Source organism: Maniola jurtina, chromosome 19 (genome assembly GCF_905333055.1).
Source record: "Maniola jurtina chromosome 19, ilManJurt1.1, whole genome shotgun sequence".
NCBI lineage: Eukaryota > Metazoa > Arthropoda > Insecta > Lepidoptera > Nymphalidae > Maniola > Maniola jurtina.
Window position 1 is genome coordinate 7,407,569 of NC_060047.1, and position 469,932 is coordinate 7,877,500.

Genomic DNA, 469,932 nt, shown 5'->3' on the forward strand with positions numbered 1-469,932 from the left:
CGTGTTCCCAAAAATCTACAAACTGATTTAGGAACAGAATTTTATAATAGTTGTTTCAAAAAATTATTACAAAAATACGGTATAAATCATTATTCCACTTATTCCACTAAAAAGGCGTCAATAGTAGAAAGATTTATAAGAACGTTGAAAACTAAAATGTACAAGCAATTTAGCTTGCAAGGGAATTACAAATGGAATGATGGAACCCTCGAGCACATCATGAAAAAATATAACTCCACATTTCACAGAACAATTGGTACAGCTCCAGATAAAGTTAATGAAAAGAATAAACAAAATATACTAAAAAGATACAGACTACTACAATTATCAGCACCATCGCAGAAACGTTCAAAATTCAAAATTGGAGATTATGTAAGAATAAGCAAATACAAAGGAACTTTTGACAAAGGATATACTCCCAACTGGTCAACTGAAATTTTTAATATAGCTCAAGTTCAAAACACTCATCCAATTACTTACCTTCTAAAAGATGCAAGACAGCGACCTATTTTAGGATCATTCTATACTGAAGAATTACAAAAAACAAAACATCCTGATATATATCTTATTGAAAAGGTTTTAAAAACAAAAGGAAATAAATTATATGTCAAATGGTTAGGTCTGCCGCCTAGTGAAAACAGTTGGATAGATAAACTAAATCTTTTATAAACACATTTTATGTTAACAACTTTCAGTCTCTTATTATCTACGATACTGAGCAGAGTTCTCTTTTATTAAAAATGGAGAAACAACCATCCAAGCGTAAAATGACTTTGAGAAGAAAATCTAACAATTTGAAAACAAGTAATTCTGGTGCTGGTTTTAAGAAAAGCTTTAAGGATATTGTATCTCGCGCGAAAAAACATATCCATAAATTGAAACCTAAATGCAAAAAAGCTGCAATCGAATTAGCTCTTGCTGCTGCTAAGGAATTAGCAGCGACATCTTCAGTTAATGTACCGCGTATAATACCCATACCAAAGACAGGTGGGGTTTTGCCACTAGTCCCCATATTTGCAGGATTGTCTGCCGCGGGCAGCTTAGCGGGTGGTACTGCTAGTATAGTGAAAGCAGTCAATGCTATTAATTTAATGAAAAAAAAATTTCAAGAACTAAAGAGACATAACGAGAAGATGGAAACATTGTGTATCGGAAAAGGATTATTTATAAAGCCCTATGGTAATGGTTTGGGAATATACACAGCAAAGGAAAAAAACTGATTCGGCGGCTACCTAATCGTGCTCTAAGTAACTTGGATATTCTAAAAATTTCAAAAAATATTCCTTATTTCAGAGGTGTATTTATGAGAAATGAACTTCCAAAATATCCTTTTAAAAAAGAGTGTGGTATCATCAACTTAGATAGCTCTCAAAATCCTGGAACTCATTGGGTAGCCTATGCAAAAATAAATAATTACATTGAATACTTTGATAGTTATGGTAATTTGAAACCGCCTAAAGAATTTGTAAAATATGTGGGAGCGAATATTAATTATAATTATGACAATTATCAAGGATCTAATTCTTATAACTGTGGCCATCTATGTATCAAATTTCTTATTAATTTTTGGAATAAAAATTGAAAATAAATAGATGATACAAAAATATGTAAGCTCATTTAACCATCATGTCTATTACACTCACGATCGTGGGTGAAAAATTTATTCTAGAATCATTTTACGCCCCTCCTCTTATTTTGGAAGACGAATATGAGTGTGGCTTAGTATATTTTTCTGCATTTAATTCAATTCCAAATGTAGACTATAATAATAATGTGTTTGAATATGGAGAAGAGAAAAAAAGAATTCTTATTCAACCAGGTGCTTACGATTTACAAGATTTGTATGAATACCTAAAAGAAAGAGTTGAAAATTGTGAATTACAAATAAAATCTAACATCAATACAATGACATGCTCTTTGTACTGTACTGAAACTATAAACTTTAATTCAGAAAATAGTATTGGACCTATGCTAGGTTTTTCTAACGAAAAACTAAAAGCAAATAAATGGCATGAATCTACAGAATCCGTTAACATTCTACCACTGTCTGTCATAAGGATCGAATGTGATCTTGTACAGAGTTCGTACACTAACGGTTCTCCTTCACATATTATTTATGAGTTTGTGCCAAACATTCCTCCAGGTCATAGATTTATAGAATCTCCAAGTAATGTGATATATTTTCCGGTCAAAAGAAAGATAATTTCATCAATAACAATAAAAATTTTGGATTTGGAAGGCAATAATATAAATTTTAAGGGCGAAACTATTGTTTTGTGTCTTCATTTGAAAAAGTCAAAATGATCGTATTTAACAAAAGTAATTATTATAAAGAGTATAACCCAACTATTAAGAAAGTTATTACCAAGGAAAGTGTAAAACAAAGAAGACGTGTTAGAGTATATAAAAAAATTCATCAGAGTAATAAACAATTTCTTAAAGCCCTCGGCTTCAAAGTATGAGCCTCCTTCAGATCAACGAATTACCTGAATTCGATAACTCTATCGAGAGTTATGAGGTTCATACATATAATCCATACAATAACAGTTTCAATGAAAATGATGAAATTCGGATACCTATTCACCAGCAAGATATTTACGTGTTACCATCAGCCAGTTCCATTTACATTGAAGGAAAAGTTTCGGTGACTCATAAAGATCAAGCTGGCAAAGTTCAAAAGAAAAGTGTTGACTTCAGTAATAATGCAATTGCATTTCTTTTTCAAGATATCCGATACGAAATGAATGGTGTTGAAATCGATCGTATTAGAAATGCTGGAATAACTACAACCATAAAATCTTTCATTTCAATGAATAGCGGTGACAGTAAAGCGGCTGCTGCTTGGGGTTGGAATATAGACGGATTTAAAAATCAAAATGGAAATTTTAATGCTTTGATACCCTTAAATAAGATTTTAGGTTTTGCTGAAGACTACAATAAAATAATAATAAACTGTAAACATGAACTCATACTTAACAGAGGTAGTACTAACATAAATAGTGTTGTCATGGGTAGCGATGATATTGTAGACATTGATATACAGAGAATCCAATGGCGAGTACCACATATTAAAGTATCAGATCAGCAAAGATTAATACTTTTAAGGAAATTAGAAAAAGATAATCCCGTACAAATAGCATTTAGAAATTGGGATTTGTATGAATATCCATTATTGCCAAAAACTACCAAACATTCATGGGCGTTAAAGACTGCTTCTCAATTAGAAAAACCTCGATATGTTATATTTGGTTTGCAAACTAATAGAAAAAATGTTAAAAACAGAGACAGCACAATATTCGATCATTGTACATTAACCAATGTCACATTATTCCTGAATTCCCACTATTATCCGTATGATGCTTTAAATCTCAAGTTTGAGGAAAATAAATACAGTATATTATACGACATGTACACCAAGTTTCGTCAGTCGTTTTACAACCTTCCTATTGATCCACTGCTTGATCTTCATACATTTAAAGAAATAGCGCCTTTATTTGTCATAGATTGTTCCAGACAAAATGAAAATTTAAAAACTGGTCCAGTTGATGTTCGTCTGGAAATAGAAACGTCTCAGGAAATTCCAAGCAATACCAGCGCTTACTGTTTAATCATAAACGATCGTCTTGTGGAGTATAGGCCGCTGAGTAACATTGTTCGAAAACTATCATGAAAATTATTGTGGACGTTCAAGGTTTTAAAAATGATCAAAATTACTTTCTGCCTAAAGAGATTGCTATAGTGTATAGTGATCGAGTTCAAGTTTTGTTAATAAAACCACCATATCCCTATGAATGGCTAACAGACACAGAAAAGAAACAAGTTAAATGGATTGAAAAGAATAGAAAAATATTATGGAGCGAGGGAATCGTGCCTTACGAGACCTATAAATACCATCTAATAGATATTTTAAAAAATAATGATATTTATTGTAAAGGCCTTGAAAAGCAGTTATGGTTAAAAGATATATTAAGTAATCCTAACGTACATAATTTAGAAGATAAAGGATGTCCTCGTTTATTAACATTGTATGAGTTGTATAATTCACATTCTGACATATATAGTTGTGTTTATCATCCGACCATCTGTGCGCTGAAAAATGTAACTTGTTTAAAAAAGTGGTGTATGAATAATAAAGTTTTAGATGATTAAATATGCTTGTTTAATTTCCATATACCTGCTTCTTTTATTTAATTTACTGATTATACTCGTATTGAAAACACAATATTTGGTGTAGGTTGTTATAGCCAAATAGTTGTTTTTCATGTTGTAAAAATATTACATTTGAAGAGTAATTTTAAAATTCAAGGTTTCTTAGTACCTATCTAGTTTTATCAACATATTTGCTCGTGCAAATAGAATGAATATTTCGTTCTTAAACCATGTGAATAGTTTGTTCAAAATACGGATAGTTGATTAATTTTTGCTTGGATTTAGCTACACTCCATTTATTTAATGTGTTGTTGAGGACAGTAGTTTAGAATTGGGGAATTCTGTATCAAAATTGGTGGCGATTTTGGATCACGGCGAGCGAAGCGAGCGAGCGTAGCGAGAGTGATCCAAAATCCCCACCAATTTTGATACAGAATCCCCAATTCAACACTACTACTATATATTAATAAATTATATATTTGTCATTATTTGCAGGTACACAATAGTTCTTCTAATATATGCATTTGGTCTTCTAATGACGGTTACATTAAGGCCCCTCCTGCTGGCCTGGTACAAATCTAATACAGGCAAGAAAGCAATATACTGTGCCTTGTATTTCTATCCTATACTTGTACTTATACACACAGTTGCTGCAGGATTAATATGTACGTAAGAATTAACTAGTAATTTATACTTTGCGAGATACTTAGATCAAATTTCTTCTGTCATTGATTATATCTATCAAGCATCAACCCTCTAAAGATAAAATAACCTCCTAATAATAAAATGATAAATATTTACCCAATAATTTGTTTTTGTTTCAGATTTTTCATTTCCGTACATAATCATAATTATATCGATGATGACGTCAGCATCGCATTTCTCTATCAAAATAGATCAGTCAGCTCCAGCCTTGCTATCAGCTTCGCTTACAAACGTACGGAATTTGATCATACTTATCGGCCATTGGATAATTCATGCATACGGCATCATATCTTTGACTGGATTCAAGGAATTATGGTATCTGACTTTAGTACCAGCCCCAGCACTATTTTATATACTCACGGCACAATTCACAGATCCTATGAAGATTCATAATGATTGACTAACTGGATGCCCAATAGTGAAGTTGGTTTTGATTTGACATTATGGAGTCATAGTGGGACAGGAAGGTGAAATAGAATATTTAGATAAGAAGAGAAAGATTTTAACTTATTAAATGTTATTTAATGACTTTTCGTTTTAGTAATGTTTATACTTGGATGAATTAAATATAGACTTGCAACGAATAGTATATTCGGCAGTATACCGAATACCGAATATTCGGCGAGGCCCCTGACCGAATAGCCGAATATTAGGCAAAAGTATTCGGCTGGATTTTATTGTCTTGGGATGGTCTACGAGAAAAAAAGACTTCCTAAAAATTCAGAAAAGTTAGTCTTTCTGCACCATAACCTTCCCCTTCTAAATTTTGATTATGAAAATAATTCAAATGCATAGAAAAATTCTTAACTTGTTTAATGCAGAAAATGATTAAATTATGTACCTGTTTTATGTACCAATGACTACTTAATAAATGATTGTAAAAGAAATGAGAACCTTACCCTTCTAAATTTTGATTACCACAATAATTCAAATACATAGAATCCTCCATTTTTCCAATTCAGAAGATGTTTATGTACCTGTGTTATGCACCAAGGACTACTTAAATGATTATAACAGAAATGAAAATATGAATATATAGGTAATCAATCGATTTTAATTTTTCATTTTACCAATTATTTCTCTATGACAAAATATATTATTTAAGTATTCGGTATTCGGCCGAATAATATGTAGATATTCGGTATCCGGCCGAATATAATAAAAGCAGCCGAATAGGCCGAATACCGAATAGTAACCGAATATTCGTTGCAAGTCTAATTAAATACCTTTAAAATAGACTAAATGAGGAGATATAGTGCGCGCAAAACAATAAGTCTAATCTGAAGTTGCAACATAGTGGTTTGCACAGGTCTAAAGATTAAATGCAGAAGCCCAGCTGAGATGTTTTTGTGCAATGTACAGTCATATGCCTCGTGTTCAGATTGGAGTTTGGACTATATTTTATAATTATTTATTAATAAATGATTTACTCGCATTCAAATAATTTATTTTCCAAAATATGTTACAATTTCCACTTTTTGAAATTTAACTATTTGAATTAAAAATAATAGGTAGGTGATAAAATCATAGATTGTATCTAAACTGTTTTAAACATAAAACTAAAGTTACGAGGGTTTTAAACGCACCATGGTCTGAGGGGAAGCCCATAAGTTCGGCCGAGTACTATTTTATTTATAAATCATTCACGTCAACATTTCACAATTTTATTCTGTCTTATACTGTGACTCTACCTAATCAAAAGTGATAAAACTAATTACGATTATAAGTACTCTATGAAGAACTTATCGTAGACGGTAGAATTTCTCATGGTTTTAACTCTTAGAACTAACCACCTACATCAATGGAGGGCGGAGGCCGGTATTATTATATCATTTTTAAGGGGTAATTCGTTTCTGCAAATTATGTTCCTTGTCACTAGGTACGTGTTTGAATACGCAACGCAAAATGAAATAGGTAGGTATTCCTTTCGCAAAATCGCTGAAAACCAGAATGCAGCGCGAAATCGAATAGAACGCGTAGTGGAATTAAGTGGTCGAAGCCGAGCAGCGAGCTACGAGTGGTTACAAGTGGTCTGAGAACGCAAGTGTAGGTATATACCTGCTTATTTCAGCTGTAGATTCGTATTGAATCTTTTTTGACTAAAACTTATTGCTTAGTAACTTAGTATTAAACTTGCGCGTGACTGCAATCACACTTTATGATAGGCAAGTGATGATAATTAGGCAGCCTTTGTTGATAACCTCTCTGGTGATGGTGCAGTGCTGTTGAGCACTGGTTTTAGAACGAGAGGTTTTGGGTTCGATTCCAGGCTGCAGCAATCGAGGCTAAGACTAGTCTGATGGCTTTGGTCGTGGCTAGTTACTGTTTACAACTCTGCCAGCGTGCTGCCAAGTGATTTAGCGTTCCGGTACAATGCCGCATAGATATTAGATACCTATCTACTTAGATAGTGATAGGGGTGAGGGTTTAACATAACTGTTATACTCTTTCCAGCCACCTGCTACCATCTTATAGACTGCATTACTACTTACCAATACCGCTAAGTATGAGATCATACCTACCTACTCAAGGGCTAACTTATCACCGAAAGACTTTTCACAGAAAAGTTTCTAGTTTCTATCTTGTTTTGAAGGTAGTTACTTAGATATGTAGGTATTGTACCCAACAGGTTGAGATGGCAATCGGCGTATGAGACAGAGGAACCCCCAGCACACCCGCACATCCCCCGCGCTAACCCGCTGCGGGTGACGTAGCGCGAGGGCTGTGCGGGTCTGCCGGGCTTCTCCACCCCGGTTGCCATCTCAACCTGTCGCGCACTATAGATGTGTGCCGTGTCGTGAGCCTACCTATTAGGAACAAGAAAAGTTGCTTTGTAGGTCCGAGAAATGTTGAGGGATATTAGGGGTACAATCAATACAGGCTTTTTACGATGTTTCGCGGTTCGATGGTAAAAGTAGAGTAAGCTTTTTCTTGGAGAGCTTACAAGCTTATTATAAAACATCTTACCTCATGCTTTTGCTACACCAAATCAATGTGTTTGTAGCTACTTTAGTGCAACTTGATATAATTCTTATCTAATTCGAAGGTTGTATAGAGTTTCGCATGATCAGCTTATCGATTTGGCATCCTTCCATTTGGTTCGCTTTTTATTATTTTTAAAACGTCTTATCTTGTTAGATAGGATTAGCTGTAGGTGTACCGTATTCGTTTATACTTTGGTGGAACGAGCCGGAGGAAATAGAGGAGATTTAGGTACCTAAGTAGTTAGGTAGGCACGCTACAAAAATAAGCTCCAAGTTCTTTTCTTACCTGTTATGTAAGCACTATTAAGTATAATATTTCATTATCAACTTATTTTGTTAATACGCATGGCTAAGGCTTGGAATACTCTTCCGCGATCTGTGTTTCCTACCAATTACAATCCAGGTATCTTTAAAACAAGAGTGAATAGGCACCTTCTAGGTAAACGCGTCCCATCTTAGACCACATCATCACTTTCCATCAGGTGTGATTGTGGTCAAGCGCTTACCTATAGTGAATAAAAAAAAAATACTTGTCCATAATATGCTGTCAAACTATCGATATTTTTCAGCAACTTAGGTTGAAGTTTTGCAGGCACGAACACGATGACAATAGATGATTTTATATGGTATCATTGAGCGTCTCTGATGATGGTGGTGGAAATTGGAAATCTGATCGCAAATGGTAGGACAGTCGATTTCAGTCATTTCCTTTGTTTTCATGAGTAGGTGCTTTACAAAAAAAAATATAATGACAATAGCATAAAAAATCTGGACGCTGGAACTCCCTAATGCCATGCCTGTAAGTCGTATTTGGATCTAAGTATATAATTTTTCTTTTGCTCTGGAGATGTGGTGCTGGAGGCGAATGCTAGGAGTCTCATGGACTGAATTTCGCACCAACGTCTCTATACTCCAAGAACTCGGCATTAAAAACCACGTCTTTCGACGTTACTACAGGGTCGCATATTAAAGTTCTTGGGACATGTCTCCCGGCGTGAGAGTGACTCCATTGAGCGTCTTGTGGTGCAGGGCAAGGTGGGAGGGTACCAGAGGCCGAGAAAGGTCGCCTACGCGATGGAACGATCAAATCAAGTCTGTGCCCAGTGGGCGGTGCCGTGCACCAGTGTACCAGACTATCACCCAGCAAGGAGAAGTGACGAATGCTCGTAAGGCGTATAAAATCTGCCCCCAAAAACGTCACTTCGTGATGACCACGGCCGCTCTGCCAAGAGTGTTACGACAAAGAAGAAGAAGAGTTTTGCTTTGATAAGTTTCTATCATTTTCAATAGGTACCTACCTACCTTTATTAAAAAGCTTGACTTTAAAAAGTTTACATTTGGTAGACGGATAGGAGGTACTTTAGTAGGTGATAAGGTAGAAAAATATTCTACTTAGTATCCTCAGATTACCAAATAAAACATAACCTGTTTATTCTCATCATAAAAGCACTCAAACAATCATCAATTACGTATACCTATAGGCAACTAGGTACTTTTCCACGAATATCTCTTTTTGGAATGAAAATGAAGATTAATATTTCACGAATGAAAATAGAGAGGTCGAAAAAAATGTTTAAGCCGAGTTGACACGATACGATTCCTCTCGAAAAACTAGTTGCAAGACGTGAACCGATTATATTGAGCGCTTTGGACGCTGATATCTGATCAGCTGAACTTTTATGAGCTTAGTTCAGTAGAGGCGTCAAATAAAAAATTACAAGCATCGCGTAGTAAAAAGTTAGAGTGCCTTACCTATTTCTTTGAGATCTTGTCAGCGATTGAAAGAGATCGTACACGGTCAGAAGACCCACGTACCTACTGCTATTGGATCTACCTAAATGCAAACTGGATTACCTACCTACTGGAGGGCGTAAAAAGGCGTGACCTCTGCTGACATAATCAGCGTTTCTTCGATGAGCACGATGCGGCGAAATCTTTACGTTGAGTTAGGTAGGTATACAATAGGTATGTTCAGTATTAAAAAATGCGTTGCTTGCTCCTCTTGCGCCTTTAGCTTGCGCCCCATAGTTTTTGTTTTTTACGACAGTTAGGGAACTTCTAACAAAACCTTGAGACATCGACGTCACTAGCAGGCGTTATATGGTGGTCAAATGTTAGTAGTATTGGAGTCACTCAGAAAAGCAGGTATTATTTAAATATTTTTATCGAATTATTGGAATGTCCTCTCATAACCAACACAAAAAACACAAGTTCAATGTGTAAAGGTAATCCGAGAGTCTTAATCTAAACAAACTAATGCCAAAATAAATAATTTAATTAGAGCGTGATTGCTATCACAACATCTAATTATCCAGTTCAAAATCCAAATACCGAAAATATGCGATATCGCTCCGAATCTCAGAAGGAGACTAAACTAAAACCTTCGAAACACCCGTATTTATGCAAGTTCAATCTTGTTGGCCTCCTAGCAACAGATTGTATGACATCGAATGAGCCAAATATCGATTTTATCAAACTACCTGCATTAGATAAATTAATAATTTTATATTATTGTTGACAATTCAAATCAATTTTTAAAAGTAACCTTACAGTTGGTACATTTGACGCAGGTAGCCCTATTATAGCCCTATCTTTCTATGATTTCACGTCACCATAGCCTATTCAGGATCAAACCTAGAGTTCCCTTGGTTCCTTCGCTCTAGTTCAGCTCTAGTTCAATTTGGCAATGGTTAACGCATTCCCACTATAAACGCTACGACCACTTGAACGAGTGCAGTCGCTACTAGCGACTTCTAGCCGGTGGTGTCAATCCACCCTTATGTACGCAGTAGATTCATGTTAACAATGCTCGAGACAAAGATGGGTCGTCTGAGCGAAATAAAAAGAAACGACGCTGTTTATAGGCGGTCTCATTATTAAACGCTTTCTCATTTCCGACCGCACGAAAAAACAAACATTTTGTACTGTTTTATTTTCGGAGGATAGGTATTTCTTTGTGGTTGTAGTCTGTAGGATCTGACCTTATGTCCATTTTGCGTTGTATAAAAAAAGGTTTTTACCAATCTTGAGACGTTTAAGGAAGGATACCTTCCTGTCTACTTTCTTTTATGATTAAATCTCTATATATCTACCTACCTACTAGGAAGTAGAAAAGATACCTTTTAAGGTTTTCCTTTTATATCCTAATATGAGGGGCCTATGTTTGGCACGATTGGTCGCTAAATTATGAATTAGGTACCTACCAATTACGCAGGTACCTACCTTTTTTTTTTTTTTGTTGACGCTGGGGAATGCATTTACGCATCCCCCCCGGAGGGAGGGTATGTGGGACCCACCGGCCGAGAGGCGACCGGAATACCCACTAAACCCCAGCGGCGCTACTGCGCGTCGCCTGGCGACTGGGTCACGGGAACGGCCGAAGCAAACAACCGCGACCCAGCCAGCGACGTCTGCCAAGGCAGACCCTCCACCGGGGACCTGCTCGGTCCCCATCGACGCACCTCCGGGACGCACCAACGAAGTGCGTCCCCCGACCTTGGGACGCGCACGTCGCCCGCGTCCCATCCTCCGCTTCATCCACTGTGCCCTCTGCTAGTCAGAGGGACACGCGGAGGAACCTCCCCCCCTGCCAGGTCATTAGCCATAGCCAACAATATCTCCGAAGAGAAATTATTAGCCATGTTACCGGGGCGCACCGGCCCGAACACTGCTCTTCCCCTCGGACGCATCCAAAAGGGACCAGCAGCATCCAGGCACACTGGGAGGTTACCTGGCTGGCGCCCCACGCAGGTACCTACCTACCTAAACCTAAGTATCTAATATCTATTACCTAGTCTGATGGAACTCGCTAACCTGGACGAGTCGCAAGCCTACTAGTAGGTGTGTATAACTAGGCCAGTTAAATAATACTTTACTAGGTATATTAGAAATTAAGGGAAGTATATTCATCTGCCTTAACATCACTAGTTTTTACATTGTAGGTATCGTTTAGAAAGTACGGAGTCTGATTTTCCGAGCTTGGTAGACGATTAATAAAAAAGTTTTGTGACTCTCCCATCACGTCCTACCTACTTGGTGGATTTATAAAAACCCCCTATGCCTTTTATACATAAACAATACGTGGCTTTACCCTGATGCAATGCCTATTTATGTGCAGAGCTGTATACTAGTATTTTTCGAGTTTTTCATTCGTTAACAAACGCTTCAAAAACATTTTCGGTAGCGTCGTGGCCCGTGGCTCGCGCCAGCAAATGAATGTTTCGTTTGCGGGCATTGAGTTGCGGGCAGGAAAAGCAAGCAATAGTATATAGTAGCGACATACAACACCACACAAATCTTCTAGAACACCATGTACGGTTCACTCCAACACCAAAGCATTCTCAGGAGAAATATATTAGACTCCAAAATGCACAATTGCAAAAACTGCAATTTCCTTATTACAATAATGATAAGAGCTGTGTTCTTTTCTAATTAAAATAAATAGGTAAGTAATATGAATATGTAAAGTATAGGCCGTCTGACCCCAATTCACTAAATGACAAAAAAGCACGACTGGTCGTCTTGTTTACTCGTCAATATGACGATTTCTTGCGAGATATTATCTTCGCCTCTAGTAGGTGTATAGCAACTCTCAGTTTGCGGGAATGAAGTTCGGAGTTCTGTCCAGCCTTTGTGCCTGCACCTGTTATTAAAACTTTTGTGAATAGCGCACATCCAAATTCTTTCTCTTTTTATATGGGATTTTCCTACTGGATTATACAAATATTTTGCATTTCATATTTCCATACGCTGCATACTCGTAAGTGCGCATTTAATTTTTTTTATTCGGTCTCTATTAGGGATACATATATTTTTATGGGCATTCATAATACTGCCTTTTGATTTTTTAAACCTACCAAAGCAACCAGAACCGGAGTAGGTATAACGTACATGATATTTAATTCAATGCATAAAGCTGACAACAATTTTTGAGATGTTTGGCAATTATGAAGAGATCTGAGTGTGTTGAGCTAACAGTCGAAGATTGGAAAAGAAAAACGTAGTTAACATTAATTAATAAGTAGGTATTTAGTTAAACTGACGGGCGGACTATTCATTCATAACATGTTGCAGAAAAAATTCGTTCATTGCTAAATCAAAAGTTTATTTACAACGAGTAAATGGTAAATCAGCGAACGGCGATCGGTAAACAGCAACAATTTTAGACGTCGGAAATCGCCTCGTCAACACTCCAGTAACGAGCTCTACACACAGTCCTGTCTGATTGGAGGCTTCGTGTTATCACCTGCGCTTAAGGAAAAAGAATTTAGTCGAACATTTCGATCCTTGGGCTTGTACGCTACAAATGAACGTGGGTGTATCGAGAAATAAATTTAAGCAAACAGTGGACTTTAAGCACTAAAAAGGTTTCGCCGATGTTTCAGGCGTCGGAGATTACGATTTTTAAGTATATACGTACCGATATCTACAGATTAGGTAGAGTCAATGGTCCCTAATATAGTAGGGGAGATGTAGGTAATGGGGATCACCTAAGCGAAAATGGAAAAAAAGCAAATCTATTAATCAATTATTTATTGTTCTCTTCTTATTACAAACTTTACTTTCTAAACTATCAATTGAGATCAATTTTCATCACTTTGGCTTATTAATTTTGGTATAGTAAAAGATTTAAAAAAAAATTGGTTGTCTGTAAAGTCGGTTTACTGACGATAGTTGAACGTGATAACAAAGGCCGAACGCGGCGTTACCTCCGGCACCGGTACCATTTTTCATTGTCTCGCCCGAATTCATCCGACATTATCGCCATCCTGGCATAACTCGTCTGTGTTCACGTCTGATGTCGAAGTATCATTGGAGTCTTGCAGAATTTTCTTCTTAACCTTCTCACAACTGACCTTCTGTGGCTTGCTCTTCTTTCCAAATCCTTTTCCTTTGTTTTTCATAGCTTTTGCCTTCCTTTTAATTCTTTTTCAACTAGGGCGATAGGGGCTTTGATTGGGGTAGATGTTGAAACCGTTGCGTGTTGTTTTTTTCTTCTATGGACAAAGTTAAGAAATTCAAAAGTACCTAAGTAAGTAAAATCCACGCGGACGAAGATGCGGGCATCGCCAACCCGGATGTCAATTATTATCATTCACACACAAAATCTAGACTGTTGTTTTTTTTTTTTTGAAGAAAAATCGACGATTACGTAATTACCTCTACCACCCTCTACAGCTAAAATATTTTAAGTATAGGTAGGCAGATAAGATATGGAAAATGTCCGGTTTAGTAAGGATAGCGAAACTGTCTGTTTTGTCAGTTTTATTAGAGAGCTCAATAAATTTCGTACGTGAGGCGACATCGGGTCAAGGGAAGCAACGAAAATGTATTCCTTTTGTTTTGGTAAATATACCTACCTACGCGTATCTATTATCTATCAGGGTCAACTGTCATGTAAGACCATAGAATACCAAGTGGTAGGTATTCTTGTTAAGGTACATACTAAAATGTAAGCCAAGTTCCATGCACGGCTTTATAGTCAGTTTTGAAAGGATATAGAAGTCAGATCTGAACTCTTTCTACGCTGATGTGCGTACCGCGTGCAAGCATACAAAGACCTATGCCTTGTCGCTTCACGCTACGAACAGTTGGCACCCATTACCTACAAGCGACTGACGAATATGTACCTACGCTACGTTCTAAGCGATCGAGACGCGGAGCGTAGGAGGAATTGACTGATTTCATCAAATTCGAATGTGTAAAAGCCGCGTGTCCCACAACCAGAATAAGTTTGCTCATATAGTTACTGTACCTTCATACTGTGGCTCTATAGTATCATGGCATATTATGGTAAATTGAATACTTGAAAAGAGCAACCGCCGAGTTTCTTGCTGGTTCTTCTCTGTAGGAACGGCATTCTGAACTAGTGGTAGATTATTTTGACGATTCAAAAGCACTTGTAAAATTTGAATTTTGAATTTTATCGACGAGAAGAGACTTATCTTGTTCGTTGGGCGTCTATCTTTTTAACTTCTTTACATAAGTATTCTAAAAAATTGTTCTGACTGACTGATTAGCTGATGTATCAACACAGCTTTACCGCTGGGAGAAACATGAAAGACAGTGGAGTTTTTTAGGCACTCACTAAGAATGGAATTTTTGAAATTCCACCCCATAAGGGAGATAAAATATAGGGGTTAAAAGTCCATAGTTTTTTTAATTGATTGTTGTTGATGAGAATTGTTTCAGGAGTGTTGAAAATTTCAACTTCTAACCGATTTTCAAAACTTTCACTCGAGCGAAGCCGAGGTGGGTCCGCTAGGGATTTATGCTAGGGGAAAATTTTCTACCAGAGAAAATATTTGAATTTCCAAAGAATAAGGTACCTATCGACTAGCTACCTATGGGTGTATAACATTCGATCCTCTTGGGGAAATGTAATTGCAAAATATGAGGTGAACGCTTCCAGACGAGACGTGGTGGTACTGACTTGGATATTTTCTGAATTACATTTAGATCGCTTGCAAAATTTTAATCTTTCTCTTTTAAAAAATAAGTTTTATTTGTTATACATAAAATATCACATTATTACATTACTATGAGTAATACTTATATTTGGTTCTTCCTTTTCACATGTCATCCATAGAAATTTTTCTATATCGGTCAAGCTTAGGACGTCTGATCAGTCGCGTAGCGTATTGCTACGCTTTTTGCTCTTTTTAAGTATATAATATTATTTACTAGTGAATAAAATATTACTAAAGTTGTTATCATGAGAGCGTTGGTCGTTCAAAGAAAATCAAAACTTTGGTATGTTTTACTGCGGTCAGCACTCGGCCGACGTTTAATTGTGCAATATTCTAAGAAATAAACGTGCTAGCTAGGCTCAATAAGCTAGGAGTGTTAAGTGCATCGCTCACTGGACCAAGTGTGGAGGCAGCGGCAGCGCTATGACGCGGGCTTGCAGAAGGCGCGTCTCCTTTAGTTATTATTATGAATCAAAACTCTGCGCCTACTGCCAGTACGCACGCTTGTTGTACAGAATACTCTATAGTAATTTACAGGTACAAAATATCACATCATTCCACGAAGATGTTCATATAAATAGGGGCTCTTATTGCGACGCAATAGACTGAAATTCAGCTCGCACAGTGCAATGTCTTAAAATTAAACAAACGTCTCTCTTTCTATGGCGTAAACTCTTATATTGTATCTCTCTCTCCCATAAGGGATAGGTGTCGTGAAAGGGAGGGCCGCCATAGGTGTATTTCTCGGATTAGGCGCGTGACCAAGTCAGCCCGGTCTGCCTTTAGTTCAAAGTGAACTACCCCTGCCATTTTGTTGTTTTATATTGGACAACGATATGTTGAGTGAAAAGGAAACAAAGCACAATAATTTTCCATAGAGTTTTGGGAGTGTTGGCGCTGCCACGATAGCGTTTCGACAAACCATCGATTCCACTTCGAGTCTCAACTTTATAGTGAGCGATGTGCTGTAGTCTATGCCGCCCAACCTTCGCAGCCTGCGAATATTCAATATTTTCGCTTTTAATTTGCAGCAGGCCTCAGAGGCTGACCACTTATTAGTGGTATGCGATATACGGCTTTCGTATAATAGGATTTGAGCTCCCGTAATTTAATTGTATAGAACAATTTTAATTAATGGCCGTTAAATACAAAGCCTGTTTATTCATCGATAAAATATATTGATACGTACCTACATAGTACATACCATAAATTTATTTTAGAGCTTTTGGTTCATTAAAAGATTAATGATATTATTATACATGTACTATAGCTCATGCCCGCGACTTCGTAAGTCAACGCCTATGTTTTGGTTTATAAAAATCCAGTGGGGACTTTTTGATTTTCCGGGATAAATAAATGATAAATATCTTCAGGATGCAAGCTTTAGCTCTGTGCCAAATAGATGATGCTCGCGTTACAGGTAGAGTATGTGTCGTGCGTTACTCTTGGGTTCAAATTCTTTTTCAAAAAAATCTTTCAAAGATTTTGGAAACTTGAATGTTTTATAAACTTGCGTTAGTTTTTTTTTTCAGAGCTTCGTATAGTCACTATCTCAAATTTTTGAGCACGTGTAATTGTGTATCTTACTTAAATTTCCCCCAACTAAAGTCTAAAAACTTTTCCTAAAGTTCTAATACCATTCAAATATTTGATTATTCAAATCTAAGTTTCAGATGGATCCAAAATTCAGAAGATATTCAAATTCAGAAGATATTCAAATTCAGATCCTTGTGTAGGCATCAAATACTTTATGTTAGCGAATTGGTGAACACGGACCCAAAAGGGTCTTAAGCCTTACCCAGCCATACCCTTACCTTACTTTTTTCTTTAAGAGGGTGTGTAGTAAAATCGGAATATTTTACTCGTGCCTATCTACACTGTTACTGTAGCATTTACGTTAAACTCTTCAACCGTAGCACCTAAATAAACTATTTTTAAATAATAAAGACTTATTGCTTTAGCCACTTCAGCCTTCAACTGGTTGTGTGTGAATAAGTGTACAAAGTGGGTGGGACATTTTACAATAAATTCCAAAAATAACCTGTGGTAATATTATATTTCAGAAGTGGGTCCATGCTACATACAGGTGATCCAAAAGCTATTTTACCCAATGGGCTTAGCTTAACAATTCAGTGAGGCAATAGCGTCAGTGTCTTAGGCACCATGCCCATGAATGATGAATTAATCATTTGGATGGTGTATTTTTCCGTAGGTAAATAAATGTAAATTTTTCTTGTAGGTTTATAAAATTAAATATTTTGGGATACAAATATTTAAGCTGTCACAAACATGCGGTGTATTTTGCTGACGCGGTGCCTACGTCACCATAATTAATAGTTTTAACAATTTATTACTTACCTCTTGCTGAGTATCCGAGAGAGAAGGTCGTTAAGCATACCTTACTACTATTGAATAAACTTATCTGCATTTCTATGTCAAGAACCCACATGTCCTGAGTCCAGACTTGTTCGTGCCAAATTTAGTTTCAAGCCTAATTTTTTAGAGTTCTAATACTTCAAAAGGATATATAAGTTCGATATTTCGTTCTTAACTTAATAAACCAACTTTCTAAACCACTACAAAGTAAAAAAATAACTTTTGTTTCTACACGTGTATGTATGTTGAAGTCGGGCGAGCTTCACGCTTAGATTTCTAGTTTCTTTTGTTATGCTCACCCGACTTCTTAATTTTTTACTTTGTAGTGGTTTTGAAAGTCGGTTTTTTATTAATTTAATAATCTTTTAATATTTCTATTGAAGTACGTTATATTATTTTGGCTACGTAGAGCTGTTTATCTATGAACGCAATTGGGGGCACATCATTCAACATCGTCATGTAAGTTGGTTCAGATATAATAAAAAATATCATTTTAACGAATATGTCAACCAGCCTACACGGCCTAGTGAATGCTTCGTCATCAAAACATGTGCCTTTGTAAACGATATAAAATGGCAAAAAAATACGTTGGGAAAAGTTTTTACTGCTAACATTTCTGCTAAATATTTTTATCGGAGCGTAAAAGCGTGTCGTAACAGATTTTATAAAATATAATAAAAAATGCTTACTTAGCTATTAAGTTTGAAACATAACCATTAATTAATGTTCAACGTGGGTCCTAGAAGTTGCAATTCGACGAATTGTATGAAGAACTAAGTGGGCCACGCTGGATACGTTTGAGTGGAATTTTTGAAAAATATGAAACACGTATTTTAGACCAGAAGTACAAATACCAATTTATACGAAGTAAAATTTTCATAAATCGTCAGACAGCTTTTCTTAAATTTTGACCAACAGTCTAAATACCAAATTATGGATGTGAATTGAAAAATAACCGGCTTTCATACAAAGTTTCATCCCCTATCCTTTCTCAGTGAGTGCCTAGGTACATTATAAAAGGAACCTACTGTTAAAATTTTAAGTTTTTAATCTAAGTTTCTAACACCAGTAACAGATAGGCAATAATATCATAATTTTCGAAATTTTAATACCTATTTCTTAATAAGTCTTAAAACATTTTTATATTTCTTTTTGCGTAGGGGGTTGAAAAAAGGCACTGCGCGGTGTTGCCGGGAGGTGAAATCGTAAAAGTAGGTTAAAATTAATGTGGGTATATTTATTGAAAGTTAGGTGCCGCGGTTCAAATACATAAAAACTTTATGACGTCATTACGACAACCTTATTACTCGTTAAAGTAGCACAGTACTTTTTGAGAAAACCATATTGTTTGGCAACGTGCCAGACTCTATCAGGTCTTCCGCTCGACATAAATAAACTTGATTTAGCATAAAGTAATAGCCTATTAAAGTCTAGATGCTGGGTGAATGCCTACTCTACCATTGAAGAGATAGACACCATCCAATACGATGCTCAAATAATAATAATTTATTAGAGTATAATCTAATATTTTAGGTCACTTTTATGGCCGAGGGCTAAACTAAACTATGCATTGTGTGTGTGAGGACTGAGGAAGCCGTGATAACCTAGTGGTTAAAATGGAACCTCCTAATCGGGAGCTCGATTCTGGGCATGCAGCTCTAACTTTTCGGAATTAACTGTGAAGGAAAACATCGTGAGGAAAACTTGCTTGCCTGATGGTTCACCATACCTATTATTCTCAAAGCTATGTGAAGTCTCCCATTCACACTATGCCAGTGGACTATGGCCTTGGCCTATGGCGATGGGTTGATGCCTGATGTCGATGACCAGAAAAATTTACCTATAAAGGTATGTTTTATAAAGACCATGCTTGTAATAGATTAAAGAAGGATAGGGGATTACCAGTAGGGTGGTTTGTATCCAGTCACAGCTAAAAGCTACCACCAAATCAGACCTGAGCCATATTAGAAAACATCATTTTCCCTTGTAGGTATATAAACTACATATCGGCAACATATTTTTAGGAAGGAAGAAGATATTATTTTGAAACTATTTTGTATCGCATGTGCTTACAATAATAAGAATCAGAAATGAGAAGTAATATAAAGGTATGGCATTGTTGCATGAATGTGAACTGAACAAAGAAAATATTTTTCCACGCGTCGTTTCACGTACGGGATTTATTGGTATCCTTCGAATAAAAGAGAATACATTTCCACCATTGATGAGAGCGGAGGGATGAATCTGGGGCCATAATCATCTGCTATCAATAAATGATCGACAAGAAAAATAAACTTAATTAATTTTATGTAATTGCATAACTACAAATATTTGAGGTGTTGAATCTATTACAGTGAGGTGTTCGACTACGAATCTATTACAGGTTCAAATAAATTGTTTCAGTTTTTATTAGTTTGCCTTTCGAGACAAGGTTACTCTGAGTACCTACTAACAAAATAGGACTAAAATAACATTATAAATCTTGGCTAACATTTTTTTAAACGTAATTAATTCCCTTGCGATGCTCACCGGGTTTACTTGTACTTATTATAATGACGACTCTCAATTTGGTCATATTACGAGTACGAGTAATACAACTTACGTCCTTACTTGTTTTGATTCGTGGTATAATTATTGTGAAACATACATAAACTTGGGTACTCCTGTTCTTATAATTGTAGTAAATTAGATTAGATTATGGAAATAAAAAGCATTTCATCTCTTTTGACAGCGGATGCTTTTATGGAGTGCTTTAGTGAATGGCGTATGTTACATAGGTTCCACGTTTTAGCGTAGAAAGAAATTTTACGATAGCTTTTCATCTCTTTCATCTTTTGCTGTTATTAGAGAAAAAAACTCTGCACTAATTGATTTTTAATTTTATCATAAGTCCACTATTACGTACCTAAACAATTATTTACTGTTTCTGTAATATGTAGAGGCTATCTTTTACTATGCTTTGTACTTTTATAGTACCTATGCCTTTTATTTTGTGTCATTAGATCTGTTGTTAAACATGATGGTTTTTTGCGGCTTAAAAAATACTACAGTATGGAATTCAAAATCACACTCTAAGTCTAGCTTTCCAAATATTGTAGAAGATAAAATTCTTATTATTATTCTAGTTTTTATGACTTCAAAACCTATGAATCCCTCTAATGTATGGGCTACAGTTTATGTACTTGGCTACCTACCTACCTAATATAATAAAAATGATAAAGACAGAAAGTTAGTGGCATTTCAACGCGTTCGGCATTTAGTCGAACAATAAGTTGGCATTTACCTACTTACAGTTTCACAATTCTCCTCAATGATTTCAGATTAGGTATCTTTTGTTAAAAAGTTGACTAAAGTCGCCGTATTTTAACAGTTCAAAACTTTTGAACAAGGGATGTTATAAGACTCATTTTGTACTAAAAAGCCGTTATATTATGTAAAAAATGTTTCTGAAAAATAATGCTGCCAAGGTTAGTTTGGTCCTAAGTAGTAAACTTTTTTTTAAATGCCATATGTTTTGGCGATAACTAATAAGCTAATTATTATTTATTTCTTGCAGTTTCACGGCTTCTTAGTTACAGAAAGGCAGCATTTTCGTTGGTTGATATCAAACGCTATTTCATATTATCAGTTAGTAAATAATTCTGCTTGCAAGAAGTTTCCACAGGCTGTGACGAGTTATATCGACCAATAAAAATGAGCCCTCACTAAGTTGATTTTTAATTTTCGCCACTAACTTATTTCACTGGTTTTTTTCAAGAGGGACAAAAAAAGATTATTGCTTCGTTGGTAGCTTTTATTTAATTATATTAATCTATTCAGAGAGCCCGGCCAAATATTTAACACCAATTTAGGAATGCGTAAACATTTTTGCGAAAAACGTTAGTCGGGCGATTTGGCGTTGTAATTGCAGGAATTCTTGGTAACTTTCCAAATGTGTACGATAATTTCTACGGTACTAAGCATAGAATAAACTACTTAGCTTGTAATTAAATTACCATCAAAACTCACCGTGAGAAAAAATAATTTTGTTTTTGAATTGAACTGGTTAAATTAAACTAACTAATACGCGTTTTCTAGAAGTTGTAGGTAGCTTTTTTTTCGTAAGGAAAATAGTATGGATTGGGGTATCTAGAAATGAATGAAATATCCTTCACGGTATATCATGAAACACAAAAGTAATTAAATACAATACCGATTAGTATCTATCTACCTACAACAATTGGCGGCGCGCGGCGGCCTAATCACTGAAAAATGATCTCTAGCAGGCTTTTACATCAAAGTTGAAAGTCTTTCTGTAGGATTCACAATATCATTTTCAGTTTGATATTGAGCTAAATGTCAGACTTAAGTACTTAGTAGGTAAGTAAGGTGAGCCTTTAAATTAATTTGTTTACCTTCAGAGGGAGTGTTAGCCGTGAAGAATTGTACGTAGAACTCGATTGCGCGAATTCTGACGACGATGAAGCAATTTCCGATCCAAACTGTTAGCGAGTGTTTGCTGGTCGCCGTTATATAGCGAGGATGTATGTATGCTTTCGTTTCGATTTGCTTTTGATGGCATTGAGAAAAGTTTACTTTATTTTGTGAGTGTGAACTGATTTACCAACTTTGAGCACAGAATACTTAGTAATGAGGTCATAAGCTGGGAATTTTATTTCAAGTCGTTGCCATCGGTGTTTCACTCGTAAGAGTTTAAAAACTCGGTTGAGATTGTACCTAGTGAGAGATTTATCAACAACAACAAAAAAAAAAAGATCCCGACGAATTGAGAACCTCCTCCTTTTTTGGAAGTCGGTTAACAAGAGAATTTTCCGGAGTGTGGTGGCCATTCCAGCACCCTAGAATCCCAACGTGTATCGGTTCTTCGAACTACTTATGTATGTAGGTATCTACCCGTCTATTGGTAGTTTAGCTTCGCAACTCGATGAGTTATGCCTGTCGCTCTTGTTTTGTTCACACAGAGTTACTTCCTCGAAGGACCAAGCTAGAAGTGACCTACGTTAGTCTACAGAATGCAAGCTACGAAAAGTATTTACTAGCGCTACGCTATTGCGACTCTTATGAGAATATCGGTGTCATTTGGCAATGTTTTCAAAATCGGTTTAGTCTATGAATAATTACCAACTGCAACAGAAAAATAAACACATTTCTTTGTATTCCGATATCCTTTACCCATCACACTAATATTATAAAGGCGAAAGTTTGTATGTGTGTGTGTGTGCGTGTGTGTGTGTGTGTGTGTGTGTGTGTGTGTGTGTGTGTGTGTATGTTTGTTACTCCTTCACGCAAAAACTACTGGACGGATTAGGCTGAAATTTAGAATAGAGATAGATTATGGCCTGGATTAGCACATTGGCTACTTTTTATCCCGGAAAATCAAAGAGTTCCCACGGGAATTTTAAAAAACCTACATCCACGCGAACGAAGTCGGGGTATCAGCTAGTACATTATACACACGAATGTTGAAATGAAAAAATTGTAGGTAATAATTATCTAATATTCAGGCGTGAGAAAGTGTATAAGTATAAGTGTACTTATTCGAATTAGCTAATTTTGAATGTTGGTTTGAACTTACAAATACATTTATCCCGGATATTTATGATCTCTTAATTTAAAGCCCGCATTGGCTTAACGGCACATTGGATACGATTAAGCGCCTACTAAACGCTGTAGGCTATCAATTCTGTGCTGTAGCTATTTTAACAGCATTCCACTAAGGTCGCGTGACAGGTCATAATATTACAGTCAGGCCACATGGCCCGAGTATTATTGTGTTAGGATAAGAAAGGAACTACATACTAATATTACATATCAATACTCTGTGCGTCTGTTTACGTACTTTTCATGAGCCAACCGTTCGTTGAACCAATTTAACTGTTGTACCTAAATTCACTCGTCACTACTATACAAAGTACTTAGTTCAGTTTTTTCATAATTACATGTTTAAAAAACAGTATTTTTTAAGTGATCCTGGACGAAAATCTCAACTAAATAATATTCTTAGTTCCTAGTCATACAAAAAAATGCAACTCAACGCGGCTTCCACCTTAACCCTTCCACTCCTAACCATTTACACGATTAATTAAATGCTTACAGTTTTAATTTGACGCCACTCCACCGACTGCGCCACTCCGGCCCCAGCCTCGGTTCATAAAGGGTTACATTATATTATCATCTATTCTAAACCGTTTTCAATTTACCGTGTTTCTACTCGTATTTCCCGAGTGTGTTCTTGAATAACCTAGTTTCATATTTTTGTAGTATATTTTTCAAAGAGTTCACTGTCAAATTGACGCGTATTTTTTTGCTGATGTTCGGATTTCGGTAGTTAAACTTCTTTATGCTTATCGTCAGCCAGCAAGTTTTAAATTTTGAAGATCTTTGGAGATGGGCGACGAAACTCCACGAAAAATATCAAATCACTATGATAATTACCTCTACCTATTATAAAAATATAGAGTTTTGTTATTATAATAATAATAAAAAAATGAATGACATTTGACGTACATAGTTCTATGAAAAAAAAGGAGTTAGACACTACTTACAGGGGCATATGACGCTGCTTTTCCACTAGAGATGTGATATGCTTTGTTGCTATGGTGTATGTGATAATCCACCAATTATTTTCATTGCGTTACATAGCTTAGCTTTGGTGGCAACGGGTTAACGCAGCGATGTTTTTTATTTGGAGGGATGCTTGCTATGGATGAGAGCCGCAGATGCGCTAGTGGCGTAGCCCCGTGCTCTCTCTACCGTCCGTCGATGCATCGCTTCGCTCGAGTCGCATATCTACTTACTTCTCGGCAGCGCATCTTCATAGCGTATTGTCTTACCCGCTCTGCTACACCGCTTAGCATTAGTGGAAACGGTCACATAGTTGCTAAATTAGCTGCTTTGACCTCCTCACAGCACAGCTGCATCTCTGATGGGAAAACATCCCAAAAACCATAATCCATCTTTTACGTTTATTACATATTATGATGTAGTGCGTGTACTGAGGCAACAGGTAAGGTTAACAATGAATTTGTAAGACTATACCAATTTACAAATTAGGTCGTGCGTAAATGTCACTACGTTAATTTGCGGTTTAACCGAGCCAAATTAAAACGGTGAGAATTTAATTAAATATGTAAATGGGCCTTGTTTACAAATTGTGAGACCGACGACGGCTTGAAGTACTCTGAATTTGTATTTCTTAAGATGTTTACTTGAATTTCTATAATGTTGTCCGGACTAAATCCGCCACTAACGAATGAAATTAAAACCAAACTTTAAAACCTCGAAATCCTGAATGCTAATTAAAAAGGAAAAATGGTTTACAAAAACAAACTATGATTTAAAAGAAACCTATTTCTGCCCACATGCCCATCGACTTCCATTATTTTATTTATTACAATCCACCTAAGTACATCATATTGGACTGCACAGCGCTATATTGTTTTTCATTACTTTTATATCTTTAGTAACACTCTCAAGAAGTGTATTTGCAAAAAATTTCCAAAATCGGTCCACGCGTTTATTCTTTAGAACGCCGCAAAGGGCGAAACAAACATGTTAGACTGATGAACACGTACCTAACCACTCCTTTGTATATCGCAGTCGTATGAAGAGTTGTTACAAGTACCTACGTAAAACAAAAGATAAAATAATTCAATTTGTGAAATAATGAAATAAACACTACTCCGAAAAGCGATCAGTAAACAGCGGGTAACAATTTTGGCGACGAAATTGCTCCATCCTCCTCCGCAATGTTGAGTACAAACAATTTCATTTGTCTCCTTGATTATAGATTTTCTTTGGAATCACCCTGAAATTGATTGAGTTTTCCCATTTTCTGTGTGCCTTTAATTTTATGAGAACGTTATTATTTTGTTTTTCATTCTATCGGCATTGATTTAATATGTTTTTCTAGGTCAAAATTAAAATTCTTATTGGGAAAATATGTTTGCTTTAGTCAACTAACGCGTTCCTTCACGTTCTTTCATTATTTATTTCTTGAAAACACAGAAAATATAAGAAGCCGTAACTGATAATTTTTAAATCATTTGGCAATACTAATTTACTAATATACTAATAGAACCAGCTAACTACAATGTTCGGATTAACAATCAATAAGAATATTATGGGCTTAATGCATCATCATGATTAACCTATAACCGTCCCACTACTGAGTGGGTAGTAGTGGGACGGTTTGGCTATAGTTTACCACGCTGGCCAAGTGCGGCTTGGTACCTAGACTTCACACTCCTTTGAGAATTAGACTTAAAACGCACTTAATGCTTAAAACGCACACAATTCTGAAAATTTACAGGTGCGTGCCCGGGATCAAACCCAGAACCCCTCAGACTAGAAGGCCGATGTTTTAACCCCTAAACTATCACCCAGCAGCATCAGGCGCACCGCAATTACATGAGCATAAGTTTCGTTCAGCGCTGATATCTACTGCGATTTTACCTAATGGATGTACCATATTCTAGCAAAACAAACGATTATAATTATGATGAACACAAGGTTACGCTAATCTTATACGTTGAATAGGTAAGTTAAAATTAAAACGAAAAAATCTCTAATAAATGGTTAGCCGATGGATAGCTGGAATTCAGAAGCAAAAAACTGAATATTCACAAGTTGCGGGTGATGGACGGAGGGTGCGGACTGTGGAGAGTGGTCGACCCCGGCCACTCCATTAGAACCCCCCACCGCGTTTATTCACCAGAATAGTGGGCAATAAAACACCGACCGACCACTGGCCGCAGAAATAAATTTGATAAGAGTGAGTTGGGATCACAGAAAGGGTTCCGTCACCAAATGCAAACTTTGACAGACAGTGTTGCATGACGGGTGATTAAAGTTGCTTTACGGTTAGCTGGTAACTTTGACCATCAATAAAGAGCAAAGTGGCATAAGTTATTAGGGACATTATTATCTCTCTGATTAAGTTCCAAGGTAAAATCTTAGCCCTAAGTTAACAAATCTTGGCTTATTCAACCCATTTTTATCCCCCGACCCAAAAAAGGGGTGTTATAAGTTTGACGTGTGTATCTGTGTATCTGTCTGTGGCATCGTAGCTCCTAAACTAATGAACCGATTTTAATTTAGTTTTTTTTGTTTGAAAGGTGGCTTGATCGAGAGTGTTTTTAGCTATAATCCAAAAAAATCGGTTCAGCCGTTTGAAAGTTATCAGCTCTTTTCTAGTTACTGTAACCTTTCACTTGTCGGGGGTGTTATAAATTTTTAATTTACACTTGTACTTTTATTGACAGTCAAAGTTTGCCAGAAATTGTAACGTTTTAACTGCCAGTTATGTAACTGGACTTACAAGTTCTTAATTGACAAAATACTAAATTGCTGTCCATGATCTCGGCTTTTCCATTTCCTTTTTTCTTACATAACTTAGCGAGGATTTTGCATTAATCCCCGGTACCCTAGATTACACAGTCCTATTATTACCCTTTTTGCAGTGAAAACATCGCGTCGCTACAAAACTGCTGTACGGGAAAATTATATAGAAAAATAAATACCATACCCATAGCCTCTGTTTATCAGATTATAGAAATTAAAACCCTTTCATCTCTGTGAATAGCGAATGCCTTTATGGAGAGCTTCTGTGAATTACATTCGTGTTTTGTATATAAAAGTAAATAGAGAATTGTGGCTTTTTCATATCTCCTCTCTGCTTTTTAGGGTTCCGTATCACATAAGAAACATTTTTATTTCGCAGCTTGTCAGTTTTCTGGCCGTTCTTTCGTCTGCCTAGAAATTCAAATCTATAGAAAACTCTGGCTTTGCTTTTCTGTCATTTCCATTTGCCAGTGAATTCAGCAACTATCAGTAGGTACAGAGATGAGTTAGTACCTACTTACCCAAACATTTCCGAAAAGGCTTCTTCTCTAACGAAATAGATAAGTACCTATATCTATGGTCTATGGGGTGTCCAGGCAAACCATTAGTTGTTCTAAAGCTTTCAAAAGTCATCAAACTTACTCACTCTTGGTTGAGTGGTTATTCATCCATGTATACTTACTCTATCTATTATTTCATTTTGATGACTCAGTGATCAATTCTTCCTTGAGTCTCTGACAAGTCTTGCTAATCAAGCTTGTCCAGCGATATTTAGAGTCGCCATTAAAACATGTGGATACTTAGGAGCCTAGGGTGTAGGTACGAGAAACTTCTAGAATTCTGAGTGGTCTCTAGGTAAAATTTTATAGGCACGTCGTTACATTAATTAAAATCTTACTGTGATAATTTGCGTCGTGTTGGTTAGCCGACGAATTATGAAAAGCATTCAGTCTCTGCCGGAGCGAACGTTTTAACGAAAATTGTTTTCAATGTTAAATTATTTAATTACTTCGTCGTGTTTCGCTTAAAAACAGTTTTCTTCTGTTTTAAATTTTTCTGGTTTTCAATCAGAGTCGCCTTGCGATTTTACTTTATTTTTGGAAAACTTGATTTACCACTGCGGGCACTCTAAGTAGTCTGCGGTTTCGTGGTCTGGCGATTCTCAAATAAATGTTCCAAGTCTCACATCTGAGACCTGCAACTATTGACTTAAATACGACGAATAAGACGAGGGCTCACAAACATAATGACAAAGCTCAAGTGGTCTGATTTGCACACATAATATTATCATCTATGTTGCTTATTACGAAAAAAGTTTTATAATATCACCAACTTCAGTTTATTTTAAACCTCACTTTTAACACTTGTCATCGAAAATTTTATTAATATTCGAATTTTTCAAATGAAAATAAAAATATTTATTCTAAATAAGTCTAATTGAGTACATAATTTGAAATAGGCATATTGGTTGTTATTTTTCGGGCCGCATTTGAAGCACTTATTTCATTTCTTGAGCATTTTATTTCTATGCCAACTGACATTTTGTTATATAATGTGTGAGAGTGGAATAAACGTTCAATCACTTTCAAAAACAAGTTGTAAAGTCCATTTCCCCAGGAATGATCAAAAACACGCCAGTGGATTGTGATTTATATAAATAAAACATGTTCTCTTTTATAAAAGGTTTTTTTATTTTTTTATTCGACTTTAAAAAAAGACACAATTATTCTTTTTCCTTCTTCTTCATCTTTTTACCACCATAAAGGTTGAATATGGCACATGTCATCTGAATCATCTTTTAAAGAAACCCGTATCTTGACTATGAATTTCAGTGCTAGCCACTCGCAATCAGTGCAATGGCACAGAGCAAGGGTAGTATCACAGTTTTAAATTTGTGGTAGTATGGTGTTCGATTAATAATTTGTTATTTGTACAGGTAATAATAGTACCTACCTAGAGGTATGATAAGTTTTTTTTGCACATTCATTTTATACTACGTAATGTATACTGTATATCGTAAAAGCTATTTTAAAGCGTCCTCTTTCTTGAACATCGCGACGGTTTGGACAGGATAGTTATGTAGTAAGGAAAATATGGAAGCTTCCAAAGAATAAGCTGCAATATCGGTGTAGGTCCACTCGAGGGAAATGAAATTGCAATATATGGCGCACATACGCCGATGTACCTACGTGAGATGTTTCGACCATATTGGTAGGAAAGGATTAAATTTTATTGAGGGTTCTTTTCACACGTACCTACCTACTGCTAGCGCCTCCATGACTATACTATACCACATGAGAACACGTAGTTCTATTTACAGTTTACACGTATAATTGAACGTGTTTGAAGTCAGTGGCCGAACATATTGCACATAATATTACAGCGGTGTATCTACGTGAAATGTTTTGGACATAGTATATTGATATTGGTAGAACAGGATTGAAGGGTCCTTTTTGAAGGGTTTTAGGATTTTTCCTCTTACGTGTGCTATAAAACCTACCTAACTGCCAAACATGATTCTAGGTCAACGGGAAGTACCCTATAGGTTTCCTGACAGACACGACAGACAGTATAAGGGTTCCTTTTTTCTTTTTGAGGTATGGAATCCTAAAAATGGGTATGTAGCTAGTATTGGCAGCCTTAGTAGGTATTTGAACTTAATAGTGTAATTCTTAAATAGAAAATACCTACGTATTTTTTCCTATTTTGAACAAACATCCAATACAATTTTTTTCAAAAGTCCTCATATACACTATATTCTGATTTTTCGTGCTGAGTATAGCAAATACTAGTACCTATATTTTATTATACTGCTGCGGGAAGTATGGGGATTCGGTTTTGTGGCGGATATTGGAAATAAGTAAAGGTGCGCTCAGAGACCAAATATTTTTTTAAAAGATGGGGACGAGGAAGATGAGAAGATGATGATGATGAAAAACTTGATCCATCTTATTTATAGCAACCGCTTAGTTATATTATTACAATTTGGGTTACGTACGTATATAACTATGGCTTAGAAAAAAAATAGGTAGTATTCAGTTTGGGACCGATTTCATCCGTTTTGTCTACTTTGAGCATTTTAGCACATGTATTGTAATAATGAAAGACGTACTAGAACTTCTTCGGTATAAATAATAATTCTTACCAAAAAGCACTCTTACCAAAAAAATTCTTAGCGAAATGTTTTCTGTGAATACAAACTCCTATGACAAACTCTATCTTTTCCGTACTCTAATGTCTAACACGTTATTAATTTACCAGTTTTGTTATAGATGCACTCACCTCTATAATTTACTATACACGCGCCCACACAAACAAACACAAGTGCACACACACAGTCATCCATAATTTTGGCCTAGTTAAGTTTCAATATTAGAAATTAATTAAGAAAACTTTAAACTTTGTACTCCTACCTTCTGCAATACAGGTATTTCCTAGTGCAGAAGGTAGGAATCTTGACTCAATCTTGCTATGTAACCCATATATGTATAAGTATCAATAAATTATTATTAAATTATTCAAATTAAAATTATACTTCCTTATTCCCGTGACTTCTTCCACATGCTTAGTAAGTTTTTCAAAATGTTACAAGAATTTTTAATTTCCCCGCGCATAAAAAGTATTCTTTCTATACATAATACATAATATCCACTTTCGAAATGCAAGCTGTTTCTGTGCCGAATTTCACCAAAATTGGTTTTGAGGTTACGCCATGAAAAGGTAACAAACAGAGAGATTTAAATTTTATGATTTTAGTATTACTAAAGATGTAATCTTCTTAATAAATAAAATTGGAGTGTCTGTCTGTAATTTCGAAATACTAACTCTCTCAAAAAAAACTACCTCATATAAAGCTCATATGGTTATTTGAACGATACCATAACCGAATCACACGTTTTTAAAATTTTTGTCTGTCTGTCTGTCTGTCTGTCTGTCTGTCTGCCTGTCTGTCTGTCTGTCTGTCTGTCTGTCTGTCTGTCTGTTTGAAAAGGCTAATCTTCGGAACGGCTGAACTGATTTTAACGGGACTTTCACAGACAAGTAGAGGATTCATTAGGGTGTAACATAGGCTACTTTTTTAACCGACTTTCAAAAAAGGAGTTGTGTTTTTCTACCTATTCTACCGAAATCTCCGAGATTTCTGAACCGATTTGCGTAATTTTTTTTTAATCAATAGAGGAACTTTGCGACATTGCCCTATAAAAAATTTAGATTCCAACTCCTCAATCCTGATGCTGCAGGGGATCTGATCACCAAAGTGGATGGGATTTAGAAACTGTCGTCGGTTATAAATTGATATTGAAGGTATATTTACCAAGTAAAGACTTTGTCGCGCGGTACGGATAAACTACTTTTGTCCTGGGAACTCAAAAGTTCCCACGGGATTTCTAAAAACCTAAATCCACGCGGGCGAAGCTGCGGGCATCAGCTAGTTGATACTAAAGATGTAAAAAAATTCGCAGTATGAACACAGGTTTACCTACGTATTTCACAGGCAGCGGAGTATTCAGTCGCTGCTACCAATTGAGCCCACCCGAAACAGATTTTTACTATTTGTGAAAATGAAATCTGTTACATTCAAGCTGCAAGAGTTTTATTTTATAAAATTTTTAATGGCATTACCGTAGAGCTCACGAAACAAAAATTAGGTAGCGATGAACTTACTGTAAGCATTCCTAAAAAGTCAGCATAAGGAAGGAACTATTATGGGGACTAGTGGAAAGAGGTCGCGATCCTATATAAAAGGAGAGAGAGTGCTTAAACTTTTTAGTTTATCAACTTAAATAATACGCTTTAATAAAGTGATAGTGTTTCATTACTTCCTGTTGAACCTACGAGGGGCTGGGGTGACATTAATGGGAGTAGGCAACGGAGACAGTGAGATTTATTTACGTTTAGAAACTCATTTGCGTCGCGCCAAAATGAATAGCAAGTGAACAGCTTGAAAAAACATTTTCGCAAACATTGGAGGGGCACGTCGCTTACGTGCTCTAATGTGAGCATTAATGATACTTTTAGCTCATTTGTTGGGATTTAGGTTTTAATTGTATGAAGTTGTTAGTTTGGTTTGCACATGCAACGGGTATGTGAAATGGGAATTAAATCTGAGCTTTAGATATATTATTAGAATTCTACATTGGTTTCTACATATTATAATTGGTTTCTACCATTTTACGGCTGAGGGTAATGGTTTTTTTAAAAGCTTTTTATTTACTTAAGCATTATTTTTATTTATTAGGTTGCTTTGTGTGTACGTTGTCATTCCGTCGAAATTAGTAGCTGATATTTCGGCTACTTTGAAATGTCTGGTCGAAAAGTCAGACACGTGTGGTTTGGATGAAATGATAATTCATTTCATCCAATATTTCAAATTTCATTTCCATTGAGCATCTTGGATATTTAAAAAAAAGTGACAAGAGTCTGATGATGGAGATAAAGGTAAACGCTGAAACTCCCTAGTGTTATAAGTATGATACTATCATCGTGTTCGGAGTTTTGCCTTTTGTATTTGGCCTTTTTTTCTTTATTTTTTTAACTTAACTTTATTGTCTAGTTAATTACTTGTATTAAGATAGCCGATTAGAGTATATACCTGTTATACGTAACGGTTGTAATACTAATAATATTATTAATCGGTGGTCAGAATCACGCCACTAGCGCGTTTCTCACGATGGCACTCATATTGCAGGCCATATATACCTGTTTTTGGCAAAACCATTGACACTATTGAGATCCAGTAAGGAGGATGGTACATCTACATTACTTTTAAACAAAAAAAGTACAAGATACGGTAACACGCGCACAGAATACATTTTAAAACTCATTTCCCTTAGTCACGTACCTAAGTAATGTTATTTTCTCACACTGTTACCTATGATTGGTTTATTTTTTCAGTTTTCACACGACTGGAGAATAGTTCTATTATTTCTTTAGTTGATAAAAAAGCATTTAAACAGCGTTCTGCGAGGCGTTTTACCGCGACAAAATAATTCATCCTTGACATATTAAGTATCTACGAGTAGGTAAACTTGCACCACAGCGCCAAAGAAATACAAGCTTTGAACACTTCTAAATAAAGACACGTCTCACACAATTATGAAGTGACTGAAGACGAGACAGGGGACTTGACCCTTTTAATAATGATTGTTCTAGACTCTACAATCTGTGTGTGGGATTTCCCCTGCTTTTTCATTGTGATAGTATTTCCCGACAAAACTTTTTCATTTTCTTTTAACTGTGTAGCCACTCGAATCTTACGTGAATGTGGGTAAAAGGTATTTTGCATTATCAATCGGCTTAAAATTTAATTCCAATAAGAAACGAGCCCAATAGATAAGGGTTATGTCAATCAGCTTGGCTACTCGACTGCTCGGCAAAACCCATGTCCAGTCGACCCAGCTCTCATTGGAATTCGTTATAATGCGTTTGACAATCACGCTAAATTAAGTACTACTGACCTATATAATGACTGTCTATGTCATAATCCAATCGTAATATTACGAGTAGGTATCATGAAGCCGGATACGCAAGGTGGTAAAAGCCTTAAGATGAAAAAGAGGTATTAATTTGTAAGTAAGTAAATCGTCTTAAATCTTATCGACGATTACAACGATAAGATTAAAGTTTATTTGAATAAAAATCTATTCTATTCTATTCTATTCTATTCTATTCTATTCTATTCTATTCTATTCTATTCTATTCTATTCTATTCTATTCGATTCGATTCTATTCTATTCTATTCTATTCTATTCTATTCTATTCTATTCTATTCTATTCTATTCTATTCTATTCTATTCTATTCTATTCTATTCTATTCTATTCTATTCTATTCTATTCTATTCTATTCTATTCTATTCTATTCTATTCTATTCTATTCTATTCTATTCTATTCTATTCTATTCTATTCTATTCTATTCTATTCTATTCTATTCTATTCTATTCTATTCTATTCTATTCTATTCTATTCTATTCTATTCTATTCTATTCTATTCTATTCTATTCTATTCTATTCTATTCTATTCTATTCTATTCTATTCTATTCTATTCTATTCTATTCTATTCTATTCTATTCTATTCTATTCTATTCTATTCTATTCTATTCTATTCTATTCTATTCTATTCTATTCTATTCTATTCTATTCTATTCTATTCTATTCTATTCTAATACAAGCAAGTAATTTCAGATATATGGTTAGAACTGCAATGTATACAAGTCTGTTAAAAGCAGCGGAGGATAATTTTCGCTCGCTTTGTAGCGGGTACGGTGGCACCCGCGCATTTCCAATTACAGATTTCGACTACACTCTTTATTAAAACATAACTTAGTGTATTATACTTATTTAATTCCTTTAACGCTACAACCTTTTATAAGTCTCTACCCCCTGTATGAGTTTCCTTCAATTCGTTTTTATCCTTTATTTCTTTCTTGTATGACGTCAGCTTTTCAATTTTCTGTAGATGCTCTTGCACGCAATCCATTCATCGTTTTTTGGGTCTTCCTTTATTGTATAGCTATGGCTAATTTACATTCACTTGAATGAAGATAAATCCCTTAATCTAAAGCTCAATAATTTTGTGGACTGAGTCAACGAAAATAAGACTTCAACTATTGAACTATTATCTCAATTGATACGTCAATAGTTACTTGCGTAGGTATATACCTACGTACGTACCTCCTTTTTTATTTTACGAATGGACAGTTCAGCACATTTGCAATATTTCTAGCAACAGCTTTTTTATTTGCAACAGTGCTTTTACATTCGTTTGTCGTGTTGCAAATTGCAGCACCAGCGCCGACAAACGCCTGATTAAACGAGTGATTTGTGTTTCACAGCTCGTATCTCGGTCCGCAATTTACAGTTGCAACAGAACTGTAAGTTGCAAGTTGTTGCGCACGGGAAATTCGTTGCAACTAAGCTAACTATGTTTGCGATGTTACATTTTTTTCATTTGCAACATGCACCTGATCGCAATTTGGGGCGAAAAACCTACCTACCATCAGATAGCGTCGGTAATTTTTGATTTGTATATATCTACGACGTTTGGCATAACTACTAATTAGTACGTATATATAAGTAGTAGTATTACTTAGTAAAATATTATTAAGCCACACGTTGCTTGCGTTGATGATGCGGCGCCTGAGCGATGAGCCATGAGTCCTCCTACATAGAAATCGCTGTGCCATACCTCACGATGCGTTATGACGTCGCAACAACAACGGACTTGGGACATGAGTGAAGAAGCGGGGAGAGGTGGTGTGTTGCAACACGATACTTTTTGTACCCGATACTCAAATCCACAGCGGTGCGCGGCACCGCAACGCATCAGAAACGCATCGTGTGGCCTCAGTCTAAAAGTTGAATTTTCGCGGCAATCAAGTTAATGGTCTATGCTTTATGCCGCACTCGTTGACGACGGGCGTCCGTCCTTCAAAAGATTCAGAATAGGGAAAAGGGCATAATTTAATGGAAACGTTGCCAAGGCGAGGAAAAATGTAATAAAGGCGCATTTTTGTCATATTAAAATATTTGTGGCGAACGAGACTGCGAAGATGGCTATCCTTGGAGGGTTTCCAAACCTGCGGCATGACGTAGACATTTGTTTTGTAAACACATTATCAAACATTTTTCCTGTATGTTTCAGACACCTAATTCTAATAGGTACTGACTGGTACCTACTATTACCATGTGTTTTGTATGCCTTTGAGCTTGCACATATTGAAAACAACTTATAAAATTGATATGATGCCCGCGATTTCATCCGCTGTATATAATGTAATTTATAGCCATATTTCTAGATAAAGTATAGCTTTCTAATGGTGAAAGAATCATGAAAATTGGTTCATAAGTTTCAAAGATTATCGAATACAAACAAACAAACATTGTTTTTTAAATATTTTTATAGAGATTTTGAGGAATAGAACAATAATTTGAGGGTTTGAAAAAAGCGAAAATTTCGAAACAAGAGGTAGGTATATCCATACGTTTACTACAATTATAAACACGAGAGTGTCAGTCTGTCTGTCTACTAGCTTTTCACGGCTCATCCGTTTAATCGATATTCTCGAAAGTTGGTACAGAAATAGCTTTTTAAGCTTTTTAAAAACCTAAATCCACGTGGACGAAGTCGTAGCATCATCTTGTATTTGAATTATAGAGAAAATACCGCAAAATTAAAAACGCGTGAGCTGCCATTTAAAGCTAAAACATGGCTAAACAACTATTTTTATTATTCAAAAGGTTACGTATTTTCTACATCGTAGTAAATATTTTTATGAAAGTATTACCTATTCGATGAGAGTACAAAGAGTGATGATACCTACTGCCTATCTATCTACTTGTTATGATCAAAATGTCTCAGGTGCGACGCGTTCCCATTTTGTATATCAACCTATATTACCTATCAGGTAATCTTTGGAACCCTATAATCATATAATATTACGGACATAGATATAGTATAATAATATGTTTACCGTGTGTATACACTATACGGTACTGTAGGTAACAAGTGTAAATTAAAAATTTATAACAACCCCGACAAGTGAAGGTTACAGTAACTAGAAAAGAGCTGATCACTTTCAAACGACTGAACCGATTTTCTTGGATTATAGCTAAGAACACTTTCGATCAAGCCACCTTTCAAACAAAAAAACTAAATTGAAATCGGTTCATTAGTTTAGGAGCTACGATGCCAGTCAGATACACAGATACACACGTCAAACTTATAACACCCCTCTTTTTGGGTCGGAGTTTAAAAAGTTAATCTTTTCTTTATACTGCCTCGTGTACTCCCTGAGGTGGCTGCTGGGGTGATATTATACCTAGTACATGCTATCAGTCTGGATCTGGATTGCATCATCCATCCATCCATCGGATAAGTTGCTAGGTTTTCTTAATTAATATATATTTGGTATCGGAATTTTTTGTTTTCTACTAAAATTGAATTAACAAAAAAGAAGGGATTGTAAGCCGTTAGAGAAGAAACTCACGATTGATTCCATTACATATTTTTACTAAGAGTGTTATTAAAAATTTATTATTATAGTAGGTACTTTACGCTGCTGCAGTAGAAGCAATTCCTCTAACTTATTCTGCTATTACCTACTTAATTTTTGCATTTTTTCCTTGAATTTTAAAACTTTAGCTAAATTCCTTCTATTACAAGAGGTAGCTAACAAAACAACTAAGATACACTAGGAAAGGTAATAGGTTTGCAAAAATATATCGTCAATTTCGACAAGGCAAGTGAGAAATCCGAATAAATTTATTTCGCGACGCGAAATTGAAATCTCAGGTGGTCGACTCGTCGGTCTATTTTGTTAACCAGTTTTCAATGACCTCCCTATATTGAGTATCGGCATGTTCAGTGAACGGATATGACTATAGAGAGGAATACGGGGGTTCACGTAGCAATGGTTGGGTTGCGCCTTGAATTTGTATTCCGTACCCTATTTTGCTCCCGGCTGGTGATCCGTGGTGATTTGCCTAAACCTAACTTATCCGTATGTACGTTTTCTATTTTGGTTTTGGTTTGTAACTTCTAGTCCCATATATTTTTTACCGATTGCAGGCTTAGGAACGCTTGATTACGACCTCACCTTACCTCAGAGATTTTTACCGAAATTGAATCTGTTACTAGTAGGAAAGAAACGAAAATGTACTATGAATGTTACCCATGTACTAACAATGAATATGGTTAAAAGTCAAATTTTTAGTAAGCTATTTCACTGATCGTAATTGATTTGGAGTTCCGTGCTATGTTTTCGAAACTATTAAGTAGGTATTAACAAATATTTAATTTTACGTAGGACCAACGTAACAGCAGGTGCAAAAGATCACATCTGTTTGGCAACCTTTAAATTAAATTTTTTTTTTTAAGTTTTTTTACTGAAACATATCAATACAATATGGCAATGAAATAACATCTACATACAATATTGGTGGAAATATTCCTAAGATATCCAGTATAACCCAAATGGAAAAAGATATTACAAAAATTCGAGGCATATGCAATGTGATATATTGTAGGCAATAAAAATAGTGATACAGATGAGAATTTCCGTTCGGAACGAGCACAAATAAGATTAGTAGAGACGGCTGCTACACTTGACTTGCTTTATTTATGTCGTTATATTGCATACATGGGAATATCTCTGAGTTATATCAACTGATATTTGTTCAGAGATAGTCTGCACACAATTATAAAGAACACGAATCACTGAACATTTGTACACACACTGAAAAATTATATCGCTATTTTTATAAGGAGATGACAACACTACACTTAAGATAAGTTGGTAATAATTTGCACTCTTTAATCATTATTAGGAAAAGTGATCGTTAATCTAAATAATGTCTCAAAGGTGTGTGAAGTCTCCCAATAGCCGGCCAAGTTGATAATGATCATTATTAATAAGGTACCTATATTATTTGAATTTGTGCTCAAGTAATTTCTGATCCATAACTCAAAAAGAAAAACGGAACCCTTATAGGATCACTTTGTTGTCCGTCTGTCCGTCTATCCGTCCGTCGTGTCAGGTAGGTAGGTCTTATAATCACAAGTAAAGAAAAAACCCGAAAACCGTGAATTTGAGGTTACATCACAAAAAAAAAAAATTAAAATGTGTTTCAATTTTTAAAGTGAGATAACTATACTAAGTGGGATATTATATGAAAGGGCTTTAACTGTACATTCTAAAACTGATTTTCATTTATTTTTATACGTAATGGTTTTTGATTCATCGTGCAAAATGTCTGAAAAATGACCGAGTACGGAACACTCGGTGCGCGAGTCTGACTCGCACTTGACCGGTTTTTTTTTAACTTACTAGATGCGTTGTGCCGTTCAATGCTGTATTATAATTTGCTATACTGGTGAGAACACGACGACACGCGGACAGAATTCATTTAAAAACTCATTTCCCCGAAGCACGTAACTAATGCTATAAGATGTCCATTCCACTCGAGTAAGTTCTTCTAGTCTTAGTCACAGAATAAATAACTGCTTTCCTTTCCGACGTATAGTATGAGAAAAGTTAGATTGAAATAATGTGTGGTGTACCGTAATCTATTTGTAGAAAATCTAATATTTACACATAATTGTAAGTAAATTAAACACATACCTCCTTACGCTTACTACATTATTTACAAAAAGTGCACTTATTGAAATATAAATAGGTTTTTCCTCCTCCTGAAACACAGTTTTCACTTCATCAGGAGGCAGGGCCTCACACCAAAGTCTGTAAATAATGTTCTGCTAAGATAATAAAGATTTATTTATTTATTTATTTTTAGGGTTCCGTAGCCAAAGGGTAAATAGGACAGACAGCAGAGTGACATTAATAGAGCGTTGATGTCACTCTGCTGTCTGTCAGTTTGTCCCTCTGCCCGTCTGTCTGTCTGTCCGCCTGTCTGCCCGCATGTCACAGGTCTCTAGCTTGTAGACGAAATGAGTTACAAACCAGAAATTTTGATATTTGGTTTAGAACGTTGACCCAAAACCAAATATTGATTTAGAAGTTCAATTAAATTATTTTTCAGCTGCGCTACATGAAATGCTGCGAGCATCTTGGATACAATGCCGATCTGCGGTTTTCTTGATGAGGTTTTAGATTTAATATAATTTTATTAATTTTAGTTTTTAATTAATTAGTTACTTATTATTATTTTATTTTTTCTGTTTTAATTTAGATTTAAGTTTTTTTTATTAAAAAAAACTCTTATGTTGATGTCAATAAAAAGTCTTAGGAAAAAAGGTATAAAAAATTACACTTTATAATGGTCGTAAGATTTTTTTTTCCTTTATTACCTACCTGTTATCTCCCAAAGCCACCATAATCCAAACTTCATAGTCGCTGATCGTCCCTCTGTCGTTGGGGGCAATACGCAAGAAAATTTCAGCTTTTATGAAATTATGAAGGTCTGGCACGCGCTGGCTCTTAGTCCATAACGTTACGTATTTAGTCTGTTTATGAACAGCGGTAGATAATTTCCGCTAGCTTCGGCGCGGTTTCCGGCGCCAACCGTCGTATTTCCACCTCAGATCTCAATTTACTTATAAGCGTCTTTTAAGCCTATTCCAAACAGGTTCAAAAATTAGGAAGGGTACGAGAATAGAGCAACGGGTGGGGTTTTATCCATCTGAGTCAGTACCTGTAACCGTTGAGCTATTGAGGTTTTTAGGATTCCGTACCTCAAAAGGAAAAACGGAACCCTTATCGGATCACTTTGTTGTCTGTCTGTCTGTCCGTCCGTCCGTCCGTCCATCCGTCCGTCGTGTCTGTCAAGAAAGCCTATAGGGTAGGTACTTCCCGTTGATCAAGAATCATGCAATTTGGCAGGTAGGTAGGTCTTATAGCACAAGTAAAGGAATAAATCTGAAAACAGTGAATTTGTGGTTACATCACAGAAAAAAAATTAAAATGTGTTTTAATTTTTAAAGTAAGATAACTATACCAAGTGAGATATCATATGAAAGGGCTTTACTTGTGCATTCTAAAACAGATTTTTATTTATTTTTAAGCATAATAGTTTTTGATTTATAGTGCAAAATGTCGGAAAAATACCCGAGCACGGAACCCTCGGTACGCGATCCGAACTTGGCTGGTTTTTTTAGGTAAAAGATCTTAAAAATTTTCATGTTTACGGGTATGACCCCATGAATGCGGAAACTGTGTCACTTTTATAAGAGAGGTCAATAAATTCCGAACGTGAGACGACGTGAACAGGTGACGGGTCACGGGATCAAACAATAAATGTCTTTGTCTTGGATCACTTCAATGTAAGTATACGAGCGTTCATCTTTATGTTAAAAAATATGTCTGGCATTTTTCGGCCTAACATATATAAAAAAAAACGGCCAAGTGCGAGCCAGACCCCCCACCGAGGGTTCCGTACTCCGGTATTTTTTCCGACATTTTGCACGACAAATCAAAAACTATTATGCATAAAAATAAATACAAATCTGTTTTAGAATGTACCTACGAGTAAAGTCTTTTCATATGATGCCCCACGATGAAAATTGAAAATACTGATAAGCTACTTTTTATCCCGCAAAATCAAAAAGTTCCTACGTGATTTCAAAAACCAGAATCCACGCGGCCGAAGTCGCGGGCACCAGCTAGTTTCCATTATACAAACTGGGCCTATCTGGGCAAACATTTTCAACTTTCAACACATCAGAGTAGGTGGGCTTTGCATTACATTGCTAATCTAGGCTCAGCTGTCAACGCGTGGCCGGCGGGATCCAGATATCAGATAACCACAGACAGCACACGCATGCAGTAGTATCAGGAAGCTAGAAAATGGCATGTTCATTTGCAGCTCAATGAGATTGCGTTTGTTATACTTACGAACAATCGAACAATGAGCATTGCATGTGCTTTGATATGCTGTTATTTTTTATTGTGATATGGTAGGTAGGTATATTATTAAATTTTACTCGTAGCGAGTAATAGAACGTTATGGATTGAAAGATTTAAATTAAATTTATATCATCCTACTAATATAATCTGGATTCAATTAGGTCGTATCTAAATTCGATTGAGTGTCGTGTTTAGTATGTTATAATATGCTGTATAATTTTATTTACGACTAGAGGATGCCCGCGGCTTCATCCGCTTGGATTTCGGTTTTTTTTTTAATCCCGTAGGAACTCTTCAACTTTCTGGGGTAAAAAGTAGCCTATGTGCTTCCCCGTGATGTATCCCACGTCTGTCCTTTTCATTAAAATCGGTTCAGTGGTTGGGCCGTGAAAACGTAGCAGACAGACAGACAGACACACTATCGCATTTATAATATTAGTATGGATTAGAACGTTGCCGATGCTCTACTATAAACTACTATCACATGATACTAGAAACCCAGCTATTTCTTTGTCTCGTGGGTTATTAACATCGGAACTCATAGTCAGATAGGGGCTGCTTTAGAGGATGATTCAGACATGACGTGTCATACACAACCTTAATGCATTGCATAAAGGTTGAAGATAACAAACACGTCATGTCGTTTGAATCGTCCTCTAAAGAAGCCCCTATCTTGACTCTACATTGGTTTTCATTATTCTGTTTATATATATCTATACTCCAAGTTGTATCAAACTATGATTCGACTGGAACACAAAAACGCAGCGTATTGAATTAACAAAACACCTACTAGGTACATCACACACTTTACGCTCGCATTTATATCATGAAACGAGGTGCTTTAACAATTTAAACGAGAAAAATCTACTCAACCGAAGCGTGGTTTTAATTAAAAACGCTGGCACACTATTATAAAATACCTAAGCGGTAAAAAGGAGCTCGAGTTCCAGCCAGTTCTTTGCCTTGTGAGTTCTTTATGATGTAGAGTCGAATGACCAACAGATTGTATTTTACTTTGTAACTTTCACAGACAGTCCGCTCTAAGGTATTTTCCCGTCGCCACTTAGTAACGAATTTGTATTACAAATTGCAACAGAGGTTTTAACGTTATCTTTAGGCAGATTAACAGGGCTCTTCTCGTCACTTACTCCATACAATCGTAGTTCCAATTTCATTTGAATATTAAGCAACCAAAGTCCATGAAACTTTGCAGACATACCTATTCTAGAAACTAATATCTGTGCCTGTGGTGTTTTAGATTTTTCTAAAAATATGTAGTTTTAAAATTACAGGGGCATAAATATTAGTTTCTAGAATATGTCTGCAAAATTTCATGGACTTTGATTGCTTAATATTCAAATGAAATTAGAACTACGTTTGTATGGAGCGAGTGACGGAGAGACCCCTCTTAACATCAACTCTCTACGGGTATCTATCTACATTCTACATAGTATAAAAAAGATGGCATAAATATAAACACTAGAAACTGGAGATTTTGTATGTAGGTTCTCTTAATAACTTCAACCCACTTTAAGAAGGATTTTAGGAAATTCCACTCGGGTAAAGTCGGGGCGGGTTAGCTAGTAGCTACATTCAACAGTTGAAAATCTTTCTTTACAGCACAAGCAAAGATCCTACATGGTCATGGTATTTGCTTATAATGAGATGCATTTACACATATTCATACCATGAAGCGAGTGTTCATACAATTTTAAGCGCTAAATCTGGGCAGCTGAAGCAAGATTTAATTAAAACTGCTAGCTGACTCTTATAAAATACCTCAGCGCTGAAAAAGCTCGAGTTTCAGCCAGTTCTTTGGTTTGTGGGTTCCTTATATATCGACTCGAGTGGTCAACGTATTGTAATTTGCTTTGTGACTTTTAAATACAGCCTGCTCAGTGAATTTTCAAGTTCTGAACATGTATAAATGAAATCCTCTTACAGGTTTCGTAGTTTTTTTACTATATCATGCTTGAAAATTCTGTACGTTTGAAGGTAAATGTTTAATTACACTGTTTTAATACTAAAGAAATCAAAGGTTCATTTGATGGTAATTCGTTTAGTGATATCTGATGATCTACTAGACTTTTGAAGTGAGCTGTGATGGTTTGGAAGCTACTGGCTGTACGTTCAGTTGATACAAGATAATACTGTGGTAAATTGTACTATAGGTACGCTGTAACTATTTATTTAAAAAATAGTAATTGCTGCGTTCGTCCCATTTGATAGCTTCCTGACTGAGCTGACTAAACAGTTTTTAAAGTTACACGAAAACAAACACTGTATCTCTGGTTTAGTGGAATAGCTCCTCTCAAGCTACCCTGCGAGGCAGGGGCGGGTCGCTAGTCTGTAAAAGGAAAAGCTGACTGACTTATCTGTCAACGCACAGCTTAAACTACTGGACGGATCGGGCTGGGCATGCAGATAGCTATTATGACGTAGACATCCGCTAAGAAAGGATTTTTGAAAATTTAATCTTTAAAAAGGTAAAACCGGAGTTTGAAATTTGTGTAGTCTACGCGCACGAAGTCGCGGGCATAGGCTAGTCACACTAATATTATAAAGGTGAAAGTTCGTGTGTATGTGTGTGTGTATATTTGTTACTCGTTTACGCAAAACTACTCGACAGATTTGGCTGAAATATGGAATGGAGATAGATAATACCCTGCATTAGCACATAGGCTACTTTTTATCCCGGAAAATCAAAGAGTTCCTACGGGATTTTGAAAAACCTAAATCCACGCGGACGAAGTCGTGGTCATCAGCTAGTTAAATATAAATTCAAGAGATTTTTAATCAGGCGGGCGGAGTCAGGAGAAAACCTATTTTAGTATAAAACCATTAAGTCCATTCAGCGTTCGCTTTTTATCCATTATTCGTGGCTTTCCACGTCGTTCCGATCACGCAGTATTTCATTGAGATTTTAATCCCCGAGAGAGGTCAACGGATTATGTGCTTCCAGAGTCGGGTGTAACATTGTGTGACACAATCGCTGAAATAATAAGACTGGTATAATATACCTATAATTTTTGCGAAGTAACTATTTACTTAGTTCTAGTTAGTAAGTACTTAGTTATTACTTACTGCATCTAGTAAACGCCCTCATTATTATTATAGACTAGCTGATGCCCGCAGCTTCGCCCGCGTGGATTGGTCAGATCCCCTGCAGCATCAGGATTGAGGAGTTGGACTCCAATTTTATTATGAAACAATGTCGCAAAGTTCCTCTATCGATTAAAAAAGAAATGACGCAAATCGGTTCAGAAATCTCGGAGATTTCGGTGTACATAGGTAGAAAAACACAACTCCCTTTTTGAAAGTCAGTTAAAAAAGTAGCCTATGTTACTCCCTGGTCAATTCTCTACTTGTTTGTGAAAATCCCGTCAAAATCGGTTCAGCCGTTCCCAAGATTAGCCTTTTCAAACAGACAGACAGACAGACAGACAGACAAAAATTTTAAAAACGTGTGATTCAGTTATAGTATCGTTCAAATAACCATATGACCTTAATATGCGGTAGTTATTTCGAAATTACAGACAGACACTCCAATTTTATTTATTAGTATAGATATTAGTTTAACATCCCATACAAGGATTTGCCCACAATGACCGCGCTGGGTAGGCGTATTGATGAGTATTGGTCATTGTAGGTAACTATGGACCATATAGAAGAAAGTTCAGGTAACTCAGCTGTCGATGGAGATACAGTGTATGAGCGCCACCACACCCTGTCCTCAGCCTTCCTCAACCAGCGGTTTCCCACCACCCTCTTTATATCGTCAATTCATCATGCTGAAGGACGTCCCACGCTACACTTATACGTGGTTCTTCACTCTCGGACTTTTTGGATCCAATGGCCATCGCCCCTACGACAATGTGATGTCAACCCAATACGGTGGTTATGGCTAACGATTGTTATTTACTAATATTGATAAGATATCGAAGATATCTGGCGCACTAGAAAAAATAAGAAGTCAAAATTGCTCAACTTTTGTTTCCAGACAGACATGAACGTCTCTACTCGTCATATTTTGGAGTTATATGACAAACTTTAAGTTAGGTACTTAAATTAAGTTTATAAAATTTTCAACGAAATAAAATTTGCGCAAAATGTACACTGGATATAAAAATAGAAATCATATGAAACCGGATATAACAAACGAGGAAGCCAAATTAAATGGAACCTTTTTCGTTATTGTTCATGGATGCGACGGGACGTGACGAAAAGGGGAGTCGAAAATTGTAATGAAATATGATTCGTTAAACAATTTTAAGGGTTCTAAAATTGACCTAACAACATTTTGTTTTATATTTCCATTTAATAAAGGACATACACTTTCTCGTTACATCTATTTTTTAAAACCTCGCCAACCTACATACTAACTATTACCTACAAGCAATTCCTAGGGATTCAACGTCTGTATACACTTGTTTTTGCTGACGAAGATAGAGCGCACACGTCATTCGGTTTTCTCTGGTGAATTCGAATTTCGAATTTGACGTATATACGTGATCGTGTGAAACAAAGACACGCAAGTGGCATTATGAAACTAGGAATCAGCTTAGCTTATTGGCACCCTGACCCAGCCCCCAAGAAGTACATTTTTCAGTACTGAAAATGCGATGACATTATTAGTAGGTATTTGGTACGTGAGCTGCAGAAGCCACGTCACTCTTTAACTTTTGTTCCTGAAAAAGCTGTTTCTTTTGCACTTTATTTTCGAAAGGCATTCTAGACCAGTCGTAGATCAATGACTTTAATAAGCGCTTATGTAAAGGTAAAGTTTGTTTAAATAAAAATCTTTTTAATTCTATTTTTATTTCTATGCCATATGATACTGATTTTAATGTTAACGTACTTACTAAAAATGCGATGCTTTAATGTGTGATCACTTTTTCTAGCCATTCAAACCGAGGTAGAGCACAGCGGGCAGTCCTTTTTAAAATTTCATCGTAAATCAAAACGAAAATGGCTCTGTTATTGAAAAGCGACCCGCCAAGAATATTGAAAAACGGACTATTATCGAAGCGATTTAATTATTCTAATTTAAATAGCAGCTTTCAACGTCCCAAAGAATTTTAATGCTTTCATTGAAGATTGAAACAACGGAAAAAACATTTATGAAATGATTTTTTCAAAACATATTTTTTTAATTGTGTAGATTTATATACGAAATAATTAAATTAATAAGCAGATGCCCTCAACTTGCTCCGCAAGGAAGGCTTTTCAAAATCTCATTGGAACTCTTTGATTTTTGGGGATAGAAAAATCACCTCGATCCGTGGCTCAGTTGCGGCGTGATTGAAACACAAATGAAGAAACCCACAAACAAACACACTTTTGCATTTATAATATTATGACCGTCCGTCCGTCCGTCTGTCTGTCAGCGGGCTGTATCTTGTGAACCCCAATAGATAGAGAGTTGAAATTTTCACAGAATGTTTATTTCTATTGCCGCTATAATAAAAATAGTAAATTTTCAAGATGGCTGCTATGAAAATTTAAAAAATTAAAAAATGTTATTTCTTATATGACGGTACGGAACCCTTTGTGTGTGAGTCCGACTCGCACTTGACTGAATTTTTTCATTGCTGTGTTCTGTTTTCATGTGCGCTACTCCTAGCTATTATTCTACCGCAGTGACATTAGCGACAAGTGCAGGTGCGCTTCAAACCTTTTGTTAACTGTAAACCTGCAGCGCTTTTATTGTACGAAAAACAAAGAAAACCGAAAGGGAAAGTAACTGTGTCTGAAGTTTCAGCTATTGTATTATGTCTACGTAAATGTCAGTCTAACTAAGGCTATACAGATTTGAGTAGTAAGGTGAAAAAAAAAACTTTGCATGCACCTTCTCAGCTCAAAATAAAGTTTTGAAATGTACCTAACTGAGTACCTGTAAGACTGAGGGAAATAACTAATGCACCCTAATACTCGCCACAGAGATCTTGAGATACAGATAAACAAAACATACAACAAGTGTAAATTAAAAATTTATAACACCCCCGACGATCCAAAGTATCTGAGTTTTCCAAAACATCATTTTCAAATAAATAATTATGTATTTAGGCAACGTCCATCTTGACAGCTTGACATTTTTGTCTATTGACATAATATTATGAACCTAACGGTTATCTAACCTTCTTTTCTACAAGAAAACTAGAAAAGAGCTGATAACTCTTAAACGGCTGAACCAATTTTTTTGGATTATAGCTAAGAACACTCTCGATCAAGCCACCTTTCAAACAAAAAAAACTAAATTAAAATCGGTTCATTCGTTTAGGCGCTACGATGCCACAGACAGATACACAGATACACAGATACACAGATACACAGATACACAGACACACATATACACAGATACACACGTCAAACTTATAACACCCCTCTTTTTGGGTCGGGGGTTAAAAATACGCTGAAGCTCACCAAGATCAACTTCGTCATTATGCGACTCAAAAGTCTACCACACTTAAGTGGATAAGTGCAATGCCAGAGTAAAAGTGTTTGTGCTACTTAACTAGGTCATAAAATATAATGAATTCTAAGTACTTATTTATTAGAATAAACTAAGGACTGTAAATTAGATGTAGAAATTAATCATAAGCAGAAGTTAAAGATAAAGTAATATTATTGCCCCTAGGGGCCATAGATTAGATAGTATTAGGATTAAAGCTGTCATTGTATGATGGTATATAAACACACAACTTGTTTGTCATTGTGTGTGTATCAGGCTTTATGGCAACATTGGCATCTTACCATAGTGGAGTAAGTTTATCGACTGTCATCAATTAATTAGTTGCGTTACAAAAGATTGCAATGGTCAACATTTTCTTACTCATCCGCTTAGATGAGTTATAAAACCGGCCAAGTGCGAGTCAGACTCGCCCACTGAGGGTTCCGTACTCGGGTATTTTTTCCAACATTTTCCACGATAAATCAAAAACTGTTATACTTACATAAAAATAAATAAAAATCTGTTTTAGAATGCACCCTTTTATATGATACCTCACTTGGTATAGTTATCTTACTTTGAAAATTGAAACATATTTTAATTTTTTTTAAATACTGTGACCACAAATTCACGGTTTTCAGATTTATTCCTGTACTTGTGCTATAAGACCTACCTACCTGCCAAATTTCATGACTCTAGGTCAACGGGAAGTACCCTATAGGTTTCTTGACAGACACGACGGACGGATGGACAGACGGACAGACAGACAACAAAGTAATCCTATAAGGGTCCCGTATTTCCTTTTGAGGTACGGAACCCTAAAAACGTACCTACTGTATATTAAGTTGCCAGTTCGAACTTTACTACTTCCTATAATACAAACGTTACTAACACGCAATAACAAAAAACTTTCATACCAATCAATATCATGCCACGTCATTAGTGTAGGTAGACGCTACCAGTCGAAATAAAATTCGTGACCCCAATAACCTCATAGACTCGGTCCCTTGGGAATAGCAAGGAGACTGCTTACTATCTATTGACTTATTGAATTTGTGCTCGCGAACTGGCTAGAGGCTTTCAAAAAGGATTATTTGCGATCAAAGATAGAAAAAAGCCGCAATCACACATCGTACAGTGGTAGAAGGCAGAAGTAGAATTTTCTACCGGATTCTTAATCGAATTTGACCATTTGTATTCGAGTAGATGTATTTTAAAGAAAACTTAGCTTTTCGGTTTATAGCTCATTCACACAGGCCACGTAAGCGTTGCGTAAGCGGAGACGTAGCGCGTACCATTGCGTTGTAATGTATGGAACTGTATGAAACATGGCACACCGCTTGCGTAAAGCGTGGACGTCACGTGTACGTGCTTGGTGTGAACGGCCTTTAGTTTTAATTTATAATAATGAGTATTTGTCAATGTGCCTGTCATTGCAGCAGCGCTCAAATGAGTGGATGTGGATCTGAAAATTTTAGTTATGTACCTAACCTATGTTTGATGAAAATATGTTCAGCCGTTTAAACTTTTTCCCATCGCTTTTCCCTTGATTGCTCTTTCAACCAAACTTGTGAGCTTTATTTTTATTTAAAAAAAAAAGTTGTTCACCAGTTTTAACATCAAGTTATTGAATAACATAATAGGTATGTTATGTACTAAATGTATATTGTATACTCTTAAAAATATATGTACTATGTATTAAAAATGACAATGTTTTATGAAAAGCAATTAACTTAGCGTTTTATGTACGGTTCGCTACAATTTTCCGGTTTAATTTATTTTGTCGACTGGCAGTTTATTCATTGAACGAATTCGGTAGTATTGGGAGCACTTTTAGTGTATTTTTAAGCGAAATAAATTCCAATACGGATGGGCGCCCGCTCCACTTAACACATACGTAAAAGCCTGTATGTAGTATACGTATGGTTGCCACCTTCGAATAATAATATCTTTTGTAGCGATCGCCACAGAACACAATCTTGCTGCAATGAGCAGTGTACAAGCGCCGCTTGTACACTCGTCCATTCATTAGTGGGGAAGGCGTTTCCCAAATCAACGCTATCCAGTGTGAGGTTGCTATTCAATTATCTCGGAATCCCAATATATGTATAGATATTATATCAAATTGCAGCCCTACAATAGGAGTCCATCTTAATTACTAGGCTATCACCACTTCCAAAAAATTTAGCTACTTAAGTGACCTATTGATGAGACTTTTTCATTTCATTTTATTTATTTAAATTGTTTAACTGTTACATATCTTATATTAATAATAATTTACATGATAGGAACAGTCTATCTTGTCTTTTAGGTTACTATGCCTGACTACAATTCATTTATATACGAGTACCCTGCCTGGCGAAAGAAATATATTGTTAAATTACTTTGCTCAGTATATAAGTAGGTAAAAACGTATTCTTTAATGTACAAACAGGCAGCCCTACTAGAATGTAACGACGAAAGCATTGTACATAGGCGTGGCAGTACATACCATTTCCTTTTTCACGGTTTGATCGATTCGTAGTCTAGTTTTGTAAATACAATTTTGTGCATGAACCTTTGAAAAGTAAAAAAAATATTGAATAAATAAAAATTGGAACAGCATGCATTTTCTAAATAAAAATACCTGGTTCTGTTTATTATATTTAGGTAGGGATGTACGGAAAATTCACGGATTTATATAGCGATAGCTTATTGGAACACATATAGGCCTTTTGAGAATTTACCACTATAAGTAACATTCTACCAACTATCACATATTTGGTGTTCAGACTTGATCTCTGACGAACTCTTATAAGTCCATGCTCATGAATTACCAAAGAGCTATGGAGCGTAGCATACTTGGATTAGAATTAGCAGATCGAATAAGCAATTCTGTTATATGTTTCAAAACGAGAGTAGACAACAACGTTGACAATGCAGCCCCTTTGCTCAAATAGGACTGGGACTCATGTATCCCATATGATTTGTGGACAAAATCGGCTCCAGATGGGCTCCTCAGGAGTTAGGACCATCAACGCCAGAGAGGCAGGCCCAGGTGACGATGGCGTGATGAATTGGATAAAAAAGTTGACCCGTAAATAGCTAGCAGACAGACAGACACACTTTCGCATTTATTAAATATAGATAATCACCATCATCATTACCAACCAACGTCCACTGCTATGTCTCTAAGTTCTCTCGTTCGGACTTTCATACGCCATGGTCTTGCGCCGCTTGAATCCAGCAACTGCGAATCGTTTAATGTTGTCTGACCACCTAGTAGGGGTTTTTCCAACCTGCGCTTTCCGGAGCGAGGTTGCCATTCTAGTACCTTGGAATCCCAATATAGAACCTATCATGTTTTCAAATACATAATACAAACATGATATTATCCGCTCATTCAAATCAAATAATAACAACCATCATGAAATATTCACTGAATACGGGTTTAATATATTATTTGGTGAAATTCTCGACATATCCCTCGAATGGAATGAGAGAAATTGACAACTGACAGGTGCGTGCGTATCAGTGATTCTATATTTGTGTTAGATAATACATAATATTATTGTTATGTTCAACGATGTTCAATTATGGTGTCTGTCAGTGGTATAAGAAGATATTTAGTCTACGACAGGTTTGCACTTGAATATTAAATTCAATATTCACTATAATTTAACGGTCTTCCTAGGACGACTTCAATTAGCGACGAGAAAAGTTTTTTATCATGAGTACGACACCATAGCCTATTTGAAAAAGGTCACTTTTTTATTGAACTCTACTGATCATGTACCTACGCAACACTACCTGACCAGCCCCGGCGAATTTCTGAAAATCATGTCTTAGTGGAGATAGATACCTATACATTACAGACAGAAAGAGAGATTGTCTGGTTGGAGATTTCGGCCGTAGCTAGTTATCACCCTACCGGCAAAACCATTTAGTGTTCAAGTACGATGCCACGTAGGAACCGATCAAGGTTATGGGTTTAATTAAACTGTCTCAACCCTTCCAAGTTAACCCGCTTCCATCTTAGACTGCATCATCACTTACCATCCGGTGAGATCGCAGCCAAAGACTAGTATCGGAATAAAAAAGGCTAAGTGAAAATTTTTCTAGACTCAGCTGTAGGTACGTTGAAATAATATCATAATATACAGGAATGTAGCCAAACCTTTCTCATTCTGAGAGGAGACTCGTACTCAGTTGATGATGATGATGTTGTATTATGTCAGATTTTGCCAAACGCAAATCAAGCCGAGTCGTACGCGGCGAATATTCCATGAATTCGAATTCTCTAGTTCGTGTGTGTACCTATTTGGAATGGGCACTGTCAATCGAATTTCAACAATTCAGTACAAAATTGGAATGAAAATAACTAAAATATCCATCAAAAGCAATTTAACAATATCTTCGATATTACACCCCTATGTGCCGTAATAAAGTTTTCGCCGAAATTTCAATTTGCTCGCTTCGAAACGCCATATTTTCTCTAAAATTTTCGCCTAACATCAACGGAAAGTGAAGGTGCGAGATAGTCAATAAATACGTGATATTGAACGTAATAAATTACATTTCGGTAATCGATTCTCAGATGTTGTACGTGCGTAGTATAATGTTGGTGGAGTGAAATAAATATGAAATTAGGATCCCCGCCCACTGCACAGTAAGATTATGAATTTATGAACATGATTCTAACAGGAAACCACTAATAAAAATAAATGTTTTATTTTCAGTGTTACTGTATAACACAATGGCGCGCAGGCTATAGAGGCATAAAAGCCAAGGAAAATTACTCAACATTCATTCTTTATGACACGTCAGTAGGTAAATAGGTACTTACCTACTTAACAGGGTTCTCTCCGTCACTCGCTTCATACAATCGTAGTTCCAATTTCATTTGAATATTAAGCAACCAAAGTCCATGAAATTTTGCAGACATATTCTAGAAACTAATATCTGTGTCTGTTGTGTTTTAGATTTTTCTAAAAATATGTAGTTTTAAAATTACAGGGGCTCAAAGATTTGTATGTAAATTTTTAAGACCGCGTAACTTTCAAACCGAATATATTAACAGAAATCTGGAAAACCACAGACATAGATATTCGTTTCTAGAATATGTCTGTAAAATTTCATGGACTTTGGTTGCTTAATATTCAAATGAAATTGGAACTACGTTTGTATGAAGCGAGTGACGGAGAGACCCCTCTTAATAACACCTACTCCAGCTTGAAACTATGTGTAAGCTACCTACTGACTGTATATCTATTAAAGCATATAACTTACTAAATAAACGATAGATACTTGAAACGGATATTTCTTAGCAATTCAGGATAATCGTTTTCTAAAGTGTGGTCAAAATCAAGAATTATATTATAAAGCTCCTAAAGTTCGTAGGACAGCGAACCAGAAACTTGCCAAAGGCGAGAAAGACCTAGTTCTCGGTAGAATAAAGGAGTGGAGAGATGAAGGTTTTGAAGGCTGGCTTGACCGCCTTCGATGGAGCTTGACTAAGTCAAGGCTTACCCGTAGCAGTGGAACTATGACCAGCGCGACTGCATTTATTAATATAGCATCCATAATATTATAGACTACTGGTTATTTAATATATGGATACACGGTCGGGTACAAGAATTCGCCGCAGGCTGTCGGCATTCTCTGTGTATCGAAAACATCGTTTATTTAAAATGACGTGCACATATTGGAAAATGGACGCTAAATATAAATTTTACTACGATATTATGACGTCAGCTGTTCAAAATTTTCAACTCCTGTTATAAAGCAATACAATTACGATCATAATGTTAAATTATCTTGAATACCTAGGTAATAGATATCGTACTGAAATACCTAACTATATTCAACAGCCACCTTCCCTGGTTATCCGCTTCTATCTTAGATTACATCATCACTTACCACCAAGTGAAAACGTAGTTACAAGAGCTTACTTATATACTATGAACAAGGTTATGTCCATGACTTCAGCCACGTGGATGTAGTTTAATCCCGTGGGAACTCTTTGATTGTTACGCGCCGCGTCCACAGGCTTTGGTGCGGCGATTCGTAGGCAAGTGAAGAGCGGGCCTGGACATATTTTATCGACCGCTTATATTTTTAGCGACTGAATCCGTCTCGTTAACCAGCAATTCTATTCTGAGACAAAATTCGAGGGTACAGTGTGATCGAATAACTAATAAATTGTGATTGACGTGCAGTTACGTGGACGCCGCATCGCTCATAAATTTAAAATGACGCTCGGTTATTGGGAAACGACCACTAAAATTAATTGCATTACTTTTCCACGACGACTTATGTGTGTGTACTTTAACAGTGCAGTTTATATTTTTCGACATGTTTTGAAAATGTGGAGTTGAATACGAAATTTTAGATGAGTTCATTCGTAACGCAAACGTCAAAACAAATGTATTTACTTAGTGTGGTTCTCATTTCAGTACTAACCGATCCAATTAAACTCAATTTTTTGAAATAAGTATCTGTGTAAGTAAATAGATATATAGTTTCCGAATTTCTGTAATTTTTTTTAAAGTTAAGTACCTACACAATTTAAAGTACAAATGATAACTAAGCTACGTAATTGTATAATGAAAAGCGCTGGGGAGCATACTAAGAAAACTTCTCTTTTCGGTTTTTTTTTTTCAATTATAAGTTAGCCATTGATTTTACATTTTAACAGAGTATCATACCATATCATACCAAAAAGCAGAATATAGTGATAGTTTCAAAATTATAAATTCCTAAATTGCCCCTGCTAGAAATTAAACTCGAGACCTCCCTTTTTAATCCCCGACCAAAAAAGAGGGGTGTTATAAGTTTGACGTGTGTATCTGTGTATCTGTCTGTGGCATCGTAGCTCCTAAACTAATGAACCGATTTTAATTTAGTTTTTTGTTTGAAAGGTGGCTAAGGACTATGGTGGTTAAAAAGGACAATGTACATTTAAACAATTTAGTAAATTTTGTAGTTTACATTGCTTATGTAAAATATTTGCACGCCATTACATGGCAAGTATAGTGACACTAGAATAAATTGTAAAATCTATGATAACCTACATTTGAGCAAATAAATGATTATGATTATGATTATTGATCGAGAGTGTTCTTAGCTATAATCCAAGAAAATCGGTTCAGCAGCTGTTTGAAAGTTATTAGCTCTTTTCTAGTTACTGTAACCTTCACTTGTCGGGGGTGTTATAAATTTTTAATTTATACTTGTATAAAAGTATGGCGCTCGTTACTGCGCCAGGAAGGTCGAGGAACACCTAGAGGCCGGTAGATTGACGGAGTTTTGTACATGAGGATTTTGGGGGTTCGGAACTGGTTGAAATCTGACTGCCTTCGATAAAGAAGTTTGCGTGACCAAGCCAGAACTAAAGCCCTTTGATGGTGATGATGATGATGATGATTATGAATCTGTAAGTGTGGACCTAAACTTAGACGAAAAGAGTTGTATCTTTGAATTTAAACGAGAAAATAGAGATAGTAGGTAATAATTTTCTCCAGCACAGGATACAGAAGGTATCGTACGAGTGCTATAAATACTAAACGTCCGATATACCGCACGTTGCAATAAGTCTAGTAAATTTAAAATGACGCCCAGTTATGGGAAAGGGAGCGCTAAACATAAATTTCGTTATCTGCCCGCGACGTTAGTTGTCTAAATTCTCACTGTTTAGTGTTTATTTTGCTATAAATCCATACTTAATATCCACATTTTTCATACTAACATTTTAAATGTAAAAATATGTCTTTCTGTCTGTCTATCGGTCTGTCTTTTACCTTTTAAAGGTAACAGACAGACCAATCATCATTTTAACCGATTTTGACATGATTGAGACAGGGTTAATTCCTCCTGGGGACGGGCGTAGGCTACTTTTTATCCAGGATAAACAGAGGATTTTAAAAGAAAACCTAAATCTACGCGGACGAAGTACCTATAGGGCTTTATTTCGTAAGTTGAGTATAAATTCGTTCAACCAACTTGCATTAAATGCATACGTGCAGATATTGCGTACAATTTTTTTTCTTATTCGGTAATTACCTGCGTGATCCATTCAGGAAGACATTGATAATATTCTAAATAATTATTTTATGGAATGTGGTCTACATGTGTTATTTGCTAGTCCTTAATATTGTTATTGTATTTGAATAGGAAACCAATTTAACTAGCTTCAAAAAAAATAATGGTATTTGTATGTTGCATTTAAATTTTATTTGGGGTAATAAAAAAATGTTATGGGTATTCTAAAATAGACAATATACAATCAGTGTTTGTTTCAGCAATCGATTTTAAGCCACAGTGTGTGCGAGGTGCTGAACTACTGTAATAAATAGTGATGGATGCGCGGTCCAGCGTACGCCGCAGCCACTCGTAAATTTAAAATGACACCCAGTTATTGCGAAGCGACCACTCAATATAAATTTTGATACTTACCCATGACATGAGCTGTTTGAAACTCAAACTTCAACTTTTCGGACCTTTGTGCGTTCTAAGGATTTGAGCAAATTAAACATCACAGTTTGCTAAATATTGCGAGGAAACCTGCATGCCTGAGACTTATTCATAATGTTTTCAAAGGTGTCTGAAGTTGGCCACTCCGCACAGGACCAGCGTGGCGGACTATGCCCTAAACACTTTTCATTCTGAGACTAGACCTGTGCTCAGTAGTGACTGGCCAGGGTGATGATTATGAGGCATCTAACAACTTTATCTTACATTAGATAATGCTCCTTTACTCGCGTGGATTTAGGTTTTTAGAAATCCCGTGGGAGCTTTTTAATTTTCCAAGATAAAAAGTAACTTATGCCACTCTCCAGGTCTATTACTCTATTCCATGCCAAAAATCGTCGATCTGTCGCAACTTTGGGGCGTGATTTAGGGACAAACCAACAAATAAACACATTTTCACTACTTATATAATATTAGTAGGGCTATTAAGGATTAGTGCCAGTCACTTTAGGTTCGCGTAGATACCTATATACCTACTCTACTTATTTTTTTCCGTGAGACTAAAATATTTTTCCGATATAAAAAGTAGCCAGCATCGCTGCATCTAAATCAAATGCAATTTAATTCTGTGCCCAATTTTTTAGACAAATTGACATGTTTGATATTTCTAACATTATATATTTGAACTTTTAGTAACTATGTCAGAAATTATTTAATCAAAGAAGTTATACGCATACAAACCTTGGTACACGGCCGCTTTTTTTCAAAGTACGCCCATTATGGATTAAGGACGTATTTGCACACTTGTATAGATTTTCGGTACGCTTTGTGGCTAAAATATACTAAGTAAATTGGAACTACAGATTGCTAAAAATAGATTGGTCCTTTATCTCCAGAGATCGAGTAATTTTTTGATAAAATCATTAATTTTGATACTATTAGAACGATTTTCCTTCACCTCTTCCACGCAGAATTAACGATTTAGGGTCAAGTTTAGGTACATTTTTCTCAGTTTACGTACGGATTTTATTCTTCTAATAAATATTTTCCGTTAGCACATAATGTGCACCTCAAAATATAGGATTATTATATTAATAATAGTATAAAAATAAATAAAAACATCGTGTATAAATTTTTCACGTATTTTGCTTCAACCGCAAACCTTAATACAGTGCACTAAGGGTTATTTTATAATATCTCTATGACGCTCATAGGTGTTAAAAGGTGCGTGCACACAAGCGTACAAGTTTATCTTCACTTTTTAAAATAGGTACAATTACTTGCTTTGCCTATCTGGAATTTAATAATATATTTGCAAGCATAAAAGGGATGCTCGAAAAGTAAACTCAAGTAATTGAGATAAATATTGCATCTGTAAAATACATATAACTAACTTCGTTACTCGCAGTTTTCTGGAAGAGATCTCCGTGTAGCGTACAACCGCAGCGCCATATTGTACAATTTACTTCTGGAGTGTATGGAATTTTATTAAGTTTTTGTTTGGTGCACAATAAAAGTAAACTGTCTTTCTTAATTTAGTTAAGAACTTAAACAGTTTTTCTTTACAATCTTCTTTCTGTCGTATTCTTTTGATGTTATATGTATGAAGTAGTTTGTATAAGAGTTTGTTTGTAAATCATAATAATAGTTATAAATATTTTTTCATTTATCGAAAATTATAGAATAAAACTTAAAGCTAGCCTTATCTAACTATTTATTTATTTATATTTATTAGACTCATAGAATGTACAGGGAATTTTTTGTTAAAAACCACAATCTAGTCTAATTTTGCTCTACAAAATTCATACTAATATTATAAATGTGTGTGTCTGTCTATCGCTACCTCGTTGACAAAATTTGGTACAGAGATAGCTTGCATCCCGAAGCCGGAATTATGCCACTTTTCAAAGAGTTCTCACGGCATTTTATAAAACCGAAAATTACGCAGGGAAAGTCGCGACAATCACAGAGTTTTACAATGATATTTGGAAATAATATGCGATATATTATCTAATACTTTGGTGGATATTATCATAAATCAACTCAAAGTAACGCAACCATATTTTATTTAAAAGTTTAAGTGCCTAAGTATACAAGAGGGTTTCGCAAATTTTCGTGTAAAAATTGTGATGAAAGCCTTTCATGTAAAAAATCGAGTAAAAATAATATCAAATTCGTTACGTCTAAGTAACATTCCATTATATCACAGAAGGCCCCTTCAGCGGGCAGTAAATTGATAAAACAGCCCACCTGAAAAAATATGATCTAAAAAAAATGGAACTCATAAATCGAGAAGAAATATTTCATGGTCCGATATTCAGAGCATTGCGTTCAACTACGGAGCGAATAGTAGAAAGGAAAGGTATAAAAGCTTCACCCTTTCTAAAAACACGTAAATAGAAGAGTGGAGCGTTCGTTCCGTTCGGTTCGAATGGCGGCAGCGCACACACACGAGCGCGCTGCCCGCGTCTCACATACGGGGAATAAACGATGTGAAATGGGAAAAAAGTTAAATATGTATGAGTGCGGGTAAATATATAAATCGGTATATAGGCGTTTATATAAAATAGGTAGAGAACGCGGGCGGTTGGTGCTCGGCTCAGTCTCTCGCGATCCTTGCAGCCTCCGCTCGCTCGCAGCCTCCGCCGCGCCACTGCCACGCGACGAGCGGCGGTTAATTTCTCGATAGTGTTTTTATATCCTCATATATTTCTCACGAGCTTTTCTTTGTGAACTTTTCTTGGACTTTGTGTCTCTTGGACACAGTTGTGCAAGTGTGGTATGAATCTTGCTCGCAACTCAGTGTTTGAAGAAAGTTGTGGAAAGTTGGTGAGTGACGAAACTTTCTCCAACTAATTAAGATGTTGCTTCATTACTGCAACTATGTTTAAGATTAAGCGCAACAATAATGTTTTTATTTAAAAAATAGCTTATGATTTCATCGTTTGATAGATAATAAAAGTTTGTCTATTAATTTAAATGTAATTGATATTTACATAAGTTTCAAGAGTATTAAAAAAAATTGTCACTTCATTTAATTACATCATTATGAGATGTTATACATACGAGTATGTTGCAGTTGGTATCATTATGGGATTATCAATGTTAAAAATTAAGTAATTTAAACCGTAAAGTTTTTCTTTAAAAAAAAGCGGGAGAAACGCTTTGATAAGTAAAATTAAGTGTTATCTGATATAGGTAGTATCAGATCATATTATTACCACGGCAGTAGAAAAAATAGTTTTGTTAAAGAATAATTTAGCCTGATATGATGGAAACGGTTGGGTTTACATTCAGCAGCCCACAAGGTAGTTACATTACTCATGTATGTATATTTACATATTGTAACTAACATTTTGTTTTTAAAAAAAAGAGCAACTGCTAAGTTTCTTGCCGTCTCTTGTCAGTACAAATTACTTTCCGAATCGGTAGAGTCTTGAAATAACCACATAACATAAGCTGCACATGCTGTCCTACATGAAACGAATAAATTAATTTCATTTCATAAAATTATCATGTATCTAAGTTAACTAAAGTTATTAAGGACTTGTAAGGCCCTTTAAGTAACTTCACAGTCTGTGTCAAACTTGGTAATGTAATAACTTTAAGGTAATTGCTATTTGACAAATCGCAAAAATGCTGTACTTTGAAGTAAATTGTTTATTTTTCTAAAGCATTAACAGCTATTAAATACATGCAATTAAAAACTTCAGTTTGTGAAGATTATAAGGGCCTTTTTTAATTTAGTATACATTATCCCAATAATAAAAAAAAACCAAGTTGAAAACATTGCTGTTCGCAACTTGTTCTGTAAAAGTTTTCTTTAACATCTTGATACTTTGAAGCCAACCTCCAGAAAATGATATGTTTAGGTTTAGCAATCAATTTTAACTGTTAGTTTTATACTAAATGTTTTTCGTTTCTTAAATAATCTAAAACTAACCAAAAAACTTCCTGTGCTATTTATTTTCTTGCAGGCGCTCTATGGAATTCAGTGTCCACTGGACTGTCATGGCGGAAGGACTGTGCGCGTCATTTCGTCGCAAAATATTATTTAAAATGAATATAAGCTTATTATTTTTGAATGAAAGTTGTGTTTATAATCGTTGAAAAATAAAATAGGGATTTTTTCATTTCTAAATGAAGCCTGCTTATATACTAAATTTTATTCTAAAGTTACGGTTTTACCAGGTAAATACTCGGAGGTTGTCATAGATTATGATGACAGATAGTAAGTGTTCTAAATAGGTATTATACCTATGTTAGGAGATAGCGCGCCTCGTTCCGGGTGCCGTGTTCCGAAATGGATTTCGTAGTAGTGCAAGTTTGGTGCAAGCCCCACATGACGGAGGGGTATGCGTCAGGCATTTCCTGTGTACAAAAAAAAGACCTATATTTCGGATCCATATTTCATCACTGACAATATGCACTATTCAAAGACTGTTCTTCAAGCATTGAGGAATTTTGGACAGAGACATCTCGAAGGTTCCCGAAGGCTGCCTGAGTTAGATTTGTCGGCTAGCTAGCTTTTTTCGAAATTGGACTTACTTAGCTGGATTGTGTGTTAGAGATTTCTTATGAGATATTATATGTACATAATATAACCATCATAAGGAAGCTCAGATTCATGCTGCGGGCAATGGGGAGAGCCTAAAGGTTGGAACGCCATTTCGGCGGCCGTGTTTCCTGCCATATATACCATAGATACCTGCAAGCCAAGAGTGAATAGGCATCTTCCAGGTAAGCGTGCTCCAACTTGGACCTCATCATTGCTTTCTTTAAAGCATGATTGTCGTCAAGCGCAAGCGCAAAGATTCAGGCGGCGCAAACCCGTAGCATGTGGAAGACCCTATTAAAGACCTATGTTCACTGTGGACGTCTGTCGGTTGATGTTGATGATTATGTCTTTAGTGCAAGTAGTTCAGTAGTTTCAGAGTTTATCGATAACAAACAAACAAACCTTTCCTCTTCATAATATATGTACTTAGTAGCGCAAACTTGGAAAAAATCTCGTGGAAACTCTTTGATTTTCCGAGATAAATGTCATTTTACCTGGCAGCCCTAATCAATTTTATCACTGATAATAATAACTAATTCATAACCGTTAAAACTAAGAGTCAAAATCTCGTTTTTCTAGTCGAGTTCCGTAGGCTCTTTGAACCCACCGCATTATTATCCCAAGAAAACCTACCATTAGATGTAGGAATAATGGAAAGAGGTCACAACCCTCAGCAATAAAGAATACGATGCGGAGAGAGATGTCACTCTCAAGGTCTTTAAATGTATCCATGCAAAAAACCACGTCGACTGGTTGCTCCGTTGCAGCGTGATTGAATATTAAACCAACAAACACACTTTCGCATTTGAAATATGGCCAGTGATTATAAGAAACAGTTTAAATCTCTCTCTGCTCTCCGAGAGACGTTAGGCAAAGTGAACACGAATTATGACACTTCTGTGTTCTTATACAAGCTTAGGTCTCTCAATTTTGTCAATTAATGTCAAATTTCTTTCTCAGATCAAAACCTAGTAAGTGGTTTAAATTCAAGAGAAGTTTAGGCCGTAGTCTTCAACAAGAAACTCGGCGGTTGCTCTTTTCAAAGATTTGATATACAATATTAAATTGCTTAAAACGCACATAACTGAAAAGTTAGTAGTGCGTGATTCCAGGATCGAACCCCCGACCTTCGATTAGGAGGCGGACGTTCTAACCACTAGGCTATGACAGTTTTTAAATTAAAGGGGTTTAAATATTTTAGTGTGAAGACTGGCCTACACATTTATTCATTAGATGTGCATCACTTTCTTTTTTAGGGTTCCGTACCTCAAAATGAAAAACGGAGCTCTTAAAGGATCACTTCGTTGTCTGTCCATTTGTCCGTCCGTCCGTCAAGAAAACCTATACAGTACTTCCCGTTGATCTAGAATCACGAAATTTGTTCTCGGATTTATTCCTTTACTTGGGCTATGAGAGTTGAGACCTATCTACCTGCCCATAATTCTAGGTTAACGGGAAATACCCTATCGGTTTTCTTGACAGACACGACAGACGGACAGACGGACAGAAAGACAGACAACAAAGTGATCCTATAAGGGTCCCGTGTTTCCTTTTGAGAGATGGAACCTTAAAAACATTATGTAAGTATGCAAAGTATTTCCCTTGCAAGCCATATTTAACAGTTGACATGTAGAGGTCATTGACTTTTCCTATCTTACTTTTAAGTTTTAATGCATCATTAAGTATTTACTGTTTTGACATGGTATTTAGATAATGGGTGATATTTATTTTATTTTATCTAATTCCTTTGAAAAACTTAGTAAGGCGCATTAATCTATAAAAAACCTAGCCAGTTCATAGACTTACTATGTTTTAAAATGGTCAAAGCGACTTACTAGCTTTTAATTTTACTTTAATGTGGGTGTCCTTACAATACAATGGGACATACTATGAAAGTTAGGCTTATGACATAAAACGATTTTCGGAAAAATGACATTTACTTTGTTTTGATATGGGGCGGTCGATATAATTAGGTACTAGGGTAAAGGCTCAAGTAAATGAACAGATTGGACGTTTTTACATGTATTAAGAGCTGGAATAAAAAACCGGCTGATATACCTTTTTTAAATATTTTCTTACAAATTCTTACACTTTTTTCAATTTCAATTTCAAAACCGTGTTCCGTTCAAACCGTTCAAAAGTGCGTGTGCGTGCGTCCATGTGTGTGTGTGAGTGTGTGTGAGTATATACTTGTCTGTATGTTTGTACGAGTGTTTGTTAGTGTGGTATTGCGTTGTATAACCACATGAGTAGCGAACAGAGTCAAAGCTTCATACAAGCGCGCTACGATAGGTACACTACTACAAGCTTGAGGCGCGTGTGTGCGTGAGCACAGGCGCTACGTCGCGTACGGAGAGAAATCGGTTTATATCGGCTCGGCCTGTGCTCAAGCTCAGGGGCTGCAGTACACGTCGCGCGTCGTGTTTTCATTTAATTTAATGTTAATGATAATAATTTAAATAGTGTTTAAAATCTATTTTCTTGAACTGTCATAGATTTTGTTCAAAATCAATATCTGAGGATTCCTAGGATCACAAAACAGGATATTGTTACCAAATTTAAAAAAATCGACGCCATTTTGAAATTCTTTGTTAATTGACCGATTTCGTTCAAAATCGATATTTAGAGCTCCCTGGGATCACAAAATAAGAAACTGTTACCAAAATTTAAAAAAGTCGACGCCATTTTGAAATTCTTTGTAAATTGACCGATTTCGTTCAAAATCGATATTTAGAGCTCCCTGGGATCACGAAATAAGAAACTGTTACCAAAATTTAAAAAAGTCGACACCATTTTGAAATTCTTTGTTAATTGACCGATTTCGTTCAAAATCGATATTTAGAGCTCCCTGGGATCACGAAATAAGAAACTGTTACCAAAATTTAAAAAAGTCGACGCCATTTTGAAATTCTTTGTAAATTGACCGATTTCGTTCAAAATCGATATTTAGAGCTCCCTGGGATCACGAAATAAGAAACTGTTACCAAAATTTAAAAAAGTCGACGCCATTTTGAAATTCTTTGTTAATTGACCGATTTCGTTCAAAATCGATATTTAGAGCTCCCTGGGATCACGAAATAAGAAACTGTTACCAAAATTTAAAAAAGTCGACGCCATTTTGAAATTCTTTGTTAATTGACCGATTTCGTTCAAAATCGATATTTAGAGCTCCCTGGGATCACGAAATAAGAAACTGTTACCAAAATTTAAAAAAGTCGACGCCATTTTGAAATTCTTTGTTAATTGACCGATTTCGTTCAAAATCGATATTTAGAGCTCCCTGCGATCACAAAATAAGAAACTGTTACCAAAATTTAAAAAAGTCGACGCCATTTTGAAATTCTTTGTTAATTGACCGATTTCGTTCAAAATCGATATTTAGAGCTCCCTGGGATCACAAAATAAGAAACTGTTATCAAAATTTAAAAAAGTCGACGCCATTTTGAAATTCTTTGTTAATTGACCGATTTCGTTCAAAATCGATATTTAGAGCTCCCTGCGATCACAAAATAAGAAACTGTTACCAAAATTTAAAAAAGTCGACGCCATTTTGAAATTCTTTGTTAATTGACCGATTTCGTTCAAAATCGATATTTAGAGCTCCCTGGGATCACAAAATAAGAAACTGTTACCAAAATTTAAAAAAGTCGACGCCATTTTGAAATTCTTTGTTAATTGACCGATTTTGTTCAAAATCGATATTTAGAGCTCCCTGGGATCACAAAATAGGAACCTGTAACCAAAATTTAAAAAAGTTGGCACCATTTATAATTCTTTCTAAATTGACTGATTTCGTTCAAAATCGATATTTAGATCTATCGATCGATATTTAAAGATCGATATTTAAACTAGGCAATCACAACAAAAACAAACTTTACCATCTTGTTGAACAAATAACTATTGTTAATTAAATTGTATCCTCCAGTGCCAGCCCTACCAAAATAGTTATAAATTTTGCTCGCTTCTTAGAAGCTTTGCCTCTGTTTGCTACTCTATGGTATAACACCATGTTAGTAAATCTTAGTATATTTTTAACCGACTTTAAAAAAAGGAAGAGGTTCTGAATTCGTTGGTATCTTTTTTTTTATGTATGTTCCCCGATTACTCAAAGACGCCTGGACCGATTTGGATTTTTTTTTTGTTTGATAGGGTATACTTTGCAAGTGGTCCCATATAAATTTGGTAAAGATCTGATGAATATCTTTGAAGATGGAGAACAGAACTCCTCAATGGATAAGAGCAAATTCAATTTTTTTTTTAATGTATGTTCACCGATTGCTCAAAGACGCCTGGACCGATCTGGATTTTTTTTTTTTTGAAAAGCTAGGTATACTTTGCAGGTGGTCCCATATAAATTTGATGAAGTTCTGATGAATATCTTCTGAGATGGAGAACAGAACTCCTCAATGGATAAGAGCAAATTGCTCGCGATCAGTGTAATTGCTTAGTAAACAGTAGGGTTTTAGCTGGGCATGGCATATTATTATAGTACAGTGGGGCCACTAAAAATTTTGAAATAAAAAATTTTCAAAATAAAAATAAAACCGACTTCAAAAACCACAATAACTTAAATTATTTTTTACTTTTTAGTGTTTGTGATTTTGAAGTCGGTTTTATTTTTCTTTTGAATTTTTTTTATATTTATTCTGGTATTCTGCTTTCTTGGATATGGATCCCTCTTGGGTATCCCCATTTCTCTCTGTCTTTGGTACTATCAAGCTAATTTTCTCTCGCGATTTGCACAATAGCATTAGACCAACGCGTCTTCGGTCTACCTACCTGTCTTTCTTTCATCTGTAAAAATCGATACAATATGACCATTTGCATTTCAGTTTTAGGGCATGTCTCAAGGTGTCTGTAGGCTTTGTCTTTTTTCTTATGTCTTCAATTCTCACTTTGAATATTTTTTGCTTAATTTATGCACCTTGCCATCGCCCTTTAGCAAGTCACTATTTCTTTTTATATTCTTTGTCTGGACCCATGTTTGGCTGGCATAGGTAAGGCATGGCAGGATGCATGTATCTATAACGGATCTTTTAAGATGTACTGGGTAAGCTCCTTTCATTCTTTCCTTTTGTGCCCAGTAAAACAAGCATACTCGGGCTACTTTGAGAACCCATTAGCAGCTAACAGCAAGGCCTGGACTCAAATTTTTATATGTGGAAGCTGTATTTCCTCGTTGCGTTTATGAGCAAATAAGAATAGTTAACTACTTTTACTAAAAAAAAATTTTATAATTTGGCGCAAACCATCTAAACACCATGATGATTATTATTTCTGCATTGTGAATATTACCAGAAGAAACAGCAAAAAAAATTGTTCCAAGCGGCTCTATTGTAACTTGCAGTCTTCTAAAACAGGTTTTATTTATTATTATTATGTAAAATAGTTTTTGATTTATCGCGCAAAATGTAGAAAAAAATATACAATAAGTCAAAAACTGAAAATCTGACATTTTTTTTAAAATTCCAAGGCGAAAATATACTTAAGAATTTATTAATAGGAATCGAGAGTTTATGCACTAGATAGAGTTCGTTCATTCACTGAAATTCCCAGTTCATTTACTGGCAATTTATCCTTTTGTTAAATAAAATAATTTATAATAATTAATACCACGCATTTTTTTGCGTTTTTGATATTTAAATAATTTAAGAGTGTATACCTACTGTGTATAGACACAGATAAAAAAAAATATAAAAATTATATATAGAACGATTCTCATATATCTTAATTTTAGGTCAAAGTCAGGGTAGTCCTTATTCGTTCATGTACTGGATCTTTTACCCTCCTACGTCAAAATACTAAAAGTCCGCGTAAATTTCGCAGATTGAAATGTCTGCTTGATTAATTGTCAATAGAGGGTCATGACATGTCAAAATTGCTAGTTTGAAGGGGAAATCGTCAATGTCATTCGCATAGGTTTTCCTCGTAAATCAATTCAAGAGTAATTTCATCTCGGAACAAAACAAGCCGGGATAAAGAAAATTATTACATGAGTATACCATAAATTTCAAAAAGCATTATCAATTTAAACTTTCCACTATAACATTTACGTGCTCCATTTTTACTCAACGGCGATCGCAAGTTATTTTAAACGGTCGCAAAGTTTCCAGGTGAAGTTACCTACTAAAGAAAGAGCCTGTGACGGCCAGACATTCGTTATTTTATAAAAGCTGAAAGTTGCTCTGCGCATTGTCCCCAACACAGGGCGGAACGAACAGCGACTATGATGTTTGGATCAAACAACAAGTAACAAAGACGTATTAATTAAGCTCTCGTCAAAGTATAACGTCTAATTTTTTTATATTTAACTTATTATCGTGGCAACCTCCTGCCAAAAAACCAAAACATATTAAAGTTAAGGCAAAGCGCTAAATCTGCCAAAGCCATTATATGATCCAAACTTCATAGACGCGGATCGTTCGTCCAGGTGTTGGGGACAATGCGCATAGAAACTTTCAGCTTTTATAAAATAATGAAGGTCTAACCCTCACGGTCTCTTAGTCCGAACTGTTCATCGATTGTTATAAAAATATACCGGACAGACTTAGGCCAGCTAACGGACAGCTTCGAGTGGAGTAAGAAGGTAATTGCCAGCAGGTTTTAGTTATACCTACCCACTAATATTATACTTACCTATTTATACATACCTATATATATTTTTAGGGTTCCGTACCTCAAAAGGAAAAACGGAACCCTTATAGGATCACTTTGTTGTCTGTCTGTCTGTCTGCCCGTCCGTCCGTCCGCCGTGTCCGTCAAGAAAACCTACAGGGTACTTCCCGTTGACCTAGAATCATGAAATTTGGCAGGTAGGTAGGTCTTAGCATAAGTCACACTAATATTATAAAGGCGAAAGTTTGTATGTGTGTGTGTGTGTGTGTGTGTATGTTTGTTACTCCTTCACGCAAAAACTACTGGACGGATTTGGCTGAAATTTAGAATGGAGATAGATAATATCCTGGATTAGCACATAGGCTACTTTTTATCCCGGAAAATCAAAGAGTTCCCACGGGATTTCAAAAAACCTAAATCCACGCGAACGAAGTCGCGGGTATCAGCTAGTAAAGGAATAAATCTGAAAACCTTGTGAAATAATTTGTGTTTACATAACAGAAAAAAAATTTAAAATGTATTGTAATTTTCAAAGTAACTATACCAAGTGGGGTATCATATCGACTTCAACTGTTTCACGGCTTTACCACCATATATATCTAAGGACTAAGTTAAAGATGTGGTTATAATGGATGGATGGCTAATCCAGTTATCGAAAGAGTTCAATGTTGCCAACCATTTCAATCATTTGATAATAAGCTCAAGTCTTATTTTAAATATGGACCTAAGAGCCTCTCAAAATTCAGAAAGCCGTTCGTCAGAGACAAGACCGCTATTACCTTAAAATAAAGTCTCAATATGTATAATGGAACAATTTGTTTCGCGTACCGTAATTTTCGCCTGACAGTTAAATTAGTCTGTAGTCCACAAATAAATGGAATGGCGCTATAGCTAAGGAGTTGGTGGCAAATTCAGTATTTGGTTAGTTCATCGTTGAAATAAATAAAAGAGTTTGAAGATTGATTAAATTGATGAACTTTTAAAAGTAAAAACTGTCATTTACTTTGTCTGCAATTTAGGTTTTTATATACAACGGAAAGCCTTTTATTCTCCGGGTTAAAAAGTAGCCTATGTCCATCTCCGGGATGCAAATTATCTCTGTACCACGACAAAACGGTTAAACGGATAGGCCGTGAAACGGTAACCGACAGACAGACAGATACTTTTGCATTTATCATTTTAGTAGGGAGGTATGCACTGTAGTTGTTATACTTATTATATGGAAAACTATTTATTTGTCGGACGTGAAATTCTTGAAAATAACTTAAAAATAAAAATAATTATTATATATACTCATCAACGCACCAACCAAAGTCTGGCAAAGAAACTTAGGTAAGTATATTCTGTTCTGTTAAGGAGACTCAATGGAACAAGCAATTAATTGATTTAGGCCAACGTTTTTTTTTTTATTTGGGGTTATCGAAACTAAACAAACTAAACAACCTGAGTATCTGTACAAAAAATTGGTATGGCGAGAGCCAAGATTTGGACAACTCAGGACGACAGTGCCCCCATTATCGATGCCACGACACAGGTCTGCAGCGTTTCGTGGCAGTTTTAAATATCTTGCCACGAAATGCTGGAACGACATCCCCCCACCTTTTCGTAACGTTGGCTCCAAATTTACTTTCAAAAAATTATACCGTGCCCATTTACTAAAAATTAAATTTTAAATTAATTAATTAATTTAAAAGTCAGTCAGCTAGTTTGTGGCAGTCTGAAAGACCTTTATTTTATTTTATTTTATTCACAAATAGCTTTCAACCTTAAAGATCACAAATTTTTATTTTTATTTTCACTTATGTTTTATTTTCATTTTAATTTGAATTAACAGTTAATTGAATTAACTACAAAGACCTACCAGAACTTCCCTCGTTTGGGCCCGAACAGAATACCAGCGTTGTGGGTACATTGTGTATCCACAACATCAAGCTGAGTTCGGGCCCTTTCGTTGGCACGACACATAATACATACATTATACACTCTTAAAGTTAAGTTAGTTTTTAAGTTTTATATTTTAAATTTTATATTTTAGGTTTTATATTTTTTATTTGTATTTTTTATTTTTAGTTTTGTATATAAGCGTCATTATTTGTCATACTATGTTTATGTGTCGGTTTCAACGAATAAATTTTATTCTATTCTATTCTATTCTATTAATTTTTATTTACACACCAACATAGTATTTATTAACTAAGTAAAGCATCATTATAATATTTTCAAATTCCGATACAAGAGTTTATGATTTAATTTTTTCCGTCATCAGCTCCCTATCTACTACGGGCGAATAATAGGCCGAAGCTCGCCGTTTTATAAGTAAGAGGGTATTGTGAAAAACCACTTTAGTTGATCGAATACTGCTTTTAAAGAATGAAGCGCGGGGCGGTGAAAAGAGGTAGTGCTTTTGTGTTAGTACTATGATAGTCAGCTTCCCTATACAATGGAGTAATTAAGTATTTGCAAGTATTAATTTTTTCATCATAATGGTATCTGATATTTTAATACAATATACAATTAAATGTTTTACCGTTAACTTGGTAACTAAAATATATTGCCTCAAACAACCATAAAACTTCATTGATTTACAAAAGTAAGAAAAGATACAAAATTTTCATATAAATGTAGGTATACACAATTCGTACAAAATAAACGAAACTGCGTTTAATTTTCCACTGGGAGCATCTGTAGCTCGCCTAATATTTTATTTCATGCAATTTCTGTTTATTTAATTTTCCTGCGGAAGTGCAGTTTTTGCTGGTGATTAATAGAAAAACAAGCTTTGTATGAAAATTCATTACTTAAGAACTGAGTTGCTCGTAACATTATTGTAAGTGCAAACGAATTCATCCATTTATTTTGAAGCTAAATTTCGGAAGTGCTAATAATATCATAAAACAATAATGGGGTTTTTAAGTAAGTATTATATTTTCATATTTGAATCCGTACTTCTACACTTACTAATATTAAAAATGCGAAAGCGTATCAGTCTGTCTGTTTGTCAGCTTTTCAGGATCTACCTCTTTAACCGATTATGACGAAATTCGGTAGGCTGTCGCCGGGGTGTAAGCTATATATAGTAATATAGACATATTGTACTTTTTCCTAGTTCCTACAGAATTCTCGATAACTAAATTCACTTGAACGAAGTCGCGAACATTAAATATTTGATATAGAGATAGCTTGTATCCTGAAGACGTACATGGGCTACTTTTTATCCCGGAAAATTAAAGAGTTCCCATTTCAAAGGATTTTGGAAAACCTATACACACGCGGACGAAGTTGCGAGCATCCTTTAGTTAATAATCTTATTCATTTTAATCTAGTTTTAATATTTTTTTTCTTTATATCAACCGCGTAGCTACACTGCTACGAAAGCGCTACGAATTGACGTAGCACGATGATTTACATTATCTGTAAAGAATTATAAATATTACTTGTAATTATTTATAGGTACCATAAAGTAATTACATTTTCATTTATTTAAACTTACTTTCTTCTCTTATTATCTTGACTCTACTTATTAATCTACTTAATAATGTCCTCCCGACCTAATTTTGGCCACGACAGCCTATCTCGCAGAGTTATAGTCATCTGATCGTGAGATATTATAGTGCATAAATGTGTGCGCCAACACAGTTACACTCTCTATTCCTTTACTCTCATAGTCCGATGGGACGGAAATCTGACACAATCGGAGAGAGATCAGAGGCAGGCTTTATGTGCTCTCCGAAGCACACGGTGTTGCACCCGCCAATTTCCTAACTCTGGGCTGGTATTCAGAATTTATTGACAGAAAACCCCAATATGGGTAGTGGGTACTATTTTTACAAGACCCATGAATCGAACCCTATGCCAATTATGCAGTTAGTAGGTAGGTACGGTTTAGTAGCTAGGTACTACACTATTAATCTAGTAAAAGTCTTTCACAAAACTTATCTTGGAATTCGACTATTATATAATAAGCATTTGAAAAACGAACCCAAACCAATATTTCAGAATAATTATTTAAGCTCATTGGCTGTGCACACAAAGTGTAGACAAAGCTTTATCTTTGTTGGAACTAATTGTAATCCTAATTAATGAGACCTATTACATTTCGGTAAGGTAATGGAATGGTATGGTCGTGAAAATTTATTGCACCTATTAATCGATCTGGCTACCTATGTTTAACTAGGGTTTGACTCATCTCATATTTGATGCTATTCTTAAGAAGACTTTCGATATAGCTCAATATTTGTTAACCCCCCACCCCAAAAAGAGTGATATAAGTTCGACGTGTGTATCTGTGTATCTGTCTGTGGCATCGTAGCTCCTAAACTAATGAACCGATTTAAATTTAGTTTTTTTGTTTGAAAGGTGGCTTGATCGAGAGTGTTCTTAGCTATAATTCAAGAAAATCGGTTCAGCCGTTTGAAAGTTATCAGCTCTTTTCTAGTTACTGTAACCTTCACTTGCCGGGGGTGTTATAAATTTTTAATTTACACTTGTGCACCTTGTAAATATTTTTAGTAAGTATTAAGAGTAGAGTTAACACACTACAGACAATTTTTTTATATGGCTTATAAATTAGCACGCGCACTTTTCAGTGTTTCCCAAAAGACGCCGACGTTTTGAGCGGACGTTTTTTCCTGACTCCTGTCCTGTTCTTAGTATGTTTTTGCTATTACCAGTAGTTCTGAAGCCTGAGATATGCCAAATGCGTGATGGCAAATCTAATGCGGTAGTTAGTATCACTCGCGCACTGTCGTCGCTATAGTTTGATATGCTTTACACAGTTCTCTGTATTACATGAATAAATACAAATTCAGACTTGGGTAAAGACCTGGCGAGTTAAAGAGGTTACTTTTTATCCCGGAAAGTTAAAAAGTTCCTCCTACATCCAAACCTACAAACTTTACCTCTTTGCAACATTAGTGTAGATAAGTCTTAGAATTATTATTCTAAGAGATTAGTGTACCTAGACTTACAATTTATATGACCGTCCGAAGAAAGCGATGTTTCAACAGTCTATTTACGTTTACGATTGTACCTTCATATATTTTAGACTCAAATATTATAATGCTAATTAAGTAGCTTAAAGGAAATATCTTCTTCTTTGCAGGAGGTGTCTTTAATACCGCTGACATGGTTTCTATTATCGCCATTGCCGTAATTGGTAAGTATTCGTTTTTATTATTACTTAGTACCTTAATCGCCCTTAGTGAGCTGAGTGTGACTGCTTGATTCAGTTCCTTGCGTTACAAATTATACAATAAACATATACACGCGCGTTCAGTATATGACATTTTACCGTTCTTTTGCGTGTCCAGTGTATTCGGATCTTATACGTCACAATTTCATTGAAAAATTATCCTTTTCCATATTATCATTAATGCGAAAGTGTGTCTGTCTGTCTATCTACTAATTTTTCTCACCCTACCCGTTTAACCGATTTCGATGTTTGGTACAGAGAAAGCTTGACTCCTGTGAAAGGAAATAGGCTCATTTTTATCCCAGAAAACTAGAGAGTTCCCACGGGATTTCCAAAAACTATATACACGCAGACGAAACCGCGGACGTTATATCGTTATATTCTAGTAATATTAAAAGAAATAGGAATGTTAACAAAATAAAACTTAGTATACTTACTTATAGAATAATAACTCACACTAATCAAGCTCTTTCCCCTTCAGGGGAGCTTTTCCCAAGATACAAAGAAATGAAGGAAAAACCAGAGTAATCCTTCATCAGTTAGCCAAAGGCAATGTTGATCGAGTCACCTCGCTCCCAAGCGCAGAGCTAATTGTTTGCTGTCTCCCTGACTACACGGATGTTGCGAAACTAGATATATTTAGACTCTTTAAATAATTCAAATCAAATATTACATTTCAAATTAACTGCACATTTAAAAAAAAATTGAATTTACGTCAACCACTTGAGATGGCCTTGCCATCCGTCATACGGTTTTATGACTGTCGGAAATTTGAAGCCTTGCTCTTAAAAACAAAAATCTCGCACGAAAAGAAATAAATTAGTTAAGTTTCTGAGTAATTGTAGGAAAGGAAGTATAAAAAATAAAAGGGCAAAATAAATTGCTCTAAAGCTAAATTGCGTTAGGGTCGGTCATAAATTAGATAAAAGTCGTAAATTTTAACTTAGAAATCTCTACAAGTGTACAAAATTGTAATCACGTGTTATGAGAGTGGTCTAGACAAGGCAAGAGCGTGAGAAAGCAAAAGGTACGGCCCATTAAGGGATGTTTGAAATACATTTTATTTTCAGCCAATTAGCCATCAGCCAGGGTAATTCTGTGCGCAAGAGTGAACCAATCAGAAACCGAAATTTCGCTGGTTTTTTTTTTGCATTTCAGATCATGGGCGTGGACAAAGATATCCGTGTGGACGTTTTAAGTCTACACTGGGGGACCGAGAGGAACATTCGATTGAGGTCTGGCTCAACGTGCAGTAGAGCCTAACAGTGAATATTAATTAAGTGTAGAAATATATTGCAATTGTATAGTTAATAATAGAAAAATTATAAATAGAATAAAATAGTGTGTATCCGGGCCAGCAGAAGCTGATATATGGTGATGTACTAATTTACATTTAATTTTAAACTAGATTATTTGAAAATCAGTTCCAAAAATCTTGAGTAAAGAATTATTTTACAAACTAAATTAGAGATGATATTATTATTTGGATATTAGGAGGTGTTACAATATTGTGTATAACTATTAGATTTGCATCCAAAATTATAGAAATGGGACATTTCTCTTTGTGGAACTAGGATTCAAATATATCTAGAATAAATAATGAATATATTATAATTTACGCATAATGTGTGTCCTTAAAATTTACTTTATTATGGAAGTAAGAATTATAGATAATATCTCTATTGATTATGTGGGCATGTGTGTATTTTAGATAAAATGGTGTACATAATATTATATAAAGCCGAAAGGGTTTTTTTGTTTGAATATTTGCTTTTCCCTTTCAATAATTAGTATGGCTTAGGAAGCAAATATTCGGCCGGGAATTAATTAATGTAATAAAGTTACTTAATTTCCAGTCTAAATAATAAATTCAGTTTCTCTTCTATATTTGTTTTTAAACTGAGTGAGTAGTAGAAAATCTATTCACCAGTAATAAATTATATGAATATTATTTTCCTCTTTTATTGCTATATTTAATTATACCTATATGAAGTAGTGAATATTGAAAGGAGATTCAAGTTAAAGATTTATTAGTTATGGTTCATTTGATTTTTTGATATAGCTCAAACTTAAGTCACATGTGTGCATATTTAATTTGATAACCTTCAATATTGACTTTCTCTCTCTAATACTTACCTAAATAAAAGTACTTACTATGGAACTAAGAAATACAAATTTCTTCCATCTTACATTGAAATTAGTATTGAAATTGAGTAAATAAAATAACGTCATTTAGTGGAAGTTGATCACAAAAGTTAGGACGAAGCATCATTATCATCATCATGATCAATCTTTTATATGGTTATGAATGAACTAGAACATTTGAGAGAACTCTAGGGATGTGAAATTCTCACGATGGTTTTTCCTTATACTTCTATTTTCACAAAACGATTAGTACCTAATTTACCAAGAATGCTCTACACTACTAAAGATAATAGAGTTGGCTGGGTTCGAATCTCAGGCTAAAGACAAAGGGACCTTTTTACTTTCGAGTCATAGCTAAATTTCATCTACTTACCCTGAACGAGACAATGGAGTACACGCTGCCTCCAGAGGGCAGATGGCGAGGCAGGTAGGTACCTTTTTTTTATTGTGTACCGATCTTTCCCAAACAGCATTTTAGGTAACATTATCTGTTAAAACCGACGCCAGCTGAATTTGTGAATCACCGAGTTTTTGAATAGATAAAAATACTAGTTTTGCTGTACTTTGTAATTCCTTTGCTTGATATTATATGGTACATGGTTGATTGGTGACGTACCAGCAGCGAGATTCCGGCACAAAGCAAACACGTCATGTCTTTATACAGCTGGACTCTCCGAACTAATAAATTGGCCAATTTATTGACAATCAATCAAACAAATATATAAATATACAAAAATACCATGGTTTTGGGGCGAGCCCAGAGCTCATTGAAAAGAACCTAGGTTTCCGTACCTAGGCAAATTGAAAACGCTTCGCAGCGAAATAGGAGAGTCCAAGTGCTGTGCCCCGATAACAATGCTAAAAGACTGAGATTTCAGTGTAGGGCTCCCCCCGTGCTTGAGGAATGCCGGTTGGTCTCAAACCGATGGCCTAAATAAGGCAAATACACGTATCAACTGATTTTCCACACTAACAGGACGTTCTAAATTAACAAATCTCTCCACTCATTATATTTATTTTGAGGAGTTGAAATTTTACATTAATTTTTTATAATTCAATCCGTGTAAACCTGTTAGCTGGTCGAGAAGTCTACGTGTTCACCCAACGTACTGTACCAATTAATTACTTGTAAATAACTCATGACTTAAATACCTAGGTGTTTCTATAATTCAGCTGAGTTTATTTCTTATTTTATCTCTTCATAATGCCTAATCTTATCCACTAGTATAGACGATCACACCGTACCATCACAGAAATTTGATGCCGAGTGACCAGGGATCTATGTACGTATTCGAAATAACGATATGACTAGATTTACATTAACATAAAAATAACACAACGTAGAAATTGTGATTGGGTATTTGAGAGAGAAAAATTTATAAACTTACATTACTATTTATAAATTATAAGTTTTAAGGACACACTGCATGTTGTTTTATATTTATATGTTGTACATTTACATTTATTTATGTATAGGGGGAGCAGGAGAGCAGAAATAAGCTGTATGTCTTATAAATGTAAAATTTACAGGTTTTCAGAAGATACTACAGAGATCGAGCTATTATTTCTTGCTTATTTCTCAGACTTAATTTTTTTCAAACTCTGAGAATACATATAATCAAAGCAGACCCAAACATGTGATTGCAATTAGTATCAGTATTATATTAGTATTAAAAATACGGCTTCGCGACTTATGAAAGTTATTCAAATAAAATTTAAAATAGTACCAAAGTAGGTAAAAGAAATAGGGTCAAATTGAAAAAAAAAAAAAGGATGTCTTCAGGTAGAAAAGGACGTAGAACAAAGCAAGTAGGTGCGGGGCAAAGCGATGTTAGTACCGTAGAATCGAGCGAGCAAACAACGACCTTAGGGAATGCTACATTAGAGTTGATTTTGAAAAAAATCACCGAATTCGAAGCAAAATTACAACAGTTAAATTCAAATACCGGTTCAAATGAAATCGCGAGCATTTCTTCACACGAGTCGAACGGGATTAATGAAAATGAAAAATCTGATAGGCAGGGGTCAAATCTTGAAACCGCGAGCACAAGTACATTATCTGAGACCCGGAATTTATATGTTGTACAGCCGTCAGTAACTAAACCAAATTTCGACGGAAAACCATTCACTAACCCCATCGTTTTTCTAAAACGATTAAAGAAATATATAAGGGCGGTAAATGGATTAGATCGCGAAATAGATATAGCGTTAGGTTGCATCTCGGGGCATGCTCGGAAGGTTATGGACTTGTATTCGAAGGGCTGGACTACGTTCGCTGACTTCGAGATTGATTTTAGACGAAATTATTGGACCGAACAAATTCAGGAATCTATAAGATATAAATTGATTAATGCGGTATATTCAAGCGATTCGGGAATGTCGATGTCCGAACATTTTGCTGAGCAAGCAGAATCAATGCAGTCATTAACTATTGCGTTTAGTGAGAGAGATTTGGTCAATTCTATTATGCGACATTATGCTATAGATATACAGCGATTATGGTTTACTAGAACAGAGGAAGTTAACATCATGAACGGAGCGAAATTTCTTCGAAACATAGAGCAAAATATTGTTGAAAAACCTAGGCAATTTACGAGAGGTACTGTTAGTAATAATTACAGAGGTAGACGATACAATGAGTCATCATCGAGACGACCTATTGTAGCAACAATGTCAACAAGAAGTTGGAGAGCTAGTGGGAAGGCTACTTTAACTTGTGTAAAAAAGTTTCATAAGCAGGTCACAATTAAGACATTATGTTCAGACAGAGGCGCGAACTTTACTTCAAAAGTTTTCGAGTTAGGTATTCGCCAACTAGGTATCGAATTAACGCACACATCTGTTAGAAATCCGCGGCCAAATTCGACAGAGAGGGTTAATAAAGAGTTAGGTAGATTATTCAGGACGTATTGCGACAAATCACATCGTTCATGGGTAGATCTATTATCGGATATAGAAGATTGTTACAATCAGGTAATACATACTACAACGGGATATTCGCCAAACGAGATTATATATGGAAAACGTACTCTGCTATCGACTGATTTCAACACTGACTCATCGGTGAGGGCAGACTTACAGGGTGAACCGTTAGAACAGATTCGACAGCAGGCACGGCAAAACATAGATAAGGCGGCCGAAAGTAGGCAATTACATTATAACAAAAATCATAAGTTAATACAATTCGAAATCGGAGATTTAGTGAAACTTAAGACTTTTACGAAGTCAGATGCGGATAAAAAGTTGACAAAAAAATTCATGCGCTTATATGAAGGACCGTACATAATAGGGGCAGTTCCATATAATAATGTATATACATTAATAGACGTTCATACTGGTAAAGTTAAGGGTAACTACAATGCCATTCATTTGTTTAGGTACTATGTAGATAACTAGAAAGATAGGTAAAACTAGAGTATTGAAAGGAACAGAAGACAGGTAGTTTGGGGTACGCTAAACAAAGAGATACCTGAGTTAAGTAGTTATGGTCATGCCCGAGGGTATAATAGATAGGCGTGGGAGGTTTAAGACTAGCGCTCGAATACAGATAAGAAAAAAAAAAAAAAATAGATTTTGAAACGACTAGTACAGCTGCAATGAAAATAGGGGATTACTGCGTGTATTAAAAATCTATTTTGGGGGAGCGTGAGATGGCCTTGCCATCCGTCATACGGTTTTATGACTGTCGGAAATTTGAAGCCTTGCTCTTAAAAACAAAAATCTCGCACGAAAAGAAATAAATTAGTTAAGTTTCTGAGTAATTGTAGGAAAGGAAGTATAAAAAATAAAAGGGCAAAATAAATTGCTCTAAAGCTAAATTGCGTTAGGGTCGGTCATAAATTAGATAAAAGTCGTAAATTTTAACTTAGAAATCTCTACAAGTGTACAAAATTGTAATCACGTGTTATGAGAGTGGTCTAGACAAGGCAAGAGCGTGAGAAAGCAAAAGGTACGGCCCATTAAGGGATGTTTGAAATACATTTTATTTTCAGCCAATTAGCCATCAGCCAGGGTAATTCTGTGCGCAAGAGTGAACCAATCAGAAACCGAAATTTCGCTGGTTTTTTTTTTGCATTTCAGATCATGGGCGTGGACAAAGATATCCGTGTGGACGTTTTAAGTCTACACTGGGGGACCGAGAGGAACATTCGATTGAGGTCTGGCTCAACGTGCAGTAGAGCCTAACAGTGAATATTAATTAAGTGTAGAAATATATTGCAATTGTATAGTTAATAATAGAAAAATTATAAATAGAATAAAATAGTGTGTATCCGGGCCAGCAGAAGCTGATATATGGTGATGTACTAATTTACATTTAATTTTAAACTAGATTATTTGAAAATCAGTTCCAAAAATCTTGAGTAAAGAATTATTTTACAAACTAAATTAGAGATGATATTATTATTTGGATATTAGGAGGTGTTACAATATTGTGTATAACTATTAGATTTGCATCCAAAATTATAGAAATGGGACATTTCTCTTTGTGGAACTAGGATTCAAATATATCTAGAATAAATAATGAATATATTATAATTTACGCATAATGTGTGTCCTTAAAATTTACTTTATTATGGAAGTAAGAATTATAGATAATATCTCTATTGATTATGTGGGCATGTGTGTATTTTAGATAAAATGGTGTACATAATATTATATAAAGCCGAAAGGGTTTTTTTGTTTGAATATTTGCTTTTCCCTTTCAATAATTAGTATGGCTTAGGAAGCAAATATTCGGCCGGGAATTAATTAATGTAATAAAGTTACTTAATTTCCAGTCTAAATAATAAATTCAGTTTCTCTTCTATATTTGTTTTTAAACTGAGTGAGTAGTAGAAAATCTATTCACCAGTAATAAATTATATGAATATTATTTTCCTCTTTTATTGCTATATTTAATTATACCTATATGAAGTAGTGAATATTGAAAGGAGATTCAAGTTAAAGATTTATTAGTTATGGTTCATTTGATTTTTTGATATAGCTCAAACTTAAGTCACATGTGTGCATATTTAATTTGATAACCTTCAATATTGACTTTCTCTCTCTAATACTTACCTAAATAAAAGTACTTACTATGGAACTAAGAAATACAAATTTCTTCCATCTTACATTGAAATTAGTATTGAAATTGAGTAAATAAAATAACGTCATTTAGTGGAAGTTGATCACAAAAGTTAGGACGAAGCATCATTATCATCATCATGATCAATCTTTTATATGGTTATGAATGAACTAGAACATTTGAGAGAACTCTAGGGATGTGAAATTCTCACGATGGTTTTTCCTTATACTTCTATTTTCACAAAACGATTAGTACCTAATTTACCAAGAATGCTCTACACTACTAAAGATAATAGAGTTGGCTGGGTTCGAATCTCAGGCTAAAGACAAAGGGACCTTTTTACTTTCGAGTCATAGCTAAATTTCATCTACTTACCCTGAACGAGACAATGGAGTACACGCTGCCTCCAGAGGGCAGATGGCGAGGCAGGTAGGTACCTTTTTTTTATTGTGTACCGATCTTTCCCAAACAGCATTTTAGGTAACATTATCTGTTAAAACCGACGCCAGCTGAATTTGTGAATCACCGAGTTTTTGAATAGATAAAAATACTAGTTTTGCTGTACTTTGTAATTCCTTTGCTTGATATTATATGGTACATGGTTGATTGGTGACGTACCAGCAGCGAGATTCCGGCACAAAGCAAACACGTCATGTCTTTATACAGCTGGACTCTCCGAACTAATAAATTGGCCAATTTATTGACAATCAATCAAACAAATATATAAATATACAAAAATACCATGGTTTTGGGGCGAGCCCAGAGCTCATTGAAAAGAACCTAGGTTTCCGTACCTAGGCAAATTGAAAACGCTTCGCAGCGAAATAGGAGAGTCCAAGTGCTGTGCCCCGATAACAATGCTAAAAGACTGAGATTTCAGTGTAGGGCTCCCCCCGTGCTTGAGGAATGCCGGTTGGTCTCAAACCGATGGCCTAAATAAGGCAAATACACGTATCAACTGATTTTCCACACTAACAGGACGTTCTAAATTAACAAATCTCTCCACTCATTATATTTATTTTGAGGAGTTGAAATTTTACATTAATTTTTTATAATTCAATCCGTGTAAACCTGTTAGCTGGTCGAGAAGTCTACGTGTTCACCCAACGTACTGTACCAATTAATTACTTGTAAATAACTCATGACTTAAATACCTAGGTGTTTCTATAATTCAGCTGAGTTTATTTCTTATTTTATCTCTTCATAATGCCTAATCTTATCCACTAGTATAGACGATCACACCGTACCATCACACACTCACCTTGATTAATTAATACATGCTGGACCTGCGATTGCCGACATATTTTTAAAGCAACATGCTTTTCGCCATTTTGGCGCTGATAAAAGCAGTAAGCGTCGTGTGAGCGTGTTCGGAACTAATTTTAATTCCTGGTACCCACGGTGGAGGGTTCAAAAATTTGCTGTCGTTTTGTACATAGAAAGAACATGTTTTTTTTTCTTTTATTGTTTTAGTGGTAATTTTCTGCATGCTATGTAAACTTACAAAAATATCTGTAATGTTTTTATAATGTAGCAACACATTTAGTATTTTTTGACTTAGTATTTTTTAAATAGATACCAGTACCTATGTGTATGATCATTTTCTTTCCATGTTTACTGTTAAAAATAGCGTAGGTACGTAAGTACTTTCCATACAAAAATTGAAGCGTTATCGCTTCCAGACATATAGCCGCATGTCCAACTGAGAATGTTCGATTGGTTTAACGAGACAGGGTGGAAGGTGAACATGATTGTATAAAATCTTTTCAGCGATGCGATTAAACCTTCGTGCATGTGCCTCATCAACATTTTTACTGGCTTGAGCAATCGTAAAATATTTCGACGACCTTTTAAAAAATTGGGATATCCATAGACAATCAATTTCGAAAAAAAAACTTCTGTTTTATTTTATTGTTAACAGTTGAAAATAATGAATTTATTACTCCACATATTATTATATATTTCATTGTAATGCATTAAATAAATTAAAAACGAAAGAATGGTAAATACTGAAATAGAGCATAGCTGATATAAAATATAGAGTAACATAAAATGTTAGTGGAAATTATGATTTTCTACAAGTAGAATATTGGTTAATTAGTAACGATAACTTTCGAATAATTTGAATAACAAATATATAAAATATTTGTTATTCAAATCATTTGTAACGTATTTCATGGTTTGTATAGCATTTTAATAAGTATTCGAGTAAACAAACGAATATCATTTGCTTTTTCTTCGAACATCGTATGATTTGTACCTATTATATGTACACACATCACGTAAGTGCCGCTTCTAGGTACTTTTAGTATTCCTAGTGGTGCTTCAGTTGATTTAACGAGACGCCGAGTATACATGGGCGTGAAGGTAGAGTGGTAGCGCTTTGTGCGATTCAATCAAACCTTTGCGATGAGGAGTTTTCAGCACAAGCTGTAGACCTGACCCTATTAACTCAAGAAATGTGAACGTGTGTGTGGATCTACGACGCGATTGATTTGAGTATGTATATAGAGAGCTCGTTAGGAAAGTGAATACGCAAAGAAAGGTGTAGTTAGGGTTTTCTCAGAAATTTATACCTATAGAAAATTCAATAAAAGGCTTTTTACTAAAAAATAACATTAAGTTTTTATTTTTTTAAGCAAAGAAAACGTCTTCTCTCAGAATTTATATTATTGTAAATGCTAAGACGTACAATCTTGGACGTAAACTGCCTGAGGCTGTAACAAGAACTATTAACCAAATAAAAATAAGTATATGAAAATTTCACCAAAAATGCTTGCGGATTTTAAAATTTTCTAACGCCAAGGCTTCTGAAATATTCAAGCAATCACTTTAGGTTACGTTGGCATACTTCGGTACCCAAATAAATTCACTTCATTTTAACTTCGCAACGTACAGCTGACGTCCTAAAGTTAAAAGTAAAATATCATCTTTGGACTTTGGACTAACTTAAAGTTACTTTTTGTTTAAATGTTAAATTTCGTTACGATTTATGAATATCTACTAGAAAATACAATCGAGACCTCCCAAAACAGGTACACGAGTAAATGCGAGAGTGTGTTTATTTGTTGGTTTGTCCTTCAATCACATCGCAACGGAGCAACTGATTAGCGTGATTTTTTTAAGGATTTTAGTTGAAAACCTGGAGAGTAATATAGGCTATTTTTATCCCGGAAAATTAAAGAGTTCCCACGGGATTTTCAATAAACTAAATCCACATGGACGTCGCGGGCATTAACTAGTATTTTTTTCTTTTAAAAGCCCTCATAAGTAAAAAAAATTGTTGTTCTTCTGTTTGCAGTAAAAATAGGTTTGGAGTACATATTATTAGAAGAAATTCTATGTTTTTATGTTTAGAAAGAATGTTTTTACCCGACTGCGGCAAAGCCAAAAGGAAGGGTTATGATTTTAACCGTCTATGTATGTATGTATGTATGTGCGTATGTTTGTATCTAGATTCTGTGTGTTCCACCGTATGATGAATGAGGTGTCAATCGATTCGTCGTAAAAGTCCGGGTAATATAGACTACATTTTATACGAAAAAAATTTACCTAACGGATATTACATGAAATAAAGTGGGGGTCTCCAAAATTTTTTTTTGCTATTGTATCGAGTGGAGTGTCAAATGAAAAAGGAAAAAAATTTGAGTCCATAAATACAAATGTACTACAACATTAAAATGACGAAGTGACAGAAAAACAATTTTATTATAATATTTCAGCGTTTATTAAAACGATCCCAGTCGGGTTTTAGTTTTCAACTTTATTTAATAATAAAACGGAACAGCAGCTTTATCTAGGTACTTGAACCGTTTTACTCTGCTACAGATGTATCAAAGAGGTAACTCGAATTGCAGTGCCTTCGCATATTTTATTCTATTTTTCATTTCGAGAATAGCGCAAAAAGCATTCGCATGGAATCCAATATCCCAGACTGCAAGATATGCGAACGTTTAGCGATTGTGAATGCAGGTGTCTGTAATCTCTACCAATATATCATACGTAGAGCACTTAGGATCAAATGGAATACCTACAGTCTACTTTACTGTACTTAAATAATATGATTTTAGAAACAAAACCGAAATATAAACCTTACGGACAACAATATTTCAAACTTCACCACTTTCTCTCACCATTATAATGTCCCAAAAACGAATGGCCGAATCAAGATTTTTGTAAGTCAGTCAAATTATTTTCGTCATTGGTTGAGCATATATGTGCATACGTTCATAGCATTTTCATAGCGCACTCCAAAATAAAGTAGTTTGTCTCGTTTGAGTACTATCCAACAAAACTCAATAAAAATTTGTAGACACGTTCTAGAAACTATGTCTCACATTTTTACAAAAATCTGGCCAACCACAGACACGACATTTGTTTTTAGTAAGTGTCCACAAAAATTCATTGGGTTGAGAGGAGAGCACAGGGAAGCGCGCTAGGAAGCGGTAGATAGAACTCAAACAGATAGGTGGACGAAATGTTATGATATCAAAAAGTTGTAATCGAATGACCATGGTAATTAGGTTACTCTGGCGAAAATTCGCGTATCGCTTCAGGTCAGTTAAAAAATTAAGCCATCCGTGTGTATTTGCATATTCGCCTTAATTGGACAGGAAAATTTATATTGTATGTAGTGACGTTTCTGGCGACCGACGTTGCGGGATATCTGAAATGCCGATAGCAAAATTCGGTATCTTGATATGATCAAATCACGACTTGGGTGATCATTATCTTCATCATCATCAATCCAGCGTGGGTTTCCTCTCAGAATGAGAACGGTTTGGACTTTGGCCAAAGTTTTTTCATGCTCGCCAAGTATGCATTGACACCTTTGAGAACATTATATATTAAAATAAAAAATAAAAAATTATGGAGACTTAACTCTTAGGCACGCAGGTTCCCTTACGATGTTTTCCTTCACCGTTAAATCAAGTGATATTTAATTGCTTTAATAGTAGGTACATAACTGTGAAGAGTTAGTGATGCATGCGCCCGAATAGGAGCCAACGACTTAATCACTAGGCTATCACTGATCTTACAACTTACCATCGTACCTAAATTGAGAAATTACGTCAAAAAGTTCTGGCGTGTTAGTTAACTTGGAAGTTTTCACAAAGCCGTCAAAAATAGCTTAATTTAAGAACAACAAAGAAGAACAAATTAAAATCGGCCGCCACCTCAATTGAGAGTGCTGCGGTATTTTAAAAATAGTCCAAGGCTGTTTTTCAGGTTAAAAACGTTGTTTCAATATTTTTTAACGTACGTTAAATTGGAGTGTTATAGCACAAATAGGTAATTCTAGAAAAAATAATATAAAGCTTCATCCAACAAACAAAAAAATCATTATTGACGCCAAATTTCCATAAACCAAACTTCAAATAACATAAGTTTTCACCTCCTTCCGTTTTAAAGATTGAATCATATGTTTGCCTATATAAATGCACTAATAACAAGTGTAAATTAAAAATTTATAACACGTGAAGGTTACAGTAACTAGAAAAGAGCAGATAACTTTCAAACGGCTGAACCAATTTTCTTGGATCATAGCTAAGAACACTCTCGATCAAGCCACCTTTCAAACAAAAAAAACTAATTAAAGTCGGTTCATTCGTTTAGGCACTACGATGCCACAGACAGATACACAGATACACAGATACACACGTCAAACTTATAACACCCCTCTTTTTGGGTCGGGGGTTGAAAAGAGGGGAATGCACCTGTTTGTCTGAAATTGGAATTTTTTGGCTTTCGTATAGACTTGAGAATAATACAGAAAAGAAAGTTCACATTCGTAGCCATGACAAATTATATTGGCTCGCAGTCCTGCTAGATAGAAATCTGGTGGCTATTTCTGTTGGGTAAAGCTCGTCATTGGCAGTGAAAAAGAGTTTTGAAGATTGTGAAAATGGTAAATAAAATCCGGTCAAGTGCTAATCGGATTCGCACACGAAGGGTTCCGTACCATAATAAAAGATCAAACACCATGTATATTTTTTTTTTCAATTTGCACCATTTGCCACCATTTTAAAACTCGCCATTCTGGTATATTGTTATATTTTGTTGTTACAGCGGTAATAGAAATACACACTCTGTGAATATATGGATGGATACCAGAGGCTTAGTAATAGGGTTCCGTTGACACCCTTAACATAACGTGAGCATCTCTTATTTGAAATATTAAAGATTTGTAAAATATGAAAGCTGCCTAAAATATATTTTTTATTACTAAATATTCAAACCACCCATTAATTCAGTGGCATCGACGTGACTTCTAGCGATAAGATTTATATAATTGGCAGATGCGATTGGTCTTGTTGTTGCAGCTAATGACCAATGTTTATCATTTAGCTTTTAGACAATATTGTATGTTTTGTTAAAAATATAAAAAAAAAACTGCCACCAGCTCCCAAACTATACATCATTTTCCGCAAAAGTGCGCTACCATTATTTGTTCATTTGTTTTGTGCCCGCGCTCGTCTTGCCTGTTGTTTCAGGACGCACTGAGAGCCAGTTTATAAAATGTCGTTTCGCATAGGTATACTGACAGGGTTTGATTACTTATTTTAATATATATTATTAAAGCAAAACATATTGTACTGGGTTCACATTGTTCACATTTTTTAGTTTGTACTTCCACCTTATTTTATAAAAAAATGTTTACAATTATTTAAGTAAATTGTCAAAACAAAGACAAACATTTTTTTATCAGTAGGTAGAGGTACTACCTACGACTTAATTACATTGTGTCAGTTCTAGTAACAAAAGTTCTTCTTGGTCCGTAAAGTATATTGCTCTCTGCTACGTTCGTTTGAAAAGTTTACGATAGTTCATTACCCTAAAAACTTTAAATTTCCGGCAGAATCTCATTACAAAAGTCGTTGTGTCTGTGTGTAAACGGGTGTAATAAGTTTCAAGTACGATTCTGTATGTTACGTTTGGAAGTTGATACACACGCTTAAACTAATTTGCAAGTTCACCCGCCTGTTTATGGTTTATACGCCGACCGAGTTAATTTGTCTAATTGTTTTTGTTGTTACCTGGTTAGTTTTAGGCTTCTAAATGGTAAATGGATTATTTTAAGTTCTATCCGATTATTGCCTGTTACCTGACGCTACATTATCTACCAAATGCAACCTTTTCACGGCTCACTTTCTGAATCGACATGTATTCATCTTGAAGGATTAACTGGAATAGCCATTCTGAAGATAGAAAAACATAGGCATAGTCCCTGTAAAAGGTATAACATTTTTTGTTCCAAAAGGAAGTTTGTCTTTTATTTTTCGAGTACTTCGAGTCGTTTCCCTTTCATTGGTTGCTCAACCTTATGAAAAGATAATACTTAAGTATTTAGTAGTCCTACAGAATAAAAATAGTTCCCATTACTTTCGTTTGTGTACGAACCAGCCAGCTTTGTTTTTCATTTAAATATATTATTTATTTAATTGTAGTCTTTGACTTGTTATCTTAGATTATTATGCTTCCAGTGTTCTCATTTGAATCGAGTCTCGGGCGGATGGTAATTTGCATATTCACCATCTTTTAATTTTCGTAAAGGTTTCTTTTTGCATCTTAACACTAAGTTATTTTATTAATCCTTATTTATTATATAAAGTTGTAAAAAATGCATTTTGAAACCGAATATAAACGAGTACAATCGATAAATAAATATAAATGGTCTACTTGTAATAATAGAGTTGGTCCACAAAAATATACGAAAACTACTTGTTATCCGTGGCATCGTCCGCGTAGATTTAGATATTGCAAAAATCTCGTAGGAAGCTACTGTTTTCTTAAAGTAAAAATTATCCAGGGTGCAAGTAATCTCTGTGCCAAATTTCAGTAGTATCGATTTAGAATATAAGATAGAAAATGATAGACACTTTTGCTTTCATAATATAAAGTAGCATTGTTATCTATTACGGATACGGATTCGCAGAAGGTTCAATAGCAAAACTAACAAGCAAAGTTATGTGTCCAGGCTACTGCGTACCTAGTTTAATGTTAGTAGAGGGATACAACCGTAACACAGTTATGGCCACAATTGGTCCCCAAAACAATTGTTCTAATGTCCGAATACATTTCGGACGGGTCAAACCAATCAGGTTAAACCAAGAAACAAATCCCTATTCAATTTAGTAGAACATTTTATAGACATCTTCTATGTTTCTTTTTTTTTAAATAATTCTGCAAATTAGTCACCCGTCGGTCTTGATTATCTTACTTATTATCAGATGACTGATGAGCATATTATGAAAATTGCAAGCACTGATATCGTAATTTGAAGAAAATATTATTATCTTAAATGAGAAAGCTCCACACAAAGTTTGGTATTCTCTAAAGCAATATATTAAACGAATTAGAAATCAAATAATACACTTGAAAGAAGAAAGATAAAATTCCAGTGGCCAGGTCAAGTCGACTAAATTTTTTTCTCGGCCGATAAAAACTTCCCAGGCTATCCCCCATTCCTGGCTATGCCCTTGCAAACATACACCTAAGCTGTCTATCCTTTTGTAATCAGGTAAATAGTTAAAGTTTTTATTGCTGTAACAAACGCTGTATCCCACAGTTTCCTTCACTGCCTTTATTTCTGATATAATAACAGGGCTCTCTCCGTCACTCGCTTCATACAATCGTAGTTCCAATTTCATTTGAATATTAAGCAACCAAAGTCCATGAAATTTTGCAGACATATTCTAGAAACTAATATCTGTCTGTAGTGTTTTAGATTTTTCTAAAAATATGTAATTTTAAAATTACAGGGGCTCAAAGATTTGTATGTAAATTTTTAAGACCGCGTAACTTTGATACCGAATATTTAAACAGAAATCTGGAAAACCACAGACATAGATATTAGTTTCTAGAATATGTCTGCAAAGTTTCATGGACTTTGGTTACTTAATATTCAAATGAAATTGGAACTACGTTTGTATGAAGCGAGTGACGGAGAGACCCCTCGTAATAGCGAGAAGTGGAAGCATACTTCCTGCAATACTCCCCTCTTTAATATTTTCACAACAGTTTATTTTCATTTCACTGAACAGTGTTCAATATTTATCACGACTTTAAGAACAGTCTACAGATGTTGTGAAGCGCTGTGCCGTTGAATGTTTATATTTTGCTTTCCAATTCGATGGAAGTTTTGTGTCAACATTTCAAAAGTTACAGCTAAGTTAGTAAGTAGATATTTATGAAAAAATATTTGAGATTGAATTGTTGTTTGAAAAACGTAGACTCTTAAATAAACAGAAGTTTATTTTATGTAACAAAGACTCATATTCACTGTCCATGAATATTATTATAAATGGAAAAGTATCCGTCCGTCTGTTCGCTAGTTTTTAGCTAGCTGACCATCAGTTTTTAAACCGATTTTAACGAAATTTGGTCCAGCAATAGCTTGCACCTCGAAAAAGGACACCTGCTATGATTTTTACGAAAAGTACAGAGATACGTTACATACTGGAAATGGGCATAAGATACTTTTTATCTCAGAAAATCAAAAGGTTTCCTTGTGATTTATAAAAACCTGATTCCTGGATGAAGTCGTGGACATCATCTAGTCGTAGATTTAAAAAATGATATCTAATATTTTTGTTATTAGAACGCTGCGTCTTATCTTACCATGCGCTTCCTTCGTCTCTGATATAATAGCGAAAAGTGGGAGCATATTTCCTGTAATGCTCCCCTCTTTTACATTTTCGCTGCAGTTCATTTCCATTTCTGAGCAACGTTCAATATTTATTATGACTTTTAGAGCGGTCTACAGATGTTTTGAAGAGCTGCGCTGTTTAAATATTTATACTTACCTACTTAGTTTTCTAGCTATGTAGTTTACGACATTTAATATTCAAATCAATCATTTTACACAAATCACTAACCCTAGCACTGGTTCAGAAAGCAAAATCTTGTAAGAAGATAACGGCAAGATACAATTATTAAGAAACTGTATATCGAGTTTCTTAAGTATTTTTGTTTGATTTTTTGTTGTTCTCAATTTCGTCTGTGTTAAATTCTGTATTTTGAAATACCATAGGGATATCGTTTATTTTACCAGGATAAAAAGTATTTTGTGTCCTTCTCTAGACAATGTGTAAGCTTTGTGAAATTTTGCACAAAGCTTACACAATGTCTAGAGAAGGACAGAATACTTTTACACCAGCAAAATAAACGATTCCAAAGGAATTTCAAAATACTTACTGAATTTAATAATGACGAAATTGCGAGCAACAAAAAAATTAAAAAAAAACTTCAGAAACTTGTTGCAGTCTTGTTTTTTTTTGTTTCTTACCGCCATACTTAGTTGAGTAAGTAGGTACCTATATTTGGAATTAATAATTTAAAAAAAAACAAACAGACATACATTCAAATTTGTAATAATATTGAAGAATTAATTTTATAATTGAATTAATATTTTATAATTGAATTAATATTTTATAATTGAATTAATTAATTTTATAATTGAATTAATTAATTTTATAATAGAAATAATTTGTATTATAATAGAATTAATTTTTAATAATTTTCGTTGGCACGACACATTCTATAGTTTAAATTAAGTTAGATTTTAAGGAGTTATTTTTGTAAATACATATGTTGTATTGAATATGTGTTGGCTCAGCAAATAAATCTTATTCTATTCTATTTTATTAATATTATTAACAAAATAGAGGTAAAAACCTCAATCTCTATTTAGGTAGACCAGCTGTCGTTCTGAAATCATAACACAACAGTGTTGAGAGTTTCACGACACGAATGCTGTAAGATATCCTCCCTAAAATAAAATAAAGGCAACAAAATAAGTATTTATTTCAAATTGAAAGTAAATTTTAACAATGTAATATTTTTATTTGTTCAACTCAGACACTTCAATATAAAAGAGTAAACAATAAACGAACTGAAGCCCCGAGGCCCCGAGGGCATGTAACAGCAAACTGAGTACGAGCAAACAAAATAATGAAAACAATATACCTACGTAACGGTGATCGTATACCACTGAGAGATCTGTAAAGCCAGGTCCTCACAGAGGTGTAGCATCTAAGGCGCTGAACACATGTATAACAACTTTCAGCTTCCTGTTGTGGAAACCGGCAACTCGCAACTAGGTAGCTATTTTTACGATTTTCATTACAATTTCGAAACTGCGCAGACCAAAACTAGCAAGTTTCGGGAATCGCGACTGTTTTCGGTTGCTGTGATTGGTAGCAAAATTAATTCCAAATTGCCGCAACTAGCAACTGGTAAGTTAGTACCCATTGTGAAAAGTTGCATGTTTCCACAACTGGTAACATAAAAACGCGTAGAGTGACCTACCGTCTCACCGAGTTATACTTTTTATTCCGGAAAATCGAAGAGTTCCCACGGGATGTAGGTACCTATAATAAATAATAATAATTTAATTAAATTCATGCGTATAAGGACGAAGACGCGATCATCGTCTAGTAATTAGATCATTATCAACATCATGATCAACCCATCGCCGGCTCACTACTGATCACGGGTCTCTTCTCAGAATGTGCAGGTTTGGGTTTGGCCATAGTACACTACACTGACCACGTGTGGATTGGCAGACTCCACTCACCTTTGAGAGCATTATGTAGAACTCTCAGGCATGCAGGTTTACCTACTCACGATTAAGTAATTAAATAATTTCAATAAAACAATAGATTTGTGTAATATTATTTAATTACTAGAGGATGCCCGCAGCTTCGCCCATGTGGATATAGGTTTTTTAAAAATCCCATGGGAACTCATTGATTTTCAGAGATAAAAAGTAACCTTCGTCCACCCTCGGGATACCTCTATACCCAATTTCGTCAAGATGGACCATGAAAAGCTAGCAGACAGACAGACAGATACACTTTCGCATTTATACTATTATATATTATAGTATGCTCTAGTATGGATTATTTATAAAAGTAATCTTGTCTAATATCCAAGACTAACCGTGTAGCTAAAAATGATTACAACACATTCTAGGCAGAACGCAAATGAAATTCACTCCGAGGGAAATGTATGTTGCCGGTTTCACCGTGAAATCCAATTTGCGCATGCAATAAAAGACTTGTAGAAAGCACTCGTTTAGTTATTCGGAAAACACACCATTTTAAAGACGGCCACGGAACTGAATGGACTCGTACAAATGCCCTGCTCATCTCCTTTTATGATACTAGTTTTTCTGCTGTAGTAAAATCTATGTAATGTGTACAAACAGAAATTACTAGAGTCTGCAGCAGTAGCATGGCAGAATGTTACACTGAGCTCAAGTATATTTTGTAACAGATTACAAAATATACTTGAGCAAAATATACAGCAGATACAAAATATACTTAAATAGATTTTACTACAGCAGAAAAACTAGTATCATAAAAGGAGATGAGCAGGGCATTTGTACGAGTCCATTCAGTTCCGTGGCCGTCTTTAAAATGGTGTGTTTTCCGAATAACTAAAAATATGAAAATCTTTCAATTCTTTGAAAACAGCAGCCGCTGAGTTTCTTGCTGGTTCTTCTTGGTAGGAAAGGCATTGCTAGATGCACTTGACGATTCAAAAGTATTTGTAAAAGTTAAATTGAATAAACATTTTTTGAATTTTGAATTTTAATTGAAAATATAAATAGTTAGTAACACTAGAACCTATGATGGTCTAAAGCCCCTAAGCTCGCCGAGTTGTATTAAAAATATCCAAAGGTATGAGCTTTGCCTATTTGGAGTTTTAAAATATCTTTGCTTAAAGTTAGCAAAAAAATTTCTGAAAGTAGTCACAAAGATTGCTTCAACTATTTCAAGGTACTGAAAAAGTTTAGAACTTTAGAACAACAAAAGAATTCATTTGTAACTTCAAACCGGCTATATCCTACGAAATATTTTGTTACTAAACTACGTGATGCCCGCAACTTCATCCGCGCGTATTTAGACTTTTTTATTTTTATATACCCATGCGTATACGGAATAAGAAGTATCGGTTTAGTGGTTGAGCCATGAAAAGACCACAGACAGGCAGACTCATTTTCGCATTTATCATATTAGTAATTAGTGTATATATTGATTTCAATATACATAATTAAATAACATAAAACTCTGCGCGGTCATTAAATATTCAACTGTTCTTATTCTGCCCAAGGTCCAGTAGAAGGTATATTAGGGTCGAAATCGATGATCGTAAAACACAGTTATTTTTACTAACGGAGCCTACTTCACTGGCCTAATTTCATACGTGTACAGTTTGAATTTCAGAGTTTATCAGTAGAGCATCCGCCATATCGAATTTACAACCCCAAAAGAATTTACGAAAAACGGGTTGTTATAAGTTTGACGTGTGTATCTGTGTATCTGTCTGTGGCATCGTAGCTCCGAAACTAATGAACCGATTTTAATTTAGTTTTTTTTTTTGTTTGAAAGGTGGCTTGATCGAGAGTGTTCTTAGCTATAATTCAAGAAGATCGGTTCGGCCGTTTGAAAGTTATCTGTTCTTTTCTAGTTACTGTAACCTTCACTTGTCCGAGGTGTTATAAATTTTTAATTTACACTTGTTTATATTAGTGGTAGGGGGTTTTCCGGGAAATTGATTCAATGGACTTCCAGATCCTTCCACATACGACTCAACGGGATGAAAAGGTACGAGATTTCGACTCTTAGGGTTAACGACTTTATTGAGATGTTACCGGGTCCATCTTCTTATCGTACTCTCCGAGACACGGAGTACCCGACAAAGCTAAATTGAGGCCTTCAAAATCGCTTGCTTGCTATTTACCGATTTGGATTCAATTGACTGGTCTATCTTTATATCTGTGCATAGACTAACTTACATTCACATTTCATACATCACACTAATATTATAAAGGCGAAAGTTTGTATGTGTGTGTGTATGTTTGTTACTCCTTCACGCAAAAACTACTGGACGGATTGGGCTGAAATTTAGAATGGAGATAGATTATACCCTGGATTAGCACATAGGCTACTTTTATCCCGGAAAATCAAAGAGTTCCCACGGGATTTTAAAAAACCTACATCCACGCGAACGAAGTCGCGGGCATCAGCTAGTATAAATATATTATTATGTACCTACTTAGTTGGATTTTCAGTGAGTAGACGTTTATTCATACAATTTTCAAAACATTTTATTCAAGCGAATATGCCAGACATTCTTAGCGTTTAGCATGAATAAGCTAAAAATATTCAAAAAAATGTCGGCTCGGTTTCAACGCAATTTTTTCATATCTAAACGAGTGCACGAAAAAGGTGAAATAAATTTATTCCACGTCACCCCGAGAGTCGTAAGCAGTACGTAAGCACATTACCTACCGAAAAAGCCTTGAACCTTTATTCATTTGAAATTGTAAATAGGAAAGGGTCTATACTCTATACATTATTGATGTAGGTAGAGTCACCTATACCTTCTTTTATTACTTGTAGGGGTAGATTTATTTTCGGCTAATGGAAAATGTTGGTTGGTTTACTTGATGTCGCATTTCGGGAAACTACTCATTTGAGTCCACTATAATTGACTTTGGGACTTTTATTCCCTATCTTATGTGACTTTTGGGTTTATAATGTTGTTGTTACATTTCTAAAGTATAATGTTAAGGTGTTGTACAGATTTTACGTGAGTATGAATATTTTAAGGTCTTATGGAAAATATAATATTACAAAACTTTGAGTTTTAACCATATTGTATGAAGGTATTGAATGTTATTTGAAATAATATACCTCTTGTATAAACTATTCAATTACTATTCAAAGTATTAAATACAAGTGGTGATAATTTAGTGACTAAGATATCGTCGGCACCTTAGTTTGACCTTGGGCACGACTCAACACGCTAACTAACATTTTGGTTGCTAACTTTTTGGAATTATGTAACTCCGAAAAGTTAGCGGTGCGTGCGCGGGACTGAACTCTCGATAACCCAAGTAAAAGCCGAACGTTTTAACTACTAAACTATCATGACAGTATAAATCAAACCAGAAAAAACTTACAAAGTAGCAATTTGGAAATTTACGTGCGTTGTGATAAAGTTAACTGAAACAAATGTTTCCACGGGTATTCTAGACGAGGTGCTTGGTATTTTTAACCGACTTCCAAAAAAGGAGGAGATTCTCAATTCGTCGGAATCTTTTTTTATTTTTATATTATTAACTTTGTGACTACCTAATCATATTTAATCTGTTTATAGTATGGTAATTTAATCTGCTAATAATGTATCGTTCTCTCTCTGTTTTGAACGGGATTCAAAGGTTGCGTGTGTTAAAGTGCTCTACGTTTTATTAAATATGTCCTGGCAAACTCCAAGAGCACCTACCAGGGAAGCAATAAATATGGTCGCTGAGTCTTTCCGGATCGACTGAAGCCGAACGCGTCTACAAACAAATATCCCGAAAATCCCTAACACGAGATGCTCACGCTATGACTCTGATTCGACATTCGTTCCTGTGAGCGATGCGCCTAACGTGCGAACGACTTATTATTCAGTAAATGCAACTTGGGGGAAGCTAAATAATCGCATGTCTTTTTTAGTCTGCATTGATGTAAACAGATGACCGCGGGTTCAAAGCTCCCGTTTCCGCGGGGAGAGCGGGGTCGGTAACAAAAGATGCTCGTTTCCTCGCCTGTTCCGAGCCACGGGGGAGGGAGGGGACAATAGAGGCATTGTTTGTGCCCGGTGACAGGAAAAACTCCGACCTCCGTGTTTCTGTGAATTTTTTATTCCTTTTCCCTTCATTCTTTATGCTTTTCTCTTATTCCCGGTAAGCTCCTTTGACTGTGACTGGAGGAAATCAAAGTTGTTTGCTGAGACGTCGCGAGGTTTCCTCGATGCTTTTACGTTAAAAGCATTATATTTCTAAAAACGACATAGTTTTTGAGACATTAAAAAAATCTCTTCTGTTCCAAAAGCTATACCAATTATTATAAAATGTATGCAAATTATTTTACAAATGATTACAAAATATATCCAATAAAATCTAAAGTAGGTACTTAAAATCTTTTTCCTGTATAAATACATTATATACACTTTCATGTATTTATCGCATGATGATAGGTAAACGGATATATTTTTTGGGTAGGTACATGTCACAATCAGTTTGCACTCCATACAATGGCGTGCCACTTGTACTACTAATACCTATCACATTTTCCTACTCTATTTTTTAAAAATTAGAATATAAAGCATTTTCCCAGTAAGCAGTAATGTCACATCAAAAGCAATGAATGTTACAGTAATATAGAATTTTAATACGGTCTATAAGCTACCGTCTGACTGAGGGAGAGGCCACAACACTGCGGTCCGACATCGCATCGCAAAAACGGTGCAGCATCGTTTTTGCGATGCGATGTCGGACCGCAAAAATTTAATCGCTTACGGCATCGTACGAGAAAACTCTGCCTATCAATTTCTAATGAGCCGTACCGTACCGTACCGTATGGACCGTACTACACACACTTCTACTTGCGTTAAGACGTATCAAGAACAAGTGTAAATTAAAAATTTAATACCTCCAAGAAGTGAAGGTTACAGTAACTAGAAAAGAGCTGATAACTTTCAAACGGCTGAACCGATTTTCTCGGAATATAGCTAAGAACACTCTCGATCAAGCCACCTTTCAAACAAAAAAAAAACTAAATTAAAATCGGTTCATTAGCTTAGGAGCTACGATGCCACAGACAGATACACAGATACATACGTCAAACTTATAACACCCCTCTTTTTGGGTCGGGGGTTAAAAAACAGAAAAGAAAGTACTTGACATCAAAAAAAGACACCTACTGAACGGGAATACGTCGTCGCATCGCAAGTTTGTACGGTGCGGCACCGCCTCGGTTTGCTCATTGCATTGCAATTTGCATTGTACAACGTCGTAGATTTTATTACGACCCGACATCACATCGGAGGGTTGTGGTCTCAACCTGAGGCTCCGAGCACCGAGTCCGCCGGATGCTCCCCCTCCCTTCTGACCTTTTCCGGACCGCTCTCATGATTCCTTATTTACCCGTTTTTCCTTATCAAACCGTACCATTCGCCTCACATTACCGAGAATCCTGTTGCTTGTATTGGATGTTTTATACTCGGTATCTTGATTAGCTTTTTGTTTGGTCAGTTTGGGATAATTAAAAGGCTTATTAGGGGATTTTCGATCCCGTCAAATAAAAGCATTACTTACCAAGCAATCCTTTAATTTGCAATGGTATTTTTGTATTCACTATAATCGCTTAGCCACATTATAGATGTGAAATGTATTTTTGTTTATTTGTTTGTCCTTCAATCACGCCACAACAGAGCAATGGCTCGACCTGATTTTTTCGGATCGATATAGTTAACACTAACATTTCCGCTGTTGTCTAAGTATGGAGATATAGGATTTGTATGTAGATTTGATACTGAAAATTCTTTCACTGACAGATAGTTACTATAATATGTAGCTATAAGTTGTAAATAATTATATCACGTAGTCGTCGCCCGTAAAAGCTAGTGAAAAATAAAGTCAGTAATTTGCAAGTTTAAAATGTCCAAATAAAACAACCTTTTCTGTCTATAATTTAGGCGAAACACTCAATAATAATTTAGATGTTGCAAAAAAAATCTTTCAAAGCCAACATTTATACGAGTTTCCGATAATTTTTCATGCATAAAACATTCGATCCCAGTGTTATTTTTTTCGCAAACTTACAGTCAATCAATCTTGAGTCCAGTGATCCGTAAGAAGTATTTATAAAACAAATTGTGTTACAAGTGTATACCTACGTAATGTGTTTCGCATGAGTGGGGACAAGCAGCGAAAAAACGAATGGGGAATCCATTGGAAATCGAGGCGGCATGGGGTGGCGGGAGAAACATCCTCCGGATATACAGTTTGCTCGCTACGTGATGGTTACTGAATATATACTTATCTAATATTAAAGTAGGTACTAATACTAGACTTTTATTACATTACCTGGCGTTCGTTTGCGATTACTTTAGAACGGCTTTTCAGACAACATTTTTTACGGTTCCGTACCCGAATGGTGCTAATGGGACCTTATTACTAAGACCCGCTGTCCGTCCGTCCGTCCGTCCTCCTGTCTGTCAGCAAGCTGTATATCGTGAACCGTAATAGGTAGAGAGCTGAAATTTTGACACAATATTATTTCTATATAACAACCAATCATAAAAATTTCAAAAGGGCCACCGTAAAAATCCCTCCGTAAAAAACTCCGTAATTTTTTAGGATTAAAAGTAGCCTATATGTTAATCCACGGTATAATCTATACCCATTCTAAATATCAGCCAAATCCGTCCAGTGGTTTTTGCGAGAAACATACACACAAACTTTGCCTTTATAATATCAGTGTGAAGTGTGATGTGATATCACGTCTATAAATTGTTGTGAAGCGCAATCTCTGCATTGAGATGACATAAATGACGTGATTAGAAGCCATTCTCCGCTGGCTGACACATTCTATTGAAGCCTTACCAATTAACAGGGTTTTCTCCCTCACTTACTCCATACAATCGTAGCCCCAATTTCATTTGAATAGTAAGCAACCAAAAAGTCCATAAAATTTTGCAGACATATTCTAGAAACTATTATCTGTGCCTGTGGTGTTTTAGATTTTTCTAAAATATGTAGTTTTAAAGTTACAGGGGCTCAAAGATTTGTATGTGAATTTTTAAGACCGCGTAACTTTGAAACCGAATATTTTAACGGGAATCTGGAAAACCACAGACATAGATATTAGTTCCCGGAACGTTTCTACAAAATTCCATTGAGTATGATTGGTTAGTATTCTAATGAGAGACGAACTACATTTGTATGGAGCCATTAACGTAGAGACCCCTCTTAAACTACACACTAGACCTCTAGAATCTAGTGTTTAGTAAACCGGTACCGGTACCGGTACAAGTACAACGCAATTTCCATAGTAGGTAAATAGTTCATTTGTAGACCAAATAAAATAGAATTCATCAAACTAGAAGCTTGTATTCAAAACTTTTGAACGAATGAATGCGGATCTATTGTTAAAATAAGAATGTTCGAACGGTAAAATTAAAGCATTATTTTGTTCGAAAACTTGAACAACTTTGTTTTTTAACTGCAAAACCTTAATTGGCAGTGAGCACAAAGCACTATCGACACTATTAAAGAGGTTCAAGCTAATGCGGCGTTCACACGTATTTTCACGAGAACAATTCAGTGATCTCTAGTGGCGCGTTTTGCCGCTAAAATACACATTTAACGTTGCTCTCGTGTGAACGCGCTTTTATACGGTAATATTGAAATTGTTTTCGTGCGCTTATGGCTCCGTTATTGTGCTTTAAATATTATATTATACGGTCGGCTTTGTAATAATTATTATCAAGCCGGAATTGAAATTGGACTTTGCGAGTGGGAAAGGTATGTTACCGGAGTTTTTGGGTGCAACTAAGGTATGCAAACCGATTACTCGGTATTTTTGGTATCTTTTTTGGCTTTCTTATATTTTTGAGACTGTGAAAGTATAATGATAAAGTAGTGATAATTATAATTATTAAATGGCCCCCATTCGGTGGACCTATCGTGATCAAAGTTGGAGCAGTAGTTAGGTGTAACTATGATATCATCATCTTAACCTCAATAGCTCAGAGCCTCGTAGCTCAACGGTTGGTTGAGGAGCGGACTGAATTCCGAACGGCGGTTCAAACCCCACCCGTTGCACTATTGTCGCACCCACTCCTGCCACAAGCTTTACGCTTAATTGGAGGGGAAAGGGGAATATTAGTCATGAATAGCATGGCTAGTATTCTTTTTTTTTTTAAAAACAAAAAAAAAACCCATTTGCCGGCCTGCTACTGAGCACGGCTCTCTTCTCAGAATGAGAAGGGCTAGGCAATAGTCTTATGCTGGCCAAGTGCGGATTGATAGACTTCATCTCCTTGCCTTTCAGAATATTATGGAAAACTTTCAATCTTATATTTTTAAATTGGACCTCTAAAGAATTCCAATATAAATTACTGAGAAGCAATTACAGCTTTTCCTTTACCGTCGGCCGGAAATCGATTCGTGTGATTGGTAGATTATTATTATATAGAAAATAGAGCGGAGATGAGCATGACTGACAGACGGACAAGACGTCTGTAATTAGTCAACCATTCAATGTTCGGATAACGCGCCATTATGTGTACAACATTGAACTAAATATTATGTACTTACTGATGTACAAGTAAATTGTCTTCTAGACTCTAGTGCAGACAATTCCAGCGAAAGTTCTCTTGAAAGTTTTATCTATATAAATAGGTAGTGTTTGCCTTACATTCCTATAACTAACCTTAATATACCCTTGTCTAACCTTAATAACTAATAACCTTAATATATCACTACCCATTATTGTCCATATTATAAATGCGAAACTGTGTTTGTGTTTTGGTTTGTTGGTTTGTCTTTCAATTACCTACCCCGAGCCGACCCGATTGAGCTGAGTTTTTGAGCTGAGTTGACTAGATATAGACCTGGAGAGGTTACTTTTTATCAAGGGATATCAAGAGAGGTTTTTGAGGTTTTGAACTTTATCTGGTTAAGCTCTAATTACAAATAAAATTGGCGTAGGTGCAACTTGGTGAATTTTTAAGATCACGAGTTTTTTGTTCCGTTTACCTCTATGAATAAAGTTCATTTTATTTTTCTTGTGGTGGCTATCTGGTGGTCATTGTACCGTGTGATCGAGAAAAAAATTGTATTACGATCGTCATGGGTGTAGTTACATAATAATACCTGAGTCACTTGTTAGTGGGTAGGCAAGTACTGGTATATGTTAGTCAGTCGTTTGAGCTGTTCGTTAGCGAAAAACATAGAACAAGAGTTGTTGAGGCACCGGATAAGCCACGGGTACTCGGTTAGGCAAGCCATAAAGCCTGAAATACACACAATGCGCGACGGCTACGTTACGCGCGTTGGACGTTTTAGTGGAAGGAACTAAAAGTGTTCAAATCACGAAGCTTGCATAGAGCCGCGCTCTTGAAATACGTGCTGTCATAATCACGTGCTACGATATGACGTGCTTCATAAAATAAGAATCTATTACAATTTATAAGCTTTATTACTGATCTGTGTTGTATGAGTCGGGACTGAAGGCGAGCTAATTCATACCTACATTTTATGTGAAGACTTGAATATTATTCTGACGTGGCGCTCGGGTTCGGGCTTGAGATGTGTTCATATTGGTCGTTCGTCACGTTAGACTGCGTTGAAAGAAATACATAGTAATGTGTTGTTGAAGTGAAGCTTTTTTAAACGCATTGGACGATTTTGGAATACGTGAAAACATCAATGTCGCGTGACCGACATGCTAATAATGCTCGGAGTGCCGATAGATGTAAAAACTAAACTAACCTTAATAGTTTTAATTTACTAATATGAAATTTTTGATACTACAATTAATTCGAAAACCCAAAAAGAACCACTGTTTATTTCATATTTTTAAGTTTTCACTTCTGTCGGCAGTCACTGTTTGCCAATTTTTCACATGTACGCGCGCGTTTGATGTGACGTCCTGCCGTGCAGTTGCGGTTGTGTGAGTTTCAGGCTTGACTCAGGGAGCTCCCATCTCATGCCCACGTCAATAATTGGAGCGGTTGTTCATGTGTTTTTTGTTTCTGCAGCGGTACTCGCGCCGGGGAGGCATTGTTCGGGCTCGCACAGCGCGCCGGACCCCAGCCCCACACCACCGCCTGACGTAAAACGGTTCGTATTTTTCATTGTTGCTTTAAAGCTTTATAGGTTTTGCTTTATTTATGCCCTTTATACCTCTCCGTGCAAGATAAATGCCCGGAAGCCGATGTTCTGTTTTTGTCACGTTTAATGGTTTACCCGTAAGCTCTTAGAGTTTATAAATAGAAACTTTTGATGTTTTATTCAATTTTAATAGACAACCTTCCCTTTTCTGAAGGGTCGTTATGAAATTATCTTGTTTTTGTTAACGAGTTTATTGTTTTATTTGCTCAAGTTTTTACGAGAAAGGGTTCCGAATTAGACTTGTAAAATCTCTTTTTCTTTCGAATTGTTTTAGGTACGTTCTTTTATTACTTACCTCAGTATTTATTTTAATTTAACTTGGAGATAGCTTTAAAAATACGTAGAATAAAAATCTAAATTACTTACTTTTGCAAAAAAAGTGCTTACGTACTTACATACTCCCTCCATGAAAAAATTAATAATATAGTTAATAATATCTATGTTAAATTCATTAATAATATAATGGATCTATTTTATTACATTGCTTCCTGAAAAAGGGAGTGTGATATTTTGTTTTCATGTATGTATTTCTGTATGTATGTGAGTTTCATTGTACCACCATATTATTTCTAAATGCCTGAACAGCTTTGAATGTATGCGCTATCATTAAAATCCTTATATATCTAATCTTGAATGACACTAGCTTTAATTTAAAAAAAACTCAATATAGCACGGCAGTCGTGGTTTTAAATTTGATTTATTTTTTATTCTTATGAGTACGTATGTTATACAAAAAATCATAGACAATACAACGAAACCGTAAACGTGATGATAAACAAGTTTTCAGGCTTAAAAAAGCCGCCGGAAGCATACAGTGCAAATAGAGGAAAATTATTCGTACAATTCAGGATAAAAGGAAGACTATTTAGTCACCAATTAATGAAATACTGTCATATAAATTCATTGTGAATTATTTTTTACTAAGCAAGTCGTAGTTAAAAAATCAACACTTGGCATGCCAAAAGATGAATGAAATATTATAGTTTTTGAAATCTGAAAATGGCGCCAAACAGCCACCATATTGCATTTTTTCAAAAAAAAAATATAGTCAGTCTCACTGGAGATGATGTAATGATTGTAACGATACCTCATACATCCAAAACTGTTCATGAATTTGGAAGTTATGGTGGCATAGAGAAACTCACATACAATATAGTACATTATACACCCTGAAAACATTAGACTGCTTTTTCGGGCTTTCGTGTCAGCAATTAATGCAACAGTTTCATATAAATTCATTGTGAATTCAAATCTTTTTTATTGAAAAGTACCTACCACCGTTATACAAGCCACTCAGTCAGTTTATCGAACTAGGCACATACTGAGCACATTGGCTTGAAGCACCATATAGAAGTTATAAGTACTCCTAGAACGGCGCGCAAACAAAGTTGGATTATGAATTGCAAACTTGTGCAACTATTGATTCTAATAACTCTGCGATCGCTGTATAATACGAGTCATTTTGAAGTTATCGTTATTTTTCCATTATATTATATGGAACTTGTTCAATTTATTTGTGTTATATGGTGTTATTGGAATATTATAAGATTGAGATAGCAACAACGAAAGCTTTTTATTTGCGTTTGTTTCATTGCGAATATACTCGTAACATTACTAACACATTAAACTTATTTGAAATATTGTACTAATCCCTACTAATATTATAAATGCAAAAGTGTGTCTATCCATCTATCTGTCCGTCTGTTACCTTTTTACCGTCCGTCCGTGAATTGATTTTGACGGGTACAGAAATAGGTCAATTCACACGGAGGAAGTCGCCAGCAGCGTCTAGTTACATACGAATTCACTGTGGTATTTCATATTTCCTACAACGATTTTTTTAATAATAATAATTAATTATTGCCAATGTAATGAAAAGTAGAATCGTGTAGCGTAACGTAGCTTTTGTAGCGTAGCGTGACGTAGCAACTAGCGTAGCAATATGTACCGTAGCATAACGTAGCATTGTAGACCTAGCAAGCGTCAGCCGAATTATCAAAGTATGTATAGAACGAGATAGGTTGAGATGGCAATCGGCGTGTGACGCGGGGGGACGTCCCGCATACCCGCACGTCACCCTTGCTCACCTGCAGCAACCTGTCGCGCACTAGTACATGTATCGTCGCGCGTCTTTTAAGAATTAGGCAAGGATAAGCACCGATAGCTAGGGTCCGGGGTTCGCTTCCGGGCTCCCGACCTCTGACTCTTTGGAGCTATGTGCGTTTAAGCAATTAAGTATCAATTGCTTTAACGGTGAAGGAATCATATGTAAACCTGCATGCCTGATAGTTCTTCATAATGTTCTCCAAAGTGTGTGAAGTGTGCCAATACACAGTTCAGCGTGGTTGATTATGACCAACCCCTTCTCATTCTGACAGGACAAGCTAGCTACCGGTGATGGGTTGATGAAAGGTTGAGGATGATAATAATGACGACGATTGGGTTCTAAACTAATACATTTAACCCAAGATTTAACCCGATCTATTGCTATATGTGATAAGCTAAACTAATTAAACACCACTGATATAAACATGAAATATAAAATTCATATTTTTTCGAATTAAATATATTATCTTAAGCGTAGTTTTAACTCTCGAAGCGAATTTTATTCGCATGACTGGATGCCATAATGCTTTTAGGTCAGTTGGCTGTAGTGTAGCACTCGACCTCGGGCCTGTTTTTCGAATTGCGGAAATAAAATTTGTCTATTTATGTATTGGCTAAAGAAATAGTATTCGAGGCGAAAGGCCTTAGATTGGCCTAGTTTTTTTAATAGTTTACAAGTTTGCGTTTGACTTCGATTTTATCTGACGATAATAATAATTAAACATTTGTTTAAAACTAGTATTTTACACAAAAATGTTCTGTTTTTTCACAAACCCAGTTTTAAAACTGGTTTTTTCAATCCTCATGATGACTGACAATAGAAAGAAAGAAAGAAAACAAAAATCATGTTGCGCTCAAAGTATCAACAATCTTAAAATGAGTAGTTAGTAGTAATTATATTTATATTAGTCATCGTCAAAAAGTCCTAATTGTAATTTATGAACCCCCGACCCAAAAAGAGGGGTGTTATAAGTTTGACGTGTGTATCTGTGTGTCTGTGTATCTGTCTTACACTTGTTTTCAAATCACAATATAACACAACAAAAGGTAAAGTAGCTTTTTGTATCGATAGGATTTAGGGAACTTCTGATACACATGATACTGTTAGAGCAAAATGACATTGCCTAAATTGGATGTTCGAGATTTTAATTACTGTTTTACAGCTAATTAATTGCCTTTGACAAAGGACACGTGGATCAAATTAAGCAGATACCTACAGCTCGTATATGTTACTACGTTAAGTACAGTGGAATAACTTACTTACAACTTTGCCAACACTTAATTTATAATGGAATCCCTGGATAGGACGTCTTTGTCTGTCTGCTAGCTTTTTGCGGCCCATCCGTTTAACCGATTTAGATGAAATTTGGTGCAAAGATAGCTTTTATCCCGGAGACGAACATATTATGTAGGTTTTATCCGAAAAATCAAAAGTCCCATGGGATTTTTGAAAACCTAACCTCACGCGGAGAAATCGCGGGAATCATCTACTAAATAATAAATTATTGTAGCTATATCGAATACTTATCGTGAAGAGATAATATTACACAGCAACTATAATGAATATTTTCGATTTCATGGGATATGGGATGGAGTTTGCAATAAATATTTTATCAAGCTTCCGCAGTTTTAAACTTTTATCAGGCCGCAATTTGTTCGAGCTGCGGTTTTGATGCTTTTAATATTTTCAGCCTACGCAGTTAAAGCGCGAGGGCATCGTTATTGTTTTCTCATAATACGTTTCATAAACGATAAATCGTTAATAATTAAGTCGTCGATGCACTGAGTTATGATCCTACTAGAGTCAGTGATGTCCCGCAAATTGGTATATTGGCGACATTGGTGTTATACCCTACGTCTCCACCTAGCCTCGACATTTTTTTTTATTTTTATTTAGATACAAGTTAGCCCTTGACTACACGACTTCATACTGGAACGCTAAATTGCTTGGCGGCACGGCTTTACCGGTAGGGTGGTAACTAACCACGGCCGAAGCCTCCCACCAGACCAGACCAGTGATTTAGAACCCTGGACCTCCAATTAATAAGACCACAGCACTTACCATGCACCAGCGAGGTCTTCAATAAACAAAGACCATTATTTTATATATACATATTAAATATTTAATATGTATGTCGGGTGAGTTTCCATCCTTATGTCGTTGACATTCCATGTACACGCACGAAACGTTCTGCATCATCATTGCTCATACTTACGCATGGCTAAGATATGGAATACTCTTCCACGATCTGTGTTTAATACTACCAATCATAATCCGGGTATCTTTAAAACAAGAGTGAATAGGCATTTTGTAAGTAGACCTATCCCATCTTAGTTCCATAACTTTCCATCAGTGTGATTTTATAAATAAAAAGTATTTATTTATTCATATTAATTTAACTTGAAATGATATTAATATAAAATAGTACACACAATAGTAGATTGTAGAGTAATCAAACTGCAAAGTGTTATCAGACTATGGCTTAAGTAAATACTATTCAACTGATGATAGTTTGCACTTCTGGAATTAATATTGAAAACTTCATCAATAAAATTCTGTAGTAATCGATGTTATTGTTAAATATTTTAGATTAGGTACATTTTAATGAAGTACGATTTGTCTGTGTTTCGAAACTGAGATTTGTGACTGGATGATGGAAAATAATAAGTAAATATGCACGTAGATATAATAGTGCTACTGTTTTTTTACATTCAATTTGATTCATTTTATTTATTTATCAGGTTTATTTTTATATCAGGTTCAGAAGTCAAGGTGGTACTATATATTATCCTAAATAATATAAAATCCAAAGAATATGATAATATATGCGATAAAGTTATATGATTTTAATTATTTGGCGTAATAAACTATTATAATCTGTAATTAATTTTTTCTAGATTTGTTAGTTATAAAGATGTTGACATTATTATTTAAGACTTTATTAATTGTAGATCTTGTAGATATTGAAAACGAAACTGTTACATTATGTGCCAACCTTTGCACCATCTAGAATAGTTTCTTATGTTTTGTGTATGTTTGTGTGTGCAATAAAGTTTTCTGAATAAATAAATAAAGCTTATAATATGTGTAATTGAGATACATTATACACAAATTTTGCTCATTTGGCTTCATTAATGAGCTATTGTCATAATTCAAATATCGGTAAATCGTTTCAGTCGATGTTTGGTTTGTAAATGTTAGAATGTTTGTACCCAAGTGCGAATGTGATTTAATTGTTTGTTTTCATTTGAAATATGTATATTGTATATATTATGTATTTGTTCAATTTGAGCCTTGCCTAATATCTTTTTTTTAATTTAAAGCTTAAATTAAAAGATTGCATTTTTGCTTATTTTATGTTATCCTACCTATTATTGTAATCCAAATATCTGTAAATCATATCTCCACTACACCATACGTAGGTTTTCAATTGACTGTTATGTACCTAGCAATATATAAACAATGGAGCTTATGTGCAAGCGTATAAATAATCCGTAAAAAAGCTAAAAAAGATATAAATACATTATAGGTAGGCCAGACGTTTCGTGATAAATCGAAATAAGTTACTGCGTGCCCATCCATCATAGAAAACAGCGAGAGAGAGAGAATAAATATAATCATAATCAAACTCATACAATACAGTATTCATACATCAACAAAGTAAGCATGAAAATTATTGTTACGTGTTAAAATAAATATACAACCGAAAGCGAAAATACAAAAGGTCTCTGTGCAAGCGCTCTCTGCCAAAGCGACATTGTGACATGCCATAGAGATGTAAAATATAAAATTTAATAATTTAAAATGTAAATAAAAATAATTTAAAAAATAATAACAATTTAATAGTAACCAGAATCCTCAGAAGAATGTCAGTAATATTGGATGTTCTACGGCACGACTTCGTCTTGTAATAAGTCTGCCGTGGTCTGCCGTATGCTGATTTAAGGCTGAAAAATTGATGTTTCCTTTTGTAGCATGCTGCATTGTCGCATGTTATTGCTTCAGTGTAGAACAGCCTTTAGGCTAAAACATAGTGCCAATTCGGTTGCACACAAATACTTTAACTAAACGTAGGTATGTACGCGCGTACAAAAACGAGTTAAACGCTAATCTGAAACAGATCTAAAAGTGAATAATTTTATTCCTAGCCGAGGCTTGAGATAGTTGACATTTGATAAACGAGGTGACGTAACTATTAGATTATCCGGGGTATTCCCGTCCCCTTCATCGATCATAGCGTCGAACCCTGACACTCCGACTTGTGGTTGTACATGCTTACAATACTTGGCAACTGTTGGGTAAGCGAAATTGAAAATAAGATGGATTGTTTCTGTTCCAAGGGTAAAGGGCTCAACTGAGTTCTACCTAAAGTTTAAAATATAACATAACGTCAGTCTTAAGGTATCCACTTGTTTCGTCTTCACGATTCAGTATAGCAAAAACTAATTACAAATCGATGGTTTTTGATCATTATGCATAGTGTGAGATTTTACATCTCGCTAACGTTGATAAAATTCGAGCGTCGTCGAAACATTTTTTTTTGTGTAAAATAAAATAGACCTTAAGTGCTTTGTTTTACAGCCCAAAATCCATATCCAGCGCTTCAAGCAAAAACCTTACGAATTTAAAATCGGTGGTACTGAATTTTAGAATTTAAATCGTGCTCTTCAATTAAGTCAATTTTACTCTGATTTTATTGTATTACGATGCTCGAATTCGAACGACGCTGGTACGATGTATGTACCTACAAAATAACGCCACATAAGTAGATACAATTGGAGCTTGAAACGATTTCATTTGTACAGACGTCCAAATAAAACGCACCCTAGGTTCCATTAAACTGTGTAAATAAACTTAATAATGTAAATAACTTGTATTTATATACCTTATTCTATTTGTTTTTGGGTCGCGACTGAGCAAAATGGAATTCGTACAATGTAGAGACTGCTGACTGCTGGCCAAACTGTTTCATTCCGAGTCTTTGAGAGTTTACGGCATTCACAGGATTTGGAGATGTTCAGTAAATATTACTTAATTAAATTTCTAAATAACTTTAAGTAAGTGAATCGTTGCCTAGTTGGTCGGATACGCTCCGGGGGCGATTTCCAGATGGAGCAGGTTCGAATCCTGGCGTTCCGTAATCTTTGATATCTATTTAAAATTATTTAGAAATTTCCTTTAAGTGTGGGTAAAAACACTTTCATAAAAATTGTAAATTAATTAAATTTTCAGAAATCAGAAAAAACTTAATTTTTAACAATAAGTATAAGTTATTTTATTTTATCTCCAAAAATCATTCATAATGTACAAACCCTTTTGAATATGGGGCACATAATCACTAATATACATAATAACATATAAGTAATCGTTGCCCGCCGTGTGCGTTTGTGTGTGTTCGGGCTAATCTCAGAAACTATACTGTACAGATTTTCATTCAGTGTAAAGAAGAATTATTATCTAAAAACGTTATAAGCTATTATTTTTTATTATTAATTTATTATTTATTATTAATATTAATTTATGAACATCTTGCAAAAATTGTCTACCGGTATGGTGATAATTGTGAATGTGAAAGTGAAAATCGTCCCATCTGAGAGCTTTTATCAGTGTTTCATACAAAAAAAAATTATCAAAGATATTCCATTAGATATAGGAACCGTACTTTCACTATGAGTGAGGTTGAAGAGCATTTTAATAGTACTCAGGACAACAATGTCTTTTTACTGCGACTTCATCGACGCCGAAGTGATGGGACGAGTGTGTGCTCATATTGTCTGCTAGTGACAATCTATTGTGTTACAAGTGTACGAGTACTCCAAAAACCACCTCAATATAGGACCTTGTTATATGATATAGCGTAGCAGATACCTACTTGGGGCATATAACGTTGGATAGTATGAATTTTTAGGGCAAAACGCTCTCGATTGCCGCTCAAGTAGTAACCGTCCTTTAGGCAAAAGGTTTTATAGTTTTTATTATAAAAATACGATTTTCTTTCACTAAAATTCTGTAAAGGTAGCACCTGTATTTAAGTTCTCGAAGAAGGTTAAGTAGGTACCTATTGGCTAAGCTAGGTGTACTTCCACCATTATAAACTTAACGGCCGCGATACAAACACTTGTTTCTTCTCATTTTGCGAACTTTTAAAAATATCTAGATTGGTATTCTATTTGAGTGGGTCCAGGATTCAAACCCATCCCGGGTACAAAAATAAAGCACCTCTAACTTTTCAGAGCAATACATATCAATGAAGTAATATCGCGAGGAAACCTACATGCCTGAGAGTTCTCCATAATGTTCTAAATGGTGTGTCCAGTCTGCCGATTCGCCCCGGGCAAGCGTGGTAGACTATGGCCTAAATCCTTATTCTGAAAGGAGAATCGTGATTTGTAGTGGGCTTGGTGATGGGTTGAGATGATGAAGTTTAACAACATAGGTATTTTGATACCTACCTCAATATTTAGGGATATACCTGCGTTTTTTGCGTATTAAATTCTGAGGAAGTAAATTAAATAGTATCTGCTATTTACTAACAACTTTTAAAAATGTAGAAACACAAATTGGACTTGCTAGTGGCAAAAATGCTGAATTCAACGTAGATTTAAAACTGGATTCTTGCCTAAAGCCTATTTGAGTACATACAAAAATATATGTCACGTCGCTCTTGTCATATTGTGAAGACTGCGGTGCGCTCTCGTATGAAGCCTGAAAAAAGATTAAATATTTTTATGACTTTATTTTTTCCGTAGATTTAAACTTATTTCTATATAATATAATATATATGAATAAAACCAACCAAGTGCGAGTCAGACTCTCGCACTGAGGGTTCCGTACTCGGGTATTTTTTTTTTTCAACATTTTGCACGATACATCGAAAACTATTATACATAAAAATAAATAAAAATCTGTTTTAGGATGTAAAGGTAAAGCCCTTTCATATGATACCCCACTTGGTAAAGTTATCTTATTTTGAAAATTGAAACACATTTTAATTTGTTTTAATGATGTAACCACAAATTCGCGGTTTTCAGATTTATTCCTGTACTTGGTCTATAAGACCTACCTACCTACCAAATTTCATGATCCTAGGTCAACGGGAAGTACGTTATAGGTTTCTTGACAGACAGACAGACAGACAGACAACAAAGTGAAGTCATACGAGACGGTCGATAAATATGATGAAGTGTGAGGCATGGACTACACTACTACCTGATATTGCTTATAGAATCACAGACAGAACAACTTAAAAACAGTTTTTTTAAAGATCTTGAATCCAGAAATTATATCCTTTCATTTATTTTGCTTTTTATTAAAACAAGCTTTCGCATCGTTATGGCTAACGTAGAAAAAATAAAATTAAACTGTTGTATAAACTTATACTTTTTTTTCCAGATGCGCGGAATCACAATACGAGAACGATACGACCGGTAAGTTTATTTTATTTTCTTATTATACTTTATCCTATTATGTTGATTATCTTTACTCGTAATTATTTACTAGCGCGTTGCCAGTGATCACTTAATGTATTCGAGAATCTAGACATGGTCACTAACAATGGGCCGCGTAATAAAGCTCAGAGTCACTCACCGGACGATGGAGATGGTGAGTGGTTATGACGACGCGGCAGTTTTAATCTACATATTTCAAGAGTTTGAGCACACAAATCCTCGTCATAGAGAGACTATGAAATGCCGATTCATACCAATTGCTTACACGTGACGCGTGTAAACCCAAAACACACCGGGTTACGCATACGTCCAGGCTTTACGCAAGCGGTGTGCCATGTTTCATACAGTTCCAAACATTACAACGCAATGGTACGCGCTACGTCTACGCTTACTCAACGCTTACACAGCCTGTGTGAAAGAGCTATTAAACAGATTAGTCATACAATTAATCAAAACTGAAGAGGTTTCCAAGAGATTTCTATTAAAACCCCTAATCTATTTAAGTCTGATATCGACGATCGGGAAAATTATGATTCTATATGCCCTTCTCTCTGTCACGAAGTCCAATTTAGATGCGTCAGTCCAACCCTTTTCACCTGTGACAGGTACAGGCGTATCTAATGGTTTTCCTGACATTTTTTTGTATTGAACTAAAGAGATATACTTATCATGATACCAGGTGAGCCCAGATTGTGTAACTTGTTATATTTGACATGAGTCCATACTACTAAAATATGTTACAAAAAAATATATAGAGCGGCGCATGGTAAATCGTGGATATTATTTTTTTCGGCGTCATTATGACAAGTGATATGTATTCATACCATGTCTCTGTAATTCGTCGAAATCAACATATACTCGTAACTGCTTCACTTATACAACTTTACCTAAGTACATAAATAGTTTACTACCAAGTAATACTTTATTGACATTTCAAAATTTAAATAAACTTCCTATTTTGTCTGTTTAAATCTAGTTTAAATATATTTCGAGAATTTGAACATACAAATCGTTATAAGGAATCTGTTCTAGCTGATTGTCCCAACAATTAATCAAAACTGAAGAGGGTTCCAAGAGATCTCAATTAAAATTCCTAATCCATTTAAGCGAGATATCGATGAATTAGAAAATTATAATAGCCCCCATCCTATCTGTCACGAAGTTCAATTAAGGTTCTTCGAGCACGCTGACAGCTGTGACTGCTGTCTCTGTATCTCATGCTGTCTGTAGTAACCATTTTGGCTTCAGAGCGTGAAGGAAACGTTTATTTACGGAGGTTTTTGATAAAAGCTGAATTTGTATGATGGTTCTTCTGTATTGCCTTATTATGGCAAACTAAACCTATGCAACCGATCCGTGGTGCTGTCTCCGAATCATGACATTTGTGGCTTGAGAGTCCTTAGATTTTCTGTGAGGTTTTTGATTAAAGTTGATAGTTTTATTTATGCTTCTTCTGCATTACCTGATGGCTTCACAATTTTTGAATATAACTAAAACAGGCACTGCTATTTCAAACTGCCTTAATTAATATGTTTTCCAGCATTTTTCCAAAAAAAACTTTTAACTAACTTGTCACCTCTTTCCTGCCTTTTTTCCCACCGAATTGTCTGTAACTTTGTTTATATATTCACCGAAATTCATATTTAAATAGTCAGTATTTTATATTCAACTAATATAAGTGAGGCAATGGTGATTTATAATAAGGTACGTTACCTTTTTAAAAACGCGTCAATAACGTATTTTTTACAAAATATTTTAAAAAACTTTTAAAATTTTAACATTAGAGCAATTAATTATCTAATTGCCACAACTGCGGGCATTTACAGATCTAGGTAGCACGTAACGCAAAAAAAATCCTAGGGCATTTTTTAAATTATTATCACATAAGTATTCAATTTAAAAGTTACCTACTAGTAAGTTAGTAAGATATACCTGTTCAAATACATAAGTTTTCAAAAACTGATTTATGATACATAAATAAAATGTGCCTATTATATAATTCTACTGAAACTGTTTATTAACATTCCAAATAGCTGATTTCCATTTTGGAATCTATATATTATATGAAGAGAAAATCTTTACACAAATAAGATTCAAATTTTAAAACCATTAATTCTACAGGACGATTGCAAACAAAATGAGTAATCAGTTTTTAACGCCGCAAAGGATAAATTCCGCAAGGATTCATTCATTTCGATTTCAATTAAATTTCGTTCAAATTGAATCGTAGCGGATCGTAGCGCTTTCCACCAAGTGTTTGACAAATAGTCTGCTTCAATTTATACCCTCACATAATGAGTTACGTACGCGGATACGAGAATAAAAAGCCCTTTAATTTTCATTCCACTGCGTAATGTTGTTATCGAATAACGCCACAATGTAATCATTAAACGAGAAACTGCCAGTTTTCTGGTCGTAATTTCGATCAGCAATATGATTGTTTTTATATGAAACCAGCGGCATAGAAACGGAGCGTTTTACCAAACATAATATTCATATTAAGTCGGCACTTTGGAAATTACTTTAGCACTTAGCTTGAACATCTTTGTTTTAATATTTATTGTATCTATATATTGTTATGGTACAGTTTTATTTTTCTCTTACCTCAGTCTACAAGGTCCTGGAAAGTGAAATTGATTTTTATCTTGTACCCAATAACATTTTTCATATAACCGAAAAATACAAACAAGTAAGAACCCTGATGTCAATTCTGAAAACATTGTGCTTTATATTACTAGATATTATACTGTCTAGAGCGAATTGGTTATGTGTGTGTGTGTGGGGTTTCATAAAAGTACTTAGTAGGTACCTTGCAAATCTCTAACGTGATATTTCATCGTATAAAGCAATTATCGCGAATACGATATGACGCTCGCTTCGAAAATTTACATTAACATGGAAATTAAAGGGTGTATTCGAAGTAAAATACGTTGGTGGCAAAACTCATTAAATTGAATAAGATACTACTTACTTAGACATACTTTGTCGAGCACATTTCGGTGGAAAGTAGAGTGTTTTAAATTAGTTAAAGAACAATGCCCAAATTCCATACGAAAAATTCAACGACATAATCTATCCATATTCCATACTATCCATACTAATATTATAAATGCGAAAGTGTGTCAGTCTGTCTGTCTATCTATCTGCTACCTTTTCACAGCCTAACAGTTTAACCGATTCTGACGGGTACAGGGTTAGCTTATATCCCGGGGACGGACATAGGCTACTTTTTATCCCGGAAAATCAAAGAGTTTCGACGGGATTCCTAAAATCCCATCCGCTTAACCGATTTGTATGATATTTGGTACCGAGGTAGCTTGCGTCCCTGTAATTGACATAGGCATTTTATCCCGGAAAATCAAACACCACGGGATCTTTAAAAACCTAAATCCACGCGGACGAAGTCGCGGGCATCCTCTAGTTTGATATATATAGGAAGCTTGCATCGCAAGGAGGGTCATAGGCTACTATTTATTCGGGAAAAACAAAAGATTCCCACGGGATTTTTAAAAACCTAAATCCACACGTACAAAACCACGAGCATTATCTAGTAAGGTGATAAGTACCTATAAGTATTGACTTTTACACAGATGTACCATGCACCTACCTAGATAAATACATTTCTGTGACTAACAAGAAGCTGGTTTAAAAAAATCCGATAATACCGACTTGGTCAATCCATACTAATATTATAAATGCGAAAGTGTGTCTGTCTGTCTGTCTGCTACGTTTTCACGGGCCAACAGTGTAACCGATCCTGACGGGTACAGGGTTAGCTTATATCCTGGGGACGGACATAGGCTACTTTTTCCCGGAAAATCAAAGAGTGCCCGCGGGATTCCTAAAGACCCATCCACTTAACCGATTTGTATGAAATTTGGTACCAAAGTAACTTGCGTCCTTGTAATGGAAATAGGCAACTTTTTATCCCTGAAGATCAAACAGTTCTCACGGGATCTATAAAAATCTAAATCCACGCGGACGAAGTCGCGGGCATCCTCTAGTGTAGCTATAAATGCTGGCGACACACCACCACAATAAAACTGCAGGTTCTATAATAACGTAGTATATATTAGGTACAAATGATTTTATTGGAATGGTTATTTGTCAAACACTTTTAGGAGTGCTTCACATCGATTCCATTTGCGTAATTTAACTGAAACCGAAACGAATTTCACTTCAAACTTCAATACTCATTTCGTTACGTTTGATGTTTGTATAATTTCAAAGATATTTAAGTGTAACGAACTGTAGTTTTTCAATAATTAAATAATAATAAATTAATACACAGTAAAGTTTCTGTTTAAAATTAAATTCTAAATAATGTTTATTCTATTCTACAACAATTGGGAAGTTGACGTACAAACTACGTTGTTACAATTTCTAATTCACCTAAAAACAGCAGCAAAGACATAGATATGTAAGCAAAGATGTAATGAAAAATCTTTCCATAGTACATGTATGTGTGTCTTTCTCTCTTTCTGTCTGTAACTTACGTTTTCAAGGCTCAGCCTAAAAGCTGAACCGATCTTTGAATCCGTATTTGCCGCAGAAATAGCTTGCTTCCTAGAAATTGCACATAAGATAATTATTTTAATCCTAAAAAATCTGAATTGTAACCACATTTATCATCTAACATTGTATAGGTGGCTTTATTTATAAAATTTATTAAATCCAAATAGAACCGACAGGTTTCAAAAAAGCGTATATTTGTTTTTCAAATGGATGAAATAATAAGCTATTTTCGATGACGATTTGATTAACTAGTGTTTAAAGCCGAAAGTATCCAAATAGGGAGAAGTAGGTAACTGACATAGTTTTAAGGTTTATTTGTTACAACGGCCAACATATAGCCAAGTAACTAAGCGGTCAGAGGAGAAGGCCACTGGCCACAGTCACCTCCCCAAATGAGCGTCCGGAACCACACTACAAATTACAAAGTATTATAGCTGAACCTACCTACCTACTACAAAACAAAGATCAGAACATTTACAGTTCTCGTCATGGAAGTAAAACTACTTGTTTATCGAAGGTGCGGCGTTGAGGCGTAGCAAACTCAGGTCAACCACCCACTTTTCCAACTTGCATATAACGTGTACTCTTAAAAGTGATCCTCCCATAAAAAAGTAAACGACAACAACGACTCACGACGGCAATGTGTTCAACGCATGTTCAACGCTGCTAGAAGTTTTAATACAACGAACTGTATATAAGCGTTCACACAGCCAAGCGATCTTACTCTAGAGGGGCATAATTCAAGAGAAAACTGAGCAGATAATGTAGGTACGCTCGAGTGCAAGAATACAAGAAAGGTTGTCATGTCCGGGGACCAGTAGTTCGAAGTTGTATCATGGAACTTACGATATTATAATCCGAGGTTAAAACTTCGTTAGCGATATTCAGGCTTATTCATAAGTTTTTGAAGATACCTAGATGGTGCCATCTAATCTGTTCGTTTTATTTAACTTCGTCACGTATTTGAAACGCGCGATAGCTGTATAGCCCTTTCGTATGAGTCACTTACCATCAGGTGATCCGCCTGCTCGTTTGCGCGTTATTTCTATTTTAAAAAATGAGTGCAAGAAGCGTTATCTAGTGTCGATATGTGGAAATAGCCACAATCACAAGACCATGGAATGTGTAAATCTCTATAAGATACGTATGTCTTACAGTGGAAATCCATCGATTGAGGTGACTCTTATGTATTTAGGTATAGGTAAATTGTGGAAAAACTTTCATTAAGCCCGAAAGCAGTGATGTTCTTTTTTGTTCTAGCAAAACTTTAGCACTTTGCAGACACAATTTAAATACCTTTAGTTAAAGAGAAAATGTTTTTACTTCTCACTTCTCCAGCTTTGTAAATGTATTTTTAATGAGACATAAAATACTCGTCATTTGCATGCAAAGTTTGTCTGTAGGAGTCAAAAGAAAAGTCAATGGTAGAGTCTAGACCTAAATAGTTTTTTTCGTAATAAAAAAAGTAAAATGCGTTGATATTAACAACAGCTTTATTTAGATTAGTTTTCCTGTATCTGCATCATACTGTGTTATTTTGTGTTTTTTCTTTTTGTTTGTTATGGGTTGTCTTGTGACTACTTACGAGTATATTGCCTGAATTTTTTTTTTTAAAATTCCTTTTTTACTCAAATAGGTACATAATCTATTAAGAGAGTCCTAGGCGCGCGAAATTCCGAGTTAGAAATATTTCTAAAGAAGGTCGCATACGATAACATTTAAGCCTCAAGAGCCACAGAGCCAAAATAGTTGCAGTTTTTTAAAGGTATTCAAAAATGTAAGTGACGTCAGCGTTTCGGCTAAATCAGCAGCGGCGAATCTCGCTTCTGACTTTACACACATTCTAAGTAGGTACCTACTTATTGAAATAGAATTCATGTGCGGCTCTTGGGCTTCCTTAGGTCTAGTGGGTAGTCTCGTAGTATACGATCGCCGTAAATTGACCCGGATGTATTCTGATAGGAAACTTCGGTTGCGGTAGCTTGCTTGAGTAATTTATCATTCCGGTACGATATCGTGTAGCTTGGGCTGAAATCTGCAGGTCTTGCAATTGCCAATACGAAGTATTTGAAGCTGTTGTCTGATTTCTTGATATCAATATACCTATAATCCACAAGCTTATATCGACTATAGTAGCATTGTAGTATAATGCCAACATCCCACGAAACCTCCTATTGTGTGATTAATGGAAAGAATCATAACTCTCAGGAAATGTGGACCAATGAGGATCACGACAAAGAGAGAGAGAAGGCATTAGGTACCAGAAATTAAACAAAACAAACAAAACGGACGCTGAACGGAAAGACGGCGGATGGACAGACACACATTTTTGCATTTTTATTATTTTAAGGGTTCCGTACCTCAAAAAGAAAACGGAACCCTTATAGGATCACTTTGTTGTCTGTCTGTCCGTCCGTCCGTCCATCCATAGGGTCTGTCAAGAAAACCTATAGGGTACTTGCCGTTGACCTAGAATTATGTAGGTAGGTCTTATAGCACAAGTAAAGCAATAATCCGAAAACCGTGAATTTGTGGTTACATCACAGAAATGTGTTCCTATTTTCAAAGTGCGATAACTATATTAAGTGGGATATCATATGAAATTGATTATTTGATGATTTTTATTTATTTTTACGCATAATAGTTTTTGATTGATCGTGCAAAATGTCGAAAAAAATGCCTACTACGGAACCCTCAGTGCGCGAGTCTGACTCGCACTTTTTTGCGTGTTATCTATCAAAGATAATATGGGTACAAAATAGTCGTGTTTAGCGTAGAGATCGTTGGTCATGTTGATGTTGTATTAAAAATTGGAAAAGCAATCCCCTTCCATCTCGTTGCGTATCTCATCTCGTGACAGCGAGCAGCTGTGCTAACCAGCAATTAAATGTCATCCAAGCTTAGCGGGCCGTCATATACAGAACCAGTAAGGTATGCAATCCAAATGGTTCTTATTATTTGAGCAGTAAAGACGACAATGCGTTAAATCTACTGCACCCATGCATCCAAGCTTGAACATACAGTGAGATCTTGACATATTGCTGTTGATAGCAGTAGCATCGAGGAAAAGCATAGGTGAGCTTATATCGATCTCTAACAGCGACCTTTTATAAAAAGTAAATACTTGTAATATAAGCTTGCATCCCCAGCTACTAAACGTGATTTATACCACTGGCATGACATAAATTACGGGCATCTGCTTGTATAAAATATATCAAATTATTATCTACTTACCTAGCAGACTTGCTTGGTATGTTATAAAAGCACTTTTATAACGTACACTTATATAAGTATCCTAATATTATATGGGAAAGTATGTAATTTTTTTTTTCACCTTTTCACGGCGCATCAGCTTGACCGAACAGCTTTGGCGAAATTCGGTACAGAGTTGTGGCTTGCATCCCGTAGGCTCACATAGGCTACTTTTAATCTAGGTAAATCAAAGAGGTGCCGGGGGATTTTTGAAAACCGCAATCTACACAAAGCCACTGGCGTCGTCCAGGTATTTTAATTTAAAAAATCATAAATTATCATAAAAAGAGATTTTCTTTTTTTTTTAAAGAAATGCTGGCCAAATTTTTATGACAAGCAATATAAAAAGTCCATTCCGTTACTTAAATACGCCGGCCTCCTGTATAATAGCGATATAAAAACGTACGCAGCAATTTAGTCGGACCACAACAAAACGACATATCACGAGCCTAATTCGTTTCATTGCCCTCTAATGCGGGTTCATAAAACATCTTGTTTGCGAGTACAATGCCAGCGCGTCCCCTGCCTAGTTTGGTAGCCTCGGTACCGGCAATTTTACCCCACTTTGTCTCCATTGCCTGCTGTCTTTGAGACGGGGACATCCTAGCCATTCATCACTTTACGTGTCTGCTTTTGGTTCGTTAAAACGGAGGAAGCGAGAAATGAATGATGTTTAGGTGATTATGGTAGCAGTAGCAAAGCAGCTTGTATTAAAGTGAAGACTAACTTGTTAGCACGACTATCCCCTCCAACTAAGTGTAAGCTTGTACGAGGGTTCGTTATGTGGTAGTTATGATTTTAGCCCGCTCATTGAACTAAATTATAGTATTATCTAAACCTATAAAGAGGTCGTTGAGTCCTTGACAATTGAGCTATTCTTTGATTAGCACAGTTGACCCCGATTATTTTTGCATTTTGTTTTGATCTCCATTCTAAGAATCTAATTTCCCCCAATTTGCCATTGTGTCAGATTACCGTTAATACATACGTAATTAGTACGGAAGAATAGGGATTTTTTTTTTTTAATTTATTAGAAATGGCTGAAACTGGTAAGTGGCGGAAGTATGCCTCTCATATCGAGACTTCAAGTTTTTGTTCCGTTTGCCATGGGGACATAGTGCTAAAAATGTATTACATATTTGAAAAGTTCCGCCGCGGTTAATAGCCTATCTGATGACAGAAGGACTGGTTATTTTTGCGCAAAGCTGTCCAGCGTGAAAAAAACGGCCAGTATTCTTAACACCATTACACGTGGGCATAATTTGTACAATAGTTAGATAAAGCAAGTGTAGATAAAATAATTTTATTGTATCTCAAACTCTCTGGTCACATTCCTTTATTTGAGAGTTCTTGACTCTGGTTAAAAATTTGAAATTTTAAAAGTTGCAGCGTTAAAATATTTCCCAAATATTTTCTCTTATAACTAGAACTGAATAGGAGCTTTTGAGAAAAAATGAAAGTCTTTTTTATTTAAAATTTGAACTATGACAACACCGGGGTACACAAAGAACTCCGCAACAGACGTTTAATTTGTGTCGGGAGCAATTTTTCCCACGCGGCACAAAAACAACGCCCTATTCCCATTCCACCTGCTTATGAGTTTTCCCAGTTTCAAAGGGAAAAGATATTGCGCTTTGCTTGTATTTGAGGACGAGTGTAACTCCGCTAGTTCTGTCTCGCGGCAACATCCGACAAAATGAGGAGATGTCGACGTTAAAAGGAGGCTCTGCATTTTTAAATTCTCACGTACTGGCCAGTTTGTACAGTACCCCTAGTACACATTGATCCAGAGGTTTGCCCACTGGTGTGGATTTTATGTAGCGCATCAAAGGATCTTGGTGCAAAATTAAATTTGAAGCCAATGGCATTTCGAGCTATGCTTATTTTTTATGACCCCGTATCTCCATTAATTTATTTTAGGAGTCGTTTTATCTGCATTCTAGCTTTTTCCCCCGACTTCATCCGCGATGCAATGATATAATTTATAGCCTTATAGCACTCGAGGATAAAATAGCTATCTATTGTTAGTTGTAGTTATAATTAATATCATTGAAAGAATTTTTGAAATCGGTTGAAAAGTTCCAGAGATTGCATCCCACATCCAAATTTACATAATAATGTTGAACATTCTTTATAATATTAGTATAGATTGTTTTGGAGTAAAAATGAAATGTATTTATTTCATGTAGATAATATTATGTGCCACTTATGGTATGTCAGGAAATATATGATGCGTGATAATAACAAAATTATTTTGCTGCGACTGTATAATAGTTTCCACGTCCGTTCTCTTCAAATGGCCGTTACAATAACCCAAACATGTAAACAGTGTCCTCTTTTCTGTCCGAGTGTCCTTGCGGAATCTGCTGGGCTAACGGGTACTACGGGCATTAGAAGAAATCTCACGCGCATTTTGCTTCGAAATTGACTTTCCGAGTAGGTATTTCTCCACTCTGTACAACTGTGCGAATTTTAGGATAGAAACACAATAGCATTCCGATCACGTTAAACTACTTTAGAAGTGGTTCGAGCACTCTTTTTCTTTCCTATTTTTAGCTCCAACTGAATATTCCCGATATTTTTATCCATTCTTCGACAAAGAGCTACCGTATACTAGAGGAAGTGATGTTCCGCAAAACCGTCTGGATAGGTAGAGGACTAATACAAATAGAAATGGTTTTTTCCATTGAAATAAAAGTGCTTTTGAATCGTCAATTTTCATCCTCATTATGAACCCAACGCCAGCTGACTACTAAGTATGGGTCTTTTCCCAGAATGAGAAGTAAGTGATATAGTGAGAAGTTCTGAGGTTTGATTACTTTGGGAATTTATAATCTCCTCCATCTTAGACCACAAACCTTACATACCACCTGAAGAGATCGCAAGGGCTAACTTGTATCTGAATAAAAATTGGGGAAAAAATCGACTAGATAGGTAGGTGTATAAGACGCTGATGAATGTGGTTTGCATCTCTATAATCCATACTAATATTATAAATGCGAAAGTATGTCTGTCTGTCTGCTACGTTTCATGGCTCAACCGCTGAACCGATTTTAATGAAATTTGGTACAGACTTGGAATACTTCCCGGGGAAGGACATAGGCTACTTTTTATCCCGGAAAACCAAAGAGTTCCCACGGGATTCCTAAAAACCCATCCGCTTAACCAATTTGTATGAAATTTGATACCGAGGTAGCTTGCGTCCCTGTAATTGACATAGGCAACTTTTTGTCCCGGAAAATCAAACAATTCCCACGGGATCTTCAAAACCTAAATCCACGCAGACGCAGTCGCGGGCATCCTCTAGTGGTATATAATATTTATCTCAATGTTCCTTGCAGTCCTTTTAAAGTAGGAGAACTAATATTGTACCGTATTGGGAGTTGAACTCTAGCTTTTGTGATAACAGCCCGGCTCCCGCTTTTAAGTTTTCACCTCGGATACAAGAACTAAGCGCCGGACTTGTTCTTAACAATTTTTACTTTAAACTAGCTGTGCCCGCGACTTCGTTCGCGTGGAATAGTGACTTTTCGCGCTTTATATAGCCACGGACGCTCAGGCGCGAGGCGCCGTGATTCTTTAAATTGACATAACTTTTTTATTTATGAACCGATTGACATGAAATAAACACTAAATCCTAAGTGAAGCTTACTACAATATATTAGTGAAAACCGTATCTAAATCGAATAAGCCGTTTCTGAGATTAGCGCGCACAAACACACAGACAAACAGACAAACAGACAAACAGACAAACAGACAAACAGACAAAAAAAAATTAATTACAATTTCGGGTTCGGCATCGATATAATAACAACCCCTGCTACTTTTTTTTTATATATTTCCATTGTACAGACACCACTTTTCTACAATTTTATTATATGTATATAGATAATACCCCCGGGAAAGGTGCAAGTTTAAACAAAATCTCAACAACTTTATCTGCTACTGCTGCGTTCTTAATTGGCTTACAGGGAGCACTTTTAAACCCCCGACCCAAAAAGAGGGGTGTTATTAGTTTGACGCGTGCATTTATCTGTGTATCTGTCTGTGGCATCGTAACTCCTAAACTAATGAACAGATTTTAATTTAGTTTTTTTTTTTGTTTGAAAGGTGGCTTGATCGAGAGTGTTCTTAGCTATAATCCTAGAAAATCGATTCAGCCGTTTGAAAGTTATCAGCTCTTTTCTAGTTATTATTGTAACCTTCAATAATTGTGTGTGTTATAAATTTTTATTAACACTTGTATATAACATTGTTTTTGTTCAGTTGACAAATTGTACAATGCAAAGCCCAAACATTACTTATTGGCCATATTGGACGAAAAGATGGCCAAGCATGTATTTAATAACCTATTTAGGAAGTTTAAATTTTCTTTTCTTAAATTAAGTCGTGTTTTCTGGGAGTAAAAGTTGGCTTTAAGTATCCGTCTCCAGGATACAAGATATTTGTGTGTGCACCAAACAAATAAAGCATGCAACTTCGTCTACGTGGATTTAGGTTTTTTAAACAAACTCCTTGGGAACTTTTTGATTTTGGAAACGTAGCAGACAGACAGACACACTTTTGCATTAGTAGGATCAGTATGGATGGCATTTTTACATTGGTTTGATATATTCTGACTAGAAAATAAATTGAAATTACCAGTCAAATGTTTGTAGCTCTACCCAACCACTCAAAGAAACAATAAGCACAAAATGTTAGCAATTCACTTTTATAATAGGGATCATGATTCCGTAAGCAGATAGGCGGTAACCCCCGTGTATTCAAGAACAGAGTGACAAAGTCACATTCCACAACAGATTCGCAAAGCTTTGAGGGGACGAGACATTGCGATTCATACCCGCATTTAAAAGCAAGACTGTAATTTTGCAGGCCTTTGTCTCCTACCCGCGTGGGATGCCGGTTTCTACGGAAATATGCGCATTCGAAATGATTTTCTTTTATTTTTTTTCAAGTGGCTTCCTTTTCTACCTCTAATATTGTTGACTTAGCGCTCTGCGTTATGCGTAAACGATGGATGCTCTCAAATGTAATAGGTTCTTATAGTGCTCTTTTGTACAGATACTAGAAAGCTGAACAAGCCGTCTAACAGATCCTGCGTGTCGCGTGACAGTGATCATTATTGCTAATAATGATCACTATATATGATAGGTAAACCTAATCTACAATACCTACGTCATGATGGCATATTTTATATTAACTTGATATAGTTTTGTCGACATCGTGGCCTTCTTACGGCAGCGCATATCAGTTGATTGAATTGGTTAAGCAACGTCTGAAGATTAACAGCATAGTTGTTGAAAATAGTGATCTAAAGCCAAAGATTTTTCGGTTGTTTTTTTGGTGCTGCAATTTACTTGTATTTATCGTTAACGACCTCAATAATTAAGCTTTAAAAAACTTAAGCGCCCGAATTTTATTTCGTAAATATTTAATGGCACGTATGGCCTTATTTTGGTGACTGGGTCACTGCACTCTTGCAAAGTTCACAGTATTGATTTTATTGCGCACGCCCGAAAATATAAATGGGAACTGGTGTATGGAAGTGGCCATTGATTTCATTGGACCGAATAAGTACCTACTGCACTCGCTTCATTTATGCCGACCTAGCTGAATGGTCTAGCGATAAACTATCTATGGTGCCCTAAATCATTTTTTATGTCCAAATGCTCTTCGATTTCTTTTCAGTAGATACTTTACTTATTCTTGGATAAAATTTCTTTTAGTGTTAGGGCGTCTCAAAATGCTGATTGCATCCATAATATTGTAGGTGCCTTCTGAACTCGCTGAGGAAGTATGAGTATAGGTTAGTCACTAGTAAGAATTTAAATACAAAAAGAATCTTATGTTCCGAGTACACTACGACCTTCACCCATCTAAAACACATGAAAGGTAAACCATCAGGCATAGGTTGCCTAATTAAATCAGTTCAAGGCTACCTTAAATTTAACTTTTGAATACCTACATATCAAAAATTGCGGGACCGGCAGGATTCGAACCTGCGTCTTCTAGGATCGTTCCAACGCCCTGACCGCTAGTTCACGGTTGCAGTGTAGGCAAAAACACTATCATAAAATTATAAAATACTTCTAAAGTAATCTTATTTTTATCTATTAATTATTATTTCTTTGATTATTTCACCCATTTAATAACCAAAAGAATTACACACCAATCGAAATTTGAAAGCAGGAATCATAAGTTACACGACAAGTGTAAATTAAAAATTTATAACACCCCCGACGATCCAAAGTATCTGAGTTTTCCAAAACATCATTTTCAAATAAATAATTAATGATAATTATGTATTTAGGCAACGTCCATCTTGACAGCTTGACATTTGTCTATTGACATAATATTATGAACCTAACGGTTATCTAACCTTTTCTACAAGAAAACTAGAAAAGAGCTGATAACTCTTAAACGGCTGAACCAATTTTTTTAGATTATAGCTAAGAACACTCTCGATCAAGCCACCTTTCAAGCAAAAAAAACTAAATTAAAATCGGTTCATTCGTTTAGGCGCTACGATGCCACAGACAGATACACAGATACACAGATACACAGACACACAGATACACACGTCAAACTTATAACACCCCTCTTTTTGGGTCGGGGGTTAAAAATGTAGAATGATCAAAAGAAATTCAGTCAAGAATCAGGGTTGCCACGCTTTAAAGTTTTAAAATTCGAGCATGTTTTACTGACGCCTGTTTTTGATAATTGACGGAGTTTAGAACTTTATGGTCAGAAATCATGGGATCATAAATAAAATAAGTATGAATACGAATGGATTAGTTTAATACTGACTCAATATTATGATTTAAAATCCAACCATCATATTCTCTTAAAAAAACGAATACGGATCACTAAAACAATTTTATTATTTAGTGAAAACTAAAATATCTATGTCTCTCTTGCAGGTTTCAAAGAGCTGAAGAAGGATCAGCGCATTGGTCCGAGTTTACCGAACAAGAAACTTAGCCAATCTGAAAAGGAGTAAGTAAACCTCCGAGACCCATTCTATGAATTAAAAAGCACCGCCACCGTCGCTTTTCATACAAGACGTCGTATTTAAATTATTTTTCGAATTAAATGAAACTTAAGTACCTTGCTACCTTAACTTAATACCTACCTTATAATTTAAAGTTTGATATAAACATGTTGTAAGTTGGGCTATCCATACATACCACCATAGATAATATAATGAAGCAAAAGTGTGTCTGTCTGCTAGCTTTTCATGACTCATCTGTTTAACCGTTTTTAATGAAATTTGTTACAGAGATGGCTTGCATCTTAGGGAAATACAGGTAACTTTTGTCGCGGAAAATCAAAGAGTTCCAACGGGATTCTTAAAAACCTAAATACACGTAGATAAAGCCTCGGGGATCGAATATTTGGTACAGAGATTGAGAAACAGAGAGAGCTTACACCCTTGAGACGGACATAGACGACTTTTTATCCTGGAAAATCAAAGAGTTATAAATTATCTTGCATATAATAAATCCACCGGCTCATGATGCATCTATACCTATCGAATATTGCTGTTGTAAAAGCTGCGTTGTATGATTTTAGTGTTATGTTGGTTTCGATAGGAAACCTTGACCGTTATCATCTTACTGAGAAACAGGCGGTACTAAGTGATCAGTACGATATTATTCTATAAAATATGATAAGAAACTGTCTTGCAGCTTTTTGGTAAAAAGACTGCGAGAAGGTCGTTAACGATGTCGCTGGGGACTTAATAACTCCTATACGTCTTTCAGGTAGGCGGGTTTTACGTTATCAATATTGCTTTCTATTAGGTGAGATAGTCATAAAGGTTAAGGTCATCAAAAACAAAGGAAGACTAAAGACGATGTTAACTACGAAGTCGTAACTGACTAAGCACTGACCTCTACAAGTACGCTGGACCTACGATTGCCGACATTTTTGAAGCAAGTTGATTTGCACCACAGTAGTGAGCGTCATGTTAATTGTTAACGTTCTCGGAGATAAATATTAGTAAATAGACACCTGTTCACAAAGTTTCAACACAAAGACCATTTGACGCAGTGTCAATTACAAAACTCCCAGGCCGAGAACTTCCAATCGGCACAAAAATAACTGTCATTTTGAATGACACACCTCTTCCAGCGCACATTGTATGTTAAGTACTTATATCAATTTCAGTGCTCGTAAGACACAAAAGAAAACGAAACTTTTTCGCTTCATAATACGCCACAAAAGGTGAAAGCCATATTGTTTCAGCAAACAATATCACGTAATGACAGACGCGACCTCTGTTAGATAATTACCCTAGATGCCGGGCGCGGAGCGTCGACCCCGAGCGACTTTGACCCACTTCCTACTCTAATTTCCCATCTCACGCCCTCCTTGTAGACATTAGCCGTACACGTAACTTTGGGGAAGCTCTGAGCAAAACTTTCCCAAGAAAAGAGCTTATAACTTTATAGGTAGCTATTTTTGTCATTTGAACATCACCTCATTGTTTCTCTATTAAGTTGTACTTGTTCTTCTACTAAGACTCTAGTAAAAACTTAAACTATCATATATACCTTTGATATCATATTACCTTTGAGCCTCGACAGCTCAACGGTTGAGGACGGACTGAATTCCAAAAAGTTGTCCAAAAAAAGTTATTCCGGAGTTAGTTAGTGCCAAATTGGTCTGGTACTGCATTTTCATGGGCATTTCACACTTAACATCAGGTGAACCTCTGCTCGTTCGCTATTCTTTTTTTTTTTTTTAAACTTGTGTTCAAATTGAATCAGTACCTGGTTTCAGAGTAAAGGGTACACATACAGGCAGACGGATGGACAAAAATTAAAAACAAAAAACTGTTTTGGGCTCTATATAAAATCGATAGTAAAACTTGCACTGCTTAAAATTTTCTAAGTATATTTAATGTATTTACAGGAATCGTCCAGTTATAGTTTTATATAAGTACAGATTAAATATAATTCTTGTGGTCAAATAGAACATTAGTTACAAACATTAAATCAATTTTCTGTTATATTATATTTAACCAATATTATTTCCTTTAAATATTCTTCCATATTTCCCAATTTCAACATGATGAAACTTTCGCAGACAATTTTATTCTCCTATTTCAGAATTTTCAACAGGCTTTCAAGTATTTCGTGTAAAATCCGCTTCAAGTAAGGAAAGAAATAACGAGTCAAGTGTTTTGTTTACCTTTGTCACTTTCTGAAAGAGCGTAAACAGTTCACCGTTTTCAAACCGTTTTCTTATATAAAGACATTTTCATGAGTTCGAAGAGGCAATCCAAACAGCGTAGGTTGGTACACATATGTTGTTGAAGTGGACATGAAAATGATTTTGTATAATTATTAACAATATGTACACATTCAGCGTGCAGATAGTATCTATCTATCTACTTGTAGGATTCGTTTAACTGAATTTTCACAACCTTATTTAGTATGAATCAGTCAGCAAAAATCATGCGTATTTTATTTTGTGTAAAACACAGTGGAAAGTATTTTCTTTTCGTAAAAAACGCAATGTAAAATGTAAAACCTATGTATGATATAAACGAATTGCCACAATGTTTTATGAGTTTCTATTAAAATATACTATAGTATTCTAAGTTGACGCTAGCTTTTTCAACCCCCGACCAAAAAAGAGGGATGTTATAAGTTTGACGTGTGTATCTGTGTATCTGTCTGTGGCATCGTAGCTCCTAAACTAATGAACCGATTTTAGTTTAGTTTTTTTGTTTCAAAGGTGGCTTGATCAAGAGTGTTCTTAGCTATAATCCAAGATAATCGATTCAGCCGTTTGCAAGTTATCAGCTCTTTTCTAGTTATTACTGTAACCTTCACTTGTCGGGGGTGTTATAAATTTTTAATTTACACTTGTTAAATATAATTCAGCGTATCTTGTAACCAACTTGTGAATTACTTGATAAAAAACGAATTCATATTCATCAATATTATATGCCTATTACAATATGAACGGATCGTTTGAATTAACTACGAACAAGAAATAATATTATATTCGAAGGCTCAAAAGGTGCCCCGGCGTTTTTATTCGATATCGATACGAGGAAGCTTACTTACTTGCGTTATGTTTTCATTCCATTATGCTCATTTTCAGCGTTTTGTAAGAAGTTCAGGAGCGTACGTGATATTATGTTTTTTTGCGCTATTTTTCTGAAACATCACTTTAGTAGTATGTTCAGTTTTTTTTAATATGTTGAGGTCCAGTTTCGTGATATGATAGGTGATTAAAGTATATATAACAAAACTTTGTTTGTTCAAAAAAGCAGAAACTGCCAATGATACTACAATGAAAATAATTTTCCGCTTAGTTTATCACCTTGATAACAAAGGTGAATTTCGAAAAGTTAAAGTTGCAACAATAATATTATACTGGCTTTAATTTGTTGAGTTACGTACCAACTTGATGTGAAACGTAGCGTGAAAATATATTTTTGAAGTGAAAATTGGGCGATTTAGGTACGGGTAAAATTCTAAGGTGCGCCACCGACATGATAATGTTTAAATGAAGTATTTACCGATCTGAGGTCTAAATAAAAACTTAACTAAAGTTAATGGTTTGACGGGTTTGATTTACAAATTAATTATGAAATTTTTGACACTTACTATTACAGTTGATTTGAAAATTCAAAACAAACCACTGTTATTCCATAGCTTGAATTTCTCACTTCTATCGGCAATCTCCACTGAAAATCTGCTAGGTAAAATTTTAGGTTTACAAACAAAATGGGCATCACAACGTATAAATTCAAAGTTGTAGTTAAAAGTATACGTTAAGAAGGGTCTCTCCGTCACTCCCTTCATACAAACGTAGTTCCAATTTCATTTGAATATTATGCAACCAAAGTCCATGAAATTTTGCAGACATATTCTAGAAACTAATATCTATGTCTGTGGTTTTCCAGATTTCTGTGAAAATATTCGGTTTCAAAGTTACGCGGTCTTAAAAATTTACATACAAATCTTTGAGCCCCTGTAATTTTAAAACTACAAATTTTTGGAAAAATCTAAAACACCACAGACACAGATATTAGTTTCTAGAATATGTCGGCAAAATTTCATGGACTTTGATCGCTTAATATTCAAATAAAATTGGAACTACGATTGTATGAAGCGAGTGACGGAGAGAGCCCTGTTAAAGGTCGAAAGTTCCGTCGGTGTTCCCAAGTTTGTCAAAAACATTTCGTATTTACAAACAGTGTATGGGAACTATTTCTCATTTGCGTGGACTTTACAAATAGGTACTCTTTCATATTTTACAAGTGAGCCAACGGTGTATATGACCGGCTTAACTTACATAAGTATTTGTTGGAGTATGCCCTACGGTATTTGGTTAGAGTCATACTTAAAACCGCTACATTATAAGACCATTAGTAACTTCCTAAGCAAAAATTGAATAAAAAAAAGTTATTCCCTGCGATACGCAGATTTAATTGAAGTGAAAATTTACAATAGATTTAGTTAATAACGGTAAGTGTTGAGTTTTGGTTCGTATAAACCTTATATTAAAAACACACATTGTGAAGCCAATAAGGTTTGCATTTCTAATGCCAGTCGAAGTCGATTAGGCGGTAGGCCAGCAGGTCGATTACAGAACAGCTATATCAATCATTGTTGTCTCAATCTCAATTGTTGTGATTGGCTAAAAAAATATTAATGCCGCAACAATACATCCCATCCAATAGTGAGAGAGTGCCGGCGAACTACGGTGGTAGGTCCGACTATATCCTTATGGCTTAGGTATAGTATAATGGTAAGTTTATTTTCAAAACTTAGAAGAGACTAGTCCAACACCGCGAAGAATGGCATGCACTTGCGAAGACCTATGTCTACTAATGGATAAAGAATTATTTTCATACTGGATTGACCTCCACATACTCCTTTGTTACCCTAATAACATCTCGGTCGAGGTCTGCTTATTGACACGACAATGACACAAGCATTGTTTCCTCATTAAAAATAACACAATTCATAATAAGGCTCCGTTTCATATAAACTTTTCCCAACAATATTGTACCATCAACGCAAAAAAAATACATTTATTTTTCATATCTCCGTAATTGTTATAAAGGTTATTTTAGCTTGTACCAGTTTGTTTTTTATTAACTTTACAGTAGACCTTATGTTCTCGTACGAGAGCTTCCCAATTACAGCCCGAGGGATTCCAAATAACATACTCGAATTATTTCCCCGTATATCGTTCTTTTATTCGAACCAGTGCTAATTACGAACATACGAAATCCGAATGTTTTGTTAAGAATAATGAATAACCCAAATAAATTACAACACAGGTATAAAATAGGCCAAAGCACACATACCTATATCTACTTTTAGTTTCGGCAATCACTGATTTCCCGACTGTATCGATGTTTTTTTTATTCATTAAATTGATTAAATATCCTAAGTTTACAATAAGTAAGCCCTAAGTTTACAATATTTGTGCACAATAGTATTTTCTCACAAGGCTTCATGTACCTATCTATTTTATTTGACAACTCTATCTCTTCAAAAAAGTGGTGAATAAGGCGGTGATGACGTCGGCCTATACCTACAAGCAAACTATATTTAATTGCTTAAATAGAATTTAAGCAATTAAATATAGTTTGCTTCAACGGGGAAGGAAAACATCGTGAGGAAACCTGCATGTCTGAGAGATTTGTATAATGTTCTCAAAGGTGTGCGAAGACTTCACCAATCCGCACTGGCCCAGCGTAACAGACTATAGCCTAAATCCTTCTCATACTGAGAGGAGACCCGGCGGCCGGTAATGAGTTGATCAGGATGATGATGATCGTTCCGGTAACCAAACTTGGATAATTCTGTTTACAAGTAGGTATAGATACACAAAACAAAGCGTTTTTATGTCAAATCTCGGATTCTCAGCTAGCTTATTTAGATAAATGAATTTACAAATATAATAATATTAATTACAAAAAATCGGTAGCTAAATGTAGATGTTTCTACTACCTGTAAAAGGTACTTAATGTAAAGTTCTAACTGTAATATTTGCAAAGTCCAAGCAAATGAAAACTTGTCGTCAGAAAACTGTTTGTAAATGCGGAAACTTTGTAGAAACTCTTGAATATGACAAAGTTGGAAACAACGGTGTGCCACAGGAGGAGTTTTAAAAGCAAACTGTTATAGAAAGTGTCGATTTTTAATTAAACACGAAGCCTAAGCAAATAATAATTAATAATAATTATATTATAGGTACGGATATACTTTACAATTACCTATTAGCGTGCCATTATTATTAGTTTCTTTGTGATTTCTCGATTCGAATCTTGCTTTTGGATTTCCAGCTTTGAGTTAGTTATACGTCCACAGTGTTTGGGAATACTTGGTTGAACACCAAGGAGCAAAAACAATAAAATAAGTAGGTACCTACAATTGGCGGTCTTATCGCTTTGAACCAATCTCAACCTACCAGATAACCATGTTGCAAATGATAAAACTTAGGAATAAAACTAATAAAATGACCGGTTAAAAATAGACTGATGTAATTCGTGCTAAATGCTGTGAAGCTAGTAATTAATCATCATCATCTTATTATGTGTGTATTTAGAAAAATCATTTTATTATTATACAATATCGATACTGTCTTTTAAAATGATTATCAATATTTCCGGATAACAGCGTTTTAAAAATAATGTTTTATTTTTAAGAACTCCTCGCGAGAGAATATAGAAGGTAAACATCGTGCTAGCTTTTCACATCCCGAGATGTTGGAGTCGGTAGGTACTTACTTAAAAATATTTACTTAACCTTCCTTGCGTCACGAAATCATGTGACCTATTTGCAATCGGAGGGGCTAACACGACAGCTCTCTATGATTTGCAATAAATTATTATCGCAATTGTTTTAGCTGAATATGGCATTCTTGATTCAACTATGAAATTCTATGATCTAAGATCCCAGGGGTCCCCCAGACCTTACTTGTTTTCTGAGTAACATTATTTACCTAAACTTTGGAAGATTTTTGCTAACCTAAAGGTCACGTCGTTCAGTTTTTACTCTGATTACAGGCATGAATAACCAGCTTTACAATTTCGTGCCTCATTAAAATATACAAACATAGCGAATTTACCTTTCCGCCCGCAATAAGTATTCTTCAGAGAAGTTTGTTTTCAGAAATTTTCAACATGATTTGATTTGAGCTATTGTTAATTTTGAGTACTTAGTAGGTACTTTTTACTGAATATTTTCTCATTAATTAGGGTTGCCTATGTTCTTTAACTGCCTTTTGTGTACAAAGGAGCTCGCCCAGAGCCGCAAGTCCATGCAAGAGCAGAAAGGGTCGCAAAAATGCGAGTGGTGCATCGGGCATCGAATAAAAATGCTCTCGTGTAAATAAAGCCTTAGGGTGATCCTTATTTCGTAAAGGATACTTTTTTTCCAAAGATTAGCAAGATAAACATGATAATTGTAAATAACTCTTGAAAGAGGTACCACTCGAGAGGTTAATTCCGTTTATAGCATTTCTTCAAAGCGTACGATGCGGTGTAGCCTTTTTGTTGACATGACGCATTTTCATTAGAAACTGAGTCGCGGCTCATTTATTACAGAATACTCAATGATTCTTACGATGTCTCCCGCGTGGATTTAGGTTTTTAAATATCTCATGAAAATTCTGACATTTGGGCAAAAAAAAGGGTAGGTAGGTAGGTATACCATCTCCAGGATGCAAGCCGTTCTGTACCAAATTTCATCAAAGGGATAGGCCGTGAAAAGGTAACAACATACTGACACACTTTCCCAAAGTAATATTAGCGATTGATATATTGCAAGACGGCTTGCGGGTGGTCTGTACCTATACTTATTGCAAAAATAAATCGCAACATACGGACAAATTCGCAGTAAGTACAGAGGCAAGATATAAACACCTAATTAATTTATTTGTTTCAACAGAAATATCTGCAACGAGTACGAGACTGCCAAAACAAAATGTGATGTTTTAAACAAGAAGCACCGGACCTCCAGGGATCTATGTAAGTCAACACCTGTCTTGAAAGATTTATTGAGGCACTTTTCTGTTTTTTTTTTTCACAATACTTTTATAGAGGTAGAGTGCTGACCTTGAAGTAGGTATGCTCCTAATTTACGAGTATACCTGCCTATTCTGCTAGAAATAAGATTGCTGGTTCTTTTCGATGGAAACGGTATTTCGTTCATTTAGATACCTAAAGCTGGACGCCCATTGGCTTTTATCGCCTGAGCGATCGCTTCCTTTCAGCAGCTGAGAGCATAGGGATAGCCTAGAATTTTATTTTCTTTATTTATTTAAGGGCTTTTATACCTATGTACATGTCAGCCCTATTATAATCTAATTAAATAAAGGAAACCCCAAATTCTTAAATTAACAAAATAAACAGAAAGAACTATTTATAGCCTAGAATTAATTTTAGTGGGTTACGTCAATGAACCCTTTTATAAGATTTTTTTTAAAGTTTTATATTCTGAATAACTCATATCAAATATTATCACGAACGCAGCGAGCATAATATTGTTGATATATTTACAGAAAAAAAAATTGGAAATTCAAGAACAAGAGCTTGTTTAAAATAATTTCGCTACATGTGTAGGATTTCAGAGGATTTGACCATCTTTCACTTTTTCACCCCCTACGGCCATTTTCATAATTATCATCATCATCATCAACCGATAGATGTTCACATCTGGACATAGGTCTCTTGTAGGGACTTCCGCACGGTATGGTCTCGCGCCGCCTGAATCCAGCGGCTCCCTGAGATTCGCTTGATGTCGTCCGACCACCTACTGGGGGTTCTTCCAATGCTGTGCTTTCTGATGCAAGGTTGCCATTCCAGCACCTTGCAAGAATTTTATCGACACAGATCCTAATTAACCGTCCTAATAGTAAGAGTATCTACAAATCCTGTTCAAAAGTAAATTGAAAGTACCTAAACATAACTTTCTTATTTCACAGCTCAGAGTAATATAACTCTCTATTCACCAAGGTAGGTCATAACTTGTAATGTAAGACATAAGTTCTCTTTGGTACCGGAAACAGAAACTTATGAGACTTTACAAAGTCCAGAAGATATCTCTTTTACTGAAACACTTTTTATTAAAGCACTACTCGTACGTGGAATAGTGCAGTGAGCTTATTCTTGGCTAAAGCAGTATAAAATATGTAGGTGCTAAGTAACAAAGGTCTGTAAAAGTCTTAAAATTTATCATAAGGTTAGTTTTTAAAGTTTTCTTTAGTCCAGCTACAGTTAAAAATATTAACTACTAAAGGATGCCTGCGACTTCGTCCGCGTGAATTTAGGTTATCAAAGATACCGTGGGAACTGTTTGATTTTCCGGGATAAAAAGCGTATGTCAATTACAGGGACGCAAGCTACCTTGGTACCAAATTTCATACAAATCGGTTAAGTGTATGGGTTTTTAGGAATACCGTGAGAACTCTTTGATTTTTCGGAATAAAAAGTATAATAGTAAGCCTATGCCCGTCCCCGGGATATAAGCTAACCGTGTACCAAATTTCGTTGGGCCGTGAAAAGGTAGCAGACAGACAGACAGACACACTTTCGCATTTATAATATTAGTATGGAAGTATGGATTATAAAAGTAGAGGTTTGACGAAGTGTAACTTGGTTAGAACCACGGATTTGGAATGCTAGATGCCGCATTCTATTTTTCCTACCTTGATGACATCACTCTAGTCATTTAATAATGATCAGAACGTAAACTTACGAGTAACTTCACTTCGAGAATGAAACAAAAAACTTTATAATGAAAGCAAAATAACCACGAATATTTCTGCCATGGATATTATAAAGTAAAAAAAAAAACGAAACGTGCCTTGTTCGGCCGGTTTACATTATTTGCGTCAAATAACATTTACCTCAATTATGCAAAATAATATTATGAAGCAAAATGAACTCCAGTCAATATTTCTATGGGCCGCAAGGCATAGCTGCAGAATATTGTTACATGTTTTTCTTGTTCAATTAGTTTCTACTGCTAAATTTTATTTTAAACAATGCATGTTTCAAGTAGTTAACTAACTCACATACCTAACTTTTTAGAATGATAGTAGGTACAATATAAAAAATGTTAGGTATTTTTAAATACACTAAAAAATATTTTAATGATTACTACGCCCATAACATAAATATGAAATTGTATATCAGATATTATCTGTCACCGCTATACATATTTTTGTATATTGTAAGTATGTACCTACTTGGTTTTGTATTGAACACAGTACCTAAACGTATTTTCATTAGTTCTAATTACTTTTGTTCCATCTTTACAAAATGTTGTTAGATCCGACAAATGATATTTTTTGCGTTAATCTGATAAGAGTTTTGGTCTTTTTGGTACACAATAGCAGAATGTACCAAGCGTTAGCACTTTCGCATACAAGACCATCTATAAAATCCATAATCAGGGATATTATTGTTTGTAGAGGAAATCCGAAGAGTTCTCAATGCCCTAATAACGGGTATATCTCACGAAATGAAAGTACAATCAAAAGGTTACGTCCGCGCCTATTGTTAGCAAGAAATAATATTTCCAAGCGCGAATGGCTAAAATGGGTTTCTTCTAGCCACCGAGGAGCAAATATATTGCGATTTGCTCCTTCATTTTCTCGCAAGGTATTTTATTGCTTCGGGGGTCTCTCATAAATTCCGTACTCACTCAGAGAGAAAAATAAGGCCCCGGTTCGTCGCAAATTGTTGCGAAAAATTCTTATTACTAGGTTGTTATCTCTTCTAAACATTATAGAATACATTTGTTGTATTTTCACATCAAAGAGACTGATAATAGCCTCTAGAATTCTAGATGGATGATTTTTAATTTAAACTTTCCTTTTTTGTCTCAATTTTACAACAAAATATTATGTACGTAATTAAGAAAGAAAGAGAGAACCTTTTATTTAGTTTCTCTTAACCACAAAAGTTGTTTCTCAAAATAAGGATAGGGACATTATCTCTAAATTAAAATATTTGTTGCGTAGATCTTTTAAAATTTCAGTTAAAAACATCTATTTAGCTGGCACCCTGGCTCTACAATTTAGCAGTAACATTTCGAAAACGGATCCCTGAACCGAAAAATGGTTTTCACACACCCGCAATATTTTTGAGAGACTTTTCCAATACACCTCATACCGTGACATAGACCAAAAAAAATCGTCCCCACTCTACGTTTTATTATATACGTGTAAATTTTCTTGTACCCTAAAAAAATTAAGATTTTATTTTACCACTTTGTTGGTGTGATTATATACCCATGCCAAATTACAGCTTTTTAGTAGGTAGCCGTGTACGTGTTGGACGGACGAACAGTCAGACAGAACAGACGGACACGGCTAGCCTAAGGGTTATAACTACAGATTACAGAACCCTAAAAATATCAATAGGTACGTAACGTAAAGGCCCCGGATTGTAGAGGATGATTTGTTTCAAGGACGCACGTAGCAACACGAAGGGTGGCCTTACTGTCTACAATTGGCAATGGGGAGTCGAATTTTTTATGCACAAACGACCGTGCAGTATCATGTTTGATTCTATTCACATTCGGAACTCAAAATTCTCCACATGGTTGAACAGAGCGTACTGCGGTTTCAAAAAAGTTTTTAGCTTTTAGTTCCTTGTTTAAAGAACTTTAGTGAAAGGAAGCCATACGTGCCGCAGACGAGATCAATTTTTTGAGTCCATTTCGGACTAGCAGTTACTTTACCAAGATAAAACTTTGGAAATTGGAATAGTTTTCCGGATATTTTCTACTGGCATCCATCTTTGTGGGGGCGGGTGCCATCGGGTGGCAGGGTGGAGTTTATTTTTTGATTTTCATACGTCAAAATTGGGTTTCTGAACAATCTATTGTTGCGAGACAAATTTGTTGTTACAGCGTCCTATTTTTCCCGGTTAATTGAGCAAACAAAACTCCTATCGATTCAATGTTGCATTGTGTAAACCTACGTTCTTGTTCTACTTTTTAGTGATTTTTACCCTCTTCATCCTAGGGGAATTTGAATTAGAAAACGAATTTGAACACCAAAAATACCTACCTAGTTATCAAAATCTAGTGATCATGTAATATGTAGTAGATGCTCTACTAGATCTATGCAATGCATTGACGGTAGGGAGAGCACGGAGTCGGTAGCTACACCACTCGCGTATCCGTAGCTCCCATCAATTAAGCTCCCATCCGCAGCTTTCATCCCTAAAGCGCATCACTAAAAAACATAAACTGGTTGAAGTCGTTTCCACCAATGCTAAGCTATGTGGACCAATGAAAATGATTGGTAGATATGATGCACATTCATAGCAATAAGTATAGCATACCTATCCCATCTCTGGTAAAAAAGCAGCCTAACTCATGAGCTAAATCAGTCAAACGGTATACCATTGACGTATAAATATTATATTACTGCCTATTACTGCTCCTATAACTAACTTGGTAAACTAGGTATATAAAGATAAGGTGAGGCCCATAGACCTAGCGAGGCCATCAAAAATTCCGTTTACGTTGACCTCTGTGGATACTGTTGGTTGTAAATTTTTTGCTCTCCAACGATTTACGGGGTTATAAATTCTGAACGAATGCGGATAGTAAAACGAAAAAGTGAGTGAATTTTTCAGCGGGACCTAAATTCTGCATGACCTTTATAGGATACCGTCGGCGACAACGTAGTTTTATTGCCTACCCTCCACTCGTAAAAATTTCTCAAAGCAACTTGTGTTACATACGTGATGTAGAAGTATGTTTAGTTTGCGACAGAATCTTGCAGATTTTAGAAAACATGGTAAAAAAACTTCGAAATATTATGCGCTTTTTGTTCACATTGCGCCGTATCGTAATTCGAAGTCACATAAGTATTTCCTCTCCTCCTCGAGTAAATAAAAGATAAATAAGAGACAATATACCTATTATATTTACAGAAACATTTATTTGTTATATTTATATTTGAGAGTAAGAAGCTTATTACAAAGAAGTTTACGTCCGAAACGTAGGCGAGGAGACCTACTTAATTTTTCAAGAATATCATTTGTCTGGTCTAACAACATTTAGTAAAGATGGGACAAAAGTAAATAGGACTAAAGAAAAATACGTTTACTGTGTTCAATACAAAACTAAGTAGGTACATACTTACAATCATCATCATCAGCCTGTGGACGTCCAATTTTTCAATACAATTGTGAGAACAAAGTAGGAAGATAAGATCAACATTTTTTTTAAACAGTATATACCTAGTATTTGTCTGTAGGTACTTCTGTAGTCCTAAACGGTAACATGAAATTTTCACCGTACCTAACACAGTGGATATAAGTATGAATTCAAATCGTTTATTTTTCAAAATTCCAAATTTCGCTACGGTGCTCTAGGTAATCTAAACTATAGGCTTAAAATATTTTTTCTTCCGAAAAGAACCAGCAAAAACAAACAATCATAGAAATCGATAATTGTATTACTTACACTTATGTGTACTCCTCAGTAATATGGTGCTCGTTAGTGAAGAAAGCTGGCGGCTCTAGCGTCAAACGAAAACGTCTAAAGCGGTCCTCAGGTAAGAAAATCGTGTATAGTTTTTATGCTTTTAATATTTCCTTTTTCACGGTGTATTTTATTTCCTACATTTTTCTTCGTCCCGTTTACCCGGTATTAACGAGAAACGAACTATATATTATTCTAGCCCATACTTATTTGTCGGGTTACTACACAAAGCCACTTCCATCTAACAAGTGGGTAGCTCAGATTTAAGTAGAGCAATTTTGAATATGAGATATGTCACATGGTCGCTAACTATGGGCCTTATTAGAAGCGCAGAGTCACTCAGCGGCCGATGGACAGAAGTCAGAATTGTGCTCGAAGTTTCTCTATGTGATCAAATCAGAAATAAGGAGATCCGTAAGAGAACCAGAGGAAACAACATAGCTCAATGTGTTGCAAAGCTGAAGAAGCAATGGACAGCTCACATAGTCAGAACCAATAGACATTGGGGTCCCAAGGTGCTGGAATCGCAACCTCACTCCAGAAAGCGCAACGTTAGCAGATCTTCTCCAAATAGACAGACATCACCTTCTTTCAGTGCTAAAAACTTTTTAAGACACACTAAATCGCGGTTAATAGCCTCATGTGGTGACAGAAGGCTCATTTTCTGCACAAAGGATCAGCTTGGCTGTCCAGCGCGGAAATCCAGCCAATATTCTTTGCACCATTTCACACGGGCATGATTTGTATAGTAATTAGATAAGGCTACTGACATAACATTCTCAATTAATACTTCTTTTATTTTCTAGATTCTCGTCCAGAATTAGTGTACACTTTTATTGAGCAAGCAGTGCAGCCAGGTGCCCAAGTTGCGTTGAAGTGTTCAGCGGTCGGAGAACCTCCGCCGCGTTTCCGATGGACATTGGACGGTCAAAATATACCAGCACATCATGGGTGAGCGTTACAATATACCTAGGTGTACATATGCCCAACGATGGGTGTTGAAATAACGAACTAGTTAATAGACTGTTAATTTTATGCCAACGTGTAAACTATTGACCGTCTGTTAATTAACTACTTAGTTGAATTCGTAAACCGGAAGTCGCATCGTTGTTTTAAAATAATAACTATTACCATTGTAATAGACTGAACATTATGTGTGTGAACATTCAGAGACGTCATTTGAAATGCATCTATAATATAACTAACTAATCCGCCACGACTTCACTCGGATAAATTTTCAGTATCAAAATCTCAAGTTTATAACTTGAGACCCAACGGTTCGGGGTTTAGATACTTTGATAGGTTTTCGTATGTCAGTCAGTCGGTTCCTCCTTTTACAAATATAAGTAGTGTTTAAAATTGGGTAGTCACTTTTATTAAATTGATGATTTCAATTTTCAAACCAATCAGTTCTTCCTGTGCCTGGAATCATAAGAAGAAACAAGTAAACTCTAAACAAAATTATTTAATATGTTACTTCAGTGTTGAGTTCGATTCTTGTTCATTGGTTGACAATAGTTATTACCTTAACTACCTAGTTCTTGAAATCATCAATCAATAAATTGACGAATGAAGATCAACATTCGAAATTAACGAAAAAACTATCGTACCTATTTTGGTTGCTTTTCAAATTAAAGACCAAAGTCCCTATTTCTTTTGCCAAGGACATTTTCTTTTTGTATAGTAGAGGAATAGGTATGAAAGACTACAATGTTCTTTGTCCGCTCTTTATTTGTATTTGTACTCCAACCCTTTGTTCGTCATATCTATTGGCAATCAAACCCTTTCCTGACTTCATTAAATGAGCTTTCCTTTTACTTAATATATTTTCGGAATAATATGAAATATCCTTAGCAAAATACAAAATGAGGTATACTAATTAATTTTTTTATTTTCATTTTTCACAACTTATTTAGAGACAATCAGATTACTTCATTTATTCTTTGACAATTTTTTTTTGGTACACAAGCAATAAAAATCAAAAATAACGCAGCTAACGAGGCTGTATGGATTTTGGTCTTTCAAACCCAAAGCAAAAGAATGCCAATAAGGGCTTACGTAGATAATTGGCCATTGTCCGCGAAGGACAAAAATTGATCACGTAAGAAGCTAAGAACTGCTTGGCATACGATAGTCGAAATTGCACGACAAAAACCGTAGTAAAAGACACAGACTTTTGTCCTCCGCGGACAAAAAAAATCTCTCGTCTGCGCAGACCTTAAGTAAGATTTTTTACCAGGGCAATAATCACGGAAGGGCGGGAGACAGGACCTTCAGGTATCGGGTCTAGCAGCAACTACATCCTGTCGACGCTCTCCCTGAACAGCGCCAGAGTAGAGCATGGAGGCCGATACGAATGTCGTGCTACAAACACCCACGGATCCGTCGCGCATGCCGCCCGACTTAATGTTTATGGTAACGATTTTTTATTTATTTATTATTAACTTTCATTATTTTTTGATCTAGACAGAGTCTAGATAGCTCCATGTCTAGACATAAATGTTTTCTTAACTAAGTATTCATTTTCGTAGTGATAAATTGTTATCGCTTGCAACGTATTTGCATCAAGATAATTACGATTAAAAGAGTGTGTTTAATATTACCTTGCATATTTGTTTTTTTTAGAAAATAATAAATGATGAATAAAGATAGTGGTTTTCACTTATTTTTTATTTCGACTTTGATCACCACGAAAACATAAGTAAATAAAAAACATTAGGAATACTATTTACTGCTGTATTATGTAAAAAAGTTACGAGCTAAGTATTATTTTCTAAACTAATATGTAAAAATTGAACAAAAACTTAATACACATTTTAACAAGTAATTAATTTTCAGGTCCTCCGTACATACGCTCAATGAACCCAGTTAAAGCAGTTGCCGGGTCTGACGTCACTGTTTGGTGCCCCTACTATGGGTTTCCAATCGAGTGAGTAATTTTATGTAGTCAACATTTTAATTGAAAAGCTCGTGCTGAAAATTGGAAAGCTTTTTTATCGTGAATATCAAAATTCCATTATTGCAATATCAAAGTGTGATTTATTTAGTACGGCCTCACGTCCAATCAGCGATAGCAATGATGATTTTATGGTCATAAATCATATGATTATCTTTTATTTGTGTTCCTTTAAAAGTGTCACATCACATGTCATACCTTTTTCACGCTAGCAGACAGACAGACAAACAGACAGACAGACAGACATACAGACAGACACACTTTTGCATTTATAATATTAGTATGGAATAGCTGACTCGCTTGGGTAAAATTTCTGAGAACCCTTCGCAGAGGAGGTCTAACTACCTACATCCAAAATTTCAAGTTTCTATTGAGCTCTGAGTGGTTTAAAACATCATTTAGGCATATTCATTCATAAATTGATGTAATGTTTTTTTTAAAATAAAGCTCAGTAAAATGGGAAGGTGGTGCAGGCAACGATCCACGGTACCGACAGGGTGACGGGCATCTAACTATCACCAACGTGGACCGAACACGCGATAAAGGCGGCTGGATATGTTCCGTGCTCACGCCTGGAGGGGAACTCGCTAGGAGAGAGGTAACGTTACAATATCAAAGCAGCTAAAGGCCTCGACAGACATAATGCTCGTTGGCAGTCGTATGGCTAAACGTTACATTGAATAAACTGGCCAATTATTGAAAATAGTCAACTACAAGATGAAGTTAAAAAGCACTAGGTAACCCCGACTATTACCCCGGAACTTCCGATAGGTAGCGATACATATAGTTAAATTATTTTTTGTTGCTCCGTGTATTTTAACATTGTACTATAATTAATAATTATATTCATGAACTCGGAATTTTTTCCTCTTTCATTTGATATCCCACTCGATACAATAGCGAAAAACTTTTTGAAGACCCCCACTTTTTAGATGTTACATAGGGCAACATGCCCATTTACTTTGCCACGTTTTTATTTTAATACACAAATAAATCACACTATCACACTAATATTATAAAGGCGAAAGTTTGTATGTGTGTGTGTGTGTGTGTGTGTGTGTGTGTGTGTGTGTGTGTGTGTGTGTGTGTGTGTGTGTGTGTGTGTGTGTGTGTGTGTGTGTGTGTGTGTGTGTGTGTGTATGTTTGTTACTCCTTCACGCAAAAACTACTGGACGGATTTGGCTGAAATTCAGAATGGAGATAGATAATATCCTGGATTAGCACATAGGCTACTTTTTATCCCGGAAAACCAAAGAGTTCCCACGGGATTTCGAAAACCCTAAATCCACGCGGACGAAGTCGCGGGCATTAGCTAGTAGCTATACCTATAAGTGCAAAACACAAAAGGCTATCTTCCTTTCCACAAAAGCAGTGACCACGGCTATTAACTCCAGGTACAAATCAACGTGGTGTCGCCGCCGGTGCTTTCCCCTATCGTGTTTCCGCCCGGCCTGCGTTCTGGTGACCGCGCTCAGATCACCTGCACCGTTACCTCGGGCGACATGCCCGTTTACTTTTCATGGCTCAAGGATCAGCTGCCGATTTCAAGCGTGCTACAGGTACTAAACAAACAATATTAAGGTAATTATAAATTTATTAATAATAAGGTAATTATATATTAGGTCAATAGCTCAACCGGTAAAAAAGTGGTCTGAAGACCGAAAGGTCGACGGTTCAAACCCCGCCCGTTGCACTACTGTCGTACCTACTCCTAGCACAAGCCTGACGCTTAGTTGGAGAGGAAAGGGGAATATTAGTCATTTAACATGGCTAATATTCTTTTTTTTTTTTAAATCAATACACAATACCCTGAGGCTATGGAGTCTTTTTTTTTTAATCATAAAGTGCTGACGACAGTACTTTACTAACATTGCAATCTAGCCTACGAGTAGAGCTAATAAGCAATTTTATATTAACCTAAATAAACTTATAAAAGTATTTATATCTAAGAATCGGTCCATTAACTGATCTTAGTTTACAGTTAATTATCACTGAAAGACACTTTGTTCTTGTGTTCTTTAAATTCTTCTTTCCATGGAGTGTTGTACTAAAAAAAAATTACGAGACATTTCACCGCAATTAATAGCCCCATCGGGTGACAGAAGGGCTGGCTAATTTTTTGCGCAACGGATCAGCCTGGATGTCCAGCGCGGTAATGCAGCCAATATTCTTGGCACCTTTCCACTTGATTTGTATAACTAAGTCCAGCTTTAAGTTTTACTGTAATATTTTCATTAAAAAAATCTGAAAAATGATTTCTCTGATAGCTGCATTATATTCGAGTGCTATTAATACGCCACAAAACATAATATCGCGGACAAAGTCGCGGGTAAAAGTTAGTATACTATACGTATTGTATAGTGCCAATATCCGCGCTATTTCTGCTAACCTTACGGTTCAGCGACTAGCAGCGGGTGACCCGAGCGGGAACTCTATTTGGCATGCGATCAACCAGATTGCTTTTAGAACAAAGGGCAGGTGTTGATTTGCGTTTCTGCCTCGCATATATATTAGAAATTCCAATTAATTTGTTCATTCATTGCTCAGTATAACATGATTATTTCATCAATTTTCTACGGGATTTTCAACATAATTTTATTCTGATTGGAAGGGCTACGAATATTCTGGACGAAACTCATGCTGTTTTTTAACCCCCGACCAAAAAGAGGGGTGTTATAAGTTTGACGTGTGTATCTGTGTATCTGTTTATCTGTCTGTGGCATCGTAGCGCCTAAAGGAATGAACCGATTTTAATTTAGTTTTTTTTGTTTGAAAGGTGGCTTGATCGAGAGTGTTCTTAGTTATAATCCAAGAAAATCGGTTCAGCCGTTTGAAAGTTATCAGCTATTTTCTAGTTACTGTAACCTTCACTTGTCGGGGGTGTTATAAATTTTTAATTTACACTTGTTTTAATAATGTGTGTTTCACCTTTTAACGTGTAGGTGGACGAGCGTGGTGCGGAGTTCTACAGCATGTTGTTGTTCAAAAGCCTGACCGCCGCGCACAGCGGCACGTATACGTGTGTTGTCACAAATACTGCCGGGAAAGCAAACATGTCCGCTGAGCTGGCCATTAAAGGTGTGGATTATGCTATAACTTTATGGGGCCACGCGTACGAGGGACGGTCTACGGAGGATAAATGTTCCTCATCTTTTCCTATGATGGTTCGCCATACTATTAATCCATCATATGCTTTTTGCGATGTAGTTTTTAGTAATCCATTTTTGTTCTCCGCGGACAATTATCCCTTGCCTGCGTAAGCTGTAAGAGAAATTAATTAATCTTTAATTTATATCGTGGACTCCAAACATAGAGTCGTATAAAAATGCCAATTCTTTTCGATTCCAATATTAGCGAGAGACATCCACTTTATCACAATGGGTAAACTACTTTTTTAGAAATTGAATAATGTCATATTGTTAAAACAACAAAGTTTAGTAGATAGTTTGTATCTCCCAAGGAGTAAGAATATAATGTGGATACGCTCCTATGATTTCATACCTGCGATATATACCATGAAAACTCGAATAACATGAAACTACGAACTATAAATAATATAACAAAGTGGAATTTTATTTTGGAAATTGTTACAAATGCCGTCTTCCACCGATAATATTGATTTTAAGGATTTACAAATAATATACCTAACTTAGAATTTGGACATCGGCTAAAGGAGATCGCACATCAAGTACCGAATGTCACATTTCTGTAATATTTTCATTGTGACTAGATGTGCGAGGTTGCTTAGGATTTTATACAAAGATCCTTGTATTTGGTGCTGCCAGATGAGGGACGAACTTTAGGATGGTCGAATTGAAATTACTCGTAGAAGTATTTAACGGGTAATATTCTTGTATGTAGTTCCACCGTATTGGCAAATGGAGCCTTCTGATGCTGCGGTGCTGCTAAACGGATCGCTGACCGTAAGCTGTGAAGCGCGTGGTCACCCTCCTCCTACTATTTATTGGACCAAGTTCACTGGTGAGCTTCTTATTGTTAGTAGCAACTTATATGTAATGCAACAGGTGCTTATGATTGTAAATTGCTTTTGCTGAAGATATTATTAGAGCCGCTTACGTAATAATTAATTTAAATCTCTCCTAAGTTAAATTAATCAAATGCATATGAATATAGGTACTTAATTAATAGTGCGTTTATTAAGATTTAAACACTAAAATGTTACGTAAGCGGCCCTGAATATTTTGGTATCAGTTCTTAATACATAAATCTTCTTATACTTATGTCAATTTGAAAAATAACTTTATGTTAGTTAAAATAATTATTTTATGCGTTAAAGTAACTGAAAAAATATAAGTAGGTATATGGAGTATAACATTGAGTCACTAAAAACGTCTACGCTTGAGTTAATCGTTTCCGTCGTAAAACTAAAAGTGAGTGACTTTATTGAGCGTTTCATAAAACTTTATCATTTTTACATTTTGAATAGCTCCCAATTAAATCTAAATCTGAATCGATTATTTTGTTTGAGAGTGTTATATAACCTTCCGATTCCAATAGGGAATTGTTTTACTGTGGTGTTTATTGAGACCTCTACAAGATTGTCGTCTCCATTGATAAGGTAGTACAGAAACAGCCCTGGGCGGAGTATCCGATCCGGTCGTGTTCAGTAATGGATCGTTGAGGCTGGAGTCGGCCCGAGCGGAGCACTCCGGCAAATATCGCTGTAGAGCCGAGAACGGCGTAGCGCCCGCCCTCTCTAAAACGCTCACGATACACGTTAATGGTGAGTATTGTACACTGCACTTACTATAAAGTTTTTGTCACACCAAGGGTGGGTGGGTGTCCAGTTGACCTATTTACTATGTATACTACTATTATAAAATGGTAAAGTTTGTAAGTTTGTTTGTAAGAAGTAATCTCTGGAACTACTAAACCAATAGAAAGCTACATTCTTCCTGATTGAAACAGGCTATATTTTATTTTCGAACACCTGTTCAAAGCCGTGTTGGGTCGTTAGTTTCATATAAAGCATTACCTTCATGTTCACATAAGCATACCGACTAACGCTGCCATCCTATTTCTAAAAAGCGGTTAACTAAAAAAAGTAGTTTTTAAGTTTTCGCCAAACCTCCCATTTATAAGACCTCAGCACTCACCACTGCGCCAAGCAGCTGAACAGCTCCCGTTTTGCGTTTGATGTGCCAATACCTTAAAACCGTAACCCCTTTCCATATACACTACGCTCGGCATAATGTATTAAATGGAAACTTAATAGCGCGACCGATTTGAGACACTCCCGTGCACTTGTCGTTATGCTGAAGGGTTTATCCGTAGTGCTTTCGGCAGAGTAATAAAAATTGTATTTTAATTTAAATCTTCGTTTACGATCCTTAAAGTAATTATTATTTAACCATGAGCGATCTTCATATCCTCTTGCATCTATCATGCTTGTAGTAATTTTATGCACATTTATTTTGGAGCACTTTATTGCATACATAATGAGAGTTTTTTAAGAGGAGTCTATTCGCAGCGCGCTCCAAAGATACTCAGTTTGGTTTTTATTTGAACTCTGATTGGTTAATCGGTGCATCAGATTACGTTGCGACTTTCAACACATCGCAATACTGTAATGTGTTTTACGGCTTCAAATTTCAAACACAAAATAATACGACTTCATTTCAATAACAGAACCAGCAAGATTTGAGACGCCATCTGTAAACGTGACAGCCAAGCTTGGGGACACAGTGAGGCTGGTGTGCGTTGCTAGAGGAGACAACCCTTTGTCTATGTCTTGGAGCCACTCTGGAAGGGCGCTACCTAATTCGGACTACAGGTAATAATAATCAAATTCCCAAATTAAATTGTCAGTTCTATAATTTTGTAAAGAAATAAAGATAATCATCATCATCATCATCATCAGCCTGTGGATATCCACTGTTGGACATCGGTCTTCTCTAAGGAGGGCCACCACACCTAGTCCTCAGTCTTCCTCACTTTCCACCGCTTTATATCGCCAGTCCATCGTGATGGAGGGCGTCTCACCTTCGTACCTCCTGTTCTACCGTGACCACCTCCGCTACCGTGTATATACGGTAATAATAGAACCGCTGCGGTCTAGAGGCCATTGTGTATTGCCATTACTCATTGGGAAATCATGCCTATAATGATCACGAACACTAGAAATTAAGAAAATATTTCAGCATTCTTTTTATTCTAATATTTTTAAGGGGCTTACCCTATGCCAGCCCCATCGGTATTCGGTACAAACTAAATTAAAATTAAATGAGTTAAATCTAAAACTACAACAATCTGAGAGAATCACTAACAAAATCATACACTTTCATTGCCGAATTTCAGTAAATTTACAGCCGAAACTTCGAGATTCCTTGATGCGTGTTGAGTCGAATCAAAAGTATTTTTAAATAAAACACACCAACACCCGACCCGAAGTGGTATCGTGATTATTTATTTACGTAGGTCCGTGAGTATGTTGCCAGCTGGTTTCCTTAATGTATAACTTTTTTTTTTTTAAATAATATTAGGTAAACAATACACTTTGATGAATTCGTTCAAGGTTTTGATGCAAACAAATTCAACTAACATACATATTTACATTACAATAATTATATAACGACAAAGTGAATCTGGATCATTTACATCTTATTTACATACGATCTGAGATAAGTAAAGCTGTGAAAAGATTCAATGTTACGAAAAAAAATCAATTCGAGCATCGTTGTCCTCAGGATGAGCATATCAGAAACGCGTAGCGCGGAGGGTCTACGCAGCGAATTAGTGATCGAGCGTGCAGATAGGCGAGACTCGGGGGTTTATCGCTGCCAAGCCTCCAACCCCTACGGGAGGTCGGACCATTTCGTACATTTAGGGGTTCAAGGTGAGTGGTTTAAACGATAATAGATTTACTATCCATACTTATAATATTATAAATGCTAAAGTGTGTCTGTCTGTCTGTCTGGTACGTTTTCACGGCTCAACCGCTGAACTGATTTTAATGTTTGCTACAGAGTTAGCTTGCATCTCGGGGACGGACATAGGCTACTTTTTATCCCGGAAAATCAAAGAGTTCCTATGGGATTCTTAGAAAAGGAGCCCTTATAGGGTAATTTCGTTGTCAGTCTGTCTGTCAAGACCCGTCAACAGTATCAAAACCTGTACGATACTACCCGTTAACCTAGAAATCATGAAAAGCAGATAGCAATGTCTTATTGCACAAGTAAAGGGAACAATCCGCAAAACGATGAATTCGTGGTTACATCGCAAAAATAATTAAAAAGTGTTATTTCTCGTACGATAGTACGGAACCCTTGTGTGCGAGTCAGACTCGCACTTCACCGGTTTCTATTTTTGTTTCTATTGGGCGAAGATTTTATCCGATTCATTTTATGCTTCAACTTTTCTTTAATGTCTCATTTGCTATTAAAATTTAAACGTAAAATTCTGGTTATTAATGATATAGTCTAATATGGAAAACGATGACTTGTAAGATTGTATCAAAAAATTGTAACGCCGAGCGTCTAAGCAGCGAATTGGTAATTGATCGATCAGATAGGCTCGACTCGGAGGTATTACCGATGCCATATCTCTACGTAAGGTCAGACCATTTTGTATATTTAGGGGTTCAAGGTGAGTGTGTAAACGATAATGGTAGTATTTTTATTGTTGTTTGGTTACTTAGAGAAGGAACTGATGATTATATTTTGATGATGACTACTTGGGTACAACGTTTCTTGCATAAAATATGTCTGCGCTTTGACAAATTGTTACTATCTGATGGTATCATTCATATTTATAAGAGATGGTGAGTTAAAGTGAAGAAAGTAATTATGTTAATTATAATAATTAACTATTCTGTCTATACCTTGTGAGTTTGTAGCGGTAAACTTAATTACAATTCTGAAAATTCTTTCACTGATAGATAAGCTACATTATTCCCGAGTGCTATTTGCTATATTATATCATCAAGTGGATGAAGTCACGGGAAAAATTATCAAACCCTGTTATTAGCTATAAGGTATCAGTTTGTAAGCCTATGTAGTATAAAAATATTATTGGTTTTCCTTATTAAATAGAATAAAAGCTAGCCAAAAATGTACCTACTTGTGAGCAGTCTACTCTGTATCATCATCATCTGTTGATGACCTACATAAGCACAAAAAGATGCTATTAAAATCTCTCAATCTCATTTAAAAGCTGGTAGGTACTAATTAATCAGATAAAACCTACAGAAAACTCCCGTTCTTGGGTTTCTTAAGTAGTGGAATTTTCTGAGAGCAAAAAGTGCCCTCGTAATGCTCATGTAAACAGCGCGAGCGTGAAAGTGCTTCTAACTTGTTTACTATGCAAACCTCTCAAATAAAGGTTCAGGCTTTCAACTTTTAAATTATTTATGGACTTTCTCACTTATCGTTGTAATGATGATCTTAATTTAAAAGTGACTGTTACTTCCCCGCTTATTTATTTATATGAGTCAATTTGTATCCCTTTGTATAAGCTTTTCAAAATTCTGTCCCTTAAGCGAAATCTCTTGTATGATACCATAATTCTTATTTTCATTTCATTTATTATTCGTCTTAAATATTATCTCTGACGTAGGTAGGTATAGGTTGAATTCCCACCAAGTAATTAGGTATAGCTGAAGGATCCTATACCCTGTATGACAAAATTAAAAAACCCTTTATACCTATGTTCAATATTATTAAAGCGTTTCGGTGCTAATCCTCTATATTAAAGCAATCTAAATTATTCGTCTAAAACTTTCTATTAATTGCCTAGTAAGTATGACTAAGTAGTATTCGTATAGTTATAAAAAATATCTACTTGTTTCTATTTAAAATATGATACTGATTTTAATTAAACGAACTACGTTTAGAATGAATATTTTTGTTGATGAACTAACCATATTAGATAAAATTTTATTCGAGTATCCTCTTAATTAATTTATTATTACAATTACATTTAGAGCCCCCGGAACCTCCAGCCAACTTCAGAGTAGTAGACACCACTTCACGAACCATCCGTCTGCAATGGAGGAGACCTTATGATGGCAACTCGCCCGTACTTGGCTACGTGGTACAGTACCGGAGACATGACTCCGCCAACGCGGACGCTTGGAGAGACGCTGATACCCACAATGTCTCTGTATCAGCTCACAGTGTCAACTCATATTCCGAGTAAGTTGCGAAATAAACTAAGTCATCATTCAAATCACCAGCCAACTTCATCGTAGTTACCTTATTAGGGCAACGAGAAGCAGGGCCTTACTAGAGAAATAACTACCAACCCTGATGGTTGAAGAGATGCTAATACCCACAATGTGTGTGTGTCAGTTCACAGTGTCAACTTATATTCCGAATAAGTTGCCAAATAAACTCTACCAACCCCGAAATCACCAAACTTCACTACCTTACCTACCGCAAAGGAAAACATGGCCTTACTGGAGACACGATTCTGATACGTATCCACAATGTGACTGTACCATCTTACAATGGCAACTCATATTCCAAATAAATCTCTCAATAAATTATCGTACGTACCACTGAAACCACTAGCCATAGGGTCAACCTGGTTGTTCAGTGCGGAGAGGAAGCCAATATTCTTGGCACTATTCCACGCGAACTTGATTTGCACAGTACTTCATTAGATAAGGCGAGCCTTAAGTTTAAGGATAACTTGTATTTACCATCGATTTATCTTCGTAGGACCGAAGATGCAACAATAACAGGTCTAGAACCAGCTACAGCGTACCTAGTACGAGCAAGAACTGTGACAGCGCAGTTTGCATCACCACATACGAGGGCTCTACTCGCTTTAACATTACACGAACCGCCTGCCCGAGCTCCCATCAGTTTACAAGCCTCTGCCCCTAGACCTTCCACGATTGAATTGCTCTGGCAGGTATGTGTCTTATTATACATTACATATATACTTACTAGTTACATATATACTTATTATACATATATGTCTTATTGTACATTGATATTTTACAAAAATGTCTCAGTTTACCGTGCCCTTGCACAAATTGTATTTTTTAACTAATCGGTGTGATTGCGATTTCGCATTTATTACTACAAGTGTTTCCAATAAAAAAAAATGTAAGAATAGTATGTGTTATTCAGTATATTAGCGTGTACTTATACAGCCTACTTTCTTTGCTCTTGTTTAGTAAACGAAAGGAGAATCAAAGAAAGCGTCTATAACTTATTAGCTAAAATGTTGTTTTCTTTCGTCTACTGTGAGCTAGATGTAAATTTTTATCAAAAGTTTGTTAACCATTTTGACTCCAAGTTAAAATTTATAAAATTTGTACTAGGCTCCCCCGACATCGGCATGGAATGGTGAATTGTTAGGATACACAGTGTGGTGGTGGCCTTCCGCTGACGGCTCGTTGTCAGGAGGCGCCAGCGTCGGTATGGAGTTCGCCACTGTTAGAGGACATGTTACCAAATACACTATTGAAGGTCTCGAACATTATACACGGTTAGTAATATCCCATTAGATACCAGTCATGAATTAGACTTGAGTTAGACAGTAAAATAGAAAGTTATAGACTAAACAACATTTCAAAAAATGAAATGCGCTCTTTCATGCATAGGCAGCTCTAATAGAAGATGGTTGTATTGTGCCTTTCAGGTTGTCAGAGAAGTTTATTTTTACAGGTACTCAGTAAGTGTGAGAGCGTTTAACAGTGCAGGGGCAGGCCCTGCTACGGCACCAGTTAACACTCTTACACAAGAAAATGGTAAGTCCAAAGCGTTTTTTTTTCTTTTTAGAAAGGGGGTAGTTGTTTTTTTTCTTAGCCTACATGAATATATCTTCAGCCCCGATTTTTTCTTTCACGGTTTTCCTTTATCGGCCTTGAGTTTAGATAACCTTTATGCAGGACTATTTTACTTATTTTTTAAATGGTTTTATCTCGCTCTCGTTCAGAAAACGACAGTTTTTTATTTTTCAGTACCATCTGAAGGTCCTCGCGCAGTGAGATGTCGAGCTGTGTCCCCTCAAAGTTTGAAAGTGGAATGGTCTCCACCACCGGCGCACGCGCATCATGGAGCGTTACTGGGATATAAGTTGCTTTACCGACCGGAACATAGTGAGTAGAATACGGTAAAATTGTGTTCTACGCTATTCATTAGCCTTTACCTAAGTTACGTAGATAGGTAAATAATTTTAGAGTTTGGTTCTGTTGAAACTTACCTAAAACTAGCAAAATAATGCTAATTTGTTACTTTTATTGATATGTCAAAACTTTCTGCAACTTTCCCTTTCTTCTTTCATCTTTTTTTCTATAACAACGACGGTTCTGTGACAAACCAAGAGCCAAGAATCGAAATTTCATGGCATTGCCAAAAAAATTGTGAAATAGTTGGGACTGTCACACGATTCTTAGGTTGGATAGGTCTTGGGTTGGATTTTTCTTTGTCTGCCTCTTAATAAAAACAATCCTAGCTGAGTGAAGGCAGTTGTTTGTCGGCAGCGGCAGATTGGCTGGAGTGGGAGGTCCGAGGCGGTGGCGGTTCAAGCATAACTGCAGGGGCTGAGGTCAAACGCGTCGCAGGCGTGGAGACCTTACTTCTAGCGCTGAGGCCGCACATGAACTATACTGTGCAGGCGCTAGCATATACAGCTGCTGGGGATGGTGTGCCAGCACATCCTATACATTGTACTACACAACAGGACGGTAAGCAGGTTTCAACATAAAATTTTTTTTAGAGATAACTGAGTAGAACTTTTTATTTCTGAAGGCATGAAAAGAGGAGTTAGTAGTTTTGCACATACTGAACAGAAGAGTAATATTTAAATAGGCAATAGGCATGCAATAGTTGCAAACAGCGTCTAGTAGAAAAAGAGCGAGTTTCATCTGTTTTTATATAGATTGTCTATGACTTAAAAAGCTTTTTATCTATAGTTTAATACCTCATATTTTCTCTTACAGCCCCAGGTCCACCAGCTGCCGTTAAAGTTATAGCAACTTCAGTTACATCTTTGGCTGTCAGTTGGCTTCCACCATCTCGATCTAATGGACCAATTTTATATTACACTGTTTTTTATCGGGAACTTGGCAGGTATGAATTAAGAATATTCCTCATTTTTATGTCTAGATCTAGTTTAGTCGATCGCTTAGTTGGGCAAAAGTAAAAGTTTGTATCTATTTTTTTGTTTAGTAATTAACTTATACAGGAAAAAAAAACTTAGTGACGAGTAACTAATTTATTTAATTAATATATCATGGACTTCTAGGTTGCTGAACATTATTGTCTAACAATATATGTTTAATTGCATTTCTCTTTTATTGAGTTTTGTATAAGTAGTCTTAGCACATAACTTGAATAGTTTACAGTTTTTTTGCACCTGCTATCAGGGACAGACCTCCACAAACAACGACAGTGCAAGCAGAAGACGGCGAGACATCGATTGGTCTTGGGGGATTCACTGAATTGCGATCTTTATCCGAAAGCGCTACTTACGAAGCCTGGGTCGCAGCACATTCCGCTGCTGGAGAAGGAGAGCCTTCAGCACCGCAACCAGCAACGACCACTTCTAGAGGTATCTATAAATTAGCTCGACACTAAGTGCTTGGTTATCTGAACAATTTAACTAATCTAAGTTATCTTCTTCTTTATTAAGAGGAGCAGTTCGGTTTTAGTTTATGAACTTTATCTACTAAATACTTTGGTCGTTCCAAGTTTGAACCCAGACTTTGAAGAGATCATTATTCTTTCTAATTTTGTAAAAGTAAATGTATTTTTAGCGGCGGTTAGACTGCTTTCATTCGGCGTATGGGCGCGCGTCCAATGCGGCCATTCATTACGGCTGGCTTGCGTTTGTCGTGGCGAACCCGCTCCTAGAACCAGATGGCATCACGGAGACAGACCAATCACGCACGATCCACGGACTTACGTCACTCCTCATGGACATCTTGTTATACATGGTACTTTTACACATTTAGCATCGCAATCAAATCTAAGTTTAAGTACCTAGGTAGTAGGTACCTTGAGGTACATGCATACGAAAGTTCGTCTTTGTGTCGTAGACTAGAATTTTGAAAGTTTATTACAGTAATCTACCAATCCTACGTACCTACATAACCTACAGTACCTAGTAAAATATTTACAGTAGATAGTGAAAGTAACAGTTCCTACAATCTTTCTCTTCATTTGCAATTAATTGTTTGTTGTTTTTAGGTTAGAAACTGTACTACCAACTATAAGCCCAGTTATAATAACCTAACCTAAGTGTAATCTAATAGTCTTAAAAAAATTATTGTTAATAATTTAATGGCATACGACTTTTTGTTGAAACTTGGCATAAATTCTATGGTTAAATATCACTATCAAAGTTTTGGACAATGATTTTTCTTTTGCATTTATTTTGACAGAAGTAGATCCATCAACCATTGGTAATTACACTTGCTCTGGACGCAATTCCTTTGGCTCGGAAGATGTGACATACCGGATAGAGTGCGCGGCGCCACCAGCAGCACCCACGTTAGCCTTGGATCGAGCTGCGCATACTGATGCTAAGCTCTCCTGGAGAACTACGCATCATCCTTCTGCACCACCTCATGGTAAGTTCAATCATATACGTAAAGGACTTACCCCTTCTCATTCTGAGAGGAGACCCGTGTGTATAGGGAGCCGGTGATGAGTTGATGATGATGAAAATACCCAAAATAGTTCAAAACTATCTGTCTTTAAAGGCTTTATTACCTCCCCAGACCTTAATTAAAATAATTAAATTTTAGGGTTATATATCATTTTCCTAAACATCAATCGTAATAGTCAGAAAAACATACATAAAATTACTACAACATCATTCAATACATACATTCAAACATTTTGAAACTGCAGTATTGCATATTGTTTTCACCCTCTATAAAGGTTTTACAATCTTCTGGATCCGAGTCCGAGATGACAGTACTGATGGTGCAGAGTCAAGCAGTTCAAGGGGAGAAGAGGAACGTAAAATAGAGGCAGGAGGAGAAGCTTCTAGTGTGGTACTAAGAGCATTGTCCTGTGGCGCCAGTTATTCAGTGAAAGCTGTTGCGCATTCGAGAGCTGGGTCTTCACCTCCTTCAGTACCTTTGATGGTCAGGACGAAACCTCCAGGTATTTATGGCCATCTTTAGTCAAGAATTCAATTTCGTTCAAATAATGGACACTCATTGCTTCATTGCATTAAACTACTACCACTTAACAGGGCTCTCTGCGTCACTCGTTTCATACAATCGTAGTTCCAATTTCATTTGAATATTAAGCAACCAAAGTCCATGAAATTTTGCAGACATATTCTAGAAACTAATATCTGTGTCTGTGGTGTTTTAGATTTTTCTAAAAACATGTAGTTTTAAATTTACGGAGGCTCAAAGATTTGTATGAAAATTTTTAAGACCGCGTAACTTTGAAACCGAATATTTTAACAGAAATCTGGAAAACCACAGACATAGATATTTGTTTCTAGAATATGTCTGCAAAATTTCATGGACTTTGGTTGCTTAATATTCAAATGAAATTGGAACTACGATTGTATGAAACGAGTGACGGAGAGAGCCCTCTTAAAAACTCTATTTTGATAAAAACTTTTAAAGGTATTACACATTATGACGATTAATCTAAAGCTATTGAATAACTTTTAGAATAAGATGAACTGAACTTCTGATAGGAACAAATTAGTATACTTGGTCTATAATAATATTATCAGGGTCGATTGAACCAATAAGTACTTAATACTTCTAATGAAAGAACTTTATGATTAGTCTTAGTATGGGAAGGCGGGGGAAATCCTGACAACAATCAAGAGGAAGGTGCTGAAGCAGCAATATGGAGCAACAGTACTGCACTAGCGCTGGACGCGCGTAGAGCAGTGCGGTGTGGTGCCAGACTTGTGAGAATGCAGTGGAGAAGAGCCGATGCTACTGCGGCTTGGAGAGATGCTGATCTGACCTCCTTGCATCATCATAGAGAAGTAAGTAAATTTTAAAACAAACTTGTTTAGGAAGAAGGTGGAAATTCAAACAAAGTCAAGATCAAAGTAGTAGGTATAATTATTGATAGAGCAATATTACTTAATGTAGATAATATAAATAAATGTACCTACTGTAGAAAGTAAGAAGTCTGAGAACTCTTTCTTATTTAATAGGAGGTAGGGCAATCTAGAAAGCAGTCAAAAGAAAGATTCAGAAACGGTAAAGCACCATTATAAAATCAAATAGTTAAAAAAGACAGAAATAGAAAATTAGGGATTCAAAATCTGCACTTTCGTTTGACAATTCAAATGAACTTACTAAGTGGCTGAGTAAATCTTTTTTAAAGAATTTAAAATTTTAATTCTAGCTAATGCTTTCAGTCCTCACCTACGATTCGCTGTAGGTATTTTGTGAATGCACTAATATCACTCTGTGGTAATTCTTATCAAATGTTGTGATAGTCGTCTATTTTGAAATAGATAAGAATTTAACACAAAAATGTGAGCTGAAAATATTGTCGATAGGTAGTGGTTGGAGGACTTGCAGTGGGCACATGGTATGCCCTGAAATTGTGGACAGCGACCGAGTCCGGACGTCAACAAGCAATCATATATGCGGCAACTACTACACATTCTGGAGGTAAGTTGTAATAGCAATCCCTGAAAAAAAAATTTTTTTTCTTGCAATACTGAATACTTACCTAATAAATACCTAGTTAACAGGGCTCCCTCCATCACTTACTCCAAACAATCGTAGTTCCAATTTGTTAACTACGTTTGTTTCCAACTTCGTTTGTATGGAGCGAGTGACGGAGAGACCCCTCTTAAACGTAAATCGTTTGTACTTCTAAATTCAAGATAATATTTTCCAAGCTAACTAATCTCGACTGATGAAAACGCCATTAATAATTTTAAATTGGTTTTCTTGATTCTTCCAAATCTTTCTTGGAAATTGAATTTAATGATAAAATGCACATTACGACAAACCGATTGGAGGTTTCACTCTATCAGTTATTTAATGTGGATGAAAAAAATCCTGGACTTCGTCTGTGTTGGTGTTAGCTGGCGGGCGTGCTCTGCCTTTTTGGAGTGTTTTTTTTGTTAAAACTGACTGGAAAGCGCTCTAAGGGGTTGCCGTGCGTGTGTCGGCGAGCACCAGCACAGACGGGGCCCATACTTGTATAGTTTAACTTACTTGTTACAAATAACTACAAACTTGACATTGGCTAATCTTTGTAAAGCCAGACGAGAGAGAAAAAAAAAATCCTGTGACCTAATTCTTTGTATGCAGAGCGTCTCCGTCGTCCAGTGGCTTTTCATTCTGAAGGATCCCCGACCACTACAGTGAACAACGCTGATAACGCCGATCGTGTACTAGGCGCAGTCTCACTTGCATTTGCAGCACTTGCCACGCTTGCTGTGACTGCGTTGCTTCTAGTACTGATGGCGAAACGAAGGTAGAATCCCATCCTAATCTAATTTTTTAACTGTACTGTGAGGACTCTTGAATAGAACAAACTTGTACTTGTTTAATCCTGGAAATACAAGTAGGTACAGTAAGATAAAAAATGTCTTAGGAAGTATTTCGAAGATAAACAATAGATCTATTGTTTATTAATCTAATAGTATCTATACTATTAGAAAGAGTCTGTAATCGAAAATCAGTTAAGTAGTTAGCTGTAAACATTTTAATTAGTAAAATAGACATTATAGAACTACACAAAATAAGCTAAAAGTACGAGTGTGTTTCATTATTTTATCCAGCTCTGTGGAATTTATTTTCCCGAGTTTTACGTGGCTAAAGCTAGCGAATAAACTGTTCCAATTATACAACTAACAAGTAAGAACACAATAACTCTTCAATTCGGAGAAGGATCAATACCAAGAGTGAATTGTGTTTTCCGGAATATAGAAACTTTATAAACTCTTGACTTTAAATGTAAATACAACGAACTCAGCAGACCAAAATTACAATATTAACTCGATACAACAGTCAAGTTGAACTCAAATACTGCAGCAATCCATAGTACAAGTCCAAGTTCCCGTAACTTAGAATAAATAATATTTCCTTGGTCTTGATTAGGTAATATCGTTGAAGGAAAAGATTTGTATTCATACAGAAACAGTTTGTTCATAGCACCTCCAAACAAACGTAGTTTGGTTTTTCAACAAAGATTTACATACAAAACTTTGAGCCCATGTAACTTTGAAACCTTAGATAAATGATTGGTAGTTCGGTACGGTCGCGTCATATGCTACGAATGACGACACTGTTGCAAAGGCACACAAACTTTTCACGAGGAGCGTTTTTGTGTTTTATTTTAATACTACTGAACATGTATGCATTTTTATAGTTTACAATGGTGGTGAAGGGTTTTAAGACTTTTAGGGTTATTATAAAAGGGTTTATTGGGTTTTTCTGTGTGTCCTTTTTCGTCAGAAAATGCGGTTGTAAAAGTATTAAAAGCTTTTATGAAAACAGCCACAAATACCATAATGGCTGTATTACACAGAGTTTAAAATTAAATTCGAAAATAAATACTAAATATTTAGTTAAAAATTTAGGTATCAGCGACACTAATTTCTAGAATGTGTCTACGAAATTTCATTGAGTTTGTTTATGGTTTGATTGGTTAGTATTCAAATTAGAACCAAACCAGGTTTGGATGTAAAGCGTTTTATATACAATATAAAATATTGCATAAATATGAACGAGATGTAGCAACATCATAACTGCTAAAACATGCGTTTCAACAGTAAGCAGTATATCAAAAGCGCCGGATGACTCCAACATTCACGCTAAAACTTAGGAAAATATGGCCGTTTTGAACATCTATTTACATCTCATGTTTTATGTTGCTTTACTTTCTATGAACGTGTTGGGAATTCAAATTCAGGAGATACATTTTCGCAATTTTCCATTGAATTACCTAATAAAAGAAATCCTAAAGTAAAACAGTACTTAGGTACCTAATAAGTAGAATCTATTAGAACTGTGTCAGTGCGAAGAGCCAATTTTGCTATTCATAAGTATAATAACTAGAAATGATAATGATATAATAATGGTATAACACTATACAGTTTGACGTAACGTATGCGCAGTGGCGTGCACAGAATTTGAAGCCAGCCTATACAATACACATGAACTTAATGAAAAATTTGCATTGATTTATTACAACTAGGGTAAGCAGTGCTGTTATGCCTATACGAGCTGCACGCCACTGCGTTTGCGGTAGATGCATTTGACGATTTTAAAATACTTGTAAAAGTTTAATTGAATATTTTTTACTTTTTTTATTTATTTAAAACAAGTAGTACCAAGTGTACAAGTAGTACGAGGGAGTTACTAAGTATTTAATTTTTTTAACGTAAAACGGCTCGAGTCTGGAAGTTCTAGTGCAAATGAACATTAAAACATCTACTCCTTTATTACGACGTCATAATACCTATAATTTGTGTTCAAACCGTGTTCTAGATGCTTGGAGTGATATCTGGTATTTATATTTTAGCACCCTCTTGTCTTGTGGAGGGCAAATCGAGGAAGACGCTCGCCGCTGCAGCCACTCAGTGGCCAGCACTGACAAGTCCGTGTGTCCCGAACAGCAGAATATAAGGAACTGCCAACACGATTATAAGCACGACAAATTGTCGCCTGCTTCTGGTGAGAATTTATGTACGACATGGGTGTTTTTATTCTTTATTAGATTAAGTTATCGCACTTGCTTCCCCCAAACTCGAGTGAAATTCCGCTTTTTTTTTTATTCACTATAGGCAAGCGCTTGACCACAATCACACCTGATGGAAAGTGATGATGTGTTCTAAGATGGGACGCGTTTACCTAGAAGGTGCCTATTCATTTACCTAAGGTGCCGCTTGGTATCAACATCGATTAATAGGAATAATAAAATCATTTCGTTTTAAAACTACGTTAGAATTTCACGCCTGTATGGGAGAGGGATTGTATTTACCTAATTATTTCCAATTAACAAAATTAGCTTTCTAATAATTTTATCAAAAATGTTTCTGATTAATTAAAACTGAACTTTAAACGTTAAAAATTAGTGCATGTCTTTAACCTTCTTGTTCGTGGTTGTTGTGATTATTTTGTATCCTTGTTGTATTAATAGTTAAATTAACAAGAGTTAACTTACTCAAAGTTAACTTATAAGTTACTTAACTTCAAATCTATAGATGTATATGAAATAAGTCCGTACGCGACGTTCGCGGTGGGCGGTGAGACGGCTGCGACTTTGGACCACACACTGCAGTTCCGCACGTTCGGCCACCGCGACAACGACGCACCTCCGCATCGGCCCTGTAGAAAACACCCGCAAAGGCACCGCGAACGAGCTGATGGGAACTATAAAGGTACCAGTGAAATATTAATACAATAACGATTCATCAAGATTTTTGTATAATAAGTCTGAACGCGACGTTCGCGGTGCGTGGTGAGACGGCTGCCACTTTGAACCACATTCCACAGTTTGGTTACTGTGACAAAGATGCACCTCCGCAACAACCTTTTAGAAACACCCGGAAAGACACTCCAAACGAGCTGATGGTAACTATAAGCAGTGGAAAATAAATTAGACAAAAAAAAACATGAAATTAAGTTTCCATCCATTATTATATTATGTATAACAATTATTATTATCAAATTTACGCAATATCAATATCTGTGGTTAGTTTACGAAGTTTACGGACGAGAATACATTTCAAACAGCGTATTAGTGAAGTTTGGTTAAAGTTTCTAAACAAACTTTGTTAAAACTTTGGTCTCCAGAGTGAATCCTCTTCTTTTACTTTTTGATATATATTTTTTATTCGATATAAGATCTTGATTTAGCGAATCTGAGATCTAATAATTTTTGTTGAAGTGCACTTGAAGGAAATTTTGAAATACTAAGTAATAGTAAATATTAAGTATTTTATTTAAATTGCGAATCCGGCAAGAATAGAATTTGCATCCCTCTGGGTTATCGGGGTTTTTACATGCTTTGAGTCCGTTTAGACCACAGCCTCATGAATGCATTGGCATTGGCGACAACATATGTATACTTATCTATTAACAGTGGAAAAGCATCACTCGGAGTGCGAGCTGCAGCACCTCAGCCGGTACGAGAAGGTGAGGCCCCGACACTGCGCCGGCACCTCCTATTGCGTACCGCTATCACATCACGGTAATTATTCTATAAAGTCTGTTCGCTTAGATATGGTCACCTCACTCCCGTGCCACCTTGATACTTGCCGCATCTTGTCAAAGTCGCCAACACAACATCTTCGTACGATTCCCGGGTTCGATTCCCGGCAGGAGTTTAGAATTTTACAATTTGAGGCCTGGTTGGAGACTTCGGCCGGGGCTAGTTGCCACGTTACCAGCAAAGCCGTGCCGCCAAGCGATTTAGCGTTCCGGTACGATGCCGTGTAGAAACCAAAGGAGTGTATGGGTTTAATGAAACTGCCATACCCCTTCCAGGTTAGCCCACTTCCATCTTAGAGTGCATCATCACTTACCATCAGGTGAGATTGCAATCAAGGGCTAACTTATATTATCTGAATTTTTTAAAAACTAACTAGTTGAAAAAGTTGTTTTTTAAATGTTTTATTAAATCTATGTATATTTATGTGCATTCCATTGTATTCAAAAGTTTTTATTAAACCGAGAATTTATGTAGGTATCTTTTTCCGCTTTGCTATTTTCGTAACGCAAAATATGACTATCACATATCACACCATATAATATCATCTATCATTCACCCAGCGACTTGTTAATATATTCCGGCAATATATCATAGGCTTGTACCTAATAATGATTTATGGTACGGGCCACTGAATTCGCTAAGGTATTGTGGCAGTCGAATGTAGGTGGGTAATGAGATAGGGGCACGGGGGCCGTAAATACCTACGTAGCGCTGAATTCAACATAATAGGCAACCTTTATTATGAAAGAAATGTTCCTCTTCTCCAACACTATTCATCAGATTTTCACTTTTACATGGGGCTTATCAGACGTATACTTACAAACTATGTAAAAATAAAATTGAAACTAAAACCCGACTGCGATCGTCATAATAAACGCTGAAATTTTATAGTAAAATTGTTTTTCTGTCGCTTGGTATGTTTTAATGTTGTAGTACATTTATATTTATGAACTCAGAATTTTCTCCTCTTTCATTTGACATCCCACTCGATACAATAGCAAAAAACTGGAGACTCCCTACTTTTTTAACGTAAGATCTGTAAGATCAATTTTTTTCGTATAAAATGTAGCCTATGTCACCTGGACCTTTACGACGAATCAATTGACGCCTCATTCATCAAAATCGGCTCAGTAGTTTAGGCGCTATGGTGGAACACACAGAATCTGGATACAAACATACATACATACATAGACTGCTAAAATCATAATCCTTCCTTTTGGCTTTGCCGCAGTCGGATAAAAAAGAATTGAGTAATGGAGTAACATTAAAACATGAACAAATCGAGTCGTATACGGTCTAACTTGGCTAGGCAGCGTTCGGGAAGCTTCGAGATATTTTTTCGGCCAAAATTTCTCAATATTTAAAAACAATATGTTGGTATCAGGTGGTGGCGGCGGCAGCGGAGGAGGTGGTAGCGGCGGGGGATTCTCGGAAGTATACGCAGGTGACTCGAGCGCGGAGTCTGGCCCCGGCTCACTCTCTCCCCGCACTCACCACGAGCACAGCTAGCGCCAAGGCAAACCAACAACCAAATAAATATCACCTGAAGGCCCCTGGAAACATTGGCCAAGCGTGTTGGACTAATTGGTGCCAACGTGTACTTAGCCACCCAAACCAGTATTAGTAAACGTTGGCACATCTCATTGGTCTAAAACATTGGTGTAGTAGAATATTAGTCTAATATTGTTTTGGAGAAATTGAGATAATATTATGCTCCGTTTCGGAAACAGGTATACCTAAAGAGAAAGATTTTCAGAAGTGTACATAGAGTCTTTAAGAATTCAGAACTGGGATTACTCGTTATATTTCCAATTGGAAGGTTTATAGCTGTCAAGTTTAATATATCTAAAAGACTCAATACGAATCAGTCCAAATTCTGAATTCATGGTTAATTTACGGAAAACAATAAATTAACCTTTGATGATAAACTTCAAAGGTTTGTTTCAAACGACGACGATAAATGTCAATAATGGCGAAGAAATTTTTGAAAACAGTAATAAATAATTAATTAAAGTTCGAAACACTGTGGAAACGAAACGACCATATTATCTCAGAACTAAATCGAAAATTCGAAATAAATAGTAAGATTAAAATGTCTATAAATAGATTAAAGCTCGAGTAGTTCCAGCGATTAAAAAAGAGGTCGAGAAAGTTTTATCAAAAGGCATTTGCCAGGACTTTCACCGGAACCATTTCTCCGGAATTATTGAAGCTCATTAAAAGGAATAGACGTTTAATAAGGAACACTATTATACACAGAATATTTGTTAAAATACCTATTTAGAACTCAAAGGAAAACGAAAAATTACGCTTTAGTTACTGCCATTTTGTAATAACATAAACTAGTCTCCATAAGGATTTTTTTGTATACAATAAAAATAATTATCACATACCTACTCCGTATCTATAGCATAATTTAAAGGACAATGTTGCCATTTGTAATCAAAAGTTTTTGAATAATTGTCTCATGTCGTGAATAGTAATAGCCGTAATCTACGTTTACACAAGCATATTTAGGTACTTTTGGAATATACTAAAACAAAAAAACTGCGAAGGTACAAAATGAAGAGAAAGCTAATATTACGTGGATGTTTATATTTGAACATGGATATTTATGTAATATTAATAGATCTAAAAAGTAGTAGATTTACAGCCGAAATTGATATTCAATCTGTCTATAATCTGTCGATAAATGACTTACCAACGTTGTTCATTGTCATAAAAGACAATTTTTCTTAAATTACAACGCTAGTTAAGTAACTTATCGATCAAATTACAGAATTAGAATTAACTTACTTGGATACTATATTTTGAAATTGGGAAAATTTTGTACTCTGACCTAAGTATGAATTAATGTAAACGTAGACATTTTTCTAGTCGATTATTACATTGTGAGGATAGTTAACTGTAAATAAATATTAGTCAGACTGACGTTATACTTTTGAATGGAGCTTAAATTTGTAAATAAATATGTAGATATCATTAAAACTCTAGTCAATTTTTATTGAATGTTTATGACAATATAATTGTATGGTGTAAATATTGAATCTATGTGAGAATTTGTTTATTGTAATATAAATCATTTATCTCAATTGGCTTTTTATTCATCATCATCATCCTTTAAGCATAGGTAATAGTATAATTTCTGAACTTCTTCCTTTTTTTACAGCATCATTAAAGGAAAAATTCATTGATAAAATTCATCAAATACTCGTGGCATTTCTATCGCAGCTATAGGCACCAGTGGGTGATAAGTAAAGTTTATCAGTCGTCTATTTAATCATTTTCTTATACTTATTATACTAATATTCATAAGTCTTTAAATTTCATCATCGGAATATCTTTTACGTCCGGTAAGTATGCTCACCGAGAACTCTTTCAATTTATGTTATGCTAACAATTTGAATCAGATTTTCTCTCTTTAAGTAAGTATCTATTTTCATCGAGAGAATATTCTTGCAATTTTTTAAATTTTCTAGCTAATATCTACCTGATGTTATCTAATAAGATCATCAAGGTATGATCTTATTTATTTATTGTGATTTCTCGCTACATTTATAATAATAAATTTAAGGTTACTTTTTTAAAATTTATTTACACCAACAACTTCCATACAATTATGACTATAAAATATTCAAATTCACTGCAGTATGGTTGTCCATTACAGGTGCACTTATGAAAGAAAATAACCTACGGCATGCACTAACTTAAAGTACCTAATTAATACCAACAACTTTTTTTTGAAAAACACAGAAAGTAGGTACAACATTTTACTATCGACTTTTACACTATTTAACTAAAACCAAGTAAGTACCAACTTATAGAAGCAAAATTTAAAAAAAAACATCAATAATAAAAAGTACTGAGTGAGTAAAAAAGAAAAAAATAATAACTATTAAAGTCCAAAATATCCACGATCAATGGTCACCGAAGTGACTAAAAAGCTTAAAATGTTTCACATTAATTTTTATTCAATGTTTATGGCAAAAACTTCAAAATATCTCCATTAGTACGTAAAGATTAAACCTACGTCAATAGGTTTCCCGTTGGAATATTTCATAATCCGCTGATCCAGTGGTCACTCTAGGGAGGTAGGAGTTAAGCCCCACTCTTTCAGGGGGGAGTCCATTTAACCACGTCCCCCTTAGGGAGGTTCGATACACGTTTATTCAGGAAAAATCCCCTCGCAAAAAAGGAAACACCACGAGCATTCGAAGCGGATCGAAAATTAATTATCGCTTTGAAAAAGCGTTAGGTATTTCGCGTTTAGTTTTTCAGTCCTTGCCTTTTGTTCCATGAAACGAGGCCATTGTGGGATCGGTTTTCAATTTTCAACTACCCACTACAATTCCATAGTTCAAATACAAAAACTCATCTAAAACTCAAAAATCAAACAACTTTAGTTTCTCTTGTATTTTAGGTTTTTTTAAACTATTTTGCTTGTTTGAAAGATTTTTTTCTTACTTAGGGGTGCAGACTTTAAACAGACCACCTTTACAACATGGTCCGATAATTACTAAAATTGAACTCAAAATACTTAGCTACTATTTTGAGAACATTCAAATTCAAATTCAAAATATTTTTATTCAATTAGACTTTTACAAGTTCTTTTGAATCGTTAAGAGCATCTACCACTGGTTCGGAATGCCTTTCCAACCGAGAAGAACCAGCAGGAAACTCGGCGGTTGCTCTTTTCAAAGATTTGATATACAATATTTTATTCGTGTTTAATATACCTATTATACTAAATCACATCGATATCAGCTAATCAATTATACCTGCCAGGTGCCAGGTATGCCTACCTATAAATAAAGTCCAGATGACCATAAATTAGCACTTGTCATCTAATTAAAATCTCACGTCTCACAATGCAATCATCATCACTTTATGGTAAGTGACGATATTCCAATCTAAAAAGAAAGCGGGCTAACCTGAAAGGATTATTTACCTATTACCCCTATTACCTACCCCCAATCGGTTAATTTAGTACCTTTATAACATCACTTGGCGGCCTTTCGCTCCTCATTATCCGATGAGTAGTAACTAACACGGCAGAAGGATACATTCATCACGCCCGCGACTTCCGCGTGGTGGTGGAGGTTTTATAAAAATCCCACGGAAACTCTGTTTTCCGGGGAAAAAAATCCGTCCCCAAGATGCAAACCATTTCTGTACCAAATAGATTATGCCCGGAGCTTGTCTTTCCAGGTGAATTCAGGTTTTTTAAAATACCCTTTAATTTTCCGGGACAAAATAATTTTTGTCCCGGAAAGCCGTCTTAAGGATGTAAGCTATATCTGTACCCAACTGGTTTAACGGACGGGCCTTGAAAAGCTAGCAGACAGACATACACATTTTCGCATTTAAGTACCTGTATTACATGGGTTTTGTTTTCGGCACTGTCTAGAATAATCACGCAAATAAGGACCGGACTCAAGAGCCAGAATTACACACATTGCAATTGACATACGCAATTCACATAATTGAGAGCACTTTTAGGGCTTCAATTGATTTTGAACGTTCCTAACGAGCTATTCGAGTACAAAGTGTGAAGTTGACTGCTATTGTAAACGGGTTTACGGGATTCTACTTGACCGACATCCAGCTTCCATTCCAATCTTTGATGGAGGTGGTTCGAATTAAGTATATTATAGCATACCTATAAATCTAATTCAGAAGCTAAGTTAGATTTATAGTTAGATATTACTCTTAATAACTAACGATATTAATAACTATAATGATACATTCTTAGTTATAATTACTACTATTTCGATGACCATTCTGGCTCAGCGGTCAGCGCTGTAATCTTAGATAATACTGTCGGAGGTGCCGGGTTTAATTCCCATCTGGGTCTATTTGGGAATCAATCACCGGCTCACTACTTACAGAGAAGAGGACAGTTCCCATTCCCAAGATTAGTGTTGGAAGGGAGAATTGCAGGCAAAAGAGCTCAAGGTCCGTAGTCCACCATGCTGGCCAATTAATTGCGAAGATTTTGAGAAAATAATGGAAAAGTCTCAGGCTTGGGGGTTTTCTCACGATGTTTTCCTTCACCGTTAAAGCAAGTATAACTCCTAAAAGTGAACGGGATCGAACGCCATCTACTAAATACCAACACCTCTGGGAAGTTCCAGGTTTAATGCCCATCTGGATCAATTTAGGAATTTGATTCAGATCAAGTGTGGTAAGAAAATTCGGACGTGAATAGCTAGCCAAAGCTGTTTAGGTTAAAATGAATGAATGAATTTTGGCATTGAGACTCGAATCGTAGAAGCCGACTATTAAACTGGCATAGGTACTCTTTAGTCCAAGATAGAACATAATGATAAAATAATTTAGTCAATTAAATAGTAATAGAATAGGTTAGATAATTTGATGAAAAACTGCCCAATAACTTCGTCTCGTGAAAGAAAAGAAACAGTTTGTGGTACCGATACTGAAGGGAACTTAAACCTAATACAATTTCAAACCAAAATCGACCCGATGTTGAACCAGTCATGTTTTCTTAGGTACTTACCATGTGCTATTTTGATCTCTTTCAATGTGAGAATTGGCTTCATTACGCCCGATACGACGTCATGAAGATACCTAACTTGCTATTCAATATCTTTGCAAATCTTTGCAAGAAATACCTTGGATAATTAATTTAATGTTATGCTGACGTATTGTTTAACTGTCTGTCTGTTACGACATTCAATATTATATCTATCTGTGCCATTAAATAAGTAGGTACAGATCGATACATTTAAAAGAAAACTCACGATATTCAACAAAATCTTGAATATTACGTAGGTACCAACTACCTACCTACCTATTTGAATTAGAACGTTTATTTTAGAAGCTTACAAATTTCGCTGATGAGAAAGGTTTCATAATTATACGGTCGTTGAGTTCGTTTGGGATTATTAGAGCTTTAAAATTTCATTAAATTCAATATGCAAATCACCCGCTATTCACTCAAGTTCGCAAATTTATTGAAATAGACGAATGACGTTTATGATTTAAGTTCTAATTATTCTAAGCTTATATAATAAGGATGTCTTTTCGTTAAGGATAACAGAAAGTCTGATACGGCCAGAAAATATTTTATTTTCGTAAATATTTATATACGACGGTTAACAATTTCTGTCTACAGTTCCAATGCCTACAACAAATTTAATATTAAAGCTCGCGTGTAGTAAAGCATTGAGTGCACTCTATATTATAGCTGCGTTGCATGTATCGTTGTCTGTAACGGTGAGGTGACTATCTACAGTAGCCTTCACCCTGAAGGAACAACCTAAATGCCTCCGCAATCTTACTGGGCTGTTCCTCCAACACCATGCCACAGTCTGAAATACTCAACCACGAAGTCTTAGCGGGTTCTAATCGACCGTTAAATGTTACTGTATCATCCACGTGCGGAGAAAGCGCGCCAGTCACGTTTAACACTGGCACCTTTATCGTGTTGCTCTCCCTTGCGATTCCCAAGTCAGAACGGCGTATGTATGAGTCTATGAACATAGACAGATTTACAGGGTTAACGTGGGAAAAGCACTCCTTGTACACGTGAGCTAGGTCGTGATTCCGTTCGTCGGTGCTGCGCCCGAAATGGTGCCACATCAAGTAGTCGAGGGCTCCTTGAGTCATCCCGCTGGATCGCAGCTGTCTCGTATTAATTTTCTGATACAGCCATTCAGTCCAACCAGCCTGAGTGGACGTGCAATTAATGAGTACTAAAGCGTCAACTTTTTGAGGATTTACAATAGCATAGCGAGCTAAAATATTAGCTCCAGCACCAACCCCGAACCCGATGAAAGATCTAATACCAAAGTGTCCAAGGACAAAGTCTATTTGAGAGGCCAAGGCATCCATTGAGGGGTACGAGAAATCCTCGGGCAAAGTCGGTGCCCCTTCCTCTTGGCCCGGGGCATTGATGTGGTAAATGCAAAATTGATCCAAAATTGACCTCATATCAATGAAATTGAAGAATGCCTGGAAGTTTGCGGCATAATTGAGTCCGAGGTCATGGTATGTTATTATCGCGCGCTTATTCCGGTCCCCTCGGACGGCCACCAGTATGTCTCCACGCGACGTCCTCACCCTCTCCTCCACGCATGCGCCGTCGCTCTGTAACCGCCTCTCGGATGGATAATGTAGCTGAACGCTCTTCAAATCATCTTCTAGATTATCAGAAGACATCATATTTAACAGAGCAATGTTTTCGTGTATCGTCGTTGGCATTATTATTCTCGTTATATATCTTTTAACCGCTTGCAATTCTATATAGGTACTTAACTCTTCGCTCACAAGGTTATCTCCAGAATGGGCAGGTACAGATATTATACAAATACGTCTGTTTATTTTACACTGTATTATTTCTCACCGTGGCTTGATTAGCGTTGATTATCGTAATCCAATGCACGGTGCTATTATTTCTATGGCTCTGTTCATGACTGACGCACACCACACACGTACTTATTTGTTCGATATTATGATCACTCGTTACTGTAATATCACAAAATACATTTATTTAGCTGCGGTCGTAAGATTTTAGAGCAAATATCGCAGGAAATGGTCAATAAGCGCGGACCGGGCGAGTGTAAGCCCCAACCTGTGATCGTTTCGGCACTAATCGGCAGTTTCCGTCGCACTTCGTGAAGCTGCTCAGATGAATAACAACTGGTTTGTACGAATTTCACGGCACTGGGACTCACCGCGCATGCGAAACGGAACGAGTCGATTTTTAATAGTTTATAGAGTACAAACTTATAGTAGGTAGTTGTAGCTACCTGTATCATTAGCATTACGTAAAACTCAGTAGTCAGTAGGTACACTAGGTAGTGGTTCAAACTAGATATAATGAAATTAGCGACAGGTCTGTCTGGTAGGTACTGCAGGTTAGTGATTAGTTGACTGTCAAGGAATATTAGTAGATAGATACCTACTTAGGTGAGTAAGAAAATAACAAAGAGGCAGGTTTATTGTCTCCCCTTTCGATACAAGATTGAAACATTCCTGTGCGGACAAAACGGTTGTTTTTAAACCTTGGACTCGTTAGTCGTAGCCTTGACAGATCTTATGACTCCAAAGATTGCCAAAGACCAGCGAAATCAATAGCCCAATATGAGGGTCATCGACAATTGTTATATAAGTAGATATCATTACATACCAACCACCAACCTTTTCTATGTGTTGTAATTTACTTTTCTGTAATGTGTCATAATATAGTCTGCCTATATTTTTACTGAAGCAAAAGATCTGGAAATCTGATATAGGTAGGAGTAAATGCGATAATATCGTACAACAATTCGTTTGTCGATCTCCCTAGCACCAAAATGTGCGCTGTGGGATAAGTAGAAGGACCCGGGTTCGAATCCCGGCACTGTCAATTTATCTTCCGTTCCCATGAACGCTACGGCTAGTTACAATACAATCCCAACGGCAAAGAAGAACGATTTAGCGTTCCGGTGCGATCATCCGTGTGGATTTACCTTTTAACAATAATAAAACCCCTTGTTTTCTCAGGATAAAAAGTATACTTTGTTAATCTCTCCAAAGTATATAGGTAGTTACGTGATTTTCGTTGTAATCGGTTGAGTAGACAGTTGAGGCATAAAGAATTAACAAACAAATAAATGTACAGAAAGTCAGATTTATAATATAAGTACGAAGGCAAGCAGTAGATTAGTTAAAGCCTTCATTAAACCTATGAAGTTCAACTAAAATTCAATCCCAAAATAACAATCAGCTGTATAAACTCAAGTCACGTAGAGCATCAATGGAGCGCTCAATTGACTTCGGTATCCTCTAACATTAGTTTTATAGGTTTTCTTTTACTCGATTTGTTTTTCTCAAGAAATTCCAAGTTGCTAAGGAAACGACGTTTTTATAGCAAGCTTAGTTTTTTTAAAGATTGTAAAAAATAGTAAGTTTCACAGGATATTAGATACTTTATTCACATTAATATTCACCCATAAAAGGCGCAAGAAGCAATTTTTAACCGACTTCAAAAAAAGGAGGAGGTTCTCAATTCTGTTTTTTTTAATCCTATTAAAGACCTATCATTTTTAGGGTTCCGTACCTCAAAAGGAAAAACGGAACCCTTATAGGATCACTTCGTTGTCTGTCTGTCTGTCTGTCTGCCTGTCTGTCTGTCTGTCTGTCCGTCTGTCCGTCGCGTCTGTCAAGAAACCTATAGGGTACTTCCCGTTAACCTAGAATCATGAAATTTGGCAGATAGGTAGGTCTTATAGCACAAGTACAGGAATAAAACTGAAAACCGCGAATTTGTGGTTACATCATTAAAAAATAATTTAAAACGTGTTTCAATATTCAAAGTAAGATAACTATACCAAGTGGGGTATCATATGAAAGGGCTTTACCTGTACATTCTGAAACAGATTTTTATTTATTTTTATGTATTATAGTTTTTGATTTATCGTGCAAAATGTTGAAAAATACCCGAGTACGGAACCCTCAGTGCGCGAGTCTGACTCGCACTTGGCCGGTTTTCAATACATCATGTTTAACTTAATCATTACACTAACTTCCATTGTAGAGAAGAAAGTATCCGCTAAGAACCATTTCAGTATCAACTGTGTTGAAGCTGGGCGAGCCAAGGGGGTTCAACAGAACGAGTTCTTATCTAAAAAAACTGGACGTATGCCATTGTACAAGATTAATCTTTGTTACGACAGTTGTAAAGGAAACCATTTTTATAGCCTTTTCTACGTTTGTTATTCAGACGTATATAATCCTTTGTCCTTCGAGACAGAATCAAGCGACTGCGTTGAAAGATATAAAATGGATATTGTGAAATATCTACAGGATATAAAAGCTTTCTTAAATCAAAGCTTTTGAATAAGTTTTTTCCCAGGAACCTTCAGTATTAGAATAAACTTCTAGTTAGTTCTGTAAAGTCGTAAGTTGGATTTTTGACTACAAATTCTTCCAAACCAATAGGATTAAGATTTTTTTAGAAAAATGCACAAAAGGAAAGAATACTAAGTGATACCTCTAGGTACTTTTAAAAATTCTAGATTGACTCATTTTAGACATTGCTTTGTAAAGTATGGAATGATGATATTTTTATCCTGCTTTTCAAGACATTTTTTTATATATTGCATGATACTATTTTTGTTAGTACCTAGGTAGGTAGTTATTTTAATTTCTAGCTGTAGGTACCGTATTTTAATCATAAAATATCTTGATTATAAGCGAAATATTCGCTGAATTACACACTAATTCTAATGTCCACAGCAATGAAAGCGTTTCGGTAAACTGCGGTGTGACATCCCCACAGTCGTATTACAGCGGATAAGCTCACGATTGGTTGCCCAAATGAGCCTATAACGATAAAGCTTGCATTTACAACGAAAAAGCTATACTGTACCTTTGTATTTTTGTATGTTTGTATTGAATAGGCTCAAAAACTACTGGACCGATTTCAAAATTTCTTTTACCATTACTTAGAGGGATTCTTCCGAATCCGTATAGGCTATATTTTATCCCGGAAAATAGATAGGATTTTTCGTGGTAGTGTCCACCCGTGCGAAGCCGGGGCGGGTCGCTAGTTTTAAATAAATTATAAATAAATTTTACTTCAGGCACAAGTCAACCCATAACAAACAAAAAAACAACACAAAAAAAAACAATAAATGATGCAGATACTATAGTAGATTAATTTAAAACAAATACAGGAAAAGAAAATACAGAAAAAACATAAAAACTTTTTAAAGACAATTTTTTTTTTTTTAAATACAAATACAGAAAAAGGCCTCATGTTTAGTGGCATAGTGTGATTTCTCAACAAGGTTCCTCAGTTCGATTTCCTGATACCTACACTGCCTGACTACACAATATGTATCTATCTATTAGGGGAAAGGAATATTTCTATACAAAAACTATCAAAATGTGAAATTTATTTCTCTACTAAGGACAATTACCTACTGTTAAAAGATAATAACAAGTGTAAATTAAAAATTTATAACACCCCCGACAAGTGAAGGTTACAGTAACTAGAAAAGAGCTGATAACTTTCAAACGGCTGAATCGATTTTCTTGGATTATAGCTAAGAACACTCTCGATTAAGCCACCTTTCAAACAAAAAAACTAAATTAAAATCGGTTCATTCGTTTAGGCGCTACGATGCCATAGACAGATACACAGATACACAGAGACACAGATACACACGTCAAACTTATAACACCCCTTTTTTTGGGTCGGGGGTTAAAAAAGCTACCGTATGATCGCCATTAATAGCGATTAAAATGCTTTAAATAAGTCGAAAAGCTTTACAAAAAATGGTATAGAAATCTTTACTTATAATAAATTTATAATATAATTAGTGCCTACATATTTCAGTTTCTGCCTCATATATTATGGGTTAGCACAGGTGAGGTCTATTTTATTTTCGCAGCTTAGCCTATCTACTTGAGTTAAGCTGCGAAAATCCTACGTAATCTAAATAGACTCTTTGTCGTATAAACATTTTATAATTAATCTTTTGATAGTAATAATATCTGAATTTACTTGCATCAGATTAAGTATTATACATAGGTATAAATGTATGGTTTATAATTTATAATAAAGCAATCAAAATTACCACCAATATCTGATGTATTCAGATATTACTTATTTACTAGCCGTTTCGGCGATTTCATCCACCACATATAGTTCCGGAGTATTGGCGTCACTCAGAAAAGCAGGTATTATTTAAATATTTTTATTGAATTATTGGAATGTTCTCTCCAAAACCAACACAAAAAACCCAAGTTCAATGTGTAAGGTTATCCGAGAGTTATAATCTAAACAAACTAATGCCAAAATAAGTAATTTAATTAGAGCGTGATTGCTATCACAACATCTAATTATCCAGTTCGCAATCCAAATACCGAAAATATGCGATATCGCTCCGAATCTCAGAAGGAGACTAAACTAAAACCTTCGAAACACCCGTATTTATGCAAGTTCAATCTTGTTGGCCTCCTAGCAACAGATTGTATGACATCGAATGAGCGAAATATCGATTTTATCAAACTACCTGCATTAGATAAATTAATAATTTTATATTATTTTGACAACTCAAATCAATTTTTAAAAATAACCTTACAGTTCGGCCGTCCTGAATTTAACACGTCCTCGTGTTTCTAATCAATCTTGTCATGTCAGTCGCGGGCTTCCTTGCCCTAAGTCAAATCCAAATCATGGGCTATCCTGCCCTCCATCAAATCATTAAAACCTACACTTGAACTCCCGAACTCTCAGTTTTAATATCCAGTCAACAATAAATCCAAACGACTAACTTCTCATTCGATGTATACAAAATCTGAACCACTTAATACAAATTACTTTCCACTTCACAAAAGACTAAATTCTTTAAAAAAAACTTAAAATTTTAATCACCGAATCAAACTCAATAAAATTTTTAATCAAATGTGGGTTGTTTACAAAAAGATACCAAAGTGAAATTAAGGCAACGTGAGACACATCCCGCTTCTGAATTATTGGCGTTACTCAGAAAAGCAGGTATTATTTAAATATTTTTATTGAATTATTGGAATGTTCTCTCCAAAACCAACACAAAAAACCCAAGTTCAATGTGTAAGGTTATCCGAGAGTTATAATCTAAACAAACTAATGCCAAAATAAGTAATTTAATTAGAGCGTGATTGCTATCACAACATCTAATTATCCAGTTCGCAATCCAAATACCGAAAATATGCGATATCGCTCCGAATCTCAGAAGGAGACTAAACTAAAACCTTCGAAACACCCGTATTTATGCAAGTTCAATCTTGTTGGACTCCTAGCAACAGATTGTATGACATCGAATGAGCGAAATATCGATTTTATCAAACTACCTGCATTAGATAAATTAATAATTTTATATTATTTTGACAACTCAAATCAATTATTAAAAATAACCTTACAGGAGATTAACCCCTACATATACGAACTCACAAACTGACAAATTTTTATGTTATTATAGATTTATAATAATGTGGGGATGGCAAAAGCATGGCCTTCCATCATGGCCTTCCATAGAATTTTAAATTAACTACCTACCTATACTTAATTGTTGTATGACATGCAATATCATTTCACAGTGACAATTATAATATGTACTATTATTCCTTTGTTTTTGAATCAAAAAGGATTAATTGATGATAATTCAAAACGAAAAGGCTGAAAAAAATGGAATCCATTTTATTATTTGTTGTATTTCTATTCTTAAGGGTACGTAGTTAAATTAGTGGTCAATATACTTATCTAAGATGTTTATGAGTGTGTTATATGTGTGCTTGCAGATTATATAACTATACCTACACATAGGTAAGTCACAATCTATACGTACCGACCACGCCGATTTTACCTACGGCGCAGGGTGTGCGGATGATTTTTCATCCCACAGCTCCTATTACTTTATCCACGGAAAGAAATTCGTATAGGCCTCTCTCTGTTACGTTATCCCATACAAATGACAGAGACGGAAATCGCAGTGGGCGTTAACCCTTTTGAGTCACCAACCAATCACAAACGGAACTATGTTGTCGAATTGAATTTCGAATGTTTTTTGAAAACGTTTTCGAATTAAATTTCGAATGTGTTTTGAAAATATGTTTGTACACCAACCAGTCTATCATAATTTTATCTATAAGCCAAGCCAGTCTTCAAATCAGTCAAGACCAAGACCAAGTTATAGATATCTGCAATGTAAAAGCAACTTGGAAAAGTAAAATTCCTATGAATATTATTTTTAAGTGGCACATACACTGCCCCAAAGGATTTTACATGAAATTACAATTACCTAGCCCGATTATAAGCTAATTATCCATAATAACACATACTTACGTCATGTGTGTTTACAAAATTTATGTTTTCCCTACGGTAAATATACTAAACACGCAGGTGTGCCCACAAAATTATTATTATACGCACTTTAGAATCCTATAGGTAATATTATAAGTGACAAAGTGTGTCTGTTTGTCTGTTTATCTATCTGCTATAGCTTTTCACGGCCTATCCGTTTAATTCATTAAACATCCGATTTTCAGTCATTAAGTATCTCCTTTTATTATAAGACTGTCAGTAAGTTTTCCACTCTAAGTATATTATATGGTTATTAAAGTTCAGTTCTTTTTTAATTTAAGTTTTTTATGTAATAAAATTTTAGCTTTTAGAGTCAGCAAAATCAGATCTAAGCGTTCTGACACCAGAAATTATTTGCTCAGAGGGGGACAACAATACGTTGGGAAGACCGGATTACTCTATGATAAGGTAGGAATTATTTTCTTCGTCGTATAATCATCAACCGATTGTCGTTCATTGCTGGACATATTAAATGACTTGTAAGGACTTGCACACGTACCACGGTCAGACCTTAACATTACTTTTTATTTTAGTTATAAGTGCAAACCTATCTTGCAATTTAAAAAAAGCTTTTAAAATACCATGCGCATCCTGTGGTTCTTGTAGCCTATCGTAAAGAGACCGACTTTATCTTCTAGAATCCTATCGGAATCACACACTGATATGCATATAAAATGGTCCGTGAGGTGGAGTCCGTTAACAGTAACAACACAGCGGTTTACTATCATAACATGGAAGTCAGTTCGCGATCTCGAAAAGAAATTAAATGGACCTCAATTGGAACCACTTCTATTTGTTCTCAAGAATGACGAGGTTTGTTATCAGTGATCTAAATCTTCTTCATTTAAATCCATCGCCAATTTACTACTGAACATACTCTGCAAGGTGTCCTCTCAGAATGAGAATACGTGGCTTTAGTCCACTAAAGCTCCGGCTGGCCAAGTGCGGATTGACAAAGGTGTGAACCTTTGAAAACATTATGGAGAACTCTCAGACAAGAAGGTTCGCGAGGTTTGCCTTCACCGTTAAAGCAAGTGATTTTAATCTACACAGCTCCAAGAAGCACACAGCTCAAAGAAGTTAGAGGTGCGATTCGGGGATCGGACCTTGGACCTTCTAAATAAGAGGCCAATATCGGAATTTAGGGTCTGTTAGTGTTACAATTTACTAGTTCATGAAGAATTTGTTGGTGTTGACTATGCCTACAAGTTTAAGTAAACTTGGCAAATTACATTGAAACCCATAAACGCTTCGCGGTTTTCTAAAGGGGGAAATTATTAAGTTTCATACTACAGCTACGTCTAGTAGCTAGTATATCATTTAACTATTTTTTAATACTAGCTTTTACTTTTCAGCTGATTAGTGGAGTGAACTATATTCTGAACTTAACAGCGATTGTTTCTGATGAAATCATTACTAAATCTTTTTCAATAAAGTACTACAAGTATAACCAGGATGCAACAGAGTCGACGAATGATGCCTTTTCCATGATGTTATTAGGGGGACGGACTACATGTGCAGATGTAGATTTTGCAATCGAAGCCGATGTTAGGACTTGCTCGTCTACACAGGATTATTACGTAAGCATAAAATAGTGCAAAATAATACGGATGGAAGGATCTGGAATCACTCTGCATTATACTTAAGTAAGATTATTATAACTAGGAAGAAAACCCATTATATGTATAAATTTTTTCAGTTTTCTTGGGAAGTCTACAGCACAACATCCGCTTATTATGTTAATGTATCGAATATAATTGGGTCCAACCTGGAAATGCCTCGGTATACTTTAAAGCCTGGTTTTTATGACGTGAATTGCCAACTTAGGAATGAGAGTAATGACATTTTATTAAAAGAGGTAGGTATTTACTATTTACGAATAGATGTAATTCTACTATAGGTATCCTGCATAATTATTGTGAGTAACGGAAGCAGGTTGTTATGTCCAGCGGAGACCTGGTGCAACCGTTGTATCTTGTAACTTGTATATAAATATAGAAATTTCAATAGCGCGATTGAGGTTAAAGACTCTGTGGCGACATCTAGTATGTGGTCTCACAAGCATTCTGTATGTGGAGACCGCTGCAGTGTATCTACATTTGTTATTATTTCAATTTTCTACTTTATTTCACATTATCCTATTAATTAGTCAAGTTAATTCATGAAATGAAATAGTTTATATGTTTGTTTTATTTGTTTGATTACAATAATTAGCTGATATCCACGTCTTGGTCCGCCTGGGTTTATTTTCAAAATCTCGTGGGATCTTTTTGATTTTTCGGAATAAAAATTACTCATGTTATGTGATTCAAGCTTTGAGCTGGCAGACACATTTGCATTATAATATTAGTAATGTCTCCCACGCAGCTAATCTCATAGAGATAATATTGTGTATCAAATCTTTGAAAAGAGCAACCGCCGAGTTTCTTGCTGGTTCTTCTCGGTAGGAAAGGCATTCCGAACCAGTGGTAGATACTTTTGACGATTCAAAAGAACTTGTAAAAGTCTAATTGAATAAAAATATTTTGAATTTGAATTTGAATTGAATTTGAATTAATTATGTCTACCTATCAATCATGAGTTTCAGGTAAAAGTTCCAATTCATGTGCACAGTTGTGGATTGGATGTATTTTTGAGCGTAGACCATCTTGTAATATCCACAGACAATGCTTTTACTATTGAGTCTGTAGTTATAAACCACGATTACGAAGATTATCCTGTACAGGTACGCAAAATTGCTATTACTTATTTCCTTATAAGTAATGAAATTATTACTTATTATAATATACCTACGTATCAGCGTTTACAACACCGCAATGAAAGGTAGCACTGAAATATTATACTAAGTTAGGGATTTCCCGTGCCTTCGCGTGTATACCTTACTTACAGGTGATTTTTTAAAATCCCTTTAAAACCCATTAGTTTCTCCAAGATAAAAAAGTTCCTGAAGTCAGTCTTCAGCATGCAAGCTGTCTCCATTGAATACCTAAGAATAGTATTATTGGTATCTCAGAGTCTTTTATAATAGATCACTTTAGGGTTTGAGCCATGCAAAAGTAACGACAGACTGACACACTTTTTATGATATAAATTTATTATTACTTTACTTCTAAGTAAAAAAATTGTAGTAAAATTATTGAGTATCATGTATCTTAAGCAAAAATATTTCTTAAAAATTGAAGGACAGTATGATTTTGATTCATTATTTTTGTACCTACTTATTTTCAGTATGACTGGAAATGTCTTAACAACTTAGGAGAATCCTGTGACTTCATTGATAATAGTCATGATAATAGTTTCAACTTTTCGTCTGGGATTCCAAAGATAGGCGAGTAAGTACCAATCAACTTACTAACTGCAGCGAAGGTCGCACGTGCTTTGCATGTGTTTTCGTATGGAATTAATCGTGCGATCACTTAATAACACGAAGGCGTCTACATACGATTAACTCGCAATTCAGTTGTGAGCGTTCCCAATTCCCATAGTAGGTACCTCTTGAAGGGTCGGAAGCGTTCGTGACTTTTCATGACCAAATGTATGAAAATTGATGAAATGAATTTGTATGAAATATGAAAAACGCATGCAACGTGAGCGCGGTCTAATCTCGACAATAATGATAAAATAATAATTTAAACCACATATTGCCGCTTTATTAACCCCTGACCCAAAAAGAGGGGTGTTATAAGTTTGACGTGTGTATCTGTGGATCTGTGTATATGTCTGTGGCATCGTAGCTCCTAAACTAGTGAACTGATTTTAATTTAGTTTTTTTGGTTTTAAAGGTGGCTTGATCGAGAGTGTGTTTAGCTTTAATCCAAAAAACAGCTCTTTTCTAGTTATTGTAACCTTCACTTGTCAGGGGTGTTATAAATTTTAATTTCCACTGGTTTGTCAGGTATTTAATAACTCTGATTGTGGTTGCATCAAACCAATCAGCTAATGCAAGTGCAACTATAGACGTCATGGAACCGAATTTGCCAATTCTCCAGGTGATTGTTTTTTATCCTATCAACAGAAAGATAAAATTTAAGTTGAAAACAATTCTTGGAAGCCACTTGTTGGATTTTATTTTCTTTGAACTGGTTCATATATTCGACGCGCGGTTCCGCTGCAGTTCAGTTCAAGTGCGTGGGCACCTTCAAAGGTATGGTAGGTAATAGATACCTAACTACGTATGTTTTTTAACAATTTTTTTTTTTACTTTAAAAGAATATTATGCCTCTCTTACAATTTTGATTTCAGATTGAACCTGTAAATCGTGTAATAAATCAGGGCAGCAGTACTACACTTTTAGGAAAAGCGTTCCATGTAGCGCCATCTTGCAGTGTGACCTGGTATTTTGCCGCTGAAGGGTTCCTGAATACATCAGAACTGGTAGGTAACAACGATATGATAATATTATAGTCGTTTAATTATTTTATATTTTATCAACAAATGCCATATACATAAATATTGGTTTATAATAAAAACATTAATTGTCTCATAAAACCTATATCCACTTACAGCACGGTGTAGCAATATCGGATACACACACAGTATTTTCTCTAGAAGAAAGCTTTCTCAGCGAACTGGCTGACTTCAGCAATGATACTACATCCGTGGAGATTGAAGTCGACATAACCTCGGCCGGGCGAGCGCGCTTCCTCGTCGAATGCAACTGCACTTATAGTGCTAATTGCGAAAGTATAGATCTAACAGCAACTTACGCTGAACTTTACTTTCAGCTGAACGAAACTCCGAAAGTTGAGGATTTGATGGTAACACATGAAATTAAACCTTTTACCAACTCTCTGTAGATTTTACGATTTGTTTAATTCAAATAGAGTTTAAATAAAACAGGTTAATGTGAAATACTAGAGCTCCAACCCGGCTTCGCACGGACACAATATGCTAATAAAGATAATCAAAAAATCTTTACCTAATACAAACCTTGTTCTGACAATTACGAAAAAAACAAAGTGATCGAGTCATTTTCAAGTAATGATCATTCATAGGTACCTACACGCGTAATAAAGTAAAGTTAAATTAATCTGAAACCTGAATAGTTCAACAGTCAGGGATCGGACTGAAATTCATAAGGTCGTAGAGAAGGCATGGTTCAAACCCCACCCGTTGCAAGTATTGTGTACTGACCTAATCCTAGCATAATCTTTGCCTACCTTAAAATAGAAGGAAAAAGCGATTACAGTAATGCGTAGCTAAATCAAGCTGAAACACAAAAAATAATTGTTAGATGTTGTTAGACAATTTATTTCAAAAGTTTTGATCCGAGATTTTATTGCCCTATATGATATCTTCCTACAAGAAAAAACATAAGCAATTGAAGATTTTCTTTTACTAAATAATATAAAGTGGAACTAAAACCTTTTTTCCTTTCAACTTTTAGTTACTTACAAGTTACTTTTTTCAGGTGTCACCTGAGACGGGTTCGGCTTTAGAGACTTTGTTCCAAATCAGATCCCGAGCGAAGGACTTTGATAGACCTTTGCGATACTCATTCTATTGCGCTATCGGACCGAACGTAACCCTTTTACTGGGATCCTATTTAGAGTACGATACGGTTGAGACATTCCTGCCTTTTATTGGTAGGTATTTCACGTAATTTGTCCAACCCGACATACATTTCAAGAATTTTGTAATAAGTAAATTGTGAAAGGGCAAAATCTAAATTGGATTTTGGTAAAAACTCCTGTAGTTTGATTCGGATAGGCAATAGGCACTATCATAAAAAAAGAGACCGAATCCATACTCTCTCTTCGGTTATTTTTTCAGCGCTCATCACTGAGCTGATTTTGAAAAAATTTGGTACAGCTTGCATTTAAGAGACGGGTAGGTACTAGGTAGGTAACTATACTTAGGCTACTTTCTATCCCGAAAGAGCTCTCACGTGATTTAAAAAAACTTAATCCACGCGGACTTGAGTCGTCTATCATCTCAATAAAATTAACTATTTACTATTTAGTAAAAGCAAATACGGTAGGAGACACTATTGTTGGAGATTTTCTCAACCTTTCAGATGGTGTAACTTTAATTTGGGTAGAGGTATGCGATGCGCTTGGTGCTTGCTCGAAAAGCGAAACGAGCAGCATTCAAGTGCGACCAAGCAGCGGAAAAACGTTTGACTCTCTTATTGAATACGCCCGCGCTTTTATCAGGAGATGTGAGATCACACGTTTCATGCATGTTGCCATAACTGCTGCTATTAGTTACACGGTAATTATGATTTTTTTATGGAAGTAACTGGTATCATAATAATAGGGGTGCAAAATTAAAAGCATTACATGTAAGGTAATTACTAAAAACTAATCCTCTTCTTCGTGACCTTATCCAACGCTACGTGGGGTTGGCATATAGAATGTCTTCTTCTTCCACTGTCTTCTGTCATCCGTCAACTAAAATCCGTCAATTAAAAACTAATCTATAGTGCAAAATAAATAATAATAATCGGTGGTGGCTTAGTGGTTAAGCCGTCAGCCTCCTAGTCGGGGGAGGTCTGGGGTTCGAGACCAAGCACGCACCTCTAACTTTTCGGAACTAATGTTTTAAGTAATTAAATTTCACTTGTTTTAACGGTGAAGGAAAATATTGTGAGGAAACCTGCATGCCTGAATGTTCTTCATACTGTTCTTAAGAGGTGTCTCTCCGTCACTCGCTCCATACAAACGTCGTCCTACGTCATAGTTCGTCTCTCATTGGAATTCTAACCAATCATACTCAATGGAATTTTGTAGAAAAGTTCCGGAAACTAATATCTATGCCTGTGGTTGTCGAGATTTCCGTTAAAATATTTGGTTTCAAAGTTACGCGGTCTTAAAAATTCACATTCAAATCTTTGAGCCCCTGTAATTTTAAAACTACATATTTCTAGAAAAATCTAAAACACCACAGGCACAGATATTAGTTTCTAGAATATGTCTGCAAAACATGGACTTTGGTTGCTTAATATTCAAATGAAATTGGGACTACGATTGTATGAAGTAAGTGACGGAGAGAGCCCTGTTAAAAGGTGTGTGAAGTCTATCAATCCACACTTGGCCAGCGCGGTAGATATACTATGGCCAATTTCCCATTCTGAGAGGAGACCAGTGCCATGATGTAAAATGATAATTTGTTTGTCCGCAGAATGCTGGTCAGCTGGAACTAGCGGGCTTATTTATGAGAACAGTGCTTGAATCGCTGCCAGCCTTACATTCCGGTTGCTCGTTACCGCAGCATCGATATGCCGGCATTTTGGGCCAGCTCGCCGCCGCAGGGTTCGACGTTACCCCTTTATTGGCCTGATTTCAAATAAAACCCTAGCTATATTGCACCTACTTTTACGACTAGGTATCCCAAAACGCGCACCCAAACACAGGTACCACACCGGTTCACAGGATACAAACTTGAATAAGTTACGAATAATGTAAGGCAACTTCTACGAGCGACAAATAGACGAGGGCTTCCTTAAACTAGCTTAATTTTTGTGACTATGCTTGTTCACAGAACTAAATGAAACCTACCTTATCTAATGACCTAATGTTAATCGTACTAACGAAACCTTAGTTGTTATATCTCTCGGAAGGATCTAGAATTTTAAAGGAAGGAAGCTAGAAAAAAAGAAGGAAAAAAAAGGAAAAGGAAGGAAAGAAGGAAAGGAAAGAAGGATGGAAAGGGTTCATGAACCTTGGAATGAGGATTAAGACTCAGAGAGTGATGTCACATTCTGGGCGTCAATCCGTTGCTTCGTTGTGCATAAACACCACAAAAAACCGTACCAATGGCGCTTAAAATCTCGTTTTAAAGATTTTCTTCATTTAAATACATATTACCTTTACAAAACGCAATATTTAAATAAAGAAAAGTTTCCTCAGCAAATATCATAAATAAACGCTAAAGTACAGATACTTACATACCTGCTGTCGATAGAAAAATGAAACGAATAGGTATACGAGTGCTTGTTAGGAATACACCTTTCACGAAAACATTTTCTATATGGCGCATTCCATTGTGCAATTTATAAACATACAGCGATTTCAAAAATACACTTATTAGTATTTTTCATTTTTCTTTTGTTTATTTTTTTGAGCCGACCGGCGACCCCAATTAACATGGCAAGAGGCTAGCTCTATATATACTTTTGTTTATTTTTTTAATAAGAGTAAAAAAAACTGCAACGAACGAGGTTTGAACTTTGAACCACTGCACTGGTTCTAACTGTTACCTTTTCAGATTTCAGTCCGCTAATCGACGGTGAAGCTTTGGAAATTATATTTGCCTATTTTATCAAGGTCAGTTACTTAGCTTTTACACCCGAGTTTACCCACATCTATTTATATTGCGATTATGTTGCGTATGATGTATTTGCCTGTATATACTATTTAAATGCATTGTTTGTAATAAATTTATTAAATCACGGACTGAATTTGCTGCAGCTAAGTATAGATAATCATAGACTAACAGACAGCAAAGATGTTTTACGACTTATTCTTGTTAGGACACAATAATAAAGTGATATTCAGCTCGCACAGCACTGCGGCCTAAAATTTAATAAATACCTCTCTATTGCCTAAACTCTTATCTCTCTTTGTCTCTCTCACATATTTTAAGAGATAAGAGGTATGCAAGTGCCTTCGAAGGGGCGCCCGCAAGCATACTTCTCGAGTCACGTGACCAAGAGAGCTCATCTGATGATAAATTATTATTAGCTTTAAGTGCACCCTGTAGTACCTAACTATAGAACGTAAGACCACGTAAGACCACCCGATACAAAACGGTTTATATCTCATACCTTGAACCTAGCTAACTGTAGCGTGCAGCTCTTCCTCTCTTAACGAGCCAACATTCGATCAAAGAAAACAACTTCTCTATTGGTTGGTACATCTCGTATAAATCAAGCCATATATCCCCTATTATTCATAGAAAAATATTGAAATAAATTATATACATATTTTCAATGTGAAAGATTTTCATATTTAACAGTCTACGTCATGTCTATCTATAGATAAATACTTTGTTGTATGTATAGGTACTCCAGCGCGAGCATAATCGATGTGACAACCCTTTTACGCGGGTTTTGTAAATGGCAAAGCGTTGCAAAAGCCGCGAAAATTCTTTGTCGCACTGATTGCACTCGGGCTGCTGAAAGTATTATAGTAGGTATGCATAGTACTAAGCTTTTTCTTGCTTATATTTAAATACTAGAGGATGCCCGCGACTTCGTGGATTTAGGTTTTAAAGATCCCGTGAGAACTATTTGATTTTTCGGGATAAAAAGTAGCCTATGTCCGTCCCCGGGATATATAAGCTAACCATGTACCAAATTTCATCTAAATCGGTTAAACTGTTGGGCCGTGAAAAGGTAGCAGACAGACAGACAGACAGACAGACACACTTTCGCATTTATAATATTAGTATGGATAAGTATGGAAGTATGGATTTCAAGTTAAAAAAAAATGTAAAATCAAAATAGATCCGTAGGTAATTTGGTCTGGTGGGAGGCTTCGGCCGTGGCTAGTTACCACCCTGCCGGCTAAGCCGTACCGCCAAGCGATTTAGCTTTCGCGTACGATGACGCGTAGAAACCAGGGGTATAGGTTTAATGAAACTGCCATACTACTTCCAAGTTAGCCCGTTTCCATCTTAGACTACATCATCACTTACCACTAAATAAGATCGTAGTCAAGGGCTTACTTGTATTAGAATTTGAAAATCCCAAACGCTTCGGTTATACTGCAGAATGTGGTTGGTAGGGATTACTTATCAGCATTATAGGAAAGTATTTAAACAAACCAGTCACAAGATCTATTTTACAACGTTGTTCTTAACCAATTCTTTGTTTTAATAAGACTCAGGTAAAAAATAAAGTCCTTACAAAGACTAATCCTCACAACCCTGTGGGTGGGGGTACCAGACTCAAGTTTAGGTACTCATTCAACTAGTAGGTAGTACATTACTTGAGTTTTGCCAAACTAGTTGCGTTAATTGAGTGCTTCAACCACTAGCCAGTTAGATAGAATCGTTTTAAATTAATTTTTGTTGGTTAAAAAACATTTACATAGTGAGAAAGAAGAAATTGTTGTTTATCCGTTCTTTTTGAACTGTTTTGTTTGTTTAGAAACTTCAATGAGCAATGGAATCTGACAGGGTAAGTTAAAGATGCTAAAACATCTTTTCACCATTTTAGATATCAGTGGAAATGATATGGATAGGAGGGTAATGTTTATGAAAGGTTTATGCACCGATATATAGATAGTAAGTATAGTACAGCACGATAGATCTCATACGTCCATGGGTTTATGGACGACATTGACAGGCAGCAAATTGATCGTACAGTGCGACAAGGATCTTTTGGCGCGTGGCCAAAATTGGAACTAACGCCGCCATCTTGTGGAGTGTCACGCTGTCCCCTTGTATGTTGTGTTGCTTAGTAAAAAAATCTTAAAATCACTGATTCTTTTAATAATAAGGCCATTCCATATGTACATTAATATCACGATATACTGTTAATAGATACAGCATAAATGTGACTGCATCTTATAACTACATTTAGCACTAAATAGGTACGTAATTATATAGTATTTGCGCAGGTAAACTTGAGTATATATGAGTGCATGGCCTATCAATGGTTTTTTAAATATTTTCCTTGCTTTGGGAACAGGGACGGCTTTCCCAATTTCAAATTTAGTAAAAATTTGATAAAACTTACTCGGTTTTCAACACTGACATTACCTAAATAATTTTTTTCTAATTTTTACCTCTCTTTGGCATAGACACCAAGTTCAAGCGAAGTCTCCGACGACGCTCCAAGCAGAAGACGCGGACGGCCTATTGGAAAACATCGAGTTCCTCTTTCACTTGTAAGTTCACCCGTCTGAGTAGGTAGGTATGTATGTATACCTAACTTAATGCTAAGTATCCATTTAGTTCTATCTAGTTATACGCGTTCTAAGCAATTAATCAATTGTGTGTGAGGAAATTTGCATGCCTGAGAGTTCTCCATAATATTCTCGAATTTGTTTTAAGTCTGCCAATCCACACTTTTAGCCTACACTACACAGGACTTTAGCCTACAATCTTCTCATAGTGAGAGGAGACCCGTGCTCTGTAGTGGTTCTTCTTCTTCTTTTAAGGGTTCCGTACCTCAAAAGGAAAAAAGGAACCCTTACAGGATCACTTTGCTGTCTGTCTGTCTGTCTGTCCGTCCGTCCGTCCGTTCGTCCGTCCGTCGGTCCGTCCGTCCGTCCGTCCGTCCGTCGGTCCGTCCGTCCGTCTTCCGTGTCTGTCAAGAAAACCTATAGGGATCTTCCCGTTGACCTAGAATCATAGGCATGTAGGTAGGTCTTATAGCACAAGTAAAGGAATAGATCCGAAAACCGTGAATTTGTGGTTAGATCATTATAAAAAAAATTAAAATGTGTTTCAATTTTCAAAGTAAGATACCTGGGGTATCATATAAAAGGGCTTTACCTGTATATTCTAAAACAGGTTTTTATTTATTTTTATGCACAATAGTTTTTGATTTATCGTGCAAAATGTCGAAAAAAATACCCGAGTACGGAACCCTCGGTGCGCGAGTCCGACTTGCACTTGGGCGGTTTTTTTTTCTTCTTTGGACTGTGAAGGTGCTTGAATAACCTGTCTGACCGATCTCTCCAGCCTCCGATCCATTGTGATCGCCACCAATTTTAAAGTTCCGTGCCAATACTTATGGCCACCAGGTATAGCAGCACTTACCTGGCTGATATTAGAGTAGTTTCCTTAGGGAGTACAATTTGTTTCCATAGGTGGATGCTGCGTTTAAGCAGGGCATTAGCAAAATATGTGCATCAGAGTCTCTTCAGACTCAATGGGTTGATCAAGATGATGATGATGATATATTTTATTATTTGTAGAATGAGCGGAGAGCCAGAAACGCTCAGTATGAAAGAGAAAGACGTTACGAAACATCGGAAGCCATGGCTGAGTTAGCTCATGCTGCGAAATGTGACCGTAGAGTGAGTACCTTTTGATATCCATCTACTTACTTCACTTCGCCATATTTTAACCTAGCAACAAAGCTCTTTATTTCTTACCTATTCTAAAGTCGCATCTATATTATACTAGAGGATGCCCGCGACTTCGTCCGCGTGGATTTAGGTTTTTAAAGATTCCGTGGGAATTGTTTGATTTTCCGGGATGAAAAGTTGCCTATGTCAATTACAGGGATGCAAGCTACCTCGGTACCAAATTTCATACGAATCGATCAAGCGGATAAGTATTTAGGAATCCCGCGGGAACTGTTTGTTTTTCCGGGATAAAAATAGCCTATGTCCTTCCCCGGGATGTAGCCCATGTCTGTACCAAATTTCATCAAAATCGGTTCAGCGGTTGGGCCGTGAAAACGTAGCAGACAGACAGACAGACAGACACACTTTCGCATTTATAATATTAGTACAGATGTACCAATAAAAAACTGCGTTATGTTCTGCGACGTGTTCAACGAAAATTGTTGAGTCGGAGCACAAAATCGGTTTTTTTTTAATTATATGATAGGGTTACGCTTGACGACAAGAAAGCACTTAAAAAGTTTAAGTTGGATCGCGCTTGCCTAAAAGATGCCTATTCACTTATTGCCCAAAAGGAACTTAAGTTATACGTGGCAGGTACTTAACACGGACTCCAGAAGAAAAGGCATTCCAAACCAGTTGTAGAGGACGTCTATGATACCTAATTGCCTATTCTCCATTTTCAGCTTAACCACTCCAACTTACTGGCCACGGTAATTAATCACCTTAAGAGGGCCGCTGAAAACGAATCTTCGAGTGAAATCGAAGAACTGAAACGGACTAACGAAAAATTAACATGGCAAGGTAGGTAGCTACAGGCTCGCACCTATAGTTAATTCCAACGGTTGAAGGTTTGCGCAGGTTAGCTAAAGAGTAGAAACAAAAGCCCTGCTAAGAGTTTTTCTTATTATGTTCGGTTATTTTATTACAGTATTTATTTTTTATTTTATTTTATTTTTATCCACTAGACATGTGTAAAATTGACCAGTGATCTAAGAAAAATTCACTACCTACAAAGTTATGTACCTAATAGAATATCGAACATCTCGATTCTCGAATATTGAACAGTAGAAAACCTGTTTAACTGGCATGTATTATAAATAGTTTTTTTAACCCCCGAATCAAAAAAGAGGGGTGTTATAAGTTTGACGTGTGTATCTGTGTATCTGTCTGTGCCATCGTAGCTCCTAAACTAATGAACCGATTTTAATTTAGTTTTTTTGTTTGAAAGATGGCTTGATCGCGAGTGTTCTTAGCTACAATCCAAGAAAATCGGTTCAGCCGTTTGAAAGTTATCAGCTCTTTTCTAGTTACTGTAACCTTCACTTGTCGGGGGTGTTATAAATTTTTAATTTACACTTGTTTAATTCATAGGATTAACATAGCTACGATGATAATTCTTTGATAATATATTTCAGTTGAAGCTTTAGAACAGCGTCTATCAAATTGGGAAGACAGTCAATATAGTCTTGGAAATTATCAAAAACACGCCAAGGGCGGCAAAAGAAAGGGAAAATCTAATAAAAGAGAGAAATCCACTAAAGTTTTGAAATTAAAAGCGGAAAGTCCTTTGGATAGTGACACAGGTAAACAAAACAAGGATATAGAGCAGAGTACTTAAATCTATTTAGGTACCTACCTACCTTTCAAAATAATTTAATAGGTACCTAAGTACGTAAGAGGTCCGTACTAAATTACAGGGTAGTAGGCAGGATTTTTTTTTTAAGAATATTAGCCATGCTAATCATGACTAATGCTCCCCTTTCCCCTCCAATTAAACGTAAAGCTTGTGCCAGGAGTGGCTACGACATTAGTGCAACGGGTGGGGTTCGAACCGCCGCCGACCGTTCGGAATTCAGGCCGCTCCTCAAGCGTTGAGCTATCGGGGCTCTGTTAGATACATAATCTGCTGCTGCCATCATATCATATCAGATGGGCGGAACCGTGAACATTTCCACCCATCTAGTCCGTCTACCTACAAGGAAACCTTGAAAAGACCGACAGTCCGAGATCTAGCTATACCTATAGAGAGAGCATATTTTGACTTTGCTCAGAGAACGAGAAAGATTTATGTCTCTTATTATTCCATTACAAATTAGGCCTTGACTACGGGAAATGAAACTAACTTAGAAACGTTTTTTTTTTTTAAATTTATAGACGAGCACTTAGCTCCAATCAGACCTGGTGGCAAGTGATGATGCAGCCTAAGATGGAATGCGCTTGCCTCGAGGATGCCTATTCACTCTTGACTTGAAGGTACCCATGTTATAATAATTGGAGGGGAAAATTGATGCTGGAAGGGCGTTTCAAATCCTAGCGGTTCGAATTAGTGCAGACCTTGGCGATTTTATCAAATCGATGGCATTTTTATCAAACTCATACCCCATATCGGTATCATAGGGCATTGTACCTCTTACCAGACCAGAGACAATTTAGAAATCAATATCGACTAATATTATAAATGCGAAAGTGTGTCTGTCTGTCTGTCTGTCTGCTTTTCACGGCCCAACAGTTTAACCGATTGTGACGAAATTTGGTACTTACAGAGTTAGCTTACATCCCGTGGAAGGACTTTTTATCCCGGAAAATCAAACAGTTCCCACGGGATCTTTAAAAACCTAAATCTACGCTAACGAAGTCGCGGGCATAGAGGATGCCCGCGAGTTAAGTATAAATTTCTAGATCACCCCTGCTGGGGATCTCCTACTTATAAGACTACAGCGCTGTCTGTAAAGTCTGAGCAAACTCAAAGTACCTAGGTAGGAACACTGTTTAGATTTACTAAGTATCTCAACGTGCCAGCGCCCAGCACACACAGTCATACATAACCACTATCTTCCTAACCCTCTTTACGGCGGTCACTCCAGAGTCCAGTGAGCTAGAAAAGATCATCATTATAATTAAGTTTAGGTATTAATTACTGTGTCCAATCCAATTTTTTTTTTTTTATTCAGTTTCTTCTTTTTCAGACTCCAATGGGAAATTTTCAAATGACGATGACGACGACGAAGAATCACAAAACTTAATTAGGTTTTAAATTAAGTAGTCCAGTTTGAATGCAATACAGTAGTAGGTGTATTGAATATACCTTCATGCACAAAAAAAAAACGGTAAACATAGGTGCATATAATTACCTATTATTGTTATTATCAGGTTTAACAATATTTATGGCTGGTATTAGAGCTTATATAAATTATGAATTTGATTTTTTTAAAAAATTGCTTTAGATAGGTAGATACGGGCTGAATGTAAGCAAGTATCTACAGTAGATGAGTTTATTTTGAGAGGTTTGAGAGTTACAAAATTTTGAACAAGTGCTGTGATTTAAAATTAAGTTAGGAAATAATGATTTAAAAATTGTAACGTGACATTACTTAAATTAAATAAATAATAGATAAGTGTATGAATATTTTGATTATTTTATATCTCATTGTTTTGAGGGGTTATTACATTGATTTTGAAAGAGCCACCTGAGGGTTGTTGCATTACGATAGGTAGATAAAAAAAACTAAATTAAAATTGGTTCATTCGCTTAGGCGCTCCGATGCCACAGACAGATACACAGATACACACGTCAAACTTATAACACCCCTCTTTTTGGGTCGGGGGTTAATAAATGATAAGGAGTTTCTACCTAAAATTCCAAGTTAAAATTAAAAGAAAAAATAAATATCTACAGGAGGCCATTTAAGTCGTAAATCCAAAGAGCGGTAAGTACGCTGGACCTGCGATTGCCGAAACAATTTGATTTTCGCTATGTGGAAAGCAGCAGTGATCGTAATATAATAAAAAATAAAACACTCGCAACTAAATGTTATCTTTGAAGAAATTGTCAATACCAACACGAAGACCATTTGACCCAAAATGTTAATTTTAATTCCTGATACACTCGGATACAGTCGGATTTTTGTGGCACACCTCTTCCAGCATACTTGTAACTATGATAATGTCAATTCCAGTGTTTTTTTTTTTGACAATCAAAAAAATATCACTAATGCCATTTTTTTGATATTTAGGGAGAAGTTGCTCATGCTTTCAGATTTGTTCCATGATATAAATGTATAAATAATGCCGTGTAAAGATAAACACGCTACGAAGTCGTGTGGATGCCAAGAAACCCCAAAACGTCCGAATCAACTTAATTATTATAAATACTATGATACTCCGGACGGATGCGATGTTTTTAAAAAGGTACAAGTACTTGTGTACAAGTTTTTAAGACCAAAATTTCATTGAATAAATTACTAGGCAATATATGTAATATTATATCGATAAGCGCAGCATTGGAGACCTCTCTACTAGGTGGACGGACGACATCAAACGAGTCGCTGGGAGCCGCTGGATTCAAGCGGCGTAAGACCCCGTGGCTTATGGAACTCTCTACAAGGGACCTATGTCCAGCAATGAACGTCTATCGGTTGACGACAATGATGACGTTATAGACCTTCCTACAATCTTTTTTTTACCTAGCTGACCTCAAAGATAAATGACTGTAAAACCAAACTTTAGAACTTCTAAGCCCATTCCAACGGCAACATCCTGTTCTGAGAGGAGCGGTGCTAGGATCCCGTAAACGGGACTGAAGCGTTAGACTTGTATGTACTAGTGTTCAACGAGCATCCTAATAGCGGGATCCAACAAATAGGATGCTCATATTATGAAAGCTCTTGCAATAAGCACAATGGTTGCCGTATCTACGCAGGATGTTGCCGTAGAAACGGGCCATAAAGCGCCGGAAGAAACTTATTGCGTTTTGCGACTTGGTTATCTTTTAACTTAGTTGTGGAAAAATAGATTATAGGAGATAGATATATCTATAGCGACCGCCTCGCTGCCAGCACTTGCTTTTACAGCCGATATCCAGTGAACATACTAGAGTAATACTACTTACTTTGCCTTGTTCAGGACTACAAGGTTTTTTTTAACAATATCAGCCATGCTTATCATGACGAATACTCCCCTTTCCCCTCCAATTAAGCGTAAAGCTTATGCTAAGAGTGGGTACGACAATAGTGCAACGGGTGGGGTTTGAACTGCCGACCTTTCAGAATTCAGTCCGCTCCTCAACCGTTGAGCTATCGAGGCTTAACTACCTAAGATTTAAGTAGATATGCCAAAAACAAATCAACAGGAAACAAACAAAAAGTTTATATATAAATATATACCTACGCTCTATTTAAATTTCAGCTTAAGTTTCATCAATTTCACTAAGTACTTGTAATAAGTAATTTGTGTTCGCTCTTCTAGGTTCTCGTTACATCACGGTATGGGGCAATGGCAGGCCTTATAATGTCCACTTATGATGTACTAATGTATTCACATGCTATTGGTTTTGGGCCAATAATGAGACGGTATGCATATAAGTTACAGGTTTTTTTTACTATATGATGTTATAGCGGCAATAGAAATACATATTCTGTGAAAATTTCAACTCTGCCTATTACGGTTCACGAGATACAGCCCGCTAACAGACAGATGGACAGACGGACAGCGGAGTCTTAGTAATAGGTTCTCTTTGGCACGATTCGGGTACGGAACCCTAAAAATAATTACCTACTTTTTCAAGTTACGCCTATCACACGATACCACTGACGCTGATGGGTGCCACTTTTGCTGGAGTGACCAATACTGTTCTGCGTATGCGTGAGAAGGATGATTTGCTGAACTACTTCATAGGTAACCACGAATAGCAATTATTTTTATCTCATCATCATCATGATCAACACGTTGCCGGCTCACTACTGAGTACGGGTCTCTTCTCACAATGAGAAGGGTTTGGACATAGCCCACCGCGCTGCTGGCTAAGTGCGGATTGGCAGGCTTCACACACCTTTGAGAACATTATGGAGAACTTAGGCATGCAGATTTCTTCACGAAGTTTTTTTTTACCTTTAAATTAATGATTCTCTCATTTGTTTAATTAGTTCTCATTACAATCATATTCAAAAAAATAGTGCGATTTGCATTTAAAATAACAATAAAACTGACTGCAAAGTAATCTCACCTGGTGGTAAGTGATGATGCAGTCTAAGATGGATGGCCTTAAAATTATTATTTTTCTGTTTTAGGCGGTTTTGCATGTGGGCCAATTCTTAGGTTCTACTTAGGCACAAACCACGCTGTCTTACTGGGCGGCCTTGCCTTGGGAATAATAGCCATGGTCAAGAAGGACTCCGTAGATTCTGGCTACGAACTGTTACCTACAGCTCCGCCGTCGCATATGCGAAGTGTGGGCAAATGGAGGGCGGATTATACTTTAGTACCAGATCCAAAAGATAGTAAGCAACACCTCCGGACTTTAAATGCTCGCATACATCAGTCATTTGTAGGAATGAGTATAATAAAATACCAGACAATTTAGACTTGCCTCTACACAAGTTTAAATAACCTATTACAAGTAGGTATGCTCCTAAAAAAGCATACCTATTATACAATCGATGATTATTTATTATCGATTGTATAAGGTATGTAAATAAATTACGTGAAAAAGCGTGGATTTGATTTGCTCCAGTTATGCGCGGGACTGCAATATACGAGTACCTACTCATATATACCTACCTAATTTGAATATTAAATAATGACATATCATTTATCAAAATTGGTTAAGCCGTTATAAGCGGACTTAGGAACGGACATAAAAACGGGCTTCGCCGTAGTCGGCTGAAAAGAGCTGCCGCCGAGTTTCTTGCTGTTTCTTCTCGGTTGGAAAGGCATTCCAAACCAGCAGTGGTAACTAGATTCTTTTGGTGATACGACAGCAGGTGTTTATCCTGCCGTGTGAATGGATCGTCAGCCAACTTCTCCATTCCTGCACAGCATGAAAGCACAGTAGGTATAGGCAACAACACATTCGCCCCACAGTTTTTCACCTAAAACTGACAGTACACTACCTACCCTACATACAGAGATTTTAAAGTTTTAGACTGTGTGTATACAAATAAAAATGTTTCTAACTTTGTATTTTGTCCTTTTCAGAATTAATACACACATGCGGCGTAACCAAATGAATATTTTGTTTCGATTAAAACCGATTAAACTATATTATAAAGATATTATGTTTAAATTGGCAAATAAATAATATTAATTTAACTCTGTTATTTCTTATTTGTAAGTAACAGAAATAAAATAGTAAGCAAGAAGACAATCACTATTGGCCTAAATACACTGGTGCGCTCTCAACTTGCGTAGAGGTATGTCATGGTATAAGCTGCCGAAGCTACGAGTATGTACTTATTGCGTCTACGCATAGTAATGGTGCACAACACGTGTCTGCCCGCGAAATTTAAATTTAATTTGGTTTTTCGCAATTTGTAAACTAATACGACAACGTAGGCTTATGGTTATTTTATTTGCGACAATGGCAATATCATCCTCACAGGTTTATATAAAAATCATTACTTGAAAAGGTCCAGTTTAAGAAATAAATTAAAGTATCGACTAATTTGTGAGAATAGTGCCATTGTCGCAAATAAAATAACCATAAGCCTACGTTGTCGTATTAGTTTACAAATTGCGAAAAACCAAATTAAATTTGAATTTCGCGGGCAGGCCGGGCTCATGACCCTTAAAATAAACGTTGTGTGCACCTCTTTAGGTTCTTGCACTTCTAGTGGAACTTGCGGATTGTCTGACCTCTCTAAGGGTGGCAAATACAGTATAGCCAAGTCATTTTGACAACAACTTAAACTCGGCTTTATGACATAGCAAATAAAGCTTAGTTTGAATAATATCCAGAACAAGTGTAAATTAAAAATTTTCAACACCCCCGACAAATCATTTTCAAATAAATAATTATGTATATCTAGGCAACGTCCATCTTGACAGCTTGACATTTGTCAATTGACATAATATTATGAACCTAACGGTTATGTAACCTTCTTTTCTACAAGAAAACTAGAAAAGAGCTGATAACTCTTAAACGGCTGAACCAATTTTTTTGGATTATAGCTAAGAACACTCTCGATCAAGCCACCTTTCAAACAAAAAAAACTAAATTAAAATCGGTTCATTCGTTTAGACGCTACGATGCCACAGACAGATACACAGATACACAGACACACAGATACACAGATACACACGTCAAACTTATAACACCCCTCTTTTTGGGTCGGGGGTTAAAAACACCTCACCACTCCACTCTGCCTGTGTGCATTCAGATGATCAGATGATCACCTTAGATATTTCGTTAAAAATATAATTTTCTGGTACATACTTATCTCAATGTAAGAGTAAAATAAAACGAACAAAATAACAAGAGTATTTTATATTACATCTTAACCTGCTATTTAGTCTTCAAGAACTGAACAATAAGTGATTGAAATAATAATAACTTTACAAAGGGCTTTTGCAGGCTTAAACAGAGTTCAGACGATCAATAAATATCGCGAAAGCCGTGGTCATGTCAAATTATATACTAGGCATAGTGTGCACAAAACAAGTAGTTCAATATGAACACGAGGTGTAGGACGGCGCACTGTATAACAAGTGTAAATTTATAACACCCCCGACAAGTGAAGATTACAGTAACTAGAAAAGAGCTGATAACTTTTAAACGGCTGAACCGATTTTCTTGGATTATAGCTAAGAACACTCTCGATCAAGCCACCTTTCAAACAAAAACTAAATTAAAATCGGTTCAATAGTCTAGGAGCTACGATGCCACAGACAGATACACAGATACATACGTGAAACTTATAACACCCCTCTTTTTGGGTCGGGGGTTAAAAACAGAATATCAGCCGGGCAAATACACAATATTTAATCTTTAGGCTATAACCTACGCAAACTGCCATATTGCAACTTAAGATTAGAGTATTTGCTTTGTGCGCACTTAAATGATGGGACTAAAGCGCAACACCCAATTACAGAGTGAAGTGGAGCGGAGGCGCAGCTTCTATTTTATAACTAAACTCAACTTTATTTATTTTGACATTGGTGTAGTGAAAACAAAAAACGGACACTGAAAGAACGTACCGCGCCGCTTTGAGTTATATCCCCAATGAAAAAGTACGAAAGACGCTGCACTTTAGCTCCACCCTACTCTCTAGATGTGCATTGCACAGCCTAAAGGTGCTGAAAAGCCTGAGCATTCACTTGTAACTGAACAAGAGCTTTTGCTGATTTTTCGTCATTCCTGTTGTTTTTATATGAGCTATCATAATCATAATTTATTCATTGCAAATACACAATATACATTATGTACACTATTTTACCTGTCATGTAACAACATTAGCTAAAACGCTCATTACAAGGAAATGCTCAAGTTGATTTGAGTGAGAGCAACGTTACGACGCTATTAACGCTGTGCGTATTGCCAATATTGATACCAGTTTTATCAGGATACTATATAGCGATATTTATTGACTGTCTGAATCTTGATATGACCAGAAACCCAAACTTACATTAAAAACTAACAAAAAAGTTATTATTTTCTTCTCAGTTAAACAAAATTAATGTCACCAAAAACAAAATGTCCACTGGGGCATGTTTCGTCATTCACCTACATATTATATCAAACATTTCTGAACTACAGGAATGTCAACTTGTATAATTAAATGTCCAAGAAGACTAAACTTACTTCAATAACCTAATATTGAATATTCTTACAGCTAACCCGATAAGTTATATCAAAAAGACTAAAGGAAAAAAGTAAAAGGTTGCAACTGATAACTTATGTAGTGCAAAATGTTGTAGTCCTGTAATGCTAGATGTGTTGAAAAAAAAAAATTCACCAAGGTACAGTTTGATACAGTTTGGCTAAATTGAGCGCCCACACAGCACCTTGAGTGTATCTAAGTACTAAGTACCTTACTTAGTTCTTAGATACACTAAGTTAGTTAGTAGATAGTTACTTACTAAGTAGAACTAAGTAAGGTACACATACTTGATATTGTAATCGGTTAAAAAAAACAGGTGAAGACCAGACCCAAATATCAGTTTTAAATACTCATAACTGTACTTAAAACATCAGTTACCAAAAAAGTAACTACCTTAGTTATTCCATAAGAATATTCATCCTTAACCATATAAACGACAATTTATTGCTAGAACAAAATTAAAAGGCAATTTGCTTTAAAACCCAACGAACAGGTTCTTTGGCCATAAAAAAGATCTCAAAATATATTGTTTACAAAATAAGTAATCTATATTTCATTTTAAAATGGTAAATACAATTGCCTTGTAACTTATTCTATGGGCCAGACGTAAGGACTCGTGCACATTTAGGGTGGTCGAACCACATTAAATTTAAAAAAATCCCCTTTTTAGATACTTAACAATAAAAAATATTTTGATTACTACATCAATCTTGTATAAGTACTTTTAGCATGAGTATGCACATCTCCATATTTATTTCAAAATACTATGTCAGAACGAATTGAAACTAAGTAATCTTAATTTAAAGCTCCAGTTTTAGCTTAGGGTGCCTGTCTACTAAAGCGGGGTGAACCGGAGACGTGTCCAGCATACCATTGATAGATCACGTGATAATTCTGTCTCGTAATCCTTTAATAATGTGACGGGTCTGTTGAACACTTCTCTGCTTTGCTTCGCTTCCAGTAGACTAGCACTTTTAAGCAACGATAACAGATACTTTATAAAAAAACAATACTACAAAATGTACGAATATACAACAAGGAGCAAGGATTTTACTGTTAAAAAACTCTTCCACATCTGATAAAATCCATCAACGTTGTAATTACAGATACCCATATTAAATTATTGATAGTTTCCATACTAGATCGAATTTCTAAAATATGTAGATTTATAGTACAATTTATATTTGAGCAGCCAAAAACTTTCTTTGTACACAATATTAAAAATCAAACAAACAACAACACTTCGTTATAATGTTAAACAGTTTGTACAATTAACAAAAAACATGCGCTCCGAATTGAGAACCTTCTCCTTTTTATTGACGCTCCCAGGCCCGGATTTACATTTCTCAGTTGGTAACTTATTAGCACTCATTTGTTGTCCAGGCCGGACAAATAAAATCGCGCGAATTCTATTGCACTATCACTAGCCATATTACAAATGCGAAAGCGTGTTTGTTTCTTGGTTTGTTCTTCAATCACGCCGCAACGGATCAACGCGATTTTTTGCATGGATATAATTAGACCTGGAAAGTGACATGGGCTACTTTTCATCTCTAAAATTCAAACAGTTACTTTTAATAACCTTAATTTGCGCGAACGAAGTCGCGGGCATCAGTTAATTTATAACAAAATAATATGAACAGCCATTATCGTGATTTCATTTAGTATACAACTTATACACCAACGCAAAATAGCAGGTATTTTATTTTTGCTTTACACAGCTGGCCATCTAAATGTGCGCCAGCCATTAGCTAGTCACAAAGGATCGACTACTGAAATGTCTCTTAGTACTTAAGAGCTTCTTAAATATTTAGTGACTGTTGCAACATTTATTGTACTTATATAGAAAACACCAAAATTCACTCAATCTTTAAGATACTCTTAAATAAGAAATGTTTCAGTTTACAGTCATAAAAAGCTTACATTTCCCAAGTCTCAAATACCCAACCGATCATAACAGATCATACAGAGAGTGAGTCCGTATTCCATGTTCCTGCATGAAATAAAAAAATAATGTAACAGTAACGCCGTACTTGTTATCACAATTTAGAAAGTCACTAAGGCATTGTTCACACAAAGTGTAAAGTCAACTAACTTGTGAAAAAGCTGAGTATAAAACCTAGTCTATTTTTTAATTGTTTCGTGTGCTGTGTGTTTTTTCGATTCCTTAATAGTGATGAGGTACCATCGATACTTACCGATAAAAGAAGGAATTCTCATCAAATGTATATGACACAACAAAATGTGTTGAAAATAACTCCAATTGAACAAGTTATATTCTGCATAGTAGGTATGTTGCCTCTATGGTTTCTAAAAGTACAATAATTCTTCTAAAATCATTAAACTGTATAAAACTCACATTCAGTAATTGACAATACATATTTTGTTGTGAACTCTACCCAAGTGTCTATATAGAGAGTCTGCATTTGAACTGCGAATTAGACTTCACATGGACAGTTTGAAAGTTTCGGTACAGTTAAACTGCAATAGGACTATGTCAATTGAAATTTTCCAGTTGGCTCACTATTGTTTTCATTCTGTGACTAGTTTTTTTTGTGTGGTATAATTTATATCCTTGGGGATATTGTAGCTCTCTATCAGTGAAAGAATTTTAGGAATCGGATGAATAGAACAAGTATTTGTGAGCAGGATAGTCGCTAACCAGACTAAAGACAATTTAGATATTATGAATTCTTAAGTTGCTGTTCAAATGCATTTTCTCTGTACAGATGTTAAAAAATTTACGTATTCAATGCAAAGGAAATGTTCCTATTAGTCACTTAATCTACGTACATTACACATTGACACTGTTTATTTTGAGTTTCTTGACCCTGCGGGTAGTGCCTTCACCATCTGAACTGTCCGTATCATGTGAACTGCCTTCTGATTTGATTCCCAATCCTAGTTCATGGGCATCCATGTAGTTTCCAGTTGCTCTTGCTTTTTCCATTGCACGTACTGTAACAATAAAAAATGCTCACTGTTGAGGGATGTAACCCTTGTAGGGTACCACGCTAATGGGGGTAACTTACAGATCTTTTGTGTATTATTCAAATGTTTAAACCCAGAGTGTAGAGACCCAAATCAAATGCCACACTATGTATGTTGAGTCAAATCCTATCAATCCAAAGTATTTTGTAGTATACAGGCTATAATTAAAACCTGATAAAAACGAAGACAGGCGATAGTAGTGATGATTAATGATAAGATACCACAATAAAACGCAGAAACAAGTGTAAATTAAAAATTTATAACACTCCCGACGATCCAAAGTATCTGAGTTTTCCAAAACATCATTTTCAAATAAATAATTATGTATTTAGGCAACGTCCATCTTGACAGCTTGACATTTGTCTATTGACATAATATTATGAACCTAACGGTTATCTAACCTTCTTTTCTACAAGAAAACTAGAAAAGAGCTGATAACTCTTAAACGGCTGAACCAATTTTTTTAGATTATAGCTAAGAACACTCTCGATCAAGCCACCTTTCAAACAAAAAAAACTAAATTAAAATCAGTTCATACGTTTAGGCGCTACGATGCCACAGACAGATACACAGATACACACGTCAAACTTATAACACCCCTCTTTTTGGGTCGGGGGTTAAAAACTAAAAAAACTGAATCTGAGTATTTCAAATAAAATATCTGACAGATTGCGTTAATACGCTAACCGCGAGTTTTGCACGCCATAAATTACTATTTTGAAAAATACTAAACCATTAAAAGAAGTATAAGGCAAATGGTTATTGGTATTGGATTGTACAATATTTAGGTAGGATAATAATAGCGCTAAATTTTCTAATTACACCCTGTAGGTATACTACAAACACCTAAAGTGGCATTATAGTGTGTATTTGGCCATTTGGCCTAATATGGTATTTGAAAATTGATAAAAAAACCTATGAACTGTGCACACAACACGCATAATAAGAACTTAATGTGGATGTGTCCACGAGTGGTTTGCAAGCGGTTCATGCGCAAACGCAAGTGTGGACCAACCTTAAGAAAAGAAAAACAGTGATTAGTACAATTGATATACAAGGAATCAAAAGCTTAATTTGCTATAATCCGCCAAACCAATGAAAAAAAAAATTTGACTTTGCAATTAGACATTGTAAGGTCTACATCTCCTGAGGATACTCCGGCGTTGGGGCGAAACGCGCGTCGAGTGGTGTTGGAATCTGTGTGGTGCTGCGTACTATACAGATTTCATTGGTTTGGCGGATTATAGCAAATTAAGCTTTTGGTTCCTTGTATATCATGGACTTCCGCAAAATAACGCCTGCTTCTATAATACATTTAGTACAATTGACTTACTCTGAGTTTCAAGGATGGTATTTTGTCTTCGTAGGTCATCAATGTCTTGTTGGTGAGCGTTATTTTTCCGCCTCATGAACTGTATGTATTCAGCTGCTTTTTTTAAGATTTGAGCACGACTTGCCTGAAATAGAAACATTGATGCTAATTTGGTTGTATACCATCTCCAAACTTAACTAAATTGACAGGTATATAATATAATGCATAATGTTATCCTTTTTACAATGCTTCAACTAGAAAAGGATAGCACTACATTTGGACTTGTCAATTTAGTTTAGTTTAGAGATTGTGTACAACAAAATCAGCAACATTATGAACAATATTCTAAGAAAACATCTCAGTCTAAACTGATGGTAAGCATGTACATCGTATAGAATAGTCTTATTGATTAATTATCTGTTTAAAATTTAAACTATATCAAAGGTTTTCTGGATAAGACAGTCAGTGACCTTGAAACACAAATACCATAACTTAGTATAGTATAATGTACATCAAATAAACTTATGTGATACATCAAGTCTTTTTATTTGTTGCGACTCTACCACTAGTTTCTTGGCAATAAAGGAAAGATATAGAACAAAAAAGTAAAAAAATAAATTACTTTTCTTTTAAAAGATCAGAAAAAATAGAATAGGATCCAAACCTGACAACACTTATCATTATCAGTTCTAAGAAAAGACAGGTGACTTTGATTAGGAAGAATATTATGGACTGGACATGGATGGAAGACATAAAGAATATTATATGTTAGGTTAGCAAAAATATATGTAAAAATAACTAACACATACAACTTTTTCCCCTTGTAGGGCTGGTACTGCGTCTCGCAATGAAGTAAAACTATCTTTTATGTGATCTCTCCTTTTCCTTTCCAAAGCATTATGATGAGCTCTTTTTTCAGCCTGTAATTTTAACACAAAATTATGACATACCTACAAATAACAATATTTTGCTTGAGGCCTATACAAATAAAAAATTACTGTGCTTATATACCTCAAAGGATGACAAAGTGTATATAAACCAATTGAGGGCCACATTATCTAATAACTATAGTTATAAAATGGTATGATAAATACCATGATAATCAAAGACAAACTCAAATGTACCTATTTTGAGACCAAGAACTCTTTTCACATCAAATTACAACTGTATTATTATTATTTATAAATGGTGAATTACTCACCACATACTTTGTTTGAGGGTTTGCTATGATAATCAATATGTTCATTCTAGATAAAACATTAATTACCTACTTATATACCCACACAAATTGATAAAATGAACACGGTTTAGCTAGTAGGCTGTTCAATAATCAACCACAAACAATTTAGATGGATAAAAAAGAAATTGAGAGGGAATGTCGCAAGTCGTTAGAACGATAATAATCATCACCTGAGAATAATATCCACTTCCTCCCAAGCTATTCCTGGCGTGTGGTCTAGAATCAGAGTCGTTCTCGGCCTGGAAATTACACAGATATGAAGGAAATAAAATATAAGCAGTCATGGACTGATGTGATCAAACGTGAGGCCAAACAGGGAAAACACCTACATCACTTTCAATATCAATGTCGCGATCATCGTCGCTCATCATCTTGACACTTTTCTATCAAACTTAAGATAGCAAACAAGTATACAAATTCATGCATAAGATGATTACACTCGTTTTTACTAAATATTTGGCCTGTTTTGCTGTTTATTGTATCGCACTTTGCACAAAAGAACGCGTGACAGCAAATGAAATGACATTAGGGACATTGACTTGACAAATTCACAAACGTCAGAATGACATTAGGTAGGAAAAAATGGGAAAAAATGACGTAACGCATCATAGATTAAAATAATAGGTACTTAAGAAAAAAATTCATATGGCAACATTTTATTTTTAAAACTAAAACTAGGACTATGGACGATGGCATGTTGAAGCCGAAACTAAGTTGGACAAGAGAGTAACAGATAGTTAATATTATTTGTTGTTTTACTGAATTATTATTTTATGAGACTTGGCTGGTGTGTACCGTGTGACCAATACTCACTAACGGATGATAGTCAAATGCTAAAAGTCTCGGGGTCGATTCCTGGCTCACGGGTTCAATTTACGAATTTCAGGTACTTACTGACTACCTGCTTGGCATTTTGGCGGCAAGCCATACAGACCTAAGTTTTCTTCCTATCCAAACCTCCTAATAAGTATTTATAGGTATAGCGCATAACTGAGTTGAGTAGGTTCCTGCGGTTAGTAGTGGAGCGGTGCGGGAGGGTGACAACTATAATATTATTGTCACAAGTAGATCAATCACTGAGGTCTCCCGCCACGTCATCACACCCTCCCGCACCGCACTAGGTACTATAGTCTATACCTACCTCAGGAACGTATTCAGTTATGCTTTATGCCTGCCAGTTAAAGAGTGTGGTGTGATGTGTGTGTGTGTGTGGTGTGTGTTGGTTTTGGTCAGTAACTAGATGCTCAAGTTCAAGTTACAAGTTTGCGTAATTTAGGGTTATTGTTGATGGACCACTCCAAATGGAATAAAAAACTTGTCTGGTGCTGTGGTGACACAATATTTACAACAGCTATTTTATTCAATACTTAGATAGTAACTTCCCTTTCAGATTTATAACAGAGTAACTTCCATTGATAAAACAATAAACTAGGAACTCTATTCCTATTTCATTAACGTGCTATTTTGCTAGGCATCGCAAAGATGATACGAAGCCCCACCGAAGGCGTATCATGTATGACATATCATCAGCTTGCCTGCGCCGCGCCGGTACCTATTGGTTTCATTTTCCTTGATAATTCATAAAAGTATCTAGTCTCGTTACTGAAACATTATTTTAGTTTTTATTGGAGTTTGCTTTTCATTCTTTTTCGCGGGTTGTTCCAGAAAATCAATACGATGCATACAGTTTTATTATTAGTCATTTTATCATCGTTTACGGTTGGCGATATTGGTGCGAAATTGAAGAAAACTTATCCACCCCATTGTACTCAAGTAACAAAAGGTATGTAAACAATATCAACTGAGTTGTTATTTATTAAATAAGTATACAAGTGTAAATTAAAAATTTATAACACCCCCGACAATGTATCTGAGTTTTCCAAAACATCATTTTCAAATAAATAATTATGTATCTAGGCAACGTCCATCTTGACAGCTTGACATTTGTCAATTGATATAATATTATGAACCTAACGGTTATCTAACCTTCTTTTCTACAAGAAAACTAGAAAAGAGCTGATAACTCTTAAACGGCTGAACCAATTTTTCTGGATTATAGCTAAGAACACTCTCGATCAAGCCACCTTTCAAACAAAAAAAAGTACATTGAAAACGGGTCATTCGTTTAGGCGCTACGATGCCACAGACAGATACACAGATACACAGACACACAGATACACAGATACACACGTCAAACTTATAACACCCCTCTTTTTGGGTCGGGGGTTAAAAATAATATTGTCTAACGAATCTGGGACCTCACACTTAAGTGTGGCAGTCTGCACCATTGCGTCAGATAAATAATAATAATTGATCGATATAATTAATATCTAACTGAAATATGACTTAAAGTAATATTTTTTTTGAATTGAAAATGTTACAGTAACAGTTACCTATTCAATTCAATTCAAAATATTTTTATTCAATTAGATTTTTACAAGTACTTTTGAATCGTCAAGAGCATCTAGCACTGGTTCGGAATGCCTTTCCTGCAGAGAAGAACCAGCAAGAAACTCGGCGGTTGCTCTTTTCAAAGATTTGATATACAATATTATGCCATGTCTAAAAGTAATTGAAGTCCCGCGCATTGCTGGACCGAGTTGCAGGTCAAATCCACGCTCTTTTATCATTTACATAATCTTCGATTGTAGAACTAATTACTAGTATAATCTTAGAACTAACTAGTTAGCCCAAGTGGAATGGTGCCAAAAATATTGGCTGCATTTATTAAGTAATTTAATCATTTCAGATACAGATTATGCTTCACGTTTCAAGTTGGACTATCCAGTCGCCTACATCCATCCGGGCGTACGAGAGACTTATCAGCCAGTACGTTTTTGCTATCGTCGTCGCTGCGCATGAAAATTCCGCTATCTATGTGGAAAATAACTAGTTTTCAAGAGAATTTTTAGCTCAAATTCTTTGAAATAAATTACTTTGAACACGCTAAAGAACGGGTTTCCGTGCGCGCGCCTTAAAATGACATCAAAATCAAAAATTCTAATTAAAAAAAGTTGAAAACTAAAACCCGACTGCGATCGTCTTAATAAACGTTGAAATATTATAGTATAAAACTGGTTGTTTGTTGCTTGGTATATTTTAATGTTGCTGTACATTTATATTTATGAACATGTTATGAACTCAAATTTTTTTCCTCTTTCATTAGACATCCCATTCGATAATTTTTGGAGACCTCCATTTTTTTTATGTAACATCCGTTAGGTAAATTTTTTCGTATAAAATACAGCTTATTATGTCACCCGAACTTTTACGACGAATCAATTGACACCTCGTTCATCAAAATCGGCCTAGTAGGTAATTTAGGCGCTACTTTAGACCCTTCCTTTTGGCTTTGCCGCAGTCGGGTAAAAGCGAGATTATGTATTAATGGAACTTGCCTATTTTAATTTTATGAGTATCTATCTGTTATATTTTTGTCAGTCTGAGGCCTTTTCACGTCTCTACCGCTATCCTGAACTTGATAAAAATTGGAGCTTGCATATTGGAGACCTATGGCATTTTTTATTCCAGAAAATCAAAAATTTCCTACGGGTATTTTTTTAAAACTCAAGTCTGTATGGACAAAGTCACGGGTAGCAGCTATTTATCTGTATTATATTACTATGTTTCAGTTGTACTGCTTACACCCTCCAGCGGTGAATAAGGCAGTAACTGTCGTGTGCGATTGGGCAGCGCCTCCTCAAGTTCAATTCACCCTGGGAGATGACTACATGCACGTAGTGCGCCAGGATCCGACTGGGCGCTACCAAGGCAACGCCGTTATCACCACATACCAACTATGCAGTCACAACATGTCCCATGTGGAGAATTTTGAAGATAAACCTACTATTATACCTCATGAAGCATAACGTCAGCCTTAAATATTTTTTGTGTATTAATTTAGGGTCATGGCAAACACGAGGCTTTTGACATCAGCGATCGGCGATTTTGCGACGATGCATCGCATTTTGACCGACGACTTTCTGCGTTCGATCGCTATATAGAATTCGCGTATTTAAAGCGACTTTTTAACCGACTTCCAAAAAAGGAGGAGGTTCTCAATTCGTCGGAATCTTGCTCGCGATCAGTGTAATAGCTTAGTAAACAGTAGGGTTTTAAATGGGCATAGCATATTTAAGTACAGTGGGGCCACTAAAAATTTTTTTTTTTTTTTTTCTCATTTAGAGAGCTGGGTCACTAGTGTGACCATGTGGCTCTGGTAGGTCCCTATTATCCTATTCTAACACTAACTAACATTATTCTAACTAATTTTATTCTAACACTTAAAACTATATCTACATACTATTATCTACTCTCTATAACTCTGTCTTAAATTTTTACGGACCATCCTGTACAGATCTTTTGCTGCATCGGACGTTGGGTTTGTCAAAATAATATTGACGTGTCCCAACGTCCGGTCCGGCCACTAAAAATTGTGAAATAAAAAAAAAAATTCAAAAGAAAAATAAAACCGACTTCAAAACCACAAACACTAAAAAGTAAAAAATAACTTTTGTTTAGCTACACTTGTAATGTGCCAAAGTGTGGAAGTCAGGTCAGCTTCACTTCGACTTCATACCTATGTACATTACACGTGTAACTAAACAAAAATTATTTATTACTTTTTAGTGCTTGTGGTTTTTGAAGTCGGTTTTATTTTTCTTTTGAAAATTTTTAACGAATTTTTGTATACGATCGTTGCATTGTATTGAAATAATAGTTAATAGTATCAATTTGATCGCTGCGACTTTAGGTAAACCGTCGATCTCTGCAATCTTTATACTAATGACATTACATAGAGGCCTATATCACAGGAACTTTATCATTTAATGAGTAATTTACTTTTATAATCCAAATAAACCTTTTCATAAAACCAGATACCTATTTATATTATTTTAGGATATATTGGAGTGGTTGTCTCTGGAATTTCTTAGGTGGGTACCTACCGTCTTATTGTGAGAAATATTCACAGTGAGTGCTACATGGTAATAATCGATTAGTAAAATAGTTTTATGTTTTGCTACGTACAATAATAATAATAATTAGTTGCTTGTTAAATTAAAATGTTGAAACGAATTTATTTTTTACATTAGGATAATTTTAATGATGAAATAAGCATATAAGTATAGCTTTTCTAGCTATTCTGCTTTACTGTTCTCACTAACCAAAAAGTTTCTTTAAAAACGAAATATTTGATAGTTACGAATTTTCGAAAAACATACACACGTAGGAAAAAACTTAAATAAACATGATTTTTTTTATTCATATGATACAGTTCTTTTGTGCCAGGAACCATCTCGGGCGTCCTCAGGACACCCTACCAAAGTTTCATCACAATCTGATCAGTGGTTTAGCCGCCTTTAGGGTACAAACATACAAACATTGATTTTTATATATATAGATAAATATGGGTAGTGATGGGTAGTGATTTTGTAATAACTGCAGTAGGTAGATACCTTTTTTTTTTGTTGATGCTGGGGAATGCATTTACGCATCCCCCCCGGAAGCTAGCCAGCCAGCCGTAAGGCAGCCAGCCAGCTGAGGCAGGGTATGTGGGGACTCGCCGGCCGAGAGGCGACTGGAATACCCACTAAACCCCAGCGGCGCTACTGCGCGTCGCCTGGCGACTAGGTCACGGGAACGCCGAAGCAAACAACCGCGACATCTGCCGAGGCAGGCCCTCCGCCGGGGACCTTCCGCGAGGTCCCCCCACCGCACCTCCGGGCGCACCAACGACGTGCGACCCCCGATCCTGGGACCCAAGGGGCGCCGTCTGCAGACCGACCGCCCAAAGCTCTCGCCAGGGCAGCAGGCGGCGATCCCGCGCACGTCGCCCGTGTCCCGTCCTACGCTTCGTCTACTGTGCCCTCTGCTAGTCAGAGGGGCACGTGGAGAAACCTCCCCCCCTGCCAGGTCATTAGCCATAGGCCAACAATATCTCCGATGAGAAATTATTAGCCATGTTACCGGGGCGCCCCGGCCCGAACACTGCTCTTCCCCTCGGACGCATCCAAAAGGGACCAGCAGCATCCAGGCACACTGGGAGGCTACCTGGCTGACGCCCCAGTCGGTAGATACCTACTTCATGATAACACTTTGACTGACAACATAAAGTACTTACTTTTGTAAAATCGGTAAGCATGCCATGGACTTTTATGTTATTTTACGATAAAAATATTACAACTTTGACTAGCACCCGTGCAAAGCCGGGGCGGGCCACTAGTTAGTTTATTGTTAAACTAGATAATGCCCGCGACTTCGTCTGCGTGGATTTAGTTTTTTTTAATCCTGTGGGAACTCTTTGATTTTCCAGGATAAAAAGTTGCTAATGTCAATTTCTGGAATGCAAGCTACCTCTGTACCAAACACATAAATCGGTTAAACAGATAGGCTTTTAAGAATCTCGTGGGAACTCTTTGATTTTCCGGGATAAAAAGTAGCCTATGTCCTTCCCCAGGATGTAAGCTAATTCAAAATTGGTTTAACTATTGGACCGTGAAAAAGTAGCAAACAGACAGACAGACAGAAAGACAGACAGACACACTTTCGCATTTATAATAATTAGTATGGAATATGGATTAAAATGTTGAACGAATTTATTTTTTACGTTAGGATAATTTTAATGATGAAATAAGCAAATATAAAGCTATTTTTCTGTACTGTTCTCGTACTCATTCACGTGTCGTAATTCGTACCTAATAATGAGTAAGTTGTACGGTATTGTGCTCTTCTTACTGCTGGCTGATTATGGCTCCTCGTTCCCATTGCTAAACACGTATGTGTACGAATGGGGTAAGTACATATAACTCTTTAAGTACCTAGGTATACACTGTACCAGCTATTCTCACGTATTTAGACGATAGTGAGCCCGACTAGTTTCGAACCCATCCGGGGTTCTTATAACTCTTACTAGCTATTACCCGCGGCTTCGCTCGCGTGACTCAAGGTTTTAATAATAATTGAGGTTTGTTGCAATATTTTTTGGTCCAAAGCTGAAGTTCTTTTATCTATACTTACTAATAAATAAAATTGGAGTGTCTGTCTGTAATTTCGAAATATTAACTACCTCATATTAAGCTCATATGGTTATTTGAACGATACCAACACTGAATCACACGTTTTTAAAATTTTTGTCTGTCTGTCTGTCTGTCTGTCTGTCTGTCTGTCTGTTTGAAAAGGCTAATCTTGGGAACGGCTGAACCGATTTTGACGGGATTTTCACAGATAAGTAGAGAATTGACCAGGGAGTAACATAGGCTACTTTTTTAACCGACTTTCAAAAAGGGAGTTGTGTTTTTCTACCTATGTACACTGAAATCTCCGAGATTTCTGAACCGATTTGCGTTATTTCTTTTTTAATCGATAGAGGAACTTTGCGACATTGTTTCATAAAAAATTTGGAGTCCAACTCCTCAATCCTGATGCTGCAGGGGATCTGACCAATCCACGCGGGCGAAGCTGCGGGCATCAGCTAGTCATGTGATAAAGCATGCTTTACTGCGGGAACTGTTTGTTTCTATGGAAAGAAAAGTAGCCTATATCACTTCTTGAGTCCTCGACTGTCTATGCAAAAAACGACGTTAATCCGAAGCTCTGTTTGGTGTTACTCTACGACAAATGCGTGAAAGATAGAGTGCTATCCCGCGGGAACTGTTAGTTTTTCCAGGATAAAAAGTAGCCTATGTCCTTCCCCGGAATGTATCCTAAGTCTGTACTAAATTTCATTAAAATCGGTTCAACGGTTGAACCGTGAAAACGTAGCATACAGACAGACAGACACACTTTCGCATTTATCTATACTAATAAATAAAATTGGAGTGTCTGTCTGTAATTTCGAAATATTAACTACCTCATATTAAGCTCATATGGTTATTTGAACGATACCAACACTGAATCACACGTTTTTAAATTTTTTGTCTGTCTGTCTGTCTGTTTGAAAAGGCTAATCTTCGGAACGGCTGGACCGATTTTGACGGGGTTTTCACAGACAAGTAGAAAATTGACCAGGGAGTAACATAGGCTACTTTTTTCTTTTTTAATCGATAGAGGAACTTCGCGACATTGTTTCATAAAAAATTTGGAGTCCAACTCCTCAATCCTGATGCTGCAGGGGATCTGACCAATCCACGCGGGCGAAGCTGCGGGCATCAGCTAGTTATTAATAAGTATGGATTAGTTATTACACACTATACATATATTGTGCACTAGCTGATGCCCGCAGCTTCGCCCGCGTGGATTTAGGGTCTGAAATCCCGTGGGATCCTTCCCGTGGGATTAAAAAATAATTACGCAAATCGGTTCAGAAAACTCGGAGATTTCGGTGTACATAGGTAGGAAAACACAACTCCCTTTTTGAAAGTCGGTTAAAAAAGTAGCCTATGTTACTCCCTGGTCAATCCCCTACTTGTCAGTGAAAATCCGGTCAAAATCGGTTCAGCCGTTCCAAAGATTAGCCTTTTCAAACAGACAGACAGACAGACAGACAGACAAAAAATTTAAAAACGTGTGATTCAGTGTTGGTATCGTTCAAATAACCATATGAGCTTAATATGAGGTAGTTAATATTTCGAAATTACAGACAGACACTCCAATTTTATTTATTAGTATAGATAATAACAGACTCTAGTTAGTACCTACTGTGCTTTTCATATAGGTACCATTAGGCATTCATTAGGATAGCTTCCCACTAGGGATGAGCAAAACCTATATATTTATAGCTTGATGAGAATAGTGTTAAGTAATTCTATTGGTGGGTTTCACATCCATCCATCGCTCATCCCTGGTAGAAAGACATCCTCAGGAACCTTTACTATAAGACATTCGAATGAAAGTCTTGGTATAACAATGTACTTATTTTTATTTTTTGTGTAATATCGCAGGAGCTGATTGGGGGCTTGTGTTGGCCCAGGTGGATGGCACCATTGAACTTTCACAGCCTGTCACTAAAATAGACCTCCGTGTAAGTACATCTATTTGTGGGAAACAATACATTTTTACCGGTTGTCACTTGCCGCCAATTAGAGCATAATATTTGAGTATTATGCTTTAATTGGGGATAACCGGGATAACGAACTTTCTGTACATGGATGACTTTAAACTGCTGGCACTCAATGCCACCCGCCTGCAAGAGCTGCTGAACATCACCGTTTAGTTCAGCAATGCCATCAGGATGGAGCTTGGGCTGGACAAGTGTACGGCCATGCAGGTGGAGAGGGGGCATATTACTCATTCCGTTGAGATTAGTCTCGAGCTATCCAACATCTAGGCATGAGTCTAGGCATAGACATAAATCTGTAAAGCTATTTCTCAGACGCCAATAAGGTTCCAACTTATAACGGCTGGGCTAGGTATGCCCGTTCTCATGTACCTTTGGCGTGCTCAGTTGGACTCAGACCGAACTTGACGCCCTGGACAGAAAAGTCCGCACGAATATGACTCTCTATCGTATGGACCACCCAATATCGTCTATGATGAGATTGCATATCCCGCGGAAATGTAGTGATCGAGGCCATGCATAACCGGGAGACATCCACCCTTAGAACTTACTTTGATTCTATAACCTCTCCATGCATGGAGGACCCCTCATGCATAGAGAGAGTATGATAAAGGACTCAATCCACTATCCTTAGCCAAAATCGAGTGGCAGAAACCGGTGGTACTTAACACCTCTGACCGGCAGACCGTGCGGAAGGATAACGAGTTGCGCGAAGACCTTTTTGAAGCTCACGTAGATAAAAAGCGTCCGTGTAATGGCTGCGCTTTGGTGACCTCTTGGGACGGAACGACGGTTTTGTTTGTGCGATACAAGATCAGGTGGTTAAAACGCGGAACTAGGGAAAGTCCATTCTAGGATGGCACTCATGACATCTGTCGAGCTTGTCGCCATCCCGGCGAGTCACTCCCGAGCGCACAGTGTATTTACTCGTATTTTGTATACGTGCGTGAAAGAAAATAATATACTTACTGAAAATAATAATATTATCATCTGCATCGTAACCAGAAGCGTACCTACCTACTATTCTTGATGAGGCAAAACCCATCGGCCATAGAAGTTAAAGCATCCTGCCCTCTCCCTCGAAGCAGCTAGGGTTAGCAAGTAATTTATTTAAGGTAATAAAGTGAGTTTGTAACCACATTATATTTTTGATTTATAGATTGCTTGTATTGTTTTAGGTACCAACAGGCACCAAAGCGAACTACGTGAGAGTAACAATCAACGCACTTTCACCGCCGAAGGTCGACTATAATCCAGAAAAAGGTCGAATCACCATTACGTATCTTGAGAGTCAAATAAGCTATTCGACTTATTCGATAGTCGCCAAAGGCCATATTCTGCTTAATTAGTTACATTTAAAACAAACTAAAAAAATCTTTTTCGTCCTGGAATCTTCCCAGTACCTACCTATTACCGTCTTCAAAAAAGTGGCATGCAATGTATTTATGTTAAATAAAAACCTTTTTGGAAACTTGTTTTACTTACTGTTTATTAAATATATCATTTACCATATTTACATACATACCTCTTACGATCTGTTTCTGTACCTACTCGTCTTCGAGCTGAAACTATCAAAGAACAGAGTTGGTACTTACCAACCTGTAACCAGTAACCACTAACCACGGACTTGCTACAAATAATAATATGTCCATACATGTACATATTAGTATGAAAGCCAATCGTTCCTATTTTTTGCTACCTACGAGTATGATGATCCAGTAGTAATCGCAACGCGCAATCACAAGTTCGACAAGAGAGAGGAGTGATTTTTCGAATGATATTATTGGCAGAGGAATGAAAATAAACGGCTTGATAAAACGGCTTGCAGTATCCGAGCCAAGAACGACAAAGCCCGTAATTAAAACAAATTATAAAGAATATTATTTTAATGGCATTAGGATTGTATGCATGGTTATATTGTTGTACCTACCTATTATTATTGCATGCTCTAAGGTAGAATTTGGCAGTAATTCGTAATAGAGACAATTTAATTAAAACTCGTTGAACTCCAAGTCCCAACTCTTCAATTCTGATACTGCAGGGTACCTACTGAGCTCCTAAACCGGAGAAATTAAGGTTTTCTTGATGGTGAATTGATATTTGAGGTGACAGGCAACGACATCATAATTGAACTTCAAGTCCCGAGTCAACTCCTCAACCCTGTAGATGCAGAGTTACTGCTTGTGTAAGTAATGGAGACCCAGGAAATGCTGATATCATTTATACTATGCGAGCGTATATACGCCTTCATGATAGAATTTCAAGTCCCAACTCTTCATACCTGATGCTGCAGGGGTATTGTACTCCTAAACCGCGGGGATTTATAAGCTGTAGATGATGATTTAATACAGGTACGGACATTGTTATCATTGAACCATAAGTCCTAACTCCTCAAACATGATGCTGCGGGTAGCTGCACTTCTAAGCCATGAAGAAATGAGTTAACAAGTGTAAATTAAAAATTTATAACACCCCCGACAAGTGAAGGTTACAGTAACTAGAAAAGAACTGATAACTTTCAAACGGCTAAGAACACTCTCGATCAAGCCACCCTTCAAACAAAAGAAATTAAATTAAAATCGGTTCATTAGTTTAGGAGCTACGATGCCACAGACAGATACACAGATACACACGTCAAACTTATAACACCCCTCTTTTTGGGTCGGGGGTTAAAAATAAAATTAATGGTGGTGCCAGATGGATAAAACAGCTGATGTTAGCGTTGTTTGCGGTGTCGCAAAAGAAAACACAGTGCGGTTTTGGTTCCAACGTTTTCGTTCTGGATATTTCGACCTGCAGAACAAGCCCCGTGGACCGCTGGAGACTGAAGTTGACAATGAAGAATCGAAGGTTATTATGGAAGCGGATCCATCGCAAACTACCTCCGAGCTGTAGCTAGCTCTAGCTAGGCGGTATTAGTGATATAAAATTGTTTTAATCCACTTAAAGTAAATTGGGAAGGTAAACAAGCTGCAAGGTGGGTACCTCATGAATGGGAGTGCAGCAAACCGACAAACGCGCGTCGACTGCTCTGTTACATTTCTCAATCGGCACAGTGTGAAGGGATTTTAAATCGAATCATTACCTGTGATGAAAAGTGGATCCTGTACGATAATCGGAAACGCTCATCGCAATGGCTGAGCCCTGGCGAACCAGCCAAATCCTGCCCCAAGCGAAAATTGAGCCAAAAAAATGACATGTGAGCGTTTGGTGAACTAGTGCCGGTGTCATTCACTACAGCTTTCCTAAATCTGCTATTTTACATGATTTGTCATTGAGGTACAATGGGTACAATGCAATTTTAATTCAATTATCAAATCAGTCCAAAATTTCGTAGTCTACTAAATTCACATTGGCCGATCGATGGTCTTATAATTGGATTGTGAATTGTAGTTGGTATTGCCATTTGCTCAAAAAGCGTTTGCCGAAATGAGTCCAAAAAAATACTACATATTAAAAACGTTTATTTAAACTAGATTCGATTATAATGTTATCGATTTATGTTTTAAAGATTAAGCATTAAGTAAAATGATCATAAAAAGCCGACAGACAATTTCGGCGGATGTCTATTGTCAGCCACTGGAAACCATGATGAAAAAGCTAGCTGCTATACAACTGAGGCTGGTTAATCGCTCCAGGCCACTGCTGCTTCAGGACAACGTTAGACCACACACTGCACAACAGATGGCTACCAAATTAGAGGAGCTTCAATTGGAATATCTAAGACATCCACCGTACTCCCCGGACCTTGCTCCAACAGATTACTAGTTTTTTGGTTTGGATAACTTCTTACAAGGGAAAAAATTCAACTCCGATGGGGCAGTCCAAAACACGGTCCAAAGCGCCTTCAAAGATTTTATTGATTCCCGTCCGAATGAGTTTTTTAAGTAAAAGGATCAATGAACTACCTATGAGATGGCAAAAGAGCATAGATAGCAAATAGCAATGGTACATACTTTGATTAAATAAATTTTTTTTTTTTTTTTTAAACTTCTTTATGTTCCTCCCTTACAACACGCCAATTTCATATGTAAGGTCCTAATACACTACCTATTTTAGGATAAACTGAAAGTATTGAGAAAAATATTCACAATGTCATGGTGATAATCGATTATTATAATAATTTTATATTTACCTACATACAACAGTAATTAGTTTAATATAAATTTAATATGTTGAACGAATTTATTTTTACGGTAGGATAATTTTAAAGGTGAAATAAGTAAATATAAAGCTGATTTGCTTCACTGTTTCGACTTTCATTTACGTGTCGTAGTTCGTAATAATGAGTAAGTTGTACGGTATTTTGCTCTTCCTACTGGTGGCTGATTATGCCTCGTCGGTATTAACAAACACGTATATATTCGAATTCGGTAAGTATATTAAATCTTATTAACCCCCGACCCAAAAAGAGGGGTGTTATAAGTTTGACGTGTGTATCTTTGTATTTGTGTATCTGTCTGTGGCATCGTAGCGCCTAAACGAATGAACCGATTTTAATTTAGTTTTTTTGTTTGAAAGGTGACTTGATCGAGAGTGTTCTTAGCTATCATCCAAGAAAATCAGTTCAGCCGTTTGAAAGTTATCAGCTTTTTTCTGTAACCTTCACTTGTCGGGGGTGTTATAAATTTTTAATTTACACTTGTTTTATAGCTTAAAATAACTAAGTTGAGTAGTTATTTCTAGTGAACCTGTGAGTGAACAAGTGTAAATTAAAAATTTATAACACCCCCGACAAATGAAGGTTACAGTAACTATAAAGAGCTGCTAACTTTCAAACGTCTGAACCGATTTTCTTGGATTACCTATAACTTAGAACACTCTCGATCAAGCCACCTTTCAAACAAAAAAAACTAAATTAAAATCGGTTCATTAGTTTAGGAGCTACGATGCCACAGACAGATACACAGATACACGTCAAACTTATAACACCCCTCTTTTTGGTATTTATTCGTATAGGTGTAAACGTATTTTTTAGGGTTTCGTACCTCAAAAGGAAAAACGGAACCCTTATAGGATTACTTTGTTGTATGTCTGTTTGTCTGTTTCTCTGTCTGTCTGCCGTTTTACTATCCGTCTGTCGTGTCTATAGTTTTCTTTAGTTAAAAATAAGTAAGTAAGTACCTACCTACATTTTCATTTTTTCCCTATTAGTTACAGGATCGATTTTGGTTTAAAAAATTTGGGACCTAAACTTCTCAACTAACTAACTCTCTCAGGAACTTTTACAAGGTACCTACTTATAAAAGCCTTAAAGTGTGTTTAAGTATACATTTTTTTTGTGTAATATTGCAGGACAAAATATAGGGACCTTGTTGACCCGGTTCGATGGTACCATTCCTTTTTTGCAGTATTCCACCGAAGTAGACCTCGATGTAAGTACCTCTATTCGTTGGTTATCTTCAGTGTTTCAGCTTTAGTAGGAAACAATAGTACTTACCTAGTGAACCTACATTTTACCAGTTGTCACTTGTCCCCAATTATTGCATGACTAGCTGACGCCCGCGACTTCGTCCGCGTGGATTTAGGTTTTTCGAAATCCCGTGGGAACTCTTTGGTTTTCCGGAATAAAAAGTAGCCTATGTGCTAATCCATCTATCTTCAGCCAAATCCGTCAAGTAGTTTTTGCGTGAAGGAGCAACAAACATACACACACACACACACACACACACATATACAAACTTTCGCCTTTATAATATTATAGTGTGATCATCGTAGCCGATAGCGTAGGTACCTATCTATTATTCTGGATGAGATAAAAGCCATCGGCCACGGAAGTTAAAGCATCCACGCCCTTTGCCTCGAGGCAGGGATGTAACTATGTATGTATTTGAGTTTGTATCTAGATATTATTGCTTTATGGTTTTTTTTTTAATTCAGGTAAGTACAAGCTGTTAGCCCTTCATTGCAATCTCACCTGGTAGTAAGTGATGATGCAGTCTATGGAAACGGGCTTACCTGGACGGGTATGGCAGTTTTTATTGAACACATTCCCCTTTGGTTTCTACATGGCATCGTACCGGAACGCAAACGCTTGCGGGTAGGGTGGTAACTGGCCACGGCCAGTCTCCCATCAGATCAGACCAGAAATTTAGATGGGTTTTATTGTTTTAGGTACCATCAGAAGACTCAGTGGAGTACGTGAAAGTAATTGTCCACGCCGTTTCACCACCGAAGGTAGACTATAATTCAGAGAAACGTCAAGTAACTATTGCGTATGCTTGGTCTCAAGTTTCCTATTCGACTTATACTATAATTGTCAAAGGCTATATACAATGACTAATTAAAAAAACATTTTCTCAGCATTAGCTTCTTACTTGTGGTGTGTGGTTTATTGTAAAACTTGCAATGTGTTCATGTTAAATAAAACACTTTGGTATTTTTGAAAACTTGTTTTACTTACACGCAGACTGTTTTTAAGGTTTTTTAACCGACTTCAAAAGAAGGAGGAGGTTCTCAATTCGTTGGAATTTTCTTTTTTTGTGAACTAAAAAGGACTAAAATTAACCCAAGGTTCATGGATACGTCAGTGTTTCTCGTAGATATAGGTAAAGGGCAGAGCATAAAAGTATTAGTAGGTATTTACTTTTGATAGGTAGGAACATACAAAATAATATTGCTCAAGATAAATTTCATGTCACGAATCAATGTTTCAATTATGAAATTATCAACGCATTACGAGTTACTCTTACGATGCGGACGTTTATCATTCTCACAATGGACTAAGAGGCCGTGAGGGCTAGACCATCGTTATTTTATAAAAGATGAAAGTATCTATGCGCATTGTCACTATAAAGTTCGGATCAGTTCGGATTCGGATTCTTATGTAGATAACAGGTAACCAAAATGTATAAAATCTTTGCTTTGGCAGATAATGTACCTAAGTAACAAAGGTGTATTAAAATTTTTCGTCAAAGTAGTTAGGTATATAGTGTATTTTTTTTTCGGAATAGTTATAGGTACTCGTAGGTATTAGAAATCACGTCATGCATTGCCAGACACTAGTACCGTGTCAGAGGATTGCCACGATACTAATTATAATGCTTGACGTGAATTTTAGTACTACGTACTGAAGAAAATATAAAAAAAAAACACTTTTCACTTTGACGAAAGACTTTGTACACCTTTGCCTCTTTCTGTCAATGCCACGATGATCCAAACTTCATAGTTCCTCCCTGTGTGATGGCAATGCGCAGAGTTTCAGCTTTTAGAAAATAACGAAGGTCTGGTCCTCACACTTCTCTCTACAATGTACCTACTTACTAAGAGTACCTAGGCTGTTTCGTTTAAATAGGTTAGGAATATTATTATTATTTTTATTCACTGAAATAGACATTGTAAAGCAATCGAGTCCTGAAATAATTGAGTACGAATATGGTAAGTTCATGGTAAGTTCATGATTTACGTAGTTTTTCCGATTACGAGTTAGCCCTCAATTGCAACCTTACGGTAATCGACGGCGAACCCGACTAGAATAATTTTAAAAATTGCCCCTAAATGCCCCTGCCGGAATCGAACACTCTCAGTGAGTTAGTAGTTACATACCTACTGAAAATGTCTGTCTTAATGATTCTTATCAAATGCTTCCTAGTCTTTCAAAGTATTCTTTCTGCTTCTTCAAAGCATTGTTTCTAGGTGAACGCGTTTCTGGCGATACCTTGTCATATGTTTACGTTGGCATGGTGCCAGCTTATCAACCACACTACAACTTCAGTGTTAAACTAGTAAGTAGCTTCACTTTATGTGTTTAAATTTTTTTATAATACCTACTAACTGGCTTATCCTGGCCTCGCTAGGTGGAATTTTTGAAATCCCATCTTTGGGAGTAAATGTGTGGCGGTCGCCACAATGTTCACAGTAAATGACGTTTCACAAACTAAGGCCTCATTCATACGAGAGCTTTTTTAACGTACGTTAAAACAGCGTTCAAATAGAACAAATACCTTCCCGAGTAACTGTTCACACGACAACCCTTTTTAAGGCGTACAACGTTAATACCCGCCAAGTTTTAACGCAACGCCTTTAAAACGCTTGTGTGCATTAGGGCTAATGTAAAAAGGTCAGCAATCACTCGATATGAACCTAAGAAGAAAAGCAACTTAAACGATCTCGTTCGACCACTACCACCACCACCACAGGTATCTTCAATCACTCAGTAAGCCTGAGTCAGGCTAACGAAATGTCAACCTCAGAAGCCTATATTATGAAGTTTTGTTGGTAATACTTTGTCACCCATAACCACAAGATTTCAAACGAAGTGGGGCAAAACGGTAATTTTCACTCTTGATGCAACAAAGTGGGGCCAACGGGACTTTTCCCCCTTATCTCCCACTTTCGTGGGATCTTAAGCAACTGAAGCGTTGATGAACTAATTTTGTTATTTTGCCTCGAATGGTATCGAAAAGATATGAAAAGTGAATATTTTTTTTCTGTATTTCAGCCATTTCTTGGTTCTTTGAGTAAGGATACACAATTGACATATTTAAGAGTACATTATTCAAATCCCCTGTCTAAAGTAAATGTATCTTACAATCCTGAGATCTCGATGCTAGAGTTTTTTATAAAATATCCATTCATGTCTTTTCCATTTGGCATTGACGCATATTCCTACAAAGTACCTAGGTATTCATAAAAATAAATAACTCAAGCAGTGAAATCGTGCAAAATTCCGTTACTAGGTAGGTATACTTAAGGGTAGTCCTGTAATCAATTAAATGCACCTAATAAAACCTATGTATTGAACCTATGTATATGCAATGAATGAATAATGTTACTTGAAATACTATCTTAAAAATTGTTTTATTACCTACTGTTTGAATAAATGCCACATCCATTTTGTCAACCCTTCTTAATTCACTGTTTACAAAATATACGCAATGTCTGTGTGAAATACGGGTTTAAAGATTCTATTGAATTCCTCAAAATTGAAGGTCTAGAAGGAATAGAAATCTACATCTAAGTTTTGACTAAACCCAGCGGTTTGAGTGTAAGTAGATACCTACCTATGTTGATCTCTACATAGTCATATAGAGACTCATATTGAGTATGTATAGGTACTATAGACTATGTAGGTCTATACTTAATAATATTATAGAGAGGAAAGATTTGTTTGTTTGTTTGTAATGGATAGGTTCAAAAACTACTGAACCGATTTTAAAAATTCTTTCACCTTTAAAAAGCCACAGTATCGGCGACTAACATAGGCTACATTTTATTTTCAAAAAATTAGAGATCCCTATGATAATTGTAATAATGTGCAAAAACCTCAGATCTGAGAGCTTCCGTGGCGTGCGGTAACTGAAAACAGTTTGGTGGGATTGTTCTTCTTAAAAAGTTCTAAAAACGAGTCGCGATAGTTCCTATATTTATTTTTAAGGGTCTTAACCATTAGCCTATCATGGCTCTACAATATTTTACAGATTTATAATTACACCTATAATAAACTACTTACATAAATAAAAACAGAATTTGGGACTATTTTATACAAAATCTTTATTTTCACTATTGACGACTAACAATAGTTACGAAGTCAATTGTAAAAAAAAACTCAAAATAATAAAATAAATTTACGATTTTTGACGGTCGAAAGGTGTACTCTAATATAAAATACAAGTAGGTTACTGTCACTGCTGTGGAATGCATCTGCATGTAACTACGGACCCTTCCACAATACTTGTGGTGCCACTTCGCATCGCTTCGCATCTTTAGCCACTCTATACTAATAATACTGTATTACCCACGATGTGTTGTGCATTTTCATAGAATTTTACGATGCGACATCGCACCGTAAGTATTGTGAAAGGGCTTTAGAGACTATTAGTCGTGGGAGCGCTTGTTGATGTCGTCGTGTCTCTCGCGTTCCATTTCCCGATGGTCACCAGAGACGCGGGCGCCGGCCGACGTGCCGGCTTCGTCGTGCTTGCCTGGCGAGTGCGGAGCTGAAGGAGCGGATTGCACTAACCGCCCCATCAGACTAGCACTCTTATCTTTTCGAGGTCTCGTCCACTCGTGAGATAAAACTCGATCTAAAGTAAGTCGTAAAGTGATGTCCGGTTCGAGAATGTGCCGCACGATGGACTTTGCTGCAGCAGATACACTGTCACGAATTCGGGACCGAAATACCCAATTACGAGACATTTGGTCTTTGAGAAGCTTGCGCAGGTTGGAGTCATCGAATGGCATAGAAGCGTTAAGCATTATGAATAGTATGATTCCTAGAGACCACACATCAGCAAGTTTTGGGTTGTAAGGTGTTCCACTCACCACCTCGGGCGCCGCGTACGCTGCGGATCCGCAATAAGTTTGGCTCAGCACGCGTCTGTTTTCACCATCCGTACAGAATCTCGCAAAACCAAAATCAGCCAACTTTACGTTAAATCGTCTCGATAGCAAAATGTTCTCACATTTGAGGTCTCGGTGAGCAATGTTTTTGCTGTGTAGATACTGTAAACCATTAGCCATTTGACGGAACCATAACTTGGCCTGGTTTTCTGGCACAACACCACTCCGCTTTATGAAATCCAAGAGATCACCATTATCAGCATAACGCATAAAAATAAACACTCGTGGTCCCCGTTGTAGGATACTGTGGACTTGAATGATATAGGGGTTCTCTATTTTTGTCAAGATGTCTAGTTCACGAGGAAAAAACTTTTCTAAAAAATCTCGAGGTGCCTTTTCTTTATCGAAGATCTTGCAGGCGAGGTGCATACGCTTGGGGCTGGATGCATCACAGTATTCCGCCAGATGGACAGTGGCGTACGATCCTTGTCCGATTTTTTTGCCGATAAGATAGCCTCTTTGTTCCAAGGCATTGACCTCGGAGCTGCGAGGACTGAGGCGCTCAGCCATTGAGCTCTAACAATTTTATCCTAACCCGGTTAGGATACATTGGACATCTCACGCTTTACGTTATTTAGAATGTTCAGTGGACCTGTCAAATTGTTCGATATAATAAATGTGTATATTTTCCACTCAACTCTCATGAAAGAGAGTAAAACAATACAATATTCGTTATTGGCACGCACAAAATTTTATCAAAATATTACGACATCACAAAGAATTTGGATATAAAAAACGCTTCCACTAGCAGCAAATCTTCCAAAAAGACGTTTTTGCTACATTAATCAATTTTTTTTCTTTTGTTTCTAAAATTAAAACAATTTTTTAGACATGCCTGTTGTAGGTATGCATGAAAGAAGTATGCATGTTTGATGTACCTCCCTTAACACTAGGTACGCCTTGTTTTTATGAATTTTACTTATTTTTTCAGCAAGTATTGCAATGTATTTTTACGCAAAACTAGGTGCCAAAGGGGTCATTAAAAATCACTAAAATCAATGCCGGATACATAGTTACATAATATGTACTTAGACGTTTTTATTTATTTATTTAAACACAAGTTAGCCCTTGACTGCAATCTGATCTGGTGGTAAGTGATGATGCAGTCTAAGAATATGGTAGTGGGCTAACCTGGAATGGGTATAGAAGTTTTTATTACACCATTATCTCTTCGGTTTCTACTAGAGCTGTAGCGAACCGTATGTATTCGTTACTGAGTAACGGGTGCGCCATCTACATAGTACCGAGTACCGAAACGTTACTCACAAATGCATCTCGTTACTCGCACTTTTCGTCGTATGGCCGTTCCTACACTGTTTCGGTTCACGCAAGTACCGTAGATACGTGTATTGAAATGTTTGCTAACCGTATGTTTTACGCGCAGGCGCGCTCATTCGGTGAATTTAAAAACGTACGCTACAATAACCGATGTTTGTTTAGTTTATTGTTAAAATTTTAAAAACGTACGATTCTGTTATAGTATCGTTCAAATAACCATATGAGCTTAATAATGAGAGTTATTTTGAAATTGTAGACAGACACTCTAATTTTATTTATTAGTATAGATATTTAACATAAGCTCAAGCTCAAGGTATTTTTTTTTAATATTTTAGTAGATTCCGTCAACAGTTCACTTGTAGTTCTACACTTATTAAATCAAACTAAATTGAGAATAACTTAAACACACGTCTGGTTCAAAATACGGAAAAGTGAGAAAATGCACCTTACGCAGCTTTGTATGTAATGTAGACCTAAGTATGTTTTCTACAAATTACGAATGTTGCGACGCCGCGACATCATACTGTCGTACGCAATACGACTCGATTCGTTCATCTTACGTGGTATCAAAAGTAACGAGTAACGATACGAAAGTAACGAGTACTAATTGTTATAGTAACGAATGCATACGGGTACGCTCGTTTTCGTTACTTTTACACCTCTAGTTTCTACACGGCATCGTACTTACTGGAATGCTAAATCGCTTAGCGATGCGTCTTTGCCGGTAGAGTGGTAACCATAGAGTAGGTACTTTGGTGGTAATTAGTCACGGCCGTAGCTTCCCACCAGACCAGACCAGAGGAAATTTAGAAACTATAAAATTCCTAATTTCCCCTATTGGGAACCGAACCCGGGGCGTTCCACTACAGCGCTCACCACTGCGCCAGTGAGGTCTACAGCGAGAAAGACAGAGACGTTTGTCTAAAAGTTATGTAGTTATTACTTCATCTGTGCATTATGAGCTATGGTTTAACAATTTAAATGGCAAGTCCATAGTAACTAATTAAGTTTAGATTAGCAGGCGCAGGTTCGAGTTCATTTCCTCCTACTAATTCTTTCACAAGTTTTCCTGAGTCCTGACTTCTGTTCCTGATTCCTGAGCTCTGCCATTAAAACTTCCTCACTCCTTCAATACACCTTCAATCTACTAACACTTCCGAACGGTGTACTAAAACGTCATTTGTTTGTCACATGTCACTATGAATGACTTTTCACTGCGGTCTGTCAATGTCATTGTTGATAAACAAATTTTTAAAATAAGGAGGAAAGAGGCGTAAAAAACTTAATAATTGAATTGATTTTCGATAAAATTTACACTTTCTTAATTTAAAATACCAGTTATTTTAGGAAAAGCCAAGATGATGAACCAATACATAAAGGAATTAGAACAGGTATGTTCAAGTTACACATTTGCCGATGACTTTCTTCAATCCATTTAAAGATTTGCAATTTCTAATATCAAATAACTACGATTTAAGGACCCATTTGACCCCGATGAATTTGTTGAGAGGATGGTACGCCGCAGCATGCAGGAGAGTCGCCTTCAGGACGATGAATTTGACCCAGAAATGATTCATGACATATTCACACAAGCTATCCAGGATTTGAAAGTAAGGGACTGCTAACATGGTATGATTATTGAATCCTTAACCTTGAGGTCTTCTTGTCCCGAGTGTGGTGAGGAAGGCATCAGTTCTTCAACTTCCAGGGTGTCCAACGTCTTCATTGGTAAAGTGGTACCTGCAAGGTATCAGTGAAGAAGACCTAATAAAATCTTTCCATAAGAGACTTGATTGTTAGGTTGACAAAAGCAACAAGTACATTCGAGATGGATAGGCTGCAAGGACGACAGCTAGAATCTCATCTCACAGGAACGCAAATGGTACAGAAGGTTATGCTTGTGCGAGTATATGGAACTAAATGGGATTTCCGAATCTTTGTCACATTATATGCTTATAAATTATCATCATAATTGTCTTAAAATCATATTTGTTTTTGTTCTTCAATCACATCGCAACATATCAACAGATCAACACAATTTTTGCATTGGATATAGTTAGTTAGAGAGTGGCATAAGGTCCTTTTTAGTCATCAGCTAGTTATTTGATTATTTTTTATATATCATTGGAAGAATTATTTACTTTATACAATCAATCTATTCTCTTCTCTGTACCAATTTTTTGTAATATCAATTGTATCAATTATTATAATATAATAGTATCAATTGGTAAATTAAATAAGCTATTAAGTCACTGCTAGACTGCAATCTGTCCTGGTGGTTAGGGAAATATCAATTACTTGAGACACTAAGATTAAAACTACTTTAGGCTTATATTATTTGCTTTTGCTCAGGTACTTCAAGAAAGGCAAGAGAGAAAATGTGCTAGACTGGAGCAAGCCGTGCAGGAAGAAGAGAAGTTATATGTGACTAAACTTTCCGAGATAATGGAACAACATTCTGTAAGTCTTATCGTCCTTTACTTTATAGTTGCCTTATGGACACTAACCTGCAACTTTTCAGTGTGTTGTAATTTAACTATAGCTAGTCACACTAATATTATAAAGGCGAAAGTTTGTGTGTGTGTGTGTGTGTGTGTGTGTGTGTGTGTATGTTTGTTACTCCTTCACGCAAAAACTACTGGACGGATTTGGCTGAAATTCAGAATGGAGATAGATAATATCCTGGATTAGCACATAGGCTACTTTTTATCCCGGCAAACCAAAGAGTTCCCACGGGATTTCGAAAAACCTAAATCCACGCGGACGAAGTCGCGGGCGTCAGCTAGTGTTAACTATAGTTATCAGTGAAAGAGTTTTCAGAATCATATCATTCTTTGTTTTACATACAGACCAACTCTTTTGTTTTTACAGACTAATAAATTTACCTCTATGAGTCTATACTAACATTAGTATAAATTTAATACAAGATATTTTAAGGATTGTCTAAAATTGTCTGACTTGGTTTATCTTTTAGTTTATTTGTCGTATATTTTAATTGGAACCTCGAAACCGAACCGAACCACTGGTAGAGTTACACTAAATTGATTGTTAACACTTCCCTACATGAAATAAATATATTTTGATTTTATTAAATGTAGGCCTACTTTACAGATGCTTAAGAATTTAGAAATGAACCACTGATTTTGTAGTTTCGAAAAATTTGTTACAGTAGCCGCATGAACCATCTACTTTTCATATCTATTGTTTGTGACTCCACATTGGTACCAACTCCAAAAAAATAATCCTAATCCTCCATAATATTATATTTGATAATAAATTAAATTGGTTTTTTTACTTTTGGTAGTGTTGGTGGTTATTGAAGTGGGGGTTTTTTTTAATTTTTTTATTTCACAATTACTAGTGGCTCCACTGTATTTAAATATACTAATCCTGGTAAAAACCCTACTAATAAGATAAAATCATACAGTTAAATAAAGAATCTCCTCCTTCTTCTCCCTTTTTTGAAGTTGGTTAAAAACAAGATTTGCTGTTTATTTAAACATCTTTGTGGAGAGATCCTTCTGTTTCTATAATTTTTAGTCTCTGTTAAGTACTCTGTTATATTATTAGCCATGTTTCACACGACAATAATAATATAATTAGAGCCTTGATAGCGGAGCGCTTGCTATGGAGCGGACAGAATTCCGAAAGATCGGCGGTTCAAACCCCACCCGTTGCACTATTGTCGTACCCACTCCTGGCACAAGCTTTACGCTTAGTTGGAGGGGAAAGGGGAGTATTATTCATGACTAGCATAGCTAATAATCTTTTAAAAAACTTTAAAATAGTAACTCATGGTTTTCTATTCCAGCACTGTGTGAATGTATTCAGTTCGCTAGATGAAAGAATGTCGCGTTGTGGAGGCCGCGCTTTGGACGTAGGAGAGAAGTTAGGTGCTGCCAGAGCTCCTAGAGCGAGGGCAGCTGCTGCGAGGGATCTCCTGTCACATTTAGCGAACTTCCTGAGCCCTGGCCCTATGCTTTCTGACTTGTTCAATGATCCTAATAAGGTAATTTAAAAAAAAATTGTTTTGCACTTTCTATAGACCATGTTTGAAGCATGGCCAATGGCCATAGGTGTAATTAGATGTCCCAGTATTTAAGTAGTGCATGTTGCTACGTGCATGTGTATCTATCAAAAATAATGTTTTTGATACAAAAATCTCTTCCTAAAGTTAATCAATTTGTATAATTTTTTTAAATGAAATGTGATTTAAATATTTATTATAAAATATGTAATTTGATGTTGGTTGCATTTTATTCACAGCTGAATTCTATTACCATAAAATTATCCAAGTTTGACATTGATATTTATAAACAGTACCAGTTGTAGTATCTTTTATAAGCTAAAAATATAACAATCTTAATTCCACAGCTTAATGAAGCGGCCGATGTAATACAAAAGTTGTACACAATTGCTCAGGAGCTACCCCCTGATAAGTTTGAAGTAGCCAAGAAGAAGATAGAGGCAAAGTATGATGAAATTGAAAGGAGCCTCATTGAAGAGTTTGTGAAGGCTCAGAATCAAGGCAATGTTGCCAAAATGAAGGACATTGCCACTATTATGACTAATTTTAAAGGGTATTCTCAATGTGTTGATGCTTATATTGAAACTAGCCAAATGGTAAGTATATTTTAAATTACGTTTGATATAACACATAGTTGGGTCTACACTTTTTACCAGATTAAACTATCGTGAGTGATTTAGTATCACTGATCATTAGTGTCTTTCCAACTGAATTTTGGGCACGCTGGCCAATCTCTATAGAGATTAGCCATCTGCGCGAAAAATGTAGTAGTGTACAAGTGTGCGCACAAACACAGGTACGCTTTCTAATCCCCTGTCGGTATAGTCTGAAGGGATGGAAAATCCGGAAAGACCGGAGAAAGCTTAGCGCAAGACCAATGGCTTTTCGTGCTCTCCGAGGCAAGGAAGCGAAATACCGCCAGCTTCCTTGCTCTGTGCTTAGTACTGAGAATTCTTCAACAGACCTACCATCCATTACCTATACACATTTGGCTTGATCCGGGAGTCTAACTCAGAATCTCGCTATCCGCAGTATATACACTAACCACTCTAGACCAAACTATCAGGCATTATGAGGCAGTCATATCAGTCATGCCGCCTCTCGCATTAACGAAAACAACTGAAGCCAAAGTAGAAAGTACAAAAGACCGTGAGATTGAGGCTTTGTCTTGTGTGATCAAAATATTCTTTTGCTTATACACTTTCAGAACACCTTACTTGGCAAGGATATATTTTCAGCGGTCCTTCCTCTCTGCAAGAAGAACTACACCGTGATCAGTAGTGTGTTCCCTAACCCTGACCAGGTGATTAGCAAGTTTGTGCTGAACATCTTTCACCTCAAGCTGCAGAAGTACATACAAACTAAACTGGCAGATAAAAATGATATGGACAAGTATTTGCGCAATTTGTATGATATGTATATCAGGTAAAAATAATTTGTTTTGTTGTGATAACCTTAAATGAATTTGTATGACTATACTATTTCATTATAAAAACCCTTCATATGGGTTTCATATAAAAGGATTGAATTTCTGTAAATTGAAATGAAATGAAATGAAATGAAATGAAAATTAGTCTATAACAAGAAACTCTATGTAATCTCTCTAAAAATATTGCTGGCTATATATAACTTGCTTTTGCTTATAAATTGATGGCTAGGTACTGGAAATTGTTGTCAAAAATTGTAAAGCAATGTTTATGATCGACTGACTACACATAAGAGAAGAAAGAGTATTTCAGAATCTATAAGCAAGATTCTTTAAACTTTTTCTGTTTAGTTTGTTAAAATATATCTTTTGAACACTTAAAATTGTAGGTACAGCTTTAGCATTAATTTTTTGACGTGACAACGTCTTATAATTCGATAGAGCCGGCTGCACGCACGAAAAAACATGACTCATGCGGCGTTACCTCGCTCTGAGGCGTTCCATGTAAGGGTTGAAGTGCAAGCGAGAGCGCGGAACGAGCGACAAAGAAGCACATCGGCCTTTGTTGTCACGTTCAACTATCGTCAGTAAACCGACTTTACAGACAACCAATTTTTTTAGCACACAAAAAGTTTGTGATGAGCTGGTAGCTGCAAACTTAGTGTCAGCGGATGGGAACACGGCTACTGGGGACCTTCGTAGGGAAGCTCTAGTTAATGGAGCGATGGCAGGAGCTACTGACGGATATGCCGCTTTGGAGATACGAAGATTGAAGGCTGTTCTATCTAACGCGTTGAATGTTTATTATAACGAGAAACAGCACGTTAAAAAGCAGATCCAGGGTGGAGGGTGAGTTTGAGACAAAACTGATGCATTATTTTTACCCGACTGCGCAACGCAAATGAGTTGGTATGTGTTCATCAGTCTATATACGTTTGTTTGCTTTTGTGGCGCTCTAGAGACGTGTTGACCGATTTGAATGATTTTTGTACCAATAGATTTGTCTTTATGCTTAAACTAAATATCATTAAGTTATCAAAGTAACGAAAAACACTATGGCGCCCACTAGACGTTATATTTACTATGGCAAACTGTATGTGGTCGTTGTTTTTCTTGGTCCTTGAAGGTCCTTGAAATTCATAGTTAGGTTTCTTAGATCATTTACCCGTTTAAATAACCATTTACTATTTTTGACACAAGGCCCGAGGCTTCAAAGTTTTGTAGCTGTCACTATTTTCACTGTGACTTTTTTGGTGTGGATTTATGGAATGTAAAGATCTCGTCGGAATCCTTCAAAATACTTTCTTAATGAGGGTCTATAGAGTATAAATGTAACATGTCTATTGTCTATGGTATAATGTCGTTGCTAAAGCCTTTGATCACCGTTAGTACATAACATCAAAGACTTCTTCTAGTTTTCAAGAGCTTCGGCGTGATTTACAAGCGGTAATAGGAACACGGGCAAATATCAACATCGCTCAGATTGAGAACTATGGCGGTGAAACCTTCCTCAGCGAGCAACTAGTACAGAAGATGCTGAGTGACGCCAAGACATCGTTTACCAGATGTAAAACTGTGAGTATTAAGTTCATGGTAGGTATAACTTATTTGAGTGCAATAGGTTTGGTTTCCTAATAGACAACTCTTCAACACTTTTCTGTAATGTAATATCTGTGCCTAAATATTGCTGATGCTGAGACCAAAACCTAGATCTGTAGTTATTTCGGTAATAAATAGGGCAAGTATTAAAAATAGAGTAAAAAATAGTTAGATCTAAAAAATAATGGTATTTTCTATCAGAGGATAAAGCCTTTTACGCCTAGGCACAGGATAGTAATCCTGTGCCTAGGCGTAAAAGGCTTTGTGAAAAATTCCTAAATCGGTTATGAGTAGAAAAGAAGAGTCAAGCATTAACTCGGCGAAAATTTAAATCCTCTCTGTTGCCTATCCCGTGGGAATTTCGAAAAATCTGACCTTATTTATCGTCTACATTATAAAAGGAATCTGTGTAAAATTCCAGCTCTCTAGGTCCTGGACTGGGCATTGATAAGTCAGTCAATGACTCAGGACTTTTCTTTTTGTAATATTATATATTGATTTCTATAAATTTTGTGTGCAGCCTAATATTACAAGCTTTATTCTCATCTGTTTCTGCAGCTATGTACCCCCAACGAGCTATCTGCTACTACGATAGCATTACTGGACACATTGATACAGAACTTGCTCATAGAGCACGTGGACTACGCGCTCGACTTGGGCCTGCAGTCCATCCCCATTGCGGAGAACAAGTCGCCGCCTCAGATTTACTTCTTCGATATCGTGAACCAAGCTAATAAAATCGTTAAGATGTTTGGGGAACATTTTCAGGAATCGGTGCTACCATGTTTGAGGTACTTGACAATATTTTATTTTCATAATATACTTGCAGATGCCCGCAACAGCTTCGTCTGCGTGAATTTAGGTTTCTAAAAATCCTGTGGGAACTTTTCTGAGATAAAAGTAGCCTATGCCCGTCACCGGAGGCTCGATTACGGTAAAATGACAGCTACAGTTTCACGATCGCAATCACCTCTGATTGGTTGACGCTCACTACTGGTTACAATGCGTTGTTGCAACAAGCATAGCATAAAAGCCAATCACAACAACTGCAATTGTAATGATTGATGCAGGTTTTACGGAATCGAGCTACTGGTTGATGCTCGCTCACTATTAGCTGCAATGCATTGTGGCAACAAGAATACCATAAATTGAGCCAATCACCACAATTGCGATTGTAATAAAGATTGATACAGGTTTTCTGGAATCGACCTACAGGATGCGAGCTATCTCTGTAATAAATAGTTAATGCTCGCGACTTTATCCACGTGAATTTAGGTTTTTTAAGAATCCAGCAGAAATTCTTTGATTTCCGGGGATAAAAAGTAGCATAAATGTCTCTCCCTAGGATACAAGCTATCACTTTACCTTTCATCGATTAAACAGATGGGCCGTGAATAGCTAGTAGACAGACATACTTCGCATTAGTAAAGATTAGATTGTGTTGCCACCTGCCACTTCTTGATTTACGGGTTACCAGCATTAAAAATACGGAACATGATTTTTACATTTAACGACTCTAAATTTTTGTGTGCTCTACAAACAATAGTCTCACGACTGGCACCTAAAGTCACGAGGTTTGACAGTTCTAAATTAAATTAGGTTTGTCTGTCCCTTTCTTATTACATTGGTAAGAAAAAGATGCGAATACTGTAAAATTTAGTTGAACTTAGAATCAGTACCATTGTTTATTTAACAGTAAACAAGGCGAATGTATCCAACGAAAGAACACCATAATGGAACAGCTGGAGAACAAGTTAGATGCAGGATTGGAACGTGCCATCTCCGCTATAGTAGGTTGGGTGAAGCTCCACCTTCAAACTGAGCAGAAGAAAACTGACTTCAAACCCGAGGGAGATATTGACACCTTGGCATCGTCCGTAAGTAACTACTCAGTTCTATTACTATCTTGTTTCCTTTAATAGTATTCTTGACAACAAGCTCTGCAATGCCATAACTAATTGCATGCCATAGCATCCTCATCCTGAAGATGCTGATGAATTAATTTTTTGTCTGCATTTAATGAATGTGCAGTCCAATTTTCTTTCTGATATTACTTACTTCTATTTTGAATTGCACCAACATACTGCACAGATAAACTGAATTGCTCAGTGGCACAGTTTTCAGCTTTTTTATCTTTTTCATATCTTCCTGATAATAATTAATTTAAGTATTTACATTTAAAATTAGTTATCACTACTTATAAATGCGAGTGTGTCTGTTTGTTCGTTTGCTGTTCTATAAAGCCGCAACGGAGCAATGGATCGACGTGATTTCTTGTATGGATATAGTCAAAAACCTGGGCAGTGACATGGGTTACTTTTTACAGGTTTTTATAGGTTCTCACGGGATTTTGAAAAATCTAAATCTATTAATGAAGTTTTATTCCAACAGGCATGTGTAGCAGTTGTATCCTATTTAAACTCAGTGATGGACAAAATACACACAGAATTGGAAGGAGATAACCTGCATGCAGTATCTTTGGAGCTAGCCGTCCGTTTGCACCGTGTCATATACGACCATTTGCAGAATTTCCAGTTTAATTCTGCGGGTAAGAATTTACCTTCTTTGTCGGGGGTTTTTCCGCACTTCGACGTAGTTGTCCGTTGTCCTAGACATGGTCGCTAACTATGGGCCTCATAAGAAAGTGGGCGATAGAGGGAGCTATGATTGGAGTTTCTCTACGTTATCACATGCGTCCATTAATAGTCCATGTATACACTATACAGGGTGTAACAACGCTAGCAAAAACGAAGACAGGTGAAAATACTGATGATTACTGATAAGATGCCATAAAAAACTACAAATTTTTTTTAAAAAATCCTGTATTTTTAAAAGTTCACAATATATTGCAAATAAAACATCTGACTGACGCTAGAGGTCAACGACGTTCCGTAGACAGGTCACTCGAAGTCAATGCCGCGTAGTAGGTGGGGCATTGACCTGAGTTTTGCACGGTATGGATAGCGTGCAAAGGTCGGGTCGGGTCGGGTTTAGTATTTTTCAAACCCGTGTTGTAACGCGGATTTTGAAAATACTAAATCACTAAAACTACAAGGTAAGGCAAATTGGCATTGGATTGTGTTAGGGTAGTATAATAATAACGCTAAGTTTTTGCTAGGGTTCTGGTGACACCTGTATTATTCTGTATATTCGAGTGTAAATCTTTCTTCTTTATGTGCCTCTCCATTACTGAAGGTCAGCAGTCAGTTTAAACTTCTCCTTGTTCATGGCTAGCCGGAATAGTTCTCCTACTGTTTTTATGCCAGTCCATCGAGTGTAAATAGGGTACTGCAAAACAACTTTTATTTCTATTAATCAGGTGCAATGATAGCGATATGCGATGTGAAGGAATACCGCTCGGCGGTGTGCGGTCGCGGCCCGCGCGCGGCACCCGCTCCTGCGCACGCCTTGTTTGACACCTTGCACGCACTGTGCAACCTTCTGCTGGTCAAACCGGAGAATCTGCATCAAGTCTGCGAGGGAGAGACACTGGTATGTAGTTATCTAACTAATTAATACCTAATTGATATAAAACATCTATTAGTATCTACTAATAGATGTTTTATATCAATTAGGTGCAATAATACACCAGGTCTGCGAAGAACAGACTAGTATACCTAGGTAATTAATTATCCAGAGGAAATATAAAGAGGGTATTACAAACCTGATTGGAAATACTCATCATAAAATCAAATATGTAGTTTTTTAATCAATTGAGAGTGGCGTCCAAAGGTAGAACTCAAAAGGTCAAAGAAGTGAACTATTTTTGGGTTAGCAAAATGCTGTGTCATAAAAATATTATCTATGTCACGTACTCGTAGAACACGTTTTAGTTGACTCTGTAATTTATAATAATTATGCTGTTTGGTGGAATTTTCCGATTTGTCTTTAAAATTTATTCATGTTTAATGCGTCTCGTAATTATTTTTATACCTAAATATATACAATAGTAAATCCAATCTCTGAAAAGAGCAACCGCTGACGACTTTCTTGTTGGTTCTTCTCGGTAGAAAGGGCACTCTGAAGTCCGAACAACTTCATTTGAAGATTCAAAAGCACTTGTAAAAGTTTATTTGAATATACTAAGGAGGCTAAATGTTTTTTTTTCTAGGCGGAGTTGGACCATTCAATCCTACACAACTTCATCCAACTGCGGTCGGACTACAAGAGTCATAAGTTATCAAGCTTTCTCAAGGGACTGTCATAATTTATAGCGAACACATTACGTTGTATTAATAGCTCTAATTTATATTTTCCAAGTGATATATTGTTTCTGTATGTTGTTTTAACATTATTTATTAAACTCAATTGCTAATTAACTTATTTGTTTTTAATTAACTGCTGTTAACACCGTTTCATAATTTAAGTTTATCGTGATATTTTCCATTGCTACGCTTGCATTTTGTTGACTAGGTAGAATCTATAATTATACATGAATTTCAAAATCCCATATGTGTTCAAATTACGCTCGCAGCGCGAAAAGTTCATCTATTACGGATTAAAAACGTTAATAACAGCAATCTGTTAAACGATCTAGGCCGAATCGTGTTGAATAATGCTTGCAAAGTGTCGTTATCAGCGATATCTATACATGAAACCACTACGTCCATTCATAAGTTCTCCCCTCCCCGCGGATATTTGAATGAACGCGCGCGTGTGCGTGCGACGCGGGCGCAGCTACGTATGTGTTCGCGGTCCGCGCACAGTAACGTTCGAGCCGGCCGGCAGGGTATACTCCGCTCGCGCCGCCTCCCGTCCGCGTCCGAAGTGACATCCAAAAGGATACCGTGTAACTGCAATAAACACATTCTCGTATCAGTGCTGTGATAATTGCTAATCTGGATAATATAATCAAAATCGAGAGGTAAGTCCGCAATATGAAAGAAAGTATGTTTATTTTCATTCAAACACGACGCCTACGCGCGTTGCTGTCGCGATTTGTGAGCGACGAATTTACATGATATAAGTTCATTCATTGGCTAGGGACTATTTATATTTTTATCGGTACGTGTGACATGAATGGACGATTAGAGCTTTAGACGTGAGAAAGGCTGATTCACTCGTGTTTTTGATTGTGAATCGCTTCGCACTCATCTCTCGTGTTTTGTTTTATTTGGTTTGGTGTTCCAGTGTGTCGAGCGTTATCTAGGTGAGCCGGCGGCGTCCGTTCCATTTCAAGTGGAGTTTTTATTCCTACCTGAGCCGAGTTGATGCGGCACTCGCAACAGGCGAGCCGAACCATAATGGTATCGCATGGCAAAGAGAAAAGCCAGACCACACCTATAAACGACTTGCGAATTCATTTCGATACATCTATCTTACACCTAGTATAAGCTCTACCTACTCTCTATGTGTAATGTAGTAATCTTAAGTGGTATTTCACAATACACAGCTACACAGTTAATATTATTGTCAACTTTTCGATAAGATCCATAAATCAAAACTTTACGGTTTTGCGGACGAAAACATTAAACAGTTGTTATTTGCTGAGAAGCTGATTTTGAAATTCTCAATGACTCTACCTATAAATCATTTGTTACATAGACAACTAAAACATCAAAGTAACGAATCACTCTTTACATTATGATTAAATATCTAATTATACGCGTCAAGAATCAAGATTGCGTTTTGATAGGTGAGTGAAGTACCTAAAGTATAAGTACCTATAACAAAAATAATAGCGACATAATACAGGTCCTATTAATTGTTTCATAACTTTCAAATGCTATCTTAGTGGAGATCTAGGTGCGTTCTATAGGTAGAGAACCTACATATTTATAGGCAGGGACATAAGTAGGTACTACTTTGCATTGTGTATTTAATAGTCATAAAAGATCAGTGAGGATGACGACGAAAAACGAGGTGAAATAGAGGATAATTTGGATACTTTCGGGTACTTCTCAAATCACAAAATATCCGTTATGCCGATAGTATGTTGAACCTAGACAAATGTTCCAGATTCAATACTTAAAATGCTACCACTCTACGAGATGATATACTGCGTTTCATCGAATAGTACCTATGGCGTTTAAATGTTGGCTCCCCTGTCTGTTGGGTGGTCATTGGCACCATATTGGCATGAGAAGACGCAGATTTTGTTTATTTTCATTTCATTCATTCAGGAAAATTAAATGAAAATAAACAAAATCTGCGTCTTCTTATGCAAATATGGTGCCAATGACTTGGACAGACAGGGGAGCCAACATAACGCCATAGGTACCTACTATTCCTATTCGATGAAAATATGGTATGGTTGCCCTATACAAGGGCAACCATACCATATTATCATCATCATCATTTTCAACCCATAGACGTTCACTGCTGGACATAGGTCTATTGTAGGGATCACACGCCACGACCTTGCATCTACTGAATCTATCTTCTCCCTGCGATTCGTTTGATGTCTTCTGCCCACCTAGTGGGGGTCTTTCAAAGCGTTCCGGTGCGACATCGTCATTGCAGCACCTTGAGACCTCAATGCCCAATGGTTTTTAGAACCGCTTCGCAACCCGTTGAGCTATGTCGGTTACTCTGGTTGTCCTACGATCTCCTCATTTCTGAATTGATCACGTAGAGCTCAACTCCAAGCATAGCTCTCTCTATCGCTCAATGAGCTTTCTTATGAGGTCCATAGTTAGCGACCATGTCTGGCGTGTACACCAGGTATACCATATGCAGAAATCATAATACTTTTATAGCCTGTAGGTACGGCATTATGAAAATTATGATTATAATAAAGCCTTGTCGCCTATCATTCCCACATTAAACGTTTATTATGTTATATATCATAGTACCTACATAAGCAACGCATTCTTATCTTTTAACTAACGTGATATCATTTCGGTATCATTGGCACACATGTGTAATAGAGCAGGAATTCCCGGGAAGTTATTCATTTTTATTCGCTTACGAAATAGGTAGGTACCTATCTATTTTCAGGCAGGGCATTAGGAAAACTGAGTATTGAGCTGTTTCAACTAGAGCTGAGGAGCTGGCGAACAAGACGGTGTAATTGCATGAAATAATTTTTTTCAGGAGCAGCAAAAATGAATCTGAAATCTATTGAAACTTTTCCTGTAACTTTACATTATACGCCTCTACGTATGCTTATTATAGCCTGCACCCCTCTGGTTATAGGCCACAATTAATAGGACGCTGCAGTCGTAGATATCTAGTAGTCTAGCCTTGGAAGTACTACATATTTTACTGACCTACGCCACCAAAGATATCAAAATATATCCTTAATATATCATAATGCTTCTGTTTACGGTGTCAAGTTTGTGTTAAGGATAATGATCGTCAATTTAACATCCATGGTTCCATTGCTATAGGTTTTCAATATTTTGGATAGTTACGCAAAGATCAATGACATTCGTTTATTTATTCATCGCGCGATATCCACATTAGTTAAGTATTCAAGGCCCTTCTAAGTCTGCGCGTGTTGGTGCTTCTTAACTAAGGGCAGCAATATCGCCTTATAGAGTCTAAGCTCATTTGCATAGTAAAGACCATAGTTACACTCGTCTTTTAATAATATTATGATAGATTCTTAGAAGGTGCGAGAAATTATTATACTGATAAATCAACAAGAAAACAGACATGATAACAAACCATTCCGACAAGTATAAATGAAACTAGGAGTAACTCCTATTAGGCTAAGTTAAGACTTTAAAAAATTAGCCAAAATCTTTATATCCATTGGAACTCAGGCTGAACAGCCATGCACTTGCGACAATTTGAAGCCCCTCTAATGCATAGAAAGCTCATCAAACATTTTGGAAGACGGACGGCGCTATCTGTTTTAGGACCAGTAGGTAGGTACCTATTCTACCTAGTGCTAAATCCGATTGAATTATATATTCAAAGTAATTTCTTTTTCGTAAAATGTGTGTATAGGTATAAAAAATAAAGGTTTTCAAAAATCCTGAAACACGTATTTACCGAAAGCCCGAATACAAATTTTCATAGAACCGTATATCTATAACCTGAAACAATACAATACGGACTTTCATCCCCTATTTAACTCCGTTAGGGGTGGAATTCCTAAGAATCCTTTCTTATTGAGTGCTTACGTTATAAAGGAAACCTCTGTCAAAATTTCTTTGCAACCCAAGCGCTTCCAAGCGGTTAAATGTATTGATAGATCGGTCAGTCAGTCAGGTCAAGTATTTTTTCATACGTATAGATTCAATAGGTACCTAACTACCTACGCCTACCTATATTGCTATGGTGCGCTTCCATGGGCAATTTTGTAATCAATTATTGCTCAGCAATACCTACTAGTGGAATATGGATCAATCTGGAGCGAAATGGACCAATTATTTTGCATAATATTGCAATACAAGTGTAAATTAAAAATTTATAAAACCCCCGACGATCCAAAGTATCTGAGTTTTCCAAAACATCATTTTCAAATAAATAATTATGTATTTAGGCAACGTCCATCTTGACAGTTTGACATTTGTCTATTGACATAATATTATGAACCTAACGGTTATCTAACCTTCTTTTCTACAAGAAAACTAGAAAAGAGCTGATAACTCTTAAACGGCTGAACCAATTTTTTTAGATTATAGCTAAGAACACTCTCGATCAAGCCACCTTTCAAACAAAAAAAACTAAATTAAAATCGGTTCATTCGTTTAGGCGCTACGATGCCACAGACAGATACACAGATACACAGATACACACGTCAAACTTATAACACCCCTCTTTTTGGGTCGGGGGTTAAAAATGCCGTCATGTGCCCGTGACGTCATAATTGACTAAATTGTCTGGGATTGAGGAATTTCAATTTCCCGTGTAAGCGTACCTAAGGCAAGCTGTATATTTCCGTAAACCGATGAGCGCGGTTATACGAGTCGGTTCAGCTACAAAGTACGAGTAGGTCTGGCTCCAGAAATGGACTCGTTTCTCGCTACTGGGGCAAGCAGGCTGGTGGAATTAACTGAGCAGCTTATCCATACTGATTTTTGCTGTAAGTTTTTATAAAACGAACGGATGCTTGACTGCATTTTATATAATTACTAGCTGACGCCCGCGACTTCGTCCGCGTTGATTTAGGTTTTTTGAAATCCCGTGGGAACTCTTTGGTTTTCCGGGATAAAAAGTAGCCTATGTGCTAATCCAGGATATTATCTATCTCCATTCCGAATTTCAGCCAAATCCGTCCAGTAATTTTTGCGTGAAGGAGTAACAAACATACACACACACACACACACACACACACACACACACACACACACACACACAAACTTTCGCCTTTATAATATTAGTGTGACTAGCTGATGCCCGCTACTTCGTCCGCATGGACTTAGGTTTTAAAAATTCCTTGGAAACTCTTTGATTTTCTGGGAGAAAAAATAGCCCGGGATTGAACCCCGGACCCCTGACGCATGACGCTGACGTTTGAACAAAGTTAGGGTCTAGAATCTAGATTTTCGCCGCTTTTTCAATTCTATTTATTTGATTTTTTTTAATTCATCATTAGGATCACCGTACAATGGAATGATCACGAATTCAAGAGCTGTTTTTATTCGTGTTTCATTCATCTTTATGAGCCTAATCGATCAAAGTAAAAGAGTCTGACGCAGATTCTTTTAATGATACCAGCTACTAGCTAATGCATCTGATTTTATTTTGATCTAAGAATATCTTCAACGTCTTCTTACAAACATTTCCAAAGAGCAGAGAAATCAAGTCATATCGCCATTTTGGAATTGTCATGTCTTCATAATCATCCCATCGCTATAGCATAGGGGGTTACATGCAACGAAATCTGCAATGTTTCGTTTGCGATATCGCGTTATCAAAACTCGAATGTTATCTTTCTACCTGAAGGTTACCAGGTTACGAGGTAAGTTAAATAACTGATCGCATGTTATTTTTCTAACGGAAGTCATACGCGTAAATACTTATGTCAAATGCAATCGGCGAAAGTGTACAAGGTTACTTGGCGATGATTATTCGCCGTGTGTGGCCAACGCTGGCCGGCATTGGTTTTCAATTTTCATACACGCATCAAAGGATCTTGGCGCGATTTGCAAAACAGCGTTTACACTTTGGCCGGTAGTCGCTAGAAGCGTTAGACCGAACGTGAATTGGAGGCTTTAAAAACACGTTAAGTAAGGTAGGATACCGATTACAGACTATAAAAGACCATCGTCATGATCAACCTATCGCGCGGCTCACTGCGGTCAGCTCTCAGAAGGAGACGGGGTTGGCTATAGTCTACCACGCTGGCTCAGTGCGGATTATGCAGATGCGGCTTAGCCTAGGTATCATTATCACAGTTCACGACAGTTTAGGGAACTTCTAACAAAACGTCAAAGCTTCGAGTCTTCGACGTCAGTGGCAGGCGTCAAATGTTAGTAAGTACATTTGACGCAGGTAGCCTTGTGGTAGTGCTATTTTTAACCCCCGATCCAAAAAGAGGGGTGTTATAAGTTTGCCGTGTGTATCTGTGTATCTGTCTGTGGCATCCTAGCTCCTAAACTGATGAACCGATTTTAATTTAGTTTTTTTTGTTTGAAAGGTGGCTTGATCGAGAGTGTTCTTATTTATAATCCAAGAAAATCGGTTCAGCCGTTTCAAAGTTATCAGCTCTTTTCTAGTTACTGAACCTTTACTTGTCGGGGGTGTTATAAATTTTTACTTTACACTTGGTCTATGATTTCTCTTCACCATAACCTAATATTTACTTTATTGCTTAAACTAAATAACTCCGTAAAATTAGAGGTGCGTGCCCGGGATCGAACCCCCAATCTTCCCAATAGGAGGCCGACGTCCTAACCACTAGGCTATCACCGTTTAAAGGAGCAACATACCAAAAATGACTCAGATATCATCTTGGTAACTAAACTAAAATATAAACTAATAATAGCAAGTTAATCTTTTTAATTGATGACTGTTTTGCGCTACGATTACAATCTTACTCAACGATAAGTGGTGAAGCATTGTATGATTGGTCGCTAATTTGTAAAATCGGAGGAGCATGTACAATTTCATATTCCTAATTGCTGTCAACGTAGATGCGATCGTATTGAAACTTGGATGAATTGAACATATTCATCCAATCCAAGTACCGAGACGATAAGACGCTTGACGGAACGACTAAGTATCATTTTGTGGAAAAAAATATGGTTCTAAGCTTTCTAAGCTACTTTAGAGTTAAAATTAAGTTAGTCAAATAAAATAAAATAAAGAAAAAAATATTTTAAATGTATAATAGAGAAAGAAAGTTCAAAGCAAGACTTTATCGATAAACTTACATAACTTTTTCATACAATAAAATGTCGTTCAAAGCTTTCTAAGCTAGTAATTTAGTTAAAATTATATTATTTATTATGCTGGACAAGGACATGTACATAAGTCGTAGGTAATGAAAGTGATAAAATTCTTACCTACTGTAGAAAATAAAAAGGTATAAGTATGATAGGTACCTAGCATCTACAATATTATACTGTGTAGTATTACAGGCTACAATTTTGCATGAACACCAGAAAATATGCAAAGTAACATTCGCCGTGCACTATCCATACTAATATTATAAATGCGAAAGCGTATCTGTCTGTCTGTCTGCTACGTTTTCACGGCCCAACCGCTGAACCGATTTTAATGAAAGGTACATCCCGGGGAAGGACATAGGTTACTGTTTATCCCGGAAAATCAAAGAGTTCCTACGGGATTTTAAAAACCGAAATCCACGCGGGCGAAGCCGCGGGCATCCTCTAGTAGTTAATATGGAGCAGCCTGCAGTCGTTGTTTTGTGTTGAGACGGCAAAAAATTATGATCGACATCTGACGAATCAGTTGCAGGGCGGGCGCAGACGGGAGAAAGGCCTCGCATGATGCATGCGGGGTTGCCAATTTGCGCTACGGATTATCATAATTTTGGAATTTTAATAAAATATAAGGTTGTTATGGAGTTCTTACATTTCCAGAATTTCATACTCTTGAGCCCAAGGGCTGGCACCAAACATAATCAGATTGTTGTTTAAATTTTTAAGAGTTAGCGCACAATTTTTACTTTTGTTACCTAATTGTAAAATTACTACTTCATTGTATTTTTTAATAGTTTACTTAAATTACACGTTTACAAATAATAATGTTGACAATTTTTCGTAAAAATCTGGAATCTACCTTGACTGCTGAATAATCCATATCTACCTCATACTGTAATATTATAAATGCAAAAGCATCTATCTGTCTGTCTACTAGCTTTTCATACACCATCCGTTTAACCGATTTTGACGAAAGGTATAGAGATAGCTTGTATCCAGGGACGAAGATAGACCCGGAAAATCAAGGAGTTACCACGGGGCTTTTAAAATACTTAAATCCACGCAGACGAAGTCACGGGCATCATCTAGTATCTATATAAATGTATTCAACCGCGGGGTTATTTCGCTTAGAAATCAAAAATTCAAATGATAAATATTCATTTAATTCCGTTTAAAATCCTATACATGAACATAATTATTAACTTGTCAAACGAAAAACATCTGATAATCCAGACAAACATCTGGTAACCCTATTCTCAAGTGTGTGGGTGCGTGGACATTTGAGTGTGCGTGTAGGGTGCGTGCACCTTGCGGCAACGGGACCCGCAGGTAGAAACGACGCTTGTTGACATGATTCGGGACGGATCTTGAAGCGAATATGGATTTCGAATACACAGCATTTATGGCACAGAACAGTTGCTTCGTGGAAAACCTCGGGGGATTCGTGAAATAATTTCTTGGGTTTACGATCATCAATTTGATTTTGTAGCTGCCTACGTTAGTACTCCTAACAAACGGTCTAACTTAATTAATTTAATTAGAATTTGCTTATATTCTTTTCTGTATACCTATATCATTGGAAAAACGGAGATCTGTCAAACGAGGAAATAAACGTTTAAATAACACTAGAGAGTGGATACCAACACTCAAAACAAAAAAAGGCACAATTTCTACAAATAGGAATTCCATTTTAAAGACAGCTACCGAATTTTATCAAAAGCTGTACAGTACGCCAGAGTCATATAATGTACACTCTACATTTAGAGTTACTAATTTGGTGGAGATTCCTACTTTTTTGGAAAGTGAAATCTGGCACGCTATCAATTCTCTAAAATCAATGAAAAGTCCAGGCGAAGATAGAATAACAAACGATACCATCAAAACAATGATAGAGCCTATAACTCCCATCTTGACAAAACTTTTTAACAATATCATGATTAATGAGAAAATACCAGAACAGTGGGAGACTTCCATTATAACATTACTTTATAAAAAGGGTAACCCTCAAGATATTAACAATTATAGGCCCATTAGTCTCTTACAGGCAATCTACAAATTGTTTACCAAAGTTATACTGTATAGATTAAAAAGAGAGTTTGACTTCCAACAACCGCGTGAACAAGCAGGCTTCCGAAGCAAATACTCTACTTTAGATCATATATTCACTTTAAAGCAAGTAATAGAAAAATATGTAGAGTATGGAAAAACTCTGTACGTAGCATTTATAGACTATACAAAAGCTTTCGATTCAATCTTTTATGAAGCACTATGGGGTGCCCTTAAAGATCAGAACATACCTGAAAAATATATAAATGTTCTTAAGGAAATATACTCAAAAAGTAAAGGCATTATAAAACTTGAAAAGAAAGGTAGAGCATTTGAAATAAAGCGCGGAGTAAGACAGGGAGACCCAATCTCTCCGAATCTTTTCACTGCTCTACTAGAAAACATCTTCAGGAAATTAGATTGGGATGGTCTAGGAATAAATATAAATGGAGAACATCTAAACCACCTTCGCTTTGCTGACGACATAGTCATATTAGCAGAAAATCATGAACAACTCTTACATATGCTTGAAAGCCTAGATTTCCGTAGTAGAGAGTGTGGTCTAACAATGAATCCTGAAAAAACCTGTATAATGTCAAATGGGAATCAACACCTAGTCCAAATACGAGGAAAAATTATTAAATATGTGGAGGAGTATATATACCTGGGCCAAACCGTCTCCTTTAAAGGGCACTATATTGAAGAGGTAGAAAAGAGAATTAAAAAAGCTTGGGCATCATATTGGTCTATGAAAAATATCTTCAAATCACAATTGGACATAAAACTCAAGAAAACAGCTCTAGACTCCGTTGTGACACCGACTCTCCTGTATGGCTGCCAGACATGGCCGGTAACCAAGGACGTAATACACAAAATACAGGTTGCCCAGAGAGCTATGGAAAGGAGCATGCTAGGCCTAAAAATCAAGGACAAAATAAATAATAAATTAATAAGAAAAAAGACTAAAGTTATTGACGCGGCAAAGCTAGCATGCCTCCTCAAATGGAGATGGGCCGGTCATATTGCAAGAGAAACTGATGGGCGATGGACTGAGAAAGTACTGCATTGGTATCCACGCGATGCGCGCCGACCGAGAGGCCGGCCGCGGCGTCGCTGGAGCGATGACATCATTGAGACGGCAGGCAATACCTGGACCAGGCTAACGAGGGACAGGAACGAATGGAAAAGGATGGAGGAGGCCTATGCCCGAAAGTGGGCGTTCCAATCATACACTTAACAAGACATAAAACATAACTAGAAACATTAAGACATTGAGATTATGACTATACTTACTTAATAATAATAAATTTTGACATATTGTAAATAAATGTACATACATAAAAATTAAATACCGATCTTTTGAATTGACATCATAATAAAATATAAAATAATAATAGTTTATAGAAAAATTAATTAAAATTATTTGCCTACTTTATTTTAACAATGAGTAATTAAGTCATACTATGAATTGTAACAAATAATTAAAATAATAATTGTAATTGTGTTTACTGAAAAATATGAATTATTGTATTTAATTAACAAATGATTGGAAATAAAGGCTTTATTTATTTATTTATTTTATTTTATTTATACCTATATCATACAGGCTTGACTTAATACCTATAGCTCTACTATTCTAGACCTAAGTTTTATGAAAAATATTATAAATAAATAAATGATTTACTTATAATTTATTTTTATTTTTAACCGACTTCGAAAAAAGGAGGAGGTTCTCAATTCGTCGGTTTTTTATTTTATTATAGTCATACTTATAAATATTTTTCTCAAGCGTAAAAATTAAATACATAATAATAATATATATAATATAAGCCTTTTATTACTGAAAATAAAATTTACATTTTAAAATACAATATTATGTAAGTTATACATGCTTTTTAGGTAAGTTTACATAATTCGAATTTTTAATTTTATAATTAAATCTGTAAAAATTAAATACAAGTAGCCTTAAATAGTAGTATGTAGTAAGTATGTACCTAAGTACCTACCTACTCATAGCTAAAAAAAACAAGATTGATAACTAGCCATTTGTTAGGCAAGTAAGTAAATGATAGCGTTCGTTTCACATAAAAAGGTAAATAAAAACATAAAAAGCTGATATATATTAACACATCTCATAAGTGAAAGTAGGTTTAGTTATGTAAATAATGATACCTACAGCGGCATAATAGTAACTACAAAATTTATAAAAAGCACATTATAAACGTCTCTACATCAGTTATTTCTCGCGATACAGTAAACACCTAGGTATTTTCCACATACTTATCTAAGCTATGCACTCATCAAGCGTGATCGCCACACATCGCTCCATACAAAGCTGGCACAGTAACAATTCAGTCCAAGTACTAAATATAGTTCAAAATAAAACAACTGTCGCTTGCCCTTCATACAAACTCTCCTCACCCATAACAACGTAAATTGAACCTAATTTTTACATGCATAGAGTTTATATCGCTTTGTAACCATTTGGCAGTGTAATTGGTTGATGCCGTCTGCGCGGGCGCACCAGAATTTTTAATTATGAATTAATTAGTAACGATCCCCATCACAAACTTGCCTAATCCGCGTCATTCAGTTAAACTCTATTAGTAAACTAGGCTTTTTAGGTTGTACGTGATAGATTGTATTATAGAAAGATGCGATCATAGCAACTATGACTCAACGGACTCAACATACTACGTAATATTTAGTAAGTAAATAGGTATGTACCTACCAACGTACTTTTTGTTTATTGCGTTTTACCATCCCATGGTGGTTCATGATGACTTAAACAAAAAACCGTTATGAACTAACTAGAAATAATTAGGAAAGATTAACCCGATTATCTTCGTTAGTCTTTACCTCTAAGTCTTCATATACCTAAACCAAAACCTAAGCAAAACCTAAGGGCCCTAGGCGATACTTTTTCCTATAAGTAGCTAAACAAGCCAAAGCATGCAGCCAGTAGCAACATAGGGCTACAAAGAAGGCAGCTGTGCTTTCTGAATTTAGAAATTTCTTGTAAGCAAAAAGGACAAACCTAGCTCCTTCATAAGTTTAAACACAGCATCTCTACATAATACTCTTTCACCAATATTTCCTGTTTTCAGTGACATTCTCCCAATGCATGCTTAAAATAAGCTTAATGTTGAAATCGGTCATGTCCCTATGCTTCTAATGAATCCATATCTGTACTAATCCATACTACTTATATTATAAAAGCGAAAGTGTATGTGTGTCCGTCTGTCTGTGGAAGTTTTTTGGCCTATCCGTTTAACCAATTTTGACGAAATTTAATACAAAGATAGAAGAGATAATTTGCAACCCGGGGAACAACATAAGCAACTTTTGGTTTCGGAAAACCTAAGAGTTCCCACGGGATTTTTGAAAACCTAAATCCACATAGATAGAGTTGCGGGCATCATCTTCTTGGGACAGAGATAGCTGATATCCTGGAGACGTATATATATGGGTTACTTTTCATCCTGAAAAATCAGAGTCCCTATAGGATTTTTAAAAACCTTATTCCAAGCGGACGAAGTTGCGGACATCATCTAGTTAGCAATGAATATGGACATTTAATTCCTTACTGTTTACAATTACCTATTACGATCACTACATAATAGATTGCACTAGCTATAAATGCCACCAATGAACAAAGACCTTTACATAATGTACGCACTCGTCGCCTTGGTGCGAGTTCGACGACTCTGATAACAGCCACTATCAATGTCCGTGCCATATAATTGTTTATTTATCTCGAAGGACATGTCTCCCAATAATGGTGTATATGCCGGGGAACAGAGTTCAGGATCACAGATGTTGACTGTTGGTACATAAAGCCGAAACAAATCTCCTTTTTGTAAAGGCAATTTTACTCCTAAATCCTACATGAACTAATTAATTTACTAAAAATTAAATTAGTTCAAAACCACCGACACATTTTTATTAGAATTTGGCTGGACACTAATTTGTATTAGTCGGATAGTAAACTGGTCTAATAAGAAAACTAAAAAAGAGCTTATAACTTTCAAACGGCTGAACTGATTTTCTTGGATTATATATAAGAACACTCTCGATCAAGCCACCTTTCAAACAAAAAAAAACTAAATTAAAATCGGTTCATTCGTTTAGGAGCTACGATGCCACAGACAGATACACAAACACACAGATACACACGTCAAACTTATAGCACCTCTCTTTTTGGGTTGGGGGTTAAAAAGGACAGGGCTCAATAGCTCAGAGGATCGATGGACGATGGCGTTTCAAGGAGCTGAAATGGCAACGTTGAAGAGAAAACATACTGTTAGAAGAATGCCATTTGGGTGGATAGACGATCGGAAACAAATCGCTGGGTACCGTTTGATGTAGTCGTGGTTTGTAGACGTTCCTATAACCATTGATGTAGGTGGAATCTACTGTCTTCAACCTACAAGAAACCTCTGTCTGGCTGTGGACTTTAAAGGTTGAGACGACTCAGCGAGAAATCATGTTGTTTTACGGCACACTGAGTTAGTAGCTACCTAATTCTATTAGGTAGCTATATAAAACAACGGGAATTCTTCTCATTTTGTTTCGTAAAAAGCTATTACAATGAAGCCACCAATAGATGAACCTTATTTTTCTCCGTAAATAAGATGGCGATGAGATTTGGAAAATCAGTGAACTCGGAGGTACCTCCTTAGTCCGTACTCCCAATAAGTCTCTAATGTTACCATGCAACTGATTCTCTAAGAAGATTGTAGTCAAACGTCAGCTTATCTCATAACAGAAACATCTGCATCTACGTTAAAAACGACATATTAAAAAAATGTGTAAGATAACATAGACATAAGTAACGTACAAAACTTGCCTATAGCTTAAGTAGGTGTTATAGGTCAGTGTCGTCCAAGGTTTTCTTAATCTGCTCGATCAGCGACTCAAAAGAATACTGAGTAGGCTACTACAGATAAGGCTGCATATAATTCATCTCATAACACAATTTGCTTAGTATTCATATGCACACCACGCGTTTAATGCTTTATAATATGAGAATAAGCAAGAAGACACAATATTATTTTGTTTGATCTGACTGCCAAGAATCGTTTATCGCTTCATTTTATCGACAGTTTTATGTAGAAATCTTTAAAAGACAATATGTTTCTATTAGCAGAACTTGTTGAGTTTGGCCACGTATTAAATTGATGTGAATTACTTGAATAAATATAAATTCAATACCGTTAATGGTATTGGCTAAAATGTGGAAGAACTTCTGAAGCCGAATAGCGCAGTCAGCGACATGCTTGCATAATTAACTTTCTAGGGAAGTTTTAGTTAGAAGATGACACTCAATGATGATGATTATGATAAAGGGCATTTATAAAAGACACAAGCATAAAAATCCAGTTAACTTGTTTGATGTAAGCCTTTAAACACTATTTCAGGCCTAGATTCAATAGATAAGCGTATTAATGTTTTCTTACTAATATTATAAATGTGAATGTTTGGATGTTTGTTACTTCTTCACGCCAGAATGACTGGCCGATTTGGCTGACATATAGCTTTCACCCAGAATTGACACGTAGGTTACTTTTAATACTGGAAAATCAAAAATTTCCCCTAGGATTTTTAAAAGCCTAGGTATGTCCTTGCGGACGAATTCGCTCATCGTCAAGTCGTCATAACATTCTCTTTCTATGCAGGAAAAACTACAGTTTTTTTAAACTTCTAGCTTGATTGAAGAATAAACAATTTAAAAATATAATTTTCCCTGTAAATAAAGTAGACAGCAATTTAAATTCCAATACCAGGCGTAGAAATAAACACATCAGTTTTATTTTCGCGCGAAGTATCCCATTTATAAAAATCGCACGCGCTGATTGCTTGATACCTAGTGTAAACAAAAGAAATATGTTATTTTGATGAGCAGGGTTTTGATCAGTTTACATGTTCTTAAAATTTAAATACCTATAAACTACGAAACAATGCACTGTTTGATGGGTAATCAGTTCCCACAATATAAAATGCATGAGTCTGTTAGTACTTAAGTACACGGGTAGCAAAGTCATAAAATGTTTAGCAAAATGGAAATTTATAAAAGAGAATCGCTTAATTTACAATACTTGAGGGTGCCCGCGACAAAAATTTTTGAAAAATACAGTAAATAATGTATGTTTTCAACTTCAACTCGCGTTGAAATTTGGTCGGTTTTTTAGTTTAAAAGCATACATAATTAATTGCGCTGAAAACTTGACCGGTCAAAGTTGCAAGCATTCTTGACTTCGCATATTAGTCATGGATTTATGAGCGGCTGACGTGTGGGATGCGGGGGGGGAGGTGAGGAGGGAAAGGGGGATGTTAAAAATAGCCCAGCCTGCAACAGGTGCTCTCACCCTCCACCCACGACATACGGAACCCGCACTCTGTCCAGTCTGTAGTTAACGGGATTGAACGAAACTGAGAATAATTAGTGTCTATTTAGTGCAAGTTTTATTTTTATCCTCAGCAATTTAGTTCCTACGACGACGTACTAAGATATTATCGTGGAAGTGGTAAAGGGACACTAATTGAAAGCTATTTTTAAATTTCGCCCACTTACTTTTGCTTGGCTTGGTTCGTATAAGAATTGTAAGCCAACAGAAAAGGTCATTATCAGTTGTCGATAACTCGGTCGACAACCAGCATGCGGGGACTCCCTCGGAATAATTGGTAGCTACAAGTTACTAGCCGGTCGAAAATGCGGTCGTCCCCGCATGTGACGTAACGATGCGTTTTAGAAATCCTTCGCACACCAAATGCTTTCTTTATCGACCAACGAAAATTTTCCCAAGTTCGTTATTTACAAAGCGCTCAGTTTGTAGTTATACCAACCTACTTACACTTTCAGCTTAACTACTATTTGGAAGAGTAAATACCTTACGAAGGGTTTTTAAATAAGTTCTAAATCTAACAATTTCTCTGAATTTCTATTCCATGAAAAACAACATAGATATGTGTCGATAGGTACAGTTTTAGAAAATTAGACCAGATAGAGTTCTGAAGAGTTGCAATTCTTGGAAACATGTCGGGCATCTGGCATACGCAGCTGCATACCTACTTGTGATTCGAATGCTTTGAATCAGATACATTGATACGAGACCTAATGGTACGTCTCTAATTAAGTTTTTAACGATATCACTTATACATGGATTTGACTCGCTCCAGCAATGCGCGGTGCTGCAAGTGCTTGTATAGTTTGGAATATTATTGTAAAAAATTGAACAATTGAAAATAGCAACCGCCGAGTTTCTTGCTGGTTCCTCTCGGTAGGAACGGTATTCCGAATCAGTGGTAAATTATTTGACGATTCAAAAGCACTTGTAAAAGTTTGTGTGTATGTGAATTGCGAATATTCTTCAAGAAAAGGTACTGGGATCACGTCTTAGTTGGGTGATTTTGGAAAAGAGCAATAGATGGATGCGGATTTTATACTCGAAAAAAATGACACTGTTTTTTAGGTATTTTACGTGACGCGATCGTAGACATGGGGAAGTTCCACAAGAGAGCTTGTTTAGCTGTTTACCTACTTATGTCCAGGTGATGATGTAATTCTAATGATAGAAGAATTAAATATTTCTACATTTTCTTTTGTAATAAGGAATCAAAACAGTCGTATTAATATTGACAAAAAAAAATGCCTTTATACGCTAATACCTAAGCTTCTGATGTAAAGATTAGGTATTTTCCCGTCTATATTTTATATAATATTTAGCTGTTATCACCATGTTATCACATAAAATAACGGAAAATTATCAAACGTAAGACGGAATAGAAAATACTTTAGTCTGTTATCAGTTGAACACTAATCTAGCGTAAATCGAACAACCTACTAAAAATCTCACAGATCTCAATCTTATCTAATCAATAAATAGGTAATTGAATATAATGATAATGCAATGTTTTCTGTTGGGATATAAACAATATTATATTTTTATCGCTATTTCTATTTACAAGTTCCAGTAAGTTCAAAGTTACTTATAAATCCAAAAACCGTGAACTGTCGGGATTTGATCAAATGCCGGTTTTTATCAATCCCCTGCGACATCTATTCTAATGTTATAAAGAGGTGAAGTTTGTTCGTAGGAAGTAATCTCTGGAACTACTGAACAGATTTCGAAAATTCTTTCATCACTAGAAAGCTACATTAGCCCTGAGTTGCATAGGGTATTATATTTTATTTTCAGAAATAATTAAAGATGCCTACGAAACGTGTGACAAGCTACCCGTGCGAAGCCAGGGCGGATCGCTAGTCCATACTCCATACTAATATTATAAATCTGTCTGTCTGTCTGCTACCTTTTCACGGCCCAACAGTTTAACCACTTCTTTGACGAAATTTGGCACAGAGTTAGCTTATATCCTGGGGACGGACATAGGCTACTTTTTATCCCGGAAAATCAAAGAGTTCCCACCGGATTCTTTAAGACCCATCCGCTCAACCGATTTGTATGAAATTTAGTAATACCGACGTAGCTTGCGTCCATTTTATTGACATAGACAACTTTTATCCCGGAAAAGCAAACAGTTCCCACGGGATATTCAAAAACCTACATCCACACGGACGAAGCCGCAGGCATCCTTTCTCTTCTTTGTCGTTACACTCTTGGCAGAGCGGTCGTGGTCATCATGAAGTGACGTTTTGGGGGGCAGATGTTACACGCCTCACGAGCATTCGCCACTTCTCCCTGCTGGTCGACATTATCCATCCTTTAGTATCCTTTAGTATAATATAAATATTTAATCCTTCTATGACCTGCGCAAACCACCATGTTCTAATTTCATTTTATTATCTAGTTATCTAGTAACATAAGCGGTTATAACCTGCACCTCATTCCGATTCACTTTTCAATCTTCAGGGAACAAGAGATGGATAATTGGTTATTGGCTAGAGTCTTTCTTGACAATCGCGTAAGTAGCTATGAGTTAAATATAGGTACGATGTGCAATATAATATTGGCACTATTACGAGTTTTCAGCAGCATTTTACGCTACCGTAAAATAGGTGTAATTAAAGATAATGATTATTATTATTTAGCTTGGCACCAATTCCACTGGTTGAATGATCTATGACTTTAAAAAGTGGGCGTGTTTACATACATCACTGAAAATAAAAATATGGGGATAATATAAAATAATCGAATCGAAGCCTCCAAGTTCCACTTCCAAACAGAATACAAGGAGTTGGCCGAATTTAGGAAACATCCTAAATTCGGCCAACAATGGCGTTTGAATCTTCTGACCAAAAAAACCAGATCGAAGCTTATTCAGAGAGATTTTTCCCTAAGCATGGGAAATTGAGTATCTAGGAACTAGTCTTTCGACCTCACAACTGAGCAAAAAGATATAAAAATTTAACAGTAAGGTACAAATTATAACTTCATTGAAACAAGTAGTGGCCTAAGATTCTTTATCAGTATTAGCAGTTGTAACCGGTATTCACCCATCTACTATCACTGATAAAAACTTCTGTCGACCGATTTCGATACTTTCTTGGAATACTTATCCCTTACTTTGATTAATCTAAATAATCTTTACATGACCCAAATCACTACAATTTTAAAACCTTGAGAAAATAAAGTGGAACAAAAACACCTAGAGAACTTAGTCCGATGCATTCGTCTGATGAAATCTTCACAGCTCTCGGCAAGCCTTTACCTACATAATTCGAAAAAAACCGGCCAAGTGCGAGTCAGACTCGCGCACTGAGGGTTCCGTACTCGGGTATTTTATCAACATTTTTCACGATAAATCAAAAACTATTATGTATAAAAATAAATAAAAATACATTATATTCTAAAACAGGAATGTACAAGTAAAGCCCTTTCATATGATACCCCACTTGGTATAGTTATCTTACTTTGAAAATTTAAACACATTTTAATTTTTTTTAATGATGTAACCACAAATTCATGGTTTTCAGATCTATTTCTTCACTTGTGCTATAAGACCTAACTACCTACCAAATTTCATGATTCTAGGTCAACGGGAAGTACCCTATAGGTATTCTTGACAGACACGACGGACGGACGGACGGACGCATAGACAGACAGACGAACAGACAGACAAAAAAGTGATCCTATCAGGGTTCCGTTTTTCTTTTTGAGGTACGGAACCCTAAAAATAAGTGAGTGAACTTTAATTCCATGATCGTTTAAACTGCACGTGCATCACAATTAAAAGTCCAGTTACTGAAAGTAATAAAGCCAAAAATAAATGTCGTAACCCTAACCAATGATCAGTCACAATTTGCCACGGCGCGCGACTTCTTGGCTGATGTTCCTCGACCCTGAACGAGGCTCTAAATATAGACTACAGCCCTTTCATGTGTGTCCGTAGACAATGACTTTTGTCGTTTGGACACTGTTACCCCGATAGACCATTGACTTCTTGTTTAATTTGTAGTTCCAGTTTCCTAATTCAAATAAAAAGGAGATCGTTTCAAATTGGGCTAGATCTTATACACTTACTTCAAAATTCAAGAAAATCCTTATGTTCTCGGAGCAATGCACATAAATATAATCTTTAACAGGGCTCTCTCCGTCACTCGTTTCCACTCGTTTCATACAATCGTAGTTCCAATTTCATTTGAATATTAAGCAACCAAAGTCCATGAAATTTTGCAGACATATTCTAGAAACTAATATCTGTGTCTGTGGTGTTTTAGATTTTTCTAAAAATATGTTGTTTTAAAATTACAGGAGCTCAAAGATTTGTATGTAAATTTTAAAGACCGCGTAACTTTGAAACCGAATATTTTAACAGAAATCTGGAAAACCACAGACATAGATATTAGTTTCTAGAATATGTCTGCAAAATTTCATGGACTTTGGTTGCTTAATATTCAAATGAAATTGGAACTACGATTGTATGAAACGAGTGGAAACGAGTGACGCAGAGAGCCCTCTTAAAAGCACCTATCAATATATGCTTTATATTTAGAGGTAAAGAAATAATTTTAAATCAACAATTTCATTAATTTTCAATACGTATAGCGTTTTACTTAACTTACCTAATGAACTATTAACTAATATCTCCTTTACAACTCGCAAAAAATGTTGTGAAACATCTTTTGATTATCCAGCCATTGAACGCGTCTAAAATAATTGTTTTATTAGAATAGGTGGATAGCTGGATATGAATAGATGAGTAACAAATAAAATGAGTAATTTTAGTTCGAATACTTTATCTTTTAAATCTAGCAACCCATAGTTTTTTCAGTGTTTCTTTTCCTTAAGTGCTTTTTGTTCAGGCGTCATATATCCTGGCTGTTCTTCTGGCGTGTGAGGCCAGAATGTGGGTCGCTTTACGGGATCGAAGGCTTTAACCCCATTCATATCGTACAGCATCTCCAGTGTAATATCATCGAACTTTGGCAATGCGTTTATCTTGTCAAGTTCCTTTTGCGCTCTGGAACATTCATTTAATATTTTAAAATGTTAAGTCTATAGCTCTGCCGTCCTAACAAAGAGAGCAATAACTAGGTTTCAACTACTTTCGAGATATTCGCGGTTATGATTAGCTACTTACAAATCGTAATATTACATATTGCAGTTTTGATAACCAACAGAACCGAAACTACTGAAGATACAAAAAAGACGTCTAAGGCGAAAATATAGAGCTTATTTTCCTGATTACCCTAACGAAGAGAGCAATAACTAGGTTTCGACTACTTTCGAGATATTCGCGGTTATGATTAGCTACTTACAAATCGTAATATTACATATTGCAGTTTTGATAACCAACAGAACCGAAACTACTGAAGATACAAAAAAGACGTCTAAGGCGAAAATATAGAGCTTATTTTCCTGATTACCCTAACGAAGAGAGCAATAACTAGGTTTCGACTACTTTCGAGATATTCGCGGTTATGATTAGCTACTTACAAATCGTAATATTACATATTGCAGTTTTGATAACCAACAGAACCGAAACTACTGAAGATACAAAAAAGACGTCTAAGGCGAAAATATAGAGCTTATTTTCCTGATTACCCTAACGAAGAGAGCAATAACTAGGTTTCGACTACTTTCGAGATATTCGCGGTTATGATTAGCTACTTACAAATCGTAATATTACATATTGCAGTTTTGATAACCAACAGAACCGAAACTACTGAAGATACAAAAAAGACGTCTAAGGCGAAAATATAGAGCTTATTTTCCTGATTACCCTAACGAAGAGAGCAATAACTAGGTTTCGACTACTTTCGAGATATTCGCGGTTATGATTAGCTACTTACAAATCGTAATATTACATATTGCAGTTTTGATAACCAATAGAACCGAAACTACTGAAGATACAAAAAAAGACGTCTAAGGCGAAAATATAGAGCTCATTTTCCTGATTACGGATATGGTCTTAAGTCAATTTGCCCAAAAACTCGACTTATTGCACTCTTTGTTAGGACGGCAGAGCTGGTACATTACATTGACTTAATGGTACAAATATGTAACGTACGCATCGATTTCTTTTTGTCTATCAGCACAATAAGATTTTATCTGTGGTTGTAGAGACTTCCATTGTTCATCCACTTTGACTGAAAGTGTATCTACAGGATAAGGTATCTTGACCTGTGCGTATTCCGATTTAAACTTCTCTACTAGCCCTTGTACTGGTACTTTCTTCGCATATTCCTCCCAATTAATTTTCGGAAGCTCTGGAGGGAACGCTTGCATCCTATATAAAATTATAGGTTTATCCAAAACATTAAGAACCAATTGGTAAAAATGTGTTTATTGTCTATGGAGTTAAAACTGGGTGTTTAAAACCAAACTCATCAATCCTTTTAGTCTGCAGCCATACCTCGGTTCGCGCGCTGCCCCTAGTGGATACTAAGGATACTAACTCCCTATTTCATTGTAGTTTTTGATACTAACAAAATCAGTTTCAAGCTAGTATAACTTTAACATAAAAGATAACACAAATTGTAATCAACAATTCTATGAAACCTTGATGAATTCAATTCCAATATTTACCGTCGCAAATACATATCGGCCTTAGCTTTAAACGCCAGGAATTTTCCTTTCTGTTCAGGTGGCACTCTCTTCTCAAATTCTATCCAATTTATCGCGGGCTTTGTAAATCGTTTTGACATTTTTATCGGTCTGTTTTCTTCAATTTTATTTTGTCGTTGATTAAAATATAAGCTTTGTTTTATTTCTTCTTTACAAAACAATTAGGTATTTTGTTTATTTCCTCGGTTTTTTCGCTATAATATTGTAAGATTTCTTCGCTTTTGGGAATTTGACAATCTAATAACATTACATTGTCTTGTCTAATATTTTTTTTATATATTTATATTGGCATTTACGTCCAAAAGTGAAAAATGGCAATACTTTTTTATAAATAAACAAGTCAGTAAATCTCTTTCGTATTTCTTTTGTTTAAGTTTTGCAAAATTAAAAACGCCTAGTATGTACTCAGATATGATAGAGACTTACCTAAACTGGAATGTTTATATTAAAGCATAGGCCCGTATTCAAGCACTTTAACTTTAATCTATGAAATCGCTTAGTGCTGGAGTGATGACCCCAAACCAATCTCAGAGAACTTAGAATACTACTTTCTGAATACGTGTGACACAAGATTGTGGAATGCTATATATGTGCAATACTAACCTACAGTAGATCCATATCCTGAAATTTCTTAAATTTTATCTATTCTTTCATATTTTTCATAAGTCAAAAATATATTTGACCATTATCAAAAGGATTCCGAGAACATCGTCAGCGTCGTTTTAGAAATTCTTTCACCTATCAATTCAGGCATATATAAACCGATTACATCTGCCATGCACACGATTGAGCCGACATGCGAAATCGCGTGTGGGTCAATTATTCGGGCAACGTTCCGTAGGTCGGGAACCTTATGGTGAATAATTACCATAAGTTTCGAACACCCATCTGCATAAGTAGCTCTCGTTTCGTGGAAAAAACTTGTAGCACGAGAGTCCATGACAAAATTATAGGTAATTATGCGTTTTATGTACTTATTATGCAGAATTTTACTCACGTAAATAATATGATTGACAATTGCCATGTCTAGACATAAATAAACCTATCATAAAGTGTGTAGTCTAATAGCCAGACAATTCGTATGAGCAGTTCTTAAGTACTTAACAATAAAGTTGGTTTGGTAATAATATCTAATTATAATCCTACTTTGCATTCATAGATTGTGAAGGCAGTAACTTCTTCAGAGCGGACATTTATCGAAACCATTAACTTTCTTCTACCTAGAACTATCTATACTAAGAACAGCCGGAGTTATACCTATAACTTCAACTCTTTTCAATACTCCAATTACATTTATCTCTTCAAGCCGACTCATTCGCAGATATAGTTGATCAATATTTTATTACAGCGAAGCGAAGCAATGTTTTGTTATAGCAAAATATTGTACCGAAGGTTCTTAGTCTATTTAACTGGCTTGGTGCTTAAAGCGATGCAAAATGGTGGTTGAGAAAGACGTCAGCATGTCAGCTTCTACTGAAACAATTTTCGTATTATCTCGACTAGATTAGATAGCGGACAGTTTGTTTCATTTTGATAATTTCTACTTTCTAGATAAGAGTTGTTCTGATAGGCATTTCATTCAAGCTATTTTGTCGTACACGGAGGAATCGTACATGAATAGATAATATTATGTAAGCAATAGTAGCCTTATGAGTAACTTGAACATAGTTTTAGAAATCGCACGCACCTGTAATGGGCTTGTTACAGGCCAACGAAAATAACCTGGAAAATAAACTGGACCTGAAACAAAAAGACTTGAAATCTTTTTATCATGATTTCGTGTCTTTTAAACGTACGAAAATTAAAATTTGGAAAAAGGTATATACAAACTAATTTTAAGACAGATTTATGGCAGTGATATAACGCTGTCTCGTTTTAACAGCATCTTAAGACTGAGCGAAGTCAAAGTGCGCTCTTAAATCTCAGCATGAGTGCCTACCATAGCTCCCGGGAAAACAAGGAACCAACCAGACCAACTGCTGATTATTTCAAAATCAGGGGGAATACCTATCGATGTCCATTATCTAAATTCATTTAAATGTCTGTGGTAAATGTATCGAGTCAAATAGTCACACTGTCTGAAACAAATTTAATAATTACAACCCTCATCTACAAATTAGGGACGAAATCGACACGCCGTTTCAATTACAAGACGATGATGCACTTTGTGTCGTCCTGGAGAACCATTTCCTGCGGATATTGGCCGAAACGACACGGCTCAAGCACCAAATTCTTCCGACGACATATTTACACTATCACTGCCGGCTATTTGAGCACTGAACTATAACTATCCCCTGAAAAACTTAAACATTATATCCCTTATTGCTCTAACAATAAGAACTACAAAATAATTTCTTAATCTTTTTACGTATTCACCTAAAATTGTTGTCAAAAGATATTCGATCTTATTTCATGGGTCATAAGGCCATTTCCTGAAAGTAAAGGGAAAGGGTTTGGTAACACGTGCTTTCGGGAACCGTTTCCGCCGGATCGACTCATTATACTCGAAAGTGTTAACTCATCTCGATCGCTTTGATGGGTTATTAATGGATTCAATGTAGGGCGGCTATGGATTTATGATTGTGAAATAAAAACAACATTGAAATACGGTTTCGTAGTTGCTTCTTACTTGTACTTTATCTGAAGTAGAGAGGCAGTATTATTAATTCTACCATTTTCCTGATAATATACCAAGCAAAAAGGTAACCAAGGAGCTTTAAACTCTCTGCAGTCTCTTCTCAATATTTAGGTAGTTCTAACTTTCTAAGTGTGGTGGTAGAGTCACAGATACAGCATGAGAAACACTAGTTGTCCTGCATGAAATAAATTTTTGATTTGATTTTAACTTTTTTCGTGGGGAATTCCTGGATACGACTGCACCCGGGGAAGGACGGAGGTTATCTCGAACTCTAATTTAACCTATTTATAATCAGGCTGTGTAACCTATATTTACATTTTATGGGTTCTTTTCTTCTTCTGTTCGTCTCTCAAAAGTTTTATTTAGGTTAACCTAAAAAAATCACTGTTTTATTTACGTCTTGTAAAAAGTGAAGCCTTAAGAACAATCATTCAAAGTATCGACTGCATAAGAACAGGTTTAAACCGCCTACTCAGGTATGCATAGCACGATCATTAGATTGAACGCTATCCCTTTCCAAATCAAAAGGAATAAACAGGACAGAGATATCGATGTCCATTATCAGAATTCACGCAGGCGGTGGCTGCGGTTAGCGAAGCCCTATTGTTTCGAATCTCATAAGAAGCGGTCATAAAACACGATGAAATTATACCAGGCCAGCTAAATGTGGTATAAACTCGTGGTTTTTCGGTAAAACGACGATATGAGATTTTTAAAAAATGTTTGAAGACCATTTATTTGGAGACATGATTTTGTAAGTCCATTTTTGGAGAGTTATTAAATCTCAAAATGAGCCAAGAATAAGCAAATAATTGGACATGCTCGCGGCCTACGCACTTTTTTCACCGTCTTTTTAATACCGATATGATATCGGTTTCATTATATCTGTAATGGTTAAATCGGTTAAATAGAATAATTATTCCTGTCCTGCCCAAATTATTTCTATAATAAATATTTACCGAGAAATCCCTGGAAGCAATTTGCAAAATACTTAAATGGTTCATCGTTTTTAGAAAAGTAACTTATTCAGGTTGTATTTAATCCTCCCTTAATCATCTCATAGATATTAAAATCGAAGAGTTGCTGCAGTCTTCAGATTTGTATTTCTTGTACATTAAAAAAACTGGTTTTCTTAGTTTCTGTACCTAATGCTTTTTGTAGGGGTCTAAAACGATATTTTTTAAATAATATATTCATCCATAGTAATATTATTATTAATGCGAAAGTGTGTCTGTCTGTCCGTCTGCTACCTTTTCACGGTCCAACAGTTTAACCGATTCTGCCGAAATTTGGTACACGGATAGCTTATATCCCGGGGACAGACATAGACTATTTTTCATCCCGGAAAATCAAAGAGTTCCCACGGGATTCCCAAAAACCCATCCGCTTAAGCGATTTGTATGAAATTTGGTACCGAGGTAGGTAGCTTGCGTCCCTGTAATTGACAAAGGCAATTTTTATCTAGGCTAGGCTTTTTATCCCGGAAAATCAAACAGTTCGCAGGATCTTTAAAAACCTAAATCCACGCGTACGAAGTCGCGGGCATCGTCTAGTATTGTATAACATTAATTAATAATTAATGATTTTATTTTTGTTTTTTTACAGTCCCAGCAGTATGAAGCTGGAGTGGACGGAGAGCGAGTCCGACTACGGACTGGAAGAAGCCGCCTTCTACGAGGCACCCGCTTCTATACCGCCGGCGCCGCGCAAACATGTCTCCTTCAGCTTACGACTTGAACTGGTCAGTACCACAAATCACAGTACTGGTATAATCTGGTACAATCTGGTAGTTCAAAATAGAAATCACTTAAGCTGTTTTAACCCCTGACCCAAAAAGAGGGGTTTTATAGGTTTGACGTGTGTATCTGTGTATCTGTCTGTGGCATCGTAGCTCCTAAACTAATGAACCGATTTTAATTTAGTTTTTTTTTTCGTTTGAAAGTTGGCTTGATCGAGAGTGTTCTTAGCTATAATCCAAGAAAATTGGTTCAGCCGTTTGAAAGTTATCAGCTCTTTTCTAGTTACTGTAACCTTCACTGGTCGAGGGTGTTATAAATTTTTAATTTACACTTGTAACTAACGTGAATCGCGCTAAATATTAGTTAAACTCCGTGACATGCAGGTAGTAGAGACATAAAAGCACTGCTCACTCTCACTAAATAGATAACCTTAGCATCGAGGCTGTACACGCCAGTGTAAACTCTAGGTTACAGCCATACTGTGCCCACACTAATATTCATATTTGCGAAAATATAACTGTCTCTCTATCATTAGGTATTAGCTTTTCAGCCCACGATTTTGACAAAATTTGGTACGAGATAGCTTGTATCCCTTCGACAGTCATAGGATTCTTTTTATACCGGAAAATCAAAGAGTTTCCACGAGATTTCAAAAATACTCATACCTAAATCCAATCTGGTGAAACCGAGGGCATTATTTATGTAGAATAAGTATATGGGAAAGTTAAGTGAGAAGTAGGCTATTTATTTTTGTTTTTCCTGTTTAATGTTTACTAGGTTTCACCTTCCGGTTATCAATTGATTTAATCGTGCTTCATAGGCAGGTATAATAACAGGAAATAATAATTATTAATTCTAAAAGATGATACGCCAAACTGGTCGTATTAACATATTGAAAGGATATTGGCAGTAAAATTATGTTATCTCATCTCAAAAATCTTTACATACTTAATTATCTAGATTTTAATATGGGTGAAATTTAAATTTTGTATGTTATCAAAATTTTAAAGAACAGTAATATACTTACATTAGAATACGAGTAAGTTAGGGTACCTTAGGGTACCTTTGCTAATAAAACACTTTCGTTTTGGCGTTGATAAAAAGCTCGAATTATTTAAATACAAAATTTAACCACTATTCTACTCGAGTGATTTAACTATTATCTTAATCATGGAGGTAAGTACCTACTCGTAACTATACTGATTTGTACAATTTTCTTTGCTTTTTATTAGTGGAAAAATTAACCGTTACCACAAATTTAACCGCCTGCATTGCAATTGAACCTTACTGATGTACATGTATTTCCAGTGCGTAGTTACTTGCTCCCTGGTATCGCCATAATTATCGGTAGTGGTTATACAAGTGCTGTACTTGTTTAGTTTTACTGGCAAGTTAATAATAAAGCAAATGCAGAAGAACCGGTGAAGTAACTCTGTCTTACGGCTCTTACCCGCCATTTTATACCAATCATAGAGTCGGCTAATGTATCTCTGCAGCGTTTCTAGTAATTCATGTCCATATAAAAATGGGTTCTTTCTTTTTTGTTATAATTTTCTGACGGGTATACACACATAGCTACATAAAGTTAAATGAACTTGCGGTGTAGATCTACTAATGTAAAAACTTTGAGTTCGATACTAAGGTCTAATTAGGAAATAAAGTTTCGACCGTAGCTAATTAGGTGTTAGGTACTATACCTACTTACAGTATAAAATATAGAACTAAATGAAAAATAACTTATTAAAGCCTGTTATGGAATTGAGTCCTTTGTTTTTATTGTTTCATCTCAATAAGTCTTATTGATTACTTTATTATTAAATTAAAGTTCCCCACCGCGCTGAGATAATGTTTGTTCAGACTAATCACAGAAACTACTGTAAGGATTTTCATACCGTTTTCACCATTAAAATGAGGGATAATGGGAAGGTTATAAGGCTCTGGTTAAAGACTATAATTTGTGAACATTTTCCGAAAATAATCTACTGTTATTGAAAATTAAGTAGGAAAATATCGTCCCATCTGAGAGCTTCCGTAGCGTGTACTGCATAAATAGTTAATGTTACACGAAAATAATGTAGAGTAGAATTATTCCTCGCAAGCTACCTGTGCGACGCCGGGGCGGGTCGCTAGTCTTAAAAAAAGTAATATTGTCATCAAGGCTACGTATTGCCCTACGCTGCGTAGTGCGTACGGTGTCAAAAAGAACGACAGTTGATCACGCTCCGCTGGTCTCCTGCGCATCCGGCGGCCGGCGGTGTTTCACTCAACCTCCATCCACCACGCCAGTATACAAAGCTCCTTTATACGGCCTTATGATCTGAACATTAACATCGTTTAATGTTGGGTAAATAAGTAGCTAATGTCTTTAAAACTAGGAATTGTTATTATATATTCTTATGTTAGTGTACTAGCTCGAACTACAGTAAATTCTAGGATTTTCCAGTTAAATATACGATTTAACTCCGAACTATATTATGATAATGATGAACCCACTGTAATAAAGTTTTTACTAGTACAGGGGTTGTCGTACGTTCGTACGTTCTTACCAACTTTTAAACATTGTATGCCTACTGTTTATAAGGCATATCAACTAACAAATAAATAAATAGCAAAAAATTATAAAATAAATAAATTTTTGTGCTATAAAATAGTTTAAGAACGTAGATTGAATGAATGAATCTTGAATCTTGAATTTCGGACTTTTATTGGTTTTAACATGTGCTGTAGGGTGCTGTAGTTGATCAACATTATTAACTTTATATGTTGTTCGATAGAGCAGAGACGTTCTAAGAATGAAAATCGTTGTCTTGTAGGTTGGTAGGTAGGCAGTCAAAACCTTGAAATTCAAGTTGCCGATTTGAATTCTTACCTAATTATCTTGAGTATTTAACCAAATAATTTTATTTGGTAAACAAATAATTAAACAGTTCATACAAACGCGGCACCGATCAATCATCGGCATAGAAAAAGGAAAAACAAACAAGTTTCTATTTCAAAGTTGCCGCTTTTTATTTTTATTTTTAAACTTGCCCGTGACACTGACGCTAAGCTGCACTAATGAGTTTCGACATTAGCTTGCTGCGACGGAAAAGTGTTAGGACTTTTTACGAATGGGTTACACGACAGCACGACGTGCTTGGTTATATTGGATCCAATAATTCTATAATAATCTTTGTTCCTTTAACTAACTCAAAATATACTTAAAAGCCGCTTCTCGCAAAAAGGTGAAAAACTGAAAACTAAATAACAATGAAACCGTGAAAAAACCGGCCAAGTGCGAGTTAGACTCGCGCACAGAGGGTACCGCACTCGGGTATTTTTTCCGAGACACGATAAATAAAAAACGGGAAGTACCCTGTAGGTTTTCATGACAGCCGCGACAGACGGACAGACAGACAACAAAGTGATCCTATAAAGGTTCCGTTTTGCCTTTTGAGGTACGGAACCCTAAAAACTGATTTTTTAGGGTACTGGTTTTTTTACTGAGTAGTACACGTTTATTCGAGAAGTATTCTGCAAATTGTTTACCTTTCTTTCAGCCAAGGAGAGTAGTTATATTATTATGTTAAAGTAATGTGTAGACTGTACAGTAAGTATAGGTACATACTTAACATTCTATCCTTCTGTGTCTGAGCTGTCCATACCTGATCGTTATGATCGTCGTCTCAACCGATGAAAGTCTCCTTCTGTGATGTGATAATATCGACAGATTAATTTTGATTTATTAGACTACTTATCATTAAATCATTAAGCGGGCGTCATTAATAACCACAGTTAAAATAAAAAGCGCCGCAGACTGTCGTGACGTTGACACCTTCTCGGGCTCCCGGTTGTCACCATAAAGAATAACTTGACATGATTTATGTGTGCTGGAAGATACTGAACCCAATATAATTGAAGACCTTTCTTCTAAACTCATGTAAATGGGATGTCAAACCGGCCACGTAACAGCTGAAATTACAACCATGACCAGTCTGCCCAGACTGTAGCACTGCGCAGTCCAGGCCAGGTCAGGTGGTCGTGTGTTGTGAAGAAGAAGAGTCGGAGAAGCTAGATCAGCAAAACTCCACTGGCTCAGACTCTTTGAGGAGGGCATGCTTGGACCGCTCAGAAAAAAAAATCCCGTTGGAGCAAATCTTGCCGAAGGGTTTGCTAGATTGATGAAGCATAGAAAGGCCTGCAAGCTTTCAATAGCTTTTCCCCACGAATTCACGTAATTTAGAAGCTATTTATCCGTGAAAGAATTTTCACAACTGAAAAACTTTGCCTCTTATTAATATTAGTAAAGACAAACCAATTTTTCATGTATCTTATTGGAAAACAGAATACCTAAGTAATATTTAGCTATTGTACATCAAGTCAGAGGTAAGAATTAGTGGGTTCAACCAAGCGTTTCTCATTAAGAGCTGCTCTACGATATCCGGTAACTAATTAAAGGGATAGTTAGACCACGTCCGCTTTGTAGGATATGACAAATTCGTTGTGATTTTTCTTCATATTAATATTACCGAGATTAATAAATTACCGTCCATATTTACTAACTAGCTGACCCACCCGGCTTCGCTCAAGTGGGAATTTTTGAAAATCGGTGACGGAGTGGAATTTTTGAAAATCGGTGAGGAAGTTGAATTTCCAAGAATCCTGAAACACGTATTTCTTAATTTAACAGCAGTTTGTCTGTACGTCGATAGATCAGTCAGTCAGTCAAGATATAATCTCATAGAGCCTTTGCTTTTTTAGTTATCTTGGTTCTAGTGAAAAAAAGTTCAATGAGCTTTTGAAAATGAGCGATTCTGTTGGTGCTTTTCACACTTATCCATTACTATACGCATTTCATTCTGTTGCTAATAAGTACATGGATGGATGATAAACGGCAGTTATATGCTAAAGTTTTACCAATGGCAGAATGTAGGCAATCTCACCTGATAATGTCAAATTAATACGAGTGGTCACTGGTCTCGAAAGACTGGAAGACGAGTCCTGTTAAAATGATGCGGACTGGTGATAATAATGAGCCGTGATAGCTAAGTGGTTAAGACGTCCGCCTCCTATTCGAGGTCGGGGTTCGATCCAGGGCACCTCTAACTTTTCGTAGTTATGTGCGTTAATATCACTCGCTTTAAGAGTGAAGGAAAACATCGTGGGGAGACCTGCCTGAGCATGGCGGCCTAAACCCTTCATTCTGAGAGGAGACTCAAGCTCTGTAGACCGGCGATGGTTTGATCACAATAAAGTTAAATGCCTAGAGAACAAAGACATGGACTTACATTTGCATCGCTGCTAGAGAATGTCTTTACTCTCTACATTACAGGGTTGTCGGTAGCTTGTTATTTTTACAATACCTACTGTCCCCTATCCTCACGCTGCAATAAATTAGTTTCATTGTCACATTTCGAATCCTCGAAAGGAAGTAGATAATATATAGTGAGGTTAATTGACTATTTGTCGCGCAACATCGTTCGGCAGTGAAGTGTGAGTTCTCTCGAACTTGTCACACTATATCACATGTCACTACTTTTTAAACGTGCGTACATAATCTATGGGCTTAGTGTAAGACTACGATCTTAATAAATAAGGATTTTATCTACTAGTATGTGTAAATTATATCCCACCAAAAACATTTCATGTAAAATGTTGCCAAGACTCACAAGTTCATAATGCTTTCACTGTTAAAAAGTGATGAGATCTCTAGTAGAGCCAAGCCCCTAGCTGAGCTTAGAATTGCGCTGCCCATGGGACCTATCCCAAGTCCAAAGTATATAGCTCTTAAATGCTCTTGAGTATATCACATTTATAACAATAAAGAACAAATAACTCTACTTACAAGCTCTGATTTTACAAACCCTAAAACTTGGTTAAAAAAGGACGGCTTGGCCGTTTAATGTTCGTGGTACTTTTATCTGATATGACATTTAAGCCCGGAATAGCTTGTGCGACAATCATGAAGTATAATAAAAATTAGTAATTGTCGAACAAACTATTCCTTATGACCTTAATATAATATGTTATGCCATGTAATGCTTTCACGAACATTAAACGGCCAAGCCGTACTTTTTTAATCAAGATTTAGGGTTTGTAAAATCAGAGCTTGTAAGTAGAGTTATTTGTTCTTTATTGTTATAAATGTGATATACTCAAGAGCATTTAAGAGCTATATACTTTGGACTTGGGATAGGTCCCATGGGCAGCGCAATTCTAAGCTCAGCTAGGGGCTTGGCTCTACTAGAGATCTCATCACTTTTTAACAGTGAAAGCATTATGAACTTGTGAGTCTTGGCAACATTTTACATGAAATGTTTTTGGTGGGATTTCATTTCTTTTTGGCAGGTGCCCTAGATTTTTTTTTTGGATCTATTTTTTGTAGGTACCTACATCATTTTCATGGCCCGCTCTCTATCGTTACCTCTTTTTTTAAAAGCTTTTATTCTTGCAATGTATGTAACTATGTTTGTTTGGGTGGAATCTTGCAACTCAATTTTAAAGCAGATATATCAAATTTCAGTCTTTTAGGACTTCAGGAAACACATTTTTTAAATGTACAGACTGGGAAAAGTTTATTTTCCTGTTGTTTTAATGAAATCCCTAGCCTACATACCAAATTTCAGTCTTCTAGGACTTAGGGAAGTATTTTAGAACTTTTGACTAGAGGGGTTTTGAATGGCAATAAATCTGAAACCATAACAGGTAGACAATTGATACTTGGCACGTTTGATAAGTCTGTCAAGGACATATTATCCTGAAAATATCAGCATTCTAGCGATAGACTTTACAAATAATTTGCTTCCCCCATACGTGGGAGTGGAGGGGGAAATTTTTAAATTTCTTAATTTTCCTGTAGTTTGTATGCAATTTCTAGTGTACACACCAAATTTCAGTCTTCTAGGACTTCGGGAAGTACCCTAGAATTACAGACTAGAAGTTTTGACTGTCAATAAATCTGAAACTATAAAAGCTAGACAATTGATACTCAATGCGTTTAATAAATCTGCCCAGGACATCTTATCCTGAAAATATCAGCTTTCTAGCGACAGATTTTACAGATTTGCTTCACCCGTAAGAGGCGTAGAGGGGGGGCATTTCCAATTTCTTAATTTTCCTGTAGTTTGTAGTCAATTTCTAGTCTACATACCAAATTTCAGTCTTCTAGGACTTCGGGAAGTACCTTAGAGGTTTTGTATAGAGGTTTTGATGATCATCAGTGAGGGACGAAATCGGCGTATTTTAGGTATCAATAAATCTGTAACCATAAAAGCTAGATATTTGATATTTAGTATATTTAGTAAATTTGCTGAGGACACCTTATACTGAAAATTTCAGCTTTCTAGCGTCATCCAGACCGAAGTTATGACGGGTCGAAAATACGGCGAAACACTTCGAGAAAAAGGCACGTAGCGCCCCGGCCGCCGTTTGGCTCGTCTTGGCGGGGGCACTGCCGTGCCCCCTGATTGGGTTCTTGTATTCAATCCGATTTCAAAACAGGAGGACGTATGCGTATTTTTTAATAAAGTAGAATTGTCCTGAAAAATGGTTTAGCATTGGACGAATATTATGTAAGTATATACTTAACTTTTTTTTTATAATTACCGAATATGGTTATATGTGCTTGTGAAATGAGCTAATCTGGGTACCTACTCGTATTAATGAAAAACAGAGAACTTTAATAGTTCACAAAATATGGTTCAAAAATATCTAATTGCAGAAAATGTAGCCTTTCAAGTTTCAGCGTTCCCAGTATTTACAAAACATGACTATTATTCAACGTAATGTATGTTGTAGTTAGATTAGTTTTATCGTTCATTAGCTCGCCTAATTTACCCGTTCCTTTAGCTATAATTGCCATGTGATTCAGCGAGAATCAATTAATGTGGACTCGAAGTTATAATAAGAATCATAATTTCCTAATCCACGGGCCACGAGACAAAATAAGAAAATTAAACTACATGTTTATTGTCTTTGATTATTTAGATAATTAATTAATTAACTTAAATAAGGTAACAAAATTAATTACTATAAGCAAACTCTAAGCACAAAATAATATAAATGTTGACATGACTTGTAGATACTTAGATGTATTTATTCCCTTTGGTTTTCCGACTAGGCGCCTGAAGGAAGGTTGATAGGTGGTTTTCATTAAACTAAATTTTTCAGTAGGTATATTGGAATATACCTATTACATATTTTATATTAACAGTGTAGTATTTGGGTTGGGTTCAAAAATGAAAAGAAATAGTTCAATCCTTTTTTGTTGAGTAAGGTTCTAATGATGATAGGGGCATATCATTAAAATCACATTTTACGCCTCATACTGACCTTGCCCGTCAGAACCATTAGAACCAAACACATTTTGAGGCCGTTAAACCAGCTAGAATAAAGATAAAGTTGTAGACATCAGGTAACATGACAAAATCCATACCTACTAATAAATACGAAAGTGGGCTTGTCTGTTTCTTATTGTTACCCTTTCACGATCCATCCGCTTAACCGATTTTGACAAAATTTGATATAGTGATAGTTTGCATCTCGGAGATGGGTATAGGCATTTTAACCCGAAAATTCAAAGAATAATTCCCACGGATTTTGAAAAACCTTAATTCATGCAGATGAAACTGCGAAAACCTGTACCTATAGTAGGTATACTATAATACAACATACAACAATAAGGGAATGTGTCACTTAACAACGGAGTCCATTAGTTTAAATTGGGGGATTCTACAAAAAATAACAAATAGTTTATCAATCGTCGACATAGGTAAGGTAAGTATAAATTGGGATCGTGCCCCCTATATCGGTAATCACGTGCCAAGAGCAGGGGTGGGCGCGACCCCTCGCTGCAGAGCGTAAAAATATCCCCACTGTTTACTGGTTAATCATCATGCACGCATCAATGAATAAGAGTGGTAGACAGGTTACAGTTAAAACTCTAATGCGGTCGAAAATACTATTATCTAAAAAAAACTGGTTTTTTTTCAGTAATTTAGACTTCAGCCCGGCTAGCATGGGTAGTACATAAAAATTATATCCCCGATTATATCCACTGATTTGTATGACATCAGTGGATATAATTTTTATCTACTGCCCATGCTAGCCGGGCGGGAGCTTGGTCAAAAGTAGATTTGACTGAAATTCCGATCAAAATTTTGATATAAGATCATATAAGATTAGGTTGAAGTGGCCTAGAACGAAATTGGAGCACCCCGACTCCACTCAGTTGTTTTCCCCTAGAGTGCTTTTATAAAACCGCGAAGTAAGCGAACCTGCGACCTCTGTAGCGAAACGAACATCTAGTAGGCAAAGCTGAGGGAAGGGCTGAAGAGGCAAGTTTTTTTATATTAACCATTCCAAAATACTCTAGGACTAAACCACTCTGTGGAGCCGAAGAGCTCTAATTTAAAATACCTTTAAGCCGATAATATTATTTAATCAAAAGTAGGTAAGTATCAGCATCGGTCAAGACTAGTTTTGACTGCTTTTTGCACTTTATAAAAGTAGTTTCAACTGGATAAGAGTTTTGACTGTAACAGATATAAGTCATCCATACTTTATGGTGATGAGTATTTTCTATTAACATACTGACCTGTTTAATACATTATGTAGAACTGCTCCTGAAACAGCTGTAGGTAACACATTTATTTTGAGAATGTGCTCGTTTTTGCAAATTACGAACTATGTATACGAAAATATATTGCATTTTCTAATTCTAAAATCAAATAGAGAAGAGAGTTAAAAAATTGTAAATCATGAAAATGCTTTATTTTCCAATGAAAACATAAGCAAAACGCTGCAGCTTAAAAATTGAAGGTATTTTACCTCAACGAAACTTATTTCGTTATTTTATAAAATAAAAAATTTATAGTTATTTAATTACTAGATTATGCCCGCGACTTCGTCCGCCTGGATTCAGGTTTTTGAAAATGTCATGGGGACTATTTGAATTGATATCCCCGCCCCGGTATATAAGCTAACTCTGTAATCAAAATCAGATAACTATTGAACCGAAAAGCTAGCAGACAGACAGACACACTTTCACATTTATAATATTAGTATGGATCTCTATCTAGGTGAAATCCTAGATGAGTTTAAGAAAAATTTACTTCGTATAAGACTCGCTTCCCCAAACACGTTCCTAGATAAGAAAACACAAAGGTTAGCATAATTTAAAGTCAATATCGTTCGTGATTACGTGATTAGATTAGATTAAATTCGGCCGTTTTTAACAAACTGATAGTGATTCATTCTCAACCACTGACACTAAAAACACAGTTCCAGTTTTATTCCCTTGATTATTTAGGTAAATTACCCATTACGTGCAAAAAATACAGAGCCCGACGGATTTTCGGCTCGGCTTATTTATGTGCCTTTTTGCACAGACATAAAGTTTACATTTTATATTGCTGACTTTTTTAGGGTTCCGTACCTCAAAAGGAAAAGCCCGAGTACGGAACCCTCAGTGCGCGAGTCTGACTCGCTCTTGGCCGGTTTTTTTGCCTTAGATGCTATAGTCCTTAATTTTCTTAGTCTCTGCGTTTTATAGTTCATTATCATCAAACCGTAACCATTGGGTTGTAGTCATAGTTAACTGCTATAAAATTTTAATAGTTGGTCTGACATTTTTTACTCCAGTGTATTGCGAGAATCACGCAATACCACTGGACTGAACCTATTGAGATTATATACTATCGCAGTTCGAAAGTATATCTCCAAAGTTATGTGACTATATCCACTTCAGAAAAGATTTAACCCTGGAATGAAATTGAAAGTAATAAGCCAGTTAAGAGAAGCTACCCTAGCGCGCTGCCCAGCGTTTTCCTCACAGCACGCTTATATTTTTATTAGTTTGGCTCTCATTTGACTCTTAATGAATCAAAATGAATAAAATTTTGTGAACACTTTCTAGAAAGAAATATATATGTCTGTTGTTTTCCAGATTTCTGTAAAAACGTGTAGTTTTAAAGTTACACGGGCTTAATTACGTACCTACATGCAAATGTTTGAACCTGTGTCACTGTTTATTGGGAAATCTAATATTATATTTTAGACACACAGATATTTATTTCTAGAACGGTTAACAAACATTGGCGTTGATTGGTTGATATTTAATTGCGAACCAAAGTATGTCTGTAAAGCGCTGGGGAGTGTTCTAGGGTTACTTCTTTTAACTGTTATTTTAAAGAAATCGATTTTCTTCGCAATGACGACACCTCGTTATCAAAGCGTTTGTCAACAAGACACTTTGCTTGTTATCTACAAAGTTTAAAATAGATGTAGGAGGGTATGATAAGTTAATCACAACGATTGATTTCGGGGGACCCCTATTCAATATTGTAATTTTATTAGATAGATGTTCGTATAGCCTCGCATTGTATCAGGGGTCAATTGAGAAGGGGCGGAAGTCAAGTTAATAGTGTTCAGGTGTCATATTGTTATTTGTTTGGTACTTGTGCCACGCTTTCACCTGTAGCTTATTTTTGCACCGATAAATCTCAGATAACTCAAGTCCAACATCACGCGGCGGAAACTTGCGTTTTTTTAGAGGTTTACAGAGGCCCAATTCTCATTTCCAAAACTAGTATTGGAAGGAAGAATTGAAGACAAAAGGTCCATGTCGCCAAAGACGTAAATGGTTGGACGATATAAGGGGATGGACAGTGCTTAGTTACCCTAAGTTAAAAGAGGCGACTTTAGATAGAGACGCTTTCGTATGATGAATGCCAACGAAGATCTCTTCTACATCAATGGGGTCGATACAAGTAAAATTATGGAATAGACGGTAACAACTTGAATTTTAGATAAAGCGGCATTTCAGTTCTCGGTATTCGTATCGCGCATAAATAATTTACATGCATTGATATTATTCCTTGAAATCTACTCACATCTGTAGTATACATATAAAGAGACTTGTTCTGACTGACAGACTGATCTATCAACGCACAGCGCGCACATTATACAAAAAATAGAACCTGGAAATTTTGTCAGTAGGTAGGTTTCTTTTATATTATGACGTATAGGCACTCACTAAGAAAAGATTTTTGGAAATTTAACCCCTAGAGAATCAGCTTAGCTTAATAGGGGTACTCTGTGGTTTAAATAGAGGTGAAATTTTGTATAAAACTCCGTCATTTTTCAAATAGTTTCCAGAAAAACTGGTATTTGAGCTTTTGGTTAAAAATGAAGAAACACGTGTTTCAGTATTTTTTTAAATTCCACCCCTTCACCGATTTTCAAACTCTCAGTCATGCAAAGCCAGGGCAGGTCAGCTAGTATATAATACGCAAGACTTATACTGCAGATCCAAGTCTAGTGGCCTCGAGATTTTCAATTGTTTGCGAATATTCTGCCTGTCGTATTGCCAACGCGACGCATGTCCCAATCGCCGACGGAAGTAGGCTTTGCTCGGTGAATAGTATATTCACTTTGATGCCGATGAGAAGGCTTAAAAAAATGGGTTCCTGTCCTGGTGTAGGTTTAGGTACTCCAATACGTATAGGTATAGTTTGTGTTGGCATCGGTTGGATTGCCGTTGACTCATTGACTATTTTAGATGTTCTCTATAAAGTTTAGTTTTCGTAGACTCTACGGCTAACAACGTAGGTCAAAAGGTGCAATTAAAATTTCTACTAATTTGACTGAAATACCGTGTACCAAAAATATTCTAAGAATCAAAAGAAGAAATTCTTCACGTTCTCCGGCGAAGGAAAACATAATATTATATATTTTCTCCAACTCCTCATCTTATTTGCTTCCTGACTCTAAGGTAAGCAATAAATATCATAGTAACGATTGTGAATACGGCCGTAGGTCTTTTTAACCCCCGACCCAAAAAGAGGGGTGTTATAAGTTTGACGTGTGTATCTGTGTATCTGTCTGAGGCATCATAGCTCCTAAAGTAATAAACCGATTTTAATTTAGTTTTTTTTTTTGAAAGGTGGCTTGATCGAGAGTTTTCTTAGCTAATCGGTTCATAGAAAAACGGTACAACCGTTTGAAAGTTATCAGCTCTTTTCTAGTTAGTACTGTCACCTCACTGTAACCTTCACTTGTCGGGGGTGTTATAAATTTTTTATTTACACTTGTATGTATTGTCGTCTAGGTATTTTACATGTTCTGTTTTCCATTCGCCAACAGTGCGATGAAGGCGGTGGTGCAGCAGACGGCATCAAGACTGAGCCTCCAGAAACGGAGGAGCCTCGCACTATGCAGAAAGTCCCTTCGCTCTCAGACCTCACAGACCCTGAAGCGTCTCTTGGTAAGTACTTAGAACTAATTTAATTTTTTTTAATTTAATCTTTAATTTAATCTGGCTTGGTACACCAAGTCACCAAATCCTTTTATAAGTTTTTTCTAATATCTCCGATGTTGAAGCTCCGTTTAAAAGCAGTAGGTATGAAAACAATTCTATGAGTGTTAATCAGAAGAAAACAGTGGAAAATCTTTTATATAATTTTAAAGTTTTCATTAGCTACGTAAAAGGGTAATAAATTGCAAGGTTTGCTCGTAGTAAAATCTGTCATTGTCTAACTTGTTTCTTATTGAAGTGAAAACGTTTTTATAGTCGCGTTGGTAAAACACCGACATGATAATGTTAATACTCGAAGTACCTACTGATAGATGTATAAACTAAACTCATGTTAATGCTTTTAATTTACAAATTATGAAATTTTAATTTTTGATGCTACAATTAATTTGGAAATCCAAAAAAAACCACTGTCACTTCACAGTTTTAAGTTTTCACTTCTATCGGCAATATCCATTGAATACCAATTTTTTAAATGTCTTTAAAAAAATTAAGTGAAACCAAGCCCTACCTCATATCGCCTTAGAATAGAACTACGTAGGTTGGAACCCCTTTTGTTGTTAGATATAGCACGTGTCATAATTCAGGAGTCAGACAACAGCTTTATTCGCAATTTCCTTTACGCCCGAAGGTTGAGTATGACAAGTCCAATCATAGCATCACACCTTGTAAGTCTCCCCTGGTGAACGGTAAACGTTGGATGAGAGGAAATATCCGTCTTAGAAGTCCGGTTTGAGCTCCCTTTTATGAATACTGATAGTCTGCTCTCCATTTGGTATCATCTATCTACTTAGTAGGTATACGTACCTACGGGCTACGAGTAGTTATGTATCAAGTAGGTGAGTAAACTAAGTCTAGCAAAATAAATTAATAACTATGATGTAATGTCAGGTGATAAGACAAGATAGTGCTAAGAGAGTTTCTTGAAAAAATGAATAGGTAGATGTTTTTTGTGACTCAAATTATATTTTTCTCAAAAGTTTCTAAGTACCTATGCTCATAATTCATGGGCGTAGTGTTAGGTTAGGTATTCATTAATAGGTTTTACGAATAGATTTGGGATTTGGCGGGAGGTAAAATTCGTGATAAAGTATATTATGTAATTTATTTTATCACACAAAAGTAATCTAGTTGTTTATCAAGTCCACGTGCCTAAAAATCGTTATACGAAATACGAATATGATAGTGTAGCTAGCAATAGTAATGAATTTCCAAAGTAATGAAGGGCTGGCTCATTTTTTGCGCAACGGATCAGCCTGGCTGTCCAACGCGAAAATGCAGCCAGTATTCTTGGCACCATTCCACGCAGGCATGATTTGTATAGTAATTAGATAAGGCTAGCTTTAAGTTTTATTGTGATATTTTCATTAAAAAAAAACAAACTTAATTTTATTTAAAAAAAACCAAAACCAAAGATAAGTTATATATTTCAGCCTTGTTTACATTATAAATTATATCGCTCTTCATTATATTCATTTACTTATCGCTAAAAACTTTCTTTTTCGAACACATTTAAGAAAAAATATTTAAGGCACACATTTTATTTACATTGTTTGTATCATTTGCGTCTACACCTACCTCTACCTAATATTTTAACCTTGCTTCTTAAACATGCATTTGAATCATACTTTGTTAGTCGACTCCACAAGCAGACAGTATGGAGGAGGAAGAAGCTATACAACTGTATCAAGTTAATATTATTTTTATTTTCGTCAGGGGAAGTAAGACATATGGTGTCTGAGGGCTTCACCAACGAATATTTTTTAATCGTATCAAAAAACCAAAGAAAACATAATGTCTCATACGTCATGCTCTTCTTTGGAGATTTTTAAAATAGTGGAGTTTCGCATCTTTACCTGTCAACAGATTTTACTAACTTATGCTCTCGCCTTCGTCCGCGTGAAATTCAGGACCAATATCATATCTTTTTTTTTAAATTTTTTGTAACACGCAGTGATCGATGCCAGGATTCTCGCTTGCACACTCTTTAGCGCCTTTGCTCGAATCGAAGGCGAAATCTAAAAGCTAAGCTAAACTGGTTTTGAAAGTGAGATTTTGCTTAGTGATTTTTCGCAAGGTAGGTAGGTTTTCGCAAGCAAAGTTTGATATTATATGAAGAAAGCATTTCACGTGATTTTTCACATGCTACCTGTGAAATGGTCCATCTCTAATACCTACTACGGTTACGCGGAACATTTGCTGTTAAGGGGGCTAGAATGATTAGCAAATAGGTGAAGCCCGAATAGGATAATGCGGCGCATCCTCGTTACGCGCGATGCACCAGCCTGACTTCAGTATAGCCCACTTTACGTGTTTCGTACACTTGAACTTCGGTTTCCTTTTCCTTTCCAACTGTGCCAAGGCTAAGCCACCTAAGTAACTAATCTACTTGTAAAGTACATTCAAGAATACGCCAATAGATATAAAGCATAATAAGTGTTACGTTTCTCTTTATTTTTATTTTTCTCTCCTTTGTTACAATAATAATTTCCAATTTCCATTTATTGTCATTCATGTTATCAATATAATTATGAAATATGTTGCCTATTGCACACCACTATAATGGTAAATACACTGTAACCTTAAACTTTTGTACCACCTATTGTAAAACGTGTATTTGCAATAAATTAATTATGATTATGATTATGATTATTATTAAATATCCACCGTGCTAGAGCAAAGAAAAAGTTTTCTTTCTTTTAGTTTTCTGTTCTAGTACCTCCTTCATCGTCCTACTATCGTGCCGTAAGCATCGATAAAGATCTGCACCCGTACGTAGTCGACACGTACGAAACGATCTGCTTCCTCGTTTCTTTGTTCCGCTAGGATAAGGAACACCCTTCCGTTAAGCGTGGTGGATTATGGTAAAACCCTCTTCATTCTAGGGTAGAGATCGTCTTTGGTTTTAAAAATTCCCATACAACATAATCTGGCGCTAAGAGGACATGTAAATAGATACAGCAAGCATATTGTTCCCACGTCACAACTGCGACGTGAAACAATAGGCCCCTATCCTTCCAGGGTGGGCCAGACGGCCGCGGCTGTAGTAAATATACTAAAGTTTACTGACCTTCTGTAACACCAAAATCACACTTTTTAGGGTTCCGTACCTCAAAAGGAAAAACGGAACCCTTATAGGATCACTTTGTTGTCTGTCTATCTGTCTGTCCGTCCGTCCGTCCGTCCGCCCGTCGTGTCTGTCAAGAAAACCTATAGCGTTCTTCCCGTTGACCTAGAATCATGAAATTTGGCAGGTAGTTAGGTCTTATAGCACAAGTAGGTACCTAAAGGAATAAATCCAAAACCGAGAATTTGTGGTTGCATCAAAAAAAAAATGGGTCGTAAAAACGTAACACATTTATAATATTAGTATAGATATAAAACTGCCACCCCATTTCCAAGATAATGTTTATAGAAATATAAAGCATAAAAGCTGGATTAAAGTAGTAATGAAACATTATCAAAATACCTACTGTCAGCTGATAATGTATCAATATTCTGGCTAGTCGCTAACGATAACAAAGCTGTAATATTATGTTGCACTATCTCATATCTGCTCCCTACCCTGACTCATGTGTAAAACGGGTTCATTTGTATCATACAAAACGTTTATTTGCATTAGGAACTTGTGGTTAGTCAGTATATGCTTTCATTGAATGAACTCTACTCATAGATGACATGGTACGTTAGTACATAAATTATTCAATGATGACAATATGCAGGTTAATTTAACTGTTACTGAAAAGATCAGGCATTACGATTATTTTGAGCCTACGCTGTGGGTGATTTTGTTAATCTATTTGGTGGTAAACTGTGAGGCAAAACGAAATCTTTATCTTCAGCTTCTGCTTAGGCCATTAAAAACCACCTTCAGCCAAACCTTTGGCTTCGGCCAAAACGGTCAAAAATTTTGGCGTAAGCCGAAACTTTCTAGCAAGCGCCGGTTTTGAACGAACGAGACTAATTTGTGATTGTTTAATATTTTAAGTAAAAATAATTATAAATTGACATTATTTCAAAGGGACAGTACAGGCTAATTTAGATTTAGATTAGATAGACTACTGCTAAACTATCTTCTTTGTAAACCTAAGTAGTAAAGTATGAAGTGAAAATTCTTTCTGCATAACGAGTGTCCACACGACACCCCAGGATGTTGCGGTGACCACTTCCCTTGCACTGTTGATCGCTGCACAGGATGTTGCCAAAACTACGCAAACGTGTTTTCATTTACGCTACACCTCGCATTACATACTCGTAGCAAACTAAATATTAAACTTACTTTCTTTTACCCACGACTCGGGCCGTATGTATACTCTTGTATATTGTGGTATTAGTAGGTATCTAATATCTATTAAAGATTTTCGCAACCTTTCAATCTCAGTATTTGCGGGACTGGGGATTCCCGATAAGAAATTAAAAATTAGCGTATTATACCTACTTAATATACCTACTTAATTTAAAAGTTTACAAAGAGTTTAGATTAACCAAAAATATTAATCAAATAATACTAATTCTTGTCAAATTTAAAATATGCGCCGAATTGAGGAACTCTTGTTTTGGAAATAACCGTCTAGTTTCAAAAGTTACACTGTCTCACAAATTAACATACAGCGTTATGATTGACTAGCCGATGCCCGCGACTTCGCCCGCGTGGATTTAGATTTTTCAAAATCCCGTGGGAACTCTTTGATTTTCCGGGATAAAAAGTAGCCTATGTGCTAATCCAGGATATTATCCATCTCCATTCCAAATTTCAGCCAAATCCGTCCAGTAGTTTTTGCGTGAAGGAGTAACAAACACACACACACACACACACACACACACACACACACACACACACACACACACACACACACACACACACACACACACACACACACACACACACACACACACACACACACACACACACACACACACACACACACACACACACACACACACACACACACACACACACACACACACATACAAACTTTCGCCTTTATAATATTAGTGTGATGATCTTCTTACCGTATAAACTTTTAACCAACTACTAAACCCAAGTGGGTATTCGAAATTGTTTCAACATAAAAAAAGTATCAATTATTATTAATATTTCACCCCTGAATAAGTCCCTAACTTCATAAGTAACATTATACGCAATGGCGTGTTGAACAGCTTTTTACGCTCCACCAAGTGGAAAAGCTCGAATGTCACCTGGTTTCGAAAAAAAACTCCATATTCACAATACTATGTAAAATCGGATGTGGTTCGAATTAAGCTAATAGGTACATAGTACAAGTACCTACTTTAGTATTTCAGCTGAAACAAGTGTAAATTAAAAATTTATAACACCCCCGACAAGTGAAGGTTACAGTAACTAGAAAAGAGCTGATAACTTTCAAACGGCTGAACCGATTTTCTTGAAATATAGCTAAGAACAATCTCGATCAAGCCACTTTTCAAACAAAAAAAAACTAAATTAAAATCGGTTCATTCATCGGTGCTACGATGCCCCAGACAGATACACAGATACACAGATACACCGATACACAGATACACACGTCAAACTTATAACACCCCTCTTTTTGGGTCGGGGGTTAATAAAACTATTAGTTAAATAAAGAGTTACTGAATGCTTTTTATCACGTTTCCTACGAGTATGTAGTGTACTAGAAATATGTGATTGCTCCAAAATATAATAAGTATAATAGTTTTATAAAAGCTTCTTGTGGGTGGCTTGTAGCTTTTGGTAGGTTGGTAGTTACTTATAGGGGTGAATACTTCCAGTGTTCCAATAGAACTTCCATCTCATGCTATATGTCTATTCCAAATCACACTACAAAGTGGCGTTACAAGTTTACAGTATTGACAAGCACTGACTCCGAGCTTTGGAATCAGTGCTTGCCCATTGACATGAATGAATGAATGAATATACTTTTATTGTACACCACAAAATTAGTACAGAAAAACACATATAAAGCTAGACATCATGTTATGCCAGTAGGTACCGCTGCTGATTAGTGTGCCCGCAAACTATTAAGTATGTATTTACCTATTTTAAACTTTATTCCAAGTATATTTGCTTTCAACAGGCTTACACAGTAGAATTTGTCAAGCAACAGCACAAAAATGGCAACACACGAGCGCACTTTATTCAAATGAGAGGCTGCCATTTATATTATTTCTTCGCGAAACAAAGCTGCGAGTTATTTCTGTCTCAGCAAGTTCAGATGTTGACACAAGAAAATTCTCATGAACGGCCTACCATGTTGACTCAAAACCACACGTGTTCGGTACACTAGCGCACTTCGAGATCGAGTTAATGTCCGACGCACACACAGACAACTCATTCATGAAGAAATACTTGAATGGCAGAGGCCGCGGCGAAAGCTCTGTACAAGTTATGATCGCCTGGTACTGCGGGCGGACTAGTCAGCGGACATGTTGTTTTATTAATCGTCGATACTGACCGCTGCCAACGCAAACCGATTAACTACACAACCGATACAACTAATCCTCCAACGAGTTTTACGAGACCAACGTCGTAGACTACAGTTATTCGCTAAAAGGTACAGTTTTTTAAGCGGAGCAAAGACATTAATTAAAACAACTACTATTAGCTGTTCTATTACCCAAGCTCTACTACTACTAATCTGGTAAAAAGTCAGCGACAGTTTGAAGATTACTTGGCCCTGTCATATTCGATGTCACTAGGTACTCACTTCACTAAAGTAAGTATAGTTACTGTCTTCTTAGTTTGCTTAAAAGACAAACAAATCGCAAAAACTTTGTTGGAGAAACGCGTAAGTGACGCGATTTGCCTGACGCTTTAGGTCTTGTAGAAGTTTTTCACTCCCTAACATTCCACGGTTTTAAAATCAGTCGCGGGAAAAAACCGCAAGTGCGGCCGTTTGTATTCGTTTGCTTGACTCACAAAATCAGACGTTTAAAAACCGCGGCGGTTCAGCCGTAATGCGGCCTAGCACTTAATTACTCAACCCTAGCATTCATCATAGCTTTTTCGATGTACCTACCTACCTACATATTATGTGTATCGATCTACTAAGTAAATCTTATCATTATAGTAAAGAAATGTTAATTTGAATTTATCGTTTCTCGCTGTGTACTAGGCATCAGGTAGAACGTTTTTCATAAAGGTTTTATTAATTTGAAGATAATTTTATCGTGATGACGAGTTATTTTACGATGCATATGGCGTAGCCCGATGTGTGCACGCATCCAAATAGGCTCGTCGTCACCTCTCGGCGACTCGCTACCGTATTGTATGCATACTAATCGTTATTCAACTATACTAAAGGTACGACAAACTATAAATAAGCTTATGCACGTCTAAAAATCATATTTTATAACGTTCTGCGGCCGTTGTGCGTGACATCGTTATTAGCAGACAAAAGCTCCCAACTCCCAAGCAATAAAAGCTAAAGCATTAAATATTTCAGAATGCAAATTTCATCCTATAAATCCGTCCGCAATTTTTGGTCATAATAATTCAGTCTGTAGAGTCTAACTTTGTCAGGCACTATAACCTTATAAATTAGCTACAGTTTTAAAACACTAAAAAAATATGTACGGACGTAGCGCACTAAGTATACCAAAGTTCTAAGACAAGACAACCAAACCCACAATAATGTTAGAAAAAAGTCCATTCTAATACGTACTTATTATAAAATTGCACAAGTGTGTATGTAAGTCTGTCGGCTAACTTTTCAGGGCCCATCTGTTTAACCGATCTTGACGTTTGGTTAGTTCAATATTAAGCCTACATCTCGGGGTTCGAAAGGCTACTTTTGGTCCCGGAAAATCAATGAGATTTTTAAAAACCCTAATTTTACGTGGACAAAATCGCGAGCATCATCTAGTATACAGTGAATGTTGATTTTATCATATCGCAAACCTGTGTCGTGAAGTGATGCAAACAAATCACACTGATAAAAACGATACCTAAATGTAATTGATAACTCACAAAAAAAAAAACAATAAATGAGTTTTTACTTGATTTCTTCCGTTTTGATCCGATCATATCCACTTAGCTTAAGATTTCCCTGAGTATGTCAGTGAAAGTTTCATGAAAAATTAAACTCATCCCAGTATGATTGTACATTAAATCGAGTAGGTAGGTTCATTAAATCTAAGTAGATACTGACAACCTCAGGTATGAAACGCTGGACAGGACGTCCTGGTCATCGCCAACCGATGGACATCCAGATCTGGATATATAAGTTTCTTCTAGGGACTTCCACAAGACACGTTCTTGCACCGCGCCGTGCCGCCTGGATCCAATGACTCCTTGCGTCCGTTTGATGTCACTATCCACCTAGTGGGAGATTTGCGAATGCGAAGATGCTGCTTTTTCCTGTGCGAGGTCCAATTCCAACGCTCTAGAACACCAATCTGTCGGTTCTTCGACAATGTGCCCCTTTCCATTGCCACTTCAGCCTTGAGCTTAACTATGTCGGCTAACTCTGGTTCTTCTACGGATATAACCTCATTTCAGATTTGATTGTGTAGAGAAACTCCGAGCTTAGCTCTCTCCATCGCCCGCTAATACCTAGAGATTTCTTATGAGGCACCGCGCACTATGCGGAGACTTTGGTTTTCAGGCAGGCATTTTACGGGACGTAGATAGAACCAAATAGGAGATAAGGTATGTAGCTTGTGCAACTTTGTATTATTACCAAAGTCCATTAGTATCAAGAGCTTATAATAATATCAAAACTACATTTTCCTACATTGGGATGCCGTTCATTTCATAAATCCGCGCATCATTTTGAAGTGTTGTGCCCTAAATATGATTTATGCAGATAATAAATCTGTTGCTGACTCGTTATGATATTCCGAATACGTTTGAAAACCTGCCAACTTGCCGGCAAATGACTGCCTACTCGCGCTGCACGAACACATTTTGCATTAATTTATTTAAATTTAAATTGACGGTAATAATAGTTGCTTTGTGACACCAGCAAACCAATATTATTGCCATTTTTAGCCATGAAAATAATAAGTAGCTAGGTGCTACTAACTTATTTATAATTTTAACATTTTCAAAACATTGCTTTTTTTTAAAATAAATAAATTATTAAATATATTTTGGTGTGGTGAAAAATACTGGGAAATAACCGATTTCTTTTTTCGTACAATAATTACTTTATTTGCATTTTTCTATTTTTAACCCCCGACCCAAAAAGAGGGGTGTTATAAGTTTGACGTGTGTATCTGTGTATCTGTGTATCTGTCTGTGGCATCGTAGCGCCTAAACGAATGAACCGATTTTAATTTAGTTTTTTTTGTTTGAAAGGTGGCTTGATCGAGAGTGTTCTTAGCTATAATCTAAAAAAATTGGTTCAGCCGTTTAAGAGTTATCAGCTCTTTTCTAGTTTTCTTGTAGAAAAGAAGGTTAGATAACCGTTAGGTTCATAATATTATGTCAATAGACAAATGCCAGGCTGTCAAGATGGACGTTGCCTAAATACATAATTATTTATTTGAAAATGATGTTTTGGAAAACTCAAATACTTTGGATCGTCGGGGGTGTTATAAATTTTTAATTTACACTTGTATTATTTGGCCTAGCGCGAAATTTCAAAACAGATTACGTAATTATTTTTTAAATTTCGCGTTAGCAGCGCCATCTATTGACAGGCTGTAAAATCTCGTTGCTGTACAAGGGTGCGTCGTAATGTTTAAAAGCGCTTTACTAGATGGCGCTACTTCGTAGTTTTATAAACCACTGAGAGATGGCGTTGGTGTATCCTATAAAATTCGTTCTCTGAGTCGAGCTTTCAAAAGCTTTCGGCAGTTTGCTTTAGTTTCAAAATTTTGTTTTCAAAATGTTTCGATTTTTACCTAACGGCAATGAAATGAAATGTAGAAAAAGAGTAATGATTTTAATACAAAATGTATACTTAATCCTATAATCTATAAATTTTTGCTGTTGCATAAGTGGCTAAGCGGCGCATAGGATAGGTCGTTTTTACCTTCAACAGAGCAATAAGCTAACAACAAGCGAGACATCTCTTGTGAAAAATTAAACTAAGTAGGTACGATCGAACCTCATTTTCGATTCGATTTCTTTACTTTTTAGAACAAAAATAATCTACTTATAGGAACCTAGTAGGTAAAGATATACATACAGTACGTTCCTACGCAATAGGGTTCTTTTGTTATTTTAGGCCCTGTAGGTACCTACTACCTACTATGTTGATTGTTATAATGAGTATTCTCTTAAATATTGGGAATCCTTTAAAATAGGCTATATTAAACACTGGGACACAACCTGACGGGACCCTCGCGGGGCAATAAAAAACGAGTCGGCATCGAACCGTTGTGTGACGTCAGACGCGGGCGGCGGGCGCGGGCGCAGGCGGCCGTGGGAACTACGGCAGGTGTGCGCTGCGCCGGCCACTGATCCTGAACATCTAGCTACGTGTAACTACTTAGGTATATCGGCAAGCTGGATAGAAAGTTCCGCTTTCCTCTTATCCCCGACTCACTCCTGTATTGAACTTTGGAGATTCGAGAATTTTCAAAACAGACGTGTTACGACTTACAAGATTAATAGATAGATAGGTTACCTACTTAGCAATTTAGCAACTAAGTACCTAAGTAAATAAAACTTTATTGCAACAAAAACATAAGAAATATGTTTATTTTTATGGGTCCTATAAGATTTAGGCATAAGGGGAGCCATGCTTGGAGTTTCTCTACGTGATTAATTAAAAACGGATCTCCATAGGAGAACCAGAGTAACAGTAGAGATTGTACCTACCAGAGTATGAGTCGAGATTAAAAAAAATAAAGACAATTGGGCTATGGTGCAGACTGCAGGGGCTTTATTACTAAAGTCATCTTTCACAGGTCCTGACTACTAATTCCCACTGGTGGTGAACATTTTCCTAACGAGACCTAGTGAAAAATTCAGTGATACTTAGGTACCTCGATGTTCTACTAGGTATTTATTTTCTATTCACAAAGCCTATTTTTTTACGTTTTGTCTATGTTACTATCACACTTTTTAAAAGGTTTATAGTGTATCAGTAACTTTGTATACTTTAAAATTCTAACCTCTATTTGAATCTCGCCTATAATTCGATTAAAAAATCAGTAAACAACAGGTAGGCCGTCTCAGTAATAAGTTTTAAAAAGCCTTCGGTCCGTAAGCGTAACCGAGTTACGTAGGGTGAACGGAAGACTGATATTGAATCAAAGTCGCGAAAAATTAGATTTCTGGTCGTTCGTTAGGGAAGTTTTTGCCCTTTGATGTCCTTTAATAACGTTCACCTCTTCCACTAACAACGGGTCCGCCGATTTTCACTATAATATAATATTTTCTTAATTTTTTTCGCATCTATTTTGCTTCCATAAAGATTTAACCCTCTCAAATGCATAATAAGTATACGATATTTATGTACATTATACATAAATATTACTCACTTTTTTGTGTAGATTCTTTACTTTCTCGAGATAACCAAGCGTTAAAATCAATTCAGTAGGAGAAGACGTAAACAAACAGCCACACTCTTGGATTTATGTTATAAGTCAGTAAGTACTCGTAAGTATGGATTTTTTGCTCTCCATAAAAGCAATAAGACTCTACCTACTTTGTCATCTGAAACCAAGTTATTTTACTTTATTTTCTTGGAGAGGCTTTAGATATACCTACTTCGCATCCATATTTATCTTCTCCGGTAAAATTTAGTCAAGCACAATGTAGCAAAGATAAAAAACAGTGAGTATCATATTTTATGTTTTGAACAATTAACATTAAGATTTGTAGTTCTAATTTATAAATACGATTTGCTTCCATACTAGATGAGTATAACTGTTAATAATTACAGGTAGGCTTAAATTTATTATATTGTAATAGTACCAGTCGCTCTGAAGCAATTTAGGGCAGTAAACAGCCCGAGGCAGAGGGCGGGAACAAACCCAACACTTAAATTGATTCATACTTAATGAGCGAAGTGTTAAACGTTCTGTTGAAGTTAATTAGTTGCTTATCTGGGTGCGTTTTATGGATTTTTAATTACTTTTTTCCTATTCATAAAATGCTTAATGTTGGTTCGTAGATTACCTACCGATTATTATTGGTGCTGTACTCTTTTTGTTTCAATTACTGTGGCAGGTACCTAATTATTTTCAATTAAAAAAGTATAAACCATCAATCTAGATCATTCGTACTTCCATACTCCGTAAAAAAATACTACTACTAGTCAAAAGTAAAAATTAATACTACTACTACTAGTAGACAGTTAGGTACTTATTTGTTGCATCGACTACCTAGATACTCAACCGATTTCAACGAAGTCTGCCACAGAACACACATCCTGAAAACAACTAACAAGCATAATATAAGATATATAATAAAGGAAATGTTGTATTCCCAGGGATGTAAGGAGTCTCCAGGGATTTTATTAAAAATCTAGACCAACAGGTTCACGCTAAAATAAACCCATACCTACGCCCATACCTCGATCGATTTCTACGCGGCATAGTACCGAAACGCTAACGCTTTACTTGACATGATGGCTTGCCGGTAAAGTCACTAGCCACGACCAAAGTCGCCTACTAAATCCGTCCTGGCTCCTGAGGCAATACAGTAATTTTATAAAACGCCGAGAATTTAACTCAGGCCCAGATCCTCCCATTTTTAAGACAGCAGCGTTCACCACTGCCACAATGAGTAGAGAATTGTGGCAAAGCGCCACGGTGGTCGTTAAAACCCTTATGCTTTGATGATCCGTATGTTTTACGCGTATATTAAAATCAAAGATGACATACGCTTCCACGAATGCTTCAATAGGAATCATTTGGAATCGTCAAATTTCAAATTAACCCAAAGTGTGCCCGCGCACGCAATGCGCGAGTTAAACTTGTGTCACTTTGTCATTATGCATTTTAGGATGAATCAAACGCTAAATTGAGAAAGATTTGGCCTTCAGTTAGGCTCAGATGAGTTTATTTATTCGTAGAAGTATCTATTATCTATATGGCTTAGTAGGTACTAGCAAATACCTACATAATATATGCAGTTGTTGCTATCACTAAGTACCTACCTATCAGGTTCTTATGATAAAAGCAAACATTAAATTTAATATAGATGGAACATTGTATAAGTGCAAAATGGCCAAATCTGCTTTTTTGTTCGTCGTTTTATTTTTGACGAGAAAATTCATGTTCTAAAAAATTATTTTTTTGTAAAAATATTGATATGAAGTCCGCTAAATCACATTTTATTCCGCGTTCGTGAAGCCAAAAAATGTGAATTAAATACATAATACATATTAGGTACCTCCGTACTTCAAAGCAATCGAAATTGCTTTGCAAACCTGTTTAATTCGTCAATTAACTGATTTAAATGCTATTAATTGATTGTGATTGCCCACCATTAGCATTATCTGCATATTCGCGTGGTCCTCATCAAATAAGTTTCCGAATTTTTTTTCATTACTTACATCTCCAATTAATGCCAGGTTTTTTTATTTATTGGAATAAGAGAGTGTAATGTTTCAGGGTTCATGTAGCTGTATGTATGTGAGTTTAATTATAACTTCTAAATGCCCGAACAAATTTGTATGTGTGGGATATTTTGCGCACACTATACCGCAAAGTCTATCTTTACCGGTTTCAGTCAGTTTCTTGACTGCTGAGAAAAATTACATACAGCAGTATGTATGTATCTACGACTAAGCCTGTCTAAAAATCTTTAGTGATGCTCAGAAAACACAGATTAGTGGGAGTTACTGATGTTGAAGACAAAGATCCTCTTTGGATCATTGTACCAAGGCTAACAACGAAGTGCAAAAGTAAGTAGGTAAGTTAGGCGATGTTGACGAAATAGTACTTACTTATATATTTATCAATAGCATCTTGTGTAAAAGTTTTCCCTGAAATAATTGACAATAGGAAAATTCGTATCGAATCTTGAATCAGACATTGTTTAGGTGCCTATTAACGATATTGCTGACTTCCTGTCTTTGTGATCACGAAGAGAAAAGAACGGTACCTAATCCTTCATTAATTAGAGAATTAAAAATACCTATAGATGGGTATCACTAACTACTTTGATAACAGAAATTTCCAGAAAAAGAAGCCTTTATTAGAACTGTGTGGAAGTTATAAGCTCTTCCTAAGTATGACATATTCGTCTCTCCTAATATTCAGTGGGGTATTTATTTAAAAAGAGCAACCGCTGAGTTTCTTGCTGCTTCTTCTCGATAGGAAAGGCATTCCAAACCAGTGTTTTTGACGATTCGAAAAAAATAATAAAATAATTGAATAAAAATATTTTGAATTTGAATTTGAAACAGATAGGCCGATTTGGCAAAAGAAATTCGATGTGCGTGGAATCGCGCGACAATGCGTCTACGAGTATTTCTATTGAAATAAGTGTAAATTAAAAATTTATAACATCCCCGACAAGTGAAGGTTACAGTAATTAGAAAATAGCTGATAACTTTCAAACGGCTGAACCGATTTTCTTGGATTATAGCTAAGGACACTCTCGATCAAGCCACCTTTCAAACAAAAAAAAACTAAATTAAAATCGGTTCATTAGTTTAGGAGCTACGATGCCACAGACAGATACACAGATACACACGTCAAACTTATAACACCCCTCTTTATTGGTCGGGGGTTAATGAAACTTAGGTGTTGTACCTACTCAATGTCTGGGCGGACAAGGCGAGGAATAAAAAGCTTTCCGCTCGCATAATTTCGCTAGACTTATTCCTAGCCTAATTTCGTTTCACTACCCGGTACCTCAAGAAAACAAACGGTAACTTTCATACTGGACGGCATGCCATTTTTCACACTTTCGTCCTTCAATCACGCTACAACAAATCAATGGATTCAAGTGATTTTTCGCATAGATACCTATAGTAAAAGACCTGGAAGGAGACAAACTACTTTTTATCCCAGGAAACAGAGTTCCACAGGATTTTTCGACGCAGATATACGTATTTTCACACCCATCTTAAAATTATATATATTTGCATAAAAATGAATCACAGTGCAATGGCTCAAAAGTGAGATTGTAAAGAATTAAATCTCTTAAACGAATAATAAATCTCGTTTATCGTCAAGTGACCGTTTATTTTCTGGGATTGCTGAATTGTCTTTAATTAATTCTAATTGAGAGTCCTTTTAAGTCCTTTGCGAGAAGCATTATTGCGAACGCCCGCATCGATGCCCTGTGGGATACAAATACCCTCATCATTGGGTTTTCACTACAAATTTTACTACAATTAATTAATATTTTATGTCAGTTACCATTCAAGTATAGTGTAGAAATAATATTAAAGTTTAAATTTAGTTAATTTTTCACCTTAGTTCCTAGTGATTCTCATACCTAATACCAGAATTAGGTACACTTTCCTGTAGCTCAATAAAGGAATGTGCTGAATATCTTTAATTTATGCAAACTTTTCTTCATTATAACGATTATGTTACCAAAAGCTGTCATCGGGAGACGAATATCCATATCCAATATCCATGTTTCCCATGGTCGTGTGTTGCATGCAAAGATATTAAAATACTTAGATATAGTTTTATATCTTTGGCTTCTTGTATCGGGCTCCTAATTTAGCTTTGATGAGATAGATGGTCTGCACTCTGCCCACTATTGGGTTAAGTAGACATTATGTAAAAATACTACAATATGTTTTAATAGTAAACATTATTTTTACTTAATTAACTATTTAAATCGATTGTAAATTCACGACAGTATAATATTTGAATGTATATAAAATAAACAACCTCTCTAATCGTTTCCTGTTCCCATAAATAGAACACTAACACAAAATCGCTACAGTTCTCATACTAAGAACAGGCACCTAAATTAACTCTTGAAATGACCGGCTACATTTACTTCCTAAGAAAAGTGTGATGTAAAGCTCGCTGCACATTGGCCTCTTTTTGACTGTAACAAGTCACAAAATTATTTATTTTTACACTTCGTTATATTCCAACTATTTGTTGTAAATAGTGCAATAAATAGTGACATTGCCCTATTGTACCTTTAGTACAGGTTTTAGTTCGCTAAACTGATCAAAGAGTAAACGAAACGATGAAGATTTAAATTTTTGTTTAAAAAAATAAATTCTTGCCCGTGACTGGCTGATCTGCTATTCTGCGGTTGCCCTAACTTCAGATTGGGCGCGGTTTTCGGCATCACAATCACAGCTACCGTGCGCGCCGTGTAAGATTTCATTAGCTAGAAATCCGGGGACTGTTTTTCCGGGCTTCCCAGCGCATCCACAATGGCGCCGCTTCCGGCCAGGTTCCCGCCAAAACAGAAATAAACTGACCCACTTGCGTGAGCTCACGTCCGGTCGCTCGCGCCGTCTGCATTTCCGGATCGCATGTCATATTTATGGTTCATGATTTTTTTTCGCTCTATATTTTCTAATTCGGATTTTTATTGCCGTGCTATTTCACGACATACGATATTTCTTCGAGACGTCTACACGTCTTGTAAATTCGTTAAGTTTTGATGCATGATTTTGGTTTTCCACCAATACATGTAGAGTAAGGAGCTGTAGTTCACCCTGGTAGTCATCAATTCTAAGGTTGAGATCTTTAGAGTGCACTTTGACTTTACTCAGACTTACAGACTGAAACTTAAGTCTAAGCAAAGTCGAAGTGCGCTCTATAGATTTCCACCTTCCAAGACTGAAACACTACAGAAGTGAAAATTGCATAGTAGTTAAGTATCCTTTTTCCTCATAAGTTATAGGTAGGTAAGATGTCTTTTTCAGATGTATACATTCATAAAATAAATATACCTACCTAATAGATACGTAGAACTTTATATAGATTTTAGTTCAAACCTACTTATTACCTACGGACTACTTACAAACTTCCATTTATCTATTTGTGGGATAGATAGATAGTTTGCTAACCGATGATTCCACATATTAAAAAACCATAATAAATAATAATGTTTATTTGCAGATGCGCTTGTGTGCGTCCAGTAAAAGACGTTCTTACTTGTTGCATAACCGACGTAGTTTTTGGAGCGGAAAGGTGCACGTTGCCCCACTCTGACCTTGGTGTAACGATTCATGTACAATTGAACAAAACACGATCTTCGCACAGTGTAGTGGGGATTTAAATTTTTAGTAAATAAAACTGTTAATGAATAACTTACTTTTTAATTATGCAAAACAAGTTTACGGTTCAAGTGTGCCTACCAACATAAAATTAATGGAACAAAATAAGGTTTTATAACCAAAATTAAGCTTTACTAACAAAGTAAATACCTTTTTATCTGCAAGAATCATTAAAAACAGCCTCTAGAACGCTACTGAGTAACTTTATATAGATATACGAACCTATACCTATACGAATATGGCAGCAGTTTTGTCCACACTGATCTTTAGAGATTTAACAGATAATAATAAATGAGATATGAAAAAATAATAATTAAGGACTATAATAAGCACGTCTAGACGCGCCCCCGCGCCGGAAGTTACTGTAACGGAATTAATGCGGCTCTAATTAAATAACAAGCCCGCCCGCTGTTATTTAGTTACTGTATTTTTCTCTATACTTATTTACCTATCTACTACACAGTATTAACGTGACAGATGAGAAAAACCAGCCAAGTTCGAGCTGGACTCGCACACGAACAGGGCTCCGTACCCATCGTACAAGATATAATATACCCAACACCTTTATCTTAAACTTTGCAAGTTAATATTAACAAAAGTTAAAAACAAATATTAACAATTCCCATTTTTGAAAAATTAAATATAACAAATTATTATTTTGTAATGTTCCCTAGTGCTTCTATAAATAATGTATATATTATTTATGGAAGCACTATACCCAAAATCTTTTAATGGACGGAATGATAAGCAACAATACTAAACCTTAGTGGTTTTTTTGTTGTGTTAAAAGCATTTGTAAAACGTTCAATATTTGATAGTAAAAAAAAAAAAAAATAACGGTCTGCGCCATTTATATGTGAAAATCAATGAGTTCGCTCGGGTTTTTAATAAACGCGGAAATTGCGGGCATAATCTAGCATTACCTAAGTACCTACCTACCTACCAACATAAAATTATCCAAATGGGCAAAACAGTAATCAAGCAAGTACCTACCGGCACCTACCTACTGAATAAATCTGAAATATAAGGATGAATTAATAATTTTTTGATGCTCTTGTCTTATTTTCAAGCAGGAAAATAAAATATAAATTCTTTATGAGCAGGAAAATCGATAACAAAGATTTGAAAAGTCATTCATCATATAAGGTTTCGATCAATTTTCCAGCAAATCCAATGCAAATTTCAATGTTAGGAGTAAGTCGACTTAGGTACTTTACCTACTTAGCTTACAAATAGGTAGGTTAGGTCTTAGGAGGTTATAGATACCTAAGCTAGATTTATAATAATAATAATAATAAGTGTTCTTTACCTAAGCTAATGATTAAAAATCTAAAACACACTTCCTTTTAGGTCATAGTTTACCATGTTAGGGATATTTTTTAACCACGAATGCCATTATTGTCACTTGTTGGAACAAAATTCGTCTCACACGAGATAAGCGTCGGCGGCTTTGTCGGCGGACATGAAAGACGGGCACGCGTCTTGGTGTTTCGAAGAACAAGAAACGCGGACTCTTGTGGTGTTAGTACGAGTTTGCACGTCTCGAAAACATTAAATTTTTTCGAGTAACGAAACACTACAAAGTCACACTAATATAAATATGAATTTCCTTGTTTTAGGTTTCAGTTCGTCTATATACGTCTTCAACCATGAGCTCAAGTGGTAACATCGTAACTACGAATAATATTAAAAAAGCGAAAGTGTCTTTTCTGGTTGTTACCTTTTCACGACCCATCCGTTTAACCTATACAAACGAAATTTCGGAAAAAACCTACGAGATTTTTAAAAACTTAAATCCACGCGGACGCTATCTAGTTGCGAAACAAAATCAATAGTGCTGATAACGACTCTAAAAGAACGAATTTTAAGACCATTTCATTTTGACGTTATAGTAGTATTTTGACTTTCGATACACGTAATCGATTAACGTTATCGAAAGCTGTAAACTCATTCTAAGGGTACATACAGTTGAGTTACAGTAGTCGCAAGCTAATCAAAGACCAATACGTCGCAATTCCTGGAATGAGATTGGAATCGTATGTAAAAATTGACGATTACTGGTGGCAATAGGTACCTACATGTTGGATGCTACATACCTACCAATTATCGTTATTCGTGGAAATCTTCTAGATATTTTTAATTTTGGGCAGCCTTGTACCTAATTGTTACGATTTTGATCCGAAATTATACGAAAACTTTTTGAGTCCATGATTATTATCCTTGATTTTGTTTTATTTATTTATCCAGACTACATACGTAATCTTCAATAAAAAATTCTATGGATATCTATGTAAGTACCTATAGAAAACCTAGCCCATTTCAACAGGTAAGGTATATTAACTTAATTATGGACTGGAATTAAAAATAAATAACCTTTTAATATATAGCATTGCTTACAACCGTGCACAGGCCGATTTATTTAAAAGGTAAACATTACAAAGAGCACTTCTGAGCTAAATTTCTACTTTCTAGGTTCAAAGGTTTAGGCTGGGCTTTGATGAGTCAGTCAGTGAGTGCATCAGGACTTTTCTTTTTTTATCTACTCGTACCTACTGAAAATCTCTTACGAATTAATACTGTTTTAATAAAACAATCTTGACAGAAAGCTGCTTTCAATTAATGTAATAACTAGATACAGATACATAAAATATGTAGCTGCACATATTGTTTATAACTATAGCACCGATTTCATTTCATATAAGACCAGAATCAAATTGGAATCCAGCGTAGCAATTCAAGCATCATTATTAGAGCCCGTGAGCGAGTTTTAAGTAGCCGATGGGATGACCATTATCCGTTATCTGTGCTCGGATCGACACGATCTTCTGATTGAACTGTAGTGATTTGTAACGTTTCGGTATTTATTACGAATTTTTCGTATATTATAATATTATCTTCAATACGATCTCGAATATAATAATATATGCCTCACTAGATGATGCCAGCGATGGTGGTAGAATTTTAAAAATCCCGTAGCAACTCCTTGATTTTCCGGGACAAAATGTAGCCTATTTCTGTCCCTGGGATGCGAGCTATCTGTGTACCTAATTTTATCAAAATCTGACATTGACAGACACATTTTTCCATATAACATTAGTAGATATATAGAGTATGGAGTCCCTAATTATTATTTTATTAGGTAGGTACGTAGGTAACTAGGGGCCCAAGAAAACCCAAATCTTGAACTCTCAAAGGAGAAGTAAAGCTGCATTAGTACCTGTTTCACATCCAATTGAATTTTCAAAGACATTGGCGGTGTTATGGTGGTTTTGCTTTGCTAGTCTAGACTTTAGAAAATAACTCTTAAGTAGTGAAGAAAATAACTAGTCATAGTGAAATCTTCTCACTGGACCATCATAATAAATGCCTATATCTGAGGAAAATCAAAAAAAACATAATTTCCATAAACCTGGTAGGTGGAGGTACCTCATTAAAACCTTTTGAAAAACCTTTGTACGACCAAATCATAATGCAAGGTATGATTAGGAATCGTCAATATTCTTCAATGGTAACAAAATCTACTTAACACCTAGGTACATGCCTCTTAGGTACCTACCTGCCTACTCTTTCTACCTTCGTAATGTTTCGCCTGAGCGACCAGCACCTAGGTATTACAAATTTTGAAATTCAGCCTTTAATTGGTACCTATTCATGCCTGAACGACAACGAATGTGTAACTGATACGTTGCGCTAACGAATCCAATCTCCCGTTAAAGACACAAGTATTTTCAACATGTGACTTGCAAAATGGCTTTCGGCCTCTAATAAAACATTAAATGACGTTCTTATTTAATTCTAAGGCCTGGATAGACAAAGCGCGACTGTAGCAGCAGCACGGCAGGACGTCACACGGAAGGCGTTTTTACTCGATATTTAGGGTTCTGTAATAAAACAAAAATCCTCATAGTAATTTCATCCAGTTCGTCTGTTTTATTTCAGTCATACAACCCATATTCTATATTCAAATTCAAAATGTTTTTATTCAATTAAACTTTTACAAATGCTTTCGAATCGTCAAAAAAATCTACCACTGGTTCGGAATGCCGTTCCTACTGAGAAGAACCAGCAAGAAACTCGGCGGTTGCTCTTTTCAAGTACATATTCAATTTACAATAATATACATACTAGAAGAGACAATGACTTAACCTATGTTAGTAATTACTGCTAGTTAACTTAACTTTGCTTAGCTTATCCTTAACAACTAGCTCATTCTATTTATAATGCTCGGGGGTGCTTCCTAGCGCCGACAAAGAGCTGTACGTTTGAGATTTAGTAAACAGTTATAGAAACTTACGCATTTAATTTTGAGAAAAATAATTTTAGGTTACCTCCTGAATATGCAAATTTTGAGTCGAAAAAGAAGTTGATCAATCCCATCGAGTGGTACTTTATACCTAATAGATATTGTATAATCATTATGAGGTTTTAGACAGTTAAAAAAAGACCCATTTAAAAAATAATAACCACCATAGTTGTCTTTAGCAACTAGCAATGTCTACGGAGCGGTTCCTTATGGTGTTTTGACAGACACTTGACGAGTTTTCTAAAACAACAGCTGTACTAAGGAACTAACTGTGTTAACAACTGTACTAAGGAACTAACTGTGTTAACAACTGTACTAAGGAACTAACTGTGTTAACAACTGTACTAAGGAACTGAGTACCAAACTGTAGTAAGGAACTGTATAACGCTCTTCACACTACAGAAAGCTTGGAAACAGCGCAGTACAGACACCAGTAGGTAACTGTGGTAACAACCTTTAAAAGCTTTTGTTTCGATCGCTCGTCGCTGCCGTCACGCGTCGTATCTGTCCAAGTCTTTAAAATACAGTGACTCACCATTATTTATTGGGATTTCTAGATTTTTTCCTAGGTAGGTATATTAAAATTTAATATTTCAATTCGGGTCATAACTTATAAAAACTCTTGTAATAAATTAACATTTAGTTAGTTTTAGTACCTATTGAATTTATTAATTATAGTCTTATGCTAGGTACAGACTGCATGCTATTAACGAACTGCACCACACCGTCGACGCGACGGCCGATGCGCGACGTCTTGCAAGATGATGCGACCGTCAACAAACTAAACCATCATCTCTTCTGCCCGGCTGCCGACGGTCTCGTACGTCGGTTCTTATACTTACGAAGTTATACCTGCAACAGGCGAACACTATCGCCGCGTTCTTTGGTCGATTGATTAAACCAAAAATATTAGAAATGTACTAAAATCCACGTGCATAACCCACGTGCATAACTCTAGGGCATAGCATAACAATCTTTGTGTTGTATGATAAAATTATTGTACTAGAAGCATGGTGCGTCAAGAACATCAATGTGGACGTCATTACGTGAGAATAAAATCGAATTCGTTTACGTCGGATGCAGCGTTTAATACACGTAACAAAGGGTTGGTGTGGACGCAGCTTAATAGCATCTACGGTGACAAAAGGATTCTTTCCTGCATGTGTATGTTTGTTATTTACCTTATGAGTATAATTGCTGGTATGCGCAGAAACACAGATGGCAGAACTCACGTAAGGAATCGACTATCAATTACGAAGTCGGAAAAATAAATATCATTAACAACGATAATATTCCTATTGCGATCTTAAAAACCGCCTGGCATTGTAAAGGACCTATTAAAAAGGCAGCCGTATTCAATGCTCGCAGTAAAAGTAGCTAGAGATAATCTAGCGAAAGATTTGTGCCCTGACTAGGTTGGCTATGCATTCAACATTATAGAAGGACCTAAGTCATTAAGTACAGTTGATCTGAAATAGCCTGTATATTGTTACATTTATAGTTTAATTTTTATTGTATTGTTGTCTAGTTAGCTTATTTTATTGTTGTGTAATACGGACACTGGTCCATAGTACTTGGGCGGCAGGTGTTTCAGAGCGGGCCTCCTCCCACTGCGCCGGCGCCGTCTCACGATCTAAAGATCAATGATCTGGTCGAGATTTACTTAGGCATTGCAGGCTATGCTCGCAATAGATATATACAACATCCTCAGGGTGCACCTGTAAACAGATTAAGAAGTATTTTATGTTGTAACGATTATTCTTGTGGAAATATAAGATAATTGCCATGAACTGGGTGATCTCTCGTTAGATAAAAGCTTTAGCTGAGCCTCAGATACAAGAAAATCGTTATAAACATACCTACTCGTACACCATGCTTATACTAGATATCTTTTTTATGATCAGGTAAATTGCCACATAAAAGCAAGTAAGTATTTCAATTTGGGAAAAACATCATGATATTCGGCCATACCAACATATTATATCTATTATATCCTTATATCAGTCACATTGATGAATGATAAGTGTGTTCATTCAAAAAGTTACACTCAAAGTTCCGAACATTGGTAATAAGCTTTTTATTTTGATGCTCCTTTTTAATAACCATAATTATTTTAACATACCATCATCTCTACCCATCGCCGGTCGATTACTGCGCACGGGTATTCTCTTAAAATGAGAAAGGTTTAGGCCATACCACGCTGGTCAAGTACAGATTTTACACTAAGTATAGAGAATTTCGGGCATGGAGCTTTCCTCGATATGTTTTCCTTCACCGTTAAAGTAATTGTTTAAAATGTACTCAAGTGTTACTCTGAAAAGTTTTTTTTTCTCTCTCGTCTGGCTTTACACAGATTAGCCAATGTCAGGTTTGTAGTTATTTACAAGTTAGGGTAACTACTAACTATACAAGTATGGACTTCGTCGGCCGAAGTCTTATCCACTATCACCGCTTTTTAAAAATACCGCGACAAGCAAAAAGTAAAATACTCAGCTTTATAAAAGATGCAACTCTTATCTTATAACAATAAACTTATATGGCCGATTAGATACGCGTCAAAACTTTCTAATTCATATTACTGCTCGCTACCGGTAATAGTTAGGCCCACTGTGTAGGCAGGTAATTAAATCGTGAGCAATAATTTCTTAATGGCCATTACTAAAATGCGTGAAGGCAATATCTACGCGTGGATATGGCGAAGAACGTGTTAAAAATATTAGTATAGGTACCTGCCTACGTAGAAACCAGTTAATGTTATATCTATCGGTCAATAACTTAAACAGTCTGCGATAGCTTCAAACTTTAAACCAATCAACTGATGAAAAAGAAATAGAGAACACAGAAGGTTAAAAGAAATGAAATTATAAGCGCTATTGAATTATATCAGTACTTAATGCTAGTCTTCCCCTTGATTTTCCTTTTCCTCCTCTTTGCTAAGCAAAGTAAATCCCGAACCGATAGATAGTTTTTAAATCATCATGTGGATCCCTAAAAACGTCAGCCTCCCTAATAATTACGGACGCCATTGACCGGCGCGGCCGAGCGAACAATATCTTTTATTATATCCATCGGATTAGACTCCAATTGTGAACAAACAAATTGATACCTTCGCCTCGCTGCGGTTCTACGTACAGAACGAGCTAACGTATAAACCGGTGAAAAGTAGTTGGGTCAGTTACTATCAGTTTGAAGCTGATCGCAGATTACATAGGAGAGAACGTGACGCAAGAACCGCACACGTCACATAAAGTATTCTTTTTTAATACCTAACAATCATCATTTATGTTATAAACAAAGTGAAATATGGTAGTAAATATGCAAGAAGCATTGTATGCCTAAAACTGCTTGCTTCTGCTTTGGATAACTAAGAAGTATTGTAAACTAGCTGATGCCCGCGATTTTGTTCGCGTGGATGTAGGTTTTAAAAAATCCCGAGGGAACTCTTTAATTTTCCGGGATAAAAATAGCCTATGTGCTAAGCCAGGGTTTAATCTATCTCCATTACAATCAGCCCAATCCGTTCAGTAGTTTTTGCGTGAAGGAGTAACAAACATACACACACACATACACACAAATTTTCCCCTTTATAATATTAGTGTGGTGTGAATAACATCCAACAACCATAAAACTGCTTAGAGAAATATGGATAACGTCAATATGTAGTAGCAAATGTATTTATGTAGCGCGTACAACTCGTGAGTAGTACTGATGAGACGATGACATTCATTTCGATTTACAGAAAAATGCTTGAGTATCGTTCGATGCATGCGGCTCTTGAAGCTCGCCTCGACCTAGTGTGCGCTCACCTTTATAAACTACACGGTGATTGTAAAGAAAAAACAAGATTCGGGCGCCACATCCAAATCCAATGACAGAGGCTATAAAGATATCAACGCTTACAAAACTTACAAGTTTTTTGTTACCTATCCAAAAAAAACGCAATACACATGTATTGTTCAGATTTATTCTAAAAAAAGTCGTATCACGAAACGTTTTTAAACTCAATTCATATCTGTCTTAATTAATGTTTCGTATTGTATATTATTATCATCAGGTGTGACTGTTTAATGTACACTTTGTTTGAGAATACAAATACGAGTATCCATTTGGGCCAAGAGCCCGTGAAAATTTTTGTAGAAAAGTTTAATAAAAGCTGAAAGCTTTTAGGTATAGGTACGTTTGTTCTGGTGTTACCGCAGTGGTTCCGTGTAAGAATTTCAATGAATAATAAAATCAATTATTGTAAAAAGTTGATAAAACCCGAAAATTATAAATATAATAACTATATCTAAAATATTTATGAATATTGTAGAAGCAGGCGTTACTTTGCTGAAGTCCATGATATAGGTACAAAAAATCAAAAGCTTAATTTGCTATAATGCGCTAAAAAAGGCAAACCTGTATGGTACAACATGCACCACCCGTCCTCCCACTGCTAACCATGCAAGAAAAGCCAGCCACCAAGCAAGCCCCAAGTAACGCCACGCAACACCACACAAATCCACCAGAACACACTAGACACACGTTTCGCTTCGACACCAGAGCATCTTCAGAAGATGTAGACCTGATAATGCACAATTGCAAAAAAAATGCTGAAAAAAAGTTGAAAAACCGATTTTAATTTAGTTGTTTTTGTTTGAAAGGTGGCTTGATCGAGAGTGTTCTTAGCTATAATCCAAGAAAATCGATTCAGCCTTTGAAAGTTATCAGCACTTTTCCACTTTTCTAGTTTCTGTAACCTTCACTTGTCTGGGGTGTTATAAAATTTTATTTTACACTTGTATACGCATTAATTAAATGATAGGTACGATAATTTTGCGTTTATTAATCATCACCTCCTCAAATTTTCTACGCTCTCTCAGGGTAATTCAATGAAAGGGTTAACCGGGCTGTGGGAGGACGTTATTCATCACCGGCGTCACGTAATGCATTCAAAATTTATTTGCGTTTTACTGGGATACACGACGCTGTCGACTTTAAACGAACACCGATTTAAAAACATCCTTTACCCTGTTACTTTATTCAATTTAGGACTTTTACGACTACTCCTTCGCCTATCTATATCCATTCTAACGAAAATAAAGCTATTAAGTACCTACCATCGAGATAATATTATTATAGAGGAGCAAACGTCACACATCAGGCGTAAAAAAGCACCCTAAAAAGCTAGGAACTAATAAATATGTATTGTTATTAGAACAACATTAATTAACCTACTTTATCACAGGGATAAAATAGCGATATTATTCAAGACATATTAAAAGCAGTAGGTACTGGTGGACCAGACAGGTACTAGGTCATTTTTCGGGGCATCACTACTACCTCTAGCCATACAAAAGCTTTCTGCCATACATTGCTTTTAATTCATTCTTAACTAGCTGGTACCCGCGACTTCATTCGCGAGGATCTATATTTTTTTAAATCCCATGGGAATTCGTTGATTTTTAGGAATAAAATGTAAATGTCAATATTATCACTCTTCAGCTTCAGATCTTTAACTACTCGTATATCCTATTTATATTCATACAAAAGATCACGCCGATCCGTTGCTCCATTACAATTTACAGTGTGATTGAACGGCAGAAGGGCAGACCAACAAACAAACACCCTTTTGCAAATTCTTATAATATGGCTAGTGATCACTCAATTTTAGTCTGGGGCATTCATTCTTTGTATTAATATGTAACTACTTATAATGAGTTTTTATAATAATAATCATATTTTACTCTACAAAAGGGGTCATCGGTCGAGCGTCTGGTCTGGCATACAAGCAATTTATTAAAAAGTGGACTAAGTATGTAACACAGTCCATACACTAACGGTAGCTGGGACCATTGGTAATTTTTCTACGTGTAACATGTTGACCGCACGCACACATGCATGGAGCTCAGATAAACTTAAGTGACGCGGTTCATCCGACTATGAATGGGACGCCGCCGCCGCGACCGCCACTGACCAGTACCAAAGCACAGGGCTACCTACTACTAATTGTACCTTTATCTTTTATCATACTCTAGATGATGCACATGACTTCGTCTGCGTGAATCACGTCGACCGTACGTATAGGTATCTTGTACGATGGTACGGAACCCTTCGTGTGCGAGTCCAACATGCAGTTAACCGGTTTTTAGGGTCCCGTACCTCAAAAGGAAAAACGGAACCCTTATAGGATCGCTTTGTTATCTGTCTGTCGGTGTGTCTGTCAAGAAACCTATAGGGTACTTCCCGTTGACCTAGAATCATGAAATTTGGTAGGTAGGTAGGTCTTATAGCACATATAGGTACAGGAATAAATTTGAAAACCGCGAATTTGTGATCATCATAAATTTAAAAAAAAAAAATTAAATTTTGTGTGCAAAATGTTGGAAAAAATACCCGAATACGGAACCCTCAGTGCGCAAGTCTGACTCGCACTTAGCCGTTTTTTTTCACCTAAATTCAGTTTTTTTCTTTCACTCATTTCATGTTTCCAATGTTCTCATGGATTACATTAATTCATTCAAAACACAACAAATAGCTTCATTTTACATATAGAGGAAGCTATAATTAACTCCTATGTCTATTTGCTTAATACCTTATTTCCTGATAAAAGACACTAATCAATCAAATCCTAAACGTTTGAAGGAAACAGCTAACAAGTTTTACCGAAATAGATCCGAATTATAATAATGAGGAAACCGATCCGTTATGTAGAAAGGAAATAACACTATTTATTCATCAATAAAGGTGAAAGTATGCGCAGTCGCCATTGATAATATTATAGAATTATAGTAGCGTGCGGTTCGTTGGCGCCAGTGAGGTGACATAATAACATGAGGAGGAGCAATCGTCACACATCAATCATGATCACATTGTTTGAAAAGTGTATAAAACGGGTATTCCAAACAAAAATCAAGTTCCGGCTTGTCAATACAGTATTGACTATTGACACATAGAACTAAAGCAGCCGCCTTAGCACTAATATGTATAAACGCACATTAGTAGCACCCACCACAAATTTAACAATAAATAAATTTCAATAATCACAATTTTGGTGCCAGGCCTACAGGGCCAGCATAAATCTTACTGAATGATGAAAAAAAATCAAGTCACATTTAGGCAGTTCACATTTTGCAGGATATGTTTCCTGCCTTGAACTTGGGAACGTCCAAGGTAAAAATAAACTGAAGGTATAAATAAGGTAAAAATAAAGTATGATTGTCATCAAGGGCAAGCATATCTTAAGTTTAAAAAAAGGCACTCTCTAGTGACATAACAACTCTCTGGTTGGCGCCAGCACCGTTGCAGGCAAGTGGCAACCCTACAAACGAAGCAGCGTAAATGATTGCGCATGTGTGGTTCCCACGGTGCGAAACTGGTTGCCGATAAGCTGAAACCACGCGGCCAGCTAAATTAGTGCACCGGTGACAGCTTCCTGCCTCGGTCTCATTTGCAAAAAGATCGAACGAACTCCTTTCAGATGTCTATGACTAGATCTAGCATTTTTATACTCCGTTTAATTTGTCATTTCCGAGTATGTACAGTGTGTATTTAAAAAAAAGAACATTAAATCAAATTATTATTTGAAACGAAATTATGTACCTACCTCATTAATTGCAATATATAATTTATCTACTTTAACTTAGTCGTAGTATGTCGTCTATGACATAGATTTAGCAATACTTTGAATTCATAGTACCTGCCTATTTGACTGCGTATACAATTTGCTTGGTTATTAGAAAACAACTACGTAGTATACGCGACAGGTTGAGATGGCAATCGGAGTATGAGGCGGGGGGGAACGCTTCGTACACCCGCACGTCCGCGGGTGAAGTTAGCCAGGGGACCGGGTTACCGCAGAGGGCTGTGCGGGTGTGCGAGGCATCCCCACCCCGGTTGCCATCTCAACCTGTCGCGCACTATATCTACATAATTATTTTGGAAACCGTACCTTAACTTATTTATTTTAGATGCTACGTTTTTTTAAATGAAAGTAATGTTAATGCTTTCGAAATAAGTAGGTATAAGATGTCGTGACCATTTCATTCAAAGACAATCAAAACTGATGATCACTAAGATAATGATATTGTAAAGAAATCTATATTGTGGATCAATACTGGCTTTCCATGTCCGGCGGCGCTCAAGCCTCGAATGCCGCCAGCTTTTTTCATTCGTAACATGATATTAATGAACAGATTATTATTAACTAGCTGATACCCGCGACTTCGTTCGCGTGGATGTAGGTTTTTTAAAATTCCCGTGGGAACTCTTTGATTTTCCAGGATAAAAAGTAGCCTGTGTGCTAATCCAGGGTATAATCTATCTCCTTTCTAAATTTCAGCCCAATCCGTCCAGTAGTTTTTACGTGAAGGAGTAACAAACACACACACACACACACACACACACACACACACACACACACACACACACACACACAAACTTTCTCCTTTATAATATTAGTGTGATATCATTGTAGTTAATTTTCTTACCGGTCTTGTCGAAACGTCTGGCTCACCTCAGCTCCGTGGGAACATTTAGTGTCCTTTTGAATTCATACTAATATTTTTAATGCTAAAATTTCTGTTTGCCTAGGCTCAAGTTTCAAATGCTGAGCCGATCTGCATGAATTTTACCAAAGAGATAACTAGGCATCTCTTATAGGTTTTTTATCCACAACATTTTTTAAATTGAGATTTTTAAAAACAGCGTTAGTAAGTTTTTTTAATCAGGTATTACTAAAATTTGCAATATAGCAACCATCAGTACTGCTTCCATAACAGGTGCCTCATTTGACAAAATCTCTTTATTTGCGTCATCGTATATTATTTAGTCGTAGGTAATCTTTTTAACCCCCGACCCAAAAAGAGGGGTGTTATAAGTTTGACGTGTGTATCTGTGTATCTGTGTGTCTGTGTATCTGTGTATCTGTGATCTGTCTGTGGCATCGTAGCGCCTAAACGAATGAACCGATTTTAATTTACTTTTTTTTGTTTAAAAGGTGGTTGTCGTAAGTAATCTAACAATAGTAGGTATTCATCTTATTAAAAAGAGGCCCATAAAAGCGCGCTACCGATTTTAATTGTTTTTACGAAGACACTTTCAATGCTTTCAAAAGTTCATTATCTCTTATTCAAATAGCCTTTTATCTCATCTCGTGTCCTCCGCATCTGAAAATAACCCGTGAAGACATCTCATTAAGCCCGTCAGCGATCGGGCGCGCTTTGAATAATGTCTCATTTAACCCTTCTCCCTTAATAGCTGGTAAAGGGTTAACCACAAATAACTTAATGCGGAAGTCGGCGCTTTCGTCTCGATGACGATTATTTAATTTTTTTAATTAGGAAATAGTTTAATTTTTGTGTTCTTTGGCACTTTCGGTTGTCAAGCTGTCAACCGATAACTAATTAGCGTGAGAAATAGTTAAAGACATTGTTGTAGAACTTTAACAAAACCTAGTGGGATATTATTATTAATGGCATCTTACTTACAAATTAATTGAATTTTTATCTTTATGTTGAAATCGTACTATACTTATCTACTATTTAATGTGAATTTTATGGTAACTTTTATCGGCATAATTTTATAAATTGCATAATAAAATATATTTGTTGGAAAGTACTCGTATTTCATACATTGTAAGCGATAATAAATAACTATAACGATTATAACTAAATAAGTCATTATGTACGAGTATGACACTAAGAAAACGACTTAAGAAAATTTTAACAAAACTTTTATTTTATTTTTTTATTTAATTTAATTATTTTATTCTAATTTATTTTATGTAATATTATATAATAATATGCTTTTTTAATGATACCATTTTATTTTAAACTAAATCTCATCATGAAGTCATTATGTTAATAAATAGTACTATGTAAAAAATAATAATATATTCAACCCTTCTAAATGTGTATCCATCAAACCGGATTGTCCCGTTTTATCTATATAATTCAACCCCTGATATAAATTCTTCCCAAAGGGGGTCGTTACAAAGATAACTAACATTATATTCAGATTACAACTGAAGTCCCGTTGGAAGACACCGGATGGCCACGCCCCTTCCTGAATCATTACTATTATGAGATGACAGTTACATGTCTCACCCTTCACCTTTAACACAAAAGATGGTGGGGTATGTTAAGTTACTGGATTATTTTAATATATTGTAATTTGAGCTTACGTTACGAGCGAAGCTGTTTATGTAACGTAAACAAAAGCTCTCTAGACTCTACACACGTAGTATAAGTACCTACATATTCTACGACTAAGCTTCGTATAAGAGCATATAGAATGAATGAACTAATGAATAATTGAATGCTCCATATTCTAATAATTTACTTGAATTTACTTTTAAAAGTATGGAATTGACATCATCATACTAATGTTCTTTTGTCGCCAGCCATCAGATACCTACCACCATGTACTTATATCAAAGGGCCAATTTTTCAATTGTCAAATAACTTTCATCTGAGGAATATCGTTTTGACAGATTTTCTATACAAAAACTGTCAAATTGAAAAGTTTGGCCACATTGCAGAAGGGTAAGCTACCCTTCTGCAATGTGCTTTGCGTATTTTTTAAACCTAAATATATTAAGTATAGTACTACATAACTATGGGTTTGCAACTTCTTCAATCTATACGCCACTATTTCAGACATAAAATCTACCTTTTCAACCAAGAACAACTTTTTTTAGAGCCATAACTTTTCATTCATTCAAGATTATACAATCGTAACATGACACCATTTTCGAAATATATTGCATAAAATAAATTATGCGACGCATACCGTTTTAAACTATGTAGCCAAATCGAAGGTTATCCAATACCCCCCGCTTGCAAATCTTTACAAATAGCTCGTTTCTCAGGCGTTAGCGACTTTCAATCCGATACAGGATACGCGGACCTTTATGATAACTTACCTAACATCCTGAGACAATATACAGGTGGCGTAACTTCCTATGTCTTTTAAATGTACAAGTAATTACATAAATGCTACAATGTTATAAAGAGTAAATTACACGATGTCAATGCTTGTTAGTTTACTTAAAATGTTAGCTGTATATTCATAATATTCTTTATGATTCAAGATAAATATAGAAAATCAATAATGGTGATATACCTAACTATCGATCAGTGAAAGAGTTTTCGGAATCGGATCACAAGTTTCAGAGATTACCCCCTACATTCAATCTAACTTTAACTTCTTTAGAATATTACTTAATATTAAGCGGTAATCTATTAGCTGATGCCTGCGATCGCCCGACTGTGATTGATATCTTTCCATGACTCATAGACCAGTTGTGTAAAAAATAGCACAGCCACCACACTGAATAATTAGAATAATTATTCAACGATTAAGCGGAACGGATATGCAATACGGTATTTTTTTGTAGAGTTTTGTTAATTTAATCTTATTTGTATGAGAACAAATAAATAATGAAATATTCCAATTAGTTGTTGTACAGGTAGGTAAACACAATATTACCTTGTCTATTAGTAGACACTTAGACCTACAGCGCTTAGACTGGGTAAGTACAAATTTTTACCTGTCTGGCAATCTGCGTATCTGGGTTTATCAAAATGACTAGACCGATTTAGATGGGACTTTCACAGGCAAGTAGAGAACTTTTATGGAGTGATCTCTAGGTTACCTAATTTTAATTCTCTAATCTCAATTCCACTAAAAAACAGTAACTTACCTAAGTAGGTACCTACCTTCTTGGCGCGAATAAAGTCGAGAGCAGCTGTTAGATAAATAAAACAAGTAATGTAAAATGGTATGTGAATCTTTGAACCTTTTATTGAAAACTACACATTTTCACAGAAATCTATTGTAGAAAACAATAATTGACACATATTATTAATTGTTCCTAGTAATTCTGCATTTCATTGAAGTTGATTGGTAAGTTGGTATTTAAATGAGAATCAAACTTCGTTTGTATGGAAAGCTCTGGGGAGTGCGCTAGAGTTACATCTCTCAATGCTATTATGAGAAGGTGTTGAAAGAAAGAAAATTATTTATAATTGTACCAGGTGAGACGAGCGCCGCCGTCGCGTCGAGTGTCAACGGCTCGCTTTATTTTCGCGATGTCGCTAAATTTAACCATCAGTTCAGTTTTTATTTAGTGCACTGGAAAAACAAAACGCGGTGTCCTCATGAAAAATCACCTCTCGCTATATGATTGATCATTTCTCGAAACGGAGTGCCGCAATATTGTGGAAATATAATGTGATGATTTGTTGAAAACGACCGAATGAGATATCGCGATAATTTACAGCGACGTTTTGTTATTGCTGTGAATAAACAAGGCTATGATTAGCAACGGAATGCACGTTAATGTAATGCACTATGTTTTCTTAAAATTATACCTACCAAAGATATCATAAAACTCCAGATGGGCAAAACTCATACAATGCGCACGTTGAAAATAAGAGTGAGTTTATTCAAAATCGCGATTTTTTATTTATTGAGATACAAGTTAGCCCTTGACTGCAATCTCACCTGGTGGTATGTGATGATGCAGTCTAAGATGGAAGCGGACTAGCCTGGAAGAGGTATGGCAGTTTTCATTAAACCCATACTCCTTTGGTTTCTACATGGCATCGTACCGGAACGCTAAATCGCTTGGCGGCACGGCTTTGCCGGTAGGGTGGTAACTAGCCACGGCCGAAGCCTCTCACCAGAACAGAAAAAAATTAGAAATTTCAATATAGCCATTTAAAGCTTTGCGTTTATCAGTAATTGAGCTTAAAACGACAAAGAATAAAGAGACCCCAAGTATTTGTCATCATAGGACGTAGGTCACAAAAGTTATCAAGACGAAGATCTTTACAAAAGAAATGTTTTACTCTCAGATATAATGACTTACCTTCAGCTGATGTATTTGTAATTCAGAACTGCCAATTTTTGAATAATGTCATTTTTGTTTTCATGAGAATGAGAATTGTATTTTTAAAGGTGAAGATCTAGTGAAGATAAATTCGTAAGTTTGTATGTGTGACATACGCGTGCTACGACACAGATTGCATAGCTATTGGTGCATGGTTTACGTACCTTTTTAACCAAAAAAAGGAGGAGGTTCTCAATTCGTCAGAATCTTTTTTTTGACACATACGAACGTGCTTCAAAACATGACGGCCCGTTACCAAGGCTTCTTACAAAGTTAAACCGCTTGGTAAGATCTAACATTGTATTTTGCCATTTATTTTTCTATAACTCTTTTTTTTTTGTCGTAAATAGAGATTTTATTCATTCAACTTGTTATTTTCTATTAGATACATAATAAATGAACCTATTTTATTTATTCATATCAAAAAAATACATCAAGAACCAGTGGAAGGCTATCAATTTTCGCGATGGTATTTTTAAAAAGACGTGATTTGTGTAACGCAAGCAACATAACTTGCGGAATAAGGCTGTTCACACACTGTCTCTTATAGCAGTGTGCGGCTCTTAGAGCCAGCGCAGACCGTGCGGCTGAGTGGCAGTGGTAAAGCAGCAGCTCGTGCATAACAGTAAAGTAGACTGGAGCGGCGTAGCTAATGCACGGTTATATTGGCGAAAATCGGTTTGCCCGAGGAGCCGCTAGGTTATGTTCTTTTTCGTAATTACAATCCCAAACATATGGCAAATTAAATAGACTGAGTTGAAGTTAATAAAGTGTAGCGTCTAGTCACGTAGTTTCCATCGCACCGCGCTGCCATCATGCGTTGCGTGTGTTAAGCGGTTTAGGCTTACAGCAAACACTTAAGAAGAAAAACAGCAGCTACAGCAGAATAAATACATTTAATAAAACAATCTCGTCCATCATCCCAAGTCATTTTATACTTCATATTATAAATTTATGAAACACAAGAGGCACAGGCGACAAAACAGAGATAGTTTATGAAACGGCATTACAACTTGTCGGGCGTCTTGGCTGTATATTATGAGTTTTTTTTAAATATAAATAATACGAGAACAACGAAGTTACATACAGCCAGGTCGCTCACTACTTCAATGGTGGGTTTAGTTCAAGCATAGTTAAGCTTCTGCCAGTGCCAACGAATCCTGGACGTGATAGCCAGCAAGATGCTGTTGTATGAATGTTGCAGAATTTCAGCCGTCATTCAAGTCAAGCAGTAACCATCATCATCACCAACCCATTACCGGTTCATTACTGAGCACATGGGGTGTTATAAATTTTTAATTTACGTACACTTGTCTGTCGAGTACTTATAACAGTTAAATATCTTCAAGGCAAGAGTAAATAGACATATTCTAGGCAAACCGCTCCAACTTTGACCTACACGAAGAATGCTTTTTATTAGACGTGATTGTCATCTGCATCATCAAGCCTGTCTCACAATACAAAAATTGAACTAAGGTAAAATTACCCACAGATTCCTCCTATATCAATGAGTAAAAGGGTAAAAGTAACGAAAAGATAATACCTACCATTAATTGAAATTAAGAGTCTAAGAGTTTTTGTCTAAGAGTTAGCGACACATAAAACGAAGCCATTTGTATTCATGAGACGAAGGAAGTATATCTTTAATAGTGAGAAAAACGCTTCCTTTTAACGTTAGCGTAACGCGATACAATAATCGCCAGCGGCTTCTCCCGCGGATCGAGTGACGACAAATCGTGCATAATCGTAAATATGCTTTTTTATACTCCCCATTCTTAGGACAATCCGAGTATATCCGGTTAGCCGAAGCACCATATTGTTAGCTCGGTCGAAACACAAAAACGACGCTCATTATGTCCAAAGCTACCTGCAGCACATAATAAACTTGATAAAGTTCAATGTAGAGGTGAGTTTCGCTAATCTTAACGCACAGGTTGCATTTCTAAGGTAGAATTTGTAAAAAAGATCGCCCTTTGTGGCTATACAGACAGTGTGGCACCGAATTCTTTTTGTTCGTGCGAAATACTTATGATTATGAGCCCATCGATTGCTTCCAAGAAATTCGGATGCGCTGCTGCATTTTTTTCCACCAGTATACGTAATGTTCGTATTAATCGACGTCCATTGACATTTACAAAACATAACGTGTTTATGTCCGTTTCTAAAGACGTTAGAGATTTAAAGTTATGGTCATTTTATGGTTCATTTATCTGTTTATAACTGGCCGGTTACCATCTATAAAAAGGTAGGTATCTTTCATTTTTTTTCCTAAGTTTTACCTATTCACTTATTTTGTAACAAAACTTTACTAAAATTAACATGGTCCTTACCATGCACTTACATTACTTATCATTACTTATCATGCGTGCACAAGGACAACTTACTTATCTGTATAAGAGATTTCTACCAAAAGCCCTAAAATGTGAGAACAAAAACTTAAAAATTCGAGAGTTCTTAGGTACTTTTAAATTTTACAACTTAGATACTTACCTTATTTAATAATATTATGTAGAAAGCAAATAAAGAGGCATTATTTATTGTACCTATTGATATGTTTACTTTTACAGATCTCTACCATATCTGAACAAGTACTTGTCATTATGTAATCACCTACCTATATAAAAAAATTAAAACTAAGAACAGCGTGAAAAATACATAAGGTATTATAATAATAAATTTCGAAAACCTTGCAGATAATATGTACCCTACTTAGGCTCTTCGTGGTTTCCTAACAATCTTTACATTTAGTGAAAAAGTCGAAACAAACTGATGATTAAGTAAGTGTTCAGGTATCATTTAATAACAAAATTAGGGAGCATCTGGCTGAGCGGGCCTGTCGCTGCAACGCTGTGTATGCTGATGAGGATAATGTTCGGTTACAACACGGCTCGCCTCAACGGACTAACAAATGCGTCCAGTAATTACTATATCGTTGGAAGCATATTATTATGACTCAAACTTTAATACGTAGATATAGCTAAAGAACTACTTTATATAGGCACCTTACTAAAACCGATTTATAGGTAACTAGAGGATGCCCGCGACTTCGTCCGCGTGGATTTAGGTTTTTAAAGATCCCGTGGGAACTGTTTGATTTTCCGGGATGAAAAGTTGCCTATGTCAATTACAGGGACGCAAGCTACCTCGGTACCAAATTTCATACGAATCGATCAAGCGGATGAGTATTTAGGAATCCCGCAGGAACTGTTTGTTTTTCCGGGATAAAAAGTAGCCTATGTCCTTCCCCGGAATGTATCCTAAGTCTGTACAAAATTTCATTAAAATCGGTTCAGCGGTTGAGCCGTGAAAGCGTAGCAGACAGACAGACAGACAGACAGACAGACAGACAGACTTTCGCATTTATAATATTAGTATGGATTTTATACAGCTTAAGTAAATGCTATCAAATATTCAAGTTTTGATACGATACTTAATCGCATTAGTCACAGCGTACTTATTAAGCCACCGATATCACTACCAGTTTCTCGAAAGGAAACATGAATGATACTTGATATTCGTATAAAATGGAAATGTGATATTGGCCAGTTTTCCGGCAGTTGCCGAGCCACGAGTGCGCAGCAACCGTAAAAAGCTAGCAGCGAACACTCCATTACTAGATCTTCGCACCTCAGCGACCACAAAACGCATCTCATTCACGACAAGCGAGTAAATCAACCGAGAACATTAGCGCCTTGTAAGGTTACATCGGGAATATTTCCACAAACGGAAAACAACTTTCTGCGTTTGGAAGAGTAACCACTTTCAGTACTACGTCTGGTCGCGTTGCGCGTTACTACTTTTTTCGACGTCTATTTATGTCCACGAGCTGTTCAGTTTCTTATCATCGCTCATACAGTTTCCCGGGAAACTTAAAATAAACCGTAACTAATTTGTATAAGGTTTATTTTTGTACGCAGTGTAAGAGGAGTTATGTTATATGTGTTGAAGAGTTTGGTTTTATGAATGAAACGCAAAGTCGTGAGCGGAAGCGAAGCGGGCGTAGTGCGGCTTTCCCGCGCGGGCAGTTTCATTAATAATTAAAAGCTGGCGGCGGAATGACCGGACGTGGAGATGATTTCTAGCCGGTAGCCGGTCCTGGTACATGGGCGCAGTCTCTGCTGCTGTAGCAACAACTTAAATGATTTGGCCTACATAATATGAAAACAACACGTGAATCTAAACGACTCTTTTTAACGTTTCTCAATTATTACAGTTCAAGTGTGCCACTAAAACACGATTTGGTTTCCGGTCTATCGACTATCTTATAATATGTAGTATGTACCTACATGTATATGTATTTAGTTTAGTTCATTGTCCTAAAAATATTTTGGATTGTTATCTAAATGCCTTTTTTTCCTGAGAAGAATTTAAAAAAAGAAGATTCCTCATGGGTGTCAATTATATTATATTTCTTACCTAAATAAGTTGTAGGTAGGTAAGTATACTTAAATCTAGATACTTAAGTACAATGATAAAAATATAACAATACCCTCATGTGTACCTACCTATAGTACTTACCTACGTCTTCTTTTATTTTTCTTCTATTATTATGTAAGTACGCTATGGCATAAATACGGTCTACTGAGTACTGAGTTACTGACTACGTTGGCCAGTCGGTATGTCAGTACTTTTTACAGTCACAAAAGTGGTCACAAAATATGAATTTCGACAGGCTCATTACGCAACGTCATCGGAATAATACTGGAGGGAAAGAGAGGTGGATTTATTAATGTAGTGTGCTAGAAAGAGATAGGCGTTTAGAGTGGTATGACAAAGCTGTAAGTGAATGAGATATATACGTATGTAGGGTTGCCACCATTTGCCACAAAATTAAATCAAATTCTGTTGATGCATGAAACAAAAATATCAGGCTTATGGATGGTGCTTGATCGACGCCACAAAAATCCTGTTAGTTTTATGTTTAGGATTCGGTAGTAACAAGAAATCCATATGTGTAGTTTAGTCCAGTCCGTCTATCCGTATGCCTGTCTGTCACATAGATAGACATTTTAAAGATGAACTACAACAGCTGGAAGAGGCATACATTTTCAACATTAAACGGCATTTCATGAACAAATGATTTTCTTTGGCAAGCCTTTTTCCTTTCTTTTCCTTAGCAACCATGGATTGGTTTAAGAAGTGGAGCCACAAAGATTATGTAAGTTTTCAATCCATGAATTCATCAATCAATCAATCAATTGATTGCAAATTCCAAAAAAACTTTTGTGGGGAGAGCCCTCACCATTTTACTAATTTTAAAGTTTCCATCTAAAATCTCATAATAATATTATGGCAGAAAGCTTTTTCTTGTAGCGTGTAGAAACCAAAGGTAGTATGGGTTTCATAAAAACTGCCATACCTTTTCCAGGTTAGCCCGCTTCCATCTTAGACTGCATGATGATCACTTACACTTGTATCTGAATAAAATTAAAATTAAATAATTAAAAGTCTTATAGTTAAAACGCAGGATATACCTTTACTTTTTTTTTAAAAATTGAGATAAAAGTTAACCCTTGACTGCAATCTCACCTGGTGGTAAGTGATGATGCAATCTAAGATGGAAGCGGGCTAACCTGGAAGGAATATGGCAGTTTTTATTAAACCCATCGTACCGGAACGCTAAATTGCTTGGCCGCATGGCTTTGACCAGACCATAAATTTTGAAATTATAAAGCTCCAAATCCCTGTCGGGAATCGAACCCGGAACCTTCCACTAGTAAGACCACAGCGCTTACCACTTCGTCTTATTTTGTTGTTTTGGGGGGGTGATAGCCCTAGGTAAACGCGGTAGTCGGTCGGCTAGATACGCGCGTCCGGCGGCCGCTTCCTGTCGAGGATAGTGTAGTCATCCTGCTATATCGACTATTGTGTCGATATTCTCGATTAATAGTGGAGATCGTAATGAGTGATTTTAAAACAAAAACTGTTCAAGCTTCTTTTACAAAAAAAAACGTTAATTTGGCTAATGGATTCCGTGACTTGTTATCCTAGAAATAATATTTTATTTCCGTTTAGCAGACAATATCGCAAATGGATTTTATTAAAAGCAAAAAGGTATAAGGATGTACTGAAATCATCCATGACTGAAATACGTGGGTAGATCGGAATTCTAACTCGAAAGCCATCGGAAGAAGTAGGGTATTAGAAGTGGTATTGGACGAGATGTACGAGTAAATTCACCATCTACGTTCAGCAAGCTTCACAACATATTATTAAGTAGATATGTAAGTAAAATTCTAAAAAAACTGCTGGGTCTACAAACTTGAGATTTTGAATGTGGATTTTCGTCATACATAGACCGTAGGTAGCGCCAAAATCTACATTCAAAACCTCAAGTTTAAACATCTTTTTTTAGACAATCCACTCTAGTAAAGCTGGTACGGTAGGTACGGGTCAGTAAGTAGATATAGCATAAATTAAAGGACCATAATTTAAAATAGACTCTCTACTTCCCAGTGACCCATTCTCCGCATTTCCATAACAATGTGACACCACATTACGATCACAAAAGCAGTGATAGCCTATAGTGGTGAGGACTTTGGCTTCCTATTCGAGAGTTAGAGGTTTGATGACACACACTCACAAGCCACGTGCGTTTCAAGCAATCAAGTATCACATGTTTTAAGGATGCCAATCTGCACTTGACTTGACTTGGTGGACTACAGTTTAAAACCTTTTTCTCTGAGAGGAGATCACAGTAGTGGGCCGGCAATAGGTTGACATTATTACATTACGCATCCACTTGTTTGTTTGTCCAAGGAACAAAAGCGTCTCATAATTAGATTCCGCCGCTAGTGGGCTAGTTGGAGCATCCTGCGCCCACGCGGTGCTAATTGCACTCTTTTTGTTTATTGTCCCCTCTTAACTCGATTAGAGCAATCAGGGCCGCCCTTTGCCCTGGCCCCTGGCCCTTAGAGATGCGCCACACGACGCCCCGGCGTCTGATGCGAGATGCTCCAGACTGATTACTGCCTGCCCGATTATTGATTTTTTAAAAGCTTTTTATTAGTTTAACTTGTGCGTTTTTAGGGGTCCGTACCTCAAAAGGAAAAACGGAATCCTTATAGGATCACTTTGTCTGTCTGTCCGTCTGTCGTGTCTGTTAAGAAAACCAAAAAGTACTTATCGTTGAATCATGAAAGGCAGGTAGGTAGGTCTTATAGCACAGGTAAAGGGAAAAATCCGAAAACCGTGACTTTGTGGTAACATCAAAAAAAAAAATACAAAATTACCGCAATCGTGCATTGTGGAGTTTACATCTCCTGAGGATGCATCGGTGTCGGAGTGAAACATACGTTGAGTTTTGTTTGGTGTTGTATGTTGGTGGTTTGTATTGCTTGCTTGTCTTGCTTCTCTAGTAGTGGGCAGACGAGCGGTGCATATCGCATACACCAATATAATACCATTGTATTATGTGCATACTAACGCGCATATTTTCCTCAATGTCCTGCAAGCTTTACCATACAATATATTATATAGTTAGGATAAGTAAGTGTTACTTATCCGAAACTTACTTATGAAAACAAAATGTATATCTATATACATTTTGTTTTCATGAGTAAGTTTCAATTCTATTTAGGAGTGTAATGAACTCTCATTTTGTTATATTTAATAGATTTTTTCACCAGTCTTTATGCCTAGGTCCACTATCAAATTAATATTGTCAGTTAGAAATATACAAATTGTTAGAAATCCAACATAATATTATGATGTGTCACATACTACACTGACCAACTTATACAATGTTTGTTCACATTTCTACTCAATTAAATGGTTCGTTTCATTCATACTTAATTATTACAATTACTCCGTCTCGCAAATATAGTTCTTGACGTGATATAAATAGAAGTTGTTATCGCTCAACACGTCACACCGTGATATCACGTTGTCGCGTCGAGTCGCTCATTTATGAATGAACTCACAGATCGAGCGACTTCCGGCTAACTGTTGAGATAGTACGACACTCTTCCTGGTTCCTGCTATGGTATCTTTAATTATGAACCAGTATAAACAGACCGGTGTTCCGCTTGCTTGCGTGGTAATTCGAATTTAAATGTTAAGCTACTAGAGTGCAAATTAGTTTGAACAATCTATTGATCAGCCTCCGTTTCTGCTTTATCGAGATCGTTCAGAATATGAATAAAGATATTCTAAGCACTGGTCTCTACATTGTCATTGTTGTAACTTAGACTTCATTGTATCGTGATAAGGTGTATTTTACTTTGTATTGGCAGTCCAGTGTTGGCGACTCCACGTCCTGTAGAGCGTGTTTTTTCCAGCCTCCTTCCCGTCGTTTCACCGTTACGCAATATATCGTAAATAATTAACGGAAGGCGATATTCCCGTGTCTTATGGAGATGTTGACTTTCTGGTTTTTTAGTCGGACGCTTCCTGTCCATCTAACAGTACCTGATTCTAAGTTACAAGTTTATATGTCCGCTTTGGTGAAGCGCGAATCGAAACCTCATGATCACATTATAATATCATCCTGCATAACATGTTTGCATCAATGAAAATACTACTCGTGGACATTTTTTTATGGAGGACAGGTCGGCGTTATGCTACACAAGTGTCTTAGCTTATGTTACACAATCGTAATATAACATACGATTGGAATACATGGGTACCTATGTATTCCATTATTAAAAAATACATAAAAATTACAAAAAAAAAACTACATGATAGAGGCTTAGGGAGATCGCTGACCTCGTCTTTTTGCATCGCTGCATGCAGCCGCAAAAAAGTCGCGATACAGTAGCGATGCGTCGCTGGCCCAAGTACCTTTGCCAACTATTCTGTAGTGCTACTGTCGCGACTCAGAATCGCGTTCAAGATACGCGCGGCTGTATCGTCGCTACTAAAAGTCGCCGTGGGCATGATGTCCTTCAGTCTACTTATAGGCACATAATAGGTAAGTATACTACGTCTTATTTACGAACAATAAGCAATACAAGTTACCTATTATTTGATATCACACACCACCAACCATTGTCTAAAGTACCTACCTACCTACTTCCCAATCTTTGGTCAACCTTAAATGAGCCTTGGTAAAAACTGAGGTAGTATTTCTGTACCACACGGCAATTTACTGCCAATGCCCAGTACGTGAGTACACGTCCTGCCTTTTTTACACTTTTAATACCCGTTTAGCAAATCGGCCAATTTTATGATGTAAGCTTCTGAAAGGAAAATATACTAAAAACTGCATACCTATTAGAGTTATCTTAAGTGAGCGCAGGTGATTTCGAAAAACCAAAGTAACATAGGTAGGTAAGTTGGTACATACCAACAAATACAAAAATTACGTAATAATTACCTAAGGGATGATGGCCCCGTCATCAATTATTCACCTAACTAATCAATAATTTTGTTAGTTAGACTTTGAGCATAACTATTATTTTATATAACACACCATAGCAGCAGAAATGATACTATGCAAGTAATTTTGTTTATTTAATTATTTTCATCTTTATATTATTCGTCTTTAGTTAATAAAGACAGCAACCCATTAAATGTGGGCTTATGGCTATTTCTCGTGAAAACCACGGTTCCAAATATATTCTCATTAAAGTAAACGACATTTTTTTATCTCTAGGTGCTCATTTAATTTTAGTTACACAAGTTTTTTGGTATCCATTAATAAAATTAAGAGGTTCTTTACCTTGTATCTGTATCAAACAAATCAATTTTCTCACGAGACAAGCAACGAATACGGTAAATCGTCTTAATATATTCATCACTCACTAAAACCGCCAAATTCAGGTTGGTAACAAATCAACGTTTTTACACCCAACATTTGATGGGTGCGACGAAAGCCTGCAGTAACGAGTCCAATGGATATTGAACTCTACATGCCTTAAAGATCCCTACATCAGCATAAAGAGGTGATGTATCAAGTTATAATGGCACATTAGTTTGTTCTCACGAAGGCGCTTGGGTTCGTAGCTGGACAAAAATTATAAAATTGTGTTGCAACACAATCGAGACCGGTCCGCCGCTATACTGACCTCCTATTAAAATTACCATATGAAAAAATCAATTATTTTAATGAATGTATTTTAAGAGTTGTAATTAAAACTTTAAATGAATTACCTACCAAATAATATAAAAGAGCATTTAAGTATTATTAGATTAAGTAAATACATACATAGTTATATTTTAATGAATAGAATACGCACAAAACATGTACCTACTTACATATAAGTACGTACCTACCTACCAGGCAAACCTTGCACACTTGTATATGAAATTAATTTTAAGTCTATCGTTATATTTGTAGTAATATTGATTATAATTGATCATTGAAAAGTTTCTGATGTGTTTTAATTTATATAAGTAGAACGCTTGTTATCGTTATCTCTTATTCTAGAATGATGGTATGAAAAAATCTTAACCAAGTAGATGATCTAATTAAACTGCATACTATTATCTTGGCGTAGTCTAGGTACAGAAGTCTAAGATACTATCTTATTTGATGCTATTGCAAGATATGTTTTGTAGCCTTCACTCTGGCTGTAATCAGCATACCTACTAGCTCTGGTAATGCCAAGCAATCCAAGACCTCGATAACTAACTACAAATTGTTTTAATAAAAGCGAATATCGGTAGTCTTATAGTTCGATCATTAAAGAACTCATCGAAGGCAGTTCAGATTTAGGTCTTTCTGATGGCAATAAAGATGCTATCTAAAAGAGTGGGTTGAATGGATAGGTAATAGATATATATACACAACATCTATGCTCAAAGAAGGAAAAAATTGCTATCTAAAAGAGTGGGTTGAATGGATAGGTAATAGATACAACATGTATGCTCAAAGAAGGAAAAAATAATAGATTAAAGGCATAAAGTAGGAACGAGTCAAACGAGTCGCAGGGAGCCGCTAGATTCCTTACTTGATACTTACCTGAGTAGGTTTGTGCAGCTGTGGACGATGACGATGATGGTAAACTAGGGAAGATAGTTCCTCAAAATTATGTCACTGCTACGCCTGAGAAAGTCACAGAGGTTAAAAAATTCTTTTCTAAAATAATTTATTTAATAGAATTAGGTACATTTCAAGAACCTTATTAATAATAATTTATATTAGGTATTCAACTCAATGCTCATATCGGAAGATCATTAATGTTAATAGAAAAGAAGATATGAATTATGCTTAAGCATTTCAATATGGTAGCCTGTATTCTTGATCAACTTTTAGATTACATCTACTTATTCGAAACTAATTGAAAACTCCAATGATGAGATGAAGGTATTAATGCGATGGGAGATATAGATTTTACAAAGGAAACACAAATTGCTTCTGTTCAATTTATGAATGTTCGAAATCTAATAAAGATAACCAAAGATATTTTGTTATTAATTATTCAGAAAGTGTATTTATAAGAGTTATTTTACCGTGTTTCCTTTATCAGTATTGATTCTAAATCAAATTCATCGAAAATGGGACGAATTCAAGTGAAAGATTGAATTAGATAGGGTATAATATACCTATTGTAGATATTTCAGCATAGTTGTTGTGGAGAAAGAGCTGTAGAGAAAGGGGGAAATAACCCTGAAACTCAAACTTTAAGCTCCGTCACTCGCTTCATACAAACGTAGTTCCAATTTCATTTGAATATTAAGCAACCAAAGTCCATGAAAATTTGCAGACATATTCTAAAAACTAATATCTATGTCTGTGGTTTTCCAGATTTCTGTTAAAATATTCGGATTCAAAGTTACGCGGTCTTTCATTAAATTGCTTCGTTGTCTAGAAAAACGAGCACAAAGTTGGGCCTTTTTTTAAAGAAAAATACAAATCTTTGAGCCCCTGTAATTTTAAAAATACATATTTTGAGAAAAATCTAAAACACCACAGACACAGATATTAGTTTCTAGAATATGTCTGCAAAATTTCATGGACTTTAGTTGCTCAATATTCAAATGAAATTGGAACTACGATTGTATGAAGCGAGTGACGGAGAGAGCCCTGTTAATGACGTAATTAAGGTGTCTGTATTTACAGTAGATTAATAATATACGAGTAGGTTTATAAATTCAAAACGATTGAACGTTCGAAGCAAAATCGAGATTACGAAAGATAATAATTTATTCTTGAATATTGTAAGGGCAATTTTATCGTGTTTCCTTTATTAATAATTCCTAAGCAGAGATAACATTGTACTAAATGGTTTTCCTTTAGACAATGCCGAGATAAAATGAGTTACAATGTACACTGAGTCATCGTTTTTTTGCGAGACCCTCGGAATGACGGTTCGTCATGTTGCCCCGACAAATATTGGAGATAGAACTTGTGGATAACAAGCTTTAACTTAAATCATCATGTTTTAATGGTGTTTATGTACACAATATATAGATATTTTAAAATACTGACTTTTGTAACATATTTGATTAGAGTTGGAAAGTATTGAAGTCTAAATAAATGCCATCTTTTTAATTTTCCGCGATATTTTCGTCTTAATCGGTCTCAAAAAGTTTTGCGTTAAGTGCAGCAAATCTTCATAGTAATAGAGAAGAAAGTATGAACTAGATGATGCCTGTCCACGAATTTTGTCCTCGTGGATTTAGTTTTTCAAAAATCTTGGAAATTCTTTAATTTTCCAGGACAAATATAGACCACGTCTGTCCCCGGGCTGCAAGCTAACAAGCACAAAACATGAAAATCGATGTAACAGTTGGGTTGTGAAAAGCTAGCAGACAGACTGACATACTTTCGCATTTATAATATTAGATTTGGATATGGATTTGTTTTCATATTAGAAGCCTTGTAATGAACGCAACGGAAGCAGGCATAAACAAAAAGTCGATTCGACCGTAGAGAAAGAAACAAGAACATATAAAATATATCGAAAGTTGATACACATAATATGTACGGGCCAAGATACACGTAGCAAAGCGGGTCAGAAGCGTTTCATTCATGCCCAGTTTCCCGGCCCCCACCTAGCAATCTGCTCCGGCGCACTCAATGGCCATATCATTCACGAGATTTAATGAACCGAGCTACTTGCGACATCGGAATTTATTCTGTTACACATCATTTCATGCAGCTTAATGTCGATCTGCATGGGCTATGGCCAGATTTATTGTTACATAGAACCACTAAAATGGACATAATTACAAGTACCTACGCTAGAAATGATGTGCCAGACAAAATGACAGTTATTTTGCGCCTCACGGAGCTTACCAGGAATTAAAATTTTACTTTGTGTCAATAAATGGTCTTCGTGTTGACACTATGTTGATAGATTGTCTTATCAAAAACATTTGGTTCCGAGTACGCTTACAATATGACGCTTACTGCATCAGCCAAAATGGCGATAATTAAGTTGTTTCAAAAACAGGTCGGCAATAGCAACTCCAGCGTACCTACTTGTATCTGCAGGTCAGTGCCTACAACTGCTTAGCTAATAGCTTTGTATCAAAGTTTTATTCTGTTATAATCACAATAAATAATGATGTAGGTAGATCTGGTAGATGAACACAATTTTTTAACACACAGGTTTTTAATATCATCGATATGTCACTTTAATCATGAAGTTGATATTTAAAATGCAGAACCAAAAGTCGAACTTTTTAAGTATAGCACATGCCAAAGAGCGTATAGACTACAGGCCCATGTTTAAAAATGGGTGGGTCATATGAACCACCAGGTGACGTATACAGGACGATATAAGAGCATAAAATAATAAGTTTCAGCACTATGCCGTCACTTGTAAGCTGTCCAACAGAGTGCTGGTGAGAATTGAAAAGTGCAGGTAGAGTGAGTACATTTTGGTCATATATTTTTGTACGGCATTTTTACCATCGATAGATCCATGAAAAATAATAAGAAAGCGCGCAGTGCCGTAAAAAAATGGTGCGCCACAAAGTCAGTAAATGTTTTGATTTTCTGACAATTTCCGGGGTAAATTTGGTCATTTAATTCTGTACGGCACTAGTTTCATACTGTTTCAATACAGCCTCTAATCCATTATTCCGCAACGCCGTACAAAAATCATGCGACAAGGGGAAAAAATTGAGGGTAGCAACCCCCTCTCTTTCCGTGGTCCGGGGGGTGATTTGAAACAACATAAAATTAATTTATTTTGAAAGTGTTTTATGCATAGATAATATTTTTTTACATGCCGTACATTTTCGTTGGTCCAAAGGTTTGTAGGGGATGTGGATATTATATACACACCCGTTCACTTCAGTTAGACGGCATAGTGATTTTATCATATTATCAATTGTTCTCTTCAAAAATATGTTAATGCCGTACAGTATCAGATGACCATAAAGTACTACCCTTAAAATGGTAGCGTCATTTTCATCAGCCTAAAAGATATGGTCTGCATTAAAATGTACGGCATAATTTTTTCCTAATTTATTTATCTTAATACTATTTAAAACAAGGGAAAAGCGTAGAAAATTGCTATATTTTATTAATCTATGAATATTTAAACTTTTGCAATAATTTGAAAAATTTCAGTTTTTGTATTTATCTATAATTTTTTTTAGAACAGTTTCTTTTGAACGGCAATACTATATAACAATAGTATTTTACACTATCATGTTAAAAAAAAAGTTGCCGTACAGAGTCAAATGATTTTACAGCTTTAAAAATTAAGTATACCATGAAATTAAGATAATTATTGATACACATTCAAATGAACACTAATTTTTTTACGGCATTATTTTTAATAGTACTTTTGAGTGCTAGATAATGTTTTGGAACCAAAGCCGTACTTTCTCAAATCACCCCCCGGACCACGGAAAGAGAGGGGGTTGCTACCCTCAATTTTTTCCCCTTGTCGCATGATTTTTGTACGGCGTTGCGGAATAATGGATTAGAGGCTGTATTGAAACAGTATGAAACTAGTGCCGTACAGAATTAAATGACCAAATTTACCCCGGAAATTGTCAGAAAATCAAAACATTTACTGACTTTGTGGCGCACCATTTTTTTACGGCACTGCGCGCTTTCTTATTATTTTTCATGGATCTATCGATGGTAAAAATGCCGTACAAAAATATATGACCAAAATGTACTCACTCTACCTGCACTTTTCAATTCTCACCAGCACTCTGTTGGACAGCTTACAAGTGACGGCATAGTGCTGAAACTTATTATTTTATGCTCTTATATCGTCCTGTATACGTCACCTGGTGGTTCATATGACCCACCCATTTTTAAACATGGGCCTGTAGTCTAGTAGGTATCTACTCACAATGTCGATTGAATGAAGTTAAAAAAAAGCTTCGGATGAAGTATAGCGAATTGAGATTTTATAATCATACCTACCTATTGCTAAAGGATGTAACATCGGTACAATTGTAATAAGTATATTACCCATATACTTGTGAGTTGTAAGTAGTTAGTTCATCAGGAATTATAATTTTCTTTTCTGTTTACGGATCTTTAAATATTTGTTAAACATTTTGTTCAAGGCGAGAAAATATTCAGTTCAAAAACAGCCTCAAAGAGTATCTACTCTCTGTGTTTAAAATAGCTTTTGTAAAAATACACAAATAGCGTCGGAACGAGTTCCGTTGACTAAGGTCATGTTGACATTATCGAAAGCCAGCTCAAACAAAGAAAGATCAGTTTACCATGTTTACAGCATGTATATTTCCTTGAGTAAATTTCGCGAGATTTCCTCGAAGGCTATATCGTTAACGTAAAAACCTTTAACAGAAACAGACACAAACTTGTGACAGAAAAAGTTAAAAATATTACTCTAAAAATCTGTTCAAGTAAATCCTATATGACAATCCTCTACAATTTCATTGCCTCGCAATTGCATCCTATTCTGAATTAAGAAAATACCTAACAATATACAACAAAGATTATTCTTGACCAGAAAAAATATGAAACCTGATTTTAATTATTATTAATTCTTAGACAGGTAAATGTATGCAAATTAATATTATATATTGTCTTCTCATACCTGTTATCTACTATCCAGAGTCTCTGCTAAAATCATCAGGGTCATTTTTGAGCTGATTTTGACGTGGTATAAAGGAATAGTTGCATCCCGAGATGGACATAAGCAATTTTTGTCCCGAAATATCAAAGAGTTCCCACGGGATTATTGAAAAACCTGAATTAGTACGTGAAAAACGTCGAAACATTATCTTTTTTGTACAGAAGTAGCTTGCATCCTGGAGATGTACGTATAATGGTTAAAGAACTTTATTCTCACTAAGAATTTTACAAATGAGATGTACGTATAACGTATATAAATATATACTTACTATATACCTTTTATTCTAGAAAATTAATGAGTTCCCACGAGATTTTTAATAAACCTATATCCACGCGGGCGAAGTCGCATTTATCATCTAGTAAATAATCAAAAGATTTGTTTTCAATTCAACTAATATAGTCGGCCGGTGGTTTTGCATTTACAAAATATATTCTCACGCTGCTGCCCTAAGGCATGTCAACAACCGAATCGCAAAACTTGATATCGCTTCTTATTTCACGGGACCTGTCTGTCTGATCACGTGTACAATCGACTGGCTTACATCGACCTCTCATTGAATTCGTAAACTCATTAAAGACTATATAAATTGTAAGGTTTTGACCACGTAAAATAGGGTTGTCGATGCAAGGCCAGTATGATAAAAAATTTAATTACCTGAGAATTTGCTTTTCTCTAACCTTCTTATTTCATCATTGTCAACCTGTCGCTGGTTCATTACTCAGCACGGGTCTCCTCTCAGAATGAGAAGGGTTAAGGTCATAGTCCACCACGCTGGCCAAATGCGGATCGGCAGACTTAACACACCTTTTAGAGCATTATAGAGAACTCTATGGTTGAAATCTGTAGAGCGTACTTTGACTTTTCTCAGACTTAAGACACTATTAAAATAACAAGTTTTAACTTAGCCTTAAGTCTGAGCAAAGACAAAATATTATGCTCTACTCAATTCTCAGGTCATTCAGGTTTTCTCATGACGTTTCTCTTCACCGTTAAGGCAACCAAAAGGTTATAAGGGCGTGCCCAGGATTGAACACTGGACCCCTAAAAAAGGGACTGATGTCTTAACGAGTCCGACTCGCACTTGACGGATTTTTATTATTTACATATTCTTTAATTATACAATTTCCTCTTTTTAGGAGCATACTTTTAATAGATTTGATTTAGATAGTGTAATTTGCGTCTCGGGTTCGCGAAATCAGCGAGCTATTCAGCTTTCACTGCTTAGAGCTTTGAAGCTTCAGTGAAAGCTTTTGAGTTGTCAATCACGGTTATTGGTGACAGCCCTAGTGTAGGCGGAGCTCGCTCAGGGCTGGTGATGCTGCGGCGTCGGATCGCGAAAGGCGCGGAGGCGACGATCGCGCGATAGGAACGGTCGCGCGGTGACGCGACGACCAAGAGGCTTCCGTTCCCGCGCACGACGCCGTGGGAACCGCTTTATTTTCGTATTTAAATACGACCCTCATTAAACTGGTTTGGCTCAAAATTCGCTGCCTTCTTTCGACGTCTTTTACTCAACTTTTTATGGTTCCGTTCGACATTTTACTGTTCGAGATTCAAGTCTAGACTGAAGAAATAATGCCGAGTGATGATTGTATTGCGCAGAATAGGACCGCGGCTCTTTTCATTTTCTAAAGCATTCGTAAATGACGAGCACAACTGACGAATATTCTTATGGTGTGACTACACAATTTATTTAATGAAAAGAATAAATATTAAAAATAATGCTTACTTACTAATAAATAAACTGAAGACATATTATCTTAACTACATTAAAAACACAAAATGATATACTTAGGTAGGTTGTATTGCGTGTAGGTATGTCGCGTTATTGACTTCTTCTCTTATTCTTTCTACAACAAGTTAAACTAAATGGGGACGAATTTTGTGCTAGAACTTTGTACACAATCTTCAAACTAAACTAAATTGACAAGTCTACATCTAAGGCTATCCTTTTCTGCAGGGAGCACTGTTGAAAGGATAGGGTAATAGGTACATTTAGACCTGTCGTTTTAATTTAATTCTGAAGTTCCCTACAAGAGACCAATGTCCAGCTGCAGTGGACGTCTGTCAGTTGGTAATGATGATGATGATAGTCAGGGTCATAAATCGGTTGTTACTCTAAGGACCTAGCACAACACATCGAAGAAAACCAGTAGCCATTCAATTTTGTAACTTATTAGTTTGATAATACGATAAACTTGTTTATTTGATACTTACTAACTAATTAATAGATAAGTTTTCAAACTAAAAGCCATAGAATCAATTTGTTGTGAGATTCATTAGATTACTGATAGAAAACGGGTTATTTACTGTGGCTTTTTCTAATAACATTGACGAATGCTAAGCCATTGACCGTAATCGATTTTATTATATTTCACAGCATGGTTGTAATAAATTAATTCGCCATAAAATGAAGTAAAATAACTGCTATAAACAGTTAAATGTATTGTTGTCTCTTTAATAATGCTCTCTGCAGGGTTGGTAGGTACTAGGTTGATAAAACAGACCAAAAATGTTATCCTAGAAAGCCTTTGGCGAAACATCAATTATATAATTTATTCGTAAGGAACAACAACAAACAAACAACAAACTAGCGATAGCTAACAAAGTAGCGATGGATCTCTATAAATCAATGTTTATTCTATTGATTGGTACAATTAATATAAAAGACAGTAATAAAATTATGAAAACATTCAAACAATTATAAAACATCAGCATTGTTGCTTTTATGTGAAAGGGTGGGTTATGCCTTAGTCTCCGCTTCCCCACGGTGTCGACTTACACCGGATGCTAGGTAACCCTGCCGGGCATACAACCTCCAAAATCTTGCCATCGAACATTACACCAAAACACCTTTACAATAAGAACTATATTATCTTATTGGTATCACCAAAATCGTTCAAATATGTATCTTTTCCTAACGTTGTTTCAACTATCACTCGAAACATTAAAGTTAGTGATGGAATTTCAATTTTAAACTGAAGGATTAAAGTATGATTTCAATTGTAGAACCACCCAGAATGGGATACCGGAAGAACATATTGTATCGACTTCGCTACCTGGTGATAATATTCATTGTGAACCAGAGGACAAGGACAATTATACATGGGACATGAAAATACACATTCCAGAGATGACCAACCCGTTGAATAAAGACGTGATAACAAATAAAAACTTCAATCTACATTTAGGACTTCTTAGGTATACATGAAAAAGTAAGCACATATTCAAATTCAAACTCAAAATATTTTTATTCAATTAGACTTTTACAAGTTCTTGTCATAATATTTGTAACTTATTTATAACTAGAGATGCCCGTGACTTCGTCCGCGTGGATTTAAGTTTTTCAAGATCCCGTGGGAACTGTTTGATTTTCCGGGCTAAAAAGCTGCCTATGTTAATTACAGGGATGCAAGCTACCTCGGTACCAAATTTCATACAAATCGGTTAAGCGGATGGGTTTTTGGGAATCCCGTGGGAACTCTTTGATTTTCCGGGATAAAAATAGCCTATGTCCGTCCCCGGGATACCATAAGCTAACCCTGTGCCAAATTTCGTCAGAATCGGTAAAACTGTTGGGCCGTGAAAAGGTAGCAGACAGACAGACAAACCGACACACTTTCGCATTTAGAATATTAGTAGGAAGTATGGATAATCGTATTGCATTAACTGCTTCGTTGGTCTTATTGGGTAAAACATGTTTGACTGCGGATGACGAGGTCCTGTGTGCGATGCCCAAGTCTGGACAAAAATAGTTAGATATTGGGTTCTTATAATTAGAACTTTTCTGTAAGTGCAGATAGGTACTATCCTGACATGGTACCGGAACGCTAAATCGCATAACGTTACAGCTTTATCGATATGATCGGTAACTAAGTACTAACTAGCCACGGCGAAAGCCTCGCACCAAATTAAACTTGAGACAATTTAGACATTACAAATTCCTAAACTGCTAGGTACTGCCGGGAATCGAACTCAGAACCACTCGCTTATAAGGCCACAGCGCTCACCACTGCATTAAGGATATTATTTTATCAAAAGCCATTTGTAGCTCTTATTAAGAACTTTCTAAGTAGATACTTATTGCCTGCTATCTCATCTAGTCTAATTATACCTCGGAATACTAGCGTTAAAACTGTTAATATGTATTTCGTCATAATTCATAGCATCGTTAGAGTTTAAGATTGATCTAACATCCACTTAAAATCGTATTTAAAATCTACCATTTTTCATTAGCAAGCTCAACGAACGGCGCATACGCAAATGCAGGCCATTAATAAATTACAGAAACACACATGCACATTTATGATTTTTAAGTCACCGCATAGAGATAACTTGACTGTGTGTAGACTTCCTCCGGCCACATATTTATACAGGTTGTTTTGTTTATTTGAAATGGTATGGAAAACTTTAAACGAATGGGAGATCCACAGAAAACCTGACTTTACAAATGTAATATCTAAGAAAAATTTAGTAAGTTCTGTGTATAATGAAAAAAAATTAATGAAAATTTGTATTAAATAAATAATCAATATGTGCAATATGATATGGCATTTATGCCACATAATTGAGATTGACCACTTTCGCTGCTCAGATTTTTTGGGCGTTACGTTCTAATAAAATCTAAAAAGATAGATAAAAGCAGGCGTACCTCCCTACATTGTGGATGATATACATTCCATTTTATTAAGAAAATACTGTAAATACGTTTTTCCAAAAATTTATATACCTACCAAATTTTTATCTTTGTATACCTACCTAGTACCTACATTATCTTTACAATAGTTACAAAAAAGTTTTCTGTATCTCCTTTAGTTAAGGTTATATTATCACACAGACAGTATAAATGTTAATAAATCAAAAATCATACAGCCTGTATAAATGTTCCTATGTGTGAGTGTCAGGGAGGGTGCGGGTGTGGGGAAGCTTCAGCGGGGAGGGCGGGGGGAGGAGATACTTCCCGCGTAGCACCTGGCGCGCAGAGGTTACATGGTTCGACGGGATCCCATTGATTTGTGGCAAGAGGCACTTCTCTTAACGCTCCATACATCTTTGTTAATTTCAAACATTACAAAACCCCATGCGCACTTCTTACAATAGTAAATAAATATAGTTAATTGGTTTATATAATTACTTGAGAGTTGGCAGGCTTGTTTTGATGCTTTTCATTAGAAAATAGGCTTCCAAAATATTCCATAGGTATGAAAAACTACAGCTGGTAATTTCGAACATCACTGCTAAGTAATGATACGCTGTGATATTGGAGGCCATCCGCCTCATAATCGGAGGTCGGAGGTCGGAGGCATGCACCTCTAACTTTTCGGGGTTATGTGCGATTTAAGTAAGTAAATAAATATCACTTGCTTTAACGGTAAAGGAAAACATCGTGAAGAAACCTGCATGCCTAAGAGTTCTACATAATGTTCTCAAAGGTGTGTGAAGTCTGCCAATCCGCATTGGGCCAGCGTGGTAGACTATGGCCAAAACCCTTCTCACTCTGAGAGGAGACCCGAGCTCGCTCGAATAACGGCAAGTAATTTCTAACATCTCCACTTAAGTAGGTAGGTAATCATGAAGAATGTTTTTTTTTTTAATTTAAAATGGTGTGCTCTAACCGTAATTTTTCGCGTCACCAAACCGGTACAAAAGAACTAGTCCAGGCATAGGTATTTACTTAAGTTAGTTAATTCAGGTAAGTACCTATAACTATAATAAACTTACTCGTATGAGTACGTAGAGTTGTAAACTTACTCGTATAAGTACGTAGAGTTGGTAATAAAGTTCAAATGTTTGTTCTAAACGTACTTATATATAGATAATTTTAGGAAAACAGTAAAACAATGTAGTGTTGACCCAATCGAGGTATTCAAGCTTCGATGATGACAATACGCGCCACATCCTCTATTTGTCTAAGCGAAAGCCGATTGTTGCGTTACTGGCCGGCATTTGTTTGGGCGAAACTTTTCAAAGCAACCCGCTTTGTTGTGCAACTTGGCGACAAAGGAGTTTCAATTATTCGCAGCTTAGATTCTGTCCGCGACCTGATTAAATTACGAAACGATTTTTCGCGACGTTTGTGCACTTAGCATCACTTCTTTACCTGCTTGAGATATCATGATAGGTACAAATATAGGGCAAAAATAAAAATTGCATAGTAGCTTCATATTATGTACTTACTTTTAATTTTTAAGTCGACTAGGTATAAAAAAAAAGATTCCGTTGAATTGAGAACCTCCTACTTTTATGAAGGCAGTTAAAAATAAATATTATCTACCTATTAATTTTATTTCCTATATAATATGATCACGTAGCTAGGTGGAATAATGATGCACTTGTGCAAGACGTCTTCAGTACCTATGCGAGCACCTGTATAAAAGCCTCTTTTGAAGATGCACTTATGAGTCACATACTGGCAAGTGGAACTCTTAAGGTATCTTTTACATAAATACGAGAACAATAATATAATAGGTGCATACAGTACAATCACGCATATCAATCGATTGCGAAGCTGTTAAAAGCAACGCTAACACAGCACAAGTCACATTAAAAGGCCTTTGGACCTCCAAAATGGACAAAATGGAGGTCCAAAGGCCTTTTAATTCCTCCATAGGTTAGGTACCTACTTCGGAGAGCACGTTAAGCCGTCGGGCCCATTTAACATTTGATATAAGCAGTAAACACCTAAAAGTAGAGTTGTGTGCGGAAGGATATGGAAACCCACCGCATTGTGGCATTATTATCCGAAGAAAACTCTTACCATGCCTACTGTATGATTTATGAAAGGGGCACAACCCTCAACAATGAGGAACATGACGTAGAGAAAGAGTAAGTATATTCGATCGAATCATTCTAAAGAACTCTCAGGTGAAAAAATCACAAACGTGGCCCATTGAAGATGTGATGTTTACCCTGCTCCGTCCACGTGCGGGGAGTCAAACATTGACACGGGCCGTTTGGTCCGCGCCCACAGATAACAATGCCCTACGAACCGAGCCGCACCTTGGCGACGTTTTAAAAAGAACATTTCGTTTTCTTTGTTACTTGTTCGGAAACTCAGTGTTGTTGAAACATAAGTAAAATATGCTGATAGATGGTAATGATAGTACGAAAGCATAGATTAAAGATTGGTCTCCTCTGAACTAAGCGGAGACCAATCCCTGATCTAAAGTTAAAGCTTAGATTAAGGATTGGTCGGAACGCAGCGGTCACCAATCCCTAATCTACAGTTAAAAGTAAAAAACTTTTAAGAGTGTTGAACCGGCATGAGCTATTCTTAAGCCATTTTGCCCCCCTATATTTTATTAAACACTGCATTTATGTAAAACATGTATATACTACTTTGTAGAATATTTCCTGTTTTATTAAATTGACAGACAACATTTTGCAATTTATTCATAGTTTATCTTTTATTGCCTAAAATACCAAAAGACTATTACTGAATTTTGGATTTCGTGTCATCTTTGACGTTCACTACATCAAAAGTTACTTGGTCGATTCTCACAAAGAGATATATTTACCAAAGAAAAGGTCCTGAACTAATAAGATGACAGAACCAAATCTTTCGTTTGGCATTTTTTACATTATAAAAATTCAAACAAAAAAGTCATAATTTCATAAAACTACAGACACATAAAACTGTCATTTAGGTGGGTTATTTTTCTTCATTTATAAATAAAACTAAGTACTCATTAAAGAAGAACATATTTGCAATATAAACAGAAAAAAAATATTTAAATTTAATTAATATTTGTTTCCAAAAAATAATCTTGAAACACACTACAAAACCGTGCAACAAGCAATAGTAAATTGAACTAGGAAATTAGTATCGGCCGAGGCCTCTCCGAGAACGGACGTAACGCTTGTTTGCTTAGCAATTGTTATCGGATTATTTACGATTTACCTGAAATTGTAGTGCGACTATCACTTCTCAATACTAGGTATTTTTAATACTCGCTATTTTTTCTTAAAGATAGATTAAAACTTTTTGTATATTTTTAAATTGTGTTTATATGATGCTGTAAGGAATTGCATTCCTAAATCCTGGTGATCCCTCGGGATTTTTAAAGGATCATCCGTTTAGATGTTTTTTACGTGGTACAGAAATGCGTTGCATCCCGGGGACGGGCTATTACGGATAGGCTACTTTTGTCCTGGAAAATCAAAAGTTCCCACGGGATTTTTAGAAACCTAAATCCACGCGGGTGAAGTTGCGGGCATCAGCTAGTTAATAAATAAGTATTGCCTCGAGCAAATAGCTGCATTGGTATCTATTGTTCCCTGTCATTGAAAGGGAATAATTTAATTTTCAAAATTTGAAAAAAATTGTAAAACGCGATTTCGGTAGAGAATAGATCAATGCCTATCAGAGCAGTGGCATTGATCTATATTTTTAATAATTTCTAAAAAATAAATTTTTAACTGTTTAAATTTTACATGGGTTTCACATTTATTTCAAGAGCTTTTATAAATATGTAAAACTCAATACTCAAGGTTTCATTATACCGTTTGTGATAAGGAAAACCATGTTTTTAAATAAATGGAAAGTTGAATTTTGTATAATTAGTTATTGACTAGAATTATAATTTTTCAGAATCAAATATTCTTAAAGGCTTATAGTTTTACAGTTATTACCGGCTGACAATGCTATATCCCAATAGCCTTGCTATTTGTCCTAGCCGCTAAATGAAATTTTGATGATTCATCGTCCTTTTATGGCATTAGCGCGGTTTCTTGTATTCCATTATGATTTCTTTTTTTTCATTTGCATAATAGCATTAGTTTATTGTCTTTTACAGCATTAGTACGGTATTTTGTATTTAGATTTTGGTTGTATACATTGTACACTCTACCATAACACCTGAAACAATAGGATAATTACTATCATTTGCACGTGGTCATCCCTCGTGGATCTTTATGATGGTTTTATTTTTGAACTAGCTATTACCCGCGGCATCACTCGCGTGATTCAAGGTTTTAATAATAATTGAGGTTTGTTACAATATTTTATGCAATGCCTAAGTTATTTTATCATGTGTTTTAGCATGCTATCCTGCGCGAACTATTTGTTTTTTTTGAAAGGAAAAGTAGTCTATAATACTTTTTCCTCGACTATGTCTATGCAAAACAACCGGCCAAGTGCGAGTTACACTCGCGCACTAAGAGTTTCGTACTCGGCTATTTTTTCCAACATTTTGCACGATAAGTCAAAAACTATTATGCATAAAAATAAATAAAAACCTGTTTTAGAATGTACAGGTAAAGTCCTTTCATATGATACCCCACTTGGTATAGTTACCTTAGTTTGAAAATTGAAACATTTTTTTTTAATTCGAAGTTTTCAGATTTATTCCTGTACTTGTGCTGTAAGACCTACCTACCTGCCAAATTTCATGATTCTAGGTCAACGGGAAGTACCCTATAGGTTTCTTGACAGACACGACGGAAAGACAGACAGACAGACAACAAAGTGATCCTATAAGGGTTCCGTTTTTGCTTGATCCCTAAAAAAATGACGTCAATTCATAGCTCTGTTGGGGCGTTATTGAATGACAAATGCGTGAAAAGTAGTATGCTATCCCGCGAGAAGTGTTCATATAATATGTTTCGGGAGAAAAAGTTGCATTTATTACTTACTAGCTGATGCCCGCGACTTCGTTCGCGTGGATGTAGTTTTTTAAAAATTCCGTGGGAACTCTTTGATTTTCCGGGATAAAAAGTAGCTTATATGCTAAACCAGAGTATAATCTATCTCTATTCTAAATTTCAGCCCAATCCGCCTAGTAGTTTTTGCGTGAAGGAGTAACAAAAACACACACACACACACACACACACACACTCACATACAAACTTTCGCCTTTATAATATTAGTGTTATGTGACTAGCTGATACCCGCGAATTCGTTCACTTGGATGTAGGTTTTTTAAAATTCCCGTGGGAATTTTTTGATTTTCCGGGATAAAAAGTAGCCTGTGTGCGAATCCATGGTATAATCTATCTGCATCCTAAATTTCACCCCAATCTGTCCAGTAGTTTTTGCGTGAAGGAGTAACAAACATACACACACACATACAAACTTTCTCCTTCATAATATTAGTGTGATTAGATTCTCAGCTATGTCTTTGCAAAAAAAGCGTCCATCCGTAACTCTGTTGCGGCGTTATTGAATGACGAATGCCTGAACGATAGCATGCTATCCTGCAGGAACTGTTTGGTTTTTAGAGAGAAAAGTAGCTTATTTCACTTTTTAGATTCTTCACTATGTCTGTGCAAAAAATGCTGTCAATCCGTAGCTCTGCTATGGCGTTATTGAACGACAAATGCGTGAAAAATAGTATGCTATCCCGCGGGAAGTGTCCATATTTTTCGGCAGAAAAAGTCTCATTTATTACTTATTAGGTTCTCAGCTATGTCTTTGCAAAAAAAGCGTCAATCTGTAGCTCTGTTGCGGCGTTAATGAATGACGAATGCCTGAACGATAGCATGCTATCCTGCAGGAACTGTTTGATTTTTAGAGAGAAAAGTTGCTTATTTCACTTTTTAGATCCTCCACTATGTCAATGCAAAAAATTGACGTTAGTAAATAGCTCTGTTGTGGCGTTATTGAACCACAAATATACGAGAAAATAGTATGCTATCCCGTGGGAACTGTTTGTTTTTTCTGGAAAAAGTAGCATATATCACTTGCAAGGTCTTCAACTATGTTTACGCAAAAAAATGCCGTCAATCCGTAACTCTGTTGCGGGGTTATTGTAGGACAAATGCGTGAAAAATAGCGTGCTGTCTCTTGGGAACTGTTTGTTTATTTTGGAAAAAAAGTATTCTGTATCACTTGTTATGTCTTCAATTATGTCTGTGCAAAAAATGCCGTCAAACCGTAGCTCTGTTGCGGCGTTATTGAACGACAAATGCGTGAAACACAGCGTGCTATCCCGGGGGAACTGTTTGTTTTTCGGGGATAAAAAGTAGCCTATGTCCTTTCCCGGAAAATATCCTAAGTTGGTACCAAATTTCATCAAAATCGGTTCAGCGGTTGAGCCGTGAAAGCGTAGCAGACAGACAGACAGACAGACACACTTTCGCATTTATAATATTATAGTATGTAACTAAGAGAGGACTGAGTTTTCGGGAGCTATGTATAGTACGTGACAGGTCGAGATGGCAATCGAGGTATGAGGCGGGGGACGTTCTGCACACCCGCACGTCACCCGCGCTATCCCGCACCGGATTAGCCCAGGGATTGTGTGGGTGTGCGGGGCGTCCTCACTCTGATTGCCATCACAACCTGTCACGTGTTGTGTTGCGTATTTGTTTGTTTATTGGCTCATCGATTCACTTATTACTGCCAAACTGCACATTAAATTTTGATAAATGAGATCTCTCTTTGGCTTCGCTTTACCATTCCGTGTGTTAGAGGCTATATTGTCATATGTCATAAAATTTTCCGATATGTCATAAAAGAACTTATCATAATCAAAACGAATGTAAGAGATATAACCTACAAAACCCAAAAAGTATATTGAAATTGGTTTACCTACACATGACATGAAAAAGAAATGTATATCGAGAAAAAATAAACTTGAAATAGATGGATCGAGTTTGATATCAAATCATAGCAGTTACTATGAAAATTTCGAATACATGTATATAATAATTTATACATATTCAAATATAAATCAATCATCTGCGGTGAAGTCTTTAAAAGTAGTAGGTGTGTTTTTGTACTATTAGTTTTGAACTTTATCTTATTTTGTTTTTGTATCCCTAGCTTACTCGTGTAGCAATGCACTTATTTTTGATGAATAAATACCTACTCAAGTGTAACATCTGCATTTTTGTACCTGTTAATCCCTTTCATTGTACTGTCCATTGTCTTGCGCTTACGGTAAGTACGATTTAGTACTAACAATAAAATTTGAAAAGATTGTAAAGGACCATAAATAAATAAAAAATGCTCAATGTCTTTATGAGTATTAGCATTGCATTATATTTTTGATAATATTGTAAATTAAATATTTAAGACTGTTTAAATTTTAGACGGATTTCACATTTATTTTAGCCTTTATAAATATATGTGTGAAAATTATTATAGTAGGTGTAACTATTTATACTGTGCATGATAAGGGAACCATATTTTCGTAAATATGTATAAGGAAAGTTGAATTTTGTATAATTTCTTGACTCTCTTATACTTACACAAGTATATAAAAGATTAGTATTAAGAACTGACTACAATTATAAGTTTTATTCACTCGTACTTAATCTATAAAGATAATACACTGTTTTAAAAAACATCATTGTTTTGAAAAAAACGACAAACTAACACCACATACTTAAAAATATTGAAAAATAATCTGTTTGAAAATCGTCTAGGATCAAAACGGTTTGTTATAAACTAAACTGCGCTGGGTACGTCCGTTCACGGAAACAAACAAAGAACCTCGGGTAAATACCTAAACTTGTGTTCCAAACTCATGCTTCAACGCTCTTAAGTTTTAAACTAAACTAAAAAGCATAGAAAGTTATTCATGAAAACCAAATCCCATCAAAAACATAAATGTGAAAAAGTGCCAAGTTCGATAGAGAAAATGAGAGATTGTAAGCTTCGCCGATAAAAGGTAAGCTTCGCCGACAAAAGCATTGATATCTAAATAGGTGCCAAGTTCTTATAGGTCTTTATATCATTCCTACAAGAATGTACAAGAAACTTTGATCGTTTTAAAATATTATTTTATGTTATTGAGTACATATAACTTGGCAAGTTTTAAAAGTCAGTAAATCACATTTTACGTTTAACATAAAATTTAGTTTAAGTTTAGGAATGTATTGGCAAATATCAAAACTTGCTAAGTGTACTATATTTTATATTAAACATTAAATGTAATTAACCGACTATTAAAACTTGCCAAGTTATATGTACTCAATAACATAAAATAATATTTTAAAACGATCAAAGTTTCTTGTACATTCTTGTAGGAATGATATAAAGACCTATAAGAACTTGGCACCTATTTAGATATCAATGCTTTTGTCGGCGAAGCTTACCTTTTATCGGCGAAGCTTACAATCTCTCATTTTCTCTATCGAACTTGGCACTTTTTCACATTTATGTTTTTGATGGGATATCATCAATTTTTGTTAAGTTAATTTCTCTTCATTTATTAGGATTATCCTATACCTGTAAATTTTTGCGTGATTGAAAAAGCTTGCAGCTATGCAACTTCGCTTAGTCAATTATCAAGAGTGTTCATAGCTATAATCTAAGAAAATGTGTTCAGCCGTTTGAAGATTAGCGACTCTTTTCTAGTTTTCTTATTAGAATAATAAAACCGGTTAATATCTACTATCCGAGTAATACATATTAGTATTCACTATTCAGCCAAATTCTAATAAGGCGATGTATTGGCATGGTAATGCGTAATGTGTATACTTAATATATCACTATACGAATCATTTAAAGCTATGTTCAACCCCCTGATAACACAGAAATACTTAAACCTAAACACGTACAACTTTGCATATCAGGTAAAACTTTTTGACCACTTAGAATGTAAAATTACATGAAAGTAGTTTACATAAACTGTTTTTCAACACATGTGTCCACTTACTAGTTATACATTAGAAGTTGATTCTCTTCACCGTTAAAGAGAGCGATATTTAATTGCTTAAAATACGCATAACTTCGGAAAGTTAGAGGTGCGTGTCCGGGAACAAACCCTGGACCCCAGACCTAAAGAGCAGGCCGACATCTCAACCACTACTACCACTTTGTAAAGTTAGTTAATATTTATTTATTAAAATTAAAACAATAATGTGTACAGTACCTACCTAAGTACTAATCAGTAAATGTTTTTGAAGTTCATGGGATACAATTTTTATTATTAAAACAACATAATATTGCAAATATTTTGGTGTCGAGTCAGCTGACATACCACCATGCTGCAAGAGGGTGGCCCATGCCCATGTGCACTATTGTTTCTAAGCTACCTGCTTTTTTTCATCGTTTTGCCCCATTGAAGATCTTTGTTTTCGATACAGAATAATGGTGCCTAATTTGTAATTTCTGAACGAGAAGTGGTGCGATATTGTTTCAAAACTAGGTATAGTCACGGTAATACTATCTATACAGTATTCTAACTCGGCCGTATCTTTGAAATAAATACTTACCTACAGCTGCGCGGTACGTAAACATGCGGTAGGGCTGCCCGCCTCCAGCAGTTTAATTACATTTGCCTACTTTGTGTTTCCATCTAGTTTTGTGATTGTAAATATACTTTTTTTATATAAACAAATAAAATACTTTGTGAATTGCATAGGAAATGTTCAGTAAAAATGCGTGTTGTTTTTTGGTTGGTAGATTTAATTAAAAAACCATGTTTATGATTGAATAACAAATCGGTCTTATAATTTTGAGACCGAAAAATATTTGCGCTTCGACTGAGACGTAGGAAATTAAACGAACGTTACGAATTATTAAATTTTAAAGTTTAAAAAATCCGCATCCCTATAAAGCTTTTAATCAAAAATTGTTTTGGGGAACATGGGCAAGATAGAGAAAAAGGAATAAATGTCTTTTACTTGGTTATAGACACCTGCAGCTACTTTACAATTTATATATTTGGTTTTAAATGAAGTTCGGAACATTTTCTCCATTTTTTGTATGTATTCCACAAAATCATCGCTGGGTACAATCAAAAAAGTTTGTGAATTAATCTTATTGTAGTCCCGGTACCTTAAATACCGACATTCTGAGCTGAAATTGTGGCTTCTTTGATCGGGTTTCACATACAACGAAAAAATCGCGCGGTTATTGTTAGAAAAACAAAACACCGCCCGTTCGTCACTGCGGCACAGTCGCGACTGTCTGCGTGTCGAGCGCCTGCCGACATCGAGGTGCATAGGTATAGCTCGCGTTTCGTCCGTTTGTATGAAGTTGGAATACTGTACATACCATTACCGTGGTATAGTAGTACCGGCCGGTTCGGAGTTAAAAGCCATAAAAGTTAACTAATTAGGTAAAATATTCCAAAAGATCATAAGTCGGTATATACCCATTCCAAACGCTGACTTAACTGTTTACGCTAAGGTTTAAAGTCAAATGCCGTCATGAATAATTACAACAGATTTACTTAATATTTTACAACAGGGTTGCAACAAGAGACGGAACTCCAAAGTCCGGAAATCCCGATCAGTCCTTCTTTAGAAGTGATAAAATAACCACCTTTTTACACCTACCTAAACTTCAATTAAAAATTATTATGTTTATCTTGTTATCTGTTTCATTATTATTATAAGTAATGTGCCTTTTGTGCAGTTATGATAGTGGCAATTTGAAAAATACATCTATTTGACAACCCTATGCAGTCGTAGAATTTCTTTGTTTGCGGGAAAGGTAATAAATTTTTAGCTTTAACAAGTAGTCGTTAGGTTGAGTTTTACTCGACCGCATTAGGTCTTATGACCGTTCATAATATAAAACACTATTGTTAAAAAGTTTTATTGCTATTAGCTCTTAACCGGCCGGTACGACTATACCTGTTTTTAATTTTTAACGTTTCGCTGTCCATCAACAAACCATGTGACTTATAAAAAGGTCACTAACAACAAGTGGAAAACTTGAAATATCACGTTATTTACGAGTACGAGTTGCTTCGTGGCACCAGTGCTGCTGAAACGGCTCGAAGGATTAATGATGTGTATGGCGGTGGTTTCGCAAAGAAAAACATAGTGCGTTTTTGATTCCAACGTTTTTGATCTGGAAATTTTGACCTGCAGAATAAGCCCCGGTGACGACCGGAGACCAAAGTTGATAATGAAGAATTGAAGGGTTTGGTGGACTAGTACCGGTGTCGTTTACTACAGCTTTCTTAAACTGGCCAGACGATTACGGTGGAGGACTATTGTCAGCAACTGCAAACCATGATGGAAAAGCTAGCTGCCACACAACTGAGGCTGGTCAATCGCTCTAGGCCACTGCTGCTTCAGGACAACGCTAGACCACACAACAGACGGCTACCCAATTAGAGGAGCTTCAATTGGAAATTGGAATGTCTAAGATATCCACCGTACCTACTCCCCGGACCTTGCTCCAATAGATTACCACAGCTTTCTTAAACTGGCCAGACGATTACGGTGGAGGTCTATTGTCAGCAACTGCAAACCATGATGGAAAAGCTAGCTGCCACACAACTGAGGCTGGTCAATCGCTCTAGGCCACTACTGCTTCAAGACAACGCTAGACCACACAACAGACGGCTACCCAATTAGAGGAGCTTCAAATGGAATGTCTAAGATATCCACCGTACCTACTCCCCGGACCTTGCTCCAATAGATTACCATTTTTTTTAGAAATTTTGATAACTTCTTATATATGGAAAAAATTCAACTCCGATGGGGCAGTCCAAAGCGCCTTCAAAGATTTTATTGATTCCCTTCCGAATGGTTTTATGACATGGCAAAAGTGCATAGACAGCAATGGTATATACTTTGATTAAATAAATATATTATATTTTAAAAAATCGACTTTTTGTTCTTCCCTTACAAAACGCCAATTTCATATGTAAGGACCTAATATCATACTACATGCCCGTGCAAAGCCGAGCAAAACCGAGGCAGGTCACTAGCATACATTAATATGTAGTTATAATGTTATGTTACTTGCTTTGGAAGTTAATGACCCATCACAATCCATATTAAAAAGCGAAATTTCTTTGTTGATTTGTCCTTCAATCGCATTGGAGCAACGGATCAACGTAATTTTTTACGTGAGTATACTTGTACCTAGAGAGTGACATAAGCTATTTTTAAAAAATCACAGTTTTTGAAACGAAGGACAAGGTCCACGTGGACGAAGTCGCGGGCATCAACTAGTATATTAGACAACACATACCTGTAATAGGGTTCATTATTGTTTGTTTTCAAGTATGTAGGTATAATATGAAATAACTTTGCCTTCATACCTATTCGTTCATAATTTCTGAATTCGAACCGGCGACCACTTATTTATGGCTTTGATCACAGGTCAAGGATCCCTAAAGATGAGTATATAAACAAATGCACTATTATTAATTGTGAAAGTAGGTAGGTAATTACACAGTGTTACAAACTTAAAATGTGTGCCTCGATCCATACTTGCTGTTCTCTACAAGGCGCCCCAATAACTTTGTCCTATAATGTATGACATATTAAAACATAATTTGCTATTTTCTGATTTTTTCCTTTGTATACACCTAATTACCTATCACTATACCAAATTTCAAGTCTCTAACTCACCTGGAAGTAGGTTAGGTTTTTGATGAGTGAGTGAGTGAGTGAGTGTTAAAAATGGCACTTTTCAGACGTTAATAACTTGAGAACTGCAAAAGATTTTTTCATGAAATTTGGGTTTCTAAGCGATCAAATAGACCTTAATAGATATGCAAAATTATAAATGTGTAGGTTTAATAGTTTTTGAGTTATGGGGGGGTCAAAAGTAGCTCGAAATGGTTCGTGTAATATACACTTGTCAGCGTGCCGCCGTTCTTATTAGAATCGAACTTGGCGAGACACGCTGTCGCGTGTCTTGATATTTATAAATCCAAACACGACTATCCTACCATATGCCTTTAAGGAGTTTTAGCTTCCCACCGTCCACTTATCTCCATCTTTTTCTTTCTTTCTATACTGTTGATTCAAAAAAAAGAACATTAGCCATTTTAATCATGACTAACATTCCCCTTTCCCCTCCAACTAAGCGTAAAGCTTGGGCTAGGAGTGGGTACGACAATAGTGCAACGGCTTCGATTTGAACCTTTCGGAATTCAGTCCACTCCTATAATGGTTGAGCTATTGAGGCCTAATTGATATGTGTATGCAAATAAGTATTTCGCAAAATTTTCAAAACGGATCACCAAATGGAATAGAAAATTAGCATATCTATCGAAGTCATTCACAACTCAATGTGCTGAATATAATGAGCATAATCCGTAGATTGCACAATCACGACTCTCACCGGTTCCCCCGGCCCCGGCGCCATTCATGAATCTTAAACACGTTATTTCTTTATGTTTCCTTTGAGCTTACCTAAGATGCTTTATTGTTTCCCTTGTTTATTTATTTTATTTGACGGTGACAGGTTCGCGCTTGACCACAAACCGGCAAAACCGTGCCGTTTAATGAAAACTGCCATACCCCTTCCAGGTTAGCCAGCTTCCATCTTAGACTGCATCATCACTTACCACCAGGTGAGATTGTAGTCAAGGGCTAAACTTGTATCTGATTTAAAAAAAACTCACCTGATGATAATAATAATAATATGTGACAAGTCTTAAATACGGTCTAAAGGTGACATCAGACGGTTTATTCGAGTAATTATCTCATTTTGTTTGTCAGTTTTTAATAGTCATTTTGTGTTCAGTGTTTAATTTCGAGTGGAGGATGCAGAGTGAAAGACAGAAATTAACAAAAAATGAATCATCTATTATCACCATTTGGCATACATACTCAGTAGGATAGTTTTAGACCCAAAACTCTATAGGCATGTTGGAAATAGCGAATGGTTCCATTGTGCCTTGATGGAAACTGGGGAAACTGCTAAACCCGCAGATAAAATCTCCTCTTCTTTTTATAGTTACTAATGTGCTTAACTTTATTAGAATATAGAAAGCACAAACTCAAAAACTAAGAGTTCAATTGCGTCTTGCAAAAAAAGGAAAACGAAAATGATGCCTAGATCGAGTAGTTTGTTCAAGAACATTGGCCAATTTTTTAACAAATTCAACTTGATTTTTTAAAAGCTCTAAAAGTGCAGCTAGGATTACAAAAAGCCTATGAATGAAGTTCGACGTATACCTTTTGTGATAGGACAAAAAATTTGAGGCCCTTAGAAAATACTCCCGGTCCAATATTTACTACGGCACCTCCTGTCCCTTTCACTTCCTCTACAACCTGTAGCTAAGCGAGACTACGTTACGTAAATGCATACGCGAGAAAAGGACGGCGCATTCATTCATAACCGAGTCCGCCATCCGGTCTGTGTTCTGATCGATCACTTCATCTCATTCTAACGCGTTGGCTCTTATCGAGTGCGAGCAGGTGGCACCGGATGCATAAAGCCGCACTGTAGCTTTTATATCGGAAGCTCCTCACAAAAAGCTTGCACTCTTTCGCGTTAGAAATATCCGTGGATGACTTCAGTGGCGCGCTGAAGTCGCGACATTGTCGCAGTGGCAAAGTGACCTGTGCAGCGATTAATGCAAAGTGAGCATCGTTTAATGAGGGGACAGGCGCAATTGGTGATTTTCGTAAGCTCGCAGGGAGTGAGACGTAGCGAGCTTCGCCCCTCCGCGGCGCCCATTCACAGCGAGTAGTTGCGCACCGGCCGCAGACTCGCTCGCGCGCGCCCTCACAACCTGCCTCTGAAAACTCTGATACCGAATTTGAAATGACCGGTTCCGACCACGAACGCTCGCGATCAATCTGTGCTCACAGAGTGTTTGCTCAGTGATTTCTTTTATTGGTGCTTTTGAGTGAGTGACGCTGAGAATGTACGAGACGTCGCGCTGGACATTTACAATGGCCCAAATTACATTAAATGGGTAATTGCTGTACGTCATTGGATAATGGATTCGGCTCATATACCTATTGCATATGTCCTTTTAATATGCGTGGGTCGCCGGTGAATTTTGCACTTGACTCCCGACTCCTGACTGTCTTTGTTTGATGCCATTCCATTTAAATTTTAACAATGCGTTTTCTGTAGCCATGAGACAAATACGGAATCGTTTTTCCGAACACTCATACGTTAATTTAACATTCATATCTATAGTAATCGGCATTTTAATGTTTCGTTTTTAATTTACGTCGAGCGATATCGCTCTTTCTGCGACTTAGGAAACCGCGATAAACGGAATGTGTGGAAATACCAACAAATAAAACTCGGTATGTATATAAACTAGACCTACTTTTTACATACGAGTACTTAGTTAAGTTCAGTACATTGCAGGTCATGACATAATCCTATTTAATCAGATAATAGCTGCTGTTTAGTAGGAAACGAAATTCGTCATAGTCTAAGCCTACTTCTGTCATATTTACTTAAAGTAAGTACCTACATACCTACTTCGTTCTTAGTCAGAATTCTTTGAGACGATCAGGTACTTGCGACAGGTAAGCGTTATCAGCGTCGTCGCTCGCCAACGACCGTGGGAATGAAAAAAGCGTGTTAAACAATAGCTACAGATAACACTCGTCAGACCCCATTTAGGGTGCCTTCCAGTAATTGTGACTGTGTTTTCACTAAATGCGTTTCGTAGCAACACAAGCGCCTCGTATGCGTACCTATTGCACAATTTATATGCGGTTAAAGATAAACAAAGCCAGTTTTTATTTGTTGCCTCCAGTAACTAACGTTCATTAGTGTTCGTTTTCACAGTCATAGTTTTGTTATTAAACACTTTAAATAGCCATTTTTCTATTTTTTAATCAACTACCTAACTAACTTAAATACATAATATGTTCTCATTCCTCAGTAGGTATAGGAGATTTTAGTTAAAAGTAAAAAGCTTTTCACTTTTGATACATATCATTCCCATTAAAAGCTTCAAATCCTTATTGGTCTTACTTTGGTCTTACTTGGCGAAAACTTTTCACTTTGTACCTACAGATAATTTCTATAAAAAGCTTCAATGCTCATTGGCTTTATTCATAATTCTAGTTTTCGATCAACACCGTGAATGATCTATGTATTCTAATTCCTATTCCTACCTAGATTTCAGCTTTTAGTTAATAGTGAAAAGCTTTTCACTTTGTCACTTGAAGTAGTAGTTACCTAAGTAAAAGTTTTTCACTCTGGCATGTAATTTCTATAAAAAGCTTCAAATGCTCATTAGTTTTATTGCCAACCCCACTCTTTGATCAAGCCCCTAAATAATTTATTCTTTCCTATTTCTAGTAAGAAGGTACCAGCTTCTAGTTAAAAGCGTAAAGCTTTTCACTTACTTAGTACTTAAGTAAAATCTTTTTACCTCATAGGATAAAATTATGTTACACTCCAAGTCCAAACACCAGCCACGGATACAGGTGTCTCCCAGTTTATTTTGGTATCATATTCCAAATCCCTTTGTGTTCCAATTTTTTTACCTTTTTGTAGAGGCACCTTTCGTTTACGACATTTAAAAAAAGTCGAAGCGTGTTTTCGTTATGCTAAACTTTTTAATTCCTTCCCATTCTCATCCCTAATCCATTCCCCATATTTGACTGTAATAATTACTTACCTGTGCCTATACCCAATTACCTAAACAAGTGTAAATTAAAAATTTATAACACCCCCGACAAGTGAAGGTTACAATAACTAGAAAATAGCTGATAACTTTCAAACGGCTGAACCGATTTTCTTGGATTATAGCTAAGAACACTCTCGATCGAGCCACCTTTCAAACAAAAACTAAATTAAAATCGGTTCATTCGTTTAGGCGCTACGATGCCACAGACAGATACACAGATACACACGTCAAACTTATAACACCCCTCTTTTTGGGTCGGGGGTTAAAAAGCGGTATGTGATAAGCGGCGTCCGTCTCCTATTGGAGAGGTCGGGGGTTCGATCCCGGGCAAGCACCTCTAATTTTACGGAGCTAAGCAAATGAATGTCACTTGCTTTAACTGTAAAGGAAAGGTCGTGAGGAAACCTGCATGCCTGCTAGTTCTCCATGATGTTCTACAAGGTGTTGAAGTCTGCCAATCCGCACTTGGCCAGCGTGGAAGACTATGGCCGAAAACCCTTCTCATTTTGAGAAGACACCCGTGCTCTGTATGTAGTGAGTCGGCGATGGGTTGATCATGATGACGAATATGATAATGACCTGTTTCGAATAAAAAACTAACTCTCTCGGAGAGGCATAGCAGAGTTTAGAAGCAGTATTGCTGATGCTCTGCTCACCGAGAGCGGCTTCTGGGGGTAACTTTTTGATTATTATTGTTAGTCATGACTCATGAGTATCATCTTCAGGCAAAGCTCATTGACGATTGGCGTTGTTAAATCATTTATTTTTTAAAGATGCTGCAAATCGCTTTGTTGAAGTTGAGCCCTAAATTGAGCCTCTCTCATCGTCCATCCAAACTGACAGGATTTTTTGTAAATTAACTAGGTACCTACTTATTGCTAATCACGCCGAAAACGTAAATCAGCATAAGGTACCCGGTAGGTACCCCACTGACTATTTTATACATACCAAGGCCATAATATAGAGCGCTCTCCCCTAAACAGTATTAACATCGTGAATTGACTGTGTGTAAAACCGTTGTAAAACACAAAAACGTAAATCAACGCGTACTACGCTAGCTGTCTAAAACTAGGTGTTCTACATAGGCCATCTAAATAGCACTCTTCCATTCCCGACAGTATTTTCCTAAAATTGTCATCGTAAATTGGCTAGAGTAAAACACGTACAAAAACGTAAATCAGAGTCGTACCCCGTCCCGACGCAGCCTGCAATGAATCACGAATCAATTGTTTATTTAACTGCAGGTTCACAGAACTGCGACTAGTTGCTGAAAGTAAACTATTTCATGTTTTCCCGGTCACGCCCGCTTGCAACATTACCAGCCAACAGTTTACGCACAATGTTATAAAACCAGAGTGGAAAATCTGGGAAATAAATATACCTATACCTAATAAGTAGACTTTTTAATAGAATCCCTTTTCGAAGATTTAAACAAAAAAAACTTTTTGTATTATTTTTCAAATAATACCTATGCAGCACTGTTATTTTAATAACCATTACTAGGTATTAAAATAATAGGTATATTCTACACTAGATGGTGCCCACTACTTCATCTTCAAAATGTTAATGTACCTATTAATTCAGAGTATAAACTATCTCCATTAACAGCCAAATTAGTTCAGTCGTTGTGGCGTGAGGAGTAACAAACATCCAAACTTTCAAACTATAATAATAGGATAGGATAATTATTAGGATTAGAATATCTGTCTAGCAAAAATTAATGCCGCTGTGATGTTTCTCGTCTGTCATCACTCAACAGATATACAGCAGTCTGTTGGATCCCTTTTGGAGGATACAGTATTCTATACAATATTTTCATAAACTCTACAGGCTTTATCAACCGGATTAACTATTAACACCTCACGCCACATTAATTACATAAATATTTACATATAACAAACCTGATCCTAATAAAAACACGTCTGCTAAAAATAGTTACCTATCTAATTAGGTTTTATTTGCTATAACCGACACATTATAGTGGTTAATCATTTAAAATCACGCTATTTATTATATTAAGTAACCACTAACCTGTCATCATAAAAGTGCTCAGTGATAAAAGAAGTGAACTATAAAATAAAAAGGTCATACTTACCTACTATTAAATCAAGGGTAGGTATTGGTCTCCAAAATCAAGCTTTTAAGCTTCGTTGAAAGGAAAAAGAGGAAATATTTGTAACGTTAATTATATAATCTGTCCTTTATACTTATAAAAAAATTAGTGCTGCATTAGCAATTTGTGTATGAAATAAAATTGCCAAATTTTCCCAACCAGCCAACCGTGTATGTACCTAGTGACAGTGAGTCATGGTAAAGAGGTAGTGGTTTTAGGCTGATTTTAGTTCACAAAAAGTAGTCCTTTGTTATCTTTTCTTTATTTCGGATTAAGTAGTAAGATAGGTACCTGCCAGATAAGGTGCAGCACTTTTACAATAATATTTAGGTTCGTACCTTTAGTATTTTAGTCTTTTTTGTGAAATAGCTTACTATTTAATTACCTACTAAGTATATTTCAATCAAATACTTAGGTTTGATTACTAGGTATCAATTATGCAGATAAAAACAGTAGATATGAATCCCAAATTACAGCTTCAAAGTCTGTAATTATTTATTGATGCGCTACGTAAAATTACTTCTTTCAAAAATACCTATAGGTACCTACGCAATTATGAAAGTTCATTTTCGATAATGTATGTTCCGTCTTCGCATCTATAAATTGGTTAGAGAATATTTTGGGCTCACGTTAACATTCTGTTAATAGCCCCTAATGGCACAGTAAAACGGAGTAACCTAATTCTGTGAGCGTCAAAATGGGAATTTACAGCAAGGCTAAATTAGGCATCTATATTTAAATTAATTCAAACTCCTAAAATATTAGCGATTTACATCTAGTTTAACGGATTTATGGCTTCAAAGTTGGAACACGATGTTAATTTTTATTTTTTAACTTATTAGGTACTTATTCAAACTTAATTAGGGATAGGTACATTAATAGCGAAAAGAAGATGCAATATTTTTGTACAAGGTTTTTATTTTATAGAATTTCTTGTAAATATACAATGTGTCTGATAAGTTTATGTTACTAATTCATTTTTCCAAGGAATGGTCTTCCTATGAAAATTCGTAAAATACTGTGTTAATAGGTATACCTACCTTCTTATGTACTTTATTCAGAGTTCGACTTGATAGGTATAGGTAGGTATTTACATATTTAAAGTTTATCTTTTGCAATACATAGTCCATTTTGAAATGTAGGCAAGTAGATAGGTATTTAATGAAAATAGAGTTATAAGGAAAAGAAAGAACGCGTGCTGCTAAAGTGCTCTTATCAATATACCTACTTAGGTAATTATTGTAGAGTTATTGATAAAATACAACGATGTTGTGCGCTCAAAATAAAACGATAAGTACATTATACTTACTGGCGGCGACACTGAACTTCACCCTATACCTAATGAATTAACATACAAAAGTACTGAAATTGCATACATTTAAATGTCTAATGAACCTATACAAACATAACCCGAATTGTTGTTTGAAATGTGTATGCAGTGTTACATTCAACGTGTTGAGATTTAGAGATGTGTTGAGTCGTGTTTAATAATAATGGGTGGGTAAACCTAATATTAAACCGACTAACAGCTATTACTTAATTAGAATCAGAACTTTGCGGAATATATGTAAGAATAAGAATAATTGCTGCCATCGTTGATAAACAACTAGGTCACTCAGGATGATTTAAGATTGTAATGATACCCCGTCCATCCAAATCTGTTTAAGTTATGTGGATTAAAGAAATTTACATATAGGTACCTACATGAACGCTGAAAACATTGCACTCCTTTTTTTGGAAGGTCGTATAAAAAATATAGATGTACAGTAGCCAAAACGCTAGTGTAAATTTCGTAGCGGCCGTTCCGATGCATCATTGCGAACCAAAACGGTTATTATACCACCGCCCACGTAATGAAATAAACATAAAAATTTGAATGTCCGTGGTTGTGAGTTTTCCTCTCGGAGATTTTTCTGACGGGCGGCGCGGCGCATGCGTAGGAGGTGGGAGGCGTTCGCCAATCGCCAGCTAGCCCGCCCCACGTCTCACGTCTAGTATGCACGCCTTTTAATCTCATTTACCTAACTTTTCAAAACACCCACTCTAGATCGACGCCAAAATTAGGTACCCTACCGTCAAATTTATCTCCCGATTGTTGCAATATGTATCTGACAGAAAGGAAACCTGTTCTGTACACGTGCCAAACCCGTAATACACACAAATATTGGTAAGTATTTCCGAACGTTTGAATTCCTTACAGTACCTAATCGTAATACCTTAATTACTAGATTCTATATCGATGCCTTAAGTAGGTAAGTACATTGCACATATCGAAACGTGTAGCACTTGCATTCTTGCTCGTCAGTTTACGCAACGTTTGGTAAAACGTCATTTTTATCAGTTGATTAACAACCTGCTTGGCGTGCTCGCAGAAACTTACCATTTTCATTAATATGTAGATTTCGAAGTTAAAACGGGGTCACCCTTGGTAATAATTGACGTATCCTACATTGTAAGGTCACAAACATAGCTCTAGCCTGTACCTAAATGTAGCGAGGACTAGAAAAACATGCGTGTTTTTTGTAGAATAGGTATACGCCACGACTCTAACAGACTTACCTTATTTGTGTGTATATGAAGTTAACGAGCATATCTGTAACAGTTTGACACACGATTACACCTTTTAGGGTTCCGTACTCAAAAGATGCTAACGAGACTCCTAAACCTCCTCATCCTTAAACCTCCGCTGTCCGTCCGTCTGTTCGTCCATTCGTCCGTCTGTTTGTTAGCGGACTGTATCTTTTGAACCGTAAGTAGTAGGTAGGTAGAGTTGGTAAATCGGGATAAAAATAAAAAAAATTGCTAGCCTGTGTGAAAATTTCAATTTTCACACAGGCCGGCAATTTTTTTTTATTCCGATCGGTACAAGTTAGCCCTTGACTGTGACGATCTCACCTGGTGGTAAGTGATGATCCAGTCTAAGATGGAAGCGTGCTAACTTGGAAGGGGTGCTTATGACAGTTTCGTTTAACCCCATACACTTGATCGTTTTCTACGCGGCATCGTACCTACCTACTTACCGGAACGCTAAAATCGCTTGGTGGCACGGCTTGCCGGTAGGGGCCTCTCTCCAGACCAGACCAGAGTTATTTTAGGTAGGTACCTATATTAAATTCCTAATTTACCTCTACCAGGAATTGAACCCGGGATCATTTATAAGATCACAGCGCTCACCACTGCGCCATGGAGGTCATAGCATATTGTCGATATTGTGTCGATGGTACGGAACCCTTCGTGTCGAGTTCGACTCGCGTATGACCGGTTTTCATTACAACTCTCGCAATAGTATGATCGCAACTAAGTGTTGCTTATTAGCTATGATAAAATTCTTAACAGTTGTAGGTAGGTACATGAAACTGATCGTTTCTGGAAATGTTATTAAGAACCTTTTCGACAAAAAGCTGTTTAAACCTATCTATGGCTCAGAATAAAACCATATCAGTAGAATCAATTAATCTATATACATAAAACTTAATTATTTTATCGTACCTAATAGTCGAAATGATTCCAATTCTGACAAATTTTATGAGCTAAGTAGAAGTTTTTTAAAGAAAAACTACCTAGCGATACGATCGCTTTTCCTTTCAAGTATTTTCTAATAGATTTAATTTGAAATGTTATTCATTGCATGCAGTATGTGCATAGGAACCTACATTATTGTCAAACAGTATAGGTAAAAAGATTGTTATAATCGCCAAAGGGTCAGCTGATGTTAATTTCTTTTTTAAAATAAAGCTTAAGTACTTAGGAGGAGGATAACTTAATTAGGAGCTTTCATAAGTGAAAGCTCTTAGTTATGTAATAAAGAAAAAAATTGTAATTTAGGAAACAAAGGTTCATAGTAACAAATTGCTACTTTATCTGTAAGCTTCATGTAACGCTAAGATCTGGAATGACCTTTCCGGATCTGTTTTTCTCACTCCTTATTATAAAAATGACATTAAATACCTCCAATTTAAGAGTGAGCTTAGTATATCATCAATTCATCACATAATAGGTACCTTCCATGTATGTAGTAGGTATTATTACATTCGAGAGTAAGTGAAAAAAATTAAAAGCAAGAACAAAACCTATTCGTCCATTCAAACAATGAAAATCGAAATAAATCCAAGTTGGTATTACATTGAACAGTAATTACCTATTGTAGGCACATTTATCATCGCCCATCGCCCCTCGCCGGCCATAACGTTTTAATTGAGCGGGCTAAGGTCAAATCACTTGGGACGCGGCCGCAGCATTATCTGTCCTATTTGTTAGTCTACTGTCTAACATAGATTAATAAATGGTCATAGACATAAAAGTATGAAGCATAGAGCTAGCATATGTATGGAGGTTCCACAAAACTTTAAGTACCTACCTAGACTTACTTCGAGGCAGAGCAGGACTTTTTTCCACGAATTTTCACCACGAATTTTCCGACAGAATTCTGTGACATGACAATTCGAAACCATTCGCGGGTCATTTTTTTGCGAGTATCAGTATCTACGTGCGGCTTCATACAATTTCAGCAATTTTTTTTTCGTAGGTTTTTTATGGTATCTTATCAGTAATCATCAGTACCATCACCTGTTTTCGTTTTTGCTAGCGTTCTGGTTACACCCTGTATTGTTTGTATGCTGAAAATTTGTTTGCATAGCAATCGCATACCTAAAGTTATCGTCGACGTGCGAATTGGTCGGCTAACACGCAAACAAACTTTGTTACGTTTGTGCCTACCTACATTGTATCCGACAATTTGTGCAAAAGCCAAGCTTACGCACACGGTCTAAAACATTGTTAGTTTCCAATACCGAATTGTTATACAAGCATTGTTCCACATTTGTATCGGCTCCCGCGTCACACACGCTTCGCCGAAGCATCCATTGTCGTAATGTTTGTTGATTTGCGCGATCCGAAAGCCTTCAAATCTCGCGAACTAAAACACGAGAAGCAAACGTGTTCCAACTTCCACGCAGCTTGACTTGATGTGACTGAATAAATTGAATTGTTGTACGTGTCTGTATTTTTAAACGGTTACGATTTTTCCTGCTTTGACGAGCGTTTTTAGCGTTTAGGGCTCATTCATTAAAAAAAAATCATTTGTAAGTTTCATTTATGTGATGACACTAAGAAAAACTTCACCTCTTATTCAAAAATTTGTAAATGCATCTTAGTAAAAAAACTATTTTTAATTTTTTCGACTAAGCGGATGGGCAGTGAAAAAGTAACAGACAGACAGACAGACAGACAGACACACACACTTTCACATGTTTAATATTAAGTAGGTATGGACACTATGCTTCCATATGGTCTACTATAGACTATACTTACAGCATAGTAGGAAGGTACCTATATAACATAGACCTAAAGACCTAACTAACTAGATGGTGAAGCTGCCTTATTTACGTAAAATAACGGTTAAATACCTAACACGAAGTCGGTTTGAAATTAGAATACAAAATCCACATCCATAAGTTATTTAGCGTAGATGCGGGTGTCCACTTTCCTATTAAGGGGCCAAGAGGGTCGAAGATTAGAATTAGACGCGACCCCGGTTGATCCCGCAGTGCAATTGACACCCACCGCTTAGTACATATTTGCTGTAGCCACTGGCATTAATTAATATACCACGACGCAAATTGCTCTTTTGTTCACGGATCAAACATTTTAAGGACGATTTACCAATGTTACAGAGTTATAGAAAAGGGGATTTAACGTTTCATTTCCATTAAACGTCAGACAGTTGCATACATAATATTATACCTACTGATTATCAACACGCTGAACAAAGTTTCAATTTGAACTCAGAATTCAGAGTTACTTCCAAGTTCAAAAAATGCCTACTAATCTCTTCTTGGCCTTACAAAGGAAATTACCGGCTCTGTGGTCGTGCGCCGACTCTACACAGACACTAGAGCTCCAATTACAAAACATTATGAGAAGATTATGTTACAAATAAATGAAATAAGACAAATTTAATGCAGACGATATCGTTGGCGGCTGAGGGGACAAATTGGGCGCGACAATCGAGTTAGTTGACCCGGCAATCTCCGCTCGACCGCCCGATTAACCGCAGTCACACCACTGCACCATGCCTCACAGTTTGACTGATCACATTTACAAAAATCACACACACACACACACACACACACACACACACACACACACACACACACACACACACACACACACACACAAACACGGTACCTTAATGAGTAATGAGGTAACTTAATGAGTGTTTAAGGTTCCGTACCTCAAAAGGAAAAACGGATCCATCCCTTATAGGATCACTTTGTTGTCTGTCTGTCTGTCCTGAATACCTGAGTACGGAACCCTCAGTGCGCGAGTCTGACTCGTACTTGGCAGGTTTTTTTAATTTCCATAAGACATCTATTATAATAATGTAAACGCGAAAGTATAATATGTTTGTTACCTTTTCACGGCCTATTTAGACATTTACCGATTTTGACGAAATTTGGTACAGAGATAACTTGTACCTCTGAGGTTACTACATGTTTATTTATCCCTGGGATTTTAAAAAGCTAAATCCATGCGGAATCAGCTTATTTTTTATAATATTGAACTCTAATATAAGATTTTTCAAAATAATCAAATTTTACGTTCCAAACTAACTTTTTTATGAATCATAATGATTAAAGTTGCATCCAAAATTGAAAATCAGGCTTCCTTGTTACGTTTTTTTTAGAGTAAGTCCTTATAGGTACTAAGCACGTTCAACAACATCACTTATTAACACACTTATTAACTTCAAACATGAATTATTTCCATTTACCATCCAAGTGAAGTTTGTGCTACGATAAGGGTACAACCATTTTGTTCAACGTGATCGAATCAATCGTTATTGTCAAATAAAAATGTTTTATTCTTTATCAACTTGGCTTCTTTAGAAATCTTTGTTTAATCACTCACTTTAACCACAACTTTTCAATCTGAATTCTAGAACGAAAACTGTAAATAATATGAGTTTAAATAAAGGCATAACTATACCTACCAACCACTGTACACATTGAACTATTGTCCTCCAATATTGGTCAGTCAACTAGGGTTATTGAATGACACTTACCATACAAAGGAGCTGACCAATTCACATGCTCGCGTTTTGTGTACATTAATCATTTGATCATCACAAAGAATAAAAATCATCTTTATAATAAAAAGACCTCGTATTTGTAACGTAATTTATATAAATAAATATAAAATAAAATAAAAAAGGATAAAACAAATAATTTAAAAAAATGTTTGCTCAATACCGAGTAATAAAAAGTAGGTAGGTACCTACCTAAGTATAAACAATTTTGTGCAAACTAAAGAACCGAACACAAAGTCAAAATCAAAGTCTGTTTCACACAATTTCGAAATGCAAAAAAACGTATCACCTCAGAGTGATGCTGTAATGAGTGGTGTAGATAGATAACGTCCCAGACTGCCCGTTAATAATAACTGTTCTTTAATTTAGTTTTTCAATACCCGAAAAAATTGTTAAAAATCAGATTTTTGTAGATATGTTTAACTAGCTATCGATTTATTTATTTTTGAACTGGTGTTTGCTAATGTTCAAGTTTTATGTTTAATACTACATAATATTATTATAAAAGCCTGATTTTTTTTTCCTAGCGTTTGACTTGACTTTCCACTGGCTTTAGCCTTTACTTACTGCTAAGTAGCTTTATACGGCCTATTGCATCCTGTCTTCAAAGACCATTGCGATGTCTATAAAAGCCTCATATCATAATATTTGCCAAAAAGTTCACAGCCAGATAGAAACATTTTTTTGATAGGGAACTTAAAATTTTCTTTTAAAATACTTTACAATTTTTGTAAACTTTATGTTGACCGATCCGTCCGTGGTCAATAAGATGCATGCGGTGTCTAAATTTGATTTTTATTGAGGGCAATTCGTCGCCCCCATCACCGCTAAGTAAGTTAGATTGAATGTATATGTACGAGTATATTGTAGGTAACTACCAGTATGGCCCATTTGTTCACAATTGAAAGTGGTTATGAGAAATTTATGAGTTTAAGTTACTCTTGTTCAACCGAAAGGATCACAAACGTACAAAAATGGAGTTACCCTTTTTTACAGATTGGAAAACGCAATAAGTAAAGAATAACAAAGCAACGTATTAGTTACATAGATTAGAAATAAAATACAAAACTCAACTAATCCTACACTTCTCCAAAAAGCCAAATAGCCGTGTGAACTGAAAAAAAAATTCTTACGAATTCATTAAAGTGCTTTACAACTAACTCGTTAACAATACTCTTATAGGTTAATATTTCTAATAACCACTATGCACTCAATTCCGACCCCTCTGGAACTGTTATTAAATAGAAATGAAGATGTTTACCGCTATTTAACCCTTGAACTTGCTGTGGCATCAATTTGTAACGTTATTAAAATGTATGCATGTTATTAAATTAGGACCACTTTTTTATTGAAAATATTACAATAAAACTTAAAGCTAGCGTTATCTAATTACTATACAAATCATGCCCGCGTGGAATGGTGCCAAGAATACTGGCTGCATTTCCGCGTTGGACAGCCAGGCTGATCCGTTGCGCAAAAAATGAGCCAGCCCACTTTAAGATAAATAGCTGGTTTAAAATCGATTACTTTTTAATTTTTAGATGACGCCCGTGTCTTCGTCAGTGAGGATTTAGGTTTCGAAAATTCTAGGGAACTCTCATTTTCCAGGTTAAAAATAGTCTACGCCCGTCTCCAAGATGCAAGCCATCTATATGCCAAATAAAAATTGGTTACATGGATGGTCATGAATTGTATGTAGAAGTGAATGAATGAATTGTATTTTTATATTAATTTATTTATTTAAAAACACACTAAGTGGATAAACTTCAGAGTAACATTTTCCTTTACATTCAATGCGATCTATAGATTATGCCGGGAGGAGTACAAAATACGAACGAATTTCATTAGAGCCTTCATCGCACAGCCTTTGAATTTCAGACCGGCCTTTTACCGTAGTAACGGTCAATTAAAAGCGAGCAGAGATAGCAATTTTATTATGATATCGATTCAGGAACGATCGAATTTTGTACTACTAGCTTAGAAAGTAGAAGGTGCACTTTGAACCTAACCACAAAATTTAGCGAAATTGCTCGTCACGGGCTAGCGGTCTTTGTGGGAACCCGATCGCGGCGGGGGCTAGAGGGGTGGCTAGAGGGTGGCAGGGTGCGGGTGGCTACACTAAGTGGGGAAGTAGGCCGGAAACGCCTGGGACCGATCGTTCCCGCACCTGTGGGAATGTTGCCTGCAATTTGAATATTGCTCCCTTGACTCCGTTTCGAGAGCATTACCTTGTAACTTCACGCATTGGTTATCTCTTAATTACACCATACACATGCCAGTTTTGCCAAAGTGAACGCGGAAAAGTCTCAACAGACAAAACGCGTGACGGCAATGTATCCAATCGCTCCAAGAAGCTGTAATCAAAGGAACGCTATATGCTTCATATTTGGTACCTTTATTACAAATCAGATACGCGTTCACTTTGACTTGCCATGCTGTTGCTGTTGCGCGTTACTGTACCGTCTAAAAAGCGATTAAATGCAAAAAATGTTTTTGAGTTGACGCCAAAAACCGAGAATTTTCAAAAGCGGATGTTTTTAAAAAATTACGTAGGATCAAACTAACTAAAATTTTGGTCCTATACTTAGTTAGCATTCTTTTCTAGAAACATGAAAAATCTTACGTTTTTGTCCATATTTCAAAATGTTTTGCAGCTAACCGTTTTGTAGAAATAGGACGACAGCGCTACCTAAGCAATTTATGTGTGAGCAGGTCTTTACACCGTACTTACTAATGTAAATGTAGTTAAAGTGGAGTCGAGTGTAAAATTCAGACATAAAATTGTTATAGGTTCAAACAATGAACAGTGAGAAAACGTAAATGAACTTTTTCATCGTGACGTGACAAAGGAACACCGGCAAAATGAAAAACAGTGAAGAGTGTTTAGACTGATAATTCAAGACAGTTATAAAAAACATAAAGTGTGATATTTATTGATCTTATTTAAAATAGAAAATTAGTTAAAAGTTTTATTATACTATTGTGAATAACGAAGAAATAAATTTTAGACTAAATAACGCTATTGTAGATAACTAAAAACAGTGCTCAAAGACAATCTATATTAAAATAAACGGTAGAGAAAACTTGCTGTCGGGTACAGTTCGGACTTCAAAAGCCCGCGGCAAAAACCATCGGAGCGACGGCGGCAATTGCAGGCATGGGAATCAAAGTCATGATGAAAGCTTTCAATAAGCCAAAAGGTTAGTAACTTAGAATATGACCAACACCACTTACATTTATTTCTAAGCTGTTTTTCGGCATTTTTCATTGGTGTTTCTTTACTATACTAACACCTCTATTGACCAACGTTACTATGAGGTCTCATAGTGCGCTCGAACGCACAGTGTTGGTTCCACCAATCAGATCACTGTGTCACGTCAATTTACAATGATCTGATTGGTGGAACCTACACTATGCGTTCGAGCGCACTGTGAGACCTCATAGTAATGATTGTGAATACGGCCGTAAGGGTCTGTTTCATCATCTCCAGATAAACTTATCTAATGAATAAATTTTACGTTAGGACGAATTTTTTACATAGCCTATAGAGTAGACCAGTTACAAATTATGCTGAATGATGTTTATAAAGCTTTTCCAACAGAAAAATAAGTCAAGCGTAATATGTATCTTAACGCCGCCACCACTGTCATGTTATTAGAATAAAAATAACAGCTGTCAATCATTAATGATAGCAGGCGGCGGCCATTTGCAGAATTCGAATTTCAAATTTGCAACACTATTGTCGGTTGTGAAAAGGCGATGTATCATCCTCGGTGACGCAACGCTCTCGGTTTCCACTGCTCTTGTCCCGAATGTGAACTCGGCGTGACCGCAACCAATATATGAATACACTTCTGAACAGCTAGGAGCTGGCGGCAGAAGATCGTTGAGTTTTGATAACTGCAATCCTATTCCTAAATCGCGGGTATCTGTAAAAAGTCGTTTTGAGTTTTTGACCCAAAAAAAAATGAGGGTATTTTCAAAGAATAATGTTTCTAATATAGAATACACTGTAGGTAAAATCTATAAACTGACTTAAAACCGTGGCCCTACGTAGCAATATACTTGTAGAATTTTTAGAAATATCAGTATTTGAAAATCCCACATTTTTTGGTGTTAACTCATAAGCTCATGACGTAATTAACCATTTTTAGAAATAGGACGGTAAAAAACGTAAACTTATGGCCATTTTAGCTGCATCAAAAAAATTACAAAGCTGCTGTATTAAATAATTTGCTCTTGTTCACTAGCCCATAACAAGACTTTCCGAAATTCGGTAACCATGTAATCGTTTTTTGCACTTTTTGAATGGTCAAATGGTTTTTAACATTTACCTATAGTATGTTGTTGTTAATTATTCAAATTGACATACAAAATACAAAACACAAAACGAGTAAAATAATTCAGCTAAAAATTTTAATTAAATAAATAAATTAAAGCTTATGAAAAACTACAACAAAGTATATTTTAAAAATATTACAATTTTGTAAATTATTTTTTCTTTAAATCATTTATAACTTGACGTTTCTAATTTGTTAGCCCTGTTGAAAAGCTTTAAAACTCTAAGCTTCAAAAGCTTCAAAACCTGACTGTCATTGCAACGACGAGCTACTCTTAAACCGAAATTGCCTCCAACCATCGACGTCTAGGTATCACCTCTCTTACTATAATATGAAGACACTTCTAATGCATATAAACGCACGTGAAGCGTTGTCGGATAGGTGAACGCATGAATAAACACCCCTTAAACATTTTGTACACGTGTACTTGAAAGCTAGATTTTTTTTGTAAAAGCTAAAGTAAAATAACAATGAACGTAATTATTTTTTTGTTCACTTTTGTTCAATCGTTATTACGAATGATGTAGCGAAATCTAAAACTATTTTATGACACCGGTTTTTTGAGCCTAAATATAAATATCTACCTATCTACTTACAATCCTGTATATAAAGGATTATAGCAAAAATAGAAACTACTGAGTGCTGGTAGTCTCCATCCAGGTACAAAAGTCAAAATCATAAGAAAGTAGGTATTTAGATAGATAGCGGTGGCTAGCTAGAAGAATAGCCGAAAATTTTCAAATTTCAAATTTTAAAATTCAAAACGAAAAGCTTTTGATTTGATGTGCTTATTCATTTCGATTGAACTTTCCTCTAAAAGCGACTGAACTAATCATAAACAGGATATCATTATGTTCACGATATCTCAGATTATGACTTAGATTACTTAGATGGCAGATACAGTTAACAAGTAATGGAAAAGCTCAGTAAATATAATTAAATAAAAACAGTGTTTATTTCTTCAAACCAAACTGTTCTTGGTTTAACGACAAAATTATTGCAACTTAATTAACTTTCATGTTTGATGTCTAGTGATTTCGATTTGACGATGTTTTTATTTGAAGCCTCAATAGCTCAACGGTTATAGGAGTGGACTGAAATCCGAAAGGTCGACGGTTCAAACCCCACCCGTTGCACTATTGTCGTACCCACTCCTAGCACAAGCTTTACGCTTAGTTGGAGGGGAAAGTGGAATGTTAGTCATGATTCAAATGGCTAATATTCTTTTTTTTTTAATGTTTTATGTCTAGTGATTTCAATTCGACGATGTTTTTATTTAAATTCAAAATAAGTGAAATAAAATAGCTACAAATCGAAACAATTAAATCAACTCGAGTGAATTAACATAAAGGCTAATGTAGACGAAGGTGAGGCACTATTTTTATTAAAAGTGAGAGCAGAAATATAATACAACTAGAGGGTGCCCGCGACTTCGTCCGCGTGGATGTAGGTTTTTGAAGATCCCGTGGAACTGTTTGGTTTTCCGGGATAAAAAGTGGTAGGTATATGTCAATAACATGGACACAAGCTACCTCGGTACCTTTCATACAAATCGGTTGAGCGGATGGGTCTTTAGGAATCCCGTGGGAACTCTTTGATTTTTCGGGATAAAAAGTAGAATATGTCCGTCCCCGGGACGGGATAAGCTAACTCTGTACCAAATTTCGTCAGAATCGGCTGGGCCGTGAAAAGGTAGCAGACAGACAGACACACTTTCGCATTTATAATATTAGTATGGATAAAGAAGACATAAAGTGTCGATCCCATAGCCTAATTTTTAGAGATTAGTTTTTCCTTACTGACCTATCAAAGACAAAATATACCTATACAATATATTCTTTCCTTTTTAACCGACTTTCAAAAAAGGAAGAGGTTCTCAATTCGTCGGAATCATTTTTTTCCTTATTTTTTCGTCCTGGTCCCATAACCACTTTAACCAAGTTACCTGCGACGGCCCCTGAGTTTTTCCTACATTTTTTAAACCATATTTACTTTGAAAATCGCAACCCACTTAGCGTGCCCACAACCTTAGGGCAGCGGTTGTGCAACCATCATTACGGTGATTATGATCCGCGCATGCTCTGTTGATCTTGAAAGTGAAGACCTTGCTGCCGACCGCCGCGGTCTGAGAATTGTAGCCAAACATTGTTTATATCTGCACAAAAGCTAGCCCATAGAAAAACGTGGGTATAACTTGAAGTAATGAAACGATTACGCATGAATTTCAACTCAGCATTACGTGATTCTGTTCAAGCTTTAAAAATATATGCTAGGACTACTGCATTTGTTTTTCGACTACCCAGGGCACAGTTTATGACAGTTAGCGAACTTCTAACTAATCATCGAGGGTTTGACGTCACTGGCAGGCGTCAAATGTTAGTAGGTACATTTGACGCAGGTAGCCCTAAAGTAGCCCTATTTTGCTTTGATTTTACGTAACCATAGCCTAATATTTGATATAAGGTCGATTCAGGATGAAACTGAGAGTTCTCTCACTCAAGTTCACTCTGCCTAGGGTAAATGACAGCGAGTAGGTACCTACCAATTTATTGTTGAAGACATTATTCTTTTTTGAGTCACAATAATATCGTTTGTTGTCCGATTTGAATATAGTGACTAGTATTTTCCTTATCACAAGATTTTTTTGCATTTTAGTCAACTCTTGGTATATGGTTAATTGGTGGACCATTGACCCTATTTGATTTTGGCTACATAGTTGTGTCCACGTTGTGCCCATTTAGCTTATTTATGCACGAACGAACCCATTGATTTAAAGCTACCCCTACATATTTATTCTGAGTACGAAACAATTCCAGCGGGTTTGGTTGGGCCCTATGATTTTCAAACATAACTATACACACCTGAATTTGTGATAGTCAATGGCAATTAATGCTGTACCCAAAAATTATCTGTACAAGTTCCCTGACGAAACATCACTCCCGTCGCATGTTAACATATTCATGGTAGTTATTACAGTGCTACTGGATATCCGTGGGTGACGATTATAACCATTAGATGACAACCATTAAGGTGACTCGTCTCATCGTCATGTCATAAAAAAACCGACCAAGTGAGAGTTGGTCTCGCACAACGGGGGTTCCATACTTTAAAAGGATACGTGTTGCTGCTTAAATTACTGTAACTGAAAATATAAGTTTAAAGTAATAATTTTCTTTAAATGTGATGTACAAATCAAAGATTTTCAGATTTTTCCTTTACTTGTGCTGACCTTGCTTCTTCTTCTTGCCTTTTATTTAGGTTAACGGGAAGTTAGAGTTACCTATAGGTTTTGATATAATTGTGAGTGTCAAAACATATGGCATAAATAGCCCAATTTTTCTGAGCAGAAAGGGTCTTGACAGACAGACAAACGTACTGACAAATGACAATGAAGTGATCCTATGATGGTTCCTTTGTCCTTTTGAGGTGCGGAACCCTAAAAAGAAAAATAAACACGTCGTCACAATAAAAAGCGGTCGAACAATAGTCAACAGTAGCGGCGACTCACGGGGGCCATAAAAAGTCATAACAATTTGATGTAACAAAGAAGTGGCATCTAGTACGGGAGCTAATACAGCGCAGCATCGCGCATGCGCGGGGGCGTCCATTCACGCAGCTGATTGGCCCATCCGGTGCGCGCTCAATGAGATGATGCGCCCGCGCCGCCTCTGTCATTGAGCAAAGGTCTCTCGCCTACATTCGTGATCAACGTTACAGATCTTTAGATTAATGTGCCCACTATTGTTGGCTACTGTTTTAAATGGTAGAACTAAATACTAGAGCTAGCTACAGTTTTTTCTACTTTGTTCTATAGATAGGTACATCTAAAGTCTAAACGGTCTCTATTGTCTGTTGTCAGTTATTAATGTCTTAAATGTACATGTTTGTGGGCAAAGGATTTTAATAAAGCCTCCGTCTACCTCATCTTCTAGACAGATGAACACCGTCTAGGTTTAATAAATAATCACACCAATATTATAAAAGCAAAAGTTTGTGTGTATGTATGTGTGAACGTGTGTATGTTTGTTACACCTTCACGTAAAAAACTACGGAAAAGAATTGGTTGAAATTGGAATGGAGATACTTAGATTATACCCTGGATTAACACATAGGCTTCTTTTTCCCCGGAAAATCAACGAGTTCCCACGGGATTTTTAAAATACCTGTATCCACGCGAATGAAGTCGCGGGAATTAGCTTGTAAGTAGGTATATAAGTAGAATGAATTTTTAGTTTCATTCGAGAAAAATCTTATTAATATGACGTATGCATAAAAAATAGACTTGGCACAATAATAGGAACAATGCTGGCGTCATTTTCACCGTTGGTATTGTTTTTGAACTTGGAACGTCTCGTGACGTCAACGACGCGTGCGTTCCTATTCAAATACCCACACGCCAGTTACACCTTGCTTGTAATTACCTATTCAAAAAAATGGTAAGTACTTAATATTTTAATATCATAATAACATAGCATAATTATTATAAAAGTGAAACATAATTATGTATTTTTTTATGAGATTGATGATAAGTAAGTTCTTGAGCGGGACAGTCTACTTGGTTAAGATTTCGACTACCTCGGGGTGTGGATTTTCGGTGAGGGTTCGATCTCGGGCCTATAACCTCTTCGGAGTTCTTAACTTTTCGGAGTTATGTGCGTTTTAAGCAATTAAATATCACTTTCTTTAACGGTGAAGGAAAACATCGCGACGTAATCTGCATGCCTAAAGATCGCCATAATGTTTTCAAAGGTTTATTATGAATTAGTTTGCCATCCCGCACTTGCCCAGCGTGGTAGAATAAGACACCATTCTCACTCTGAGAATAGACACATACTCAGTACTGATGATGATGAAGTTCTTGTAATTCGCCAACCTGATACCTAAGCTTATTTTGAAAGTTTATGAAATTTAGACTTTCCACGATTGCAGTTCACTGACTAGCAAAGAAATATCACTAATAAAATTAGTCAAAAAGTCTAAAACAAAATTTTAACTTTACTTAAAGTTCTAAACTTTAACTTAAAGTTTTATAAGATCCTACTTAAAATATAATCTACCTGAAATAGAGATAAAATTATAAATAGGATAGCTATGCAGATTTGCATTTCAAGATTAACTTAAAACAGCAACAATTTAAAACAAATCATAGAAAACATGAAAGTTAAACAGTAAAAATACAGAAGCGAAGTTGCGAAGTAAAAAGGCAAAAAATATTTGAACTTGAAACATTGCGTGACGTAGGAATAATAAACTTGTTATAATTTGCACTTACTCGTATATCGCCCGCACTTGCACCGTCTTCGTAATAACGCTAATAAAATTACTGTTAGTAACGTTTTCATTAGTTAGAATATTGTGCTATTCGCCGTTTCACGGTTTTGGTTTGAAAATGATACCATTTCAATTTATTGTAAGGTAAAATACACCTGTAAGTTTTACTCAAGTAAGTAGCTTACATGATTGACTTACGGCAAAACTAATAAACAGTAAACACTCTTATAAATACATTTTACTAATGTAAGTAGCTTACGTAATTAATTGACTTATTGTCAATTAATTACGTAAGCTACTTACATTAGTAAAACTTACACGTGTAATCGCGACCTAACCACTTTTAAGTAAAAACTATTAAACAACATAAACTGGACAAATTGCAATTTTTCCAAAAAAGCTAGTTTTAAGTTAATGTTGGCTAAAATGAAATAATAAGTTTTATCGAAAGCTTTTACTAGTGTAGCATCTTACCAAGAACAAACTAAGTAGTAACTAGGTATTCAAAACAATACGAATTTTCATAAAACAATACAATTTATAATGTGTTATCAATGTCAGTTGCGTTGATTGTCAATTATTGTCGTAGTACATGCATAGTACTTATAAACTACGCAACAAGTGTTGTTCCCCTTTACGATATTTCAATACACCACCTGTTGTAACCGTCATCATGCTTAGTGTAATTCCGTAGAATATAAATAATTAAATAGAGGCAACTAGCTACAGCATATTTATTTATCTGAGTTTAGCATATTAAGCTATCATTTATTCAACTAAATATATTCCAACGCAGGGATGAACAGCTTCGGGGAGATAAGACTTCCCTGTCATACACCTGGCTTCAATTTGATTGATCCAGTAGTTTGGTATAAAATGACATACTTAGTGAGCTATTTTATAAGCATCCAACAATGACATCGGTCCTAATTTCTTACGAAGGTACTAATAGACAGTTAGTCTACGAGTATTATGTGACTCTACTGCAACTTGAACAGTCTAAAATACACAAGTATTAACCGCGCCGAAGGCTTTCTTATAGCCCACAAACATTAAAGCTAACTCAAGCTCTTATGGAAACGATTCTTATATTGTTATACAAACTTAGTCTGTGTATTATTATAATGAAAGGTAGGTATGCAATTATTTCAAATCCTTATCCATACTTCCATACTTCCATACTAATATTATAAATGTGAAAGTGTGTCTGTCTGTCTGTCTGCTACGTTTTCACGGCCCAACCGCTGAACCGATTTTAAAGAAAGGTACAGACTTGGGATACGACCCGGGGAAGGACATAGGCAATTTTTTATCCAGGAAAATCAAAGAGTTCCTACGGGATTTAAAAAAACCGATAACCACGCGGGCGAAGCCGCGGACATCCTCTAGTATACTATAACTTTTAAAACTTTAAGTAATACCGACTATCCTTGCCCTGTGGCGATAGTGTGGTAGAAACTGCGCAACAAGTGTCTCACCCCTGCGTTATTCTATACCACCTGTTGCCATCGCTTACGTGCTCAATGTGCTTGCGTGGGGAATGTAGGGCGTTTTGATGTTTGATTAGAAATTATGGAAAGTGATCGGTAAATTACTTGCTAACTATAAGGAATGATGCCAGTTTTATAATACGATAGTAAGTTTGTGTCTAAAACATTGTATGCCTTCATTATATATACGGGTTTATGATATTTGTAACAATAAATCCTATGAAAATATTTTGCTAGTTAGTTTGGTGGTTGGTTTGGTACAAGGGATTTTGCGCTAACAAAAAGCTTTTGTGAAAAAAGCTATCACACTAATATTATACAGGCGAAAGTTTGTATGTGTGTTTGTATGTTTGTTACTCCTTCACGCAAAAACTACTGGACGGATTTGGCTGAAATTTGGAATGGAGATAGATAATATCCTGGATTAGCACATAGGCTACTTTTTATCTCGGAAAATCGAAGAGATCCCACGGGGTTTCGAAAAACCTAAATCCACGCGGGCGAAGTCGCGGGCATCGGCTAGTATTAGATAGATTCGTTATTTCTTATTAAATAGTGATGACACTGGTGAAGTGTGGATTGCCAGACTTCACACACCTTTAAGAACATCATGGAGAACTCTCAGATGTGCAGGTTTCCTCACGATGTTTTCTTTCACTGTTAAAGCAAGTGATATGGAAAGGTTGACGTTATTGTTGTATACCATAGTATTGAGATCATATATATCAGGCTGAACAAAACTGGTTCCTTCAATAAGATTGACTTATTCAAAGACAAAGCGTCGAAGGCTGCTAGGGCTGCGTCCATCCGCATCGCCGGCCTATTGTGCCGTTGCCGTTATCTACGCCATTCACGATTCGGCGCACTCTGTACACGACTGTGCCGATTTCAATTTACATTTAACCTCCAAATTGTATATATTCGATTCTTATATTTGAAAATAACTTTTTAATTTACAAGGATCTTGAGAAATGACACAGGGTGATGCTCGTTTAAAAGCAACGACTTCGCTTACAACTTGATGTCCGATGTCAAACTAATTTATCATAGTTTTTTTTTTTTAAATAGCCCTTCTGTAGGTACAACTTAGTTCAATATTCCCAAGTAGAGAAGCCGCTCTGCACTGCAATTCAAAAATTTGATGCTGATATCGTGGTTATGATGACTAATATCGTAGAATTATTTAGATTTGCACTTTAGAAGTAGTCTAAGAAACTTCTCTTCCTCTTTCTGAAAGAAATTATCCTAACCTTCATCTTTATAGTTCTCTTCTCTCTCTCAGAAATCTTTTTAGGTCAGAAAAGGGGTATGTTTTTAAGTGATACAGATCCTCCTTTTTCCACCTCAAATTCCTCGCGGCAAAAAGCGCTCGTCCAAAGCAAACGCTACAAGGTACAACCCCATTAACAAGTTGAGGAGATTTCAAACCGCCGTCGCGCCTCCATTAAGCTATAATGTGTGCATTGAAGTGTACAGAAAAACTGAAACTGTCTTTATTTCCGCGGACACTTACATTTTATTGCGCAGAACACGTGTTTTAACTCGCAATAAACGCTTTGAGAAACAGCACTTAGTACCTAATTAAGAGCAATCTCGACGCTCAGGGTTTTTCTTCGCGTAGATAAATGCATCTCAAAATGTGTTCATCTTCTGCAAACATGCATTGCAGAAACAATCATAAATAATACATAGATTAAAAAACACACACTCACCCACACTCTAAAAAACTTAACATTTATCAATAAATAATAAATAATGTTTTGCTAAACCTTGTCATTTGTTTTTTGATAAGTATCTACTCATCTAATAGCTAAAATGGAATGGAGTTCCTGGTGAATTTTTTAGTTATTCCGTAATATATGGTATCGACAGCGCATCTCGATTCTCGACACAGAATATACTCACTATTTCAACATAGATTTGCTACTTCAAGATTGAATGGTCCTCAATTTAAAGTAAGGATCCGTCTAGAGTTACTACTACCAACGAACAGATATGACAAAAATCCTGTACTTATCTATCGATCCCGTGAAATCTCGTTGTCTTATTCGAATGAATGAATGAGTGATTTATTCAATTCGAGTCGAAATTGAATAATTGATAGCCCACCGAATTATTAACTCAAGAAAACTCCCACTATTATATTGTGAATAATGTAAAGGAATCACGACCCTCAGTAATGAGGAATAGAGAGAGTACAGGTACTGAATTTAAAGAATATCCTACTTGATTGCATAATTATCAAGATCATGACCAATCCATCAAGTACTGACCACGGATCTCCTCTTAGAATGAGAAATGTTTAGGCCATAATCCTCCATGATGCTTGTAATAGCCTGACTTAACTTAAATTAAACACATTCTTGCGGGATCTTTTACAACAACAGTTATGGTCCAGCTGGGCGGATGGTGTCCATCGGAAGCCGTGCGCGATAATTATGCCGAAATCACTTACTAATTATCTTAATGACGGAAACGGAACTCTTGCTAAGTTGTTTTTGTCACATGAATACACCATTCCTTAAGTAAATGAAACCCCGTTTGCGAATTCCATTTTTAATTCTTGCAGTTTTTATTCTTTAACTTTGCACTACTATTAAGTACCTGGTGCTGTTTAAATGTACATGCTTCCTCTTTATTTAATACTAGCCGATGCCCGCGATTTCGCCCGCGTGGATTTAGGTTTTTCGAAATCCCGTGGGAACTCTTTGATTTTCCGGGATAAAAGGCCTATTTGCTAATCCAGGAGATTATCTATCTCCATTCCAAAATTCAGCCAAATCCGTCCGGTAGATTTTGCGTGAAGGAGTAACAAACATACATACACACACACACACATACACACAAACTTTCGCCTTGCCTATAATATTAGTGTGACTAGATGATGCTCGTGACTTTGTTCATGTAGGTTTTTCTTTTAAATTTTGAGCCAACTAAGTACAAAGTTTACATTAAATAGGCAAAGTAAAGAAACGTAAAATGTCTTTAAAGGCATAATTGTTATTATAATCTAAGTAGTTAATTGTGACAGTTACTATCCATTGACTCTTATTTATATCCTTTAATGTGAATAAAAGAAAAAACTAGAATTATTACGATGAATAAATGAATATGATAATGTATATACTATATATACATTGTATGTGTTCAAAGATATATTTATATAATTTTTCTGATGCAGGTGTGCGTGATACACCCATAATCATAACTGGAATTAAATTGACCAAGTATAAGTCTTTGGTGTTAATCTAAGCTAGGAAAAGAAACAAGCTGAGAAAATAAAACTTTTTATGTACTCTTTATGTATCTAAAATACAAGAAGTGGCGACTGCCGACAGGAGTGAAAACTTAAAACTTAAATAACGGTGATTTTTTTTGAATTTTCAAAATTGTGGTCTCAAAAATCAAAATTTCATAATTTGTAAATTAAAACTGAGCACTGTTCGCCAACATCGCTGTAAATCGCTCAACGCTCCTAAAGAGGTTTTCACTTCAAAAACAAGTGTAAATTAAAAATTTATAACACCCCCGACGATCCAAAGTATCTGAGTTTTCCAAAACATCATTTTCAAATAAATAATTATGTATCTAGGCAACGTCCATCTTGACAGCTTGACATTTGTCTATTGACATAATATTATGAACCTAACGGTTATCTAACCTTCTTTTCTACAAGAAAACTAGAAAAGAGCTGATAACTCTTAAACGGCTGAACCAATTTTTTTTGATTATAGCTAAGAACACTCTCGATCAAGCCACCTTTCAAACAAAAAAAACTAAATTAAAATCGGTTCATTCGTTCAGGCGCTACGATGCCACAGACAGATACACAGATACACAGATACACAGACACACAGAAACACAGATACACACGTCAAACTTATAACACCCCTCTTTTTGGGTCGGGGGTTAATAAAGGTCATCGGTAATCAATAGACATCATAAATCCTCAAAGTGTCACAACATTTGGACATCATCATTTTGTCGATATTATTATGTCCTCAATGAATTCTTAATCACATGCTAAGCCAAATTGATTTCAATAGAACTATATTATGCATGATTAAACTTTGTGACAGAAAAAATAAAGCAAATAAAAACTAATAGATAAATAAAATAAATCAACGAATATATTAATTATTCAAATCATATGTCTGTTATATTTGCACATTTAGTTTCACACGATCGCTTATCTTATTTTTTTCCTTATTTTAAAACTAGATTTGCGATTTTCACACTATCTCGGATTGACCTTAAAACATATTTGATTATAAAAATGATGGACTAAGAAGGTATATAGATACCTATATTCGTAAAATTAGAAATCTTATACACTTCCCACAACAAAATCAATATTATGGTTGTAAAACTTAAATAAAACCTTCTAGGAGGAATACGAACAACCAAAAGCTAGTCAAGTTTAAATTGCCCTATATCTGCCTACTTCAGGAATTTCAGATCGTAGCTGAGTAAAAAGCATATTATAGCTTCCACACTTAGAGAATACATAATGATTACCAATATACAAGAAAGTTAAAAACATGACTGTTGTGTCGTATTGAATTTTTTTCAAATAATACCTAATTTATAGGCAGTAGGTAGGTACCTATCACTCGGGATGATGTAAGAACGAATTCTAATGATGTCCCATACATCCAAATCTGTTCAGGCATTTAGAAGTTACGGAAGAACAAAAGAAAAACTGAATAATTTACACCTTTTTTTGGGCACTCGTGTATAAAGTAACAAAAGATTTATCAATTTTCTTACAATAAGTAAATAATTCCTAGCATCAAACCACCCACCAATATTGACTCGTAAGTTCATACACAGGGCAGAGCTAATTCTTTGCATCATATCTTAGTCGCAATCGCAGGTTACAAAGCATGATTTCTATCTGATATATAAGGATATCGTTCCTATGGAATTACTCTGCACAAGGATGCGTGAGTCAAGTGCAGCTGCCGGCTTCGAGGAGTAAATCACGACGTGCCAGTACAATTAATGCCGATTGCCGCGTGATTCGTGACTATAGTGTTGCCATTTTTTTTTACTCTGCACTAAATGGGAGTGAAATCGGAACATAGTACATACCTACATACCTGCATCGTTAGACAAACGGTCAAAGACCTTTTCTATCCATGATATTTTATGACAGTTATTATACTAAATATGCCTTAAAGGATTGTCTCTCATAACCAAAGCTTTTTTATATGTAAGTTGTTACTTCTGGAGAAAGTAGCTTACTAATAGTGAAAAACTTATTAAAATCGGTAGGTACAGTAGTTTCAGAATGTATTAATTACAAACAAATAAACATTAAACATTATAAAATCTTTCCTCTTCATAGTATTTCCTCTTTAGAGACAAGTTCCACCTAATTCCTGTTTATTTATGTTTGAAGATCTCCAATAATGGTAATCCTCTTTTCTCTCCTAACATGTTTGCAACTGACTTGCAATTGCTACTTGATTTCATACTAACTCTACGATATGCTTACTTATTTTTTAATTGTAACGTTCGATTTGGATGACATAAGAAAGTAACTAATAAGTAATTGCAACATGAAATTTCTATACTTACCTGTCAACCCATTAACTGAGTGATGTATGAATGAAATCGTATCATCTGGCAACAATGTTGCCAACGTCAGTACACCAGCTTGACCATACTTTTAATAATGTGAATTTCTTCACGAACGCGTATCTCAACAGTTATTGCGAACGTGTAAGGAATTGTTAAGCGAAAGGCACAACTCTGTCTCATTGACTTCATAACAGCTAATATCTATAGTCCAGTTTTTTGTACTCGACTACCCAAGAAGGTATTGGCATTCCGTACCTACAGATGGACTTTCATCTGTTTTTTCCTTTATAATTTGCCAATAATTAAATTAATCTGAGAAATAACTTTTTTTAATTAGACCTTTAGAACTTTCTTACTACAATCAGATAACATAAACAACTTTTCAATAATATTCATTTATGTATGAAAAAGTCGTTCCCATACACTAACTGTACTAACATAACAAAATGACTACTCAACTTTAACGACTGCTAATTTTTAAAAGCTATAGATAAGCAATTCCATCAATCTTTCAATTAAAATGACGTAAATCGTCAACCGTGACATATTAATTGGTCCATAAGTAAGTTTTTGCGAGCTACAAAATTGTCGTGAACTAACTCGTATAAAACATTTAAATGATATCAGAACGGTTCAGCTAGAAGATCGAAGCGGGCACCGACCGTGGGAGAGCAGTACAAATCTCAACATCTCAGAACTGGTCGGCAGGTGTGCACGGCGCACACACGCGTACGCCCACACACACATCCAGCAACAAACCAGACGCACTTATGAATGAAGCCTGCGTCCGCGCACCGCGCACACAAACGAGACCAATCTCGCTTGTTTATCTCCGATTTATTTTATTCCAAGCCATCAGAACCCAGAAAGAAATCAACTATTAATTTGTTCACTACCCAGTTAAATAAATAGCGCAGATGAAGTAATTAATACGTTGATAATCATCGGTTGATGAAGTTCACATTTGATTAGAGGATATGTACCGCTGCGGACAGTAATATTCTGTCACTGGCGAGCTTTGATGTTACCGATACGGTTTATGTCGTTTGTAATAAAAATTGAACATTCGAATGGATTATGTGACTGATGCCGACGCATAGATACTGAAGTTAATGTTATAAATTACACTAAAATATCTTCTCAATCTAATGTAATCGTCTCTAGATACAATAAAATAGATCAACAAAAAATAATACACGTTACATGAGTTCAATTACAAACAAAAGAGTAACCGCTAATAGCTTCATAACACGAAATGATCATAGCCACTAGAGTTAACAGTAAACTCAAAATTAGCATTTCAAATAAGTAATAATGTATAAGTTTTTTGTGCATAAAATCGTTTATAAATAAGTATTGGATTGCAATGAAATAGGTACAGATAGCTATGCAGGAGTGAATGTCTTGAAAGCTAAGGATTAATGGGAGAAAAGCAAGTTGTTGGTAACTGGTATTACACCTGTAATCAATGATCAGTAATTTCGACGCCATCGCTGGCTACCTACTCTAATCAAACCCTTTAACTATCCCACTGCACATCTCAAGTACTTATTTTCTCAATCGGTCTAATTAACTTTAGCGCTTCTGCACTGATGTTAACTGATAGCTTCCTTTATATTGCGACGTCGTATCGTTAGATCTTGAATCAGAAATCCTTATATAAATATTAGTATTTAGTATATAATTATACAAAATGTAGTCCGTCACTTCGTCTGTGTGATTTGTGGGAACTCTTTGATTTTCCAGGGGAAAAGTAGCCAAAATCACTTGCCAGGTCTTCACAATGTTTTTGCAAAAATGACGTCGATCCGTTGCTTCATGACAGCACAATCCATCAAACAAACACACTTTCGCATAGTAATTTGGTATAGGTCTATAATATTATATAGGTACTTTAGTTTTTCATCTCATTTCTCATCTGAACGATACCATACTACTGTATACTATCGTTCAAAATAATTTTATTTATTTCTCATAATTAAAATATACAGATGTATATTATAACTATGGGATATATAGATATGTAACCTCAAGATCATTGCGGTTTTTTCGTCTCTATATTTTTTATAGAAATCCTTACTCACGAGCTTATAATGATCATCTGAAAGTAAAACCAGTGGCCAGAAAAATCAAAACAAAGCAATGTCATTACCATTACATACAAAGCGAATGCCACACGCCCTGTAATCTTTGTCAATCTCGACCGAAACGAGTTTTCTTCCGATAGATCGGAGATAACGAACAACTACGTATATGTAATATGTATATTTATACAGCTAGATATACCTAATCGAAATGCACCCTTATCTCTATCGTTGTTTATAAAACGCTGAACTTTATTGTATACAGATTTAGTTAGGGACTTCGACGACTAATATAAAAAAAAATAGTATTAAAACCGAGCTGCATCGTTTCAGTGCGAAAAAGGCGTGCTACGAATACTAGTTTCCATCGATTGAAGATAACAAAATATTGAACTTTGAAGCTTGTCGTCGTCGTTTTATCGCGCCCACTGCTGGACATGGGCCTCTTGAAAGGATTTCCAAAGAACACGGTCTTGTGCCTCGAGCGATTCGCTTGAGATCGTTAATCCACTTAGAAGCTCGTTGTATTAATATTAATGTTTTTACAAAGTAGCCTGTTTCGTTTTTTAGGGTTCCGTACCCCAAAAGGAAAAACGGAACCCTTATAGTATGACTTTGTTGTCTGTCTGTCTGTCTGTCCATCTGTCGCGTCAAAATAAGATAACTATACCAAGTGGGGTATCATATGAAAGGGCTTTCTCGCCCTGACTCGCACTTGGCCGGTTGTTTTTTTTTTTTGGGAACAGTTTTATTAATTACTAGCTGATGCCCGCTACTTTCTCCGCCTAGATTTAGGTTTTTATAATCCCGTGGGTACTCTTTGATTTCCGGAATAAATTCAAATTCAAATTCAAAATGTTTTTATTCAATTAGACTTTTACAAGTTCTTTCGAATCGTCAAAAGCATCTACCACTGGTTCGGAATGCCTTTCCTACCGAGAAGAACCAGCAAGAAACTCGGCGGTTGCTCTTTTCAATGATTTGATATACAATATTATGCCATGTATACAAGCAATTGAAGTCCTGCGCATTGCTGGAGCGAATCGAAGTTCAAATCCACGCTTTTTTATCATTTACATAATCTTCGATAGTATAATATGCTTTTCTCAGGAGCATATTTTTAATAGATTTTTTGAACCTGTGTAAAGGCAAGTCCAAAATTGACTGAGGAATTTTGTTATAGAAGATTATACCCATTCCCACAAATGACTTTTGGACCTTCCTGAGACGGAGCGTAGGAGTCGCAAGCCTGTTACGGTGTCTAGTCAGCCTGTTGTGTAGATCGCCAACCTTCTTGTAACTAAGAATATTTTGTCTTACAAAAATTATGTTGTTGTAAATATATTGAGAGGCTACGGTAAGGATACCTATTTCCTTAAATTTTTCTCGAAGTGAATCGCGTGGTTTTAAGTTATAAATTGCGCGTATTGCCCTTTTTTGTAATACAAAAGTACAAGTAGTCTATGTCACGCTCCAGGTCTTTAACTATATCAATGCAAAAAAATCATGCCGATCCGTTGCTCCGTTGCAGCGTACTTGAACATACCAATAATATAACTAGCAAACAAACAAACTTTTGCATTTATAATCTACGTATATGTATATATAGTAAGGTAGTGATAATATATAGTATAAGGTAGTGATATTTTAAACTGTATAAAAACTTAAAACCGGGAGCCTTAAAACATCAAATACAAAACCATTTTATTACCATCGTGTATAAAGGGAATACCACACGCGGGCCAATCTTTGTCAAACGTATCGAAAACGAGTTTTGATCGACTGGAGATAAAGAAACATCGATCGTTCAATCTGAAGGCACCCTTAGTGTTATCTCTGTTTATATTATAGCTTATTTATCTGATAAGCTTTAATGTAATAGCATGTAATTGCATCAAAACCTGATTCGAAAGATTTAATTTTAATTAAATCCCGCTTCTATACTCAAATATGATAAACGTAAATAATTTTCTCAATTCTGTTAGATATTACGATAAAATCTTGTACGGTGTACCATTTATGCATTTTGTTATCTATCCGTCGTTACTTTTTCCATAATACCATCCATTTATTTTGTTTAATAATTCTTAGAGCTAATTACTTATTAACCCCCGACCCAAAAAGAGGAGTGTTATAAGTTTGACGTGTGTATCTGTGTATCTGTCTGTGGCTCTGTAGCTCTTAAACTAATGAACCGATTTTAATTTAGTTTTTTTAGTTTGAAAGGTGGCTTGATCGAGAGTGTTCTCAGCTATGATCCAAGAAAATCAGTTCAGTCGTTTGAAAGTTATCAGTTCTTTTCTAGTTACTGTAACCTTCACTCGTCGGGGATGTTACCTATAAGATTTTTATTTTACACTTATGGGCCAGAATCTAATTAAGAAGAAAATAGGGATGCTCTTTTAAAACTAGCTATGGGAAAATACTTACGTAAAACTGAGACATCTGGCACAAAAAACTGAAAGATTAATTTCGATAGATACTATTACCTATTATAGACCTACCTACGTAATATGAGTAGTTATTGTAATAGGTGGAGTAGATTTCGTAAATAGCGATCCCTTGTAAATTGCCTTACCTACTAATAGAATTCTGCGCTCATCAACTGGCAGTTCTTACTCGACATAGTTCTTCTACCAGCCGATCCCATAATGATCTGGCCTGATACCCATACATAGTTATATGCAACAGGTTGTTAGTTGTGAAATATAATGCTGCATAGTCATCTTCATCTTCTCCGTAAATAATAAATAAACAAGCATCAACGTGAAGTCAGAAATACGGGAAAAAAAAACAGGGGAAAGCTCTCTGAAGTTCTTCTGCTCCACGATAACGTATTACCGGTGTTCTAAAGGCTGCAGATCTTTAGTGCGGGTTAATTACTATCGAATATCGATCATTCCTCGTTCAATGATCATCACATAGTTCGAACAAGGCTTTCTCCACAAGGTATTTGTAAAATGACTTATTGAGTTGGTGATAAAGCAGTTGTTTGATATTGTTGCAGACATACCGTCGCAGGTGCCACCGCTCACGCCCGGCACCAATAAGAAGATGGCCGAGGCGCTAAAGGCTACCTTCGCCTCCTGGGAGAAGGAACAGCTGCGCCTCGGCGTGCCCAAAGGTAAGTACAGTACATTTTCAAAGTTTTAGTGAAACAGAAACCCTTAAAGTTTTGTCCTGGCAGACACGCTGCCATTTTGAAAATGCTATAAAATTGAAAGTTTTTAGTAATTATTATTATTAGACGATATTAGCTACAGGGATACTTTGCATACCAGGGATGGACATAGATTGTTTTTTGTCCCGGAAAATCTAAGAGTGGAGTGCGGGGTTCTTAAAAAACCAAACCCTAAATCCACGTGTATGCAATCGCAATCAATTTGGTACAGAGATAGCTCATATCCCGGAGCCGTCTCTGTACAACATAGAAACTTTTTATCCCTGAAAATCAAACAGTTCCCACCGGATTTTTAAAAAACTTAAATCCATGCGGATGAAATCGTGGGCATCATCTATTAAATTATATTTGGTATAGGTATTCTAGCGAAATATGGTAGAATTTATTTTAAGGCTGTATAAACAGTTTTTCATTTGGAATCGTTGAGTCACTGAGCCGTACAATTTAACGATCAGAAAGAAAAGCAATAAAATACTAAAATATACTTTTGAAACTTAGTTGCAATAGATCAAAAACACGGGAACAAAATGTTTAGAATCGGCACGCACGAATTTCGACATAGTCGTTCAAAAGAGTTGTAAATGTTAAATATAAATAAATAAGTGCATTTCGGTTGGCTTAAAACATACACAATAAAAATTTATACACCGTACGAAATACACCTACTGTATCATACGAAACGAAGTGTGTAATATAATAATATCGATTAGAAACAGAAATTGTTTTAGTTGTTTTTAGAAGTGGAAACGGAAAAAAACAATAGTTGATTATAAAAGCTGTTTCAGGGATCAGATATTATACTTAGTAACTAAAAATTGCCAATTTATTTATCTCGTTTTTTCTTTGAATGGTAATTAATTGGTAATTATTTTTGTAGATTTGTCTATTAATTTCCTTATTATTTAAATAAACCAACAAATCTATCTGGCGTCATTTATTTAAAAACTATAGGGGACTTAAAATCGTTATACCTAATATCGAGTGCATAATTAATCTATTTCGATAATAAAATGTATAAATATGCATAACATTAAAATACATGGGTACTTAATTGTTTCATCATATGACTTCCAAAAAATAAAGGAAGACATAATATTCAGCGTAGCTACGAGTATGTACCTAACTCAATCAAAGGCCATAACGATTTATTAACATAAAAAACTGATTTTAAGAACAAGGACTTGCTCGTATTTAATGTTTTAGAAATCAAACCCAAACTCGAACTATTTATTCAAAGTAGGTAAAATCCATTGTATACACTTTTTGATTGTCAATTGTTGAATTCGTAATATATAATGATGTAACCTAATGGAGATAATTAAACTAAAAACTTAAACTACGAGAGTTCCAAATGCATCTGGGGTCTGAAAAGAGCCCACAACACACTCAACCGGGTATTCTTTTTACCACATATAACCAGAAACAACGTGCTTTTTATTATCACCACTTCAGAAAGTCAAACTATATCAAAGCTGGCAACTCATTCCCAAGCTTTCTTATGATTTAAATAATCCTTTACATTTTAATAGTATTTTTTCAATAAGTTTGAAAATTTTGAACTTTAATCTTTGAAATATTACTATTACCAGTGCCCACTGCCATAACACACGCTGGTGGCGTGCGTGCGTGGACGGAAGCGCGTGCGTCTGCGGCGTGTCTATTCGCGCTTCCGTCACCCAGCGAAATCACGCCGACATACAGGACGACCGTATAAGCTGTTATCTATCGCATACCTACTGCATATCTGATATGATCTAAGTTTGATATACATAATCCATATTTCCATACTAATATTGTAAATGCGAAAGTGTGTCTGTCTGTATGTCTACTAGCTTTTCACGGCCCAACAATTTAACCGATTTTGATGAAATAGGTTACATCCTGGGAAGGGACATAGGCTACTTTTTATTCCGGAAAATCAAAGAGTTCCCAAGGGATTCTAAAGGCCCATCGGTTTAACCAATTTATATGTTTGTAACGAAGGTGTACAGGCCATCTTTTTATGCTGATACTTTGAAGATAAGTAGCTTAGTCGTTTTCGGTGTTAAATTGTATTTATAATGATAATTTAGACAGGTGCCTTATCACAGGTAATTTCGTTGATAACTTTGTTACGATAATTTAAGGTGCTTTACACTTAAACACATTTCAAGAAAACATTTGCACTCGTATTACGTATTATCCTGCCTTGTAAATTGTTCAGCTCAATAAAGTGACTCATAACATTAAATTCAGTACAACCGGTTTATAAATGCGTTTTTTATTCGATTAAACACCTAAAGATCCTCTTTAGGTCATCTTGTGATGTATAATACCAACTGTTTTTAATTAGTCTATAAATTACACTAAACTGTTTATGTATTTTTTATAACATTTTATTTTTATATAAACGATGTTTCAAATGGAACAAGTGCTATTCTATCGGGTATTCTATACCTACGAGTACCTACTAGCTATTGTTTGAATAGTTAATTTGTCCCGTCAAACACGTAGAGTTAGATAAATCAATGGATCGATAAAGTCAAAAGACGTTAGAATTAGATTTTTCAAGACTGTTTTCGGCATAATGCTCACTCAGTAGGTAAGTACATAGGAGCGGAGTAGAGCGGAGATGTGTTCAGCAGCTATATGATCAATTGATAGGTAGATGACGTGACAAAATTATCACGTTATCTATCAATAATCTGATTGGTCTGCGAAACATAATATCTCCGCTTTGGTGGACACCAGACCTAAGGCATAGGCACACTCTCTTACGTATCTAGAAATGTAGATTGCTGATTTCCATGGGCAACAACAGCTGTAATCATTTCTAACCCTAATGTTAATAATTTTCTCGCTCTTTTATTTAAAAAAGTACCTACGCGTGGAATTGAAATCTTCTCTTACGAAAGTTAGATAAAAAATGTACAAGTAGTTATTGCTTATCATATTATAAATATATTTTTTATACTTATGACTCGATGTGTACATTCTATACCTACATCCTTATATCGAACTAGTCTACCACGTACCTGTAGGTAGAATATATACCTACTGTTGTTACAAACTTAGCATAACCGACTGTCATCTATGACCTAGAGCGTAATAAACCCGTCTAATAAAGATTTATGAAGGCAATTTAATAATCATGCTGTATCAGGAGCATCTGGTCATACGATTGACTCACCTCACCTGAGAGATCAAATCATTTTAAAGAGAATGCAAAATATTATACTTACCTACTGACATCTCTATAAAATATAATTGGAACGACTTGTTATGTGTTACACAAACAAAACGTACCTATTTGATTATAACGCAATAATTTCTAGTATAATATACTTATTAGTTTCATACCAGAAGTATTTTTAAAAATAAATAAGTAGGTAGCTAGCTGTACGTGATTTTTTAAATTGTAATTTTATAGACTCATACATAGGCTTTACCTATCGAGTGGATAGGCTTATGATAGATATGCGAATGAAATAGACTCATATTGGCTGTTTGCGTATCAGTTTTAACAGGGCTCTCTCCGTCACTCGTTTCATACAATCGTAGTTCCAATTTCATTTGAATATTAAGCAACCAAAGTCCATGAAATTTTGCAGACATATTCTAGAAACTAATATCTGTGTCTGTGTCTGTGAAAATTTTTAAGACGGCGTAACTTTGAAACCGAATATTATAACAGAAATCCGGAAAACCATAGACGTAGATATCAGTTTCTAGAATATGTCTGCAAAATTTCATGGACTTTGGTTGCTTAATATTCAAATGAAATTGGAACTACGATTGTATGAAACGAGTGACGAGAGAGCCCTCTTAAAGATATGAATGGAATGTAAGTTTTATCATTTAATATAGGATAAATTAAATAGGTTTGAGTATTGTAAGTTAAAATCAAATCTTTTCTGAAATAACACGTTGTAGTCGCAAACATGTTGTGATAGAATGCAAACACTATAAAATACTTACGAGATCAAAGAAAGATTCTTGTCTAAGTACAGTTAATTCAGAAAAAAGTATTTATTTATCTCCTTTTTGGTACTATTTGATCGTAAATAAGTTTTGTATGTAAACAATTAGTAGGTACACATTTATGAAACCAATAAATATTATCACAAAATACCTTTATTAATTGAGTCATTCCACATAGCTTCTAGTCATCAAATTAGTGTGGAATGTAGCTCGATATGAAGTCAAACCTTTACAATGTTTATTTACTTTTGAGCATTGATAAAAATTATCTTACTAATATTATAAACTAGAGGATGCCCGCGACTTCTTCCGCGTGGAATTAGGTTATTAAAGATCCCGTGGGAACTGTTTGATTTTCCGGGATAAAATGTTGCCGTCAATTACAGGGACGCAAGCTACCTCGGTTCCAAATTTCATACAAATCGGTTAAGCGGATGGGTTTTTAGGAATCCTATGGGAACTCTTTGATTTCCCGGGATAAAATGTTGCCTATGTCAATTACAGGGACGCAAGCTACCTCGGATCCCAATTTCATACAAATCGGTTAAGCGGATAGGTTTCTAGGAATCCTATGGGAACTCTTTGATTTCCCGGGATAATAAGTAGCCTATGTCTATCCCCGGTATAAGCTAACCCTGTACTTTTCGTCAGAATCGATTAAACTGTTGGGCCGTGAAAAGGTAGCAGACAGACAAACAGACAGACTAGAGGAACTGCAGCCCTGCAAAGCAAGCGCCCAGTGGTTACAAGCTTATGGCACAAGTGAATATTGTTTTTATTTGATCTCATTTTCTTTGTTAGGTACATTGTACCTACATGCTTGTCAAGCATTCAACTGTACATTAGGATGTAGATAGCGATATTATTGATGAACAGATGAAATCAGATGTTCATCGCCAATTACTTGTACACCAGTCAGATTGAGGTCATTTTGTGGATATGGAACCCTCTAGTAATATGACATCTCACTGGTCATACCTCTTATTTTATACCGCGTAGTCATTTACAAACAGGGTCGGAGTATCCAGTAGCATAAATACAGCGGCGTGTCCCGAAGGCGGCCGCTAAAAGCCGTAATTAAAGTAATTACTTATTATTAGCCAGCCAGCCAGCTCTCGTCCCGCTTTTCGCTCGCGGAAAAAGTTCCGACCTGTCCCGTAATTTGTAACATAGAAACATAGTCTATTTGTATTGATCGTTCCCTCAGAAACTTAGCGGTTTCAAAACCGCACTCGAACCACGAAAACACAATGCCATTTCGTACTTTCTTTCATCGTTTTCAAAGTATAGAAGCCAAAGCGGTGGCCCTTCGTTTTCGGGCTACAAAAATAAAATAAAGGGTCGCTTTACGCCAAACTTATCGTCAGATCCGTCAAGAAGATGATTGTAGCCACAAAGATGTAGACATAACCAAAGACTTTGTTTATACCAATTGTAATAAAACCTAGCAATTACATGCGGAAAAATCAAACATGTTGATTATTTCTGTAATCCGTAATAGAGCGCTAAATTGGCGTTTTTACTATTCCAATAAAAATTCTATTAGAAAATTGCGCTATAGAACACAGGGATGCCGCTTGCTTAGAGATATAAATCTTGAGAGGAAAGCATGCCATATAATCAAGCCTTTTAACTACTTACCTTAGTTTTTTGCTTTGCCTGCATTTAATGGGAGATTTTACATTTTTACTTCTAATTGAAAAGTGATGTTAAATACTTATGTGTATAGATTTACGATTGATCGAAAACCAAATAAAAGCCTTTGGATATCGGGACACAATTCAGGAAACTTGGAAATAACAATCTCATTTAGTTAATTTAAGACAAAGGTTTGGTGAATAAAGCTCAATCAGCAGAAAATAATATTATCAATCTACTAGAAAATAGAAGCCAAAACTATCAATATTTTTCTTGAAATAAATGATTAGGTGCCAAAGTTGAACTCACAAATATTAAATATTTTATTTGTAATGAAACTTTTTATTTTGTTAGATCTTTTTAGTTTGTAGTTTTATTTTGTAAGATCGTCAAAAAAAACTACCGCCAAATCCCCCGGACTTATCCTACTTATGCTTCGCGCACTATACTTAGGTACCTACTATAATTTCTTTAAAAAAACTTTTCAATTGCACTCTAATGCCTAAATAGCAAACTATTGAGGCTTAAAGCTTATCAGAATAATTAAAAGAAAAGGGTTTTCGAAAGAATCGTATGGAAAGCCGCATTAGAAATCACTTTTATCGGGCAGAGGCCTAACGCGCTACGCTCAAGGTCGGGTTGCTTCCTGCGCATGAGGCAAGTTCCGGTGTTAACCAACGGTTCGCCGCCCGGTTAATTGTTGGAGTTGCTTCATTCGATCACTGTTATATTTTATCGACAAAGATGTTCGTGTCCTAATCTTAGAAAAATACTAAATAGAATATTTTACAACTCTAACTGATGCACGCGAGTTTGTCCGGGCGGATTTAGGTCTTTCAAAATCCCATGGGAATATTCTATTATTTGACAAAATAATGTGAAGGAAAACATGGTGAGGAAAATCTGCATGCCTGAGAATTCTCCATAACGTTGTCAAAGGGGTATGAGGTCTGCCAATCCACTCTTGGCCAGCGTGGCAGCAAACCCTTCTCATTCTAAGAGACCCGTGCTCAGTAGTGAGCCGGCGATAGGTTAATGATAATGATGATAGGTAAATCTATAGGTACTAATAAATAAAATTGAAGTGACTGTCTGTTTGAACGGGCTAATCTTCGGAATGGCTGAACCTATTTTGACGGGCCTTTCACAGACAAGTAGAAGATTAACCAAGGAGTAACACAGGCTACTTTTTTAACCGACTTTAAAAATGGAGGAGTTGTGTTTTTCTACCTATGCACTGATATCTCCGAGATTTTTGAACCGATTTGCGTATTTTTTTTTTATTCGATAGAGGAGCTTTGCGACATTGTTCCATAAAAAATTTGGATTCCAACTCCTCAATCCTGATGCTGCAGGAGATCTGACGAATCCACGCGGGTGAAGCTGCGGGCATCATCTAGTTTATTAATATAAAATGTTTGTCCGTAGATCCTCGACAATGGAGCGAGGCGGCTGTGGCGGCGTGGCTGCGGTGGGCGGCGCGGGAGTTCTCGCTGGAGGGCGTAGCGCTTCAGCAGTTCGCGCGCGCGCAGGGCAAGGACATCTGCGCGATGGGCCGCGAGGAGTTCGTGGCACGGGCGCCTGCCTTCATGGGAGATATACTATGGGAGCACTTGGAGATATTACAAAAAGGTTTGTAATATCACTAACTAGCGACCCGCCCCGGCTTCGCACGGGTGGACACTACCACGAAAAATCCTATCTATTTTCCGGGATAAAATATAGCCTATACGGATTCGGAAGAACCCCTCTAAGCAATGGTAAAAGAAATTTTGAAATCGGTCCAGTAGTTTTTGAGCCTATTAAATACAAACATACAAAAATACAAGGGTTTCCTCTTTATAATATTAGTATAGATTGGTTTTGTAGGTGCAAACTGCAAAGGATTGTAGGTACTTACCTATACGAACTAAGCACAACATTCGCGGTTACGACATACCTAATTTATATAGATTAAAATTCAAAGGGCCGGTAAAGTCTACGTGGAAATCTAATCTAGAAGACACTATTCACTGGACCTTAACTACCTATACACAAATTAGATACTGATGTAGGTAGGTACATCTAACGTGTTGAATTTCGGCAAAAACTTATAGATGCCTAATCGCATATTTATTCAAATCTCAGTTAAGTTTTTGAACATGATCGAGTTGATATTCAATAACTTTTTTGTGACCATCAAAGAACAATAATAAAATAAAATCAGATCTATAGTGATAGGTACCTAACGTACCTTAGGTAAATATTACTCATCAGGATGTCTTTGGTAGATGATTTTTTTTGTCTTAAAATAAATGGTTTTAAATCCAAAATCCAATTTAGAGGAATAATTTATTTAATATACTCATTTCCGCCACATTCGGTTTACTAATGTATTATATTGGTTGTTTAATAAATAACCTAACAAATATTTTTTGGTCCCAACTCACAATAAGTATGTTGCATCTACCGTTCTTGTACGTGATTCCTATACTTACCCACTGTAATTTACTGTCGCTTAATTTAATCGTATCTCTTAAGTACTTAGTAAGTAAGGTCCCCACTAGGCGCGGAAGCCTACGAGGCTTCGCTTTGTTCCACTGTAGTTCGGTACCTCGACCGAAGGGTGTGCTTTTGACTCAGTCGAAGCGAGTTCAAATCTATGCCTCGCCAGGCTGCCGCGATGTGATTTAGGAGAAGTTTCCCTAGCCCTCTCCATGTAAACCTAGTTTGTTTCTCATTTAAATATCATCCAATAAAACTCAATGAAACTTTGAATAGTTTCCGGAATATCTGTATCCGTGGATTTCCTGATTTTTGTAAAAATGTGTAGTTTTAAAATTTCACGGGCCTTGATTGGTTACTATTCAAATGAGAACCAAACTACGTTTGTTTTGTTTGGAACGTGTAACGAATAAGCTTCTCTTAAGGCCGATCCACACCAAGCACGTACACGTGACACGTGCGTAGTGACGCGCGTGAATCCGTAGACATAACTGCACGCATTACGTCTACGCCACGCAAGCGGTATGCCATGTCTCATACAGTTCCAAACATTACAAACGTCTACGCTTACGCAACGCTTACAAAGCCTGTGTGAACGAGCTTTTAAACGCGTGTCTCGTAGACCATATCCATGCTGACATAAAGGTTGTTCCACAGATGTAGAAAAAGAGCGATCGTTGCTCGCGAACGTGCCACCGAACATGTACGAGAGCAACGTATGCCTTCCTGAACTGCCCGACTATATCCCACCACCTGCACACCACTACAATAACAATAATAATAGCGGTAAGTCCAATATTTTGCTAATTTTTGCCTTTGTTCTAATATCAGGATATTTTTTGGAGAAGTTGCGAGTTAGTAAGACGAAAATTTAAACTATATACCTACCTACTTACAAAAGATAGCGGAAGCTTTAAGGAAAATTGCAAACTGTTAGCACTACGCCAGAATCAAGTCTCCTGTGTACTATGACCTTCACCATTCTTGATCTACGGAATAGAGTAGAGATATTATTTTTGATTTTTTATTATAGGTATAGCTATATTTAATAAGCTTTATTTATAAAATCTTAAATATTTAGGTATAAACAATTAACTACGATATCTACTTAAAAATATTGAAAATCTTAAGGTTAAATTTAAAATTAACGGAAAGATAGCATCGTTGAGGGGCTTAACAGATAAGCGTCGCTATGGCTAACGATAATAATTATCGTGAGAACCATTATTAATAAACATATTATAAATCTCCATAATCCTGATCACATAATCTCAGTTATCTTGGAAAGATAAGGCCTATACAGAAGTTTAATGAAGTCTCAAGGCGCCATAACTTAACGCTAATTAAAAAAATAGTAACTTTATTGTGCTCTTTCGAATATTAATAAATTTTATCAAAGCTGTATCCCAATTACCTATTGAATAGGTCCAGTACTTGAGTCATTAGTCATTACAGTACAGTAGCTTCTTCTTTACAGTAGGTACATTGACGGACAGTCTGGTATTTTTTTTAAATTCACATACAAGTTAGTCCTTGACCGCAATCTCCCCTGGTGGTAAGTGATAATGCAATCTAAGATGGAAGCAGATCAACCTGGAAGGGGTAGGTATAACAGCTTTTATATGAAACAAACAATGCGTTTTTACCTTTCATAAATACTTAGGTAAATGTCTTTGCTCATAATATTCAACTATCTACTAAATATACATCTCACAGGGACCTCAAACTTAACAATCTACTTAATATTTAAAATAGCCATGTACCTATATTTTGAGTTTACAGCTGCCAGTAGTCTACAAGAATTACTTAGGTGTCCTACGCTAAGTGTAGAGAATAGAATACAAACGAAAAACTCTAAATGTTTCCTAATACGTCTTTTTGTGATTTTTGTTCTAACTTTACAGTATTTTCTCAGTAGCAGCTGCGAAACTAAACTATTCCATAGCTATTATATTATTATGTGTCTACAGCTAGTTATTTACTTATCGTTCTAATAAAGGCTAAAACTATCCCAGTGGATAACCCTACAATTATGAGCCAGTTCAGTCAGGACTGTAAACGATAACAGCGCTCTAAACTATTATTGTGATTGCCTTTGACATTAGATGTTTTATGCTCTCCGTAATTATGGAACATAATAATTACGAGTAGAACAAACCAATAAACGTTAATCAGTAGGGTATAATTAACAAGTTTTGAACTTTTAACCTGTGTTGAAGAGTTTAAAAACCTAGCATAAGCTTTACCCATTAAAAGGGCTTGTAAAAGGGATGATAAATGCCTAACTACCGCTTTTTGCTTATCAAAACTGTTGTCACACAAGCTTTAGCTACAACAAGTGAGTTTAGGGGTGATTTCGCGATGTAGAGTTATTTGTCAAACTCAACAACTGACAATCAAAAAGTGTACAATACTACCCATTTAATAGTCGGGTAAAAAAAAGGATTTGACTTTAACTTTGAATAGTCGTTGAGAAAATCGCTGTCTCCACCAATTTGTACAAAAGCTTGTGGATAGGTATAAGTACTTGTATTATGCGAATTCCCAAAGTTTCAAAAAAAAATTATTCAAACAGTGCAGTGTGACCCTAGATCAATTTAGGTTTTCAAGATGGGATGTGCAGGATTTATGTGACTTAAGTTTATAACGTTTGATGCCTCATAAATTTATTTTTGACTGATTTCAGTTTCTAGTGCTGTATTTTTATTTATTAGAGCAATTAGGACAGGTAATTTCTCACCTGTACCTACACATTACCAAGATTCAAATTATACATAACGACAAGCTGAAAATGATAGAATCAAAAAGTCCTGCGTAATCTCAGGGATAAAAGCCATTTCCATTTGATATAAAAAAAGCTTTTATTGCACTGTAAATCATAGCGCGGGATGTTTTGACTGCGTGAACGCTACTGAAATAATAAATTACCAAAGAGACATGAGCCCTCTTCGTTGAGTAACACGGGTGGTCTCCGCATTACGACCGCTCTACACGTTTCAGCCGTGTTCTGCATCTATTTGCTAAATCCCCTTGGGAATATTATATCTATGACTTGAAAGCTTAAACGTCTTGGCTAGCGTACAAGTGCAGTGGCATCTTGCATTCTTAGAAACAGGGACAAAGAACCTATCTATGGAGATCAGGTATATCCTACTAAACTAAAGACTAAAAATTTAATAAATACCTATTCAATAATCAAAATTTTTCTTAGATCCAGCGACAACTGCAAAATAAATAAATAAAATTAAGAAATTTATCATTTTTATTTTAATACTACATCAATGTTAATCAATTCTTAGATACATTATGCTGACGTAGTCTTAACCATTCCATTTGCTAGAAACACAAATCCATAAGTTTCTATATGTATAATCATTATAATCATTGTTTTGGTACTTACGGCTAAATAGATACATATCATTCGTATTGCGTTTCGCGTAGCATCACATAGTTTCCAGTTGGGCGGACGCGTGAAGCAAGCGGCGACCTTGGCGTGGTTTTTCCGCTCTCTTTCAGCCGATCCGAGGTCCATCGTCTTGTAGCTAGTACACGGTACATGTGTCATCTTTACGCTTTTCATAACGAAACTACGCTAGCGTAACCATGTAGGTACATTAATTTACTTTCGTCTATAAGCGTAATACTGTAAATGTATGCAAATATGTACGTTATATTGTTACAACTTACAAGCTTACACTACTACTTTTTAATTAGGTACCATAGGCGAACAGACAAATTTTACGGTTTTGAATTTGCAGTCAGGTTTTTTTTAACTCTAATTTAACAATGTTATTAGGGTTTGTTTTGTTTTTAAAATGGCGTGTAAAAAACTTCGCATGTAACTTCGTACCTAACAACGTAAAATAATGATGATCTAACAAATTAGCTACTTTTCACCTACTTTTATCAAAACATTATCTGTAGTGTAGGTACTTACCTACTAAGTAGCATTGTATCAAATTGAAACTTTGTAAACTATCTTATTGAATTTTGAAAATTCGTTTGTCATAACATATACTCTCTAATATTTATTTATTTATCTTAAGGGAAATGCAGAGATCACGAAGTGTTAAATGTTTCTAATTATATTAAAATAAACAGAACTGATTGTACAATGACTGCGATGTCAAGCTTAGATGTTTTATAAAAGAAAATATGCCGCACCCGCCAACAGATAAAAACAGAAATGAAACATATCTTTCTTCAGATGTTGATGTTATTGTGTTAATTATATTATTTCTAAATATTACGCTATTAGTGAACGTGCTGTAAGTGTAGATTCCTTTGATGTCTGATGTCTACAGACTTTATCTGCGGACATTTCATTTAAGTTTTTCGTTCCGTTAAGTATTCTTTTACGTATTCACAAATAGGTACAGTATAAAATTCATGACTGCGTTTTCACCACCTATACTTCTCATTCTACTTCTTGATTTATCTATACACTGGAATCTAGATCAGGGGTCTCCAAACTATGGCCCGCGGGCCAAATCCGGCCCGCCATCTAAGGCTTCAAAGTTTGGAGACCCCTGATCTAGATGATGTTCCCACCCGGATATCGGTTAATTGAAGAATTTGTAGGACCTCTTTCCGGGGTGGTAAAGCTAGGAGATTGACAGACACTTTTTTAGATATTTATAATATCAGTAAGTACCTAGATATGGATTGCTAATCAGTCAATTTATTTAATTCTATGAATATTTTGTATTTACCTACCGCCGAATTTGGTATTTTAGAGGTTGATATACATATGAATTGTTCATTAGATTCACGTTGACATAATCAATTTATTTACTTACAATTTACAAAGTTGTCAGACTAGCATCAGTTTTTGTTAATTTAGCTAATTTTAGGTACCTACATAATTTAAAAATTAGTAATCGAGTTAAATGAGCTAAAAGACCGGAAACAATGAAAATGGCCGCCGATACTTTATTATATTTTAAGGTCGAGCAATGTGTTTAAGAAACAGCGATTTAATACCTACTATAGAGTATAATATAGTCCATTAGTGCAAAGGCAGTGAAGTTAATTAAGATAACAAAATCTCAACCTACAGGTAAGGTACTTGCAGGTATTAATTAATATTCAATAGTAGGTATACCTATCGAGCTTTGATAAAAGAAAATGCCTAAAAGCACTTCCATTTTATGAGCTTATGAAATAGGTATAATTTGTTTCATTCTAAAAACTCAAACTGCCTACGAAAAATCTTAAGATTTTGCAGTAAAACCTAAGAATTACTAAGTCTGGTAAAAGTCCGAACTATTCTGTAATAATCTTTAATTTGAGATTGTAAATTTTAGACTTTACCTCAAGACATGCAAAAGTCCGAACAATAACTAAACCAAGATGGCGTATCTGCATCGACTCCTCGCATGTCTATCTACCCTAGGATGCTTTGATCACAAAGCACCCTAGGGTATCAGCACCTACCCTATACCCTACCCCATACCCTACCCTATACCCTACCCTATACCCTACCCTATACCCTACCTAGGGTATTAGTAGGACAGGGTAGTGGTTTGGATCGCGCATCAGCGCGAATCCAAAAGTTCGCAAAGGAGGTCATGAATTAAGCGAGTCTATACGAGGCCGAGCGGAGTGAAGGAAGTGGCGAATGAAGCAAGCGACGACATCCGTAGCGAAACAAAGTTCAAGTAGCCCCAAAAAAAACAGCCCGTAAATTTTCACGTGATATTTATCACTAAACGCCGAACTTAAATTTTCAGTGCAGTATTTTTAGCAAAAAAGTTCTAATATTAATTTTAGGCAGATACGACTTTTAGAGGTAAAACTATTTACATCACAAGATAAGTAGGTTTCGTTCAAAAGTAAAACTGGTGTAGCCATCTTGTCCCTCCTCCCTGCCCCACCAGCAGCTTTTTTTCTTAATGTTTCCCGACCAGATATGCTTAGAATAACTCAAAAAAATCTGTGATGGAGTATTGCTTGATAAAAAAAATTGAAACCCTACATCAAAAGATAATGTATCGTCCTAAAGTAAAACTGGTATAATTACCTAATTTGGTAGGTACCTACATACCTCTACCTACCTCACTTTTGTGTTCTAAAGGCTCTATTTGCCAACACACGTTAATGATAGTTTGAAGGTGAAGTTGAGCCCCTTCCACACGTCGTCTCTCACCACGAAGGAAAACCAGTGCAGTCTTCAGGCGCGCTCTACGCCCGACCGTCCTTTGTTTCCTAATATAATTTCACACATTTGTTTTGCAGGTCAGTTTTTCCTTAGGCTCATTTCAGTTTCTTGGTGTTGTGCTTTTATTTATTTTTATCTTATTAAATTAATCGCAATAGGTAATTGTGAAGTGCAAGTGGGACAGTCTAAGTGATAGTCGTGAACAAATATGGGAGAACTGGATTTCGGTTAAGATTATGTTCTTGCACCCGAGCTCTCGTGCCAGGGACTCCACTGAGCTAGACTCGATGCTAGTATGGTGTGGTAAGTAACAGTAAGATAATTTAACCTGCTCTCGATAAAAATATGTATCTCATAAGTTCCTATTGTTATGGGTAACCCCATTCCATGCATCCCAACCCATGTAGATTTATTTATATAGTGACTTTCAGTACCTGTAAGCGCCAACCCACACTGGTGCTCCGTAAATAATCACCTAAACTTCGTAATTTGTCCTGCCCAACATGAGATTTCGCACTCCTAACTAACAATAATAATCTTACCAAAAGGGCACTACTATAAAGTTTTTACATAAGTAATAACTGTTCTGAAACTAAAAAAACCAGCCAAGTGCGAGTCAGACTCGCGCCCCGAGCATCGCCGCGTACTCAGGTAATTTTTCCGACATTTTTCACGATAAATCAAAAACTATTGTGCATAAAAATAAAAAAAATCTGTTTTAGAATATACAGATAAAGCCCTTTCATATGAAACCCCACTTGGTATAGTTATCTTACTTTGAAAATTGAAACACATTTAAATTTTTTTTAATGATGTACCTAACCACAAATTCACGATTTTCGGATTTATTCCTTAAAGCTCATTTCAGACTACGGAATATAATATATATTACAGCCCGGTCAAAATAGACATTCAAGGATACAATAATTCGCATAGAAGTAAAAATGGGTACGAATGTTGGGATTACCAATATGTATGAACTGTGAAAAGTCCCAATCGATCTCACATTTGCAAAAAATATATATTCAAGGTCAAAGTTCACAAAAATGGATTTTTGCATTTTCCAGCTAAACGGTAAGTTTAAAATAAAATAAATATTTTTATTTTATTTTTATTTATTAATAAAGTTTATACAAAAATTGTAGACCATATAATTATCTACAAAAATTGGTCTTGCGCTTATTTCCCTAAGAATCACCATTCCTGAGGTATCGCGGTTCTAAAATTTGAATGGTGATTCTTAGAAAAAAGTGCCCAAGACAATTTTTGTAGATAATTTTATGATCTACAATTTTGTGTAGGCTATTTTATGATAAAACTTATCATTTAGGTAACTTAGCATTGGAAAATGCAAAAATCCCATTTTTGTGAACTTTGCCCTTGAATATACATTTTATACAAATCTGGGATCAATGGGGACTTTTCTCTGTTAATTTATATTGGTATTCCCAACATTCCTATCAAATTTTACCTCTATGCGTATTATTGTATCTATGAATGTCTATTTTGACCGGACTGTAATATATATTATATTCCATAGTTTGAAATGAGCTTTACGTGTGCTATAAGACCTACCTACCTGCCAAATTTCATGATTCTAGGTCAACGGGAAGTACCCTACTTATAGGTTTTTTTAACAGACAAGACGGACGGACGGACAGTCAGTCAGACAACAAAGTGATCCTCTGAGGGTTCCTATTTTCCTTTTGAGGAACGGAACCCTAAAAAGTACTGAAACATTGTGATATTAAAATTAAAAAGCGTCAAGACATCGATAAACCCCGTAAAAAATGGGAAAAGTAGAGTGAGATGAAATAGAGATGAAAATCCATATCCATACTAATATCAATAAATAATATAAATTAATTCAAAAATAAGTATATCTGTTACCTTTTCACGGCCAACCTTCTTAACTAAAATTTTCTACTGTACAGACATAGCTTGCATGCCGGAAACGGACATAGGCTACCTACATTTTATGCCGGAAATCAAAGAGTTCCCACGAGATTTTTATTTTGAAAGTTAGAACCCCGTACTTCTCTCCCTCCCCTGGCTTTGACCATGCTACAGCTTATCCAGCCTACAACGTAGCTGTAGTATCGTAGCTGCTGTAGAAACTTTTTAACTTTCTAAACTAGCGGGCAAACTTTACCTGACTCCACCCCATTTTCTAGTTTAATTTTCAAAGACGAGCTGATGCCCGCGACTTTGTCCGCGTGGATTTAGATTTTTCGAAACTCCGTGGGGCTCTTTGATTTTCTCTATTCCAAATTTCAGCCAAATCCGTCTAATAGTTCTTTCGTGAAGAAGTAACAAACATACACACATATATACACACATACACAAAACTTTTGCCTTTATAATATTTGTGTGGCTAGCATTTAGTAGGCATAAATAATAATCGAAACTTCATACAGAATTGCGTATTTTGGTTTACGATTTCAATTTTCACCCTAAAGAAGCAAACACCGCCGCCCTAAGTATCACGTTTTCGCGCTGCTTTTGTCTTTAGACATCGCATCGTGTCCTCGCAGCAACTCGAGCGTTGAAAAATAATGCAATTGGGCCGACAACGCGAAGGTTAGTGTACAAAACGGCGTATATTAGCAATTGCAGTAATATTAAAAAGGCGTGTGGCATACGAACGTGCGCAATGTGCGCGCATCCGCGCTGTCGCAACCATCGCCGCACATCCTCGGGTTGCGAATGCGCTAATCGCCGGACGTAAGCTTCGGAACACCCTTACGAAATATCTTAGCCTGCAACACTCGGTTCTGCGAAATTCATGGTCATATTTAGACTTCGCCTAGACCTGCCCTTGTTAGGACGTTTTACAAAATATCGTTTTACTACAGGATGCCAGCAACTTCGTCAGCGTGGATTTACGTTGGTGGGTTACTTTTATCCCGGAAAATCAAAGAGTTCCCACGGGATTTTTATAAACCTAAATCCACGCGGGCGAAGTCGCGGGCATCAACTAGTTTATAATGTTAGTAAGAGTAAGATATCGAGGCCTCTCTATTTCCTACCAAATAGGAACACCTAAACTATCTATCTTTTTAGACTGCTAATAATATATTACCCTTATCTTTGAAATGAGCTACGACTTTGTACCTATGTGCTACGACGAGCGACGACGGTAGGTAAGTTGGGAAACTATTGTGACATTAAACTCCTTTCAGACCGCCTTTTATTGTAGAGCTATTGAGTCTTAAGAGTACCAGCAAATAGTCCCTAATATCAAAAGTAGGTCACCTTATTTAACCTTCATTCAGTAATAGCATATCGTCCAATAGGCGCAGTTCGATTACCAACCACTTGCAAAACATCCGGTGCAACAAACCTGTTATACATTTCTTTTAATGAACTCATATACCGTACAATTAAAAGAAATATGAATTTCCTCCATTCATAAAGCTGTTAACCGGTCAGGAATTAATGAGCATATAATGAGCCACGGCTCGCCGTTAAAACTCTCGCGTAGTGATGGGCGATGCAGTGTGCACTATTCAGTAAACTAATTCACTCGTTCACTTGTAAATACTAACTTTTTGTGTAAAAAAATCTGGATCTTTTAATCTTCTCTTGTTGTCTCATGGCTCTTTTTCATGAAATCATTAAAAACTACTTATTTCCGTTTTCGTCATCCAAAAAGTTGCTTTGAGAAAGTTGTAACACAAATGATAATATGTACTACGAAATTTATTTTAATTTACAGGATGCCGTTTATTTTTTAATTCATTTTGTCAAATTATTATGTGGTACTTATACTTTATATTAGAAGGTCTATATTTTCTCACGGAAAACTTTTGTAGGTATAGAATTAAGTTAGTTTACTGAATGGACAACTTTCTCAAAACAGCTTTATTTGGATAACGAACACGGAAATAAGAACTTTATTTTAATGATTTAATGAAAAAGATTTTTTATTTATTGAAAAGTACAAGCCAACAAACAAACACACTTTCGCATTTATAATATGGGTAGGTATAATAGTGATAACGATTACGTCTAAGAGCGGAAAAGAAACCTAGGATAGAAAGAAACTTATGCAGATGAATTAGTTAATTTCAGACGTATCAATCGTAATTCGTAGACGTGCTATCGAGTGTCGATTACATAAACTTTGCCCACCACTAGGCACCGAGCATAAATCACAGTTCATCCTTATTAGCGTGTTTACGAGCTACGTGGCTTTGGCCAATCGCGTTAATTTATTTCCATAAATGATATAGGCAGTTAATCTAGCGTTGACGCCTTGTATCCTGCAATGCACATAAATACCTACCAGTTATAAGCACTAAGTTTGACCTCGTGCTTTCTGTGCTACTTACTTACTTACTTATTCTTATTTTAAACTAGCTGATGCCCGCAGCTTCGCCCGCGTGGATTGGTCAGATCCCCTGCAGCATCAGGATTGAGGAGTTGGACTCCAAATTTTTTATGAAACAATGTCGCAAAGTTCCTCTATTTATTAAAAAAGAAATGACGCAAATCGGTACAGAAATCTCGGAGATTTCGGTGTACATAGGTAGAAAAACACAACTCCCTTTTTGAAAGTCGGTTAAAAAAGTAGCCTATGTTACTCCCTGGTCAATTCTCTACTTGTCTGTGAAAATCCCGTCAAAATCGGTTCAGCCGTTCCCAAGATTAAGCCTTTTCAAACAGACAGACAGACAGACAAAAATTTTAAAAACGTGTGATTCGGTTATAGTATCGTTCAAATAACCATATGACCTTAATATGCGGTAGTTATTTCGAAATTACAGACAGACACTCCAATTTTATTTATTAGTAAGTATAGACACTGTTATAATATATTTTTGTATATAAAAATGTGTCGTTACTTCAAATCGTTTTTTGTACTTACAAATAAAAAAGTATGTAAGTATATTGTATACCTACCTATAAGCATTATCGTAAGCCACAACCCTGTTTATCGACACACGCTGAATCTTTTCCGACCCATTTATATCAAAAAGCGCATTTTACACTTAAGCGCACTTTCATAATATCACTTCATTGTCATTCGTTTATGAAAGGACTTGGAATGTAAGATATCAAATATTTGTATTGTGCTTCAGCCGAACACGTGCCCTCTGTTAAGAAATCTATAATCAATATCATTTACATAGATCGTGGAGTGTGGACAGGGAAAATATTGAGCTTTCCTGAGATGTCAATAATAAAAAGATACGTGTCGTTTCGAGCGGCCACATCCGGCAGCCATTGTGCGCCACCGGCTTCCGGTGCAACCCGATACACACTCCTGCGCACGTGCGGGACCTTTTCAAATTTCGAATTAAGAAAATCGGCACAAAGGATGTTAGAACAAGGACTCTAATAGACAATTCGGATAAGTAAATAGGCTCCAGAAGATGATTATTTATTTTTATAAAATCACAGCATTTCAGCTAGGTCCAACGGTTTCAGGACTTTTCTTTTTATATGTATTTAATTTTATTTAATAATTAACTAATATTGACCTTATTTACTTCAATAAAATTCAAAAAAATCGAGATGGCTTTAAATAATAAACTTATATTAAAACATCGAGCTAGTAAGTAAAAAATGTATTGAAGAAATAAGGTAAGAAATAAAGAACGAGCCCTTGAGGGTTGGCCCACTAAAAGAGCAAGGGGTGCCCTTTGGACGTCTGTTTTTACAATACAGAACGCCATCTTTAAGGGGCCCTTGTACTTCAATAAGCTCTTAACAAGGGCTTGCGAAGTGGCTACACAATGAGGCCATTCTTTGCCATTCACATATTTTAGATGTCCTTGATTCTATCCCGACTGATTCGATTTATATTCCAAATATTGTAATACAACCGTTTTCTACCCCGTAGGGAGGAAAACGATTATTTCAGGTCTTGCCGAGGCTTGACCTTTCGGAGATTACCTCTCATACCTACCAACACACTAATGCATCCTACCTGCTACGGTTACGTCTGTGAGCAGCCGCGACACGAGGTAAGAGGGCTGAGGGGCCCCCCTTACCGCGCGGCGGCGGCAGGCGGCGGGCGGTGGCATCGCCGCGCTTCCCCAGTACACATCTCCGAGCTGGCAAGGCCTTACTCAGGTCAAGCCTCGGCAAGACCTGAAATAATCGTTTTCCTCCCTACGGGGTAGAAAACGGTTGTATTTTAGGTCTGTGCCTTCGGCTTGACCTTTCGGAGACGTGTCTACCTTCTGCCGGCGTCGCTAAGCGTACTGTGACAAATTGTAAATTCACTAGAAAACCAGGGTGAATACCAAAGGAAAAAACATAAGCAGTCTTTCATGGATTTAATTGCAGTTCTTAATCATTTTATCCGCCCATTAAAATATTTATCAGAACTAACTTAGTCTTAGATTAGGTATAAATGAGATCAACAATTACTAAACTGTAAGTTAATAACTACGAAAGGCACTCTCAGTTACATTATTATTATAATATTAATATTATCACATTAATCACAGCCGAGTGATTTAAGATACATTAATCGTTTGGGTAGGCCGCAACTACTTAGTTAGGTTTCCACCACACTAAAGAAACCATCCAACACATTGGAATCACCAGACCCGCGGGGCTTTTCTACCCTTTTACAATAATGTTTGAAGAAATTGACCGACCCTCGCCAATTACCCTTCCTTAAAATTTGATCCAGTGGCATATCGTTTTCATAACTGTTTGATGCCACTGCGGACCTTATCGACCCTGGCCCACACTTTATACCCATTTCCTCGAAAGGTGCCTTTAGCCACCCTGCAATCACTGCCCTCGAGGCAGCCTTTACCCTGCCTCTTGTGCTGATAAATAAGTTTGACAAGCCTTCACGTGCCCTTCTTCTGCTTGAGGAAACCTCGACTAAGCAACGCACCCATGCGACGATATCTAACTCGGGGTCCCCCGAGGACCTCAGCTCCCAACCAGACTGACGACTTCGGGGGCCATCCGTCTTAGAGCCGAATGCCGGCCAAAATGTGATGAGCGTATCAGACATTTCGCAGTGCTGATCATCAATATGCAGCAGAGTTAGGTCGTGCACCCTACGACCCGATGCTAACAGGAGCAGTAGTGCAACATGTCGCGAAACCTCATAGATACTCTCGCGAGAGGGAACATGCGTCCGCAACCACTGCAGCAGGTCTTGCACATTCCAAATCTGGTTTTTTATCGAAACCGATGCACATTTTCTCAAACTTATCGCCTTTAACATAGCAGTGATTAACGGGTGTGAGGATAGTTGTTGCGCCTGTGTCGGGTCTGCCAGGGTTACCACCACAGACTTATGCACCAGGATTGTGGAATAAGCCAATTTCTTAACCCTAGCCAAAAAACCCAAATAGGAAGCTACTACCTGCGGTCGAGGATTACTCGGATTTGTCCCATTTTCTTTGCACCACGAGACCCATTGCTTCCATGCAGACCCATACGTCTTCCAGGTGGAGTCACGCCATGCCGACTGAATTAGTTTCGCATCCTCAGTGTTTAGACCCGAAATCAACTGGCCCCACCCCGTATTCTCCAAACCTCCAAATGAAGTTCTGTCACCCTTGGAGGGGGGCGACCTGTCGCCAGGTCGATCAGGTGTTGGTCCAGGTTTAGAATCTGGAACGGGGCTTCCTTCGATCTCCTCTTCAAATCTCCCCTCCAAAACACCTGTTCCCATCGAGGTACCACCATGAGGTACCATCCCGACGCCCTGTTCAGGTGCTGTAGTACTTTGGGGATTAAGGGTGGAGGAGGAAAGATCCATGCCAGCTGGTACTGCCAATCCCGACTGAAGGCGTTGGTGAACGTGGCCTGTAAGTCCCTTGCATCTATCGATGCATACTGAGCAACCACTCTCGAGTGACTCGTGGCAAAAAGGTCTATTTGAGGCCACCCCCATTTCTGGAATACTTTCATTGTCACCTCCTCGCCGAGATGCCAATCTGGGAGGCTCATGCCTCTCGACAACCGGTCGGCTATTGTGTTGTAGCGGCCGGGTATGTAAAACGGATGGATGTGGATCCTTAGCCGATCCGCCAGAAGCAATAGTTCCCTCGTCGCTTCTAGCAGACCTACGGATCTCGTCCCCCCCTGGTTCCTCAAATATGCAACCACTGTTTTGTTGTCGGACTGAACCATAACTGATCTGTTTTCCACCCATTCTTGAAGCCTCTTGAAAGCTATGAGTACCGTATAGAGCTCCTTTTTGTTTATGTGCCATTCTCTCTGCGCTGCAGTCCACACGCCCGAGACGTAACGATTGTCCAACTGTATCCCCCAGCCCGTGTCCGAGGCATCGGTTGTAATAAAGACAGTGGGTTCGGGAACAAACAATCTGCCCGGTTTTCCTAAGTTCCGAATCCACCAGGTGCAATCGGCCACTGCTTGATCTGGGAGGTTCATCCTTATCTTGGGGGAATCCTCTGGAAGCTTGCGGCTTGCTCTTTGTACGCGCCTTGTGTACAGCCGCCCTAAAGGTGTTACCAAGGACGCAAACCCCAACTTCCCTACGAGTGACATTCCTGAGTCCCAACTCCACTGGGAATCCCCCACCAGCCTCTTTAATTCCCTCAAGAGCCGCTGTATCCATTCGTCTGGCAGTCGTTTCTCGTTCACTGCCGTATCCCAAACTATACCAAGGAATTCTATTTGTCTTGAAGCTTCGAGTACTGACTTTTCCAGGTTCACCGACCAACCCAGGGTACGAAGCAGCTCTGCTGACTCGGCTATTTGACTTTCCAACACCTGTGGGTCTTGGTGCGCAAACAGAAAGTCGTCGAGGTACACGAGTACCCGGACACCTCTCGAACGCAACACGCCCGCCACCCAATTGGTGACACGGGAGAATGCCAGCGGCGCGCTCGATATGCCAAATGGGAGGGACGTCATTTGGTAGACCTGACCTCTGAATGCGAAGCAAAGGAACCTTCTGTGACTCTCCTTCACCGGTATATGAAAATAGGCTTGGGACAAGTCCAGCTTTGCCATGTAATCGCCTTCTTGTAGGAAGAGTGGGATGTGGCTTTGATTTATAAGTCGGAATTTTCGAGGCTTTAGGTACAAATTTAGCCGCCTCAGATCGAAGATCTGCCTCACTTTGCCGTTTTGCTTCGGGATTAGGAAGATTCGCGACAGGAACCCCGTCCTGGCATCGGATCTTTCTACTACCCCTATCTCTTCCAACTTCCTTAACTCCTCGGTCATGGCTACTGAAGTGTCGGTCGCGAATCTTCGCAACATTTCCTCGTGGAAGGGAACTGAGGGAGGTTTCGCCACGAAGGGTATTGTATAATCTTGATAATTGACCTTGGAGCTTCCAACTTCTGCCACTCTGCTATAAATCTCCTCAGTTGCCCTCCCTGAAATCTGTCAATATCTCTTATCCTGACGTCGTTTGTCAGAGCCCTTCTTTGGGCTGATATACTTTCGAGCAGCGGCGGTTCTATGTGCTGAGCCACGCTTTGGCAGAACTTGGGAGGTTTTCGGAGGTGCCGTTGGTCGTGAGCGCCAAGTTGGTTGCTTGGATGTAGCTTGTGCCGCAGAAGCGGCCGGTTTCCGAAAGGGCCTCTTGAACGGCTGGGGCGACAGAAAAACCTGCTTTACACCCCCGTTATCCTTCACAAAGTCTGTCAGGCGCTTCTCCTCGAATAGGTGTGTCGCGGACGGTGGTATCTGCTGCAAGCCTGCAGACAAATTCTCGTTTCTGGCCTTGAACGCCTTTCGCCTCATTTCAATTGTCTCAGCCCGATGGCCACACGTGAACTGCAGCAAATCATCCGACACCACTTTAAAACGTGAACCATCCGCTAAAACACTACGTAAGTCCCCTGCTGCCTCCGGGTGCTTCTTGGCCAGGGTTTTAAGCTCCTCCGACAAAACCCGTCGCTGGAGAAGGAGTCCATGGACGATCGTTCCAAGCATTCCATCCTGCCTGGCAGCCAGTGCCGACGGGTGGCTTAGTATGCCCCCTAGCTCGGTATTAACCTTTAAGGTGCTGAACACTGGTGCTGCATGAAGCCGCTTCTCCACCTCCTTATAACGGAGTCTACTCCAGCTCTCGGAGCCGAACCTTTGACACTCAATTCCCTCCAGCCTTGCCTGTGATGAGGGCTCCGGCACCGGTGGCTCCGCTTCCTTTACCATGGGTCGAAAGTCTAATACATCCATGCCCCCCTCCTGCTCAAACTCTAAGCCAGGATCGAATGCCGGTGCCTTCCATGTACCCGAGTCTGAGCCCGACTCAGGAGAAGGCGGGAAGACCTCCTGGTCTGAGTCCTCCGCATCAGATATGTCGTCCTGCTGCGAGTGACTTCCCGATCTAAGGTTCTCGATTTTCTCTACCAAAACAGCAAACATGCTATTCATCTTCTGCTCCAACTCGTCCACCCTTGACCTTTTGGACTGGAAACTGCCCGACGAAGAACTCCTCTTGCGTGCTCTTCTTTCTGAATCGGAGTCCCCGCCCGACAGTAGTCTGTCTGCCTCAGGTCTGGATATCAAACTCGGCTTCATCACCTCAATCGCTCTATTGAAGAGCTCTGCTTGCGCTGCTGAACCCCTTATTTTGTTCGCTACAGCTGGTGGGCTTATAATAAGTGCCCTAGTAAATTCCCAGTCTAGCATCTTCACTTTAATATCTCGATAGCATTTCTCTGACAAATGGTCCGCATCGGGGTTAAACGCCTTCGCGAGCCCCACCGTAGGCAGTGCAAACCTTAGTTTATTGAGCAGCTGGGGGTCCACGCTGCTACCAACAATATCCTCTTTTGAGGTATGACGTGCTGTCCAATCTGTCCAGCCCTCCGGAAGGTTTTCCTGTGCTAGGAGCTTAAGGCGCTCCAAAACTTCATCCTCCTTTTCGGAGTCCGCTTGCACCTGCAGGAGTTCTCCGAGGCTGATGACCGAACCTCCCTGCGCCATCTGTGGGCCAACCAAAAGGTTTCATTAGCGACATGAGGTAAGCCTTAAACTGCCGAGGTTATAGCCCGCAACCAGCTGCGTTTCACAAACCACCAGCCGCAGCTCCCTGGCCATATGACAGTGAGCCGACGGTTGCGAATTTCAAGCCGACGGATGCGAATCTGGAGCCGCCTGCTGCGGCTCACGAGCCGCACGGCTGCGGCTCGCGAGCCGTACGACTGCGGCTGGTGAGCCGCACGGCTGCGGCTAGCGAGCCGTACGGCTGCGTGTCGCGAGCCGACGGCCGCGGCTGGTGAGCCGCACGGCTGCGTGTCACGAGACGTATGGCTGCGTGTCACGAGCCGCCGGCCGCGGCTCCTGAGCCTTGCGGCTGCCGATTTCGAGCCGGTGGCTGCGAATCTTGAGCCAATGGCTGTGCTCGCGAGCCCTGTGACTATGAGGAGCGGGGCTCCGTCAAGCTGTGTAGGGCTGAAACTAGCCTAAATAGATGATTGCCGAAGGCGAATCAAGTATCGAATTATCATAGGCAGTCACCTCGCTAACATTTATCTTGTTCAGAAAGATAAAAGAAACACACTCACAAACGGTAACCTAGAAATAAAAAATATTATATTCACTTACCCTTCCGACGAAAGGCAATCCGTGAAAGAACTCTGATTCACGAACGTTACAACAACGTTAGGTAGCATGCACTGCGCGTCAGTCAAGTTGAAAGCGTACTGGGGAAGCGCGGCGATGCCACCGCCCGCCGCCTGCCGCCGCCGCGCGGTAAGGGGGGCCCCTCAGCCCTCTTACCTCGTGTCGCGGCTGCTCACAGACGTAACCGTAGCAGGTAGGATGCATTAGTGTGTTGGTAGGTATGAGAGGTAATCTCCGAAAGGTCAAGCCGAAGGCACAGACCTAAAATAAAGGGTATAGGGTCACAGTCACAAAAGCGTTTAATATTCACAAGTGATTCTTATCGCCGTCATTTTATTTTATTTTCGTTGAAATTGAACGCTCCGTTTAGATAACATTTCATGGGCCAATAAAATTTTATTTCGCTTTAAACAAATTCAATATAGGTATGTTAACTGAAACAATACAATCATTGAGATAAACTTTAATTTTGTCCTTTTATAGTTTTGTTTTTTGATAATGCCACAATTAATATAGCATTTATAAACTGATAATAAAGACAAGGCCAAAATAGTTGTGTCAGGAGTACGACGATTCATAAAGTTTGTGACGTTATATACCTACCTTATATCCAGCCATATTTTTATCTTCTTTTACCCAAAATTATTTACATATTCGCTATCTGACATAATTTTAATTTACAAGCAAGAGTAGAAAGGACATTTTTCCAATAAGTATTGGATTCACTCATTTTAGTATCTAAAAACCAAAGAGAAACACGCACTTGTTCTTAAGTTTAGTTAGTATCTTATAGAACCACATAATAGTAGGTAGGTATGAGGTATGTATGTGACAACCGGATCCTGCTTGTTAAAGAGGTGTCTCACAATTATTAGAATTAAAGAAGAGCCGTCAAGTCCGGATTGTCGTGAGAAGGAAACCATGCCTTATTCAACAGCTAAGTGCACTAGAAAGATGAAAATTAAAATTATGTACTATTTATGTCGAGAATTCACTCAAAAAACTTATTCTCCAGTGAGTCTATGATAATAAAAGTGTCTAAGTCCCTAACTAATACTCTGCCTCTTTTGTCAAATTGAGATTAAAGAAATGACCTCGAGTTTGCTAATCCGTTGTCACATATTATTAATTACAATTCTAAAGTTTACTTGACAGATTTTTTTATATATTTCATTGTTATAATAAAATAAAAGTAATTATCCTATAAGTAAGTATTGTACATTGAAAATAACAATTGTGAAATCCCCACACAGATAAAATATACTATATACGTACATACTTACAACTACCTAAACGCAGCATATTTTAATTAAAATAAATAAATACAATACAAAGTTGGAACGATTCTTGGTATTCTGTAGATAGCGAGTTATCGCTGTTGAGCTGTGTTTTGTACTTTGTGTTCGGAGTCGAAATGAGACTGGCAGACATGTTGGTAGGTCGCTGATACCAATACCTACTCTGTATGCAAATAACTTTAACAGGCAGGGTCTTTATATGGCTGAAAAATTTTAAGTACATACTTTACTGTACACCACTTGAAACGCATTGGGTAATAAATACTTCAACTAGGTACTTCTAATTAGGTAAATACTCGTATATTCTGCTTATGGAATTGCAGTAAGATTCGGTTTAGAAATAAGGTGAATAAGATCAAGTCAAACAACAGATGAACTTGGATTTTTTTTTTTTTTGCATGGATATGTATTGTCACAGTTAAAGGTGTTTTTATTTGAATTCGTTTTAACTAGCTGTTGTAACGAAGGCTTTTAGTCAGTACTGCCTAGATGTTCGTTACAGGCTACTTTTTATCCCAAGAAGTTGTTATTGCTTAAAAAAAGCCGAACTCAATGAGCACGGATTCATGTTCCAAAGTTAGATTAGACGTAATCCTTTCGTAGTGTTATAAATAAATCAATAGTTGAAAAGGAGCTTTTTTGATGTAACTTAAGTTGGTATTGTTCCCGAATTTCGCAGGTGTCTCTACACTCTGGATTATCACGTCTCAATAAAAGGTGTGGGAGTTTTGAGACGGGTGAAGGAGTTTTAGCGAATTGGCAGCATTTTAAAGGCGCTGTACACAAGTCTGCAATATGAGCGTCGTGTTACCGCGGCTTCAGGCGCCGACAAAGCTTGGGGCGGTGCTTTGAAGTGCCGAATTCAATTAATTGCCTTATTTGCGGCCCTCTCTACTCTAATTGTAGGAGTCCCCCGCAAAAACAAATATTTGATGAGTATTCATTATCCATTATTAGTCAGTGCAGGTTTTAGCTCATCGATCTGTTCAAATTGACTTGGCTTCGACCGATTTATATAATTACCTACACTTTCCAATAAATTATTTTAACAATCACGAATTGAGTATTTCGAAAGGTTAACGGAGAATTCTTGTTCTAACGGCCTGGAACCAAACCTAAGATTTCCTCTCAAATAAAGATTTATTCCACCTTCACTGGATTAATGTTTCTATTAGTAATACTTTTGCACTTTAAAATGTCGTAAAAGATACACGAATAATAAAATATGTTTGCTCTTTTTAATTGTATTTATTTACAAACTTTATCATCCAGCGTATGACTCCTTAAAAATTGCAAAACCCCAGACTTTAGCTGTTAAAAACCCTGCTGTAAATTATTGGAATAATGTTATAAAAAATGTATTGTTTTTAATGTTAGTAACTATCTTATCTATGGACTAAGGGCGGGGGTGGGGCGGACGCCGTGGGCGCCGGCCTTCGTAACTGGCGATAGCGCTGTCATGAAAATGTTTAGTCTTTTGACACGGGTCATCTTCGCTGTTGTTTTTACTTATCAATTTTTGGTACATGTTTTGATATGTAAGAATGGACTTTAAAAAAAGAGATTAGCTCTACGGCTTAAGTTTGGGGGTAGGTAGACTAATATCTAATATTTCGGTAAGTTAGAGGAAAGAGCGGCATATGAGATAGTCGAGTGACTGCAGGTGAATAATATTAAATAAGTACATATTCTTGCCAAAAAAGAAAACATGAGGAATAGAAGCAGTTAAAGAGCCAAAAGTTTTTTAAAAGCTATAGAACAAAACCTGTACCATACGCATTTAACTTTAAATAAAACTAATACGCCCCCCATCTTTTATATCTGTTATATAATTTTTTTTTACACAAATTATACAATAATTATAGTATGTAGACTGCACAATATTATTTATACAATAATAATTATAGTGTGTAGCCTGCATAATTTGTTATTTTTATCTATCTACCAGCTCACTAAATAATCAAGTAGGTCAAACATAAAGAATAAAAGTACAACTACTTGTCGGGTAGGCAAATCAAAAATATGTCACAATCATAATCTTCTTAGAAATCGTTCTAAATTTAAACGTGGATAAATGTCGTATCTCGCACCATCTCGTCACATGATGGAGGCCAAGAGAAATAAATTATTGGTACCGGAAGTGACGTCCTGAGCGCGCTCCAATTTAAAAACACACCACTACTGTTGTCAATAGATTTACCGTTGTTCTTTACTTAAAAAACACAACTTTCTAAGGACATAGCCAGAGTGAACTCATAGCTTTTAAAACGTACCTTACTGTATTATTACGGGTAAAAAACATAAAATGTGATCCTCACAATAATTATTAAGGTGTCGCATCCTTATAATCACAGGAAGCGCAGCTAACCTTATGCCCCGTATAATAGCAAACATAAAAATTGAATTTCAAATCAGTATTTTGGGCTTTACCGGATGTGCTGCGCTTTTTAATTAGTACAAGGTTAGAAATGTTAGAAATTAAAAAATCGTTTACGTTGTCGATGCTTTAAAAATATAGTTGTAATTTATGCTGGATCGGTTGACATTTTTAAACAGCGATAGCCGTCGTGAGGTTAGTTTATTTCTAAATTAGATATAGGTACATAGTACATACCTACCTATCGAATGCCAGATAGGGATATATGGTTATATCCCTATCTGGCATTCGATAATTTTCTCACAAACAGTCACAAACTCACAATTACAAAGAAAAAACACAAAAGCAGTTTATTTGAAATTGCGTTTAGTAGTTAGTCATTTTTCTGTGACCAATCTCATACAGAAAACCTTTCGAAAACTTATTACCGAAACTTTATGGACCGAACCCTCAAATAAATATTTCAAACCAACTCTCAGTTTAGTGAATAGTGATGGTATAACCCCTCCGTTGACATGTCTGGATGAAGTGGTTACGGCCCGCTCTGTTTTATGGACTGTTTTCAGAGTTTTATCTATAAAAGATTGTTTATCGTGTACTTCCGTCGCCTGCCGCGGCCGATACGCTCACTAGCGCTTTATTGTTTACACTTAATGTAATTCAAAGCAGGGAATTCCTTGGTAAATTGTATTTTTAAATTTAAACGCCGCCGCTGGAATGACGAGCTTACTTTGTGCATATCGATCGGCCGCGGTATTTCAATATTACATTGCCTTTTGCGATCGATATTACGCCTATGCCATACGTAATTCGCCTTCTTTTCGATGCCGACTCCATTTTTCCTAGTAAAATATGGCTAATGAATAGATAAGCGATTTTTTCAGTAATACCATTCAACTTAAATGTGAACCAAGGATACAAGAACGGGAATACTGTAGTTATAAGTTCTTTAACAAAGCAAGCTGCAACAATGCTAATATATTCTCAATACGTGTATTTTACGAGCATATTCAGGTTTAGATTTGATCCGAGAAATTCCAATTCTTGATTAAACTGAATATTTGTCTAGAACTTTAATGAAAGTTTACTAAGCAAACCAATTTCAATTAAAGTTAGAGAAATATTCATCATTGTCATTATCATGATCAACCAATCGCCGGCTCATTACTGAGAACGGGTCTTTTCTCAGAATGAGAAGGGTTAGGCCACAGTCTACCACGCTAGCCAAGTGCGGATTTAGCAGATTTTGCACACCTCGGAGAACAGAACTCTCAGGCAAGCCGGTTTCCTCACGATGTTTTCCTTCACCGTAAAACGTAGATAACTCCGAAAAGTTAGAGGTGCGTGCCCAGGATTGAACCCCGGATCCCCGACTCGAAGTGCGACGTCTTGATAACTAGGCTATCACCGCTTTTTTGAAAAAATATCATGGTTTCCAAATTCCAACTGTAGATATTATATGTATTTGTAATGTAACTAGGTCGAGTGATATTCCGCGGATGATATGCACAGTAATTAGATAAAACTCTTTATGTTTTAACATTTTCAATTAAAAAATAATAATAATAGAGATAAATAAAGGTATTGTACAACACTAGATATTTCTAATAAACTCTCTCAAATTCATTTCCTTTTAGAGCGTAGACAAGATCTCAAGATCGAAGATTGCGCGCAAAGACAATATCCCGCGTGTGTTTATTTCCGCGACCCATTTATTCAAATATCGAAAACTCATTTCCCGCGCTATTTCCTTGCGTGCGCCCACTAATTGAATCTCGGATGCGTTCATACATCGGGCTCCCGTTCTTGTTGCGATGCAAGAGCACTGGTTATTAGAGAATAGATGATTAGGTAATAGTTATTACTTATTCATGGCCTGAATAATTATTTATTTAATAAATAAATTGTTCTTAAGTACCACGAGATGGAAATGAATGAGAACATACAATTTCGAGAAAACGACGCATAGATAAATCAATTTTTTTGGGTTTGTAAAAACTATATTATACTGGTTTTTCATGTTGCATAGACTATAGAGGCGTGAAACCTATAGATACCTATAGGAAAAAATATTTTCGTTTCATAAATGTTTACTCAAATAAAAATATGCTTACTGCCCTCTCGATTTTCGACGGCAATGTGAATGTAGATTCCTTGTTGCCACATGTCGATAAAAAACAAAAATAAATAAAACCCAACAAAATGACTTGTCGTTTTTCCGTAAATAAGTAGATTAAGTAGGTAAGTATATCGACATTTGATGGACAAAATTAATAACGGTACAATGCTTATAATATATTGTTTTATTCAAACAAGATAATCAGTTAAAACCTTATTCATCATTCGAAAAGGTAGAGCACAGTTAAATTAATAAAAAATATCGCATCGGATCTTCCGACGCGTCGAAATCGTTTCCTCCGTAGACAATGGCCCCCAATATCCGGTAGCACACGTGCTCAGGTGTCTATTATCATTTTATCCCCTGGAATATTCCAGCGTCCCCTTTCCATTGTGACCTTTTGAGACCCACCCCTGTAACTTGACCCCGTTTCGGCACCGCCTTCAGCCCGTGCCCTCCTACAGAATCAAAGGAACATCACTCGTCTATCGGAAACTAATATCCAACATCTGTCCCAAATCTTACCTGCAAATTGTAAACATCCTGGACATAAAACCAATATACGATATGTGGGAGGGTAAATGGTTCTATATAATGCGAATTGTGTAATAATGGTATCATGTTATGGATCCTCAGCTATCAGGGCTTAAAATTTTGCGCACGTTTTCTTTTGTTTACAGTTAGGTACCTACGCATATGTTACTGTAAAAGCAGGAATTACGGTAAAATCTAGAATTCAACGCTATAACCTAGGATTTATCAAGCGTTAGTACTTAGTAGTAAAAGCCCGAACTGACCTGAGATAATAATAATCGTTAACTTCGGACTTTTACCAGCATTCACTTAGTGAATCCAAGGTTTTATTGGGTACTCGTAAAAATAAGAACAATTACAAACGGAAATTTGAATTTGCGAAGGAGGTCCTGAATCAGACGAGCCTACGAGGCCGAGTGGATCTAAGGGGGTAGTGGCGAGCGAAGCGAGCGCTGACCTCTGTAGCAAAAGAAAGGTCAAATTTATTTTGTGTTATTTGAACGTCAATACTGTGCAAGCGAAACCATAGGAAACCATTGGATACAAAAAAATGTTGGTTTGTCCAGGCTAAACCGATTGAACCGAATGGGTTAAACAGATTTCGACGGGACTTTCGTAGGCATGTAGAGAGCTATGTAAGAAGTGATCAAGGCTACTTTTTATCTCAGAAAATAAAGTGTTATCATTAGATTTTCAAACCTACGACAAGGCAGATGAATTCGGGCGAGTGATATAAAAATGACATTTATAGGTAGGTATATTTGGCCCACAAAGGCTATAAGTTCGTCCAGACGCACGAAAGCAACGTTTCAAAATCAAATTCAAAATTTTAGTTATTTCATGTAGGACCGTTTCCCAACTCTATCAAACAATAGGAATCAGCACCAAGGTCGAGTATGCGTCATAAGTCATGATCATTATACGTAATTACGATTTAAGTACGTCGTAGCTGTCGCGGATTACCTCCACAATATTGTAGAAAAATTGCTTTTTTCTACATCAGTGATATTTAATCATTTTGATGTAACAATGGAAACTATTATGAATATTATGTTGAATTCTATTACCTATTATAAAACTTTACACATTTTTATAACCCGTTTAAAAACAAATAAGTAAGCAAAGTAAAACCGACTGTGGTTTTTGTGGCACTGAATAACAAAAATAATGCCATGAACATTATTTAGGATTGATAATAAAAATAATCAAAATAACCAACAAATACCACTAAAAATATAACTAGGTACTTCTTGTAGGTTAAAATTCATAACTTTAACTTAACTTCCCTGTACCTACCTACACGAAACGCTTTCGCTTAGCTTTATTTCGATATCAATCAAACGGTTTATGAATTTTGCTGTAACCACAGATTTAGGAAGGAGTTTTGTGGCGGTAACCAATGTGTATTAAGCATAGAGATAGTATATAAACAATTCATCCAAGGTATTAAGTGCTAAGACGCCCAAACAAATACTTAGGTCACACTGAAATGTCAAAATAACGCTCTCTAAAACAAAAGCCATGTATCGTCAACTGAACCGTGTAATTAAACAAAGTTTTTTTTCCTTTTAAAACCATTAAAACTTCTACGCCTCTATTAGCGTTTGTTATGCTACTTAACTATTTTAATTACCGTCGTATAAATATATTAGTTTATAGTTAACACTATTTTCCTTAAATGATAAGCGAGAGGGAAAATGCCTCGTAAAGTAATGTACTAAGTATTACCTTGTTTGTTATTAATTAATAGCTCGATCGTATGCATGAATCTGTAATAATTAGTTATTCCATTTATTGTTCAAAGGAATTCAGACTTTGTCGCAACTTAGAGAGGTTTACGTGTTTTGCTCATTTTCATGATACTCCGGGCGGTTGGCAAAAAAACGGTCGCGCAACAGTTGGTCGCGCCAGCAGGTGGCACGGCAGGCAGGTCGCAGAGCGCTTAGCTGTCGTTCGTATATTCTCGTTGCTGTTCGATTCGAGTCGGTCGTTGTGGACCGTCGAGTGACTGCACTCGGTTCATTTTCCGCGGCCGCCCTCTCTCGATCCGCCCGAGGCCGAGCTGTACGAAAGCTCGGGCCTCAGTCAGCGATTAGACGCGAAGCGCTGTGGTGCTACGAATCTTTTCAGTACTAACGCAGTGTCGTAATAATATCGTCTTTACTAAACTTAAATAATTGTACTGATATTTTAGTGGTTTTATATTATGGTATTGACTTTGCATAAAATATGACTTACTAACTGATTTCTTTTATAAACACGTTTGAGTTGAAAAAAATAATTAAATCTAGATTTTCTTTTTATTATTATCTAGTAGTTAAAAAAATTATACCAGTTAAATAATTAACAATTTCGCGTAATATACGAGTGATATGAATAGGTAAAGTGCAGTGATCTACGGCGGTGCAAAGCCGCCATGCTCGTAGTAGAGCCGCGCGAAGCCGCCGGGCCTCCGTGCGCGGCGCCGCTACACCCCATGTCCACCCTCACTAAACTCAATTTTACGGACTACAGTGTCAAAAAGCCTTATGAAGAACAAACGGATAATAGGTTAATCTACGAACAGGCCCTTAGTGTTGCGAGGTTAGGCTACGAACAATCAGGGAATTCGAACAAGTTGCAATATGGTGATCAGACCAGGCTCGCTTTCGACCCTTCTGTGGATAACATCTGCCCTGACTCGTCCTACGTGTTGCCTGCAGGTTAGTCCATTGGATATAACTGATATATTTGATAAACCTTCATAATTTTCTTCTTTACTTTAAATATGTTAAAACAAAAATAATTTTTGAAACCTTGGACCGACGGACAACCGTAGACGTGTATACTTATTGAAACTTATTAGATATAGTATGCATACTTAGTTAGCAACTCATTCGCTTAACTTTTGAAATGATTATTATGTACTTAATAAATTAATTATTAAATGAATATATCTACTAGAACAAAATTTATAAATACGTAGAGGTAATAAATATTTATTTTAGTAAATAATAAAATTAGATTTCATTATTTGTATGTTGTAATTGGAATCGGAAATAAATATGAGGATAACATGGTAGGTAGGTATTTTATTATCGCGGTCAACAATTCTTCTGCGGCTTCTGATGTAGGTATAACTGCAGCACTTTACTATGCTATAAGTTCCTTTAAATAACATTTAAATTAAATTCATCAATGCTGACCTACCTTAGTTTTTAATTATTACTGTGAAATCTTAACTTTAATTCTTTAACCCCTAGGACTTTGTACAAACATTTGAAAAATATTTTTTCAATAATTATAAAGTTAATATTATATATTTAGCTAAGTATAGACATTTTGTTAAAATGTAAATTTCCTGCTGTGATACAAAATTATCAAAACGCTAGAAAATACTCTATTTAGTTATTACGCCTTACAAGCTTGGCGCAATAGAATATTTTTTACGAGGTATATAGGTACCTACTTATATAGTTCTTAGACTAACCAAAGGTCACTTAAACACATCCATTCACCATTTCAAACAAAGCTCTAACATACAAGATCTAAAACACGCATGAATGATAATTTGATATCTACGCTAGCGCGAGCGAGCTTCATTGAGAACTCTTCAGCGGGGCCGGAAGCACTTTCGCCGCCATGTTGGATCCGGCGGCGCGGGCGCACCTCGCCGCACTTCCGCCGCGTGACGCGCATAAAAAAGCTTCGCAGTATTGTCACACAGCTTACTTTGCATACTTAGATTACGTGAATATAATGTGAACGCTACGTTGTGCATTTTATTAGCTATCCCACAGATACAATATGATGCTTAAAAAATATAATGGCATCTATCAAGTATTCAGAATAGGCCTTCGAATATGTATTAAGCTTGTTTTAAGACATGAAGTCAATATTATATGCCAAAATAATAATCGTACCGACCAAGAAAATTACCATCTTTAGGTACTCCAGAGTTAAAAGTTCTTTGCGTTATGAGTATTTGAATGCGTTATCAGAACATTCTCTTAAGGCGACAAGAAAAATTGGGTAGTTCCATCTAAAATTCTAAATTCCAAATCATGGACCATCTGGGAAGTCTAATTCGCCCCGCATAATACCTAATCAGGCAACGCAGAAGAACCATCACAACAATTTTCAGTTTTTCTCAACTTCTTCAAATATCTTAACCGATGGGGATTTTTAGGGTTCCGTACCTCAAAAGGAAAAAGTGACCGTTATAGGATCAGTTCGTTGTCTGTCTGTCAAGAAACCTATAGGGTACTTCCCGTTGACCTAAAATCATGTTGGCAGGCAGATAAGTCTTATAGCACAGGTAAGGGGATCGAGCAAAATGTCGAAAAAAACAACTTCCCCCCTTATCTGCGAAGTTTATCCAGCGAAAAATCTGAACTAATCATGATCATGTATATTTTACATGAATGCAAGTTCATGTAGGTATATTTTGCAGGAAAAATTTAACCAACGCTCTTACTATCATAGTTTATCATGAACCTCTACAAACGAAGTTAGTTTTGCGGTTCGTTAACTAATGTATTTCTTACCGTTTTACTTCTTCTGTAGTACGGAACCCTCGGTGTGCGAGTCTGACTCGCACTTGACAAGATTTTAATATAAAATATCATTTAAATGGACAAAATATTCGAACAAACTTTTATGTTTTATGATCAAGTTTCGTAGAGCAAAAAAGAAATCATTAGAATCAATCAGTAACTAAATAACATAAATACTAATTTGATTGCCAGATTAATTCACTTTAAAATTAATAGGTATTTGAATTTTGGGTGGGAGTTTTTTCTTGTAATGTCAATATTCGAAATCGATATTTTTATTTCAATAAAAAACGTAGAGCTCCAAGCAGAATATCAGTGCATATACCTACAGTACCCTTGTAACAATACAATGCTTAATAATGAACGTCACTATCAATCAGGCCAGACTGACTCAGTCGTCTAGACTACATAGTTGTTAGTACATATCACGATGTACCTAAGGTAGGTACACATACCGACCCGCTTTGTAGAGACCTCGTGTGACACAAAAATAAAACTTTTGTTCGTTCAGTGAATAAAATGGATTAACCACACTTTGCATCAAGCTAAGATTAAGGACTGGTCTCCGCTGCGCTTGACCAATCCCTAATCTAAGCTTGTACAAGTAACAAAAGTGTAAAAAGTTCGTTTAGTCAATTTATTATGAAATTTCTATATCCGCAACACCTGTGAAAACTGGTGTAGTGATCGCAAAACAAGGAGTCCAATCTGAAGTTGCATCATGGCGATATTTGCGCAGATCATGATATACTAAGGATTAAATACACAATCCCGGCTGAGAACTGATTTGTACAATGCACACTGTACTATACCTCGTGTTCAGATTGGACTGCTTGTTATAGTTAATTTTTATTCTATATGTAACTCGTAAATGACGACCATGCACTAAAGGTTAAAATTGAGGCCGTGCGAATTACAGCCGTTAAAAATGTACAACGCGTATCGCACGATGAATATTCATACGGCATGAGATATAATCGTTGTAAACAGTAAACTAGTATCGATGGCTCACAAGTCAAACAGCAGTAACGAATAATAACGGTACAGGTCGCTCACCTTTCAGTAATAGGTTCCATCCTTTTACAGCCCGTCGCAAATCTTATTCGATAATCAAGTTCGTAATGTGCGTGATCGTAATGTCGAATACGAATAGATATTAGGTACTTCGTAATCTACAGTCGTTACCTATCGATGCAACGGAGCCGAACACAACACCGTATTCGGTGAAGAGTGGATCACTGACACCATAAATATTATTTTTTACAGTGAAACCTATTAGATTTTTAATAATAATGTTTCGTGAACATGCAAGACGAGAATATTATATTTGAACTGGTTCAATCCGTCCTCGAGGTTTTCGAATAAAACCAATCATTAATCTTTGTTTTTGAATTAGGATCTAGGATTAAAAATATTTAGACTATTAAATTAGATTAAAATTTCAATCACTTTACACCTATTGGAGAAACCCTAATTTTTTTATTGAATTAATTTTATCCTTAGAATAACTTGATAAAGCGAAGTCTAGCTCTAATACCAATAATATTTAATGTTAATTAAGGTCTTTTTTCAGTCCAATGCACTCCCGCATAATATGACGGTCCACATGGCCATACTCATTAAATGTACGAAATACGGCTTATAAGTTGTAAGGTATGAGACAATCGAGTATTATCATTAGTGAGGGCCGGGCGTTAGAAACACCTGTCTAACGCAGCTGTTCAGGTGACCTGCGAATAACAAATGACTTTGACCCTGACGTTGTAAGTACCTACATTTATTAGCGATGGTGAACAATAAATGCAGAGAATTCTAGTCGTAACGCTTACATCAATGTAAAATAGTGTTAATATACACCTTTATTTTTACCTAATTAAGTACCATAAAAAATCTGTATATAGGTACCTACCTAAGTTATTAACAAAACTCCAACACTGACTGACGATTAATTCACAACTTAAATCGGTGGTGACGATTAATTCAAAACTTAACCGCGTGAAAAAACTTTCGCTTCGATTCGCTGCCAATGTGAATCCACCTCGAGGGAATAAAATAAGGGAGAATAAATTATAAATATAACAGTTTATTTCAATAATTTTTATGATATTCTGAAACACTACAAGACTTACAAGCTACAATGTCTACGAGAAGCTCGACAAAAAAATTACGAATATCCGTCATACAAAGTTCATATGCTTATGACCCTCAGCTGATGCTTGAAACGAATTACGCAGCACCCGGAAATCGTAACACCATGCACTACGTCACAGTGACGTCACGCGTTCATTCATACAACATGGCCACTTCCGGCGCTGCGCCCGCGCCGTCTTGAAAATCGCCTTCCGCTGCAACGCCCATTAATAGACGCTTTTTCTTAGAACTAAATAGAAACTAGATTTGAAAATGTCTTTCGCTGATTGACACATATTTATACCTATTGCGTAATATACGCTGTTAATAGAGCTTCGTAGAAACGTATCTGAGGAGTTACAAATAATATTTCTATTACTTATCCATCCTGATTCCTGACATAACATTATTCGTAGGTAGACTTTTGAGATATTGTGATTTGTTCTGCCATATCATTTATTTAACTATGGTAGGTACTTAATCTTAATAATCTGGAATCTCAGGCAGGCCTGAACTTAAACTTTCCTTCTTATCCAACGACTACAGCTATGTAGTGTATGACTAATGCATACCTACTAGACGGATCAGTGTGAAAAAAAATTGCGGGCTTCTATTTGTTTTTGCTTACAACTTGATGTCTACTACTACTACTACTAATTGTGATATATTGATTAACGAACACGATTTTAAAAAGTTTCTATTTAATTATTGTCCTTGAGGATTTTTTCTATGTAATATTATTTACATGGTATTTTATTATGTAATATTATTTATTGCTCGAACTGCGAATTGCTGATTCTGAATGAAATATTTAACTTATTTAAACTTGGCTTTTATAATAACTTTTTGCTTGGATTTTTTGGCGTAAATGGTTGTGTGCACAGGTAGATTCCTCCTCCATCAATGGTTGTGTGTATCGAGTGAAGAATTGCAATGCTCCCTTAAAATGTCTATAGTAAAATTAAAAAATAAGTCATCGATAATGTTAATCAAAGGGTTTATTTAACTTTGTAGACAGTGTCGCCGCGTAGACGTCACGTACTCGTCCGCCCATTGATACGTCCGCTCCGTTTCCTTCCGAAGCGCCCGCCGACGCGCGCCGCAATATCCTGTCATCCACTTCATATCCAAACGATAGAATAGCCCCACTTGCCTTACCTTCCTCTTACGATTACTCTACTTTAATCTACTTTTGCAATACCCAAAAATTTGTATTGTCTACCAAAAAAGTTTTTATTTATTTAACTTATTCTGCCGTTGAAATTGGTAACAGATTTTCCAATTGGACAACTGGAAGTAGCCGAAGTTTTGCAGACACTGTGGTTTGGATAGTCATCAATGGATGATTTTATTGCTACTACCTACCAAATGAGGAGATGGTGGGAGGTAGACAAATCGTAACCCAGAATTTATTAATACATATTAAAACAACTTAAGATTAACCTAGCTGTTGCACGTGACTTCTGTCGCGTAGAATTCACGAGGTTTTATTTTCTTCTATTTTCCATGTTTTTCTGCTATAGGTAAGTTTACCTACATCCTTCACCATTCAAGTGATCAATCCAATCAAGACCGAGAAAAAGCAACCTAATTATAGTCTGAATACCCTTTCATTGTAATATTATTAGTAAATTATCTAAGTAGATTCTTTACGTTACTTAGGTATGGGTACTGAGTATCGTAACAATATAATGCTTAATTAAAATGAGAGATTATACTTACTGATATAATGTTGAACCTACGAGTAGGTATGTGGGACTCCTGTTTGAACTAGGCAAAACCGGTGGTGCAACTTGCAAGTCAACGTGCAATAGGTACCTGCCATGCCTCTCTGTAATTAGTACCTACAGAAAGTCCTACTCACATACCTACGGATAACGTTTTAAGTATGTATAAGAACTAATTGGGTAGTAGGCAAGGATCTTTTGGTATTCGTGAGCTATTTTAGCGACTTTTGAGAATATCGATTTTTTAACGGTTTTTAATCGCTTGAAAGGCGCTTACAACTGATTAAAAGTTAATAAAATTTACTATTTTTGGATTAAAATCAAGTATAATGACCGATTACCAAAACTGACGTACCACCCACCATTTTTTATCCGCGATCTAAACTTTGCAACATTCTTTTTAAGCTGGTACATATAGTAAGTCACCTATAATTAAAGTCCCATAAAATATCGATTAAAAAACAAATCACAACAACTCAAACTAAGCCTAATAATAATCTTTTAAAAAGTAAGTAAAATATGCTGCATGACTGTATCGTTTTTTAAATTCTTGCTGGTAGGTACCTACCTAAAGGTCAAAAGAAAGCAAATTAATGAAAAGCTTTTTAAAAGTAAGTAAAATATTCTGCTTGATTTTTTAAATATGAAAATTCATGCTTACTTTTAAAGAATTATGTTATACAGTCTTAATTTTGGCCGTTTAAAAGCCTCTTATAACCGATTAAAGTTATAACAATGAGTTTAATGGCTTCCCGTATGTCGGCCATGGGTATGACATGCCGGTCAGTGTTTACAGTGTAACAGGTCGCGCCCCCCATATGCGTTTTTGTAACGACCGCCGACACGTGCGCAGGTGGTCGCGCACCTGCCAGCCCGCCGCCAACTAATGCTCTCAGGCCGGCCATAGACCTTATAAACTGTAGATATTGTACTTTATGATTGAGGTTCTGATGATGATCTCAAAGATGTCTGAAGTCTGGTAATCCGCACTTGGCCTACGTGGTAGTCTATGGCCAAACCTTCTCATTCAGAGAGGAGACCCGTACTCGGTAGTAAGTCGGCAATGATTGATCATGATGATGATGAATATAATAATAGAGCCATAATAGCCTAGGGTTAAGATGTCCCAGTGGTGGATCTGTTGAGGCGCCCGCTGGTGGAGTAATGAGGTGTTGGCGGTCTCTTGTGCTCCGTCATCAGTGGTGGGATGAAACTTCGTGAGGTTTTATTCGGTAGGAGTTCGACATAACCTCTGTGCTCCCCCGTGGCCGGTGGTATCCATGACGGATTTTCCTCACGAGAAAAAAATGCTAAGACGTCCACCTCTTATTCATTTTTGTTGCTGCGTGATTGAAGGACGAAGGCGATAAAAAAAGCTAAGCACAAGTCTTTCAGCTTTTATAAAGTAACGCAGGTCTGACCCTCGCTGGCTTCCTCTCTAATATTCACGCGGATGAATTCGCGGGCATCACCTAGTTGGATAAAACTTTCCAAGATATTTGAGGTGGTTAGCATAAACGTCTTCATGAAACCAAATTTTATATTTCTTATGTCATATCGCACACCGATTTATTAATCGTGGTCTAGGTAAAATAATAAATAATTCGTGGAAGACATATTGTAAAGTATTTGGCAAACAAAATACATGAATCTACTGCACTAAGTACGAAATATATCGTGGTATGAAATATTAAATGCGCCCACTCTAGTATTTGACGTGGTCTGTGATTTATAGTCTAGACTCTAGACAATGTAATAGCTTAGCAAATGCCGAGTTCCGTCGAGCTTTTATTAAACTACGATTGGATTTCTTGGATTTGTGGCTTCAATCTTCTTCGATCTAGTATTTTCTTGGTTGGTAATTAACTGGCTTTTGTTTTTTTATTGGAACACCTAATAATTCAAACTTCTTTCTAGTGCTGTATTTAAACAGAAGTTAAGTATTTAACTAGCTTTTGCCCAAGACTTTGTTCACGGTACATATTATGTATTTATGGCCTGTGTTACTTCGGGATAAAATAGCTTTTCAATGGTTTATTAAAATCGGTTCAGTAGCTTCAAAGTTTATTGATTACAAAATGATTACGCACAAACAAACAAAGCTTTCCTCTTTATAATATTAGGTTTAATAATTAGGACAATTTTTCGAAAGAGTCGAAAGTTTCATCTGAGAGCTTTTTGCTCTTACCAATAGATTGGCGGTTCCGGGTTCGATATACTTTTAGCTCACAGACACAACATAGTATAATAGTATTTTCTAGTTTTAAGATTAATTAATATTCAAGTTTAATTGTATTTTTATTTTAATTCTTGTTTTTTTGTTTTTGTGTGTGAGTCTGTATATGAGCTGAATAAACCTTTATTTATTTATTTATTTATTTATATACGAGTCCCGATTATCAATTTTGATTTTTTTAAGTCCTCTAGATTGACAATAGGTAAGTTTTTTAACAACATTAACAAATGTTTATAAGTTTAAAGTGATACTGTGAAATGGTAATACTTAATTTAAAAAAAAGATATGCGGTTGAGTTTGTTATCAATTGGCTTCTTCTCAGACCCTCACCTTCTTAGCTTAGTAGGTAAAACTAAGATTGAGTAGTATTATGATCATTACATTACCTAATTATTAGGTATCTTACAAGTTCAACAATTGGCAATCAAAATAGGTAGGTACCTACCTATTTTTGAATTGAAGTTTTAATGTTGACTACATTTAGGCTAAGTCTGGTCTAGTGGGAGGTGGGAGGATTCGGTCGTAGCGTAGCGAGGCTCTACCGGCAAAGCCGTGCCACCAAGTGACAAGTTCGGAATGATGCCGTGTAGAAACCGAATAAGGATATTATTATTATAACTGCCAGACTCTTTCCAAGTTAACCCGCTTGCACCTTCACTTTCCACCAGGTGAAATCGCAGTCGCAAAAAAATACGTTATCATAGGTCAAACGCAAACCTTCGATAAAAAAAAAACAAATAAGAAAACATACGAGTACATACAAATGTCCCCAAAGAAATTTATCGATCGAGCTTTATCGACGCGTTGTTTTTATTGTGTTAAATCCGAATTAACATCTGCCGGGACATTCTGTTTATTAATACGACCTAACAAAATATATTATAGTTTTACCGGATATTGTTGTATCCTCATATATTTCATTATATAATTCATTTCTTGATATTTTTTATCCATTTTACATACTTCAGTGTTTCTATTCATTGAAAATATTAATGTTATAACTTAGTAGATCTACTTATTTATTTATTGAGGTTAGGTAGGTATAACTTATAACATTTGGATACTCTATTTTTTTCGCAACTTCGTCCGCGTTCACCCGTTAGATTTTCTCAAAATACAATATTCTTAGTGATTCCCTATGCCTATGGTATGTACCTATGCCTGAGCTGTATGTATGTTGATATATCAGTCAAACAGTTTTACTTTTTAAATGTTTTCATATACTTATTTAAATTTCTCTCATCCATTTGGATAGGTGAGGTTTATTTGGGTGCATAGTAATTTCCCATCATAAGTAAGTATGCGTGTAACATCTCAGTGCTGAGAGAATAATAGGTAAGTACTTACATCGAGGAAACGTATATAAAAATCAGTTTTTATATAAAATAATATACTTTCAGCAGTGTTTATAAAAATGTGTTTAATTATACCGGCGTGCCATACTTTTTATCGCTCATAAATATTGGATCTGGTATTAGTTAATTTCGCGTGGCCACGTCCAGGAAAACCGATTGAGACTCTTTATTTTTAAACCAAGTTGAAGTCATACGTCGTTATAAAATTTAATATCGTAAACAGTTCAAGACACGCGTTCGAACTTTTGAATTATTATAATGGATACTAACGCATTGATAGGTAGGTATAGCTCAGTGGTTTGCACACCTTGAATACTTGCCTTCTTAATATCCTACTTATACTTACCTCAACTAATAGGTACCTACTTAGTATGTCGATGTGATGGCGTAAATACCAGTAGATACCTACGTATACTTCGTACACTCTTTGTGCCTGTTTGTCAATATTTTATCCCCAAGATCATTATGGCAACTAGGTAATTTAGTATTTTTTTAATTATTTGGTCTACATAGGTACCTAGGTACTTTCCTATATCATTTTTTCCAGTACAAGGTGCTCGGAGCAATTCTTTCTTTTTATTAGGAAATTGTTAATAATTTTGAAGTAAATAAATGGTAATTCATTACCATTAATTCACATCTTTCTACCTACTTAGGCACAATTTGATGATAGAGGCCGTCCACGTGACAAAGCGGGCGTAGCTGGACATTAATATATTTAACACTTCCTGCCGAACCATGCTCCAATTTATATTTGATTTAAAATCCATGCGCTGACAGCAATTTCCTTCGATTTTTTATGTAGAGATGTCACTTTCCCACGTTTATTTTTCATATTTTACTTATTAATATTTTCACGCAATTCCTTATGCAATGGGCTTGTCAGTCGACAAATTATTTATTATTTTTTAAATCTACTTGCACCTGTTTCGAAAATACTTATAACTTGCAATTATACCTATTACCTATAATGCTAGCTGATACCCGTGACTTCTTTCGCGTGGATATAGGTTTTTTTAAATTCGCTCTATCTTTGATTTTCTGGGATAAAAATGGCCTAAGAATGCGTTAATCCAGGGTAGGCATAATCTATCTCCATTCCCAGTCAAAGTCCGTACAGTAGTTTTTGCGTGAAAGAGTAACAAACAACTTATACAAACTTTTGCCTTTTCGCCACTCACATTTTCTAGTTCTGTTGGGAAAATAAGTATTTTCTTTGAGAATTGTTATCACGAAGTAAAAAGAAAATCTATACCTAATTACGTGATCCATTACTATTTATCAGACTTAATTTTTGTGTTCAATGACGAAAGACCCTACTAGACCAGACCAATATTATAGAGCTAAAAATCATAAAAGCTTTTCATATAAGTAAAACAAAAATACTTACGAGTGACCGTTTTAGAGCTTTCGACTTTAGCTAGCTGTTAGTTGGTAAGTAAGTCACCAATTAAACGCCTTTGAAAACTGGGATAAAAATCTATTCAAACGTTGGTATGTAGTTAATTTATTGAAGTAACCAATTAAAAAACAAAAATATTGCGTTAATTAACGAAACGAAACGTCAAAACAGCACGGCATTCGGATGACACGGGGCTGTCAACGGGCGCTCACCTGCGGCCGCCATTGCTTCTAAATTTAAAAAATCATATTTCAACTTCCGCTCCCGAATTGGAATTGGCGCGGCGAGCTCGTTCGTGGAGAATTCTAATATAGTTTACTTATATTGAAAACAATAACAATATTTAGGTTATTAATGGCAATTATATTCAGCTTCACTAAAATTAAAATCGATGTTTGTTTTACGCAGGATTAGGTATTTAATTTAATTACCTACCTACTAGGTATTGATGCCTGAATGTGGTGATAGCCCCTAGTGGTTCAGACTATTCGAGGGGTCGTGTGATCTATCTCGGGCACCTCTAACTTTTCAGAGTTAAGTAGGTAGGTATGGGTAGGTATACTATGGGCGTAATTACTTACCTACCTACTTAGCGTGGTAAAAAAATACTTATACCTACTTACTTAAAACTTTTCATTCTGAGAGGAGGCCCATTCTCAGTAGTGGGCCGGCGATGAGTTGTGATGATGATGATAACTTACCTTGCCTATCTAATAAAATACGAAATGATGTCCCACATCGATTCAAAATAATATTATACTTACTTTAAGAGTTACACTGCTCTTTTTAATAAAATATGATACACTCCGAAACTGTCATTAAGGCACCATATGGCCGTTAGCGCGTGCGCATCCTAAAAAAAGAATGTCACAAGAACATTTTCGCGGAGCTCAAATTTCGTAAGAAAAAAAAGAAAAAAAAAGTTTTAATGAGTCGCCTTGCAGCTGCCGAAGCCACTAAAGTTTCATTTGCATACCTAAGTGTCAGACGTCAAATCAGTAATCAGTAATGCATCATCATCATCGTTAACGTCCACTGCTGGACATAGTACTAGGTCAGTTTTAGGGATATCCACACGCCACAGTCTTGTGTCCCCTGAATACACCGGGTTCCTGCGACTCAGTTGATGTCTGCCCAGTGCCCACCAAGTGGGTGGGTCTTCCAACGCTGCGCTTTTCGCAGCTGTTTGCTACCACTTTAGGACCCAACGTCTATCGGGTTTTCCCGGTCACACGAGAAAATACTTTGTTGTTTGTTATTTTTGGTCAATTTATCTATGATAATTAAGTTGCATGACACGGGCCTGCCCGCGAAATACAAGTTTAATTTGGTTTTTCGCAATTGTAAACTAATACGACAAAGTAGGCTAGGAACTCACCTACTTATTGATAGGTAGGTATGTCAGCGTTATATTAAGTAGGTAGGTACCTAATTAAGTTTGTGCTAAGTAGGTATAACCTAACTTAGTAACTTATCATTTGCATCTAAGTAGGACCTATGCGGCAGAATGTAGATATTTTGGAGTAAAGTGTTTTTTTTTTTGGGGCATGTTGTGCCTCGGAACAACTTACTTAGGTACACCACTGCATAGAAACTAGAAATGAAGTGTTAGTCATTATATTGCTGCATTTGGACTTATACTCTGTTTCGTCACACATTCTGAGCAACCTTATTTTTAGGTTATTCAGGTTATAAAAATTCCCACGTTTTTGGGGGTAACTTAAAAAGTTATTTTTGCAGTTAACCACATTTTAGATATAGGACGCGGGCGGCATAGACTATCGATTATAAAGTAAAGATCTCTTTGATCGCGTCGCGTTGCCAACGTTCCGCGCCAATGGTCCGCACGGCGAGGCAGCGGGCGACCTTTCGACCCAGCGCGAGGCGTGGCCGCGCTCCATTGGTCCCGCCCCGCGCCTCCTCTGCACTACACGCCTCCTCTCGCACACCGAATTTGTCTCGCACATTTATCTTGTTCACTTCCAATCAATTGTATCGTGGAATCAATAAGCTCGCTGCGACCTTGGCGTTATAGAAGCATCGGAAAATTCTTATTACGTCTATCTCTTCGCTGAAAACTTCGTGCTGCCTTAATTTTTCTTTTTTATGCTTAGATACGTTCTCACACCGAATAGGTATGTCTCGCACATTCATCCACTTGTTCACTTCCAATCAATTGTATCGTGGAATCAATAAGCTCGCTGCGATCTTGGCGTTTGTATACCTACATATTATATCGGATTCGGAAAATTCTTATTGCGTCTAAGTATCTGTTCACTGAAAGACACGAGTAGTGACTGAAATCTCTACTTATAGAGATACCCAGTGTTTTACGTTGTCGTGTTTGCTTCCAATCATTTGTAGCGTGGAATCAATATCCTCGGAGGATCGGAAAATTTTTATTGCATGCATTTACTTACATATCTCTTCACTCTTCTTCTTCTCTTACTTACTTTAAGTAAGTAGGTAAGTAGCACCTACTTACTTAGATAAGTACTTATTTTTTTAATAAGTTCTAAAACCCAGTCAGTTTCACATTCATTTGATTAGGCAATTAGGTACTTAGGTAAGTACCTACTTAGGTACTTACCTACGTACTTTCCTACTTAAGTATCTCGAGTTTGTTCATTCGAATTTGTTTCAAGGTTCTAAAATATTAGGTATGTCCTCTGTCTCACTACACACAACTTAAACCACAAACAGCGAACAATGTTTAAAGAGGTCATTCCCTCGGGAGCTTTTTACTTAATTCCGGCGTTTTGTACAATTTATAGCGACAGCAGTGACGACTGAAGGGAATTGTAATGAGCCCCACAATGACTTCGTTAAAATACTTCTATTTGTCCGTACGACACCGAACGGTGATTTGTTTTCGCGCCTTTGTTCTTTTCATGGCCATTATTCTTATTGTGACGTTTAAAAAATTAATTGCTTGATTTTCGTTTTTGTGAGTGTTTTTTGGGTGGGTGCTTGTCTATTTTGTGGGACGTTTAAACAAATCGTTAAAGAAGATAGGTAGATCTACTACTTATCTAGAAATATTTCTTAATAGCTAGAATCTATTTTGCAATTTGGCTCGAAACGAAATAGGTACTTTCCTATTGCATCTGTGCTTTTTCTATGCCTATCCACTATCCACACCAAAACTCTACACTGACATTAGAGGTCAGCTCAATTTCGTATGCTCATTATGCGTGGTATGGTCTACCATTTTTTTCTCGTTACTGTGAACCGTACGATTAGTTTACTCAACTCAATGTATTATAAGCACTAAGCGTAGTACCTTTAAGAGCTAGATTGGTTTGCACGTCTCGTTGTATCTCGACACCGGTCACCGGTCAGCGGTCACGCATCTCTACCTATAGGTAGTTATAGGTACTGTTTATGCTTTGTTAAAATATATTGCGTGCTTTATATTCTAAAGCATACCTATTTGTGTCCCACTAGGGGCAACAACCTCCTTTTTACTTATGTTTATTGCCTAATGGTGTTAATTTTTTTTAATTATGTAAGCTTACTAATTTTTAGGGTTCCCTACCTCAAAAGGGAAAACAGAACCCTTATAGGATCACTTTGTTGCCTGTGTGTCCGTTTGTCCGTCCGTCCGTCCGTCGTGTCGCATACCTATTAAGAGGACTTACGTTACTACACTCAAACAGAAAGAGCTTTTTATACGTCTCACGAGGACATTCGATTTCTAGAGTGTGCAAAAACATCTTTGTCTTTTTAATCCGGTTATCTACGTCATCCTCTAAGAGAGATGATGCTAGTTGCTAGGTACTTACTACTTACCGAGGTAACAAAACTCCTCCACGTATCGTAAGTAAGAAGCATGACTTTATACAGAACAGAATCTCCTAATATCTAATGACAAAATAATATCGATGATCGATGTAAGAACGAAAATCTGCAGTTCGTTCTTCCAAAGTAATGAATACATTTTAAGTAAGTACCTACTTATCGAACATTGGAAATTAGCTTATTTATAATAATATTATTATTATTGGGAATTATTGTAAATTGGGAAAATTAAGAAGAAAGTAGGGTCCATTGAAAATTGGTGAAAAGTTGAGATTTGAAACAATGGCGATGTAGCAACGCACATGCGATGGATGGTGAGGCCCGGCAGCGCGGGGGGGGGGCGCGCAGTCCGCACGCGCAGAACAAAGGGCGCGCCGTGAACCGCGACCGACGCGCCTCGCTGACCGCGCCGTGTGTCTGCGCACGCCTGCTACCATACGCGTCCTGATTTTTTAGGACCTTTGTTTGCTTTTAAAACCTTCTTTTTTCATTTTAATTGCTCAATTCTTGTATTGCCGTCTGTTTCTACAATTCTATTCAATTTAGGTATTTTATACCATCGATGTTTTTATAACCAAACATGTTCAATTTGTTTAGAAACCAAACATGAACATGTTTGGTTTCTAAAACCAAACATGTTCAATTTAATAAAAATCTGCCCGCCTTATTAGACATACATTATAATGACATTAATTTAGAATCAGTGAACGTAATCAAGTTTTTAGGAATATACGTGGATACAAATCTAACATGGAATGAACAGATCGGTAAGGTTGCTGGAAAGGTCAATAAGTTTTGTTTTGTCCTGCGACGGCTAAGGAATATAGTAGATATGAAAACCGCTGTACAAGTATACCATGCGTACGTGGCCTCTAGTCTTAGATATGGTTTGATGTTCTGGGGTAATGGGAGTTACATAAATAGAGCATTCATTGCCCAAAAGAAATGCGTCCGAGCAATGTGTGGTGCCGCACCAATAGATAGCTGCAAACCACTTTTCAAAAAACTTAATTTGTTGACTCTGCCATGTTTATATTTATTTGATATTTGTGTCTTTATTAAGAAGCATAATGATCTTTTTACTAAAGCGTATAATGTTCGCTCTTATCCTACGAGGAATCCTAATAGGTTGGTTTTGAATTGTGTCCCTAGAACGGCAATGTATACAAAAAAATTCACTGGAATGTGCATTAAAGTTTTCAATAAATTGCCAAATCACATCAAATCATTACCTCTGGGACCATTTAAAAGAAAATTGCATGAATGGCTCAGTGCGAAAACATTCTACACTGTAAATGAATTCTTTGAATACAAAGAATGAAAAAAATTATAATTTTAAAACATCTTAGTTATTTGACATTATATTTATTGATTTGACTTGATGTGATTCTACTTGTCCGGAATTAGGTCTCTCTTATATTATTACCTGAAGAAATACATCTATATTTCTATATTTCAATTTTTTGACTTGTAACATTGTGACATATATTTATTTTATAATTGTGACTCCACGAGTACCTACCTACTAATGTTTAATTTTCTTTGAATATGACTGTAAGTTCTTTTGCTAATTTATATATTGAATTGTTAAATTTTCTATTGATTAAAAATGATATTTTATGTACTCATTGAAAATGTATTGAAAATGTATATAAAGATAGTTAATTTTGCACGCCATGTCATGGCAGATTGTGATACGTACCTACTTAAAATTTATGTAACATCTTTTTTACTTACAATCTTGCAATAAAGGAATTGAATTGAATTGAATATACACATAATATTATGCAAGTTGGTCATATTATTATACCTTCCCTACCTAGATGAGATAGGGTCGAAGTTGATACCTACAGAGGCCTACTTTTTAACATAGGCGCTTCTTTGTTTCGTCCGACTCACTTATTTTCTGACACAAGTGCTACTGATAGCACAGAACCGATATATGCCTCCTATAGATTAGTAACTCAATGTCTAGGTATTATTATAGGCCAATATTAGCGAAACAGTGGCCCTAAATCAAGTAGGCAGGAAAGTACCTGTAGGGGACAGAATGAAATATTGTCAAATAAACTTTTACTTGTGAATCTACCACTGGTTCGAAATGCTACAGCAAGAAATTCTACAGTTCTACAGTAAACATAGAGTTAGATCTAATAGGTACTTTAAGGTCTCCTGCGCACCAATGACCCCTTTACCTTTAAGAATTAGAACCTATACCTCAACAACCTTATCTTAATTTTCAGGGGGCTACACAACAGGCGGTCCCCGCGAAACCAACACATACTACACCGAAGCGAGCGGCGGCGCCGCGGCCCCGGCGCATGCGCCCGCACCCGCCGCGGCCTCGCCCCTCGACGAGTACTACCAGCCCGAGTACCCGCCGCCCGCGCCCGCGCAGCCCTACCTCGACGACTACTACCACCACGCGCACGCGCACGCGCAGCCGCTGCTCACGCACGAGCACAAGTACCAGCCGCACACCTACACCAAGCCTTACCCGAGAAGTGAGTAGCTTTGGAGTTTATACTTACCTACCTCGACAGCAACAGTACCACGCAGCAGCTGCTCACGCATGAGCATAAGAACCTTACCCGAGAAGTATCTTTTGAGTTTAGCTAAGTACATAATATTTCGCAAGTAAGTCTGCCAATCCGCACTTGGTCAGCGTGGCAGACAATAGCCAAAACCCTTCATTCTGAGAGAAGACCCATACTCAGTAGTGGGCCAGCGATAGGTTAATCATGATGATGGTGATGACATAATATTCAACAAATGAAATAAATAACATTCTCTTCTGCCTAACTCTCGATATCTCGACGACGATCAACAGTAGGATCTCACGCTCAAAAAGAACATCTGCACACCCAAAACCTTGTCCGAGAAGTACCTAAGTCTCAGTACCTCGACTACTACCACCACCATGCGAAAGCGCTGCTCATAACCCATCTACCCATAAACACCGGCAACCGCCCATAAATACCTATCACCTTTAGAGATCATCCTGCAAATAAGTGTACCTACCTGCCTAGTCCCTGATCACTATTCACTTTATTATTTACTACCCATGCTTTCCATGCATAGCTCCTTGATGATGATTATTATCAACCATTCCGTGTCCTTGAATGACAATTATTATGGAACAGAAGTTGGAATTTGCTATAAAAAGGAAAACAAGTTTTGAGATTTCAATCAGTTTTTCCGAGCGCGTCATAAAATGTTTCATCTGCAATTTTCACACTTTAATGAACAATCAAGCAACACTGCCTTGAACATGAATAAATACATAATAACGTGCTATGTAAGAGATGCCTTTGTTGTAGTTTATCGCACTGAAATCTTTTTCTAATAAACCTTGGCCACTTAACTTTTTTGCATACCTATATTATAATTAACTGTAACATACCTACCAGGCGTATCTACATAAACATACCTAACCATTTGTATTTGCACCTCTCCTTTTAAAGGCAAGATATTCACTCTTAAATAGGTAGGTATTTACTTATCCTATTTAGTAGGTAATAGTCAAAACTACCTACTTTTATAACTGTAAAAATGGTCTAAAATACTATTGAGGGTGGTCAAAATTATTTTTGACTGAAATAAGAAGGTATTGGTTAATGATGCAATCCTGGATAATGGATGGGTAATGATACCTGTATGTATTGTTGCAGCGGCGGGCGGGAGATACGGCGCAGGCGGAGAAGTATACGGCGAGGCTTACGCGACAGAGTACGGCGGCTGCGCGGAGTGGAGCGAGTGGCCGGGCGAGCAGCACGCGCTGCTGCCGCAAGACAAGCTGCCCTACCCCACCTCCGGGCCCTGTTTCACTGGTACGCTATCTACGTCGACTTGCTTCGAAGGAACTCGTCTTAAGAAATCGATGGACTACTCTAAACCAAGCTAGGGTTTCTTTTTATACCTCTGTCTGTCAGTCTGATGCCCTATCTGCAAAATCTAGAAGTTAAGTTAAATATAAAATATAGTAGGTAGGTAGGTAGGTAGGTAGGTACCTACTATATAAATGTAAACAGAAAATTATAGATCCTTTTATCACTGCACAGACATGGTTAGGTATAATAAATTTTGAAAATATTCTGAATATGCCTTTCCTTGAAAAACAAAAGCAAAAAAAATATTTTCCTATAATTGCTTCTCATTTATGCCTTTGAACTTTTTAAATCGTTCAAACTGAGGTGGTAACAATGTCCCGTACATCGTAAAGCAAGTGTGTACCATCTGCACAGGCTCAGGACCCATCCAGCTGTGGCAGTTCCTGCTGGAGCTGCTCACGGACAAGAGCTGCCAGGGGTTCATCTCGTGGACCGGCGACGGCTGGGAGTTCAAGCTCACTGACCCGGATGAGGTAACACACACTTACTATTTATTTCTCATAGATTTTTTTCTCTAAGACCTTCTGTCTTCCTGGTATTTTGACCAGGGTTTTGTAACCTATTTTAGACATTACTATTTTAAGGATTCCGTACCACAAAAGGAAAAAAGGAACTCTTACAGGATTACTTGGGTATCCCTCTGTTTGTGTATCTATCTGTCAAGGTCCTTTTTCTCAGGAACACGCGGATGCATCAAGTTGAAATTAATATGAAATGTCTACAATCTCTTGGAACTGTTAAAAAATCATACTTATAGTTATAAGTATGATTTTTCGTATCGTATTTGTCGTATCTTTTGATTGCGGTGAGTTCACCGCAATCAAAAGATACGACAGTTTACTCTGCATATTTTGACACTCGCATTGGGAGTCAAAACCTATAGGGTAGGGACTTCCCGTTGACCTAGAATCATGAAAGGCCAGAAGACCATGATATTGTAATTATATCACATTAAGATTTGCGACTAATTAATTTTTTAATGGTGTTGTCCACAGGTGGCTAGACGCTGGGGCATCCGCAAGAACAAGCCCAAGATGAACTATGAGAAGCTGTCGCGCGGCCTGCGCTACTACTACGACAAGAACATCATCCACAAGACGGCCGGCAAGCGCTACGTCTACCGCTTCGTCTGCGACCTACAGAGCTTGCTTGGGTAAGTAGGTATCAGCCGGTCGCATGTTGTCACAAATTGTCTGTCAGAACCTCACGCGCGCCGTACAACATTCGCTCATTATTACATACATTTTGAACTACGCAGACTCAGTTTCCCGGATCGAATGTCTGCTTCTGAATATACTCGCAGAGTGAGTCTGGTTTTGGATGAATCTTACCGAATACGTAGTGGCGCGTACACTGACTATAGAATAAGTTCACAAGTTGTATGTTTTTGTTTAGTACAAACAAGGTGTGAATGGCTCTATAGGTACTCAATATACCTATGCACTAAGTACTATGTATTCGGTAAGTTCCAATGTAGCTATGCACTAAGTACTTCCCATGTATTCAGTAATTCCCTACAAAAAACGTGCGTGTGTTGATGCCTTGTAAAAGAGGTCTGAGTGCGATAGAAAATTTTCTGACAGACAGTTTCTAATGATATCCTTAAACCGTCTAAACGCACCATCTCCGCTGTTGAAGACGAAGTCCTCCTTTCTTTAGGTTATCCTGACAATGAATGATTCTAATGGAATTATAGGGAATAATATATTCCCGCAGGTATACCTACAGATAATAATTTGTTGAATAATTTGTCTAAGTACCATAAGTATGACCTCATTGAGTTTGATTGATCACACGGGAATCAAATACGCTCGCAGCTCCGAATAACCTCTTAATTATTTAAAAAACGTTTTCCTAAATCGATGTTCGCATAAGTAAAAAATCATTCTTAATTATTTTTTTCTTTGTAGGATCTCACCAGAGCAGCTGCACGCAATGTACGAGCCTAAAATGGAGAAAAAAGACGACGACTGATCCCGACTCCACTCGACCGTGTCTCACCACATTCATTTAGTAAATTAATAAATGGAAAAACGGACTTCAAAAATTACCTTCTCAACCGTATTCAGTGAAAAAAAGCCATACAAGTGTACGTTATTTTTTATTTGTCAAAAAGATAACGTTTTCAATTTTTTTTTTCTCAAGCGGAGCGCAAATGCCCCTACTACGGGACCGTACCGTAGCTGAGACAAAAACTCTCATAATATGGTCATGAAACTAAATCATTTGTATTCATTTTCTAATGAAAGTCATATAATATAACAAGTGTAATAAGTACACAGATGCCGCTACATCTTTGAATATTTTTTTTTATCTTCATTTAATGTAACGTAGATTTTTCATATTAAAATGTCGTATTTGATCTCATGCACATCCACCAGTGGAATTTATTTACTTACTAATGAGGTTTACGACTACATGGTTCTATACCTACTCCATAACATACCTACATCTGCTTCAGTTTTCCTTAGTTTGCTTAAAAAATAAACAAATCGCAGAATCCTCAAAGAAACGCGTAAACGATGCCATTTGCCCGGCGCTTTAGACCTTCTGGAGTTAGGTTTTGCACTCTCATGATTTTGTTGTCAGTTTGCGGTAATAAGGTAGCATCGGCCGCGTATAGTGCGCCTGTTTCGCATTTCAGCGAGAAATTACTTGTTCACCTTTTAAGTAAACTAAGGAAACTAAAGTATACATATTTTAAGTATCAGATTAACCAACGGTGCCTTATCACATACAAACTGTTGTTAATTTTTAATATACTTAAATTAAATTAGACATTGATTTAAAATAAAAAAGTTTTCAATTTTATGCATCCAAAATTTTTATAAATTCATAAATGGTATTTTATGTTAAGAAATATAAATTTATGTAATCTGATCTGATATTTTGTATTCTAAAGTTTGTAAAACTTCAATTTTTTCTGTTTTTTATTATAAATCAATGTCGTTCGATGCAATCCTAAAAGCAAAACTTAGATAGGTACTAATCTTGTTCTTAGCACTGGAATTATGGAGGCTCTCCTAAATAGTTATGTTTAAAATGATTTTACAAAATATAACGCCTTTATCCCATGTTTATGAATTCGTTTTACGCTCGTTTGGAATCCTTTTTGGGTCCAAATTCCCTTTTTACACTTGTACCAAGTAGGTATCTTCCAAACATCCGTAAAATAACATACTTAGGTATCTACTTGTTGTCTAATAGATACCATTCATTATTTTCAATCACATTACCTACACTATCAACTCGTATCAATTACTCCTGCAGTACTGAGATATCATTTACAATAGATTAGTGAATATTCTGCTATCAATTTAATAATATTGTAAATATAAGTTAATTTTGTTACTTTAAAAAAATAATTAGGTATTATATTATTATAATAGGTATTAAGTGTTGTATGTTTGATTCGCAAATTGTTGCAATATGCGGTTAAATTAATGCATAGTTAGAATGATGACGGACAAGAAATATCTATTTAATTCAATAAAGTCCAAAGATTATTGAAATCTATCCACGTGCCCACCAATTGGTAAAAAACGACTGTGAAATCACCAAAGGGACTTCACTTCGATATTGTAAAACTTAAAGAAGTTTAATTTATAAACCCTCGATATTAATAAAATGGTGGATTTTTTTATTCTGGAGAATATTAAGCAACACCGGGTGACGTCAACTTGTCTCTGATCTCGTGGTAAGGGATTGTATGTCTTACTGAATAGTTATGAAATTAATTAGTTGTATTATTTTCAATTTTTATAGCTCCTAGCATACACCGAAGATATTTCGATAAGTTTTATTTTGTAAAGTATTACTCCTCCATCAATATTATACTGTTTATTTCGTTGATCAATATAATTGAGCGATTCATACTTACATCCAAAACCCAATGTTTTATGAACGGCTTTCAACTGGATGTAGAACAATTAGCTAATGAAATAAATACTTACATATTATTCATTCAATACATTAGCACCTAATGATATTATTTTTAAATCAGAACACAAAAATGTATTTTCAATTATGAATAAAGAAAATTCTGCCCTAGTTGAAGGCCGGTTTTATCGTGTAGTTTACCACCAGTTTTACCTTTTTTTTTAATTTCAGTTTTATGCTAAGTAATTTTGTATTGTAAAATGAATATGAGTGAATAAATAAATCATTCATTCAATACATAAATATCCTTATTTCAACGATGTCTTCCCCGTGCTAACATTAAAGTGAAGATAGGAAATAACTATGTATAGAGATTAAAAATTCTGAATAAAAATGTTATTTAAATGATATTTGTGTTATCAGCCAAATTGATGTACCTATCAGTGTTGTATGTATTGATGGAAGATATAAATTTAAATATATATATTTACGAAATTACGTGCTGTTTTTCTGAAACTAAGTACATAACCAAAGTAGGTACCCACATTTTCATTCCCAAGTAAGTATACTGCATGATGCAAAGCTTTCAAAATATAATAGCTTTAGGCGAGAGTCGAGATTGGTACCTATCTACTATCGTCTGACCGATTAATTCAGCAGATAAACATCTGATTTCTAGCAGCTAAGGCTTCATCGAGACGCTCGGAGGCGGCACGCTGCTTGTGTGCATTGTAATGAAATTCTGAAAGATCGGCTTATATTCCGTTTAGCCACCCTTAGTGTGCATACTTAGAAACGCGTGTCTATCTACCCATACCGTCAGTAGAATTTATATATTATTATTTTTAAGTCAGGGGTGGACACCCTAGGGTGGATAAATGACTCGCACGTGACTATTTTTTTTTAACAGGGATTTAGGGTAGTATTTTAATGGCCTAAATCAAGGTTTTACAAAAAAAATTAAGGTAAGTAATAATTTAGGATGTCCTACAGAAATTAAGATAAACCAAAAATAGTAGAAACGTAGAAACACCGCCCTCCCACCACCACGTGGCCACCACCAGGGCATCACAGTCCCGCTATGGTTATTCAAATGGGTATTCTCTGACCAGAGTCTCTGAAAAAAAATAACATTATTCAAAAGGGCAAGAATCCAGAGTCGTAAAGCTAGTTGAGAAAAAATAACATTTTTTTCTGGCTTTCCGGCTCTGGATTCTAGGCTTTAGTCTATAACATCTACTTTTTTAATTTAGTTTACGGCCCTAGACATCACTTTTTTGAGGCCTATAACATCCACTTGTCATTGTCAACCACAGACTGATAATTGTGTCAATTGTCAATGTCATCTATATTCGGACTTCGGTGTTTTGGTCCTAATTTTTCTAAAAATCAAAAATTGTATATTTTATCGTGAATAAATTTATTCCAGTTTGAAAAGTGATAAATAAACGTTAAAATGAAATTATCGAAGGTTTTGTACCGACAACATATAGGGTTTATGTTTAAAAAACATTGGTTGATCCAAGGAAAACGCGTGCCGATTGATACGGGGTTGGAAGAAAGTCTAAAAGCAAAAGGTATACCAGTTGAAGATGCTCTGGAGTTCGTGAAAGAGAAACAAGAACCCAGGGAGAGGTAACTCTTTTCAAATTAATCATAAAATTATTTTTTAATACCACAAATTTTGTTGTATCAATTTAAATAACTACAATAATATATATTTCTATTAGAAACTGAAACTTTTTATTTGTTCACTCATTAAATGCTCTTATTAACTATACTAGCATTCCACAGAAAGGTTCCTGAATCGATAATTATTTCTAGTATTAGCCCCTCAAGCATCAAACTAAATCACATCACATTTGCTTTTGTCTGAAATTATGATAGACACTTCTGTTTTAGCTTTGTATTTTCAACAGCTAGTGTTAGTAAATCCGAAAGATAATAATTTATTGCAATCTTTGCATTGCTTCTATTGAAGTTTGGGGCTAGGGCTGTAAAATTGGGATTTATTGTTGTTTCTGAAATTCTTGCTGGTTCTTCTCAGTAGAATAAGCATTTTGAACCAGTGTTAGATTCAGTGACAATTCTAATATTTATTTGAATAAAAATCTTTCTATTTCTATCATTGTAATCTTTGTTGTAATTGATGTTTATAATAAAATATAATATCACATTCAAGCATGTTATAATGCTAAGTATATTTTGATATTTTTATGTCAATCGTTGCAGGTTTGAAATCATAGGACCACATGAACATATCAAGCCACTTGATGAAAATCATCCAGACTATAAACAAAGGCCATGTTTAACTCTTAAACATACCAGCGTTCTGCTAGAAGGAATATCACAAGCTCAAGTATTAACTAAAACAATCATAGCAGAAGATAAGCTTCCTCACAGGATTGAAGAGCTGGCTGAGGTATCAGCTCCTAAAGCTATTCATGAGGGAGTAAAGAAGGCAATTTTAAGTGCAAATGTATTTGATTGTGAGCAAAAGAAGTTGCCCAAAATTAAAGAGTCAGAAAGACCAGCTTTTAACTTTCCGAGAATATTAGGCATCTCTGACAGAAGGAGAAAGTGAGTAAATTATGTCAAAATTGTATTATGAAAATAATCACTTGTAAAATTATGTAACATGCTACTTGGTGAAGTCATCTGCACACTAGCACAAAAGTAAGATAATAAAAATATTTCATAGTGCATTTTTAGCACAAGAAGATCCTATTTAGCAGTTACCTAATTTTCTTTCTTAATATAAGTTACTAGAGGATGCCCGCGACTTCGCCCTCGTGGATTTAGGTTTTTAAAGATCCTGTAGGGACTGTTTGATTTTCCGGGATAAAAAGTTGCCTATCTCAATTACAGGGATGTAAGCTACCTCAGTACCCAATTCCATACAAATCGGTTAAGCAGATGGGTCTTTAGGAATCCGAGGGAACTCTGATTTTTGGGGATGAAAAGTAGCCTATGTCCGTCCCCGGGATATAAGCTGACTCTGTACCAAATTTTGTCCGAATCGGTTAAACTGTTGGGCCGTGAAAAGGTAGCAGACAGAGAGACAGATACTTTCGAATTTATAATACTCGTATTAGTATGGATAAATAGGGATTTTTATACCAATTATTGATATTGAAAATTGATATTATTATGTTGCAGCGAAATTCTCACTAACAAGCTACTCCAACTTGTAGAAAAAAGCAATGATGTGGAAGTTACTCAAAACAAATATGTGGTAAACGAAGTTGAGTGTCACAGTGTCTTTGACAAGGAAGGTGACTTAATACAATTTCAAGATGTCTCTGGAATTCTTGTTACAAGCAATAAGCCACTGAAGCATGAGCTGAGTGAATCTGATATACCATTCATTGAAATACCTGACTTGTATCCTGTTAAACATACTGTTACCTTGCCACCTGAACACTTTTATGATGAAAATAGCAAATATCGTAAGTACCTATAGAGTGACATAAATAATATAACAATAATTCACTACCCATATTATAAATGCAAAAGTGTGTTTGTCCTCCAAGCATGCCACAATGAAGCAATGGATCAATGTGATTTTCTTTCAAAGCACAAAAGGAGGATTACATTCTTATGCTCTCTGATTTTATGCACTTTAATGTGCAGGCTGAAAAGATTCAGCGTAAACTACGGTTTGTGTAAATTATGAATTATTTTATCCTGGAAATACAGAAATAAATAAATAATTAGTTAGAATTTATATACATACCTCCAATTAAGCAAGAAGTCTCAAACATGTCGATACTATAATCTCAGAGAAGAAACCTTTACTTCAAAGACCAAAGTTTTGATTTGTAAAAAGAATAGACTAATCAATGTATGAAATTCTAGTATTCGAATTTTTTTTAGCCCTGCGTCCAAGCGTGTCTAAAAAGCATCCTCACACCACCTGGCTCCATTTCAACAGAACCGAAGTGGGCAACCTGTATGAGACGCCAGTCACCCCCACTCAAATTTTGGGGCGCTCATTGACGCATGCATTCACTGTAGCATCGGCATATGCAAAACAACTACATGGGGTAATGAAGTAACTTATTATGTCAACCTCCCTCGCTGCATGTAGCACGCTACGTTCGCAGTCACATTAAGCTATAATCAAGCATAAAGTAACAACTAACTCTGGAACAACTAAAGATAGTAACAACTAAAGATGATATCATAGATAGATATATATCTTTATTACAGAAAATCCTTACTAATATTGTAACTAGAAAAGTGTGTCTGTTACCTTCTCACGATCCATCTGTTTAATCAATTTTGACGTTTGGTACAGTGGATAGCTCCCTCCAAAAAAGCATTTGCATCCCATAGAGAAGCATAGGCTGGTTTATATAACAGAAAATCAAAGTGTTTCCAAAGAATTCTTAAAGTTATTTATTTATTTAGAAAACTTTATTGCACTACCTACCTTTATTGCACTAACTATATATTTAAAAGTTAGTACAGAGTACAATACAGTTACAGTTAGTACAGAGTTTATTTGCATTTTGGAGATAGATATAGATTTTTTTATACCTGAAAAATGAAAGAGTTCCCACATTATTTTAAAACCCTAAATCCATGGTGATGAGTCATGGTCATCATCATTTTCTATGATTCACACAGACACTTTTGTAACACAGTATTGGATCTCCATCTTTTTTGCTAGATAGTTTTTTTTTGTTTTTGTTTTGTAAGAATTTTTGTGTGAATCATGTCTTTTTTCATTCATTCATGTTAGAAAAGTGTTCATGTGAACAATTGTTTTTTTTTGGTGTAGTTTCTCTATCCTTGACTATTTTTGGCACCTTGTATAAACCAGCCTCAACTTACTTCTTGATCTGACCTATAAAATCAATTCTTGGTTATCAAAGTATTAATTAGACTCAGTAATATGTGGTTGGCTGGTCGCATGGGATAGTGTAAATGTGTCCAGTCCTTAAATGAAATATTACTGTATAGTTCCATGATAAAACTTTTATGTTCTATAATAAGCATTTACAATAAGTTATGTTTGTTACAGGAGGATGTAAAGGACCTACCTGAGCCAATACACATAAATTGCATTCAAACCGATGGACAACGCTTCCATTTTGGTGTGTTTGAACTAAATACCCTGAACGTAGATGGTACAGACGGAACAAAAAATGTTTGGTATTGCAAAAACGATGTTAAACTGTACGATTCGAGCCGTTATTTAAGTGGTATGCCTGTATTAGAAAATTACAACCCTAATGTGTATGGTTATATCAACGCTTTTTACAACTGTTAAGAAAACTTGTATAAACTTATTATATTACAGTTAAATAAATAGATTATAGCAAAACGTTTTAAGTTTTTCATTGACTAATTTTTCAGTGACCAATGAAGTGCAAGAGAAAAGAAATTTGCATTTTTAAATGTATTCATGTATATATCCAAATATATTTACAAGGACACAAATACATTTACATTTGATTAGAATACACAATGCTTGCAAGTTGCACGTACCAAAACACTTTGTACATTTAAATTAGCAAGTAAGGAGAGTGGGACACAATTGTTTGTTTAGCACATTCACTTTTCTGTACTGAATTTTTGTAATCGACGTCTCCGGAGCTCTTCCGCGTCGGCGTCGGATTTCTCCCTGGGGAAAAAAACATTATTAATTTTCCTTCTTTCTGCATTTCATTGAAAAAGTCTTATTGAAGAAGAGTGAACAGGGATCTTCTAGGCATGTGCGCTCCACCTTAGGCTGCATTATCATCTACTATTGTGATTGCAATAAGGAGCAAGCTTATAATATAGTTTAAAAAAATATTCCTCATTACTGAAGGTTGTAGTGTAACCTGATACCTGAACCTGTGATATTACCTATTAGAATCTAGTGTGGTTTCCGCCGCATCGAAGCTGAAATCATCCCTGCTCGTGGACGGGCCAGCAGTGGGCCTGTACGTGGACGTGGTGGGCACCACGTCTGGTTCAGTCTTCACCTTCACTGGCGACGGCTCCGGGGAAGGTTCTGTTCGGCTGCAAATCAAATTATAGATGTTTCAATCGATTTGGGCTGACAAATGCTGATGATAGCATTCATAATGCGAGTTTTTTAGTGTCAAATCTTTAGCGGCCAAAAACCTCCTTCGGCTTGGGTCAAAATGGGCCGAAGTTACGAGCAAGCGCCGAAATTGAACACTGTTTTTATACTAATTAATATTTATTTACTTTTACGTAAATAAATACATAATGGTAATAATTGACATTATTTGTGGCAAGTACAGGGAGACAACAGGAAACAGCAAACTTAAAAAAAAACATAATTTTGTTCAACTTTTAGCCAATTTGGAACTGAATTTCTTTAATTTTCTATAACTTTGATAATACTAATAACTTTTAGCTACGGCTTTAGCCGAAGTTTCTACTGTGTGGTGATGCACTTTCCAGGCTGATGGATGGATGATTGCAGTATCGAGGGAATTTGAGTATAACTTACATAATTTCAGTTTGCGTAGCGACGTTGGAGCAGTTGAGGGGCAGGTTGGCCACCACGTTGGAGTACTGCTGCATGAGCAGCACCGACGCGTCCAGCATGGCTTGTATCTCGCGAAGCAGCTGCAAGGTGAACAACTTTAATAAAAGCGGCAAATTGCCACAGAGTACACTCAGGAACTTCACAACCTCCTTCACTATTCTACAACAGAATAGGGAGAAACCGTGAACTCCATCCTAATGTGGTCAGCACGCAATTCACTTTTTATAGTCATAAGTACCGTGCCGTAATGTGTAGCTCAAAATAGACTGTGATGTGATGACATTAAAATTCCGATTTCAAAGATATATTTTTTTAGCCATATTGATTTTTGTTATTATTCACAGTGCCAAAGTTGAGACTCATAATAATGCGATCAAAAATAGGTAAAACAAGTGTAAATTAAAAATTTATAACACCCCCGACAAGTGAAGGTTACAGTAATAACTAGAAAAAAGCTGATAACTTTCAAACGGCTGAACCGATTTTCTTGAATTATAGCTAAGAACACTCTCGATTAAGCCACCTTTCAAACAAAAAAAACTAAATTAAAATCGGTCCATTGGTTTAGGAGCTACGATGCCACAGACAGATACACAGATACACACGTCAAACTTATAACACCCCTCTTTTTTGGTCGGGGGTTAATAATGCTCAGTATTAAAATAAATAAAAACATATAATAAAATATGATAACCTAAAAATAAATAATAAATATGATGACAAAGGGAACATGCTTCTTTGTTTCTTTCTATTCATTTGGATATAAAAATTCACATAGTATCTGCGGGGTGATTCGCTAACTCAGTGATCATCACTAAATGAAGGCCATCAAGCTCATTGGACAGTGGCTGGTTCTACATTGCTGCATCATTAAGCGACATAAGCATAATTGTTTGTAGAAAACCTTCAATGGTTTAAAAACAAATGCCAAAATGTGAGCACGATGGGCAGGCCCTAGCTTGTCTATTCAGATATGTTCTTAGGAGATTCTTAAGCCTCATAATAGGCATTGAGGTTGTGGGTATTTTAATGGGCAGAAACATCACACAAGCCGATTTCTCTCTCAGGAAGCTGGATATGTTTAGGAGACCTTGGTAAGTACCTGCAATCGTGCTTCGATGTTCCTCCTCTCAGTGCCCTCCATGCGTTGCAACTCCTCCACAGTGAGGCTGGCGAGCGACGCGGGGCGCGGAGGCGGCGGCGGTGGCATGCCCCAACCCATCATCGCTGGCAGAACAAATGAAGAAGCCATTTTTTGGAAATCCTTACTTAATTTACAATACATCTACATTTATTACAAATAAAGGGTGTAGGTTTGTGTATGTGTGTGTGGACTGGAAAAGTGATCTTCAGATCCAGAACCACTGCACAATTTGAAAAATTCTTTCACCATTTAATTTTAAAAGGTAAATTATTCCCAGCAATATGATCACTATCTACTAATTCTATATCTATGATTATTATTCTGTGATTGTATCTATGCCAGATGGACGGATGGATGGATAGATAATTATAATTACTGTTCAACCTCTATGTTGAACCATAAACTGATTAACCGTATTTATTTTTAGGGTTTCTAATATATGTAAGTGAACTTACGTGGCGGCGGCATGTTGGGGAAGGGCGGTGGGACGGGTGCAGCGGGTGGCGGCGGCGTAGGTGCGTTAGCGTTGGGCGCGTTGGCGTGCGGTGCGTTGGCGTGCGGCGCCGGCGCGTTGGGGTTGGCTTGTTCCGGAGCCGGGGCGCGGAGCACGTTGAGACGGCACGTTGGACAGGTCTGTTGGCGTTGGAACCAAAGCCGGAGGCACGCCGCGTGGAATATGTGGTTGCATGGCAGTTTCTTTGCACCTATTAAATAACATTTACGCCTTAATTAATGACTTCATAGGTACCACACATCTACACAAAGATTGAGTTAAGAACTGAAAAGAAGTAAAGTTGATTTTGATATGGAAATATACTTCCTGTTTATCAATTTTACCCGCATTGCCCACTTTCGATCGAAGTTTGGCTAAAAGTACCAAAAGCAAAACCATCCATCATTTGGTTGATAACCAGAATTGTTTTTGAGATAAATAATCATTTTGGTAATAAAATACCAATAGTAAAATTGATCCAATCGGGATCAATTTTATCATTAAATCAATTGGATTAGCGTCAATCCGGCACTAGTACCCCTAAGTAGTAACTACAAACCCTGTTTTTAAGACCTAGAGTTAAAAAACGCGTATATTACCACTATGCATCTCCTCACGACAGATGATGCACTCGTTGTCGGCGGCGGCGAGCTCCTCGGACGTCGCGTCGGGATACAGAGTGTTCATGTTGCGGATAGCGCGCCGCGATAGTACCACGTCATTGTACGCCTTCTTGAAACTTCTACAATGACACACCAAATCCATGACTATAAAAACTGTTTAGCATGCTTAAAGTGTAACACTTTTAATGATATGATAAGCAAACAAATCGTTTCTCCTGTAACTTCTGAATCTGAAGGTAAGTTTTTACAACTGCAATACAGTTTTTAACTAATACAGACTAAAAAAAGTAAAGGCTTTTTTCATTTTTTTCGTCTTTTTTTCATCACTAATATTATAAAGGCGAAAGTTTGTGTGTATGTTTTCACGCAAAAACTACTAACCGAATTTGTCTGATAGATAGATAGATTATACCCTGGATTAAAACATAGGCTACTTTTAACTCGGAAAATCAAAGAGTTCCTACGGGATTTTGAAAAATCTAAATAAATGTAATAATGTTTTATTTACCAAAAAAACGTTGACAAAGGTATGATTTGGGCTACTAACTCCCAAAAAAGTAAAAACTGTGTTATGGGAGATATGTTGTGTGTTGTGTTATCTACGCGGACGAAGTCGCGGGTGTCAGCTAATACAAGATAAAGTTCTCACCTCATAGTTTCATACATAGGACGGAAGGCGAAGAGTGGCAGTGTGTAAATGCGCACCATGACTGCCACAAAGCCTACATACAGCAGCACTTTGAGGAAGTTGATCGCCAGCTCCGTGTAGAGCAGCACGGCCGCCTTGCTCTCCCAGGGCGCCTCCCACCGGGAGTCGATAGCGTGGAGGACGTACTGCAACAAGGCATTTTTCATCTCACTAGCTCGGAAAAGCAATAAATATTAGCTTGAAAACGGGCCAAGTGCGAACCCCTTGCGCAGTACCCGTTTGGGTACGGAACCCTAAAAATAAGATCCATGCAGATGAAACCACATCACATCACACTAATATAAAGGCGAAAGTTTGTATGTGTGTGTGTATATTTGTTACTCCTTCACGCAAAAACTACTGGACGGATTTGGCTGAAATTTGGAATGGAGATAGATAATATCCTGGATTAGCACATAGGCTACTTTTTTCCCGGAAAATCGAAGAGATCCCACGGAGTTTCGAAAAACCTAAATCCACGCGGGCGAAGTCGCGGGCATTGGCTAGTCAAATATAATAGCTAGTAGATATTTTTCTATGAATTTTAACTAAGCAATGTAAAGCAATTAGTACTGCAATATTAAGTTATTTGTAACCAATAACCAGTTTTGCTCTATTAAATACTGTTATGAGGCTGTTATTACATTTTTGTCTTCATCATTAATTAATATTTAAAGTCATCACTCTTTTTTTAGATATTTATTTTTATCTTGCAAAACATCATGGTACATTTAAAACAACATTCACATTTGAATAGTAAGATGAATTTTCTATTGCAGTTTGGAAGACTAAAGCTATTTAATTATGCTTAACTTTGACAAATAATATGATAAATAACTATAAAATTAAATAACAAACAGACATTAAACATAATAAGACAAATTAATCTATATTAATATTATTTACAACATTAAATTATATGAAAATGTGTCTGATTGTCTGTATGTCTGTTAGATTTTCACAGCCCATCTTTTTTACCCATTTTGACAAATTTGGTACACAGATAGCTTGCATCCTGAAGAAGGACATAGGCTATATTATTTTGCCCCAGAAAACCCAGCAGGATTTTAAAATCCTAAACTCTCCCAGGCAGAATCACAGTCATAATCTATTAATAAATGTGTATTAATAAAAAGTCAAAAACAAAAAAACACTTACCTTGATTAGAATATTCACAATCATTATAATAAGTATGCTATATTCAAATCCAAAGACTAATTGAACAGATGGGCCTTTGGTAGCAGTAAATAAATATGCATGGTGGATGAAATACAAGTCCGACTGGGCCAGAAGCATCAAGAGACTTAGGATCCTCACGTGAAACAGCCACCCTATCACTGGACTTCTCTCCATCTGCAAAACAGAATAATCATTGACTTAGGCAAACTAACCCCAGCTTAACATGGCTGGCCAGTAGAGAATTCCATCCACGCTCTTCTATCCAATCCTGAGATTTTGGGATTCTAAACAGAAAGCCAGCCCCAGGATTTTAGATTGGAGAAATCGTTAAAATTAGGTAAAAATCTGCATTTTTACTTTTTTTATTGATTGATCTTCTTCTTCTTTTTATCTTTAAATCTTATCAATAGGTATTATAGATGTAAAAAAAATTCATTACATCTTAATGTTACAGTGACTGAACCAATTTGGCTGAAATTTGGAATGGAGATAACATATAACCTGATTTAACACAGGCTTTTTAACCCAGAAAATCAAAGAGTTCCAATAGGATTTTTAAAAACTTATATCCAAGCAGATGAAGTCACGAGCATCATCTACTATTATATATTCTGTTCAAGTTAAGAGACATTTTATATTTAAAACCTAAAATGTTTAGTAATAAACTTACATAATCAACCCTGTCTTCAGCGAGCCAATGGAATGCCTTCAAGAACAGCAAAACAGTGAATAGTGCTATAAACTTAGGATTGAAATCATCTCGGAAAACTGTGAATGCCAGACATGTCTCAGTGATGGCGTACCAGGATCTCTCTATTAGGTGCTAAAAGAGATAACAGTAAAATCTTGTTTAATCTATCATAATTACTAACTGAAACTTATTTCCATACATATTCAACTTTTCCTTCAAACCTATAATATGCTATTACACTATGCATCTTCAGGCTGTTGGCTGCTAATTATTATTATATGTTGATGTCAGCATAGTGTGAAAACTTTTACATAATCTCTAAACTAAATGCTATCCCTTTTACAATACAGAAAAAAACAGCATTGCTGTAAGCCTATCAATTGAGTTTAAATTAGAGTTAGTAGACAACAAAATTAAAACTATTATGTTAAAAAGTTCAGATTAAAAATTGTGTCATCAAAATACTTTATATTCTAGTGACATTTCATCATCATTTGTGCTATCATGACTTATGTTACTTCCATAGTTGCAACAATACTATAGACTGTAGGAAGTAGGATCTCTTAATTTATCACCACCATCACCATTTGCGTTACTCTAATTTTATTATAACTTAATGTAACTTACGTAGTTCCAACACTGACAAGATTGTAGGTAGTAAGATTTCTTAAGTTGTAAAGTAAATATATTTAAAGAATAATATAATGTTTTTACCTCAAATTCTGCTGGCCGGAGTTGGCCAAAGAAGATTTTCCTAAGAATTTTACCCACCAATAAGACCAGTATAAAGGCTTGTAAGTACATTACCTGCAATTACAAAATGATACTGCAATTCATACTATTTTAAAAATAAATGTTTGTTTTATAAAATCCTAAGCATTGGCATATCATTCATCAAATGGTGTTCAAACTTCGTACAGCTGTCTTCGACACTTGCGTGAAGGTTTCTAAAACAGTACCATCACCGTATAATTAATAGGTGGCGCGTCAGTTGGATCAGAATGCAATCTGTTATGACTTATGACTTTAACAAAAATACTTTTGTTTATAATTTGTAAAGTAATTTGTAAATCCATTATCTTATCAAAGTAGTCGTAAAAATGTTGCTTTTTAATGAAAAATCATTAAAATAAAGACAATATTGCAATTACAAGGTCGAAAGGAAAGTTGTTCCAGAAACAACCAGACATTATGATAAACTTGTGTTACTTACAGCCATGGATGGGTTTGAATTGGTTAAATAAACTACGGATGGGTAAAATTGTTTCTTCTGGTAATAGGCATTGCCTATCACCACCGTAGTGAGGGCTACGGTGATTACAGTCGCTAGAACAGCCTTCATTTTCATTGAAATTAAATACACTTAACACGTCCATACACTAAAATTTACATGAATAACACTCCGCGAGTTTTCTAGGTACTCCGAAATCGCATTATTGTCAACAAATGCATTTTCAAAACATCGTTTCGTATCACTCGTTGGAGGAAAAAAACTAATTTTGACGTGTTCAATGTTCATTTGTGATTGTGTCAATTTTATTTTCTTCCACAGATTACATAGGTACCTCCTAATAGATAAATCTTAAAAAAAAAAAAACATTCGGATACACGTACTGTCATAAAATAAGTGATCAGTGTGTGTGTTCGTCGAGAATGTAGACGCATCCTTAGGTTGTCTATGGATTTAAGAAATATTTTCAGTTTGTTTTTTTCATAGGGCAACAATTTTTGTCGTGTCATTATTTTTGGTAAACGAAAATAAAATGGTGTTTGCATTGTTGTGTTTTACGAACCAAAGGATGATTTATTAACCACTTACACTAAAAATGAATACAATTGTTGTGTAAATATTAAATTATATGTATTTCTGGTAAGTCTTGTTCTTACAAGTAACATTATTATAGTATATCTATAGTAATTGCCATAGTTTCTTCTTCCGATTGGACTCAATATTTTTTACTTTTTTATTTAGAATATACATATTATTATCAGAATTTACATGTTCGTTGGCTTTCCTTCTTGCTTAATATTTTTAGTTCAATTTAATATTTTATAAACGAGCTGACCTAAACGGCACTAAACTGATGCCCACCCAGCATGCGTTGCATTGCAATGTGACTCGCGCCCTACCTGCTGTAATTGATAGTTATAATATGACAGAAACCTTCACGCAAGTGTCGACAACAACTGTACAAAGTTCCGACTCAAGCAGGTGAAAAATACACGAATGCATAGGTAACAAACAGACTCAAACATATATACAATATTTACTTTGAATGTTATACTATGAGATGCACATTATATTTGATGTTTATGAAGATTGATTCAAGGTGATTCAAGCAAAATTATCTAGTGATTTTTGTATTGCTTCATTTTGCTGCTATCTTCAAGCGAATCGATTCAAAATTAAGTAAACTGAATTGTCTGGAATTTAGATCAATACAATGTGACTTGAAAAGCGATTTGTAGAAATAATCCATGACTATTCAAAAACTTGATTGGCAGGATTGAAGGACAACCTAACAAACCGATAAAACAACACACAAGCACACTTTTGCAAATATGGGATGCTTTACTATTTAAGTAATAGTTAATATATTTATTGACTATATAAAAATCTGTAGAGACAATTTAATACCTTACTATTTACCATACTTTCTCCAATATTTACTAGTTATTATAATTATAAATTAACTGTATAATATATAATTTATTAATCTCATTAATTGCAGGTACAATTAGTGTAATTGGATTATTGCAAATTAACCAAGAATGGTAAGTGAAACTATATTGTACTTTGTACAGTTTAATTCCTTTAATAGAATCTTATTGCAATATCTCTTAATTATTTCATTTAGCAGGGTGATGATCCTCCGTTCTTACCAGTGGGTACTGATGTAAGTGCCAAGTACAAAGGCGCTTTCTGTGAGGCCAAAATAAGAAAAGTTGTTCGCAACATTAAATGCAAGGTAAAACATGCCTCAACATTATTATATTAATAGAACAATCATATAATATTATTATATGATTGTTCTATTCAACTAATCCAGTAGAATTTAATCTTAAATGTGAATTAACAAAAGTTTTTGTGGTTATTGCAAAGTTTTTAAATAATGAGAGGATTGAGAATCTTGGCTAGGGAAAATGACTCCCACAATCATTGTGCTCATATAATCTTCCAGACATTTATTGATTGATTTCTAACAACTTTTTATTGCTTTATCTATATTTTTTAACCAACTTCTTTAATTCCATTGTGTTAATGATATTAACAAAATCATAAAATTTCTCCATTGTTTGTTTTTTGTAGGTGACATTAAAAGCCGGTGGATTCACTACCGTAAATGATGACGTCATCAAAGGCACTCTAAGAGTTGGGAGTACAGTAGAAGTTAAGCAGGATCCTAAAAAAGAGGCAATGGAAGCTGTCATCACTAAGATACAGGACTGTAGCCAATACACTGTTGGTAGGTATTTACTCATTCATAATAAACACTAATTGTAATTTTTTTTAATTTGATTTCCTTAAATATATAATCAAACAAATATGAGTGTTGGAAAGCAGCAAATAGTTTTTTAGTGGAGTGGAAATGTGACTTGAACTGAAATATATTTATGTATACTGCTGGAGGCATGTGCCGCCAGTGGCTCTCAATACCCTCCAATCTCACAAAAGAGAGAGAATAATATTATGAAAGATAATAATTTACGTTATAGAACTTAAGACTTCAGTACTGTGCAAGCTTAAAAAAACTAGCCACAGCCAAAGCCTCTCACTAACACAGATCAGAGACAATTTAGAAATTATAAATTCATTAATTAATGACCCTATCGATACTCGAGCCCGGAACCTCCCAATTATAAAGCTGTAGTCCTTGCCACTGCACCAGGAGGTCATCATAAATTGCACTTTATTGTGTGATAAGAGTCACTATTTATTTAAATGTCTTTGCAGAATGAGCCTTTTGTACCTGTAAGAAACTATCAAGTACTGCTATTCTGTAATAGGACCAATCACCTGACTTGACTAGCGATGGTGGGTGTCCCCTTTCTATGCCATTGTACACACATACAACATCACACATTTCTTTTATCAGTGTTTGATGACGGTGACATAACGACGTTACGTCGCTCTGCGCTGTGTCTTAAGAGCGGGCGACATTTTAACGAAAGTGAGACACTAGACCAGTTACCGCTCACGCATCCTGAGCACTTCTCCACGCCAGTTATAGCTGGACGACGAGGAAGAAGAGGAAGGGCACAGTAAGTTGATCTTAACACAGTCTTTGGTGAAAACCTGTAACACCTATGCTGCAAGATTTCAATTTATTTTTAATGTTTCTTTATCTTGTGGCACCAATACTCACATAGGTTTCATGGATTTTTAATTTAAATATACCTATAGCCAGCTCCCCTACTAAAACCTACTACTTTTTTGGTACTTGTAACTATATTTTACATATAATTCGGTAGTAGAATTTAGAATGATGCTGCAAATTCTTAACTCCTAATTGATATGATTCTCCTAATCATTTTAAGGAGTCCTGGTGGTCGTTTAATTGGTTTCGTTTGTACCACAATACTGCTATGTTGAATGAATGAAACAAAGCTTAAATAAGGCAATGAGATGCTGCTTCGACTTTACAGTGAGGCCTTAACAAACTCAAACTCAATATATTTCTTCAAAAATTGTATTTTTTTTGTACACCATATTCAAAGCTTTAGATGAGGCGACAAGCTCTTTTTTCTCATCACTTTAACCTCTAGGTCCGATGAGAGTGAAGGCGAAGGCAGCACGCGCCGCGTCAAAGAGAATAGTGCGGAAAGGGAGCCCCATGTGGGTCGAGTGGTGCTAGTTGAAGCGGCGAGCGGAGCGGAACGTCGCCGCCCGCATCAGCCCGCCTTCCCCGCACTAGTCGTGGCCCCGACTGCGCAGATTAAAGTCAAGGAAGACTATTTAGTGAGGTCCTTTAAGGATGGGAGATAGTGAGTAGCTCGTTTTTATTTCACTTGACAATTCAAAAGCAGTTGTAAAAATTCATTTGAATACTAGCTAATGCGCACGATTTCGTCCGCGTGGATTACACAAATTTCAAACCCTGATTTTTGAATTTTCAAAAATCCTTGCTTAACGGTTGTCAACTGGCATGCATATTCAGCCCGATCTTAGTTTGAGCTGTGCATTGATAGATCAGTCAGTCAGTCACCTTTTCCTTTTATATATATTTACTTTATATACTAATTTAGATTATTTTGCTAAAAATCCTTCTTTTTCTATTTATCTTCATCATATACTTCACGCTACTTCTACCTAATAAAAATATCAATATCAAATTCAGCTACACAGTGCCAAAGAAAGAGGCTCGCGAGTTCCGTAAGGGCACTGCTCCACTGGAGTGGTGTGGAGTGGAACCGGCTTTGCAGTACCTCAACCATGGCGTGTTGCCGCCGCACTGGGATCGAGATGCGCTGTTCAACGAGCCGAGAAACACTTCTGATGATGTATGTAGACTGTACACCAGTGTTGGGCAAAATTAAACTGTTGTTACAATTCAAAGATCGTCTGAAAATTTGTGGCTCAAACTCGTTTTTCGAACATGTTGTCTGAAAGTTGTGGGTCAGATTAATTGATAATAATTTTAAATGTTTTGTATAGACAATCTGCATCTGCAATTTAACAATTTTGTCTTAAAGTCCAAATATAGACCATCTACAATTCATTTGAGGCAATCAAATTAAATAAATGAATAATAAAATATAAGAAAACAAAAAATTATATATATTTGCTGCTGTTTTACAAAAGAAAAAAGTAAAGTAGGTAGGTAAAATAATAAGCAATACTGTAAAACATACTGTACTGTAAAACTGTTAACTTAGATGTTATTTTAACAGAGTTCCGACGACGAACCGCGAGAGGAAAAGGACCATTTCGTGGCCCAACTGTATAAGTTTATGGACGACCGCGGCACACCACTCAACAGGAACCCAACCATCGCCAACAGAGATATTGACCTTTACAGACTGTTTAGAGTAAGTTTTTTCATTATTAGGACCCTATTACTAAGTCTCCACTGTCCGTCCGTCCATCTGCCTCTCAGTGGGTTGTATCTCGCGAACCGTTATAGTAGAGAGTAGAAATTTTCAGACAATGTGTATTTTTACCGCAGCTATAACAAATAATTAAAATTTGAAAATGACCGCCATGAGAAAATAATTAAAAATGTTATTTCTTGTATGATGATATAGAACCCTTTGTGTGCGAGTCCGACTCGTATTTGACCGATTTTTATATTTACTGCAAATAGTTTTTCAAATAGCAAAAATCAATTGCATTAGTAGTAAACTAAAATAAACAGCTGTGACAGATGGACGAAGTTGTATAAAGGTTTCTTTTTTTACCATTTTGGTAGGAAACCCTAAAAATAGATGTATTATGATTTACGAGCTGTCTGGGTAATTAAGTGTGGGGGATGTACCTATAGGCTATATAGTTTAAAAAGTAAGGCTAGTAAGTAATTACTAGCCTTACTTTTTGTTAACACATGCTTTGTTAACAGGTTGTTCAAAAATTGGGTGGCTACAACAGGGTGACAAATCAAAATCAATGGAAAACGATTGCTGATAAAATGGGCTTTCATCCGGTCACTACAAGTATTACCAACCTCTGCAAGCAGGCTTATAAGAAGTAAGTAAGACAAGGTGCTGGAATGGCTACCTCACACTGGAAAGCCCAATGTTGGGCGGCTCTCCACTAACGGCCGAAATTAATAATCAATGTATCTGTAATCTGTCGTTAAGTTACTTAGCAATGTTGTTATTCGTCAAAAGTCTTTTTGACAAATAACAGCGTTGCTAAGTAACTTATCGACAAGTTAAAGATAGAACATTAATTTTGGCCGTAAGTGGACATCAAATGAGTCGTAGGGAGCCACTGGATTCGGGCAGATAAGACTGTGGCGTGTGGGAAGTCCATACAAGACACCAACACTGAACCAGATTAATCTTGTATGAAACCCGTTATTCTTTAAGATCTTTTTCTTCCCTTTGTACACTTACCTTGACTAAATGATTAACTTATATGCTAATATTCACTTCTAGTAGTATGATTTTAAGATTTCGTGATTTTAAAATGAGGCGAACAAAACGGTGTGATCGCACAAAATAAAACTTTACAGGAGGTGCAAAAAACAATGCTGTTGAAACTTTAATGTGATTGTACAGTTTTGATTGAAATCAAAAACTTTGGACTCAATTTTAGCGCAGTTTTAAGCCGATTTGCTTGGAAATGAGTTCAAGTCCCATCTTAGACCACATCATCACTTTTCATCAGGTGTGATTGTGGTCAAGCGCTTACCTATAGTGAATTTAAAAAAAAAGTTTGTATTCAGTGCTCAAAATATGAACTTTGGACTCAATTTCAGTACAGTTTTAGGCCATTTTTCCAAGGAAAATTCGAAAATCCAAGGTCGGTTCACAGGACGTAGTTCAGATTTGTATTCAGTAGTTTAAAAAGTCTGGATTAAAGAATCCAGAAATTGTATTTTATATCGAGTGGAAATTATGGTTCGTTTTGAAATCATGGTAACAATTTGTTAACAGGTTCCTTCACAGTTTCGAGGATTTCTACCGCAAGTTAGGGGTGACACTAGTGGCCCATCCGAGGGGGGCTCGAACACCCCCCGCGGGTCGCTCCCTAATACGTGACCGAGACAAACTACCCCCCGCCTCGTCATCCACATCTGCCTCTGCTTCGTCCACCCCTACTGGCACACCCAGTCAGGTTAGTTATAATGCGCGCAAAACAAGTATCTCGCTATATCTATTTACACTGTGGATTTAATGTATAAAATTCTATTGCAGCGCGGTAAAGACAAAGATTCTGACAAGAGCGAGACAGATAAGAGTGAGAAGGAAGATAAAATAGAGAAGCCGGAGAAAAAGGACAAACCACGCGCCAGTGACGAAGACGACAGTGCCGACAACCAACCGCTCGTCACCACTGTTACTCCCAAGTGAGTAAAGATCGATTCATATAATATACCAGCACGTAAGAAAAATTACATCTATATTTTTATTCCAGAATTGAGAAAGAGAAAGAAAAAGACATAGACAAGGAGAATGATAAAGATAAGGAAAAAGAAAAAGAAAAGGAAAAAGATAAAGAAAAGGAGAAAGACAAAGAAAAGGAGAAAGACAAAGAAAAGGAGAAAGACAAAGAAAAGGAAAAAGAAAAAGAAAAGGAAAGAGAGAAGGAAAAGTCGTCAAGCCCGAGCGATGAGAAGCCCGTGGTCAAGCCGCGCTCGCAGTCTAAGACGCGCAGCTTGCCGCCCGTCAAAACTGAGTCTCATGAAAAGAGGACGCCTAAGAGAAAAACATTGTCTTCAAAACGTATGTTTGTAAATTGTTAATTTAATTTAATTTTTGCACTGGTTATGAATAATTCGCTATTGTACTTACATTGAGAAGCTTCTATTTCATATATGTCCAATTTTTTTTATTATAACCTATATATTTTTTTTTATAATTAAAAATCGGTCAAGTGCAAGTCGAACTCGCACACGTAGGGTTCCGTACCATCGCTCGTACAAGATTTTTTTTTTTTTTTTTAATTTTTATGCCGGTCATTTTGAAGGTTTTATATTTTTTTGTTAAATCGGCAATAGAAATGCATATTCTGTGAAAATAAATTTTTGCCGTCAACTTACGTGACACGTAATTTAGAATGGTTTTTTTTTTCAGTAAGTGAAACCGCCATTTTCTCAGTGCGTGCGTCCCGACGCCCGCATGCCTCAACTGATAGCGATAGCTCCGGTAGAGCTTCCAGGTAGGTAATAGTCTCAACTCTTTAAATACTTAAAATATTTCAAAAGATGAGATAAACCGATTTCTGATTTGACCGCACGGAGAGACTCCAATCATACAAAACTAGCGACTTCGTTCGCGTAGATTTAGGTTTTTAAATCACGTAGAAACTTTTTGATTTTCCAGGATAAAAAGTAGCCTATGTCTTTAAATGCAAAATATCATGTTGATCCTTTGCGACGTGATTGAAGGACAATCCAATAAATCAACAAACAAACACTTTCGCATTTATAATATGGGTAGTGATGATCTAATAACAATACCTGTATTTAGATGCGGGCCGATGAAGAAGATGCAAAGCCGTAGAAGCCAAAGCGCGAACTCTGCCAGCAGCGGTAACACTATCGCTTCCAATAGTAGTAAACGACCGCGCAAGAGAAAAACTACTGAGTTAGTATTTATTTACTTACACTTATCTCACTTACACAGCTATACTTGAGTACATAGTGTAAGTGAGACAGAATAATTAGCACCGCTTCGTTTCGATTCGTCCTTTATTGGCACGCTTATAACACCGCGTCTTCAAAAACCCCTTTAGGATTTTTCTCAGGATAGTAATTAGTATTTTGTCTTGAAGAAGCTATCACTGTGCAAAAAACGTCAAAACTCACCATGCATTATTTTTTATACCTTTCACCAGGACTAACATATAGAACACCCTACTGGCATTAATTTTCCCTCCACTTTTAATACAGGTACCTTAAAGTCAAGAGTGAATAGGCATCTTTTAGGCAAGTGTGCTCCATCTTAGGCTGACTCATTCTTGCCAGTAAGACTGATTGCAGCCAAAGCTAGTCTATAGTTAAAACAATTAAGCTATCTTGTACATCTCTGGTGAAAAGGCAGCCTATACAAATTATTATGACAGTTTCATGTCAACGGATTCTGCTTTCGGAACCTATCATAAGTTAATGATTTGATTCAATTTGACATCATTGAAAATATTTATTCTTTTGCAGGCCTTCTACAAGTGAGCCCACCCGATCTGCCGTTTCTAATGTAAAAGCTCAAGTAGGCGACAAACTGAAAGTTTACTATGGACCCACACAGTCGGAGTCCAAGGTAAGTTGTAGAAATAAATCAATTTCATTGATATAATGTATAATGAGTACTATATTTATTTCAGAGAGATTGTTAAGGCATCCCAGTGATTATCTCTAACATTTAATATAAAATATCAGCATTAACCTAGTAGTGAAAATATATATCGTAAACCTATAGTAAACAATAGGTTTAGGTGGCAATCGGGGTATGAAGCGGGGTGACGTCATCCATGCTATCCCGCACCGGGTTAGCCCGGGGGCTGTGCGGGTGTGCAGGGCGTCCCCAGCCCGATTGCCATCTCGACCTGTCGTGTACTATAGCTACTTATTCACCTTTTGATGATTGTGCAAGTATATTCAGTTACTCATTCAGATGGAAGTTGCAGCAGCTGTGGCCTGTCAACAAAGGTTGCTACTCCAAAATATATATTCGTTATATCGTAATAAGGTCACGTACGAGGCGAAGGTGATAGAGATATCGGCAGAGGGCATGCTGCGCGTGCACTACACGGGCTGGAACACGCGCTACGACGAGTGGATCAAGCCGCAGCGCATCGCCGTCAACGTCACGCAACACGAGACGCGCAACAAGAAGGTATGTGATATATAGTTGGCAATACCAGCCAGGTGTACGAGGCAAAGGTGAAAGAGATGTCAGCAGAAGGCATGCGGCGCGTGCACGACATGGGCTGGAACATGCGCTACAGTGAAAATAACGGTCTTCGTGACATAATAACATCAGAACCTAATACTCCTTGTTTTAAAGAAGTAAAATGCCAAATGACGTTGTCAATAGATGTGTGGAGGAATCGGACTTCGAAATAGGAATAAAGGAGTATTATTCATATAAAAGAAAAATAATTTAATTTGTTTTTTTTTTTGTACAGGGTACAAACTTGAGCAGGCGTGTAAGAAGTAAACGAACTGAAGGTAAGACACATAATAATCAATATGATTTTTTTGATGAGAATGGTTGGTACAGAAATTAAAAATATGATATTCTTTAGAATCATCAGCACGCTCTGATACTGATAGTGACTCAGACAGTGATGGAAGCGTCAAGCGACCGCCAAAGAAATCTGACGACAAGTCCAGTGTTAAGAGTAAGTCATTATCTACTATTGGACATGAAAATATGAATTTTTTCTGAACTTATTTCTACGATTGTTTTCTTTTGCTTTGCAGCTCCTTCCAGGTCAAAAGAATCTAAATCGGGAGACAGAAGTGACAGCAGCAGCTCAAACAAACCAAGAAAGAGGCCTATGAGAACTGTGTCAACTCCAACGACGACGTCGCCGGCTAAGAAGCCGCGACTCAACGTCCCCGGACATCAACATCAAGGACGAGATTACGATCTGAACGAAATTAGATCAGAGCTAAAAGGACTTCACTCTGTGAAACAAGAAGCAGATGATACTACGAAAACGGAAACCACACCGAAAGACTCAGTTATGAGTCCCACACAGATTACTCAATTGCCGCCCGAAACACCACAACCTGAAAAGCAACCGGAAGATGTTTATGAATTCAAAGAACCAGAGCCATTTGAGTTGGAACTCCACGATGAAAAAAAGAAGAGAACTCATAGGATATTTGATGATATTTCGCCCAGTAAATATACCTCCACTTTGTCAAAGTCGTTGAGCGAGGAGATATCCGAGGATCCTTTGAGACCGAGACCATCGTCATTCCGATCCCCGTCCTTATCACCGTTTAGAGACTTTGGAGCTTCGAGAGATGTTCCAGGAAGACAGAGTCCCGAAGATGAATTTAAAGACAACTTATTTTCACTCGATGATGACTCATTTCCAGGTGACAGTAGTTGCGGACCGATTTTTGAGGGGTTCACGCCGGCTAAGAACCAAGAGACTTATTCTAAAAAGAGCAAGGTCTCTAAACTTATGGAATTAATTGACGATTCGCCCGACAGCCCCGCCGATGATGAGCAGTCTTCTGACGATGAGCCACCAGAAGCTATTGTAAAAGTAGAAAAACGAGAGCCTAGTCCAATCGTACCAATCGTGAAAGAAAGAGATAATTCTCCGGAACCTGTCAAAGAAGAACCTAAAATTTCCGAATCAAATAAAGAAGAAATAAAAGAAGCAATTAAAATTCTTAAAGAGATACCGCCGATAGAGACCATACCGGAACCGCCCACTACTCCTCCGCCAAAGTCCAAACCAGAATCTAAACCTATATCTAATCCATCTACAAGTAGCACTGCCATTGCCAAAGAACCCGAGGAAAATAAAGACGAGAAAGTAATCAAAGATGAAAGTAAAACGAAGGAAAAAATAATGGCCACACCACTTCCAAACATAGAATCTAAAGAAATACCTAAAATAAAAATTGATAAACCGGATCCTGAACCCGCCATTTCTAAAATGGAACCTCCTTCAAGTCCTCTCATTGATACGGAGGAGGACAAATCTGAACCCGACAGTCCCGCAAGAATAGATGTAATACCAGAACCGCCACCTGGATTTCTTCTGCAGTCGGAAGGACCGAAAATCGCTGAAAAACTTCTTAAAGCCATCAATAGTGCCAAGAGACTATCATTGTCACCACCACCGGTAGAAAATCGGCCAGACACGCCAAAGAAGGATTTGAAAGTGCCCGAAATCACAGATAAAACCTCCATATCGCCCATACCTACCGAGCCAAAGCGACCTCCGAGCAAAACTGAGGTGCTGAAACCTATTAATAAACTTGACACTATAAGAAGAATAAGTCCTGCAGAAGTTACCGATTCAATATTTGGCGAACCTTCTAATTTGACTGATGTCAAAAGGGACACGCCAGAACTAAAGAAAGTCAAACCTAAAGAACCAACCCCGCCAAGATTGCTGAGTCCTCTTAACATATTGGAACGACGGAAGAGCGTCGCCGCCGATTTAACTCTGAGCGCGCCTGGGAAGAACAAAGTTTTGAGCGAAACGATTCAGAAGTTATCGAGTCAAATTAATCAATCAGTCACAGCGGCCACGATACCATTGCCTCCGTTCCCGCCTGAAGATCGAAGCGAATCAAGTGATTCCGACGATTCAGATAGAAGGTGCGTATTTATAATAAGTGTAAAGCTCATTTCAGACTATGGGATATAATTGTATTTTTATTTATTTAAAAAAATAAAATAAAAACTAAAATATGCTCTTAAAAGTCACCTAAAATGTCGTGTTGGTTTCAAGTTTCTATCTTTAAAAGATTCCAAGATGTGCCACTTTGAACATGAACGTGGCACTCACGCTCATTTTTTTAATATCTCAAAGTCAAAGCGGAGAGTAGGGTGGTGAAACTTATATAAATCGTGCTCGTATATCAAGGCTATATTGAAACTTAAGTTTTGAAATAGGTGGTCATTTGGGGGCCGATTCGCACATGATAATTCCCACAAATGGCTCAGATTTTTTAAGACATGAATGAGCACACTTTGTTCTGTCGAACTTCACGTCTCTTGTTTGTAGGCTGATCATAGACAAATTGTCTGTGGACGAGTGGGGCAGCGGCGGTGGCAGCGTCAGAGCGGGCAGCGGCCCCGCTGTGCCGCTGCTGGCCGCGCGCACGCAGGTGACGGCGGCGAGCGCGCGCGCGCTGCACGCGGGCAAGTCGCCGGGAGAGTGGAGCGCCGGCGAGTCGCTGCTTATGCTGGAAGATGCGTGCAAGAATGAACGGAAGCATAGTGAGTATAATGATATCATTTCGTTATTCAGATATTCACATTCTATCCAATTTGGGTTTCAATATTTCTTCGCCGAAAGCGTTTATGAATTTTCATAAATAAAAAAATGCCTTCTAATTTTTCACTTACACAGATCCATTTGTATTAAATATATGTCTATGAAACAGCTACCTAATCTATATTTTATGTGATAACATTAATTAATATAATTAATCCTGTACATTTTCGATATATTACTTACCATAGAAAGATAATAGCAACATTGTCATTTGTTACAAAAGGCCATAATATAATTCTTGTCAAATAATAACGTTGCTGAGCAACTTATCGACACCGCCAGAGATAGGATTGATTATTATTATTATTCGGCCATTAGTTATTAAGATGCTGAATGGGGTTGCAGAAGCGAATATTTATGAATATTAATTTTATGTAGGTGCGAACGTAGTGGTAGCGGGCGGGGCGCGAGTGAGCGCGGCGGCGGCGGGCGCGGCGGAGGACGACAGCTGCGCGGCGCTGCTGCTGTGCGAGGAGACCATCCCCGGCTCGCCGGCGCCCGACGCCGAGCCCGCGCCGCCTGCGCGCGCGCACCATCTGCCCTTCGCCTGCGCGCCGCAGCACCACGCGCACAACCACACACAGCACTCGCATAAAGGTTGGTATTTCTTTAATCATCTCATTAAGGCGTGAGCATAGTGGTAGCGGGTGGGACGTGAGTGAGTGCGACGAAGGCGGGCGCGGTGGAGGAGGACAGCAACACCACGCTGCTGTTGTCCGAGGAGACCATCGCCGGCTCTCCGCCTGCGCGCCACAGCACCATGTGCACGGCCACACACTACACTACAAAATCCAGTCTTTTTTATTTACCGCTATAAAATAATAGAGTCCATTCCCTCTGAGTCCGACTTTCCGAAGTGTATCCGATCCGATTAACGACAGCGACGTCATATGATTTTCTATATTTTTCTATTTTTTTGTGTCTATACAAGTTCCAGTTATTAGGAGCAAAGAATTGTATGGAGTATGGACACACTTCGTAGACTCGATTTAAACGTTTATCCAAAATATGCGTGCAAAAAATCCATCTCATTTACAGCAGAGGATCGTCGCGGTTCAGGCGGTCAACGAGACGCGGGCGTAGGAGAAGGCGGGAACGAGGTGGGGCAAGGCGTCGCGGGGGATGCGGGCGCGGCGCGGGCAGGGGATGCGGGTCCGAGGGTCGCGCGGGAGGATGACTGGACTCGGCGCGGCACGCTGCTCGATAACACGCCGCCCACCACCCCCGACAGCAGCGTCGACCTGTCGCCACGCAGGTATGTAAAAACTTAGCGCCAAAACAGAAACAGGCGTCTGAGGGAGAAACGAGGCGGGCAATGTGTCATGGGGGACGCGAATAAGACGGGGGCAAGAGACGCGGGTCAGAGTTGCGTGAGAGGATGATTGCACTCGACGCGCCATGTTGCTTGTTAACACGCCGTCCACCACCCCTGATAGCAGTCTCGACCTGTCGCCACGCAGGTATGTCTAGAATTAGCACCACAACAGACGCAGACGGGGGGAATGGGAACTAGGAGGGGCAATGTACAAATGAAGTACTCGGCTAACGCCTCGATCTTTTCGAATTGCTTTGGAAGTACATACTCGGAAGCACAATATTGCTCGGCCGTAAATGGCTTTATTTTCGGCCTCGGCAGTATAATTTTATATTTTACACACATTAGAATTTTTTATAGTTTTAAGAATCCAAAAGGAAAATGCTAAAACTAACCAGTTAAAATACAAAGATAATTGCAGTCAGCCTAACTTATGTGTTTAATCTTTTGTCTCAGGGAACGAAGGATATCTGAAAGGGACAGTCCTTCGGATCGGAAAGAAGATGAGGACGATATGCCAGCGCAAGATTCGTGCGCACACGATATCGACAAGCCACATGGTAATTTCTATTTAATATTTCTCATAATTCTACTTCTCGTGCCTATCGGAAGTTGGCAATCATTAAGGCTAACTGGATTTTGTTCACCGCTGCCCTAAACAGTGACCTTGTACCCATGTTGAACCACTGGCGAAGGTTCTTATGCCAGGATGTTCGTCTACAGCAGGTCTACGTTTGGCTTTTATCTTGCTCTGTATAGCTATAGCTATAGCTGGTCATATTTAACTAATAGATTTTGTTTACTCAATGTCATTTAGGTTCCTACCCAAATATCATTTCAGCATTTTTTCTTTGACTTGTGGGAGTAGTCACATGGATGTAATTCCGCAGGCAGCGCGCGGTCGCGCAAGGCGTCCGAGTCGAGCGGCGCGGGGCGCGTGCGCGCGCGGCGCTCGCGGCGCGACACGGACGACCAACACGCGCCTCACGGCTCTAACGTCTCGCTCAAGTACAACTTCTATGTGGATCTTGGTATGTCATAGCGAAGTTATTGTTTATTTGGAATGATTAGTCTTGCGGCGTGATTGAAGGACAAGCCAACAAACTTTCTCATTTATAATATGAGTACAGTACTTTTTTAGATTTATAAACAGCATCAGCAAAATTCGCTTGCACAGAACAGCGCAACCGAATGCCGACTAATACCGAACGTACACCAATGAAATACAGACTTTAATGCTCGCGTTCAGACTTTGAAAACTCAAGACCAACAGAGACTCATACTCTCTCGTTCACGATTTGCACGTACAAAACATGGCGCATAGGCAATGACTAATAACAGACGGACGCTAGACGGAAACTCGCTGATTGGCTGAGATATTTTCACGTCATTCAAAAATAAGATTTCGGCGCAGGGACATAGGGTAACTAAAACACGTGCTAGTACTGTAGTGATTAACGTTTTATTTACCTTACGATGTGATACTTGACGTTCATTTAAATGTTTGATTTTTACACGTTAATACTCAGATCCATCGTGGGACTGCCAGACGCGTATCAACGTGCTAAGCTCACGGCTGGCTGATCTGAGGAAGGCTTACCACTCTGTGAAAGCGGAACTGGCCGCCATCGATCGCAGACGCAAGAAGTTACGACGCAAAGAGCGAGAAGGTGAGTACTTCGCCACATCATCTTTATAATCATCGTCAATTCATAGACGTCACTGAAATGAGGGGATCTATAGAACTGGACTAGCTCAACGGGTTGCGAAGCTGAAGTGGCAATGGGCGGGACGCCCAGTTCGAGAAACAATGCCATGGCGACTTCACAGCGGAAAGCCCAACTTTGGCAAGCCCCCACTGGGTAGACATACGCCATCAAACGAGTCACAGGGAGCCGCTGGATTTAGGCGGCGCAAGACCGTGGCGTGTGGAAGCCCCTATAAGATACCTCTCTCCAGCAGTAGACCAATAGATGATGATAATGATGAATATAAACTTGTTTGGTTGGGGAACACAGTTTGCATGACAAGCAGATATTGCCGATTGGATCAAGCTTCAATCCATACATTATAAATGCGAAATGTGTCTGTCTGTCTGCTAGCGTTTCACGAGCCATCCGTATAAATTTTTACGTTTGGTTTGGATTAGAGGGTTTTCTGGGTAAAAAGAATAGAAAAAAAGGTTAGGTACTTGGTGAGTGGGGATCCTTTTATAATCAGATAACTGCAATTTCACCCTCGAAATAAGGGGTAATCATTTTATAACGTATTAATTCTTGTTCCAGCGATCAAGGCTGCAAAGGCTGCGTGTTCATGATGAAAAATATGTTAAGTCTACCGGGCGTAGGGTTGATTTCCGTAAATCCGATGCGGATGAACTGTATTTATTCGTTGTAGAATAAATATTGTCACGTATTAGATAACGGCAGTTCGTAAAATATATGTAAATGAAGATCTTCATTTAGATGGCAACATAATTTGAATTTGCCGCGCACACGTCACAAGTGTCAACTGTCAACTGTCAAGAGTTGTGCCAGTGTTGAAAATGAACGTTATTTTTGCCGAATGTTTTTAATGTAATTTGGATATTGAAATCTGATTAAAGTGTGGAGTAACAGCTTCGATTGTTGTTTCTCTTTTCAGAGCAACACAAGTTCTTTTATTTCTCACAATAAACACATTATAAACAACAAAGTTGAAAAAGTGTCCACAGTGAAGTATTCTGAGTTAGAACATTTAGGTAGATAGAAAATCTTTATTGCACGCAAAAACACATTATAAAACAACAATTTTATAGCTGTTATTAACAAAAAGTTAACATGGAAAAGTTAAGATTTGAATTTATAGTGCAAAAATCGATCGAAGATCCGAAAACGAATGTCATTTGCATAACCTCAATTACTGATGTCAATAAACAGACCTTTTTAATTCCGGAACAATTTCAACCGGCAAAACTGCATGATACAGTGATAAAAACTCAGACATTTCTAAAAGTGAAGACTACATTACAAAAGAGAAATGATAGAAGACAAGTTTGGATTACACTAACACCAGAGATATGTAGTACCTATATAGATGAAGACGGAAATATGCAGTTTAAAGGATATTTGTTAGAGGAATCAACACAAGAAATGCAGAAACGGGCCTCTACTTCCGGAATTTCAGAAGAGGCTTTGACAAGGATCCTAGAAAATTTCACTGAAAAAAAGAAAGATACATCAAAGTCCGACAACATAAAAAAGCTAACAGAAAAAATTGTTTTAGAAAAATTCAATAATAAAACGTCAAATGTATCACAGTGGATGGCTATTTTTGAATCAGAATGTACTCGTGTTGGTATAGAAGGAGATACTAAGAAAATTGAGGCCTTGAGATTATTTTTGGAAGATTCATGTCTGGATTGGTACAGTTCAAGACTCATAAAACATACAGTAAACTCGGAATGGTCAACATGGAAAGAAAACTTCTGTGAAACTTATGCGGACAAAGGATGGTCGCCAGTGAGATATGCAATGTTATTCAAATATAGACAAGGATCATTACTAGAATATGCTTTGAAAAAGGAAAAACTTTTATTAGAAATAAATAAATCAATAGATAATACCACCTTAATTGATTTAATCGCCACCGGGCTCCCAAATTTTATTTCAGATAAAATCGATAGAAATAGCTTAAAGGAAACAAAGGATTTATTTAATAATATCAGGGGCTTGGAACATATAGTGAATAAGAAGAATTTAGGAAGAAAAGTGGTAGGTTTGGAAAGTAAAATTAAAGAAAAAGATGGGAGTAACAAACCATGTAGAATTTGTGAAAAAGAAAACAAAGGCAACCGCTATCACCCCGAATCCTTGTGCTGGTTCAAAAACAAAAATAATGATAAACAAAAAAGAGATCAGATAAAAACAGTTAACAATTCAGAATTAGAAACAGAATTAAATGAGATAAATCCAAAAAACTAGTGATCCCGCCATTAATCAAGATTAAATTGTTATTAAATGATACCTTAGAAACAACTGGGATTTATGACTCGGGATCAAATGTGTCTTTAATAAATTCTAGATTGCTATCTTTGAAAGGTAATAACAACAACAATAATATTTCTATCGAAAATGCAAACTTAAAAACGATTAATGGCGTGAGAAAAACTAAAGGAATGGTAACATTAAAGATGAAGATTTTTAATATTGAAAAAAAAATTAATGTTTTTGTAATTGATGAAGAAAATTTTGATTATGACTTTTTAGTTGGACTAGACTGCATAAAGGAATTTCATCTGATTCAAAATGAGAAATTGGAAATTACTCAGGATACTTCCAGCCTCAAAATAGAGAATAGTCAAGAAGGAAAAAGCCTGAAAAACAAAAGAACACTGTCTGACATTTCAGACAGTATAGTTGAAGAAAATTGCAATAAAAATATGAACGCCCTGAATAAAACTAGGGATATGTATAAAATTAATTTCAACGAGCATGTTGAAGAAACTAGCTTTATCATTTCTGTCAATCATCTAGACGCTCAAAAGCAGGCAGAAATAGAGGAATTAATATGTAAATATAAACCTCTTTTTGCTAAGGACAAATATGATATAGGCACTGTGAAAGGCTATGAAGCACATATTGATTTATTAATTGATAAATACTGTAGTAAAAGACCTTATAGGTGTTCTATTGAAGACAAAAAAGAAATTGAACAACAAGTATCTAAATTATTACAAGAGAACCTAATTGAAGAGTCCTGTAGTCCTTTTGCTGCGCCTGTAACACTGGCCTATAAAAAAGAAGAAGGGAAAAGATCAAGACTATGTATAGACTTTCGGGAATTAAATAAAATTGTGGTTCCTCAATCACAGCCGTTTCCACTTATTGAAGACTTGATGGTAAAGACTGCAAAATGTAAATACTTCTCAACACTGGATATAAATTCAGCATTCTGGTCCATACCTTTGAAGATCGAAGACAGGGAAAAAACAGCATTTGTTACGCAGGAAGGGCATTTCCAATGGACATGCTTGCCATTTGGTTTAAAGACATCACCTGCAATTTTTCAAAGAATATTAAGTAGTATTATACGGAAACACAAACTATCAGATTTCACTGTAAACTACATTGATGATATTTTGGTATTTTCTGAGACATTTTCTGACCACATAAAGCACTTATCACTTTTGCTGGAAGCAATATTAAAAGAAGGCTTTAGATTAAAATTTTCAAAATGTAACTTTGCACAAGACTCAGTAAAATATTTAGGTCATATTATCAAAAATAATACAATCACTCCACTGAAGGATAACTTAATTGCTATAAAGAATTTCCCTGTTCCAAAAACCCAGAAGAATGTTAGACAGTTTCTAGGTAAGATAAACTTTTACGGAAAATATGTACCAAAAATATCAATCATATTAGATCCATTACATAATTTATTAAGAAAAGGACAAAAATTCATTTGGTCAGGAAAATGTCAAGAGTCTTTTGAGACAATAAAAAAATTACTTTGTTCACAACCTATTTTAGCGATCTTTGACCCTGATCTCCCGATACATATATATACAGACGCTAGTATACAAGGTATCGCCGCAGTTTTGAAGCAACCACAACAAAGTGGAGAAGAAAAACCTTGTGCATATTTTTCAAGAAAATTAAATGACACACAAAAAAAGAAAAAGGCCATTTATCTAGAATGTTTAGCGATAAAGGAAGCCGTAAAATACTGGCAATACTGGCTTATAGGGAAAAGATTCAAGATTTTCACTGATCATAAACCATTGGAGAAAATGAACATAAAGGCAAGAACAGATGAAGAACTAGGAGACCTTACATATTACCTATCACAGTTCAACTTTGAGATAAAATATTCTCCAGGTAAATACAATGTGGAAGCAGATAGTTTAAGCAGAAATCCAGTACTAGACCCATGGGAAAATCAAGATGAGATTTTAAAAATTATAAATTTAATTCAATTAGAAGATATACAAAATGATCAAAAAAGGAATGAAGATATAAAACAGAGTAAATATAAAGTAACATTAAAAGATAACATATACTATCGTAAGGATGGGAAAAAGGAAAAGATATTACTAACTGAAGAATTCAGTAAAAAATTTATAAAGAAAATACATTATAAGTACTGTCATATTGGAATACAACAGATGAAAAGGAAAATTAATCCATTCTATACAGCGAAAAATTTAACATACAATATCAAAAAAATTTGTGACAGCTGTGAAATTTGCATAAAAAACAAATCTAGAGGAAAATATAATTTTGGACTCATGTCTCACTTAGGTCCGGCTACTTACCCTTTTGAAATAATGTCTATCGATACTATTGGTGGATTTGGTGGCTCACGTTCTACAAAGACATATTTACACCTCCTAGTAGACCACTTTTCGAGATATGCTTACATTTTGACTTCAAAAACTCAAAATTCCAATGATTTTATAAAGTTGGTTCAAAAGGTAACACATGAAAATAAAATTGGTCTAATTCTATCCGATCAATATCCAGGCATCAATTCAAAGGATTTCAAAAATTTTTTAGACAAAGAAAATATACCTATCATCTTCACTGCGGTAAATTCACCATTTTCAAATGGTCTGAATGAAAGATTAAATCAAACATTAACTAACAAAATAAGATGTAAGATAAATGAAAGAAAAGATAAACTAGCTTGGACAACTATTGCTCATGAATGCACTGAAAAGTACAATGAAACGGAACACACTGTAACAGGATTTTCACCAAAATATCTATTGGAAGGAAAAAATGTCGACATATTACCAGAAGAATTAAAACAAGATAAAACCTATAATGATTTATTGCAAGATAGGAAAACCGCATTTGAAAATACTTTAAAATCGCACAGTTATAATAAACAACATTTTGATAAGAACAGGAGAACGTGTGAATTAAAAGTAGGAGACCTAGTATATGTTGAAAATGGCAATCGTTTAAACAGGAAAAAACTGGATGAATTAAAAATTGGTCCGTATGAGGTTTTAGAAAAAATTTCAAACTCAGTCTACAAAATAAATACAGGACATAAAAAGTGTGAATCAAACCTTTTCCACATAACAAAACTGGTTCCAGTGTTAGATTGATGACTAATGTGGGGGGGGGAGATGTAAATGAAGATCTTCATTTAGATGGCAACATAATTTGAATTTGCCGCGCACACGTCACAAGTGTCAACTGTCAACTGTCAAGAGTTGTGCCAGTGTTGAAAATGAACGTTATTTTTGCCGAATGTTTTTAATGTAATTTGGATATTGAAATCTGATTAAAGTGTGGAGTAACAGCTTCGATTGTTGTTTCTCTTTTCAGAGCAACACAAGTTCTTTTATTTCGCACAATAAACACATTATAAACAACAAAGTTGAAAAAGTGTCCACAGTGAAGTATTCTGAGTTAGAACATTTAGGTAGATAGAAAATCTTTATTGCACGCAAAAACACATTATATATATGGTAATGGCAGACAGGCTAAGTTGATTTCTAGTTCCACAGTTCCGTGGACAGGCGATGGCTGTTTGCATTTCAAGAAATACTTCGGTATATAGTTACGCATAATATTATTGACGTCTTAACATACTTAGTAATAGGTGGATTGATGTAATAAACGATTAGTATAGGCAAAAATTTGCATCGCAACATATGGAAGACGATACCAAACACGTTGCTTTGTAAAATGTTAAAGAAGAAGTGTGAAGC

At 36.3% G+C, this 469,932-nt stretch overlaps 19 protein-coding genes and 5 long non-coding RNA genes across 34 annotated transcripts in view; 15 read left to right on the plus strand and 9 right to left on the minus strand.

Moving 5' to 3' along the window:
- LOC123875328 (JNK1/MAPK8-associated membrane protein) overlaps positions 1-5,394 on the plus strand; it is an 18,135-nt gene extending 12,741 nt beyond the window's left edge. Inside the window, exons 3-4 of the mRNA XM_045921089.1 lie at positions 4,645-4,814; positions 4,974-5,394. Coding sequence (XP_045777045.1) covers positions 4,645-4,814; positions 4,974-5,254 — 451 coding nt within the window. The 3' untranslated portion in view covers positions 5,255-5,394. The remainder of the gene's footprint in view (positions 1-4,644; positions 4,815-4,973) is intronic.
- A 15,624-nt stretch (positions 5,395-21,018) lies between these two features.
- On the minus strand, positions 21,019-42,162 carry LOC123875170. The gene is made up of 3 exons (XR_006798089.1): positions 42,149-42,162; positions 28,471-28,559; positions 21,019-21,030 (listed from the first exon to the last, which is right to left on the minus strand). It is a non-coding gene; the product is annotated as an uncharacterized LOC123875170 (long non-coding RNA).
- A 16,613-nt stretch (positions 42,163-58,775) lies between these two features.
- Positions 58,776-165,591, plus strand: LOC123875154 (Down syndrome cell adhesion molecule-like protein Dscam2). Its single transcript, XM_045920835.1, has 35 exons — positions 58,776-59,112; positions 72,558-72,611; positions 101,464-101,545; positions 111,096-111,130; positions 125,839-125,914; positions 133,846-133,925; positions 139,406-139,477; positions 140,211-140,355; positions 141,644-141,819; positions 142,243-142,333; positions 142,808-142,958; positions 143,755-143,919; positions 145,303-145,438; positions 146,222-146,341; positions 146,940-147,104; positions 148,010-148,154; positions 149,068-149,216; positions 151,302-151,512; positions 152,041-152,236; positions 152,652-152,818; positions 152,998-153,080; positions 153,294-153,431; positions 153,816-154,019; positions 154,275-154,404; positions 154,701-154,885; positions 155,091-155,270; positions 155,718-155,906; positions 156,220-156,447; positions 157,095-157,303; positions 157,829-157,943; positions 158,595-158,760; positions 160,813-160,964; positions 161,495-161,671; positions 162,376-162,483; positions 163,889-165,591. Exons 2-35 carry the CDS (start codon positions 72,581-72,583, stop codon positions 164,011-164,013), a joined length of 4,782 nt encoding a protein of 1,593 aa, XP_045776791.1. The 5' UTR covers positions 58,776-59,112; positions 72,558-72,580; the 3' UTR covers positions 164,014-165,591.
- LOC123875173 lies at positions 144,484-151,989 on the minus strand. Its single transcript, XR_006798091.1, has 2 exons — positions 151,945-151,989; positions 144,484-144,537 (listed from the first exon to the last, which is right to left on the minus strand). It is a non-coding gene; the product is annotated as an uncharacterized LOC123875173 (long non-coding RNA).
- Positions 165,592-169,575: 3,984 nt separating the features above from the next.
- On the minus strand, positions 169,576-170,827 carry LOC123875160 (protein NDRG3-like). The gene has a single exon (XM_045920847.1). The coding sequence runs from the start codon at positions 170,725-170,727 to the stop codon at positions 169,750-169,752; it is 978 nt and encodes a 325-aa protein (XP_045776803.1). The 5' UTR covers positions 170,728-170,827; the 3' UTR covers positions 169,576-169,749.
- A 6,516-nt stretch (positions 170,828-177,343) lies between these two features.
- On the plus strand, positions 177,344-184,663 carry LOC123875305. The gene is made up of 13 exons (XM_045921056.1): positions 177,344-177,376; positions 177,663-177,766; positions 177,997-178,171; positions 178,714-178,938; positions 179,058-179,216; positions 179,946-180,083; positions 180,587-180,690; positions 181,254-181,347; positions 181,601-181,732; positions 181,864-182,115; positions 182,769-182,947; positions 183,375-183,571; positions 184,481-184,663. The coding sequence occupies exons 1-12, from the start codon at positions 177,344-177,346 to the stop codon at positions 183,478-183,480; spliced, it is 1,701 nt and encodes a 566-aa protein (XP_045777012.1). The 3' UTR covers positions 183,481-183,571; positions 184,481-184,663.
- Positions 184,664-187,249: 2,586 nt separating this feature from the next.
- Positions 187,250-192,589, plus strand: LOC123875162. The gene is made up of 6 exons (XM_045920849.1): positions 187,250-187,481; positions 188,107-188,193; positions 189,229-189,330; positions 190,068-190,185; positions 190,800-190,967; positions 192,351-192,589. The coding sequence occupies exons 1-6, from the start codon at positions 187,467-187,469 to the stop codon at positions 192,416-192,418; spliced, it is 558 nt and encodes a 185-aa protein (XP_045776805.1). The 5' UTR covers positions 187,250-187,466; the 3' UTR covers positions 192,419-192,589.
- A 798-nt stretch (positions 192,590-193,387) lies between these two features.
- On the plus strand, positions 193,388-196,473 carry LOC123875161 (NADH dehydrogenase [ubiquinone] 1 alpha subcomplex subunit 11-like). The gene is made up of 5 exons (XM_045920848.1): positions 193,388-193,572; positions 194,629-194,732; positions 194,948-195,057; positions 195,450-195,659; positions 196,357-196,473. The coding sequence occupies exons 1-5, from the start codon at positions 193,450-193,452 to the stop codon at positions 196,386-196,388; spliced, it is 579 nt and encodes a 192-aa protein (XP_045776804.1). The 5' UTR covers positions 193,388-193,449; the 3' UTR covers positions 196,389-196,473.
- Positions 196,474-197,601: 1,128 nt separating this feature from the next.
- Positions 197,602-199,627, plus strand: LOC123875168. Its single transcript, XR_006798085.1, has 2 exons — positions 197,602-197,865; positions 198,112-199,627. It is a non-coding gene; the product is annotated as an uncharacterized LOC123875168 (long non-coding RNA).
- LOC123875164 (protein max) lies at positions 198,542-205,043 on the minus strand. Of its 2 annotated transcripts, none has more exons than XM_045920852.1 (5): positions 204,850-205,043; positions 204,691-204,759; positions 204,090-204,200; positions 203,302-203,425; positions 198,542-201,935 (listed from the first exon to the last, which is right to left on the minus strand). In XM_045920852.1, exons 1-5 carry the CDS (start codon positions 204,889-204,891, stop codon positions 201,772-201,774), a joined length of 510 nt encoding a protein of 169 aa, XP_045776808.1. In that variant the 5' UTR covers positions 204,892-205,043; the 3' UTR covers positions 198,542-201,771. The 2 variants fall into 2 exon arrangements, with proteins under 2 accessions (XP_045776808.1, XP_045776807.1); XM_045920851.1 differs by having other exon boundaries at positions 204,084-204,200.
- Positions 205,044-205,711: 668 nt separating this feature from the next.
- On the plus strand, positions 205,712-208,657 carry LOC123875165. The gene is made up of 3 exons (XM_045920854.1): positions 205,712-206,303; positions 207,270-207,349; positions 208,153-208,657. The coding sequence occupies exons 1-3, from the start codon at positions 206,198-206,200 to the stop codon at positions 208,387-208,389; spliced, it is 423 nt and encodes a 140-aa protein (XP_045776810.1). The 5' UTR covers positions 205,712-206,197; the 3' UTR covers positions 208,390-208,657.
- Positions 208,658-211,160: 2,503 nt separating this feature from the next.
- Positions 211,161-214,995, plus strand: LOC123875166. The gene is made up of 3 exons (XM_045920855.1): positions 211,161-211,312; positions 213,400-213,479; positions 214,694-214,995. Exons 1-3 carry the CDS (start codon positions 211,222-211,224, stop codon positions 214,862-214,864), a joined length of 342 nt encoding a protein of 113 aa, XP_045776811.1. The 5' UTR covers positions 211,161-211,221; the 3' UTR covers positions 214,865-214,995.
- Positions 214,996-217,762: 2,767 nt separating this feature from the next.
- LOC123875167 lies at positions 217,763-219,904 on the plus strand. The gene is made up of 3 exons (XM_045920856.1): positions 217,763-217,888; positions 218,811-218,890; positions 219,630-219,904. Exons 1-3 carry the CDS (start codon positions 217,801-217,803, stop codon positions 219,792-219,794), a joined length of 333 nt encoding a protein of 110 aa, XP_045776812.1. The 5' UTR covers positions 217,763-217,800; the 3' UTR covers positions 219,795-219,904.
- A 399-nt stretch (positions 219,905-220,303) lies between these two features.
- On the plus strand, positions 220,304-222,302 carry LOC123875169. 3 transcript variants are annotated; one of them, XR_006798088.1, is made up of 4 exons: positions 220,304-220,352; positions 220,712-220,892; positions 221,151-221,239; positions 221,956-222,302. It is a non-coding gene; the product is annotated as an uncharacterized LOC123875169 (long non-coding RNA). The 3 variants fall into 3 exon arrangements; XR_006798087.1 differs by lacking the exon at positions 220,304-220,352 and having other exon boundaries at positions 220,463-220,892; positions 221,139-221,239; XR_006798086.1 differs by lacking the exon at positions 220,304-220,352 and having other exon boundaries at positions 220,463-220,892.
- A 686-nt stretch (positions 222,303-222,988) lies between these two features.
- On the minus strand, positions 222,989-224,671 carry LOC123875159 (testis-specific serine/threonine-protein kinase 2). The gene has a single exon (XM_045920846.1). The coding sequence runs from the start codon at positions 224,364-224,366 to the stop codon at positions 223,332-223,334; it is 1,035 nt and encodes a 344-aa protein (XP_045776802.1). The 5' UTR covers positions 224,367-224,671; the 3' UTR covers positions 222,989-223,331.
- A 1,703-nt stretch (positions 224,672-226,374) lies between these two features.
- Positions 226,375-236,505, plus strand: LOC123875155 (exocyst complex component 5). Its single transcript, XM_045920836.1, has 13 exons — positions 226,375-226,525; positions 226,613-226,744; positions 227,487-227,594; positions 228,946-229,143; positions 229,509-229,757; positions 230,369-230,586; positions 231,209-231,436; positions 232,003-232,162; positions 232,745-232,977; positions 233,883-234,063; positions 234,578-234,734; positions 235,506-235,678; positions 236,298-236,505. The coding sequence occupies exons 1-13, from the start codon at positions 226,493-226,495 to the stop codon at positions 236,391-236,393; spliced, it is 2,166 nt and encodes a 721-aa protein (XP_045776792.1). The 5' UTR covers positions 226,375-226,492; the 3' UTR covers positions 236,394-236,505.
- LOC123875171 lies at positions 235,584-242,488 on the minus strand. The gene is made up of 4 exons (XR_006798090.1): positions 242,477-242,488; positions 239,112-239,115; positions 235,738-236,119; positions 235,584-235,705 (listed from the first exon to the last, which is right to left on the minus strand). It is a non-coding gene; the product is annotated as an uncharacterized LOC123875171 (long non-coding RNA).
- LOC123875157 (ETS-like protein pointed) lies at positions 236,892-436,433 on the plus strand. Of its 6 annotated transcripts, none has more exons than XM_045920839.1 (11): positions 236,892-237,050; positions 262,786-262,921; positions 276,042-276,162; positions 378,702-378,818; positions 385,902-386,105; positions 387,615-387,743; positions 430,410-430,670; positions 431,838-431,996; positions 432,411-432,529; positions 433,052-433,209; positions 433,967-436,433. In XM_045920839.1, the coding sequence occupies exons 2-11, from the start codon at positions 262,796-262,798 to the stop codon at positions 434,028-434,030; spliced, it is 1,458 nt and encodes a 485-aa protein (XP_045776795.1). In that variant the 5' UTR covers positions 236,892-237,050; positions 262,786-262,795; the 3' UTR covers positions 434,031-436,433. The 6 variants fall into 6 exon arrangements, with proteins under 6 accessions (XP_045776795.1, XP_045776796.1, XP_045776798.1 ...); XM_045920840.1 differs by having other exon boundaries at positions 432,417-432,529; XM_045920842.1 differs by lacking the exons at positions 236,892-237,050; positions 262,786-262,921; positions 276,042-276,162 and adding exons at positions 345,806-346,046; positions 359,714-360,123.
- Positions 256,701-258,796, minus strand: LOC123875163 (ATP synthase subunit d, mitochondrial-like). Its single transcript, XM_045920850.1, has 3 exons — positions 258,504-258,796; positions 257,986-258,204; positions 256,701-256,935 (listed from the first exon to the last, which is right to left on the minus strand). Exons 1-3 carry the CDS (start codon positions 258,620-258,622, stop codon positions 256,743-256,745), a joined length of 531 nt encoding a protein of 176 aa, XP_045776806.1. The 5' UTR covers positions 258,623-258,796; the 3' UTR covers positions 256,701-256,742.
- Positions 402,414-404,915, minus strand: LOC123875156. Of its 2 annotated transcripts, XM_045920838.1 has the most exons (3): positions 404,635-404,915; positions 403,522-404,013; positions 402,414-403,491 (listed from the first exon to the last, which is right to left on the minus strand). In XM_045920838.1, exons 2-3 carry the CDS (start codon positions 404,011-404,013, stop codon positions 402,463-402,465), a joined length of 1,521 nt encoding a protein of 506 aa, XP_045776794.1. In that variant the 5' UTR covers positions 404,635-404,915; the 3' UTR covers positions 402,414-402,462. The 2 variants fall into 2 exon arrangements, with proteins under 2 accessions (XP_045776794.1, XP_045776793.1); XM_045920837.1 differs by having other exon boundaries at positions 402,414-404,013.
- An 833-nt stretch (positions 436,434-437,266) lies between the features above and the next one.
- Positions 437,267-441,268, plus strand: LOC123874765 (39S ribosomal protein L37, mitochondrial). Its single transcript, XM_045920255.1, has 5 exons — positions 437,267-437,570; positions 438,168-438,515; positions 439,095-439,384; positions 439,812-439,981; positions 440,965-441,268. The coding sequence occupies exons 1-5, from the start codon at positions 437,392-437,394 to the stop codon at positions 441,211-441,213; spliced, it is 1,236 nt and encodes a 411-aa protein (XP_045776211.1). The 5' UTR covers positions 437,267-437,391; the 3' UTR covers positions 441,214-441,268.
- A 65-nt stretch (positions 441,269-441,333) lies between these two features.
- On the minus strand, positions 441,334-448,803 carry LOC123874764 (E3 ubiquitin-protein ligase synoviolin). The gene is made up of 11 exons (XM_045920254.1): positions 448,481-448,803; positions 447,982-448,074; positions 447,247-447,399; positions 446,556-446,750; positions 445,359-445,543; positions 444,686-444,828; positions 444,049-444,297; positions 443,552-443,676; positions 442,411-442,529; positions 441,795-441,950; positions 441,334-441,567 (listed from the first exon to the last, which is right to left on the minus strand). The coding sequence occupies exons 1-11, from the start codon at positions 448,613-448,615 to the stop codon at positions 441,498-441,500; spliced, it is 1,623 nt and encodes a 540-aa protein (XP_045776210.1). The 5' UTR covers positions 448,616-448,803; the 3' UTR covers positions 441,334-441,497.
- A 193-nt stretch (positions 448,804-448,996) lies between these two features.
- On the plus strand, positions 448,997-464,665 carry LOC123875334 (AT-rich interactive domain-containing protein 4A-like). 2 transcript variants are annotated; one of them, XM_045921101.1, is made up of 26 exons: positions 448,997-449,137; positions 450,000-450,042; positions 450,126-450,236; positions 450,578-450,734; positions 451,365-451,530; positions 452,035-452,253; positions 452,607-452,769; positions 453,160-453,297; positions 453,825-453,952; positions 454,867-455,047; positions 455,128-455,279; positions 455,348-455,655; positions 456,007-456,091; positions 456,403-456,519; positions 457,089-457,191; positions 457,621-457,767; positions 458,060-458,102; positions 458,180-458,275; positions 458,358-460,227; positions 460,637-460,851; positions 461,288-461,506; positions 461,948-462,164; positions 462,681-462,784; positions 463,115-463,255; positions 463,754-463,894; positions 464,510-464,665. In XM_045921101.1, the coding sequence occupies exons 2-26, from the start codon at positions 450,040-450,042 to the stop codon at positions 464,539-464,541; spliced, it is 5,256 nt and encodes a 1,751-aa protein (XP_045777057.1). In that variant the 5' UTR covers positions 448,997-449,137; positions 450,000-450,039; the 3' UTR covers positions 464,542-464,665. The 2 variants fall into 2 exon arrangements, with proteins under 2 accessions (XP_045777057.1, XP_045777058.1); XM_045921102.1 differs by having other exon boundaries at positions 450,129-450,236.
- A 281-nt stretch (positions 464,666-464,946) lies between these two features.
- LOC123875337 lies at positions 464,947-466,753 on the plus strand. The gene is made up of 2 exons (XM_045921106.1): positions 464,947-465,724; positions 465,876-466,753. The coding sequence occupies exons 1-2, from the start codon at positions 465,044-465,046 to the stop codon at positions 465,897-465,899; spliced, it is 705 nt and encodes a 234-aa protein (XP_045777062.1). The 5' UTR covers positions 464,947-465,043; the 3' UTR covers positions 465,900-466,753.
- The last annotated feature ends 3,179 nt before the right edge of the window (positions 466,754-469,932 follow it).

What these genes read in the sequence shown, in the direction of transcription:
- LOC123875154 (XM_045920835.1), top strand. Translation starts at nt 72,581, where the DNA reads ATGGTTTCTATTATCGCCATTGCCGTAATTG. An exon ending in GGGAACTCGCTAGGAGAGAG is followed by an intron (nt 142,959 to 143,754) that starts GTAACGTTACAA and finishes TATTAACTCCAG; the next exon opens with GTACAAATCAACGTGGTGTC. An exon ending in GGTCTCGAACATTATACACG is followed by an intron (nt 152,819 to 152,997) that starts GTTAGTAATATC and finishes TTATTTTTACAG; the next exon opens with GTACTCAGTAAGTGTGAGAG.
- LOC123875160 (XM_045920847.1), bottom strand. Translation starts at nt 170,727, where the DNA reads ATGCCAACGACGATACACGAAAACATTGCTCTGTTAAATATGATGTCT.
- LOC123875305 (XM_045921056.1), top strand. Translation starts at nt 177,344, where the DNA reads ATGTGTGTTTACAAAATTTATGTTTTCCCTACG. An exon ending in ATGACATTTTATTAAAAGAG is followed by an intron (nt 179,217 to 179,945) that starts GTAGGTATTTAC and finishes CATGAGTTTCAG; the next exon opens with GTAAAAGTTCCAATTCATGT. An exon ending in ACGAAGATTATCCTGTACAG is followed by an intron (nt 180,084 to 180,586) that starts GTACGCAAAATT and finishes ACTTATTTTCAG; the next exon opens with TATGACTGGAAATGTCTTAA.
- LOC123875162 (XM_045920849.1), top strand. An exon ending in CGAAAAATTAACATGGCAAG is followed by an intron (nt 190,186 to 190,799) that starts GTAGGTAGCTAC and finishes AATATATTTCAG; the next exon opens with TTGAAGCTTTAGAACAGCGT. An exon ending in TCCTTTGGATAGTGACACAG is followed by an intron (nt 190,968 to 192,350) that starts GTAAACAAAACA and finishes CTTCTTTTTCAG; the next exon opens with ACTCCAATGGGAAATTTTCA.
- LOC123875161 (XM_045920848.1), top strand. Translation starts at nt 193,450, where the DNA reads ATGCCGTGTAAAGATAAACACGCTACGAAGTCGTGTGGATGCCAAGAA. An exon ending in TTTGGGCCAATAATGAGACG is followed by an intron (nt 194,733 to 194,947) that starts GTATGCATATAA and finishes TACTTTTTCAAG; the next exon opens with TTACGCCTATCACACGATAC. An exon ending in TTTGCTGAACTACTTCATAG is followed by an intron (nt 195,058 to 195,449) that starts GTAACCACGAAT and finishes TTTCTGTTTTAG; the next exon opens with GCGGTTTTGCATGTGGGCCA.
- LOC123875164 (XM_045920851.1), bottom strand. Translation starts at nt 204,891, where the DNA reads ATGATGAGCGACGATGATCGCGACATTGATATTGAAAGTGAT. An exon ending in GAAGTGGATATTATTCTCAG is followed by an intron (nt 204,201 to 204,690) that starts GTGATGATTATT and finishes TTAAAATTACAG; the next exon opens with GCTGAAAAAAGAGCTCATCA. An exon ending in AAGGGGAAAAAGTTGTATGT is followed by an intron (nt 203,426 to 204,083) that starts GTTAGTTATTTT and finishes TTTCTATTTCAG; the next exon opens with GCAAGTCGTGCTCAAATCTT.
- LOC123875165 (XM_045920854.1), top strand. Translation starts at nt 206,198, where the DNA reads ATGCATACAGTTTTATTATTAGTCATTTTATCATCGTTTACGGTTGGC. An exon ending in TTGTACTCAAGTAACAAAAG is followed by an intron (nt 206,304 to 207,269) that starts GTATGTAAACAA and finishes TAATCATTTCAG; the next exon opens with ATACAGATTATGCTTCACGT. An exon ending in TACGAGAGACTTATCAGCCA is followed by an intron (nt 207,350 to 208,152) that starts GTACGTTTTTGC and finishes ACTATGTTTCAG; the next exon opens with TTGTACTGCTTACACCCTCC.
- LOC123875166 (XM_045920855.1), top strand. Translation starts at nt 211,222, where the DNA reads ATGAGTAAGTTGTACGGTATTGTGCTCTTCTTACTGCTGGCTGATTAT. An exon ending in CACGTATGTGTACGAATGGG is followed by an intron (nt 211,313 to 213,399) that starts GTAAGTACATAT and finishes GTAATATCGCAG; the next exon opens with GAGCTGATTGGGGGCTTGTG. An exon ending in TCACTAAAATAGACCTCCGT is followed by an intron (nt 213,480 to 214,693) that starts GTAAGTACATCT and finishes GTATTGTTTTAG; the next exon opens with GTACCAACAGGCACCAAAGC.
- LOC123875167 (XM_045920856.1), top strand. Translation starts at nt 217,801, where the DNA reads ATGAGTAAGTTGTACGGTATTTTGCTCTTCCTACTGGTGGCTGATTAT. An exon ending in CACGTATATATTCGAATTCG is followed by an intron (nt 217,889 to 218,810) that starts GTAAGTATATTA and finishes GTAATATTGCAG; the next exon opens with GACAAAATATAGGGACCTTG. An exon ending in CCACCGAAGTAGACCTCGAT is followed by an intron (nt 218,891 to 219,629) that starts GTAAGTACCTCT and finishes TTATTGTTTTAG; the next exon opens with GTACCATCAGAAGACTCAGT.
- LOC123875159 (XM_045920846.1), bottom strand. Translation starts at nt 224,366, where the DNA reads ATGGCTGAGCGCCTCAGTCCTCGCAGCTCCGAGGTCAATGCCTTGGAA.
- LOC123875155 (XM_045920836.1), top strand. Translation starts at nt 226,493, where the DNA reads ATGATGAACCAATACATAAAGGAATTAGAACAG. An exon ending in TGTTCAATGATCCTAATAAG is followed by an intron (nt 229,144 to 229,508) that starts GTAATTTAAAAA and finishes TTAATTCCACAG; the next exon opens with CTTAATGAAGCGGCCGATGT. An exon ending in TCGGTGCTACCATGTTTGAG is followed by an intron (nt 232,978 to 233,882) that starts GTACTTGACAAT and finishes TTTATTTAACAG; the next exon opens with TAAACAAGGCGAATGTATCC.
- LOC123875163 (XM_045920850.1), bottom strand. Translation starts at nt 258,622, where the DNA reads ATGTCAAAACGATTTACAAAGCCCGCGATAAATTGGATAGAATTTGAG. An exon ending in GCCGATATGTATTTGCGACG is followed by an intron (nt 258,205 to 258,503) that starts GTAAATATTGGA and finishes AATTTTATATAG; the next exon opens with GATGCAAGCGTTCCCTCCAG. An exon ending in AGACAAAAAGAAATCGATGC is followed by an intron (nt 256,936 to 257,985) that starts GTACGTTACATA and finishes TGAATGTTCCAG; the next exon opens with AGCGCAAAAGGAACTTGACA.
- LOC123875157 (XM_045920839.1), top strand. Translation starts at nt 262,796, where the DNA reads ATGAAGCTGGAGTGGACGGAGAGCGAGTCCGACTACGGACTGGAAGAA. An exon ending in GCGCCTCGGCGTGCCCAAAG is followed by an intron (nt 378,819 to 385,901) that starts GTAAGTACAGTA and finishes GTTTGTCCGTAG; the next exon opens with ATCCTCGACAATGGAGCGAG. An exon ending in CAATAACAATAATAATAGCG is followed by an intron (nt 387,744 to 430,409) that starts GTAAGTCCAATA and finishes CTTAATTTTCAG; the next exon opens with GGGGCTACACAACAGGCGGT.
- LOC123875156 (XM_045920837.1), bottom strand. Translation starts at nt 404,013, where the DNA reads ATGGCGCAGGGAGGTTCGGTCATCAGCCTCGGAGAACTCCTGCAGGTG.
- LOC123874765 (XM_045920255.1), top strand. Translation starts at nt 437,392, where the DNA reads ATGAAATTATCGAAGGTTTTGTACCGACAACATATAGGGTTTATGTTT. An exon ending in AAACAAGAACCCAGGGAGAG is followed by an intron (nt 437,571 to 438,167) that starts GTAACTCTTTTC and finishes CAATCGTTGCAG; the next exon opens with GTTTGAAATCATAGGACCAC. An exon ending in TGATGAAAATAGCAAATATC is followed by an intron (nt 439,385 to 439,811) that starts GTAAGTACCTAT and finishes AATTTTTTTTAG; the next exon opens with CCCTGCGTCCAAGCGTGTCT.
- LOC123874764 (XM_045920254.1), bottom strand. Translation starts at nt 448,615, where the DNA reads ATGAAAATGAAGGCTGTTCTAGCGACTGTAATCACCGTAGCCCTCACT. An exon ending in CTGAAGACAGGGTTGATTAT is followed by an intron (nt 446,751 to 447,246) that starts GTAAGTTTATTA and finishes TCTGTTTTGCAG; the next exon opens with ATGGAGAGAAGTCCAGTGAT. An exon ending in CCCCAACATGCCGCCGCCAC is followed by an intron (nt 443,677 to 444,048) that starts GTAAGTTCACTT and finishes TTGTTCTGCCAG; the next exon opens with CGATGATGGGTTGGGGCATG.
- LOC123875334 (XM_045921101.1), top strand. An exon ending in TTCGCAACATTAAATGCAAG is followed by an intron (nt 450,237 to 450,577) that starts GTAAAACATGCC and finishes TGTTTTTTGTAG; the next exon opens with GTGACATTAAAAGCCGGTGG. An exon ending in ACGACGCAAAGAGCGAGAAG is followed by an intron (nt 463,895 to 464,509) that starts GTGAGTACTTCG and finishes TTCTTGTTCCAG; the next exon opens with CGATCAAGGCTGCAAAGGCT.
- LOC123875337 (XM_045921106.1), top strand. Translation starts at nt 465,044, where the DNA reads ATGGAAAAGTTAAGATTTGAATTTATAGTGCAAAAATCGATCGAAGAT. An exon ending in CGGACAAAGGATGGTCGCCA is followed by an intron (nt 465,725 to 465,875) that starts GTGAGATATGCA and finishes ATTTTATTTCAG; the next exon opens with ATAAAATCGATAGAAATAGC.